General features: G+C 43.5%; 1 protein-coding gene and 2 pseudogenes across 1 annotated transcript; all 3 read left to right on the forward strand.

Annotated features, from left to right (window-relative positions):
* The first annotated feature begins 37,598 nt into the window (after positions 1–37,598).
* LOC144783914 (vomeronasal type-2 receptor 1-like) lies at positions 37,599–274,165 on the forward strand. Its single transcript, XM_078662652.1, is given in 10 exon segments — positions 37,599–38,504; positions 56,007–56,234; positions 177,915–178,098; positions 180,963–181,248; positions 234,673–234,964; positions 254,172–255,008; positions 258,294–258,521; positions 259,091–259,214; positions 273,244–273,528; positions 273,531–274,165. Coding segments are annotated over 10 exon segments (4,005 nt in total).
* Positions 274,166–377,322: 103,157 nt separating this feature from the next.
* LOC144783915 (muscarinic acetylcholine receptor M4 pseudogene) lies at positions 377,323–378,717 on the forward strand (annotated as a pseudogene).
* A 182,782-nt stretch (positions 378,718–561,499) lies between these two features.
* On the forward strand, positions 561,500–562,915 carry LOC144785042 (muscarinic acetylcholine receptor M4 pseudogene; annotated as a pseudogene).
* The last annotated feature ends 13,801 nt before the right edge of the window (positions 562,916–576,716 follow it).

The following is a 576,716-nucleotide window of genomic DNA, read 5'->3' on the forward strand; positions in this document are numbered from 1 at the left end:
AGCCTCCATACCAGTTTATAAACATATTAGTATTTTTCTGAATAAAACAAGACCAAAATTACAAAACTCCAACATAAATAATTTAAGGTATTAATTTTCAAAGATTAACTAAAGTTTAGTTCTAAAAAATCCATGTTTGCTCTTGATCAGGACTAAGTACCTCAGATGCATCAAAAATCAGAGGATGCGAGGCACAGGAGGGGTGAGGAACAGAAAAAGCAACCGATGCTTTGGTTCCTTACTGGCTCTGGCAAGTAGATCCATCCTTTTTGGGCAGGTGGCCTAGATTACGTACTGCAGTGTGGTATCAATGAAGAAATCGGTGCTTGGGGCCAATGCCCAGTGATGCAACGAAAGTCAGGCCGTACTGTGCCAATGTCACAATGTTGAAGCTGGTGCTGCATCATAGTGGTGCAACATGGACTTTGGGTGATATGGTTCACGACACTCATGCAAGGGCAGTTCTTCAGAGGAGCTGTGAAAAAAAGTTGAGGCCTGTGTTGTAAACCGTGGTCGTTTTGTCAAGTGGGAAACACACTCCAGTGCAGGCAGAGGCAATGCATTGAGTTTTAGCAGTGCTGCACCAATTCTGAACGATGCTTGGAGTCAATGTGATGTTTTTTGTTCTTGTTGCACCAGAACTCACAGGGCATAGGAACTGGAATTTATTTTGCACCACTTGGCAAGGCAGGACCCTGTAAAGTCTTTGTGGCACTGAGACTTCTTAACAGGAGGCAAGCTCAACTCAAGCCCTCGGAGAACCTCAGAAAGCAGGATGTGGAAAACAAATGACAGTTCTTTCACTGTCAGGACAGAAGCAGCAAGCAGCAGGCCAGCACAGCGAAGAAAACAGCAAAGTGTCAGTCCGTACTGAAACAACACAGCTCTTTTTCCTGCCAGAATATCCACAATCCAGACGTGTTCTGAGGAATATGGTGCCAGACTTCCAAGACGCATACCCATTTCAGCCTTTGAAGTACCCAAATTTCAAAGAAAGTCTTTGTACTGCCCTTCCTTGCACTGGCTCTAGACACACAACAGGGGGTGGAGACGGCTTTGTGTTAGAACAGGCACAGCTCTTTTCAGGTGTCAGTGACAACTCCTTCCACCATTCTAGCTCAGGAAGGCTCATCAGCCTGGTAATGGGCCATCAGGATATGCAGGGCACACCTCAGTTTCCTTTGTGTGCCTGTCTAGAGTGAATACACAAACAGTCCATCTGTCATCTTGATCCACATGTGTATTCAGAGACAGACAAAGGAACAGTCTGGTTAAAATACGAAAAAGCCAACTTTCTTAAAGTGGTATTTTCAGACCTGCAATTTAAATAACAGCTTCACTAAAGGATGTATGTTTAAATTGTGAGTCCAGAGTCACCAAACTCCTATTTTCTATCAGCTCCCAATTGGAAGAAATACGTGTAAGATGTTACAAGGCAGCTCCGATGCTAAGCAATGGGAGAGATAGGCCTTGTTGTAGTGGAAAACAAAATAAAAAGTATTTCACTACATGGACATGTAAAACACAGCAGTCCATGTCCTACCATTTACGTACACTGCACCCTGCCCATGGGGCACCATGGGCCTTCCTTAGGAATGCCTTATATGTAATTAAAAGGAAGGTTTGGGCCTCGCAATTGGGTGCACTTGTCAAGTCGAAATGGCAGTTTAATGGCAGATACTAAAGTGGCAGGTCAGAGACATATTTGCGAGGCTACTCATGTGGGTGGAACAATCAGTGCTGCAGATTTACTAGTAGCATTGGTCTTACAGGCCCTAGGAACACACAATGCACTGTACTAGGTACGTACTAGTAAATCAAATGTGACAATCATGGAGAAACCAAATCCCATGACTCACTTGCACTTTAGCACTGGTCAGCAGTGGGACCCAGAGTCCTAACACCAGCAAAAACAAAATGCAGCACACAGTCAAAAACAGGGAGTCAGAGGTAAAATGACAGGGAAAACCATGCCAAAAGATACCAGGTCTAACAGTAGGACATAGGGATAGAAATGGGCTTGTAAGGTTCATTGATGTGTAGTGCAAAAGGTTGGTGAGCGATTTATTCTTAGGGGTTTGGGATGAGTACTCCTAAGGCATAGTTTAGTCTTTCAGGCTGCAGGGATGGTTTGAGCTTAGGAGCACTAAGGATCCTTTCGGGTTCAGGGATGGGAGGTGCAGAGGGCCCTGGGATAGGTACTGTATGGAGGTAGATATGGATTTGAAAGATTTAGGCATCGGCAGTGCAAATGGGTAGTAAGTGATGTTTAGGGTTTAGGGGTGGATACTGTTGAGGGGCAGTATGGCATTTCTACAGCTCAGCAAGAGGTAATAGGGATAAGAACGAGTTTGTAGGGTGCATGAGTGGCAGGTGCATATGGGTAATAGGGACATTAAATGGATCAGAGATGAGTGGTACAAAGGAGTAGGAGTTTTTAGAGTTCAGAAAGATACATAGTAGTAGTAAGGAGGTTTTAGATTCAGGTACAGGTCGTATCGTCGGTAGTAAGGGGATTTAGGGTTCAGGGATTAGTAGTGCTGGAGGAGAGCAGAGTACAGATGTTTGTTTAACCTCTTGACTCCTACAGCTTTCCCACTCTGGTGCGAAGCCCTTTGTTTTTTTAGATTTTAGGAGTAGCTCCCATTTAAGCCTTCGCAACTTTACCCCACACCAAATATGTGTCCTTTATTTTCAACATCCAGGATATTCTAAAGGTGGCCAGGATTTGTAGAGTCCCCTGGAGTGAACTGGGAAAATCACCAAAAATAGAGTTACTTTTCTTTTTGTGGAAAAAAAAACGGCAGAGCTGCCGGGAACAGCAGAGACACATGAGACCATTGAGAGCAGCTTAGGGTGTTTAGAGGCACACAAGACCATAGAGAGGGACCAGGGGGTACAGGAGCCCAAAGCCATGCCATCCTCTACTACGAACTGGTGCAACAAAAGCACACATGACCATGAAAGGAGTACAGACACCCAATTTGCCCTGTAATCATCAACAATAGGGTGTCAGGGTTGCAGTTCCAGTAACAGGAAAGACTCCTGCTCCATTGCATGCTTCTCTAATTTAGGAAAGCCAAATCTTGCTAGACTGGCAGCCATGTTAGGCACAGCCACCTACAAAAGGCCATGCACCACCTTACTCATTCCCTATTTTTTTGTACTTATCTGGCGGCATGGTTGGATCCTTCTGAGCACTTCCAGCTTCAACAGTGGATGCTCACATCTCCTGACACCTAAGCCCGTACAGTCACCGAACTCTGTAAGCTAAGTTGTCTTCGGTTCACAAACCTGGAACACCTGAAAACAAAGAAGAAAAATAAAATTATTTTCCTGGGATTAAAGAGTAACACATGAACATGCAGCACAGCAAGGAACACTTATCATCCTTGGGATGGCTCTCCCGTCTGTTCCATCTCATAGTGCTTCCAGGTTGAGTAAAATTACACAGCCAGAGGCTCTACAGAGATCTACAAAAGAAAAGACATAACTATGACTAGGAATTTTAAGTTGTTTACTTCAGATTGTGTAGTAACAGTGATTACAGTGAATGCACAGTTTGTAGATAGCCTTGAAAGGTCAAAGATTCACACCCCAGCAATATGCAAGATTTTGAGGTTTACAAGGAATGACATGAATTCCTTAATACAGGACCTCAAATCTCTAAAGTTACATTACCCACCCAAAGTATTCAGAAGGGCAAGGTAGGTTCCGGTTAACCTGGGATTATCAAATTCATGGTCACCAGAAAATCCTTCTCTATCTCAGATTTTCCCACTTAGTCACCAACATTACATTCATCATGCTGGTTAGCCTGACAAAGTGAACAGAGTGGTAAGCCCAGTTGTTGCTTTAATTCAGAGGTGTCAGCCTGAAGGTAGAAACAGTCAGATGTGCTTACTGAAACTATTGCTTAATTCCATACAGCTCATCAGATACTTCATCGCTCCATGACCAGGTGCCTCTACTGATGCAGAGAATGGTCACATACAACAAGACCAGACCAGCAAGAGACATCATAGAGGAATTCTTAGTTTTTTTTCTCTCAAATCCCTTTTTACCTTTCCCCCGAGTGGGTAGACTGACTCCCAAGTTATCTCTAGGTATTTGGTTGCATTAATCCAGGGTTGAAGTTGGGAACTAAACCTCATCACACCTCATTATACCTCCACGAGATTGCACCCATAAGGTTAGTGCTTTGAACCCTGACAAAAGCATACGGTGCAAGAAAGAGTGTAATTGTTTTAAAAAAAACAATGTCACCAATTAATGTTTTGCTGTGGTAGGATTACTTTCTTTTCAAAGAGCTAATCCATTTTTCCTACTTTTTGTGGGTTCAACCTACTTGCAATTTGTGGTACAAACAGACCATGGGTGATTAATGAAAGCTATACATTTTGAATTTAGCAAGTGGTAATTTGTGGAGATAGCTCAAGGTTTTCCCAAAGGTATTAACTGCTGAAATAGAAAATAATGTAAAAGAGTAGGAAAAAATAGTCGTAAGTGACAGGTTTTTCAGCTTTTAACTAAATTTACAATAGAAATATAGCATTACATCTGACAGACCCTTATGATCACAAGGATATAAAGCGTGTGTAGGTCATCCAAAAACACATGAAATCCAGAGCCAACTGAGATGCACAGTGCTATGATTTTTCATTGTGTATCGACTATACAGCAATTCATATGGTAAAATATAAAGAATGAAAAAAAGTGTATGAATGTGTAGGAGGAAACCTATGTGATTCTTAAATGTACACAGGAGAGTTTAGTTACAGTGGTTATTTGTACATCTCTGAATTTGTGGTTACACTGTCATGAGATTCAGTGTTTTATAGTGGATTAAAGAGGCCTCAAGCATATTTAAGACAATGCAGCCTATGTATTCAGTGCCAGACATTTAACAACATTGGCTGCGGGCTTCGGGGCAGAAATGCGAGCGCTGGTGCTCATTCTTTTACAAACAAAACACTGAGAACTAACTTCTATTTGTTTATATCGCCACATTGTGTTATTGGGACCTTTGTACTGAAGGCACTATGCTGAGCCACATAAGGGGGTAGCGTCTTCATCACAACAAAGGGGGATTGCTAGGTGGTAGAAAATGTCTGAATTACTCTGTGTTCTGAAAGTTCATGTTACAGAAATGGAAGGAAAATATGTGATTTAAGGGTAAGTGATCCATTGTGGCATACCACCCTGACTTCCCTTTGATGTCTTGTTTTCAGAAATGTCACTAACAACGCAAGGGGGACAATATTGGTATTTAGTTCCACTTTGCTGGCATATATATCAATACTACATCCAAAAGAATAAAAGAAATTGCTCCCACTTGACATTGGGTTGGGACCGTTTTAGTTCCCCGGGGATCTGAAAGTATTTTGAGGGGTGAGGATTGAGCCTGATATTAGGATTGAGCCAGACCCCACCATTTGATTTTATATAAGCAATATTCTTTGATGGATAAAACGCTTGGATTACTCTCAGTCACTGGCAATCAAGCTGCCTCCCATTCCATCATTTTGAAGACCTAAGTTTAGCAGGTGTGTCCAGAAGTTGAACCCATACTCACTGTGCCACGGGAGGTAAGATAGACCTGGCTGATGAGCCGTAATGAGGGCAAAATCAGCCCTGGTTTGCTCGTGTTCCTGTTCAGGGAGAACCTAATCTGGCAATGTGGGTTGGACTGTCCCCTTTGGAACAGGGTCAAGAGTGATTTGCATATGGCAGGGCCAAAACTCAGATGGCATAGTGGTTGAACAATAATCTATTAGGATACTGGCTCAGCGATTGCTAGTGGCTGAGATTAATTCAAGCATCCCATTCACCACTTTGTGTTTGATTCCCTAAATGTGACCGCTATGCCCAGATGTGGATCCCCTGCTCACTGTGCCACTGAAGCCAAACTATGCCTGGCTGATGGGATCTTATAAGGGTGAAATCGGTCCTGGGCTGAAAAACAATGTATTGATATGCAGCCCAAATGGCTAAGATTAATTCAGCATTTCATGCATCGCTGTTTTTGATGGCATTTTTTAGTTGGGGGCATGGTTCCCCACATGGTGGGAAACCCCAAACCCTAACCACTTAAATTATTATTTTTTAGCTATCCCTGGTGTCTATTAGGTTTGACCCCATGGGTGGGGCAGATCAGGGGCAAATCTCTTCCCCAGGGGAATTCAAAAATGTTGTACCCTTTTTGGGGTGTGGGTATGTCCCCGCACATGGTTGCTGCCACCAATCTTTTATTTGCTTTAGTTTTCCACCATGGTGTCTGGAGGGCTTTCTGTCACCCCAGGGTGAAGAGGAAGACATGCGTTTTAATTTTTTATTCATGAGGTAGCATTCAAAACAGCTTAGCGAACACAGATAAATCTGCCAATGTTCCATGTGTGTGTTTGAGGGGAAATTAGCCAGCCGGACATCAACTTAGTGAGGCACAGGAACCCACTGTGATAATTAAAATTTTAAAAGGAGACATAGCAGCGGCATCCACTTAAGATTTTCTTAACAAAGACTCAATGAACCATAATGCACTGAGCTGCCACACCTACTGGGTGGGACTATCAAGCATCCATCGGTATAAGACCCACCGTGCCGCTGCTCTTCCATTCATGCCATTCCTGATATCAAGGATGACAGGATGCCCGAAATGCGTATGGTTCAGAAAGGGGGGTGGTGATGAACAGAGTGTCTGAATTAAGCAGACCACTCTTACCCAGTCCAAAGATCAGGGCTTGATCCATCACCGTTATTTAGCTCACTGCCCCATCCCAGCTCAGAACCTGGCTATATGCAAATTAATCTGTCCCTGGCCCAGTGCATCATGGGAACAGGGCAGACCAAACTACCAAGCCAATTCTTCACCAGAAAGGAGACAAGCTTCCGGGGACCGGTTTCTGGCAATACAGCCGTCGTCGGCCCGGCTTGCTTGAATCCTGATGGAGCAGTGAGCAAGGGACTCATGTCTGAGTATACCCTGCCACACCTATAGTGGCCAAAAACGATTCAGAAAGGGGGGTGGTGATGAACAGAGTGTCTGAATTAAGCAGACCACTCTTACCCAGTCCAAAGATCAGGGCTTGATCCATCACCGTTATTTAGCTCACTGCCCCATCCCAGCTCAGAACCTGGCTATATGCAAATTAATCTGTCCCTGGCCCAGTGCATCATGGGAACAGGGCAGACCTAACTACCAAGCCAATTCTTCACCAGAAAGGAGACAAGCTTCCGGGGACCGGTTTCTGGCATTACAGCCGTCGTCGGCCCGGCTTGCTTGAATCCTGATGGAGCAGTGAGCAAGGGACTCATGTCTGAGTATACCCTGCCACACCTATAGTGGCCAAAAACGATTCAGAAAGGGGGGTGGTGATGAACAGAGTGTCTGAATTAAGCAGACCACTCTTACCCAGTCCAAAGATCAGGGCTTGATCCATCACCGTTATTTAGCTCACTGCCCCATCCCAGCTCAGAACCTGGCTATATGCAAATTAATCTGTCCCTGGCCCAGTGCATCATGGGAACAGGGCAGACCAAACTACCAAGCCAATTCTTCACCAGAAAGGAGACAAGCTTCCGGGGACCGGTTTCTGGCAATACAGCCGTCGTCGGCCCGGCTTGCTTGAATCCTGATGGAGCAGTGAGCAAGGGACTCATGTCTGAGTATACCCTGCCACACCTATAGTGGCCAAAAACGATTCAGAAAGGGGGGTGGTGATGAACAGAGTGTCTGAATTAAGCAGACCACTCTTACCCAGTCCAAAGATCAGGGCTTGATCCATCACCGTTATTTAGCTCACTGCCCCATCCCAGCTCAGAACCTGGCTATATGCAAATTAATCTGTCCCTGGCCCAGTGCATCATGGGAACAGGGCAGACCAAACTACCAAGCCAATTCTTCACCAGAAAGGAGACAAGCTTCCGGGGACCGGTTTCTGGCAATACAGCCGTCGTCGGCCCGGCTTGCTTGAATCCTGATGGAGCAGTGAGCAAGGGACTCATGTCTGAGTATACCCTGCCACACCTATAGTGGCCAAAAACGATTCAGAAAGGGGGGTGGTGATGAACAGAGTGTCTGAATTAAGCAGACCACTCTTACCCAGTCCAAAGATCAGGGCTTGATCCATCACCGTTATTTAGCTCACTGCCCCATCCCAGCTCAGAACCTGGCTATATGCAAATTAATCTGTCCCTGGCCCAGTGCATCATGGGAACAGGGCAGACCTAACTACCAAGCCAATTCTTCACCAGAAAGGAGACAAGCTTCCGGGGACCGGTTTCTGGCATTACAGCCGTCGTCGGCCCGGCTTGCTTGAATCCTGATGGAGCAGTGAGCAAGGGACTCATGTCTGAGTATACCCTGCCACACCTATAGTGGCCAAAAACGATTCAGAAAGGGGGGTGGTGATGAACAGAGTGTCTGAATTAAGCAGACCACTCTTACCCAGTCCAAAGATCAGGGCTTGATCCATCACCGTTATTTAGCTCACTGCCCCATCCCAGCTCAGAACCTGGCTATATGCAAATTAATCTGTCCCTGGCCCAGTGCATGGAACATTATAGTTAGGACAGAGTTTCCCTAGGAAGAACATTTTTTGTTTTGCTCTTAACTTTGGCATCTTTTGATGAATCTTCATGAAATTTGCCAAACTAATTTTTTGTTTATATCAGCTCCTTTGTTGAAAGTTTGGGGGGGATTCATCAAGGGGGGGTGAGAATAAAGGGGGGGTCGCAAAATGTGTTTTCTCCATGTTAATTTCCATGGGCAACTTTAGACAAGGCTACAGGTCGAAGGGTGAACGGAATTACCTCAAATTTGGCAGGGAGAAGGATCTTGGTCTAGAAAGCACGCTTTTGTTCATTTGGTGTAAATCAGTTCAGTAGTTTTGGAGAAATATCGAAATTTACAGATAGCAATATTTGGGAATTCTGCCATCTAATTGGCTGAAGCGCCACAAGCTTGCTGCGTATTGGCTGCGAGTGGTTGCAACTTGGAAGTGTTGGCAGCCATTTTGTGATTCCGTTGAAATGAGTAAGGGGAAAAAGGGTGAAAAGAGTAGGAAACAGGAGGATAGGAGCACTGTAACCTCTGTGGGGGAGTGCGTTGATGAATGATGGACGACAGGGAAAACAAAAGTTGCGGACCCTGGATCCGATGTGAACTCGGGACCGAGTTCCAGTGTACCTTGTTGTGAGTGTCTGAGGCATTTCAGGCGCGGCCTCAGGTGAAGGCGGACTCGGGACGAGGCCGGCGGTTCTCTGGGGAGTTATCCGGCTCGGATCCCCCTCGCGGTGCTAGGCGGGTGAGCTGGACGGTGGAGGGTTGCGGCGATCCGGGGTCTGGAGCAACTCACGGGGTGAGGCGCCGTTCAGGCCTGCGGGACGTACTTCTTCTTAGTACGAGGGGTCGTACCTGTGGATCTGTGTGGGATGTCGCGTTCTCGGGCAGACGGGTGTAGCACCGGGCCTCCGGTACCAATGTACGGAAGGCCTTCTTGAGGTGCGGCACGGGCCTTGGTATGCAGGGGGGGCAAAGCGAGACAGTCGGGTACGTTTTGACGTACGGACCGTCCGAGGCTATTAGATGTGCTCCGTGCAGATTCCGGCGGGAGGAGCTGAGAGGCACACAATGCGCTCTGTAGCAGGCGAGGTGTCAGGAGAGCGGGCGGCCCGGCACTGAAGCGTTGATCGACTCAAGCTTGAGCGGGGCTCTCTGCGGCGGGGCGGCCGGACTCCGAGCTGTCACGACCTTAGGAGGGCGAAGGCACCCGAGTCACAACTCCGGCATGGGAAAAGAACTTAAGGGCCCAACAGCAGACGGGCACAGGCAAAATTGAACCCAATGGTCGTGGGGTTCAGGTCAGGGGTCAAGCTCAAGATCAAGCCCTTGGAGATCGTTTCAGGCACAAGTCTTCAAAGTCCTCTCTGGTCTTTTCCTCTCCGTTCTCAGCAAGGCACCACTGCAGGTTTCCTTTCCTCAGCTTCTCTTGGTCCTTCTAGTCAGGCAGAGGTTTGTCGTGGCCAAAACAGGATCTGATTTGGTAGGAGCGGAGCTCCTCTTTTTATACACCATGTCTTTTTTCTTTCCCGGCCAGGGGGCCTTTGTATAGTCCATCTCAGCTCTTGAGTACTTTGTTTTGCGAAGTCTGGGTTTTCCTTTCAGTGAGCAGGGCAGGCCCCGTCGATGCTCCGCAGGAGATGGAGCCAGCATTGTGAAAACAAGTACAGCCCAGGAGTACTCTGTTGATGGTCTTCCCCTCTCTTCTTACAAGGTGTAGGGCAGAGTCGTCAGCCGCTCCCCAGGGGGCGGAGCCTGCATTGAGGTGGCAGAGCACAGGCCTATTCAGAGTCAAGCGGCACTCTCCCCACCCATGCTGGTGTAATCTTCCTATTCACCACCTGTCTTCTCCCAGCCCTGTCACTCACACAAACCAGACAGCAAATACACATAAGAGCAGAGGCGGGTCGAGATGGTTAGGCAAGCAAATGCTAACTTTATAAAAGTAGCATTTGCAAACACAGGATATTAAAATAAACTTTACTAAAAGAAGTATTTTATCATTCTGAGTTCAGGCATACTAAACTTGACTTCCTACCATGTTCCCTGAGTCTACTGGGATTATAGAGTGTAATAATCCAGCAGCCCATTCTGGCCTACGAGAACAGGTAGGCCTTGCAATAGTGAAGAACGAGAATGGCTGTAATTCACTATTAGGACATGCCACGCACATCAGGGCTTGTCCTACCTTATGCTTACAATGCACCCTGCCCGTGGGCCTACTAAAGGGGTGACTGATATGAAGTAAAGGGAAGGGTTAGAGGCTGGTAAGTGTGTGCACTTACCCAGCCGGCATGACAGCATGACGGCATGACAGTACCAGACTACACGCAGGTTCTGCAATGGCAGACCTTAGACACATTTTACAAGGTGGCTTTTGTGGGTGGCGCAACCCGCGCTGCAGGCCCACGAGCCGTATCGGTATTAACAAGCCCTGGCACTCCTGGTGCACTTTACTGGGGACTGACAGTAAATCCAATAAGCCAATCATGGAAATCAATTACACGTATATACTTTACATTGGGAGCACTTGCACTGCGGCACGAATGGGCCATCAGCAAAAAGTGGAAGGGAGACTCACGCCAAGGTGCCAGGTCTAACATAAGTTTATTACAGTTAGAAATATATAAATGTTTAAAATATTTTAGATTATCGCTTGCTCTCATATACAGTTTAAACTTATTTAGATATAGTTTTGAAACATAAAATAAAATAAGAGAATGGGGTACCCGGTGCGACACCATATGTCTTTGACGTAACACAGGGCCTGGCAGCGTGCACTCGTCGCATACGCAACGCGCAGCGGGCGCGACCCCATACGGGCATGACGTAACGCGCAGCTTGGTACTGCGTAGTAAAGTAGACGCTGGCGTGACCTCATACGTATAGAATGTTACGCGGGACGTGGTGCCACGAACCCATTGGATACGAAATGTGCATCATTTACGAATTTAGTAATATGGTGAATAGGATTTGCGTGCTGATGGAGCTTGGTATACTACCGGTATGGGAGTACAGGTTTCTCCCAAAAAAAAGATATACATATTTTTGGGGGAAGATATAAAACATTACATAATTTTTTAAGTAAAAATAAAAAAAAGGATAATAGAGTTCCAAAATATTACAAAAAAATAGCAAAAATATAGTTTTTATAAATATTAAAATATGAAATTAACATTTAAAAAACCTTCGAAATTCACTGAAAAAACCAAAAGTTAGGAATTAGCATTTAAAAAAACCTTTGAAATTCACAAAAAAAACATAGGTTTCAGGGATTTTATAGTTAGTTGGACATTTGACTCATACAAAACCATAGAAATTTGCCCGTTATAGTTAGTTGAGCTAACTATAACTCGCGTGCCCGCAATGCACTGCTGATGACGTCACTTATTACATCACTCATGACATGGTCAGTGACATCACTGATGACATCACTGATGACATCATCCCACGTGATAATCTGATGCACATACTGATGCAATAATATAAAGTAAGATACACCCACTCTAAAATACAAAGTACTATTTTTGAAACCATACACACAACAATGCCAGATAATACATACCACCCACTATTTCCTAGGTCTACACACACATCCAGCCACTTATACATGCAGTTACTCATCAATACAGTACTATAGTATGCAATCATACACCTATACATACAATCACACTCCGCCACCCATCCATATAGTTACTCACACACCTAGTCAGTCATGCAAAGAATCAATCACATGCCCATTTACTGATGTATACAGTTATACACACCAACTCGTTTTTTATACACACACCACATCACTTATTTATGCAGATACTAACACATACTTACTGTCTTATACAATAACTAATAGAAGCAGACACTCATTTATACATCCACTCTTCAAATAACTTACTCTCACATATAGTCATTTATATACTCCAACACTCATATATACTGCCTTAATACATATGTAGTTACTCAGACATATACCACTGAAACATTCATGTACTCACCAAGACACCTATACACACACTAACTCACCCATACAGCCCTTCCGTGATGCACCTTTGAATATGAAAAATATTTAAACCTTACAGAAACACACATTCACTGGATGATGTAATGAGTGATGTCATCAGTGATGTCATTTGAGATGTCATCAGTGATGTCATAAGTGATGTCACTGACCATGTCATGAGTGATGTAATATGTGACAACATCAGCAGTACATTGCGGGTGCACGAGTTATAGTTAGCGCAACTAACCATAACGGGCGAATTTCTCTGGTTTTATATGAGTCAAAGATACAACTAACTATAACATCCCTGAAACCTATGGTTTTTTTGTGAAAATATATATATATAAGCAGATCACTGTATCTGCAATCACAGCGTGGGACATGAAAAATCCCACATGGACCAGAATAGGAGTGGCAGAGTCAAAAGCTGACAAAGGAGGGGCTGAGAGTTGTTTGCTCCAATGAGGGAAGACCAACCTATTTTTAAACATCACGCCCCAGGCAGAACATTATCAAAGCAAGCAGGCACTGAGGAAAGCCACAAGGCTGAAACGTGTCTGCACAGCGTTTAACCATAACAATATTAGCCTTTTGCAAATAAATCCAGCTTCTGCCACTGAGCATGTGTCGGCCCCTTTTCTTTGAAGTGGGATTGGACGTAATATATATATATATATATATATATATATATATATATATATATATATATATATATATATATGTAGAAACGCTCCAAAGATTGCTACAAACTGCAGCAGCCTCGTAGAGAAGAACGGACACGAACTCAGGTAGCAAGTGCAGTAGTGTCTTTATTTTATTCTCTCATGTGCAGCAGGAGTGCCATGGACCGGACGCGTTTCGGCGACCCTGTCGCCTTGTTCACCGGAATACAAAGTGTTTGCCATTACACACTAAACATTTTTAAAAAACTGCAAACCACCAATCAAAACACTTCATTCTGTACCATGTGACCATTTTTTTAGTATCAATAGAGATAACTAACAGACTTTCACACAACGTAGTGATTTTTCACTTTTGACAGGATAATTATAGTTTATAATGACTGTGCAAAGACAGTTTTGTATCGTCAAAAACTCGCATGTCCTAACCACTGTATATACAAATAGAATTATGCGAACACAGACTATAACAGTACAAATACATTGTATTGCATCAGAGTATTCAATGTATTATGAATACTAAAAAGTATGTATGCACTGAAATTTATCGACATATAGTGCCATAGCAAATAACATCTAAGCCTATTTGTACGTATAATGCAATTGTGTATCGCAATAAAAACAACGGTCACCAAAAACATGCCTATAGTAAAGAGCAATGATCCCTGTCAAATGTGTTAAAAAATAAACATATACTAGTGGTCACTGGTTAAAAACAGAAAAAAAAGTGCTGTAGTGCCTGTAAAGTGCAAAGTGTAAAACATCTATGTACAAAAAATTCAATCATTGAATAATAGTTTCCCCAGCCGGGGAATCTAATACAGGAAAGGACAAGCAGTTTTAAGGACCAAATACGTTACAGAAACTGTGCAAGCATCGTATACCCAAGCAAAGGGATAAAGTGACTAATGCATAATGATATCATGATGTCAGGAAATGTCTTTAAATACATCTGTATAGACAATGTAAATAAATAGATAAAAGGTCATGTCTTAATAAACAACGGGCGTTCTTAAAATCAGATAAAACCATCAATTCATAATAAATTCATGATAAAATCCACATTCACAAAACACCACTTTTAAAAGACCTTAATATACATAACAATTTCAAACACATCACAGAAAATTTCATGTATATACACATATCCAATCATCAAAGAGCATATAAAGTCACTTAAACCAATGTCTGATATATTGTTGTTATAAATAATGGTGCAAGTCTTCACAAATATTGAGACCTTTCGGACTCTTGGTATCTAATTCTAAAATATACTTTGTCTCCAACTGCCTGAGGGACTTTTCTCTGTCACCGCCCCTTTTATTTGCTGGCACACTGTCAATTACAAAATAAGTCAAGACATTGAGGTTGCCTCCATGCTCTGTCTTGACATGTCTTGCGACAGCATATGATTGGTCTGAATTGACAGTGGCTCTCAGGTGTTGGAGAATGCGAGCCTGAACTGGTAGTTTGGTGCTCCCTACATAACGGAGTCCACATTTGCAGTTTAAAACATATACTGCAAACTCCGTTCTACAGTTAAAATTGTCTTTGATTTTGATCTCATTATCATTGAAGGCACTGCGGTATGTTTTAGTGTTGGCACCAAATTTACAGGCTCTGCAACTACTACATTTGTAAAAGCCATATTTAGAAGATACCCAGAAATCTTTATTGACTACCTCTGGGCTGTTGATAACCAAATCAGACCTCATAGAATGGGCTTTGCGATAGGTGATATCTGGTTTGACGGGCAAGACTTCTTTCAACACACCGTCAGTCAAAGCTATGGGCCACTGGGAATTTATGATTTTCCTAATTGCTTGTGACTGTTTGCTGTAAGTGGTGATAAATCTACACGAGGCTTCCCCTACAAAGTTATCTGATGTGGTGGCTGTGCTAGACATCATGACTCCCCCTTCACTAGCAGCTAGGGGGTGCGGTTGAAGCAAACTACTTCTATCTAAGGAGTTTGCTTTTTGTAGTGCTACATCCAAGATATGCTTCCCATAGCCTCTAGCTAACAGTCTCTTTTTTGCAATTTCTTGTGACTCTGTCCAAGCTTGTTCTGTACTGCACGCGCGCCTTATTCTTAAAAATTCACCGTAAGGTAAGCTGTCAATGGTATGGCGGGATGAAAACCGGTCGCGTGCAGGAGCGTGTTACCAGCTGTTGGTTTTTGATATAGACTAGTAGTGATGACCCCTTCTTGTAGTGTGACCTTAATATCCAAGAAGTTCACCGTATGTGTATTGATGTCGCTAGTAAAGGCCAAATTGAGCTCATTATCGTTGATACTGTGGACAAAATCCAAAGCTTGCTCTCTATTGCCTTTCCAGACAATGAATACATCATCAATGTATCGCCACATGTGGGCTACATGGGCATCATACAGGGCCTTGTGTTGGCTTCTGAGGACATGCTCCTCCCACCAGCCTACATGTAAACATGCATAGCTGGGAGAGAAGCATGCCCCCATTGCCACACCACGTTTTTGTCTATAGGTCTTGGTGTCAAATAAAAACACATTGTTATTCAGACATCTTCTAATCATTTCAACCAACATTTTGTTGTGCCGGTACATACCAATGTTTCTTTGGTCTAGATAGTATTGCACTGCACGTATGCCATCCTCATGTTCAATACAAGTGTAAAGTGCAGTGATGTCCAGAGTCATAAACATCATATCCTGTGTCCATTCGATGGCGTTGAGTTTTAATAAAAAGTCTCTTGAATCCCGTAAATAGGTAGGCAAACTCATGACAAATTCTTGCAGATAATGGTCGACGTACTTAGATGTATTTTCAAAACAGCTATTGATGGCAGAGATGATGGGTCTGCCCTGCAGAGGGTCTAGGCCTTTGTGGACTTTTGGAATGAGGTAAAATAGGGGCAACACAGGATGTTCTTTATGTAAAAATTTAAATTCGTCTTTTGTAATTAGCCCCTCTTGTTGCCATTGTGATAAAACGATTTTATAATCAGTGCTAATTGTACGCACAGAGGTTCCATCACTACGCTCATAACAAGTATTGTCTTCCAATTGTCTAAAAGCCTCTGCGCGGTACTTTTCTTTGTCCCAAAGAACAATATTGCCCCCTTTATCTGCATTGTTGATGACAACATTTTTATTGTCTTTCAGTTTTTTCATTAGTTGAAAATATTCCCTTGTCATTCCACTTGCTTTGGTTTTTGATCTGCACGAATTTCTGTATAAGTATTTCAATTCGTCATTTACCCTCTCATGAAAAATATCGAGAGCGTCTCGTGGCATAATAGGGACAAATGTCGATGGTGCTTTGAAAGGACTTTTTCTTGGTAGTGAAATGTTGATTCCTTCTTCCTGCGCCACAATTTGGGAGCACATGGTGCTGTCCTGATCGTCTCTTAATGCTAGGAGTGTTGTCAAGGCTGGCATAGTTCCTGCTGCCAAACTTTTATTCGCTTGTGGCATTGGTTGTACATTGGTGGTTGAAATTCGACCGTGGTTTTTGATGAGAAAGAACTTGCGTAATTTGAGTTTTCTAATAAACTTATATACATCAACACGTGTCTGGACATAGTCAAAATTACTTTCTGGACAGAAACTGAGACCTAATGATAGAAGCTGGGTCTCTGCGGCGTTTAATTCAATGTCTGTTAAATTGATGATAGTCAGGGCGTTGGTTGGCTCATTTATTTGCGCCAGTTCTTCCTTTTCTGACGCCCCCTGCCTTCGCCGCTTTGCGCATTTGCGTCTTTGTTTCCGCCGTCTGTTCTTGGTTTGCCTTGTAATTGATTGACTCTCGGTCGAAGGGTCTTTAGCCGCTGTTCCCTTATAAAATCCAGTTCCTCTGCGTAGCTGACTGGCCCCAGCAACGTAAAAGACGATGTTGACCCCCCGAACTGCCATCCGAGTCAAAATCTTGGCCATGACTAGTTGTACCTGTGTCCGAGCTGATAATTGGACCTCCCTCTGCACTTATAGATTTAGATGTATTTTCCTGAACTCCTAATGTCTGTCCATTTGATCGTGCAAGGGCTTTTTGTTTTTTGACATTGTCAGATTTTCGAGAGAAGGTGAAAACCTGACCTCTCTCGTAATCGTTTTTATCTCTGGCAAACTTCCAGATCTTCCGTGTTTTTATTGTGTCTTCCTGCTTATTTTTACGGTCATGCATTTCTTTCATCAATTTCTCCACCATGTCCTTGTTGTATATATATATTCCAGCACTCTTCAACTCCGTTTGGATTGAAAGATGGTGCGCACAAAAAAAATTATATATATATATATTCACCGAAAAAACAACAGGTTTCAGGGACGTTATAGCTAGTTGGACATTTCACTCATACAAAACCAGAGAAATTCTGCTGTTATAGTTAGTTCAGCTAAATATAACTTGCGCCCCCGCAGTGCACTGCTGATGACGTCACATTTTACATTGGGCAGTTTCTACGGGTGAGTAGAAACTGTAGTACTATCGCTGACTTGGACATAAAGGCCACAGAAATGAGGAAAAATTTTCTAGCAAGAGGATATCCATGTAAACTTGTGAGAGACTCTTATAAAAGAGCAAAATTCTATGACAGACAGCATCTCTTGACAGGAAATAAAAAACAGGAAACTTCATCTCTAGCATTTGTCACTAGACATTCAATGATGAATGCACAGATAAGACAAATTGTCTCGTCAAGCTGGTCGATTCTGAATGCGGACAGAGGCTCAAGAGTTAAAATCCCCAAACCTCTATTCGTATATAGAAAGAACAAAAACCTGAAAGACTTAATTGTAAGATCACGTATGCCCCTTGCCAAACAGCCAATACAGAGATGTATTGTAGGGAGCAAGCCAATAGTGGGTAATTTCACCTGTGGTGGTTGTAAAATTTTCCCCCTAGCATTGGAGCAGGACAATATCGAGATCAATGGACAAACCATCGAAGCCAAACACATGACTAATTGTAAGACCAAAAACGCAATATACCTTCTACTTTGCCATTGTATTCTGGGCTACATTGGAGAAACTTAGCGCAATTTTAATGTACGATTGACACATCATCGCTCTGCGATTTGCACGAAAAAGATGTCAGCACCAATGGTAGAACACTTTGTCAAGATGAAAAACAGTGAAGATGAGATTAAATGGTTCATTTTAGAACCCATCATATCCAAGCCCAATCAAAGCAGTGAATTGACAAGAAAAAAACGGGAGGTATATTGGATATTTACTTTAGACACATGTAACAAAGGCCTGAATCAGGAAATACCATGGGCCCAAGTACATGATAGCAATCGACGTTAGGACAATGTCTGCACAAGTTATGGCATGTGAACCATATCTAAATCAGAACCCCACAGAAGAAATTACCATCTTGATGAAGCATAAACTAAGTAGGATATGCACCATCACACCGTACCATGGGGTTCAAAATATTCAACTGTTTAGACTATGATATCTATGCATAAACATGAATCTGTTGCTCTATCATCTCCTCCTTGAATTTATAACGTAGGACAATATCTGTACAAGTTATGGCATGTTAGCCATATCCAAATCAGAACCCCATAGAAGAAATTAACATCTTGGTTAAGCATAAAACTAAGTAGGATATACACCATCACACCTCACCTTGGACTTTAGAAAAGTAAACTGGTCCGACTATGAGCTCCATGCATACATAAGAATCTATACCCTAACATCTCTTCTCAATCAATCAATCAGTACATTTATAGAGCTAGCTACTCACCCGTGGGGGTCTCAAGGCGCTGAAGGGAGGGGGGGTGTCGCTACTGCTCGAATAGCCAGGTCTTGAGGTGTTTCCTGAAGGTGAAATGGTCCTGGGTCAGTCGTAGGTGTGCGGGGAGGGAGTTCCATGTTTTGGCCGCCAGGTGGGAGAACGATCTTCCTCCGGTGGTGGTTCTGCAAATCCGTGGGATGGTGGCGAGGGTGAGGCTGGCGGAGCTGACAGGCGGAAGTGTGGAACGAGAGGCGGTTGTTGAGATATTCAGGGCCCAGAAGTGACGGGCCAGGAGAAGTGACGGGCCAGGAGAAGTGACGGGCCACATGAAGGGAGGGGACAGGGGAATTGACGAAGCAGGAGTGTTGATCGAGCAGGAGCAGGAGTACTGACTGGACAGGAGCAGTGACAGGGCAGGAGCAGGCATTTCCCAGGGCGACTGGAAGGGTAGGGGGCCAGTTTAGTTTGGGGGGACCGGTTTTGTACAAGTGCAGGAGTTTTAAAAACACTGCAAAGTTCTTTGTATATTCAGCAGGGTTCAGTCAACAATATAAGTGCCAAGATAACATTGGTGATCAATATACCTGCTGGAGAGAGATGGGAGCATGTTTTGTCTAGTGGCTGTTTTACTCATCTAAGGTCGCGTAGAGGGGTAATATGCCTGCTGCAAAGAACATGTACCATGCATATCAAAGAACAATATGTTATGTGCATAGTTCAGTGGGTACTGCTTTGTGTTCACTTCCTGAATGAAAGGACACTTGAATACATATGGCCTGGCAGTTCGGGCTGGACTGTTCACATTGGCGCAGGATCAAGACTGATTTGCATATGGCTGGCTCCAAACTGGAATAGCATGGTGAGCAAAGAAACAATGGATTTAGGCCCAGGTCTCTGTACTGGGGTGAATGTATGATATTGTTCTGCATTCTGTCCACCAGTTGTTCTTTTTGCTATATTATGATTGAGCAACTAGCTGGCTGACATGAATATGAAGGAGCCTTTGTGGGGTTCTGTGAGTCTAGATTCTCCTGAAGAGTCCCTTTCTCTTCTGAGCCCTGCTTAACACATGTGTACAGGAGGAGCCCTGTATTCATGTCCTCAATGTTTGAGACAAAAAATAATCATGGATTTCTGAACAATGAGAGTAAAAGCATTAAGGTAACATGTTTTTCCTGCTTATATTTCACATGCTTTACATAAACCTGTATTCCCTATGAGTGTTTGCTTTTTCCTGAATTAAACCTCAAATAAACAAGTATATCCATTGTTTTAATTAAATAACGTTATAAGCTGTAACTGGTCAGTGAAATGCTAAACGTACTAAAAATGAGAAATTTCCTAGTTATCACAAAGGAAAGTTTCAATTCTATTAAGGACGCGGAGGCGATGATTATGCATATCCTTTCTCTATTTATTAGACAGCAAGTTAAAAGGAACAAGAAAAAACAGCCATGAACTACTTAGCCCACGATGCTCAGCGGTAGTCATGGAAACCAGTCCACCAATCACAGTCCAGGCAAGGGCATAAAGGAGATCCCGCGACGTAGTCCTTCCTCTTTCGATGCTGCAGGAAGTTAAGTTGACCATCGTCTAATCCGTCTTCTGATCTGAACCTAGGATAAAAGAGAACATAATAATCTCCTATCCAGAAGGAACTCCTATATGAAAACATTACAGAAGCATAAGCAACCAGTCAAGCAAATACAAAGGCAATAAAGTACTAAAAGCACAAGCTGCCAAATAAACTGTAATCAAGATAGAACATATATGATGCAAAACACAATACATCACAAGAGCAATACTTTCCTGATATTTAGAAAGTTAATCCTCATACAGATAATCCCAGGGTGGGAGGCTAGATGAAGCCAGGTAGGGATAATCCTCGCCTCCGCGTCCCTAATAGAATTGAAACTTTCCTTTGTGGTAACTAGGAAATTTCTCATTCTATGTCAGGAAGTGGAGGCGAGGATTATGCAAGTTTAAAGCTTACTTACCACAAGCACACCGCTTCATGAATTGGCTTGAAATAAAACTTTTTAAAAGTTGATTCCGAAGACCAATCAGCCGCATTCATAATGTCCTCCAATCTGCCACCAACTTGGACAGCCTTGGAGGCCATAGCTCCTCTAGTAGAATGAGCTCCAAAATTTCTGACATCAATCCCAGATTCAGACATAACCCACTTGACCCATCTAGCAATGGTGGGAGAGGAAACTGCCCGAAAGGGTTTCTTAATGGCAATAAGGAGCTGCTGTTCACTAGAAGGCCAAACCTCCAAAGTCATGTCCTCATAAGATCTAAGACATCTAACCACACACAATTTAGGAGCATCCAGAAAAGCAGGATAGGTTACCGACCTTGTACTAGATTTATTCCTCCTGGAAATCGTAAAGGTAACACCCTCCGGGGTAAAAACCTGTGCAGAAATGTCCAGAGCCCGGATATCAGAAGCTCTCTCACAAGAAATAAGACAAAGGAGAATAGCGAGTTTAGCTGAAATCTCCTTTCTAGACAGATAATCATTATCTTGCCCAGATAAAAGATGACGAAGAACCAAATTAACATCCCAGAGGCCAGACTCGTAACGTGGCTCTGGGGGACGTGAAAGACGAATGCCTTTCAAGAGCTTACAAACCCAAGGGTGTTCTCCAACAGGAGCCCCATCCACCAGGGAATGACCAGCAGAAATGGCAGAAGGGAAAGAATTAATGGTACAATAAGCTAACTTCTGATGGAAGAGTTCCTCAAGGAAGTTGAGTACCTGAGCAACAGAGGAGCCCACGTGATCCAGGTGTTTCGCCAAACACCAACGAACCCAACGTCTCCAAGCAGATCGATATCGCTTGGTAGTACCCGGGGCCCAGGAATGTTGAATGAGGAGTTCAGCTTCTCTCGAAAGCGAGTTGTCAGTCCATTCTCTCCTGAAATCCTCCAGGCCACAAGATGTAGATGGCCTTGGAGAACCAGGGTGTGAGGATGGCCCAGGGGATCCGTCAGAATGTGCTTGAAAGACGGCAACCGAAGAGGCCTGTCCCAAGACAATTCCAGAAGGGACGGGAACCAAATCTGAGCTCTCCAGATTGGAGTAATTAGGATCAGAGAGGCTTTCTGCCTGCAGACTTGAGCCGCAACCCTCTGAATGAACAGGAACGGGGGAAAAGTATAAGCTGGAAACCCCGGCCAATCCTGAAGGAAGGCGTCCACCGCCTCCTCGCCCGGATCCGGCTTCCAACTGAAGAACAGCGGGAGTTGGCCATTCCATCTCGAAGCAAAGAGATCCACAAGGGGGAGACCCCACAGGTCCATAACCTGACGGAAGATCGCAGGATCCAGTCTCCAATCGCTGGCATCCCGGAAGTGTCTGGTGTTCCAGTCTGCCACACAGTTCTGAACTCCTGGGAGGTACTCTGCCGTCACAGAAATCTGACGTTGAAGGCAGTAATTCCAAAAATCCTTGGCAAGATCTGCCAGAATCTTGGAGTGAGTACCGCCCAGGTGATTGATGTAGCGAACCGCCGTCGTATTGTCCATCCTGAGTAGGACACAGCAGGACACTCTTGTTGTCGTGACTGAACGAATGGCAAAAGAACCCACCAGGAGTTCGAGGCAATTGATGTGGAGATGCAACTCCTCCTCCGTCCACCTGCCCCCCACAGAGAGAGAGCCGCATCTGGCTCCCCAACCCAGGCAACTGGCATCCGACTCGATGACCAGATCTGGACGGGAGCCGAAAATCGCTCTCTCATTCCAAGCCTCCATGTGTTTGATCCACCAGAGGAGTTCCGACCTGGCTTCCAGGGAGAGGGAGATCAACTCTGAGTAAGTTAAACCTCTGCGGAGGTGAAAAGCCTTCAACCTCTGAAGGGCCCTGTAATGCAGAGGACCCGGAAAGATAGCCTGAATCGAAGATGATAACAAACCCACAATTCTGGCCAGTTGCCGAAGAGAGATCCGGTTCCGACGGAGTACCTTGCGAATCTCCTTCTTGATTTTGGAAATCTTCTGAGATGGAAGATGAAGGGTGGCATCCGTCGTGTTGATGTGAAACCCTAGAAAAATCATGCTCTGCTGCGGAATCAAATCTGATTTCTGTGCATTGATGGTGAACCCCAGATTCTGCAAGAGGGACACCGTAACCTGCAAGTGGAGGAGAAGTTGATCGCTGGACTGCTCCATCAGGAGAATGTCATCCAGATAAATGATCAATCGAATGCCTTTCGTGCGAAGGTGTTCGACCACCGGTCGTAGAAGTTTTGTAAAGCACCAAGGTTCTGAGGAAAGACCAAAGGGGAGAGTTTGAAACTCATAAATTTGATCCTTCCATTGAAACTGGAGGAACCGGCGATGTGGAGGGAAGATGGGAACCAAAAGATAGGCATCCTTGAGGTCCAATCGGACTAACCAATCGTCTTGGAGAAGGAGATCCCTGAGGAGATGTATTCCCTCCATTTTAAAATGGCGATAAACCAACCACTCGTTGAAGGAACGGAGATTGATAACTGGCCTGAAGCCTTCTTCTTTCTTTTCGACCAGAAAGATATTGCTGAGAAGTCCTCTTGGATGAAGATTGGAGAGAACAATGGTGCCTTTTGATAGAAGATCTTGAACTTCCCGGTCTATGAGTGTGTCCTCTGCTTCGGAAAAAACCAAAGGGCGAGGACGAGAAAGTTGAAGAGGGGACCAGTAGAATTCTATGTGAAATCCTTGAACTGTTTCCAGTACCCAATGATCTGACGTGAGATCTGCCCAATTTGCTAGAAACAAAGAAATCCTGCCCCCCAGACAAACCGGAGAGAGGAAATTCATGCTTACCATTGAATCCTTTGGAATTATTCTGGTTGCCACCTCGGCCTCTGCCTTGACCTCTGCCTCCATGGGAAGGATAGAAGGATCCCTGCCTACCATCGTTCCAGCCATTGTTGCGCTTTCCTTGTCCCTTTTTGGAGCCTTGGTTGAACTGACGGCCGGAAGAGCGACCCCTGCCTCGTCCAGCCCCGGCAAAAACCTTTTTTGGAAAAATCTTCTTCATAGAAGCCTGCGCTTTATCAAGGGCAGAACATGTGACCACAAACTTTCCAAGTTCCTTCACAAAGGGATCACCAAAAAGTGTACCTTGAGCCACAGAGCCTGCCTCGGACGAAGACAATTCCCCAAGCTTTGGGTGAATCTTTAAGAGGAGCGTACGACGACGCTCAGCTGAGAGGGCACAGTTGGCCATGCCCAAAAGGCACATCGCCCTGTGTGCCCACCCGGCACCATAACATCGTCCATTGGAAGAGGTTGTCTGGATTCTCGGGACCTTTGCGCTAATTCAATGATTTTAGTCAAGGGCCCAACAACATCAAGAAGCTTGTCCTGGCAAGCTCTCCAGGACCTATCAATGCCCTTCTTAGGGTCCTTCATGTACTTTGCAAAAAAGGTGCACAATTTTGGGTCTATCTCTGGGGTAGCAGTAACGCCATTAGGGAGTGTGGGCCGAGGGCACTCTGACCTGAGGCGAGATCGCACCTCCTGACTAAGGGGTTGTCTGATTTTAGAGGCAACATAATCAGCTGTCATCTTATCGGGCACCCATTCAGTGGAACGTGGTCGGAAGATACAATTAGGGTCAAACATGTCCGGATGAACCGGCTCGCCATCACCTATGTCCGAACCAGAAGGCGTAGGACGCCAAGACCTTCCCGAATCTATCAAATCCTATGAGGATTCATCATCATCTGCAAAGACATCATCGTCCTCACCCTCTCCGCCTTCTGGAAACCCTTCCTCAGGGTCAAAATCCGGTGTGTCATCGCCACCTGCATATCCGGGTGAGTCGTCCTCCCGGTAGGGTGCATTTCTAAGCGTGCGCGCACTCTTATGGAAGACTTCAGCAAGTTTACTGAAGCCCTCCAGGTGCCCAGCGTTACGCTTGACTGCCTTACGTGACACCACCGAGTGAATGCCACTAGGCCCTGCCCCACTGTCACCCAGGATTCCAGAAGAAGACTTAAAGACATGAGCAGAGAGTTTATTAACACTGTCCTGCAGAGGAGCAAGCGCCTGGGCAATAGCCCAAGAAAGGAGCTTGTCTACCTCTGCAGGAGAGCGCACCTGGGGGGAACTGTCCCTCAGAATCAGGGATAGACACATAATCATGGTCATGATGTGACTGCATATCCACAGAGGGTCGGGCACCCATAAACAACACCCAATAGCTATATATATAAGGGTTCCCCCCAACACAGGTGCCCTGTGCAGTAAAACAGCAGTGGTAGAAAGAAAACAATGTATGGTGAAACACTGTATCCGCAAGAATCCACCAAGTGTGGGCCAAGCCCGTCTTTCCTACCGCAAACGCGGTGTCAGTGAAGGGGGGAGGAGGCAACACCTCTTAAAACAACAAGAAATGCCCCCAGCGTGTCTTTCACCACATGCGCGCAAAGGGTGCTGTGGAGAAAAACTCCGACACCGGCAGCGCGTCGAACAGACAGCTCCACACGGCGCACGCGCATAGAAAAGACACTCGAGCCGGAGCCTCCCACATCAGACAGCAAGCGGGAATGCTCCGGGAAACAAGCAATACAACAATTGTTGAAAAAACACGCTGTCACAACAATAACTGCCCACGCCACAAGAAATACGCAATAAGAATTGAAGCAAGGGACTTAACTGACGGGGCAGCAAGAGAGAAAGAGGCAGGACTACGTCGTGGGATCTCGTATAAAAGCCCTTGCCTGTACTGTGATTGGTGGACAGGTTTCCATGAGTACCGCTGAGCCTCATGGGCTTTGTAGTACATGGCTGTTTTTTCTTGTTCCTTTTAACTTGCTGTCTAATAAATAGAGAAAGGATATGCATAATCCTCGCCTCCGCTTCCTGACATAGAATTGGTATTTTTTTCTATTTCTAGCCACACCCCTGACTCCGCCCACTGATTCAATCTTCGGTTATTCCCGCCCCCTGATTCTCCACCCACAGTTCCCCTACTTTTTTTTCCCACTTCGACCACTGATTTAGATACGTCATTCAATTTAAAGGATTAATTGCAGCAATACTCTTAAGACTTTACCCATATACACTACTGGGTACAGGGTTGTAACTCCGTAAGAAATACAATCTGCTTTAGAGGAACTGAGTGTAGTCCTCTTTCTATGCGTGCACCCTCACCACTGCCGGGCACTTTGAATAATACGATCTGTACTAGAGGAACTAATGTAGTCCTCTTTCTATGCCCATATCCCTACACGCTGCCGGGTACAGCGGAGGTGACGTCAGACGCCAACTCTAGCTCTTTATAACCGGCAATAGAGATAGAACTTTCTCTTCTTTGCTGGGAAAGAGCAGATCCCCTACTGTGGCAGGAAACGATTCCATCTCAGGTAAGCGATGCTACGGAGTGTGTGCCATTTTTAAGTTGAACCGATGCGAAAGCTGGTTAAGTATGGTAGGATGATTATGTATTTTGATTGGAAGATCGGAAGGGAATTGGCATAAGTTATCTTGTTTCCCCCGACCAGACTTGTAGAGACGGAATTATTTAATGGTGAAACCCTTATTCACTGATATCAGGACACTTTAGTATTACATCCAGATAAGATATGGTGCAAGCTTAGTAACTCTGTTCCTTCTCTCCCCCCGACCTGACTTATAGAGATGAATGTTAGGATTGGAGATTTATTTAATGGTAAAGCCCATAACCACTGATATCAAGAGACTATAGTGCTAAATTCAGATGAGATATGCTGCAAGCTTAGTAACTTTGTAACGATAACGATATGCAGTTTGTTAATACTAGCTAGAGCTGCATCATTAAAATAGCGCTATTGAACACCAAGCACAGCAGAAAGGATAAAATGCTGCATCCTTGAATGAAACACATACCTCTGTTTATAATGGCTTTTCACTTCACCTATTTATAAGAGGTGTGAAGATGTAGTGTGAGATACAACTCTACTATGTAAAATGTCATCAGTAGCAATCGCCACTTAACACACCATGATATATAGTATACCTAACCATGCTTGGTCACCATATTATATGGTACATATAATACCTGCTATTAAAAACTAGCAACATGCATGCTCTATATTTTTTAGGAATATCATCAGAGTACTAATCAGAAGATGGCAAGAGAAATGGTTTCATTACCCTAAAGTAAGTAATATTAAAAGACATAAACACCAAAAATCCTACTAAAAATTGTGAAAAAGACAGGAGGAAATGTGTTTGCATAATAAAATAATTTCAATCTTGACCCTCTCTAACTTTATAGAATTCTATCCATTCGACCTGCTCTAATCTGCGCTGTGACAATATCTTGCAAATACAGTATTCAGAATTTTATAAAGTAAAGAAGTAACCCACTGTCACCAAGTACTCTCCATTGGTGAGTAAATTGGGGGCAGACATAGATGTCCACATTTGACCCACTACTGTAGAAATTCTTTAATATAATTGTAAACATGAATTCTGCAGATGGCACATTGGAGAGTAACAGAAACCACTGGTGCTGCGTATATAGCTGAATAGTATTCTAGTAAGTACTATGGACGAATACATAGATCATACAGCCAGGTCAATGGACTAAATGGGTGAATTTTACTGATGAGTCTATACCCACCTATCTATTTTCAGGTATCAATCCATGATTTTCCATAAGACCCATTAAGAAATAACCCAAAAACTGTGACCCTCTAAGTCTGAACTTGAGGGTGGAAAAGGATACGAGGCCCATATCACTACCAGACCACAAGTAATGCGATATAAGCACAGCACTCTTGGGCATCTCTGCACTGTTAATAATCTTGTTGTCACTTTTTCTTTCTTTTTCAAATCCATGCTCATGAATCACGGTGAAGCTTTAGGCTTTTTTGAAGCTATCTTTTCATTAGAGCTTGTATGTTTTACATCAGTTCTTGATGGTTTCAACTTATGAAACAATGTAGATATTGCAATATGTCATGTCTATTGACAGGTCGTATTTGTTAGTAAAATGATTCTCGATGACATTATGAATTAAGATAAAATAAATAAAGAAGCAGTATAAGCTCTTATGTTTATCATAAATAAGAGAATAAGGCCCAGAAATAAGATGTATCAGTTTTGTTTTGTTTTGTTCTGTTTTTAATATGGGAATATTGGTATTGATGTATTTACGATTGTATGTATTTTATGTACTTTTTAGATAAAGTTGAGACGGGTGCACCTGAAGAAGGCTTTAACGCCAAAACGCACGTCGTGCCCCCTTTTTCCAACGACCGCCAGCCTTAACATTATGATATAACCCCTCTTTTAGGTTTTTAAATGTATTATGTATAGTATTGATTTGTTTGTTTGTTTGTAAAAACTATCAAGTGTGTGTACAAAAAGAATAACTATGAATAAAGAGTTAAAAGAAAAAAAACAGAAACAATTTTGTTAAATGTGATGAGAACACATAATGACGAGAAGTAATATATATATATATATATATATATATATATATATATATATATATATATATATATATATATATATATATATATATATATATATATATATATATATATATATATATATATATTACAACAGGTTGGTTGGAGTCGCAGAAAAAACGGAAGTCAATCGCTTATTTTCGTCAAAGTTTCTTTATTTCATAAATCCATTGGGGGATCAAAAGCAAAAAACAACCAACGCGTTTCGACAGCGTCCGCTGCCTTGATCACGGTCCGTGTTGTAAACCTGTTGTAAATTGTTAGCGGTTGGCTCAACCGCAGGAGTAACGCGACCAAGGAAAAGCAGCGCCTAACGAAGAGGAAGGGAGCTAAGTGGTAGATATATATATATATATAGATATATATATATTACCTACTGGCGGTCGCCAGTAGGTATATATAGTTAGGATTTTTTCTCTATGGGATTTTTGAAAATTCTATGTCTAATAACTTTGGAGTTTGTGGACGGAATTGGCTGAAATTTTCAGGAAAATGGCACATTTTGTTTCTGAGCAGCCCTTGAAAATTTTGGGGGGGTTCGTCAAGGGGGGGCCGAGAAAAAAGGGGGTCCCAAAACGTGTTTTTAACATTGAGTTTTCCATAGGGCGGTTGGCCTCACTTTTAGCCCGAACGGCTGAATGGATTTGCACGAAACTTGGCAAAATTGTAGGGACTGGTAGCCCGATGTGCCTTTTGTAGGTCTCAATATATGTGCTACAGTGGATTTTGAGAAATTAACGTTTAAAAAAAGATATATATCTGTAACAGCGGACCGGGCAGCGCTCCAGGACGCGTACTTTTCGCGCAACGGAGCTTTGTGAAGCGAAGCTGATTGGTTCTCCGGCGTCTGTCAACATTCCAAACAGTCCGTAGCGGCCGCCATCTTGTCTCTCGGTAGGATCGAGAGACAAGAGGAGGCCAAAGCGAAGGGGCAAATGACCATAAGGGGGAATAGTAGATCCTCGCTGACCCCCTAGGTTTGATGTGGAGGTTTTAAAAGGGCCCCGCGGGGCAAAAAAAATAAATAATAATAATAATCGAACGGCTGAATGGATTTTCACGAAACTTGGTAAAATATTAGGGACTGGTAGCCCGATGTGCCTTTGCTAGGTCTCAATATATGTGCTCTAGTGGATTTTGAGAAATTAACGTTCAAAAAAAGATATATATCTGTAACAGCGCTCCGCTTCGCGTAACGGAGGTTTGCGAAGCTGATTGGTCATTCTGTCACTGGGCTATAGTTGGGCTACATCTGGCTGATATTTGGGCTACATTTGTTTTTTTTGTCTCTGGCGGCCATCTTTGGGCTACATTGGGCTACATTGGGCTTCATTGGGCTTCATTGGGCTACATTGGGCTACATTTGGGCTCCAACATATATATAGGCCAATGTAGCCCAATATATATTTTTCAAAGTTAATTTTCGTAAAAACCACTGGAGCATATATCTTGAGACATAGCAAAGGCACATCGGGCTACCAGTCCCTACAATTTTGCCAAGTTTCGTGGAAATCCATTCAGCCGTTCGAGCTAAAGGTGAGTCCAACCGCCCTATGGAAATGAAGGAAATGAATGGGTAATTTGTAATTAGCAAATAGCTAATCGCAAACTAGGAATGGTAAAGAATCGCTATTTATTCCTTAAAGTTCGCTATTTAGGAAATGCAAAAAACTTTGATGATACATATGGCGGTTCATCTCGAACAAGATAAGAAGCATAGGGATAGATTTATGATGACTGGCGCATCACCAGGGATGTGTTAGTCATTCTGTGCCGCTGTTCCGTCACCTATGGTGTGCTGCATTTACAATGCGGCGCATCATGGGGCAAAAACAGCACAGATGCGTGATGTAACTGTGCCGTAAAGGTGGCGCATTGCTGGAGTTGTATCGCAAGTGTGATGAAGCTCCAGGAAGGGTCGGGGGTGCCCCTGTTGCAGGGGTTCTGTTCTCACACAGAACTGTGGACAGAGGATTGGAACCTCGGCGAATTAGGGTGCCCCAAAACTCACCTTAGTACTCAAAAACCCCTTAGCAAGCTAGGTACAGTGTCACATTGGATATAACAAACTCTCAATGTTTAGACAATCCAGAATATGAACTTATAGTACCTCAGGATACGTGGAACTCATGAACAGTCGGTCGTTATATATTTCTTAGAAACCAGAACATGGAGTTAAGAAGAACACATGTGTATTTGAAATGTTTATTTACTAATGCCGTCTTCTCAGGCGTAGTATCTTAGATAATACAAGTACACATATTATCAGTAGCAAAATTACCAGCATAGTTACTAGTACATAAAAAGTGAATGGTGACAGTATGTTAACATGCTGTAAATGAATAAGAGTTATCAACACTTATAAGCAGCCACGGGCCGTGGAGGGAGTTACGGTGGGGCAGGGAGGCGGGGAGGGGCAGGGTGGAGAGGGCTCCACCCTGCCCCTCCCCCTCCCCGCCTCCCTGCCCCATCGTAACTCCCTCCACGGCCCGCGGCTGCTTATATCTCACCCTCCCTAATACACATATTATATTATTTGCTAAGAAGGTCTCTTTGTGTTGGTTTAGGGCGTGCCCATACTTTAGTGTCTTAGATTTGAAGGAATCACATCAGCATACACCAGCTCTCTCTTCATGTGAACCGCATCAAGTGTGTATGTGTGTTCGGCAAAGCAATATAAAACCCGCCTCATGCCCAGAATTGGCAGAAGCTGCACTTATGTTATGAGTATGAAGTCGTGGAGATCAGACCTCATAACAATTCTGTATCGTGTTGTTCTTGAAACTTCAGCAGTCGCTGTACAGATATAGTTTAACAAGTAAAGCAGATAGTAGAGCAATAACATATTATTCTCATGTAAATCACGATGAACTATTAGGTTGAAAGCTAAAGCAACAACTAAGTGTCGTGTGCAGAAGTTGCAAAAAAGGAAAAATGGCGTTTAAACCGGTAATGAGCCCATGCTAACTTAACACGGTGTAAAGATATCCAGGACCTAGATGACACCTCCCCATGATCCTGAAACGAACTGAATAAGATAATAGAAGTGCCATCTCATGAGAGCAGATTGCAACTTTATATGTGGACGGTCCGCAAGGTAAAATATTAAAAACTAGGAAAATGTAATGCTAAAGAAAAATAAAACAGCCAAGTACTTTATCGAGTCTTAAGCCAATAGGCAAGCTAAATAATAAAAACTTGACAAATAAGTCAATGAATTGTCAATGAAATGCTAGTACTCAGCATATCAAAAATGAAAAATGTCTATGACATAACTGTGTATGCAAAATAAGCTGCAACAGCCTCCAATAGGAAGTCACCGTCTTCATCCGAAAAGAGTTCAGCCATCCAATTTAAAAGCGGAAAAGAACATACGTGCTCTCCCAGCACCGGATCCTCTATCACCATCAGAGGACAGCTCGGTGGGTTTTCAAGAAAGCTCTGTTCCAAGAAAGACTGTGTTGCCGCCAGTAAATTCCAGGGACCAATTAGTCCATGCATCAATGCCACAGCCATAATCCTTTCGCCAGGACAAACCAACTCGTGAGTAATGATAGGAGTCATCAGCTGATTAAAGTCGACGTCAGGAGAAACCGGTCCGCAGAGACACAAATCAATGGCCCAATCGAAATCACAGGTCAGGCAGTGAAATACAGGCTGGACACAGGTGAAGTAGGAGAATCGAAAAGATAATCCATATGCCGTGCTTAATATCGCCAACGGCATTGTGCCATAATATTCTAGCATGCGATTGCGGAACAGTGTCAGCAGCTGCAGGGCGGGAGGTTGCATACGAGGGACATCCATATTTAAAAATGTAAAAAAGCACAAGAGCGTCCGCTGGTAATGCAAGTAAAAATGGCAATCCACGAAGCAGAGTGGAAAAAATAGAATGAAAGAAAGCAGGGATGACTCCAAAGATTTTCTCAAATGAAGTCACGAGACCACTGGTAACAACTTTAAAAAAGTGCGCCAGGGCCTTTGTGGAGGATGCGTTAAAGATAGTCCGAACCATCTTGCTGAAATGGAAAGGCAAATCTGAATTGAAAAGGGTTTGCACCTCTGTACGGGTGTTCGCTATGTGAAGCACGTAAGTTTCACGGGCCGAACTCAAGGCCACCTCTCTCTGAGACAAAAGAGCTCTTATTCTTGCCATGCCGTTGAAATCTGCTCCCAAGGTTGGTATTTGTGGCGAGATTGAAAACTCCCTATGTTCATGTGTGGGAGGAAATAGAACATTTCTGCAGCAAATAACCCGTTCACTTACTGTTACGATAAAAGGAATACTTTTAATTAACCCAGAACAATCTTCATTATTGAGCATCAAATAACTACCATTTTCCAACAACTTGAACGTGGGGATGATAGCAGGAACTGGCGTGCCTTGCAAGCCATATTTGGTCGGTGTTTGTTGCATGAACCGTGTAACTGTATGTGCCTACACATTAGTGAATGATCTGGCGTCTCAGTGCATTCCTCTCCATTCAGATAAACTTCTTGATCATCTTTGAAACATCTGTATGTGTATGGAAGAGACCAGACCTCATGAAGAAAAGCACTACCTAAAGGTTCATAACGACCTATTGGTATATATTTCATACAATTTTAAAACTTATATAAAGCAAAAGGCAGCGTTATTAAACCGTGGATAAGGCACGTTGCCAAAAAACCCGCAATCCTCTGCTGATGATGTCACTGAGCATGTCATGAATGATGTAATATGTGACATCATCAGCAGTGGATTACGGGTAATAGTATCTCTAGTTTACTCCCCTATAGCTGTCTTTCTTTTAACATAAGTGTCTGTTTCCTTCCCTTATACTTACTGTTTTTAGTTCGCTTCCGGTTCGCGTACCGGCGAGCGAACTGGGAAGCGAACTAAGAGAAATAGAGGTTGGCACAGTTCCAAATATTGTACCAATTTTTTAATAATGGGGAGGTAGTTCTGAAAAGAACTTTTTTTTTAATTGTTTTTGTTGTTTTATATTTTTTTTATTATTTTTCTGAACATTTTTTTACTTTTTTTGAATTTTTCTGAACAGTTTTATATTTTTTTGGGTTTTTCTTGGAGGGGGCAATGAAAACGATTCATTGTAAAGGGCTCAACAGGAGCAACAAAACAAAAAAAAAGTATTTATTATTTTGGGCGTTTCGTACAAACTTGCATATGATAGTCAATAGCTCTGTTGATCAGAGTGATGCTTCTTTCTCCGTAGCAAATGAATCCATCGCAATATACGCAGATGTGTTTTACTTCACCAAATCTCATTTGTATATTTGGCACCATCTCCCTGCCCTCTGGTCCCGTTACTTCCGGTACAACAGATCTTCTGGCCATAATAGGGAGATTATCTAGGTCGTTCCGAAACTGTGCAGCACTGTAGTTGTTAGGATGCCACCTAGTCATATGGCGATGCATTGTGTAGTTTCCGAAACTGTATTTTTTCTCGGTTCCTCTGGACAGTCTATCTTGACATATAAGGCAAGTTACGTATCTTGCATTTACTTTTTTCTGACCTTTGGGAATTTTAAAAAATTGCCAAATGAAGTTTTCTTTCCGGTGAGACGTCCTGGGCTCCTCAGGCAAAAACTGCCTCTCTTCGTGCTCGTCGTTCTGTTCCTCTTCTTCCTCTTCTTGTTGAATTATAACTTGAGCAGGTGGTCCACTCTTCCTTGGATGTGGTGGAGGTGGTGGGGAGGCACCAGCTGAAGCTACTAAAGAAGCCATTGCTCAGTGATCACAAAGGGTCTTTCTCTCACAATGATGAAAGTCAGAGTGAGGAAAGAAGGAGGGATTTTCATCATTTGGGAAAAACAAGAGTTCTCAACCAATGAAAAGTGTTCATTTTAGATTATATGACCTAGTCTTACATCATTAGGAAACCAAAAGTGAAATGAACCAATGAAAAGTGTTATTACCAAGTCACATGACCTGCTGTGTTTACGTTAAACGCTTTGCAGGGCCTCCCGGTTTGCTTCCAGAAACCTGCGCTTTGCGACTCGCTTCGCGTACCAGTTCGCTAACGTAGCACGTCATATGACGTATCACGCGACAACGTGAAACGTCATGCGGACGGGAGGCGTCACGATGTTGTTTTCTAACGCGGCAGTTGCGGTAAAGAAACGTTTACCGGCTCGCGGTCTATTTCGCGGCATCAAGGTCAGCTAACGGGAAGCTTCCCGATTCGCGAAGCGGGAACGAAGAAAAAAAATTATTTAAAAAAAAAATTATTCATAAACATATAAAATATATTTTTGGGTTTAAAGAAGAATACATTTTACAGCTACAGATATTAGCTGTTAAAAAACCAATGAAATTCACTGAAAAAACCATAGGTTATAGACCATATATAGTTAGGAATTAGCATTTACAAAACCTTGAAAATTCACTGAAAAAACCATAGGTTATAGACCATATATAGTTAGGAATTAGCATTTACAAAACCTTATTTTACTCACACAAAACCATTGAAATTCCATATATAGTTAGTTGCACTAACTATATATCGCGCACCCGCAATCCACTGCTGATGATGTCACATATTACATCATTCATGACATGGTCAGTGACATCACTGATGACATCACTGATGACATCTCAAATGACATCACTGATGACATCACTGATGACATCTGATTTGACATCAATGACCACATCACTGATGATATCATTCATGTGACAATACAATGCATCTCCTCACATTTTAATATAACCTCTGTTTCACCCAGTGTTAAATACAGAGTATAATTTTTGAAACCATTGACACACCAATACTAGTTACTACATACGCACTCACTGATTGCTATGTCTACACACACATTCACTCATTCACCCATACAATCATTCATACATACAATCACTCATCTTTACAACACTATCATATGCACTCATACACCTATACAGACACTCACAGTCTGCCACTCATCCATGGAGTTACTCACACACGTAGTCAGTCCTGTTAAAGAATCAATGACACCTCCATTTTCTTGTCTATACAGTTAAACATAGAGCACCTTACATTTTCAAACATATACTAACACATACTTACCTTCTTATAGAATCATTGATACAAGTACACATTGATCTGCACAGAGTCACACACCTCCCAGCCAGCCAGCCACACACACACTCAGTCTCCCATACAAATACTTGGACAATCAATCAGTAACCCATATAGTTAATCATATAGCTACTGATCAACACATGCAGCAGTTTACAGAACAACAGACATAATGATGCACAAATTAAGACAGTTTAGTCACTAACCCATGCACTCAGTGAGACACATTTAATCACTCACTCATACATTCAGTCATGCACCTACTAAATCCTTTGTCCAGACACTTATACTTCCACTCATTCTTCAATATGTAAGACACATTTTAACTTTACAGAAACACACAGTCACTGGATGATGTCATCAGTGATGTCATCAGTGATGTCATTTGAGATGTCATCAGTGATGTCATCAGTGATGTCATTTGAGATGTTATCAGTGATGTCATTTGAGATGTCATCAGTGATGTCATCAGTGATGTCATTTGAGATGTCATCAGTGATGTCATCAGTGATGTCACTGACCATGTCATGAATGATGTAATATGTGACATCATCAGCAGTGGATTGCGGGTGCGCGATATATAGTTAGTGCAACTAACTATATATGGAATTTCAATGGTTTTGTGTGAGTAAAATAAGGTTTTGTAAATGCTAATTCCTAACTATATATGGTCTATAACCTATGGTTTTTTCAGTGAATTTTCAAGGTTTTGTAAATGCTAATTCCTAACTATATATGGTCTATAACCTATGGTTTTTTCAGTGAATATATATATATATATATATATATATATCCAAGAAAAGTTTTGGCATTCAAGCTGAGGTGGCCTCTGTCAGCGGCGGGCCATGGACAGGGTCGCCACTCCCTATAAACCAAACACACACGTTCACGTTTATCCAAAGAACGAAGTCCAGGCCAGCATAAGTGTTCAAAAACCGGATTTATTCCAGAGCCTTCACTCGACGCGTTTCGGGAATTGCCTTCCCTTTCTCACGAGTACAAGAGTTTGTTTGCATCCGTTTTTTAAATAAATCACGTGACAAAATCATAATAGACATAGTTAACAGACTACCCAATTCTCTTATGTCTGGAGCTATGTTGTACACAATTCATCACAAAATGTGCGGCAGTGCTCATGTAAGAAGCATAAAATTATACTTTACACATTTGTTATTTTCTCATGTATATTTTGCATCATAGCGGGCAGTTGGAATCATTTCGAAGCATTAGCTATACATTACGCTCAATTCTACACACGCCTGCCCAGATATTTCACTCCGGCCACTTTAGACAACATTCATTGTTTAGGACTATTGGCTGCTTGTATTTACACTGTTTTGCATGTGGTCAAAACGTTTAGGGTAATGGCGCCAGCATACACATTCAAGGCTACTTGTAAAATGGCTTATTCGCTGCATGTTGTCCGTCACAGTGCGGCAGGCAATAAAGTTTTAAATGATGATGCCATTTTAACAGTTTGAAAAAATGGAACTAGAAAAAATAAATAAATAAACCATACATTATTCACGGTATCTTTCGGGGCTCGAACTCACCACCTTGGTGTTCGCGTCTTAGATCAAACAGTTAGATCCATCCCGCAACCTGAGTTTTAGCCGCATAATTTCTGCTTAGTGGCTTTGTCGGGCCAGATTCACCCATTATCTTGATGACATCATTTTCACTCCATCATGCCCCAGTGGGCACATTATTATAATTGCCTCGTCTCTGCATTGCTGACAATATCAATCATTTCGATTTGGATATGCACCATTCATCAAATCTCGCCCCAGTGGGCTACTTGAATCGTATCAGTGTCATTGACCATGCCATGCCATGCAAGTCATGCTAGTGAACACAGTCTCATGTGCCAATTCTCTCGTCTGTGACTGCCCGTTGATACATACTGCCATGCACGTTCTGATAGTGTTGTACTGTCATACTCTCCCACATTCATTGGTACCTGTGATAAATGATAAAAACAGTGCTTTAGTGACTTTCAATTATTGTGCCTAAACTTCATTCGTGCACGATTAAAACAAGGTTGCCATCATATCTGAGAGACTCAGGAGATTTCCTGAAAAAGATATCTAACACGAGGGTTGGCCCCGGCTGTCTTCTTATGACAATGGACGTCAACAGTTTGTACACCAATATTCCCCATGACATGGGAGTCAAAGCCTGTGAATACTTTTTGAGAACAAGATCAATCTCATATACAATGCACACTGAAATGCTGCTTGACATGATCCTCACGTGCCTTACCCAGAATTACTTCCTGTTCAATGGGGCCATCTATCACCAACTGCTTGGCACATCGATGGGCACTTGCTTTGCTCCAAGCTTTGCTGGAATCTACTTGGGGTGGTGGGAGGAACTCATTGTCAGGAAATCAGATCAATATCGTACCGGGGTCCGGACTTGGCTCCGGTACATAGATGATATTTTTGTAATCTGGGAAGGCACTAGGGAGGATGCTGAAGACTTTGTGGCCATCTTGAACGTCAATGATTTCAATCTATCATTTACAAGTCATATTGACAGGAAATCAGTTGATTTTCTAGACTTGAAAATCACCATTGAAGATTCAAGTCTAGTGACAGTTCTGTACAGGAAGGAGACTGCTGGAAATAGTCTCCTCCACGCACGCAGTTGCCACCCCCACAACCTGATTAGCTCAATCCCCTATGGGGAATTATTAAGAGCCAGAAGGAACTGTACTAAACAAAAAGACTACGAGAAAGAAAGGGACATCATGTGTAAGAGGTTTGAAGCAAGGGGGTACAGCAAAAAATGTATCGCACAGGCAGTGAGGAAAGTAGTGGACAGAGATAAAATCCAATCCACAGGGCGTGAAACAGAGGGTGAGAATGAAGGAATAAGATTCATCACTGATTATCACTGCCAAACCAAAAAAGTGAGAGAGGCAATCAACAAACATTGGAATGCCCTCAAAACTGATAAAGATATCCTCCCATGCCTGAGGGATCATCCCCAAATCACCTATAGGAAACCTCCATGCCTGAAAGACAAAGTATGCCAAACTTTGATAGCCACCAAAAAAAGAGCAAATCCTATCCAAGGATTTTTCGTCTGTGGCAGGTGCAAGGCATGTAAATTCAGCCACAATACGAAAGAGGTAAAACTGTCACAAGCGTGTCCCCCTTTCAGAATCACCAAACATTTGAACTGCCACACAGAGTTTGTGGTATATGCACTGAAATGTCCTTGCGACAAATTCTATGTGGGAAGTACGATCAAACCGGCTAAAGAAAGAATCCTACAGCATCTTAGAGCTATAAAAAATCAGGATAAACAGTATCCGATGGCAAGACACTTTGCATCTCACCACAAAAGTAACAACAGTCTCCTATCGTATGTGGTACTAGACCAAGTGCCCATTAGAGAAAGAGGTGGGAATAGACTTCAGGAGCTTAGACGATTGGAGTCAAGATTTATAATCAAATACCATACCCTTCAGCCCCAAGGGCATAACTGTGATGAAGCCCTAGGAGTGCACCTCGGATAAATATAGATATATGCTGTGTACAAAGATGTAATTTTATCTGTTTGGCTGCTTTTCAACCTTGTTTTAATCGTGCACGAATGAAGTTTAGGCACAATAATTGAAAGTCACTAAAGCACTGTTTTTATCATTTATCACAGGTACCAATGAATGTGGGAGAGTATGACAGTACAACACTATCAGAACGTGCATGGCAGTATGTATCAACGGGCAGTCACAGACGAGAGAATTGGCACATGAGACTGTGTTCACTAGCATGACTTGCATGGCATGGCATGGTCAATGACACTGATACGATTCAAGTAGCCCACTGGGGCGAGATTTGATGAATGGTGCATATCCAAATCGAAATGATTGATATTGTCAGCAATGCAGAGACGAGGCAATTATAATAATGTGCCCACTGGGGCATGATGGAGTGAAAATGATGTCATCAAGATAATGGGTGAATCTGGCCCGACAAAGCCACTAAGCAGAAATTATGCGGCTAAAACTCAGGTTGCGGGATGGATCTAACTGTTTGATCTAAGACGCGAACACCAAGGTGGTGAGTTCGAGCCCCGAAAGATACCGTGAATAATGTATGGTTTATTTATTTATTTTTTCTAGTTCCATTTTTTCAAACTGTTAAAATGGCATCATCATTTAAAACTTTATTGCCTGCCGCACTGTGACGGACAACATGCAGCGAATAAGCCATTTTACAAGTAGCCTTGAATGTGTATGCTGGCGCCATTACCCTAAACGTTTTGACCACATGCAAAACAGTGTAAATACAAGCAGCCAATAGTCCTAAACAATGAATGTTGTCTAAAGTGGCCGGAGTGAAATATCTGGGCAGGCGTGTGTAGAATTGAGCGTAATGTATAGCTAATGCTTCGAAATGATTCCAACTGCCCGCTATGATGCAAAATATACATGAGAAAATAACAAATGTGTAAAGTATAATTTTATGCTTCTTACATGAGCACTGCCGCACATTTTGTGATGAATTGTGTACAACATAGCTCCAGACATAAGAGAATTGGGTAGTCTGTTAACTATGTCTATTATGATTTTGTCACGTGATTTATTTAAAAAACGGATGCAAACAAACTCTTGTACTCGTGAGAAAGGGAAGGCAATTCCCGAAACGCGTCGAGTGAAGGCTCTGGAATAAATCCGGTTTTTGAACACTTATGCTGGCCTGGACTTCGTTCTTTGGATAAACGTGAACGTGTGTGTTTGATATATATATATATATATATATTGAGCATGGGCATGGACATGGACTATCTGCTGTCGAACACTATCTAAACAAACGTCCCATTCGGTTTGCGCAACATAATGTGATGTTAATAGAATTTGTGCAATTCTGTCTGGAGAATAACATCTTTTTGTTCGAAGATAGTCTATACCGACAAACCTCTGGGACAGCGATGGGCACATGCTTTGCCCCCAGCTACGCGAACTTGTTCGTCGGCTGGTGGGAGGAGCATGTGCCCAGGAGCTATGACGAAGAGGGTGTAAGTGGGAAAGTGGTACATTGGTACCGCTACATAGATGACTTGTTCATCGTGTGGCAGGGTACAGAGGATTCAGCCAGAAAATACATTGATATTCTCAATGATAACATCTACAATGTGCATCTGTCTGGTACTATTAGTGGGGTGGCAGCCCACTATTTGGACCTACTGGTTCACATTGAGGATGGCCGAGTCCAAACGTCTCTTTATCGCAAAGAGACAGCGGGAAATTCTATCCTGTTTGCTAGTAGCGCCCACCCACCTAAGCTCGTCAGGAGTATCCCGTACGGTGAACTCTTGAGGATAAAAAGAAACAGCACCCAAGATAAGGACTTCGAGGCGGCTGCCTCGGAATGCCTTTCTCGCTTCCGATCCAGAGGCTATGATGAGCCACTTTTGTCCAACACATTGAAAAAAGTGAGAACAATTCCGAGAGTTGATCTATTAGCTGAGAAAGTAAGGACGCCTGATGAGAATACTAGGAATGTCTTTAGAATGATCACCCCTTACTCTGCAGGTGCTGATAGACTGAGGAGTCTGATGCGCAAAAATTGGCACATCTTGCTCACAGACGAAGTACTCAGAGAGGATCTGCCTGCGCATCCCCGGGTGACCTTTAGCAAGGCGAGGTCTCTGGGTGATGTGTTAGTACACAGCCATCTAGAACCCCTACCCACTCAAAGTAATACCAACACTCTGAAAAGTATGAGTGGTTTTTTCCCATGTGGGAAATGTAAAGCTTGTAGCAACAGCCGGAGGGTTCTACAATATGATATTCCTGATGCTGGTAGGACTAAGAAAATCAATAAGTTCATTACATGCAGCACCACTTATGCTGTGTACTGTTTGATATGCCCATGCGGTCTCAGATATATTGGTAGTACCATCAACCAACTTAAACTGAGAGTGCTTGAACATCAGAGGGCTATCGAAAAGGTGGACCCCGCATACCCAGTAGCGAGGCATTTTGCCGAATACCATAAAAAAGATAGAACGAAACTGCGCTACTTTGGCTTGGATCATGTCCCCTTCAATCCACGGGGTGGAGATAGGTTAAGAAGGCTCAGACGTCTTGAGTCCAGATACATAATCGATCTGTCTACCAAGTTCCCCAAGGGTATGAATAGTGGTGAGGACATGGTGGTCCACCTGGGAAAATAAAGGGCTGAATAGTATTATATAGTCACTAGCACAAGTTATTCCATCTCGTCTCGATATCACCTGTACGCTATAATATTATGCATATCTGTTTGAAAGTATGGTAAACTTATGAAAATATAAATGTGTATATAGTGTATATAGTGTACATACTGTGCTTAGACTATATGGTTATATTACATACCTAGGCTGATCATTAGCTTCTGCAGAGTAATGTATGTGTTATTACATACATATATGTTTTCTCAAAATTAACAGCATACTGTATATACGCTATACGTCTCGTAACGAAGCTCACTCCTCTTAGACTGTGCTAGTATCTGTGTGTTTGTGTATGTATATATATTCTGACTTTGATCACTCTCTACATTAATATGGTTTTGATTTGATGGATCTTATGAATATGACCATTCTCCATTGTACAGTTGTGATCATTTGTAGATAGATTATGGTTCTTATCTCCCGCCAGACGGACGTTTGGCTGTTTGTTTTGCTGTGTTGTAGGATTGATTAACTTTATCTATATTATTTATTCACGGTGAAATTATAGCATCTAACATTTTATCTTGACTGCTGACATGAAGTAGGCCACTTCCTCTTTGCACATACTTATATATATTTTCTAGCACCTTTTTGTATGTGGTCATGAAATTGTTTATTCTCTTCACTCAAGGGACCCCTGCCGATCCACGGCTATACTTCTTTTGTATAATCATTGGAATGCATTATTGAATTTTGCCCTCTGCCTATTTGATTTAACCAATTCATGGTTATATCTTTGTGGTTTTGACTTTTAGAAAACCACTCCAAGATGGCGCCTATGGTATTGCTGAGGGTTTAGTCCCCTGTTGATGTTCATGAATTAACACATGATTTTATTTAAGGTGTGTTTTGGACTATGGGTTGTGACACCGACGAAGGCTTTTAGCCGAAACGTTTGTCTGTGCTAAATAAACTGCACGCTGCTTAGTAATTCCCCTGAGTGCTGCTCTTTCTTTTCGTACTACGGAGAAGTTCTTTGAGCGCTATATATATATATATATATATATATATGAAATAATAAGGACAAAATAACTTCATAATAAAACAAAATGTCTATGTAATAATTATTTAGATAATTATATTACACACTGGTTTTGCATATATCTGGGCACTATTCATTTTCTCGCTAAAGTATTAAATATATCTTGCTGTCAGCTTGTTGTTTACCCCACTGATTTGTGCCCTACAGCTAGCAAGTTCTATTGTTGTTTTCGTACAGCCCCAACAGACAGCAACACAACAGACCCTCCGCACACCATCGACCACTTCCCCTTGCTAGTCGGGACTAGCGTGAGCGTCGATGACACCATCAAGACCGTGAGCACAATCCACTCTGGCTCTCCATCCGACCCATTCCTTCACCACGTCAAGCAGCTCCATCGCACCCCACCTATGCAATGTCATCAATCTCTCCCTTGAGAATGCAACCATCCCAGAGAGCTGGAAACACGCCGAGATCAATGCCCTACTCAAAAAACCCAGAGACCTCAAGAACTTCCGACCCATCTCTCTGCTCCCCTTCCCGGCTAAGGTCATCGAGAAAATTGTTAACAGACAGCTAACCCGATACCTCGAAGAGAACAGAATCCCAGACCCTTCCCAGTCAGGGTTCCGCAGCAACCACAGCACCGAGACCGCCCTCATTGCTGCCACCGACGACATCGGAACCCTGCTAGACAATGGGGAGACTGCAGCACTCATCCTCCTAGAAGTCTCCGTCGCCTTCGACACCGTCTGCCACCACACACTACGCGCATGCCTCCACGCCGCAGGGATCCAAGACTAGGCTCCGGAATGGACCACCTCCTTCCTCTCCGGCAGAACCCTGAGCCTCTGCCTCCCCCGTTCTGTTGCAAAGCCTCCGAGATCATCTGCGGCGTACCCCAAGGATCCACCCTCAGCCCGACACTGTTTAACATTTGCATGGCCCCGCTCGCACACGTAGCCCGACTGCACGACCTTAACATAATCTCCTACGCCGATGACACTCAACTGATCCTCTCCCTCACCAAGGACCCCATCACCGCCAAAGCCAACCTTCATGAAGGAATGAAGGCCGTCGCCGACTGGATGAAGATCAGCTGTCTGAAGCTGAACTCTGACAAGACGGAGGTCCTCATCCTCGGCTCCAACCCGTCAGCCTGGGACGACTCCTAGTGGCCAACGGCACTGGGGGCAGCCCCAACCCCCACCGACCACGCACACAACCTGGGAATCATCCTAGACTCAACGCTCTCAATGACCAAGCAAATCAACGCTGTCTCCTTCTCCTGCTTCAACATCCTCCGCAAGATCTTCAGATGGATCCCGACAGATACAAGAAAGGCAGTCACCCAGGCCCTCGTCAGCAGCAGACTCGACTACGGAAACGCCCTCTATGTGGGAACTCCAACCAAGCTCATCAATCAACTACAATGCATCCAAAACGCCTCGGCACGACTGTTCCTCGATGTACCACGACACCCCCACATCACCCCCACCTGAGAAACCTGCACTGGCTCCTCGTCAACAAAAGCATATCCTTCAAGCTCCTCATCCACGCACACAAGGCACTCCAAAAGACCGTCCCAGCCTACCTCAACAGACGGCTCTCCGTCGACACCCCCAACCGCCAGCTACGCTCGGCCGACCTCTCACTCGCCACCGTCCCGCGCATCCGATGAACAACCACCAGCGGGAGATCCTTCTCCCACCTCGCCGCCAAGACATGGAACACCTTCCCACTGAGCCTACGACAGACCCAAGACCTGCTGACCTTCAGGAGGATACTAAAGACCTGGATGTTCGATAAGTAGCGGCCCCCACCTCCCCCCAGCGCTTTGAGATCCTCGCTTGTATGTAGTGCGCTTAACAAATGACTGATTGATTGATTGAGTGATTAAATGTGTCTTACTGAATGCGTGGGTTAGTGACTGATACAGACAATCACACAGTTTAGTTTCTCTGTTGGTGTGTAAGTGGTTGCATGGGTTGGTGAGTAGCTAAATTAGGGTTTATATGGGGTATTGATTGGTTGTCTGAGTATATGTTTGGGTGCCTAAGTGTCTGTGTGGGTGGGTGTGGGTGTGGATGGGTGTGTTTGGTGAGTGAATGGATGTTTTAGTGGTACGTGTGTGAGTAACTGCATATGTGAAAGGCAGTGTATGTGCGTGTTGGAGTATATAAATAAATGACTACATGTGAGAGTGAGTGATTGTAAGAGTGGCTTTATGGATGAGTGTGTGCTTGTATTAGTTATTGTATAAGAGTGTAAGTATGTGTTAGTATATGTTTGAATTAGTGAGGTGGTGTGTGTATAACAGTATAGGTGAGTAAATGGGAGTGTGATTGATTCTTTGCATAACTGACTAGGTGTGTGAGTAACTCTATGGATGAGTGGTGGTGTGTGAGTGTCTTTATAGATATGTGAGTGCATATGACAGTGCCTTATTGATGGTTGACTGCATGTATGAGTGACTGTATGGGTGAATGAGTGGATGTGTGTGTGGAACTAGGAATTAGTGAGTGGATATGTACTAACTGGTACTGGTGTGTCTATGGTTTCAAAAATGGTAGTCTGTATTTTAGAGTGGGTGTATCAAAGTTTATATTAGGGTATGAGGAGGTGCATCAGACTTTCATGTGGCTGATGTCATCAGTGATGCCATTTGAGACGTCATCAGTGATGTCACTGACCATGACAGGAATGATGTAATATGTTACATCATCAGCAGTGCATTGAGGGGGCGCGAGTTATTGTTAGCTAAACTAACAATAACAGGCAAACTTCTCTGGTTTTGTACGAGAGAAAAGTCCAACTAACTATAATGTCCCTGAAACCTGTGGTTTTTTCAGTGAATTTCTAAGGTTTTTTTAAAATCTAATTTCTAACTATAACGTCCCCGAAACCTATGGTTTTTTCAATGAATGTCAAAGGTTTTTTAAATGCTAATTTCTAACTATGCCTACAGGGGTAGGACATGTGCAGAAAGAGGAAGAAAGGCACAGAACTAAGCAAGAGAAATACAGAAAGAGACAAGAGAAGTCCAGAATGACGAAGAAAGGTGCAGAAAGTAGCAAGAGATGTGCACAAAGAACCAAGAGAGGAGCGGAAAGAGGCCTTGTTGCAAAGTCATATTGTGCCCCCAACTTTCTGATGACGGGTACTGGTGGTAATTGACTGTGTCTAACCAGGCCTGGAGCCAGTGCTATGGTGAAAGACACTTAGAATACAGTGAAAACACCTACATACACTAGGGTACACTATCGGTTAAGGTACCCCGGTAATTGGCAAGACCTCCCCTGTATGGCCCTAGTACATAATAGTGCAGGGGGATTAAAACTACCTCTAACTAGGAAGTGCAGAAGAAGGCAATAGAAGTGCAGAAAGAAGCAACAGAGGTGCCGAAAGAGGCAAGAGAGGTGCATAAAAAAGCAAGTGAAGTGCAGAAAGATGCAAGTGAGGTACATAAAGAGACAACAGTGGTGCAGCAAGAAGCAAGACAGGTGCAGAAGGAGGCGTGGAAAGTGCAGAATGAAGCAACAGGGATGCAGAAAGAGGCAAGAGGGTTGGAGAAAGAAGCAACAGAGATGCAGAAAGAGGCAAGAGAACTGCATAAAAAGGCAAGAAAAGAGCAGAAAGAGGCAAAAAAGAGGTACATAAAGACATAACAGGCGTGCTGAAAGAAGCAAGACAGGTGCTTAAAGTGCAGAATGAAACGACAGGGGTGCAAAAAGAGGCAACGGAAATGTAGAAAGGAGCAAGTGAGGTGCAGAAACAGGCAAGAGAAGTGCACAAAGAGGCAAGAGAATTGCTGAAAGAAGCAATATAGGTGTAGAAAGAAGCAAGAAAAGTGCAGAAAGAGGTACGTGAGATGCAAAAACAGGCAGGAAAGGGACAGTAAGAGGGAAGACGGGTACAGAAAGAGACAACAGGGGTGCAGAAAGAAGCAAATGAGGTGCAGAAAGAGGCAACAGACGTGCATAAATAGGGAAGCGAGGTGCAGAAAAAGGCAAGAAAAGTGCAGAAAGAGGCAAAAGAGGTAAATAAATAGACAACAGGGGTGCAGAAAGAAGCAAGACAGGTGCAGAAAGAAGCATGGAAAGTGCAGAATGAAGCAACAGGGGTGCAGAATGAGGCAAGAGAAGTGTAGAAAGGAGCAAATGAGGAGCAGAAAGAACCAACAGAGGTGCAAAACAAGGCAAGAGAGGTGCTTAAACAGGCAAGAGAAGTGCACAAAGAGGCAAGAGAATTGCTGAAAGAAGCAACAGAGGTGTAGAAAGAAGCAAGAAAAGTGCAGAAAGAGGCAAGTGAGATGCAAAAACAGGCAGGAAAGGTACTGAAAGAGGGAAGAGGAGTACAGAAAGAGACAAAAAAGGTGCATAAAGAAGCAAATGAAGTGCAGAAAGAGGCAACAGATTGCAGAAAGAAGGAAGAGAGGTGCAGAAAGTACAAGAGATTCTCAGAAGGAGGTCAAGAGAAGTGCAGAAAAAGAAAGAAACATGCAGAAAGAAGCAACAGGAATCCAGTAAGAGGCAAGAGAGGCGCAGAGGGAAGCAAGATTGGCTTGCACACCATTAGAACCAATTTAACACCCACATTTAGCAATAAGTAACAGGTGACCATTCTAGGTATTCAAAGGGCTTTCCAACACGCTGTAACACTTGCTGCTGCATTTTTGGTAACGTCTGAGCCGTTTCAGCAAGAAACAAGGCTTTCTTTATTCAAATCTGCAGATTAGGGTGCAGATGATGAATTATGTGGCTAATGCAGCAAATATATAATTGTTCAAAAGTTGGTGCAGCCAAACAGTCACATAATTCCAGTGGCCCTGCTCATACCTCTGACTAGGTCCACAAGTGCTCCTCAATGATTCCATCTTTTTTTGTCTCACTGAGTTCATAGTTGAGCTTCTATGGAAATGAGGAAGATTACCATACCACATAATTACTCTCCTTTACACATAATCCCACTCTACATAATTCCTATATTTCACCAAGGTTGGCGCAGATAGTGCTGATCTCTAGACACATGTTTCTGGTTTATTAACCGTCATCAGTAAAGAATACAGGCTTGTATTGTGGAGTTTGCTGAAATGCAAGACTGTATTCTCTACTGATGCCGGTTAATAAACCAGAAACACGTGTCTAGAGATCAGCACTATCTGCACCAACCTTGGCGAAATACTTGAAAATATCGGAGCGAGCTACTAGAGACTGCATTTCCCTGAATGCCAGGGGCGGACCTTGCCTGACAGGTCAGCGGTGTGCTCCCACATCCTGTTGTCTATTTAAAGTACTTCCGTAAGTCATTGAGCTGACGAGCTTGTGGATGAAACACGTGTCTAGAGATCAGCACTATCTGCGCCAACCTTGGCGAAATACTCGAAAATATCAGAGCGAGCTACAAGAGACTGCATTTCCCAGAATGCCAGGGGCAAACCTTGCCTGAGAGGTCAGCGGTGTGCTCCCACATCCTGTTGTCTATTTAAAGTACTCCAGTGAGTCATTGAGCTGACGAGCTCGTGGATGAAACACGTGTCTAGAGATCAGCACTATCTGCGCCAATCTTGGTGAAATACTCGAAAATATCGGAGCGAGCTACTAGAGACTGCATTTCCCAGAATGCCAGGGGCAAACCTTGTCTGAGAGGTCAGCGGTGTACTCCCATATCCTGTTGTCTATTTAAAGTACTCATGCGAGTCATTGAGCTGACAAGCTCGTGGATGAAACACATGTCTAGAGATCAGCACTATCTGCGCCAACATTGGCGAAATACTCGGAAATATCGGAGCGAGCTACAAGAGACTGCATTTCCCAGAATGCCAGGGGCGAAACTTGCCTGAGAGGTTAGCGGTGTACTCCCACATCCTTTTGTCTATTTTAAGTACTCCTGTGAGTTATTGAGCTGACGAGCTCCTGGATGAAGCACCTGCGCTAGTGAGAGGTACTGTTTACAGAGATCAGAAAAGCTGCAATGTGATGAGACCTTCTGGAACTTGATACCAGGGGAGCTGTAGCATTAGGGATGTTGCTAGAAGAGGTGAATAGATTATTGTTATATCTGCCTCTCAGCAGTTGCTACAGTCTTGCATTGAATGCATTAGTAATTTCACTGTAGTTTTTCTTGTTCTTGAGTTGGAATGAGGGATTCGATTCCTCACAGTGGTCAGTTTTGTGTTGACTCCCTTTTCCTAAAGAATTAATGTAAGTGTGAAGGTTAGGGAGTTTGTCCAGAATTAAACCAAGTGATTTTGCAACTTCCACAATGCAGGTAAGCACATTTGTTGCATGACGCCAGTCTTGAACCAACTGGCGGGTGGATATGAGCAGAAATGTGCTTACACAGAGATTTAATTTCATACGTTGGAACGTTGTTCATTCTCGAGCTTCTGTAGGGTCATTTCAAAATAAGTTATGTCCTCTATAGGGGTGAGGAGGAAGTTGTTTTCTTCAATGTAGCTTTTCATGTGCAATACAACTTTCAAGAACTATTTGCATGAAAGGTAAGTACGAAAGGGGACTAAGTTGTGTCGAGTTTCAGAATTCAAGATAGAGAAAAGGGGTAAGCTTTCCAATTTTAAGACATTTAGCAAACATTTACTATGTCATAATAGGAAAAGGTAATTGCATAAGTCAAAGAAGAGGTGAAAGAGAGTCTAATGTGTCTCACAATGTTTGCCACTGTAGGGTCAGCAATTTTTTTTGATTTTCTGCTTCCCATACATGCCTCCTTCCTTCTCCAATAATTCTTTGCTCTACCTCACAGTCTCTCAAATTCTTCCTTGATCTTTTACATTTGCTTCTTCTTACCTTTATGGCTTATTCTCCTCTCATTCAGTTGATAGCGTCTTCTAAATTTGTGATCCTCATGTCTTTAAAGCTATTGCAATATTTGTAAATAAAAAGTTTATCATTAAAATCTTTATCAAACATGAATGAAATATGCTACAAAAGAATGTGAGCAATGACTCAGCATGAACATTATACTTGTATTTCTTTCATTTTAATTAGAATATATCTGTTTCCCCCTGAACAGATCAGCTATGCTGCTGCACATCCCATTCTCAGTGACAAAGTCCAGTTTCCAACTTTCCTACGGACATTGGCAAGTAGTTCAACCCTGCCAAATGCTCTGGTGCAAATGTTGCTCTATTTTAGATGGACATGGATTGGAATTTTGGCCTTGAATACTGACAATGGTCTCCAGGGAAGTCAATTGCTTAAAAAAGAGGCCACCAACAATGGTATTTGCATTGCATTCTTTGAGCTTCTCTCCACAAATACCAGCAAGGCAGCTGCAGTCCATATTGCTGGCATTGTGAAACAGTCCACTGCCAAAGTGATTGTCTGTTTAACCCAGGCAATGCAAATGATTCCAATCCTGAAGGAGATATCACTCCAAAGAATCTCGGGAATAATATGGATTGGGGTTTCTTATGCAGTGTTTTCCGAAAGAGACTTATGGGAAACATTGAACGGCGCACTAGTGTTTACTCCGTATAGTGGGGACATACCTGGGTTTAAAGAGTTTCTGTATAACAAGCATCCATTGAAGGACATGGAGGACATATTTTTAAAGAGAGCCTGGGAGCAACTTTTCAGATGCAAATGGACAAATATTGTTAATGGAACAACTGCAGGGAACATGATAGATGATAAAGCACCCTGCACTGGGATGGAAAAGATTCAGTCTCTTGATTCCTCAGTTTTTGATGTGAATAATTTCAGGTTCCCCTATTGTGCAAACCTCGCCATTTATGCATTTGCCCAGTCACTGCATGATCTGAATCATTGCAAGTCACAAGAAGGTCCCTTTCCAACAAGTTGTGTGCTGATCTTGAGGATTTTCAACAATGGCAGGTGAGCACACTCATGTAGATGCGATTTGACCAGCTAAGCGTTGCTATTAGCTCACAACCCACTAATCACATTACTGAAATCAATTTCCCCTAATCTAATACTTGCCTAATAGGGAAGTAAGCCAGATGTCTGAGACAACGATCCTGCTGCCTTACTCAACCAAAACATACACCAGCATACACCCCTCTTGTGAGCTTTTCATCTGTAATAGATTTCACCATAAAACAGCCATCTAACCTAACAACCTCAGGTATTGGTAACCAAATGACTCATAAGTACACATGTTTTAAGGGTTGGGATGGAGAAGGCTCTGTTAATGTAATAATATCAGTTGTATGTTATCAAGGAATAACTCCATTATGACTTGCTTGTCTCAGCCAAGGACAGGTTACCATTCCAAAAACAAAAATTTCCACTTGGGGTGGTAGAAGGTTTTCTTATGTAGAGGGCAAACCTTGGAATTCCCTGCCCCTATATTTAAGATTCCAAGATAGCCCCTCCATTTTCAGGAAATCATTAAAAACTTGGCTCTTTTCCTCCTTGTGTACCTGGGAGAGAGATGCAGATATGATGGTTTGTATGGCAGGGAGCATCATTTAAGGAGTGAGCATGACAGGCGGTGCCACCAAGAAGCACAGTAAGGTTTGGAGCCAATCAGGCAAGGGTGAGTGCTTGTAAATGCTGTAACACAAAGCTCACTCACCCCTGATACCAGACCAGAGATTCCCTGCCCGTTCTTTCTCCTCAGTTTCACTGATGCCCATTTGGGATACTGGGGGTTAGCGGGACTCACCAACGAAGCCGAGGCAATGGGATGGTGACTAGCTCTTGTGGGACCTCTGGAACTGACAGAGTCCACACAGTCTCTGCGCTCTGCTACAGACATCTCAGTACAAATGTGCCTTTAGGGACATGATTACTGAATGTAGTGAGTTCACAGAAAGGGAATGCAAATTGAGGGGCCGTTATGCCAGGGCAAACATGTACAGTGATTGAGAGAGACCCAACAAGTAGCTGGCAACCCCGATGAGACACCTGTGGGCAGCTGTGACTATTACTCATTTAGAGGTTGGAAATAGGACCCCCACTGGGATGCAACCCAAAAGCTCCAGGCCTTCCATTCCTGTTATAATACACTCTACATATCAGTAAAATCAGCACCCATGTCACACTTTGAGGAGTACTTACAGATACAACATTGGGATGGGTTACAGATGTACAACACCTGTTCTCGGTGGAACCTTTTACACTAGAGGAATGCAAGGTGTTATAGGCGGGTTCCCCACTTGCCTGGCCCTGGGCTCATATGGGCTGCCTTCCGTATTCCATAAATTATTTAAGGACAGGTTAGTGCCTCACCTGCTGGCTCTGTTGAAGGAGACACGGAAGGTGGGTGTGTTGCCTCGATTCTTGAGAGCAGCGATTGTTGTCACCCTTTTGAAGCCTAAGAAGCCAGTGTGCCACTGGGATTCCTACTGGTCATTTTCATTAATCAATTTTGACACCAAGATCTTGGTCAAACTGATCACTATCCATTTGGTTTTCCTGTTGCCGGAAATTGTGCTGCCAGATCAGAGATGGATTGGTCCCAGGCTGCAACGCAACGCATATCCTACGCACATTGTTTGCAGTTATGCAAGATCTGGATCCGAACCTAGATGCAGCAGCGATCTTCCAGGATGGCTCCAGGGCTTGTGTTTCCATGAAGTGACAATATTTGTTCCATTTACTGGCTAATTTTGGGCTCACTCCAGTGTTTGTAAACTGGATTACACTTCTTTACATGTAGCCCACACCTCAAGGAACTATAAACGACCACCGATCCTTGCCCTTTGGACCCCTTGTCCGACAAACTCTGCCAGCATTATTGTGGTTACACTATAAGATACCCTAATTGCCACATTTTAATCTCCTTATATGTATACCACAAATACAGCCTGGATAAAATACTGGGAGAATATATTAGATTCATACACCTATCAGGGATTAAAAATTCCTGGAGAAAATCATAAATGTTGCCACTCACAAACAACATACATAGGTTCACACCAGAATTTCCCCTAGACTGAGGTGAGGGCTCACTTATGTATTTTAGCATTTCGATCCACATTGATATATAGATGGTGCTCAGAGAAAATTATGACACAGGGCTGAGCCTTCTGTAGGATTCCATAGCATGTTGGAAATCATTGGATCCTTCTTTTGCCACCTATGCACACACTTACTCCTGAAACACTGAGGCGCTTTGGCCTCAAATAGGGCTCAAATTGTGTTAGATCTAGTTCATCCATGGCTGACTTCCTGCATTTATCATTGCTCTGCCCTGAAGCCTCCACATATTGGCAGGTTTTTGTCATACTATCACATTGCTCTTTCCACAAAACCTCTGGTTGCACTGCTGGGATGGGTTCAGGAGATCCCTACACCTTCTAGAAGATACACCACATTGGCACCCTTAAATGCAAAGTGGCAAGTTGATTGTTGCTGAGGGAGGGGGAGATCTTCCAAGTACAAACAGTGGCTTGACTCTCTAGTCTACTGAAATGACCAGCTTGAATTTTCCTCAGGATTACTGCTTCATACGTCTCGCACTCAGGACATCTGAGCCCTACTAAGGAACTGATATTTGGAGATGTCAGGATAGACAGTATTACCTCTATTCCAACTATTTTTTCGTACTGAAGATCAGAAAGCTCCTCCTTTTCTTGGATTTGATTGATGTAGCATATTGCCTATTTCACCAAGCAAGTCAAACAAGAAAACTTAATGCAGAGCCAACAGGTGTTTAAACCATTAGACTTACTTTCTGCCAATCTCTCAACTCAAGTCCATGAACTGAAATTTCCAAGCTCAAACTCATAACAAAACAACATACATCAGGTGGTGTTTATTCTGCTTGTTCAAATGCCTCATAATGGTAGCAGCAGCACTACTACAATACTGTTTCATCACTACCTCTACCAACCTGCCTGTCATCATGAGTAAAGACAAACAATTGTGCTTCCCTTTAGTGAATGAATAGTGGAACCGTCTGGCAGGGGGGCCCCATATTCCTTGAAGATGTGCCTCCATCACAAAGAAATAAACATAATGTCTGCAAAAGTCTTGTCTGCTTCAGACATCCAGGCCAATATTTATGAAACATTTGTGCTGCTCTTGCACCACACAAGGTGAAGCAAGTACATTGTAAATGCTTCTGTAGTATTTGCATAACCATCAAAAGCCTGATTTGTCTGGTCTTGCCTGGCTTTGTAAAGATAGGTTTGTTCCATTGGTGCAGCATGGGCATTCTCATTTGTCCATCAATGGATTTTGGCACATTTCCAGATTTATAAAGCTGGGGGATGCATCAAAATGCTAAGCCATTGCAAGTGATGTGTAACAAGAAGAAATACCTGTATTCCTCCTTGTTATTTCCTGTTTTCAGGTGTGCTGTGTTCTACAACACAAGTAGAAACAAGAAAATGCCTCTAAGGATTGTTTTTGTGCAAGAAGGTGTCCCGTCCTGCACAAAAACAACCCTGCCTGTAACACAGGCACCCTTTCACCAGCACAAGGTGGCAGGAGAAATGCTCCATATCTTTGTTAATATGTAGCATTTCTGCTCTCTCACTTTCCTGCAACACAACACAGCAAATTTGTTTGGTGCCCTGTGTTGCATGAAAGTTTAGTAAGTGTGTTCCCCTATGCCTCAATCACTGCTTGTACATAATCCTGAACTTGAGGTCCACCGCCTACCTGAAGCTCAAGCCAACCAAGACAGAATTCACGTTACTTAACAGTAATAACAAACAAGATGCAGTACAAACCTGTCTCAATGCTCTGAACCTAGATTGCTAAGAACTCCAAATCTCACTGAAAGCCAAACCATTTGGATTCAACCTTGGTGCCAACCTCACTCTCCAGGGACACATCACCAAGACAACAACAATGCCAGCTCTTTCTTCTAAAGAAAACCAAGGGACATATTATCAAGAACGGCAATAACATTATTGCCGTTTTAGCGGCAGGAAACTGCTACTAAAGCGACAATAAGGGGCTTGATAATATGCCCATGAGAATTCCAATAGAAGCCCAGGTTCTGGTGTGAAGTACATCAAACCAGGGTGCAAGAATCTGCCTTTGGCTTCTGATACCGCACTCCTGGGTTGCACGGCTTCTGTCGTTCGTCATCCACAGGTGGGATTCCTTCTTCTCCATGCCGGTTGTATGCTAGCTTGGGGCCTCGTACCCTTATTCAACCTCCCCAGCTGCCTGCCAACTCCCCCTTTATTGAGGGGGGGCGTTGGGGGCGACCCATCCTGGTCGACCCTCCCTTCTTGGGCTTCGCATCGGGGGGGCTACCCACCTCCATTGCGGCGTTTGCCCCTGGCCCACAATTGGGTCAGGCTGCATCTTTCCCGGCCCGGGATTCATCCTGGCACTACTCTCAAGCTGATAACCTGCATGAGAGAAGCAACAGGATTGGATGGAGTGGTTTGGCTGGATGATACTTTAGGCCCTTGATGCCTGTGCTTGGTCTCCACCCAGCTGTCTAAGACAGTTGGGTGGAGAGATTCAAAGTGCAATGTCAGTCTGGTCCTCGTAAGACACCTAGGCAAACTGACATGCGCTCTGTGGAGCGTCCAGCAAGCCACGCTCCTCAAGTCCTCTATGCTGCCAGAGAAGGAGACACCCACATTTCAACCAGCTGGGGCAGGCTGACAGCTGCGCACTAAACAGGACTAATTAAGCGGCAATGAAATGATTTCATTAACATTGTATTTTTCACGTTTTGCATGGCTGCAGCGGGAGGGGGTCAACGATCCCCCACCCTCAAGATGAGATCGCCGCTGTCTTCTTTCATCCAAAAGGGATCTCTACCAGGTAACTTCCTTTGCAACCATGGTCACTACACACCACACATCAGAGAAGTTGAAAGTTCTTTGTCTCCGTGCAGTTAGTTTGAATGATGTAAAAATAATGGAGACAATACTGCAATCATTCACACACAATAAGCATTGCCATCCGATTGATTAGTTTACTTTTCTATCTCCTGTGCCTGTTATGCACACTCCTTCATATTGAACGCCGGCATGTTGATATGTAAACAGCCCTGACTTATATGTAACATGCCTTATTACTCCACGAAAGCTCTGCCACATGCGACCAAAGGCACGAGGAACCATGTTTAAGGTTTGGAGGCCAAAGAAGGGTCTGCCTCATCATGTGTGTAACTTCCTAAATACCTGGGAACCTATAGATGGAAGTTAGAAACATGTCTATAAAACAACGCCAGCCATATTCCCTCATTCACTGTTAATTTAATAAGGCTCCATTTGAAACCACAATAAGGACCCACGCACTGGAGTGTCTGTGGATTTCACAGCACTGCTCGCAAACATTGCTTACACTCAAGGTTGATCAATGTTTGATCATAATCTTCATATGTCATTTCCAACAAGGAGTGCTGTGTTTTTTTCAGATGCTGCCCTACGTGAAGAATGTTCATATGAAAACTGCTGATGGTAGAGAGTTCTTTTTTGATGCATCCGGAAACGCCCTGCCATTCCTGGATGTGCAGTATTGGCACGTGACAGCCAAGGACAACAGCAGCTTTGTTAAAATTGGAACATATGATCCCAATTCTAATCCAGCCTTTACCATTCTCAGTAACAAGACCTCCATCATGTGGGGCGGAAACCATAGTCAGGTGAGAACATATTATCATAAAGAACTGGAGCACTTTTAAAATGTATCCTCTTAGGAGACAAATGTATTAGATGTGTTACTTAAAAAGTTGGTACACATATGGTATAGTAGTTGCATTGACCAATAGGATTTCTACTGCACTGACCAATAGGAATATCACTATACATTAGACTGCACAATGCTGCTATAATATAATCTGCAAACAATGTGATGGTATCCTGAAGAAATATGTCTCCACTGGCATATTATTCATGAGTTATCAAAGCTATCATGCTTTGATAAGGAAACACCGGACTACCTATTACAGGGACAGAATCGAGGGAGCTGATAATTCAGTTAAGGAGCTGTTTTCTGTGTTTAAGTAAGTCTCCTACCTAGCCAGCTCCACCGTACCTGCGAAGGGATCAGTGGAATCGTGTGATCGTGTGGCGCAGTTTTTTGCGGATAAAGTGGAAAAAATCTACTCCTCATTTCCGGCGGAGGCCAGAGTGGGTGGCGGGATAGAGGAAGCCACTACCAAGCATAACGGAACTGAGACACTTACATCCTTTTGCACTCCCCCTCAGGATATTCTAATTGAAATAGCAACTAAAATCAAATCGGGTTCTCCCAACGACCCAGCACCTGCTAAAATACTGAGGGAAACCGCAAAAATTCTGGAACCCCACATACGCCATCTGCTGGAACTCTCCTTTGGGTCGGGCACTGTTCCGACAGCTTGGAAAGAGGCTGTGGTGCTTCCACTTAAAAAAATACCTAATATCAGTTCAGAGCAACTTGACAATTTGCGCCCAATTTCCCTTCCCCTACTTTGCTAAAATCGCGGAGAAAGTTGTCAATATGCAACTGACAGAGCATATTGAAACCTGTAAACTACTTCACTCCACCCAATCAGGCTTTCGGGCGTCCCACTCTAATGAATCTGCCTTGCTCCTATCAACTTAAATCATACGGAAGATGGTGGATGAAGGTCCGACAGCAGCACTTATCCTCTTGGATTTAAGTGCTGCTTTTGATACTGTAGAACATCACACCTTGCTGCAGTGTCTAAAAAAAGGGGGAGTGACAGGTAAAGCTTTGGAGTGGCTGGAGTCATTCCTCCAGAATCGCAGCTTTCAGGTAGCCCAAGGACCACTCCGGTCGAAGAATACTAGGCTGAAACAGGGGGTGCTTCAGGGGTCCAGCTTGAGCCCCACCCACTTCAATCTCTACGTAACACCAGTAGCAGAGATTACGGAAATATTTGGGGTGCAAGTGGTATCTTACGCCGATGACAGCCAACTTGTTGTGTCTCTTGCTCAATCAAGTGAGACAGCAGCCAGTAACTTTTCGACATGCTTACAGGAAGTAGCTGCCTGGATGGCTAATAACGGTTTGAAATTAAACGGAAGTAAGACGAAAGTGCTGGTTGTGGGGAAAGCACCGTCAGTGTGGACATCGGTATGGTGGCCGCAGGTGCTGGGGCCTCAACCTATTCCCTGTGAACAAGTCAGGAATTTAGGTATCTGGCTAGACAGCAAAATCACCTTTGAGTATCACACAAGGCGTGTGGCAGGACAGTTGAAACAACAGGAAGGTTTTTAAACAGTTGTAGTTGGGTGCACTGCCAGTTTATACGCATTTGCTTATGATCATTAGGATGTCTACGGTGCTTCACGGCGAGTGGACAAACCTAAACCACTCTATAGAGTAGAACAAACTACTGCTAATTGCTTTGCGGATTGCCGAAGCACTCTCATGTGAGTAATCAATGTCCAGTTACAATTTAACAAAATTACAAACACCAAGTATGACAGAAGTGACAAGATATCCAGAAGATGAGTAAATCTTGGAGTCTTTAATGGAGATTACAGCCAGCCGACACGTGTTTCATCGCCTTCGCGATTCATCAGGGCTGAAACAAACAAATGAGTAGCGTCTAGCATAATCTGTGAGCAAAAAACATTTATATACAGGGCCATAATATCTGGCCGTTATGTTACATGCACTACAACTTCCTCCTGCAGTGGACATATAGTGAGTGCATCATTTCACAAGTATTGACTCACTCGTGCTACCACAACACATCCGTGTCGGAATTCCGGTGTATGCTACCGACTATACATAATGACGTGCCTATATGTGATAGTGATGGTATTTGGACATGTGCGGCGATGAGATCACCATTGTTTCTCTGAAAAACAGACAATGACACATGCTCTATATTGATGGCTAAAGTGTCCTAATCGTGAACGGCTCTTGCGTCATCCATGCTGGTTCTTTTGTGAAAGTCGTGAGAGACAAGTGTCATTTCCAAAAACATACCTAGAAGGCCGTATCGATGTCAGAAGGTCTATATATATCCAAGAAAAGAAAGAAAAAACCGAAAAATCTCATCACTATCTGCGATTCCGGTAATATTCAGGCAAAAGGTCACCAAATGATACTGTAAGCCACTAATTGCACGCCAGCTTACCGCTCAGCTGGTGATAATTCCGACCCAGCCGGGCCCGTGACTAATACTGCTGGCGGTGGTTCGTCCAGCAGCGATCAATATTTCTGTATCTATAATCAAGTGAAATAATTTATGTTTTATTCATAGTAGGGAAAATTGTCAATTTTTGTTCACTCAGCTGTCAACTGCATTCTCACTGGAGTCCTGGTATTTGTTATTCGAGATTTGATTCTATATTACTACTCCAAAACATTTGATCCTACGCGCTATCATCGTCTAGCGTTGTACGCAAAATTCACCTATTGTTAATCCACTTACATGTGTGAAGATTAATATACAAAATAATGGGCTCGGAGGTGACCCGATATAGTTGTTCTGGTTTGCGGTTGTCGATATCAAATGATATTACTGTTAAAGGAATAACAATAACAGATATGTTACTATCTCACACAAGTCATCCAAACGTTATTCATCGTTATGCCAGTGTTGATACAAGATTTACCTCTTTCTTTTCCTTCACGGATACCTGTTGCGGTTCCAAAATTGTGGTGTGTTTCATGCTAAAGGGGAACGAGTAATAAGATTCTTAGTTTCAAAACTACAACTCGTATCTTTGAATCCGAAGACCATCGCGCCCCTAACTCACCCGTGTTTGGCGTCCTCTGCGGGTGTGGCGGGTTCACCTCCTTCGCGCTCAGTTCCTGTTTGGACACATGATTGAGTGCGAAGCGACGTATATGGGTACTTCCATATGACGTAGTTCAAAGACTAGAGCGCGTTCGGTGCTAGTCTATGCCGACCATGTTGCACGGTCTCTTGTATGCATAATTATTCGTGTAGATTTATAGTGACGTTATTTGTTGCGATCTCTAGAAAAGTAGAAAAGAAACGAAAAAAACCACGAAAAAAACAACAATCGCGATGAGAGGATCGCAATGAAAAAACGAAAAATATGACCATCCAGTATGTGAACAAGAGTGTGAATAGACGCTCACATATGAGAATGCGTATGATCTCTGGAAAAGTTCGAAAATCCCATATTTTTTGACTAGTGTCCGTATATAACATGACATAAGTCTCATAATGATTAGTGATGGTGGAGTGCACACCGTGAATGATTCAAACTAATTAAATCCGTGAGAAACCCAGTCATACTGTGACTACTTACTTTCTAACATATTAGCTGTTTGGCATTTATTCTTTCCATAAGTTAAAGCTTCGAGATCTCATAACATTACTCAATTGTACAGGAGAAAAACATCTCAGCATTTGGAGAGATTGAGATATCGACGAATTCTTACAGGTCTACAGTAAGTTACAGTGTTCTTATATCTTAGACATAATTCAGATTATGCAGTTCAAGCAGTATATATTATTAGTCACCCAGAAAAAATTGCATCTCCTGGTCGTAATTTAATCCTGACTGTACCGATTGCAAACGCATAATCCAAGTTGCCTCAGTGCGTCTTAATTTCAATTCCCGGTTACCGCCTCTTATTGCCACTGGTATGGTTTCAATTCCAAAAAATTGTACATTTTTGTTCTGTTGATCTTTTTGGCACGAGGCAACATGCAAAGCCACTGGATATTTAGGGTCACAGTTTACAATCGCTCTTATATGTTCCATCATTCTTTCCTTCAATGGCCTGATTGTGCTACCTACGTAGTGCTTGCCACATTCACATTCAATAATGTAGATAACAAATTTCGTAGTACAATTAATGTTGCTCTTGATGGTATAACAAACGTCATCAGGGCCTGTGAAATTTGTAGTTCCATGTTTGGCCCATTTGCACATACTGCAGAACCCGCATTTATGAAAACCCAGACCTCGTTGTGTCAACCAATTAGTACTTCTCATGTCACGGGGTACTGTGGGACTCAACTTGTTTCTTAATGTGTTACCTCTTCTAAATGAGATCTGTGGCCTCTCTGTGATGTACTTAGTCAGTGTTTTTTCGGATTTCAATAGGCTCCAATGTTTAGTTAAACTTTTTCTTAAGTCCAGATGGAGTGAGTTGAAATCCGTGACCATTCTTATGTGTTCTTTATTGTCTGAGTTAGGCTTTTGTTTGGTGGTGAGAGTGTCTATTCTCCTCACTCTTTTAATCCTTTTTTCAGCTTTCCTAATGGAGTTGTAGGCATAACCCCTTGTAAGGAATCTTTCTTTCATGCTTTCAATGCATCTCCTGAATTCACAGTCCTCACTACAGTTCCTTCTTGCCCGAATAAATTCGCCAAAGGGTATGGCGTTAATCTGGTGTGAGGGGTGTGAGCTTGAAGCATGCAAGATTGCATTGCACGCTGTCGACTTTCTGAACAATCTACTGTGCAGACAGTTGGAAGAGATATAGAACTCGATATCTAAGAATTCTATATTCGTTTTGCTCCACTTCATGGTGAAGTTGATCTTCCATGTGTTGTCATTCAAGTATTTGAAGAAATTATGTAAAAGCTCCTCTGAGCATGCCCAAATGAGGATGCAGTCGTCAATATATCGACCCCAAAATATTATGGAGTCGATATATTGAGCACCCTTTGTACCCCAAATCAGATCTGCTTCAAGTGCCCCCATAAATAGATTTGCAAACGAGGGTGATATTTTAGAGCCCATGGCTACACCTTGTTTCTGTCGGTACCAGTTTTTGTCACACATAAAGAAGTTATTCTTAAGGACCAATTCTATCATTACCGATAGCATCTCGGTATGCTTCCATAGTGTGGCTGATCTGTTACATAGGATTTTGTTAATGGCCTCTATACCCAGCTGTGTGTCGATGCTGGTGTAAAGGGACACCACGTCCAGTGTTACCAAAAGAAAATCATCTTGCCATTCCATATCCGCTAGTGTACTAAGGATGTGTTTGGAATCCTGTATGTAGGACGGCAAGTTTTTAACTAGCGGACCCAGATACAGATCCACGTATTCCGCTAGCCTCTCTGTTGGGCCCCCTATGCCCGAAACAATGGGTCTCCCTGGTGGAAATGGGAGTTCCTTGTGAATTTTAGGCAAGGTGTACAGCCATGGATAGGTGGGTCTAAAAACTTTCAAATATAAGTATTCCTCCTCGTTTAATAAACCTGATTGCTTCCACTTTAACAAATGTGAGTTAATTTCTATTGTTAAGGGACCAATGGGGTTATATGTGAGGCGTTCGTAGCATACTTCATCCTGTAATTGTTGACTAATTTCTGATTGGTAGTCTATGCGATCCATAATCACTACGTTCCCTCCCTTGTCTGCCTCTCGTATGATGATAGTATTATCGCTCATAAGTGTATTGAGTGCTATTCTTTGTCCCTTACTGAGGTTGTCCTTATATTTGAACATTCTGTCCTTGTGTAGATGGTTCAGTTTGTCGAGATCCTCTACCACACGCTTATGAAAATTGTCTATGGCGTTGCCACCAGGTAGTGTAGGGATCCATTTAGATTTGGACTTTAGTCCACTAACAATGCTAAAGTCAGATTCTATATCCAACTCCTCTAGCAGTCTGTCCATCTCTAGAGGAGAATCCTCCATGTCAGTCAATGATAAGAGAAGATGAGTTGCATGCACATCATTTATTGATAAGGATTCAGTGGTGCTAGTAACAGGTGGATTGACAGCCCCTCTACCCTTTTTCTCCAAACCATAGAAATGCTTTTTGAGTTTAAGGTTCCTTATAAATTTAAACAGATCAATTTTCAATTTGCAGTGAGGACTGTGAATTCAGGAGATGCATTGAAAGCATGAAAGAAAGATTCCTTACAAGGGGTTATGCCTACAACTCCATTAGGAAAGCTGAAAAAAGGATTAAAAGAGTGAGGAGAATAGACACTCTCACCACCAAACAAAAGCCTAACTCAGACAATAAAGAACACATAAGAATGGTCACGGATTTCAACTCACTCCATCTGGACTTAAGAAAAAGTTTAACTAAACATTGGAGCCTATTGAAATCCGAAAAAACACTGACTAAGTACATCACAGAGAGGCCACAGATCTCATTTAGAAGAGGTAACACATTAAGAAACAAGTTGAGTCCCACAGTACCCCGTGACATGAGAAGTACTAATTGGTTGACACAACGAGGTCTGGGTTTTCATAAATGCGGGTTCTGCAGTATGTGCAAATGGGCCAAACATGGAACTACAAATTTCACAGGCCCTGATGACGTTTGTTATACCATCAAGAGCAACATTAATTGTACTACGAAATTTGTTATCTACATTATTGAATGTGAATGTGGCAAGCACTACGTAGGTAGCACAATCAGGCCATTGAAGGAAAGAATGATGGAACATATAAGAGCGATTGTAAACTGTGACCCTAAATATCCAGTGGCTTTGCATGTTGCCTCGTGCCAAAAAGATCAACAGAACAAAAATGTACAATTTTTTGGAATTGAAACCATACCAGTGGCAATAAGAGGCGGTAACCGGGAATTGAAATTAAGACGCACTGAGGCAACTTGGATTATGCGTTTGCAATCGGTACAGTCAGGATTAAATTACGACCAGGAGATGCAATTTTTTCTGGGTGACTAATAATATATACTGCTTGAACTGCATAATCTGAATTATGTCTAAGATATAAGAACACTGTAACTTACTGTAGACCTGTAAGAATTCGTCGATATCTCAATCTCTCCAAATGCTGAGATGTTTTTCTCCTGTACAATTGAGTAATGTTATGAGATCTCGAAGCTTTAACTTATGGAAAGAATAAATGCCAAACAGCTAATATGTTAGAAAGTAAGTAGTCACAGTATGACTGGGTTTCTCACGGATTTAATTAGTTTGAATCATTCACGGTGTGCACTCCACCATCACTAATCATTATGAGACTTATGTCATGTTATATACGGACACTAGTCAAAAAATATGGGATTTTCGAACTTTTCCAGAGATCATACGCATTCTCATATGTGAGCGTCTATTCACACTCTTGTTCACATACTGGATGGTCATATTTTTCGTTTTTTCATTGCGATCCTCTCATCGCGATTGTTGTTTTTTTCGTGGTTTTTTTCGTTTCTTTTCTACTTTTCTAGAGATCGCAACAAATAACGTCACTATAAATCTACACGAATAATTATGCATACAAGAGACCGTGCAACATGGTCGGCATAGACTAGCACCGAACGCGCTCTAGTCTTTGAACTACGTCATATGGAAGTACCCATATACGTCGCTTCGCACTCAATCACGTGTCCAAACAGGAACTGAGCGCGAAGGAGGTGAACCCGCCACACCCGCAGAGGACGCCAAACACGGGTGAGTTAGGGGCGCGATGGTCTTCGGATTCAAAGATACGAGTTGTAGTTTTGAAACTAAGAATCTTATTACTCGTTCCCCTTTAGCATGAAACACACCACAATTTTGGAACCGCAACAGGTATCCGTGAAGGAAAAGAAAGAGGTAAATCTTGTATCAACACTGGCATAACGATGAATAACGTTTGGATGACTTGTGTGAGATAGTAACATATCTGTTATTGTTATTCCTTTAACAGTAATATCATTTGATATCGACAACCGCAAACCAGAACAACTATATCGGGTCACCTCCGAGCCCATTATTTTGTATATTAATCTTCACACATGTAAGTGGATTAACAATAGGTGAATTTTGCGTACAACGCTAGACGATGATAGCGCGTAGGATCAAATGTTTTGGAGTAGTAATATAGAATCAAATCTCGAATAACAAATACCAGGACTCCAGTGAGAATGCAGTTGACAGCTGAGTGAACAAAAATTGACAATTTTCCCTACTATGAATAAAACATAAATTATTTCACTTGATTATAGATACAGAAATATTGATCGCTGCTGGACGAACCACCGCCAGCAGTATTAGTCACGGGCCCGGCTGGGTCGGAATTATCACCAGCTGAGCGGTAAGCTGGCGTGCAATTAGTGGCTTACAGTATCATTTGGTGACCTTTTGCCTGAATATTACCGGAATCGCAGATAGTGATGAGATTTTTCGGTTTTTTCTTTCTTTTCTTGGATATATATAGACCTTCTGACATCGATACGGCCTTCTAGGTATGTTTTTGGAAATGACACTTGTCTCTCACGACTTTCACAAAAGAACCAGCATGGATGACGCAAGAGCCGTTCACGATTAGGACACTTTAGCCATCAATATAGAGCATGTGTCATTGTCTGTTTTTCAGAGAAACAATGGTGATCTCGTCGCCGCACATGTCCAAATACCATCACTATCACATATAGGCACGTCATTATGTATAGTCGGTAGCATACACCGGAATTCCGACACGGATGTGTTGTGGTAGCACGAGTGAGTCAATACTTGTGAAATGATGCACTCACTATATGTCCACTGCAGGAGGAAGTTGTAGTGCATGTAACATAACGGCCAGATATTATGGCCCTGTATATAAATGTTTTTTGCTCACAGATTATGCTAGACGCTACTCATTTGTTTGTTTCAGCCCTGATGAATCGCGAAGGCGATGAAACACGTGTCGGCTGGCTGTAATCTCCATTAAAGACTCCAAGATTTACTCATCTTCTGGATATCTTGTCACTTCTGTCATACTTGGTGTTTGTAATTTTGTTAAAGTGTGGCAGGACAGTGTTTTGGCATTTTGAGGAGTATGCGGAAGACACTTGATCTACTTCCCACGACGGCCAGGAAATCCCTTGTCCATGCCCTTATTACGTGGAGGAGTGTGGCTCAATGGTTAGAGCGGCAGACCCTGATGCAGAGTTCTGGCCAGGGACCAGTGTTCGATTCCCGCCTCGGCGGGGTCTCGGGCTCAATTTCCTCAGACCTGTTAATTCTCGCCTCGGTGCCTATTCTAATCACGGGCCCCACGCTGCAACTCTGGGCAATAGCTTGCTTAGCCTCCACACCGGCCCCAACAGCGCTAAGGATGCCTGGCTTCACCCTGGGGGTGCCCAGGAGTGGACACTTCACAGGGAAAGCCAGGAGGGGTTCCACAGCGGTATGAGTATCAGCGCCCGGAAGCCGAATAGGCGACACCGCAAGGTGACCGTCTGGTGACAGTGCGCTCTATAAGTACCATGACATTTACATTTACATCTAGGCTGGACTATGGGAATGCCCTGTACCTGGGAGCTAATATCAAGTGTATCACTCGGCTACAGCGCATACAAAATGCGGCTGCCCGTATGGTTTTGATGTTGCCCAAAAGAGCGTCATCTAAGAAAGCCCTAGAATTATTGCATTGGCTACCTATCAAAGAACGGGTGCTCTTTAAAACCCTGTCGATTAGTCATCGCATTATTCAAGGGAAAGGGCCCTCTTATCTTCTTGATCTGCTGACCCCCTATCCTCCATTGCACCAATTGAGAACCAGTGGGACAGGGCTGGTTAAGGTCCCTAAGAGCAGAAGAGCCCGGATGGGTGGGAGCTCTTTCCGTGTTCAGGCAGCTCAACACTGCAATAGACTCCCACCTAGACTGCGACTGGAGACCTCTGAACGTATGTTTCGGAAACAACTGAAAACTCATCTCTTCCCCTCAGGGTAGAGTGGGAGGAGGTTCGTATGTGAGGACATGAAGAGAGGGACATGCTCGATTAACTGTTGCTAGCCGCACCATAGCGCGGGAACACACTGGCCTTAGTGTAACCAGGCGCTTTAGAAATTTTCTTCTTCTTCTTATTATTATTATTATAGTGTGCCACTTTGTATAGTCAGTCATGGTATGCTGCTCACTTCCTTCCCTGCTTCACTTCTATCCATAAACTGATGGTTAAACTTCATTCCCACCATATGACCTTGGGACGTGCTCAAGTGTTTGTATTGACTTGCACAGGCATATTTATGTGCTATGTTTCATTGGTGGGGCTCACCAATGTGGTGTGCTCCATAGGGGACCTGACAACGCACTAAAGGTTACGCGTGCATCCCAAAGAGTGTGGGGCCTTGGACAACCTGCAGTGCAGGTGAAAGCAGCCTTTTGGTATTCATACTCCTTGTACTAAGGTCATCTGTTGAGTAGTTAATGTGGAGCCGAGGAGAGTTGCCTTAACCACTACCACATTGCACCATGGTTGTAGATGTTATAAGGAAATGTGATCTAAGATCCACTATGAGAAAATATCAGAGCGCCTCTGGTGGCAATTATTGCATTCAAGTACTACTAAGTCAGATCCTCTTAATGAGCTTGGGGCTTGCTCCTCCCCATTCGGCCCATATGTTTTATTATACTAAGGATGAATAATATTCGTTTTCCTCACTTGGTATGGAAAAACTGAGGGGCATATTATCAAGCAGGGTGATAGGCAATTATCGCCGCTTTAGCTGCCGTTTTCGGCCGGTAAGCGGCGATAATTCTATCGCCCTATTAGCAAGCTGTCGCTAACTGATGTTAGCGACAGCTTTTAGGCGATAGCAAGCGGTTCGGGTCCCGCTTTGCATGTCAGGGATGTTTATCGCTAATGACATGCAAAGTGGGCGTACCCAACCAGTGAGCGACTGAAAGCAGTCGCTAACGTCGCTATCGCCTATTAGCAAGGCAGTGTATACACAGGGGGGTTTTACCCAAACATAGTCACTGGGACCTGGGTTCTATCGGTACTGAGAGGAGGGGGTCCCAGTGTGAATGTGATATAATATAAACAATTCAAAGGAAATTATTTACACAAAATGAATGCATCCACACTGTTTAATTCACAATGGGAATGAGTATACTGAATGTACAGCCAACTGTTCAATAATTCTAAACGGTTGTAATGTAATGTAATGTAATGTAATGTAAATGTGTACTTGTAAAGCACACTGCGACTCCTTGCCGGAGTATCGTGGTGCTGGAGACCGCTGGGGAACCCGTCCTGATTTTCCCTGTGACATGGTCCCTTACTGGGTATCTCCAAGGTGAAACCAGGCATCCCCGGCGACTTGTGGGGGGCCGTTGTAGAGATGAGGCAAGCTTAATGCCCAGAGTTGCCGAGTATGTTCACTGGTTAGAGTAGGCACCGAGGCGAGAATTATCTAGTCCGTTGACCCTGGTCCACGACCCTGCCGCGTCGGGAATTGAACCCTGGTCCCAGGACGTTCTCTGCTTCCGGGTATTTTTGAACCTATGGTCGTCTGCTTTATATAAAATTCGCCAACATAGTTTTGCTAACTGTCTGATTTTACTGTCACGAATTCCCTTCCATCACAATATCCCCACCTTATCACAAACCCACCCCCCTTCCCTCCCTGGGGCACTGTACAACCGTTTAGAATTATTGAACAGTTGTCTGTACATTCAGTATACTCATTCCCATTGTGAATTAAATAGTGTGGATGCATTCATTTTGTGTAAATAATTTCCTTTGAATTGTTTATATTATATCACATTCACACTGGGACCCCCTCCTATTAGCAAGGCAGGCGTAGCGATGGAAATATTCGCCCTAAGCGCGAATATCTCCAAATACTTAACCTGCCCAGACCAGTTCTTAGCCATGTTATCCAATGGGAGGTGGAGAACGTGGCTAAGAGCATTTCGTCGCTAATGCGTGAATATCGCTGTATTCTCAGTGATATTCACGCATTTCGCCACTATCACTGGATATTTTAGCACAATGGAGAAAAACGTTGCTAATAGCATGTTTTTTACGCTAACATATCCAGCGATAGGCAGCTATAAAAAAAATGCGCTAAGCGCATTTTGCGATACATATCGCTATTCCTTGGTTATATGCCCCTGCCGACCTCCAACAGGTCCGGCACCAGTCAGTGTCTGATTGCTGAAGCATGCACATAGAGGCACCTGCACCAACTTCCAGAGAGGAATTATATGGTGGAGAAGCCCCACCCCTGGCCTTGGGGCCCTGGCACGCCTCTGTGCCTCCCAATTTTCAAAGTGCTAAGCGTCCCAGCTAAAGTTCGACATGGGCGCTGCAGGCTTAACCCTTCAGTGCCTGTGGCTACAGCCAATCAACCTGTCATCCCACCCTTTCCAAATTTGTCACAAAGTTGGGAAAGGGTGGGGTGAAAAAGCAGACACTGAAACTGGGTCCCTTTAACTGTGTAGGTTTGAGGATTCAGTTTCATGCTCCAGTGCCGGAAGCTAAAAGGAGCAAGAGTCCAAACATTACGTGCAGCACTGTAAGTAAAACAATTAAAAACGTTATCCTCTTCGGTGCTCGTGAGGAGACCGGATCGTCAAGAGACACGGTGGAGCTATGCTCATGACGAGCTGGTCTCATCATAACGGCGCCGCTCCGCCCAAGCGCAAATAATTAACCAGTGGGCAGGGTTGTGATGAGACCAGCTCATCATGAGCACAGCTCCACCGTGACTCATGACGAGCTGGTCTCGCCACGAGCATCGCGGTGCCCCGCTCACCCCCCCACCCACCCCCACACCGTGGGGGGAATTGCCCCCTCAGGGAAGGGGTTATACAGTGGTGGCTTGCAGAGGGAGTGCTGCAAGGTGGTGGGCGTGAGGGACAGAGTGGGTGTGTAGTGTAGTCGGACATAACACGGCATGAGTAAAGTAACTAAATTAATGAATAAAACTATATATCTTTGCGCTCACTGCATGGCCAACTTGGCGAAGCAGCGAGCGCCAGGTAAATAGTTTTATTACCCGCCACCCTGCCCCTCCCCCGCACCACCACACAGCACTCCCTCAGCGAACCACCACTGTAAAAATGTGGGTGCTATACAGATGTGTAAGAGTGGGTGATGGCATGTGCATTCAGGATGTGTGGGAGAATCAGGAGAGGAAGTCAACGAGTGAGAATGAGTGACAGGAAGTGTGAGTTTGAGCAAGAAGTAATATTAGTGAGTGATGAAGAATGGCAGTTAGCGTTACTTTAAGGCAGAATGGCAATGAATGTTCTTTTAAGGGAAAATTACAGTGAGTGTAAATGTGAGATCGACCGACAGTGAGTTTTACCGTGTGTAAGTCTGAGTAAGTCACAGTCTGAGTGAGTCAGAGAGAGTAGGACAAAGAGAGAATCTGTGAGACTGACTTTGTTGGAGTGGCCATGAATGAGTGGGACTGAGTCGAAATGAGTAAGAATGATTGAGACTAGGTGAGTCTATGAGATGGACTGAACGTGAGTAAGATTGATTGACTGTGATTAAGACTGAGTTACTTAGCCTGAGTGAGTCACGGTCTGAGTGTCAGAGAATGAGTGACACTGAGTGAATTAGACAGATTGAGTCAGAATGAGTGGGACTATGTGAAAGTGAATGAGCCTCAGACTAGATGAATCAGAGTTAGACTGAGCGATAGGTGAGTAAGCATGAGATCAAATGAGTGGGAATGAGAGAGGTTGAGTGAGAGTTAATGAGAATGAGTGAGAGGAAGCTTGACTGAGAATGAGTGAGATTAAGTGATTGAGTATAAGTGATAATGAGACAGAGTGATGGTGAGTGAGTCACAATGGGACTGATTGGGCACTCATCCCCTCGAACACACTGAGGGGCAGATTTACAAGCCCCTTGCATAATTTTTTCCTCACTTTTAACATGGGAAAAGTGACGCAAAAGTGGCGCAAGGGGCTTGTAAATCTGCCCCTGAGAAGTCAAGCTTACTGGTTTGAATTCAAGCCAAAGGTAACACCCACCAGCCACCACTACAATACTACAATACCTTTAACATATTTAACAGACTGCAAGCTTCTGACCATTAGTGTATCGCACATTTAGCAAAGTGCTCCTTGATGACATCAGCCAAAGGATACGAATGTTAAGAAAGCTTTATTGAAACGTTAATGAAGTACACAGGGCGAGGCACTACCAGTGCAGGTCAGAAAAAATACTCACTGTACATTTTGCCTACAGGATTTAGGAGAAGAAAAAGGTCAGATAAAGTCTTAGAACCCCAAAGTTCCCAACATTGTAGTGATCAAAACAGAGCATACATTGTGAGTTGGAATGTGACAAAACTATCACCTGTAAAGTTTAAAGCAAGTTTCTTATTGGACAGTGTATTGCAGTGTGTCCTACTTTACAAGCTTAGTGCCACATAGACTTCCCCTAAAGGTTGCAATAGGGACACTATTAATGGTCTCCTATTGAGTACTTACTTAGTTGGTGCATTAAACTATTTCTAACTCCCAAAATCCATATTTTGACAACTATTGGACACCTTGCTATTTTTTTCAAAATATGCAATACTCAAGAACCCTGTTTTGATTTATGTGGGTCACTTTCAAACAACTCATTGCAAACAATATGATTCATAAAGTCAAAATTAGATTTAATTTCAACTCTACACTGCCATATACTGTGCAGACTTTGGAATCTCCCTACTTCTTCTTACTGTTAAATAATACCAACACATTTAGGAAGCATTTTCATATACCCTATAATACATTTCATTTACAAAATCCTCTTGTCTTTTATTGTATTTATGCTATAATTGGGTTCTTGGTAGGCTAGCACATAATCCGAGTTGCTGTCAGCAAAAAGGCTTTCCTTATTTTCTGACTACCTTTGAAAATTAAAATATGCATGTACATGTTCTCGGTAATTAGTACATGGACACTGTCATCTTTATATGTTCCCAGGTCCCTGTGTCAGTCTGCACTGAGAGCTGTGATCCCGGATACAGGAAGGCTGCCATTGCAGGACGTCCAAGCTGCTGTTTCGACTGTGTGCCCTGTCCTCCTGGAAGCATTGCCAACCAAACAGGTAGGATCCATTGCCATCTTCCAAGAAAAAAATTCACAACATCCAATCAAATGTATTTTATTGTTTCACTTAATATTTATAACAACTTTTTGTAAATTATTTGCAACTTTTGGAGAAAGGAATCAAATAACATCAAACGTTTAATTTTCTTTCACTGCTTCTGTCTGTAGAACATGTAATAATCTAATGTTATGCTGTAGAACATTTTAGATATTTAAAATATTTAGATAAAAACGGAAATTAATATTGGAGGTAAGCCCCAAATTATCCTCTTTTAACAACATTTAATGCAAGCATTGGTAATGCAACAGGTTTCACATTTGATTAAGTTAGAGCTATTGGCATTGTAAATGACAATGTCTTTTACCTATGTGGAATTATGTGGTTTGGATTGGAATTGTGTGGTGTGGATTTGTGTGGTGTGCGGTGGCTTTGTGTAGTGGAATTATGTGGCATGGCATACAGTAGAATTATGTGAATAGTAATTATGTGGTATTGAGTGTACTGGAAATGTGTAGATTGGGATTGTGTATTATGGATTGTAATTATGTGGAATAGCATTTTGTGTTCTAGAGAAGCATGCAGTGGAGTTTACTTATGTGGTGTGCTGTTAAATGTTGTGGCATGATGTGGAAATTGCGGTTTGGTTTGAAAATGTGTGGAGTTGAATTGTGTGGGGTGGAACAGTAGTGGTCGGTGGTGGGAGTGCTGCCGGGCAGTGACGTGCAGGGGGAGGGGCAGGGTGGGGGTTAGTAAACTAAGGAATACGGCCAAATACAGGTAAGTAAACATATAAATAAATAAAACAAATTTTGTTGCACGCACTGCATGGTATTTGAAGAGGGGGCCCTGCGGCAGACGAATGTGCACAACAGAGCAAGACAGAGGTTCGCTGCCAGAAGAGGGAGTCACAGCAGCAGGAAAGGGGGACACAGTGGAAGAAGAGGATGGCACAGAGGCCGTGGAGATGATTTTGCACTATATAAAACGTTGTTTTAATGGGATATAGGGGTTGGGGGATGTAGGGGAGTGCAGCTCCTGTGACATAATTCATTATCAACTACAGTTTCATTGATGTAACCTGCTTGTTTCTTATGTGTTTGATGTTTGTTGGGTTTTTAAAAAAAACATTATAACCCAAGCCCACTGTTTGAGAATTCTTACATGAGAATTATTACATTAACCAAATTAAATCATATGTTTTTTAGCTCCTTAGAGTTTACAGTGACACATTTTAAGATTATGAAACAATATAAATCAGGCATTTTGTTCGGTTTCATGGCTGAAATCAGAAACATTTCCACTGCCACCTGTTTGGGAGTATTTGATTGGATTCCATGAAGGTGCTGCTGGTTTCTGTTTTGAATGCTAAGTGACTGTGCGCTGCCTTACTGTGATGCTTTATACCATGCAGCACCTGATAAGAACATTCCAGGAGATATCAGAGGATAAATACTGTGTTTGTGAGTTTTTGCTGTTTCTTTAAATACATAGGGGCAAATTTACAAGCCCTTGCATCACTTTTACGCTGCCGATGTGTCACTTGTGTGATGCAATGGCGGTTTCAAAAATGGTTCAAATTTACAACGTGGCGCATCTATGGAGACGTCTATAAAGCGTGACTAGAGCATTCTAGTGTGGTGATGTGGACACCAGCACTAAAATGAATTTTTCTGACCCATGATGAATGGTACTTGGCAGGCCTTGGCAGTTAAATCTATTTTGCAGTCAGACAGCTAGACCTGTAATGTTGGAGAATGTATAGCGCCACCAAGATGGTGACTATAAAAACAAGCATTTGCAATGCAATAGGTCTTGCATTAGTGTAATTTTGAACTATTGGCATTGCAAACGATAATGTTTGTTAGATTTTTTTTGTCAAAAAATATCTCATCAGTACCTAATAAAATCAAATCCATAATGCATGGCAAGGGTGCAGTACCACAGGCTGTTACTAGGTGTCCCTGTTGAGTTGTAAGGGAACCTGTATTAGCAACCTGTGGTCTTGCACCCTTTCCTTGATTTTGTGGATTTATTTTATCACTTATGTTACTGCTAGGATATTTTTTGACAAAATAAAATCTAACAAACATAGGGGCATATTATCAACGGGGTTTATCTCCGCTTTTTTATCTTTAAAAGCCAAGAAAGCGGAGATAAAATTATCTCCCTATTACCTAGCTGTCGCTAACACCAGTTAGCGACAGCTAGTAGGAGATAGCGACCATCTTGGGCCCCGCTTTGCATGTCAGTGAAATTTATCACTAATGACATGCAAAGTGGGCGAGCCAAGATGTTAGTGACTGGAAACAGTCGCTAACATCGCTATCTCCTATTACCAACTTTTGGAGATATTCGCGCTAAGCGCGAATATCTCCAAAAGCTAACACCTGCCCCTGAGCAGTTCTTAGCCATGTTATCCAATGGTAGGTGGATAACATGGCTAAGAGCATTAGCTCAGTAATGCATGAATATCGCTGACTTTTCAGCGATATTCATGCATTTCGGCCGATTTTTTTCGATAAACCTTGATAATAGCAAGGTTCCTAAGCGATAAAAATCGCCGCAGCTCGCCGATAAAAATATTGCCGCTAAGCCAACATAGCGATAATTATCGCTAGTTGCTGGTAATATGCCCCATTATTATTTGCAACTGGCTTGCAATATATATGTACAACAAGAAAACTAGGAAGAAAAAAAAACAGAAAACGAGAGTGGTTCCTATTAAATACTTTTAACATATTATCCAAACTGCCATTTATACTGTATGTCTGGTGCATTCTTTTACAAAACTCCTGTAATGCCACACCAGGAGCCAAATGGATCTAGATGGCTGCCAAATATCTGCAAGTCGCTAGGCTGATGAAAAATGGCAATTGTTGTCAGTAAATAAAACTTTAAAACATAGAATTTGGACCCAATATTTCTCTAATGTGGTGGAGAGAAGGTTTTTTCTAGCAGCTGGCAGTGTATATGCACGAGGTGTACAGCACTAAATAGAGTCCTGACTTACGCATTACGGACATGCGCGCTGCATAATCCCATCAAGCGTATTGGTTTAGTGAAAGCCCTTCCCGGCACAGTTCATGCATCTCAATTAGTAGAAGAGATGCTGCAGCTTTCACATGGTTTCATACTAACCTGGGCAGGAAAGGTAGCCTCAGCCATCTGTGCCTGAGATACTGTTTGAGTCAGAGGAAGCCTTCCATGGCACAGACCATGATATTCTGCAGTCCATATGCTGCTTGCTGACCCCTGCCTGCCACACCACCACGCCACCGTGTAACACCAGGTTACATCCTTGCAAGATTTGCTGAGAGCTCCTCCTTTAAAGACACACAGACCCCTGCTTATGGATATGTGGGCCAGTCCTAAAAATGTCTGAATAGGTGCTCCCAACCTGACCCTGGTTATTATCATTAATTAACTGTGCTACCAAACAAACGTGTCTGTAATTTCACGATCTATTTTGGAGGTCTAAGTACGTCCACATAGAGCCTGTTTTCCCTTAAACATACTTTTTGGTATGTCAGGTAAGTGAATATCTTCTAGATGAACTCACTCTTGTGGAGCAAACACCATCTCAATGAGCTTACTTGCTGCAAGTGCCAATAAATACAGAGGGAGCTGCAGACTCTGCTGGCTCCAAATTGATGTTAATGGGTGGACAGATCATTGATTTTGTCTGCATCTTAGCTGGTGAGAGGTGCAGGAGCCCTGGGAATTGGCAAACTTAATGCTGGCTTGCATTGTTACCTCATTAGTAGTCCAGGTATGGAGTGTGATAGCTGCACTTTGCCAAAGTCTTAGAGAATGCAACTGCTAAAAAGTAAAATTTTCTGGTTTATTTCTCCTTTGCTTGGAGAAAACCAGTGCAATCCATTTTCTTGCACATTGTACTTAGTACTGTCATGAGCTGCCTGCCCTCCTGTTTCCCAGACCCATGCATGTTGGAGGTCCTCTAGGTCAGGTTTTTACTTTCCACTACTGCCCTTGAAGTCAATATTTTATAAAGGTGTGAAAAAGCCTACAAGTCTCAAAAGGCACATCTAAAACTCAGATAGGCTCAACTTGTCACACACACAGTTGGATAACTTGAGATCTGTGTGATTCTTGAGCACACTGTGTGAGCTTGTGGCAATGACTACAACTCACGTGCCTCGTCTCAAAAGCTGCCCGAGTCGTGCTTATGTCTGTAAGAGTCGATGTGCAGCAATACAATGCTCAGCTGGCGGACACAATGCTCATTCCCTGCCTCCGCAGGGTGCACATGAATCTTCAGTAATCCGTAAAGATTGGTTGTTCTGCAAGGTTTTCTAGCAGCTGCTGCCTGTACATTCAGGTACCCTCATCTGCACTATAGCCCAAACTCCTAGTACTCAGCCACTCCTCTTGGGTGCCATTCCTGGAGCAGACACCGACACAGAGAATGAACTATCAGAACATAAGGAAGTCGAGCTGCCATTTTGGAATGTCTGATTAAAACCAAATGCTCACCTTTGCTAAACACATGTACGCCTTATACATTTAGAACATTTGAAATGTAATCATTTTACAAATTTTCTTAAATGTGTGAAACTGCTTAAGATAATATTTTATTTTGCATATTGTGTATCAAATTACGTTTAACATCATTATTCATCCTAGTTTACATTCAGTCAGCGCAGAATGTCTATTATCACACTGCCCACATCATGCCACAACTATTTTGAGAGAGCACAAGTCTGGAAAAAAAATGTATAAGTGCACCATATTTACAAGCACGTAGTTAGTTTAACATATACCTTGCACCAGAGTGTTTTATATTCAGTATTGAAATGTATAGAGTGTTCAAGTAGGATAATAACCATCATAGCAGTGTGAGACTAATGTAGAAGTGTTGGAATGAATATGAAAACCTCACGTTCTCATGTTAAAAGGAATCATGTCAGAGTTGGACGGAACTTTGAAAACCAGTTATATTGTGTAGGCCTCATGGCAATTCACAGAAAATCTAAACGTGCTGCTAAAATAATGTGAGGTGGGGTTAACGTGGTTCTTCCAAAATGTATTATCGAATTTAGTATTGAAATATATGCTTTATAGATGTGTTGCTTTTAGAAATGTGTGTTAGTTAAGAATGCTGTTTAAATCAAGTTAAATGTTTTAGTGCAGGGACCCGCTTCATGTAAATCAAGTAGGCCTGAACTGATAATGTTGTTCCTTTGATCTGCCATATGCTCGTTAGAGGAGAAGTCGAGAGGTGCCAAGTACTGAGAGCTACGTATGTTTTATAGCCTATAGATATGGTAAAGTTTGGAATTTGAGGCCTACTGTAGGACGGTCTGTATGCAGGTGCGAGGGGTCCTAATCAGTCGAAATGAATAGAGCCTTGTTCAGTGGCGCTTGGCGCAGGCCTGTAGGAGTTCTCAGGAATTTCAGGAGGTACCGGCGCACTGAAGAAGAAGTCTGGGAACCAAGGTCAACTTTAACGAGGGTCTTGAAGAGTACCATCATGGAGTTTACCGCGCAAAGATGTACCACGTGAGGGGCGTCTCAAGGGGCGTTCCTATCGGAAATGTGATTTTGTATTAGGGAAAGCGACCCGGGAGGAAAGCAGAGCAGATGATTTTGGAAGCCTAAGGAAGCGGATGGGTAGGCAGATAGGCTGATCAGGAGAGACCCATTATCAGAGAAGAGACAAAGAGAAGTGCGTGATCTTCTTAGGGAATCACCACGGCTGACACCTAGAGGGGTAAAGATCTTGTTAAGTAGGGATGTCACTTAGTGTAGTGTAGGGACAGACTAACCTAAATTTTCTTTTCTGTAATGACTTTGAGGTTGCAACTTGTATCCATTTTGGCAACGCTCATGAATTTTGAACTTGTACTCATTATTCTGTTTTGTAGACTCAGACTATTCAAAGAGTTTATGTTTATAGTGATACCAGTTTACCTTCTGAATCTCATTTTAAGAAATTTGTATCTTCAGTTATCTTTGGTTTTATATGAAATCTTTGAAACTTAATTCTGGTCTGTGGTCATTTAGAGTGGTGTAAGTTCTTAATTGATTGACCAATTGTTAGATTGCCTTCTACTCAATGACAGGTACCAACGATCCAGTCGATTTGGTTTGGGATCTGGTAAGGTAACTAGTAACCAGGAATCCCGCATTAACAGTTGGTAGCAGTGTAGGATGGTTATCTTCTTGAGGAAGGTAATCTAGGTAGGTTAGTTTACCCCAAGGCCCCTAGACATCGAGAGACGAGCAAGAAGAATTGTGAGCCGAAGGTGCAGACGGTGCGAGAAAAGCAGCAGTATCGGAGGAGAGTGAGTATAACAAGGGTCATGCGTGAACAGATTGCGGTGTTTTGTGTTGTATTTGTATTGTAATGTCTTGCGGAGTTGAATGCCTGTAGTGTGAATGAGAGACGGTTGTGAGCGCGCGCAACCTGGTGAACTGGTAAACCTGGTAAACGGGTGAACTGGTGAAATCTTAAGTTCAGGCCAGAGCTTAAGTGGTTTTGGGTGTATCGAACATCCAGAGTAGTTGTCGACCATAGTACGGAGGTCACGAGGTACCATTGACCGCCGTGGGACCGAGATAGGGGGAGTGTAAGAGTGAGCGTATGAGTAACGGACGCTGGTCGAAAGTTACTGTGTGTAAGTAACCTATCAGAGAAGGCGATTGTCTGGACGTAAACGGAAAGACATTTCGTCAAGTTAAGGTGACAACTACAGAAAAGACTGTGGGCGTACAGTCAAGAAAGGTGATCGCTTGGACGGAAGTAATCATTTTTCAGAGTATGAATGGGACGCATGCATGACCGAGGAGACGAGCTGAGAAAGGAGGGGAACTGCTGCGAAGGGGGACAGGTGACGTCGGCTAGAGCCGCGCTGTGATTGAGCGGTTGGTGTGACGTTAGCTAAAGCCGCGCTCTGGTTGGGCGGCTAGAGTGACGTCGGAGGAAAGCCGCGCACGGATAGGCCAGTTAGTGAGAACCGCGCTGAGATTGGTGGATTGTCATCAGGAAGTAAACAAACGCGGAGAAAAGAGAAATCATGAAGTGCTTTAAGTGTTTGAAAGGGATTTTTAAAAGAAAAAGAAGTGAACATTATTACGGGGAGGAGGCACCGCCGGAGGGTACACCAGCTCATTATATGGCAACGAATGTGGGGCTGCATACCATATTATGGATTGGGGCTTGGAATAAGCTTACGGAAGGGGGTGAGGAAATGCAGTTCCCGAAGTACGGGACGTTTAAGTTAGAGGTGTTGCATCGGCTGAAAGCAACCATGTCCTCATTGAAACCCTCGCCTAGACCAACACAGTTTGAGGCCCTTAATGCATGGATTAGGGCAGCGCATGACAGGAATTTGAACAGGCGTCAACAAAGATTGACGCGATCGGTAAGAGCAGTGCGAGATTCCAAATGGGACGAGGAGGCAAAGAGATGGAGGGTACAGGCTATTGAAGTAGAGACATTGTATCCCATGAGGGAGGTGGGAGGAGGAAACCTCATGGAAGAGGACGAAGAAAGTGAGTCGGAAGACAACCTGATCAACAGGTTGCTGTTAGATAGACCACCTCCGAGAGTTGGAGAGATTGAAGATAGGGGACTCGCAAGGGAAGGTGGGACTGTCATAGAGGGGTATACACCACTCCCCGTATCAGAATGGACACCTATCAAGGGCGAGGAGACACCTCACAACAACACGGTACAGAGTGTAGTGGGAAGGTTTGTGGTGCAGAAAACGCCAACCACTGAGAGGGTTGAGTCTGTTGGATTGCCAGACGCTCTTCAAGTGCCTGTTACCATAGGACCTATAGTATCGATCTATAACTCTGAGAGAAATAGAGAAGAACAGAGGCCATTGGATAGAGAAAGGATTGAGATGGAAAGGAAGAATAATGTGACAAATGCATGGAAACAATTGCCAGGATCGGTAACGTGGAACACCCCATTAGATACAACAGTAGGTCCCAACTCAGGACAGGGAGGTCCGAGAGGACCAATGGATCTAAGGGGACCTCGGCCAAAGTCCTATACAGAATTAAGAGCTGATTTGAGGGAATGGGATGGGTCCGTAGTAACCCAGAGTAACAGGTCAAGAACAGAACCAGAGTGGGAAAACAGAGGTAGCGGGACTGTACCTCATTGTGGGGCCAGTGAAAGCAGTCAGGGCCGAGAAAGTCAAAGTCAGGAGAACAGAGGAGTTACATGTTCGATGAATGGGGGGGAACAGCAGAAGCAGAATGGCAGGAGTATGGAGTGTGGGGAGATGTCTCGCTTCATGCAAACCGAGGGAGACCAAAGAACGCAAGAGTACAGAGATAGGTTTAGGTGCACTCATCACGCACACGCACCTGGGGAAAATGTACATCACTGGCAAAGAGGAAACAGTGAAAGGTCATGTCATACATCGAGTGATCGGAGGTCACAGATGCATGAGGAAGAAAAAGGGAGTAATGGAATATCTTACCATGCATCCCGTGAAGCTAGACAGGATGGGGAACGCGGGGCTATGAGGCGCGAAGGAGTGTTTCACTATCCACCTCGAGGAGATGGAAAGGCATGGGACCTAGAGAGATGGGAACAGGGGAGGACTCCCGCTAACTCACCAGTGCCTAGGCGCAGGACTAGGAGCTGGGACGGGAGGGATGTGGAAGGAGCATCTGGAGCCGAGGTACTAAAGGCTGCGATAAAGGTTAAAAGGCTTGATGTCTCTAGTCTAAAATACGATCTAGACGAGATTATAGAAGGGACGGTGCCTTTAGAAAGGATTGACTCGTACGAACAAGATGAGCTGTTGTTCATAGCGAAGGATATTACTAGGAAAGCTAGAGCGTTTCATGAGAAACTGACTAAGTTGGCAGACAGGTACGCCGTAGATTTATCTAGGACAAGGGCATTGCAGAGTAACCACAGATTACAGTACTCGGACCAAGACCTAGATGAGAAGAGAACCACCGGATTAAAAACACTCATAAGAGAATTAGTATCAGGAATAAGGGTGTGGAGAGAACTGGACAAATGGGAAGAGAGGTGGTCGAAAAAGGGCACTGTTAGGCGGAGTACAAGTGTGATGACCCCAGAAGGAAGGGTAATGCAGATGGAGGCATTCCCTTTGCGAGAAATATCGAACGGGAATTACGTACATGTGCCCTGGAGTAGAGGAGATTTAGCTGCATTTACCAACTCATTTCCGAAGTTGAGGGAAAATCCAGTAGAGTGGTATAAGCAGGTAGAAAGGTTTGTAAAGATCTCCAAAGTATTATGGATTGATTTGAACACCTTGTTCGACATTGTGGTTCCAGGGGATTTGTGGGTAACGTGCAAGATTAGTGTCCAGTGGCCAAATGAAGAGCCTGAGAGGAATGCTAGAACCAATGGACCATCGGACAGTGTCATGGAGAAGTACGAAAGGGTAATAGCCTGGTTAAAGGATAAAGTGCCTCCACAAGATATAGATTGGGTAAAAATAGACAGAACAAGGCAGGAACCCAAGGAGACAGTACACAAGTTTTATGAGAGATTACTGAAAATATTCAAACAGTATAGTGGACTAATGTAATGGATCCCAAAGACATAGGGCAGTTTGTGTCAAAGTTCGTTTTGGGGTTGAGACCAGATATTTGTTTGAAGATCCAACAACATTTAATTTGTTGGCAAAACAAACCATTAGATGAGATCCTGCGTTATGCGAGATACTGTAGTGACGAGATAGATTCTAAAGCCAAGAATCTAAAGGAGAAATTGATGGTGGTGCAAATGCAGTCAGCCGGAAAAGGTGGACAGCAGAAGCAGGGGATGGGACGAAAGCCAAACGGTCAGAACAAAGACAATGAAGAAGGGCAGAGACCTAGGGTAGACTTTGCCACTTTAAAGAAAACGACAAAGTGCCATTTGTGTCACCAGGTGGGACATTGACGACGCGAGTGTCCCTTTAACCCTGAAAATGGAGAGCTAGAAGTAGAAGAGCAGGTTCAAGAAGTTCCAGCTCCGAAGGGGACAGTTACGGGAAGCAAGGGGACCAAAGGGGGGACTTCGGCTCCACGAGCCCAGTTCCCACAGCCACCGAAGATATCGACAGGGGGAAAGGTCTTCAAACAAATGCCTCTCTTTATCGAGGAAGAAAAGTGTTATTACATTGACCCACTGACAGGACAACGTGTGAGTAGTGAAGAGGACTGTACCCTCGGAGCAGTCCTAGAGGTGGATCAGAGAGGGCCGTTTGTTGAGGCAGAGGTGGCAGGGTGTCCTACAACGTTCTTAGTGGATACTGGGGCTACTCGATCAACTTTGAGATCAGCGGTGGTTCCAGACTTGCCGATGTCAGGGGAAACAATTCAGGTGGTAGGAGTCGCAAACAAAAGGCTGACTAGTCCTTTGACAGAACCAGTGTCGGTGAAGATAGGAAATCACATGAACGAACATCAGTTTGTGGTTTGTGACTCGAGTCCGGTATGTCTGTTAGGAAGGGATTTGTTGTGCAAATTGAACTGCACAATATACTGCACCCCGCAAGGAGTGGAGGTACAGACTACCGACGATGATGCTACTTTCAAGGTGGCCAATTCAAAATCTTGTGTAGAACTATATCCTACTCTGACAGTGGAAGATCTTCCCCAAGACTTACGAGATACAGTGGCGTCAGAGGTATGGGATTTCACAGGAGAAGAAATAGGATCGATCAAAGGGGTAGAACCAGTAAAAATACTGGTAAAACCAAATGCCGAGTTTCCAAGAACGCCTCAATACAAATTGTCTCAAGAAACGATTGCAGGAATAAAACCTGTGATCGAGTCAATGATCCAACAGGGAATACTGAAAGAAATTGTGGGTAGTCCTTGTAACTCCCCGATTATGGGTTTGCAGAAACCTAGCGGGAAGTTCAGGATAGTTCAGGATTTACGAAAAATTAACAACATAGTTGTTTCATGTTGTCCCGTGGTGCCGAATCCATCAGTGATACTGTTTCAAATACCATGTCAAGCAGAATGGTTCACAGTGATAGATCTTTGCCAGGCTTTCTTTTCAATCCCATTGGATGAAGAGAGCAGGTATCTTTTCGCTTTTAAAATGGAAGATCGCGTTTTAACATGGTGTCGAATCCCACAAGGATTCACAGACAGCCCATCCATCTTCAACCAGTTGTTGAAGAAGAATCTTGAAAATCTAGTACTGCCGCAGAATTCGGTTCTGGTACAGTACATAGATGACCTACTTGTTGCGTCAGAGACTGAGGAAGCCTGTAAAGCAGATTCCATTGCCCTACTGAACCATTTAGCTGAAAATGGACATAAGGTATCTCCGAGCAAGTTGCAGTATTGTCTGACAGAAGTACAGTATTTGGGGCACCGGTTAGAGAAAGGAAAACGCAAGGTGTCCCCAGAGAGGATTGAGGCGATAATGAAGATGAATGCACCTACAACACAGAGAGAAGTTAGAATGTTCCTAGGGATGGTGGGTTACTGCCGACAGTGGATAGTCAACTTTTCACTGAAAGCAAAACCCTTACAGAAACTGACGCACAAGGAGGTGAGTGATCCGGTACCATGGGACGACGAATGCCTGGTGGCGTTCTTGCAGCTGAGAGACGATTTGTGTCGTGCTCCGGCTCTGGGAATGCCCGATTACGAGAAATCATTTTCACTCTATTGCTGTGAGAGAGAGGGATGTGCTTTGTCAGTCTTGGCACAGACTCACGGAAATGCCCGTAGACCAGTTGCATATTTTTCGGCTACATTAGATCCAGTAGCCGCAGCGTTGCCCGGATGTCTCAAATCCGTTGCTGCAACGGGTGTCAGCATTGAAAGGAGCGAAAGTATTGTGATGGGACATCCAGTAGTGGTGTATGTACCGCATTCGGTTGAATTGTTAATGACCAGGACGAAGACGCAGCATCTGACCAATAGCAGGCTCACGCGCTACGAGCAAGTTATTCTTGCTGCGGAGAACGTGACCCTCAGGAGATGCTCTGTCTTGAATCCTGCTACTTTGATGCCATTACCTAATGTAATAGAAGGCGAAGGATGTGAAGACCACGATTGCCTTGATGTGACTGAACTATGCACGAAACCCAGACCAGATATTGTGGATGAGCCATTGTCTGACCCTGATGAGATTTATTTTGTTGATGGCTCATGTTTAAGAGACGATACTGGTCGGTTGAGAGCAGCTTATGCCGTTTGTACCATTACTGGAGTTGTGGAAGCCGCTTGCCTGGAAGGAGTACATTCCGCACAGGTAGCAGAAATCATTGCCCTAACTCGTGCCTGCATAGCAGGAAACGGAAAGAGAGTCACCATATACACTGACAGCCAATATGGTTTCGGTGTGGTTCATGATTTCGGGCAGTTGTGGTCTCAGAGGGGTTACATGACCTCCTTTGGTTCGCCCATTCGAAATGGAGAATTTGTGCGATTATTGTTAGAAGCATTACAAGGTCCAGTTGCCATAGCAATAGTGAAATGTGTAGCTCACACCAAGAATACAGATTTTGTATCACAAGGCAACAGGTACGCTGATGAGGTCGCACGTTATTGTGCGGAACAAAATTACTCTTTCTCAAAGGTGGAAATTGATGGTGCTGAAGAAAAGACAGAATTGAGCATGATGTTAGAGACCGTGGATACCTGGGAAGATTTAAGGGTAATGCAGGAGAACGCACCAGAAACCGAGAAAAAGGCATGGGAAACAGCAGGTTGTGTGCGAAGTGAAATGGATTTTTGGGTTTCAGCAGATGGGAGGGCTGTGTTACCTGAAGAATTAGCTAATCCCATGGCGAGAGAAATACATGGTCCAGTACACCTAGGAAGAGACGCTATGATGAGAGTGTTTAGGCAAACTTGGTATTGCCCTAAATTTAGAATAGCAGCAGAATCAGTATGCAAGCGATGTGTTACCTGCCAACAACTGAACGTAGGCAAACGGACACCAGTCACACTAAGTCACATTGGGAGGTCGGGGGGGCCTTTCAATAGAATGCAAATAGACTTTATTGAAATGCCAAGAGTCAACCGCTTTAGGTATGTGTTGGTGGTTGTATGTGTATTTTCCAGATGGGTTGAAGCGTACCCGACACGTAGGTGCGATACACTCACAGTGGCTAAATTGTTGCTCAGGGAGTTGATACCGCGCTTCGGGGTGCCTGCCTCTCTGGAATCTGACAGAGGAAAACATTTTAACAGCGAAATAGTGAAGATGTTGTGCTCCACACTAAAGATTGATCAGAAACTGCATTGTAGTTATCGACCAGAAGCTTCAGGAATTGTGGAACAAGTGAACGGCACTTTGAAGAATAGACTGGCTAAAGTGGTGGCATCCACATCTTTGAGTTGGCCAGATGCTCTTCCTTTAGTGCTCATGAGCATGCGCAGCACACCTGACAGGAGGACAGGTCTCTCCCCACACGAGATTCTGATGGGGAGGGCCATGAGACTTCCCACGGTTCCAACTGCTGCCCTATTGAATATTACAGATGATCTGATCTTGGACTATTGTAAAGGACTGTCTGACGCCATCCATTCTGTGTCTCTTCAGGTGCATGCGGCTGAAATTCCAGCATCAAGAAATCTGTGTCATGATCTGAATCCAGGGGATTGGGTGTTGGTCAAGAAGCACGTCCGGAAGAACTGCCTAGATGTACGCTGGCGTGGGCCCTTTCAGGTAATCCTGATCACGAACACCGCGGTGAAGTGCGGGGGGCTGCCAAATTGGATCCATGCATCCCATACTCGAAGAGTTCCAGCACCTCTAGAAGAAACAGCTCCAATCCCAGACGAAAGTCCTGAAGTGGAAGAAGAGTCACAAGAGGGGATCGGATCAGCTGAGGGGGTGTCGGAAGAAGTTGGGAACGCATCGGATCCAGACGAAGAGCAAAGACAGGACGGCAGTGAGACTGAAGACGCAACAGAAGGAGAGAGCAGCAGTGAATACGATTCAGACACAGATCAGTATCAGAGCGATCAAGAACCAAGTGTGAGGACGAGAAATAGGAGAATAAGGCTTGGAGCTGCCACTTGGCCGGAAAGAAAAAGGAGGCTAAGCTTAAGGTCGGCCCAGGAAGAAACTCTTGCTCCTATATCCGAAGACTCAGATCCAGAAGAAGATACCCAGGATCAAGCCGAGGAAGGTCTTAGAAGATCAAGGAGGGTGCGAGTGCCTAGCAGAAGATACTCTACTCCCGATTGGACCTATCTCTTTGCAGATGTCCGTGGGACACAGAACCGGGAGGATCAGGGAAGTGAACCTGATCAGAACTGACCCGATCATCACAGTGCAAATAAGATTCCTGCTGCCAGGAGCGGAGACCGAAAGGTTGCTGACCCTTAACATCGTCTATCCTCCTCTCCTGAGCGGGATAAGAAAATTGATATTAGAGACAGTTGAGTTTCCAGTTTGCTGTTCACGATATCCAATATTGGAGGGAACTCTTCTTCGCTTGGAAATGCTTGAGCGAGTAGTGGAAGTTCTTGGAATGCTCGTTGTTTTGGAATAATACCTTATTGTAAATGTCTTCAAAGGGGCGCAGAACTGGGAAAGTGAAGAAAGTGATCTTAGTCAGAACGGACCCCTTTGTAACTGTGGATGTAGAACTGATAGTACCAGGAGTGGAGATTTAAAAGACATTAACTCTTCATTTTGTTCGTCCACTTGTCCAGAGCGAAATAAGGAGAATAATCCTAGAGACAGTCGACTTTCCATGTTGTTGCACGAATTGCCCAGAATTTGAGGGAATACTTCTTCGTATGGACATTTATGAGGATGTAGTGTCCCTCCTTGCAACATTCATAGATTCAGATTGATAAAAGCCTTTTGAAAAGAACTTTGGAAAATTGATGCAAGATAACCTAGAGCCGGGTGGAAGAAGAAAAATGGTAGGGTCTTCCTTTTAGAGGACGGAGAAGGGCTAGGGTTGTCTATATTATACAGGACTTTAAACTGTTTTGCGGAGGAAATTGTCAGCTTCCAAGAGTTCAAAAGAGAGACATTGCGTGAAAGAAAGACTTTGTTCGAAAAGAAGAAGAAGTTAATGCTGGAAGAACATCCAAAGCTACACTGTTTGAGAACATGGAGGCCGGCAACCCGAACCGCAGGGCAAAATGCATAGTTGGCACACTTTTAGGAGTAGTGATTTCTCTTATAGTTTTAGTGGTTACTGTCTCATACATAGTGGGACACGAGAGGGATGCAACTGCAGTCAAAGAAGTCAAGGGAGAGTCAACACAGAGAACCACTACTGTAAATTATAAGGGAAACATCCAAGATAAAGACAAAGTGTTGTTAGATGCAGAAATAAAAAGGTTACACACAGACGAGTCACAGGGAAATTTCAGGTCAAATGCTTATGCCAAATTACTTTATGAGTACATTGATGTCATGGAGGCGAAGAATTGCTACGTTTGTATGCAATTACCGGCTTCTGTGGATGAGGGTATCAGATACCACCATCTTCCATTGACATATGGGATCACATGTAGTTTGTTGTTGAGCATATTCTATGGACGAGAAGGATTCGAGTATTATTTCTCGAACTTCGACTCGACTTTGCCAGAGGTCCCAAATTACAAGCATTTAAACAAGTGGGACTATTACAAGAGTGAAGACAGATTACACAAATGGTTCATTCCATGGAGAACGTTAGATACTTCACATGCCCGAAGAAATAATCTGACTTGTCAAGTGTCAGAAATTGAGAAAAAGTTTATAGGGCAGGTGGATACTCGATACAGAAGACAGAATATTCAGAAAGCTTCAGGACAATGGGAGACAGATTGGACCAAGGAAGAAAGGGAACATCAGAGGAAAGGTAGCAAGGGTCCAATTGCTTTAGATAAAGAGAAAAGGGGGAAACTATGTATACACAGAAGTTACTCCTATTATGAGAATTTGTTTGTAGGGGAAGTTAGTTGTGAACATGCTTTCCAGTTGGAGTATTACTCCAAGGACTTTTTGAAAGAAATACAAGCCATACCAAATGTATATTTTGTGTGTGGAAGAAATGCCTATGTGAGGTTACCAGATAATTGGTACGGATCATGCTATTTAGCGATTGTCTTTCCCAAAATATACCATGCCGAGAATTTAGAGACAACAAAGAGAGGAAAACAAGCTAGAGGGAGAAGAGATCTAGGCACTGAAGAAGTGGTAGGAGATGTATTTGGGGTGGTATTTCCCTTTTTGGGATTGATACTGAATGATATCAAGCTTAGAAAGTTGGCTACAGTTGTAGATAGGTTATCTGCCAGTACTGCTAGATCATTAATGCTGGTGGAAGGTGAGATGCAATCGATCAGGGCCATGGTTCTTCAGAATCGACTTGCTCTAGACGTTCTGTTAGCCAAAGAGGGAGGAGTCTGTAAGGCTTTGAAGGTCCAGGAGTGCTGCACTTACATTCCGGACAATTCAAAACCTCTAGAGAAATACATACGAAACATCACTGCAATTCACCATGAAATTGAGGATCTGGCAAAAGTCAACGTGTGGGAAAAAGTAAGTCATGGAATGGGTAAAGTTGGAGGTTGGTTTGCCAACCTAGGAAAGGGTATCGTTTGGTACATACTGAAACCCATCATCATAATTGTGATTTGTGTAATCACTTTGTGGGGATTGGTGCGTCTGTATCAGTGGTATAGAGCAAACAGGTTGCAGAGATCTATGAGAGAACAGGAGAGAAAGTTGACAGTGATGCAGGATACTCAATATAGGAGTCTGAAGGCATTGGAGACGATGAAAAGAGGTGGCACTGCCACGACTTCACTTTGAAGGGTTCTACATTTTTGTGATGGTGTTTTGATGGTGATGACTCCTGAAAGTCATCAAAGGGGGGACTGAGAGAGCACAAGTCTGGAAAAAAAATGTATAAGTGCACCATATTTACAAGCACGTAGTTAGTTTAACATATACCTTGCACCAGAGTGTTTTATATTCAGTATTGAAATGTATAGAGTGTTCAAGTAGGATAATAACCATCATAGCAGTGTGAGACTAATGTAGAAGTGTTGGAATGAATATGAAAACCTCACGTTCTCATGTTAAAAGGAATCATGTCAGAGTTGGACGGAACTTTGAAAACCAGTTATATTGTGTAGGCCTCATGGCAATTCACAGAAAATCTAAACGTGCTGCTAAAATAATGTGAGGTGGGGTTAACGTGGTTCTTCCAAAATGTATTATCGAATTTAGTATTGAAATATATGCTTTATAGATGTGTTGCTTTTAGAAATGTGTGTTAGTTAAGAATGCTGTTTAAATCAAGTTAAATGTTTTAGTGCAGGGACCCGCTTCATGTAAATCAAGTAGGCCTGAACTGATAATGTTGTTCCTTTGATCTGCCATATGCTCGTTAGAGGAGAAGTCGAGAGGTGCCAAGTACTGAGAGCTACGTATGTTTTATAGCCTATAGATATGGTAAAGTTTGGAATTTGAGGCCTACTGTAGGACGGTCTGTATGCAGGTGCGAGGGGTCCTAATCAGTCGAAATGAATAGAGCCTTGTTCAGTGGCGCTTGGCGCAGGCCTGTAGGAGTTCTCAGGAATTTCAGGAGGTACCGGCGCACTGAAGAAGAAGTCTGGGAACCAAGGTCAACTTTAACGAGGGTCTTGAAGAGTACCATCATGGAGTTTACCGCGCAAAGATGTACCACGTGAGGGGCGTCTCAAGGGGCGTTCCTATCGGAAATGTGATTTTGTATTAGGGAAAGCGACCCGGGAGGAAAGCAGAGCAGATGATTTTGGAAGCCTAAGGAAGCGGATGGGTAGGCAGATAGGCTGATCAGGAGAGACCCATTATCAGAGAAGAGACAAAGAGAAGTGCGTGATCTTCTTAGGGAATCACCACGGCTGACACCTAGAGGGGTAAAGATCTTGTTAAGTAGGGATGTCACTTAGTGTAGTGTAGGGCCAGACTAACCTAAATTTTCTTTTCTGTAATGACTTTGAGGTTGCAACTTGTATCCATTTTGGCAACGCTCATGATTTTTGAACTTGTACTCATTATTCTGTTTTGTAGACTCAGACTATTCAAAGAGTTTATGTTTATAGTGATACCAGTTTACCTTCTGAATCTCATTTTAAGAAGTTTGTATCTTCAGTTATCTTTGGTTTTATATTAAATCTTTGAAACTTAATTCTGGTCTGTGGTCATTTAGAGTGGTGCAAGTTCTTAATTGATTGACCAATTGTTAGATTGCCTTCTACTCAATGACAGGTACCAACGATCCAGTCGATTTGGTTTGGGATCTGGTAAGGTAACTAGTAACCAGTAATCCTGCGTTAACAGTTTCATTTGCCTATTTGGAAAAATGCAACGCCTGGCATGCACAAACAGAGAGAACCAGAGGCTGAGTCCTGAGGGTGTGTTTTGTTTACACGCTCTTTCAGTGCTTGTTCAAGCTTCACTTTTTCTATGGTTACACTAGTGTAGTTATCATATTTGCAGGTTGTTACTTTACTGAATGCGCATTTTTATGTTAATAAAATTACATAAGCAATGGCAAAACGGAAACAAAATTACAAATGACAATCATCAGGAAGAAAAGCCCACATCAACGAACCAGCAGGAAATAAAATAAATTGTCCCCAAAGGAACATATACACTCCTACAGGGTAATAAAACTGTAGTGGGCCCGTCTCCTGAACGAAAAACAGAAGTGATGTATTGGGAGCATCAACTAATAAGGATCCAGCAAAAACAAAGAAGCAGGAGTGAACCAATGGTAAGCAGCAGGCGGGATTTCACTCTGTAGAAAGTTTACAGCAGGTCTTGCAGACTGCACATGCGCATTGGCTAGGCTTGACCTAACAAAAACAGGGCTAAAAGGGTTTGGGAAATAAAACTCAACAGACTTTTCACTACAGTTCAATCATAGACCAGCGCAAAGTTAGCATTAAACTTCACATTACAGGGAGTTATCAACAACAAGAAATGGACCATTGAAAGATTAAAAATGTAAAAACATATATTGAAGGCTATCTCCACCTTTGCCTATTGGAGATGCACAAGCTATTAAATATATTGATGTCAAACAACTAGACCGCAACAATCAAGAATCTGGGGGCATATTAGCAAGGAATCTCATTAAAATTTTCGCCGTTTTATCAGCAGTTTCCTGCGGATAAAACGGAGATAATGGGCTTGCTAATATGCATTATAGAATTCCTATAGAATCCCAGATTAGATGTCCTAACCTGGGATTCTATAGGAATACTATAATGCATATTAGCAAGCCCAATATCGCCGGTTTATCGGCATTTTCCTGGCGATAATTTTAACGACGTTCCTTGCTAATATGCCCCATGGTTGTTTTCCCAAGATGGTGACTGTAGAAACAGAAAGAGGACTAAAATCTTATGAGATCATTTCAAGGAATGCCACGTAGGATGCCACCACGCATGTTGCATTGAGAGCATCATGCACAATGTTTTGCACAGTCAATTTTGGACTGTTAGCCAGGCTCCGTGATGGACCCTTATCCACCTCATATTCTAGCAAAGCAATGTGGATTCTAAATCCAGTTAATAACAATCTATGTAATCGATTATAGCAGTGGTTCTAAATGCTTGGAAGCATGTGTGTGCAGGTGGTAACTTTTTTAGATGAAACCCACTAATGATCATACGTTTTAGCAAGCTTTAGACCAATTGTACTACTTCCGTATCTATCAAAAGTGCTAGAGAAATAAGTTAACAGACACATCAGTCATTACCTTGAGGCCAACAACCTTTTGCATGGCATAGCACAGCATGAAATTGAACCTGCTTTAAGTAACTACATTTATGAAGATGGATTTATACCATGGAACAGCAGTGGGAGTGGTATTTTTAGAAGTCTCTGCAGTTCTTTACGCTAAGTCTCAACCATTCTTTTAGAATGACTGGCTTACAGTGGTATATTTGATTTTGCCTTGCTCTGATTCAAGTCTTTTCTATCCAAATGCCACCAGACTGATTCATCTTCCACTATTTACCTCTACCCCAAGGTTTTGAAGACATGGTGTCCTCCAAGGCTTTGCCTTAAGTCCAACTCTGTGTTAATGTCTATATGGCTCCTGTGGCGAGTATCATTCAACCATTTAGTTTGAAGGGGGTGTTATATTCGGAGGGCACCCATCTCATGTTGTTTTCCAAGAGGTCAACAGTGAGCCACAAAAGGTTTTTAATTCATGAAAGTGGTCCAATTGCTTAAGAACTGCAGTTTAAACTTAATTCAGATAAAACTGAAATAGTATTCTTCAATTGCTTGAAATCCATCTGTTCCCCTGCATGGTTGCCACTTGAATTATGGGAATTTCTGACCTCTGAGGACGAGGTGAGGATTCTTGGAATTCAATGCCATAAACATTTCTTCTTTCTTACCAGGTGAGCGCAGTCACTGGATCCTGTTTCACATTAAAACAGTAAACATTAAGCTTAAAATACTACCAGAGTACACCAGAAAGATTATTATTCCCACTGTGATCACCTCCTGATTTGATTATGCAAATATCATATATCTTGCTCGTCCTGAATACCTGCCCTGTTGATTTCAGGCTGTACAGACCATAGCTGCTATGTTACATGTTAGTCTTCCTAGACTGGAACCAATTTCCCCACATCTGAGGAACTTACATTGGCTTCGGATGCACAAACATTTTCTGTTCAAATCTTTACTGTTGAAATTCAGAGCATTCAACAAAGAAGGTCTGAAATATTTGAGGGAAAGATTTTCTTAAGTTGTCCCGCCACATCTCTAAGATCATTCTGTCATTTTCTGCTGCAAGTTCTGCCCATCTGGGTGGCACTCCATTTTCCTTTCTGTCCCCCAAAATGTGAATCACTCTCCCGTACTGTATCTGTGTTCCCCCAAATGACCAAGTCTACAAAACAACTGAAAACCTGGTTGCTTGAGTCTACCTGGTAGCTTTCTGTTGACTTTCCACTTCTAAGCTACTTTTAGCACAGGGATATCTTTCTGGTAGCTGTATAAACAGTTCAATCATTCATTCATTCATTCATCCATTCTTCATTCATTCATCCATGCAAGGAGGCAAGATGGAAAATATAGTTGGCATTAACAGGATTGGATAGAATTTTAAATTTACCTGCTCACTACTCTTGCTTTTCAGTATCAATCATTGATGTAAGGGTTTTACTGATGAAATCCCCCACTAAAATGGATTTGTTTACTGAGTTTGTTACCCCCAAAGCCTAAACTTTCTCTTTTAATCATAACTTTTCAACCTTCACAAAAATATACAAAGTGTTATTAGAAAAACTAATACAACTTTGTAGTCCCCCAGTATCAAATCAAATCAAAAATACTTTATTCGGTTTCCAAATTCGAAGAAAACCATAAAAGTTCATAAAAATACAGAAATAGCAATATAATTATCGCACATCATAATACAGATTAAAATATTAAAACAGTGTATGGTACAATAAAAATTTCCAATTCATCCATTTTCTTATATATAACCAAGTTCTTTTGAGGAAATAAACACTACTTTAAACCAAGGTTTACTCTGTGCCTAACACAAAATGTAAGAAAACAAGCATTGCTTTTTGTATACAACTCATCCTCAGCAAGTTGGAGAGCTAAAAAGGCTGGACGGCAGGTACCTAGTCCCATCATTTTAAAAATTGAGATTATCCAAGTTTTTCTAAGCTCAGTATAAAATCTACAAAATAAAACAATGTGTATCGAAGACTGGGCGGAAACATCATCACAAGGACATACCGGAAGATTCTCAGACCAGTCGTTAACATGAGGGAATGACACCAGTCGATGAAAAATATTGAGCTTAAAACAGGTCAATAATAGTTTGTCGTAATTGCTCATCTTAAATGTTAAATAAGGCTGGATACAGAAGGTAGTCTGGATAGTTAAAATATGCTGGACTGAACTCTTTCCAATGTCTGTATTTAATCTTAGCTCTTCCAGGTGTGACATACAACTCTTCTTTAAGGCGCTTTTAGAAACTTCAAAGATAGTTGAGGGAGACAGATAATATTTCTCCAGGCCTAAATCATAGAGGAAGTTTTTTTACATAAGCAAGCCAGCTAATTTTGTGTCTGTTCGCTAGGAGAAGACAGTCACGGAGAATGTTTCGAGTTAGGTCATTTTTAGGGGATGTCCAAACCGGATACCATAAAAGAATTGGTTGCAGTTTGATGGTGTCTGAGATATAGGCCTTACCCAGTTCTAAGTGGCAGCAGTAAGATGAAGAACTCTGCGGTAGTGCTAACAGATATCTCAGAAAAGTATTCTCAATTTTCTGAAGTGCGTCAACCTTCCCATGACCCCATACCCCTGCTCCGTAACAGGCTACATTTATACATTTGGCTTGGAATATCTTAAGCATTTCAGGAGCTGACCTTTTGCCCAACCTTTGCCCAAATGCTATTGGGGCAGTCGTTAGCCTGAGAAACAATAATTTCCTTGCCTCTATCGCCTGCTTTCATCAGGACTTGTTGTCAATTAAGATCCCCAAATATGGATATGTGTGTGTTCTTTCCAGCTTTGTATTATCAATAAAAACGTCCATTGTTTTCTTAGATCCCGAACCTGCATACTTTGTGAATGTTGTTTTGATATTAATTTTAAGGTCCAACCCTTTCATGAAATTCCGATATCTTTCTATGCTACGTTGGAGCTCCAAGGGCGTTCTGGCTAAAATCACGGCATCATTGGCGTAGAGAAGAGCCGGGATCGGCCGGGATCCAATGCAGGGCAAGTCCCGACCCCCCTCCAACATAGCTTTTTCCAACCCGTTTGTATAAAGGGTGAAAAGGAAGGGAGCCAGGACACAACCATGCCTGACCCCCCTTTCCACTCCGAATAACGCAGTGAGTTCGCCTCTAAGCCCGTATTTTACTCTTGCCATTGCCCCAGAGTAAAGTTCTCGAAGAAAATTAACCAACGGCAAGTCGATTTCCATTTCTACGAGGATCGCCCAAAGTTTAAAATGGCTCACACAGTCGAAAGCGGCTGTGAGATCGACGTAGGCCATATATAATTGTCCACCTTTAGCTCCAACGTATTTCCCCATTATAAGGGACAAATTGAGCGCTTGCTCCACCATTCCAAATCCCTCTCTGAATCCGTACTGGAGGTCAGAAACGATATTACTATTTTCTTCCCAGGATTGAAGTCTTTCCAAGAGGATTCGACCTGCCACCTTACCAAGGGACTCAAGGAGGGAGATGGGACGGTAACATGAAGGACTACGGCAGTCACCTTTTAAAGATTGGAACAAGAATTGAGGCAGACCACGAATCGATTAACCCTACTGTACAAGCAGCTTCAAGTACTTTAGTCAGGATTGGGGACCATAGTTCTGGATTATATTTAAAAAGATCAACTGGGACCCCATCCAGTCCTGGTGCTTTCCCACCTTTATTGACTAACAAGGCTTCTTCTACTTCCTGCAACGTAAACATAAGAGGGATTGGGAAAATTGATACCCGCCCTTCAGAGTCAAGTAAATCTATATGCTTGCTTAAATCATGACAAAAAATCTCAGAATAATGTTTGATCCACGCGGTAGCGTCAACAGCGACGTCTATCGATGGATGCTCGGTTTCACCCCGTAAAAAGGGAGTTTTTACAACCTTCCAAAAGTTAGCACTATCTTTCAAAGTGCAACTTTTGTGCAATTGGTCCCACAGTTCATTTTTTTATTCCATCTTGCGAGCCTTTAATGCCTTTTTATAGATCTTTCTAAGTTTAGTAATTTCGTCCTTATCCCTGGGTGAGTTATGGAGTCAAATTTTCAAGGTGGAACAGGCTTTTGTGCATGCTTTATTAAACCATCCCCTCACTGATTGCCCTTTGGCTTTCGTCTTTTGAAATAAAACTTCTTGAACAGTTTTAGTAATACTAATATAACTAGCCAATATCTCATTAGGGGTGGTGTCAGGATTTAAACATTTTTCCATCAATGGCAATTCTTTTCTCACTATTTTAGATGATATTTCCACTGGGTCAATTTTTGACCATTTTAGTGAGAAACTGTTTAGTCTGTCCAAGGTTAACACCTGTTGTCCCAAATTACTTAGTGAAGTTCGATTTGCATATTTAATAGATGTGGATATTGTTACAGTATTTGGGAAGTGGTCACTTGTGGCGTTGTTAACTGTTACAAAGTCATGAACACTTTGTTCCATGCTACTAGCTACCAAAATGTAGTCAATAATACTGGAGGAACCCCTGCCATTAAATGTCGCAGAAAATGGGACTGGTGGAGCCAGCAGTTCGTTTGCAAACCCCAGCTCCAGGGCAAACATGATTTCATTCAGACGGGTGCCAATAGGTGAATGAGGGAAATGAGTTAATGGGTGCCGCTCACGGTGTGCTGCTGCTCCGGGAAGAGCGTAGTGGGATTCCTGTGCTCCGCCTGCGCTTTGATAGCGCTTGTCACACCGTGTGGGCTGTGTTGTGGGAAAAAGGACTTGAATTGCACCAGGCGCCGAGGGACTGCGAGGTCCAGCAGGCTCTTTGCTTCACAGCTGCTGCCTCTTCCCTCGGCGCTCCCGCCCCCCGCCTGGACAATAGAAAAACTCATCGCGGCCCCCGCTCTGCGGGAGCCGCTCATGGTGTGCTGCTGCTCCGGGAAGAGCGTCGTGGGATTCCTGTGCTCCGCCTGCGCTTTGATAGCGCTTGTCACTCCGTGTGGGCTGTGTTGTGGGAAAAAGGACTTGAATTGCACCAGGCGCCGAGGGACTGCGAGGTCCAGCAGGCTCTTTGCTTCACAGCTGCTGCCTCTTCCCTCGGCGCTCCCGCCCCCCGCCTGGACAATAGAAAAACTCATCGTGGCCCCCGCTCCGCGGGGGCCGCTCACGGTGTGCTGCTGCTCCGGGAAGAGCGTCGTGGGATTCCTGTGCTCCGCCTGCGCTTTGATAGCGCTTGTCACTCCGTGTGGGCTGTGTTGTGGGAAAAAGGACTTGAATTGCACCAGGCGCCGAGGGACTGCGAGGTCCAGCAGGCTCTTTGCTTCACAGCTGCTGCCTCTTCCCTCGGCGCTCCTGCCCCCCGCCTGGACAATAGAAAAACTCATCGCGGCCCCCGCTCCGCGGGAGCCGCTCACGGTGTGCTGCTGCTCCGGGAAGAGCGTCGTGGGATTCCTGTGCTCCGCCTGCGCTTTGATAGCGCTTGTCACTCCGTGTGGGCTGTGTTGTGGGAAAAAGGACTTGAATTGCACCAGGCGCCGAGGGACTGCGAGATCCAGCAGGCTCTTTGCTTCACAGCTGCTGCCTCTTCCCTCGGCGCTCCCGCCCCCTCGCCTGTAGTGATTTAATCGCGATCCATATCCCGCGACGCGGTACGCGCGCGGGACTTAGCCCGGGGCGAAGCCCGGGCAAAGGGCGGGCCCTCTACGGCCCTCATAGGCCGGATAAGGTCGGGACGGGCCACTCCCTTTGGCTGTCACACAGAAGGTATATTAGTACGAAGGCCCAGACCCCCTTTTTAGCGATTAGCCTTCATATTAGTGGACTTTCTAGTATATCGCTGCTTCACATCCCCCTAACACCATGACCTCTAAGGGGGAACAACTAACTAGTGTAGCAGGTACTGGGCATACTTTCTCCCTGTTAGATGATTTAAACCTGCTTTGCAATACCAAATATGTCACACTGGAAACTCCCCTTCTGCCAACAATCGCTAGTATACTACCTGCCAAGGCTACACTCTTAGATCCCCCCACCCTATTTAACAATACCTACAGCCCAAAAAATCAAATAATTGAACCCCCTGAGGTCGCATCGACCAAAAGGAAATATAATGGTCCCAACCAAGGAGGAAGCGACCCCAAAACCCAAAAACTGTGCTCAAGCCCATCCACTGTTAATTCCTCAATGATTTACCCAGAGGCCATAACACCTCCTCCCCACTTGAAAATATTACCCCTTATCGAACAACTGCTTAGCTCCATGATAGCTCCACTGATAGAGAAAATTAACATGTTCGGGGACAGGCTCTCTGGGTTAGAGAAAGCGATCAAGTCAAACCCGCTAATCGACAAACGCGGTGACATATCTAATCGCCCCAAGTCACCTCTTACCCACCAAGGCTCTAAACCACTTGTGCAGGATAAAAAGCCTCAAATTCAACTTGTTGGCCTCAGTGCACCAGGGCAAAAAATAGCTAAACCCCCTGCTAAAGTCTTCACTTCCCAGCTAACCGCACCCAGTGTAGGTCACAACATAGTTAATTTTATCCATTTACCACCGGAAGCGGCCCCATACGTGTGCATTCTTGCAGGCGTACCTGCTCTCCCTCCGGGAAAAACTGAGAGGCAACACGATTTACTTAATAAAACCAAATTCTGGTTGTCAAAAAATAGGCCATTGCCTCGTAATTTATACGGAGCAATAAGGAGTGTCAGAAGGGTGGGCTGGTTGGGCTGCCTCCCCAAAGATATTGCCGGGGATCTGGTACTTGTGAGATTTAGAGATAGTAATATTGTCCCTTACCTAAAAACTTGGCCACCACATGTAAGAGATGGCCCAATTTCCATATGGGACTTACATGATTTTTATCCCAAAAACTTCTGTTTTCCTACTCTTCACAAACCATACCCCACTTGGCAGGTCTCACAAAATGCATTATGATTTCCTTTTTTTTTTTTTGAACTCCTATTAACTCTGATATTGTCTTAAACCCTGGAGTGGAAATGAATTCTTATGATTGGGACCGCACCTAAATGTATCTGGGTTTTTTCTAAAAGTGGTTTTTATAATTTGCACTGTAAATTGTATGTTTTTATGAACTTTTATGGTTTTGTATCACTAAAAACCGAATAAAGTTTTTGAATTTGAATTTGAAATTTGAGTTAATGCATTATTATGCTCATCCAAAATTCCACGGTTTTTGTTAGTTTTATTTTTGCAAAGCGATAAATTAAAATCACCACCCCAGATTAATTTGAAATCCTCCTCTTTAGGGTGCTTGTTTCTTATGTCCTGTAGAGTGAAAAAAAATATCATTCACGGCTGTTAAGAGTTCTAGTTGCAGTAGTTTATTATAGAAGTTTACCAAAAAATAATTAACCACTTTACTTATTTTTAAATTCAAAATTTGGAAGTTGGGTTCTGATCTTAGGGAAACTATTTTATCAGTTTCTATGATGTTTGAAATAAACGTTGTCAGCCCACCTCTTGGCCTACCCAAGGTTGACGGGAGAGCGTACGAGCAGTAGGTTTTATACCCCTCAAGATGTATTTCTGTGGTTGCCCATGTTTCCTGGAGACATAAGATGTTATACTTTCTTGCCAGAACTAACCAGGCATCATTTGTTAATTTGTATCGGAGACCTGCCACGTTCCAAAAAATTATGTTAAGTTTAAATATGCCTGAATTACTAGGAACTTTTATAACTTTGGTGGATAATACATCTTTTCTGCTTTTACCAGTTGATAACACTATGAGTATCTCCGTTATCAAACCACCTCCCAAATCACCACCCAAATCATCTTCATTCGTACCCTCTACTACATTGCCAGCAAGTACTGTAGTTGTGGGGGAATGAAATGCGATTACGCATTCCAGTTCTTGTTGGTCTAGACCAGGAGGTATCGGCCCTTGCCCCAGGAGAGAGGAATGACTGTCAGTCCCCCAGTATCATTATATAGTCCTGTAGAGAAATTGCTGTCTTTAGTTAACTCTCAGTAGAAGATGTAACTACATGCAAATTGGAGGAGCATGCCAATGGTTCATATAAACTAGCAATCGCAATGTACCGACAGCAATCTTTCTCATGATCTTGTCTCTACAGTCAAGATGTTACAATTATCTCTTTCTTGAACTTATTCTGAGCAGCAAGAAAAACATTTGAAGATATGCCTGTAGCATGTGTGTGACTAAAGAGCAAAAAGGTAAAAACAAACTTTAAAGAAATAATGAACATAAGGCCTAAACTAAGCTCTGTTAAAAAGATAACCATTTAGTAAAATCAATACCATCGAAGGCATGAAAAATGCATTAGGGATCCAAATGTTATTGATTTTAAAAATGTGCTACTGGTTACTGTCAGTAACAAAAGTCTTCATTCCTCAATGGATCAACAAATTCCACTTTTAGAATTCTTAAGGGCCTATGGAGCACATGGTCCTAAGCCAAAAGTGATAAATGATAATCCCAGCAGTTCAAGGGAAAAGGCCAAGCATGACTGAACATGTAGGACTTTACACACTGGAAAGAATCCCTCTGAGAGCTAGGGAGACCATGAGGGAAAACCTCTGGCTGGGTTAAAGATGCTTATGAACCAGGTTTCTTTGGTTGGTTCTCCTTTCAGAGGTTACCACAAGCTTGAGTCTTCTAAGAGGATATATCAACAGAGCTCTCCATGACATTACTCTGTGGTTCTTGAATCTCACACTGTACCATATTTCCTGAGATGGCTTTTGTCAGATCGCTACAAGGCAATTCTCCTAGTAGAGGTTACTGTGTTTTTTGGAATTCATTTCTTCAGGTCGTCCATTGGTCCTCATAATGGAAGTCCACAGAAAAACAACAATTTACACTAGTAATGACATGGAGACTCAGGGGAAAAAGATTGTAAAGGCAGATTTGACAAGGTTTTTGAGAAGATTCCTCAAGACTGGCTTGAAATAAGTCAGTCCATATTCTCACAATGGTACTAGAATCTGTACTATTAGTCCAAGAGTGTTTGCAATTCTTCAAGGCAAAGACAAGCTACATGGATTCTTTTTACCATGTCGTCAAACTTCTTTGTGTAGGTTCCCTTACCCATCCTTATACTTCCAAACTCAAGAGGTGAGATCCACAGTGTAAAGTGGTCTAAACAAAGTGCCATATTATCCCTTTATATTTATTATAGGCTTTGTCTGAAACCTTCAAGGCGCAGAGTTCAAAACAACTCTTCTGTTTTTGTCCTCCAGAAGATGAAGCATTCCCTCTCCCCTTTTCTCAATTTTTTATGTTTGAAAAGTGTATCAACGTGTTCAGTATTGGTTTGTAATGATATGCTAGCTAGTATGCCATTGGTAGGTACTGTAGAACCAAGCCTTAATACCAAGATGACTAATGTGTCTAAATCCCATTTTCACAGCAAATCAAGGTCAAAGCCAGTAAACTTACATCAATCAAAGGAGTTCGCACTGGCTACCTTCGAAAAGGGTGATGGCTTATCCAGCACGGGAAGATGTCATGACATGTGTATCAAGCCTAGCCTTTATTTCCCTTTATTGCATGTAGATGATGGTGTGTAAAGAGAAGAGTCTCTGTGTATGCCCAGGTATCCAAAGATATTGAAATAGACACCTCACTTACTTTATCGTGGCATGCTTCATCATTGGCGCCTAGCCACACTCTGGTAGGGTGGTACCACAAGAGCGGACTCAGCCAATGAGATGGGAGTTCTTAGATAAACTCTTACTGGGTAAGCAGGGATCCAGATAAAAATAGAAAATCTAAAAATACCTGTCATGTTAAAGTGAGTGAGGCATCTATTTTAATATCCTTGGATACCCAGGCATACCCAGGAAGTAGCATTCATTCTGGACCACATTTGTAAACTTCCCTTTTCTTTCTCTTATTTTGTTCAATTTCTCTTGTTTGTAAACAGTGAATTTGGGAGAACACCGCTGAGCAGGTGTCTCTCGCTCTCCTGGTTGTGAGAATACCAGAAGGATCTCTGTAAGGCAGAATCTGTATTTCCTATTCTAAATCTCCATCAGCCTATATTTCTAATTAAGTATCTAATCACTTCTGGCTATATTAGAGATTAAAAAACAAATCTGTCCTAAGATTTATCTGAAGAAGATTTTAGGATCTCTCAAGCACCCCTGAGATGGCTCCTCTAGGGGTCTGTTAACAGTTTCTTTCTTGCCAAAACACAATATGATCACATGAATGGCCAGTGTCATCAGTGGTGGTATAGTTGGGCCACCGTGGTTACCATAGACACCGGATGGTCATGGTCATGCAGGTGGTGTGACCTCTCGGTTAAGTATATACTTTGTATAACATTGTTCCAAGTTCAAAATACATTTATTGCAGCCCTAGAGAAATCTAAAAAAAAAATGTCATGGAACATTTTTCTACCTATTCTAAAGTATGGTGGCTGTACAGGACAACATTGTAAAAGATTTAAAGAAGGCACAGCACACTGTCCTTCTGTGTATTTCTCTCCTGCCTAATGCATATTGATCTCTTCCCAAGACTTTTGCAGCTCGCAGGCGATTGTCACTGAAGTAAAACATTGCACCTTGAAGAAAAGTAATTATGGATCAAGATGCATGTAAAACAACACCTCATTCACTACTGGCCACTCATTGTGATGCTCATTATGTGGAATCTTGTATATGTATATATATATATATTCACTGAAAAAACCATAGGTTATAGACCATATATAGTTAGGAATTAGCATTTACAAAACCTTATTTTACTCACACAAAACCATTGAAATTCCATATATAGTTAGTTGCACTAACTATATATCGCGCACCCGCAATCCACTGCTGATGATGTCACATATTACATCATTCATGACATGGTCAGTGACATCACTGATGACATCACTGATGACATCTCAAATGACATCACTGATGACATCACTGATGACATCTCAAATGACATCACTGATGACATCATGACACACCAATACCAGTTACTACATATGCACTCACTGATTCCTATGTCTACACACACATTCACTCATTCACCCATACAATCACTCATACATACAGTCACTCATTATTACAACACTATCATATGCACTCATACACCTATGCAGACACTCACACACTGCCACTCATCCATGGAGTTACTCACACACCTAGTCAGTCCTGTAAAGAATCAATCACACTTCCATTTCCTCATCTATACAGTTAAACACAGAACACCATACTTCAGTGACATCACTGATGACATCACTGATGACATCTCAAATGACATCACTGATGACATCTCAAATGACATCACTGATGACATCATGACACACCAATACCAGTTACTACATACGCACTCACTGATTCCTACGTCTACACACACATTCACTCATTCACCCATACAATCACTCATACATACAGTCACTCATTATTACAACACTATCATATGCACTCATACACCTAGTCAGTCCTGTGAAGAATCAATCACACTTCGATTTCCTCATCTATACAGTTAAACACAGAACACCATACTTTTCACACATATACTAACACATACTTACTCTCTTATACAATCACTGATACAAGTACACATTGATATGCACAGTCACACACCTCCCAGCCAGCCACACACACACTCAGTCTTCCATACATCCACTCATTCTTCAATATGTAAAACATATTTAAACTTTACAAAAACACACAGACACTAGATGATGTCATCAGTGATGTCATTTGAGATGTCATCAGTGATGTCATCAGTGATGTCATTTGAGATGTCATCAGTGATGTCATCAGTGATGTCACTGACCATGTCATGAATGATGTAATATGTGACATCATCAGCAGTGGATTGCGGGTGCGCGATATATAGTTAGTGCAACTAACTATATATGGAATTTCAATGGTTTTGTGTGAGTAAAATAAGGTTTTGTAAATGCTAATTCCTAACTATATATGGTCTATAACCTATGGTTTTTTCAGTGAATTTTCAAGGTTTTGTAAATGCTAATTCCTAACTATATATGGTCTATAACCTATGGTTTTTTCAGTGAATTTCATTGGTTTTTTAACAGCTAATATCTGTAGCTGTAAAATGTATTCTTCTTTAAATCCAAAAATATATTTTATATGTTTATGAATAATTTTTTTTTAAATATTTTTTTTTCTTCGTTCCCGCTTCGCGAATCGGGAAGCTTCCCGTTAGCTGACCTTGATGCCGCAAAATAGACCGCGAGCCGGTAAACGTTTCTTTACCGCAACTGCCGCGTTAGAAAACAACATCGTGACGCCTCCCGTCCGCATGACGTTTCACGTTGTCGCGTGATACGTCATATGACGTGCTACGTTAGCGAACTGGTACGCGAAGCGAGTCGCAAAGCGCAGGTTTCTGGAAGCAAACCGGGAGGCCCTGCAAAGCGCTTAACGTAAACACAGCAGGTCATGTGACTTGGTAATAACACTTTTCATTGGTTCATTTCACTTTTGGTTTCCTAATGATGTAAGACTAGGTCATATAATCTAAAATGAACACTTTTCATTGGTTGAGAACTCTTGTTTTTCCCAAATGATGAAAATCCCTCCTTCTTTCCTCACTCTGACTTTCATCATTGTGAGAGAAAGACCCTTTGTGATCACTGAGCAATGGCTTCTTTAGTAGCTTCAGCTGGTGCTTCCCCACCACCTCCACCACCTCCAAGGAAGAGTGGACCACCTGCTCAAGTTATAATTCAACAAGAAGAGGAAGAAGAGGAACAGAACGACGAGCACGAAGAGAGGCAGTTTTTGCCTGAGGAGCCCAGGACGTCTCACCGGAAAGAAAACTTCATTTGGCAATTTTTTAAAATTCCCAAAGGTCAGAAAAAAGTAAATGCAAGATACGTAACTTGCCTTACATGTCAAGATAGACTGTCCAGAGGAACCGAGAAAAAATACAGTTTCGGAAACTACACAATGCATCGCCATATGACTAGGTGGCATCCTAACAACTACAGTGCTGCACAGTTTCGGAACGACCTAGATAATCTCCCTATTATGGCCAGAAGATCTGTTGTACCGGAAGTAACGGGACCAGAGGGCAGGGAGATGGTGCCAAATATACAAATGAGATTTGGTGAAGTAAAACACATCTGCGTATATTGCGATGGATTCATTTGCTACGGAGAAAGAAGCATCACTCTGATCAACAGAGCTATTGACTATCATATGCAAGTTTGTACGAAACGCCCAAAATAATAAATACTTTTTTTTTGTTTTGTTGCTCCTGTTGAGCCCTTTACAATGAATCGTTTTCATTGCCCCCTCCAAGAAAAACCCAAAAAAATATAAAACTGTTCAGAAAAATTCAAAAAAAGTAAAAAAATGTTCCGAAAAATAATAAAAAAAATATAAAACAACAAAAACAATAAAAAAAAGTTCTTTTCAGAACTACCTCCCCGTTATTAAAAAATTGGTACAATATTTGGAACTGTGCCAACCTCTATTTCTCTTAGTTCGCTTCCCAGTTCGCTCGCCGGTACGCGAACCGGAAGCGAACCAAAAACAGTAAGTATAAGGGAAGGAAACAGACACTTATGTTAAAAGAAAGACAGCTATAGGGGAGTAAACTAGAGATACTATTACCCGTAATCCACTGCTGATGATGTCACATATTACATCATTCATGACATGCTCAGTGACATCATCAGCAGAGGATTGCGGGTTTTTTGGCAACGTGCCTTATCCACGGTTTAATAACGCTGCCTTTTGCTTTATATAAGTTTTCAAATTGTATGAAATATATACCAATAGGTCGTTATGAACCTTTAGGTAGTGCTTTTCTTCATGAGGTCTGGTCGCTTCCATACACATACAGATGTTTCAAAGATGATCAAGAAGTTTATCTGAATGGAGAGGAATGCACTGAGACGCCAGATCATTCACTAATGTGTAGGCACATACAGTTACACGGTTCATGCAACAAACACCGACCAAATATGGCTTGCGTGTTGCAAGGCACGCCAGTTCCTGCTATCATCCCCACGTTCAAGTTGTTGGAAAATGGTAGTTATTTGATGCTCAATAATGAAGATTGTTCTGGGTTAACTAAAAGTATTCCTTTTATCGTAACAGTAAGTGAACGGGTTATTTGCTGCAGAAATGTTCTATTTCCTCCCACACATGAACATAGGGAGTTTTCAATCTCGCCACAAATACCAACCTTGGGAGCAGATTTCAACGGCATGGCAAGAATAAGAGCTCTTTTGTCTCAGAGAGAGGTGGCCTTGAGTTCGGCCCGTGAAACTTTCGTGCTTCACATAGCGAACACCCGTACAGAGGTGCAGACCCTTTTCAATTCAGATTTGCCTTTCCATTTCAGCAAGATGGTTCGGACTATCTTTAACGCATCCTCCACAAAGGCCCTGGCGCACTTTTTTAAAGTTGTTACCAGTGGTCTCGTGACTTCATTTGAGAAAATCTTTGGAGTCATCCCTGCTTTCTTTCATTCTATTTTTTCCACTCTGCTTCGTGGATTGCCATTTTTACTTGCATTACCAGCGGACGCTCTTGTGCTTTTTTACATTTTTAAATATGGATGTCCCTCCTATGCAACCTCCCGCCCTGCAGCTGCTGACACTGTTCCGCAATCGCATGCTAGAATATTATGGCACAATGCCGTTGGCGATATTAAGCACGGCATATGGATTATCTTTTCGATTCTCCTACTTCACCTGTGTCCAGCCTGTATTTCACTGCCTGACCTGTGATTTCGATTGGGCCATTGATTTGTGTCTCTGCGGACCGGTTTCTCCTGACGTCGACATTAATCAGTTGATGACTCCTATCATTACTCACGAGTTGGTTTGTCCTGGCGAAAGGATTATGGCTGTGGCATTGATGCATGGACTAATTGGTCCCTGGAATTTACTGGCGGCAACACAGTCTTTCTTGGAACAGAGCTTTCTTGAAAACCCACCGAGCTGTCCTTTGATGGTGATAGAGGATCCGGTGCTGGGAGAGCACGTATGTTCTTTTCCGCTTTTAAATTGGATGGCTGAACTCTTTTCGGATGAAGACGGTGACTTCCTATTGGAGGCTGTTGCAGCTTATTTTGCATACACAGTTATGTCATAGACCTTTTTCATTTTTGATATGCTGAGTACTAGCATTTCATTGACAATTCATTGACTTATTTGTCAAGTTTTTATTATTTAGCTTGCCTATTGGCTTAAGACTCGATAAAGTACTTGGCTGTTTTATTTTTCTTTAGCATTAAATTTTCCTAGTTTTTAATATTTTACCTTGCGGACCGTCCACATATAAAGTTGCAATCTGCTCTCATGAGATGGCACTTCTATTATCTTATTCAGTTCGTTTCCGGATCATGGGGAGGTGTCATCTAGGTCCTGGATATCTTTACACCGTGTTAAGTTAGCATGGGCTCATTACCGGTTTAAACGCCATTTTTCCTTTTTTGCAACTTCTGCACACGACACTTAGTTGTTGCTTTAGCTTTCAACCTAATAGTTCATCGTGATTTACATGAGAATAATATGTTATTGCTCTACTATCTGCTTTACTTGTTAAACTATATCTGTACAGCGACTGCTGAAGTTTCAAGAACAACACGATACAGAATTGTTATGAGGTCTGATCTCCACGACTTCATACTCATAACATAAGTGCAGCTTCTGCAAATTCTGGGCATGAGGCGGGTTTTATATTGCTTTGCCGAACACACATACACAACACTTGATGCGGTTCACATGAAGAGAGAGCTGGTGTATGCTGATGTGATTCCTTCAAATCTAAGACACTAAAGTATGGGCACGCCCTAAACCAACACAAAGAGACCTTCTTAGCAAATAATATAATATGTGTATTAGGGAGGGTGAGATATAAGCAGCCGCGGGCCGTGGAGGGAGTTACGATGGGGCAGGAAGGCGGGGAGGGGGAGGGGCAGGGTGGAGCCCTCTCCACCCTGCCCCTCCCCCTCCCCGCCTCCCTGCCCCACCGTAACTCCCTCCACGGCCCGTGGCTGCTTATAAGTGTTGATAACTCTTATTCATTTACAGCATGTTAACATACTGTCACCATTCGCTTTTTATGTACTAGTAACTATGCTGGTAATTTTGCTACTGATAATATGTGTACTTGTATTATCTAAGATACTACGCCTGAGAAGACGGCATTAGTAAATAAACATTTCAAATACACATGTGTTCTTCTTAACTCCATGTTCTGGTTTCTAAGAAATATATAATGACCGACTGTTCATGAGTTCCACGTATCCTGAGGTACTATAAGTTCATATTCTGGATTGTCTAAACATTGAGAGTTTGTTATATCCAATGTGACACTGTACCTAGCTTGCTAAGGGGTTTTTGAGTACTAAGGTGAGTTTTGGGGCACCCTAATTCGCCGAGGTTCCAATCCTCTGTCCACAGTTCTGTGTGAGAACAGAAACCCTGCAACAGGGGCACCCCCGACCCTTCCTGGAGCTTCATCACACTTGCGATACAACTCCAGCAATGCGCCACCTTTACGGCACAGTTACATCACGCATCTGTGCTGTTTTTGCCCCATGATGCGCCGCATTGTAAATGCAGCACACCATAGGTGACGGAACAGCGGCACAGAATGACTAACACATCCCTGGTGATGCGCCAGTCATCATAAATCTATCCCTATGCTTCTTATCTTGTTCGAGATGAACCGCCATATGTATCATCAAAGTTTTTTGCATTTCCTAAATAGCGAACTTTAAGGAATAAATAGCGATTCTTTACCATTCCTAGTTTGCGATTAGCTATTTGCTAATTACAAATTACCCATTCATTTCCTTCATTTCCATAGGGCGGTTGGACTCACTTTTAGCTCGAACGGCTGAATGGATTTCCACGAAACTTGGCAAAATTGTAGGGACTGGTAGCCCGATGTGCCTTTGCTATGTCTCAAGATATATGCTCCAGTGGTTTTTACGAAAATTAACTTTGAAAAATATATATTGGGCTACATTGGCCTATATATATGTTGGAGCCCAAATGTAGCCCAATGTAGCCCAATGAAGCCCAATGAAGCCCAATGTAGCCCAATGTAGCCCAAAGATGGCCGCCAGAGACAAAAAAAACAAATGTAGCCCAAATATCAGCCAGATGTAGCCCAACTATAGCCCAGTGACAGAATGACCAATCAGCTTCGCAAACCTCCGTTACGCGAAGCGGAGCGCTGTTACAGATATATATCTTTTTTTGAGCGTTAATTTCTCAAAATCCACTAGAGCACATATATTGAGACCTAGCAAAGGCACATCGGGCTACCAGTCCCTAATATTTTACCAAGTTTCGTGAAAATCCATTCAGCCGTTCGATTATTATTATTATTTTTTTTTTTTGCCCCGCGGGGCCCTTTTAAAACCTCCACATCAAACCTAGGGGGTCAGCGAGGATCTACTATTCCCCTTTTATGGTCATTTGCCCCTTCGCTTTGGCCTCCTCTTGTCTCTCGATCCTACCGAGAGACAAGATGGCGGCCGCTACGGACTGTTTGGAATGTTGACAGACGCCGGAGAACCAATCAGCTTCGCTTCACAAAGCTCCGTTGCGCGAAAAGTACGCGTCCTGGAGCGCTGCCCGGTCCGCTGTTACAGATATATATCTTTTTTTAAACGTTAATTTCTCAAAATCCACTGTAGAACATATATTGAGACCTACAAAAGGCACATCGGGCTACCAGTCCCTACAATTTTGCCAAGTTTCGTGCAAATCCATTCAGCCGTTCGGGCTAAAAGTGAGGCCAACCGCCCTATGGAAAACTCAATGTTAAAAACACGTTTTGGGACCCCCCTTTTTTCTCAGCCCCCCCTTGACGAACCCCCCCCAAATTTTCAAGGGCTGCTCAGAAACAAAATGTGCCATTTTCCTGAAAATTTCAGCCAATTCCGTCCACAAACTCCAAAGTTATTAGACATAGAATTTTCAAAAATCCCATAGAGAAAAAATCCTAACTATATATACCTACTGGCGACCGCCAGTAGGTAATATATATATATATATATATATATATATATATATATATATATATATATATATATATATATATATATATATATATTCACTGAAAAAACCATAGGTTATAAACCATATATAGTTAGGAATTAGCATTTAAAAAACCTTACTTTACTCACACAAAACCATTGAAATTCCATATATAGTTAGTTGTACTAACTATATATCGCGCACCCGCAATCCACTGCTGATCATGTCACATATTACATCATTCATGACATGGTCAGTGACATCACTGATGACATCTCTGATGACATCTCAAATGACATCACTGATGACATCACTGATGACATCTCAAATGACATCACTGATGACATCACTGATGACATCTCATTTGACATTACTGATCACATCACTGATGACATCATTCATGTGATAATACGATGAACCTCTTCAGACTCTAATATAACCTTAGATACACTCAGTGTAAACACAGACTCACAGATTGTCACTCATCCATGAAGTTACACACACACCTAGTCAGTCATGCAAACAATCAATCACACCTCCATTTCCTTAACTATACAGTTAAACACACCTTACTTATTCAAACATATACTAAAACATATTTACTCACTTATACAATCCTGGATACAAGTTCACAATGATCCATACAGCTACTCACACATTCACTGGCTCTTATGCACAGTTATTTATATATGTCACCTCTCACATGTACTGTATTTTACATATGTACTTACTTTGACATGTAGCACTGAGATATCTATTCACTCACCAATACAGTCATGCACACAGTCAACCGCCCATACAGCTGTTTCCACATGCACTTTTGAACCCATACATCTATGCAGAGAGTCATACACCTCCCAGCCACCCATACACACTCTCAGTCTCCCATACAAATACTTGGGCAACCAATCAATAACCCATATAGTTAATCATATAGCTACTGATCAACACATGCAGCAGTTTACAGAACAACAGACATAATGATGCACAAATTAAGACAGTTTAGTCACTAACCCATGCACTCAGTGAGACACATTTAATCACTCACTCATACAGTCAGTCATGCACCTACTAAATCCTTTGTTCAGACACTTCTACATCCACTCATTCTTCAATATGTAAGACATATTTTAACTTTACAGAAACATACAGTCACTGGATGTTGTCATCAGTGATGTCATCAGTGATGTCATTTGAGATGTCATCAGTGATGTCATCAGTGATGTCATTTGAGATGTCATCAGTGATGTCATCAGTGATGTCACTGACCATGTCATGAATGATGTAATATGTGACATGATCAGCAGTGGATTGCGGGTGCGCGATATATAGTTAGTACAACTAACTATATATGGAATTTCAATGGTTTTGTGTGAGTAAAGTAAGGTTTTTTAAATGCTAATTCCTAACTATATATGGTTTATAACCTATGGTTTTTTCAGTGAATTTTCAAGGTTTTGTAAATGCTAATTCCTAACTATATATGGTCTATAACCTATGGTTTTTTCAGTGAATATATATATATATATATATATATATATATATATATATATATATATATATATATATATATATATATATATATATATATAACATTTCTATGGCAAAATGAAACCCCTTATTTTGTTCCTTTTCAAATTAAATGTATTAAGTGTTACCACTTTATTCCAATCAAGATGACTTCAGGTGTGCCATACTTTTGTCATAAGTAAGACTGTTAGCGTTCTAGTTGTTCTTTAAAACACTCTGGGACATTCTGTCACTGGGCTATAGTTGGGCTACATCTGGCTGATATTTGGGCTACATTTGTTTTTTTTTGTCTCTGGCGGCCATCTTTGGGCTACATTGGGCTTCATTGGGCTTCATTGGGCTACATTGGGCTACATTTGGGCTCCAACATATATATAGCCCAATGTAGCCCAATATATATTTTTCAAAGTAAATTTTCATAAAAACCACTGGAGCATATATCTTGAGACATAGCAAAGGCACATCGGGCTACCAGTCCCTACAATTTTGCCAAGTTTAGTGGAAATCCATTCAGCCGTTCGAGCTAAAAGTGAGTCCAACCGCCCTATGGAAAACTCAATGTTAAAAACACGTTTTGGGACACCCCTTTTTTCTCGGCCCCCGCTTGACGAAACCCCCCCAAATTTTCAGGGGCTGCTCAGAAACAAAATGTTCAATTTTCCAGAAAATTTCAGCCAATTCCGTCCTCAAACGCCAAAGTTATTCAACATAGAATTTTCAAAAATCCCATAGGAAAAAAATCCTAACTATATATACCTACTGGCGACCGCCAGTAGGTAATATATATATATATATATATATATATATATATATATATCCAAAAGTCCCACAAATAACGGTGCTCTCCGATCCCAAATCACACTCAACTCCGCTGCTACTCCAAGGGTGTTTATTTTCCTAACAACATGTTTCGGCAGCCGAAACATGTTGTTAGGAAAATAAACACCCTTGGAGTAGCAGCGGAGTTGCGTGTGATTTGGGATCTGAGAGCACCGTTATTTTTGGGACTTTTGCATACCGGCGTGCTCGGCCGGCATGGGTGCCACCTCCCTCGGGGCCGCAAACAGCGCGCGCAGAACGGACTTGGAAAGGATATATATATATATATACATACACTTCTCTTTCATCAGGAAGATAACCAGGGACACTGCTGGGCTTTTCACAGATGATTTATTCAGGAAACATAGGCAGACCGTTTTCGGCTTGTGCCTTCTTCAATGCCGTAGTCCTTAAGCAGCGAAGACACCCACTTAACAATTTATATGGCTCCTCCTTCCTAGTGGTGGCGGGCTCACCTGCAACATATTCCCTCTGCTCGCATCCAGTATTAGGGACTACCAGTCCCGACATGCAGCGTGCTTGGAAATGTAGATGCAGGATAATAGGGCTTTGTTTTGTTAAAACACAAATAGTTGCTGTTTCAGTCCCATGCTTTCTGCCAAAGCCTCCGAGGTGTAGCTACAAGAGCGCAGGCAAAGTACGGCGTCTCTCCGCACCCTCTGCGCCCGATTGTCAAAGTTGCCAAAAGTTCCTCGGAGGTTTCAGTGGCGGACCGTGGTATTTCTCCGATCCCTCGGTAGTCTCAGTTCATTTCCAAATTACCCACGGTCTCTTGCTGAAAGGGTCCCTATTGCACGTATTGGAACCGTGCTAAATATAACTCGTACGCTTCTCTTTCATCAGGAAGATAACCAGGGACACTGCTGGGCTTTTCATAGATGATTTATTCAGGAAATATAGGCAGACCGGTTTCGGCTTGTGCCTTCTCCAATGCCGTAGTCCTTAAGCAGCGAAGACACCCACTTAACAATTTATATGGCTCCTCCTTCCTAGTGGTGGCGGGCTCACCTGCAACATATTCCCTCTGCTCGCATCCAGTATTAGGGACTACCAGTCCCGACATGCAGCGTGCTTGGAAATACAGATGCAGGATAATAGGGCTTTGTTTTGTTAAAACACAAATAGTTGCTGTTTCAGTCCCATGCTTTCTGCCAAAGCCTCCGAGGTGTAGCTACAAGAGCGCAGGCAAAGTACGGCGTCTCTCCGCACCCTCTGCGCCCGATTGTCAAAGTTGCCAAAAGTTCCTCGGAGGTTTCAGTGGCGGACCGTGGTATTTCTCCGATCCCTCGGTAGTCTCAGTTCATTTCCAAATTACCCACGGTCTCTTGCTGAAAGGGTCCCTATTGCACGTATTGGAACCGTGCTAAATATAACTTGTACGCTTCTCTTTCATCAGGAAGATAACCAGGGACACTGCTGGGCTTTTCATAGATGATTTATTCAGGAAATATAGGCAGACCGGTTTCGGCTTGTGCCTTCTTCAATGCCGTAGTCCTTAAGCAGCGAAGACACCCACTTAACAATTTATATGGCTCCTCCTTCCTAGTGGTGGCGGGCTCACCTGCAACATATTCCCTCTGCTCGCATGCAGTATTAGGGACTACTACTATATATATATATATAAACGCCCCATCCCTCAAAAGGTCCTCGAAGAAAATACTGCACTCACAGGGGTTTGCTCAGTTAAGCTTTATTCGGCAGAGTGGGAAACAAACGTTTTGGCGTAGAGCCTTCCTCTGTGTTCGCAATTCATTCGTAGAGGCATGTTAATAAAGCATTATCCAATGAGGCATTGAAACAAAGAAGGGACACAATTGCCGATCCACGGCTATATTGAAGTAAAGTACTGCTGCCGTTTTAGAGTAGTAGGCATAAGAAAGGTCAATAGATGGTGGAAATAAATTGTAATATATATATGAGTTTGATTGATATTAAAATATGCCTATGAAAAAAACTGTGCGGTAATCGTATCTATACGATGTGTTTTTTGGTTTCCTTGTGAAATGTTAAGCTATAAGTACATTTTAAGATGGCGTCCATGAATGTAAACGGATTTGTGTCCCTTCTTTGTTTCAATACCTCTTTGGATAATGCTTTATTAACATACCTCTACGAATGAATTGCGAACATAGAGGAAGGCTCTACGCCGAAACGTTTGTTACCTACTCTGCCGAATAAAGTTTAACTGAGCAACCCCCCTGTGAATGCATTATTTTCCTCGACGAGCTTTTGAGGAATGGAGCGTTAATATTTAGCGGTTTGTCACTACCGCGACCTGCACCCGGTTATGAGTGCACCGTTTGTATTAAGTGGCAACGGAGCTTTGATATATATATATATATATATATATATAGCCTGAAATCAACAGGAGGAAGCAGTGCAGGCTGCATTTCAGGGCTGCAGCTTGCACCAAGTTTGTCCTCGACCACTTTAAAGCAGGACAGTCACAACATCAAGCTTAGCACTTCAATCCACTTGGAGTTTAATTTTTTTCATTTAATTAAGGGGCGAACATCGCACCCACTTGGGGGTCACGAACTACAAACACCATGATGCACCGAGAGTGACACGCCCACATGGGCAGGTGTTTTTAATCAGAACTGAACAGGGCGATGTTTTCACTCCCAAAATACTGCCACTGAAGAAAGGACTTTTAATCCTGAAACGCGTCTGGCAAGGTATTTGACTGAGAAGCCTGTGGTTTGATGCAGTGGCTGCTGGCAAGTTTTCGAGTTTATTCAAGAACTTTATAAAGCTTCCTGTGGCCCTCCTTATTGTGCTTCCTGAAGAGTTGGATATATTACCTACTGGCGGTCGCCAGTAGGTATATATAGTTAGGATTTTTTCTCTATGGGATTTTTGAAAATTCTATGTCTAATAACTTTGGAGTTTGTGGACGGAATTGGCTGAAATTTTCAGGAAAATGGCACATTTTGTTTCTGAGCAGCCCTTGAAAATTTGGGGGGGTTCGTCAAGGGGGGGCCGAGAAAAACGTGTTTTTAACATTGAGTTTTCCATAGGGCGGTTGGCCTCACTTTTAGCCCGAACGGCTGAATGGATTTGCACGAAACTTGGCAAAATTGTAGGGACTGGTAGCCCGATGTGCCTTTTGTAGGTCTCAATATATGTGCTACAGTGGATTTTGAGAAATTAACGTTTAAAAAAAGATATATATCTGTAACAGCGGACCGGGCAGCGCTCCAGGACGCGTACTTTTCGCGCAACGGAGCTTTGTGAAGCGAAGCTGATTGGTTCTCCGGCGTCTGTCAACATTCCAAACAGTCCGTAGCGGCCGCCATCTTGTCTCTCGGTAGGATCGAGAGACAAGAGGAGGCCAAAGCGAAGGGGCAAATGACCATAAGGGGGAATAGTAGATCCTCGCTGACCCCCTAGGTTTGATGTGGAGGTTTTAAAAGGGCCCCGCGGGGCAAAAAAAAAAAATAATAATAATAATCGAACGGCTGAATGGATTTTCACGAAACTTGGTAAAATATTAGGGACTGGTAGCCCGATGTGCCTTTGCTAGGTCTCAATATATGTGCTCTAGTGGATTTTGAGAAATTAACGTTCAAAAAAAGATATATATCTGTAACAGCGCTCCGCTTCGCGTAACGGAGGTTTGCGAAGCTGATTGGTCATTCTGTCACTGGGCTATAGTTGGGCTACATCTGGCTGATATTTGGGCTACATTTGTTTTTTTTGTCTCTGGCGGCCATCTTTGGGCTACATTGGGCTACATTGGGCTTCATTGGGCTTCATTGGGGTACATTGGGCTACATTTGGGCTCCAACATATATATAGGCCAATGTAGCCCAATATATATTTTTCAAAGTTAATTTTCGTAAAAACCACTGGAGCATATATCTTGAGACATAGCAAAGGCACATCGGGCTACCAGTCCCTACAATTTTGCCAAGTTTCGTGGAAATCCATTCAGCCGTTCGAGCTAAAAGTGAGTCCAACCGCCCTATGGAAATGAAGGAAATGAATGGGTAATTTGTAATTAGCAAATAGCTAATCGCAAACTAGGAATGGTAAAGAATCGCTATTTATTCCTTAAAGTTCGCTATTTAGGAAATGCAAAAAACTTTGATGATACATATGGCGGTTCATCTCGAACAAGATAAGAAGCATAGGGATAGATTTATGATGACTGGCGCATCACCAGGGATGTGTTAGTCATTCTGTGCCGCTGTTCCGTCACCTATGGTGTGCTGCATTTACAATGCGGCGCATCATGGGGCAAAAACAGCACAGATGCGTGATGTAACTGTGCCGTAAAGGTGGCGCATTGCTGGAGTTGTATCGCAAGTGTGATGAAGCTCCAGGAAGGGTCGGGGGTGCCCCTGTTGCAGGGTTTCTGTTCTCACACAGAACTGTGGACAGAGGATTGGAACCTCGGCGAATTAGGGTGCCCCAAAACTCACCTTAGTACTCAAAAACCCCTTAGCAAGCTAGGTACAGTGTCACATTGGATATAACAAACTCTCAATGTTTAGACAATCCAGAATATGAACTTATAGTACCTCAGGATACGTGGAACTCATGAACAGTCGGTCGTTATATATTTCTTAGAAACCAGAACATGGAGTTAAGAAGAACACATGTGTATTTGAAATGTTTATTTACTAATGCCGTCTTCTCAGGCGTAGTATCTTAGATAATACAAGTACACATATTATCAGTAGCAAAATTACCAGCATAGTTACTAGTACATAAAAAGCGAATGGTGACAGTATGTTAACATGCTGTAAATGAATAAGAGTTATCAACACTTATAAGCAGCCACGGGCCGTGGAGGGAGTTACGGTGGGGCAGGGAGGCGGGGAGGGGGAGGGGCAGGGTGGAGAGGGCTCCACCCTGCCCCTCCCACTCCCCGCCTCCCTGCCCCATCGTAACTCCCTCCACGGCCCGCGGCTGCTTATATCTCACCCTCCCTAATACACATATTATATTATTTGCTAAGAAGGTCTCTTTGTGTTGGTTTAGGGCGTGCCCATACTTTAGTGTCTTAGATTTGAAGGAATCACATCAGCATACACCAGCTCTCTCTTCATGTGAACCGCATCAAGTGTTGTGTATGTTGTGTTCGGCAAAGCAATATAAAACCCGCCTCATGCCCAGAATTGGCAGAAGCTGCACTTATGTTATGAGTATGAAGTCGTGGAGATCAGACCGCATAACAATTCTGTATCGTGTTGTTCTTGAAACTTCAGCAGTCGCTGTACAGATATAGTTTAACAAGTAAAGCAGATAGTAGAGCAATAACATATTATTCTCATGTAAATCACGATGAACTATTAGGTTGAAAGCTAAAGCAACAACTAAGTGTCGTGTGCAGAAGTTGCAAAAAAGGAAAAATGGCGTTTAAACCGGTAATGAGCCCATGCTAACTTAACACGGTGTAAAGATATCCAGGACCTAGATGACACCTCCCCATGATCCGGAAACGAACTGAATAAGATAATAGAAGTGCCATCTCATGAGAGCAGATTGCAACTTTATATGTGGACGGTCCGCAAGGTAAAATATTAAAAACTAGGAAAATTTAATGCTAAAGAAAAATAAAACAGCCAAGTACTTTATCGAGTCTTAAGCCAATAGGCAAGCTAAATAATAAAAACTTGACAAATAAGTCAATGAATTGTCAATGAAATGCTAGTACTCAGCATATCAAAAATGAAAAAGGTCTATGACATAACTGTGTATGCAAAATAAGCTGCAACAGCCTCCAATAGGAAGTCACCGTCTTCATCCGAAAAGAGTTCAGCCATCCAATTTAAAAGCGGAAAAGAACATACGTGCTCTCCCAGCACCGGATCCTCTATCACCATCAGAGGACAGCTCGGTGGGTTTTCAAGAAAGCTCTGTTCCAAGAAAGACTGTGTTGCCGCCAGTAAATTCCAGGGACCAATTAGTCCATGCATCAATGCCACAGCCATAATCCTTTCGCCAGGACAAACCAACTCGTGAGTAATGATAGGAGTCATCAGCTGATTAAAGTCGACGTCAGGAGAAACCGGTCCGCAGAGACACAAATCAATGGCCCAATCGAAATCACAGGTCAGGCAGTGAAATACAGGCTGGACACAGGTGAAGTAGGAGAATCGAAAAGATAATCCATATGCCGTGCTTAATATCGCCAACGGCATTGTGCCATAATATTCTAGCATGCGATTGCGGAACAGTGTCAGCAGCTGCAGGGCGGGAGGTTGCATAGGAGGGACATCCATATTTAAAAATGTAAAAAAGCACAAGAGCGTCCGCTGGTAATGCAAGTAAAAATGGCAATCCACGAAGCAGAGTGGAAAAAATAGAATGAAAGAAAGCAGGGATGACTCCAAAGATTTTCTCAAATGAAGTCACGAGACCACTGGTAACAACTTTAAAAAAGTGCGCCAGGGCCTTTGTGGAGGATGCGTTAAAGATAGTCCGAACCATCTTGCTGAAATGGAAAGGCAAATCTGAATTGAAAAGGGTCTGCACCTCTGTACGGGTGTTCGCTATGTGAAGCACGAAAGTTTCACGGGCCGAACTCAAGGCCACCTCTCTCTGAGACAAAAGAGCTCTTATTCTTGCCATGCCGTTGAAATCTGCTCCCAAGGTTGGTATTTGTGGCGAGATTGAAAACTCCCTATGTTCATGTGTGGGAGGAAATAGAACATTTCTGCAGCAAATAACCCGTTCACTTACTGTTACGATAAAAGGAATACTTTTAATTAACCCAGAACAATCTTCATTATTGAGCATCAAATAACTACCATTTTCCAACAACTTGAACGTGGGGATGATAGCAGGAACTGGCGTGCCTTGCAACACGCAAGCCATATTTGGTCGGTGTTTGTTGCATGAACCGTGTAACTGTATGTGCCTACACATTAGTGAATGATCTGGCGTCTCAGTGCATTCCTCTCCATTCAGATAAACTTCTTGATCATCTTTGAAACATCTGTATGTGTATGGAAGCGACCAGACCTCATGAAGAAAAGCACTACCTAAAGGTTCATAACGACCTATTGGTATATATTTCATACAATTTGAAAACTTATATAAAGCAAAAGGCAGCGTTATTAAACCGTGGATAAGGCACGTTGCCAAAAAACCCGCAATCCTCTGCTGATGATGTCACTGAGCATGTCATGAATGATGTAATATGTGACATCATCAGCAGTGGATTACGGGTAATAGTATCTCTAGTTTACTCCCCTATAGCTGTCTTTCTTTTAACATAAGTGTCTGTTTCCTTCCCTTATACTTACTGTTTTTGGTTCGCTTCCGGTTCGCGTACCGGCGAGCGAACTGGGAAGCGAACTAAGAGAAATAGAGGTTGGCACAGTTCCAAATATTGTACCAATTTTTTAATAACGGGGAGGTAGTTCTGAAAAGAACTTTTTTTTTAATTGTTTTTGTTGTTTTATATTTTTTTTATTATTTTTCGGAACATTTTTTTACTTTTTTTGAATTTTTCTGAACAGTTTTATATTTTTTTGGGTTTTTCTTGGAGGGGGCAATGAAAACGATTCATTGTAAAGGGCTCAACAGGAGCAACAAAACAAAAAAAAAGTATTTATTATTTTGGGCGTTTCGTACAAACTTGCATATGATAGTCAATAGCTCTGTTGATCAGAGTGATGCTTCTTTCTCCGTAGCAAATGAATCCATCGCAATATACGCAGATGTGTTTTACTTCACCAAATCTCATTTGTATATTTGGCACCATCTCCCTGCCCTCTGGTCCCGTTACTTCCGGTACAACAGATCTTCTGGCCATAATAGGGAGATTATCTAGGTCGTTCCGAAACTGTGCAGCACTGTAGTTGTTAGGATGCCACCTAGTCATATGGCGATGCATTGTGTAGTTTCCGAAACTGTATTTTTTCTCGGTTCCTCTGGACAGTCTATCTTGACATATAAGGCAAGTTACGTATCTTGCATTTACTTTTTTCTGACCTTTGGGAATTTTAAAAAATTGCCAAATGAAGTTTTCTTTCCGGTGAGACGTCCTGGGCTCCTCAGGCAAAAACTGCCTCTCTTCGTGCTCGTCGTTCTGTTCCTCTTCTTCCTCTTCTTGTTGAATTATAACTTGAGCAGGTGGTCCACTCTTCCTTGGATGTGGTGGAGGTGGTGGGGAAGCACCAGCTGAAGCTACTAAAGAAGCCATTGCTCAGTGATCACAAAGGGTCTTTCTCTCACAATGATGAAAGTCAGAGTGAGGAAAGAAGGAGGGATTTTCATCATTTGGGAAAAACAAGAGTTCTCAACCAATGAAAAGTGTTCATTTTAGATTATATGACCTAGTCTTACATCATTAGGAAACCAAAAGTGAAATGAACCAATGAAAAGTGTTATTACCAAGTCACATGACCTGCTGTGTTTACGTTAAGCGCTTTGCAGGGCCTCCCGGTTTGCTTCCAGAAACCTGCGCTTTGCGACTCGCTTCGCGTACCAGTTCGCTAACGTAGCACGTCATATGACGTATCACGCGACAACGTGAAACGTCATGCGGACGGGAGGCGTCACGATGTTGTTTTCTAACGCGGCAGTTGCGGTAAAGAAACGTTTACCGGCTCGCGGTCTATTTCGCGGCATCAAGGTCAGCTAACGGGAAGCTTCCCGATTCGCGAAGCGGGAACGAAGAAAAAAAAATATTTTTAAAAAAAATTATTCATAAACATATAAAATATATTTTTGGATTTAAAGAAGAATACATTTTACAGCTACAGATATTAGCTGTTAAAAAACCAATGAAATTCACTGAAAAAACCATAGGTTATAGACCATATATAGTTAGGAATTAGCATTTACAAAACCTTGAAAATTCACTGAAAAAACCATAGGTTATAGACCATATATAGTTAGGAATTAGCATTTACAAAACCTTATTTTACTCACACAAAACCATTGAAATTCCATATATAGTTAGTTGCACTAACTATATATCGCGCACCCGCAATCCACTGCTGATGATGTCACATATTACATCATTCATGACATGGTCAGTGACATCACTGATGACATCACTGATGACATCTCAAATGACATCACTGATGACATCACTGATGACATCTGATTTGACATCAATGACCACATCACTGATGATATCATTCATGTGACAATACAATGCATCTCCTCACATTTTAATATAACCTCTGTTTCACCCAGTGTTAAATACAGAGTATAATTTTTGAAACCATTGACACACCAATAGTAGTTACTACATACGCACTCACTGATTGCTATGTCTACACACACATTCACTCATTCACCCATACAATCATTCATACATACAATCACTCATCTTTACAACACTATCATATGCACTCATACACCTATACAGACACTCACAGTCTGCCACTCATCCATGGAGTTACTCACACACGTAGTCAGTCCTGTTAAAGAATCAATGACACTTCCATTTTCTTGTCTATACAGTTAAACATAGAGCACCTTACATTTTCAAACATATACTAACACATACTTACCTTCTTATAGAATCATTGATACAAGTACACATTGATCTGCACAGAGTCACACACCTCCCAGCCAGCCAGCCACACACACACTCAGTCTCCCATACAAATACTTGGACAATCAATCAGTAACCCATATAGTTAATCATATAGCTACTGATCAACACATGCAGCAGTTTACAGAACAACAGACATAATGATGCACAAATTAAGACAGTTTAGTCACTAACCCATGCACTCAGTGAGACACATTTAATCACTCACTCATACATTCAGTCATGCACCTACTAAATCCTTTGTCCAGACACTTATACTTCCACTCATTCTTCAATATGTAAGACACATTTTAACTTTACAGAAACACACAGTCACTGGATGATGTCATCAGTGATGTCATCAGTGATGTCATTTGAGATGTCATCAGTGATGTCATCAGTGATGTCATTTGAGATGTTATCAGTGATGTCATTTGAGATGTCGTCAGTGATGTCATCAGTGATGTCATTTGAGATGTCATCAGTGATGTCATCAGTGATGTCACTGACCATGTCATGAATGATGTAATATGTGACATCATCAGCAGTGGATTGCGGGTGCGCGATATATAGTTAGTGCAACTAACTATATATGGAATTTCAATGGTTTTGTGTGAGTAAAATAAGGTTTTGTAAATGCTAATTCCTAACTATATATGGTCTATAACCTATGGTTTTTTCAGTGAATATATATATATATATATATATATATATATATATATATATATATATATATATATTTTTTTTTCTGGAAGTGATGAACCCTGGGGGGCATATTATCAAGGGGGTTTATCTCCGCTTTTTTGGCTTTAAAAGCCAAGAAAGCGGAGATAAAATTATCTCCCTATTACCTAGCTGTCGCTAACACCAGTTAGCGACCGCTATTAGGAGATAGCGAACATCTTGGGCCCCACTTTGCATGTCAGTGATATTTATCACTAATGACATGCAAAGTGGGCGTGCCAAGATGTTAGCGACTGGAAACAGTCGCTAACATCGCTATCTCCTATTACCAACTTTTGGAGATATTCACGCTAAGCGCGAATATCTCCAAAAACTAACACCTGCCCTGAGCACTTCTTAGCCATGTTATCCAATGGGAGGTGGATAACATGGCTAAGAGCATTAGCTCGGTAATGCATGAATATCGCTGACTTTTCAGCGATATTCATGCATTGCGGCCGTTTTTTATCGCATTTGCGATAAACCTTGATAATAGCAAGGTTTATCTGCGATAATTTCTGACGATGCTTAGCAGTAAAAAATTCGTTGCTAAGCATCGTTAGCGATAAATATCGTTTAACTTTGGTAATATGCCCCTTAGTTCTTAATATGATGTGATAGTTACCAACAGTAGTTAAAGAGCAGCAAGGATTGCTTTTACTTGTTGCAAAGGAAAATTCACTGCTTTTTAAAAGAGAATTCTCCACAGTCTTATGTATTCACTGACTTGTTTCTTTTGACCTTGCCCTCTGTTATATCAATATCATGTTTCTTTCTAAATTGCATCATCTTCTGTCATTTGTAGATTCCCTGGACTGCATGAAGTGCCCAGATGACCACTGGTCGAACAGTGAAAAAGACAAGTGCATACAAAAACAAACTGAATTTTTGTCCTATGAAGAACCACTTGGATTCATCTTGGCTTTGACCTCTATCTTCCTCTTTTTCAACGCCATAGGCATATTGTGCATTTTCATTAGGTTTCGACACACACCGGTGGTGAAGGCTAATAATTTGCAGCTTAGTTATTTTCTGCTTTCTGCCCTCATGCCGTGCTTCCCCTGTTCTTTGATTTTCATTGGTAGGCCCAATGTAATTACATGCATACTCCGTCAGGTGATTTTTGGTATGTCTTTCTCCCTTTGTATTTCTTCAGTATTGGCAAAGACAGCTATTGTAGTCATTGCCTTTAAAGCCACCAAGCCCAACAGTAATTTAAGGAAATGGGTTGGCTATAGGACATCCTACTCTATCGTTCTCTCTTGTACTTTTACCCTGTCTGCTATTGTAGCCATATGGCTGGGAACATCAGCACCATTCCCAGAACTGAAGATGAGTGTCTCCAACTGGAAGATTGTAGCTGCATGCAATGAGGGATCCATTTTTATGTTCTACTGCATGTTGGCTTTCTTGGGACTCTTGGCATTTACAAGTTTTGGGATTGCATTTCTGGCTCGTAATTTGCCCGATACATTCAATAAAGCCAAGTTCATCACCTTCAGCATGCTGGTCTTCCTATGTGTCTGGTTCTCTTTCATCCCTGCCTATCTCAGCACAAAAGGAAAATATTCTTCAGACCAGATATGAACACTAAAGACAATGTTGTTTCCAAATCATCTTTAGCAAGTAAAATCAAATTGTAAATGTAATTGTGGGCCTCACAGCATGATTATTAGCATATGCTTCAAGTTAAATTGTCACAAGCTATGCCCTTAACCTTTTCAATTTGAGTATCATACAATTGTATTTTGTTTCCTTAATTTCAATAGGAGCTGATTGAATAGAATGTTTAAACATCAAAGTTTAATTCAGGAAACCACAACCTATTACCACATCATTTGATATAGGCTGGAAGGACACAAAAACATTCACAAGCCACATTTCACTGATCATGGTCATCGGCTCCAAACACACCTGCCTTTCACTGTGTACACCTCATGTAGGCCCAGGTTCACAAAGGTTAAGTGTCGGGCTAACGTTACTTTTATGTCTTGCTTTTATGAGTAATTACTCGAATAAAGCACTATTTGAATTGAAAAAAATTTGAATTGTTACTTTTATAATGCTAACCTGAGCTAAACTTATTTGGGAATTAACAGATCAATGATAATTGTTTTTTTATTTTGTAATTTGGTTTGTATGGAAAAGTAACGCAAAGCAGAATGAAACTCTACTTTCCAATACTTTGCTTTAAGGGGGTATTACGTGGGTGGTATATGGGTGTTCCCATGCTACCACCCTCGCTTTGTAATGCCTAACCCTTTCTGCTAACATTAGTAGATAGACTTTAGCACCAAAAGTTAATGAAGCTGGAAAGCAGGTGTTAAAAGGAGATCTTTTCATTTCTCCTTCCTTTCATTTCCTACTGTAAATGTGTGCTGCACTGTGAAGCACACAGACAAAGTAGGAAGGTGTTTAAAACATGTCTACCCATACCAGTTTGTAAAAGAAGGGTACCCTTGTACAAAACCTATGGAAGACTCAGGTATGCACCCTAGCACTATGGAGCTAAGGCTTGTGCTGGCGCATGGCAGTTGAAATGAGCACCAGTGCTAGGGAGCGGGGAGGAGAGGGACATATCTCTGTAAATATGGCGCTCTCCTGCTCTCTCCCTGCGCAGAATCTGGGCCAAAGCATGACAAAGAAATTCCATTTCATGGTTAGTCATATACTGGCTATCCTGGGTTAAGCAGTCATTTCTTCCAAAGATGGGAGATCAGTTTTCCTAAGATGATTTTTTGTATGATAATGTCAGCTTTGGTTTCCTGGGGGGATGAAGATCTTGGCACCAGAAATTAAAATCAGAAATTCTGAGACTCAAATCACATTTGCTTTCTTCCCCTTTCCTCTTTGCAGAGTTGTTCAGCAACTTACATATTTGGTGGTGTTTTGAGTTTTTTGCTGCAAAGTCTTAGAGTGACAAGCATAACAATTGTTAGAAGGCTCTACGTATTTTTAGCCTATCTTCCGATGTCATGATATTTATTCTCCATATTTAAAACAGGAAGAGAAAGCATTTGTGCTATTATTATATTCTCTATCAAAATAAAGTGAAAATAATACATGTTGATCACGTGGCAAATAAAAAAATATTGCATCCACCGCTGTGTATTTTAGCCCATATCTTGAACAATGGCTGGTATTGTTCTAACTACATAATGGACTCTCTGGGCTCTTTGGAGGAACAATTCTAATGATTTGTTGTCTGCTCAACATAATCTTTCAGGGTGAGTCACATCATCATTGGCTCCCAAGTCCTTTAAGTACATTGCTCCCAGTGCAATTGGAAATATAAGGATGATTTCTATTTTGGCGTTATGTACAGGCTGTTCAACGTTGACGGAGCATACATACAGCATACATGATAGTCCGCCCGCCCAATTAAAATGCAAGCAGACTACTAAGTCTCCACCATGGCCAAACATTTCTGATGGCCCTGGGGAGTAATGGCTGTTTTAGACATTTAGATGGGCAGACATATAGTCATTTTTTACTGTTTCATACCACCAAGGAACATTAAAAACATCTCATTGCTACCACTGCCACATGAGAAGACTCCCATGGCTATGGGAGCATTATATGTTTTCTTTACAAAGAGAAAATCCAGTTTGGGGATTTTCTTTAGGAAAAAGTAAAAAAGCACACCCTGTGCATTTTACTCTGTGCTCTAAGGCTGCATCTTGCTGACAAAGCCCTGCAGCACAGATTTAAGTGCATTGGCAGGAACCACAGTCATGGCAGTTGCTGCCAATGGCTTTATAAATGACCACCTGCTTGACGAGAGCCACCTGTGTCCTCTTATCAGGTGGTTGCATTTATGGTTCATGACTAGGCCCAGATTATACTTTCTCTACAAGAATATCCAATTGGTTTATTGTAGTTCAAGAACTGTACCTATGCTGGCCAAAACCTCTGTACATTGAGGCAGTCTTCAGACACGACTAAGCTGTTTCCCTCCTGGCTGCTGCACATAATTTGACCAAATTGTTCCTGTTTTGCCAAAAGCCTCTTGTCTTTAAATGTTTTCAAGGTAATTCATATCCTAGCAACAGCTTCCACATGTTCAATCAGTGCTGTGTAGTGTAGCTCCTATTTTCCCAATAGGCTCTGCGCATTGGAATAATACCTACAGCAGTAAAGGCCTAGACCAGACGTTAACTAGGTCTACTACTGTCGATACTAGACTTAATTTTTGGGTTTGCCAGCGTAGCTCAGAGTTCGCTAGAAACTTTCTCGAATGTTCAAGGAGGAATTAACTTCCCTGATTAGACAAGAAGGGATTTAGTTTCTGACAACCATAGAACATGACAACTTTGCTCTCCCCTAATCAAGAGTCAATCTCGAGAGTCGTGTGAGCACAAGGCAATTATTTTACTCAGTCAGTACGTGCATTCTTAGTCTCATCAGAATGTAGAGAAAAGGAAGAGACGGGCGTGTTCAATAAGAAGGTGTTATTTATTGATCAGTCTCTTTTCTCGTACAAGAGAAATGGATCGATATTATTGCAATACTTATAGTTAAGTAAAGTGCATACATTAAAAGCAATAGTATAAAATAATACTGTAAAAACATTGATATGGTTTCTGAGCCATATGATGTTTGAAATGATTAAAATATATTTACATACACATATACATTTGACTAAACGTACTCAACTGGTGTTTCTAAATACGCCTACCCCGTGTACCTGACCTAAGTCTAATGCGTGGGCGGGAATAGAAAGTTACAGTTTAAGTTAAGTTTGTTTTTGCCAAGTGAATAACTAAAGAATTCTCTGTGAGGGGTTATTCAGTTCTGTACCTGGAATTTAGGATGAATGAGGAATGGTATCTCTTTCTCTGGTCTCGATATTCCAGGCTGCCTGCGAGGGCTACCCGGAAGCGCCGGTGCTGGGTCTCTCGGCTTGAGATAGCAGCGCGTCTCTCAGCGCGTCAGGAAGGCGGGGCTGCGCCAGCGGGGTCTGCTTCTGCTCTCGGCGTCGGCAAGTGTGGCTGCTCCGTCTTGTCACCACGCGTGTGTTTGCATAGGGCAAGATCGGCAATATTTATACCTTAAAGGTGCCGAGATTGACGTAAGGATGGACATAGATACGTCAATAAAGATGTCATACGACTTGCTCGTTAGCACATTCTTTTACTGAAGTTCTCGGTGAAATCAAAACAATGGCCGCAGGGTTTTTCCCAGGTTGTCATAGGTTTGATTTGTTATGAGAACGTCGTATGCCTTATCAGGGGCTGGAGGAATGTCGCTTGTCTAATTAGATCTCAAGCGTTATGACCTAATCAGATAACACGTTCCTGTGCCGTAGTGTGACTGCGTCAGATAACGGTATCTGCATCATGGGGGCTTGTCTTGCCTCATGGGCTGACTGTTAGTTAACTTGATAGTTAGTTTAACCAGAATAGGGTCAGGAATAGGGGGATCGATTCAGAACCTATAGGAATACATGACACCCACTCCACGCTAACTATGGTCATATTTACTAATCTATGCATAGTATAACATAGTACAACATACTATAGAGAATAGTGTATACCTTACCACCCCAAAATACATAAATGCATTTTGAAATTTTCAAATATACTGAAAAATTGCAGTCATATATTTTGTATGCACTTAAGCTATGAATTAAATGCAAAAGTAAACACGCATTTGTATGCATTATTGCTTAATTTGGTATTTGAGAAATACACATGAAATGGCTCTTAATATAGCTATACAGAAAGGAAGTCCGAGACCATTTCATCACATAATAAAATATTTGTGAACATCCCAGCGGGCAACTAAAGTCTATAAAGTATCTAAAAATAGAAATCTTAGTTCTCTAGGAATAGTTTCTTACTTTAAGCAGAAGACAAGTGTCCCGAAAATTTTCTAAAAATAATTTGGGGCTGCTAAAAAATTGCTGTCCGTGAACTGGTGGGAAAAATTGTTCATGTGACTTTATTTTTAAAGTTGAAGGCCGAATTCAGGGAACGCCGTGTGCGAGCTTGCTCAAAAGTCTCTATTTCTGTTCTGGAGAGAACATCATATCATTAAGGCTTTCGAAAAAACTGTCAACAGCTTCATGGGAAAGTTCCACTAAGTCGGATATAGGTGTAACCATGCATTCGTGCGCATGATTGTCTCCATTGACATTCTGATTCGCATTGCTGACAGAAGGTCGTACCTGTTCGATGCTGCTTTCATCTCGAACTTCACTACTCTTCAATCGTAGTGGTGAAGATTCCACGAATGCCGTCATCAGGATTGGCAGCCTTTGAGGGCAGCACAAAGCGTGAACCTTGGTAGGAACCAACAGTGAAACTGCATCCACTGGCGCATCCGATTGTAGCGTCAGACAGGTGTCTAACACGCATTCTTCTCCGCATAGCAGACACCTTAGTACAGGTAAAACACACCTTTGCCACATTGGTCAAAATGATAGAAATCAAGTCATGTTCAGGTCTCTAAGCCGAGAGAGTCCCAGGATTTTTGATATCCGGTCCCGGTATCCAATGGCTAGGATCGTATCTTCCATTGTCGCGAGAGTTTGATCTGTGACATGGGTTGCCATAACGAAAAATAAGGACTAAGAATAGGATTCCTGCAATTAGTCCCAGGATCAGGGGAAGTCCGCCAAAAATCGAATGGACGAAATCTGGAAAAATACCCAGTATGGCTTTGAATGGTGTTAATGCCATCGAAAATACTGTCTTAAATACCCCTGAGATCCCATTGGTATCAGAAATATTTAAGATTTCGCTCAGGATTTCCGCGAAATGTACGGGGGAATTAGTCGATAATAATGTATGTATCTCTGCAGTCGTCCTTGCGACTTGTAGATCATAAGTTTCTTTTGATGACGTGAGCCTTGTAGGCGTCTGAAAAAGCACTGTTTTCATTCTGCTTAAAGTATCTATTCGAATAGAAGTAATTTTCAAATTGGGCCATGCCCTTGCCTCCCTGTCTGGAAAGGAGCTGGGGAACAAAGAACGTCCACAGCACTTGACCTTCGCCGTCGTAGTGACTAGATAAGGAGTCCCGGGCCTAAGACTACAACATCTGCGGTCTACAATAAGAATGTAACTCCCATTATAGAGTCTTTGAAAGAATGGTTCTATTTCAGTTGCAGGTGCGCCTTGCTGGTGACATGAAAGGTTGTATGAATTCCCTTCACAGGCTCCGTGCAAACTAATACCGTTACACAGAAGCGTGCCGCTTAGTGACATAGCACAATTGTTGCCACTAAGAAACACTTTCTTTCCTTTATTACTGACACATGCATGTGAATAGGGCAGGTTCCAAGTTGTTTTAAGGTACCCCTTTCCCAATTTCTCGTACATGCCAGCCTGTATATATTTTTGGCAGTATTGAAACCTGAAGGTTGAGATTGGAATATTTATGATTCCGTGGATTATCCATTCACTGACAGGTCGTTCTGACATTGTCATTGGTAATCTTTCTAGTTTTTCAATGCTCAAGATTGTATAATCAGCACCCTTTTGCGCCATACCGATTTGTCTATCAGTAAGGTTAAAGATTTGGAATAGTGACGTTGTGTTGATTAAACGCCAAGGCACATAGCCTGAACGCAGATTTTGTAACGTCCAGCCAAGCTGTACAATAGAACACAATTGTGACTGACCATGTTGTAATAACAGTAAGTCTTGCGATAATATATCGATTGCTGAAGACACAATGCTGTCCAATGAAAAAATTCTGGAGGACAGAGTCATTAACCCATTGTCCACTACAGAAAGTGATTTTTCCAAATTAATACGGTCAATCTCCCGTATTCTTTCTGCTGTTTCAATTTGAGTAACCTTCCAGGCCTCATTGTATGCTGCATATACAGAGGCTGCTATGAAACGCTTTTGACGCTGTTTGCGTGGTCCCAGAATGAAATCACGCAAGTCAGCACCATCAGTAAGTAAAGTTAGGTGTTGCTTAATTTCAGGCAGTGTGGAAGTTTGTAGCCACTGAAGGCATAATTTGTCCACACTGTAGGTTGTTATTATCCCTGGGTGATGTCTTTGAGGATATCTAGGGTCTGGCCTGGTCATTTTGAAACCCTGTGTTTTGTTCAGGAATCTGTCTTGACAGTTATTTGTATCTATGGGCCAGATCAACCATTGTTTCCAATCAGGATGTGTTCTGTTTTGGTTTAATATCTGGTTTACGTCTATCTCTTCATCTGTATCAGAGCTATTGCTAAACATTGTTGGCTTTGGAATAGACGGTTTATTTAAATCTTTTATTTTGGCTAAGCCAAGACAGGTGGTTTGTTGAACAGTGTCATTTAAAAATATCATTTGTTCTGGGATCATGCAGGCTCTAAACAAAGCTTCTATACCCTGTACTTGCCATTCTTTTGTACCCCAAACACTTTTCAAATCAACATTTTTGTCCCAATAATCAAATCCAAAAGTATTCATTTGTTCAAAGAATGAGTCTGAATAAATCAATTTTGTGTTGGTTATCATGGTTTTCATCCCTGTCTTGTTTGACAATTTAAAATAAAATGTTTCAGCATTACTTGTGTTAAAACCTGAAAAATATGAATATTTGTCATACACGGTTCTAGAGCTCCCTTTTGGAGGTGTAGCACAATGTTCCCATTGATTATAATTTAAAACATTTCTAGGTTGTGCAGATTTATGCAAAAAATGGTTACCATAGTGGTTATAGCAATACATACTATCATAATTTGTAGAACCTTGCAAATAATCATGTTTTGTAAATTTAGCAGACATTACTAAGTCAGACATCATGTTGTTAATGCTTTCGAAGTCCCAATCATCAGCAAATGAGTTTGGTTTTGCAAAATCACTCAAGGAGATCTTGATTTGGTGTGGATATTTCAGGATCTCGACCGGACCATAAATTTCATAGTCAGTGTTGTCCCAGGCTACCCCACCAGGTATCGGATTGGCTGTGAAGTTGGCTGAAGAAAGTTCTGAAGAAAGTTCTCTTTTCTCGACGTGTGAAGATGTGTGTGGTTTGAGGATCAAGTTGATGTTCTGACTTGCTGTGTCCATTTTAGCATATTTTCCCTTAATGAAGCGTCCCAAAGTAAATACCATGATGAGCCAAAGTATGAGGATAAATGCACCAAAACCCACCCAAAATTCAATCCATGGAGAAATCAGATATGTTTCTTTCAGTTGTTTCAAAAGTTCCTTCGCTTTGTCTTTAAAGGATTTTGATGATGGCTGTGTCTTTGATTCACTGAAGCCGTCAGAGGAATCATCGAAGTTGATGAAGTAACCGGATGCAGTTCTGTCAATTGTTCCAATTGGTTCAGGATTTTTGTTTTTTGCATTTTCACTTGGTACTTCAGTATAGATTGGTGTGTCTCTGCTAAATGTCTTTATTTGGGTTTTCAGAGGTCTGAGTTCTATTGCATTGTTGCATAGTCCTTCTTGTTCTTCTGCAGGCGTTTCGAATGTGATGAGCCTTTTTGATAGGACCTCTGTGCTGGTAGCAAACCTTGGTGTTCTGCTACTTATTGGGAGTCCACTTGGCCTACCGTTTGTTATCGGCCACATGTTGTGGTTTTACCAGGTCGATGGATACAACTCGGTTCTCCTTTTTTCCAGCAAGTGGCGGTAGTACAACTGATCTTGTCCCGTTGACAGACAAGACAGGAACTGCTTTTCTGTAGGAAGGCCCAAATTCCTTCTTTACCGCGATCTTCTCCCTGACTAGATCCCCGACTTTTGGAATCCAGACAGGTCTTGCTGGGACAGGTGGTGATTCTTCAGTGGTTGTTGGCTGTTGTTTCAACTGTATGTTGCTCAGGTCTTTTCTTGTTTTGTTTAAGTCCTGCAAAATAGCCAAACGGTCTTTGACATCAAAGGTTTTTTCTTTCACCACTGAAGTCTGACTATCAAGGTCAGAGATCATCATCCTAGTTCCAAATAATAATTCGTACGGACTGAATCCCTTCAGAGAATTTCTTGGCAAGTTATTTAGACTACGTTGGACACTTATTAGATGTTTGACCCACCCAGCTCCCGAACCTAATATCCTTTCCATTATAGATTGCTTTCTGCCTTGGTTTTTTCTTTACACCATCCCGTACCCTCAGGAAGGAAGTGAGAAGATTCCCGCTGGACTGTGCTCATTTGGCCATGTTTCCCCCCAGGCTGGTATGCCTGAGTGAAAACAATGGTCAAACGTAACATGCTCTTAGCGTATATGCCATTTAGACTCGCAAATCTTGTATAATAGTCCGGACGTCAGCCGAGTGCTGGTGATCTACATTATAAGTGGAAACTAGCCTGTATATGTTAATCGCAAGCCATTCTTTTTGCTGGTAATATTATCTGCCTTGATACGACGAGGTATTAAACTGCTTCTCTCCCCACTGCGATCTCTGTTGCAGTTTGGGCAGTTTTTTACAAACATGGTGTAGTGCAGGCTCATGCCTGGCCACCAGTACCGTGATTGTAATTCTTCCAGAGAATCTTTTAATTTAAGGTGTCTGAGACCCTCGCCCACGTGTGCGTCTGCGATTAACAAGTTTCTCCTGTCCATGTTTGGAATCACTCTATCCCCCACTCCAGGGATTCGAGCAAAAGGGACGGAGTTTGCATCGATTATGTATGTATAATTGAGTGGATAGTTGATCGGTAGTGCTGAGCAGTCGCCGTTTGATGACGTTTTCACCGCCAGCAATGTTTCACCGTCAATGTATTTTAATGTACGCTTTTTCCGAACTACGGGAGCCGATTTAGTGGCTGCCGCTGCGGCTGTTTCAGCCAATGAATTCCCTACAACGTGAACGCCATCACGCTGGTGACTCAGTGAGTGTGTCACGTGAGTCTTTGGTAGTTCTTTTTGTAAAAGAGCTATTTGTTCCCAGAGCAGTTTCTGCTTTATCGGTGCATCTGTGTCATCTTTGTAACCGTTTTGAATCCATGTCTGCAAATCCTTGTTGTATGATTTGACGCAGTAATATGAATCTGACACTATAAGTGTCGGGAATTCGCGATCCGCATTATCTAGCGCCATTTTCAAAGCTATTATTTCAGTTTGTTGTTCTGAATTAGTTTCTACTGAGTGTGATTTTGTTAATAGAGGTCTTAGTTTACCTCCGCGCCACACTTCTTTTGTAATCTCACATGTGGGGTTGTATGCTTGTTCTCCCCAAACGGAGGGTTGAGCATGTCCGTCTGTATAGATTACACAGGCGTAATGTCGTAGAGGCAGAATGTCGATTGGCAGAGGATACGTCTTTTCATATTTTTGATTTTTTAATTCTTCTAGTTCTGGATCAAAGAAGTAGTATACTTTGTCCATTGTGATTGAATTCACCCATTGTATCCATTCCGGATTCAATGTTGTTGTTGGTAAATTACACGGTGTTGTTAGTGCCTCAAAGGCTGATTCTGCTGTTCTGACTGTGATATGTCTGCCGTCAGCTATCTCTTTTTCTCTAGCTATTGCGGTTTGAACTGCACGAATGATTTTTTCTGTATTACTGAATTTCTGTTCAGCTTCTGTGTACAAGTGTGATTTGAATGCAATCGGTACCTTTTCTCCCTCATTAGAGGTTAGGTATGTGAATCCGCATCTCCCTGGGATGACTCGAATCACAAGATTGCGTGTGTTATCACGTGTTTCTAATTTTGTTTTAATTAGCATGTCTGTTTGTAAGGATCTCAAAATTTCTGTGTGTGTTTGAGTCCAACTGGATCTTTTAAAGTCTGGTTTAATTAGATCATAAAGGGGTTTGACCCTTTCTGCGTAATTTGCAATGTATGTTCTTCCGAAATTTAGGAAGCCTAGAATTGACTGTAGGTTTTTTAGTGTTTTAGGAGCTTGGATTACGGCACATTTCTCTAGGAAATTGTCTGCCAGGCTTTTACCTTCACTTGATAACTCATATCCTAAGAATAGGACTGTCAGATGGGCAATTCTGGATTTTTTAAAGTTGAATTTGTAACCCTCTGCAGCGAACCCAAGTATTATGGTGTTCACTCTTTTCAAGTGAGTCTCCAAGTCATCATCTGTTAAGTAAATGTCATCGACATAAGATAATGCTTCATCATCATATAGTTGTAGTAATTCTGTTACTCTCGCTGAGAATACCCCCGGGCTGTTCTTGTACCCCTGGGCTAACCGACAGAATTGTTTTTGAGTGCCATTTACTGAGAATGCAGTTAAATATCTGCTCTCTGGTGCTATGTTTTGACAAAAGAATCCATTGCAGATGTCCAAGGTTGTTTTGTATTTTTTGCGCACTATGTTATTCATTAGTGCAGCACTGTGTGAGTTTTGCACTGCAAAAGTTTTGCAACATGTGTTAAGGTGTCGGTAATCCAAAACTAGACGATATGAATTGTCTGGTTTGGAGACCGGAAACAAAGGATTGTTCATTTGTGAGGTGCAAGTTTCAATCACCCCCTGGTATTCTAGCTGATCTAGTATTTCATTTACCTGTTTTTTAGCTTCTTGCTTAATTGGGTACTGCCTTTGTGCAGTAGGTTGTAATTTTAACTGGATTTTGTGAGGAGGAGAATCCTCATCCCATCCTACATGATTTTTATATAAAGCAGGTGCTAAGGCCACTGCCCACTTTCTAGCAAGTGTGTATTTTTTATGAATCGGGATTTGATTCGAGAAGGCAGGCATAATTACTTCTTCGCCATGAGGGCACTCCCTGACAAACTCTGGTGGCCAGTCTTTTTCAGCTAGAAGGATATCATAGCCCTTGGAGAGATTATCCCAAAATAGTCCCCTTATTTTCCTAGTCTTATCTCCCTCTATACGTAATGTTATCTCGTATATCTTGTGGGGTTTGCTAACTCTGGTGTCTGCAGTTTCCACTTGAAGATATTCATTCGTGTCCACTGTCTCCAGATGATTCATAAGGACTTTGCGAGCTATGCTCACCTCTGCTGCGCTGTCTAGCATTGTCTGCGCCCACTCTCCGTTTTTCAGTTGTGTCCTCAGTATTCTCGGCATTGTTAACTACCTTGATACTGGCTACCTTCTTTTTTGGAAATTGTAATTTCTTTTTTAGCTGAGCAGGTTCCTTGTCTTTGGACTTGGCGTGCTCTTCTGATCATCCTCTTCTTTCCGATTTCTGCGAGGAAGTCTGAAAAGATTGAGAGGGACGTGTATCAATGTCTTGATATCTATCAGGTTTTTTTAATATTATCCCTATTTCTAAGGTTATATCTATTCCCAGAGGGGTCACTCTGCGGTGACCTCTGTCTTTGGTTTGGAAATTTCTCTCTTCGCCTGGGAGACCTCCCTCGGGACTGGAATTTCTTTTCTTTAGGATTGGATTGTTTGTTTCCATCCCAGTTCTTTTTTGGTGAATTATTATTAAAAAAAAATTTCTGGACTTGTACTCAGTCTATCTCTGCCTAGTTCTTCATAGGATTTTTCTATGATTCTGGCAATTTCAGCTGGTTGGTCTGCTATATCTGTCTCTTTTAACCTCTGGCGGATCGCCACGTTTGCTGCTTCACCTTTTATGTTGGCTAATAATATAGCCGAGACCTGCTTGAAGTCTTTTAGTAATTTCATACCAAGAGTTAAAGCAGGTTCTGGACCGTATTCATCTTGAATTTGTTTTAGCACATCTGGTATTACCGAAATGGATGGAACACCGTGCGTTTTTGTGTAGATGGAAGCAAAGACTGTACCCCAAGTGTCACAGTCCTCAATGTGTGGTGCGATTCCCATTGGGAGACATATAGTCAGAATCCTGTGTTTTTCTAATGGGGTGGTGTCAGGAAACACCGCCTCTATTTGGGTAATTTTCTGTGCCAACCAGAATGGTATTTGTTCCCGTTTAGCTGGAACTTTACCTAGGCAGGATTGGATGTTCTGTGGTGTAATTTTATTTGTGTTCCCCTGGTGAGGGGTCAGCTGTGGAAGTTTAATCGCTGGCTGAATTGTTGAAGTCCGCATTACATACTGAACTAATTGTCTATGAATTTTTAGTAGTTGTTTTAGCTGTATTAACAGCTCTGCTGCAGGCATTCTTTCGATGTCTGGATGTGGTGTGTATCCGGCTAAGACCGGCCACGTTGCTCCTGGTCTTCCTAAAGGACCGAGCCTTGTAATGTGATTGTTATGTATTAGGGCGCCATCAAATAAGAGCAAATGCTCTTGGAATTTGAGTGGTACTTCCACCTCCTCGAAAGGAGTGTACTCATTAGGAGGTTCCTCTACTTTGTAATAGTGGAAGTACTTTGTTACAGCATTAGCTGCTGGAAAATGTATCCATGAATAATATACCTCTGTCTGCCGATATTCGTGTGCCTCGATTACGAATATGACTGTGCCACCTCTAGGTGTCAGTCCATTTTCTATAAGTTTTAAGGTTATAGATCTCCTTTTAATGACCGGAATGAGTGTTATATTCGGGTCTGCTGCTTGCATGGTAGCATCAGCATCTGCGAGTTCAGTTGCTAATCTAACTGTTTCTCTTTCATCATCACTTTCAGTCATTTTACTGACCGGATGGTATTATAGCTGTTTGCAGATCAGGTTTCTTTATGGAAACAGAGATTAGATGCACACTATTTTGGAACAGTGTATCCTTCAATGTTGACTATACCAAGAACCATACATAGGAGTTCCCTCCTGCGAGGTTTTGGAGGATATTACCTTTCACCCACTCCAGACGTCTTTGGAGTATGTGGGAAAAGGGGTCTGAGTGACAAAGCACGACTGAGTTACTCTAAATGTCTTACGTTAGTTTTATCGCCCTTTCCAAATGCGTTGGGCGCCATGTAGTGTAGCTCCTATTTTCCCAATAGGCTCTGCGCATTGGAATAATACCTACAGCAGTAAAGGCCTAGACCAGACGTTAACTAGGTCTACTACTGTCGATACTAGACTTAATTTTTGGGTTTGCCAGCGTAGCTCAGAGTTCGCTAGAAACTTTCTCGAATGTTCAAGGAGGAATTAACTTCCCTGATTAGACAAGAAGGGATTTAGTTTCTGACAACCATAGAACATGACAACTTTGCTCTCCCCTAATCAAGAGTCAATCTCGAGAGTCGTGTGAGCACAAGGCAATTATTTTACTCAGTCAGTACGTGCATTCTTAGTCTCATCAGAATGTAGAGAAAAGGAAGAGACGGGCGTGTTCAATAAGAAGGTGTTATTTATTGATCAGTCTCTTTTCTCGTACAAGAGAAATGGATCGATATTATTGCAATACTTATAGTTAAGTAAAGTGCATACATTAAAAGCAATAGTATAAAATAATACTGTAAAAACATTGATATGGTTTCTGAGCCATATGATGTTTGAAATGATTAAAATATATTTACATACTCATATACATTTGACTAAACGTACTCAACTGGTGTTTCTAAATACGCCTACCCCGTGTACCTGACCTAAGTCTAATGCGTGGGCGGGAATAGAAAGTTACAGTTTAAGTTAAGTTTGTTTTTGCCAAGTGAATAACTAAAGAATTCTCTGTGAGGGGTTATTCAGTTCTGTACCTAGAATTTAGGATGAATGAGGAATGGTATCTCTTTCTCTGGTCTCGATATTCCAGGCTGCCTGCGAGGGCTACCCGGAAGCGCCGGTGCTGGGTCTCTCGGCTTGAGATAGCAGCGCGTCTCTCAGCGCGTCAGGAAGGCGGGGCTGCGCCAGCGGGGTCTGCTTCTGCTCTCGGCGTCGGCAAGTGTGGCTGCTCCGTCTTGTCACCACGCGTGTGTTTGCATAGGGCAAGATCGGCAATATTTATACCTTAAAGGTGCCGAGATTGACGTAAGGATGGACATAGATACGTCAATAAAGATGTCATACGACTTGCTCGTTAGCACATTCTTTTACTGAAGTTCTCGGTGAAATCAAAACAATGGCCGCAGGGTTTTTCCCAGGTTGTCATAGGTTTGATTTGTTATGAGAACGTCGTATGCCTTATCAGGGGCTGGAGGAATGTCGCTTGTCTAATTAGATCTCAAGCGTTATGACCTAATCAGATAACACGTTCCTGTGCCGTAGTGTGACTGCGTCAGATAACGGTATCTGCATCATGGGGGCTTGTCTTGCCTCATGGGCTGACTGTTAGTTAACTTGATAGTTAGTTTAACCAGAATAGGGTCAGGAATAGGGGGATCGATTCAGAACCTATAGGAATACATGACAGCTGAAGTATCAGATACCAAGAGAGGATAAAATATAAGTTCACATGCTTACTACTCTACGGGCCAGATGTAGGTGGCCAAATACCGAGCGGTAAAGCAGAAATTTGCAGAATTTCTGCGTTACTGACCGGTATTTGGCTGGGTGGAATGTAGGTGAGTTCAAACCTACTTGCAAAATAAGGAATTGCTAAATTGTGATTCCTTATTTTGCTCTTGCACTTAAGGAACCGGAAATAGCGATTCCTTAAATGCAATGTAAGCAGTACTAAAAATTGTGCACTTCAGCCTTGAGGAATCGCTAATTACCACCAACTTTAAGTTGTTGGTAAGTAGCAATTTCCTTTAAAAAACACTTTTTTGATTTTTTAAAAGTGCCATGTGGCACACATCTACCGTCTTAGGGCATGAATGTGCGCCACATGTGCACACATGCACATTTCAGGGGTGCACCATTGAAATGTCTTCCCATTCATTCCTATGGGCCTCCTAGCCCATAGGAATTATTGCCTAGGTATTCCTTAATAACGAATCTCAATTACCGATTCGTTATTAAGCAATATTAAGGAATCACTAATAATTTAATGATTCCTACCTACATTCAATTTAGCAAGTCCTTAATAGCGATTCGGTAAAAATCGCTATTAAGGACTCGCAAAATTGAGTTTACCTACATCTGGCCCCATTTTGGCTTGTGACCAGCTTGCTAAGTAGCCTCTGTAGCCTATATGAAAGAGTGAGAAGATATCTTTTTGCAATGGGTGAAAATATATGTAAAGAATTGTGACATATGAAAATGTAAGCAAGGGGCTGGAAGATTATCGAACACACACATGCCTTGCACAGTATGCACTCATGTGAAATTTGACATAGGCTTGTGCCACGTGCTGGGTGACATTTGCAGCTGCTATTCCATCTTGTGGCTCAATGTCAAGCCTTAGAATGACTCTTGGGTGGGTCTCTTTGCGATAAAGACAAAAAAGGAATAGAATGCAAATCAGTATAAAGAGGGGAACATCATTTCACATGAAATTGAAATCAAGCAATACCTTTACCACGCATCCATTACCACGCAAATGCCTTTACCATGCATGCCTTTAGCATGAAAATGCTTTTACCATGCATACATTTACAACAAGTTAGAATATAGATTATGCATTGTAAAGGCAGGCGTGGTGAAGGCATATACGTGATTAATATTTGCGTGGTAAAGGCATGCATGGTAAAGGCATTTGCATTGTTATGGAAGTGTTGTAAAATCATGCGTGGTAATTCCATGCATGGTTCAATCATACATTCCTGCAGAGAGAAATTGTTCTGCAACTGACTGGCACCATCTAGAACCACCAAAAGATGTGTGAACTGACTAGAAGCCACAACAAAACATATTCCTTAAGCAATATTTTACTGAGTATGTTTTTTTGTCATTATTAAATGTTCTGATATAATAAATACATGCACCTTCACTCAGAGTTTGGTGTTGTTTTGTATGTTACCCCAGAGATGCAGTCCCACCTTTTTTTCACACTAAAAGGCAAAAGCATATGGAAATTCAGCATCCCATTCAAGGCAGACATTCACATGGCAGCACTCAGAAATATGTGTACAAATATTAAAAATACATGGTGGGCACGATCTTGCTTTCCACTAGAATTGATCATTTGAAAATAAATGAAACTGATCTCATTTGGTGCATAAAAAGTATAGGAGAATTAGGTACATATCTGAGGGAGGAAAAACGAATCTAAGATAATCCTTCCACACTCACTACTCTTACACATACTGGCATCACTCAAACACACACACCTTCAGTCAACATTAAGCTACAATTCTGACACTTAAGATGATGATTTAGTATGTTTACAAGTCAAGATATGGAGGCAAGTAGTGTCAAGTAGCACATACATCAACTCCGCTATTTTGTGTATCAAGATATTGTCATGGTTAGCGCATATTGGTAAGTATTGATTTACTGGCTATTTATCTTAACAATAGGGGGCAGATTTATGATGACTGGCGCATCCCCAGGGATGCGCCAGTCATCTTGCGCCGCTGCTCCGCCACCCATGGTGCGCCGCATTTACAATGCGGCGCACCATGGGGCAAAAACGGCACAGATGCGTGACGCATCTGTGCCGTAAAGGTGGCGCATTGCTGGAGCTGCGTCGCAAGCGCGATGCAGCTCCAGCAAGGCTCGGGGGTGCCCCATTGCCACAATGCTGCGTCAAGACCTACGCCTGCTATAAGCAGGCGCAGGGTTTTGACGCAGTATTGTCCTGAAAGTGACTGAGTGAAATCTCATAGATTTCACTCAGCCACTTTTAGGAGGCGTTCCTGCGCAGGAACGCCCCCCCCTGCGCAGGAACGCCTCCTTATGGCGCAGGGCTTTACAACGTGACGCATCTCCTAGATGCGTCACGTTGTAAATAGGGCGTATTATTTGTGCCGACGTTGCGTCAAATAAAGTGACACACCGGCGGCGCAAGGCCTTCATAAATCTGCCCCCCAGTTTTCAGTCGATATTGCTGAATCGATATATGCCGATTAATATTACAATTTCAATATTAATGCTAGAATTCCTCCCAATTTTCTTTGTTAATCATTTGTTAGTTATATTAGGATATTCTATGTCTTTTTAATTTTCTTAACTGGTAATAACCACACGATGAAATAATTGCTACCACACTCTTCAGCCTCATATATTCTTTTCAAAAGTGGAACACTCATGCCCTGAAAAACTCACCAGGAATGCACATCCCCGAAAAAGTCACCATTCTTCTGATTCCCCTAATGGAGCTCAACTTTCTATATTTCCCAAATCTGGTATATCCATTGAACAGGTTGTGCCACATGTTGTAGAATTGTTGCTCATTATTTGAAGTATATTTTGGAAGCTAATCATTGTAAATCCCATATGGCTCCACAAAAATGACAGAGGGGATATAATCAAGGTAATTAGTAGAATGCAGTTAAAGTTACAGATTTAATTCATCTCGTCTAATAAATCAGTTGATCTAATAAGCATAAAGTTTAGTAGGGTTAATCAATCTTTCTTTATGTGTCAAGTAAAGAGCAATGCAATTCATAATACCACACAAAATGCAAACTAGAACATAGATCAGTTCCATAAAGGAATTTCCCTAATATAAATTAGGCATATAATATCCTAAGCAGAAGGTGTCAGCATGAATTGAACCAAGTTAAGGCTCAGGGTGAAATGCATGAACATTCAAAAGTTTAACTCGAAATTTAGGAAATGTGGAGATCCCAATAGCAGATATAAAGAAAGGACGTCCCTCAACAAAGTCAGTATAGGATCTTCTCTGCACTTAAGTAAGACACACAATTAAAATAAGACAGTTCGTCCAGATCTCTTTCCCATCTACTCCCCAAAACGGGACCATTCAGGGTCCGCAGTTTTGTAGAAACAGCTATTTTCCCATTGCCACACAAGGACTCTCACCACTGTGCGACCCTGAATAGAGGATCAATTCATTATGCCTAGTACAGGAGGCTCTTCTTGTTCTCCACACATGTTGTAAATCATACAAAAAGTCAATTAAAACTATGGGGCATATTATCAAGGAAAGGCGTTAAAATTATTGCCGCTTTAGCGGCAGGAAACTGCTGCTAAAACGGCAATATTGGGCTTGATAATATGCCTTAAAGAATTCCAATAGAAGCCCATGTTCACACCAGAACATGGGCTGCTATGGGAATTTACAAGGGCATATTATCACGCCCATTATTGCCGCTTTAGCAGCATTTTCCTGCTTCTAAAGCGGCGATCATTTTAACACAATTCCTTGATAATATGCCCCTAAGTTTTTACTATAAACAGAATGAGCTAATTTGTTAGCTATTCTAGGGTATCCCGTACCTCCGAAAGAAACAAAAAGCATGAAAGCACAGATGTAAAAACAGCTTAAATCAGCAATGAAGACTTCGGGTCTCAGCAGCCCAGTCACAATTAAGAGTTAGTATGAGTTAAGATGAGAAAACATCAAACAAAGGGTTATACAATGAATATATAAATGGTGGCCTGAGTGTACTTGTATGGCCACACATTTGCACAATGGTTAATAAAGATTATGGAGCAATACATGTTTGCTGTTCAGTATCCAAGAGGCTATTAACTCATAGACCGACTCCCACAGATCTCTAAAGCTGTTATAAAAGTGGCCACAGCCCAACAACCCTACCACATTGAAAAAAAACAGCCTCATAGTGTTTTCTTTTATCCAAAATATGGGTCTGAGTTTACCCTTCTTACAAACTAAAATAAAGTTCTAGAGATAGGAAACCAGAATGCACTCATCATGCTTATTCTCCCTGAATAATCTGTCACTATAAATAATGTAAATCACAAAATCAGATTCCGATGGACAGCATCACAAGGTATACACTCAAACAGCTGAACCTTTTACCATAAGACCACGTACAAAATTAGACTTGAAGACCTTTTCTGCTAACACAGCAGACACTGGGTTCCTACATGGATCCCACATCTCCCTCCAATTATTTAACATCTACATCCAACCCCTAATGCACCAAAACAGTGCCCTTTACCTCAAATCTTCAGTTCACTATTGAATAAAAAAGGTCTTCTGGCTATTGAGCTCTAGAAGGTACACAGCAACCGCAAGCAGAATGAGACAAAAATGATATTCTGAAACTCATCAAGCACTTAAGATAGTCAAACTGTGTCCTTTAAATCCAAAGTGACCTACAAGTGTTTAGGAACACCCTAACTTCTCAAGAGTGGTAGCAGAACCTGTATTTTTCCAAACCAAATGCCTAAAATTGACCATATTCTACATTCCCCCTAAAAACTGCAGCAATGGTATGAGTACAGGTGAGCCTCATTTTTGGTCTAATAAAACAGGAAATTGTACCATAGCAAGTTTAAGAACTCCACTAAATCCATGTGCAGGCAATAATTAAAGTTCCTTTTTTACCATCACTCACACATGTCTACAATGATGTGCTCCAAGGGTTGTGGCAAACTGCCAAACATGGTTGTCTCAATCTAGCTGAGCTCCGTATCCAGTCTAAAAGATCCTGTTTATCCACACTAAGCTGGTGACCATCCATGAGCTAACACCCCCCATCCGATAGCGGAGTGGAGGTTTCACGGACTGGCCGCTTTGACGACAGCTGATGACCCACCGATTCCTGAGAAGGGGCGGGGGGCCTACGTTGATTGAGGCCTGCGAGCTGGGGAGGTAGACCTTCGAGAATGCGAGGCGGCGCTGGCCTGAAGCAGTGATGTACTGTTGAGAGCGTATTCCCTCCCCCTCTTTTTCTCAGCGACAGAGACCGGAGATTGCTGACTCCTGTTGAAAGCCTGGGTGAGACACAGATGGAGCACTGGTTGGGGCCTCCTGTCACTTTCAAAATCTGGCGTCCAGACTGCTTTTCCTCCTTCTTACATGAAATGAAGTCGAGCCCTCCCTATCTGATGAGCCCTCCCGGTGATCGAGTCTTCTACAGTCGGTAAGCAAGTGGGGTGCAGCTGAAGAGTCCGCACAGCCCTGTCAGTGCCAGGTCCGAGGGGACGGGCCGATTTCTGGGGTGGACTGATCCAGCCGGTGGGTTGTGAAGAATGTTGGGCCCATCCAGTATGATTCGGATGGCTGAAAAGCCCACAGCCCAAAACAGGCGGAACCGCTGCTGGCTGCGGTGAGTCTGGGAAGGGGTGGAGGCCAGACAATGTGCCTTGGCAGTATCTGCGACCTGGGAAACACCCCGGAGTGTAGCCTGTTGGGTTGCTGCCTCCCCCATTACTGTTGGAACCCACAGGATGACATGGGCCCCTAGCACAACACAGCTAAAGGGCTGAAACACGCCGAGAAGAAGCGGTACACCGGCGGTGAGTCAGAGTGATATGTTGACCAAATATACGCAGTTAGCCGCATGAGAATCTGCAATGGAGGGGAAAAACAAGAAAAATAACTGAAATAACAATAGACACACTCACCCTACCTAAACGGACCCCTCAACCAAATGCCCTGAGCAATAGCTGGGCATAGACCAAGCCTGTAGAGGACATGCATATGAGGTAACATCCTAATCCTCCACAATACAACCTAAAGCGAGAGAGGAGGAGCCAGGAGCCCCCGAATCACAATATTACAGCGCTTTTGTAGACAACAAGGCCATAATCCATGCCAGTCTAAAACACCCTATGTAACCAGATACCACAAGCAAACTCCGCAGTTGTGCTGACACCTATCACTCCATGGAGCGGCCAAAATGGAAGACACCGGATGCAACCACCACAAACATGCAGCAACCAGAGGAAACAGACACTACTACCCCACCTCTCTCTCTGAGCTTCATTCCGCCCACAAATATGGAATCAATCCCAGACAAACTCAACTTAGTGCTTCAGGAAGTCAGGGACTCAAGCAAAGCCATAGAAGAGCAACGAGGCTCACAGACCACAGGCTTCACTCTCCTAAAAGCAGACCACACCAAATTAGCAACTACTGCAAAGACCAACATTTTAACCCTAGCAGAGATGCTGCCGCAGCATAACGAACATGGAGCACAAATAATGCAATTGTAGCGACAAGTATCTGAACTACAGGACAGGGTTGAGGATGCCGAGGGGTTAATAGGGAGGAAGAATGTCCACATCACTGGGCTTACAGAGCGCTGTGAAGGCTCCAAAGCCACCAGATTTGTAGAGAAATGGCTCAGTTTTCATGTGGCCCCTGAGTGCCTCTCGGACTTCTCCCGAGTAGAATGGGCCCACAGAATTCCCACTGGTAGTACTGCGGTGGGGACTCAACCTCGCCCCCTGACAGCCCAGATACTTAACTTAAGAGCCCCGGACACTCTGCTACAAAAGGTAAGGGGATCTCCAATCCAGAATGAGAATCAACGGATATCATTATATCCAGATTATATCAATCAATCACTGCATTTGTAAAGGGTCTGTAGGTTCTGTGGTGGGGGGTGGAAGTGCTGCTACCACTCAAAGAGCCAGGTCTTGAGGGGCCTTCTGAAGGTGAGCAGGTCTTGGGTCAGTCGCAAGTGGGTGGGGAGGGAGTTCCAGGTCTTGGCGGCAAGGAAGGAGAAGGATCTGCTGAGGGAGGATGTTCGTTGGATGCCTGGGATGGTGGCGAGGGCGGGGCTGACGGAGCCTAGCTGGCGGGTGGGGGTGTAGAAGTGGAGTCTGCTGTTCAGGTAGGCTGGACCAGTGTTGTGGAGTGCTTTGTGTGTGTGGGCAAGGAGCTTGAAGGTGATCCTCTTGTTGACGGGGAGCCAGTGCAGATCTCTGAGGTGGGGGGTGATGTGGCTGTGGTTGGGGACTTTGAGGATCAGTCGTGCGGAGGCGTTTTGGATACATTGTAATCGTTGCTGGTGTTCGGCTGGGATTCCTGCGTAGAAGGAGTTTCCATAGTCCAGTTTGCTGCTGACGAGGGCTTGGGTCACTGCTCTTCTGGTTTCTGTCGGGGTCCAATTGTATATCCTGCGGAGGGTGTTGTAGCAGGAGGAGACGGCGTTGACCTGATTAGACATGGAGAGGGAGGAGTCGAGGATGAATCCTAGGTTGCGTGTGTGGTCCGTGGGTGTTGGAGCTGTTCCCAGTGTGGTCGGCCACCAGGAGTCGTCCCATGCGGAGGGGTTGGGGCCCAGGATGAGGACTTGAGTCTTGTCCGAGTTTAGCTTCAGGCGTCTGTTCTTCATCCAGTCGGTGACTGCTTTCATTCCCTCGTGGAGGTTGGTTTTGGCGGAGTGTGGGTCCTTGGTCAGGGGGAGGATGAGCTGGGTGTCGTCGGTGTTAGAGATGATGTTCAGGTCATGCTGGCGGGCCACTTGTGCGAGGGGGTCATGTTGACGTTGACCAGGGTTGGGCTGAGGGAAGAGCCCTGTGGTACGCCGCAGATAATTTCAGTGGCATCGGATCGGAAGGGTGGGAGGCGGACTCCATGGGTTCTGCCAGAGAGGAAGGACGTGGTCCAGTCCAGGGCCTTCTTCTGGATTCCGGCTTCTTGGAGGCATGTTCTTAGTGTGCGGTGGCAGACCATGTCTAAGGTGGCTGACAGGTCCAAGAGGATGAGGGCCGATGTTTCGCCGTTGTCTAGTTGGCGCCTGATGTCGTCTGTGGTTGCGATGAGGGCTGTCTCGGTGCTGGGGTTACGTCTGAATCCTGACTGGGATGGGGCTAGGATGTTGTTGTCCTCGAGGTGGCAGGTCAGCTGCATGTAGGCGATTTTCTCGATTACCGTCGCCGGGAAGGGGAGCATGGAGATGGGCCGGAAGTTTTTGAGGTCTTTGAGGTCCGCCTTGGGCGTTGATTTCGGCGTGCTTCCAGCTTTCCGGGAATGTTGCTGAGTCGAAGGAGATGTTGATGATTTTCCGCAGTTGGGGTGTGAAGGTTGCATCTGCTTTGTTGAAAACGTGGTGTGGGCAGGGGTCTGAAGGGGATCCAGAGTGGATGGAGTTCAAGACTGCGTGTCTCATCTTCGTTGACTTGGGAACAGGAGTTCAGCTGGGTGGTGCAGGTGGTGTTTGGGGTGGGGTCTGTTGTGGTTGAGGCGGGTGAGGTGTTGAAGCTGTCGTGAATGTCGGCGATCTTGCGATGGGAAAAGTTGGCCAATGAGTCACACAGGTCCTGTGAGGGCGGGATGTCGTTTGTGTTGGCATTGGGGTTGGAGAGTTCCTTTACTATGTTCAAGAGTTCTTTGCTGTTGTGTGCGTTGGTGTCCGGGCGGGCTTTGAAGGAAGATCTCTTGGCTGTTCTGATGAGGTGGTGGTGTCTGCGGATGGCGTCTTTGTGGGCTGAGTGGCTTTCTGGTGTGCGGTTGTGCAGCCACTTCTTCTCCAGCTTCCGGCATGTGTGTTTGGAGGTCTGGAGTTCTTCGGTGAACCAGGTGGCTTTCTTGCTGTAGTTGTTGGTGGAGGGTTTCTTGAGTGGTGCGAGGGTGTCGGCGCAGTCATCGATCCACTGTCTGAACTTTTGGGCGGCGGCGTCTGTGTTGGTGGGGTCGGTGGGTAGGTTTTGGGTGAGTGTGGAGGTCAGCTGGTCTTCGGTGATTTTGCACCAGCAGCAGCGGGGGAGCCGTTGGGTGCGGTGGTGAGTGGTTGGTTTCTTGAAGGTAAAGTAGATGCAGTGGTGGTCCAGTGGGGTTCGGTGGTGTGGTTGAAGGTGACGTGGGTACTGGTGGAGAAGATGGGGTCAGGCGTGTGGCCGGTGGCGTGGGTGGGTTCAGTGATGAGTTGACAGAGACCGAGGTTTGCGAGGTTGTCGATCAGGGCGGTGGAGTTGGCGTTGTTGTTGTTTTGTAGATGAAAGTTCAGGTCCCCGAGGAGGATGTAGTCCGTAGAGGCGAGTGCGTGGGTGCTTGCGAGGTCAGCAATGGAGTTGCTGAAGAGGGCCCGAGGCCCGGAAGGTCTGTAGACGAGTGTTCCTCTGGGGGTGGTGTTGGGGTCGGTGTGGATCTGGAAGTCAAGGAGTTCGGTGGAGTTGAGGCAGTCATCTGTGAGGGTGTGGAGTCGGAGGGTGGACTTGTGAATGATGGCTTTTCCTCCTCCGGTGCCGTAGGTGCGGTCTCTGCGGGAGATCTTGTAGCCGTCTGGAATGGCTATGGCGATGTCGGGCGCCGAGGAGTCGTTCCACCAGGTTCGGTCAGGAAGGCGACGTCTGGGGCGGATGTGTTGAGCAGGTCCCAGAGCTCGACAGCATGTTTGCGTGCTGAGCGGGTGTTGAGGAGGATGCAGCGGAGGTGGTTGGGTTCGGTCCCCGGAGGTTTGGTGGTTCTGTCGCATGTGAAGTTGCAGTTGTGGCAGGAAATGGGTCAGTGGGTGAGCTACGGTGCGGTCTGCACGCAATGGTGGCCTCGTGGATGGGGTTGGCGTCGTATCAGATTCTGGAAGTGTGGCGTGTGTGGGGTCTCGGGGTCCTGGCACTGTGCGCGGTCCAGGCACGGACGGTCGCAGACGGGCTTGCCTCCGGCGCGCCTCTGGCGCTCCAGCGGCTGCCATTTAAGGCTGGGAGGGAGGGAGGAGCAGCTGGGAGGCATGAGCGGGGTGGAGAGGGGGCAGGGCCACGAGTGGCAGTGGCGGGATAGAAGAGGCAGGCTGGGGTACAGAAGTGAAAAAGGGGGTGAAGCGCCTAGGGAAAAGTACTGGCACTAAAGAAACCAGATGCTAACAGTGACAACAAAACACTGAAAGCCAATGACAGTCACACAGCTCAGGGGCAAAGCGGAATGGAACACACTAACTGCAGCAGCAGCCAGGGGAGGAAGCCACGCACTGGTGGAGCTGTGCGGCGGCAGAGGAGCAACATGGCCTTAGCAAGGTCAAGGGTCGCCTTGTGCAAAGTACGAGATCCTCGTACCAAGTAATCAAGAAGAAACACATTAACAAACGAACATGGTCTGGGTACCGAAGGGCTCACAAGGCACAAAAGACACCCCCCTTATTGCGAAAGCAACCTATAATTTCACAATTGTTAACAAAGTTGTGTTCATAGTTTGGACCAGCACAGTTCTGATGCTGGACCTAGTATTCAATGTTACAAAGGGAGTTTTGGGAAACTGACTTACTCTGTATTATACAGTGTACACAGCTGACCTTGTTACATAAAGCAGACTTGCAACAAAAAATGCAGAATCACAAACACAGGTTGGGCACATATAACATAATAAACTGGAATGTAGGAGTGTAGGGCTCAATACATAAGCGTCACAGAACACATGCACAATTAAATAGGCTAAAGGCACAGCTAGTGTTCCTGCAGGAGTCCCATATTACAGACTCTGAGGCGACAAAAATGGGTAAAAAATGGAAAGTTCAAGTATTCTCCACATCATAATCTGCCTTTGCGAGAGGGGTGACGATATGGGTCAGACATGGGGTCCCATTTGTGGCATTAGAACAGCACATAGACCCACAGGGTCGGTACATAATAATACATGGTACACTAGACGGTGCACATGTGGTGGCGGGCAGTCTATATGCCCTGAACTTCAATCAAGAAAAATTCCTTTCAGGCCTCAACTCAATACTAGCGAAGTGGGATGCTTGCCCATGGATACTGGGTGGGGGTTACAAAACCGGCGGCAGAATGGTGGGACTTGCCAAATTACAAATGGAGACAGACAGAGGGGGAAAGGTAGCACCCGAACTCCGTGCATACTGCTATGCGAGCCAACTCCAATGGTTATCCTACTGGTTTGCTGGACACAACCTACAAGAATTAGGGTATACAATACAAGACATTATCAGGGTAGCCCTGCATACCCTACTATTACCCTGAAGCATGATCTCTCAAGATGCCCTGACGCTATTACACACGGCACTTACATATTGAAAAAAAAGCAATGCAATACACACACCAGTGCCTCCCATACACCAATAAAACTTCCTTGCTAGGACTACCCATGCCCAACGGTCTGATCACCAAATGAATACCCGCAGCTGGTCTGAAGAAGGGGTCAACACCGTAGTGGCACTGTTAAACAATGGAGTCCTTATGAACCACAAGAACTTCACTCTGGAGAATAGGGTCCCAGGTAACCTATACATGATGTATGCTGCTATACTTTGTTATGTAAAGAAACACTGGGCCCCAACCAGGGAAGGACCTCCAACACATGAATTGGTGCAGGCGATGTATTTAATGGAGGAAGGGCGCCACCTAATAAAATGGCTATCCGAGGGAACCCAGGCACATGCAGGGATCTCCCTCACTGAGCTATGTAACAAATGTTCCAGAGACCTGGAAAGGAAATTATCCGACAGGGAATGGATCAGCATATTAAAATACCCCAAAAATGTGTCACATAAGGCCAAATTTAAATTTATACCGTATATGAAGTTACACAGGGCCTATCTGACCCCACACCGCCTACAACATAAGTTCACGACTAAACAGCACCACTGCCCCAGATGTAAATAGAAGAGGCTGAAGTACATATGTTATGGTCCTGCCCAGTCCTTAGTGAGTTCTGTAAGAAAGTCATGCACAATATAGAAACAGTGACAGGCCTGACCATAGGAGAAACCGTTGGATACTGTATACTAGGAATGCATCGACGTATAAAATCACAAAAGTGCATCTTCACTTCACCGACCTAGCTTTACTTATAGCTAAACGCTCCATATCAATGAGATGGGAATGGGGCAGGCCTCCAGCAGGTCACATTTGGCATGGTGAGGTGGTGCATTGGGGTGAGGCAGAGGATGCAGCCATCAGACCCTAAGAGGCCCGGGGTCTGCGAAAGCATCAGATCTCTATAGATTGGGCTATCATGCTAGAAGCAGTCAAGGCCCTCAGACCTGCAACCTTGTCTGTGACACACAACACATATGAGATGCCTATTTTCTGGGCACGGTACAGCTTGGCCCAACCCAGGACATGCCGGACACACAGCCATATGGCAAACACAATCGATGGCCATAAATATAACATAAAGGTAGCCGAGACAAGAGGTATACAACAGAAAATTATCCAAGAAGAGCCATGTTAGGAGGGTGCGGGAGGGAGGAATGGGTTGTTCAGATAACACACTTGTATTTACATACAGTTACTCTAATGCCTATATTAAACAAATGTCTCTTAAGTGTGAATACATAGCAAAAACTATGCAAGCCCAGCATAGATTATCAGCTCTAAAATGTTGGTGCCTACAAATGTACGACAATTTGCTTTTCAATACTACTATTTAGCAAATGTATTCATGTCTGTAAAAGGTTCGACAAAATAAAAACACAATAAAGTGTTTGAAAAAAATGATGTGCTCCAAAATACCTCCAGTAAAAGATGCACAGATGTCAACCTCCATCCCCTATACTGTACAAAACACAACCTGTTATTCAAATCTATGATGCAGTGTTGACATGCAATTGCTGTACATTGCTCCTGAGGTGCCATTGTATCAGACATCTGCTAAGTTCTATCTCTCATATACTTAAGATGCAAATTAAAAGGCACACTCCAGATTTTACAAACACTAAGGGGCTTACTACGGGTTTGGCGGTCGCCGTACCAGCAATCTGACCACTGTAATCTTGGTGGTCCGACTGCTGCTTTACGAGAAGAGAGCATTGCAATTGCAAAGACAGCGGCTGCAGGGCCGGACTGAGAACCAAAACCGGCCCTGGCAAAGTGCTCGACCGGCCACCTGCGGGTGCGACCAATCTGTTTGCCAGGGCCGGTTTCGGCCGATTTTGTTACAGGGCCGATTTTGCAGCTATGCTGCTAAAACGCCCTGTAACAAAAATGGCCCCCAGGGCCCCAAACCGGCACCCACCCTTGCGGCGCACCGGGGGATTGCCCGATGCCCGCAATGGCCAGTCCGGCCTGGGCGGCTGAACTGCTGGCACCGCGAACACACCGCAAACCGCTGGAGTCGTGGTTGGGTGAAGGCGGCTCCCATAGGCCAGTCCAGAAGAGTCTCACCACAGTCCATATTACGAGTTGGCTTCTGCAGCGTTGGGACCGCCATCTGGAGGTTAGCAGAAACGAAGGATTTGGGGTGCATACTCACCCCTTTCCTGTTCATCCAATTATAAGGCATCACTTATAATTGGAACATGGGGGTTGTGGTATTAAGACTGAAATCAATATGAAAATGGTAGATGTGTATCTGGGAATCACCAGAGAGGGAAGAATAAAATTAAAAGGGGGGGCTCTTGGCCCCCCCGCCCGCATGGCGGCGCGGCGACCGCCTCCCCCTCCAGGCCTCTCGGTGGTGGGGCGTGCCCTTCCGGGCGCGACTCACCACCGATTGGGTGGCGCCCTCCCTGGCCCGGATGTCATTGTAGGACTTCCGGGTCAGGGGGGCGGGCCGCAGGAGGGGCCGGGTGGGGGGCGTAGCCACCCCCACCCTCGGGCCCCTTAGGGATAAAGAGGCAGGGACCCTCTTGTTCCCTGGACGCTCCCCCACAGCGTGTCGTGCCCCGCGCTCGGGGGCTTCTTGTTTTTGTAATTTTGTCTTTCTTTCCTTCCAGGCCGTCAGAAATCGGGAGAAGCGCGGGAATCGTGGAGCAGGGCCGGCGCGTTTTTTCTCCCCTTTTTGCTGCAGGACGGAACAAGAGAACACCGGGGGGGTCAGAGGTCGACCGGCGCAGCCAGGAGCAGTGTCGGCGTTTACGGTGAACAGGAACCGGGGTGCCCGTGCGCACAGAGGAGCGGTCTGCGCCTCATATTGCACGCAGGTTGGAGGTATTTGTCGGGTCGGGTGCGGGGCCGGTAGCTTGTAGCGATATTGCAGCCTGAGGTAACAACGCTCGCCGCAGGAGGGGCCCTTATTATTCACATCGGCAGGATCGTAGGGGTGCACGTGATCTTGAAAGTGAGTAACCTTGTTCCCTGCGCTTTCAGCGCATACCGCTGGCAGTAGATCTCGGGCTGATTTCATAACTGTGCAAGGCAAGGCGAAGCAGGGTCGATATGGGTAGCCCCTGGATGGGAGACCAAGAGAGAGCAGTGATTGTTTAATTTTGTATTACATAAAATGCAGGGGTGGTTTTAATGTGTTTAAAACAAGGCTGCAAATATACTTAATTTAAGAACAGTGATTGTGTAATTTTGCCTTTATTAAATAAAATGCAGGGGTGGTTTTAATGTGTTTAAAGCAAGGCTGCAACTATACTTAATTTAAGTTAGGTGATATAGCTGAAGGCAGCCTTGGGCGGGATTGACAAGAGGTTTCAAGCTACCAAGTACTGCAATCCTCTTTTCATAATTGTATGCTCCCAGGTATTGATACATTTTCTATTAAACAGGCAATCTGAGACAACATTGCTGCACATCGACTGGTCAGCCCAAGGAGGTGGCGCACTCAATACCGGCTGGGAGTACGCAGGAGTGGTCGGTAAGAGGAGAACGGGGGGCTAGGATTTCATTGCTCCTGGTTGCCGCCAGGTGGGTCTACACTAGGTCTACTCACCCCTGATATCACCGGACAAGCCGGTGGCGTTGCGGTTGCCATTGCGTGGTGCTTACAGCCCCCTGGACATCCTCCACCTGGTGAAGGTACAAAGCACACGTACGCTCAATTGTGACACTAGGAGTGTAGGCAACGGTTTTTTAACATGCCAGGGCAAAGGGGTGGAAAAGGAGGGTCTAAGATGGAGGTTATGATGCGGGCCATGATGCGGGAAATGAGCCATATTAACAAACGGTTGGGGAAGGTTGATGAATTGGAGGCCCGCATCAATGAGAGGTTTGCTGATTCCCCCGGCCCATCGGGTAGGCCTATTCGCCAGAGGGCGGCACCCTTGCCAAGGGGGGATTTTGCTACCCCGCCTAAGAGGTCTAAGGCCAAGAAGCCCAGGTACACTGCCCCCGTCCCTGAGCCGGTAGTTCCGATACCTATTACACCTGTACCTGCGGTCCCGGCCCCTCTCACCCCTATGCCTGTAGTTCCAGCTCCCGCGGCACCGGCTCCAGCCAATCCGCCGGCGCTCCCACCAGCGGGGCCTGCCCCCTCATCCGTGGTACCGATCCCAATCACGGGTATACCGCCACCGGTCGCCCCCTTGCCTATTACACCTGTGCCACCGGTTACGCCCCCAGGCGCGCCTGCAGCCCCAGCAGGTAACTTAGATTCAGTCCCTCCAGAATTGGTATCTCGGATAGCGGACTTGCTGCCGTGGTTGCAGAAGGGGGGGTGTCCTTTGCCTCATCTGATCATGTGGCAGAAGCGGAAAAGTTGGTAGAGAAAATGAAGGCTGCAACGGCGGCGGACAGTAGTGCGGTGCCATTATCTTCTTCCCTTACAGGTTCCAGTCCCGCTCAGGCGAATGGTGATAGTGTTCTACCGGCCCAAGTGCCCGTAAATGGTAAGGAAGTGTCACTGCCTCTCTTGGGGGACGGCATAGTGCCATCCAGGAGTGAAAGCTTGGGGCAACATGTGTCCCAGGCAGTGAAGGAGATGATTTGGGCGGGAAAATATGTATACATTTTCTCTTTGTTGCTAGACAATAGGGAGATGGAGCAGGCCAAGGTATTGAAGTAATGGATGCATCAAAGTGAATGGAGGGCGCAATGCTCCAGGTTCAGAGTAGATGAGACTTTGAAGAATTGGATCAGGGCCTTTTCTGTCCTTTCGGCTATCACGGCAGAACGCCCCCCGAATGTGCAGGCAACAATGGCTTGCTACCAGAGCAGGATTGTGGGGTGGAGCGATCAATACACTGGGGATGCGTGGAAGGAGTATGATGTGAATTTCAGGAAGGCCAAGGAATTTGACGCATCACTGGCGTGGGACAAGGTGGACTCTATGTCTTAGCACAAGCAGTTCTCAGGTGACACAGCCCCATCTCAGGCCACCAGTGCAGTCAGGGTCTTCTCTGCCAGGCCCCAACAGCCCTTTCGGTCAACCCAGGGGAATGAGGTCCCGGGGAAGAATAGGGGGGGGTCAGAAAGGAGAGGGGTATGCTGGGATTTTAATAAGCGCACATGCACAAGAGCCCAGGGCACCTGTAGATTTAGGCATGCCTGTGCAGCCTGTGGTCACCCGTCCCACCCCGAGACAACCTGCAGGTCCAAGCAAGGCAACCATGGGCATAGGGGAAGGGGGAAGCCGGAGTGAGTCAGACGAGCCGGGGCCCCCTACACCAATAGATGTGTTAGCATTGATCCCATGGTTGAATAGATACCCTGACCATGCAGCGGCCACCCTACTTCAGGAGGGGTTTTCACAAGGTTTTAGGATCCCGGCAGTGGGTTACACAGGTAGCGCTAATTGCAGGAACCAATTGTCAGTACAACAAAATCCAACGGTAGTGTCCGCTAAGATTACCAAGGAACTGTCCTTAGGGAGGATAGCTGGCCCTTTCCAGGAGGTGCCTGTCCCTAATTTTGTGTGTTCACCGCTTGGAGTAGTACCTAAAAAAGAGAAAGGTGAATTTAGACTGATCCACAACCTATCTGCGCCTAAAGGTGCATCCTTGAACGATGCGATTGACGAAGGGATTTGTAGTGTAAAGTATGCCTCATTTGATCAAGCGGTTGCCTTATTGCGTGCCCTGGGACCAGGGGCATTGATGGCTAAATCTGATATAGAATCCGCTTTCCGTCTCCTCCCGGTGCACCCGATGGACCACCACCTTTTAGGTTTCACTTTCGAGGGCAAGTTTTACATGGACAAATGCATGCCCATGGGCTGTTCCATATCATGTGCCTATTTTGAGACATTCAGCTCATTTCTAGAATGGGTCATGAGACAGGCGACGGGCCACCAACAGGTCATGTATTACTTGGATGATTTCCTGTTCCTAGGCGTGGCAGACTCTCAGGAGTGTGCTTGGGCACTGCAGGAATTTTGCGTGCTCATGCGGGCTTTTGGGGTTCTGCTGGCGCCGGGGAAGACGGTTGGCCCGGCTACCTGCTTGGAATTCCTGGGCATCGAAATTGACTCAGTGCAGGGATGCTTCAGGTTGCCCAAGGACAAAGTGTCTAGGTTTAGGGCAGCTCTGCGTCAATGCCTATGTAGAAGCAAGGTTTCCTTGCAGCAGCTGCAGGAAGTGGTGGGGCAACTGAACTTTGCACTGCGGGTCATCCCAATGGCGCGCCCATTCTCACGCTCTATTGCCCAGGCTATGAAAGGACTACGGGAGAAGCACCACCGCACTAGGCTGTCAGCTGAGGTTCGCCAGGATATGCATATATGGATGGCATTTCTGGAGGACTTTAATGGCAGGGTAGTGTGGTCAGGTCCTCCCGCTACATCAGCAGAATTGGGTTTATGGACAGACGCTGCTGGTAGTGTGGGCTTTGGCGCCATTCTAGGGACCAAGTGGGTCGCCCAACGGTGGCCGGAGGAATGGAAAACATGGGGTTTGACCGCCAACATTGGCTTCCTGGAACTTTTCCCAGTGTGGGTGGCATTGAAGGTCTGGCCAGAACACCTATGTAACCAATCAGTGGTGTTCTGGTCGGATAACATGACAGTGGTTGAATGCATAAACCAACAGGGGGCACGCTGTCCGTTCATATTGCGCCTGATTAAAGAGATTGTGCTTCAGTGCTTAAAATTGAATGTACTCTTCAGAGCCAAGCATGTCCCAGGCGTCCTCAACAATGCAGCTGACTCCCTTTCTCGCTTTAAAATGCAGGTTTTCAGGGAACATCTTCCTGCAGCAGACCCCTCGCCAGCACACTTCCCGGCAGTACTCTGGCAGATTGGTGCCCCAGATTACAGGACCTCGTGGTTGCTAGCCTAGCCCCCAGGACCAAGACTGCTTACGAAGGGGCGTTTTTGTCTTACCGCGCTTTCTTAGGTCAGGATTGGGAGGTTAGGTGGGCATAGGAGGACAGCTTTGCGGACTATTTAGAATGGATGCACAGGGAAGGGAGATCAGTGGCAGCCGCAAGCAGACATAGGGTGGCGGTCTCCTTCTTTGCGCAGGCGAAGGGCATGCGAGACCCCACCAATAATTTTATGGTGCGCAAGGCCATGAGGGGATGCGCCGGTTGCAGGGCCACTCTGCGGATACGAGAAGGCCCATAGGATTGGCGCGGCTGGCAGCCTTATTGCTGGCATTGCACCAGGTTTGTAACTCAGAATGGGAGATACATCTGTTCAAAGCCGCCTTTTCCCTTGCTTTCTATGGGGCTCTAAGAATTGGTGAACTGGTGGCAGGGTCAAAAGGGGATAAGTTGGGCGGCCTACAACTGACTAATGTTAGGATCAGAGAAGATACTATGTGGGTGACAATTCAGAGGTCAAAAACTGACCTGGAATCTCGGGGTCACACCCTAGTGCTCCACCGGGCCGGGACCAACCCCTGTTGCCCGGTTTCTCATGTGGAGGTTTTCCACAGGCAACGGGAGGGCACGGCGGGGGGTGCACTGTTGTGTCATGCCGATGGGACACCATTGACTAGGTACCAGTTTAGGCGGGTCCTGGAACTGACGGTGAGACAGGCAGGGTTAGATCCCAAGGAATTTAGCACGCACTCCTTTAGGATAGGGGCGGCAACTGAAGCAGCGCTAGGGGGTCTCTCGGCGGAAAGTGTGAAGAAAATTGGGAGATGGTCATCGGACTGTTATAAACGATATGTACGGATTGACATGTTATGACAGGATGATTCTCACGCTTGGTATGTTTTCTGGTTCTTGCAGTTTCTCAAACCTGTGACGCAGGGGAGGAACTCACCGCCAGGAGTCAAGGATCTACACCGTCACAGCACAAGCAGCATGCTGGACGCAGGACAATGAGTATTTGGATTGTGGGCCACTCTTATGTGAGGCGTGAGAAACATGTTTTTCTTTCAGGAGATCGTAAGAGAAGGGCGGCGCTGAAGGGGTTAGACATCTCATTGTTCGGGAGAGGGGGTCTGTGCCTTTGTCAGTTTAGGAACTTCTTTCAGGGACTCCTAGCTCAGCAGCCCGACTCCCCATCAGTGGTGATACTTCACCTAGGGGAGAATGACCTGGCCAAACTGGGGAGGCGCATCCTCATTGAGGAGATCATCTCCACTGCGGGGTGGGTGGCCAGGACTTGCCCGGGTTGCACAGTAGTATGGTCTCAACTTATCCCTCGGTGGCAGTGGCGAGGGGGGGACTCGGTCAGGGCATTGAATCACTCGGTAAAGAGGATCAACACACAGTTGGACAAACTATTCCGAGCCCCCCGGTTGCAGACGATTTCACATGGGTGTATCTGGGGTGAACAATTCTACCTGGGGGGTGGGGTGCACTTGACTGAAGCAGGGAACGTCCTGTGGTCTAATAATGTCTGGGCCTGGTTGGAGGGTTTCGCTAGGTGAGCACCTTCTGGGGTAGGTCAGGACAGGGGGAGGCCAGATCGTCGGTTAACAATGCTGGCCTGTGGCGGTAAGGTCATGACCGGTGAGCAGCTATTTTAAGGTCTGAGGGGGCGGGCATCTTCCTATGGAGGTTCCCGCCCAGGGGGAGGAGGCCATTGGCCCCTCCTAGAACTTCAGGGGCAAGGTAACTGGTGCTTCAAAGGAGCGCGGGTTGGAGTAGTCACGCTTTCCTTAGGCTGGTAGCCACCCCGCGCGCGCATACTTATGACGTCACCGGATGGCGCAGAGTAAAGGCTCTCCTTTAGTGGGTAAATGGAGTTCACGGCATGGACCGGGTAATTACCGGGCCCGGCAGCGCATGCGCACATCTCTAGGTAAGGCGCAGCTCATAGGACCTGACACCGGTTAGCAACCTTGCCATATGGCCAGAAATGAAGTATATAAAATCTAGATGAGGATGTTAGATTCGGTTAGGAAACAATCTGTATTAGAGTCTCTGTTAAGGTTAGGCTCTCAAATTTGTTGACAATATTGTATCTAATGTCCTGATGATTTTTGAATAAAACGTTTATCATGCAATTAAATTTTATGATCTTATATCTTAATAAATACGGCCGGGGGGTTTCGCGACCCCCCGCCTTCCAAAAGTTAAACATGTTTCATGAGCCTGTATCCTGGGTTTGGTGTGGTGAGTTGGGGGGGGGCGGCAGCCAGTCGCCGACCATGTGAAAAGGGGGGGCTCTTGGCCCCCCCGCCCGCATGGCGACGTGGCGACCGCCTCCCCCTCCAGGCCTCTCGGTGGTGGGGTGTGCCCTTCCGGGCGCACCTCACCACCGATTGGGTGGCGCCCTCCCTGGCCCGGATGTCATTGTAGGACTTCCGGGTCAGGGGGGCGGGCCGCAGGAGGGGCCGGGTGGGGGGCGTAGCCACCCCCACCCTCGGGCCCCTTAGGGATAAAGAGGCAGGGAGCGCCCGGGAGACCCTCTTGTTCCCTGGACGCTCCCCCACAGCGTGTCGTGCCCCGCGCTCGGGGGCTTGTTGTTTTCCCTCCCACCATCCCTGGAACAAAAATGGTCAATGCTGTACTAGTTTGGTTTAGGTGTAAATTTGTAAGGTTATTGTTTTCAACTTTCCAGGCATAGCGAACTGTATGTGCTTTGTATATTTTGCTGATGATGCTTTTTTTTAAGGAAATTTTTCCCCTTTTTACGAATATGTGTGAAATATGTTTTGTTGTTCCAATTGTGTCTAGGCCTTTTTTCCTTTTGTAGATACGTTAATGCGGGATGTGATGTAGCTGAGAGTAGTTGTCCATTAGAATTTTTTCCCATAGGTCGTCGTATTTATTAGGTGTGGGGCATGCGGTAAGGTCATGACCGGTGAGCAGCTATTTTAAGGTCTGAGGGGGCGGGCATCATCCTATGGAGGTTCCCGCCCAGGGGGAGGAGGCCATTGGCCCCTCCTAGAACTTCAGGGGCAAGGTAACTGGTGCTTCAAAGGAGCGCGGGTTGGAGTAGTCACGCTTTCCTTAGGCTGGTAGCCACCCCGCGCGCGCATACTTATGACGTCACCGGATGGCACAGAGTAAGGGCCCTCCTTTAGTGGGTAAATGGAGTTCACGGCGTGGACCGGGTAATTACCGCGCCCGGCTGCGCAATGCCACATCTCTAGGTAAGGCGCAGCTCGTAGGACCTGACACCGGTTAGCGACCTTGCCATATGGCCAGAAATGTAGTATATAAAAATCTAGATGAGGATGTTAGATTCGGTTAGGAAACAATCTGTATTAGAGTCTCTGTTAAGGTTAGGCTCTCAAATTTGTTGACAATATTGTATCTAATGTCCTGATGATTTTTGTATAAAACGTTTATCATGCAATTACATTTTATGATCTTATATCTTAATAAATACGGCCGGGGGGTTTCGCGACACCCCGCCTTCCAAAAGTTAAACATGTTTCATGAGCCTGTATCCTGGGTTTGGTGTGGTGAGTTGGGGGGGGCGGCAGCCAGTCGCCGATCATGTCTAATGAGTGTTGGGGCGAAGGTAAATAATCGGAGGTGTCTGAAAAGAGAACACCGAGGGCCAACAAGACTTTGAGAATTAAGTCAGTTAGAGGCCTCTGTATCCCAGAATAGGTTAAAAATTATGTTCAGAAAGGAAGAAAGAACACCAGGATATAATAGAGACCAACATAATTCGTGAAGACAAAGCAGAGCATAGAATAGAGCTTTCAAAAGCAGCTGAAATATATTTTTGTATATTGCAAGAGTTATTATAAGTTTTACTGTTGTTTACTTCTTGTACGAAAAACAGTACCTTCTGTTTAAAATAGCATACTAACATCTACCCAGGATTTGCATAATTTCTACCTAGATTCAAATGTTAATTACACATGCTTTGACAAATCCGTTAAGTACCACATTGGCTGTTAGCCGTTTGTAGATGATAATGCTTGTTTTATTTTGTCATGGTTTTTGTAAAATGTTACTGTTGAGGGAGCTTCAAGGCCATCACCAATACAACGTACTTGGTCCTGAGAGGTGTTCCATTTGAAAGAGCACAATGCCTTCACTCACAGTGAATTTAGACAATGGCTGCAGTGGTAGGCCTATTGACCCATGCTGGATGCTGTAGTGGGCAAAAGATACCAGTGGGTGCAAAGGTCAGGCTGAAAGGCTATAAAACTAAGTAGAATACTCATAAAATTGTAATAAATTTAAAAAGTCATAGCTAGCATCAGACCTAAAATGCCTGTGCTTTTCTTCTACTGAAATCCTAGTCGAAAAAGGAAAGGATGGTCTTCCCCTCTAATGTAGACACTTGGCTGATATTCACTTTGGCAAACTAGACCCATGGGGAATAAACAGGTTTCAAGTTGTGTTTATTCATGTCTGTCTTTTCAAATACAGCCAGGTGATGCTACGTGGCCAGTTTGAGTTTTGCTAACTCGGCAATGAGACATAGAGCTGTTACCATTGGAAACATAAAAAAATATATGTATCATTTTGTGTAAGTTTACTACTTGTACTTCAACTGTGCTAAGAACTAATGCAATAATGACACTTTTGTGATTAGGTTCCTGGAGCCTTCGCATTTTTTAAGAATGACTAAAAACATGTTAAATGTTCATCTGAAATTCATGATGAGCAAATTACTCTATATAGCGTTAGATTATGTAAAAATCTGGCTGAGTTTTACTACTTGGTGCCCTGACAAACCCAACCCTAATATGTGATTTTGTTTCTCTCTTTCATACCTCAGTTACCAGTTACCCCAACTGGAAAATATGAGTAGGGCAATAATATAGGCACAACCAAGCAACCTAGTAACCTTCTTTACATTTGTGAGGTCACATAGAGGCCAGTAAAGTCAGCTCCTATCAGGAATTGACTGCCTTTATCAATGACCTCATATTTCTTTCTTACTGCACAGTATTCTGGTCTTCTCACTTGACAGGTTTCAGTGGATATTGCACCCATAGTGATGCCTCTGAAGTCAATGTCAAGAGCCTGTTGGAACAAGGTTGCAGCTACTGACTGCAGATTACACATTAATGAATTTTATGAAAAAAAAACTCAAAAAGTGAGCATTTCTTGAATAAAAAATAGTAGAAATTGTCTAATCTCTTCTTCTTGCTCCTCAACAGTGGTGCACAAAGGCCGCTTACAAATTCTGTTGCCCATCAAGGATTGATTTGATGGCCATTGCTCTTCAGCTCTATTCTGGACTGAGCATCAGCTGGCATGAGCTCACACAATAATTACAATTCTTGAAGGGTGCAATTTTTCTGCACTAACCAGTTATTATAGAGAGGTGTTGGGACGCACCTTGAACCATCAACTGATCAGTGTGTTTTACTAATCATAAGCCATTTCCCTGGAGTCACATTGTCTAAAGAGAAAAAGTTAGCATAAAATGGCCACTTTCTTCCGTAGAATATAGTTTTAATCCCTGGGTCACATCACACTCACGATGGACACCTTTAGGCATCTTTAGGGGAGATGAATGCTCTATCATTGCTCCGGCATTGATGTGTGATTTGCTCAAAAGGTACATTTTTGCTTTTTACTGAACTACATATGCATTGGTTTGTATTTATTTTTCCATGAAAAGGAATATGGGTTATACTTCTCAATAACATGATTTCTTTTCTTTGTAGGGCTTTAGGTTGGGCAAACTTGTAACCGGTCGTTACATTTTGGGAAGCATGCAAGAAGGCAGAAAGAGCTACCCTGTTGGTTTTCACCTCTAAGATAGGGCATCTGATGAAAATTTGAGGATTTTGTAGTGCTGCTGTGACAGTTGAGTGTGCATCTGAGGAGACAAGCGGTTCAAGAAGAGCAGGGGAGTACTCATAGTTAACAAGGCAGTCTATAGCTATGTATTAACATACCTGCCCATGAGGTCATTGGTACTACAGCTAATTTCCTTAAAACCAATTTAGGCACGCTGTAAGAGGTTATATACATTTTAGAGTCTGATTCTGTACTTCAGGCTTTTGGTGTGTTTTCTTTGTGAAGTAATGGCACACTCTTCCCACTGGCCATCTGGCATTGCAATTGATGTATTTGGGCAGTGATGTCTTAGGGAGTCCTTTAAAAAAAAATTGGATTGCCCAGCAGTGACATGGCTGTGAACCTGGGGCCATATTATCAACCACTAGGCTTTGCGAGCAACTTTAAAGGATATAAACAAGTGTTTGTCACATATGGGTTATATGAATTTTGGCACCAAATACTCTTGCATACCCATCACGCCTTAAGCTCTTATGTGAAACAAACATACTTCAAACAGTGTAAGCTGCAAATAATTCACTTCATCCACTAATCAGTGTCAGAGTTGAGAGAACCAGGGGCCATATTATCAAGAAAGGACGCTACATTATCGCCGCTTTTATCAGCAGGAAACTGCAACTAAAGTGGCGATCAAGGGTTTGATAATATGCACTTGTGAATTCCCATAGAAGCCCAGGTTCGGGTGTTAACCTGGGCTTCTATGGGAATTCAGAGCTTAAGGCGTGATGGGTATGCAAGAGTATTTGGTGCCAAAATTCATATAACCCATATGTGACACACACTTGTTTATATCCTTTAAAGTGGTTCGCAAAGCCTAGTGGTTCTGTAGGAAGAATGGTTCTTCGTTTTTCGTGGCTGATGTGATATGAGAAGTGAGAGGTGGAGCCTGTGAAGTTGCGAGGATTCCGAGGCAAGTGGTTAACAGTCAGCGTTTCCCCCGCAGCCTGAAAACCTTTTCAAACTCCACCTGAAACCCGTACCCACCTTATGGGTTGGCAGGTCGTGACGCTGCCGATCGCTAACTTCAGCGGGATGAGGACGAAGGCTTGTGCGTCGGCCGATAGTTGGCGGCCACAGAGTGAGAGATATAGGCGGACCGGAGAGGCAGCCCTACTAGGCTTGGGTGCGGTCTGTGGTCTTGTCGGGCAGGCGGGTCCCACTTGTCCTATGTGGGTATCTTCATAGAAAGTCAAAATTTGCTATGCGTCAATGATTGATTGGTCATTCAAGTACTTGTGAGTATATAATGTCAAGCAGGCAGAAATTATCTAAGAAAATCGATTTTATTAAAAGATGAGGGAATAAAAACACAATAAATTGAAAACAAATAATTTTAAACAAACAGTATACTATACATCAAAATCACAATTTAAAATGAGGGGAAATCTTTGTATAATCCAATCATTCGATATGTAACAAGATTGAGATTAATTCAAAGCAAATGATTTTGGACAGACAATATACACAACATCAAAATCACAGTTTAAAATAAGGGCACACCTTTGTATAATCCAATCGTTATGTCTCAAGACTGAAATTAATTTGACGCGCGTTTTCGGCGCTATGGCAGCGCCTTCTTCAGGAAATCAGGCCACAGATTCCTAAAGATGATGAAGACATAGTCAAAGTTAAAATAACTGGGCATGCTTGACAATATGGGACATCTATTACAACAAACTAGGTTTCATAATCATGAGACCGGCAGTACTAAAATAGAATGACAATAATAACAAGAATATACTTTATGTAGTGTCTTCACAAAGGACCATAATTAAACATAGCTATATTACAAAAAGCAGTCATCATGAACGTGCCCAGTTTCTATGTACTGATGAGGGACTCCATGAGTCATGCTGGAAAATGCTATATTACTAGTTTAAGTCTTAGCTAACAACGTTACAGACCTATGTGCTCATGTAGGATCCCACTTGTCCACCCGCCCAGCAGCGGGTGCCAAAAAATGCCTCCAGCCAGCAAAGAAACCACAAAAAGAAATAAAAAGGAAATAAAGGGGAAGTAATAGTCCAGCCAGAGACTTAGCGTAAGCTTCAGAGGGCTCCACAATTATAGTTGCAACTCCATTTCCTGCTATATTCTGGCTACGTTCCTGTACTTCAGCCAAATCCCTGCAGAACTCAAGGCTCCGGAGCACCAGCTCTAATACAGCGGTTCTGCGGTTTCAGCTGTGCTTCAGCTACATCAGCTACATCAGCCACAGCACTGCAATACTCTAGGGTATTCTGTGTTCGTAAGGACCTAACAGATATTGCGAAGCCGGAGGTAAGAAGGCCTTCATATTACTTGTCTCTCTTCACACTGGGAGTCTTTTAGATATGTACTGCCACCAGAATGTTTTCAAATTTGTGAAACTGTGTATCGAAAAAAGCCCTTGCAAGATGGCAGAGGAAACTGGCAAAGGAGAATTAGCTTGTTGGGCAGAGAGTCTTCTACTTGATTCAAACCAGACAGCCTGAGAAAGAGAGCAGGTGAGGGTTGGTGATATTGGGAGGGACAGGCAAGTGCAGCGTTTCCTCCCGTTTGCCCCGAGGCGGTCAGTGGTAGGCCAGCAAGGTGAGAGGTTTACTTTGCCCCCCCTCACTCTCCTGTGCTCTCCTATATCCCATTGCCCCACTTACACTAACACGTCAGAGTAGAGCCTGGCAGGATCAGCAGTGTGGTGTCTGATTTGGTTGGCCGACTGCTAAGCTCTCTTTTTTAGGAGTGGAGGAACTCCATTTATGACCCTGCTCAAGGGTTTGTTGGTTGTCATATTGTGGTCTTTCAGTTCCCACTTGGCCTAGAGTGTGCTGTTCAAAGTAGACCAGTAGAGCAGCGGAGTTAGTTCCACGTACCGAACAACAGAAGACGTTGAGGGAACCCGACGACCGCATATAAACAAAGGGATTTACATTTTCCCAAATAACCACACTGAAATACCGGTTTATACCGAATTACCGGCTCACACGACATCTTGTTGAATTCAATGGTACATACAGATAAAAAAACGACAACATGAACGCAATTATCAATACACTGTGTCTGTCTCCTTCGCTGCTTCTAATAACAGCTTGAACTTTCAAAAATATCGTCAGCTGATACAGACTTCCATTAAGCCCCGAAGAAGTCCCGTGAGGTATGAAATGAGTTGGCAAGCAATTTTGTTGTGCATTTTAAGGAATGAAGCGTTTGAATAAAAGGAATATACTTGCTACAATCAAGGAACGTGACCATCTGTTGTTTTCATTTGGGTAGATATCTATCGCCCCATCTCCCTGCTGCCTGCTTTCTCAAAAATTTTGGAGAAACACATTCACGGTGTACTTACCACATTTACGGAGAATAACAACTTACTCCACTTCTCCCAGTCGGGTTTCAGGACTGGTCACTCAACCGAGTCCGCCCTCCTGGGTGTCACCGAGAAGATCAGGGGGCTTTTGGATGAGGGGCAAACGGTTGCACTTGTCCTGCTTGATCTAAGTGCAGCCTTCGACACCATCTCACACGACGGACTGCTTGCCAGGTTGAGTGAGGATGGTGTCGGACGAGCAGCGCTGGACTGGATTAAATCCTATTTGTGCAACCGGACGTTTCAGATCTCGTCTTCACAGGCTCAGTCTGACACTTTTGTTTCACCCCATGGCGTGCCTCAGGGCTCAATTTTGAGTCCGCTATTTTTTAATCTGTATCTCCGCCCTCTCGCCGATCTAGCAGAGCGAGTTGGTCTAGAACTCATGACCTATGCGGATGATTCGCAGATTATGTTTTCTCTTACCAATTCGGATCCTTCATCCCCCTCTGTGTTGAAACTAGGTCTTCATGAAGTCTTCAGCTGGATGTCAACGAACCAGCTGAAGCTTAATGGGGAGAAAACGGAGATCCTTCTCTTAGGAAAAAACAGAGACCTTTGGCAGGATACTCACTGGCCGCCATCCCTGGGTGTTTTTCCCACTCCAGCCACCCATGTCAGAAATTTAGGGGTACACATCGATGATACACTATCGATGAAACAGCAGGTCAACAAAGTAGCTGGTACTTGCTTTACTATCCTCAAATGGCTGCGGAAAATTATCTGGATGCTGCCTGTTGATACCCAGAAGACCGTAGTCAATGCCCTTATTACATCCCGGCTTGACTACGGTAACATCCTTTACCTGGGGTCCAACTTAGCCGTGATTAGATGGCTCCAGCTAGTCCAGAACTCCGCAGCCAGGTTGCTGTGTAAAATACCCAGGAGAGCAAGGATTTCTAAGCACCTTAAGGACCTGCACTGGTTCAGGGTGGAGAACCGGGTGCGGTTCAAAGCCCTGAGCTATATGTTCAAAATAAAGGCAGGAACCGCACCAAAGTACTTGCAAAAGTTAGTTAGGCCCTACTCTCCTGCACGTGATCTCCGTTCCTCAAATGGAGCGAACTTTGTGGTACCCAGATTTAAACTGGCCAGAATGGGAGGGAGATCCTTTTCCTATCTGGGACCTGTCCTCTGGAACTCCCTTCCCCCAGCTCTACGAAAGGAGGAAAATTTTGCCAGCTTTAAGAAAAGCGTTAAAACCTGGCTTTTTAATAAATAATTGTGGTCTCTGGCCGTTTTGCTTTCTGTGTTGATTGGCTTTTAGTCCTGGCGCCGGGAAACCCTTTGTGGGTATGTGTGCGCATTACAAATGCAAAAAATAAATAAATAAATAAATATCTATATGTTGTTCTGTTGCTTAAATATGATGCACTAGTATATTCATAAAAAAACTGTTTGTTCTTCTCGGGTGCAGGGTCAATCTTGTGTCTTTGATAGTGGTGGTTCTAAACCACTCTTTAGGGATGTATGTGGGTTACATCCTAGACTTGATGCATCGAGGTATAGTGAATATTCAATAGGCCCTTACAAGTAGTGAAGTTTGGTGCTGGATTTTTAATGCTTTGACCCCTTTCTTTGTTTGTATAAGAACAGGAAAATTAGTATTGGAGCACAGAGGGGTGGAAGATGTAAATTGGATAAAATTAAGAGTGGTTGCACATATTGGGCTTTAATAGCCACATTTTGTGATGCCAGAACTAAGGCAAATGCCATTTTGATATCTGATGAAGAATGGACCAGGTACATTTCCCAGTTATATGCTCAAAATCCCTCGGCTGGGTGAAATTTAGACTTCGTCATTGACTCCTCGGTGAGGAGTGAATAGGGACCCCCTTGTGTAATGAAATAGAGGGTTACATAAAAGGGGCAAGGTATTCACAAGCGTTGGGTCCTGTCGATGTAACAAGACCTATAGTTAAACAGGACAGCGCAGCATGGTCACAATTCTTGTCTCCGTTTTTTTCTTACTGCTGTATACATGGGACCATTTTGTCACCCTGGAAGGGTAGTATTGTGGTCCCATTGTATTCAAAAGGGACCAAAAAAAATCACCTGCTAGCGTTAGACAGAAAGCACTATTGGATGCGACCGGAAAACTGTTTGCCAGGAGCATACTCATCCACCTGTAAGACTGGGCATTTGGAAATGGTTTTGTTCCAGTAGAGCAAGCCAGGTTGCGCAAATATAGTGGTACCCTTGATAATATTACCGCGCTGCAAACAGTAATTGAAAAATACCCAGTGAGCAAGGGTATGCCGTTATATGCAGCCTTTACAGATTACTCCACGGCTTTCGACCGGGTTGACCGGGGAAACTGTGGTGAAAATTGGCCACTATGGAGATACCCATGAACCTACTTAGATTAATGATTGCATTTCATTTCTCCACTTGGACTCAGGCCCTACTGGCCTATCAAAAAAAAACTAGGGACAAAACAGGCTGAAGCAAGGGTGCCTACTGGCCCCTCCTCTATTTTCTCTTTATAATAATGATTTGCCGAGTGGGGTAGAGCTTTGCAAAGGGGACCCCCTAGAACTAGGAACTATGTAGTTGAGTTGCCTGCTATATGCGGATGAAGCCATTTTATTACACTTAACTCCAATTGGACTCCAAAGACGACTCACCAAGTTAGCAAGTTATTCAGAAGAATACTATTTAAAAATAAATATTTCAAAAAGTAATAATGTGGTTTTTAGACACATGAGATGCAGAGTCAGGATAAATATGTACTGGTTCTTGTGGGACAAAAAACTTTTCTGTGGTGAAGTTATTTCCATCTGTAGGGAGAATTTGCACATGCTTTACCAGTTTTCAAAATTAAAATACCTCCAGCTTTGAGTTATGCCTGTGAATCAGTGGACAAACAGCACTGGGAGAATGTTGAGAGAGCAGAGGGGTGTATCTGGTGCCAAATATGTCATCTAAATCGTGCAGCTCCTATAGCAGCAATTCTGCTCGAATTTTGGTTACTTTGCACTTACGTGTTTTCTATGGCTGCATGCTTAAGATGTACTATTGGACAGCTTTGAGAACCATTTACAGGTAGCAAAGCGCGAGGAAATGTTTGACACCTTAAAGGAAAAAGGTGTTCTTTTTAGGAATTACCAAAAAACTGTAAATTTGTTTGATTTTGAAATTGTCTGTGCGGGTGGTCTTCCTAAACAAGTTTTGAAAACCAGAAAAAAAAAAATATTTATGACTTATCTCGAAGAGAGTAACAGCACTGTGCGCAGAGCATTGCAGTAATTGCCTTATTGTGGGGTGTACTCTTTATAAAAAGCCACTCTCCTACGTTATATGGAATCTCCAAAGAAGAGTTCGCAGAATATTCCTGTTGCTTTGACTGAATTTACTTCCCTTAAGAATTGTAAGAGGAGCTTGGGATAGTCTTCCAAGGCAGGATAGACTTTGTCACCTATGTGGTACTTGTGTACAGCACTTAAATCACGTCCTATTTGTTTGTCCCCTATTACAACCTTTACGAAGCAGATATTTGAGACTTTTTTTCTGAAGTACAATATTGTCACTGCTGAGGATGCTCGCAACTGTCTCCAGTCTGTTTTAATTTTTTAAGCTTTTTTAAACAATTCTAAATTTAGTCTAGAGAAGTAAACGGATTCCACATTTACCCATAATAGGCCATATAGGCTCCACTTAGATCTAAACGTAATGAATTTTATGAGTAATACTTCTGGGTAATTTTATTAGCAGGTTGTAATTTTTCAAGTGTTATTATTTTAATATGTTTGTTACTATCAATGTTATGGTCGCATTTTAAAAGGGTCTTTAGCTATTGGTGCTACAGTTGTGTGCCTGCACTTTTATCTCCTTATGTGCCACTACAAATACCGTCATGTAAAATTCAATATCTGTCCAAGATTTTGATATCAGAGCACTTGCACTTTTTTGTTTCCCTTGATGCTGCTAGTTATTGTGAACAGTATAATGAATCATAGAATTTTTAATTAATCGTATTATTACAAACATAATTTTAGCAATCATAGCAAAAGCACAGTGGAAGTCGTATTAGGATCCAAGGGTTTAACTTGCTTTGTCCAGCCCCTGCCAGGTTTGTATTCGAAAGGACTCTGAAAAAGATTTTGTGCTGACATTGCTCCTCCCTGTAATTAACACGCCCATATGAATTGTTTATCATTTTATGAAAACAGAATCTCTTCTTTCTAAGTGTTGGTTGAGTTGATAATTTGGATATTTGTTTTTATGTGGAACTTTTCAGAGTTCCAAATCATAATACATAAATTGAATTAAAAAGAAAATATATGATAGGAAGAATGTGGCATTGTGTGCACCAGGGACGGCTTTAACACTGGTGGGACTTTGTGCAACAATGTTTGTTGGCAGCCCCCCAAATGCCCATCTCTGCCGCAAATTCCCTCACTAGCACCCTTTAACAATGCCCCTCTAGTCTCCATAACCACTGTCTCTCAAATTCATTGAGTTTTATAGCACCACTCATGCTAGTGTAAGGTGTCAGAGTAGAAGTGACATGTCATCAAGACTGGTAGGCAATATAGTTTGAGTCCTTATTCTGGAAAAGCACATATTCAGAATGTTAAACGTAAAACCATTGTTAGGGGTTCTCTTTAATAATAAGAATTGTTTTCTACCCAAATTAACCCTTTTGGAAAGATTAGGATAATGAAAGACTATGCAAAAACACATATAGCTCTAAAATGTATCTTGCAGTTTGCATGCAGCTCTTAGATGACAGTTAATAACTCAATGTTCTATATTATGAGTTTGACATACTCTACAAGTACAAATATTAGCTCTTTTACAGAAGCAGTAACTCACTGACCTATTTACAGTATATGCACTTTGGGAGTCTGCATGGTACACATTTTTAGCAGCAGGCATATTAACTCTTAGCGCTGCCTTAGGATGAGCCAAAACTTTCACTAGACAAACCTCCGGTCTCTTTCCAGGCAGACAATTAATCACCGGAGTTATCTTGAGATTTTGATTGATGCATGAACATTGCGGGCGGCCAGGAGCGCAGCAGCAGGTGCTTTTAAAATGTTAATATACTTGCAAAAATGCCACCCCAAGTCAGTGCCTGGTGCAGTGGTACCACTAGCACCACCCTCGCCCTGGCACCGGCCCTGTTGTGCACTGTACTGGTGCTGATAAATTGTATTGGTTTTATTGCACTATACTGGTTGGTATCCAGGAACACTGATTTGCATAAACAGTATGCTGGTTAACACTCAGGTAAACTATCTGTACACAAATCAAGCACCTTGGTTTCACAACAAAGAATATTGTGTAAGGAGTGCATTTTTTAAAATCAACAATTTAGTTTATCTTCCCGATATCCTGCTGTGTCTATTTAGTCCATTGGTGAATGAGCAGTAAATACTGGTCTATGTAAAACACCATGGGTTTCCTGCACAATACGCTGGTTTCTATGCATAAAGTATGTGTTTACCTTCACAATTAATTGAGTTTCTTCACACATCTAATGTATTACTTGAGGTACATAATATGAGACTGGTTGTATTTATAGCACTGTGACTAATGCACATATTGTATCGATTTGCAAGAGCAACATATGGATATCAATGTTTAATATATGGGTTCCTATATTTATTATAGTGGTTAATTCTTGTAATGTGCTGGTCTTTACACGTTATATATATTTTTCCAACTATGCAGCCTGTTGCTTTGAAAGCATTATATTGTGGTTTGAATCCATGTGGTACAGGTAGATTTGGAAAACTACCCAATATGCAGACTTAGGGCTCGATTATGATCTCGTTCAGAAACCATTCCTACTGAATTGGTTCCAGAATGTTTTCCGGATGACCAGGATCGGGGGAGTCGGGAGCGATTTAGATGGATCTGAATGCTGCTTGATATGATTCAGTCAGATTCCCATTAACTTTAATGGGAGTCTGTGTTCCGAACACAGGCTCCTATTAAAGAAAGGGGTGGTTGGGGAAAACCTTGCACTCTATGGTGAAGGAGGGACTGCTATGGGCCCCAAAGACAGATTTTGGCAGCCAATTAGTTCTGGAGAAACCGAATCGGAACAGCTGTCTCAATCATAATGGTACTCGCTCACTCGGGAACTGAGTCCATAGAGCTGTACAATTTGGCTCCGAAAGACGCGATCTCTCCGAATGCCTTTCAAAACCAATTCGGACAGCTCTACCGGTTTCCAGGCATCATACTCGGTGGTTGGAAAATGTGTACGATTCGATCAGAAACAAGGGTCCCAGATCGGATTCGGCAAACCTAAATCCGATTCGGAGCCCTTCCGAAAGACATTGGAATCGACCCCATAGCATGTTGCTCCACACTTATAAAATACTCATTTGTGCATAGAATTTTTCGGTTGGAATGCACAATCTATTGGTTTGAAAGGAATTAGTGCTGGTTGAAATGCATTTTATACTGGTTCATATACATAAATCACCGGTTAGCATGAATATACTGGTTGACACACATAATTCAATTGCTCAATATACATGCTAAGTCAGTTCATTCTTGTAAACATCTGGTTCCTGTGTGTAGTATTTTGGTTAAAAAGTAAAATTATTGGTTTCAAAGCATTACATACTGATTGCATGCATGATGTACTTGTTCTCGTACGTAATCTATTGGTTTGTATGTTTTCCATATTGGCTTGCAAAAGTATTAGTAGGCAAGCATCATTGTATGGTTCACATGAATAACACATTAGTTTGTAATCACAAAGTTAAGATGTAAAATATATGTGTTTTGTAAACATTAAACAATAACTTGGGTGCACAAACTAGATAATTGGAATGCCTTTTACATAGAAGTTTGTGCATTGCAGTATACTATGGTTTGCTCAGAAGATTTGTGTAGGTGGAAACAATGACAGCGGACACAAGGTCTCTGGAAGCCTGGGGCACTGTTTTCTAAAGTGCTGGAAGAATCAACTTCCTATGAATCTGAAAATCACTTTGCTATCAGCCCTAGAGGTAAACTCTAAATGTATGCTTTTAATAGTAATATTGTATATGTTAAACTGCTTTTGAATTTTAATTTGTAATTGTAATGTGTATAAATATAATTTCAACATGATTTTAAAGAGTGTGCTTGTAGCTGCCATGGTTTCCGTTTTTAATGTGATGTAGCTGTGTTACCAGTGTATGTCATGTGATATTTAGGGCTGTGACTCTTCATCATGAATGGGACAAAGCAGCAATGTCCATATAAAGGGAATATTTTCCAAAATGACGGCCTTTTCTGAAATATAATGTATTAAAAGAAGCCTCTAAATGCTGCTGTTGGGATGATAAGGAATGTATTGGCACATCAGAACATAAGTCTACATGACAAAGTCCCTGATATTCACAAACAGGCAGAGTATGCACACACAGAAATCAGCAGCCTTCCTTGAAGTGCCTCTGTCTTTCAAAAAGCAGTCACAGGTAAAGTGCACAGAAACAGTCCAGAGCACTAGGTCTCAACATCGTTCTTCCAGGCACCATGGACAGTTAAAGAAGTGGCGGCTCACTGAGGGAGTGATGCGTTCGGTGGAGCGGGTGGGGGAGGGGCAGGGTAGTGGGGTTAGTGGAGTCTGACATACGACTGACAGGAGTACGGTAAGTAATTTAATAAATACAACTATTTACCTTGCACAAGCTACATTGACAAGTCCCCTGCCTTCTTCATCATTGTTTCTCCTTCATATCTTTGCTCCTCTAAATGTCTTTCACTCCTTTTGTCTTTCCCAGCTTTTACTCATCACTTTTTGTATTTCCCAAATCATGTTATTTTTGTATCTCTTACCTTTTCTTAAACTCCTTTTCCATCTCTTTGTTCCTCTCTTTCCATCACACTCCTCCAGTTCTCTTAGTCTATCTGTTCCTCTCTACATTTTGTCTCTTCTACCACCTTTAGTCGCACTCCAATTCCCATCTTTTTATCTCACCTTCACGCTCCTCTCACCCTGTCTCCTCATATTCTCTCCCTCTCCTCATTCTACATCCTCTTTTTGCCTCACCATTTTCTCCTTACCACTCTACATCCAACGTGTGCCCATTTCGTCTTCCATTGCACTCCTTCCCTCCTTTTTTCTGTTTCCTACATACTGTCATGATTCTGCCACGTCAGTTTCCTGGTGCACCTTGTCAAGCACCTGTTTACTGTTTTCTATTGTTTTTACCAATGCTTGTTGTGACTTTGCCATTTGTCTGTGCCAATGCTTGTTGCAGACTATGATGTTATCAAGGCCTATTGTCCCTTCTCAGCTCCAGTAGTTTACTTGTGAGCTGGAATCTGGAAGCTTCTTCCGGAGCCCTTTAAATAGGGCAATACGTGTTCTCATTGCTGGTTATTGAGAACCCTGAGCTTGAGCAGAAGCTTTTCCTGTCCTCCTGTTGCTGTAAGAAGATTCTGGTAGCAGCAAGGAGACTTCTGTTTTCTTTCCCAGGTTGTACATCCTCTCTCAGCTACAATCAGGTAGAAGTGTTCCTTTCTTAACCAACAGCATTGCGAAAGGCACTACGTTGTGTTTTTGTTATTTGCTGTTTTTGTTATTTTGCATTTTGAAAGAAAGTTGCATATCGCGCTAAAGCGCACCTTGAGCATTTACATGTTTGGTAATTTTGGCACTTTGTACATAGCCCTGAAGCTGTCTTTGGTCATTTACATGTTTGGTGATTTTGGCACTGTTGTACATCGAGCTGAAGCGCTCTTTGGTCATTTACATGTGTGGTGATTTTGGCAACTTGGCACATCGCGCTGAAGCGCTCTCTGGGTATTTACATATTGATGACTCTGGCATTTTGGGCACATCGCACTGAAGCGCCCTTAGGGGGATTTGCTTACCTGATGACTTTTGCATTGTGTCTGATGCACTTCCTGGACATTTGCATATTTTAGCTCTGATACATAGCACTGAAGTGCTCCCTTGGCCATTTGAATATGAATCTGCCTCATTAGCATATGTAATGTGTTGTGTATTGCAAAAGCGGTTTTTGGAAGTACCTATATGATATTTAACAGTGGTTAAAGCACATTGTACTGAAACATTCTGTCCAAAGCCAAGTGGCTCTTTATATGAATGTGAGCTAAGTTTTGAAACGTGGTTGTTTAGCCATGACATTGTATCCTTGAGAATTATAGGAACAGAAATTGCCAGTGAAGCCTGAGAAGATGTACACAATGACTGTTCCATGCATAACCTGCTTTTCTTTACAGGTATGTTGTCATTGTTTAACCCATGTTAAATATAGTTAAAGAGTTTACTAAGCACGAAAGGAAAGCTAATTAAGGACAACATCTCGTTCCAGGGCTCCTTGCCAGCAGTACCCTCCCGAATTCCCTTCCCCCAATCTAGCCACTTTGATACTGTGCAGTTAAGCTTGAGTCAAGGCTGCTGGAAGGTGGGCTTTTGAAAGTACTGCTCCTGAGGAACCCAATGGAAGTTTACCATTTCTGACACATACTCCAGGGAAATTTTGTACATATATGGTGCTCCAATGTCCAGTAATGTGAATGGCGGTGTGTCATACAAAGATTTGCTTCCAGGAGTCTCTTTACATTGTAAAACATACTGTCATAGCTTATGGGAACCAATGCTGTACACACAAAGACTACTCAAATAATCTATATGCATAACCTAAAATATCTGCCTTGTGAACCGCTGCAAACGATATAAAGCTCAGTGTGACATATATGAGAGAATTGAATTTTGGCTTGATAGGCAACTCATGTCTGTGTGTATTATGTGTATAATGTGTATGCTGTTACAAGGGATATTGTTAGTTGTCTGTATTAAGAGACTATTGCAATACTCATACCTTTCAACATGACGCTAAACACACTGACATAACTTTGTAATCTGCAGCAAAATAATCTTTGTTGAGTTAAATATCTTTGTATATATGTCTGGTATTTCTTTGTAATGGGTGAAAGCAAGCATAATGCATTATGATAATAATCTAAAAAATATTCTTATCTTTTATATTTTGTAGTGATCAAGACATGTAAGGATTGATGAGATGATGCACTCAGTCTGATGCAGGTTCAGATGAGAAGATCTGGATGGGCCCAAGACTCCATCATATATATTTCTGGATCTCAGGCTAAGATTTGAGGTTGGTACAGAGAGATGTGTTTTGACCAGATGTTTGGATCACGACTTTGTTGAAACTTGTCCTGTCTTTGGCAGTAATAGTGTGAAAATGCAGTAAGGACTTGAAGAAATGATTGTATAATCATCATCATAAACTTTATTTCGGTTATAAAAAACACTAAAGTACACATAGCCACATAGATATTAAAAGAAGACAGAGTCTAAACATTTCAATTCGATAAGCAGCACTGAAGGAATTCTATTTCCAAGAAAAGAGAAACTTGATAGGGCCTTCGGATAAAACCTAGCAGCTGTTCTTGAACGAAAGCTAAAAATCATTCAAAATTACTTAAAAGGAGTCATAAACAAGCCCTGGTGGTAAACTCTGTTCCACTCATACATTTTGCAGAACTGTGCCCCTCTGCACTCTGCGGAGGTGCGCAGAGTTCTTGAAATTTGCCTTCACAGGCACAAAGTGGACTTTTTTTCGTTCCACAATCAATATTTATTTTAGTCCTCGCAAGTGCCACGATAATCTTAGCCCACTGGCAGCTCACACAGCACTTTAACTTCACACAGCCTTTGGCCGTTAAGGTGCCAAATTAGTGAAGATTGTGGTCACAAATGCACCGCTTCTGTAGCTTTTGCTCTCGAGAAGCAGCTGAGAGGCTTTTCAAGGGGGTTTTCTTCTCCAATGGGCCAGTGTAGTTGTTTTTTTGTTTGAGAAGCCATTTTTTTTCTATCAAGAGGTAAGCGCCCTAGAGACTTCAACTTCTTATTCCTGTCCAGCAGGCCCCTCCCAGTGCTTTGTCCATCTCCGGGTTACTTTTTATTTGGATTTGAGTCACTCGCCTAGTCTGCGGCATATATACCATTGGATATAAGGACATTGTATTTGAGATTTCACAAGTAAGTTCCTAATCTCTTGTATAAGGATGTTGTTTGTTTGATAGAGGGCATGGACCCATATTTGTTTGTACTTTTAGTTGAGTTTTCAAAGTTATTGTGGTGGGGATACCTGCATTTTTTCAGTAGGGCCTAGTTATATTTCTTCATATAATTATTCTTCTTTTGTAAGGGAAAAATGCTGCACAGTTCAGTACATTTTGTCCATGTTTGTTACATTTGCAATATTTATTTATTTTACTATGTGGCCTAGTCTGCCAATGGGTCAACCAGTATGCCCAGGCCATTGCTAGTCATGGGTTTATCAAACAACTGTTTCTGTGTTAGGTGCTATTTTAAAACATCATTCAGGGCTGGGTTGGCATTGGATTAAATTAGAAATGGGTTATTTGGGGGTATGTCACAATATTTTGTACATAAAAAGTGTATATCTGGGGTAATATTTGATGCTTTTGGAGGTGAGTTGTTGTAAACGTTTTATAACTCAGTTATTTCCATTTTTGGCATTCCTAGATTAATAGTAGTGTTTTCATCAGTGTAACTATGCCTCATTTGTCTGTCTAGTATGTGTGTTTGTTTACCAAAGGCTGCCATTGATTTGTCTTTGTTCTTCATGTTAATTGGCCAGGGGCCATTTTGTGGAAGCTGTGTCCATAGGCCTAAATGTGTTTTCTTTGTTCCTCATGCCTCTGTGATCACAGTTGTTGTTTGGCCATGTGGATGGCAGCCATTTTGCCTTTGCCATAGGCCTGCATGGGTGGATGTGATATCAGTTTACTAATATGCTTGAGGATCATTGTAGTAAGTATATTAAGAATATAATTTTGATGAACAATGCTTATATATTACATGCATTAGTTTACTTTTTATTTTTATTCTGTACCTCTTTGCCTCATTATAGGTTTCTTCTCATCCTCCCATACAAACATTGGTATTTATTAATAGTTTTTTAATTCAAATTTGTATTTTTAATTTGTTGGATTATTTTTTTAAATATTTTTTTAATGTAATGTGTTTATTATATATTAAAACATTTAAATATTTGTATTGTTTTGTCTCGGTTGGTCTATTTATCCAATCATCCAGCCAACATAGGTACTCAGCCGTGCAACAGCATTCAGTTTTCATTTAGGTATAACTCTATTTCCTCCTGGACACTATGGCTGTGGTACACTGCAGCATCATTCATTTTTTTAATGGTTATTCCATTTTCCTCTGGAACACATTATCTGCTAAACACGCACAAACATACCTTCATTTTTAAAAAAGATTTGTATTCAATTACCCATGCAGTTTGCTGAGTGCCACAGGAGCCTCCTTTATCGACATAAAGGAAAGAGCTCTATCTGGCTATTGTGTGTGTTACTATATGGGATTTTTTTTGTATTGTATGGTTTTGTGGTTTGACTTTACAGTGGTTATTATTTAGTACTTAAGTAACCAATTACACTAATATTGCCTTTGTCTATGCTAATTAAAACTGCAACAATGTCACATTTCACTAAATGTTTTTCTTGCTTGTTTGCTCTTAGGTGCAGAAGAGAGGAGACCTCACCCACTTTACTGCCAAAAAGATGGCCTGTACAGTGATGTCATACTTCAGGCCTCTAATCCCTTCTGCTTGTGGGGCTTAGTGCCACTGCCAAATGAAAGCTTTATGATGGCCCCAAAGAAAGTTGCTCAAAAGAAAGTGGTCAGTGAGAAGAAGCAGCTTTCCACCAGTGACATGTCGGCCGAAACCTTTTTTCCAGATAATGCTGTGTGCATGCTGCCTGTCCTCTGGAGAGCAAGCTGAGAGTGGCACTCCTGTAACAGCACCACCCCGACCCAAGCCCAAGACCATGCCTGTCAGTGAGGCAGTCACTGCAATCATGGTGAGCCTGATGTGCAGTGAGGTGAATTGGATTTGTCCCTTTCGTGAAGTTGTATCCAATCATTTCAGGAAACAGAACAAAGTGGACATCAGCTACAGCCAGTAATGGGAGATCTTACTGAAGCAGTAGAGGAGGTCAAGCTTCCTGATGAGCAAGAACCTCCTATTGAAGAATCATTGCCTCCAAGATCTCCACCAAGGAAAAGAAAGGCTACTACTCCAGCATCTTCTCCAAGCACCACTTCTGATGATGGTGATACAGGCTAGGAGTGGACCCTTGCAGTGTCTGAAAGGCACCAGGAGAGGCAAGGGAAAATAAATGTTCCTGAAAGCCTTAGAATAATGGAAGGGGATGATGAGGAGGATGATGACGATGAGCTAATCATTGTTTATTGTGACACAGTGGAGGCCTACATTACTATTCTTCCTGCTCCAAGGGATGTGGAACAGGTAGCACAGCTAGCTCTCATATGGGCAAGGCCCAAGCTCAGACCTGCACCAGGCCCTACCTCAGTAGAGGCTATCAACAAAATGCCCACATATCACCAGTTCTTATGCAAACATTGGCAGTGGCACAATCAAGTGGGTGTAGCACCTTTAAAACCTTTTCTGAATGTGGTTGTAGTGGTGCAAAGAGCCAGGGAATATCAGCTACAAGTAAAATCCCAGTGGGAGATGATGATGAGGAAGAAGAAGGTGACATCCTCATGCAAAGTAGCCCTGGCCCTAGCAGTGCACAAGCAGAATTGCCTACCTCAGCGACTTCACACTGACCCAAGAAGACTGAGACACCATGGCATACAGTGACTGCTCAACCACTTCCTATTTCTCGGATGTCACCTGTGTCAGTGGTCCCAGAAAAGAAGAAAAACACTACATTTGAGGGCATGTTTAAGCATGGGGGGCACTATGAGCACAGACATCCAACGGCATGTTTGAATAATGGGAAGCTGGAACAATATTATCGCTGGAACTACTCCCTTCTTCTTTTTTCAAAGGAGTGAGATTCCTTAGATTTGTGACAGCCATCTGTCTGAAATAGAAGGTTCCAAGTCAGACCTATTTTGCCAGAGTTGCTGTTCCAGTGCCACATCAAGATGTGCTTCAATTGGTTGGACATGCTTTGCAGCAAAGTGTTGTTTACACTATCCACCTGACCAGAGATATGTAGAACAATTGACAGGCGAATGATTACATGTGCATCTCTGCAAACTGGATCTCTTTTTTGGGGGTAAAGCAAAAAATATCTACAGGTGTTGGCCCTTAAGGAGGTTTTAAGAGCATTCAGCGGCATGCCCCAGTGGCCATGTTTGACAAGGAGAAATCACATACATCTGTAAACATCTTGGATAAACCTGACAGCAAGGTGTCTGAATGGCTGTGACCCCGAGGATCTCAGAATTGGATTTGTTGCCACAGACAATGCCAGTAACATAGTCAAGGCTATGGCAAATGGTGGATATTTCAGGGTCCTGTGTTTGGCCCATTGCATCAACATGGTGGTGCAAGACTTTATAAAAAAAATAATACATAGTCAGCAACATACTGACCACCTGCAGAAGAATATGCAATAATTTCAGCCATTCTTGTAAAGCACAGTAGCAGTTGCAGATTATTCAGTGTGCTAATAGAGTACTAGTTAAAGCCCTAATAAAGGAGGTGCCAACACATGTTGCAAAGTCTGTTTGAACAGTATAGGCAGGTCAATGACTATGTCATTCAAAGAGCAGTCCTTCACCAAAGGGGTATCTGACCTCATGAAACTGTCTTCGGCTAGAGCCCTCTGTATTGTGCCACTGGAGTTTTTCGACTTCCATTTCATAGACTAAGTCAGAACATAAAAATCTTCATTGCGGCTATGAGCCCAGGATGTTCAGTGACAGCGCTCCCTCATCGGACAGCTCATTGAGCCTTTGCATCGCTAAAATTTACCTTCTCAATACAGTTTTCTAAAGACGTTTTCTAGTCCGAAGTTAAGTACTGATTAGGCTCAATACTCTTCTTGTATATGAACCACTCTCCGTTGAGGCATTTTTCTACTTTGACCCGGCCTTGAGTGATTAGATGTCCCTCCTGGCGCTTTGCTGATTTAGGCGCTAGTTTTTATTAAAAAGTTTATAAATTCATATCACTTGTTCTACTATTTGGATTTTTGTCGTATTGGTGTCAACATTTTTCTCACTTTATCACTGTTTGTATGCTGCATAAATATTCAAATTTACACATTTCCTTTAAGTTAAGCCTGACTGCTTTGCTTATGCCAAGCTATACAGTAATTAGCACCAGTTTATTTAGTGGCATTTTGTGGTTCATCCAGAAAGAGATTCTGACTGTGCTTAACCAGGGCTCGCACCGAGTTAACCAACAACCCTATTTCGAACAGCCCTCAACTCATAATTGATGATAGCGTAAAAATGCTAAAATAAAAAACATTTGTATCTGGTTTTACCATATCATAAGGCGTCTATTTAGAAAACACTCAAGCAATGAAGTCCATCAACCAAAATTATGTGATAGAGAAGGAGAAGGAAAGTGCCATATCTACTTAGATATGGTACTGTCATGCTCTCTCCTTCACATTGGCACACAATTAGGTTGCTTAGTGCCTTGGATACGCCATTGCACCAAAGTCTACCATTGATTTCAAACTGAAAGGATTCACTTTCAGTACAACATACTATCCCAAGGCAAACTTTAACATTTGCAAAAACGGAAATGTTTGGAGAAACAAAAGGATTTTTTTCAAGTTAAAGCTATGTTAATTATTGTCACAAAAAAAACTGTCTGCTGTTGTTAGTAGATAGGGCTTTGTATCAAATCCCAGGGGTATCTGCATGGAAACGACCATGTACCACCCATGGAACCTCCCCCTGAAACAACATGATGCAAAGCAGGGAAAACCAAAGGTTTGCAATGATTTCAGGCAACTTCTCAGCCCAAAACAAATTCTGTGCTAGAAAATAAATTCCAACAAAATATATTGCAGTTGTTTGCATCACTTTTGTGATGCGAATCCAGTGCAAAATGTTAGTAAATCTGGATCTAAATTTTTATGAACATGTAATATTCTGAAAATGCTAATATGGCACCAAACTCTAACTGCTCTTTTCTTTTTAGTCAATTTCAGAATGTGGAAAAGAATGTCTGCTAATCAATGGAACAAGATCATTTCAATCATTCTGATCAATGCTATTAAACATACACACATGTGGGCAGCTACATCTACACATGAAGCTTTGGACCAGCAATCCGGCTGTGAGCTTTCTGTCACAGACACCATAGAGTCGTATGCCAGGGAGGGGGATGTGATATTTGGCATTCTGACTGCTGTTCATGAGGAGGCAATGTTCCCATCTTCAAATTACTTGTTCACAGATCCACCTGCTCCAAAGCGTTGTGAAAGGTAATTCCACCCCATTTAAAGTAATTATTTATCAGACTAAAATAGATAATGCAAAAAACTAATCATAACATGTACACCTCATTGCTTAGCTATATTTGTGTTAGCATACTTAAAATGGAAGTGTTTTAATGCATTCACAAACAGTCTCTCTCACGCACTCATAGACGCATGAGTGAGAATGTGAGGTTATGTTTGCAGGTGTGCCCTTGACTCCTGCACACTGAAGGTAATTCGTGCCTTAAAGAGATACCTATTTCGGAATTATGGCACTGGAATTCTGAAAACGAGGGAACACTAGAGGTTATACTTATGGGTACAGTAATGGCAAAATACTAGTGCTGGCAAACTAAATGTAATTCTTGGCATAGAGGCATCTGTGGAAAATTGCTGAGACTGGCATACTGTAGGAAATGTATGGCATAAGAGAGCACCTGTGAGAAAATGCTAGTGCTGACAAATTGAAGATAATTTTTGGCTTAAGGGAGGACAACCATGATACATGGGAGAGAGTCATTCATGGCACAATGTTGGCCTTGAGGTTCAGTAGGGCGTCTATTTGTAAGAAATTCTTTACGGCAGCTTATAGGGGCAATTCTGCAGTAAATACAACAATCACGGCAGGGCTATCATCTTGAACATGGCCCCTTTACCTAACAATTAAGGTATGGAATAGCTACAAGGGATTTCGTTTATCTCTTTTTTTTTCAGTTCAAATGTATTTTATTAATAGTCATATAATTCACTTATACAGATTAAGAAAAACAATATAAAGAGAAAGAATACAGTAAAATAAATAAAACAAACAATCCGAAGGAAATAAACTGCAAACAAAACCAGCAATGATGAAATGTGCGACAAATGTTAATATATGATAAACTAAAGAATGGTATAATGGTTGTTATTATAAGGTAAATAAAGCAACGAAGGGAACTTATGGAGGTTTAGCGACTTCCTGTTGGAAGGGGGATTTAGGCAGAGAGCGAAGAACACATGAATCAAAAAAGGAGGTGACTGGATCCCACAATTGTTTTCGTTTTGGGGCCATAGCGAGTGGATAAACAAACGTTGTGTCAAGCCTATGGTTATAGCATAAAGCATACCACCAAGCCTGATACGAGAGTTGAGTGAAATCTTTCCAAGCCTTAGTAATCTGTTGAAAAGCTACTGCAATAAGCAGGTCAATTATTTTTATGCTATGAGTGCAATGATTCCAAATGGGGGAGAGACTACCTAGAAAAATATGAGATAAATGAAAAGGGTGTGTAGTGGAGAAGATATTATTAATTTGAGACCACACCTTAACCCAGAATGTGTGAACTGGAGTGCATTTGAAAAGCAAGTGAAGCAAATCCGCATGAGGTTCAGAGCAAGTCCAACATGTATGAGACAGGTCGGGGTATCTTTTACTAAGAATAAGTGGGGAAAGTAAAAGTCGATTATAAATAAAAAACAAAGTCTGAACAGTATTTGCAGCCCTAGAAGATTTACGCAATCTTACCCAAAGTTTATCCCACAACTCAGTAGACCATGAGAGACCTATATCTACTTCCCATGCTTCTTCCACTTTAGTCTTTGGACGTGGTGATGCTGGTGCAGGTAGCAAAGAATAAATCTTGGACGCGCTATTCCCTCTAATAAGTAAAGTGCGCAATTGAGATATAATAGGAGACTCCTGAGGTGAAGTGGAAGGCAACGTGATGTGTGATTCATATGCTGATTGAAGTGCTAATGTTAATTTGAGATACTTAGTACGAAAAGAAGAAGGGAGGTGAAAAGATGCCGCAGCTACTGAAAAAGGAAGAATACGAGAATGCTGGAATAATTGATGTACCCATATATTACCACGACTTCTCCAAGCCTTCCAAAAAATGGTTTATTATTTATTAAAATCGATGAGTTATGCCAAATAGGTTGTTCAAAAAAGGAGGAGATTAAAGGGGATGGTAGGATTTTAGAAGTATACTTGAGAATCGGAGAAGAAATAGACTGCGGTGGACGAGAAAAAGAGGTATTCTGAAAAAGAGTAGGGAGAAATATATGATAGTTCTAGCGATGTCCACAAGGGAGAAAAAGTGGGATGATCTTCAATCCATCTAGAAGCTTGGTGTAATAGAAAGGATTTGTGATAAAGAGAAAAATTCGGAAAATGTACCCCTCCTTCTGCTTTCGGGCGAGTTAATTTAGATATAGACATGCAAGCCTTTTTGCGCCCCCAAAGGAATGAAGATAAGATGGAATTAATTTTCTTGAAATGAAATAAAGGGATAGAGAACGGAATATTGGAAATTATGAACAAAATCAGGGGGGAAAGCATCATTTTGATAGTGTCCAATCTACCCCACCAAGATAAATATAAAGGATGCCATTTTGTAGTAAGGTCCGTCAATTTTTTAAAGCAGTCCTCCATGCAACGTGAAACAATACCTGAAAGAGTAGGAGTAAAGTGAAGACCCAAATATTTGATACAATTAGGGTTCCATGTGAAACCCGAAATAGTGAAATCTGATTTATAAGTGAATTTAGTCAAGGGTAAAATCTCGCACTTATCTTTGTTTAATTTGTAACCAGAAACAGAGGCAAATGAATTGACTTCAGTCAAAAAGGCAGGCAACGAAGTCGTGGGCTCAGACAAAAATAATAAAACATCATCAACGTACGCCGCCATTTTAATTGTGGACTTCTGGAACGTAAAACCCTTTATAACAATATTTTGGCGAATGCGTAATAGGAAGGGTTCTAAGGCTAGATTAAATAAGAAAGGCGAAAGAGGACATCCCTGACGAACCCCTCTACCAAGGGAGAAATAGGAAGAAACACCTCCATTCCCCGTAATAGCAGCTCTGGGGTGTGAGTATAAGAGAAAGATGAGGGTAGAAATGTTTGGGCCAAAACCGAACCACTTCAACGTTTGGAATAGATACGACCACTCGACTCTATCAAAAGCCTTTTCCGCATCTAAGGCAAATGCAGCAAGAGAATGAGAAGAGTGTGAAGTCTTAGAGAGAATATCGAAAAATAATCTAGTGTTATCTGAAAGTAGTCTACCCTTGACGAAACCAGACTGTTCTTTCCCCAATAAATCTGGTAAAAAAGGATTCTAAACGGAGAGCCAAAGTTTTAGAAAAAATCTTGTAGTCAATATTTACTAGGGAAATGGGTCTATAATGTTTACAGTGCTGTGGGTCTTTGCCTGGTTTGGGAAGGATGCAAATGAGAGCGTCGGAAAAGGAACCTGAGGAAGAACCAGAATCAAGAAAAGTGGAGATAAGACTGCGTAGTTTTGGAATAAGTAATGCCGAGAAATGAAGAAAAAATTCCACTGTGAAACCATCTGGACCCGGGGCCTTATCTTTTTTGAGAGATTTCAAAGCAACAAGAAGTTCTTTCTGAGTTATATCTGATTCTAATGGAGAGAGATCAGGGGGGGTAGCGAAAGGAGACTCAATATCAGAAAAGTACTGACATATATCCTGGGTCGTAGAAGTAGCTTCAGAAGAATATAATGTTTTGTAAAATTGAAGAAATTCAGTTAGGATGTCTTCATCCTTATGTTTCAAAACAGAATCTTGACCGTATATATTATCTATATTAGTCCTATTCTTCTTGACTTTCAAATAGTTTGCCAAAAGTTTGCCGGCCTTGTTTTGACCCCCATAAAATTTAGCACTGGAGCGCAGCAAATAATTGGAAGCATTATTTGTGGTATCTTTGTTAAATTGTAATTTAATGGCTATGAGCTTGTGTAAACATTCTTTAAATTTAGAAGCAAAGTAAGAATTTTCCAATTTCTTAATCTTGGACAGAAGGTCATTAGTAATATGCTCTGCGTTCTTACGTTTACGGGAGACATACTGAATAATAAAATCTCTAGCGGAAGCCTTAAAAGCATCCCACACAACAGGAAAGGGTATCTCGGTGGATTCATTGCGTAAGAAAAAGTCATGAAAAAAGTCAGTGAAGAAAGAAACAAATTCAGAATCAAGAAGCAGGGAGATATTAAAGCGCCATTTCCTAGTAAGGGGCGATTTCTGCAAAATATCAAGGTGAATAGAAACTGGTGCGTGATCCGAAATCAAAATAGAACCAATGTCAGAGGCAAACAAGGATTGAGAAAGATGATGTGAGATAAAAAAGTAATCTAATCGAGATTGAGTCTGGTGAGGCGGAGAGAAAAAAGAGTACTCTCGTAGTGTGGGATTGCATAATCTCCAAGCATCAATAAGTTTAAACTGGTGAATGAGTTGTTTGAAAGATTTATGTGACTTATGGGGAGTGTATATGCTGGTAGAGTGCCTGTCTAGAAAGGGGTCAAACACTTCACTACAATCTCCTGCTAGAATGAAATTGTCCTCATAATGTTGGGTAATGTGAGGAGATAAAGAAGACCAGAAAGAAGCGTCCCCTGTAGTTGGAGCGTAGATGTTTAAAGGGAAACTGGAGTGTTATCCACAACTAATTTAACTAAAACCCATCTACCAAGCTGATCTGCTGAGTTAGCAACTATCTTGACTGAGAGGGATTTATGAAATAAAATAAGAACTCCATTACGCTTTCCATCACCTGGGGAAAAGAAGACCTCCCCTACCCAACCTCTTTTGAGTTTGACAGATTCTTCGGGTGATAGGTGAGATTCTTGTAGACAGGCAATGTCTGTTTTAAGCTTGGCTAGGTGTGTTAAGACTCTCTGCCTCTTTATGGGGGAGTGCAAACCTCTAACGTGCCAGGAAACAACTTTTAAAGGCATTTAACAAGATATAAATAGTACATATTAGGCTGGTTAAGGCAAAGCAACAATATAAGAGAATCAAAAATGAATGCATAACAATCAATACAATGCATTGAGAATAAACGGCAAAAAACTCTTAAAGTGAGAAGATGTGAAAAACACAGAATACAACATTTTTGTATGCAGATAAAAGTAGGAATAAACAACAAATAGCATTCAGTATAGTAATCTGTAGAAAAAAACTGTATTCAATAACAATTAGAACAAAAAAAGAATGAGTGGTGGAAGATAGAAGAGATTGAAGATAATAAGAGAGAAAGAAAGAGAACAGGAAATCATCCATGAGGAAAAGAGAGAAGAGGAAAAAGTCGAAAAAATACTAGGATGCAAGGAACGAGAAAAAGAAAAGAAGAAGAAAAGAAGAAGACATAGAAGAAAAATATGAAGGAAGAGATATGACTTACAGAATATCCAGGACATGTAAGGGTAGGGAGGATGGAGGCCACATAGGACAATGACGGATCTGTAACTCATAAGGGAAGGCGGGAAGGAGAGATGCCTCAGCAGACTCCAGGAATGGAATGAGGGGAGAGAAAAAACACGTAGGGTAATGATCTATAAGAACGGAGATAAAAGAATATATGAAAAACATTAACAACTGGAGATTAGAAATAATAACCAAGAGAAAGCATTGCCTATAAGCTAACAATCAAAAGCAATAAATGCATGTGGACATAACCTTAAAGCAACAATACTAAGCATCAAGTAAAATGAGACAAAGATGTAACATCCATCGCAGTAGAACTATGGGAGTAGAGAAAACTCTTCAACTTCAATGGGTCTTCATAAGTGGTGGTTTTGTTATTGAGAGTCACCCTGAAGAGACAGGGATGAAATAAACCAAAACGAGCTCCAAGCGAACGCAGTTGAGGACATAGGGATAAGAATTCCTTGCGTCTATCAGCAGTAGCCTTGGCATAATCCTGAGAGAAGAAAAGAGGATTGCCCGACCATATAATTCGTTTCATGGCTCTTGCAGCTGATATAATTTTGAGCAAATCAGTATATTCAAGGAAGTAGATGATTACGCCCCTTGGTTTTCTGGTAGCCGAGGGGGATATCGCACTAGGAGGGGGGCCTAGACGGTGTGCCCTCTGTATATTGAGAGTGGTGCTATCAGGTAATGAAAGAACTTTTGGTAGGAAAGTCTTGAAAAACACCAGGGGTCTGACCCCTCTGTCCCCTCCGGAAGACCATAAATTCGCAAGTTGTTCCTTCTGTTTTGATTTTCTAAATTTTCGAGTTGTTTATGCATGGCTGAAACCTGTGCGCACAGCGGGTCAACCTTAGAGACAGACGAATTCAAGGAAGTAACATCCTGATCCAATTGAGTAACACGTCCATCAACAGTTAGCAATTTATCTGTGATCGTTTGGAGTGTGGCTCTAGTCTCATCGATGAAAGGGCACAACGCCCTTATTTCCTCCAAGAGGATATCCATGGTGGCCAGGTTAGGCTGCTTTGGCGGAGAAGGAGGATCTTTTTTAACCTTTTCACAGTACTTTTAGTAGCTGAGGATAAGGACGGATTCGATGATGGCGATGAATGTTTAGAAGATGATTCCAGCGAATCCTCCATTGTAAGGCACTGATATCTGGAGCTCGTATGAATTAGAAGTTTGCGTGGGGAAGATGAGGGTTTATGCAAATCCTTAGATAACTTACCCATCAAGGAAAGAACGAGTTAAATAAAATCACAAGTTGAAAATGAAAGAAAGCAGAATGATACCCTAATATGACACTGTATATAAGCAAAAAAATGGAAGAAACATAAATGTAACACCAGAATTTATGCTTAAAGAGAGATGTGTGGAATGTAATAATAAAACTGTAAGTTACAGTAAGGGTGCAAAGGCCACTAGTACAGAGATAATGAATTCAAAATCCTACTATGCACATGGTACTAATATGCTAAAACACAGCAAAATATAATAATAAGGCACATTGCAAATATCTACTGCAGAAACCAACCATGTCAAAATAGAAAAGGAAGCGAGGAAAAACATGCACGCATATGCTCATAGAAACATTGTACAAAAGCCTCAGTGCAGTAAATAATGCATAAAGAGCCTGTGAGGAACATTACAAAAAGGTAAATAAAATAAAAGTCAATGAAACATGGAGAGATAAGATAGCACCATCTTGAATGAATATGAGGAATAAGGCGCCAAAATTCAGGTGAAAAGGTGAAGGTGAAGCATTAAACGCAGGCTAATGTACATTTAATCATCAAGGCTGTAGCAGGAATGTCGAACATTGGCATAGAACCAGCTGAGGCCAAAAGCAGTGCCAAGGAACTTATAGATAATAAAGAAACATTCTCCTCATACATAAATCAGAAGCTGTGCTGTAGAGCAGGCTATCGTAGTGAAGAGATAAGGAATAGCCTCATTTGTTAATTTCAACGGTGCACAGTGAAAGGTATTAATCTTATGGCAGCAGATGGCAGAAGGGACCATTACTTTTAGGAAGCAGCAACAAAAATGAGGTGAATTTAATAGAGCGTGCAGCCCCCAGCAAGGAAACCGAGCTACCGCTATGAGCCGGGCTCCGTCAGCGGGGCTCGGAAAATGGCGGCCCCGTCACCTCAGAAACAACTGAATGTGTGGTGTGACAGAATAAACGTTGCACATACAGAGTTAGTCTGGCACAAAAATGAGGTTAATAAAGCACTTTGGCAGGAGGAAGGTATCACATGAGAGGCTTCTCGCAGCAAGCGTTTGCGAACCGGATTACCGCTAGGAGCGAAGCTCCGTCAGCGGGGTCCGGGAAGTGGCCGCATTCTCACCAGGCTCCGCTGAATGATGAAGTATGAAAGCAGACCTTCCTGACCTCCTGGAATACAACAGAGGGGCTTCTCCGACGCTGCATTTCTTCCCACAGCTGTTCTCGTACTATGGCATCTCAGATATCAGTAAGGAGTCATGCTATGCCCTCCTTTGCCGCCGCTTCCCGGGAGAGTCACAAAGACGCCGCCATCTCCTGCAAGCGCTAGCCACGCCCCCTTCATTTATCTCTTTATTTTGTCAATCTTGTGAGTTAGTTACCAGAAATCTAACCCCAGTGTATCCATAGGACAACAATGAAACTCTTCAGTAATTAAGACAATTAATGATAAGCGAAAAAAGAGGGAAAAAGCACCCAGAAAAATAATTTTATCTGAAAAAGTATTGTATTGAGCGAATCAACAAGGTAGTATATGGGGATATGGTAAACAAATCATTATCAGCAAAAAAAAATTATGGACAGAAGTATAAAGAAAATCAACAGTTCAGTTCATAACAACTCATCAGCTCCTTTAGTTAATCAAAAGTAACCAAGTCCAATAATGTGTGATGGTTAGCTCTTGTTGCAGATGAATTGCTTTGGAGTTGATGATAATATACTTCCATATTCATCGCAAATGCCTCCTCAATCTGCCTACTGCCCCTTACCACCACTTCTGTTTCCAGTTGCAGTTCCCTAAAATTCATGAATTTCCTTTCTCTACAACAGATCCAAGCCAGCAGTTTACCTACCTTGTCACCATCTTCATGAATGTGCTTCTGTTAGGCAATGAAGGAGGTTTTGACGTTGTGTCTCTCTACCTCCTTATATTCTGTGCGCTTACACTCTAGTGCCAAAGAAAGGGTCATCTCCTGATGGGAGGCATATCATCTCTCTAACTCCTCTCTTTTATGTTGCAGTTTCTCCAGGCACTGCTCTCTTCCCCTCTGTCTCTTAACTCTCTGGCTATCAGTACTAGGGATGGGTGAACATTCTGTTACTCATAATTCTACAGAATGTCCTAAAATCTCACCCCGATTTTGCAGAGTTCCTTACGACCCTGAATTCTTGTAAAGCTTCTTCGCTTTTCCTCACCTTTTCATTTTTGTACAGCTTCCTCTTGTCTCTACTCTCTCTACACCTTGTCCCTTTGTCCTTCATGTCTCTTCAGCTCACATGAAATATAGCATTCGCTGCCCTCGACCTTCACGGAGGCAGGCTGGCATGAGGGTTCAATGCAGAATGCCAGGCAGAAAATAAAAGCAGCTCAAGCATGCCCTGGCCTTCCATTGGCAACCAGGTCTTGGAAACAGGTTTGGGTGGAGAAGCAGACCATTCCCGGGAGAGGTGACGAGCCTGGGAGAATGACCAGAATGGATGGTCTCTAGTTAGCACAAGAGGTCTTCCTCCCCTGGGACTGCCTCATGGCAGATCTCTTCAAACCACAGCAGACAGGAGAGGGATGTACATGTAGCATTGGAATATAGCTGTCAGGTGGCTCCAGATGGATACACCTGGGGCAATATGAGGGCTGTGTGTGCACCTCCCAGAAAGTATGTATTTAAATAATAAAAAATGCTCACTGCCTCTTTATGTGAATGAATCCGGGATGTACGATTTATCAAACACCACCGTCTGTTATGTGCCATTTACTTGAAGGATCCCTGTACCCTGCGCCACCCCAGCTATCCAGTTGTGACCAGGAGCGGTGACTAGCAACCATGTTGCAGAAACAGGTTACGTCAAAGAGTGGATGTGCTACAGCGCAACTATTTGTACTGTTCAGCGAATGGACTTCGCTGCTCAGAAGCAGACTGGGGGAAGGAAAAAAAGTCTTCATGCAAGTAGTGAACACACATGCCAAAGCCTTGGAGACAGATGGAGAACATGCCAAATACAGAGCTTGCTCATCTTGGGCGCAGAGATACTCTGATAAAGAGTCGATTCAAGCGCGTTATAAACCCGCAAATAAATAATAAATAAATAAATCTTTCCGCACACGAGGGAAATACCACATAGCAGGCAACTTCCATATGGCTCCCTGGCTGGCGAGAACATCCCTTGCAGCCTGGACAGAGCTGCACTGATGGTTATGTGTACTACTTATCAAAAAGTTAACCCTGGGTACCACATTAACACCTTTATCCATTCAATAAGACACAGCTTCATCTGATGTAACTATTCACACCAAGGCTTACTGGCGTGGCTACACAGTGTGCACACTATCTCAATACTGAAAGCAGTTGGAAGGCAGCTGTTTCAAAACTCCGTACTTCAGTACACTTGAATTTTTGAGAATAGGAAATGCTAGCAATCACTACCATTTTACTTAAAACGTATCTCCAGTTGCATTCTCTACAGGGAGGAGAAAAGGTTGAAGTGTTGCACTAAAAACCAATTGGTTTGTACTCTAATTTCTTACTTAATTGCTTTGTGTCATCTTTGACAATTCATATTATTTACTACTATCATTAGTTTATTTAAACTGAAAAATAAATGTTATCTTCCAAACATAACAAAATATGCTTATCTTCCAAACATACCAAAATATGGTCATTCTAATATATTATAACCCCAGAAATTCACTATTTCCACTGACTGTGGGCTACTATATTGTTATGTTCCCCTACCTAGGCCTAAGTAGCAATACAACATGTTACCTACATTTGTCCTACCTTGCTCTGCATACCACTTATAGCACTGACCTTTTACCCAGTTTTTATTTTTTTTGCAGTTTTATATAGCGCGAACTAGACCTAAACTGAACCGGGTATCAGAGTGCTTTCCATAGCACCAGTTACATTAGACAAGGACACACATTCGTTTTGTTAGGCACGGGGAGATTAAGTGGTTTGCCCGGAATCACAGGAGGTTTAGCGACATTACCGATCCTCGAACCGGGTTCCCCAGGTCCGAGGTCGAGAGCCTTAGCCATTAGGCCAACTCCTCTCCCGATGAGCTGGATAAAAGTTGATTGGTTTCTTTGAAACAAGCCTCATTTATTATGCATGAGGATTCTTAATAAAATCCCCTGCACATGACCTACATAACAAGATTAACATACTCTGTACAAAAGTCATCGCTACATTCATCCTAGGGCGGCAGATATAATTTGCATAATTGCAATTATTGATTTAGGCTCATTTACATAAATGTACTGACAACATTTCGATTGTGGTAGGTACCCCGAGGCTATCTTTGTGGTATAAAAGAACCGTACCTTCACTAGGTAACTAGAGGAGAAGATTCTACACTGACATAAACACACTGAGGTCCCTGCACGATGAAGCTTCAAAACGCAGGAACATATTATCAAAAACTAGCGATATTTATCGCTAAATAATGTTAGCTACATTTTTTTTATCGCCGCGCATCGCTGGATTTTATCGCAGAGATAACGTCCTATTAGCACCATTTATCTCTAAAGCGATAACATTTCCGGCGATAGTGGCGAAATGCGTAATTATCTCTGGAAATCCAGTGATATTCCAGCATTATCGCTAATAGGGACTTAGCCTGAATATCCACCTCCCATTAGATATGCAGGCTAAGAACTGGTCTGAGCAGGCAGGTTTTGGTGAAATTCGCGCTTAGCGAGAATATTTTTATCGCTATGCCTGCGTTGATAATAGGCAATAGCGATGTTAGCGACTGCTTTCAGCCGCTAACAGGTTGGGTACGCCCACTTTACATGTCATTAGCGCTAAATATTGCTGACATGCAAAGCGGGCTCCAAACCGCTCGCTATCGCCTACAAGCTGTCGCTAACTGCTGTTAGCGACAGCTTGCTAATAGGGTGATAAAATTATCGCCGCTTAGCGGCCGAAAACGGCCGCTAAAGCGGCGATAATCTCATATCACCCGCCTTGGTAATATGCCCGCAGTGTTCTGACATCTATTATGGGGTGTCCAACTAGTGACCAAGTCAGGGTCCTTCATTCTCTCCTATCAGGTAATGGGGTTGGCTCTTTCCTAGGGGACTCTTGGCTTTACATCCACATAATTGCTAGGTACACTTTGGGAGGGTCTGCATCGTAGGAGTACACTTGATTACTGTCATGTTTATTTCACTGTTTTAGCATCATGGTATAATTCTACCTTCAATTTACTCTTTCGGTACTTGTAATCTTTTACATTTGCTTCTGCCTAATGATTGTTGCAGCAAACTTATTTTATCCTAGAATGACGCTGGTTCAATAAATGCTTATTGAAATTGGCCGCAATGTTTATTCTGTGTATCTCTCTGAGACAAAGTGAGTATGATTGACTGATCGAAAATTACTGTACTGTTTCAACAATCCCTGAATGATCAAGGGTTGTCATGTTTGATGGTTGCCAGACACTATTTCCTCCTTGGTAAGGTTCAGGGGCTTATGGTGGCACTGTGGGGATTTTCAGAATCAGTCTAGACACCAATCCCTCAGTTTATGTTGTCCAGCAAACGTACAGTTTCTATGTATTTCTAGGAATTACAAGACTATGGCGTCGAGTCCAATCTTGTTGCTTAGGGCCTGTTATGCCAGGGTCCTGCAAGCAGGGGTGGCCTGGGTGCTGTTGACAAAAGGTGATTGAAGCCCAGATCTCTGCATCTCATGCCTGCCATTGGTAGGTGCGGTAGCATGGCTGCGTGTGGCTCAAATCTCCCTTGGTGGCCGGTAAGGCTTGCACCCGGTGTAGACATCTCCAGTGCAATGACACAGGGTAGGGTACCGAATGATGGCACTTGAGTCCTAGTGTTTAAGGGTGCCAGAAGCTACACCAGGCCTCAGAGAATCTGCCTTCAAGGGTGCCAAGGATGGTGTTAGCAGTAGCACAGTTCCAAATGCAAAAGTTGTTTCCTTTACATCTTGTTACAGTTTTCAATTTTAACATAAAGTAGCTCAACCCTGCCATCTTGTGGTAAAAACCATAATTTCTACGTTTACCGCGGTTTAATTGAGATTATTTATTTATTTGATTGAGTGTTCGCATTGTAAAATAGAACTCCGCCTACGCGCATCACATCACTGAATTTTACAGACTTTTTTTGGAACTGCTCAGAATTCCGTGAAGTAGAACTCTGCAAGCTCCACTCAGGCTTAATTTGAATGCATCCGAATACGATTCAGTCAGGCTCCTATTGCATTAAATGGAAGCCTGTGTTACGAACGTGAATACAGGCTCGCATTGACAAAAGTAGTGGTTGGGGATAATCGTGCACCCTGTAGTGGGTACCACTTGGTGCCTGCCACACTGTGCTTGGTTGGGAAGAGAGGACCCCCACCGGGCCGATTCAGAGGGCCCAGGGTGAAGGGGGGGCCTTCTACGTGCACCCAAAGAACGATTCCGGCAGCCTTTTTATTCAGAAAGGCTGTCTGAATCGTTCATCCTACTTGCTCACTCAGAAAACTTACTCTATAGAGCTGTAGGAATCGGCCATGGAAGGCTCTATCTCTCCAAATGCCGGAACCGATTCGGTCAACACTAAGGGTTTCCAGTCATCGTACTTGGTTGTTCGCAACTGTGAATGATTCAGTCAGAAACAAGGGGTCCTGATCAGTTTAGGCAAATCTGAATCCGATTCAGAGCCCTTCTGACCAAAATCGGAATCAACTCCTACATGTGCCTAGGGCAAGGAGTGCACTTACAGCAAAGGAAACCAAAGCATACATGCATTCCCGTCAAAAGTAAAACCTGTTGGCCTACAGTGTTACATTTTAATAATGAAATAGAATTATATTCCTGCCCGAGACTTGTTCCAACTTGACATAATTGACAGAGACATCCTTGATTTACCATTGTATTAAATGCTGAGTTGCATTCCCCTGTCAAGTACATTTCCATTCATGAATTTAAAATGAAAAAAGTGCAGACAAAGTTGCAAACTTAACACACTTACATTTTTTCAATCTCTGACATGAAATGTGATGTCAAAGTGTACAAACTTGACTGGTCATTCAAAATGAGCTGTTAATCAGTAGCACGGGGAATAATAACTGCTCGGCAGACATTTAAACTAATCCCCCTTCCCAGTGTGCCTATCAGCCACAAGGGGTGGCACTCTGGTTGTCAAGTTTACGCCAGGCTGTGCACCAATGGCAGACTCACCTCCACTGACTGATGTCAAGATTCGAGAGAGTAAGAGCAGTTCCAAAGTCCACAGGCTGAGAGGCATGTTTGGTGCACCTGGGCTGGAAGGGAGCCTGACAGTGGCAGCCACAATGCTCTGTGTAAGCAGAAATAGAAATTCTTTTGTTGCAATACTCCTCCATTCGCCTGTTTAATTAATGGTGCCAGCGATAAGAGGGAGAGGGAATAGGTTAGGTCCCCTGTTGCCTCACTCCAGTGACCACATGACCAACTGGGCTCTGAGCCAAAGCAACTGGCTCCAATAATGGAGCCTCCATAGTGAGTGAGAGCTTTAAATGGAGCTCGCCTTCTCAAGACTCTTAGAGGCTGCAGAGTAGATTGGCTTTGACAAACACATTACAAAGCAACTTGGATCCATGCCAAAAGGTTTCCAGCCGCTTGAATTTTTATACAGGAAAAGTATTTGTTTTGTGACAGAAAAGAAAGGAACCCTGACATTAGGGTGCCAATAAACTCCACCACGTAGAGTAACCAGAGTTTTTGATGAACTCCGCGTTCCAAGCAGAGCACGGAGTACAAAAACTCCACAAACTCTGCCAGCAGAGTGGAGTTTACCACCTACCCTAAATCATACTCCCACCCCGGTATGATCTTGACTGACTCCCAGACCACACTAGCACTGTCTTCCATGCCTTCGTTTTTGCAGAAATACAACTCAGTCACCTTGTCTAGTGTTTCCACCACCTGATTGTCAGCTATCCTTCATTTAGCCATCCTTCAACCATGGGATTCCCTCTCTCTACCAGTGCCTATGTTGACTTGTCAGGGGGGTAAGGTAAGGTAATACTTTATTGTACATTTAATAAAAACCATTACAAAAACCATCAGCAGTAAAAAAGGAAAGTATAAAAAATATTTATAGCAGCATAGATGATGGAGTTATTCGATTTAAACTATGTTACAAAGTGCAGTTAAAAAGTGTTAAAAAGGACGGAGTGTCCGTCTACCGTTAGGTGCTCGTGTCCTTCTACGGAGAGGGTTTCTTTTGTCATTCCTGGCCCTCATTCCTGTACAAAGTTAGGTATTGCAGTACCTATTCCTTTTTGGAAGACTGGCTGGCCTTTACCCTGAATGTTCATAGCTTTTAGTGATATTATGTCAGTGTTTTAATTCAATTTAAGTCTCTGAGCAGTCTTGATGTTTTGGCACTCACAGTATTGAAGGTGTGCTGTCCATGTCCATTTGTTCTTTATTTGTGTTAATTCTGTTTTCTACAGCTCCGAGGTATTTTACCAGTCGGCAAGCCATTTGAACTTTGTCGCCTCTAAAGCAAGCCAGAGTTGCTTGTCTGCACGTCCTGATTCCTTTTTTTATGAATAGGGGTCTCAGTAGATTCCTGCGGTCTTGCTGCAGCTCTTTACAGATGGTAATGAGATGTACGATGTTTCCCCATGAGTTCCACAAAGGCGACAGTTTGCTGGTTTTGGGGGCCGCACCCACGGGGCCATATGGTCCGCTGAGGGTAATACTCCTAATCGTAATTTTAGGAATGATTCTTTTGTTTTTTTGGGGAAGCTGGTCAGAAGGTATGCCTGTGGTGTGAGTTTATTGTAGGTTTGTACTGTCAGCCAGCCATGTGCTCGCTCCGTTAGTGAGGCTCTGTCTTGTAGGAGGGATTCTTTCCTAACAGTATTGTTTACAGCTTTTTTGAAACCTGCCAGGCTCCCTTGCAGATCCCATAGTTGACTCGCCCCCAGTTGTTTTATTGCATCCTCCAGAAAGAGTCTTGCTGGGCAGTTGTCTTTGCTTTGTAGATCTTTCCAGAAGAGTGCGTTGAGGGTGTTTGCTTCCCCTCTGCTTATTTTGTACCAGGTCTTAACCCCTTCGACGCTGATGATGGAGCGGTTCCATCATCAGCATCGGTTGGGCTGTGCTGATGACGGAACCGCTCTGTCATCAGTACAGCCCTGGGGGGGAGCGCTGGCGCTCCCCCCCCCTGGGCATCGATCTTGGTGGTTTTATCTGGCATGGCAGCGGAAGACTTTCCGCTGCCACCACCTGCCCCCCCCACGGTTCCTGGTGACATCAGCGTGCACAGCGCGCGCCGACGTCATCAGGAAGCGCTGGGCGCGCTGGAATCCATTTCATTCCAGCGCGTCCAGGAGACAGGTTTGTGTTTGCTGCTCCTGTGGGGCGGGGGGCATTGCAAGAGGGGTTACCTGGGTTTTTGGCCCCGTGCAGACGGCCATCTAGGGAAACTTACCAAACCCACACATTTCTGAAAAGTAGACGCCTGGGGGCTTCCAAGGAGGTATGGCTTGCGTGGATCCTCCAACGTTCCTTTACCCAGAATCCCTTGCAAACCTCAATTTTAGCTGAAAAAATCCGTTTTTCACACTTTTTAGTGTGGGAAAGCATGGCATCACTGGGCTCACACAAATTTCCTCCAACCCAGCGTTCCCCCAGGTCTCCCGATAAAAATGGTACCTCACTTGCGTGGGTAGGCATAGTGGCTGCAACAGGAAAAGGCCCAATTCGTACGGTGGAGAATTAAAAATTACCTTTAGTAAAACTATCTTATTTTTTGGGGGGGTCACCTGAGCTTTTAGCCCGGGGATTGGCGGGCATCTTTGGAAACTAACAATCAAATTCTCAATGGGAGCTCAGAGGGAAAAAGGACAGGGTCGCCCTCCACTCAAACTTAGTCCTACAACAAAAGACCCAGTCCACGGATGTCAAAACATATCAGTGACTAGAACCAGGACAGTCAATATGTACTGCTACCTATTACTGTCCTCTACAATTTATGAGGGGACAATGCACTGTACTCCGCCCAAATTAACATATAAAAGAGAGCCTATCCTCCTTGACAGAGACACAGAACAACAAGTACTATGACCTATCTAGGTCAATTTCAGAGGTCCACACCACCAGTGTTGGACTGAATTCTGCTTAGAAAAAATGTGTGAGAAACAAATGACACCTCACGGAAACACCACCAACGGGGTAACTGGTATGTAATTTCCAGACAAGCCCCTGTCTCATCATCGGTAGTCACCTGATTCTCAAAGAAAATAGAAAAAAAGAAAGGAAGTGTCCAAAACAAACAACCAAAAACGTGTAACAAACAGTGGAAAGCAGAAGCATCTGCTAGTGACAAACATATAACATTAACAAGTGCATAAAACACAGCATAAAGTTCCCTTAACCAACTTTATTAATAGGGAAGTGATTATATGCTGCAAGAATAAAAAGGCTGGTAGCTATTCATGCATACCATTACCTATTGCCAGTGCCGACATGTTTCACTGCCATATCAATTTAAGCAGTTTCATCAGGGCTGCACTTATATGCCGCCACTCCACTTTTGGACACTCGTTCTGTGTAAACTGCCAAGGAAGAACAGGCGCAAAGAACCAAATAAAAACATGTAAACAAACTATTTGTTAGCCGTATATAAAATGTGATAAATAACCCTTATTTACCCAGAGTCAGCCTAGTTGCTCGTACCAGCCGCCCCGGGGTTGAGAAGGATGCAGGGGTACTCCGAATGTGAGTGCTCGCCTTCACTTAGCATTAAGCTTTCTGCTGGTAAAGACAAACATTTTTGCAAATGTGTAGGAAAAATAAAACTGGAGAACCAGTCTCGTTGATGCAGGGTTCAAATAGTACTGATTCAACTCGTATTCATTCATTCATACAGACAGTGGTATGAATTCTGTCAAGAATACAGCAAGCACGTAATCTCTTGTATTCGTACTCTTATAGATGTATCCTATGAGGAGATCTCATCATAGCCTCTAGCTGTCGAAATACTGGGCAAGATGAACAAGTTCAAACTGCATACATTACCGGTTCAGCCATACTACACTTATCGGAGTACAATTCCCCTTCTATTTGCAAAGTGCACAAACGCTGCCCTGCCTAAAATGCCGGAAATGTCGGAGCACGATTCTGCTTCTATTTGCAGAGTGTAGGAACGCTATCCTGACCACAATACCGGTACCGTCTTGGAACCGGATAACAATGATACCCCTCACCGTGATACCGCCGTGTAGGCGCTTTGTCTCCTCCACACCGTTCCAAGATCCGGACGCGCTGTAATAACAGCCTGCAGCGTTCTCCACCCACAACACATGTCACACGACACGAGTGCAGAAACTACATGGTCACTCAGAAACTGAAGGGTCTTACCAGTGAGGTATCATTTTACTCGGGAGAACAAGGGGAACGCTGGGTGGTAGGACATTTTTGCCGGCACGGAGATCCCACGCAAAAAAGTTTGGAAAAGTGATTTTTTTTAATCTAATTTTAAGGTTTGCAAGGAATTCTGGGTAGGAAGACATTGGGGGACTCACGCATGCCATACCTCCCTGACAATGTCAAAACCACCAGCTTTTGCAAGAGGGGTTACCTGGGTTTTTGGCCCCGTGCTAGACGGCCATCTAGGGAAACCTACCAAACCCACACATTTCTGAAAAGTAGACACCCGGGGGCTTCCAAGGAGGTATGGCTTGCGTGGATCCTTCAACGTTCCTTTACCCAGAATCCCTTGCAAACCTCAATTTTAGCTGAAAAAATTAGTTTTTTCACACTTTTTTGTGTGGGAAAGCGTGGCATCACTGGGCTCACACAAATTTCCTCCCACCCAGCGTTCCCCCAGGTCTCCCGTTAAAAATGGTACCTCACTTGCATGGGTAGGCATAGTGGCTGCAACAGGAAAAGGCCCAATTCGTACGGTGGAGACTTAAAAATTACCTATAGCAAAACTACTTTCTTTTTTTGGGGGGGACCTGAGTTTTTGGCCCGGGGCTCGGTGGCCATCTTTGAAAACTACCAAACCCAAACAGTTTTTAAAACTAGACACACAGGGGAGTCCAGGGAGGTATGGCATGCGTGGGTCCCCCAATGTTTTCCTATCCAGAAATCCCTGCAAACCTTTATTTTAGGTTAAACACTTTTCCATACATTTTTGCGTGGGATCTCCGTGCCGGCACACATTTTCTACCACCCAGCGTTCCCCTTGATCTCCCGAGTAAAATGATACCTCACTTGTGTGGGTGGGCCAAAGGCCTGTGACTAAGGTGAGGTGCTTGATTTGTCAATCCCAAAGACTAAAACTTTTTAAAATTCATTTTTAGCCTGTTCTGCTTTGGGGCACCCACACAAGTGAGGTATCATTTTACTCGGGAGAACAAGGGGAACACTGGGCTGTAGGACATTTGTGCCGGCACGGAGATCCCACTCAAAAATGTATGAAAAGGTGTTTTTTTAACCTAATTTTAAGGTTTGCAGGGAATTCTGGGTAGGTAAACCTTGGGGGACCGACGCATGCCATACCTCGCTGGCCTTCCCCGGATGTCTAGTTTCCAGAAATGTGTAGGTTAGGTAGATTTCCCTAGATGGCCGCCGAGCCCCGGGCTAAAAACTCATGGGAACCCCCTTGCAAAACCTGGTTGTTTAGTGATAGGTTAATTTGATGTCGCCTCCTTAGGTTTGTTGACCTTGCCTATCGCGGGTCCTTGAGCCACCCACGCAAGTGAGGTACCATTTTTTCGGGAGACCTGGGGGAACGCTGGGAGGGTGGAAATTTGTTGATCCACGCAGATTCCAGAACTTTCCACCACAGAAATGTGAGGAAAATGCGTTTTTTTTGTCAATTTCTTAGCTTTGCAAGGGATTCTGGGTAACAGAACCTGGTGGTAGGCAGTCGAGTCACCCCATCCTGAATTCCCCTTGGTGTCTAGTTTTCATAAATGTGTAGGTTTGCTAGGTTTCCCTAGGTGCCGGCAGTGCTAGGGTTCAAAAACAAAAGGTAGTCTCTTTGCCCAAAAAGGGCACGATTTCACTGCGAAATTGAGGTGCGACCACGTTGCGTTTTGCGCTGTTTCCTGTCGCAGGCACTAGGCGGACCTAGGCAAGTGAGGTACCATTTTTTTCGGGAGACCTGGGGGAACGCTGGGTGGGTAGAAATTTGTTGATCCACACAGATTCCAGAACTTTCCACCACAGTAATGTGAGGAAAATGCGTTTTTTTTGTCAATTTCTTAGCTTTGCAAGGGATTCTGGGTAACAGAACCTGGTGGTAGGCAGTTGAGTCACCCCATCTTAAATTCCCCTGGGTGTCTAGTTTTCAAAAATGTATAGGTTTTCTAGATTTCCCTAGGTGCCGGCAGAGCTAAGGTTTAAAAACAAAAGGTAATCTCTTTGCCCAAAAAGGGCATGATTTCACTGCGAAATTGAGGTGCAACCACGTTGCATTTTGCGCTGCTTCCTGTCGCAGGCACTAGGCAGACCCAGGCAAGTGAGGTACCATTTTTTTTGGGAGACCCGGGGGAACGCTGGGTGTGTGGAAATTTGTTGATCCACGCAGATTCCAGAACTTTCCACCACAGAAATATGAGGAAAATGCGTTTTTTTGTCAATTTCTTAGCTTTGCAAGGGATTCTGGGTAACAGAACCTGGTGGTAGGCAGTCGAGTCACCCCATCCTGAATTCCCCGGGGTGTCTAGTTATCAAAAATGTATAGGTTTGCTAGGTTTCCCTAGGTGCCGGCAGAGCTAGGGTTAAAAAACTAAAGGTAGTCTCTTTCCCCAAAAAGGGGACGATTTCACTGCGAAATTGAGGTGCGACCACGTTGCGTTTTGCGCTGTTTCCTGTCGCAGGCACTAGGCAGACCCAGGCAAGTGGGGTACTATTTTTTTGGGGAGACCCGGAAGAATGCTGGGTGGGTGGAAATTTGTTGATCCACACAGACACAGGCAGTCGAGTCACCCCATCCTGAATTCCCCTGGGTGTGTAGTTTTCAAAAATGTATAGGTTTGCTAGGTTTCCCTAGGTGCCGGCAGAGCTAGGGTGCAAAAACTACAGCTAGGCACTTTGCCATAAAAGGGTCAATTTTTAACTGCAAAATTGAGGTGTGACCATGTTGCATTTTGCGCCATTTCCTGTCGCAGGCACAAGGCCGACCCACACAAGTGAGGTACCGTTTTTATCAGGAGACTTAGGGTAATTCAGATTTGTAAATCAACTGTTATTACCTATTGAGTTTTCATGCATTTCTCCCTTCCCAATGAAAGACATTGTGTAAAAAAAAAATCTTTTGGAAAAATGACGAATAATTCTCATGCTAGTATGAGTATTCCCAATTTTGAAAATGTGCAAATATATACTGTTTCTAAACTCTATAATTTGTACCCAATTCAGAAATACATAGGTGTCTTTCATACAGATTTTTCCATGTACACAATTTCCAAGAATAAGGGCTCTATACCCAGTAAATAAAATAATACCATTGTAAATTGCTGCTCAGTTTTTGGATCTGGGTTCGTCGGGTTCTTGGTGAAACTACAAGTCCTATATATCCCCACAACCAGGAAGGTCTAACAGATGTAACAGTATATTGCTTTTCAAGAGCTATCAAAATTACAAGAAGTTATAGGTGAAAACGTTGAGACAAAAGGCTGTTTTTTTCAACAAATTTTCAATTACTCCAATATTTAACTGTTAGTTTCTATAAAGAAACCTTAATGGATTTAGACAAATTACCCCTTTCTGAATTCAGAATAGTGTCTACTTTTTGGAAATGTATTGCTTTCAAACTCATTTCTACTATCAACTGGAAGGAGGTTGAAAGCTCAAAAAATAGCAAAAATAGGCTATGTCCCAGAAAAATGCCAAAACTGTGTGAAAGATGTTGGTTCTCTGACAAAAGACTGTCATTCCAGAAAAGCTGAGAAAATTGAGATTTAAGCCCCACAAACCATTTTTTGATAATATTTGCAGGGAAAAACCCAGAGGCTTTCTTTTGCAGCCCGTTTTTCCCATTTGTTTAAAAAAAACAAAGATTTCACTGTATTTTGGTTAATTTCTGGGACCCCTCCAAGGGAATCCACAAACCCTGGGCACCTTTAGAATCCACATGATGTTGGAAGAAAAGGACGCAAATTTGGCGTGGATACCTTATGTGGTCAAAAAGTTACAGGGGCCTAAGCGCGCACTACCCCAAATCGCCAAAAAAAGGCTTAGCACAGGAGGGGAAAAGGCCTAGCAGCGAAGGGGTTAAGTTATGCTCCCTTGCGAGCAAGCTCTTCCTTAACCTTCCCAAATTCTAGTCGGATCTGCGCCGGAGAAGTGTGTCTCAGTAGGCCAAACATCATCCGCATTGCTCTTGTAATTACTCCTTCTAAGGTTCCGGTATCCATGCCTCTCAATGCTTCGCTACAGTATGTAATGGATGTTATCAGTTTGGCTTGGATCAGTTTTAGGAGTGGGGTGAAGCTTGGGCCGATGATATTATTTTTCAAGTTCCTTAGAGATACAGCTATCATTAAGCCTCTCTTTTTTATCTCCTCACGTTGCGGTTTGAAGCTCCCCCTGTGGTCAATAGTCACTCCTAAGTAACTTGGCAGGTGGGGGCATGATCTGGCATCCCCATCGCTGAGTACTTTCTCTTCTGAAAATCTCCCCACATTTTCCCTGAGTGCCCGAACACTATCTAATCTGGAGGACATGTCATGTGAGTGTGAGTTGAAATAGAAACCCCGCTCCTGTCTGTGAAGAGCCCACCATACATCCAGCAGTCCAAAGGCTAGCAAAAAAGCCTTTAATTTCCGACTCATGACCTCTCCTTCCGGCCCAGTGCTCATTTTATCTAAATGTGTATCATGCACTAGATTACCGTCTCCCCAGTAATAGGGAAGGCCTTTGCAAAACTCCCAGAAGCTCCCCTACTTTTTGTAGCATCAATGATTGCTGAACCAGTGGTGTAGAAATGTTAAGGAGAATCAGCGTATCTCCCTCCTACTTCCCAATTACTGCTGTGTAGCATGCCACCATATCCGAGCAGGTGCGGAGGACATGGAAGGTTAAATACATTTTAATTAGAATGACTAGACTCCTCAAACTCAACGTCTGCTGTGCATATCACACAACACTGTATCTGCTCCTTCCAAGGATATTATGTTGCACGTCCATCAAGTGGGTTTCCTGGAGGATCATCATTTCAGCTTTATATCTGGTGAAGCAGCTGGCCACCAAACCTCTCTTCAGCTTATCGCCCAGCCGGTTAACATTCCATGATACTAGGGTTAAGTTATGTGACATAGTCATAGCATTGATGACTTTCAGCATGCTCAATGTGTCTCTCAATAGTGGGTACCCATTATTCTATGTTTATTTGTGTGGCACCCATTTGTCTATATTTATGTCAACTGTGACAACCCCTATAAACTCCCTCCTCCCTACTATACTGTGCTGCGCTCTAATACTTTACCACCCACTCAAATCATGGTATGTCTAATCCCTTAACCTATGAAACATGATAAATAGCAAATTCTATGCATTGCTCATGCAGCGGGGTACTTATAGGTCCACTGTATCAGTTACAATAGAACACACCATACATCATCCGCCAGCCCCCCAATCCAATGCATTCCTGCAGCAAGTCAATAATAACCTCAGGTCCCAGCTGGACCCATAAGCTACAACACTCAGCCCTCGGGGTCAGGTCTCTCATTATGTACTTACAGTTCATCTGTGGAAGTTAGCACAGATTCAGACAATATTGACTGATGATATTGGAGTAATCACCAGCAGTTGCTCACCGACAGTTTCTGTGCCGAAGCCCGTGGAATCTGTTGCCTCCTCCCCCTCCTCCGTAGCAATAGTCTTCCATTTACTGTTGTCCAGGATGTCACTACAGATGTTAATGGCTTTCTCTGCCTGTAATTGTTCGGTCTTCATCTGCACCTTTTATGGGGAGGATCTGCTGCCTGCATCTCTCTTTTTCCTGGGCTTCCGCTGGCGTTACTCCGCGTCATTCCTTGATAACGGGACCCGGTCTACCCCAGCCCCCTGTACTCAGGCACTGCCATATCCCCTGCACAGATAGAAGAATTGCACATTTTCTTGGTACACCTCTCTCAATTTTGCCGGGTATATGCAGACATATTTGAGGCTTACCTGACAGTATTTTCGTGATATGCATGATTGCCCCCCTATAAGTTTGGGCCAGGGACGTGTAGTCTGGGTAGGTGTTAACCTCTTGACCCTCTAACAGCCACTGGCCATGCCAATTGGACATCTGGAGGATCTTATCCCTATCCCTGAAGTTCATTATCCATTGCAATTATTGGTCAAGAAGGTCGTCCCGACGCTGGGAGTCTCTCCAGTATCCTATGCGCCCTCTTTATCAAATAAAAGCATGAGGGCTTTCCCTGCAGCACTATTTTCTCCAGCCATTCTTCAATGGAGAGTCCAATGTTCTGACCTTTTCAAGGACCCATACATTATATCAGCTAGACCTCCTTTCTGGATCTTTAAAGCGGTCTGTGAGGGCAGCCCATGCCTTTTTCCACTGTTGTGCAGGTTCTCGAGCAGTTCTGCACCACCCTGTGGTTTGTATATAGTTTTATCTCTGTATCTCAGACACTTTCTGAAACTTTCTTATGGTCTGCCTCCAAAATGCTAACTTCATTCACCACTGTGCCAACCACAGGGTTTACTGATTGTGTATGTCCTTCACCATGAGGTTCAGTGACTGTGCCCTTAATGCCACACAACTGGGATCCCAGAGCACCGCCTGTTACCCACTCTCTTCTTCCTCCCCTCCTACAGTGTGGGCTCAACAGCCACAAAATTGCCGTATGTTTAACGCTGCACCATCTGTACATCGCCTCAGGGAAGGGCGAGTAGAGCAGCGTGTCGTATTCACAATTTCCTGGCTTCAATGAGGTCTATTTCTATCCCCACAGAGACTGAGGATCTCAGCCCTGCAGTGGAGCTCCTCGTGGTCAGGGAGGGGAAAGTGACTGCCAGCCAAGTCCCCCACTTTGCGGGTCCAGTCGGGCCTGAATGCCCGCTCCCGTTTGCAGTCCACCCCTACCTTTTGTTCCTTACCGAGCGCTGAGTTGCACCTGTCTCCATTCCGTTGGGCCTTCTTTGTATTTCTGCGTTAGAGAACACCGGTGCTTTAAATGAGCCGGACCTCACCAGTATTGAGTACCGGCACTTCCAAATTTTCTTGCTGTCAGTACCAGCACTTCTCTTTAGCCAGAGAGAGCACCTGTACCATGATCAGCGCCACGGCAGGCTCGGGTTAGGCATCTCCTCCAGGGCAGTTCAGGCTCCAGAGGAGCTTGTAAGTTGCTAAGCCCCTCAGTGGCCTTTTGCAGTCCTGCTAAAGATTCCAGCAGCGCCCACCTGAATGTCCCAGACTTCAAGGGGTTCAGAGGGCTCACATCTAGAAGCTTGATTTAATAAAAAAGATTTATGATACAAAGAAAAATTTGGAAAATTCACCCCACCCTCCGCCTTTGGTCTTGTTAACTTAGATAAAGACATACGAGCTTTCTTGCGACCCCATAAAAATGAAGATAAGATGGAGTTAATTTTCTTGAAATGGAATGAAGGAATAGAAAAAGGAATGTTGGAAATCATAAATAAGACCAAGGGGGAAAGCATCATCTTGATCGTATCCAGCCTACCCCACTAAGAAAGATATAAAGGATGCCATTTAGTGGTAAGATCTATCAACTTTTTAATGCATACATCCATACAGCGGGAAACCGTACCTGAAAGAGTGGGGGTGAAATGAAGACCCAAATACTTGATGCAATTAGGATTCCACGTAAAGCCGGAGGAAATGAAGTCAGATTTGTAAGTAAATTTGGTGAGAGGTAAAATTTCACATTTATCTTTGTTTAATTTGTAACCTGAAACAAAGGCAAATGAGTTGACTTCATTTAAAAAAGCGGGTAGGGAAGTTGTGGGTTCAGACAAAAATAATAAGACATCATCTGCATAAGCAGCCATTTTGATTGTGGATTGATGAAACGTAAAACCTTTTATGGCATCATTTTGGCGGATTCGCAAAAGAAAGGGTTCTAGGGCAAGATTAAATAAGAAAGGAGAAAGAGGACAACCTTGACGTACCCCTCTAGCAAGGGGGAAATAAGAAGAAATGCCACCATTCGCTGCAATAGCAGCTCTGGGGTGAGAATACAAAAGAGAAATGAGGGTTGAGATTCGTGGACCAAATCCGAACCATTTCAGCGTTTGAAAAAGATACGACCACTCGACTCTATCGAAAGCCTTTTCCGCATCCAAGGCAATGGCAGCAAGAGGATGAGAGGAATGCGAGGTCTTGGAGAGAATGTCAAAGAACAGTCTAGTATTATCGGAAAGCAATCTACTCTTAACAAAGCCAGACTGCTCCTTCCCTAATAAGATGGCTCGATGTTTCGCCTAATTTCTCTCCCCTATGGACAACACTGGAATTGGAATACATTTCTCCCTTTTCTTTCCTAGAATACCTCTCTTTTTCTCGTCCACCACAATCTATTTCTACTCCAATTCTCAAATATACCTTACAAATTCTACCGCCTCCTTTGATCTCTTCCTTTCATGATCAAACCATATGGCACAATTCTTCGATTTTAATAAATAATAAGCCTTTCTTCTGGAAGTCATGGAGAAATCGTGGTCTTATATGGGTACGTCAATTATTGCATCAATCATGTATTCTCCCATTTTCAGTTGTTGCAGAATCCTTCCACCTTCCTTCTTCCTTTCGCACTAATTATCTCAGATTAACACAAGCACTTCAATCTGCATTTGATATGCATGTCCGGCTATCCTCTAAATCACTTCAGGAGTCTCCTAGCATATCTCAACTAAGAAGTTTACTTACTAAAGGATCTAGGGAGTCAAAAATATATTCTTTCTTGCATGCTCCAACATCACCACGCACCAAGACAAAGGTAGAGGAGGCATGGGAAGTTGACATGGGCCTTTCATGGCCTATAGATCTCTGGGATAGACTATGGGTTAAATTACGAAAATCATCTAGGGCTGCAAACACTATTCAAACTCTATTTTTCATCTATAATCGACTCCTACTTTCCCCATTAACACTTAGTAAAAGATATCCTGCCCTACCTCACGCTTGTTGGTCCTGCTCAACTCCTCAGGCGGATCTATCACACATGCTTTTCAATTGCAATCTGGTTCACCGGTTTTGGGTTCAGGTTTGGTCTCAAATTAACAAAATCTTCTCTACTACACATCCGTTTCATATATCACATATTTTTTTACGTAGTATTTCACCTATCTGGAACCCTCGCAATTTCGATATAAAAATAATTGACTTACTTCTTGCAGTAGCTTTTCAGCAAATTACCAAAGCTTGGAAAGACTCCACTAAACTCTCTTATCAGGCTTGGTGGTATGCTGTGTGCTATAATCACAGATTAGATACAACATATGTTTATCCACCTGTTTTAGCCCCAAAACGAAAGCAGTTATGGGATCCGGTCACTTCATTTTTTGATTCTTGTGCCCTTCGTTCTCTGCCTAAATCTCCCTTTCAACAAGAAGTTGCTAAACCTCCTTGAGTTCCTTTTATTATATTGTCTTTTTTTTTTTTCTACTTCATAATATTCACAAAATTGGTGCATAAACGCATTTCATGTTTTTGATATGTGCTGCAACAGCACATATCATTCTCTATGGAGAAGTGTGGCTCACTGATTAGAGTGGCAGACCCTGAGGCAGAGGTCTGGTCCGGGACCAGGGTTCAATTCCCGACGCGGCAGGGTCTTGGGCTCAGTGTCCACGGACTCGATAATTCTCGCCTAGGTGCCTAATCTAATCATGAGTCCCACTCTGCAACTCTGGGCAATAGGTTGCTTAATCTCCACAACGGCCTTAAAAGCACTAGGATGCCTGGCTTCACCTTGGAGGTGCCCAGTAAGGGGCATCTCACAGGGAAAGCCAGGAAGGGTTCCACAGCAGTATACAGCGCCAAGATACCTTCTAGGTGATAGTGCGCTTTACAAGTATACTTGCATTTACAGGTACAGATGCCAATATGTACCATCATATCTTGCCCTTAGCCCCACCCCTCGCTCCGCCCACTTGCCACACCTTACCTGCACTTATTTTTTTCCATTTAAAGCACTGGAGAACACCACTATCCGGAAGGGTCTGCAGCCTCCTCCGAGGCCTCACTCATGGTCTCAGTGCTCCAGGCATGCACTACCTCAGCTTTGGTGATGTCTCGCCTAGCACTCCATGCCAGGCACCATCTTGTGTGGGACCCACACCACCGGACTTCTCTTTAGGGACATTATAACCTTGTGAGGCAATGATTATCCCCCATCACAGCTCGGTCCGCTGCCCAGATGGCCGCTCGCCCAGTGCTGCTTTTATCGTGAGGCTGGGTGCAGGATAATCAGCTACAGGCCTCTCAGACAACAGGGGCTCAGCCAAGCACATCCTCCACCTTAGCCTGCAGGGCCACACCCCACCCTGAAAGACTTGAATATTTAATTAGTGTTTTTTGAGAGCCTGTGGAAATTTCGCTTTTTTGATATGCACTATCTAGCCCCATTTTCTCAATTTTTTCTCCAGAGGAGAACCTTTAGATCTATCCTTAGAAGATGTCAGACTCACTTACTACAATTCAGGGCAAGAATTACATCCCAATTTTTTTTTAAATAACCATTGCGCGCTCCAAGAACGGAAGGTAAACAGTACCTTAATGAGTAGTGATTACTTTCTATAGCTGCCACCGGGACTGAGAGTTGGACATTACATGTTAGGGTTTGTAGAGTTAATACATTCAACAGTTTTGTGTGCATTCTTCTGATTACATATAAAACTAACTAAAAACAAACATGTTTAAATAAATCGCTGTCATGTTTCATTATTAAGAATATATGAGAAATTAAGAGGACTATTTACAAGCCCAGCAGCACCAAAATGTATGCCTTTCAAAACGAGGCGTTAGAGTGGCTCAGCAAGGACAAACACTTTTTTCCCTTGCTTTTGTGCTCTTTCTATGTGTACGGCAATCTGCAATACACATTGAAGGACCAAAACACTATTAATGTCTAAACGTGTTCCAAAATATTGCACCAATTTCAGGAACATGCTTCCTATTTTCTGTGCTCTCAACCTACTTTTAGTTTGTGGTGCAAACCTTTGTAAAACCCAGGGAGGATCCAAAAAAGCTATAGATTTATCAAATTTAGACAACATTTCAAATTCAGAAAGGGATCATAGGTGTAGATTTTTAGGGTTTTCCCAAAGAATCTAACTGTTGAAATAAAGAAATACTGAAAATAAGTAGGAGGCAATGGGCATTTAAGACAACGTTTTCATGTGTAACTTTGTGTCACAATGGTTGATTTGCCAAAGCCATATACCATTATGCCCACTACGCCTTTCTGGCTGCGGGGAAATATAGGGTTTATAGGTTTTTCAAGAACCTGCGGTACCCAGAGCCAACAACTGAGCTGCACTGTACAATGTTTTTTCATTATGTACCAAGTATAGACCAATTCATAATGTGAAATATACAGAGTGAAACATGGGTATATAGGAAATCTTTGTGTTTTTGAAATGGGCACAAGATATGGTGGTTAGGAGCAGTAGTTATTTGTACATTCTGAATTTGTGGGTACCAGAGATATTTAGAGAGCATTTTTCAAAATGTCTTCTTTCTTACACACTGGCTTGGTAGTCACAAATTCAGAGAAATCCAATTGGTAATAATACATATCCAACTATTCTATACTCCCACATGTCTTCTGATAAAAATGGTACCTCACTTATGTGGGTAGAGCAAGTGCCTGCAACATTAAATGGTTCAAAATCCAGCATGGATACATCACATATTTCCACTCAAAGCTGACCCGATTTTTGTAAAATGGGTAGTTGTGAATTTTGGGCCCTAGCTCAGTACATACCTAAGGAAATCTAGGAACCCTGTAAAAAATTTTAAACTAGAGACCTAGGAGAATCCATGATGGGGGGGCTTTCTTTTCTCTTAACAGGTTGTTTTATTAAGAATACCTTGCAAACCTCAAACTTTGACTAAAAAATGCATTTCCTCACTTTCTGTGATGGAAGGTTCTGGAATCTGTAGAGAGCCACAAACTTTCTTCCACCTAGCATTCCCCTAAGTCTTCCACTAAAAATGGTACCTTACTTCTGAGGCTAGGCCTAGTACTCGTGACAGAAAACGTACCGAAAGGCAACATAAATGCATCATTTTTTTCCATCTGTGGATTATGGGCCCTGGCTCAGCCGGCAGCTAGGGAAATCTAGCAAACCTGTACATGTTTGAAAGCTAGACACCGGGATAAATGGTGATGATATGGTCACAACAATGCAGCTGGCACAGGCAGGTGTATCTATACCAGGGTCCTGGGGAGGAGCAGAAATTGTAATAATACTAAAAAAGGGGAAGCCCGCTACCAAGCCTGGGTCTTATAGGCCGATTACGTTAATGAAAAAAGACACCAAGATATATTCTAAGGCCTTGGCAACAAGATTTGCTAGAATAATAGGAAATCTTGTGAGTAGTAACCAGCATGGGTTCATTTCAGGAAGGGGTACTACCCACCATACACGCAAGGTCATAACTTTGTTTGATGCCGCGGAAGTCGCAGGGGACCCGATGGCGGTTATGCTATTAGACGCCGAGAAGGCCTTTGATCGGGTCTCCTGGGACTATCTGTGGCAGGTTTTAATTAGAGCAGGATTCAAAGAAGGATATGTCAAAGCGATTCAGGCGCTGTATACCGCCCCAGTGGCTTCCATACGAGTTAATGCAGGGTCTACCTGGCCATTTCAAATAAAGCGAGGTACGAGGCAGGGGTGCCCGTGCTCCCCACTTCTATTTGCAATGTATATGGACCCACTGATTCGCCGAATAGAGATCAGTTAAAGAATTACCCCGTTGGATATACGCATGGGTCAATGTAAGATACTTGCATATGCCGATGATGTGGCAGTGATTACACCAAACCCCACGGAGGCTATAGGGCAGGTAGAGATTGAGGCCCGGAGATTTGGTAATATTTCAGGGTATGCGTTAAATACATCTAAGACGCAGATAATTAAAAATGGCCAGGCAGATTGCTCTGACAACCGAGTGGTTCAGACAGGAATATATTTGGGAGTGACTATTACCGCCGATCTTAATACTTTAGTGGAAAAATATTACTCCTATAATAACTAATGCAAGGAAGGAGTTAGATAGACTTGATAATCTACATCTTTCAATTGTGGGCCGCACCAACATCGTAAAGATGATGATACTACCTAAATTTTTATATATTTTTAGAGTGATCCCACTCCTCTTCGAAGCTAAGTGGTTCAAAGGTTGTGAGCATATGATCAACAGGTTTATATGGGCAAAGGGGAAAACAAGGAGAGCTCTCCGATTTATGGCACTCCCTCGGGAAAGGGGAGGGTGGGCGCTGCCAGATTTCAAACTTTACTATTGGGCAGCAGCCCTACAGTATATGGCGGGTCTGCTGGGGGAAGCAGAGGTAGAGGGGCAGGATGAGCTGGGTACATTAGCCATATACGGATTGGTCATGGGGGCAGAAGCAGAAAATCTATTCTTGAAGTTTACCGATACGAGCTATTTTAAAAGGACAAGATTCAAGACGATTCTGGCTGCACATACTGTCTGGAAAGCAATTGCTAAAAGGTTCGGTCTGGGGAAATATAATGCCTATACAAGGATGAATGGTAACCCTACTTTTCCGAGTGAGGTATTCTCTGGGCCAGTCTTTGATGAGTGGGGGAGGAAGGAAATTAGGATGCTTGGTAATGTTATTGGTCCACAAGGGCTGATGCAATTTCCAGAAATACAGGCAATTTATGGTTTAGAGACAAGACAATTTTTTTAAATACCTCCAAGTAAGAAGCTTTGGGCCAGATGTAGGTAGCCCAATACCGGTCGGTAACGGCCGAAAATCTGTAATTTTGGCCGTTACCGACCGGCATCCATGAAATGAGATGTAGGAGCCTAATATTTACCGAATCGGAAAACACGAGTCGGTATAATTCCGACTCGGTAAATATGAGTCGGTATAATTCCGACTCGGTAAATATGAGTCGGTATAAATACCGAGGCGGAATATACTGAATTCATATTTACCGAATTCTTATTTTCCGATTCGGTAAATAAGAAACGGTAAAAAATGGCCATGGAGATGTAGGAAAGCCCAAAAATACAGAATTTGCGGAAATTTGGTATTTATGAGTCGGTATTTACCATGGATTGAATGCAGGTGGTAACCAGGGGAGGGCCATAAAAAGAGTCCCAAAATGCACCTCTGGAACCATAATGGCGGCTTTTTACGTCATAGCAAGGCGGCAAAGACTACAGGCAGCAGAAGAGAGAGAATGGCAAAGGGAGGAACAAGTGTACAGGCAGAGGATAACACTGTTCCCACTGACAGAGCCAGAAATACTCCAGAGGTACAGGCTACACCCCGACACCATCAAGGACTTGATCAGGGACCTACACCCACTCCTGGAGCACCCAACACCCAGGGCCCTCGCCATCCCACCCCATGTCCAGGTGCTATGTAGCTTACACCTGCTGGCCTCTGGGAGCTACCAGAGTGTGATAGCTGCAGCGGGTGGTGTGTCCCAGGGCTGCCTGTCCCGCTTCTTCAGGAGGTTTCTTGACGCCATGATGCAGAGGATGGAGCATTACATTTCATTCCCTGCTACACCAGCAGAACTAGCAAAAACCAAGACAGACTTCTATCACCTGGCACACTTCCCTCACGTGATAGGCTGCATCGATGGTACCCACGTACCACTCTGTCCACCTGCAGCCACAGAGCACATATACAGAAACCGCAAGTCAACGCACTCCATCAACGTACAGGTCATATGTAACGCAAGGAACCTCATCACAGACATCGTTGCGAAGTTCCCCGGAAGTACCCATGATTCTTACATATTCCAGAATAGTGGAATATACAGACGCCTACTTGCCGGAGAATTTGGAAATGGATACCTGCTAGGTAAATCACATTGACACACCATGACACTCACAGCAGATCTACGTATCATGTACATGCAATTAATGTCATTCTTTCTCCCCCCTAGGCGACAGTGCATATGCCCTGCGGTCCTTTGTGCTCACCCCCCTACCTCAACCCATCCACCAGGAGTGAAAGGCGGTACAATGTGGCTCACAGATCTACATGAAACGTTGTGGAGCGCACATTTGGACTCCTTAAGAGCAGGTTTTGCTGCCTCCACAAGAGTGGAGGGGCACGGCAGTACACCCCAATCATCTGCTGCAAAATCATAGCGACCTGTGCAATGTTACATAATCTCGCCACAAAGGAAGGCACAGAGGTGGAGATCACACATCATGAGGACATTGATGATGACACAGAAGTGGCAGAGCCCCATGGTACAGTAGCAGCAGCAGCAGCAGCTACAGATGGGATACTGAGATGGGAAGAGGTCACACAGCAATATTTCTGAGTGAGTAATGAGACACAGGCAGGCAAAGTTAATGGAGTACGTAGTTTATTATTCACTACGCTACTGCATTGATAGCACACATCAGTCACACAATATCAAACTGCCCATGACTTTGTTGTCACGGTTAACACCACCATGACCTCTTCCTTGGGTGGAGGGCAAAGTCAATGTTTGTGGCCACGGACCACAGGGCGGGACTGCTGTGGCTGTGTGTCAATGTTCTCGGTGTGGCCTGTCTCACTTGCCCGATGCCTGCCGCTCCTATGTACGTCTTGTACAGGGGTGCTTGCGCCACTCCTGCTGGTGGACCCCTCACTTTCCAACACACAAGTGTCGCCTCCAGTTGGAGTCTGTTGAACGAGCATGAGCTCCATTGCAGAGGTCATTCTGGCCATTCCTACTGATAAATTGGTGCAGCACTGCACAATGGCATCCTGCATTGCCACTGACCGTCTGCACAGCACGGTGGTAGCAGTAGCAAACCTGTTCAGGGCTTTTGTCTGCTGCCTCACATCAACACTAGCCTTGCGTCTCTCCAAATGGTCCCTGTCCAACTTGTCACACAGGACAGTCATGCACTGTGTTATGTCGGATATGCCAGACGCCATTGACTGCATGCTCTCAGATATTTCCCCAATTCCCTTGCCTACTGCATCGAGCTTCTTGTTTGTTGTGCGTGCCTGCCTCTGAACCCCCATCATTGCTTTTGCCTGCAGGCGCTGTACTTTGACCATGGTGGCCTCCAGTCCGCAGAAGACCCCCTGATCCTGACGCACATCATCTGCCTCCCGTGGCCTTCGCCCTCGGACACTGGCCCGCAAAACTCTGGGAGTGGGCAGCTGCTCAGTGTTGGCTGTTTCCTGTGTGTCACCCTCCTCCTCCTCCTCCTCAGATGTTTCCAGTATTCGGCGAGGGGGCACATCAAGGCGCCTTGCCCTTCCCAGCACTGGGGATGGTGTTGTGGGGGTGGGGGACTGTGCAGCCGCTCCTGTCTCCTGACTCCCAAATAACAGAGGGGACTGTGGCTGTGGTGCTGTTGGCTCCTCAGGTGACTGGGCTGCCTGCTCTTGGTCCTTCTCTCCATGTAATGTGCTGGTCCAGCTTGTTCCCTCCTCTTCTCTCTATCCTCTGCTGTGCTGCGCATTGACTCTCCTGTGGACAGACATGGACATTGTGTCAGTGGAGTGGTTCACCTGTGTCTCATGATTAAACACACTACTATTGCACTTTTGCCTGTCTCTCAATTTGCCTAAGCTAGTTGTCTGTTGCTTCCCTTGCTGCATGGCATGCAGACTGCTTAGAGGTGTCTATCCATTACTACATTTCCCATGATGCATTGCAGAACATTTTTAAAACCTGTTCAGGAGTATGATGTGGGCACACAGAGTGTGTGAGGGGAATAGTTAAATGTGTAATTGACAATGTACTTGCATCTTACCTTGTTTCTTCGCACCTCTTGCTGAGCTGTCAGCGTCCCCGATGCCGTGGATGCATTCAGCCTCAAGGGTGGATGCCACCAGCTCCTCTATGTCGGTGAGTCGTGGGGCTCGGTTTCTTCCTCCCCCTGTTACAGCACATTCCTTGCGGTGGGCAGCTAGTTTCTTCTTAGTGATGATGCGGATGTCATACCACCGTTTTTTAAGATCTTCCAGTTCACGGTGGGTGACACCAATGGCATTTACCTTGCCTTGTATTTCAATCCAGGTGCTGCGCTTGATGGATTCAGCTACATGCAGTGATTGCTTCCCAAATATCTTGCTGTAATTTCTTGCAACCTCTGCAACAAGCACCTGCAGTTCTTCTTGGCTGAACTTCTGCTTCCTTTTGCGCTCTGCAGCATCCCTCTGTGCATCCTGACTCTCCATGGTGCTGTGTTGGTTAGCTCAGGGAAGCCTGCTCCACACTCTGTCCTCCTGCTCTCCTGACTGTTGGTTTCTGCACCTGCATGGGCGTGGCCAGTCCCAGGTACTGGGGAGGGGTGCTTGATTCTGATTGGTTGATTCCCCAGTGCCTTTGGAATTGGGTGTGGTTGGAGTTCCTGATTGGTTCACAGGCTCACATGTTTGTCAGTTTCAAATTTCCGAATCGGATTTTACTGATTCGGTATTTACCGATTCGGTATTTACCGATTCGGTATATTCCGAATCGGTACTACCCATTCATTCCTATGGGCCATGGGCCCATTGGTATGTATGGGTTTTACCGATTCGGATTTTACCGAGTAGGTAAATACCGAATCGGTAAATACCGATTTCAGATACCGAGTGATTCCGAATCGGTAATTTTTACCGATTTTTTATCTACATCTCATTTTCCGATTCTGAAATACCGATTCGGTATGACTCGGTATTTTAGAATCGGTAAATTAGATTTACCTACATCTGGCCCTTTGTCACTACAAAGAGGGGGGGCCCGGCTGGGTTTGGGAAAAACCCAATTATGGAAATTATCCAAACTGGTGTAGATTGCACGATCAAGAGGTTTTATTTTGAGCTGGTAAAAGCAAAACAGGACGATATGGAAAAATGGGCGTATAAGTGGGCAAGTAGTTTGGATATAGGGGGGAATGGTTTTACCAGTCAGTGGATTTGGGGCAGAAAATACTGTGCTCAGCTTCACTCCAGGCACAACACTTTGTATCACCTATATTACACGCCTGCAAAAATAGCCCAATGGGGAAGGACATCGGGCATCAATTGTTTTAGATGTGGAAGTTTAGAGGCTGATCTAGTACACGTTTTTGCAACATGCCCCCACTTGCAAACAGCTAAAAAGGACATTGAGATTTTTTTAAACACATTACTAGGAACTGAGATTGTGCTAACCCCCTCGATAATACTTCTAGGAGTTAATAACGATGACAGGCAGATGCACGGTGGAAGTTTTATATTTATAGCTATGGCAGTCTTGAGACTTTGTATAGCCTCAGCATGGCTTGATCCTTTACCACCATCATATTACCAGTGGTTAGCCAAATTGTTGTCAATTTATAATTTAGAGACTGCGATATATGCAAGAAAGGGGAAAAAGGGAAGAAAGCTGGGTAAGCAAATCTGGGAACCTATTACTCGCTGGAAGGAGGTAAGTACTGGCTAACTCGAGATCTTAAATTTAAGGTACTCAAATGTCTTGTCTTTTCTGCTCTACCTCTTCTACTTGTCTGGTTGTTTTTCTGTCCGCTCTTTAACATATGATTATTTAAGAATGTAATGAAGGTAGTTACATTGTATGAGACTGTACTATTTGCTGTTTAACATCATTTATAAGATAAGTGCTCTGTACATGTATAAACGGGGGAAAAAAAATAAAAGAAAGCTAGACACCTGGGGAAATCCAGAATGGGGTCACTTGTCTGGCTCTCAGCAAGTTGTTTCACCCAGAATGCCTCAAACTTTGATTTAAAAAAATTAATTGTTCTCACACTTCTGTGTTGGAAAGTTTTAGTATCTGCAGGAAGTGACAAACTTCCTTTCACCATGCATCCCCCTAAGTCTTCCAATACAAATTATAGCTTGTGTGAGTGGGCGTATCGCCTGTGCCAGGAAACGACCCAAAACACAACATGTCTTCATCACATTTTTCCACTCAAAACTGACCTTTTTGTGCAAAGTGGATAGCTGTGGATTTTATGCTCTAACTCAGCTGACACCTAGAGAAATGAAGCTAACCTGTATATCCCTGAAAACTGGACACCAGCGGAATCCACGATGGGGTGACCAATGTAGCTTTCACCAGGTTGTTTTACCCAGAATCTCTTGCAACCTCAAACTTTGACAAAAAACACAGCTTCCTCACATTTCTGTGCTGGAAAGTTCTGAAATGTGTAGGAAACTGCAAAATTCCTTTAAGCCAGCATTCCCCTAAGTCTTGCTTTAAAAATGGCTCCTCACTTGTTTGGTTAGGCCTAGTGTCTGCCCAAAACGCAGCATGGATCCATCACATTATTCCACTTAAAACTGGCCCATTTTTTTCAAAGAAGGGATCTGAGGATTTGGGACCTTAACTCATGAGACACCGAGGGAAACCTGGCAAACCTGAACAATTTTAAGAACTAGATAACGAGGGGATTCCAGGGTGGTGTGCATTGTGTGTATTCTGTGAGTTTATTTTACCCACAAGGCCATGCAAACCTTGCCTGAAATCCAGTGGTGTTTAGTGGGTGGATCCCTGATTGGGGATCTCTCTCCTATGGTGATCCCCCAAGTAGGGATCTACTAGTGAGAGCTATCATTTGAAAGGGGAGATTCTACCATTCCCAATGATACCCCTTCCACTCCAAACAGTGCTCAGGGTAACTGAGATATGCCACGATCACTGATGCAGGCAAAGTAAAATGAGCCCATCAACTCATTTTACTTTCACTTCAGTGTAATGACTTCAGCGCTCCCTGCATGCTGATCATCTTGCACTAAAAAAAGACTCTGGCTGCTCTGAAAGGTCTTCTTGAGCTGCAAGAGTTTAAAAAACATATTAAAGTACTTCCTCGGGTAGTCTGCACCAGAGCACCCATTAAGTGCCTTCACAGTGTCAGCCAATGGCCGACACCCGCACTAGGGGTCATTACTACCAAAGTACTCCAAAATGTAATACACACACCATGAAGGTGCATGTCTCCCTCGTCTATCTTTGCTCTGTCGAGGTCCTCACACATGTATGTTTATTACTTAGTAATTATGTGGGAGGGTCCAGGTTAGTTTGAAAGCTTTTTTTTAGCTTGAAATATGGGGTGTACATACTACAAAATAGGTTGGGTTTAGGGAGAACTAAGGATTGGATACATTTGTTTTGATTTGATTTATAATTTTGTATTGCGCTCGATTGCCCTGAAGCATCTTGGAGCTGCTGCCCTGTCACTTGAGGAGAAATGATGCAAAAAAGAAAAATATATGATGGCTCCCTATCGATTAAAGACCCAAGATTTTATTAATTTTCGAAATGCAAAGAGATGTAAGCATTTTCTTATGTTGAAAGGAAGGACATTCCATAACTTGGCAGCCCTCACGATGAAACTCCTGCCTCCCCATGTCGCTTGCCTAACCCTTGATAGCATTAGTGGCAATGCATCTGAGGATCCTCTGAGGACTATACTGGACCCATTTTGAATGAAAATAATAAGGTCCAATATTGTTCAGTTCTTTAAATGCAATACACGCCTTAAATTCCATATGTCTTACTACCGGAAGCCAATATAGTTTAATCAAGGACTGTGACGCTAATTGATATTTTGGAATTCCTGTTAGAATAAAGGCTGGAGTTTGGCCTACAAAAACAAGACCTTGCAAGACAAGGAGCCTTCATTATCTGCTGCCACAAACTGCGCTCTGCCTCCAATAATTCTTTAAATGCGATGTTGTGGCAAGACATACAAAGCAGGGATGTATCTCAGGCATGCTCCTACTTGAAGACAGCACTGGGGGCAGTCAAGGCAACCGCACTTTGGGACATGCAAATGGGGCACAACCCTTTTAAAAAAGCATTTGGAAAAACGTAAAAACCCTTTCCCTAATAGAGGACAAGGCCGCTTTTGCAAAAAGAAACCATGCGTGGATGACATTAAACACGTATAAATCCCTGACACCACAACTTTACTTCAGCCAGGGCTACCCAAAATTCACAAAATTGAAGCTTTTGGAATATAGATTAGGGATCCTGCCCAGCAGAGAGCACCAACCACCATGGCTCAGGAGCAATGGCCATGAAGTCTGTCCGCTCTGCAATCTAGCAACGGGAGACATACTCCAGATGACCTGTCTCTGTGAAGAGCTCCGACAAGTCCGCCGACACCTACTAAGGGACCAGCTCAAGCAGATAGGGACCAGCATGCGAAGGCAGGCTGTGCTTGCATGCTTGGACCCTGCAAACACAAAACTGAACTGTAGATACGTCAAGTTTCTGACTACGATAGAGCAAAGACTACAAAATTTACAACTGGCGGTAACCATTGGCTCTGGCACCTAATGGATGATCTTTGGGCTACAAATGCCCAGCCCTCCCCGGCTCAGGGAACACTGCTAGACAACCACTCTCGGTCTCTTACTGTATGGTCTTCGATAAGGTCGATTACACAGACTACATTCTTTTATCACATTTTAAGAAATTGTTTTAAATGTAACGATTGTATTGGTTTTAATTAACTATACATAATAAAATGTACCTTACCTTACCTTACCTTACCTGTTAGAAGTTGAGCAGAAGCATTTTGCAGCATTTGTAGTTTTTGAAGGGATTCTTTTCGGATGCCAATGAAAAGGGCGTTTTCATAGTCTCGTTTAGCTAGGACTAGGGTAGAAAGCACTGTTTTTTGAAGGACCTGATGAATGTTGGGGGAGATTTTTCTGATTATGTTCAAAGTAAAAAATCACTGATGAAGCAAGGGTGTTGGCTTGATCTTCATAGTTAAGTTTGTCAGGGTTAAGGGAGTTTTCAGGAGGTTTTTAGAAGGGGACAGACACCCACCCTCAAAAGAGCAAATTGATTGCTACTCACAAATTTCACCTCTAACTTAACTACAGCAAAAAACTCGCCCCAAAAAATAGGAAATTACTCCTATAAACATTTTTAAAAAATTTAAATATATTAATATATTTGAAGTATTCTAAATAATGTTTTGCATTTTATCATGATTTCCTATGGGGTTAAATAATTAATAATAATTTAACACAATTTCATATGGGGTTTTATTTTATGTACCAGCATCCATTATTTTCTATGTAGAAGGTGTTGTAGTATCAGTAGTTGTCCATGTATTGTGCTGGACTTAATAGGTGGTAGCAACTTACACTTGTAAATTTGAGTCCACTTCCCTTTTCACTTGCACTTGTACTTGTAATGATAAGAAATAGTGCATGAATAAACTTACACTTGTAAATTACTAGCAAGTGTAAATGACCTTCATGAATAATCCAGTATGTTGGTCAAATTTCATGCATATTCATACAAACGTTTTAAGAAAATCAATAATTGGCATTGCGGATGGAGCTAGGCTTCAAAGCAGTTAGATCAGCTTCTGCCCCCTGCCTCTGTGGTCACTTGCACCAATGTAGCGCTGTATCCTCAGCATCGGCAGGAGAAGATGGTGGTAGTACGAAGTGAAGGAGGCAAATGTTTTTCTGCAAGATGCCCAACACCTTGAGACCACTCAGAGAAGGGAACAAAGGACCCAGAGCATGGAGCGTGGGAGCAAGTGCTCTTCGAAATGTTCAGGAATAAAGGCAGAGGAAATGTCTTTTGAGTCTGGGCGCCTGCTCGGTGTGAGGTGAGAAGTGGCAGGATATGGCGCCTCCCTCTCCCTTTCCTCCTCTCTCCACCTCTGCTCCAGGTGCATCAGAGGTTTGGCTGGAATGCAGAGCAAGTTCAGCAGAGCTGTGGTAAGAAGGTGAGTGGTCATAAGGACTAGAGGTGAGAAAGTTATAGAATGTTGTGCTGGATTTTTACTGCATGCCGAATAACATGCTCATACTGCATGATGATGCTAGGGTGGTACAATGTCATAAGGTGACATATATGGTATGACACCCAGATATCTGCTCCACCTCTCACCTCCACCGCTCTTAGCACCTTATAATTTTCTATTTGCAAGTGTGTGGCACATTGCCCGGGCCCATCGACAGAGTCTGCAGTAGCCTCGGTGGTCACAACGAGCCCTAAAAAAACTGGGTAAGTGATCTGGACTACTTCTTGGATTACTTTATGATTACTTTCAATATCTCTCTACTCTCTCGGGGAAAAAAAACATTTGCATTTATAAGGGATTCAGGGGAGGGCTGGGTACTCAAAGGTGGGTTGGACACAAGTTGTCTATGTTCTCCTCAAACGCAACAAGTCAGTCAGTATAAGGGTAAGTACTTCCGTGGCTAAATACAAATGAGAAACAGCTTGCCGTCCAGGCCTTAGGAGCCTGAAAGAGGTTGTGAGACCTGGACTGATAATGCACACAGGCTAAATTGAGAGAGGGAGAGGAAGAACCCAGCTGGAGAAATTTACTACGAGCCCTTGGGGCTAGAGATTTAACTCCCCAGGGACTATGGTGGAGGGGAGAAGGGGTCCGTCCCCAATGACAGATCAATCCGGAAATATACAGAATGGCCATATTAAACCCATCTGCAGCACTCTATGAAGTCACTGAAATCACCAGCTAGAGCCCAGACAAACCAGCTGGGTGACAATTAAGGGAACCACGGAAATGCCAAGACCCAACATGACCACAACAGATGAGAACCCAAAATCCATAAGGGTGAATGGTATAGGAGTAGGGGAGCAACCCAAGTCTCTGCAAGGGAATAACGAGGATGATAGGCAAGCACACCCCTCTGGTGTGATAAGAGAAAAAGATAACACTGCCCTGTTACCAGCTGTAATGATGTCAATGCAGAGTGCTTGGTGATCGAACTGGTCAGGCACTAGGACCGCCCCGAGTGAGGGATGGGGGCAGGCGGAAAGGGAGGAGCCCGGGGACCAAGGGGTTAGTTAGCCATTGACCCTGTAAGAGGAAGGAGCTAAATAAAGGAGCTGAGACCCTCAACTGTGTCTGCGTGCAGTTTATGTAAGGAGCGACACTACAACTGGCGACGAAGGTAACCTGTCCCCACGCGTGCGTGAAGAAGGCTAACTCGGCACCCAGCGTCGCCTGGAGCTCGCCCCACGTCCGGAGGCTCGAGCGCTTTGCCAAAAACGCCCACCGAGTGCCCACCTCGGCGGCGGAAAGACCGGAGCTCGCCTCGTGTGTGGAGGCTTGAGCGCGTGAATCGGAGCGCCCACCGAGTGCCCACCTCGGCGGCGGAAACAGCGGAGCTCGCCTCGTGCGTGGAGGCCGAAGCACACTGCCCAAAGAACACACCGGGAGCCCACCCCAGTGGTAAAAGTGAAAGAAAGCTGCCCCACCTGGTCGTGACTCAAGCGGTGGATCCTGGATGCATGCGGTGAGTGAAAGTGCCGATTAACTGGGCCCCTGGTGATGAAAACAAGAAAAACGGCCGAAATCTCGTCAGAAACGAGATTCCCGCGCGGCCATCTTAGAGTCAGGCAGCACTAGCCAATCCCCTGCGAGGGATCATCAGCGGCTATTTTGAAGTCAGGCAAAGAGCCTGAAACAGCAAACAAGCACGGGCAAAGGTAACAGGACTAACAAACAAGCACTGGCGAGTGCAACAAAGACAGCAAACAAGCACTGGTGAGTGCAATAAAGACAACAAACAAGCACTGGCGAGTGCAACGGAAGCAACAAACAAGCACTGACGAGTGCAATAAAGACAGCAAACAAGCACTGGTGATTGCAACGGAAGCAACAAACAAGCACTGGCGAGTGCAACAGAAAAGAACAGAGAGTGAATTAGGACTGTAAAAGCAGTCAGGAACAACAGGCGTACAATGCCCGACTCAGCCCCCACAAGCATGATGAGAGCATCTTTTCTGCGCTGCCCCGAGCCCCTCGTTCTTGAATCCGGCGAGAGCATGGGCCTGCGATGGCAAGAATGGATAGAAGATTTTGAGGACTTAATGAAAGCATCCAAAGTGACAGACCTCGGAGAACAACTGCTTGCTCTCAAGAACCTGATTGGCAGGGAAGGTGGACGACTCATAAAAGAACTGCCAGAAGAGTCCTCTGATTCCTACAAGAAAGTACGCGAAGCACTAGACAGCAAGTTTCTACACTAAAGAAACATCAACTTCGAGCGGTACACATTCAACCTGGCCGCGCAAGAGAAAGGTGAACAAATGGGGGCATTCGTGACACGTCTGAGACGATTGGCAAAGTACTGTGATTTTGACAAGTTCTCAACTGAGGACGCCCTGCAAGACGTGAAGCGTCTGATCCACACCAACAGCTGGAGGCACACGCAGAGCAGTGAACAAAACGACCAAGAAATTGTGGCATTCAAACATGTCCACGCGGAACTGTCGATAGCAGCCAATGGTCTCTTCCTACGGGACACCAGAATAGTGATCCCACGACGACTCAGACAAGGGGTCATCAACTTAGCACATGAAGGACACCGGGGCATAGTGTCCACAAAAAGAGCACTCCGTGAAAGAGTCTGGTTCCCAATACTAGACCTGATGGTGGAGACGACCCTGAGGACTGCCTGCAATGTCAACTGGTGAGCCGTCCAGATCCCCCTGCGTCACTACAAATGTCTCCACTACCGGAGGGTGTCTGGCAAAACATTGCCATTGACTTTTTTGGGCCAATCAAATCGGGCCAATACGTCCTGGCCATCATGGACGAATACTCCAGATTCCCCATCGCACAACTGTGCTCGTCCACAAAAGCATTGAGTGCCATACCGATCCTAGAGGAGGTCTTTGCCGCATGGGGCATTCCCCTAGTGTTGAAGTCAGACAATGGGCCTCCATTCAACAGCCATGACTTTGCTGATTTTGCTCAGTACCTCAACTTTACACACCGCAAGATCACACCATTATGGCCGCAGGCCAACGGAATGATCGAACGTTTCATGGGCACGATATAGAAGGCCTTTCAGCAAGCAGAACTCACCGGGAAGAGCCCTCAGGCAGCACTCAATGAGGTTTTGCGAGCATACCGAAGTACGCCTCATTCCACCACAGGCAAATGCCCTGCCACTCTCATGCTGGGACGCCCAGTGCGCACCAGACTACCAATGATAAATCCGGCAGCGAACGAACAGTATCCCGACTCTGACCATGAGGAGATCGCGGCCAGATATAAAATAAAGAAGGAAAAAATGAAGGACTATGCCGATGAACGACGTCATGCTATTCCCCTTCAAATCCAAGAGGGAGACTGGGTGCTGGCATGACAAGAGCCGCACCAGAAGACTGACTGCAGGTACCATGAGGTTCCGCTCAAAGTGATACAACAAAAAGGAACTATGATCACTGTAGAGACCCATGGAAGAAGACTTACCAGGAACGTGACGTACTTCAAAAAGTGCGGACCCAATGTTCAAGAGCTACTGACCGAACCGAAGCTGGAGCAGAGAGACTCAGAGACACTGCCAACTCACAGTCAGTCCTTGATGGAGACTGCCGATGAGAATGAGCGCGACACGCCCAACATCCAGTCACGCCCCAGACGTGTGATCACAAAACCGTCTCGCCTCATCGAAGAACCACAAAGAAAGACTGTTTGCCATTTTGCTCTGGTGTATATTATTTTGTTTCTTTAATCACAGAGGGGGGAGATGTAACGATGTCAATGCAGAGTGCTTGGTGACCGAACTGGTCAGGCACTAGGACCGGCCCGAGTGTGGGACGGGGGTGGGCGGAAAGGGAGGAGCCCGGGGACCAAGGGGTTAGTTAACCATTGACCCTGTAAGAGGAAGGAGCTAAATAAAGGAGCTGAGACCCTCAACTGTGTCTGCGTGCAGTTTATGTAAGGAGCGACACTACACCAGCCATCATCTAAAAAGATAAGATGGCAGGGGCATGTCATGAGAAGCATCTGGGATATGCACTGTATATTTTGAGAGTGTGCAAGAACAGTGGACATGGCCAGAGATAGACCCTGGTCTCTAATAGGTCTGCCACTCTGACGATGCTGACTGAACCAGTCTAGGATCTGACCCTGAAGATGTAGCTCCCCGAGGGATAGGGTAAAATATCAACAGCCAGGTCAGTATTACAGAATGTCCCAAGGGTAAAGACGAGGTGTCTTCGACTATGGGAATTAGGGCCCTCACAAACCCAGCTAGTTGTCACGCTTCATCATAGGTCATGCTCCTTGTCGGGCCAGCACTGCGATGCCTTATGGGCACCCTATGAGGGGCTCTTTCTCTGAGATCTTTTGGTCCCAAGCCATAAGGTGCGGTGTGGGTATAGGGCCTTATAGTGTAGATGTGAATGGGAAGTGTGAGAGAAATGTGAAGGGTAAATAAAATGAGGCGCCGTGGTGTTCCAAATCAAATGTAATCAGTGAGTTCACTGGTCCCAATTGAAAATTAAAAAGTGCATCACCACTGAGGTAATGTACAGTGGTGGCTACAATGTGTGGGTCAACATGTTTCTTGCCTGAGGTGTATAAGAGATCACGTAGCAATCTTTCAGGACCAAATGTTAGCAGTAACTTTCTACACAGGGTTGCTCCATTGTTAGTATAAAATGTAAACTAAGTGGATAAGCGCCCTAACTAAAATGTTCACGTCGGTTTTGCAGTAGCTCTATCGCCGTGCGACCTACCCCTCTCTCCACCAGCTTGGGTGTGTATGCTGGACCTATAAGCGACCCAGTCCCTCTTTTATAGATATAGGTTGGGTAAAATCCCCTTCGTCACACTGGGGAAGTCTGGATTTGGTAGGCTCAGACTGCTCAAAGGCCTTACCATTTTCTGGTCAATCTTCAGATTAGACCTCTGACCTCTGGTCTAGGTCGACTCTCTCCCAAGCAGCTCCGCTGTGCCGTAGCCGCTCTTCAGTCGTCCTGACCACATTCTGGTGAGGTTCGCGCCTGCTGCCCATTCCGCTGCCCAATCCTGCATGCCTAGGAACCTGCCCGCCCTCTGCCCACTCCACGCCCTGCCCTCACCTGCAGCCCTTAGCCGTTGCCTGTTCTCCCACCACCGTTATTTAAAATTCAACTTTTTTTCTGTAGCCCTTAGCCGTCACCCGTTTTCCCACCACTGTTTATTACATTTTTGTTCTCTTTGTCTTGCCCATTATTCCTGCTGCTGCTGCCCCTGCGGCCCCTCCCCCCAGATTGCCCCCGCTCCCACCTTCCAGCCTCTCATCCTTCCCCCCTCCCCTACTTAATGGCAGCTGCTGTGGTGGAGCGCAAGTAAGACCTCTGAAATCTGGTCTAGGTCGACTCTCTCCCCAGCAACTCTGCTTTGTTTTTGCCACTCCTCAGTCCTCATGACCTCATCCTGGTGAGGTTCGCACATGCTGCCCGCTCTGCTGCCCGATCCTGTCTACCTAGGATCCTGCCTGCCCTCTACCCACTCCACTTCCTGCCCTCGCCTACAGCCCTTAACCGTTGCCTGTTCTCCGGCCACTGTTATTTAAAATTCAACTTTTTTCTTTTTTGCAGCCCTTAGCCATCGCCCGTTCTCCTGCCACCATTTATTAAATTTGTATTTTCTTTGTCTTTCTCATTATTCCTGCAGCTGCTGCCCCTGCAGCCACCTCCCCACTGGATGGCTCACACTCCCACCCCTCCCCCCTCTCCCCTCCACTACTTAATGACAGTCGCTGCGTTGTGGAGTCGCTTACATGCCATAGGCACACCAAACGTAAGCCCATCTGCGCCCGTCCATGACCCGACCGTGACCCGACCGCGACCAGCGCCAGGGACCCTGGGTCTCATGCCATCCAGCCTCCTTCCTCGCACTCAACCCTGGAAGAAACAACAACTGCCAGCAGGCCACACCTAACACGACCCACAGCCAGTTCTCCTGCCACCACTGCCGCCAGGCCTTCACCACTGCTCTGGCCACCAACACCACCAAAGCCCTAATATGCATGCTCCTCATTGTGCGCCCCATGCACCAGCAGGCCATGAAAATCTGGAACCTCCTGGACTCGCTCTCACCTGACATCACCTTCTTCACGGAATCCTGGAGCAGTGCTTCCTCGGCCCCTGATATTACCATTGCCATCCCGGATGGGTACAAAATCCAGAGGAAGGTCCGCCACAACCACCCGGGAGGAGGCATCGCACACAAAAGCACCTGCACTTCCAAGTCCAGACCAGCATCAAATCCACTCTCCATGGCACCCTCGCCTACAGACCCCCCCGGCCCCTGAGCACCCTTCACCAACACCATCACCGACCTCATTTCACCCCACGCCATTGCCGCCACGGACTACATACTTATCGGAGACCTGAACCTTCACCTCGACAACCTCAGAGACCCCAGCTCCGCCGCCCTCAGTGACAACTTCACCAACATCGGACTGAAACAACTCCTCACCACACCAACCCACAAGCCAGGACACACTCTCGACCCCATCTTTGCTGAAGGAAGCAGCGTTCACCACACAGCCCCCATGGACCAACCACGATTACTTACACCGCATCTCCCGTGTAGGAACTGGAGCAGAACAACTCAACTCCAACCTCAACTGCAACACCCCCTCCGCTGCAACCAACTCTAACCTCGTGGCCATGGAATTCCACACTTGGATCACCAACTGTGCAGACATGCTTGCCCAGTACGCAACCCCGACATACAACTCCCCAGAAAAGCCGCCTGGTTCACTACCAATCTCCAGGAAGCCAGGTGCACTTGCAGATGCCTGGAGAAGAATCCTAAGACACCCAAAGACGCATTATACCCCACAGCCAGCCCGCCCGGTGGCAACGGCAGGTGGACCACCAGCTCCGCCTGGGCACCGATCACAACCGAGAAGACTACCGCAAACATAATCCATATACCACAAAGCCGCAACCATCATCGCACCCGTATTACAATGCACGATCAACACCACCTTCAAGACCGGCTCCTTCCCCGACTACTGAAAATGAGCAGAAATCAGGCCCCTACTCAAGAATCCCTCAGCAGACCCGAAGGACCTCTAGAACTACCGTCCCATCTCGCTCCTCCCTTTTGCAGCTAAAGTCGCAGAGAAGACCATCAATGCAGAACTGACAAGGGTCATTGAAGACAACTCCATCCCTGAACCTTCCCAATCTGGATTCCGTAGCAACCACAGCACCAAGACCACTCTACTCGCCGCTACTGATGACATCTGCACCCTCCTCGACCAATGCCACACCACAGCCCTAATTCCACTCGACCTGGCAGTAGCCTTTGACACCATCTCCCACCGCACACTCACAGCCAGACTACATGACACCGTCATACAAGGCACTGCCCTCGACTGGACCAGATTGTTCCTGACTGGCAGGAGCTAAAGAATCAGAATGCCTACCTTTCTCTCTGAACCCATGGAAATCAACTGCAAAGTCCCACAGGGATCATCAATCAGCACAACCCTTTCCAATGCCTACATAGCTCCCCTCGCTGCCATCATCCGACGGCATGGCCTCAGCATAGTCTCCTACTCCTATGACACCCAGCTCATCCTCTCCCTCACCAAGAACCCCACCACCAGCAGACTCAGCTTCCAAGAAGGAATGCAGGACGTCGCAGCCTGGATGAACAGCAGCTGCTTAAAACTCAACTCAGATAATATAGAAGTCCCTGTCCTCGGAACCACCCCTTTGGCTTGGAACAACACCTGGTGGCCCACCGTCCTCGGCATCCCCCCAAGCCCCACAGACCACACCAAGAAACTTGCCATCGTACTTGACTCCTCCCTCACCATGAATTGACAGGCCAACGCCGTCACATCCAGCTGCTTCAACACTTTCCGCATCCTTCGTAAGACTTTCAAATGGATCCCCCAGAGGCAAGGAAGACAGTCACCCAAGCACTCATCACCAGCAGGCTGAACTACGGAAATGCCATCTATGCCGGCATCAATTAATTCCTACTCCACAAGCTCTAGAGCTCCAGACAATGCAGAACACCTCCGCCAGACTCGTCTTCAGGGTCCCTCGACATGAGCACATCAGCCAACACCTATGCAAGCTCCACTGGCTCCCCCTCGAGAAAAGAGTCACCTTCAAGATATTCACCAACATACTCACCTATGCCTACAAATGCCTACACAACACCGGACCCCAATACCTCAATGGCAGAATCACCCTCCGCGTGCCCAAACGCAACTTCCGCTCCACCTACATCCTCCTTGCCAAAACCCAGTGCATCTGCAGAGCAGGGGGAAGATGCTTCTCCTACATCGCGGCAGAGACCTGGAACGAGCTCCCCACCGACATCAAACGTGCCCTCTCCCTGAACACCTTCAGGGAGGCTCTGAAGACCTGGTTCTTTGACTGATATGGAACTCCTGACCCCCCCTCAGCACCCCGACACCCTCACAGGTGAGTAGTGCACTTATAATTCCCCTGATTGATTGATTGAATCTTCTGGACATATTGGTCAAGTGCATCTTTTTGTAAATAAGGACAATAAAGTAGACCCAAAAGGAACATGATCCTCACTTATTGAAGTTAATAGAAAAGATGGAGGCTCTGGATTTAAAAATGACCTCCTTTTTTTGACCAAGCATCAAGAGATGGAAAAGCATCTATTGTAATTTAGTGGAGCACCAACGCTAGTGGTATGAGCCAACAAATTAGATCCTTTGGAGAAACTCCGAGAATTTGGAGAATTGGTCCCCCTATACAGGTTGTGGGGGTCCCTGAGAGTTCTGAGGCAATGCAACTATTAAGGGAGTCACTGGGTTCAGATACTGCGGCACAGTCAACCCCAGATCCGTCAATAGCAAGAACCCATACCCGCAGGCACCTCCAAGGCAGGCTCAAATTCACAGACAAGCATTGGTTATTTTGAAGACTCTCAGTGTAGCTAGGACAAGAAAAGGTATCTCCGTGGACAGAAGTTTTACTTTTTCAATCTTTCTGGATCTAGCCTGGGAAACTGCTAGAAGGCAGACAGAATTCAAGGTTATAGTCATCTCAGCCTCCATCCGCGGAGCAACTTCAAGGAGTTATTGGAAAGTGAATTTGCAAGCCTTTCTGGACTCAGGCGAAATACAAACCATTCTCTCCACTCATAAAATGTCTTTGTCAGGAAAAGCGGGACCCTGGAATGGTCAGAAAGAAAGAAGAAAAGTTTACAGCCTATCAGTTAATATACCCCAGACACCCCTGGAGGATGGCGTTAATATGGTTGGTAAGAGGCTGACTGATTACTGGATGTACACATACCATGATGACTTAGAAAAACAGTGATACAATTAAAACTTTTTTACATTCAATTTTTCCTGGTGGAGACTTTTATTTATCCTTCTCTTCTCTTCTCTTCTCTTCTCTTCTCTTCTCTTCTCTTCTCTTCTCTTCTCTTCTCTTCTCTTCTCTTCTCTTCTCTGCTCTTCTCTTCTCTTCCTGTTCCCTTCCCTTCCCTTCCCTTCTCTTCCCTTCTCTTTTCTTCCTCTCTAGCTGTGTCTGTTTTTTTCAGGACGGTGTGGGGCAGGGGCACCTCCCATGTTTGGTCAAGTTTGCTACACATCACACCAATTTAGGTAGACGGTTGGTCTGCCTAGCAATCTGGTGGGCTTAAGGAGGAGGGGAAGAGGACGGGAACAGAAGAAAAAAAGAAAGGTTTTCCCTGGGATTTCAAATCAGAAGGGGCAAGAGAGAGGAGAGTCAGGACATGGGAAGGTTTTTGTTTCAGTTCTGGATTAGGAGCTAGCTTCTCTTTTAGTGGGACAGGTGCCGATATTGGCTGTATAGGGCTACAAATCACCCCTGGGAGATGGCCAATCTAACGTTAGTTAGCTTCAATGCTAACAGCTTTCAAAATAAGGTCAAGAGACCAGTTGTGTTTACTTGGCTAAAGCAATAAAACTGTATTGTTCTGAAATAGGACACTCATTGGATAACAAGGAGAGAAAAGGAGAAAGTAGGGCACCTGGGTGCATGGGATGCATTCTTCTCCTCAGCACATACAGCACAGAGGGGAGTGGTTATCTTGGTAAAGAAGGACATACGTACAAGCAAAGTGTAATAAGGTTATCATGGACCATTGCAAGGTATTGGCCCATACTCATCAAAGAGGTAGGGGGAAACAGGATTATTATAGAAAACTTCTATGCTCCAGTAAGTGACGATTCTTGCCATATTCAGAACATGACATGGTACCTGTGTCCCCTGACTGTGGAGATTATCCTGGGGGTGGGGGTGGGGTACATTTTCTACCGGACCCAGCTTTAAATGCCTCTAACATTACACGGATGTATGACATTACAACGCATGCTTTAACCACGCATGCTTTTACATCGCGAGTTTTACAACGCATACCATTACAACGCCTAGTGCTTTGGGGCGCTGGATAGTGAATAATTTAATTTACTATTCCAACTCCAGTCCCCGTGGATAGTAGGGAAGGTGTTGGATAGTACATTAAACCTATTCCCTATCCTAGAGTGCCCCCCAGCGCAATGCGTTGTAATGGTTTGCGTTGTAAAAGTTGTGTCGTAAAAGCACTGCGTGGTAAAAGTTGCGTTGTAAAGGATGTTTCCCACATTACACATATTCAGCATAAAAGACAAACAGAGAGAGCATTTAGGGATTTGTGAACTCATGTAAATTTATGAGATGTCTGGCACTCAATAAATGCAGGGTTGAAATCATTCACTTGTTATTCTAAACTTTTCCATTCCACTTCTAGGATTGACCCGGGGTCTTTATGTCCCTGGAGTGTTTAAAGCTAAAAAGTATAGGGAAACAATCTCTTCTCTACAATTAGATATTGCCAATTCGCACTATCATATAACTCTAATGGCTCTCCTCAAGACCAATGGGTGGTGGAGAAATAGATGGTCAGGGTCTTCTAGCTCCACAAAGAGCTGATAAATAATCAAACCTTTCAGCATCAGGTGTATGAAGAAGGAGAGTATAAGGGATGGTTCTTGGCATGACAGGACAAAGAGAAGAGAAATGATACCTCATTCAGTTGTATAAAGACCCATGTACGGGTCAGCTTACGGACAGTGGTCTAGACATTGTACATATTTTCCATCAATATTAATCTACAGCTTATCAGGGCGATAGGATAGTTGGGGGAGAAATGCCAAGGAACAGGAATTAAAATAATTTTTGGCAGAGCTGGCCTTCCACGTTTGACATTAGATGCCATAAGGCTATTGTGGCTAGGATTAACTACGGAAGCTATGGGCTTATGCGCCGAACTAGGCATAATTAAGTTGTGGACTTCCTTGAGGGCCACAGGTTAAGATCGCCACCGGCACTGTTTCTGAGCTGAACCTTGTATAGCCAGCAGCATTTTGGTCTGTACGCCCAAATAAAAGAATTCTTAGCTGAACATTGAGTCGTCTGAGGGAATCATAAAAAGATTTGTTTAGCGGGGATGAAGTTAACCTCTTGGTTAGATATTTGTACCAGACCTTAACCCCAGAACCTGTGCAGCCAACTGATGAGGTAAGGAGAAAATGTATGCAACGTACAGGGATTGATATTAGCGATCAAAAGTGGGAGAGGTACTTAAGTCACAGTTGTACCTGTCTCAGTGCCACAATTTTCCAGCATATGGCCTTTTTCAATGGGTGGATGCTTTGTTTAATACCTTGTGCTTTGACCAAAATGTTTCAATTGATTGCTGAAAGGTGTCCAAGATGTAGAAGTAGACTGATCCCACTTGTTTTGGGCCTGTAACGCCCTTAAATTTTATTGGGTGAGTATTTTGTATAGTAGGCTGGACCACTAAATAGAATCTTGACCCTTCCTCAAAATGTGGACCACACAAGAAGGTATTTTAAATACAGATTTAATGTTAATTACATTTGGCATATTGTTTTCATTTATTACTTTTATTTTTCTCCTAAACTATTTACTATATCTGTTTTATGTTACGATGCTTACATCGGGATTGAATAGGAAGAGATAGTAGCCTGTGTAATGACAGTTGACATGTTGGTACAGGTCAAAGTTAATGGGTTGAATTAATGGAGAATAAAAAACTTTGTTTTTGGAATAATAAAGATTTAACCTCAATTAGCAGGTTGCTAACATTACAATGCTGATTATTTCCTACAGTTTAATGTGCTACTTCTTTTTTTGTTTTTTACAAAGCAAGGCAAATCAACATTTGCTTTGCTTTCAAAATACCAAAGCTCTTTTTCTTTTGTTTGCATAAAAAATTGATGCAAACCAGGCGTAAATCTTTACACTTCTGGTACACTACATATACCTAAAGCTTATCAATTGCATACAACTGTGCATGCTCTAATATTGGTATATTCTTATTTCCATTTTTTGTAGCCAGTTTAGCTATCCTTTGATGTATTTTAAACCATGGAAAATATGATTATCAAAAGATAAATTCTTGTTCAATGCGAGGGTCATTTAAAGTTTGGTAGAAGAGAAGAATTGTCCTAAATCAGAATGTTACACAGTTTACATGTCCTTGCACACTGCCACCTCACCTAGAGGTGGGGAACAACAGGTGTTGATGCCAGAGCTCCAGCAGACTCCCACTTTGAGAAACATTACAAAGTGACTATGTTCAGAAAGTGGAAATTCTGCACCATTTAAGGTAGAACATACAATGCTATTTTTTCCAAAGCGAGTCCACCATACATAGAAGTACATACCTAGGCAATTACAGAAGAAAATGACAGTGACAAATAGAAATATACCTACTAATGCATCAGGGACATTCTTTTTGCTTTTGCAGAACAATAACCCCACTTTGACTGTTATTTTCACTAGAACATAACAAGCAGGGTTATGTAAGATGTGTCATGCCAAAATCTTTTTGCAAAAAGTATCCCATCACATCAGGAGCATGTTTGGTAAACATTCTTCTTCCAGTTTAGTGGATGATTGACATCTGATGGGTGGTGGTGCACCGTCCACCACTCTGGAAGGACCGCCTGCAGAAGTACAAATGAAATCCTAAGTGAAAATGCAATCTTTTATGCCGATTCTCAAATTCTCAATCCTTTCTATGTGTTTCTGTTGTTTCTCTAGGATTTACACTGAACACTATCAAAGTGCCCTTGCAATGGTCTTCACCATCAATGAAATCAATCAAAATTCCCAACTTTTACCCAACACCACCTTGGGATTTCGGATTTATGACTCTTGTTTTTCTGTGGTGGGGGCTATAGGCGGAACTCTGCTTCAGCTCTCTGGAGGGAAAGAGACCATCCCCAACTACAGCTGTCAATCAAAACCAAAGCTTGCTGGCATCATTGGTGACGCCCCTTCAATAGTAACGTTACCAATGGCCAGACTACTTGGTGCCATGAGATTTACTCAGGTACAGTATGAGGTACTCTTTCAGATCCTATGTCACAAATGAATGAATAATGGTAATATGTGTTGTGGATGGCTTAAAGCTGGTTGGTGGCAAATGCCATTCACCAAAAAATGCATAACCATTACAGCGGAGATGCAACAATGCATTTACCACTATAACGAGATACATTACAACAAGATAAGTTACCACACACTACAAGTACAATGGATCTAAGGTGTAATGAGCTAAAATAATATAGAACTCTTTGGTGTTCTGCATGGGTGGTCTGTTCAGTAATGGAAGTCTATGATGAAGTAAGGAGTTCTAGGAGTCAAGTTGGGTAGTATTAATGGACAGTTAGGTTGTTTTGGTTTCTGTGATGGGTAGAATTACAGGGTAGTAAGGAGTATTTAGGGTTCAGGAACCTGCAGCATTAAGAGGTACTAATTGGTTTCTAAGTAAGTCTTGGTGGTGAACTCTGCTCCGCTCACTTGCGTTCAACAACGTGAAGTTAGCAAGTGCGTGCAAGGAAAATCCACCTCCTGGCGAGATTTTTCCTCGTTCGCGATCAACAACATCAAGTTGGCTCACGCGAGCGTGGACAATCAAGCTCCCGGAGAGATTTCTCAACGCAGGAGGTCAGATTTCTCATTGCGAGTGGTCACGTATGCTCGCTACTGCTCATGTTGAGAAACCACCCACTCGCATTGAGAAATCTGCCGCTCTAATAAAAATCGACTTGAACGGCAGAAAGGAAGCAGCTCCCGGTTGTGATGTGCATGATGCCGTTCGCAATGATTGCACAGTGCAGGCAAGCACCTGGCACTGAAAATCACCGCAGAATGCATGTATCTAAAGAAACTCCGCTGCTCGCGGAGCTCCACGTGAACTTTGCCCAGGCTTAGTTGTGATGCCTACCCTTTTATTGCTGCATTTATATTCAGGTAAGACAACTAGTAAAGATGACGTTACTTAGTAAGAAATACATTAATTTCTACTGTTTTTTATCTAGATAGTTGTGCACAATATAGGTCAACATGGCAGGTCAAGATAGTTTGAGAAGTATAAGCATAGACTCCATAACTCTATAAACAGGCTGTGTAAAACTTCTTGGAGGCAGCAATGGAAAATAAAAGTAAAAGAAACTACTTCAGGCATACATTTAGATAAAAAATTGTTTCCCCCTTTCTTATTTACAAAGAAACCCTAGCTCTCCACCCAAATAACATGCCCACCCCAACCAAAAGTGACCCAAAACTCAAAATGTCCAAGAAAAAGTTCCTCCATCCCCCAACTGCCTTCCTACCTGTTATTATTTGCAATGTTCCCCAATCTAGACCTGGGTAGTCACCTACACTTTCACCGACATTTACCCTGCCATTGTACTACATAATGGGTTTGTGCTGACCTTTTACCTAGTTAGGTGCTGCATAAATGTCATGTGGCTTTCCCTGGCAACAAGCCTCATTTAGAGAGAAGTGTGGCTCAATGGTTAGAGCGGCAGACCCTGATGCAGTAGTCTGGCTGGGACCAGGATTACATTCCTGCCTCGGCGGGTCTCGGGCTAAATTTCCCCGGACCTGATAATTCTCGCCTCGGTGCCTATTCTAATCATGAGTCCACCTCTGGGCAATAGCTTGCTTAATCTCTTCAACGGCCCCAACAATGCTGAGGATGCCTGACTTCACCTTGGGGGTGCCCAGGAGTGGGCTCCTCACAGGGAAAGGCCAGGAAGGGTTCCTCGGCGGTATTCGTACAAGCGCCGAGATGCCTACGGGCAGTCGTGCGCTTTACAAGTGCGTAATCATCATCATCATTTATTATGCATGAGGATTCAAAGAATCACAGCAGGGCTACTATTTTTTGCATCTTCTGCATAATACCTATGTGTAAGGGTCATCCCTATCATCATCCTCGGCCAATGTGACACAGCAAGGTCAAGTCAAGTCAAGATAAACTTTATTTCAGTCAATGTGACCTCAAAAGTACATCAAATACATACACGAGAAAAGAAAAAACAAATCAATCAATATAAACTGAGAATATAAAACAGCCATATGGTACATTTACACATTTGTGTGCAAGTATAAGTATAAATAAGCGTCACAGATCATATCATAGAAAAGAAGGGAAGGGGAATTAGGCTGAAAATTCATCTATGGAAAGTGCATAATGGGAGTAATAAATAAATAAATATATTCATCGTAAAAAAAGATTTATAAAAAGGTGGCCACATCATTATCTTACAAGTGTTAAAAAGTAAACTTGTTAATTCATAGTTCCTCAAACAGATAAACACACCTTTTTGTAAGAGCAGATAACACACTTAAAATGTAAGACCATCATTAAGAGACCAATGAGAAGGACTACCCAACTTGCAGAGCGATAAAATAGTTAAACTTTTTGTGAAGGAGCATCTATCACCTGATGTGAAGATTTTAGGTAATACCTACGGGAGCACCACATGGAAAACAAAAAGCCTGCGACTGAATAAACAATAGGGATACTTGTGTCATACTTAAGGATCCTAAATGTCTCTGAACAGTGTCTAGTTCCAAGGTTCCTGCAGTTCTGCACCAGCCAACGTTTTCTGGCATTATAGTGCCTGGGGCAGCTGAAGAACACATGGAGTACTGTTTCAACAGGGCAGTCACAAGCCGGGCAATTTAAGGCTTGCAAACTCTTCCATTTGTGGGTGAAACAGCGAAGGGGCAACGCCCCATGCCTAAACTGAAGGTAGAGTTTTCTGGCGGCAGCTGGTCTGATATCATGAAGGGCCGGCACAAATAGAGACCTATCTTTTATCTCTAGGAATGTTATAGTCAGCTTGCCTGTTCTGGGACAGTTCTGGAGCTGTGCCAGATTAAATTCTTCAAAGAGGGTTGTTAGTTCTTTTCTTGATATTGAGGAACAGGCGAGCTCAGGGTCCTCCCAGAGATCCCGTAGCCCCATACTGATGAAAGTATGTTTAATATGGGCCAGCCACAATAGGTTAGCAGCCCCCCGCAGTTTCATCACCTTGAAAAGTTCTTCTCTATAAGAAGAGAGTTCTGGGGTTACCCACAAACGGCGCCAATACATCAGGGGTTTAAGGTTGAGCAAGTCTGAAATTGCCATCAGCCCCAGGTCTAATCGGAGTGGGGTTAGCGGGGTACTCTCTGGGAGATTCAACAAGTGTTTTAAAAAGTTGTTCTCTACCTGGGGTAAATTCTCGGGACAAGAATGGCCCCAAAGTTCAGCCCCATATATAACCCCTCCCCCGGCTTGCACCATATACATTTTTAGACACAGCAAGGTAAAACCCCTGAAGGTACCTTTTGGGTATATAAGCACCATATCTTTGCTGGGGCAGGCAGAGGAGAGACTTCCTTGCTGATACACTGACACGAGATGCTGAGGTCCCTGCACACAGTTTCCAGGACTCAGTGGTCTGACATCCCTCACGGGGTGTCCAACTTGAGAGCAATATGGGGTCCTTCATTTTCTCACTTCAGGTAATGAGGTTGGCTTTATCCTAGATGCTCGGTACAATTAGGTACATCTACTTAGGGTTAGCATCATAGGAGTACGCATTATTACTGTCATGTATCTATATACTTTCATATATCTTTTGTTTTAGCACTATGTTAGATGTCTATCATCTATTTCTTCTTTTGGTGCTTATAACCATTTATATCTGTTTCTGTCTTCTGGTTGTGGCAGCACACATATTTTATACAGAATAATGCTGGTTCAATAAATATTTATTAAAAACGTCCCCACCGTTTATTCTGTGTATCTCTCTGAGACAAAGTGAGCATGAGTGACTGAGCGAAAAGTACTGTACTGTTTCCATGAGCCCTAAGGGGACAGGATTGTCATGTTCGATGGTTTCCCAAAACTTTTTTCTCCTTGGTAAAAGGAGTTCATAGTGGCACTGTGAGCTAGCTGGTATACAGGCGAACATATTCAGTGGGGGTGTCTGGAATCAGTCTGGACACCAGTCCCACAGTTTATGTTGTCTAAACATGCAGATCCTATATAGATTTATAGGAACTGCACAACACACCATCTCCACCCAGCCACAACAAACAAAAATCCCTCCCACCAAACAAAAAAGGGCTAGTAAAGGGCATTATGGATCTCGGTCTGGAGCTGGTCCAGGCTCTGCTCCATCATGGTAATCCGGCCCTCGATAGTGTCCAGCCACTGCAGGATGCAGTGCAGCAATGGCTTGTTGCCAATGTGGTGGCAGCAGTTGACTTACAGCTGGTGCGATGGTCGGGAGGCTGCAGGCTGAGGATACAACTGCACTGGGGGCTGGCTGTTGTGGGTTAATTTCCTCCTCCACCTCTTCCAGGACTACCAGCCAACGGTATTCCAGATGGATATGCTCCAGCCTCTCCCACCACAAATGGGCTGCTATCTCCTGGCTGGTGGGTGGTCATCCTGGGCCAGCAGGAGCAGCTGTATTGAGAAAAAACAAAAAAGACAAAATGTAAATAATGCTCTGTGCTAACAATTGTTTTAAATTACTGGACGGCACAGTAAAAGTACATTGGAGGTCCCCTAGGGCTATTGGAATGTATTTCATGTGATTATAAATAGCGGAGTCACAAGGCCAATTTTATGTTTTACCCACACATGTTACCATACAAGAAAAAGCACTGACTGTGTGGCAGAGAAGCATAAACAGGCAAAGGATTACATCACAGGATTAAACAAACTATGATTTGATTCATGTTGTTCTTCTAAATGCATTTCAAGTAACTCTAAATTGAGTCAGACACTTTGAGTTGAAAAATGCATTATATGGAGCTAGTTTGCTACTGTCTGCAGCTGCAGTTGCCAAATATTTATATCTAATTCCAATGGCCCTGCTCTTTGCCAAATGCATTGCTCTTTCTACCCTGTTGGTGAGTAAATGTTGGAGAAAATAATTCTAATGGACTGCCCTACAGGTCAAGGAATGGGCTTTATATATCTTATTCGGCACATGCATCACTGTGTATCATCTATGCCAAATTTTACATGAAATCATTCACTTACTCCAACTTTCCTCTGTGGCCTCACCCACCACCATGTATTTCCAACAAATTAATTTGCTGATCAATAACCAAGGAAAGGAAACTTTATTTTCTCTAGTGCAAAGGGTAGGGTAGAGGGATTAGACAGGTAGGGTAGAGCTTTTTTATATATAAAAGAAGCGCCACTACACTGATTTTCATCATCACCAGGTTTGTTGGCGTAGTAGACGAATGCATCCACTGCAGGGATCTGTGTTTGACCTTATGGTCACAGGTTCAAATACTGACGGGTCCACTCAGCTTTTCATTCCTATGAGCTTGATAAAATGAGTACCTTGAGTTGGGTAACAATAAACATCTATTATCGAGTGCCAAGATAGCTACGGGTGAGTATGCACTTTAAAAATACCCATGTTATGTTATGTTTTATGTTATCATCATCCCTGGCTTATTCGGTCATGGTTCAATTTGAAAGGTAAAAATCTGAACAAGTGTAAATTAAATCTGATATGGGAAACCATGAAATATATTCTGGAATCACTTCACATGGGTATTTCATTAAATGTGGCACATGCCAAGAATGGATTTTCAAATTTGGTAGGCTGGGATGGAAGAATTTATGAAAAAATAAAGAAGTGAAGTACTAAAAGGTGACTGAGTGGGCAAAGGGACAACACAATACATCTTGTGTGTTCAGTTTGCCATGCATTGAAAACATTATAAATGCCGCAATAAACTGAAGCAGATGCAAAATACACAGACAACACTGCAGTTGACCCAAACTGCACTTTGGTCATAGTTGGCAAAAATGCCATGCGGTGGCGGAGTAGATTAGCAGCATGCTCCTCATGAGAAGAAGAGCTGCCATGCTTACTCATCCAAACAATCCAAATAATCATTCAGCCTTTCATTCTAATTCAACTGTAGCCACCATGATTAAGCTTTACTTTCTCCCATCCATTCTTTCACCAAAATGTCCAATACATTATCCACCCATTAAATAGGAACCTTTTCTCCAAACCATCATTTTGTGCATCCATCCATGAAATTAGGGGTAGAAAAGTAAACAAGCATTGGCATATCCATTATGTCTCACATCTGGGACTGTATAAGTGGTTAGTCATGCTGCACATTATCCTGTGTGCTCTGCCGCTCTGCAGAAATAGTGATCAGAGTCACGGTGTGGGACGGCTGATAGAGGAAAGGAAATGCAGACAACGGGAGGGAGGCAGGAGTATGGTGAACATGGTGGGAAGGGGGGCAGGAGCAAAGTAGAAAACTGGAACCGAATGTGCAGGGGGGGCAGGAGCATGAGCCGAAAAAAGGTAAATTCCGAATTAATTTTCTACTTACGTCAAAAAAAATGCCTCTCTGCGCCATGTATAAAAGAGTACAAACCGAGCAGCCCTCTGACAGCAGTCAGAGCAGGCACGGATCCGTGTGCAGCTCAAGCCTCCCTGCTCTGAGTGGGTGTGCACTGGCGGTCCTTGACTAGGAGGCAGCAGTGACTGTGACAGAGGACATCCTGCTATGTGACGCACCACTAGAGCAGGGGTGGGAGAGTGAACACTGGGGAAGACCGGAGCAATGGGGAGTGTGCACAGGAGTAACAGAGGAAACGAAAATACAATTTAAACAAGCACGGCCGCGAAACCCTGAGTGCATAAATAAAATAAAAAATGAAAACGGTCACCTTGTTAGGGAGAGCAGTGCCCAAGTGCATTAATAAAAAAAAAACATGAAACCAGGTGCCCTAGTGCAATTGTAGAGCCTGTTCAGCAGGACTGAGATGTTTATTAGTGCCGTGCGCCCCCGGAGCGCGGATGGGCCAGTGATAGTGAATAGGCCCGGGCCGTTAAAAGGCTGACAGTACCTTGATTAGTGCTCAAGGGCACCGAGGCCAGTTTTACTACATAAGGCCAAAGGCAGCGCCAGAGCAGAAAGGTGCCGAGATAGCCCACATTTGTTTATGGAACTGAAATCAAGTGCAGCCGCGAAAGAGAAAGCAACATGAGCCAGGGATGCAGCTGGCGCCCTGTGCGCCCCTACTTGATCCCGAGAGCTGGAGGCCATGGGATTGAACATTTATAGAAAAGGTTGGACATGCACCCGCCTTTGGCCAATTGCGTGCTTTCATTTTTGAAAGCCACAGGCAAAGGCCAATAGAATGTGTGGAAAATAAAAAGCCACATGCACGAGTTTAGCGAAAATCTGGAGTGATTCCAAGTGGCCCTCTCCTAGAGCAGCACATGCGCCCTGCACTAGGCTCAATCTAAAAAGGAGGATGATTACAAAGATTAAGGACAGATAAAATGTTATTCCAGCAGAGAGCAGAAAAATAAGATGGGCGCACCCATGTGGACCACGTGATGCTGTTCACGCATGATCTAGAACGCAAAACCACAATTGAGAACCGAGTACTGCAGTTCATACGAGATTTTGGAGCGCGCGGACGCACTCTGCATTCACAACACAACGGAACAGGTGCAACCTCTTGCCACAAGTGGAAATCTGAGTAGGGCAGCAGAGTTTTTTTCTACTCCACGAGCTCTGCCCACTATTAGCACTGACAGACCTGGTTATTTTTGGGTGTTTTTTGTAATATTTTCGACTTTCCCTTTTTCCACATTGAAATGTATTCACTTTTAACACTTTTACGCATGTTTTATTTTGGTTTTTTTGCCAAATATCTTTTCATTGATTTCAAAGATAAAGCAGTACACAGAAAAAATGTGACTCCAATGCATTGTATATGCTGAAAATTACAGAGTGCTAAAGTATCACATACAGTTTGTGGCCTAGGATTCGGCAAGCTCTAAATATGCTTAGTGTATACCTCCCAGGTCTCCACCAGATCTCACACATTGCAGACATCATCGTGATCTTGTGGGAGGTTAGATAAGTCCTTGGCAATGAACCTTTCCACACTCCCCCCCTATCCCCCATAACTCATAACAATAAACATAAATATTCAAACTAAGGTGTCACGGTCAGAGAAAGTTCAATTGTAGTTGCAGGTGAAGGCGGGAACCCAGGGAGAGGGGAGTTCCTCGACTCCGGTCTCCCCCTCAGTGAAACGGGGGAGACAATGGAAGCTCTAGATATGAAAGTTGGAGAGCTCGCAGCTTCGGACCACATGCAAATAGAGGCAGTCCTTCCGATAGATATTCAACCAGGGAGGCCCAAACATAGTAAAATCCCTTTTGAAAATCTTCTACAATGTCTGCCATTCTTTCCATCGCCATTGCTCGCCAAAGCCTGGTGTGCCATTGGGTAAGAGAGGGGGCATCTATTCCCTTTCACCCAACTGCTACCGCCATCTTTGCATCCCCGAGGCACAGCCACTTCACGGACCGATCCCCCTGCATTTGGAGCTTCAAGTTGGGATCCCGGATCCCCAAGAGAGTGTGTTCTTGTGTGTCTGGAATTGAATAGCCCAGAATCAGTTTGATTTGAGAAAGTGCCTCCTTCCAGAATGGTGTCATGCGAGGACAGTTCCACCAGATGTGCCTGAAGTAACCTAGAAACCCACAGCTCCTCCAGCACATGCCTGAGGAGTTAAGGAAGATGGTGTGTAGCCTCTGAAGGGTGCAGGTGCCATTTGTTCATAGTTTTGTAATGAGCCTCCCTTAAAAAACATGGAGCAATTAATCTTGGGAGTATCCCTGTATAGTAAGGTCCATTGTTTCTTCTGCAATGGGGTGCTTAAAAGACTTAAAGTGCATCCCAGAACCTTAGGTGTCTAGGGGCATGGTGAGAACCCAAAGATTGTATGAGTGAGTAAAGGAAAGAGATGGTCCCCCTTGTAGAGGCTCCTGACTGTGCACATTTCCAGATGGGAAGTAAATCCCTAGTGGCGGTCTGCCATATCTGTGGTTGTAGGACCCAATGCTACTTGCACATAGTGGAATTCTTCGGATGGCTGGAGTTGAAAGGCTTGAACACGTTCAGTAAAAGTCAACAGTTTCCCCTGCTCAAACAGATGAGAGAGCATAAGACAGCCACCCTCCCGCCAAGCCTCAAATTGCCCCTCCCTTAGTGCCGTAGGAAATTCGCGGTTGAAATGAATGGGCGCACAGGGGGAAGGGAAGATGATAAGAGGGGTGGATCTGGTTAACTCATCACAAACCTTAAAGGTGGTCGATGAAGGGTTGCTGATATAGGCATTGCATGGTCGATTGTGTTTGTGTTTCCACAGGAGGTCCCTGATAGTTCTCCCTGTTATTTGTCCGTCTATATGGAGCCAAAGTTTTTCCAACACTCCGAGAGACCATTTTGTAATCCCCATAAGTTGAGCTGCCCTATAGTATCCCAGGAAGTCTGGCAAAGCCAATCCCCCCTCTTCTCTTGAACTAGTTAACACACGGTTGGAGAGCAGTGCCCTCTGCCCCAGCCAAATAAACTTGTAATCATTGTTTTCTGTTCAGAGAAAAGCGCCCGAGCTACTGGAATCGGAAGTCCCTGAAAGACATATAATAAACGTGGGAGAATGTTCATTTTTATGGCATTGACCCACCCTATCCAGGAGAGATAGGCTGACCTCCAGCTAGATAGATCAGCTTTATGCTGGCACAGCAGAGGAAGGTAGTTGGCTCCATAAAGGTGTTCCAGCTTGGGAATGAGTTTGATGCTGAGATATGTGATATGTGATCTTTGTGCACACTCCAGAAAGGGGTCGCACCTTCAATATCCTGCGTGGACTCCTCAGGCACCATTAAGTTAAGAAGGAAGGATTTTGAGAGGTTATCTGAGGCCTGTTAATAAGAGGCCAGCTCAGCTTGGATCGCAGGGAGAGAAGACTGTGGCCGCGTACCTGGAAGAATCACATCATTCCCAAAGAGGGATATCTTGTGTTGATCTGTGCCAAATGGAACACCCCCCTATGTCCGGGTTGGACCTAATGTGCTCTGCGAAAGGTTCGATGCTGAGCGCAAATAGTAGGGGGGATAAAGGGCACCCCTGCCGGGTTCCTCTAGAAAGGTAAAAAGGTTCAGAGGCAATCACATTTACCACGACCATGGATCGCGGTGCACAATAATTCGCCCGTACAATTGCAATGAAGGTCTCAGTAAAACCAAACCGACGCAGTGTACAGGTCATAAAGACCCAATCAACACGGTTAAAGGCCTTCTCTGCATCAAGCGAGAGAAAGGCCGCAGGTATGGCCTTCCTCTGTGTTTTCTCAATAATACTTTTGATATACTCCACAGAGCACGAACTGCCGTCACGATATACTAGCGCTGTATTTTAGGACCTAGTACTGTATTTAGACGATTTGTAGGCTGCTTGTGATGATTTTAAAAATACCATGCGATTTTAAAAATTACCCTTTTTAAAATTACTAGCGTTAAGATGTAATTGTTGCACTGATCCTTGCTTATTTGCACACACACCACAGCACCTACCCGACCCGCCAGAGCGGAGGGAATAGGGCACTCGGAGCCGTCCACGAGCACCAGCCGCCATCTTGGGGCTGGGTCGGGACACGTTCTAGCTCTTCTCCACTTCCGGGAGAGAGCTATTTAGTCCTCGCTCGCCTAGGATGCGCAGCGGACTAGCGCAGCGGGCGCGCGCCGAAGACGCGCCTAAGACAAGCCCGTCTGCGCCCGTCCGAGCCAGATCCGGGCCCAGTGCTACCACCCCTGGTCCTGCTGCTATCCAAGACACTTCATCAACCCTACTTTATACTTCCGCACAGCTGAAAGAGCTGAACCCAGGTTTGGGTAGGTCCTGCCAAGTATTACCGCCCCTTAAATACCTGACATCTACACCCAAATCATGTGTAGGCTGCGCTTTTACCCTTCCACCTCCTCTGCCCGCGATGAACACCACATCGTATTCACCTGTAATCACCAGTGCCCCGCTCTTAGTTGAACAGTATTTTAGGGCAGCACTGATTAATTCACGTTCTCTCCCCCAACACAGTTTGGATATCAGGGAGTGTATTCTTAACCAGGAACTGGACATTCTTTTTATTACGGAATCCTGGGGAGATGAGGCATCTGGCCCTGATTTTGTTCTGGCCACCCCTGAAGGCTACTGTGTGGCCAGACAAGACAGAATCTCTGGGCGAGGTGGAGGCTTAGCCATTATTTACAAGGACACCTATCGCGCAAAATTCGAGCCCATTCAAAGCACTATTTGTGAAGCTTTTGCGTTTGCCATTAATCTCACGCAGAAGCAAGCCTTCAAAGGGACACTTTTGTACAGGCCACCGGGTCCTCGAACTAAATTTTTAGCTGCACTCACTGAAATCACTGAACTAGTAATAGGATCCGCGGATTATACGATTCTTGGGGATTTTAATTTCCCTCTTGAAAACCTTGAAAATAAAGACACAGCCCAACTCATCACTGATATGCAGGCAATGGGACTGCAGCAACTGGTGAGGGGCCCTACGCATGAGGCCGGACACACACTGGACGGCTTATTCACCAATAATCCTGGCATTGATGTGTCAGCGGTGTTACCTTTGGTATGGTCTGACCACCAAGCTATTATTTTTAAGATTCAATCATTACCCTCCAAACCCTCTCAGACCAAAGTCCGGTCTTCAGTGGGGACGCGGATGTGGAAAAACGCAGACATTCCACACCTCACTTATCTCCTAATGTCATCAGTCCCCAAAAGTTCATGCGACCCTGACACTATGTCTACTAATTTTCAGGATTGGATCCTGAAGGCTGCTAATCAAGTTGCACCTGAAAAATTCTATCGCCCAAATAGAGCTACTCCATCTGCCCAGTGGTATACAGAGGAGTTGCGACTCCAACGTCAGTATTGTAGAAACTTAGAAAGGCGTTGGAGAAAGCACTACAGCCCCTCCGCTAAGCAAGTCTATAAAAATGCGTTAGCGATATACAAGAAAGCTGTCATTACGCAAAAGAATCTCTTTTTTACTGGTCAAATTGAGCAAGCACAGAATTCAGCCAGGAGGCTGTTTCAAGTGGTGAGTTCTCTCTCTAATCCTCCGGCTGGACCCGTAATTGAGAATTCGCAGGAACTTTGTAGTTCACTGGCCACATTCTTTACCACTAAGGTGATGGATATCTATTCCACTTTTTCCAAAGAACCGGTGGGAAGAACCATTGATCCATTCACTCATTTAGTGCCTACTCACCCTTTCCTCGCTCAGTTTCAGTCAGTCACTGAAGATCAGGTCAGCACGCTTGTTGCTAAAATCAAATCCGGCTCTCCGCTTGATCCATGTCCTCCTACCATAATGAATCAACTACTTAATACCATCACTCAGCCGCTCACCGATATTTGTAATTTCATCTTCAAAACTGGTGTCTACCCTGAGACCTGGAAGAAGGCTATTGTCAAACCTTTGCTTAAGAAGCCTTCTCTAGACCCCTACATTACGGCCAACTACAGACCTATTGCTTGCCTTCCCTTCCCGGCTAAAATCGTAGAGGCCATTATGAACCAACAGCTATCAGAGTTTATTGAGCAAAACAAACTCTTGGATGATACTCAGTTCGGGTTCCGGAGGGAACACGGAACTGAAACAGCACTGATAAAGGCCTCCGATGAAATCAGAGACATCATGGATTCGGGAGGAGCGGCAGTGCTTACTCTGTTGGACCTGTCGGCGGCCTTTGACACGGTCGACCACGTCATCTTGGTCGACCGTGTCGCAGCCCTTGGGATTAACCATCTGGCCAAAGATCTTATAGCTTCTTTTTGAGCTAACCGTAAGCAGGCAGTCAAACTGGGTAACCATTACTCATCGACTTCTGAACTGCCTTGTGGGGTCCCTCAAGGATCCTCGTTAAGTCCTACGCTTTTCAACATTTATGTCGCAGACTTGGCGAGGGTCATCAAATCTCATGGGATGCGTTTAACCACCTACGCAGATGACACCCAGCTTGTGCTGGCGGTGCATAAGAACGGCCCAGTGGTAGCAGTTAAGCTTCAGGAGGGGTTACTGGATGTACAATCATGGATGCACAGTAACTGCTTAAAACTTAATGCGGAGAAAACTGAGGTCATGACTTTTGGTAATATTTCCCCAGAGTCGTCCCCGATATGGTGGCCCAGTCAGATGGGCCCTCCCCCGGTCCCAGCTACCATGGTTAGGAATCTGGGAGTGATCTTTGATAACAAGCTATCGTTTGGATATCATGTTAACAAGGTGGTTTCTGCTGCATTCTTCATGCTGAAATTTTTTTTAAAACTCCTGCCGTATTTACCAGCATCAGCAGGAAAAACACTGATTACCACCTTAGTGTTTTCCAAGCTTGACTATGGAAATGGTCTCTTTTTCAACACGCATAAATGCATCCTGAATAAGCTTCAATCTGTCCAAAATATGGCAGCACGGATCGTGCTCAACATCCCCAGGCGCCACTCCACTTCGGCAGCCATACGCCATCTCCACTGGCTAAGAGTGGAGAGCAGGATCAAATTCAAAGCCCTTTGCATTGCCTATAAGGCTATCCATCGGACTGGAACGAAGTTCTTAAAGGAGGCATTTCAGGTGTATATTCCTAAAAAGAATTTAAGATCAGCAGCAAGCTGTATACTGTCTGTACCCCGTACAAGAACGGCTACATGGGGCGACCGACGATTTTTGGTAGCAACTCCCATATTGTGGAACTCACTCCCCTTAGACATTAAAACTGCGCCAACCCTCATTGGCTTCCGCAAGGCTTTGAAGACCTGGCTCTTCAATCAATAAGACTGTGTCCTTACTATTGTATTTTAGAGTATCTCACTGCGCCTAGACACCTCAGGGTAGTAGCTGCGCATTAAAAATCCCATAAATAAATAATGTGAATTACTCTTCTGATGTTATCATGGGTCTGCCTCCCCTTGATGAAGCCCATGTGGGCTGGCTGCACAAGGAATAGCATGACGTTCTCCAGACGTGAGGCCAAGATTTTTTAATATAGCTTGGCGTTCAGATTCAGGAGCACTATATGTCTGTAAGAGGTGCAGCTAGAGGGGTCTTTCCCCTGTTTGGGGATGACAGAGCACCACCTATCTCATTGAAGGTGTCCCCTTGTGAGTGACAGCGATATTGTTGGAGAGCGTCGCCAGACAGGGGACTAATTCCAGGCAGAGTGCTTTTTGGAGCTTAAGATAATCTATCACCTTTTCTGCAGAAATGGGTCTACTTAACTCTTCATTGGTGGAGTTCAGAACCTGGCAAAGTTCTAGGGCCTCAAGGTATTGGTCTTGGACTTGCACATCTAATTGATTTGAGGTATGCAAAAATTCCCCAAAGGCTTTGGCTTTCCCCAGCTCGCTGTGGTGGAAGACCCTTTCCCAAAGATTATGTGTTTAATATAATCCTTCTCCTACCTCACTCATACTTGACATGCTAATAACGAACCCACCTTGTCCCCTCCCTCATAACTGCGTGCTTGTAAGCATAGGAGGATCTTTTCAGCCCAATTAGTGTAAATAGCTTGAAGCTTCCCCTTGACCTGTGTAACCTTATCGAGGGATTGGACCGAGGGATTAGATTTATGGTCATTCTCAGCCGTTCAAAGCTGACACTCAAGGAGAAGGTGTTCCCCCTTGCATTGTGCCTTGAGAGAGCCCTCTAGCTTGATAGACTTCCCCTGAATAACTGCCTCGAAGGTTCCCCAATTGTTGGCTAGGGAGGTTTGCTCCGGGTCGTTAAGGTAAAAAAATTCTGTAATTGCCTTTCGTAACTCATCCCTAAGAAGCTGATCTCTACGAAGGAAGTAGGGAAAATACCACCTGGCTAATTTGGAGCGTTGGGCAGGCCAATAAAGGACCAGCTCTAATGGAACATGATCAGAGAGGCAAATCGGATGGAACTGGGATCCTGCTACTGTGTGGAGAAGTGACTGACTTATGAATGCATGGTCGATCCTGGAGTATTTCCTATGTGAATGTGAGAAGGAGTAATCCTGGGTAGCGGGATGGGCTGCTCTCCAAGCAGCTACTAACCCCAACCCCTGTAAAGCACCTTTAAGTGGTTTGCTGAAGACCCCCCCCCAATGCCCTATGGGAGTGTGAAGTGTCAAGAGCCGAATCTGATAACAGATTGAAATATTCGAACAATAGGATGTCACCCCGTGCAAATTCCTCATGTGTGGCAAGGAATAAGTTTAGGAAATCATGTTGACCTGTGTTAGCTGCATAAATTGTGGCTATGGTGCATGATCATCCCCACATCTCTCCCCCAACCATCAAGAACCTCCTCTCTTTGTCAGTTTTAGTGTCATGGTGGAGAAAGAGTATCGATGCTTGAAAAAGGAGCGCCACCTCATTGTTTTTAGTGTGTACTGAGGAGCAAAAAATCTGCGGGTATGCCCTATGCTTCAATCATTGCTCCTCCTTGCATGGAATATGTGTCTCTTGCAGGGCAGCTATTTTAATCTGGTGTTCAGTTAGGACTTTCCAGACCAGGTTTCTTTTGTTAGGGTAATTAATGCCTTCTACGTACCACGTTAAGCAATTAATCCCCATCAGTTAGCATCAAATCCTCCAGCTTGTTTCTGCAACTGCACTCTGGGGAGCATGTCCCTCCAGACCATTCCTCCCTCCCATCGTACCAAGCAACCTAAAATAAAAGCAGAATGTACTGTGACACCAAAACAATATTATCAGTAACAAATATACACCATAACTGTAAGCTCGGGGATTCTCTATCACAAAGGAGAACCGCAATTAAAGCATTATCTGGGGCCGTCCAAATTCCGCCTCCAAGGCCCGTAGAACTGCTACGTAGGTACAAGTAAGATATTAGCTAGGGATAGCAATAAGTGCTGTCGATGGTCAGGACAACTTCGATCCCCTCCCCCCCTCATGGTCAGGACAACTTCGATCCCCTCCCCCCCTCAACCTCATCCTTAAGAGACAGAGTAGCCGATGTTCAGAGGGCATGAGTTCAAGACCCGCACTGCAAGCCCGGCTGAAGTCTTCACAAGAAACACTGCATGTGGATGGCAGAGAGCAGATACCTCATCATCCCGTAGTGGTCTTACAAGCTCTCCGCTGCTGTAGCCAAGGACTGCCCTCCTGCTTCTTTGAGCCTGCTGCTTCCTCCACCACTCTCTGGCGTTTGGGCAGGGGCAGGCCATTTGATACCCAGAAACGTTGTCGCCGCTTCCAAATCAGTGCAGTGGTAGTTCTTATTGTCAAGTGAGAAAGCTAGTCCGAAAGGGGTAGGTCCATCTATATTTCACCTTGCGGTCTCTTAGGGCAGCTGGCGTCGAACAAGTGTGGCTTGGGCTACATCCTGATACAGAGAGCACGTTGCACCCTGGAAGGACACCTTGTGCAGTGCTTGTGCATTCTGAAGAACCATCTCCTTGGTTTCAAAAGAGCTGAATTTTGTCAGCACGTCCTTGTGTTTCCTGGAATCACCTGTAACCCGGGGCCCCACCGTGTTGTTAGGTTTGAAATTCGCATTCCTGCAATGCACTCGTTTCATGCTATATTAGGTTAGCAGTGTGTGCTAAATAGACACCATTTGTATTCACGTTATGCAACCCACTGAGTTATCCCCGTAATGTGCAGGCTCCAGTTAGGAAGTGTGACTCCATTTTGTATTTCATAATCCCTATTAGACTGCTTAGGCTGTGCCCGTACGAGGCCTCATTACTCAGTATTGCTTGTCTCAGCAGAACACTGTTCTTTGTTATTATTTTCTCTCCTGTTGTAGATTGTAGATAGCATGTGCCTATCTGGCAGGTGGTAGCTCATCTCTCTGTACCCCTTTGTTCATGTTTGACCCTGGTCAGTAACTTTCCATTGTGGACGTGGTTGGAGGCTCTTGGGAAGAATCATTACGTGTTGCAGACTGTTGGGGGTCAGTCCCTCGGCAGACATCTTAGGGTGCAGGTCAGATTGGACTCCTCTGTGGAGTATTGCTAGTCAACGAGTAACCCGGGTGGCCCTTAGAAGTCAGAGTCAGTCAGACATTAGAGAATACAAACCAGGTCAGGAGGAAGTTGGGTCACGGAACGGGGTACAGGGGACCCCCTGGTGCCAAAGAGCTTGCTTCAACCAGAGCCACACTGGGAGAGACCTTGCATGCAGGAGGATGGTGAGCCCAAGCGCTTCTCACCTATGCCGAGAGGGCTTTGGCGGCGGAGGTATCATGCAGGACATAGGGCCATGAGTTGGGGCTCCCCCACAAGGTAGTGAGATGGCACCTGACTAACGCCATCTTAAGGTCAGGCACCAAACTGCTGTAATTGCTCCCGGTAGTCCACCCTCGTGTCAGGGAAGCCCCTCCACCCTCCTCCATACCTGGTGTTCTCTTCAAGACCGGTCCTCAAGAGCTTCAGTTCCACCAGAGGTCCTCCCCAACCAACGGGGTCCCCGCATGGAGAGCAGCCCTTCTGTCGCGGTTGCCGAAGCGAGGCTCACTCTTCCCTATTGGCTGAAAGAGGGTCCCGGGGGTAGGTGGATAGTGTCACCGATGCCCTGCGGTACGGTATTCTCTGCACGGCTCCCCTCAGGTCCCGGGGCTTCAGCGTTTGTGGCAGAGATCGAGCTTGGGAATGGCCGCCATCTTAGAAGGCGCCATGGGCTCCAGTGACAATAACGTCTTTGCTCCGTAAACAACACCCAAGGCTCCTAGTTTGCCTCCGGGATGCCCCTGCGCCTCCAGGTGCCCCCAGACATCGGGTGACTCGGTTTTGGGGGCTGAAAGTGCCTCGCTATTCGTGGACGTTGCTGGGCCTGGAGAGGAGCAAATCGGAGTGACACATTAAGGTGGGTGCATTTTTAAACTTTGAGGAGGCTGTGGAGGTCCAAACATTAGGAGGCCTCCTTACAAAGAATTGCTTCAGAGTATTTTCGTTTTTGAATGATGTAGTTTCAAGGGTGAGTCACTGATTCAAAGTGAATGTGAGGTACCTGGCAAGACTACTTTGTGTGCCTGGTAGGTGGTAGTCTTGTGTACTACACAGACTGGTTGGAATAGATTTCTTTCCTAAATGTGGATCCTGTTTCAAAAGATTAGAATAACTGTGATGCCTGTCAGGCTGCAGCATTAGGCTGTCCTTAGAAGAACCAAATGGATTCTTGATATATCTGACACAAGCCAGTTGCCACAGCTGAATCTTGACATTTTCAGTTGTGATCGGGAATTAGATTTGGTGTTTGGACACCTTTCCTAAAACACTAGTGTGGGTGTGATTGTGTTGGTTTTTGCCCAGAGTGAAAACCAAGGATTTTTCAATTCCAGCAATGGTGGTTGTCTTGCAGGCTAGTATATTTGTTGCATGAAGACAGACTTGAACCTGCATGGTGCTGTGTGAAAGTGGATATCAGTACGAATTTGGTTTACTGGGTCTTAACTTTCACATAACGTAGAGTTATGCAAAAATCAGTTATGTCCTCAAAGGGAGATATTCTCCTATATAGCTGCATTATATCAGTTTACTATAGGTGGAAACAGATGATAGATTTCATCTGGAGAGAGGCACAGGAATCCATTTATAACTAATGACTCTGAAAAACGATGGAGCCATGCAGGACTCTTTGTTGTAGAGGATGTAAGAGGGAGTTTGCAAGTTTACCTTGCTGGGAGAGGTTTACCAGATAGGATTTAAACCATTTCATATCTCTGCCCCCGATCTCCATTAGAACGGCCAAAATTTTGGCAAAGAAGCATGAATGGCCACTTCAAATGTAACTGAGATTTTGGTTTTTCTAAAATGCCAAATTGATCATATACTATTTCATCCATGGACTTCTGTGCTGCAGTCTGAATAATAGTCATCAAGTAGGTTGTTGTCTTCTATGTTGATTGTTAGGCGTTTGCGATACAAGTTTTAAGAACTTCAGCCATGAAGGGTAGGTTTAAACCAGGACAAAGATATGCCAGTCTTCAGGGTCCTAGTCTAGTTTTTGTGTTGAGGGATAACCTGTTTAATATTAAGACATTTAAGGAATATCCACTGTGTCAGAGAATAATGTATTGTTTAAGTCTTATTGGGATGAAAGAGAGACTTGTATTTGCCAGAATATGATTAGCATCCCACATTTGCTTTAACAGATTGTTACTTTATTTTTGATATTTGACGCTTTGATTTAATTGTTGGCATTGTGATCCTTTCCATCTTTTAAGCCATTGCAATGTTTTTAAATTATTAACAGCTTTTCTTTAAAAGCTTTAAAAAAGATGAAGGAAATACACCCCAAATATAAGGAATGCAATGCCTTTTCATTTAAATTGCTATTTCTAGTTCTTTGTTTTAAAGCTAATATTTATTTTCACTGAACAGATCAGCTATGCTTCTGCACTCCCCATTCTCAGTGACAAAGTCCAGTTTCCAACCTTCCTACGGACAGTGACAAGCCTTTCATTCCAGCCTGATGCACTGGTGCAAGTACTGCTTCATTTTGGATGGACATGGATTGGAATTATTGCCTCCAATAATGACCTTGCTCTCCAGGGCTGCCAATTACTAAGGAAAGAGGCCACCATTCATGGGATTTGCATTGAATTCTTTGAGATTCTCCCCACACAAAGCAGCAAGGCATCTGTAGCCCATGTTGCTGGCATTCTGAAATCATCCACTGCTAAAGTGATAGTCTGCTGGACACTGATAATGCATATCACCCCAATTCTGAAGGAGATATCACCTCATGGGATCAATGGAAAAATATGGCTTGGAGTTCTGACTTGGGTTCCTTCGGCAGTATTTTCTGAAAGAGACTTATGGGAAACGTTGAACGGCACACTGGGGTTTGCTGTTTATAGTGGGAACATCCCTGGGTTTAAAGAGTTTTTGTATAACAAGCAACCATTGAAGGATATGGAGGATATTTTTTTAAAGAGAGCCTGGGAGAAGCTTTTCGGATGCAAATGGGCACATATTTTTAATGGGGCAAAAGGAGGGAACATGACAGATGACAAAGGACTCTGCACTGGCATGGAAAAGATGCAATCCCTTGATTCCTCAGTTTTCGATGTGAATGATTTCAGGGTCCCCCATGGTGCATCCCTTGCCATTTATGCCTTGGCCCAGTCACTGCATGATCTGATTCATTGCAAACCGCATGAAGGTCCCTTTATGAACAGGTCTTGTGCAGATCCTAAGGAATTTAAGCAATGGCAGGTGAGTGCAGCCATGTGTGGATGTGGTTTTGCTCTTGCATAGCTAAGGCTTACTACTACCACAAACTAGTAATCTCATTACTCAGATGAATTTTTCCTTATTACAGTAGTTACATAATACTGAGGTAAGCCCAACTCTTGACACAAAGATCCTCCTGCCTTACTCAACCAAAGCTTAACTGAGATTTTTAAGCTTTTCCTCTAATGGCTGTGACCAGAAGCTGCCGTATATCCAACCAACCTTATTTTATTGACTAACAAATATCCAACAAATGACTCGTTAGTCATATATGTATGTATTATATTGCTATTTTGCACATCTTTCATGCTTTATGGCTGTTTGCAGCCGAATTAACATAATTCTGATTCTGATTCTGACCCTTTAGTCCTTAACTTTTAGGATTGGGATAAGGAACGCGCTCTGAGAGTAATATTATCATTGGAATATTATCAAGGAGTAACCCAAGTAGCATGTGCCTTGTTTCAGCCCTTATTTCATCATGAGGATGTAACAAGGAAGCAGACTTAGCATTTGTATTCAGAATCAGATACATCAGGGAGCAGGAAGGTTATGAGTAACTCATGCCTTCAGTGTGAAGTGAGGGATAAATTAGCATGAAAAACACAGCATGTCAACCCAAAGAGCTACCATGAAAAGAGTAAAATGTCACTTAATAGCCAAACAGGGCACTCTTGCTAATTGGTTAGCCATACAAAGGACTGACTGGAGCACCTAAACAAGGTAAAGGTGATGGAGTTGACACCCTGATAATACCTTTTCCTGTAACAAAAAACTCTAAAGAGTGTTACAATAATATGGATGTTGTCTACATACACTCCATCGCATTTCTTGCAATACCCTTCCAATCTTCCGATTTTGGCAAATTTCAGAGGGGTGGGGTCTAATATGCCCTGTGTAATGTGAAAAGATTGTTCTTCTTAAGTGCAGCTGGTTTGACAATACAGTATAAAGTGTTAAAAGATACTTCCAAACACAAAAGAGGTCCCAGGGGTAAGTTTATAGACCCTATCTGTTAAGCCCCCTGAACAGAATTGACACCAACCTAGAATTAACAGAGAGTCCAACATGAACAATGTACCTAAATATACAGGAAGAAAGGGAGTAGTTTTAACTAAAACGAGTTCCCATCAGTCCACCATCGAGACCGCCCTTCATCATCTGGGATCTCTTATGCATATATAAATCACAATCAGGGGTAAAAAAACCTGTGCTGGCGGGTAAATACACCATGCGCAGGAAAAACCCAGTGTTGATGCTGATGTGAAAAGAATGGCGTTTCTAGTGGTGAACTGAATAGCAGTGCTTAGAAAAATGTGAGTTTGTGAAAAGAAAGAGAAGAAGGCTCTAAAATTAGGTCGTGATCGGGAAAACAATTTTAATAACACCCTCACACTCCTAAATCAATAAAAACAGTGCAATTTAGTGGTATAACAAATGTCCACTAAAAAAAGATGTAAGGTCGACATGTTTCTGCAGACAAATGGGGTCTAGAGATCCCCTGCTGCTTCCTCAGGACCATTAGTGCTACTGCTAAATTAAATAATGTAAACCATATCACCTGAAAGTGTATGTGTAATCATCTTCTCATCCTAAAATTTAGGAGGAAAATAGTATATATGAAGGTACAGTGTCAAGAATTCAATTAAAACAACATAACATGCACGTTGTGCCCTAGGTTATAATGTTATGTAGGAGAGGTGAGTCATTGTGTGGGTGATGCGTGGACCGGCTACTATTGGCTTTTTGGGTCTAATGACCACTACCACCATTTTGCGTTAAATAGTAAACTCGACCAGGTGACGTTCCCTGGCATCTGTGGGTGTGTGACGCGGGTGTGGCGCATGCTGAGACGGGTTTGACTAAGGATTGTATATAGATGTAGATACATCTTTTATTTGTTGTTTCTTTCATAGTGCGGTGCATCCACTACCTGAGCTCGTGCCAGGTGAGGTGGAGCTGTTCCTTCCCATCACGTGCAAAACTTACTAAATTAGTGATTTATGATCGATTCTGACGGTCTAGATGTTGGTCAATATTCGCTTATGACTAGCACATTCTACATAACATTATAACCTAGGGCACAACGTGCATGTTATGTTGTTTTAATTGAATTCTTGACACTGTACCTTCATATATACTATTTTCCTCCTAAATTTTAGGATGAGAAGATGATTACACATACACTTTCAGGTGATATGGTTTACGTTATTTAATTTAGCAGTAGCACTAATGGTCCTGAGGAAGCAGCAGGGGATCTCTAGACCCCATTTGTCTGCAGAAACATGTCGACCTTACATCCTTTTTTAGTGGACATTTGTTATACCACTAAATTGCACTGTTTTTATTGATTTAGGAGTGTGAGGGTGTTATTAAAATTGTTTTCCCGATCACGACCTAATTTTAGAGCCTTCTTCTCTTTCTTTTCACAAACTCACATTTTTCTAAGCACTGCTATTCAGTTCACCACTAGAAACGCCATTCTTTTCACATCAGCATCAACACTGGGTTTTTCCTGCGCATGGTGTATTTACCCGCCAGCACAGGTTTTTTTACCCCTGATTGTGATTTATATATGCATAAGAGATCCCAGATGTTAAAAGATACTTGCCATAAGGTTTCCTGGTCTTGACTCACTCGACAAGTATGCATCCCATATCCGGGATCAGGAATATTCCTTGTTCTCCCCTGTTGTATGAAATAATTCATGCCATTTAGATACTTCTTTGCTCTTGACCTCTGTGTCCTGATATTTCTCTTCAAGGTCACTAGAGTCCTTCTTTTTCGTGTATCTTGCCATATTTTAAATTGTATTATTTGAACTTGGAGATTCTTCCGTCTGTACTGTTCATTAAATAGCTTAAAGCACTTGCCTTCAGGGCCGGACTGGCCGTAGCGGGCACCGGGCAATCCCCTGCTGCGCCGCACGGGTGGGGGGCCGGTTTGGGGCCCCTGGGGGCCGTTTTTCTTACAGGGCCGTTTTTGCAGCATGCAAAATCGGCCCTGTAACAAAATCGGCCGAAACCGGTCCCGGCAAAGAGCTCGGCGACACCCACAACCCCCCCAAGGGCCACTTAGCTGATTATTTAGAAGTTCTGGTAATCCAAGTGATTTAAATATGGGGGCTTGATCACTGCAATATGGGATACACCATATTACTGGAGTGTATCTCCATTTCACATCACTGTTCTCAAACATTGTTTGCACTTAAGTATGGCTAATTTTTTACCATAATTTCCAACAAGGTGTGTTGTGGTTTTTGTACAGATACTGCACTATGTGAAGAATGTACACACCAGAACTGCTGATGGTGAAGAGTTCTTTTTTTATGCATCCGGAGACTCCCCGCCATTCCTGGATTTGTTGCATTGGCACATGACATCCAAGGACACCAGCAGCTTTATTAAAGTGGGGATGTATGATGCCAATTATAATCCCGCCCTTACATTTCTCAGTAACAAGACTGCAATCTTGTGGGGTGGAAAACAAAGTCAGGTGAGAACAAAATATTAAGACTAGTATTACTTTCCAAATTTGTCCTCATAAATTAAAAGCTATTTGTTGTGTTATGTGAAGACAGTTGTTGCATTGATCAATAGGATTAGTTATTCACTCTCTGGGGGGGTCCTCCATATGATAGACTGCATAATGTCGCAAAATGCAAGGCAGCACGCGCTACAAAATTCGTTTTATTTATTAAATAGTTTACTTACCTCCAATTATCCATACTCCGGTTTTTAGCAACCCCAACCCTGCCCCTCCCCCGCCCCGCCTTCCTGCCTCACCGGACCTCCCTGCACGAGCCGCGACTGCTTATTCATACTGTTGAATAATTTCAAGACATTACAGAAACATTTTCAAATAGTCTCTATGCTTTTTCATTAAAAAAACCTCTTTTTTTTCATTGTATTTGATGCTTTCATTGAATTCTTGGTAGCAAGCATATAATCTGAGTTACTCTCAGAAAAACAGTGTTCCTTGTTTTCTGACTACCTTTTCGCAATGGAATTCTGGACTTACAAGTTATTGGTAATTAGACACTGTCATCTTTGATATGTTTCCAGGTTCCTTTGTCAGTCTGCAGTGAGAGCTGTGCTCCAGGATACAGGAAGTCTGTCATTTCAGGACGTCCAAGCTGTTGTTTCACCTGTGTGCCCTGTCCAGCTGGAAGCATTGCCAACCAAACAGGTAAGGGACCCATTGCCTTCTTCCAAAAAAATGATTTCGAAAAATGAAATCAAATTTCTTTAATTGTTTCAGTTAAAAGCAATGCAATCAGAAAATGTTAAAATGCGATTTGTAACATTATTTTCAAAGTTTAGGCAGAGGAATCCAAAGGTAGGGGACATACTTTACTTTCTCTCACCACTTGCGTCAATAGAAAATGTACATTGTGAAAAAAATATTTTGTCATGTTATGTTATGGCAAATAAAATACGGTATTTGATATGAGGCACGTTCTCAAGGGTAAACCTGGAGATAATTAGATGACTGTATCATATTACCTATAAATAATTTGGCATCATGCCTAAAGTAAGCTACATTTATCACTATTTCAAATCCTGCAGTTCTCTGCTGTTCCTTCTCATTCCTCAGCCCTAGTCCTTCTCCCCACAGGTATTCTCACCTAGGGCCAGATGTAGGTCGCAATATCCGGTCGGATTTCGGCCGTTACCGACCGGTGTTTGGCTTTTGAGGTGTAGGTGGGTCTGAATTTACAGAATCGGTATATTTACCGATTCGGTAAATTTACCACTTCGGTATTTTACCGAATCGGTAAATATACCGATTCTGTAAATCCATATGTAGGTGACACTCCTAAGAGTGCCCCAGGCCCTTAAGAGTCGGTATTTTACCACCCAATCCTATTGGGTGGTAAAATACCCAATTCAGGTGTGCATGCACATCTGTGCATGCACACCTGTGCCATGTGACACACAGACATGCCCTTAGGGCATGTCTGTGTGCCACATGGCACACATGCCTGTACTTGGGGTGCTAGAGGGTGTCAAAGTGACACCCCCTGCGCCCTTGCAGGATTCGGTATTTACCGAATCTGTAAATACCGAATCGGTATTTCACATTGATTCCTATGGGCTTCAAGGCCCATAGGAATCGATGTGAAATACCGATTCGGTATTTACCGATTCGGTAAATATCGGTAATTTTTTACCTACATCTGCCTCCTTCCTATTTACCGACTCTTAAATACCGATTCGGTATGAGTCGGTATTTAAGAGTCGGTAAATAGGAATTACCTACATCTGGCCCTTAGTCATTTACTTTTCAATGCCTATGAAATGAGGCCAACCTTTCTCTTTCTTCAGTTGCTAGCATCCACCACTATTTGCTTTATCTGACTCGCCTTTTATCTGGGGCTTTAACAGCGGCGGCAATCATTTGTGACTTTTAGTGTGAGTTTTTGACTGGGTTTTATTCTTTTTAGCTCATTTTATGCTGCACAATCCTTTTTAGCTTAATTTTTAGTTAGTCCTACCTTTCTTGACTTTTTTGCATGTATTTATTAATATTAACAATTCGTTGTGGTGGTCATTGAATGAGTTCTTATTTCTTGTATTATTATGTGCGCTTTTGTGATTTTTGTGAAAATCGAATAAAATGTTACTACTGCTACTACTACTATTACTACTAATACTACTTGTCAATGTTATCCATTTTAGGACCACCAACATTGTTTTCAAAACTTCAATGACAATTCCTCTGCCAGGACACATCTCTCCTTCTAACTTCAAGGCTGTAAAACAAAGATGTGTTCGGCTCCAAATCAGTATTCTTCCATATCACACCTTGAAATGGCCAGCTTTTTTGAATGCTACAGTTCTCAATTCCTGATTCAGTAGCCACCTCATTCAGAATTTCAGGAGCACCTGGTCAATCTGATCACTCTAACTTCTATTCCATATCTTTGCTGTCAGGTGTTGAATAGATATTGCAGGTTACAGTAGCTCGTCATTTTTTATATCATTTCCAAGTAAAAGGTATTTCATATAGATTTCCAATTGCTTTCCAGGGCCCACTGACCATTATGAAGAGTTTTCTCAAAAGGAAACCCATTTATTGCATGGCTATCGATTTACCAAAATACCCACATAGTCTTTGACTCTAGACTTCACAGAAAGAAACTTGATGTGACCCTTGATTCTGATTTCTTTCAGGAAGGCATGTCGCATGACACTAAGAAGAGCACTGCTGTGGCTGAAGTTCCAAAGCAACTCATTAGTACAACATTATAACTCAGACAAATGCCTATTTTGGATACCACCTATATTATGGTGCTGACTTGATCTTTGATAGTTCTGGGACATAAAATTTGACTTGACAATACTCCAAATTTCCTGAGGGGCTGATGACGTGACTCCAGGGCCCATAAATCCTAGTGCCTGTGGAGGCACCCATGCTACTCCTAGCCCGCCTGCTGTTGATTACTTTATAGTGCCACTTGCACTCCCACAGTGCAAGACACTAAGGGGTATATTATCAAGGCGGGCGATATGAAATAATCACCGCTTTGGGGCCGTTTCGGCCGCAAAGCGGCAATAACTTCATCGCCCTATTAGCAAGCTGTCGCTAACATCAGTTAGCGACAGCTTTGAGGCGATAGCGAGCGGTTTAGGGCCCGTTTTGCATGTCAGTGATATTTATCGCTAATGACATGCAAAGTGGGCGCACCCAACATGTTAGCGACTGAATGCAGTCGATAATATCGCTATCGCCTATTATCAATGCAGGCGTAGCGATAAAAAAATGTGCGTTAAGCGCGAATATTGCTGAAAACTAACATCTGCTCAGACCACCTCTTAGCCTGTATATCCAATGGGAGGTGGATATTCAGGCTAAGTCCCCATTAGGGATAATGCCTGAATATCGCTGGATTTCCAGCGATATTCACGCATTTCGCTGCTATCGCCGGAAATTTTCTCGCATTGGAGATAAATGTTGCAAATAGCACATTATCTCAGCGATAAAATCCGGCGATGCGCGGAGATAAAAAAAAATGTCACTAAGCTCATTTAGCATTAAATATCGCTAGTTGTTGATAATATGCCCCTAAATTTGTTGAGGGGCTGGTGAAGGGACTCCAGGGTACATAATTGTAAGCACCCGGGGAAGCACCAACGCTGCTGCCATCCACTTGCTGTTGACCACTATATTGCTGGACTTGCACTCTTGCAGTGCGGGTCAAGAGTGCACTGCTCCCGGGCGAAGACTGGGCCAGGAGTGAGCCTGTCTTCTCTTAACATTACCCGGATAAGGGTGAGCTGGGATACTCCATTGACACCAGTATGCTACGGAAGATTTGTGTCTGGTTCCATTGTGAGTACTGATGAGTGTTGCAGTTATCTTGACTTTGTTGTCTAAATTGTTTTTGTTAAATTCTTTATTGACTTGTCTTTCCACAAATTATTAGATTCACTGGAGCACTAACGTCAGGACTTTTAACTTCCTCCTGCCTTTTGTTCTACTCACAGTAGGGAAAAGAAAGGTCATCGTGACATCTACGGGGGCTTCCTCATCTAAGAAAACATCCAAACAGTCAAATAGAATTAACACTCTGGGAGAATTTGATGACTTGATTGAGGAGGTTGATTCAAACTTAAAACCTACACCTTCCTCTTCTTCAATCATTACAACACCAGGTCCGAAAGCAAAAGAGAAACACCTAGCCAAAATATTCATGAAACAGGTGGATAAGTCTGTCAAATTCGATGGTCATCGCTCTTGTAAGCTGCCTACTCAGAAAACGACTGTGTAGTGATGGGGTCCTTCCAAATTCAACAATTCAGCAAGTGTTTGATTCAACATCTGGACTGATCACCCATGAAGTAAAAGTCTCTACTCTGCATTGGCGAAAGGGGAGCTTTCTGCCTCTCATTACATTGATCCACCAGGCAGCTCTCCTACCACTTTCAACAGCGCTAGGCAACAAGCTGCTATGAATACAGACTTGTTTCATCTTGAAAGGGATCTCAAGACTGAGCCGAAGAAGTTCAGCATCTAAATGAAGTTCCTTACGGAACAATATTCTAAATTTATTCCCTTATTTCAACAGTTGGTGGTGGTACCTTCAACAAACTGAGCCACCAACACATCACTAGGCATCCTTGGCCAATTAATGTCTGCTGTTCACAAATGCCCTGAATACCTTAGGGCCTCGAAGTTCAGTAATATCTTTGGGTTGCCATCAAATGGCAAAGGTGTACTAAAGGGATAGGAAGGCTTACAATAGAATTCCCTCCTCCTTCACTTCCATCAGGAGTAACCCTGGGTGGAGTTGGCGGAGTTGCACTTCGCGAAGCTACGCGAAGTGCAAAAAAACTCTCCTGCACAACGCGGAGCTGCGCAAGTGGCAGAGTACGGTAGAAAAATGCCGTTCACCCTGATTGCACAGTGATTGCTGCTTGTCCCCACTGTGCAATCATTGCGAACAGCACCATGCACAGCGTAAGCATAACTTTTCTGCCGCTCAATCGATTTTTACTCGACCGGCAGCTTTCTCAACGCGAACGGGTAGTTTCTCAACGCGAGCAGTTACAGGCATATGCGACCACTCGCAATGAGAAACCTGCCCCCCCCACCCGCGTTGAGAAATCTCACTGGGAGATCTATTTTCCACGCTCGCGCTCGCCAACTTGATGTTGGCAATCGCAAACGAGGAAAAATCTTGCCAGGAGGTGGATTTTCCTCACTCGCTCTCGCCAACTTGACGCAAAACAGAGTTTTTCAGAACTCCATGTAACGCGGAGTGCAGGACACTCTGCAAACTCTGCAAGCAGAGCGGAGTTCACCACCCAGGCCTAACCAGGAGACCCAGTCTAGTTTGTAAAGAGAGAGCGTACAGCAATCACGGCTTGTCCAACAGATTGTCTTGGCCTGAATTTATCAGAGTCACTCTCTCTTTAATGTAACTGCTGTAGAGCATAATACACTAATGCCCTTTCAACAACTTTTTGGAAAAACAAAAATTAAGTGGGAGGGGCCATATACATGCACAGAGGAGTTGGCCTAACGGCTAGGGCGCTCGACCTTGGACCTGGGGATCTGGGTTCGAGTCTCTGTAACGATGCCAAAACCGCCTGTGATTCTGGGCAAATCACTTAATCTCCCCGTGCCTAAAATGAAAGTGTGTCCTCATGTAACGTAACTGGAAAATATGTAAAGCGCTCTGATACCTGATTCGGTTCGGGTCTAGTTCGTGCTATACAAAACTCTGCAAAAAAACAACAACAACAAAAAATGTATCATCGTTGCAGCACGGTGCAAGAGAGGATGTAGAATCCGTAACCAATACAATGAGCTACTGGTTTCACAGGGTTTGTAATTGTCCATCAAACATATGTCGGGATATAGTAGTGAATATCATTGTGTAACACCTAGAGTGGTTTTTAATTGTATTCAAACCTTGCTGCCAATTCAGGATATGACTGATGACCTAATTGTCGTGTAGCTTTGTTATCCATTGTCCAACGCCAATGAACATCAGTTTAAAGTGCAACACCCCCTAAGATAAAGACAGCACTCACTCCACTCAAGAAACTACTTCACAGGAATCTTGTAGTACGGAGTCATTCTATGGACTGGCATATATGAATTTCTGTTGTGTAGCAACTTCAAAAAGGAAAGACTGTCTTTTTGTGGTCTAGTTATAGGGGTGAAAAATACACTAAACTACAGAATTAGGAGTCTTTTCCTAAATTCATCTGAGATTCGAGGCATTTTTTTCTCAAAGGGCGCAAACATCTTTATATTTCCAATGTGTATAATTGGTTTAATGGGCAGAATAACATGTCTAGTATTATTACTACCCTTATTCACTTTATTGACCACCTACCATCTAGGGCCAGTAATAGTAGCTGGTGACTTTAATGTAACTTTTGAGTCTTTTGATAACTCTGAATAGTCCTGACTGAGCAGGAAAATGCAATTTGGGCAGTTTCCCAGCTTGATCCCACACCAGCCAAAAGGAGGTCTGTGGTATCTAACCAACCTCTGGGTCTAGCCAAGAACTTAGGCCTGAGAGCCTGCAATGGCAGGTAATGTCAGATAAAACTGGGTCTCACACATTCAAAAGGCTTAATCAATCAAGCAGCATTAATTAAATACTGTTAGCCCTTCAATTATGGCTGTATATGGTGTACTTTACAGTTCCGATCAAAGGGATAGCGACCACAATGCAATAAAAATAATGTGAAAATTACATATGGTTAAAATTCTAATGCTGTAACATCTAGGCTTCCAGGTGATATATGTCTTTCACATAACATAACGGCCCTAAAAAGAGTGTACATATTTGGGCAACTCAATCTAATGGCAAAAATGTATAACACCATTGCCAGCACATTAGAAATCATGAGCAATGCTGGGTCTCCTAGAGCAATATTAACTTCTATACTAAAGCCCAATGATGACCTGTTCATTACACTACACAAATTGTTTACAAGGGAATGCAAAAGCTCTAATAGAAATTGGATCCAACACCTATGGTTTAACTGTCAGTGTAAGCTTCCCAAGGCAAACCTAATTATGAGTATCAAAGAAAAAAAACACAAAGAAATTCCTGTGTACAGGAGGAAGGTCAAAACAGAGTTAACCAAAGCAAAATCAAACTGGGAAATGTATATTTAGTGTGATTAGTGAAAGCAGTTACAGCCAGTGACAATTAAACCATCTGGGGAATTATTGCCCATAGTTGCTGCCATAATGTTTGTGCAGGTTGACTATAACATGCAACCCGAGGTGTGGGTCAAGCATTTTGAACGGTTATACTCAAATACAGGGGTATCTTGTGGTGAAGCCGCAGAACATGGTCACATAATACCCATCAAACATATATCCCTTCAAGAATCTCTAAATAGTATAAAGGCCATAGTTTTGGGGAAGGCCCCAGGCCCGGAATGCATCCCTGGGGATCTCTGTGCTGCCAAACCTCTTTTTATTCTTAATATGCTTACCTAATCTATTCTGGAAGGTGGGCCTATAACCAAACTAGGGCAGACCTCTGAGATTGTCTCTTCATATAAGAAGAAGTGTTGGGGAGAGGATATGGCCTAATGGCTAGGTTAGTAAACCTCAAGTCTAGTAACTGTGCTCAACATTCTGTGATTCTGGGCAAATCACGTATTCTCCCCGTGCCTAATAAAATGAATGCATACTAATGTAACTCAACTGGTGCTCAGATAAAGTGCTCTGATACCTGATACCTTCAGGTCAAGTTTGCCCTATATAAAACTCTGAAAAAAGGGTTGTTGGGAAGACCCATATCATTATAGACCTATTAGTATGATTGATTGTCTGCAGATTCTTTTTAGTCACCAATTATAGGTGAAATTTGCTGAGTTGTCCCCAGAAAACCACATCCTGTCAGACCTTTCGGCAGGCTTTCACCCAAAAATGTATGAAAGGTTCCACTTCAGTACTATCAACTGGAAAATTGTGGTCCTGAAGAAGGGTCATCTGTATGTGGTCTTCATTGGCCTAAAATCAGCTTTTGAATCAATTCCTCATCATAAATTATGGGTGTCCTAGGCCATATTAGGGTCCCCAATAACATTTTATCGGTTGAAATTAGACTCCATGAAACAAATAACACTTGTGTCAGATTTGGGAACAAGGGGAAGTAATCAGATTCTTTCAGGATTGAGAAGGGTGTGTGACAGGTGTGTGTTTTGGCCCTGTCTCTTCTTACATTATATATAAACACAGCAGCAGCCTTCATATTGCATAGGTGTTCTTTTATATTAAATAGGTACTCTTTTAGACTCTTCTATAAAAAAAATGACATAAAATATGCTAGGGCCATAATTCTGCAATTGTTGCAGTCAATACACCACAGGTGGCCCTCATTAAAAAATATCCTCAGTTTGTCAGGGCTAACATTTTCTCCTGGATGCCACCCTTGCATATTCTGAATTTTGCACCTTTATGCCAAAAAATTACCTCCATTGCGCTATTCTTAGCATTCTGCCATAATTGTTCATATGCCAAAGAGTGTCCTTAGGTATTCCATTATATTTCCATGGTTGCCCTATCTGCCATAAATCACCTCTATTATGCCAGTACCAATATTTTAGCATTGGTGCCCTTTATGCCAAGAATTAACCTTGGTGTGCCGGTGCAAGCATTGTGCCACAGGTGCCATTATTGCTAAGAATTTCCGTACATTTGCAAGTGCTAATATTTACCTTCAGGATACCAGGGCCAGCAAACTCGCAGGCTTCACATCACATTATCACTCACACTCATTCTATCACTCACACTCACTCCCCCTCTCACTCATTAATATCTTTTGTGACCCCAACCCGGCCTAATGAATTTCGATTTCTAAAGCGCACATAGCTGCCCTGAGGCGTCCAAGCGCTAAGAATACCAACTGAGAGTTAAAACAGGAAAAGGAAGTGTCAGGCTCCCCTATCTACATGGTAAACAGGAGCGTTTTCAGCTGTTTACGGAAAGAGAGGATATCGGGATTAGATCTTAGATGCTGGGGAAGGGTATTCCATAGCTTAGCTATGTTATGAGAAAAAGAGCGGCCTCCCGATCTTGATTTTTTTATTTGCGGCACAATGCCTAGGTTTGCAGAGGTAGAACGCAGCTGTCTGGTGGGAAGATAGGGTGTAATAAGGGGGAGGTTAATTGCCGGACCTAAGGACCAGAAGGTCTGGTGTGCAATGCAAAGTGATTTGAAGTTTACTCTCTCCCTTACGGGAAGCCAGTGCAGTTTCCTTAGTCCGGACTTTACTGAGGATCTGCGGGGGATTTGTAAAAGAGTTTGTGCTGCGCAGTTCTGTATCAGTTGCAATTTGCGTAAAGTAAAGTCAGGAGCTCCGAGGTATAATGCATTTCCATAGTCCAGCCGTGATTGGATCAAGCCCAGAACCACGGTTTTTCTTGCTTCAAAAGGGAGTAGAGGTAAGATCTTCCTGATGACTCTCAGGATGCCGAAACAAATGGCAGAAAGTTTTGTTGCCTGTTGATCGAATGACAGCGACCTGTAAAGCCAGACGCCAAGGCTCTTAATAGCGTCTTTTGGAACAGGGGCAGGACCTAAGCTGGATGGCCGAAGAGTGTCTATAGAAGATGGTACAGTGTGACCCATGAGCATAAGCTCGGTCTTGTCTCCATTAAGTTTTAGACAAGACTTGGTCATCCAGCTCTTGACCATCTCCAGGCAACCAGCAAGATCTACACTCGCCGAAGATCCCCCTGCCTGTGCCAGAGATACCACCAGCTGAGTATCGTCCACGTAGGTGACGATCTTAACACCATACGGACGGACGATCTCAGCCAGTGGCCTCATGTAGACGTTAAATAACGTCGGGCTCAATGATGATCCCTGCGGGACTCCGCATCTCAGAGGCTTGCTAGAGGAGGTGACATTGCCCTCGTACACCTGGAAAGATCTGTCACTCAGGTAGGACCTGAACCACTCCAGAGCTCTGCCAGATATTAGAGCGTCTGGATTTGTGGTGGATAGTATCCCAAAGACACTCAAACATGTGCAATGCTCTTCTTGGCTTTGCATCTAGGTTGCATTCGATAGATGATGCATGGGCATTTCCAAGCAACCACCCATCAGATTTTTATGCAAATCCCTATCTACAAATATTGGGGGACAGGAATTTGCATCAATATTTTTTGCCTCCTCCTTGAGGCGGACAAAACAAAGAGAATTGTTTTGGGTTTTCTCCATACTTTTCAAACTTTGCATGTGTTCTGCATTGCCTTTAAGCATAGCTTTCTTACTGAATAAGACCCATTCCAGTGCAAACCCTAGGCTTCAGAGAATGCACACAGCCTTTCACTGAGGCAAAAGGGTGTTTGAATTGGCACATATCTGCCAAAAGTGTGCTAGAGCACTGCGGTGAGAACAAATGCACCATATCTTTGTAGGTATGGTACATTTCATCCTTGCAACACTAGGCATAGTCACTATTACTTTAATGAAAAACTTGCAGAAAATATGTAGTGAGGAGCTGAGGTCTTAGCAAGAATTTTGCCACAAAGGAGGCTAGGGGTCCTAAAAGCAGTGCCAAGGGTTGCAAGGTCCCAGCCAGGGGTCACAACAGTGACCGCTGGTGACCCCCTAACTAACACCCATGGTGCCTACAAATGTTTTCGCTGACCTCAAATGCATATTGGATCATGCCCTTCTAAAATCAAGTGAAATGAGTGTAAAGAAATGTAAGACACAGAAATGTGATATGCAAATATTAGGACGTATTAAAATGTGGAGGCATTGTCATGCATGGAGGGAGATTGTTGTGCATTCTCACACATAAGCAAGCAATCTTCTAGACTACACAATGTTTTGCTCACTCATGTCAATCAAGCTTACTATGTCTTCTTAAATAGAAGTGAGAACCGTCATTTTCTGTCACATTATTAATATATTTAGTCCAGATCCCAAGTATGTGGAAAATAAATGTAAATCATCTCTTGTGTAGGATCATACTTCGATACAAATACAATAAAAGTAATTAAAATAACTTTTTTTCTTAAATAACTGGTGGCCTGCCATGGGATAATTTGGGAGCCTGCACAGGTTATGAGGAAGGGTGGGCAAAATAAATTAGAATATAATGTAAACAAAATGAGACCCAGCATATATTGAAGTACATAAATATGGGAACCAGAAATATATATAAATCTGTTGGGGTCAATAATGTATACCGACAAAGTACCACCCACACACTTAGCACATATTATTTACTATAATCTTGAGGGTATGATGTGAAAATGCTTAGCACACACAATTAAACTAAAACAAACTAGTATGTATAGCTATGAATCAAGAATAGAGAAGCTAAAATAGAAAATATAACTAAAAAGACCATATCATGAACTGTACATCCAGTGAATGCAAAAGGTCAAATTTTAATATGGATTTATAAACTCTTTCAACCGGTCTGGTTTTTTCTGGAGATGATGCCCCAGTCATTCACAGGCTCAAGGGGCCTTATGACATGATTTTGTAAGACATAAACAAGTAATTAAAGAACATTCTACATGAATAATCAAGCAATGCCTGCACTGAGCTCCATTACTGTGTATGTTCAGAAGTATCAATATTTTATTCAATGAAATTTGGGAGAACAACATTCTAGAAGGAAAAAAGCTTCATACACAATTTAGGTAGAATATAAAAGCAAGAATGTATTTGTGATCACAAAGTGAGGAGCCTCATAGACAGGGGTTGTGGGAAATTGAGCTATTGGTTGACCAGGTGTTAGCCTTGGTCAAGCAACAGCCACATTCCGTAGCAGTGTCCACCATAAAAAGTCACTACCTTAACCTGTGCTTAACCTTTGGTGGCTTGGCACAAAAAGCAGTCAGGTTTAATTCAGATGCAGTGTGTAAAGTATTTATGCAGCATACAAACATTAATAAAGTGAAAACACAACACAAGAAATATTCAACAACATTTACAAAAATAGAGTACATTTTAATAAATTATTCAAGATCAAAATTACAAACATCCAACCCGTAGAACTGGAGTTTTTAGTAAAAACGAGTCCCTAAAAGATCAAAGAGCCAACTGCGGACATCTAGTTGCCCAATACTGGAACAAAGTAAAAAAATGTGGCCCACCACAGTGGAGTGTGGGTCAGGTAAAAGAAATGGATTGGGCTTTATCAAGCGCTTACAGCTTAAAGCTCAATTGGGAAAGGCTGCAGGCTCAATCCAAGGAAGGAGCATCATCATCATCAGGGAGCCACTGGACGAGGTTGTGGCAAAGATTTCTGTGTTAGGAGTCAGTCAGTTTTATCGAGGTCGGAAATGTTTAGTGGGACAAGGTAGCAGGCTGTAGCAAATGAGAGGTCCAGGAGGACAGTTACCCCTTTCACCAAAGACTGCTGAACAGGATGGGCTGCTGCGGAGAAGAACATAGCAGGAGCTACTGTGAAATCCAAGCAATTGGAGATGCACCTCAGGCAGATTAGCAAGCAGGTTGGTCCCGATCTTTGCTCAGTTTCCAGAGCAGTGTTTAGCCAAATATTTTATAGGAGCTACCATGAAATCAATCAGATTGGTGATTCACCTCGGGCAGATCGGCAAGCAAGTTGGTCTCGGTCGTCCCTCCGTTCCCGGAGCAGTGTTTAGCCCAACATTTTCTAGGAGCTACAATGAAATCCGGCCGATTAGTGATGCACCTCGGGACAATCAGCAAGCCAGTTGGTCTCGGTCTTCCCTGAGTTCCCAGGGCAGTGTTTAGCCCAAAAAATGTAATGTCACTAGTTTTGGATTTTAGCTATCTGGGCATCTTCAGCACCACCATAAATGGTCAAAGAGGGGCACTACTTGGAGGTTTAGGACACAATCAGAATGGGGCAAGGTGTGGGTTCAAGATGGTGAGCATCTGATATATCCCTGTGGCTCTGAAGAGGTAGCTAACAATCTACCCCTTGGAGTCACTCTGGTAATCCTGGGTTTAGGTGGAGAAGAAGGGCCCAAGCAAAAGGGCAGGCCGCTAAGGACTCAAGGCAGACTTCAGGCAGGAAAGCACTTCTTCCAAGTGCTGCAGAGTAGTTGTGTGGAGTACATAGGAGGCCACAGTAACAGGCAATCCTCTGAGAGTTCTGCCGCAGGTCCATAAATTGAAATGAAGAGTGGATCTGAGGTCCTTATTTTCACACCTGGTGCCTTCTTTGATTTTGTAGATGTTTTTAGATGATTCTCTTTGAACTGCTTGAAAGTTCTTGACTCTCCAATCCTTGCTCCAAGCTGGCTGTGGAGACAATGCAGTAAAGACAAGCCATTTCTGTGAAGACAGAGCACAGCCCAGTCAGTTGCAAGTGGGGCTGTTCCCACCTTCGTCCCATCCTGCCAGCATATAGCTCATTCAGGCATGCCTAAATCCTCTATTGTGTGACTGTCTGGGAGGAATTGAAAAAGTCCGAGGGGAAGCTGCATGCACCAAATGGGAGAGGGCAGGAAAATGCCCACTTTCTAAAAGTGGCATTTTCAACCCAACGTTATCTTATGGGTCAGGTAGACCTCTCAGTAGTGAAAATGAAATTTAGGAAATATCCACTGCCAGGACATGCAACTTATGTCCAACCATTACATGAAAATGCACACTGCCATATGGGTAAGTCACCTTGGGGTGACGTATATGTAATAAAAGGAGAGTTTAAGGCTTGGCAAGGGAGTTATATTGGCAAGTCGAAGCCAGGCTGAATTGGCAGATGTGGGACATGTTTTAAGGGGCTGGCCCAATATGTGCACAGGTCCTAGGTCTATGGTATACCACACCACAAGAGAACAATAGGTAAAGTAAACATGCTAATCAAGAGTAAACCAATTTGACCATGTTTATGGGAGTGAGCACAAGCTCATAAGCACTGGTTAGCAGGTAAGTGCACCGAGTCCTAAGGCCAAAAAAAACTAATTTCAGCCAAAGAAATAGAGGGAAACAGTCAAATGGTTTTGGGGATGACCACATTAAGGCTGACTTTCCCACATTCATAAAATGTATAGAGGGTGAACTTAGGAAAGAAACGGTTTCATTTAGGGAAGCATGGACTGGTAATTACTGTTCTGAGGAAAGGTATGTTGCTGTCTTCAAATGGTCTTCAAAACATTTTCAGTTGCTTTCTCACAGCGGTTCAGCTCTTTCCCAGTATTACCTATTTCCTATGCCAATTCTAGTCATATTTCTCTTTTAGCCACCGAGACCTTTGGCAGTGATGGGCTTGGTTGTTATTCTGACATCCATAGAAAATGTTTCTTCTACTTAGCTATTGCCTTGCAGTCCAAGATGTTCAAAGATAAGTTATATATGTATATAATATTTTCATGTAGCACACTCTCTCTCTAGCAGAAATGGGTCTCGGGGTGTACAGTCAAAATGGAAGTAGCAGAAACCTTCAGTATGCAGGATAGGAACAATAAATCAGAATAAAAGTTTAACATGGGAAAGGAAAATTACAATAAGATGTTGATTTATGCTTACAATAAGAGGACTGATAATGGTAATTTATGCTTTCATTTGTTGACTAATGCTTTTCATGATGGATTTGCTGAAATTTTGTCAAATGAAAAATACAATATTTAGACTTACTAATAAACCTGACTGTTCAGCGCCATGTTACCTCACTTCTAAATTGTGATCAAATATGAGTCCGTGATGAAATTGCTTCAATTGATAGCTATGCTATGCTACACTATTCTAAATTGCATGATCTGCTGTTATTTGTAGATTCCCTGGACTGCATGAAGTGCCCAGATGACCACTGGTCGAACAATGAAAAAAACAAGTGCATACCAAAACAAACTGAATTTTTGTCCTATGAAGAACCACTTGGATTCGTCTTGGCTTTGACCTCTATCTTCCTATTTTTCAATGCAATAGGCGTATTGCATATTTTTATTAGGTTTCGATACACACCGGTGGTGAAGGCTAATAATTTGCAGCTTAGTTATTTTCTGCTTTCTGCCCTTATGCCGTGCTTCCTCTGTTCTTTGATTTTCATTGGTAGGCCCAATGTTTTACATGCATACTTCGTCAGGTGATTTTTGGTATGTCTTTCTCCCTTTGTATTTCTTCAGTATTAGCAAAGACAGCTATGGTTGTCATCGCCTTTAGAGCCACCAAGCCCAACAGTAATTTAAGGAAATGGGTTAGCTATAGGACATCTTACTCTATCATTCTCTCTTGTACTTTTATCCAGTCTTCTATTGTAGCCATATGGCTGGGGACATCGGCTCCATTCCCAGAACTGAACATGAATGTCTCCAACTGGAAGATTGTAGCTGAATGCAATGAGGGATCCATTTTTATGTTCTACTGCATGTTGGCTTTCTTGGGACTCTTGGCACTTACAAGTTTTGGGATTGCATTTCTGGCTCGTAATTTGCCCGATACATTTAATGAAGCCAAGTTCATCACCTTCAGCATGCTGGTCTTCCTATGTGTCTGGTTATCTTTCATCCCAGCCTATCTCAGCACACAAGGAAAATATGTGGCTGCAGTTGAGATCTTTGCAATCTTGTCCTCTGGTGCTGGGCTTCTGTACTGTATCTTTGCTCCCAAGATTTTTGTCATATTCGTCAGACCAGATATGAACACTAAAGACAATGTAGTTTCTAAATCATCTTTCGCAAGTAAAAAGAAATTGTAAATATAATTGTTGGCCTGATAGCATGACTATTAGCATGCTCCTCATGTTAAATTGTCACAAGCTTGTCCTTAACCTTTTTCAATTTGAGTATTACACAGTTTTTGGAAGCACTATGTAATCTGTTTCCTTCTTTTCAGCAGGATGTTTAAACATCAAAGTTTAATTCAGCAAACCACAGCCTAATACTACATCATTTAATATGGGCTGGAAGAACACAACACAGTCACTAGTCACATGTCACTGATCATGGTCATGGGCTCCAAACACCATGCCTGTCCCCGTGCACACTTCATACATATAGGCCCAGATTCACAAAGGGTAAGAAAGCAAGTTCATTTAGACAATTGTCCATAAAACATCCTAAAACATAATTGACAGTTAACATCATTAAGAACAGACCCCATCTTAACAACCCAGAACACTCAACACCCCCTACCCACTATAATTCATCATTAAAACTCTGTTCAACAAACCGTGAAAATGGAGCAATTCCAACACATATAAATAACGCTTTTCTGTCAACAGCTCCACCGATTTCCTCCTAAGGATAACATCATATTTAAATACCAGTGGTGTTAAAAACTTAGGTTTTAACAAAAGAGGGCCAGGTGAGCCCGGTTATAAGGTCCTGACCACAGGCCCCCAAAGAAGCTAAGTCAAAAGGGAGTGTGCAGTTCTTGGCTGGACGTGGGGGAAGGACAGGTCTTTCTTTGGGATGCCCTCACACACCCAGAGGGATGTCATGCTTCATCATCGGGCGTTTTCCCCTCGTCAGGCCGGCGCGTCAATGCCTGATGGGCTCCCATAAATGGTGCTCTTTATTTGGGATCTTTTTGAAGAAGCTGTTGGGTGCGTGTGGGTGTGGGGGCTGGGTAGTGCACGGAGGAGTGTGATTAGTAAAATAGGTCAGGTGCAGTCCTACTTAGGTCAAGTTTTAATGTTTTAGGTAGCTCTTGCCTGGTTAAAAACGGTGCGAGTGCCCCTGTGCTGAAATAATGTTCCTAAAGGGCTGTTAAGGTGCAGTTGGTCAATGTAGTTAATGGGGCCTAAGGACGGCCCTGCCAGAAAGTTGCTACTGCTGGCGAACATATGTTTAAATAGGTCAGATCATGATTCACCAGCCATTGACTCAATATTTTGGCCTCCTTTTTAATTTCACCCGAGGAGAACTAGGCTGGGGGAATGTTATAAAAAGCCAAAGCCTCCTCCAGCTGCAGGTCCAGCTGTGCAGGGAAGAGACAAACATTAACATCCCTGGCCATAATTATCACTGCTTCCGGATATTTTGTTACCAGATGCTGGAAGGGGGATTCAAATAATTCCAGCCAGAATATAATTTGCTGATGGTCTACTTTGTGGATATAAACATTTATAAGTAGGAAGTATCTAATAGTGCTATTGCTCAAGCCCATTTCCAACACTGAGAACTGGAGGTCACTTGATACATTTATAACCTCCAATGATCTCCTGATGATCTTGGTAGATATTAATGTTAGGACACCTGCAGATGCTCTCCTCTTACTCCGGCTCCTGCCTTTGCTATTCAGTGCCATAAAGCCTTCTACTGACTGGTCCTCTCTCAACTAAGACTCCTGAAGAAATATCATATGGAAGGGTTTCAGACTTTCCTCCAATTCACCACTATTCCTCAAGCGTTCAAACCCATGCATATTTCAGTATCCTCAGCTTTGGAGATGGCCCTTCATTCTAGGAGGAGCTAGGACTGGTGTTCCGATCGCCATCCTCCAAGTGGTACTGTAATGGAGAAAACCTATTACCCTGCACCCATACTGGTTGCCTAGTCTGTGTGAGTGGTCTATCATTTACTATAATCACTGTTGGGTCATTAGGTGACTGGCTACTTTGCAATGTACATTCTGGCCTTTCGGGCGGATTGTACAGTATAAACCACTCCCATTGGTTAGCGGATAATCCACTATGCAAACGTAGGATAGCAGGGTGAATAGGGCCCAACTGAGGGGATAAGAGGGGGGGTTCTTTTTTGGGGAACATATGGCTTGTGGTCCTGCTATAGCTAAGTTCTCTTCAGCCTTAACCACTAACTGAGCAATGCATGGCAAAATAAAGGAGACTCTAGAGACTTCTCTACCTTGTTCCCAAAGTTGAAACCCAACCAAAGTTAGATCCTGCGAAGAGATCCCTGAAAGGGAGGGAATTTTATGGATTACATGGAGGATTTTTGAGCCATTCAAAGGCCGGCGTTTCTTTGCTTTTGACCCCTACGACTGATATCCAGCAATAGCTCTGATGTCAACAGGTGCGAACTGAAGGGGGATTCGAAGTAAAAAGGGAGTTCTTTGAGGGATTTGTTTAGAGACTGAGGTTTAACCACCTTACTGCAAGCTACTTTAGGAGCTTTATTTTTTGCAGTGGGACATGTTATCCGGGGTGAAAAAGTGGGATCGGACTACTTTTAGGACCAGATTTTACATCTGATGTTGCTTTTTTGTATGAGAATGCATCTACAAATCTATCACCCAAGGACCTCAGGAAGTGACCTTTGGGGATGGCTCCGTTACTAGCTTTCACTTTCATACTCACAGCCTTCTTTTTGCCTGCATGTAGGGCATGAAACCCGGATAATCCATTCCGGGTATATGGCCCCTGGGCATGGCTGAGCCTTGAGGTAAAATAAAAAGGATTTAAATTATGATGCTTTTTCCGCACAATCATAGGACATTTAGAAATATAAACAGATTCTGCCAAAGTTAATTCACCTTCAGTTTCCCCTGGCATAGCACTATGGCCCCCCCTCCAGGCTCTGAGACAGTTACTGCAGTGGGTACATTAGGGCCCACATTATTTTTATAGTGCTGTAGTTCATGATGAATTTCTCTCAACAGTTTTGATTGGTCCACTTGATTTGTCCTTATAGACACCAGCGTTTCCAAGATCCTATGTAGAGTAGACTGCATAAGCAGCATTACAGTCCTGCAAAGATGATGAAGTAGTGGGCTGAATAGTAAAGGACCTTCCCTGAGATCCAAAAGTAAGGTTAGGTTCCCCGACCAACGGAGCCTTATATGGTGAAGAGATAACTTGGTTTGTTTGATCTTCTCTGGAATTTCGCCGGGAGAGTTCAGAGTCATCAGAGCGGGAGAATGATAAAGAGATGTCTAAACAAGGTGACGAAGACAATCTTGGGCCACTACTAAAATTCCACTGATAGCCTGAGGAGAAGTCACCAAAAGGTTGGCTGTTTTCACATTGTGTCACACAATACATCTGTTGCTGAGCCAGAATCATTAAGATTCAGAAAAGGGGGTGGTGATGAACAGAGTGCCTGAATTAAGCAGACCACTCTTACCCAGTCCAAAGATCAGGGCTTGATCCATCACCGTTTTTTAGCTCACTGCACCATCCCAGCTCAGAACTTGGCTATATGCAAATTAGTCTGTTCCTGTCCCAGTGCATGATGGGAACAGGGCAAACCAAACTACCAAGCCAATTCTTGTACTGGGAAGGAAACAAGCTTCCGGGGACCGGTTTCTGCCATTTCAGGCGTCGTCGGCCCGGCTTGCTTGAATCCTGATGGTGCAATGAGCAAGGGACTCACATCTGAGTATACCCTTCCACGCTTTTGGTGGACAAAATGATTCAGAAAAGGGGTATACACAGACATGAGTCCCTTGCTCACTGCTCCATCAGGATTCAAGCAAGCTGGGCCGACGAGGCTGAAATGCCAGAAACCGGTCCCCGGTAGCTTGTATCCTTTCTGGTGAAGAATTGGCTTGGTAGTTTGGTCTGCCCTGTTCCCATGATGCACTGGGCCAGGGACAGACTAATTTGCATATAGCCAGGTTCTGAGCTGGGATGGGGCAGTGAGCTAAATAACGGTGATGGATAAAGCCCTGATCTTTGGACTGGGTAAGAGTGGTCTGCTTAATTCAGACACTCTGTTCATCACCACCCCCTTTTCTGAATCGTTTTTGGCCACTATAGGTGTGGCAGGGTATACTCAGACATGAGTCCCTTGCTCACTGCTCCATCAGGATTCAAGCAAGCTGGGCCGACGAGGCTGAAATGCCAGAAACCGGTCCCCGGTAGCTTGTATCCTTTCTGGTGAAGAATTGGCTTGGTAGTTTGGTCTGCCCTGTTCCCATGATGCACTGGGCCAGGGACAGACTAATTTGCATATAGCCAGGTTCTGAGCTGGGATGGGGCAGTGAGCTAAATAACGGTGATGGATCAAGCCCTGATCTTTGGACTGGGTAAGAGTGGTCTGCTTAATTCAGACACTCTATTCATCACCACCCCCTTTTCTGAATCGTTTTTGGCCACTATAGGTGTGGCAGGGTATACTCAGACATGAGTCCCTTGCTCACTGCTCCATCAGGATTCAAGCAAGCTGGGCCGACGAGGCTGAAATGCCAGAAACCGGTCCCCGGTAGCTTGTATCCTTTCTGGTGAAGAATTGGCTTGGTAGTTTGGTCTGCCCTGTTCCCATGATGCACTGGGCCAGGGACAGACTAATTTGCATATAGCCAGGTTCTGAGCTGGGATGGGGCAGTGAGCTAAATAACGGTGATGGATAAAGCCCTGATCTTTGGACTGGGTAAGAGTGGTCTGCTTAATTCAGACACTCTGTTCATCACCACCCCCTTTTCTGAATCGTTTTTGGCCACTATAGGTGTGGCAGGGTATACTCAGACATGAGTCCCTTGCTCACTGCTCCATCAGGATTCAAGCAAGCTGGGCCGACGAGGCTGAAATGCCAGAAACCGGTCCCCGGTAGCTTGTATCCTTTCTGGTGAAGAATTGGCTTGGTAGTTTGGTCTGCCCTGTTCCCATGATGCACTGGGCCAGGGACAGACTAATTTGCATATAGCCAGGTTCTGAGCTGGGATGGGGCAGTGAGCTAAATAACGGTGATGGATCAAGCCCTGATCTTTGGACTGGGTAAGAGTGGTCTGCTTAATTCAGACACTCTATTCATCACCACCCCCTTTTCTGAATCGTTTTTGGCCACTATAGGTGTGGCAGGGTATACTCAGACATGAGTCCCTTGCTCACTGCTCCATCAGGATTCAAGCAAGCTGGGCCGACGAGGCTGAAATGCCAGAAACCGGTCCCCGGTAGCTTGTATCCTTTCTGGTGAAGAATTGGCTTGGTAGTTTGGTCTGCCCTGTTCCCATGATGCACTGGGCCAGGGACAGACTAATTTGCATATAGCCAGGTTCTGAGCTGGGATGGGGCAGTGAGCTAAATAACGGTGATGGATCAAGCCCTGATCTTTGGACTGGGTAAGAGTGGTCTGCTTAATTCAGACACTCTGTTCATCACCACCCCCTTTTCTGAATCGTTTTTGGCCACTATAGGTGTGGCAGGGTATACTCAGACATGAGTCCCTTGCTCACTGCTCCATCAGGATTCAAGCAAGCTGGGCCGACGAGGCTGAAATGCCAGAAACCGGTCCCCGGTAGCTTGTATCCTTTCTGGTGAAGAATTGGCTTGGTAGTTTGGTCTGCCCTGTTCCCATGATGCACTGGGCCAGGGACAGACTAATTTGCATATAGCCAGGTTCTGAGCTGGGATGGGGCAGTGAGCTAAATAACGGTGATGGATCAAGCCCTGATCTTTGGACTGGGTAAGAGTGGTCTGCTTAATTCAGACACTCTGTTCATCACCACCCCCTTTTCTGAATCGAGCCAGAATCATTAGGCTGCTCTGGGGGAATTTCGATCCCCTTCTCCCACAGCGATTGTACTTCATTATTAAAATGTTTAAGGACAAAGGGCCAGATGTAGGTAGGCTTTTACCGGTCGGTAATGGCCGAAATCGGCCGTTACCGACCGGTAAAAGCCTTTTCCTATTTAGGAGGCTTTTTCACCGATTCGGTAAATAACGAATCGGTATTTACCGAATCATCATTTACCGATTCGGTATTTACCGAATCGTAAATGAGATGTAGGAAGCACTGTAAACAGTGCTTCTGGGCTTTAAGAATTCGTTATTTACCACCAACTATTAGTTGGTAGTAAATAAGGAATTCCTATGTACATGCATAAATGTGCATTTACACCTGTGCCATGTGACAGACATACATGCCCTTAGGGCATGTATGTATGCCACATGTCCACACCAGCACTAATCAGGGGTGCAACAGGGTGTCAAAGTGACACCCTGCCACCCTTGACTTTTTCCCAATATTACCGAATCGGTAAATACCGATTCGGTAATTGACACTATAGGAATGAATGGCAAAAAACAAATCGGTAAATACCAATTCGGTAAATACCGAATCTAACCGATTAGGTATTTTTTACCGAATTATTATCTACATTGCAATTACCGATTCAAAAATACCGAATCGGTAAAATTCGGTATTTTCGCATCAGTAATTTACAATTACCTACATCTAGCCCAAAGTTCTCTATTGAGGTAACAAGCGGTCAGCGTGGAGCTTCCCCAATTGATAGAACACTTTGATCGGAATGATCAGACGCCTTCTTCCCTCCTGTTGGTCCTCCTTTTACAGACTCTTCCCAGTGATTCACATTTTGGAACAGTGGGGAGGGCTCTCTTCCAGCGAAGCACCCGGAGAGATGATCGAGAGGAGTTATTTATTTCTGGACCAACGACAAAAGAAAGAAATTATTGTAAAAAAGAATTGAACTTGCCTCCTTCTTGAACTCGCCCGACTGCCACCGCCACATCTACTTAGTACGAATATCCTTTATACTCCTTCAGACACTGTTAGGGGAGAGGAGTTGGCCTAACGGCTACGGCACTCCACCTCGGACCAGGGGAACTCGGTTCGAGTCTCGGTAATGACGCTAAACTTCCTGTGATTCTGAGCAAATCACTTAATCTTCCCGTGCCTAACAAAAATCAATGTGTGTCTTCACGTAACGTAACTGGTGCTATGTAAAGCGCTCTGATACCCGTTTCGGATTCGGGTCAAGTTTGCGTTATATATAAAAAAAAACTTCCTTTGGTCCCGGGACACCTTGGGCTCAATGTTCCTCCCTGGGCTTAAGTTGGCATGTAGATCGACAGTTGGCCCACCAAACCCGTGGTAACACCTCATGCCCTCATCGCACCACCACAACCCCCCAAGCAGATAGGGTGCAGCAGGGAGTGGAGCCCCTGATGACTGCTTTACAATGGGAGCCCCAACCACAAATCATCTGGCCTGACTCACTTTGCCCACCATATAAGTTCGAAGTGCGAACGATGAATGCAGGATTGAAACAGAAATCTCCCCAAATCCCTGATTGAAAAGGGAAAGGGAAAATCACCCAGACAACCAGTGCTTTCACTCAAGATTCCGCCAAGGTCTCCACCGACTTGGAACGCCTGTTCTCGCCATCTCTCAGCGCTGCATTGATATTGTCCACTCGGGGTACCTTTCACCATACATCACCAAGCCGGGTAGCCTCTCCACCATCCCAGTGCCACATGGCTGTGATGCAAACAACAAACAACAAAACGTCCACTCAAGGTGCCACCAAGCCGGGTGAAGTCTCTACTGGCAATGGGACGGGGTCTAAGCCGTGTGCCGTTTTGCTAGACACCAATGATGGGGCAACCTACCCCAGAAGCGTAAGCAGCGGTAGCAACAGCAGAGGTGCAGTCCGGATGGATGGGCGGAGCAGCAGCATGCAAGAAGCATGTGCATTACTTTGGAATGCTACCCCAATGTTAAACCTATTTTGGGATTAACAAATCAATGCTAATTGGTAATGTATTTTGTAATTTAGTTTGTATGGACAAATAACGCAAAGCAGCATGAAACGCTCCTTTGCATTAATTTGCGTTAAGGAGTGGTTAGGTCGGTGGTATATGGGTGCAACCAGCCAATGAGGTAACATCATTTCCAGTCCGTTCAAGTTGCATACATCCTCAGGTCCTCACAATTAGAAATCTGCTCGTCACCACCCTTGGCCTCACACGGTATCGCAGCACGGTTCCTAAGTGCCCTATACTCTATTCCTCTTTGATTTAATTGTACTTAAGTCCCCAAGATATGTCAATTATACACAACAAGGTTTATTGATTGACACCAATCCTCACCCTTCGATCACGCCACTTCTCAGGTCACGTGCTCTGCCCCTTGCCTGTACTGCCTGTCCAATTGCGGTGATTAACATATTCTTAGTGCGTTCTTGAGTCGAAAGCACGAGTCTTTCGTACCCTGCTATTCCAACTCTGTATCAAGGAATTTGCTAATCCAACCAGCCCCTGTTAACATCACCTATAACAGCCATCATAATGCACTGTATAACCTAAGCTCATCCCTCAATGACTGTACACGCTCAGCCTATGTCGTCTCAAAATAACTCAATTAAAGAGGGGACAATTGGTCTATATCAATCAGCTTTTCTGCTGATGCATCAATTTCTGTCCAATTCATGCAATGTCACAGTTATGTTATTTTGCCAACGCTTGTGATTAAACCTTCTGGAATAACAATTCCAGGATACTCTTTGCTCTAATTTTATATCCTCAAATTCATATAAAATATTAATGTCAAGTTGGAGATGTCAGTCAACAGCTAAAAGTCTCATCTAAAATTGTTGTTGATCTTATCACCCTGAACAGTCCAAAGTGATCTAGTGAGTATATATGATGTGAATCAATAAACCTTGTTGTGTATAATTGACATGTCTGGGGGACTTAAGGACTGTTAAATCAAAGAGAAATAGAGTATACAGCACTTAGGAACCATGCCGCCACACCGTGAGAAGCCACGGTTGGTGACAAGCCGATTTCTATTAGTGAGGACGGAGGGGAGACATGTTGTATGTATGCAAGTTGAACAGACTTGACATGCTGTTACCTGATTGACTAGGCCGGATTTAAATAGGAGTACAGATTGGTTTGAAATAGACGGCAGGATTTATTGAACCTGCCTGACACGGATGCGTGTCAGAAAGGAAAACTTAGAACCACAGGTCAGTGTACGTGACACAGGGTGATTAACTTTTAGGTCTCAGTCTCCACCTCGATGTAAGGGTGGGAGCCAGGGACAAGAATTGCGCGCTTTCAAGTGGTTAACATGCGCTCAAGGGTAATGGGATTGGATGTCACTCCAGTGACTTAACAGGATGGATTTAGGGGGTAAATTGAGTTGTTTTATCAGATGTTGAAGAGCGACTATGGAACATCCCATTACAAGGATAAGGCAGTTAGGGAGCTGGATCTTTATTCAAGGGGAGCCTCCATCATACATTGTCAATTAATCAAATGAACATTGTCATATGGAGATAGCAGAGTCGCATGTGATCTTTGAGCATATATTTTTTGTGGATAATGACCTTAACACGGGGCTAGTGTTTTTAGCCTAAATAGGCAATCCGGAACATGAGTTCTATGTGAAGTCTTGAGGTAATGACGTATTGATTTTGACTATATTTACAAATGAACAGGGGGATTTGGTTTTGACATAAGGGAGTGGCATTAAATGCATGCTGTTTACTTTGTATCATTAGTGATTGTGAGGTTGGTGTGGATATGATATATACGGAAGCACTGGATAGGTGGGGATGAGGGTCTTGCCAGGGGCGGACCGTGGGGAACGTGAGTATGGAGGTCTAACTGGACTTAAATACCAGTCATGACAATGCTTTGCTGAACAGTGACGAGTTTTAAGCACATTGTTATGTATATTGTTTTGTGGTGATAACTTATATTTTCCTGAATTGATAAGGAATAGATTGGATATAGGCAGAGCGTCTTACTATTTTGTTTAAGAAATGACCTAATCATGTTTGTACTATATTTTTGAAGGATTAATGGCTAAAGAATGTTTCTAGATGCCCTTATCTTCTCATTTTCAGCCTTGATATAGTCCACAATGGACGAAACACGTCGGTTGAATTGTTTTCTATTGTGATTTTTTCTGGATGAAATAAACAAAAATTTGGAAATATATAAAGACTCCCTATGGACTCACTTTGAATGTTAATGCGGAATGAATGATTACGAAGCACCTTGCATGTCAACTGTTTATGAATTTTGTGCTCCTTTTTGTAGAGGAAGGAGTTGAGTAGTTAGTGGCCCAGTGGCGGTGGGACCACAGGAAGTATAGTGCAGTGAGTGCACAGTGACACATTACCTGTATTGCACACCTGTGCGCACATTCTTCATCCCTCACCGCTGGAAAGCTCTTTGATTAATATTTTATATATGTTTGGCAGAGCACCTCATGGGATTGGCTGCATCTAAAAGCTAGTGGAAAGCCAACCCCTAGATGTGCAAAGGCTTTGCAATGGGGTTGGCAGCAGGCCCTGTGTACAACTCCCTGCAGGGTACCAAGCCCAAGCTAGGCAGCCAGTGTTGTGATAGACACATGGCCCACAGCCTGTTTGCAGGAACCCACCATGGTCACTCAAGTCCAGCCACCCTGTTTCTATTGTTAACTCTTTTGGTGCTCGAGATGGCTCCCGGCCGTCATGAGTCACAGTAGGCGTGTTCTCAGGACAGCCAAGAGCCGTCAGAACGCTGCCGCTCCGCCCACATGCTGTTAATTCCCTGCCTGTGCAGGAAAATTAATCAGTGGGCGGAGTTCTGACAGCTCCCGGCCGTCTTGAGCACATCCCCACCGTGATTTATGATGGCCGGGAGCCGTCATGAGTACCGCAGCGCCATGCCCAACCCCCCCTCGAACCACGGGCGGAATTTGCGCCACGGCAAAGTGGGTAATTTGTCTGGTGTCCTGTGGGAGCCAGGGGAGGCTTGTTGGATTTTGTTAAGCGGGACACCACCCCAAAATATTTTTTTAGTTGGACCCAGAGTGGTCCGCTGGTCTACGGGCTCCAGGTACCCCTCACATGCCATCTTATTAGTCATTTGTTTTGACTTTTTAAGACACTGGAACCACATTCCTGTGCCCTAAAACGGTGGTCGCAACATTGTGGGCTCCTGCGGGGGCCTTGCTGCCATGGGAGCGAGATGGCTGATGGGAAAGAAAGGCCTCTCATCCAGTCAGAAGGCTCTGTTTTTAGATTTTGTGCAAATGTAGGACTCTAACACGCATCTTGCAAATCTACCTGTCCAACCATACAAAGTTTCTGAATCTTATTTTCTTAAAAAATACTGAACGAATTGACACCAAGATCTAGCTTTCTGCCAAATTTGGTATAGTTCCATTAAGCTGTTTTGGCTGGAGTCTTTTTCAAAAGTACCTATGGAAATTGCATGGGGAAATTGCATTTTGCAATCCCCTTTTTTACTCTGTCCTTGCATGATGGATCATCCCATAATCCTTCCTGGAAGGAGTTGAGGTAAAAACAGAACTTTTCTGTGACAACAGCCATGAGTATGTCGGTTGCATTACCACCGCCATCAGACCCTGCCAGACCGCCCACCACATTATGATGGCGGGCGGATGTAGGGATGGTGGAGAGACCGCCCACCATGCTTCCGACAGGCTCCTTGAACCTGTCAGCCTGACAATACTGGTGGTGCCTGCTCAGGCACCCCCATAGGGATTACAATGTATCTTTCCACTGGCCGTTTTATGGCGGTTAACCCGCCATGAAAAGGCAGGCAGAGAGTGACTTTGGGGGTCCCTAGTGGCCCCCCTTTCCCCCTATCCTCCGGTATGGGGTCTGAGGGGCACCTATGGTCCCTGCCACATGGTGCAGGGATGTTCACACACATGCCTCTTAGAAGTGAGGTTTGTGCTGCAGTCTGTTTGTGGGCCTCAGCACAAGCCTCAATACTAGAAGGCACATTTCCTACCCTCTCCACGGCGGTCAGATCGTAATCTATCTGGCGGGACCACCGACTCCCTGTCGGCCTGTCCCGTTCCTGACAGGATGGCGGTTGGATGCTTGTCTGACTGCCATCATAACGAGCCCATAGTTCTAACTATAACTGCATTATAGGTTAAATACTTAAGGCTATATATGTGTGTTTGTGTGCGCACATGTGTATGTGTGTGTGTGCCAGGCTTATGGGGCTTATAAATGTAGATACTATGCCTATTGAAGCCATTGTAGAAGGAAGGGTCTGCGGTGTACCACAAGAAAATTTGTTTCTAGTATGGTATATCATCATAGAGCGAGGGATGAGATGAGGAAGAGGAATTAAGTGACACTACAGAAGGGTAGACTTTTTTATATCAAAACCTTATCTTGCTGGTACACCTCAAGACACCCCCTGTGTCTTGCTTGTGTACACTAAATAGACCATAGCCAATGGAAATCCAGCTATAAACACAATCATATCAGGAGAAGTGGAAAAAATGTGAAGGTTATCAAGGAGCTAGTTGGAGCCTCCCCAGAGATGAACTCACTCTCATAGAATAAGGGTTGTCACATGGAAGAAAACGGGTCGGTGAAATGAAGGCAACTGGAAAATAAATTAAACATAATAGTGCATCATATATGACATTATATTTCAGCCTGCACCCAGTCAAAGATTCAATTAGAACAGATCTCTGAAAGGCTCCTGCAGACTACCATCCAAAAGGGAATGCAGGTTGGTTTATTATGGAGGAACATTGAAAACCTTCTTTACAGATTCCCCACATTTTCCAAACCAACTCACAAATTCACATATTTTTTGAGACAATACAGGGTGATAGCAGAGAGATCTTATCTCATTTGTAGGGATGCCTCATCAGAATCACAAGTAGAGCACACCCGCATATAATCATTTGTTATAGTAACATAACGTTTTGGAATTGTAAAATGTATTAACTTGGAAAGGTGATGTATTTAGGCAATTGAAAAGTGACAGGGAGATTTAACGTAGAAAACTAATGTAACTAGAAACATTAACGTGAAGAATTTGTGTTGTGCAACTGACAATTATTCAGGTACTAAATGTGTTTGTCAATCATTTCATTTTACATATATGTAAATGCATTAATTGAAAACGCCTTATTTTCCATGCACATTCGTAACGCTCACATGATGCTTTCTTATATAAACTGAATTTGTAGGCATGAAATACCAATCCCTGAAATCTCTTGCATTAGAATTACCAGTTTGAATTTCATTGTGTTCTTTTTCACGTTTTGTGTTGCAGGTGAAAGAAGAGTTTTCACTAGAATTATGTTTTTAGTTTATTAGTCAGGCAAAGAGAGAAGAACCTACAAAAAGAACTTACAATCGAGAGGCTTGAGTGGATAAAGGAAGGTCTTTGTATTTCATACAGGAGAAGGCCTGGGAACCAAGGAAAAAATGTAGCAAGAAAAAAACACCGTTGGCTCGTAGAAAAACACCTTCAGGATTATACCCACAGCAGATGGGTGTGATTCAAACTAGATTCTGAGAACATTACCTACAGATAATGTGCTGTTCTGCATAGGGAAAGTTGCCCACTTCTCTTTTGCCTTTGGAGAGAGAGCATCTTAGAGTAAGCTCTGTCTCGGTAGCTTCATGTTACTTGACCCATTGATTGTGGAGAGGATTCTAAGGAAGACTCCATATGCTGAAACCTTTTATCTTTCTTCCTGAAGATGCATGAGTAGGAATGTCATTTTAGTGCTAGTGAAGGGATAGATGTAATGCCTTTCACTCACCAATCCTCGATGCAGGTAAACTTGGACTCATGCTTTCCGATCCTCTGCATTTTTCTGCTTGAACTAATTATATTACTTATGCTGCATCATCTGCACTAGATGTGCAGATTTGGCTTCATGTTAATTCCGATGTATTTCTACACCCTCGTATTGAGGTGTCTGTATGTTCAGTTATTCTTGGCTCTATAATCAATTAACTAACCATACATAGGGGCCGATTATGGTGGCGGACGGACCTGAGTCCGTCTGCCACCATAGAGAAGGAGGGACCGTCCGCAGGGGCAGCGGCGGTCCCTCCGTGCAAATTAGGATGTGACCGCCACCCTGGCGGTCATATCCTGTATTTTTATCATTGCGGCGGGTGCTGCTTGAAGCAGCACCCGCCGCAATGATAAAAAAGTAAGTTGTGCATTTGCATGCACAAAGCGGCAGGCACCTCGCGGTGCCTGCCGCTTTGTGCAGGCAAATGCAGGGGGGTACCATAGGTCCCCCCATGTGCACCCCCCACTCCCCCTTCACCCCGGGGGCCCACAACGGGCCACCAAACACAAATCTGTATGCCTTTACACGGCGGAAATGCCGCCGTGTAAAGTCATCTTTCTGCAGACATCCTAATATGGCTGGCGGTGTCTGATAGACACCGCCAGCCATGTTAATGCTTTTCTGCCGTGGGCGGAATCCGCCCGCGGCGGAAAAGTGGAGGACAGATAGTAAGACCCACCAGCCATCCTAATATGGCGGTGGGTCTTTCAAGGCTCCGCGGCGGATTTCCCGCATCCTCCGGCCCGGCGGTGGCTTCCGCCGGCCCGGTGGATGCGGGAAATCCGCAATCGTAATAGGCCCCATAGTTTCCTGTGGTTACTGTGTGTCCAAGAGTATTATTCATTTGTTGATTGGTCACCTAATGACTTTTACACCCCTTTACACTTTCATGCTGCGAAAAACAACCATCGGTTTGTGAATCTAGAACAGGTCTAGAACGTATAGGCCAGGCCCTTTCAAGAGTCCAATCAAGTCCTAGTTTCTCCAATATGTGTTTGATGATAGATAAATGATATATAAATGATAATGAAATATAATGATATTTGACACAGATGAATGCTATATGCATTCATAATCCACCAGGAGTAAAGTTTAGATATAATTGCTACTTCAGAAACTGTCTGACTGACACTGTCCATAGCTGACTATTCCACTGAGTGAAGGAGGCCCCAGGGTCTGCAATGGGTGGAGTTGTCGAGGGAGCATCAGGCACATTACTGCAATCAGAAGCTTCTGTGCTCATGGGGGCTGCTAACGAAAACTTGGAATAAAAGCTCTCCCCAGGCTGGGGCCAAGAAAAGGTTTCTTTCACTGCAGAAGTACAGACATGTCCTTCCTTCCTCGGTCACTTTCTCTCTGTCTGCAATTTCAAGATCATATAACCCAAGGAGGCAATGCATGAGGACAAACTGAAGGGACATTCTGGGTAAGGGGTGCCACTGCCATCTGGGACTGAGCCAGCTGTGGGTTCCAAACATCTGTGTGTGTTTGGCACAGGTGCTTGATTTTGACAATGAATGCACAAGGGCTTTTGCAGCGTTAAGAATGATTCTGACCATATTTGCAAGGAAGTAAAACTGTGTGACCTTAAAATGCCTTTTTTTCTATGCAGAACACTGGGCCCTGGGCCCATGAAAGTAATGTCTACTGTCTCATGAAAAATGTGAAGGAAGAGACAGAATGTGACAGAATGTGGGTTTATTTGAGCTCTTTGTCGAGATGTAAGAGTTGGGCAGTATGATTGGTTGCATGGGGGCAGCACCTGAGAGTCTCGGTGATTTTGTAAGTTAATTGAAAGCATCAGCGCCTGTCTACAAACCCTTCAACCTATGAGCAAGTCATGGTGATTTCTCGGGCCTATTTAGTACTCGATTCTTAAAAGGTTTAAAGGTAGGTCTGCTTCCCTGTAAAGTCTCAGCATTGAGACCAGCCAGCAATTTTCTGAACATGCTTTTTTATGTTTCTAGTCTGCTACTGGTAAATGTTGTCACTCCCTGAAGAAGGACAATATTCGGTTCATTTGTTGGAGCAAAACATTGTCAAAATGCCAGCTTCCACAGAAAGTATTTCTTAAGGAAACCGAGTAACATGAACAGAATGTAATTTAAGTTTCTGTCTAGAACAATTTTTGTTCGGCCACATTTGGACTTTATTGTTCGCCCTTCATCACTGCACAGTCAATTTTACACTCAAATGATGAAATCCTATAAGACAAGAAATAACAAAAAAAAAGTACTTCTGTTTAAAACATTGGATCCAATGCCCTTTATTGTGGGTTTTAAATATATCTAATTTATCTGTTCAAAAATCATAAAACGTACTTCTTGAGTCTCCATTGACTTTCTTTGTCCACCCTCTTACATGCTTCATTTATTTACCAATGAAAAGCATCCGTAGACAGTTTTCATTGGAACAACAAGCAGTGACTAACTTACTCCTGTTCATTTAAAAAAAAATTCTGACCAGGCAACGCCTGCGTTGGTCTTGGCCACCTATCTGGGGCGTATTTTCACTAACAAAGGTTCAGAATGTGCAACAATCACTAACATATCATAAGAACAATAAAGTTATAGAAAAAATGGAAAGTAAGAAAGTTTTTTTGGCCCGTGTGAAAAATAATTCTAGAAGAAATATGTGTGTAATTATAGAAAAATATACAAGATTTATTTAAATTTAAAAGGTTACATAAGGCTCAGACAAACTGTCGGTATAACAAAACAATTACAATACATATACAAAAAAACAGACAAAAGGCACACACATAGAGGTTACAAGGACATAAGAGTTCTAAAACCATACAAGAACTCCTATAAACAAAACAATGTGTCCTCCTTAAGTTGTGGCCACAATAGCGTCGACGGCGTATCGACCGTTGTCATTAGTACATGGTCATCCTCAGGACAATGAATTAACTGAGCTTATCACCAACCAATTTCCATGTTGTAAAATCGCAAACAAGCAAAACCGAAGGTATGCTTGTGTCAATAAAATTAAAATAGCCAACTGTTCGGGAGCCAATTTTAACGCTCCACTGACCTCGAAAAAGGTACTGCCGTAACTGGTGCCAAAAATTTAAAATAATCCTTTATAGAAGGTGGCTGCTTAAAGTCCGCCAATGTCGTGACGTCCAAACGAACATGAATTAAGTTCGGGTCAATAGTAATTTCGAAAAGCCGCAATTGAGACCTATCTGGGGCGAGCGGTCATCCTGCCTCTGTACTGTGAGGATCTTTGTGAAGTCCAAGCTGGGTCCGGTAGCCTGACAGGTCTTTCATTCCCCCGAGTTTTGAAGCCCAGGGATGCTCCTGGTGGTTCTGTCACTCTCTCCAGCTCCCCTAGCTTAAGTGCTGCAGGCATGGAAGGCTCCATGAAAGAGAGAGAAGGCAGGGAGGGACTGGGATTGTAGACAGAAAGTGATTGGAGAGGGAGAAGAGGGAGGTAAGAAGGAGATAAAAAAGAATGGATGGAAGGGAGAGAGAGATTGTGTGAGGAGATGAGAGGGGGGCTGGTATTATTTCCAGGGCTATTTTTGGTCCCCAGTCCAGCCTTGTGGACTGTGTTCTTTATCATAACAGACTGGAGTGTAGACCGTTCAATGCAGTAGGATTTGATCAGAGCAATGTAGCTCAAAGGCGGTGCTGGTTTAAGAAATTCAAAGCCCCCCGCTGAATGTGTAACTATTCTAAGGGTAGGAGGCCTCTGCAGATGGCATTGGAATATTAGAGTTGAGATTGAATCATTTGAGGATCTGGGCTATGCTGTTCAGCATGGAGAGGACCCCTCAAAAGAGTCAGAGCTGATAGAAGGACTCTCGGTGACTACAAATATTTTGTGCGTCTGATTGGCTTCGATGACTTTTCCAAATCAGTGTATCACACAACAAGGGTCAAAAAGGAAATCTGTAAATACCAAAACAGGTATTCCAGCTCCCCTACACTTTTCCAACTAATATTTAACTCACACTATGTGTAGGTCAGCAAGACTACATATACAAAAAGGGGGATTGAGTGGGCATGGCCATTAAATGGACGTGAACCCTCACTCACCCAAGAGTGCCATACTTCATCATAGGGTTCCTCCAACACAAAGGGACCGCAAGGTGCCCAATGTGGGCTACAACTTCCCAGCCGGGAAGGAGCGGAGTGTTCTCAAAACAAGCATGTTTATTACAATAACCTCAAGAGGTGTCAGTGAGGGGCAGAGTGCAAAAAAAGAAGAACAATTGTGCAGGAATTAAAACTCCCTCACTAGGAATAACCAATCTTTAATTTTTACATCCTATTGGGGAGATTAAAAATGGCAACGTGAGACAGGGTTATGGATGTCTACCCTGTGGGACAACATGTTTCTGCCCTAGTTGACAATTCAATGTTCAGGGGCATTCATCAGGGCCAATCTCTAGTACTCTGCTCAATTACGTGTGTATCAACCAAATTGTAACATTAGGAGCAAATTCTAGACCAACCATACATTTCAATCGTACTTCAATTCAGATGGTCAAAGTCCAATTAATTCTGTTAGTATATTGACTCTACCTAAAGCCAGAGTCGCATTGTGTGTAGATCTGTGTGTTTGCAACTCACTTCCCTTCATGACTCTAGACGGGAGCCCAATCAGTACCTTCTCTCTTGGTAATGAAGTAAGGCCCATCATATGATTGTGCTACTGAATAGCGACACCAAAAATATCGAAATAGATGATAAACAAAGACATAATTTAAAGAGACAGTACATCAAAAAAGTAAATGCATATAAGGAAGTATAGATTTACTATTACGAACTCAACATCTACATAGGCTAAAGAAGGATGTAACATATGGGTACATATATGTGGATTTATATATATATATATATATATATATATAAAATATGAACTTTTATACCTATCAATTTTTTTTCGATATTATTTTGCATCAATACTGTGGTGTCCATATTCAGGGGCACACACATCCTGGTTGGTACATGAATTCTGAAGGGGCAGATTAGCTCGAGTATCAGGGTGTCAGTTTCAGAACAACTGAAACAAAATGTATTGTGCTGTTTAATATCTTCACTGGGGATAGAGAGAACAATATTGTGTTAGTCCACATATAATATACCAAAGCTCTGCATTGGTGCTCATACAACACAATGTGACAAAAACAATAGGATCAATTTACTTACACTTTTAAATCCCTTCATGCACAGCACTAAATTGTGTTATGTTGAGCGAGCGCCCCCACAAACATTAGTACGTAAGGTCGTTTGTTCTAGGTGGATCTGGTGCTTGCCGCATGCCTGTGTAGCTATTCTACCCTCTATTACATGTGGCACTGCATCAGCTAGCATGTTGCCTGTGGTGGTTGGAAGATGTATACACATTACAGTGCTTTGTGGCTAGGTCTGTGCTACAGGAATACAACATACATACACACACATATATACAGTATACATGCATACATACATATATTTATACATACATATGCACATTCATACGTGCTTGCTTACATGCAGTGAAAAATCATTAGTATGAGCACTACCATTCTTCATGTTTAGCAATGTTCTCTTTCACATATCAAACATTCTGGGAGTTCTTTGCACAAGTGTTCACACCCCTGGACATACTGGCTGTGTGGCACTGTCAGAGGATATGTGGGCTCTGAGTGTGGAACCTGTACAGGATGTTCTTGTGTGACATCTTTGGCTCATATTTTCTTTCACATCTGCGACAGTGGTGACGTAGTATCCAAGGAAGCACGAAGATATTCCTGATGTTGGGTGAATTACAAAACTGCTGCATCCATGGGTATTTATTTATTTATTTTTATTTAATGCGATTTTATATAGCACGAACTTTACCTGAAGGTGTCAGAGCGCTTTACATAAGAGCCAGTTGAAAAACATAAGGACTTAGGATTACATGTGTTACATAAAAGATACAAACAGAAAAAATTGCAAATGTACAAGATGCAAAGTTCAGTCAGAGCCTACCGTGAAGAGCTTCACTGGCTCCCCATTCCACGACGCATTGATTTTAAAATTCTGATCCTGACATTTCGGGCTATACATGGAATTGGCCCGTTATACCTGAGAAAGCGTCTCAAAATTTCTGTCTCAGCTAGACATCTTAGATCCAATAATCTGCGTCTGCTGACGGTTCCCAGATTCAAGCTTTCCCGGACTGGCGGCAGATCTTTCACCGTCACTGCCGCCAAGCTCTGGAACAGTCTCCCCCTTGACCTCAGGTTTTGTGAATCTGAGCCAATCTTCCGCAGCAAACTTAAGACCTGGTTGTTCACTAAGCGATAGGATCGGGCTCGATCAAATCAAATTATCGCTTTCTCAGTCCCTCTTTGTGATATGATTCTGGTTTCTCTTTATGGGGATAATCATGTAATTTTAGAGCCGGGACACCTCCGTCGGAGGTAGCTGTGCGCTCTATAAACTTCATAAATAATAATAATAAATAAAGTCACATAAGGAAGAGATAGTCACATAGGAATGGTAGAGAGTAGAAAGGTCTACTCCATATACTAGTGATTAGAGTTCTCTATATACATAGGGAAGTGTTACGGATGGATATACTCTACGAGTCACATAGGAATGGTAGAGAGTATAAAGGTCTACTGCATATACTAGTGATTAGAGTTATCTCTATATACATAGGGAAGGGATACGAATGGATATACTCTAAGAGTCACATATGAATGGTAGAGAGTACAAAGGTCTACTGCATATACTAGTGATTAGAGTTATCTCTATATACAGAAAAGCAGAATTCCATTAAGTGGTGTCCGAGGAGGGATGTTGTCATAGCACCTACAACCCACAACCTGGTGGGATGCATGGTAAAGGTTAAGAAGCCTGTATTTTCACAGAGATGCTTGACTGACACTAATTTATTTTAACAGGGTTTTCCAGATAAAGAAACATTTAGGGTCCTACGATTGTCCATTTTAATCGGCATCGATTACGTGAATTAAATTCAATCTGCTGAGGTTGAGTGAGAAGCTGTGATCCACCACTGACCTCCGACCTTCATAGGAACATTGCTCTAAGTTCAAAGGAAAAATAGTGAAACACATCTGCTGACAAAAACATTGCAGTCTTCATCTGTTCCCTGCTTCTCTATGTACCATACTTTGCATTTTTTCGATCTTCGGTTTCCAGTTGTGGGCCAACAGTGAGTGAGTCCTGTTTACAAAAGAGTATTGTAATGTCAGACTTCCCATCCAACAAAAAGTGGCCTATTATTCCTGCAAATGTACATTCCCGCGATAGGAAGGTAGCTACAGTGAATGAATAACCCCATTAGGAAGCCCATCTAGTGAGAAAAAACAGAAATTCATCTCATTTAAGTACTAAGTGAAACTAGAGCGGAAAAGGTAAAAATGCATCGACTGGATACCAATTACAGGTTTGTGGGATTTTGAACCTCTGCTGAACTGTTGTGGACAAAATATAATTCATTCCAGGTGCCACTAATTGCATGTGTTTGTTTGCAGTGGTGTCCACTAGGTGAAGGCACAGTTTTTCTGTAACCAACATGATTTCAATTTTTTTGTTCTCCGGACATATATATAGTCAAATGTCAAAATGCCCATACAACTTTGCAGCAGCATAAAGAGATGCAAAGCAACGCATGTATTTCAAGTGGGTTGTGTCAAGGGGAAGTTACAGAACCAGAGCAGTGTTTATAGACACTTTTTGATGCAAAGGCCAATCTACTCAGATAGCCACGCTGTGTTTTAGGTCAAAAACTTATAGGGGCATATTAGCAAGCAATAACGAAAATTATCGCTATTGCTTGGTTAGAGACAAAAATGTATCGCCGACCTGCGGCGATTTTTATCGCAGATAAACGTTGGTATTACCAAGGTTTATCGCAAATGCGATAAAAATCGGCCGCAATGCATGGATATCGCTGAAAAGTCAGCGATATTCAGGCATTACCGAGCTAATGCTCTTAGCCATGTTATCCACCTCCCATTGGATAACATGGCTAAGAACTGCTCAGGGAAGGTGTTAGCTTTTGGAGATATTCGTGCTTAGCGCGAATATCTCCAAAAGTTGGCAATAGGAGATAGCGATGTTAGCGACTGTTTCCAGTCGCTAACATCTTGCACGCCCACTTTGCATGTCATTAGTGATACATTTCTCTGACATGCAAAGCAGGCCCAGGATGGTCGCTATCTCCTACTAGCTGTCGCTAACTGGTGTTAGCGACAGCTAGGTAATAGGGAGATAATTTTTTCTCCGCTTTCTTGGCTTTTAAAGCCAAAAAAGCGGAGATAAACCCCCTTGATAATATGCCCCGTAGTTTCTTGAAGCAGGCTTTACCGTGGGGAAAAATTTGCATAGAAGGGTATGCTTTCAGTACAAATCCTATGCTAGACAACGCACTCTGACCTCTGCACTAGTATAGTGCATGTCTCTCAAGGCAGTCTGACTGTGCTTCAGCAGAGGTGAAGACAGCTGCAGTAGGCCACTCATAGAAGATAATAGCTTTGCTCTGAGTTTCCCCTTGTGCAAGGCAGATCAACACATTTGGTTGCAGCTCTGTAAAGCTTTTAAATGTAGTAAATTTGGCCACAAATGTTTATATTGTTTATTTTTTGTTATCAATTCAGATTGTATGACGTAACCCCGCATGCTTTTATCTCGCATGCTTTTAGCCCGCAGTTTTTACTCTGCAAAATCTTTTAGAACGCAGGGCTTTACAACGCACTGCGTTGCAACGCATTCGCCATTACAACGCAATTACTATTCTAACTCCAGGGGGGGGCGTTACTTTAGGGAATGCATTGTAACAGTTTGTGGTGTAAAGCTCTGCGCTGTAAAAGTGTGTGCGGTGTAAAAAATGCGGGGTAAAGTCATGCGGAGTAATGCATGCGTTGGAAAGGATGTTTCCCCCTAGCCAGGTAAGCCTAAAGGCAGCTTACCACACACTGTTACAGTGATGCACATAGAAAAAGGAATGAAATATATTTGTCCAAATGAGTTTCCCAAAAATGTTCAGACCAGCCCCACATCTCCTTGTACCCACTTGGTAGAATTTCAAAAGAATACCTTGTTGTCCAGAAAGTGGCCACTGGCATTGCCAAGCTCTCATCCTGTCTCCTGTAATAACAGCACACAGTGAGATGTGGGTAATCTCATACACCCGCTCTGCGCCCCTGTCTGCTCATGGTCATTTACTGGCATGTTGACTATTACTTCTAAACACCCTGTGTCTTTCAAGCTGATAAGATAGATCACAGGGTCAGTTCATTTCCTGTGGGTGCTCAGGGTCACAGGTTTAGAATCCAGCACTGGATCATGGTGAAGTACAAGCCTTTCATCCTTCTGAAGCCCTGAAAATCTTTGTGAAAAATATACATGCCTAGTACATTACAGCCTTATGTAAGTCACTGTACCAGATACTACCTGCATGTTGTTGGGTTTAGGCAGCTGAGCTGGGCGGTGGGTTTAGGCAGCTGAGCTGGGGGGGTGGGTTTAGGCAGCTGAGCTGGTTGTTGGGTTTAGGCAGCTAAGCTGGTTGTTGGGTTTAGGCAGCTGAGCTGGTTGGTAGGTTTAGGCAGCTGAGCTGGTTGTTGGGTTTAGGCAGCTGAGCTGGTTGGTAGGTTTAGGCAGCTGAGCTGGTTGGTGGGTTTAGGCAGCTGAGCTGGTTGTTGGGTTTAGGCAGCTAAGCTGGTTTGTGGGTTTAGGCAGCTGAGCTGGTTGGTGGGTGTAGGCAGCTGAACTGGTTGGTGGGTTTAGGCAGCTGAACTGGTTGGTGGGTTTAGGCAGCTGAGCTGGTTGGTGGGTTTAGGCAGCTGAACTGGTTGGTGGGTTTAGGCAGCTAAGCTGGTTGGTAGGTTTAGGCAGTTGAGCTGGTTGGTAGGTTTAGGCAGCTGAGCTGGTTGGTAGGTTTAGGCAGCTGAGCTGGTTGGTAGGTTTAGGCAGCTGAGCTGGTTGTTGGGTTTAGGCAGCTGAGCTGGTTGGTGGGGTTAGGCAGCTGAGCTGGTTGGTGGGGTTAGGCAGCTGAGCTAGCTCTCACAGTCATAGCTTCATTAAAAATCTGTACACCTCATTGGATTACAATTGATAAAAATCCTCACAGCATCCACAGAATGAAAAGAGTGATATGAGTCCTTGCTTCCCTGCAGCCATCTATGACATGTGACTGTCTATGGACTGACAACACAGGTAGGATTTGCAGCTATTGCTTTGTGTCTGGTGCATTGGTCCTTGCTTCATTGAGATGGTCTACTCCCATGATGCCACTTGCAATGGTGTCATCATGGTGATAGGTCTCACAATGCCACTCTCAGTGATGTCATCATGTTAAAAGTCACATAGTGTCACCAGGGTCAAGGGGCACGTGATGTCTTTTCCCCTACTCTCAGCTTTTTAGTGAATTAACATCCATGTGCCTTAAGAGCTGGAATCTAGAAATAATCGTTTTTCTTCTGAACGTGCTCTCTATCATAACAAAAATATTTGCGCTGTGTGGTACATTCAACAATAAAATGAGATGAGGGACAAGTGGCAAGCAGTCTTTTTAACCTCCTGCAAATAACTAGTTGTTTGACACGCTCCTCACCAGGGATCACCATTATGTTGGTTGCAAGTTTGTGGTGTCTGTACCATTCTGTTGAAGTCTTCTTGCTCAGTTTTTTCACTGGGTTTATTTGATGAATTTACTCTGATCCATTGACTGTGTTTTTTTAATTTCCAGATCCAACATCAAGTATAGGTGTGAAAAGCAGCTATTCAGCCAATCAAGATGGACCTGATTAAAGTGCTTCTACTTCTGCACCTCATTGCTGAAGTGGCGAATGCTGCAGCGAAGGACTCCTACACATACGACTCTTCGCTCTCCAAACCCCCCCTGCAGGCGTACTCGGGCAACGCAGATGTGATCTTTGGAGGGGTCACAGCCTTGCATCTGGAGAGTTTTTATCCTCCTTCCACCTTACAATTTACGGACCCCCCAGCTCCCAGACAATGTCGAAGGTAATGAAGCTGATTTTATTTTATATTTTTGTTTTTATTACCTGCTCTTGCAAAAGAGTGTATTTTCTCTCTTCCAGGAGGGAACCACCACATGAAATAACCACTCAACAAAAGAAAGCAAATAAAAGTCAAATGTAACCTTTACCAGCATAAACAATAAAGGCATGGGAGCTTGCAATTTAGCAAAATTTGAGCAGTATTTCAAAAAGTCTTCAGGCCGTAAGCCTACATTTGCAGTTGGAAACTTTTTTGCCTGTAGAGAAAAAAGGAAAAATGTGCATTTGCACATCAGGCACCACTTCCCAAGACTATGCTATGTGGAAATTCACACTTTGGAAATAGGAGCCCAGGTAATATGTCACATCACATTTTATGGGGAACTTTTACTTTCATGGGTGCAAATAATAAAAATGCTAGAGTACTACTAACTTAATTTTAAATTAAATCTGTCATTAACTTAAATATATTAAATGAATTAAAAAAAATCTGAAATTCAATTACAAAATAGTCTCACCTAAATTAAAAATCTAAAAAATACTTAAGACAGACTTAAGACAAAATCCTAACTTAATTATGTCTAAAGTCTGTCTTAAGACAAACTTAAGACAAAATCCTAACTTCTGTGAATACCAAAAGTTATACATTTAGGATTTTGTCTTAAGTTAGTTCTGTGAATCGGCCCCATACTGTCTAAAGTACCTGAAGCAGAGTAAAGCACTGCTTTGAGTTACTCTGTTACTCTCTGTCAAGGGGGTGTTCCATTGGTTTCATATGTGAGTTTTCCGCTGCAACAACCAGGGTTTTGCACCAAGAAATATTATGAATTTGAAGCAAATGCAAAAAGAAGAAATGCTTTTAGTTCACCTTGCATATGTGAGCACTGTACAGCATGCATCCGAAGTGGGAAAAGTTTTAAAGTTAGACTAAGCTTAAAATGTTGTGTTGGAAGGGTATCCTTCCAGTACAAAACCTATGCTAGACATGAGACAGACACCTTTGCACAATGGAGCATGTGTGGCACTCAGCAACCTGATTGTGTGCCAGCGCGAAGGAGAGAGCAGGATACTGCCATATCTCTGTAGATATGGTGCTTTCTTCTCCCTCCCACGCAACACTGGGCAGCAACTTTGTTCGCTGCACTGCATTGTGGGACATCTTTGTAAATCTGGGTATTGTGGTTCAACCATAAAACCACGTGCAGGAGCTGTGAAAATGGATTCATGCCACAGGCACTGCACTTGCATCGTACATTTATCCCACCCTTGTTCTGCAGAACTCTTAAATAGAGCCAAAGGGACGTCTTTTATGAAATTAACAATCACTGAGGCAAATAAAAGTATTCTTTCCCAGATTTTGCGTTTTTTTGGACAAACCTCATTGCCTTGATTTTGTATCTTCTCATTTTAGTGTAGCACTAATAATGTGTTAAATTCTTGTGCCATCCTTAGAGTCACGTGAGAGAAATGCAAGACAATAGTGCCCGTTTTGTGCTTGCTTTGTCCGAAAGCTTTCTTTTCCTGATAAAGCTGAACACACATTAGGAAACTTAAGTGATAACAGCCTCTCAAATCATTTGAAACAATGTATTCCTCAATATGTGCGTTGGTGCCTAAATCACAAACACTGTGCACACATTTTGTTTCAACCAGTCTTTTCGCACTCGCTGTTTATCAAGCGGTATAGGGCTAAATCTACACAAAACACAGCTTGGATAAATGATTCCCACCAAAAAAACGTATAAAATATTCGTTCTCAATTTTTTATCAGCCAGATTCTGTGCATAATTGTAATTCCTCTTCATTAATTTGCTTTCCTTTTGCATTTCAGAATATCTATTGACAAGTATCAAGCTATCATGGCCATGGTTTTTGCCACAAGTGAAGTCAATAGGAATGCAAACATTTTGCCCAATACAACTTTGGGGTTCCAGATTTTTGATTCTTGCCACTCAGATGTTGGTGCCATGCAAGCAATGCTGTGGCTGCTCACTGGCCAAAACAAGACAATCCCCAACTACAGCTGCCGTGCAAAACCCAAGCTGGCCGGCTTCATCGGAGATGGTCCTTCTTCAGAAGACTTGTCCACTGTCAGATTCCTTGGTGTCAACAGGATCCCTCAGGTATGAGACAAATGTTGTAATTAATAATTAGACAGTTCAGGTTCAATGGAACTGAATGCAGATTGTCATAATCTCAGATGGGACAGTTTTTGGATCACAAGCAGTAAACACGAATCTGACAACCTGATTATAATGTCTTTGAATTTGATAATATGTCTGAAATGGGGCAAATATACACCTTTGTCAGCACTTGGAACTGCCCTCTTGGAAAAGTGTCTTGCTAAAAACCAAGATGTTTCTTAAATATTTTTCTGTAATCCTTGTTTGTTCCCTAATGTAGTGACCTTACAGCTAGATTCATCATTGTTAAATCGGCTCGCAAAGGGCCAGATTCTGAGAATCTGGCCCTTTGCAAGTGCAGTTTTTGCATTTGGGATTCATCATCCCAAAAGCAAAAATGGCTAATTGCGAAATCGCATATTTGCGAGGAATTGCATTTAAGGAATCTCTATTTGAGATTCCTTAAAGGCAATTCATTAACCATTTTTAATTTGCGAATTCGCAAATTTTGGCCGCTATTTACCACGAATTGTAACTTCGTGGTAAATAGCGAAAACTTAGAAAAATGCACTTCAGTTCATTTTTCTAAGTTGCATGTTACGCACACACATGTCCTTTGGACATGTGTGTGCGCAACACATGTGTACATTTGCATTTCAGGGTTGCTACGGGGTGTCCTTTGGACACCCCTGCACCCTTGAAATCGCATCCTTATTTGCGATTAGCAAATTGCTAATCGCAAATAAGGAATAACTCCCCATTCATTCCTATGGGCCTTTAGACCCATAGGAATGAATGGGGAGTTATTCCTTTTTTGCAAATAGCAATTTGCTAATCGCAAATAAGGAAGATGTAGGAATCACATTTCTTTATGCAATTTCTACATGAATCCCGTTTTGCAAGTCCTTAATAGCGATTCCTTAATAATCGCTATTAAGGACTCGCAAAACGGGACTTTGATGAATCTAGGGGATTGTTCTTGGACATGGACCTGGTACAAAATCAATTAGAAGCACAGAAAATTGAGAATGTGCCTGATTACACTTGCTTTTCTCAAACTCAATGTGCCAGATTCAGTGCCATTAATCTAATGATTACCCACTGACAACATTTCCATGGCAGGTCTGTGTGATGACCAAAAACAATCCACTCAGCAATTGTGGTTGCCCCAAATGAAGCTTGTGCGCTCCCAGTCTCTATTCATTGTATCCATGACACCAACTCTCATCCTTACATATATGCATGCCGGGTCTCACACTACGTCCTGCTGCAACATTAAGGTAAACACTACACATCAACATGGACCAACATTACCACTATCACATATTTCTTCACAGGCTGCTGGTCAATAGCAAAGTCTTTCAGTCTCGGAAAGTGTAAATGTATCCTCTAATGAGAAATGTACATGATTTTGTCTGAACATAGTGTCAGGTTAACTGGGCTACTTGAGCTTGGTGGAGGTGGGGGTCTTCCCTATCACCCACTACGCTCTGATTTGCTGATATCATAATCTGGTGGTCAGAGTGCTGCTCTAGATGCCTAGCAGACCACCACGAGGGCCTGTCGGTATTGGTCCTCCCAACATCGTAAGAGGGCACTCTGTGTAATTTGGAAATGTGTCTACTTTTCAGAAATATATAGCTTTCCTGGATCACACATGGGTTTCAGACTGACCTCCTCCACAAACTGGTAGTAGGTTGAAAGCACAAAAAATCGGAAAAGTGCGCTATCTCTTTGAAAAATGCCAAAACTGTGTTTGAGAAAAGGTTTTTTGATTGAGCTCAGCATGATCCTACAAGCTGGGAAGATGGAGACTTTAGCACAGCAAACCATTCGTTGATGTCTTTGTGATCTAAAAATACCCTCTAGAGGATTTTATGCATATTTTTTCAAATAACTCAAAGTTTAGGTATATTTTGACAATTTTCTCAGCCCCCTCTAGGGGAATGTATAAACACTGAGGGGCAGATTTATGAAGGCCTTGCGCCACTGGTGCGTCACTTAATTTGACGCAACGGCGGCGCAAACAATGCGCCCTATTTACAACGTGACGCATCTAGGAGATGCGTCACGTTGCAAAGCCCTGCGCCATAAGGAGGCGTTCCTGCGCAGGAACGCCTCCTAAAAGTGGCTGAGTGAAATCTATAAGATTTCACTCAGTCACTTTCAGGACAATGCTGCGTCAAAACCCTGCGCCTGCTTGAAGCAGGCGTAGGTCTTGACGCAGCATTGTGGAGATGGGGAACTCCCGAGCCTTGCTGGAGCTGCGTCGCGTTTGCGACGCAGCTCCAGAAATGCGCAACCTTTACGGCACAGATACGTCACGCATCCGTGCCATTTTTGCCCCATGGTGCACCGCATTGTAAATGCGGCGCACCGTCGGGGGCGGAGCAGCGGCGCAGGATGACTGGCGCATCCCTGGGGATGCGCCAGTCATCATAAATCTGCCCCTGAGTACCTTTCGAACAACCAGGATGTTGGAAGAAAAAGGACACACATTTGCCAAGGATACCTTATACGGAGAAAACGTTATGGAGGCCTAAGCACAACCTACCCCACATAGCAAAAAAAGGGCTTGCCTATATGCGGAGTGTCCAGCAGCTAACGGGTTAATGGTAATGGGCAATTTTTTTTTAAAAGGTTACTTTATTGAAAGTCAATCACAGGCAAGGTGGTTTGCTGACTTAAGTAGGCCACCATCTCTGTGATTGTTTTAATCACAGTTATTCACGATTTACAACGTAGCTCATGAATATGAATGCGGTAGATCTGTTTGCAACCTACTCCTAATCAGGATATTTTGAATTGACCTGTTTGTACGTCGATTGATTAAGAACATTTACAGTGCCAGATTACAGACAAAGGAAAGGGCATAAGCATATCATCAACCCCTTACTAAAAGATAACTGTTGTCCATAGATCTAGCTTTACACGTCAGTGCATTCATTTTAAAGGAAGGATAACAGCACCAGTCAAAATAGAATGAAGGCATATATTCTCAGGACATCGATGGCTGTTTGAAAACAATTTCTGAGCCTGCAAAATTAGTGTGCTAGTGAAGTAATTGGTTAATAAAACAATAAGCTTTCTGCAGAAAGCAATGACAGCCACGATAAATGACACAAGTGGATTGCCATTGCTTTCCTTGCAATTCACTTTTTTAAATGTATGCTATATGCTACACAGCTTCTTGAAGCAAATCTACCTTAGTTTGCAGACGACAGTCATCTCGCAAATGGTCAATCTTCTTTATAGGTACATCTGTCTGATCAAGAGGGCATAGTTGAGACTTATGTGCATTATCCTACCCAATAATTGTATAGCAAACAGAGTGTAAATATCCCTTATCTCTACCTTATTTATTATCAATAGAAAATTGCTTACTAGCATTCATGGACCACTGCAAGTACACACTTTAGGGTAAGTGTACATTAATGTCTGATTTTCAATAACTGAATCTGAACAACTTTATTAATTGTCTGCTCTAAATAGATCAGCTATGCCGCAGAACTCCCCATCCTGAATGACAAAATCCAATTCCCATCTTTCCTTCGGACGGTGACCAACCCTGATGCCCAGCCTCTGGCACTAGTACAGCTTCTGCTCCACTTTGGTTGGACGTGGATTGGAATCCTGATCTCCAACGATGACATTTGCCTCCAAGGCAGCCAAATTCTGAAGCAAGAAGCAGAAAAGAGGCAGATCTGCATTGAGTTCTTTGAGACTTTACCAACAGTTACCAGCCGTGCCTCCTTGGACCATACCATAGGAGTACTGTACAGATCCACAGCTGCAGTTATTATCTGCTACACCTTCGAGAATCATATCATTCCAGTCCTGAAGAGTATATCTTTGCTTGGCGTCTCTAATAAAATATGGATTGGCATTACTAGTTTGATGTCTGCATCAATGTTTGCCTTACAGGATTTAGGGCAGTTGCTAAATGGCACTTTGGGATTGGCAGAGTACAACAGGGAGATCCCTGGGTTTTATGAATTTTTCTATGGAACTCATCCATCTATGTATTCAGGAGACATTTTCTTGGTAAGGATCTGGGAGCAGATGTTCAATTGCTCCTGGACAGAAGATCACAAAGGAGAGAAAGCAGCAGATGGGTTCAGATCTTGCATTGAGGCTGACATAATACAAGATTTTGATGCTCTAATGGCTCATGGAATGTTCTCTTACTCTGCTTACAGTGCTGTCTATGCTTTGGCACAAGCCTTGGATGATCTTATTTCTTGCAAACCGCAAGAAGGTCCGTTTGTCAACAGATCATGTGCAGATCCTCAGAGCTTCCAGCCATGGCAGGTGAGGGCACTGGCACATTGGTACATAGCTTAGAATACTTTTTCCAATGTCAATTCAGATTAACTCATTTAAGAATGTGGTAATATATACATCTGAGAGAATTATTAAAGCATGTGATCAAAAGTATCTAATTGAAAAGGAAGTGTAGTATTCAAATTCTCTCTAAATGCTTCATGCATTAAAGATTCATTAGAAAATATTGAAGGTTGCAAATAGTTGTGACAAGGCATTCAACAGATTCCCCAATCAGGCAAAAACAATCAGCTCTGAAGGAATGAGGTCGAATGGGAAATAGGGTGGTCATGTAGAATCACCAGAGAGAGTGGTGATAAGATCCTTTACATTTTTGGAGTTACCATTTAGATTTGTGAACTAGGATCAGAGTTTTGCCTTGGTGTGTCTACAGCTGCCAGATTTTCCAGGTCTTTATTTGACTAACTGCTTCATTCCAGGTATTTTTCTTTGTACTCTGGGACTTGCAGTCCTGGTTATAAATGTGATGAACCAAAGGGCAATATGTAAACCTTGAATGCCTGCAACTAGGCATGCTTGGACACAGGGAGTTTGACAGGAACTATTTTCCTTGGAAGCCTGGGGAGGACCTTAGTAACCAGTTTTGTGATTGACTCAATTTGGTTTTTAGTAAGTGTTTCATTTTATACTCCAGTAGATTATATCCATATCTAATAAAGAACGGATATGCACACTACACCACTTTAGGCATTTACTTACATAACAAATGCACTTTTACAATGATCACTACAAAATTAAAAGGCTTTTGGGGTAATTTAAAGTTTGGCAGATCTTGACTCCACTGTGGCAAACTCACAGTTTCTTTCACATAAATATGGGTAGCACTCCTTCATTTTTAACAAATTTGCAACCTTAATTTAACCAACAAACTTTCACATGTGGTGTGCTCACTGTTTAACATGCCAAGCCCAAGCAGAACGTGCATGAACAGTACATCTTAATTTTAGGGCTTCTCTTTGCCCTAAAGTCAGTGGCGACAGCCTCTATTCATAACGTATTTGCTTTCCATATTTTTAAATGTAACATATCTTCTCCTCCTTCTTAAGTTCATTTTACTTATAATCCTTCATTTTCATTTTCTCCACTCTTCATATCATCCGTTTAGCCATGTTTAACACAGAGCGTTCTCCATGCAAGGAGGCACATCTACATTTGTAAGGCATGTTTATTTTAATGGAAGTCAAGCATATTGAATAATTTTTGAATACACTGTCACTGCACGATATTTGGGTTTCAAACAACATTTTTGGATATGAGGTTTAAAGCAGAGACAATTAGTAAATTGTGCAAAGCGATTTTTTTAAAGCTACCGATTATATCACATGAGAAATGAAATGTCTGTTGGGAGATGTAGTGTTGGCGGATGGCTCAGGTGTTCACCATTAGATGGAAAACGAGGGAGCACACAGAAACAGAGGCGGGAAGATTCAGTTAAGTTGAGAGCAGTGACTAACGGACAACAACAGATCTTATCGGGCGGCATGAGACGCGAGTAGAACACTGTGTAGCAGGTACGCGTAAGAAGGGAGAGGAAAGATATGAAGGTTAATAAATATTGAGAAATGTTCGTGGTTCCCAGTAACAAAGTAAAGATGAGGTTTAGGAAAATGAGGTTTAGTTAAGATAGTGTAAGATGGGATATGGAGGGGAAAGGTTAAACGAGAGGGGGATGTAAGGCCCATAGGAGTTAATGGGAAGGCATTAGCAAATTGCGAGTGTCACTTTGAACATTTCATGGGTGCAGGGGGGGGTCCAAAGGACCCCCCCATGCACCCCTGAAATGTATTTTTCGCATCATGTTTCACACACACATGTCCTAAGGACATGTGTGTCCGTAACATGAATGTTGAAAAAAATGCATTTTCAGCGTTTTAAACACTTTTTGCAATTTTACCGAGTGGTTCAACCACTCGGTAAATTTGACCCCCTAATTGCGATTTAGCAGTTTTAAAAGTAATCATGCATTGCTTTTAAGAAATCGCATATTTGCGACTTTTTAAAAGCAAACGCAATTTTAGAAATAGCAAAAAAGTTTCGATTTCTAAAATATCATGATGCATCCCAAAAAGCACTTTTGGAATCGCAAACGGCCGATTTTAAGGAATCGCACCGTTTGCGACTCCAAAAATGCTTGATGCATGTGGGCCACAGTTCCCTCATCTCATGTAGTGATAGGGAACCACGGATTGGCCATCGCTGAATCTGCTGGTGCACAATCATCAGCAGTAGCCACAGGGTTGCTGCCTTTGTGCATCATACGGTGCACCCTATCACGAGTGGGTTCCCACACACAGATTGCACTGCCACTGTCTGCAGCACCGCGTATCCCAGAAGGGAAAATCTAAAATAGATCCACACATAGTGACAAAACTCCCAGTGTATGCATACATTTTTTTAGCTGCTTTGTGAATCCGGCTGCAATTAATACTTGGGACAACGGAGGACTTGCAGCATAAAATGGGGGTCTGGCACTCTTTCAGTAGACCTGGCCCTGCACCTGATTGTGCAATCTACGCATTCCAGCATCCACGGGGGTCAGAGGGCAGCCCTCACTGTCACTAGCACTTGCTCTGCACTCTCAAGTGCCTCAAGAGGTCCCACCACATGGCACATGCCTAGGCAAGGGTCAGGCCAAGGGTGGGCTCATCAGCGAGAGAAAGAGGCAGGTATGGCCAACCCCCCCCCCCTGGTTATTTTACACAAATGCCCAACATGAAAACAAGGATACGCTCAGCCTGATGTATACCATGACCCCTCTTGGCCTCGCTCAATTGGTCACTAGCCATAGGGACATAGGGGTCACACTATTGAGCTTATCTTTCCAATAAGACTTTAAGTGGATCTGTCCTCCTCCCTCTTCCTTGGACTGACCACTACCTAATCCATTTGGGGGGGGGGGGGGGGGGGCGGGGGCCATACGACCCAAAAATGCAGTTGGGGAAAACTCCTTCACTGTAGATAAAAAACTAACTTTTTTCAAGATTTCCCCAGATTACCTAAATTGTCTCGGTCGCTCGAGTCAGAAACCCTGGGGTTTGACAAATGGGTTCAGTCTGTAGAAGAACAGCTAGACCCCCTCTCGAGTTGCACAGCAGGTCAGACGAAGCTCTATGCCCCAGGTTTAATGAACCCCTCAGGCAAGCAAAAAATAAACTGTAAAATTGCAGAAAGAGTCTGGCATATTAACTCTAGCCTGGAGGAAAAGGCTAAGTATAAATCTGCTCTCAAAACCTATGCTAAGTTAATCTATTCCAATAAAAATTGATATGGCAGATAATAAACCCAACACATTTTCAAGATTGTAAAAAACGTCCTTGATCTGGCAGCTTGTCACCTCAACAAAGATTCATCCGCTAAGTGGTGGGATGAACATCTGGCCTTCTTCTTCAAGAATAAAATTGTTGAAATTCAAAATAGCTTTACCACAATGGGTCCCATAGTCAGTAGCCATCTTCCCCCTGATACCATTACTGGCACACTGTTTTTGATCTAATCTTGAAAGTGCATTCGTGTCTTGCCATTTTAAATCCCAGCTCAGGCTCCCCCTCTGACCCCTGCTCCCCTTCTGTTCTTGCAAAGGGAGTGGAAGCTATCATTCCAGTGCTGCTCTCCCTTCTAAACAAGGCTCTTTACTCTGGGACAGTCATTTCTAATTGGAAGCAGGCTAAGATTCTGCTTCTTCTGAAAAGAACCAACGCATACCCCAATATCCCAAGCAATTACAGACCTATCTCCTTGCTCCCATTCCCATCCAAAATTATGGAAAAGTTTGGTAATCAACAGTTATCTGACTACTTAGAATCCAACAGGCTTCTTCACCTTAGTCAATCTGGCTTTGGGCCATAATTCATCTCAGAAATCTCTCTTTTGGAAGTCCCTGAAGTGCTCAAATGTACTCTTGGTGCTGGTGGAAAAGCAGTATTGGTACTGCTGGACCTTTCGGCTGCGTTTGACACAGTACCGCACTTCAGACTTCTTGACCATCTCCAAGGCACAACATTGAATGAGATGAAATCCTTTCTTGAGGACAGATACCAAGAGGTCTGGTTGTCTCCATTTTCATTGGGTAGGAGCAGTGTCTGTGTGGGAGTGCTCCAGGACTCACCCCTTAGTCCAATATTTAATAACATCTATATGACCCCACTAGTGACATTGGTCTTTTGGGGCCAAGATAATAATTCATGCCTATGATACGCAGCTTCAGTTTCCCTTCAAGAAATGTGAGCCTATTGCACAAAATGCCATTAAACCCTGCCTCTCAGCTTGCTTCTAGTGGATGTATTCCAATCAACTTAAAAGAAACACTGACAAGAGAGGTTCTCTACTTTGGGTATAACTCTACTCTACTCTCAACCTGCAAGCTCACAGGCTGCATGAGGTCTCCCCGCCCATAACCCTAGCAGAACTCTGAAAAACGTGGCAGTCAAATTCGACAAACAACTCATGCTGCAAAATCAAATGAATACAGTAGTGGGCACCTGCTTTGGTCTGATGTGTACAGTAAATACATTACTGCACTTCCTTTCCTTTCCTGGGAGGATGTGGTCATCCTGGCTCTGATTGTATCCAGACTGGATTACGCTAACGCTCTCTATTCCAGTCTTCCACAATACCTGCTAAGAAAATTACAATCTGTTCAAAATGCGGCAACCCGCTTGGTTCATAAGTTACCCAGACGAACATCAATCTCTTCTAATTTGAAGAAACTACACTGGCTCCCTGTCCAAAAGAGGATCCTGTTTAAGACTCTGGTCCTCATGCATAGAGCGCTTAACCACTCTGGACCTGAATATACGTCTTCCAGGATCCTATGTTACATTCCCCTTGGAAGTCTGCGCTCTCTCCTTGGCCATCTGGCCAAAATTCCTAGGGTTAGGGGACAAGAACAGGAGGTTGATCTTTCTTCCTCCTAGGCCTCCCCTGCCTAGAACAGTTTGTCCACCAAATTATGCCAAATCGGAAGTGAGCAGCCTTTCAGAACACAACTCAAGACTTGGCTCTTAAGCCTCTAATTATGACTTTCCGTGGCTTCTTGTTTTACACTTAGCGCCACAACACTCATCAGAAAGTAGCTGGGTGCTTTAGAAATCCCTGCATTCATTTATTCATTCAAACATTCATTCATTTATTCACGTACTGAAGCAGCAGTGCAGTATGCTTAAAAGAAAGTTGCTAAAATTTGAAGTAACAAGTAAGCAGATGAGCTTGCCTTCTTCACTGCAGGGTTCACATTCTGTCTTTATTGAGAGTCGAAAATCCCTATTTTCAAGTTTTCATCTTTATTGGTGACAACTACTGGTAGTAAATGTACCACATATCCTGGGATACGGGCTATTGCCAAACTATGTATAATGGTATAGTCTCATTAAATTGTGTGAATTACAAACTATTCAATATGATGGGGGATATATTTATTAAGACGTCACATTGCTGCTTTGCATGACAGGGAAAGGGCAGGAATGCACCGTATTTAACAGTCCTGTCTTTTCCCAGTGCTGATGCACAGTATGCAACCTAGTGCCAACACTGTCACCCTTGTCGATTGTTTTTGTGCAGGAAGGGGCACCTTTCTGAACGAAAATAATACCCTGAAGCATTTTTCTCTTTCTATGTGTTCAGCAGAATGCAGTACACATAGAAAGAGGAAAAAAATAACAGAAAAAAACAAAGAGAAATAAATATAGTTCTCCTCATTGCGCCTCCCCTGGGCATGCGTGGCATTTTTGACACACTCGCAGGTCCACCACTTATGGTAAATCTGGGAATGCGCCAAAACCCATAGGTGTTGCGTGGGAACACCCACACACCACCCATGGAACACCTCCCTGGGGCACAGTAATGCAACCGGGCATTTTGCAATGTGTTGCTTTATCAAGGCACGCAGGGCCATGCAAGTTGGCCTTGCATGGCTTGATAAATTGCACTTAAAGGTTGTGTCGCACAGGCACCCCATTGAATGTTAATGTTAATGACATTTTTTAACCGCATCGGTGCGGCGCATTTTCCCGCTGTGCGCTAAAGATTGCAGAATCCCGCGGTTCATGACGAGCTCAGCTCGTCATGAGCGTACGAGAGGTGTAACTCATGATGAGCTGAGCTCGACATCAGCGTCGATGTGGTTAAGCGCAATGGTTAACCAGAGGTGTCCTGGTGCTAGTTACATCTTCACTGAGGCTAAGAGTGGCAGGAGGATTTTATTGCATGGTGCAAAATTGATGCAACCATTTACTAAATATGGCCTCAACTGTTTAGTATCTGGTTCAAAGACTTTGATCATGTGGCTCAAAGCTCTATGAACAATTAATTAAAGCTACCAAGCAGGTCTGAGCTAGGCTCAGACTGGTGCAGATATACACAGAATGGGCCATGATCAGTGAGAATTGGTCCACCTCTGTTTGATGATGCCACCTGCACTGAAAGTTTTCCCGTGGCACTTGGTGCTTGTTCCACTTTAGTTAGGTGATTCATAAATATCTCAGGCATCTCTAGTCTCACCTAAGAAGAGCTTCTCTACTCAGCCCTCAAACGTTGTTCTAAGCTCCCAAAAGTGTGCTTCAAATAGCTAAAAGCTGTTGTACGGGTAAAACCCACTTTCTAGCTGCCAGTTATTGAAACTATCTATATTAGGGTGTCTTTGCCTTCAATGAGAGCACACAGAATGCACACTCAGAGCTGTGATAATGACAGTCACTAACATGAGCCATTTTTTTTCATATTTATTTAGTTCATCGAAATGAAGCAAAGCTCATTAGACTAGAAAATAATTGGCAAATTTTCATTTTGAAGCTCCACCCATTTTCAACAAAAGCAGGCATTATATGAGGTCTGCTCTGTTCATAAATCTCTGGCATGCTGAGATTGAAGGGACGATGGTGTTTGTTTTAAATGGGGATGATTATGGACCTCTAGGCCTAAGGCCCTGCAGCTTAATTGAGCAAGGGCTTGTGTTTCACACAAATTGAAACATCTAGTAATGGACTTTCACATTGCACCTTTGTCAAAGACTTAACCACATGCGTATGGCGGTAATTTTTGCGCTGTGCGGCTTTGTCCGAAATACCGCGTTACATGACGAGCTGAGCTCGTCATGAGCATGCGAGCGGCGCAACTCATGAAGAGCTCAGCTCGTCATGAGCATGGAAGGGGTTAAAGAATAAAAAATGCTATGTAGTGCTATTTAGAAACTGTGTGTGGAGTTTATGCCTCCGCAGTTACCTATACTTATGTGAGAGTTCTCTGACCCAACTGTGGAGTCTCCTTAGACTTAATTTTAGGTTTTAGTAGAAATGTGGGTAGCACAAAGGTGAGAGCCCTTTTAAAGGGACAGACTTCTCCGAAACTGAATGGGATTTGGGAGAAGTAAGAAGGGTTTAGGAATGATCGTGGACGGGGTAGGTAAGGGACATCATCGATCCACTCAAGAGTAAGCCAATTGCTATACTCTGGGGTTGGAGGTATGTAACTTACACTTTCATAGTAAATTTACAATCATGTGAATACCAAAAAGTTGTAAACTTACTCCAAAGTGTAAGTTACCTTGTGAATCAGGCGTGTGTGTCTAACCCATGAGTGACATCTAGTAATGGCTTGTGGTCCTGCACTTTTGTGAAATAATTTTAATGCAATTCTGTCTGACTCAAGGGAGACATACAGTAACAGATTTTGGTACTGCACCTTTGTGAAAGATCCTTTTTTAAGTTCAAGAAAAGGTTTATTTAAAACATATTAATATGATCATACAAAAACAATGCTTCGTACAAGCAATCACTTGTTAATGCACAAGTGCAAGAAGGTACAATAAAGAGTAGTAATGATATACTATATTGATTAGAATAATAAAAAGGTATTATAGAAGAGGATATGAATATCCTCACAAGTTCACAAGAAATGTATGTAGCAGTACATGTCAAAAATACATAATCTTAAAAGGCATTATAGGAAATGATAAATTAAGCTTGACTGTAAACAAGCAATGGGAATTCAAGGAGGCTTGGAGACTTCTTGTTGTGAGAGATCGGGTAAAGAGATTTACTTCCTGGTTTCCCCTAGAAATTTTGTGAAAGGGCCCGGAGGTGTAATCGTTTTGTAGCCAGAGAGATAGGATGAAAAAGTGCTGTATCAAGGCGATGGTTGTGACATTCAGCATACCACCAAGCCAAATAAGACAGTTTAGAGGAGTCTTTCCAATTCTTTGATATCTGCTGAAAGGCTACAGCTATTAATACATCAATAAGTAGTAATTGGGAGTGTGATTGACCCCTGTCACAGTCTGGTGTTAAACTGTTTAGGAAAATGTTTGTGGGAAAGAGGGGAAGTGTGGTGTGAAAAATAGTGTTGATTTGATGCCAGACCTGTTTCCAAAATATAGAGACATGTGGACAGGTGAATAACATATGATGAAGATCAGCGTCGACCTGGGAGCATGTCCAGCAAGTGTTAAGATGTGTGTTGTGCGTTTTATTTAGGTATGCAGGGGTAAAAAAGAATCGGTTATAAATAAAGAAAAGTGGTTGTGTTGTGCTGGCTGCTCTAGACGATTTCCTGAGTTTCGTTCAAATTCTGTTCCAAAAAGAAATAGGCCAGTTGTTCCCAAATCAGATTCCCACGAAAGTTCTACTTTAGTCTTATCGCGTAGCTCAGGAGGTGCCATTAAACGGGAATAAATGGTGGACGTTCTGGGGGTTATGAGTAGAAGATTATGCTAAGGGAAGAGGGTTGGGGATGTGAGGGAGGTGAAGATTTGAGTGTAGCATATGCAACAAGGATTGCATTCTGCAAGTACAAAAAATTAGGTTTAAAGGAGGAAGGTAGATGATACAGGGCTTGTAACTGCGTAAATTGAAAGGGGGAGCCCTGATCAAAAAATGTATGAACCCAGAGCAAACCCTTGTTCCTCCAGCGTTTCCAATATATAGGTTACTGGTTCAGAAGGACTTGTTTATTGTGCCAGATGGTAGAGTTAAGAAAAGTGTCTAAATTATGTACAGCTGAATGGGTCTTAATATATAATAATCTACAGGATTGCTTAATTATGGGAGTAGAGAGCTTTTGTGGTTTATGGGTGAAGGAGAGATATTCCTGGAATGAAAAGAGAGCTAAAAATGAGGTCTCAAGATCTACCCAGAGAGGTTTATCCTCAGTTTGGTTGGTAATCCAATTTGTTAATTGTCGCAGCTGAAAGGCTTTGTGATAATTGGAGAATTGAGGTAAGTTGACACCGCCTTCTGATTTTGGTCTTACTCATTTCTGTAATGCCATCCTTGATTGTTTAGCATTCCATAAAAAGGAGGTCAAAATGGAATAAACCTTCTGAAAGAATTTAGACAGAATGGGTAACGGAATATTGGAAAGGATATACAAGACTATCGGAGTTTGGCATAATTTTAATTGTGTCAAGACAGCCCTACCAAGAGAGATGAAGGGGGTGCCGATTTGCGATCAATGTTTTAAGTTTAGCAGAACATTTGTCGATGTTTAATGAGATAGATGTCTTTATAGAGCGAGAGAATCAGATGACAAGATATTTGATGTGTTTAGGATTTCAAGTGAAGTTAGACATTTTTAAAATCATCCTTAAAGATATATTTGGTTAAGGGCAGTATCTCGCACTTACCTCTATTTAGTTTATAGCCAGATACCAGCCCATAAGCTTCCACCTCTCCTATGAAAGCTGGAAGTGAAGATTGTGGTTTAGAGAGAAAAACTAAAATGTCATCAGCATTTGCTGCTAGTTTAATTTGTTGAGGGTCTGAAACGTAACCTGTGAATAAAACGAATCTGCCGAATTCTTGATAAGAAAGGTTCTAGGGCCAAATTAAAAAGAAAAGGGGACAAGGGGCATCCTTGGCGTACTCCACGTTGAAGACTGAAATGGGGGAAACAAGGCCATTGGTTGAAATGGCAGCCTTAGGATCGGAGTTTAATTAAGGAAGTGATTTTTGGGCCAAACCATTTGAGGGCGTGGAAAATGAAAGGGCAGTATACACTATCGAAAGCTTTTTCCGCGTCTAACGCAATTGCTGCCAAAGAATCTGAATAATATGGTGATTTAGATAAAATGTTAAAGAATAGGGGTGTATTGTCAGTGATATTGCGACCTTTGACAAAACCTGATTGCGCCGTTCCAAGCAGCATGGGAAGATGTGGTTCTAGTCTTAGGGCGAGTTCTTTCGAGAACATTTTATAATCTACATTAACTAAAGATATGGATCTATAATTTTTACAGTAACGTAGATCCTTATCCGCCTTCGGAATTAGACAGATCAAGGCTTCGGGAAAGGATCCAGTGGAGTTACAGGAAGTGATGAAGGAGGAAAGAAGGGAATGAAAATGTGGAATTAAGAAATGAGCAAAATGTGAATAAAATTCCACTGTGAAGCCATCTGGGCCAGGGGCTTTATTTTTTTTAAGAGTGGTTAACTGTTATAATCTACTGCTGCATTTCCCTTCTCTATGGTTCCCTTATCTACTGCTCAGCCAGTGTGTGTGTGGATGTGCCTGAAGATGTCTAGAATGCTGAGAGTATGATGTGATCGTGGAATGTTGGGTGCTGAGGGAGCTGTAGAGTGTGAGTTGGTGGCAGGCTGAGCAGGACAGAGGCTGCTCCTGGTGGGGCGTCATATGGACTTACCATCTTCCTGTGATTTACTGATGTGATTATCTTGACAATAAATCTACTATATTTATCTACATTATATCTGGCTACAAAGGACTACCTTATTTACAATACTGGCGACGAGGTCAAAGGAACTACCTACGTGTTGGTGAAGGATTACCCTACATTACTTTGGATACCCTGGATTACCATAAAACTTGAGAAACTACAGGAATTTTAAAGAAAGAAGATAACGTGAAACAAGCGCTCTGGTAAGCCCCACCAGTGTTCTTAGTCAACAGGACAGCCTGCAGACCAGAGCGTTTGACATTTTACCTGCTTGTGCACAACTTGGATTTTGAAGGTCTGCCTACCGTTTTTGGCCCTGTGACTGACGGAGTAACAATTGGAGATCTAATTTGTCTTCTGTGTGATCGCATCGTTTTGGCTGTTTAGGATTACATTTTTGGACTGAGTCGAGTGTTGCTGCTGCCACCTGCTGGTTAAAAAAAAAATATATAGCTATCACATGCTGACTGCCCCACTGCCCGTTGAATTTGACCTGGGCCAGGCAGCACGAGTGAAACGGACTGGATGCAGAAATGAGTAAAGACCTGTGACCAGTGGCGGTAGTTTGTGTATTTTCATTTCGCGGTGTACGACTGGAGCAGTCTGGCTACAAGTGTGGAAGTAAGTCGGGGGCACGAAAAGGGACTTTGATGTTATTGGGAAAAGATACTAATGAAGAGCACAGCCCTTATCTGCCGGTGTGAGACAGGATCTGCACTCTTGCAGCATGTTGTGGCTGTGATTGAATATTTACATTTTTAACGCTTGCAATCTTTGTCAACTCACCGTATGCTGCGCTGTGACAGTTGTAACGGTTGGTCGACGGAGCTCTTTCTAATTTCCCTGCTGGCATCCAAATGATGACGTTTCTGGAACACTTCGGCGTGTTGGTGAAGTCTTCGCTTCTGACCCCTGTGACGTCTGTGAACATGCCGAGTTTGTTTCTCACGTCGTTTACGCTGCTACGCTCGACGTGGCGGCCATGTTGCCTTGACAACACTTCATTTGCCAGTCTCTCGTTTGTTTCTTTAACTTGTCGAACCGGGTGGGAGATCGATCACCAGAGCTGTTTTCATTAATCGAAGGGGATGTATTGCTGGACTTTTTATGCTGGGAGATTTCGGGTGAGGACACCCTCACTTAAGGATGGTCATCGGCAGTCACGCCTACGCAGGATGTTTTTGGAACGTTGTCATCATGACTGGGACTGTAGTACTGGTGGTGCACTCAGAACACTGTACATGACCTGTACCTTTTGGACTTGGGGTGAGAAGTTACAAGAATTTCGGGTGAGAAATCGCTCATCGTTCATAGACAACAGTGACTACGTTTTTTGTTTTAATTTGTTATGTTACTGTTGTTTTACCATTTACAACGATGTGTTTGCAGTATTGTATGGAAGCATGTTGCACTTGTCACGAGTTATTTCCGTTTGTTTTTTGTCAATTTATATGGAATGAGAGGAGGTTGTGTGTATGGTCGTATGATCTTAGTTGTCTTTGCCTTCATTTTGAGATTGTTGTGGTTTTCCGTCATGTGTTGCTTTGAGTAGGAGATATAGTACTTATCTCCAGTTTGCCTGTTTCCTTTGGTTATCAATCACATAATTGTGGTTTTGGATTCACATTCTGTGTGTTCCTTTATTTGAGGTTATAGTTTCACATTTTCTGTGTTACTTAAAAGTCATTCAAAAACTTTTGGTTTGCCAATCTACTTCACTTTTAGTTTGAGTGGATGATTATCTTTCTATTTTGGTCTGCGTGGAGTAAACACCTTCACATGAAGTTCTCTACGCTTACACTCACTGTTTGGTTGGTGAGTGAATTCTTTCTATTTTGGTCTGCGTGGAGTAAACACCTTCACATGAAGTTCTCTACGCTTACACTCACTGTTTGGTTGGTGAGTGAATGGTTTTCCTAATTGGTTATTGTGGTTTGGTTTGCGTGGAGTAGATATCTTCACATGAAGTTCTCTACGCTTACACTCACTGTTTGGTTGGTGAGTGAATTCTTTCTATTTTGGTCTGCGTGGAGTAAACACCTTCACATGAAGTTCTCTACGCTTACACTCACTGTTTGGTTGGTGAGTGAATGGTTTTCCTAATTGGTTATTGTGGTTTGGTTTGCGTGGAGTAGATATCTTCACATGAAGTCCTCTACGTTCACACTCACTGTTTGCTTGGTGGGTGAATGGTTTTTCCGGCACTTTCTTTAAGTGCTATCCTGAATTAGATTGTGCTGTATATGACACATTCTTGTGGGTTTTCATTGCTTCTTGCCTATTAAATGTTTGAGTTGAAGCAATCTTGAGTTTTACCTGGTTATGAATCTTTTTGAGGTTTTCTTGTTTTACTTACGTTGTGTTGGATATACTGTCTGAATTTAATGCTTTCCGGGAACTCTTTTATTGTGATTCAAGGTGTGTGATTTCATTGGCATTTGAATTAGCTTACATTCTCATCTTTGTTATATGTATTTGTATGTTCATGCATATTTATTTATCCTTAATTGTGTTTGGTTTCCTTAGGGAGGGGGATGTGTTATAATCTACTGCTGCATTTCCCTTCTCTATGGTTCCCTTATCTACTGCTCAGCCAGTGTGTGTGTGGATGTGCCTGAAGATGTCTAGAATGCTGAGAGTATGATGTGATCGTGGAATGTTGGGTGCTGAGGGAGCTGTAGAGTGTGAGTTGGTGGCAGGCTGAGCAGGACAGAGGCTGCTCCTGGTGGGGCGTCATATGAACTTACCATCTTCCTGTGATTTACTGATGTGATTATCTTGACAATAAATCTACTATATTTATCTACATTATATCTGGCTACAAAGGACTACCTTATTTACAATACTAACGCATTCAGCGATTCTGTTTGTGTGAGGTCAGCTTCCAAGGAAACCTAATCCAATTGAGGGTTAGTGTATTTTTGAATGGTGAAAAAGTATTGGGATATGTATGTATCTGAGGGTGTGTCTTCCGGTGTGTAGAGGGACTGATAGAAAGAGTCTTTGAGTTTTGGCACTTGGTTTTCGACCATAATGGAATCAATGTGAAGCTTCTGTTGTTAAATCTTTAGATAGTTGGCTAAAAGTTTGCCCGACTTATTATGTTCACCATAGTATTTCGCTGAGGACTTAGGTAAGTAAAGGGGGCCTGTTCAGTGGTGGATTCATTGAAGGCAATATTTGCATTGATGAGATCTTTAAGAGAATCTTTCGACTTGGAGGTATGGAAGGTATGGAAGGAGTGTTCAAGTTTTTTTATCTTAGCCATAAGTGTGTTATGTAGTGTACAATAAATTTTTCGTTTATTGGATAGAAATCTAATGATAAAATCTCTGACCGTGGCCTAAAAGGCGTCCCAGACTGTATGGAAAGAGACATCTTTCGTCAAATTAATATGAAAAAAATCTTGAGCGAAAGAAACAAGTTAGGGTCAAGAAGTAAGGAATTGTTGAAACAAAATTTTTTGGGTAATGTGGGTTGGTTTAAAATGTCTAATTGAATGGAGACAGGTGCATGATCTGAGATAAGAATAGGGACTATGTCAGCAGAGCGAAGGGATTGGGAGATGTTGTGTGAAATGAAGATATGGTCTCATCGAGATTGTGTTTGATGCGGGGGAGTAAAGAAAAGAGTATTCTCTTGAAGACGGATTACAAAGGCGTCATTAATCTAATAGGTTTCTCTGTTGAGTAGTTTGTGTGAAAACTTTATGGGATGCGCTTGGGATAAAGGAGGTTTTAGAGTTCCTATCAATAAACGGGTCCATCACTTGGTTGCAGTCTCCTGCCAGAATAACATTTTCTGATGGGTATTTGAGCAATAACTTAGAAATGCTAGACCAAAACGTAGCATCTCCGTTAGTAGGGGCATAAATGCTAAGCAGAGACAGAGGAGTTTTCCCCAACAGAAGGTTAGTGAGAATCCATCTGACCTCTGTGTCAGATTCTGGAGGGACCAGCTTTGTGTTCAGTGCTTTATGACAAAGAGTTATAACCCCATTCCGTTTACCACCCCTTGGTGAGAAAAAGACTTCACCAACCCAATTTCTTTTGAATTTAAGTGATTCACCTTCAGTGAGATGTGATTCTTGCAATAACGCAATGTTAACGTCTAATTTAGTAAGGTGGGACAAGACTCTTTGTCGCTTAATGGGGGAGTTCAAGCCTCTGACATTCCATGTAACAATTTTCAGAAACATATGTTAACTGGAAGAAATGAAAACATTGTAAAATCCTGTATACTGCAAACAGTAATACTTATGAAAAAATCAACAATGAGAGCAATAAGAAACATTGAAGTAAATCTTATATTCAATACAAAGATATTAAAAATTGAAATCAATTGAGTGAAGTAGAGATGGTAAGAAAAATAAAGAAAAGAAAGAAGCAGGGTTGAAAAAAGAGACAGATGACAGAAGCATGTGTGATATAAGGAAAGAAGAAAGAATGAAGGGGAAAGGGTGAAGACTGTAGAGAAGAATATGAGAAAAAGAATCATACCTATATGAAGATCAAAACAATGGAAGGGTGGGGGGGTAGACTACATGGAACGATGGCGCACCCGGACTTCATGAGGTAAGGCGGGAAAGACTTCGGGACATAAATGTTATACAAAACTAGTAGGTCAAGCACATGAGGTTAGGTCCTGTATTAAAATAAAACAGAGGAGACAAAGAGTTAAATAAAAAGGTTAATACGGACAAAAGGTGGCATGACAAATGGTGACATATTGTGGTAACAAACATTATAAGGTCATAACCTGAAGTAGAGGAGGTGAATGGGAGCAAACAAACTAATATACCATGGCACCAAGATATGCTAAACTTCTATAGTTAAGACGGCATACTAAAGGTTTAATCTCTTATTTAAATATATTCCGTAAAAAAAGCTATTTAAAGCGAGGGCTTGGAATGTCCATCTTTTTTGGTCATTGTGCATTAAGGAAACTCTTCAGCTTTGTTGGGTCCTCGTAAGTCACGGTGTTGTTGAGAGTGACTTTAAACAACCAAGGATGGAATAATCCGAAACGTGCCCCAATTGAGTGCAACGTTGAACGAAAAGCAAGGAATTCTTTACGTCTATCGGCTGTAGATTTGGCATAGTCTTGTGAAAAGAACTGTTAATGTCCTGAAAATGATATACGCTTCAGGAGCCTGGCTGCGGAAAGTACTTTGAGGAGGTCCGTATACTCGAGAAAGTACAGTATAACTCCTTGTAGTGTTTTCGTACTTGAAGGTGTTGAGTGCAGTGGGCCCAGTCTGTGAGCACATTGTATGTTGAGAGTAGTGTCCTCCGGTAGATTTAGGATTGACGGTAGAAATGTTTGAAAGAAAGAGATGGGGTCCGATCCCTCTGCGCCTTCTGATAATCCATAAATTTTTTTTTTTTATTTTTTATTTTTTTTGCAGTGTTTAATATAGCGCGACCTAGAACCGAACCGAATCAGTTATCAGAGCGCTTTACATAGCACCAGTTACGTTACATGAGGACACACTTTCATTTTTAGGCACGGGGAGATTAAGTGATTTGCCCAGAATCACAGGGGGTTTTTGGCGTCGTTACTGAGACTCGAACCCAGATCCCCAGGTCCGAGGTCGAGCGCCCTAGCCGTTAGGCCAACCCCTCTCCCCAAAGGTTGTTTCGCCTGTTCCTGTTTTCAAAGTTTTCAACCTGTTTTTGCAGGGATATAATTCGGGAATGAAAGATGTCCACTTTGTTGTAACATGCACTAAGAGTTTCAACGTTATGCTCGACCTTGGTGACTCTTTCCTCCAATTTTTCCCAGCCTTCAGTTAGAATTTGTATTTTAGAGTTTGTCTCTTCAACAAATGGTTGCAGAGCTCGAATTTCTTCCAGAAGTATATCCATGGAGACGAACGAAGAAGGCTTCGGTGGAGAAGGTGGATTCTGTTTGAGGCGTTTAGTTGTTGCCTTAGTAAGAGAAGAGGAGCCATTAACAGTCGTCGAAGAGGTAGCTGTTTTGGGCATTGGTATTTGGGAGTCCTCTATTTCAATGAAGTTTGCAGGTGACTTTGAATAGAGAATAAATCTACGATGCGAAAATGCTTTCAGTGAAGATATAATTTTTTAACCTTCCCATGCAGTAGGAAGAGTTAGAACCTATGCAGGAAAGGCTGAATAAAACTGTAAGGTGCAGCGTAAGTGCACAGTTCTGCCTAATAATAATGGTCAAGATACACTTTAGTCAAAGTTGCATGCACTGGGCGCATGGCAAGATATCACAAGCTTACATTTACCAAAAAACATGCAGTAATATATAAAGGTAATAATTATATGTTTACGTGGAAGAAAATGCATGTATTTTTTTTTTATTTTTTTTTTATCGAGCAGACCAAGAAGTTGCATACAGTCTGTATGAGAGGCAGCATATTTACCGATATATGGGATATTGATCCGGTTACACCGCGAGGTCACGCCATAGAAGACCCACACGCTGTATGCACTCGGGACGGGATGCAACCTAATCAACTATTATTGATATAAAAAACAGCAATTCAGTCGCAATACCACACAGCAAAATGAACCACCTCGGCTTTTCCGCTCCTTATCGAGGAAGTGAAATCCGCTTAGAACCGTCCGGTCATCGCTGGTAGTACAACACCATAACCCAAGAGTGTATACCACGGATAAAGTTATTAATCATCTATATAAAAAACGAACTGTGCTCACTAAGACAGAAAGAAAACCATCTTTGGAACCAATTTCCATCTATAGTCCAAAAGGAAACGGGCCAACCGAATCTAATATGTATGTGTGATATGTATACATCACTATCCAAGAAAATACACCGATAATTTTTTTATAATATATATAAAAAAGACGGTCACCTACTGACATCAAACGCAGCGTCTAAGCTTTAGGGTCCCAACGCGGAAAGTCCATTTGAACTTCCACAGATAGGTGCACTGTGATGGTACAGTCCTGATGAAGACACAGTCTACGTGTCGAAACGCGTTGACAGGAAACCATCTATTAGTTGTAGTATCTTTGTTGAATATTTTCTCTCGTGGATCCATGTATGCGTATGCAACCATATAATGTTGTTTTATCAATTTTTATTAGCAAGTAAATGATTTTATCGAATGATTTTCTAAAACCATACCAAATTAAAATACACTTTTACTCTAAAGCAGTTGGACACTATTACTAATTATGTCATGTTTTGCCTTGTAATTGATGCCAGTAACTAACCTGCGTGCCTGGGTATGTTAATTCACATACACTGTTTACCCTGACCCAGGAGCTTGATCCACATCAGGGGCATGTCCATGGCAAAGAAAGCCACCACAAGCTTAAATTAATACCATAGCAAATACAACTGCTTTAAATAAATAACTTCGAGGTACAGTTATATAGCATTGCAGGCCCTGAGAGAAACAACTAGGAAATGCAGATGGTTTCACATATAGAGACTAGCAAAACAGAAACAGGGTTGCTGAAATGCCTATTTAAAGCATATCAATACAAGTGCATGGGAATAATTTCTAAATAAACCTTTCCAGAGGACTTCTGGTGTGAAACATCAATAGTGAGTAAGCTGAAGCCAGTGGATTAATGAAAAATTGCTCCATTTGAAGAGATGCAGCGCGGGGTGAAAACAATCTCCTCTGCGCGCTGGCTGCCTTGAAATTACAGTTCTCGTTATGTTAGTCGTGGGATGATAGAGTTCACACAGTGCACAGAGTTCACAGAGAGAGCATTGCGCTGCAAATAAAGAAGCTCGTTCCAAATAAATAGCTGGGTTTTACATCCATAAAACATTCCAAGCTTTGAAAACAACACTCAAATGGTGTAGACCAGCGTTTCCCAAACTGTGGTCCGCGGACCCCCAGGGGTCCGTGAAACATTCCCAGGGGGTCCGCAGGACTTGAGTGCCCACCTTCTTAGTAAAAAACAAAACGCCCATGCGCCCTCACAGCAGATAAGAGGTGTGAATGTTGGCGCCGGGCGGCAGGCAAGACTACAATACAATCTGGCCCAGACAGTTGTGTTTCGAGATTGCAGAGCATCGGAGCACCTTGACCGGGCAGCAGGGCTCTTCTCCATCTGGAACTGCATGTTTAATTAGTGTGCACGCATTTACAGTAAAAGCGCACGCATGCTTTAATAACAATGTGTTTCCTTTCATCAGCGCCTCGTGTAACATAGCTGCCATAGCTGCCCAGGTTCCAGCCTGCTGTGTGACATGATCATAATTTAAAGTAATTATGAGTGAGTCATTTCACCAACCATGAGTGATACTTTCTCCCGAGTAACATGAAGCAATGGGAAACACAGAGACTGTATTAATTATTTCATAAAGACTTTTAGCTCACACTGCTAAAATTCTTTAATAGCTGAGTGCCCTACCGCCCAGGGTCCGTCGTGCTGCCCTCTACTTGCAAGTTTATTTTGCCACATCAGAGGCACTAAGTCACCCCGGCCAAACGAATTAATGCGCTAATCACAATGCACAAAAAAAGACTGCACAGTTATCGGTAACACGGCCCCAGGCAGCACTGGATGACCGCAGTGCGCCTTTAAAGGCATAATAAGTTAACTACAACTAGGAGAATCAGCCATAGTCTTGGCGAGGCGAGCCAGTGCCAGGGCAACAGCCCTGTCCACAGTCATGGACTCTCACTCCCGCGGCAACCAACGCCAGGCCTCATAATTCTGGCAGGTACACGCATTGAACTGGTGACTGCTCCGGGCTGAGGACAACCACTCCAGCGACCGCCGCGGTCCGTGGTTCTCTCTCAGCCTGGCCGCCGGTGTCGGGTGGGGTCGGATCAATCCTGTCACAGTGGGATCAATTTAATTAATAATTACCACCGCTGTGGGAGCGACTCTTCCAACATGTTGCCAGCAGGAGATACTTTTACGAGTCTGCCGCTGGTAGTAAGATCGGGTCCAGTCGTGGATCATAACTGCCCTGGTGCCATGATTGCTCCTCACTGCAGTGCAAATTTCATAACATGCCGCCCATTTGCGCTGCAGCTGATTTTTTTTCTCAAAAACACAGTGGCTGGGAATGAAAGTAGCCATTGGGCAGGCACGGCACTGACTCTTTGAGTCTGGCGTAGAAGCACCTGAGAAAGAGGCATGTTTTGTCTTTGTGTTTAGAGTCTGCAGAACCACAGCAAGACTTCAAAGTAAATGTGACACTTCCTTTCTTTACATTTCAGTTGAGCAGGACACTTTTAAAGAAATGCACTGTAAAAACAGAGGCCTTTCCTTCTTTTCATGTATGCGTGCAAACCTGCTTGTCCTTTCTGCTCAATTAAAAGGATTCAAACACGTTGCTGCGCTTGCTGTGGATTTGCTATGAGCAAGCGTGAAACTCTTGTTCCTTCCTTCCCCTCTTGGTTACTTTTCAACAAGAGTGGCAGCTGGGCATTGAGTCTGATTCCCGAGGTGGTTGCATGTGACGTCATCTGATTAGCACGGCCTCAGGTTAGAATAGAGCCAGTAGCTGTCATTTACAGGCTGCTTTTTATTAGTCGCCAGGCCATTAGATTAAGCCCACAGAGTCACTGTGCTGCTATTTTCTCCGGCTTTCACCCAGTATCGTCCATCGAGCCTCCCGACTGGCTCCATCAGGCAGCAAGCTGGTCATGTGGAAGGGGTGCTAATGTGTGTCTATGCATTTTAGTGCAGTGATTACTGTTTTAATTTTTTGAAATTTAAATTGGACAAATTGCTTGGGGGTCCCCGGCTTCCAGTAGTGATTCGGTGGGGGTCCTCAGGAGTCAAAAGTTTGGGAACCACTGGTGTAGACGGCTCCACATAAGCAAACTGGCAGTTTAGATTAGAAGTAAGGTGACTAATGTGCCTAATTAACAAATATGAATAAGGGGGATAAACACTAGAAATGAGGTCAAATGTCATTTTTCTTCACGACTTCTAATGCCCCACAACAAAAGTGAGTGAACAGAAATCAATGAATGAATCACTGCCTCCTTTGACAAAGCACAGCGCACAATGAGAATGGCTTCCCCAGCGCAAAGGCAACCTTAAAATGACAATTCCAATTGCATTTTAGTCAGGAGATAATGAGAACCAGAGAAGAGGCATTCTGTGTTGAAATGAGGCAAAATATCATTGAAGAACTCAACACTTGCACTCTGTCATATGCTGGTTTTTTCTCAGTCAACCGCAGATCCATGTGGACATTGAAAGCACTGTACAGAATGAAAGACGGCTTCCTCAGCGCACGGGGAGCTGTGAGTTAATGACTACCAGAACAGCAGCTGTGAGCACATTACGCCTTAGAGGCAAAGCTTGTCAGAAAGGGGTTGAAAGTTCACTCATCTGAAAGCGCCCACATTCTGACCTTTATTTATGTAACTTGCCATATTTCAAAATGCGAGTGGTGCCAGAAAGTCCCTCAGACAGCCCCTTCACCTCAGGTGAGTCACGGGGAAGCCGCCATCTTCCTCGGCCGCTAGCCACGCCCCACTTTGTGAAAGATTCAATGAGTCAAACATGACTCAAGAGAAACATCTACTAACAGCTTGCAGTCTTGCACCTCTTTTAAAGACTCAATAACCCAGAACATGACGCAAGAGGGACATCTAGTGACAAACTGTAGTGCTACACATTTGTGAAAGACTCAACAACTTATGCATGGCTTAAAAAGGCCATCTAGTAACCGCTTTCGGTACTGCAGAATGTGCATGATATGTACAAGTGTGAAATATTTCCATTTCGTATTGCTATACATAAATTAAAGAAAGGTTAGCATTTCACTCTTTGTATGAAATAACATATTTATATTACTTTTACAAACAAGGGTCTATCAGCTAGATTAATCATTGAAAAATCGGCTCGCAAAGCGCCAGATTCTGAGAATCTGGCCCTTTGCGAGCGCAATTTTCACATTTGGGATTCATCATCCCAAATGCAAAAATCGCTATTATAGAAATCGCAATTTTGCGAGGAATTGCATTTAAGGAATCTCTATTTGAGATTCCTTAAATGCAATTCATGAAACATTTCAAAATTGCGAATTCGCAATTTTGGGCCGCTATTTACCGCGAAGTCAAACCTCGTGGTAAATAGCGGAAACTTAGAAAAATGCACTTAAGTGCATTTTTCTAAGTTGTATGTTACACACACACATGTCCCTGGGACATGTGTGTGCGTAACACCAGCGTCCAATATCATTTCAGGGGTGCAACAGGGTGTCCTTTGGACACCCCTGCACCCTTGAAATCGCAAACTCAAAATGCGATTCGCTAATAGCGATTCGCACATTCATATGTCTTCCCATTCATTCCTATGGGCCTTTAGGCCCATAGGAATGAATGGGGAGTTATTCCTTATTTGCAATTAGCAATTAGCTAATCGCAAATAAGGAAGGTGTAGGAATCGCAAAATAAATAGCGATTTGTACATGATTCCCGTTTTGCGAGTCTGTAATAGCGATTCCTTAATAATCGCTATTACAGACTCGCAAAACAGGACTTTGATGAATCTAGGGGTATGAGGTTTACGGTCATGGCAGTCTCCAAACATATTGCAATAGTTCTGTGGTGTTATATAATGGAAACTAAGGTATGTTTTGTGAAGTTTGAGTTATTGACAAGCTCTCTGGCTTAACATATTATTGAACTGCAGTGTCATGTTCAAGATGGGCTCTCGTTTATGAGTCTCAAAAACAGATGCTCTGTAATGTGCCACAGTCAATCAGCATTTGTGCTTGCCTGTAACTGCATGTGTTAGCACATTCAAGAAATACTTATGGTTTGACAATGTTTGTTTTGCTGTAAAGAGTAAATATTTATGGACCTTACAGCAAAGTGAAAGGACAAAGTCTGCAATTGTAGCCACTTTATATCCATTAGACAAGTGATAGGAAATGCTTTCACACCCTCAAAACACAATTGTTTAAGTGGAAATACTGTACCTGTCTCGAAGACAAACAAATATGTCTGACTCCAAATGAATAGTAACTAATGGCAATGAAAGGCTTCCCCAAATAGCAAAATATATTTTGCAATTCATTCCACATTCCAAAGGAAATTTCTGCTACCACAATTGTGGTTCGAAGCCACCGATGAGTTACTGACACCTGGGTTAGGTTGGATACTGACTTGCAAAGGGGAAGTCACCCTGTTGAGAAAGCTTATCTTTTTTTTTAAATGTTGGGTGGCCATAGGCAGCTCAACATTATTAAAAACTAGTTCAATCTTTGTGATTGCTGAAAGCCACAACTTTGTGTTGGTAATAAATGCAAAATGTAGAATATGCCTTAGCACAGTGCAAAATGGTGCATATACCATTTGTGAGTGCTTATTTAAGTTTGTGCACTGGCCAATAAATGAGGAGCTAAAAAAAACAAAACAAATGATGGGCATATTTATTAAGAAATCACGCATCACAATTAGTCATCTGGCTGCGCTGTGCTGAATGATAGAGAAAGGGAAGGGATGTGCTGTTTTCAACATTATATGGTACCTTTCTGTCTTTTCCCTGCTCTGGGGCTCAATGTGTTGCCTAGCATGGATGCAGGCACCCTTACATCACGGTGCATACCATCAACTACCCATCCACCTCTGTCTTACCCAAGACCACCTCTCCTTCAGGAAGCAACTCAAGACCTGGCTGTTCGAGCAGTAGCGGACCCCCTCCCCCCCCCCCCAAGCGCCTTGAGACCCTCCGGGTGAGTGCTATACAAATTGCCTGATTGATTGATTGAACTATTTTTGATTTCTTCAAAAAACTGCATGTGCAATTGTGGAGCTTGTATTTTGCTTGAAACTGATCCATCATCGGCTGAGAATTCTACCATACAAGGTACTGTTCGCTAAAATTCCTCAACTGACAATTTGTCAGCTATGTTTTAAAAATTATACTAAGTCATCAGCTATGTTTTAAAATTTTACAAAGTTGACTACTACATTTTAAAAAACATACATTGTTTCGCTTGTAAATCCAAATGTATTTGTGATAGTTCATAGTTTAACTCACATCATGCATTAACTAAAGCATTGGCAATAGGAGCTTCACAACACAATAAAGGTACAACATGGATGGCAGCAGCGCAACCTTCTCTAACACAACTAATTAGTTAAGGAAGGTTTAGAAATTGGGTTTCTGGTTAGCAGGGTATGCACCCTGTCCAACCAGAAACAACACTCCTATTCAGGGTAAGTCGGAAACACACTTTAAATTGACCTGTGCTCACTCTCTGGTAGCTTAGTAGTCAGGTCTAACTTAAGAGGCTATGTGTAAAGTATTTGTGCAATGCTTCAAACAGTAACTCAGTGAAAACCCCATAAAAAGACTCCATGCAGTTTGGAAAAAAAGATATGATTTTATAAATAAAACAAGACCAAAACAAAATAAATCCAATGACTAGAAGTCGAGATGTGAATATTTAAAGATTAATTGTAAAAATAAAGCAGAGAAGCAAAACGCGCCTACTGGGGTTATCTAGTCGTGCTGGACCAGTGCATAGTCAAGAGGTCACGCTGACCGCGATGGGCCGTGGGGCAGATACAGGAGCCATGCAAGGCCGGCCGAACAAAGTACCTTGATCCTGGTCAAGATCATGAGATGCGGGATCCAGCCGAGTGATGCATTGGTGTTGATCCCTGCAGTTGAGGTGATGTGGCAATTTTCTCAAAGCAATGATAGTGACGCATCAGTCCCGAAGACCAATCCTTGAAGCCAAGATGCGTTGATGCTGAAGCTGATGCGCCGAGTTTCTCCATGAAGTTGAGGGGATGCGTTGATCTTTTCACACTGCTGAAGTGGCCATGCAGTGGTTCTGATCTGTTGGTTCTGGAGGCGATGCACTGGTTTTGAGTGCAATGTACCGGTTCTTGTTCCTGGCACGGCAATGCGCTGATTCTGCTTCACTCAGCATAGGACGTGTCAGTCCCACTTGAGCAAGCACCTGGATCCAGGCACAGGAGCAGGAGCTGAGACTTATTAATCCCTGTTTCTAAAAACAGAAGGCAATCCAGCATGCCCTTGGAGACCACGCTGGGTTCAAGCAGGATTCCAGTTCTTCCTCGTCAGAGGCAGAGGCAGAGGATAGCAGGCTGCAAGGCAGCATAGCAGAAAAGCAGTTCTTACAGAGCAGCAGTCTAGCAGAGTGGCAGTCTTTATAGCAGCACAGCAGCCTTTCTTCCTGGCAGATTTTCTTTTCAGGCTCAGAAGTGTCTGATTTGGTATGGTCAGAGACCTAGTACTCATACCCAATTGTGCCTATAAATTAGGGCGACTCACTATACGGGGGGTATTCAGGATGCAGACAGGCACATAGTCACACCTACCCTTCCTTTGAGTGTGGCTGACTACAAGGAATACTCAAAGTCCAGTTGTCGCCCCTTCCAGACAGACCTGTATTGGGGACATGCTGCAGGCACATAGAGCCTTAGGGGAACTTTTGGAGAAGCTTAGTGAAAGTTTTTTAATACCTATTATCAGAATGATTTTCAGAACAAGTTACTTTGCAAGCGAACATCGTGGAAGTCACTCTTAGAACTGTAATAAGATAATCAGAGCATTCAAGGCAGATGTGACTAAACACCATACTGTGCAGGAAAGAATCAACAGTATAAGATTTGTTTTTAAGTGGGGTAGTCAGAAAGAGCATTTGATACTGGCATGTGTTGTGCATAAGAATTATGTAAATGGTTACATGTCACATGTGTTTCATTGTAGACAATTCCATTTGAAGGTCACTCCCAACCAAGAAAGACTCAAAGACGTTATATGATTCTTCTACAGATGATCTTTACGATGGATCGCAGGTATGCCTTGGGGTGGAATCACAGATCACAGCGGGTGGGGGGTGCTATAGCAATATACTTGGACACAATAGTAACCAGCTCCTTTCATTAAAGGTCGACAGCAGGAAAGGCAGGGAGGAAAACCCAAAGACCCTCCTCCCCAAGCTCTATCAGTTAATTCCAGGATAGATTCCTTAAATCCTTGAAGAACAGGTAGGGCATTGAGGAGGTGGGTCCCCATCGCCTCTGAAACACCAAGGTGCAAATTCACAAGGTAAGAATTGCTTTGCTATGTCTGACATGAATGCTATGGAGTTGATTGCCTCAGTACTGGACTTGACCGTGAAGGCAAAGAACAAGTATGAAAGGAGCAATCCTATTTTGTACCTCTATCCACCGGCCAGAAGGCAGGGATGCTTTTCCCAGTTTTTACTCAGGCCATCGGGGTTGAAGAAAGGATTTGTATCCATTTTCTCCAATCGGGCTTAGCCCAAACAATTTTAGGATGCAAAGCATGTTCAAAGACAGAGGTCAAATGTAGGAGTGGGCAGAACTCGCGGAGTTTCAGTCAGCGAAATTCTATAGAGTTACATTAAAACTCTGTGATATTCCACGGAGTTCTGAGAGCTGGCGGAATTCAGCATGTTGCGCTGCTTGAACAGATTATTAGCAGCGGGAGTTTGTTTCTTGTTGTGAAATCAGTACGAACAGCACCACACAGCATGCCAGAGAGTGCTGCTTATTTCTGCCGCTTGAGTAGATTTTATACTCAAGCGACAGCTTTCTCAACGTGAACGGTAGCAACCTGCTGCAACCGCCTACATTGAGAAATCTCACAGGGAGGTGTTCTACCACATGAAAATCACACTAGGGGATGCAAATTGTCAGTTGGAATTGCCAACTTAACGTTGGTGACGCCACCCGTGAGAAAAAACTCCCACACATGACAGTTGGTGAAGTTTTGCTGGAACTCCGCATTCCAAGTGGAACGTACAGTGGACAAAACTCAGTGAATTCTGCGGGTGGAGCAGAATTTATCACCCAACCCTGCATACATGTCAATCTAGTCTTCTGACAAATTGTTGCTTATTCTTTTAACATGGAGACTGGTGTTTATTTTCTTTTGTTTACTGAGACGTGTGTGAATTTTGTAAAGTGAACATGTGAAAACCTTGCTAGTGTGAAAGGAAAGGGTTAAGGATGTTGCTTCCTTCTAGCAAAGAGCTCAATGTAAAACACCTGCAAATGAACTGTGCACTATTTTCAAAATAAATGAACTGAAAAGCACAAATGAATAGCTTTTTTTCTAATTCTAATGTTTGAAGGCAACAAAGATTTAAATAGGGTCAAAACAATCAATACACTTTACTCGGTGATGCACAAATGACAATCTTTTTTTAAAATGTATTTTTATTGGCATTTCTCGACATATAACATCATGCACAGCATACACGACTCTACAGCAACTAATAGGGTCTCAGGATTATGGTTAGATCAATAACATATGCAGTATAATATACCATGCCAGTTTATACAAAGCAGTATCCGCTGAGTGTACAAGTCATAAAAAATGAACACTTTCCTAAACTTTACCCCCTCCCCTCTTACCCCCCAGTGCTCCCAGTCCTCAGTCTGTCCATTGTAGCAAAAGGGCTTTCTGTGTTGACCTTTAGTATATCCTCAAGCAGACATAATCATTCTATCTGCCACCTGTACCCGGCGCCTAGCCCACTCGTCACTTGTGCCTTCACCATATACCCGCCACCAACTGTCAATTGGTGTTTGGTTAGTCCTTTCATGGTCATCTCGCATTGAGAGGGTATGTTAGGGCCTGTACCATAGCAACCCATGAGATCAGGTCATCTACGACCTTCTCGTCTCTTCTCGTCCTTCTTACATGAACTTTCTACGCTCCCACCCATTCCAGTAAATTGTGCCGCCATTCTTGACATGACAGATGACAAGTATTTACTGAAAGCCAATTTCCACACATTATTGTTTGTTTGCTATATAGTTTTATCAGTAAAATTGTAGGTCTCAGGACACTGTGGGGCATATTAACAAGCGGCCGCGCTTAGCGAGAACATGTTTATCGCCGGCTATCGCAGAAAATTATCGCCATGCTCGCGCTGTATTAACATTGCATAGTGCAATGGCGATAGTTTCCCAGCGATAGCGATGTTTTCCATGGAACATCACTGGTTTTCCAGCGATGTTCCATGGAAAGCAGCGATAACCTTGCTGATATGACCCTGTGGTTGGATCAGCATAATCTACCACCAATGATAAGTATAGCTAAGTCTGCATTTTAGCAGATGTTAGTTTTTGGCGAAAACAGCGGTTTTCTCCCAAAACTAACGTCTGCTAAAAAGCGTGGGGAGCCTTGTAAATATCACGATGTGCACATCAGCAATATTTACAAGGTTGTACTGCCCAGTGACGCCCACTTTGCATCTCATTAGAGATGCAAAGGGAGGCATCGGGTAAAAGGGTGCTAACATGCGCTAATGCATGTTATCACCCTCTTGTAAATAGGCCGATATTTTTACCTCTGCTTTTTTGGTTTTGAAAGCCAAAAAATCAGAGATATGGCCCTTGTAAATATGCCCCTTAGTCGTCGTTTCAATGGAAAATGTGCAGTCTGTAAAGGACAGTGACACTCCATGCTTTAGTGATATATTTGTAACAGTGTGCTCCTAAATGAAAGGCCAACTTCATAATACACCCTTACCACTGTCCTGCCTAATAGACGTGCCCCATATGCAGCATCAGTTGTTTGTGAGATGCCTGCATTTTCAGAATTTCCATGAGTTCAGTGATGTAATATTGATGGCAGCACCACCAGTCTGAAAATTGTTCCAGCATCACTGTCTACTACGGTCAAAAGAGCCCTTACAGCATTGGGAGCTTGCTGTTAGATCCGTTTGATTTCCTGCAGTACAGAAGTCAGAATCCAGGCAGCAGAGTCTACTGAAGTACCTGTGGTGGCACTGAGGAGGCATCATTGCGCTCACACTGAATGGATGAGCGATTTGGCCCTGGCTACCTACCTCTAGCAGCATCAAAGAAGAAGTTATGCCCATTCTGCTGCATGGCTACTGGAGACAAGACGGTCACAGTAATCCAGGCGTTCAGTTTGATGGGTGGAGAGAACTGACATTTGGGGTTAATAAAAGAACATAAACAACAGGTGCAGAGTGCTGGAACTAGGAAAATTAATTATTTGAGTAACAGGGTTGTCTAAGCAGGAGATAAAGAATACTTTCCTGTACCATAAGAAAGAGTGCAGGTTGAGAACAGTAGGGAAGCAAACCACGTATCAGCTTTACCACTTGCATATAGATAATGATGGCTTTCAAAGCTATCTAACATTAGTCACGAGACCCTCACATCATTTTGTTTTAACCGCATGCGTGCTAGCGGTTTTCCCGCTGCGCGCTGCGATTTCAAAAATCGCGGGTTACGTGACAAGGTCAGCTCGTCATCCGCGTAGCGCAGGTAACGCCCATGACGAGCTGACCTTGTCACCAGCGCCGAAGGGGTTAACAAGAATGAGACTAGGCCTTGTTCAACACTTAGTAGCGTTCCCCATAATGAAACAGCGACCAGTCTCCCCGTGTCCATGTGATGGGCATACTAAGCAGAGCACCTTGCACTTTCTACTTTTATGCGACTTGTACTTGAATTTTAGAATCGTTTATTTAAAACCATTGTTTAAGAAATTTAACGCCAAAACCACCAATGCTGCTATGAGTATATTGTTTACACTAAGAGAGCATGAGATTTGTTTTTATGCTGTAACATTTATTTTAAGAACAATTCATGCTAGAAAAAGTATGATGTTTTAAGGTAATTATGAACTGATTGAATTTTTGCTGCCTTTAATGAAATTGGATTTTAGAATCTAGGGGGCATATTATCAAGGAGGTTTATATCCGCTTTTTTGGCTTTAAAAGCCAAGAAAGCGGAGATAAAATGATCTCCCTATTACCAAGCTGTCGCTAACACCAGTTAGCGACAGCTAATAGGAGATAGCGACCATCTTGGGGCCCGCTTTGCATGTCAGTGATATTTATCACTAATGACATGCAAAGTGGGCGTGCCAAGATGTTAGCGACTGGAAACAGTTGCTAACATCGCTATCTCCTATTACCAACTTTTGGAGATATTCGCGCTAAGCGCGAATATCTCCAAAAGCTAACACCTGCCCTGAGCAGTTCTTAGCCATGTTAACCAATGGGAGGTGGATAACATGGCTAAGAGCATTTGCTCGATAATGCATGAATATCGCGGACTTTTCAGCGATATTCATGCATTGCGGCCGTTTTTTATCGCATTTGCGATAAACCTTGCTAATAGCAAGGTTTATCTGCGATAAAAATCGCCGATGTGCGGCGATAATTTTTGTCTCTAAACAAGTTAGAGACAAAAATGATCTCTTATGTTTGTACATTTGCTTTTATGGTTGCTACACTTTAACCGAATAAAGCTTATTGAATTGAAATTATTTGAGTATTGCTTGTTGCATTGCTTGTTAAATTTTATGCAAAAAAATCACAGCTAACTTTGAACAACTTCTTGTAAACACCAATGCACACGTCTTCCTTATTAAAACCTGCAGTAGTAATAGTTAGCCTTCTGAGACTTGTGGGAACCAGACAGAATCTCAGAAAACAAGGGGGCATATTATCAAGGGGGTTTATCTCCGCTTTTTTGGCTTTAAAAGCCAAGAAAGCGGAGATAAAATTATCTCCCTATTACCAAGCTGTCGCTAACACCAGTTAGTGACAGCTAATAGGAGATAGCGACCATCTTGGGCCCCGCTTTGCATGTCCGTGATATTTATCACTAATGACATGCAAAGTGGGCGTGCCAAGATGTTAGCGACTGGAAACAGTCGCTAACATCGCTATCTCCTATTACCAACTTTTGGAGATATTCGCGCTAAGCGCGAATATCTCCAAAAGCTAACACCTGCCCTGAGCAGTTCTTCACCATGTTATCCAATGGGAGGTGGATAACATGGCTAAGAGCATTTGCTCGATAATGCATGAATATCGCTGACTTTTCAGCGATATTCATGCATTGCGGCCGTTTTTTATCGCATTTGCGATAAACCTTGCTAATAGCAAGGTTTATCTGCGATAAAAATCGCCGATGTGCGGCGATAATTTTTGTCTCTAAACAAGTTAGAGACAAAAATTATCGCTAGTTGTTGGTAATATGCCCCAAGATGTTGCTCCCCAGATTGACTTACAGAGACAGGGGTAACTCGAGTAACTGCTATGCACAGTTACTCAAATTCCCTCTCGATATATATTGTTATACATAGTACTGTAGTAGAGGTGGGCGAGTCAACTGATTAACAGGGAAATCAGAGTTAATGGTTTTTCTTGGCTCTAAAAGCCCTTCTTGCCTCTCACAGCCCGGCCACTAGGTGAGCCATGGGAGCATATGGCATGGAAATCATGTAACACATATTATGTAAAAATATGATGAAATGTCTTTAAAATTCAATAAAGTATATTTATTTGAGAAGTGTTTCCCCGTAGTACATCAGAATACATCACTGCATTCAGAGGTACAATAAATTAAATAATTGCCTATGCTTACACCATTTGGTCAAGTGGTTTATCTGAGATTTATCCCAGGTTTTGTGGTCTCACATGGTGTAATTCAGCCCCTAGATTGGTATCCATTTCTTGCTCCTCCTTTACATCAAACTTTAATTCTACTTCTTTAATTTTTGGTGCATGAGGTTAGACTGTGGGTAGCAGACAGCAGACTCAAAGAAACTCAGTTCATTTTGGGCTTGAGCGCTCAAGAAAACCGCGAGATGTACCAGAGCCTGGCTCAAGCCTCAGTGGCTCACCCATCTCTACCCTTTACTCTGGGTCTTCTGTTCCTGAACTATGCTTAGATGCTGCTACCAGTGTGATACCAGTTTTGTATGTGAGGATATTGTAAATTGCAATTTTAATGACCATCTTATACCTGTAATGTATATGAGGGTAACTTACACTGCTGCCAAATACTGTGCATTGTGTGTGTTCATACACAAGCTTGTATGCACAGAACAAGTGCATGTTCTGTGCATGTAAAGGAAGCTTACATTATTTCTAACCCGATCAGTATATATTTTATGGTTGTGAGAGAAGCATGCAGTCCTGCCTGGTGCAGTAACCTTTTTGATTGGGTAAGTCTTGCTATGCGTTTGAATCAAAAGTGCACAAATACACCTCAGTGCTGTTGCTGTACACCTGTACTAAATCCGAAATGGTGCGCCTTTGTTGCATCTAATGAACACATTATATGGTGCTGCCCAGTGCCACACTTGGTACATGTCTTTGAAGGGAGCTTAGAGTAGTCCTGCAATACCGCTTGCACGGGCTGATCCCGCAGTACCACACTTTTTCCATTTCTTTGAAGCAAGTTTACCACACTTCTTCCATGTCTTGGAAGGAAGCTTGCACTGGCTCTGCAGCACCACATTTGTTCCATATTTTGAAGGAAGGTTGCACCAACGGGACGTGCAGCAGCATACTTGTTCCATGTCTTGTAGGAAGCTTGACATGGCTAGCACTACAATACCACAATTGTTCCATGTTTGTAAAAGAAACTTGTGGTGCCATACTTGTTCCATGTCTTTCAGGGAAGTTGAAGCTGAAGAGCACACATACAATTGGGCAGTGCATCAGTGGTCTTCAGCCATTGGCTTGTTTGCTAATGTTTGGCTCTGACTAGTAGATAACCGCTGGTCTTTAGGATGTCAGGTAATCTAAGTAACTGTATTTGGTCTGCTTACTCTATGTTTCTCTACATCCAGAGAAGTCGGACCTCAGGAGATGTTTCCTTTATTTCATTCCCTAGCAGCTCACCTACAAACGCAGACTATTTGTAATTGAGAAGTTAGAGTATCAGCAACTCCAATGTCATTGCTTCTGTACCACAATTTTCTGATGCAGACCGCCAAGTATCACTGCTGCAAGATTTAAAACCATGGCACCATCTTGAAACTGTGTTCTGCATATTCTGTAATTCTTTACTGTTCCAAGATGGTGGACCAGTGCAAAGTGTAACTTTTTTTTGTAATAACATACATTTTTCAGTTTCAACAAACATGCAGATGCAGTACAGGTATGACAGATAGATTTGGCAGAGGCACTAAGAACATACATTTCAATATAATGGCAGGCAATTTATTCTTGAGGCTTCCAGTTCACACCTCATCAGACTTTCATCTGCCCATTCATGGACTATTTACTCTCCTCTGTAGACACAAGTTTATTTTTTACATTTTTAAGCACATGGCTTCCACATTTAGTTTCTATCTTAAGTGAACAGAACACTTAACCTCCGCGCACTGTTGCTGGGGTGGTTCTAATACTAGAAAACCACTTGCATTTATTCAAGATTAACAAGTTCAAAAAACACAAACTTTTCCAGTGATTACCACTTATATTTTTCAGTTTTCATGAAAAAGTGCATTACCACATTTCTAAACTGGACTGAGACCCAACATACAATTACAATGTCACAAAATTACAATTGCAAAGTTTACTAAATTTCAAAATACATCATATTCTTGTAAACTTCAGTGAAGAATTTTCTCAGTGCCCTATAAGTGGTAATCACAAGAAAAGTTTGTGTTTTTTGAACTTGTTAATCTTGAATAAATGCAAGTGGTTTTCTAGTATTAGAACCACCCCAGCAACAGTGCGCGGAGGTTAAGTGTTCTGTTCACTTAAGATCGGAGGTTACGATGCAGGCACGTTAGGGGTATACGTGCTACCCCCGCAGCAAGCTTGGAAAATATAAAGGTTAAATTACGTTAATCAATAGAAGTTTTTCAAAATAAACAGAGGAGTGCTTCTCCAATTTTTGAATAATTCCACATTTAGTTGTCATATTTTTTTCTTTTGTTGTTCTATATTGCTGTCTTTATTTTTTGTATATGAAGGAACTTCCATGCAAAATTCCACAAAGACCAGACTCACATAGTTGGCTGGTCTAATTGGTGCTGATGGGAGCTTTGATAAAGTCAGGCTTCAGCATTGCTTACTTCAAGTGCTTTCAATTATGCTAGTGTACGGAATGATGCATCAGATACTTAACCTGTGTCTCCTATGTCACCATCCATCCAAACTCTGCTCCATCCCACTGGGTTGTTTACCTGTGAGTTAGCAATGTGCTTCTGTGAGTTTGGGATAGCCACCATGTTTTGTGAGTGGATTGCCATGGATGTGCCAGTGTGAGTGCAGGATTAACATTGTTGTTTGTGTGTGCTGAGTAAGTGCTCTACAGATTGAAAGCCAGGGGTGGCTGCTTCCCAAGAGTGTTGGAGATCCACCCCATGTGTGATTGATGCTATTGAGGCAACAACATATTTCCCATGCATGAAAACGTTCTTACTTTTTGCTCCCTGTGATTTCCTGAAACTGACTTTGTCAGTTTGAGTGTTTCTCTCCGGGAAACTCTGCACATGCACTGGTCCGCACAACTGTCAGCCACCCATTGTCTTTTATCAAGGGCAGAGGAACCCCTTGCAGACTCTGATTGCACTGCAGCAGAACCCATTGCTTACTTTTTTTAATCTTACCTCAGGCGCAGGACGCCACAGCCCGCGCCTAAAATCGGAGGCAGGCGCAAGTACCCTTTTCTCCTCTACTGATACACTCCTTTCTCTGCCGTCAGAGGGTGGAGGTCAATTAGAATTGCTGAGAAACCCACATTGCCCTGTGAGAAAATCGAGAAGTGGGTGCAATTACAGGACAGCTGTAAAGCTCAATGAAAATGAGGGCCTGGGACATCCTAAATAGCCTCTACCCCTGCACGTGGATTTCAATTTGTGCCTCCCAACTACTTCATAACCTTTTTAGGTGGCAATGCATAGGACAAATTAATGACTCTAAGGTGAGAAATGTTTGTGTGCATTTGTGAGGCAGCTCTAGGTGAGAATGTATTCTGCTATTTAATAGCATTGTATGCTAAAGATTTCCTTTTTGTGTTATTAGAGAATTAATTTCTACATTGAGATCTCCAAAGTTTTGTTGTTAATTTTCTGAAGTGGTCTGCTACCAAGAGGCGCAAAAGTCAAAATATAGTTTCAGATTTAATCATTGGATTTGTGTCTTTAGAAGAAGTGCAGTGTTTAGGGCCAAAATGAACACAGCATGCAATACAGTGCTGTTTATACTTAGGGGTCGATTACGATCCTATTTGGAAGGGCTTCAAATCGGATTCACCATTTCTAAAAATGGGGTTAACCCAAGGTTAGTCCTGGACCTGGGCACTTAGTGGTACAAAAACAATGGTCCTAGAACCTGATTCACAGGATAAACAGACAACAAACCCAAAAATGTATTCATCAAGTAATTTAATGTACTTATTTTCTGGTGAAAGATCAAGTAATAATCAAATGTGCGGATCTTCTTCAGGACTGGGATGGTGAGGGGCAACCTGGGAGGAGGTGGCTGGTTATTCAATTGTTTACTTCATAACATGGATAATCTGGTATCGTCATCAGATGATTGTATTGAGAACTTAGTATTTCTCTGAAGTGCAGAATTGGCGAAGATAAGAACCACCGTCGAAATCCATGTATTAATCACGGTGAAATAGATCGGCGATCTGGAGAGGACAGAAGTTCAACCGTTCAGTCTCCCTGCACGCGTGCTCAATACAATCATCTGATGACTATACTAGATTATCCATGTTATGAAGTAAACAATTGAATAACCATGGCATGGCGTAAATACTTTTGGCTCCTCACCACACGCGGAGGGCGACTTAGCCACCTCCTCCCATGTTGCCCCTCACCACCCCAGTCCTGAAGAAGATCCGCACGGCCGAGGCCTCCAACCTCCCTTGTGCCCTAAGTCGGATCGAAAGTCGACGCCCTTGGATAGGCCTAGACTTAACTTTTATGTGTTCCTTATCGTGCAAAATTGGAATGTATTTCTGTATTTGTGCATATAACTCAAAACAGTTTGCAACATATGTGCAGCTAGGCTGTATATGACGGTGAATGACAACCGTTCATATTGTTTAAAAGAATACGGAGTTCCTTTTTCCTTCTATGCCACTGAATTTCCTTTCTTTTCACTTACCAACACTGAGGACTCCTCTTACATGCATGTTCTCGCTTGGAGCAACCTTTGTCCGTCTGTACCATTTGAATATTACTTGATCTTTCACCAGAAAATAAGTACATTAAATTACTTGGTGAATTCATTTTTTGGTGTGTTGTCTGTTTATCCTTATGTCCATTTGATGCTTAAACAATTGACTCAGGTTTAAGGAGCTTGCCCCTAATAAATCTGCTCAAGGCTCCAATTTAAATAAATGAATTATATTTAACTATATTATTTGATTAGCTGCCTCTTTGAATCAAATCGGATTCGACTTTGCCGAATCTGATTAGGAACCCTTGTTTCCGACCGAAACGTACCCAGTTCCGAATGACCGATTACGATGCCCCGAAACAATACGGGATGTCCAAATAGGTTCCGAAGGGTATTCAGACAGTTTGAGCCTTTCGGAGGCAATTCGTACAGCTCTATGGACTCGGTTTCCGGGCTAGTGATTACGATGACCAATTCGGACAGCCATTCTGATTCGGTTTGCCCGGAACAAAATGGCTGTCGGAACCTGTCTTTAAGGGCACGTAGCAGGCCCCCTTTCACCTGGGGCCTTCCAAATTGGGCCTGTGGGTGTTTCCAAAAGACCCCCCTTTTAGACCATGCACAGTGTTGCAGGCACCACTGGGGTCCCGCCACTGGGTGCACGATTTTCCTTAGCCACCCATTTCTTCAATGGGAGCCTGTGTTCTCCTTCGGAAGACAGGCTCCCATTGACGTCAATGGGAGTCCGACTGAATCTTATACAGAAGCATCTGGATGCATTCAAATTGCTCAGTCCTACTCCCCTGTTCCTAGTCGTCCGAGAAGCATTCTGGAACCGATTCGGTCAGAATGCTTTCCAGACGAGATCGTAATCGGCCCCATAGTCGAACACTTTGTTTTGTTAGCAATACTTTGCTAAAGAAAAGCAGAGTGGCTCTTATATGCAAGCAACCCATATACCTGGCATGAACCCCCAAACCTACTGTGCACTTCAGAGTACTTCACTTCATGATTTTTTAAGAAAAAGATGTGTTCCTTTTAAAATACACTCTCACCCAACAGTTTAGTAGCAAAACGTCATAGATTTGCAATGCTACTGGCAAGGTTCTAAATGTGCCTGAAGCTTGCTTTGTTGTTGGCACACTGTGTGTCTGTGTGTGTCACATTTTGTGGGATATTACCAGTGCCAACAATACAGTGTGTGCTTGAGGGACAATGTTCTTGGTAAATAAAACTCATGCAGCCTGCACTCTGTTTCTGTGTGTCATGCAACGTTTCAATTATGTTACATGCGCTGAGCATAGGTGCATCACTGGAGCTTGTTCTTCTGATAACTTTGGTGAACTCATTCTATGTGTGATGAAAGCTTGTTTTGCTGCTCTCAGAAAATAAACAGTTGATATTTGTGGCACTAATATTTAGAAAATATTTTACTCTTAGTAAGTTTAACAATTGTGGGTGCAATATGGACCCCCTCTTCCTATTATTCTTAATCTATTGGGCTTGAGACCCTTATCAACACTTCTTAGAGAGTGTAAGCTTGTCTGATAGGCATAATGAGTTACTCTCACTGCTTACAAACTTCAAAAGACGCTGCTGTTGAAAGTTGTGCCTGTGTGAGTGAGGAGTGAGGCATAAGCCTATGTGAGGGATGTGTCTATGTGCAGGTAGCTGAGTAAGCATGTAGTCCATATATTTTATGTCTTTGTATGTATTCACTTTACAAGGACCAAACTGATAGCTTTGGAAATGCTTTCTAGGGTTAGGGCTTTGATTAGCAGACATGCAGTGCAGGAAGTGGAAACACAATAGTATACGTAAGAGAATGGGAGAGAGTTTTGATATGGCAGATGCAGACTCAGTCAAAAGAGGCTGAGATGTGTTGGCAGCTGACCGACTGGGATGTCTCCCTAGTGAGGGGATCCAGTTATTTTGCTTCCACTTGGGCACACTGCAATCAGGCTACAGCACTGCCAAAATTGGAGACCCCAGTTGTAATGCATTAATTTCTAACACATTAACCATCACTTGGTTTCTTTTTTGTGCAGATCTTGCACTATTTGAAGAATGTGCACACCAGGAACTTTGCTGAGAAACATGCTTTCTTTGATGCACACGGAGACCCCCCACCATTATTCGATCTGATGTACTGGCACACAACTTCCAATAACATCAGCAGCTTCGTGAAAGTTGGCACTTACAACGGCAGCAGCCCACCAGGCCACCAACTCACCATCAACAGCAGTGCCATCTACTGGGGTGGAAAGTACACTAAGGTCAGAATCAGTGCAATCATAATGTATTATTAGAACATTGGAGGTCGTCTGCACAGAGTGACTTGAGGATTGCAAAAGCAGTGCTAAGCAAACAGCCTCATATTACTAATCAGAAGTTGATTTTAATGCATAGAAAGGAACACTGCATTTAGCAAATATCACTGTAACAAAGCAGCTGGCAAGTTTCAAAGTAGAGGTGATCCATGCCAGACTATTTTTATTTTTGGGAAAATCTTTGGGGCATATTATCAAGGGGGTTTATCTCCGCTTTTTTGGCTTTAAAAGCCAAGAAAGCGGAGATAAAATTATCTCCCTATTACCAAGCTGTCGCTAACACCAGTTAGTGACAGCTAATAGGAGATAGCGACCATCTTGGGCCCCGCTTTGCATGTCAGTGATATTTATCACTAATGACATGCAAAGTGGGCGTGCCAAGATGTTAGCGACTGGAAACAGTCGCTAACATCGCTATCTCCTATTACCAACTTTTGGAGATATTCGCGCTAAGCGCGAATATCTCCAAAAGCTAACACCTGCCCTGAGCAGTTCTTCACCATGTTATCCAATGGGAGGTGGATAACATGGCTAAGAGCATTTGCTCGAAAACGCATGAATATCGCTGACTTTTCAGCGATATTCATGCATTGCGGCCGTTTTTTATCGCATTTGCGATAAACCTTGCTAATAGCAATATTTATCTGCGATAAAAATCGCCGATGTGCGGTGATAATTTTTGTCTCTAAACAAGTTAGAGACAAAAATTATCTCTAGTTGTTGGTAATATGCCCCTTTATTCCTTATATTTAAACAATGCTCCTTACCAGAGTGAAATAAAGTAGCCCCAGTAGCTCCGTTGATAGCAGGGATTTTCAGGCCGTATTATGACATCCCTGCCTGCTTGGAGTAATCGATGATGAGGCCGTCCTCGGAAGGCAGGGGCATATTATCAAGGGTCAATCCGCCGCTTTTTTGGCTTTAAAAGCCAAAAAGGCGGCGATAATTTCATCTCCCTATTTACGATGCGGCGCTAACATGCATTAAGGCATGTTAGCTGCCGTTTTTGTAACGCATCTCATTCCAGTGATGAACATCGCTTATGAGATGCAAAGTAGGCTTGCTGTCAAAGTTACAACATTAAGAGAGCGCTAACACAACAGCACTGTATTAACAAGATTTGCGAGGCGATATTGAAACTCCTGCTAACCACGGGTATCGCCGGATCCTTACGACCCCTCAAAACCTGACTTAAGCATGTAGTGTATGGGAGGTGGATTGGCAGCTTAAATCCACACTCATCATTAATGCTCACAAGTTATCTCTGTTTTTCACGCAATATTGGCGCTTTTCGCCGCTATCGCTGGATTTCTTATCGCCTTTGGGAAACGTGTTGGTAATACCACGCTAACTCGGTGAAGTAATCCAGCGATAGGAAAAACAGAGATACGCGCGCTTTGCGATCATTAACGCAATTTGTTGCTGATATGCTCCACAGTGTCATTGCTTGATTTCCCTACGCGATGAGGCATGGCAGTCCATGGCAAAGCAATCTAGCAAGAAATGCATGTAAATAACTCCCCTAAATATGCTGAGGTGACTGTCACTATGACTGTGTGGTCCTATGACAGACGAGTGCCTGGTAATCTTGTTCTCCATGGAAGATGGAATTCATCTGACATAGCGCTGTGGTGTTATCTCTCTGCAGAGGCTTAGATGAGTGACATCTCTCTGCTGTGAGACATCTGCTGACGTACGAATGCAAATCTCCATGCAAACCACTGTGGGCCCCAACCCACAATAGTTCATTTGTGGTGTTAGTGATAGGTGCAGCTTATATCAGCATTCTGATCTTATTGGTCAGATATCTAGGGCAACTTGTGTTGGGTGGATATAGAAGAACTCTTTGGTGTTTCATTGAACCTGTGCGATGACCATAAAGGAGGGAGAGCTCGTACAGCTACCTCCATCAAATGGCAGTGGATTGCCTCAGAGGATTCTTTAGCTCGTCAGCCCTTGACTGCAGCATCAGAGTAGATATAAGACAGGAGGTGGACTCGTAACATGAGAAAGAAAAAGAAGCTTTGAGACACAATTCCAGTATCGTGACAATTTGTCTTGACCTGGTTGGCTTCTGCAGCAGCATAACGGTCTGAGCTCAAGCTCATACATACCAAGGATAACTGGTCATCATAGCATGTTCATGGCAAAGTGGCTTGGTTGGTTTTCTTGGTGTTGCGTTTGGGTTGTGTCTCTAGATGTCTGGAAGTATGCTTCTTTTCCCTCAAACCACTGGTACTATACTGCCCTATAGCCTATACCTAGATCTCAAGAAGGCAAATGTACTGGTATTGTTAGAGCAGTCAGTTCATATTTTCCTTGGGGGACAGAGAGTGTAATGCAAGACTTCTGGAAGACTGAGGGGACAGATATCTGCTGGTTATGCAAACTTCCATTGCTGCTATCACGTCTTTGTGCACATAAGCCCACAAATCAAACCTGCTTCATTGATAGTCATCAGGCAGGCAGTGTATGAGTCCTTCAATACAGTCCTTTGCCATGAAGCCCTGTATCTTTTAATAATATGCATCATTATGGATGTCACTTAGGGGTCAATTAGTGTTCACCAGAGGTAGAAGGGGTGACCCTGATTTGTCTTGTTTTCACTATGTGGATTTAGTAATATAGCAATTCAACTCCACATAATAAGAGATTAAAGGCACTTAGACCCCAATTACGTGTTGCAAGGTATTGGGGCACATTTAGTGCATGTTAAGTTTACATGCAAATGGAGCGTTACCATGTGGTAAAGCTCCAAGGGGCAGATTTATGTTAACTGGCGCATCCCCAGGGATGCGCCAGTTAATGTGCGCCAGAGTGCGCCACAGCTCCGCCTCCCATGGTGCGCCGCATTTATAATGCGGCGCACCATGGGGCAAAAACGGCACAGATGCGTGACGCATCTGTGCCGTAAAGGTGGCGCATTACTGGAGTTGCGTCGCAAGCGCAGCGCAGCTCCAGCAAGGCTCGGGGGTGCCCCATCTTAACAATGCTGCGTCAAGACCTACGCCTGCCTTTTGACGCAGCATTGGCCTGAAAGTGACTGAGTGAAATCTTATAGATTTCACTCAGCCACTTTTGCGAGGCGCACCTGCCCCGGAATGCCCACCCTGCGCCGGAACGCAGGGCTTTACAACATGACGCATCTGCCTAGATGCATCACGTTGTAAATCGTTCGTAGGGATGCGCCCATTTTACGCCGCCTTGCGTGACGCAACAGCGGCGTAAACGTGGCGCAAGTGCCTCATAAATGTGCCCCCAAGTGCTGTACAATGTGAGGCCCATGGAGACCAAAGCCAAGATATCAAACAGATAAATATTTAGAGTCTGTACAGAGCATATGCATTCAGCTACAGAGTTGCATTTTACCATGGCTGTATATGTGCATGGTACTTTGGAATAAGATAGTAGGAGTATTTGAAGAGCTTGGGGGATCCTCTTGGAAGGGATATGATAAGTTATTCAGGATAAAGAAATCCACGAATCCTAGGGGGAGTGAAAAAGGGCATTCAAAAAGAAAACAATTACCAAGTTTAAGTAAATTGTTTCTTTTATGGAATGACTTTGCATCTAAACTCAAAATGCTTCCAATCACTGGTGTTTCATAATCCATTGCCCATATCATTATCGGTTTTGAAATCTTGGCTAAACCTTTATCAAAACTGTTACCAAAATTGCTTGTCAATTGTATTGTAGGTCCCACTACGATGTCAGAATACCGGCATCAGGTATACAAGGGTCAGAATTTTGCCCAAAAAACAATCCTTCGTTCTAAGTCAGGAGGTGGCAGGAAAGAAGACTGAAAAGGAACTAAAATTGGGGAGAGTAGCTGGACCCATTAACAGAGTTTATCTGCTCTCCTTGTACCCAAGATAGAACCCGTGGAATTTAGGCTAATTCACAATCTCTCAAACCCAATGTGGGCTTCGGTTAATGATGCAATTGACCCATCAATTTGCTCTGTTAGATATGATTCTCTGAATTTTGCCCTTATTAAGACTACTGGGTCTGGGAACCTCACGTCAAAAAACTTTCCTGCAAAATTAAAACTATATGCGTTCTAAAACAAAGTTGTGTGTTGGCCCCAACTTTATTTAACCTCTTATTGGCTGACCTGACTGAACAAATACAAATATGTAACTCCCACGCTCCGAAATTAGGCAGCAGAACAACATCGAGGGGCAGATTTATGATAACTGGCGCATCCCCAGGGATGCGCCAGTTATTTTGCGCATCAGCTCCGCCACCCATGGTGCGCCGCATTTACAATGCGACGCACCATGGTGCAAAAACGGCACAGATGCGTGACGTATCTGTGCCGTAAAGGTGGCGCATTGCTGGAGTTGCGTCGCAAGCGCGACGCAGCTCCAGCAAGGCTCGGGGGTGCCCTATCTGTCCAATGCTGCGTCAAGCCTTACGCCTGCTTCAAGCAGGCGCAGGGTTTTGACGCAGCATTGGCCTGAAAGTGACTTAGTGAAACCTTATAGATTTCACTCAGCCACTTTTGCGAGGCGCACCTGCCCCGGAACGCCCACCCTGCGCCAGAACGCCCCCATGTGGCGCAGGGCTTTACAACGTGACGCATCTGCCTAGATGCGTCACGTTGTAAATTGGTCGTAGGGATGCGCCACGTTTACGCCGCGGTTGCGTGACGCAAACGTGGCGCATTACCAACATAAATCTGCCCCCTAGTTTTTTATATGCCGACGAAGTGGTGTTGGTCAGTCGCACTTGGGTGGGCCTTCAGCGGCTCCTAAATTTCATGAAGACATATTCACTTGTCAACGGCCTGACAATCAATCTCGGCAAAACAAAAACAATGGTCTACAACACCACGAAATCTCAAACGCAGGATTGCTCCTGGGGTTACACCCGGCTGGAAAACACAAAGGAATCTAAATATGTTTGATAGGAAAGGAACTTTCACAGCCCAGAAGGAGGCGGCAAGAATGAAAGGCCTGGCTTTGGCTATAGCACTGAAAAACCTGAAGAAAAAACTAGCCCGCCCTTCCCTGAAGCCTCTGCTAAAAGTCGCAAGAGCGAAACATCTGCCAACAATTCCATACAGAAGCGAAGCATAAAGAGGGCGAGATACCAGTATCCTAGATACCACAATCACCCGAATCTATAGAACCATTTTTTCTCTGCTCAACTTCTCCTCACCGGCCCAGATAAGACTGGAACTCAGACTGTTAAACCAGTCGCTAGCGAGGCACGGAGCATACATAACATGCTGGAATAAGATTCGGAGAGCAGAACGAAATATCCTTAGCCACAGGTTATGGGAAGAACTACAGTACTGTAACATGTCACAGGCAAGAATGTACCTACAAGAGTCTCTCAATCTCACAGGGCTGACAGTACTTTGGGACTCAACTATCAGTTCCCAGATCTTAAAGTTTCTGGTTACAAAGTCACTTAAAATCCAGTCTTTCATGGAAGATAAGACTACACCATCCAAAAGAGAACATGGATGGATTACTCTGAACAATTATACAACTCTTCTCCTCCAAAACTATTTAGCAACTGCCTATCCAGCTTTATCAAGCTACAGTTCTTAATAGGCTGGGGCTACCACCAGTTAAAGATCATCTGGCAACCTGGTTTTGTAGAAATCTTCCTGTCACTTGCCGTCTTTGTGGGATTGGAAATAAAGATCTGTTCCATTTAGTCTGTTCCTGTATAACCCTGCACAAAGAAAGGTGCTATTTCCTAGCAAGGGCTTTTAACCAAAGGAGAATTCACACAAGAAGGAAGGTAAACCTGGCCTGCTTTGATCCAGGGGATCCCCTACTGAACTGCTGCTTTGTTAAATGTTTGCAAAAGGTTGAGCAAAGTTTGTATCACAATGCTGTTCGCCCAGCCCAACAGACTCAGACTGTAATATAAAGGACACCTAGCATTCAAGAACAGCTTGATTCTCTACCTGATAACACTGTGGCAGTCCCTGGTCACAACCAACCCTATTTCTCATTCAACAAAATGAGAACTCTAAATATACAAGTATTGAAAAAATTTACATTTTAAATTTGTTATTTATTCTACATGTACCTTTTTATTACATACTGAACTCAATCAGGCTATAGTGTGCTTCTCCTAGGTCATTAATTTAATGTCACTTTGCTCTTCTTCTTTTATAATTTGTAAAGACCTAATTTTATTAATTTTATGTATAACATGGAATTATGAATTAGATGTAGTTACATTTTATTGCAATGGTTGGTTTTAAGTAACTTTGCAATTATTTAATAAACTTAAACTTGAACTCATATCAAAAGCAGATATTGAGCCAGGTTTCTGACTCATGCCAGTCCACCCTGATGATTATCACTTATTGGGATTCTTGCTTCAAGTAGTTTTATTATGACAGGCATGTGCCTATAGGGTGCTTCAGGGTCCACATAAGTCATTCACTATAGGCTGATTTCATATTCCTCTTAACACGCGAGTATGGATTTCGATTACTTTGTCAACAAGCGACTAATGTCTGATTTTGGGATACCCTTGAAATACAAAATGATTACAGGGCGGGCTACCTCCTTAGTTTTTCAGGGGATTGAAACTGATTCTGTGAAAGGGGAGTATAGACTACTATTAGATAAAGTGGATGCCTTAAAGTCATTGCTCGAGTTATGTCTACGAGCACAGAAGTTTATTCTACATCAGTTGCAGGTACTAGTGGAATAGCTCAGTTTTACCCTACAGATTATATGATTTGGTCTCCCGTGTTTCATCTCAGGCATGAAAGAGAAACACCACAAGGATCACATTTTCTCAATAAGATAATGAGTTGCTTTTTCACACAGCTTTATTCGATCTTTTATACATAGACCATAAAAGCACAACAGCTCATATAAAATAATTTCAAGTTATTAAATACATATTTACAATGGTTAAAATAAGCATTAAACAAAATTTCTGGGATCAGAAATAGGACCTTTAATATCATTTGTATGAAAGGAGAGAACGGTTCATGATTAAAAATTACACACTACTATCAGAAAGTGGTACCACCTTTTTCCTCTTCCGAAAACAGGCCTATAGAAATGAAGCAACACAGAAACATACAAATGGGTCTGGTAAAGCCTTTAGAAAATACATGGCGACCCGGCATCACCTAAATTTATGGTGCTTAAGAATCGGAAGTTTAACATTTTTACCTTTCCTCAAAGTAGTTTTTACAAAATAGTAAAATATGCAGGTCCGACTGGACAGCATGGTTGTTATAAGGGCAGGGAGGGAGATCTGCTAATCTATATTTATTTTGTGGGTAGCCCAAGAATATCGGGATCATATTCAGTCTGAAGCGTAATAATATGAATCTGTACTGCGCATTGTTTATTCAAGATAAATAATGAAAACCCTCTCCTGATGGTGGAACCAGGTCATATGCAATAGAAGACTGATAGATCCATTTTTCTTCCCTCCGGGCTTTTTCTGCTCGTGGGTATATAGATCCGTTAACCATTTCTTCTTGACTTCTTTGCAAGTATCTGGATCCTGAAAAAGGTTTGCCATCCCTAGGGCTTTCAGTACTGTTTCTACATAATTTAGCCACCCGATCCTTTTGTAATAATCTCGATTACAGCATTCTCTTATAATGGTTGGTGTTAGGTCGACCGTGGTTCTCTGCCATATTGACAACCACAGGAGGACCGGGGTATCCTTCTGGAGTCACTCAAGTAAGGAAGTCCCAGTTCAAGATGTAAAAGGAAAAGTAGATAATGTTTCAAGAGTAAGGCTGCCACCTTTCTGATCAAGTCAAGATTTTGGGTTGTGTACTGATGCAGAAGGCAACATGGGTTTCGGTGCCAAACTGGTTGCCAAGTGGTGTGCTCAAGCCTTGCCCCAGTATTGGTTTGATGTGGGGTTAGTAAGGAATATCACCTACCTGGATTGATTCTCCATTATGGTAGCCTTGTTAATTTCAGGTTCACCAATTTTGGGATCAATCCATGACATGCCAGTTGAAAAAGATGGTGGCAGTCGAATGCATTCATTTACAGCATGCAAAATGAAAAAAAGTGCTAATTTTGTTAAAAGAGTTAGCAGTGTATTAATTATTGGTGGGCAGAGCACTTTACTCCCACCATGGCAAGGGTACTGCGCCGCTCTATTTATAGATGTCTTTTGCCCAGAAGATATTTCTAGTATTGCCAAGTACTACCTTCATGTTAAATGTAACACTTTGATTCTGTTTAAGGCAAGCAGTAAGAGATGCCACATGGTAACAAAGATATATTACTTGAAGCTTAAAGTAAATAAAGATTTTTCCAACCTCTTTATCACTCTCTCTCCATTTTTCACAAACATGCAGGTCCCTCTGTCTTCCTGCGGTGACAAATGTGCTCCTCGAATAAGAATATCAGCTGATGCTGAACCACCCAGCTGTTCACACTGTTTACCCTGCCTTATTGGGAGCATGGCAAGCCATACAGGTGAGATAAGGGACTATACTCCAAACATATTCTCTTGAAAGTGGGAACATTGTTTCCATAGGAATCCTTATGAGATATGTCAATGTGCCAAGATGACAAACCAGTGAGCTGCCACTGTTATTTTACCCTCCCACTCTCTGGGACCTGAGTACCTAGTCAATGTCATTGGTTCAAGTCAGTCATTACTTCCATCACACTTTTAAAGACATTAAACTATCAGGTCAGTACTAACTATTCATAGGCAATGTCTTCAGTCAGGTAAAGAACAAAAGTGAGTCTTTCTTGTCCTTCATGTGTTTTGCTATTTTCAATGAAATGTTTGATCTTGTTTGTCTCTTAAAGTAATATGAAATATGACCTCAGGAGCACCAGGAAAACATGAGTGGAAACTAGCATGGTTTACATGCATGCATCTGGCCTTCCTATAATTCAATCTATGGTATTTACCAAAGCTAAAATAGTATCAAACTGAAAATGTGCCAAGGAAAATAGAGAATAAAAAAGAAAAACTGCAGCCCCAGACAATTTAGAGCCCCCTGTTGCCGTGTCTTTTGGTCTTTGCTGGAAGGAAAGCTATTACAGTGCTGTGTCTGACACCGGCGCCTATTTTGCATGAAAGCTGGCGAGTGTTGAAAGTGGGGGCACAAAACTTGCCCCAAAGTCCAGTAAGCAATCAAAGGATCAGGCAAACTTCTAGGAAAATGTGGAGGGATCTCCCAAAAGAAAAGTTTGAAAGAAATGTTGGCAATTATCGTTTTCACGTAAAAGTCACAGGCTCCGAAAGGATAATCAATAAATGTCCAAGTACATTCATGTGTGTAAAACTAAAGAAGTCCCATGTTCCTCATGAAATGATCCCATTTTTTTCACCATGTGCTTTGGGTGCACCACATATGTTGATAAGTATCTACATTGTGCCAAGAATTATTGAACAAAGAATAGTGATATGAAATGATCCCTATTGTGTAGTGGGATACCTTAGGCATCCCCATCATTCACATACACAATGCCTAGGGCTCTTTGGCCAATGCAAAGAGGAGGGGAGAGAGGGGGCACCCTTGTCTGGTTTCTCTTATTATTATCAATGAGGCTGAGATAAGTTCATGTAGGGCCTTATTCGGAGTCCGGTGGTCCACAGACCCCAGACTCATGGTGGCAGTCTGCCAACTACCCTATTATGACTAGGGCAGCTGGGCCGTACTGGGACCACCGCAACCACCAGGGAACTGCTATACCCTGACATTTGTGCGGTGGTCCTGAGGTTGCAATATGCTTAGCTGGATCACCGTAGTCTCGCCAAGAATATTACACGTTTTTTCACTGCCACACCTTTATTTTGGTAAAACCACTATGAGACGTGTGGAAGTGAGAAAACAAAGCAGGCCCTACAGGGTCCCCTTGTGCCTCCAGCCATATAGATGCATCCCAGTACCTGCACGGCATGGACTGCAGCAGTCCATGCCATGCAGGTATTGATTTAGACATTCCCAATGTGGTTCCTATTTCATAGGAATGCCAAAAAAAGCCTGCCAGACAGTAGAAAACTCATAATCTGGTGGGCGGTAACTACACAGGTTTGGTGGTGCAGGAGTGGGGCAGTCCTTCTCCCACATTGTCAAACTCTGAATAAGGCCATTAATCAGAATCCAGCCAATGGAACAGTGTAGAGGAGCTTAACAAGTTGTATGGTGCAAGGGATGAATCTAAAGGCAGTGACTCCTGGAAAATATAGCCCCCTCTCAAGGTGACAAACTCCTTTTCTAGGTCCAAAGTCAGGCAGGCTGCACCAGTCCACCCCGAAAAGCCAGTTCTATAGCCCTGTATACTCTCCAAATATTTTGAGAGATGCTTTGTCAACTGATGAAATCACTCTGGTCTTCTTGAATGAAATAGGGTTGTGCTTGCAGCATGTGATCCCCGAGGATATTAGTAAGGACCTTATAGTAGGTATGTGCAAATGTTGCGAATTTGCGGTATGCAAATTCGCGCGAAAGCGTACTCGCGGTTCGCAAAGTACGTGAACTTTCGCGAGATTGCGGATTTTTTATTTTTGCGAGTTCAGGAAAGCGAGCTGTTCATATCTCCCGCCGGACGTCAGCTGCGCGTCGCATCTACGTATTCGTGATTGTGTACTCTCGCGATATGTGATCGCGGGCCCTAATGATGTATTCGCGATCTCAAAGTCTGGCTGGACTCCATGACATACTCGCGGTCGAAAAGTCTTGCGAGATCACACAGCCAGATCCAAAATGTGGCAGCGCACGCAAACCGGGAGGAAAACAACTCGGCGAACTCAGAATCATGGTAAGTAAACGCCGTGCGCGCAAGATTATATTTTTGAAGCGCGAACAAGCAGAAAAAATTCATCAATCCGCAAATTGCAAATTTTGAGCAATTTCGCGCGATTTGCGGATCGCGAAATTGCCAACATTTTGCAAATTCCACGAGCGGAACGAATTTTCAGCCCATGCTTACCCTCTAAAAAGATCAATATGTGGCTTAGAACAGTTTGAGTCAGTGTCATAGAGCTAATTATAGTAATCACAAAATGACATGTGGATAGCTTTTTGGGAACATATTATGTCTCCATCCAAGGCGCAGAGAGAAGTCATGTGTTGATCTCTTCTTTTTAATTGACCAGATATAGACCAGATATAGACATTGCAAAGATTCCAACAATGCTACCTCTTTCGCACATAGTTTGCTAGGGGAATCATGCAATGCTGGTTTCTTTACTAGGCGTTGCTCAGTTTCAACATATTTTTCCTCAGTCTGTGCCAGATTCTTCTCCAACACCATCAGACCTCCCACCATTGAATAAATGCAAATTCCCTGAATCAATTCGGAAAAGGATTCCTATTCAAGAGTCGGGATGATGATGTAGCACTGTGTAAGTCTAAGTGTGTATGAATATTGTGTGTTAGAGTAGCCTGAAAGACTGAGTCTTAAAGAGCCACAGGTTTAAAGCGCCATGTGGGTATAGGTGCAAGTAATCTACCCTTACTTCAAGCGCGAACACAGGGAGGTTATGTTTAGATAGCTCCCTGCTCAGGTAGCGGGGAAAGACCATCAGTGGCCAAAGCACACAATTCTATCCAAGCATACACACAATTCATGCACAGCTGAATAGAAGGAGCAAAGTTTGGTATGGGGGGTTGTGATGATGCTTTGTGTCTATGAGGGACCTGTTAGGGTTTGTGCACAGCAAAGAGCATGTCCCCTCTCATTGCACTAGTGGTCTCTGTAATAGCTCTCTTTAAACATACTATGCATTGGTCTCTGTAATAGCTCTCTTTAAACATACTATTGAAAGCCTTTCTTGTTATCGCAGCCCCTCCCTAAGACTTCTGTGTATATTGCTCAATGTATTCACAAGTTTGGACATTGCTGTATTGTTTGCACATTGGACCTTGCTTTTACCAAGGCTTATTTAGAGCACACCTCCCTAGGCCATGTGTTACTTCAACTCATTAGCATAATAACTGAAGCTCTGCACACCTGCTTGTGAGAACCACACCCAGTTCTTCGAACCACACCCAGCTCTTCGAACCACACCCAGCCCTGTCTATAAAAGGCAGCCCCTGAGCCTCACCCAGTGCTTGTGCTCGTCTACCTCCCACTTACCTGAGAACAGATCCTTCGGCGCTGGCAATCCTGCTCTCTCCAGACCTTCATTGGCTTCAACTGGCGCGGCTGCTGGCTCTTCCTTCTTCCGGTTTCCGGCTCCTTCTTGCCTCAGCCCCTCTTCTGTCCACTGCAATCGACCTGCAAAAGAGAAAGAGGACAAGGTTAGACTGATCAGTATCCCTTTTCAGCAACAAGTAAGTGCAAAACTTTGTATTACCTGAAAGAACTTTGTCGGCGATTTCTGGATTCATGTAAAGACAATTTGGAACAAGATATCTCCCACGAACTTTGTGGTTCAAACCCTTTGTTACAAGAATACTTTGTGGAACTTTGTGAAATAAACATTGTTTTAAATAGAACTTTTTAAGTATCGAACAGAGGAAACCATTGACAGCAAGGCAAACAGTAAATCAAGGACTTGCACAAATTACCTGCTGTATTTTGATGTAAAAGTACAGTATTTGTTTTATAAAAAGTCTGGAAATGTGTGAAAAGTGAGTTTGCTATTACGAATTTAGGCTTTAGTTATATTAAGGTGAATCTTAGATGTTGGTAATTCTGATAATTATATTTGTTTGATTTTACAGAAGTTTTACAGTAATAGAAAGCACATCCCAGAACAGTAACACATTCCAAACCTGGAAGCTAAAGACCAGGATCCAAGAGGTACTTTTAGAAGAGAATTTCTAAATAGATTAAGGGTTAGTCAGGAACACATTTAGGGATAGGTTGCACTTATCTGTTCTTTGTTTATGTTTCATTAGGCACCAGTTTCTACAGAAGTCAGAGAGGGCCGCAGATTTTAGCAGCACTTCTACAGTGGAAACGCAAGAACGGTGTTGTCTCTCTTTTTTTATTTTATCTACTTCCCCCCTTCCCTTGAGCTTCTGGTTCTTAGTGCACTGTTTAAAACTAGTGTGCTGGAACAAGCAGTTTCAGGGTGGGGTCGGACTGTCTTAAACCTCCATCAGAATTGAACAGAAACTCAGGTGAGCTGGGCTTTGACAGGACCCCTGTTGCTGCCAGAGAGATAACATGTGTTTTTTTGGACAATTGTTGTGAAGCGTATCAGAGGGCACGATCTATCCAGTTCAACGTCAAAGACTCTGTGAAATCTCCTCTCCAACAACTATGGAATATGTGCCTATTACAACAAGTGGTACAACAGTTACTTAAGAAAAGGAAATTGGTAGTCCTGGGGGCATAGATGCTACCTATACTAAGTGGTGTTATCTAACTGGCCCTTGAGCAAATACATCGGCCCTATTTATAATTTTTTCTCCCGTGTGAATAATAAACGGGGTGTTCGCTTTAAGCCATACTACTGCCTCTCTGATGTATGCCCAATATTCAGTGGTAAATATTTGGCCTTTTCATTTCTTAATGAGGTGAACTCTCTACTTACACTTTATATGAGATTCTTGGAGCATGGCGATTGGAATGCCAGTATGTTTGAGATAGTAGTGAACTTTGCTGCGCTTGGCTAGACTATGCATCCCACTGGTGGTGCATGTATGAAGGAATATTGTAAAGGGTGAGACATTGTATTGGTTTTGGGACATGAATGAAACAGGTGTGAGATCCCTTAAGGTGACTCCTGATTCCCAGCCTTGATGAAGGTGAGTAAGAGGAGGCTTTCTAGGTGAGAAGTGATATAGGGTAGTGCAGACTTTGTCAACTTAATTACCAAACCTAACAGTGACAATATAGAGGAGATCGATATGGGACATACGGAATAAATGTGATTTCATGCCCACTGAGGTGTGTCTCCCTTCAGAAGTCCTCAGCACTTTGCCCAGGCTCTCAGGATTTCTAAAGTTGACTAGATACCAAGCAATTTTTAGTGCTAAAAAAACAGTCCTAGTAACTCCTAGAGTCCTCGGTTGCCTGGTCAGGCTTCTAGGCACGAAGTCTCTCTCCAACTATGGCTCCTGCAGAGTCCACTCTATTGTGGTCACATGATCCCTTTTGGAGTCATAACCCTTATGCTTTTTGTGTGCTTGTAGTAGGTCACAGCATGTCAATCACATGACCCTTAAAGAACAACTCCAGTATCTGGATTCCTACAGTAGACATGGGTCAAAGGCCTTCTTTTTGTAAAAGTCCCACCTCCTTTTGTGGTGCTTCAATTTTTAGTTTACTTCAAATCTTTCCGGACTCCCTCAACTACCTTAGCATCAGGGATGTATGTCATGACAACGCGGGCTTTACCCCGCGCAGCCATTACGACGCATCCATTACAACGCAAGTCGTTACAACGACTTGCGCTGTAGGCGCTGGATTGTGGAATAGTTTAATTTTCTATTCCAACTCCAGCCCACGTAACAGTAGGGAAGGTGTTGGAATAGAAAATAAAACTATTCCGTTACCAACAGCGCCCTCCAGCGCAAATCCTAGTAACGACTTGCGTTGTAATGGCAGCGTCGTAATGGCAGCGCGGGGTAAAGCCCGCGTTGTCATGGCTGTCTCCCTAGCATCAGTATTCTTCCTGCTACAGAAGCCTTATCACTCCTTCTAAATTCTAATATTTAGAGATGAGGTGCCCTCCCATCTTTCAGTTCTGGAACAGGTTGGATCTACTGCTAGGGGCACATACTTAAAGTCTACAGTAGCTCTATGAATCAGTGGCTGTAGTTCCTGACAGCCCCATTTGAGATCTCTGCTCACAGGAAGAGCTGAAAAAGCAGTCCTTTGTATTTTTCAATTCTGCCTGACCACCTTCCAGATGGCTAGTTCCTACTAAGGAGTCATTGTTACAATCAGTCTTGTCGTCTTGCTGCCAGTTGCCAAGCCATTGACTCTCAGGAGGTGGGTCCTTTAAAAGCCAGTAAGGAATGTGTATTCAGGTTCTGGGTCAGGGTTGTGAGGCAAGGCATTCTCTTAGGCAGCAAAACGTACAATATTGAAAACTACTTTTATTGATAGATGTGGCATTTCCTAAAGCCAAGATCGAAAACATGAATGTATTAGTATCCAGGCCTCCTAAAGGAAATTGAGATTTACCTACACAGTTCCAAACAGCAATTTGAAAGTGTTTATTTCTTTAAGAGTATTGTATAGCATCAACTAGACATTGATACAGGTGCTAGAATGCTTTAGAGACATATAAGTTACTGCCAATAACATTAATTTATAAATAATATAATGTGAATGAGTGTATTACAGAGTATTGGATGCATCAAAGTTAAGGATTATATGTAGGACATATACATTTAGGAGGGAAATTATTAGGTCAAGAGAGCTCTGATTAAAATAGAGTAAACAATTGAAGGAATTTATAAGAAGCACTTGATATTTACCAAACAATAAGAAGCACTGAAACATTAGCTTTGTGATTTCTTTCTTGAAGAGTAGGTAGTAGTGTTCTGAGTGAGTGAGGTGGATTTGGACCGGCTCAAAGAAGCCTGTTTCTCAGTTTTTCCATCTTGAATGTTATCCACATTCCACAAGGAATGATGTCCACCAGAAAGGCAATATTTTTCTGCTATGCACCAACAGTTTCTTAAACTAAACTGAAGTGTATGTGCGGCAAAACGTTAGAGAGAGCAACAAGGGGGTGATGCAGACAAGCCTGGCAGCTGCATGTAGTGTTGCCTTGAGGGGTTTAAGTAAATGGTAGACAACGCAGAATAGAGTTGCAATAGTCTAATTTGGAAACCTCTAGTGACTGGGTTACATGTTTAAAATCTTCGTTTGGATGCAGGTGTTTTAATTGTTATTTAATTATGGTCAAAATGTGGTTCTCCAAACAATTTTCTCATTGATATTTTCCTTCCAATACAAATAACTGTGTTCTTAAAGTTAGCCAATAAATTGTGATGACTATATAAAGCTGTGACGGGTAATCAAAATCTTTTCAACTTTTAAGGCTATTCAAAAAAATAAAATAGAAATGGCTCTGATCTGTCATCACTATTAAAATATGAATGCCTCTTATGAGAACACCCAGGATTGTTAATTGGTGGCGTGTGACAATGTTTCAACTGTGTAAAATTATATTTTTCCCTTTTTTTTTGGGCTATTTCATCAATGAAGGTAGTGGTGTCCATAATGATGATAACAAAACAACTCTTGATGAACATATGCATTAAGACACAAACATTCATTGTATATTACAAACTTAAGTGAGTCATCAGTTGTTTAACAACATTGATGTTCCAAGAACTTGCAAAAGTACATTGGTTGACAATGTAATCCAATGAGATTCTCAAACAATAGGAAATTTGAATCATATCTGTAGGGCCCAACATTTGATAAAGAACCTTTTCCAAATAACTCATTAGATAGTGGCTATGCCGTGATATTGAAAGCATCAAAGACTGCGTTACCTCTCAGTAAGGATTAATGCTGTTGCAGCTCCTGTATCACAGGAAATGGTTTTAAACGTTCAGGAAAATAGCATTAATGTACCATTAAGAACATAATATTCAACCTTGTAAGGCACAAAAGAAATGATGATAATGCAGTGAAAATCCAAACTTAGGACCATGGTTGGTTGATGTACATGTCAGGGCCCAAGCAACATAAAAGCATCCTTCTACAGAACTGACTAATTGTCGAAATGGAATTCTTTGTGTTGCTTGAAAATATAGAACAAGAACTCCTGCCTCAGGATCTGTATTGGTTCTATTTCCATATTGCAATTTCTTGTATCTGTGTCATTTAAACATTTCTAGATAACTTTGGTGTCGCATATAAGGTTTCAGTTGTGCTTCTAGTTGTAGCAAGTATAGTTTGTTTTTCAAACTTTTTGGTAAATTGTTTTGAAGAGAGCCATTTATACAGAATCAGTATATATGCTTCATTTTTCTTTTTGTATACCCACTTCAAATCATAAATATTTTACTTCACATGATAATAGCCAGTACACAAAGGAGCCCACAGCAAGGTGCATATTAAATAGAAGCTTTTCTTCAGAAACAAAAACATCACCTGGACAATCCAGATTTGGGTCCAATCAGGTAGCATAAAGCACACATATGAGGTTAGGTTGGAGGAAGCTATAATAAACGTAAATAACATAAACAACAGTAAGATATAGCAAGCCACCATAACACATTTCATGGACTAATGTTTTTCTGTCAACAAATATACATCCGTTTGTAAATCAGTGCTATTAGAATCCTCTTTTTCATTTGCTACATTTTGCTTGTCACACCCTTCAAAAGCCTGTATGAACTTGAGTCAGGCATGGACCCTCTACCTCCATCACATGCCTCCTCCATACACAGGGCCTCCTCCTCTACCTGTGGCAACTGTCAAAAGCCTGTAAGAACTTGAGTCAGGCATGGACCCTCTACCTCCATCACATGCCTCCTCCATGCACAGGGCCTCCTCCTCTGCCCGTGGCAAATGGGCTACATCGTACATTCATTTACCCTCTACCAAATTTTCCACAGCCTTCCAGGAGAGTGCAACAGGTGTTTAATCAATATCAATTCCAAATCAAGGAATGTATTACCCAACTTCTTGGGTATGGATATAGGAAAACCACCCAGTAAGCACACCTCCTCGAGGCCACATACCACCTCCCTGTTTAAAGTGCCTCTTCGGCGATGTGTAATCTGCATCCAATAGAACAGTATCATGAATGTTTCCCAACCATGTAGAAAAAGTCAGATGACAGGAGATTACACCTAGGGTACGGTTTGGGACCCCCACCATATATCTCAGTTGTTTTATAGGGAGTAAGATATGTCTGCTGTGTGTAATTGAACTTAAGCCTAATAAAAATCAAATCAACTTAAACCCAATATACCTAGACCCCCTTTGGGGATATGCCACACATCTCTCCCATTTTCTATTGTCAGTCTCTCTCTCCAAGCTCACCTCCCACTTAGTTGTATTTCTTATCAAGTGCTTATGTGCCATCTTATTCAGTGCTTTATAAAACCAAGTCAACAGGTGGTGCTCTGCCCATATTGTCACTATCTTCTGCATCACCTCATGTATACTTAAAGGTCCTTGTTATTGCCTCATATGTCAACAACTGTCCAGGTGCCAAGCCATACTCATCAATAACATTGCCAGGAGTTGGGAACTACAAGGAGGCATTCAGAAGTTTTTGTCAGATATCTCATCCAACATTTGAATGTTGTGGACAGTAAAGGCATATGTTTGAGTGTTTTTTAGTTTTCAGCTTGCATCAATTATGCAATTAAGGCATCTTTGTTCAGTCCTTTACCTATCTCCTCCATGTTGACCCCATCCAACTGCCTCATAGGCCATTTTAACTGGGCCCACAGATAGTATAGTTCATAATCCGTTGTCCCAATGCCACCATCCAAGATTGCTCTACTATATGTTTTGAGCCAGAGTCACCGATGGTTGCCATTCTAGACCAAGTCCCTAACAAGCGAGTCTAACTGTGTAAACCAAATGGCTTGGACCCCTACAGGCAGGTTGGTAAAATAGTGTGACAGTCTAAACAGGATAATCATTTTATTGCGAGCTAGACACACCAAAATTAGCAATTGCGGGGAACATCAAAATGACTCTTTTAAGTTCTCATTGCTCTCCCAGGTCCCTTCCCCTAAAGTCAATTATCTCATGGTAGATATGTACCCACACATTTTTAAAAGTTTAGGGAGCCCAACCAATTCCCAACCCACTGAGCTCAGTCATACAACTCTTCGGTGATGGCTAACAACCTTGACAACGCAGTTATTACATCGCCCTATACTTACAAAGCAGTCATTACATCGCAACATACTTTACAATGCATCTCACTACAACGCAGGCATTACAACGCATACCATTACAACCCATGACACTACATCACATGTCAATACAACGCAGGCATTACAACACATACCATTACAACGCATACCCTTACAATGCATTGTACCCCTACACTATCCAACACTTACCCTACTGTTGCACCCCCTGGAGTTATAATAGTAATTTGTACCCCTACACTATCCAACACTAACCCTACTGTAGCACCCCCTGGAGTAAGAATAGTAATTTTTACCCCTATACTATCCAACACTTACCCTACTGTTGCACCCACTGGAGTTACAATAGACATTTGTACCCCTATACTTTCAAATGCTTACCATAAATACAATGTAATGGTATGCATTGTAATGGTATGCGTTGTAAAGGTATTATGCGATGTAATGGAATGCGTTGTAAAGGATGTTGCGATGTAAAAACTGCATTGTAAAGGCATGTTTTGTAAATGTATGCGTTGTAACGTCATACATCCTTTGGTGACACTGGGTAGAGGCACATTTGGACTTCTCAATTTTGAGCAATCCCCAAAATCCTTCAGCAATTGCGGTGTCATGGGTAAATTTATTTCTAAATTTATTCGATGCACAGCCTCATGCACAGCATCCCAAAATTCTATGCCTCTCTCCCTCTTCTCCACTCTACATGCTGCATCAAAAGGCTTCATTGCAGGTGCAAAATGAGTGGATAAAAAGACAGCCCTGACGCATTGCCTGAAAAATATGATATTTCAGAGACACATATTGGCCAGTCTTAACGCTAGCTCTCAATGGGAATAAAACAGACATACCCACTATATAGATCACAATCCTTGGCAAATCTTGGGCATAATTACTTCAATATAGTGCCACTGTACAGTGTCAAGTTCCTTTTCTAGAGCCACAAGATCACGATCAACCCAGGTGGGTTTCAACCTCCCTCACGTAACACATTATACAATCTCCAGATGTTAAGGGGTGTACTGCGTGCACGGATAAGCCCATTTTCATACATGTGAATCAGTGTATTGAAGAAAGGATATGACTTTGTGGCCAATACCTTGCTAAGGATCATAGTGTCCAAATTAAGCATTGAGAGTGGCCTATAAGAGAATACTCCCACTCCTTGGATCCCTGTCTTAGGTAGTGACATCACCATTGCCAACTTCATTGATGTACCAATTGTAGTTGAGGTTACAGCATGTTCAATTGTTGAAATAGATTCTTTAACCACATTTGAAACAGTACTTGATGATGAGTGAAAAAGCTGAACACACATTTGACTCATCAGTACTTAGAATGGGACCCATCATTTTAACTCAAATGTACTCTTCCAGAGTAACCCAAGAATAGAATAAAGTTGCAATTGACTAATCAGAATGCAATTTAGCATCAGTGATGGGTTGCTGACAGAATCAGCCATCTGTTGCTTTTTCAATGAACATCTTCCTGTTTTTCTTCACTTAGTGGCATGTTAAAGTCCACATGCATTCTAGTCTAAAGAACAGGAACCAGTGGTCTGTAAGATGGTCTGAAGACTTGCTTGTCAGGGAAGCATTCCTGAACTTGTCCTTTCATTATGGAGAGCCACCTTAAGCAGCTATCTATTCAATGGCGGGGTCAATGGCTCTCTTCTTGAGTATTTCTTTAAATGTTGTGATTGTTTTCAAAAAAGTAAATTGTAAGACAGGATGATATTAATTGCATTAAGACTGCCATTTTTTCAGGGAGTTTCAGATTAGCCACATACATTGGAATGCCAAAAACATCTAATATGGGCAGTTCTTAATTTGTAAAAGAATAAGTGCTGGGGCCTAAAGTTTAGTGCTGAAACCTGAAACCACCAGCAACCAATATTGAATTTTGGGAGGGGGGGCGAATACCAAATGTTGTGTATTATTGTATCCACCTCATGCCTCTTTCTTTCACCATTAGATGCTCACCGTCCCTTTAACTCATTTGTTCAGAGTTTTATTCATCCCTGCTTTCTTTCTTTTTCATTATTGTTACGTCTTCCTCTTGCTTTTTCTTTCTCCCTTCGTGTACCTCTTGATCTGAGTCAAAGTCTGATGAAGAAAAAACAATTCCACCAACCTAGGCTTACATACAACACTGGAGCCTGCTTCAAAGTCCTCAAACATACACATGTTTCCCTGGGATCCTCAAGTACTACTATCCATGTACCTCTGAGACGAATGGTTCTGTTTCATGCTTCTTTTTTGTCAATCAGTCACTTTATTTTACTTAAAATGATCTGAAACTTTTTCTTCTATTTTCATACTAACCTCAACATCATGTTTGTTCAATCTCATCCTTGTATCTGACATGTTGTCTTTCCTATGATTCTTAGTGTGTCTGGTTCTTCCAGTCCTACTACACTCCCTAGAGCCACGCAAATATCATGAAGACCAACAATTGTATACTGATACCAATCCAAATTTTTAATGCTGTCCCTCAAATTGCATCCATCCCTACCAGATTCTTGTTGTGAAGGAGATCCATTTCTGTTTTTTTTGTTTAGGTTTAGCATTCTGCCCTTTCTTAGTTTCTGGTGCTTTCTCCTTCACTGAAACCTAAGACCTATTTCATGTTTTCAGGTGATGTTCCATCCATTATAACCTAATGTATTTAGTCTGACAATGGTATATGAATCTAAAATAATTTTTGGTACCTCATGCTCATGGTTTTGTTTGGGAACAGGAGCCAAACGCTGGCAAATTATTGATACTGCTGCTCACCTTCAAAAGTTACAAAGAACTATTGAAGAGAAAGTTTCAAACTTACAAATTCACTTCATAATCATATCAACCACCAGAGCAGCTCCATGCTCAGTTTGTTTTTGTTTTAAAACCTTCAATAACACTGCCAAAGTGGGTGTGCCATGCATTTTATTAAATATACATACTAGCAATACATAGTTACCCGTATAGAACAATGCTCTATGGGTGGTCCTATGTTAAGCCGAACACACATGAACACTTTACTCGGAATAGTACTAATAGCATTAATAGTCTGTTGACTTGTTGTTTCCACAGGAACATGGGGTTGTGCAGCAGCAAAACCTAAAATTCAAGCCCCTTTCATGTGTAGTATACTTTGTTGAAATCGTCTATGTATAGTAACTAATTCAGTGAGTAAATATCTTAGTTTAAGGCATTCACATTTCTTGCATATCAGATGAGGAGTGTAACCAGTCAATAAGGGGCAGTTTAGGTAGCTTGTGGAAGTCCTAAAGGACCAATTATAAAATGTTCCACTACATGTGTTAAGTGCCCACCAAACTAAATTTGGCCCTAAAGTTTCACGTAACACAGTACAGCAAGGGGCCTTACTTTGATGCATTGCATCGAAGAAAGTAGTAGTGCATCATTTTACAAAGATATGATGCGCTTCTGCTCACTTCTTGTGCTGGTGTACATGTGGTATCTGAACTCAATTGCAAGCAACTTTGCGCCATGATGCAAGGGTGCCTGCAATGTGGTCAGCATAATGTTTGTGCAGGAAGATGTACTAGACCTACTAGCATATTCCTCTTTGAATGTGTGCTGCAGAATGTAGGACTCATAAAAGAGGAAGTAGCAAGGAATAATATCTATACTTTTCCTTGTTACACCAGCCGGGGGGGGGGGGGACACTATTTTGGCACACACCCAAGTTTACAGACTTTAGTAAACAAGAGTTTGTACCAAAATCTATGGGTTGATGCACAGGAACACCCACACTACGGTTTACAACTCCAGCAAAGCCAGGCGAATAGGTCTTTAAATGTCTAAGTAAATCCTAAGATGCATTTTGCGTTGGGGCTGTGTCAATAAAGTGACATTATCCCAATCCAAATTGTAAGTAAATCTGAACCTTGATGTTGCTGATAACCGATGACCTTCTAGCTTTTTGTAAGGTTGACATTCAGGAAGAATAGGGGCAGCTTTAAAGGCATGAAAATGCCTAAGCTTCAAACTCCACCCTCGCTAAAAATTATTCGAAGGGGTGCTACATCTGTTATAACTACTAAAATTACTTCCCCACCTTGTCAGAAATTCCTCGTTCTGTCAGGGGCTCTGTCTATGGACCCCTACAGTTTTCCATTACCACACCCGAAATAGCTACTATTATAAGACAGAATGAAAGTGAGTTTCAAAAATGAAATCAAATGGGGAAATCCTTTTCCTAGTCAAGGACGCTGACACTTCAGCAGAGAGAAAGTTCCTGTCCTAACTAAAGAAGGAAAGCAATATTACAAAAGACGATGCCCCCTGAGTAATGAATGCAACGATCTTTTGTGTGTGTCCCAAGATTCGTCGTAGCTCGTACCCCAAGCTGGGCATCATGACACATTGCTGAAACTATAAAACGCAAATATGGCCCAGTTTTTACAACTCTATCTACTCTGGTGCATTGCAGGTTCAGCCAGTTTGCCAACCCGAGCCATGGAATTTTGAGGACTGTAACTCAGGAACCTCCTACTCATAACTTGAAGATGGTTCATACAGGGCAACAATCAGTCCCGTCAGACTATAGGATTTTTTGTTGCATTAGTGAGTTTCAAAACTCTTTTCCCCATGGATGGACACACACAATAAATTCACACTCTGGATTTTAAAGTCTTTGTTAAAAATTGAATTCCCTAATCTACTGCAATTTTGTTTAATAAAAATAACTATAAAAGCAACAAAACAGTGCCAATGAAAGTGCTTCATAAACAGTGCATTGGACAATTGCACTTGTATTAAATGAAGAGTTTCATTAAATACTAAAATCAGTCTTTGCTAACCAACCTCTCACCTCCTATCCGCTGGCTTAAATTTTCTTAGGACTGATGTACCAATGAAAGTTCCTAACGTGGCCTCTAGCCTGAAAACTTTACTTGATTTGATTTGCAATTTGTATAGTGCCTGAAAATCAAAATTGTTTTCAGTTAGCTTCTGTACTTTGAGAATGCACCCTTCTGTCTCTGTTGTGGATTTCTGAGGCTGAGAAATATGTAGACAAGGAACCCATCACCAGGGAGAAGATGGCATTTACTTCAGAATTAAACCACCCAGCTCACTGGAGTCTCCCAAGAAAAGCTAAAAAAATCTCCCCACAAAGAAATGTCTGTACAAGATATGAATGCCCTCATCTGATTATTACGAAAAGTCAGACCAAGTGATAAATGTCGTAAAATGCAAGAATGCAATAAAGAACATATAAATAATGTTGCACATTTACAGGAGATTTAGATTACACTACACTTTATAAATCACATAAATACATATATATATGGCCAATTATTGCGCTAGCAACCTATAATACATGCAATATATAAACATCAATAAATACTTTTGTATAGCATTTTAGGACCCTAGTGTAATTTTCCCGATTCATGCCCTTATATAGGTATAACTCACCCTATCCTTATATAGGCATAGAAATTATAACCACATTTAGACATAGCTCATGCAGTCCAAATACGGCATGGCTACTTCCACTAGTTCCGAAAATCCACAGCGATTTCTTGAAAAAAGTCACCTGTAGCAGTCAGGGACTTCCGCTTGCTTGAATATTGATTTATCCAAGAACTCAGGGAGTTTTCAAAGAACTGAAACTCTTTGATGACGTTATTATGTCCAACCTTACATCAAACTCGGCACCTTCAAGGTATAAATATGCCCTCACTTGCCAAAGCAAACACACAGTGGTTTGGAGCAGTTCGACTATCTACTTGCCCGACGCAGCTCGCAGCAGCAAGTGCCGAAGGAAGCCGACCCTCCAGCAGAAGCACTGAGAGAGACGCTGTCTTTTCTTTTGCTGAGAAATCTAGCTCCAGTGTTTCCAAGCTACCCTTGCTAAATCGAGTCCTGAGAGAGAGATACCAGACCTCCTTCATTCTAAACTAAGGTACGGAGCTGATTAGACCCTCAGAGAAATCTTGGATATATTCTTGGCAAAAAGAATACTAAACTTAAGCTACACCTCACTTAATTCTCCCTCGTACTAGACCTAGGTTAGGTACACCGGGGTAAGCGTATTTTAGAAGCACCAGTTAAGCACTTTTAGTCATTATTATTTATGTATGTAATTTTTATGGCTTAGAAACAATACCATGCTTTTACAGTATTATTTCATAATACTATTCTTGCTGTATGCATTATACTTTACAGCCAGTATTATGATTCTAGCAGTTCATTTCTTCTGCATGAGAAAGAAGACTGTTCAATAAATACATTTTATTGAAAACGCCCGTCCCTCTATTTTCTCTGCACCTCTGGTGAAACGAAGCATGCACGATTGACTGGGGTGAAATATCTATCTCTTGTTTCCACGACTCTGAGGATGAGTTTTATCTGGGGAAACAAAGTTGTCATGTTTATGCGGTTGTCAGAAACTAATCCCTTCTTGTTTATTCGAGAAAGTTTCTAGTGACCTCTGAGGTAGCTGGACCTCACAATTAAGTCTAATATATTCTATAGCGCCCTAGTAGACCTAAGTCCTACGTCTAATCTATAGAATATATTATTCCAATGCGTAGAGCCTATTGGGAATATAGGAACTACACTACAATACAACTCATGCTTATGAATGAAAATGTGCACCCAATAGCTGAATATATGAAATGCAGTGGGATACATAAGCAGAAAATGCAAAGCACACATCACTTTATTACATTTAGGAATATCATAAGATATTTTTATCCTTCGTACAATATTGTGTTGCTACATGGCTAATAAACCTGTACACCCTGCCAAAGATTTACAAGGGAATTTACCCTTCACCAGGCAAAGCTATAGTCTCAGGGATTAATTCCGACTTGGAACCTTTTTCTATATTTTGTGACCACTTTTTACAACCCCTAATACATACAAGACACAAGTGATATACTGAATATATTCACATCCATCAACGACACACATCAGATAGACTTATTGGTCACCTTGATTGTAGAATCACTCTACACAAATATACCTCAGAGAGCGACCTTGGAAGTCATAGAAAACACCCTACTGACAGAGGAGTGGACATCACACACACCCATCAGTGTCATCATGGAATGTGCCACTTAGGCCCTCACAGAATGTTTTTTTCCAACATGGAACACAACTATACCAGCACATATAAGGTACTTCCATGTGAAGTTCCTTTGCTGCAAGTCTGGCCTGCCTTTATATGTCACACTTTGAGGAACAACACATGTATAATACAAACATCCCATGTGATTCCAACATCCTTCTATGGGGCGGTTTATAGATGATATTCTCATCTTCTGGAAAGGAGATATGACCACTTTCAAGACTTTTTGCTCTTAGAGTCAACACTCTGGACCCCTATCTGAGATTCTCTAAAACTATCACTGATAAGGAGCTACCATTCCTAGATCAGATGATCAAGAAAAAGGACAATGAATTAATAACCAGCCCATACAAAAAACCAACTGAGAGAAATAGCCTACTACTTTATAGTAGTCATCATCCAAAAGCCCTGCGTGATAATTTACTGTGTGGGCCATTCCTATGTTTACGACTTAATTGTAACACAGTTAAGGATTTTGACACTTAAGCACTTGAACTAGCAGAAAAAAAAACACCACTGTGTAAAAACAGCATGTAAATGTCCACAGAATTGTAACAGAGAGACACTGGTCAAACCACGTATAAGACAACGAGAAGACAAACTTACTGGTGTCACTACTTCCACAGCATAGTTTAGCCAGATATGTACGATCTTTAAATACATTGGTCTATCTTGCAAACAGGATAATTCTCCTTCCCGCCACCTAGGTTTGGATTGAAATGGAGCACCAATCTGAAAGATATGTTAATACACACACGTCCACAAGATATAAAGGGGACAGACCCAAGACCACTGTGGGATCTTCCCCCTGTAGTAGGACATTTCCCCTGTGGATCATATTAGGCCTGTACCTTTACAGCAATTACCAAATATGTGCAACTCAGGACAAACATGTGATAAACAATACATAGGAATGGCCACATGCCCTGTAAAACTAAGAATCAATGAACACCCCAGCATAATTTGCTGCAAAAAATCAAACACAACAATCAGTATGTACTTCCTGACCAAAGGCCACACACCAGATGTCTTACGTTGGACTATACTAGAAGCCAACCCAAAATATGAACTAGAAAGCCCTCTTTTGAAGGTAACAGCAATGGATATTTTGCATTTCTTCCAATACTGCCAGCCTCAACGATGATATCTCTTGACATGAGATATAAGAAGATACTGTCCCCCAAATAGGTCATGACATGTGCCCTGAACGTTACTAACCTATATGAAAAATTGCCATTTTTTAAAAAGAACCCTCCAATTGCCACACATGATCATAGTTGTTTGACAACACCATTCAAACATACTTTTATGGCCAAAAAAACTAGTTACACAACATATTACTTGCTTGACAGCACTTACTCATAATTGTTATATAGTTTTTTTGGACCACTAACAAGATGGCCACTATGGTTCCCCATATAAGGAAACATGTTCCTGCTCTCAACTTAAACAGGTATACCAATTCATGATTAAAGTTCCTGTTGGATTGGGTAAACTAACTAGCACTTTGATGATAATATCACCCCCTCTCCTTTCACTTCATGACCTAAGCTCTGCAATGGCTTGTCCATCATTCCATTCGATATAAACTTAACCCCGGACAACATCGTGCCAAATTGGGCAATAAACTAACTGTACGAAAAATACGTAGTCTATTTGCGCATGAGGAACTATACAATTGTGTCAATGGTCTTTGCATAAAACTCAGTCATCATGACAGTGTAAATTAGACACCATTAGCTTAATTATGTCCAACATCTATTGACTATTTTGGTTCCTCATTATAGTGATAAGATGGCTGCCATGATTTTCCCATACTCAATAGGAAGTAGTTCTTCCCTCAACCCAGACAGAAAACAGACTGACCAGCCCATTTTGAACCCTCCGATCTAACAGTACAATTCTGGGTGGGTCCGTAATCCGCATCACCTCCTCCCAGTTAATTGAACTGAAAAGGGTTAAATCTGACAGTTGCCCCCGCATCGGCATTTCTGAGTCAGCCAGTGAGGGTAGGTCCTCCAGAGTGTCATTTCATCAAACCAGTAAGTATGGCATAGCTGACTGCACCGAAATAATAGAGAGGGTGAATTTTCACCTCTCCCCAACAGTCTAATGACCGGCCACATATTTGATTTACAGCATGCAAATAGCGTGCCATTGGACGCGACCTGAGGCGTCTTGAACATTACCTGAGATGGGTAAGTTGTTACCATAGTTTACTGAATAAACTCTCCTTCTTTCCGATCAACGCAGCCCTAAGGTCCAGGGAAAAAATCCCCTGTCAAGCACCACCAAAGATCCAACCACTCCCCCTTGCTCCCCCACACCCTCCTATTGTGCAGACTAGACCTACTCAACCCTTGCTGCTCCCCACTCTAAACGGCTCTCTAGGCAGTGTCACCCATATTGCTGGTAGGGATTTTCCCTCCACTCCCACACTGCCTCTACCACCTCTCAAGGAGACCATGCCGCCGCCCCCTACCTCTTACCAGCACTCCCCCCACACCCATAGTGACTAATACGCTAGACATCTGCTGGGCAGGGAATACCCACCCCAATGATCCCTCGACCAGCCTGCCAAGTGTGCCTAGCCACTCACTAAGCCCTCCTCTCAGATCTATGACACAGGGCAGTCTAGCCCCGCTACCAGACTACCCGATCAGGCAAAAAAAAACAGTCCCAAACCATTGAACTCCTTCCTACAAGCGCTTCCCTCACATATGGATATTGAAGCTCTGCACCTCAGAGCAGCCAACATAACTCAGAGCATCCATAACTCCATTCTTGAACTGAAAAACATCCTTCACCTCACCAAACTCTCCTTCTCGAACTTCAAGCTCACACAGATCTTAACTCCCCTCCTTTCATCAAGCTCCGTCACCCCTTACCATTATCCCTGAGACACCTTCCCCCTCGCAAGCAGCCCAGCTACCTAATGGACGAAGAAATTCTAGCCCTCCTCCTTACCTACAAGTATGCTCCTGAAGCCCCAAGTCCACTGGACATGATTGACGAAAAGGCCATCCATACGGTTGCAATTAACTCCAATAGATCAACTACTCTCTGCAACAGAGGAGTTATTAACAACAAACTTGCGCAAGTACCCATTTCCGGCCTAACTCAGGACACACACCCCATCCCCTCTCTCGCCTAATCAACTGCCAGTCAGCAGTAAAGCATTCCTCTGACGTCGCCGATCTCATCCTGAGCGAAAAATCTGACATGGCAATCCTGACCGAATCTTGATTCAATGAATCCTCATCTCCGTGCCTAGACCTATTTGTCCCTCCTAATTATAATATCTCAAGGCTGGACAGGTAATCAAAAAAGGGGGAGGCATAGCTTGCATCTACACGTTGTAACCTCCTCGTAACTGAACTTCATGCAGATCCCACATACTCCTGCGAATACCTTGCACTCTCCATCTGCAACAACGCCACTCAATTGTGCAGACTGCACATTTTCTACCACCCCCAGGTAAGAATGACACCTTCACTGACCACTCATGGAAATTATTACTGTCAAGGTTTCCCCCAAGTCTAAACACATTTTCCTTGGTGACTTCAATCTGCACTGAACCGACCTCAAGGACCCCCAGGTCAACGCCATTGGAGATTTCCTGGCCGACTAAGCCCTTACCCAAGCCTGCACACTCCCAACACACACGAAAGGCACCACTCTAGATTGGATCATTGATAAGGAATCAGCAGTAAAACTTGTCTCTATAGACTGATGGGACTGGTCTGAACCTTTCCTTGACACTCCCAATCTAAAAATGGCAGTCCAGTCTCTAGTTATCTCCAGATTCGAATATGGATGACCTACCTGTTCTGGCCTAACTCTGATCTCCCTGGCCCCCTTAAATAGCCTGCCTCAACGCTGCAGCCAGAATCCTAATAGGTTCCAAAAAGTTGGACGACATCTGAAAGCTCGGAACTGGCTTCCTCTTGAAGCCTGAATCTAACTTAAATAGGCATGTATCACTCACAAGGCTCTATACACTAAATCCCCTGCATGTCTTGCCCAGAAAGGAGGAGCCAGAAACTCCTGGTCCTCCAAAGTCCTCTTACTCCAGCCTCCGGGTTTTTGAAAGGAAAAAACGATAATTGTGCGTTCTCTGGGGCCGCACCAAGAATTTGGAACTTTTCCAGCCCGCCATTGGAAGAAATCCGTCTCTGGCACGTTTTAAAAAAGAACCCAAAACCTTCCTAATGGGCATATTCCTCTCCTAACCTTGCATTGCATTCACCTCAGCGACCTGGTTTTTATTATACTGCTATTACTCCTTGGACTGACCCGATGCTCTCCACCCGGCACCTCCACCCTTATATTCTTTGACCTTTGTTTGTGTAATATGTTTGTACTTGTTTTTATCCCAAATGTCCCACCCCCCTACCAAAGTCTTATTTGTATACAATCTGTTAACCCAGTAAAGCGCTCTGATACCCTAACGGGTCAAGTCTGCACTCTATAAAACACAAATAAATAAAATGTAAAAAAAATAAACATTGTGTATTTTTAAGAATATATGCCATGTTGTCTATGCAGTGTTTGTTATATCCAACTCTTTGAATACACGGGGCACAGCTGTGATTACGCACACAAAGCATGCATTGGTGTCTCATTTGTATAATTTTTATTATTCCTCTACAATACTGCAGCAAATGAATTCAAATTGATTTTACTGCTTGTCTTCATACTACAGGTCATCACCAAAATAAGTTCTTAAACCAATGCCTAAATAGGTATGTGTGATTGGGAGGTCCATTGTAATACGAGTGCGATGGCGGTGGCATCTCTGTGGTATATGTGGGATGGGCAGGGGTTAGTGGGGACCCGGAGTGGATGCCCTTCATTGGTGTGGCGGTCTCCTTGGTCGTGAGGTGCAGATGGGGGTCTGGCTGGTGTTGCCCCGGGGTGGGCTGACGGCAGGGACGGGTGTGTGGTAGTTGAATTTGTTGTAGAGGTTCTTTATCTTCAGGTGGAAGTAGGAGCAAGGCTTGTCACAAAGGTCCTGGGAGGATGTGATGTCTGTTGCTTCGCTACGTGGCTTGGTAAATTCCTGGATGGCGCTAAAGAGTTCCTTGGAATTGCTGGATTTAGCAAGGATTATGCTGTGGATGAAAGTTCTTTTGGTGGTTCTGATGCGTTGGTGGTAATCTGTCATGGCATCCTTGTAGACGTTGTTGTTTTCGGATGTCTTCATGTTTCTCTAGCCGTCTTTAGGTGTGTCTGGTGTCCTGGATCTCGGTGGTGAACCAGGGGGCTTTCCAGGGGCGGTGCTTGTTGGGGTTGCGCAGCGGGCAAGCTTGTCTGCGCAGTGTGGAGTTTCATGGTTGCTTGGTTGGCGTCCGTTGCAGCGAAGGGGGTGTTGTAGTTGAGGGTGGAGTTGAGTTGTCCCTTGGTGACTCTGCTTCAGTTCCTATGCTGGGGCGTGGGGTGGGTTCGGATGACTTGGGTTTGTTGATGAGGAAGTGTACGAAGTGATGGTTGGTCCAGGGAGGGCTGCTTGGTGTGGCTGAAGTGCACGCAGCTGCCTCTGGCGAAGATGGAGTCTCTGGTGCGGCCTACCTTGTGTGTCGGTGAGCTGACCAGCTATTTCAGCCCAATGTTGGCAAGTTTTTCATGGAGGGCTGCAGGGTTGGGGTCGCTGAGGCTGTCAAGGTGGAAATTCAGGTCTCCTATAAGTATGTAATCCATGGGGGTGATGGCGTGGGGTGCAATGAGGTCAGTGATGGTATTGGTGAAGAGGGCTCGGTAGTAGGTGGGTCTGTAGGCGAGGGTGCTGCGGAGTATGGAGTTGAGGCTGGTCTGGACCTGGAAGTGTAGGTGTTCGGCGGCGGGGAAGTTGTCGTAGGATGTGGTGAGACGCATGGAGTTTTTGTGTTCAATGGCAATGCCTCGTCCCGTGTGGTTGAGGCAGTCCTTTTTCTGGATCTTGTATCAATCTGGGATGGCGATGTCGGGCCGAGGAGGCTTTAGTCCAGGTTTCCGTGAAGAAGGCGACGTCGGGTGAGAGAGAGTCAAGGAGGTTTCATATTCCTGTGGCGTGTCTGTGCATCGAGCGCAGAGGAGGATGCATCTGAGGGCGTCGGTGGTGTTGGTTTTGGTGGAATTGGTGTCCGGGGAGGTGGTGGTGAAGGTCTATAATATTTGTATTGTGTGTTAACACTGTCTGAATTAATTTCTACCTGTTCTCTCTCACCAGTCTTTTGCAATTATTCAAAGATTTGCATTTTTCAACATTGCTTTATTATTGATTTGTATAACATATAATCTGAGAAGAAATTGTAGAACTTCTTCAGCATAAAATATAAACTGGTCAAGAATGAACAGCCTTGAGTGTGGAAGATACAGACCACAACTAATGCAAAATTTTACTACTCCAGTTTGTGACTATTGCAGAATATGATTGTTGCAGAAATAACCAATACCAAGTGTGACAAATGTAGAATGTGATGCAGATGATTACTGGGATTGACCCGAACATAGTTAAGATATCAAGTACCCGTTGTCTGATATTGAAGTCCTGTTACTCTTTCCCCAGAGGAGTGGAAGAATATCTCCAGATTACACCATAATAATTATGCATAGGTCATATGTGGGCTGATAGGTGAAATTACACAGTTGATCCCAGTTAATAGGGGAGTTCGTCAGAATGTATCCCCGCCCTTACTTTGTTTACTATGTTTATCAACGGCCTGGTTCGATATTTGGAGAAGTGTCAGAATGACGCCTGAGGTTAGGAGTTGTCAGTGTATTGGCCCTTCTGTTTACAGATGATCCACTGCTAATATCTTAATTGCCCATGGGGCTTTTAAAATTACTGGATCACTTTGAGTACTTCTTCATACAGAGGGGCTTGGAGATTAACATTGGGAAAACAACATTTATGGTCTCAATCCCTGTTAATCCACCAGACCTAATTCATCTCTCAATGGAATAGACCACAACTTTGACTATTTATTGATAACTCTATAAGCACTTTGATTAGCAAGTGCATATTACACATCGAATGGTTAAACTGAAACAACAATCTGGTGGCATAGCAAAGATGCGGCAACTAATCCCTCCATCACTAGAAATCTACAATGTTCAAGCTCTTGGGGCAACTCTATATGGTGCAGAGCTTTGCGGCATTAAGGATATTTCCTATCTGGTGGTGGTTGAAAACCGATTCATGTGGTCATTGACTAACCGTCGTATAAGTGCTCCACTCAATACCCTCAGACTTGACTCAGTGTTAAAATTGATTTCTGATACAGTACGTTTGAAACCCATTCTATATTGAAGAACAGTTTGGGCAACTCTAGAACTGATCTCTTATCGACAGGGCCTTGTAGACATTCTAAGCATTTCGGTGTCTAGCAATATACCCTGGATAAATTATATAAAAACGTGCCTTACACAGGGTGTGAGAGACTGCGGACAACTCTAGATGAGGCTTTGCTATATCTAAAACCTATATTAAGAATAGATATTAATACCCTAAATATGGAACTTTGCTTGTGCAGCCAAGACTCAATACCCTTACTGTATGTTTTCCAGAACATAATGATTAATATATATTGGAAGACTATCTGGATGAGGTTGAACCTGCTCGGGCAATGTCAATTTTCTAGAAATTTCAACTAGTGATACTGCCACTTCATTCATGTCCAAATAGCTGTGAGATCCCAAGCTGATAGGCTTGGCCCCTCTTGTCTTGCAGCCACTGAAACGTGGACCATTTACTTTTTCTTTGCCCAGTATATTTGTGAAGCAGAAGGAAATAGATACTTCCATTGTGCTGTAATTTAGGCCTCAATGATTATATAGTGGCATCTAGAAACTTGAAAAGTGATACCGGGCAGTCCATAGTGTTTGGGGACTCTCACTTTTTGTTGTCCATGTGAAAGAGAGGCAAAGATGAGCACATGTCTAGCTGTCTTTTTTCAAATGTCTGCCAGATAAATTCCTCCATTTTATAAGTGAGGAGCTTAGTGAGTAGTGGGTTCCTATCTCCCTCAGGTGCTAGTCCCAATGTTCTTGTCCCCCCTCTGGGAGTAAGAGACCCAGGAGGATCTCTGGCAACCCTTCAGTTTCCAAGTATTGTAGTGATCTAAAACTTGTAGAAGGCTGTTTGTTACAAGGGGAAATTGAATCTATTTGCTTAGAAAACTTTGTTCTCCAATTTGGGAGGGCTGGTTCATAATCTGTTTGGTAATTGGTTTGTGTGAGTAAGTGATACTTTGTTCTAACATGTTTTGATATATCAGTTTGTGATACATTGTCTATTATTATATCACTCACAGTCCAAATAACGCTTATTGACCTTGTTAAGATGATTGTATATATTCTAATTTTATTTCTGTCACACATTTTTTTGTACTGATTTTATGTCTTTGTATGCCTTTTTAGTCGAATATAGGCACATTTTGATAAGGAAATCCTTTTACTTTTTCCACAGAGCAGCTGAAGAATATCTCCAATGAGTACTGGCAGATGAGAATGAGAAATGACACTAAAGACAATGGTACAGTAGTGAATGGAACAGAGGCCTTCTCGAAAGAACCACAAGAGCAATATGAAAGAAAAGAACTCATGTTCATTGCTGCTGTCACAGGCACCATCAGCCTGCTCACTGTCATGGGCAACATTCTGGTTATGCTGTCAATCAAAGTCAATGGGAAGCTGCGGACTGTTAACAACTACTTCCTATTCAGCTTGGCACGTGCAGACCTGATTGTTGGACTCTTCTCTATGAACCTATATACAGTCTACAATATCAAAGGTTATTGGCCCCTTGGGCCTTTAGTGTGTGACCTCTGGTTAGCCCTTGACTATGTGGTGAGCAATGCATCGGTCATGCACCTGCTTATCATCAGCTTTGACAGATACTTCTGTGTCACCAAACCACTGACCTACCCTGTGAAGAGGACAACCAAGATGGCCGGTATGATGATAGCATCTGCCTGGATTCTGTCATTTGTACTCTGGGCACCCGCCATCTTGTTCTGGCAGTTTATTGTTGGTAAGAGGACAGTCCCCGATGGCACATGCTACATTCAATTCTTTTCTAACCCAGCAGTAACATTTGGCACTGCCATTGCTGCTTTTTACTTACCAATAGTTATCATGTTTGTGCTGTACATACATATCTCAATTGCTAGCAAGAGCAGAGTCGGAAGAAGCCAAAATGAGGTAAAAAAACTTAGGAATAAAAATCACTTCTTCCCTAAGATATCTATATTAAAAGAAAGTTACGTTCAAGACCAGCAACTGACAACGGTGGCAAAGGCTTCAAATGTAAATATTGAAGATAATCCATTTGCTGAGAAGAAGGAAAACTCCACAGGGTCCAGCACACTTAGCAACATACAAAACACAACAGAGAAACTCCTATGTGACAAGGAGATTCTTCCATCGAACCACAATCCCATTCACCAGTGTAAAAATCAAACATTTGAACTACACAACAGCAAAACTGACATTGAGCAAACCAGCAGTGAGTGTATTACAGCTGTTGAGATTTTGCCAGCTGATGTCTCCAATGCTTTGCCAAAGAGTAGTTCATCAAATTTGGCTTGCACATTTGCCACAAGCACACAGAATCAGATCAGGAAGAAGCATCAGCAGGCATCCAGAGAAAAAAAAGTCACTCAGACAATCTTTGCTATTTTGATGGCCTTCCTCATCACCTGGACACCATACAATGTCATGGTCCTAATCAGCACTTTCTGCCAGATATGTGTGCCTGAGACAATGTGGTCGATTGGGTATTGGCTTTGCTATATCAACAGCTCCATCAACCCAGCATGTTATGCACTCTGTAATGCCACCTTTAAAAAGACCTTCAAACGCCTTCTAATGTGCCACTATTGGAACTTTGGCTCAGGTAGTTAAACCTCCTATGAGGAGATTTGCACAAGTGTGTTACAACCAAGTTTTCTCCTTGGAAAGGAAGACGTGGAGAGCAAGAAAGAGACTGAGGGCAGTACTTTGGTTGACAGCAGCAAAGGAATCTTCATGTTTCTTAGAAAATGTGTCTTCTTTCTACTCAGCAGTCTGAGAGGCAGAAGAAAAAACAGGTGGGGTAGTGAAAATATTTTCCAGAATGGACACACCCACTGGTATTAAAAGGAAAACATAGATGTTTATGTGAGAGGAAAATGGTTCACATTTGTTGGTGCTACTTGTGTCCACATGTTCAAATGTGGTTGAAGATGCTTCAGATTTAGATTTCTATGCCTGTGCCTGTAGTCTCTGACATCTCTCTATGGATAGCCTCTTGGACACTTACAAACAATATCTGGTATGACAGAGGCAGAGGATGGTACTCAGGCCCACTTTATCCACAGTCACTATGGGCCATATGTATCAACATTCCGTTTTGCGATTCCTAAATAGCGATTTTTAAGGAATCGCTATTTAAATATCGCAAAATGGTATGTATGTAGGAAATCGCTTCTTATTAGAGATTCCTTAAAATTCCTTAATTGCGATTAGCAAATTGCTAATCGCAATTAAGGAATAATTTACCATTCATTTCTATGGGCCAGGAGGCCCATAGGAATGAAGGGGAAATTTGCGAATCGCAATTTGCTAATCGCAAATTTTGAATATTTTCAAGGGTGCAGGGGTGTCTCAAGAACACCCTGCTGCACCCCTGAAAATGACATGTGTGCACATATGGCGCACATACATGCCCTAAGGGCATGTATGAGCGTCACATGGCACCTTTTGATTTAAAAAAAAAATGCTTTTTTAAAAGAATTCGCAACTTACCACCAACTAGAAGTTGGTGGTAATTTGCGATTCCTTAATGGCATTTTGGAATGTTTTTTTCCTTGATACATTGCATTTAAGGAATCGCAAAATTTGCAATTCCTTAAATGCAATCGCAAAATAAGGAATGGCAAATTTAGTGATTCCTTATTTTGAACCAAAATTGTTTCATACATACCATTTGGCCAAATTGCATTCGCAAACGACGAAATTCTGCGAATTTCGGCGTTTGCGAATGCAATTTGGCTTGATACATATGGCCCTATGGGAATAAAATCAATGACCTATTAATTAAATTTGACTTGGCATTCGCAAATGAAACTTCTTCCCACTTTGCTGCACGTAAACCAACATTCATTGGGAGAAACAGTCAAAGCATTATCGACCACATTCTGGTCTCAGATGTATGTGCTGGCCTTGTCTTCAATTTCTGTACACAAACATTAGCAATTAGCGATCATTTTCCTCTGAGTATGCATTTTAATACTGTCTTATTCTTTAAACGGCGATCCAGTAAAATGAATGTACAAGTAACAGAAATCAAACTTGCAGAGCGTAATGGTTATTCTCTACGTTGGGCTCAGATTACCCCAGAAGGTTTTCTTAAAAAATTGATAAGTAATAAGAAAGGGACTTTCGACCGCTGCTTAGATGAGACCACCCCAAATAACATAATGATCACTGCCTTCCTGTCCATTACTGACGGTGTAAAGGAAGTCCTCTTTGTGGAAGGCGAGAAAGCAAAACTAACGGAGATGGGGTGGTTTGATTCATCATGCTCTAAAGCCCTCAAAAGATTAAACAAGGAACTACATATGACACCAAGGAGTATAACAGAGGTCCAAAAATGCATGGCTGAATATAGGCAAAGAGTGAAGCTGAGAAAACAACGTTTAAGGGAGATGGGAACATCTACAGGAAGCGAGCACAAGTAATGATAATAGAGCCTTTTGGCAGATAATTAACTCTTCTCCCTTGTCAACAGATGAAGCCCCTAGGGTGGAGCTTGTCATTCCAGAGGGAGAATGGATAAGGCACTTTACTGATATCTATTCGCTGTCGGTTGTAACTTCAGTACACGAACCCGGACATTGCGACTATGATACATCTTACAAATCACATACCGCTTTCATTACACTTTTTCACATTGGAAGAAGTTAATTATGCAATGTCAGAAAGTAAGAGTAGTTCAGAGCTGGGACCTGACGCAATACCGGTAGATTTGTATACGGCTAACACTGATCTCTGGGGGCCTGTGTTGCCATTAGTATTGAGGGCATGCTGCCCCAAAGGTTTCTTACCAACCTGGGGTGAGTCCAATATTGTACCAATCTTCAAAAAAGGAGATCGCCTTAATCCTGTGTGCTATAGACCCATATCACTGCTCGACTCATTGGTTAAGATAGTGCACCGTATTATCCTAAGAAGGCTGCAGGACTGGGCATAACCGCAAAACATTCTATCTGATTTACAACATGGTTTCCGCCCATGGATTGGGACGGTTGGACAGAGTCTCAATTTAAATATGTTAATTGGAAAGTACGTAAAGATAAAAAAGAAAACCTATACTTGGCATTTGTCGATTTATCATCCGCCTGTGTGATACATGCCAAACTCTGGCTTAAAATGAAAGATATGGGGGAGGACGCACCGATTATTAGTTTATTGAGGGATCTCTATAGGGGATGTAAATCTAGGGTCAGATTTGGCAGGAAGGGAGAATAAACTGAATTTTTCAGCGTAGAGAGAGGGGTGAGACAGGGATGCGTTATGGACCCCTTCCTGTTTTCATCATATATAAACAGTGTAGGTGAGGCACTCGCTGCTTCTACTAGAGATTTACCACAAATAGGAATGTGCCCTGTCCCAGCCCTCCTCTACGCTGATTACGCCGTTCTTATGGCCCATACACCGTTGACCCTTCAGTCTTTGCTATCGAACTTCGTAGACTATTTGAAGGAACTTGGGGGCATATTGCCAAGCAATAGCGATAATTATCGCTATTGCTTAGTTAGAGACAAATATTTACCACTGAGCTGCGGCGATTTTTATCGCAGATAAACCTTGGTATTACAGAGGTTTATCGCAAATGCAATAAAAAACGGCCACAATGCATGAATATCGCTGAAAAGTCAGCGATATTCATGCATTACCGAGCTAATGCTCTTAGCCATGTTATCCACCTCCCATTGGATAACATGGCTAAGAACTACTCAGGGCAGGTGTTAGGTTTTGGAGATATTCGCGCTTAGCGCAAATATCTCCAAAAGTTGGTAATAGGAGATAGCGATGTTAGCGACTGTTTCCAGTCGCTAACATCTTGGCACGCCCAGTTTGCATGTCATTAGTGATAAATATCACTGACATGCAAAGTGGGGCCCAAGATGGTCGCTATCTCCTACTAGCTGTCGCTAACTGGTGTTAGCGACAGCTAGGTAATAGGGAGATAATTTTATCTCCACTTTCTTGGCTTTTAAAGCCAAAAAAGCGGAGATAAACCTCCTTGATAATATGCCCCTTGGCCTTTTAGTCACCCGAGATAAAACCTTCATTATGAAATGTGGAACGACTAGACAGAAGTGTAGCAACATAAAAAAAGATGGTACTATCAGTGGTGTCATGAATCATTTCAGTTACTTGGGGATTCTATTCGATAGAGACGGATCATGGAATAAGGCCATAGTTAACAGGAAGCAACGTTTTAGTAAATCCTGTGTGGCCCTTACGAGCTTTGCGAAACGCCTGGGTACAAATCCCCCTGAGGTGATGATGAAAATCTATAAAGCTAAGTGCCTTAGTACAGAGACATATGGGGAGCGGATTGTGGGGATATATAAAATGCACAGATATCCAAATTGTACAGAATGAATTTTTTAGAAGGCTATTTGTGGCACCCAGAAGCACATCTGTCTATGTATGTCATGCTGAACTGAGGGCACAACACATTACAGATATAATAAAATTGCAACCAATTCTTCTTTGTCACAAGATTTGTATCTTGGAACATACAGCTCTCAACCGAGCCATCATTTAGGATTGCCTTAAACTAAGCTCGCATCTAAGAATCCCATGTTTAGCATATGTAAAACGTTTCTTTTGTGACCTAGGTTATCCTGAGTACTATGAAAGACCAGAAGCACTGTGCAACATCAGCAGTAAGACCCTTGAAGAGAAAGGGATGACACACTTAAAATTCTAAAACTGTTAATCAAAATTCCCAAGCCTAGCAAACAAAAAAATCTATTGATTTGAACAACTTTTAGCGTGCAACCTTACCTTAAAGCCGTACTGAATGGCAGGCATAGATTTGTTTTAACCCGTCTACGACTAGATACATCTCACAGACTAGTCAGTTTTTCAAAAAATGAATGACTGTCCAACCATTTTAATCAGTTGTCCATGTGACAACACAACGCCTCAAGATACAATGGACGTGGCTTTCTTTTGCAAGTTTTATAGTGATTTAGGGAAAAGATCCATTCTCCTGATCATTAAACCACTTGGTGACACACAATGTCGCCCGGTATACCTATACTTGCAATCATTGCCCACTTTAGAGATTTGTTGCAGATTGGCATCTTTATTATCGTCGGGTTTTTACACAAGAAAAAACATTTCAGTATCCCAATCAGAAGGAAGAGATGGAACTCAGCCGATGACTCCTGAGGTGTAAAGTACTGCTTGGATTTACTTTTATATTATCGGGAATGTGCAATACTCGGTATTTACTGATTCAACTCTTCATTCGTTTAGTGTGGGATTGGATTATATTCATGTATTCTCATCTTTGATTAGTCTGAGATGCTTTTGTGGATTAAATCAAGAGGATGAATAAGTGGGCTAGGCTGGTAGGCCATCATAACCACGTTGTATTGTGCCGGTTATCCCCATAAACAGGTTTAACAACATGACGACGGAATGATGGGGAATTCTGTACAATAATCAATGTCATTACGTAGGCACAGTATAATTTATTTATGAGAATGTCTGTTTATAAAGGTGTATTTGTAAAGCGGGCAGTTTATGATATCTTTTCAGGATATTCATAGACTCCCTAGTACTTATTGAGAACTGATTATTTAATGTTGTAAGAATTTTAGTCTGCCTTTTTAACTAATAATGGATGTTTATTAATATACGACAAGTATTGTATATGCTGTTTGATTTAAATGTTGCTTTTATGGATGTTTTTATACTTCTGAATAAAGTATTACTGAGTGCAAACAATAGTCAGTAGTTACTTTATGCTGTTAATGGGCACATATTTTTAAGGACTGGAAGTTATGTTTCATCATCAGACTTTGACCCAAAGCAAGAGAGTGAAAGGCAGAATAGGGGGAAATAAGGAGAAAGAGCAAGACAAGAGGGATACAATAAATGCACCAATGATATAAAGAAACAGTGGGGCTTTGTCACATAAACCGCATTGCAGATATCCTGTTCGTCTTATTGCAAGTGCCATAAGATATAATGCACTTGCAATAATGTGGACGTCATGTTTGTGCTGGAGTAACCTGTCTGCAAAACTCCAAATCAGACCGATTGCCTGTGCCACTGTTTTGCTTTGACTTGTCTCTTAAACAGTAGAAGTGATGGAGCAGTGCCACTTTACCACATTAGTCTGTAGAACATGGTTGCTTTTCACCAGAAATGTTAAGGCACAGGAAGCCTATTAGATCACCTATTAAATCCCAAGAACACATTTATAAAGAGAAAACGAATGGGTGGGCTGTCCACATAGGAATCGGGCTCCACCACCACCACTAAAAGGCCATACAGTCTCCCTGTCCCCCTGCAGAGCAGAAAGCACACTAGACACTTGGGATAGTTGGCGTGGGCAGCAATAATTTGAAAGTGAAGCAGGTAGGCAAGCTGCATTGGATAGCCGCATGGAAGAGCGTCGTCGAGTGCATCCCGATGCTTCAGGGCACTTGGTTTAAAAAATGTACCCACGTCAGCTGGGTCGTGGGGATATAGCACCATCGTCAGCTGGAAAAGGAAGTAGAATCCAGCTGGGTGAGGCTGCAGGTCTACACTGTTAAGGACTCTTAGCACAGCGCTCTATATGCAAGTTGAGCATGCCGAACTGTTTTATTACCTACTATAGGATCATTTCATTTCATTAAACTTTATTCGGTTCAAATATTAGAAAACCATAAAAGTTACTTGTCATCAATAAAATTGTACAAGACAAAAATATACATACTGGACATGAAATACAGTTGTTCGAATTTACATTCGATAATTATCGGGTAACGGGACATCACATTGTTTCAGTATTAAAAATTAATTCATAAAATGCAGCATCCAGATCCCTTAGGGTTCCAAACATTTTCTATACCTTAAGGAACATTTCAAGAAACCAACCACAAACGGGATACATTCTGGCTTTAATAGTTGCAAAAAGTAGAGAGCGGGCATACCTGTAAAAAATTTTACTTTTTTAAAAGAGATTTTAAAAACAGCCTCCGTTGGCCTTCATAAAAGTGACAAAAGAACACAAAGTGTAGCAAATCCTGAGGAGAAAAATTGTCGCAGCCACAGGGTGCTACTGCTAACACTTTTCCTTTGTTACTCCCCTTTGGTAAAGCTAAAGATGGAAATAATCCAATCTAAACCTGATAAGTAGAAAACGCTCATGAGCCGACAAGGGCCACGAGAGATAAGGCTCCATTACTAGAGATGATTTAAGCATCATATGCTTGCGGACGCTATTTTTCATCGATTCCATCTCCTCTCTTTTAGCTTTTTTGCGCATTATAAAAGATTTCACAAAAGCCACGTCTGCCCTAATAATACAATCAGGTATTAAAGCACCCCTTTAAATACTTTAGGCATGGTATATCAATCATGTGGTCCAGGCTCAGGGTCTCTTTTAATAGTTTTTGGGTAAGGTCTAAATCTTTGTTTAGCCAACATTTGAGCCAAAAAAGCAGTGGGCGCATAGCCAGAATATCACAGATGTATGTGAGGCTAGTTTCTTCATGAACAATTAAATTTGCAGTCCCTTTGGGAACCCCCAGCAGCTCTTTTAAAAAGTTATTTTCAGTCACCTGGATAACCTCCAGACCTGTATATCCCTACAATTAGCTCCCATAGGTAGCTATCTATATGCTCTTAGCTTGGTAGATTTTCAACATTGCAGCCATAGGGCGATTGCCCAATTTGGCTGCAAAGCTGAAGATCGCTGCATTGGACCTGGTCACCTCACCCCTTTTCTTCTTGACTAGAGCGCCCCAATCCCGACAATCGTCCAGTAGGACGCCAAGGTAGGAGAAAGTCGAAGATATCGGCACTCTCTCTCCATTCACCCTGAAGGTGTACTGCTTTTTTGGACGCAGCACTACCTGCATTGCGGAGGATTTCGAGTTATTTATGGCCAGATCTCGATCGGCCATAAACTCTCGAAAGGTGTCAAGCAGGATCTGTAAGCTTTTGGGGTTACGTGCCAGGAGAACGGCATCGTCTGCATATAGCAAGACGGGCAATCCTTTGCGTCCCACGTACGGGAAGTCAACCCCAGTTACCAACAAGGTCTTATCTAGATCATTAATGTATAGATTAAAGAGGAAAGGGGCTAAAATACACCCTGACGTACCCCCCTTTCTGTGTTAAAATCCCTGGTGACCCTCAGATCCTGGGCGTATCTAATGTTCGCTCTAGTGTCTCTATGTAATTCCATCAGAAAGTCAACCAAATTTTTCTCCACCACCATGGCCCTCATGGACTGCCACAACTTTCCCCGATTGACACAGAAAAAAGCGGAGGAAAGATCCATGAAGGCCATGTAGATTGTCCCCTGGCGAGCAATGGTGTATTTTCCGAGGATTAGATAGAGATTAAGACATTGTGCCATGGTCGAGCGACCTGGGCGGAACCCATACTGGATGTCAGATATAATCTTATTTTCTTCCGCCCAGGCAGTCAACCTATTTAGTACGACTCCAACTTCGACCTTAACCACGGAGTCGATAAGGGAGATTGGGCTATAATTCATGGTTCAGTTAGGATCTCCCTTTTTGAACACTGGAACAATTGTGGGGACTCCCCATGACTCTCTGGGCACCCTTCCTTAGCGGCCGCATTCAACACTGCCACCAGGATTGATGCCCAGAGAGAGGGGTTAAATTAAAAAAGGTCCGGTAGAATACCATCCGGACCTGGTGCCTTCTTGCATGAGAGACTAGTAATGCCATCCTCCACTTCTCTAGCCGTGAATACAACTACATCCCCATTCTGGGTTCCTGCTTTCAACCTAGGTAAAGTTGAAACACTTTTAAAAATGGCACTAGAGTGGGACACCCACTCCTCCTCCGTTATGTTAGTGCTCAAGTCATCTGCTCTTTCCCTTATAAAAAGAGGTCTATTAATAATGCTCCAAAATCTGGAGCTACTGGATAGGGTCAGAGGATCTAAAAGCTCCTGCCATTTGGCCTCCTTCAGTTCCGTTTTTCAAATGGTCAACATCTTTTTATAGTTAATACGAAGAATACGGATCTGCAAATTATCCCTAGGTGTTACTTTGAGTGCAGCCTTTAGTTCTTTAGCGGCTTTGGAGCATGATGGATTAAACCACTTAGGGTCACCAGTATTCTTACTTTGGCCTGGAACAGATAACAGTGTCCCTACTTTGGAGACAATCCCCTTGAAAGCGTTAAGGGTACCTATGGCGGTTGAATCGGTATTCATACAATAAGAAAATTCTGTCATGCAGGATTCTTGGAGCTTTTCATAAAAAAGGGACGGTGTTACTTGGGTCCATTTAAGGCGCCGCGTGCCATCGGTTAGCTTCAATGTTCCCGGAGTTATTACTGAATCCTTCCTTTTCAGTACATTCCCTCCTAGGCACACACACACAGGATTATGATCACTAGGAGCACTTGCTAAAATTGTGTAGCCCAATAAAAAGAGTGAACGCTTGTGGAAATCAAAATGTGATCTATAAACGATCCGCCACTGCGACCTTTGAAAGTCGGTACCTTTTGTTTGCTAGATGGAGATACAAAACTCATAGCTGAAAACCAATCATATTCATTAAGCATATCATTGAGAACATCTCCCTGTTGAGAGTGCGCAAGATGAAGGCCCTGAATCCTTGGGTCACCCATGTTGATGGATTCAGGATCACCACATGGGTGGACATTAAAATCACCCCCAATCATAAGACTATTTCTATAGGGTCCACAATACTGCTTAACAAAATTGTCCAGCTCAGTTATTTTGCAAACCTCTTGTCTATGTACTGTATTATAAAAATTAATCAAGCATAGGCTGAGATTTCCTCTCCCGATAACGATTGCCTGAAAATCACTATAGGAAGAGGAAATAACCTTAATCCTGCATTTCAGTGACAAAGAGGTAAAAATGACCAGACCGCCCCTTGCTCTACCACTAGATGCTGGAATTGCAGGAACAAAAAAAGCTTTATACCCCTCCAGGAAGAGATTACAATTGACCAGCCATGTCTCCTGGAGACATATTACAGGGAAATTGCCAACATACTGCACCCATACTGGATCTGCAAACTTCTCTGCCATCCCTGCAATATTCCATGACAACACATTATAATCCTGGGTCTTAAGTTGATCCTCAGGGGGGACGACATTTGGATCCTGCCGTGGGACAGCTAGAGGAGTTCCCAGCAACCCTTGTTCCATTAGCCCTACGCCTATATTGACGTCTGGTGGTTCTACATTTGATATTACTATCAGCATTTTAGTTGGAGACCCAGTACCCGGCAAAACAAAATCAATAGACTCAGGCATCTGGGCTATCTGAACTAGTCGGGCTGTGCTTTCAGTCAGTCAATCACAATCATTCAGCCCTGAAAGAACTGCAAATCTATTCTGTCCCTGGGCGAAGGATGAAAGATGATAGTCACCCCATGGATTAACCCTTTCCACCAAGGGGTTGAGATTACCATTCCTACTATAATCCACAGGCTTATGGGGCCATGTATAATGCTCTGTATTCAAGTAATTCTGCCTGGGGTTCTCCACCCTATAAAAGAAACCCAATGGCAGTATCTGAATACCTTGTCCCCTATATGCCAAACCAGCATTGACCTCCATAAAGATTCTCTCTACTCTACAGGCAGTGTATTTCTAAAATTTACCACAATACAATCTCCTCTTCTTGTTTTCCTAGAGCTTCCCAACCAGGCAACACGCTGAACCATAATGATGTTGTGTACAATGTTTGGTCCTGCAGCAGTATTGCGGGTCAGCCAGTGAGTTACTTTGTTTTTTAATTTGCCATAATCCTCCTTTGTTCGATCTGGGAGGGTTGGCACATTGCCCAAAATTACCACTAGCGGAGTTGATTGTGAGGGTAGATCAATGCTTGGTAAGTTCTGTGGTACGTCATTAATTTGGTCTTGCGACGTGCCCTCTTTCTTTCCAACAACATTAACTACTACACCAGATCTCTCTACTACATGAGTTCCATCTGTTGGCAGACAGCCCTGGGTTATGTCATTCCGCCCCCCTACATTGCTAGTAATCAGATCCATAGCCGTTGAAGCACAGTTACTTGGTTGACAGGGAGCAACCATCCCCTCAGCATGCGCCTTCATTAATTTAGAGATTGCAACAGAGGGGGCTGCCGCTGCTATACAACTGTGGTTTTGAAAAGATTGAATAATACTGTGCTGGTCAGCTATACGTTGCTCAATATTATGTAATTTGATCATGATTGGGTGTAGTTTATCCTCTAGGATACTGTGTAAGGTAGATTTGAATACTTCTATTAATGGAAGATCAAGCACAGGCAGGACTGCCCCACCTGGTGGAAATGGAACGTTAGATTTAGACTTTTTCGCTTGACTGCCCATTTCCTTTCCTTTTCTCTTGGTGCTACCAGTAGAGCAGCGTGCCCCCCCAATTGTTGCAGTGGGTTAGACTTACTAGAAGCCTTAGTATTACTACGAGTATTAATATTCGGGCTTCTTTTTCCCTCCCGTCCGGCCAGGGACTGGTTGAATTGGTTGGGCAACCCCCTGCTTATTAATCACAGTGACAAAAGGAAATAGGGGAGCAGTTATGATGTCCGTCTGAGTCTCCAGAACTGAGGAAAGTACTCCCAAATTGAGGATACTATTCTCCAATCCCTGCGTATGAATAAAATTCACAGTTTCATCAGTGCCGCTAATTGAATGAACTATTTCCCACTCCAGAAGCGCCACTGAGCCGGCGATTGGAGATCTTGAAAGACGTCTGTTTACTAGCTCAATCTCCCTGTCTATCATCGTAGCTGCTCTGGTCAGGAATGCGTCCATAGTGGTCACGGTTGCTTTTGCATTACCCAGGACCTCATCCTGATTTGCCTGTGTCTTACGTCTCCCCATGGTTGAAACTCAAAAATCAGGGACCTCTGGTTAACTAGATCAGACAATACCCCCAAAATATATATCAACTACAAGTTTGACAGTGGGCGCGGATACTCGTGGGCCGCTCCCCTCATGGCATCGGTGGAAGAAAGCAAATGGCAGCAGGCAAGTCAATCGTTGGCCGTTCCCCTCACGGCAATGGCTCTATCCAGTAAAGCGTCCCGCGCTGCGGGAGGGCCGGGCCGGGTTTAAAGGGCTCTGGCGCCCTCCAATGACGCGTGATAAGAGCGCCTCGCGAAGCCCCCTGGGAGATGTAGGCACGGGGGCTGCGGGCGCAGATACTCGTGGGCCGTTCACCTCACGGCGTCGGTGGAAGAAAGCAAGTGGCAGCAGGTAATTCACTCGTTGGCCGTTCCCCTCACAGCAATGGCTCTATCCAGCAAAGCTACTATAGGAAACAATGAGGCTTTTAAATTAAAATGGACATTTGACTTTACTTAAAGGTGCATTAATACTCGCATTAGGACTTCATGTCACATCGTACATCAAACAAAATATCGTATCGCACTGAACACACACCCACTGGGGGCTGAAATAGCAATAAAAAGGGACCGGAAATAGAGCACTGCAAGCTTCAGATGTCTTCTTTAGCCCATGAAGAAGGGTTTTAATACCCTGAAACAAGTTGGCAGCAATAATATGAAAGTGAAGCAGGAAGGCAAGCTGCATTGAATAGCCGCATGGCAGAGCGTCGTCGAGTGCCATCCCGATGCTTCAGGGCACTTGGTTTAAAAAAAGAGCAGAAAACACACTAGACACTTGGGATAATTCTTTTTTGAGAAAAAGAAACATGGGATGAAGTTAGCCTACGAAGGCATTGCGCTTTGGACCCGCCACTAAAACAACAACAGTGTTTCTGATCTCCCCTTCAGCCCGCCCCAGAAGAAAATTAACTGTTTAACCCCAATCTACTCACACAGGACAGCGTATATACAGAGGCATTTTTAAAACAAATGGTGTGAGGCCCAGCACACATCAAGCCATACCCCTGCCTCTTTATCCCCAACAGTATTTCTTCCCACTGAAGTGCACAATGGAGTATCTGCCCCTAATGCCCCCCATACCCCCCCCAGGAGGCCAGAAAGCCCAATGGATGCAGGAGATCTTTAAGAAAAATGGGATGGGAATCCCTCCCTCCTGACTGCAGACCTCACCCATATCCCAAATGACCCAGAAGTCATTCTCCCCCACCCCCTGAGGCCTAACGAATCCACATCCCCATGGCAAGCAAGAGGAGATTTGAATTATTTTGGACAAAGGTTTTTAATTTAGGCTGGCGGAGAGGGGTAAATTCCAATTTCCTCTTACATGCCATTAGGAACGACTGCACTTTATAGGCCTTGTGTCAGCTTGCTGCGAGGATCACAAGCAAAACTGTGCTTTTCTTTAACCTAGAGACCCAGAGAGACAGAGTGTGGTGTGGTTTATGTGAATCCCAACACGTTGTCTTACCCTGAAATGGAACGTCAGAGTTTGGGTCAAGAATTGTTACATTCCTTTCATTACATGACAGAAACTTGTTACTTCTATGTCCTGAGTCTTATCTCTGTGCATTCCCACGCTCCTACTGAGTGAAATTCTGCCTCTCATGTGTGGGCGACCAAGTGGGCAGCCTTGGAACAAACCAAAACTCTAAGCAAGTGAAAACCTCCTTTATGCCACATTGACTTAACAAGGTTCAAGTTTCGACTAGTTGCTATTAAGGGCGATAGGCCCAGACACAAAAGTGAGGTGCCGTTTTTATTCGGAGCAGTCTCTGAATGCTAGGTGGGAGGGATTTTGTGGATTCTCTTACATTCTGGAACTTTCCCTCACAGAAATGTGATCAAAATGCATTGATTTTAGCCAACGTTTGAAGTTTGCTTATCATTCTGGGTATGAACACATAGTGGATTCCACACATGTCAAACCACCATGAACTCCCAGGGATGTCAAGATTTCAGATATATCTTGGTTTAGTAGTTATTCTTGAGAGGTGGCTGACCCGGGTCCAAATACTGCAGATACCCATATCACCTAAATGGGTCAGTTTTCACAGTGAAAACTGGATAAATCCATGTTGCATTTGAGGCCTTATGCTGGGCAATAGACACACTCGCACAAGTGTAGTATTATTTTTATCACTTAGAAGTGTGGGAACAAAGGAAAGTAGAACATGCTATTACAAAAATGGTGCCATAATGATGCAAAATGTTAGTAAATCTGGCCCCTGATGTCAGGCATATTTCCATGCATCTTGCAGGGAGAATGAGATCCTGTGGGAAAAGTTCCTCCCACCACTGTGCTTCCCATAATGGAAAAATACTGCATATCTGAGGTTGGCACAAAATGTCAATAGGAACATTCTTGTCCTTTCAAAAGGCAAATCAGGCCTGTCTTTTATAATCCTGCCCCTAGTTTTAGGCGAGCTCTTAAATCCAGACACTCCCACTAGCCTATGAAACCCCCAAGTGCCACATGTTCTGAATGATTTGAGGCATAGTCTAATAACAAGATGTAAATCAACATGTGTCTTTCATGACACATATCTTCTCTCTGTTGAGTTTCTTGGTGTCATGCAATGATCCCACCTCATCGCACTCTTAGAGAGGTCTAAACATAATTAAGTGGTAATCTAGGCATCACAATTTCTCTAAAACAGTAGCATCCTGGAACCTCCTCTCTAAGAGCCTCATGTGAAGGTTGAGTCAGGTGTGCTTTTATTTTCAAGTTCCTCAAGCTGCCCCCCTTGAAGTCAATTACCGTGGAACGTTGTTTTATAAATATCATGTTTTCTAAATAAACAATTTTATCAGATCCAAGTCTGTTAACTCAGTTTCACCCCAACCTGGTATCTCTAGTCGTTCGAATACAGGCCCCCTGCTCTAGCACTCTAAGCGCCTCTCATTCAATATGCAAACTACCTGTAGAGCCCAGATATTCCAAGAAATATTATCATAAGATATGACCAATTTACCACTTGAGAACTCCATTATGTAGCATGATGCCTGCGGGTGCAAAGATGCGGTACAAATCAGCAATTTCATCTTGAAAAACGATAGCTATGCGACAATAACCCCCGTCTTTGAAGGTTTTGTCAAACTACATAAGCCTGCAAGATTAAAAAGATTTGGGTGTCCTGCTGGGGGCATTATGACTCTTGATTCGACTAAGATAGCGAAAAGGGTAATGATAATAAATGCGACTTGTAAATGGTTACTGGTCAGTGATGTATACCTGCTGGGCCCGGAAGGGTTGTATGATCACATGCTAATTGTAAATGTCTACATCCAATGTGGTTCAAACGAAGAATATGAGATAGAAATGAGACGTTTTGAAAATGACCTAGACATATTGTGTGAAAAGTTTGAAAATTATACAATAATTGTAATGGGTGATTTTAATCATGAATTGAACCCTTCGAAATACGACCGATGGTTTAAAGACCTCTTGAGTTCAAATAATATACCCCCAGCGTTGTTTCCAAATTGTACAACCTCTAAACAAGACGTGAAGGTGCGCACATTTTTGGGGCTAAAAGGATTGTTTTGCTTAAACGGCAGGTGGGAATCAGACAGCCCTGCAAAACAGACTTTCAAGATAGGTTCCCAACACTGCCCGATTGATTATGTATTCATTCATGCGTGGAATTTTGACCTAATCAAGGGGTTTCAGATAACTCCTTGTGATGGTAGCTCTAGAGAATTGTTTCTCCCTCAACAAGTAGAGTACCCTAAACGCCTGACAACAAGACTAACTGAGCAATTTATTGAAAAGCTAGCTGGATTCCAACTTGAAGTGAGTTTGGAAACGCTAGGTTTAAGAAAGTGCCTTGGTTCGAGGAAAAGATAAAAGAAATGGCGCAGTGCTTTAAAGTAGATCTAAAAAGTAAGGATCCACGCACAATTGCCAAACAAGCAATGCAAGGCAAACAGCCAAGCTGGTTTAACTGGGAGTGTCTAATTGAGAAAAGAGAAATAAGAAGAGAAGAAAGAAGCCTGAGGAAAAAACATGACCCAATAAGGCACAAAAATTTAAGTAATATGAAGAAAGAGTATAAAACGTTAGTGAGAAATCTGAAGAGGGCCATCAAAGAAAAATGCTGGGTACATTTGCTGGAAATTATTGAATCTAAAAACTTGTGTAAATTCTGGAATTTGATAAAGGAAGCATCAGGACAGGCTAACGGGGCTATACCCTGTGTAGTAGAGGAAGCAGCATGGGAAGAATATCTAGGAGAGCTATACGGAACATATATTGAAGAAAAAGGTGAGGATACCTGTCCCTGGATGGAGGCGGTGGTAGATCTAAAACCTCTATTTACAATAGAAAAGGTAAATAAATCATAAGAAGCTTAAACCTAACCTTTGCCTCAGGACCTGGTAATCTGCCAGCAATTATCATAAAATCCCAGCAAGATTGATGGGCGGAATTTCTCTCCTGTATGTTTTTGGCAATATTGGAGTCAGGTAAGATCCCCGAAAAGTGGAGGGGAGCAATAATTAGACCCATCCACAAAAAGGGTGACAGAAAAGCACCATAAAACTATAGACTTATTAACCTGTTGGATATTGGGGTAAAGGTATTTTCCAAAATAATTCTGGGTAGTCTAAAAGACTAGGTGGAACAATGGTCGATCGTGTCAGTGGAACAAGGAGGTTTTAAGAATGGGCATTCCATGATCGATCACTACTTTGCACTGTGGGCCATAGCGCGGAAGTCTGTGGAAAAGCAGTGGAAGCTAGTCTGCTGCTTCGTCGACTTCCACGCGGCATTTGACCTAGTGGATAGGAGATGCCTTTGGAAGTCCCTAAGAAAATATAATATCCCAGAGGGGCTCCTGGAAATTATCCAGGAGCTACACAAACATAATTGGGCACAAGTCATCAAAGACACAGAAGGAGCCTTGATACCTAAAATATAGATTAAGAATGGTCTAAGGCAGGGATGCGTATTAGCCCCCTTACTGTTTGCAATATATCTGGCCGATCTCCCAGCCACCTTAGAAGTGAACAGAAGTGCCAGCCCTAAAATGCATGGGAAACATTTGTCCTGTTTGCTGTCCTGTTTGCTGTACGCCGACGATTTGGTAATCTTTGACCAAACAGAGATTGGACAACAAAGGAAGTTATCTACCTTTAATAAATATTGTTTGGCCAAACACCTGACTGTAAACATGGACAAAACTAAAATCCTATGTTTTGGGAAGAAAACTCAGAATTGTAATTGGTATCTGGGTTCTATCAAACTAGAAATCGTGAACGAATATAGATACCTCGGTATCTGGTTCGAAAAGTTTAAAATGGGATACCCATCCGGTAGCCCGGAATGCCAAAGCCCATACATCAGGATGTGGGCTAAAGAAATGTAACCACATCTATGGGGATATTAAACATAGACCTTTACTGAAAGCATATAAGGCAATTATATCCCCACAAGTGCAGTATGGGGTCGAGGTCTTGTATTTGAGTGGGAAGAACAACTGGTACATTGAGGAAGGGAAATGTCTAAAACCATTAATGTCACTGCCTGGCTCCTCTATGATCCAGGCAATCCGAGTAGAGCTAGGAGTGACATCATGGAACATACAGGTACAAGTGGCCCTTTTAAGATTTTGGAAAAGATTGGGATCTGAGGAAGTCACAAAAGTGTCACAATGGTGTAAAGAGGAGATTTTCCATAGCGACCTAAATTGGGCCAAGATGATTAGAATGAAATTGTGCGTGATATGTAAAAACCTAAAAGTACAATTTGACCAGGCAACACTGTCGGTTGAAGCTTCTAATGGGGAGCTTAGAACGGCAAGAAAAGAAGTATCGAGGCAAAATGACATGATATATCTGGGAAAGAAAGTATCAGTCCACTATATGATGAATAGTTGGGAGAATGATATGTGGGACCCTTATTTGGATGCACTACCAAATGCTGGATTAGGTGGAGAATAGGGGTCAACCATTGGGTATCTCATGGAAATAGAAAAGCAGAAAAGGTACAACCCAACGGTAAATGTCGCTGTGGATTAGGTACCAAATGCGATAATTTACATATTTTACTAGACTGCCAATAATGTGTGTCACAGCGGAAATTGTTTTTACGACCTATGTTTTTAAAATATGGTATAACTGAGCGCCTGTTAGCAATTAATCTACTTACTGACATGCCAAACTTTGATGTAGCAATCGCCATGGCAAAATATATGAAGGCGGTAAAAAGGATACTGTTGGAAACCTAATAAGAACAGGATAGAAATTGGCATGGAAAATGCTTAAAGAAAATTATGTTTAGGCTGTAATACTATCTCGATAGTATTGCTTATCGTAACTCTAGGAGTATTGTTATAGGAAATTTTAAGCTGTGGGAGGGAGGTCGGAATTCCCCCTTTTTAAAGTATTGTTTTTATGAAGTATTATCGAAATTGTTGTATATGTTTTAAATTATTTATTGTAATATGTATCATGTTGTTTAGAGACCAATGGACCAATAAACGTAATTTTACTGACTGACTGATAGGACCATGAAATTAGTTTTAAATGTGATTTATCTATATGTGCTTTTATGATCCTTTTTGATATGATAGAATAAAGACGAATTGATTGATTGATTGATTGATAGGACAATAAGGTTGCAGTTACACATTGCTTGCCAAACTATAAATTGTTAGCAGCAGAACTAATGTTAACATACCTCATGTGTAAAAGAAATGTGTCCAATTTTGTAAGCGATGTATACACTTGGGAATAAAGCACCACAATTGCAACGTACAAATTTGTATAAAACCATACTACAACAATGTTTGTATTATCTTCTTATATTCCTATAAAGGGCCATGTTAACAAACACATATGTAGTTCTGAATGTAATACATATTAATCAAATATTGACGTTGCCTTCTATTTGCTTGAAGATTCATTGTTCATTGATATCTGCTTGTAAAAGGTTCATTGCATTAGCAGGCCTGAAATCCAAGTGTTCAATGTTGTACTTTGCACAATCCCGAAGAGCCTAACCTTGTTTTCAAATCTGGTAAGGGAAACAGGATATTGTGAGAGTAATGGGGCCATTATTGTATACATTAATTGTAAGTTGCCCTCCTTGAGAGTAAGATCTAGACACGTGCAAATTAGATAAGTTGTCTCTGAGAGTAAAACATTTTCATCACCTGAAAAACTGAAAATATTTTACGTTGATTTTACGTGAATTGTTTCAACTGACTGTTTTCTAGTAAAAGCCCTGGTCATTTTAAATGACAGGTGTCTTTGATCTTTTGCTTTCATGACTGCTATGTAGCACTGAACGCAGCGGCGGCCGGCTCAGATAGGCGCAGTGGGGCGGGGCAGGGTGGTCAAGGGGGAAAGCCAACACACAACGGAATAGGTATTATTTATTTATTTAATCCTACATATTCCGTCGTCTGTCGACTTTCCCCCGCTCCCACCCTGACTTGCACCAACCCCATTTACCTGAGCTGGCCGCCGCTGCACTGAAGATTAATTGGACTTTAGGCTTCATAAGACGTTGTGTTTTATTTTTTAACAGTAGTGATCTCTTCTTCACATGCCATGAAACGTCTGTTAATTACTGTCAAAGCCAGAGGGCATTTGATCTGTTTTGATCAGGATGTGCAACACAGTTAAAGCCTCATAACGTGACTCAGTGCAAATTATCACCCTTCCATCTGTTATTGTCATTAAAAAATTAACAAGCAAAATCTTACCTTTTGATATTACATTATATTTAAGTAAATGTAGTCCAAATATGATATAGGGTAACCTGAGGGCAAAGAAGAAATGGCATACAATGAATGATGACAAATAAAACAATGTGGAACTCTCTGCAGGTTCACCCCCAAATGTTTTGCCTTCACCCCTCCTTTTGATCTGAATTTGTTTTTGTTGGCCTTAGGACTGTGCCCATTTTCCCACTGCAAACTAGCACTAAAGTGCTTGTGCTCACTCCCTAAAACATGGAAAAATTGGCTTACACCTGATTGGAATATTTAATTTAAGTATAGGTTCCCTGTAAGGTGGTATACCATATACCAAGGGCCTGTAAATTAAAAGCTACTAGTTGACTCACAACACTTATTTTGACACCCACTTAAGAATGTCTGAGGCCTGCCATTGCAGACTGCATGCAGTTTTAAAAATGCCAATTCACAACTTGGTAAAATAACCTCTTTGCCAAGCCTAAAATGTAATTTTTTTAATACACAAGTCACCCCGTAGGTAGGCCCTAAAAATCCCATAGGGCAGGGTGCATTGAAATTAAAAAGTCGGACATGTGTTTTTAAGTTTTACGTGTCTTGGTTGTGAACAACTCACCAATGTGTGTTTTTACTACTGTGAGTCCAGCCTCTCTCACAGGATAACATTGGGTTAATAATTACTGTCAATTGGGAGCAAGTGGGAATGTCGAGTTTGGTGTCTAAAGAATTGTACTCTAATACACTCTTTAATGGTAAAGTTGAATTTTAACATGTCACAATTCTGAAAACGCCTCTTTTAGAAATTGGCAATTTCCTTTCCCTAACTATTTATGCCTGCAGCCTGTATCCTGCTTCACATAACTAGGTGTAGCTGGCATTTGGTCTTTTGAATGTTGCTTCCAGACAGTGAGACAACAGGGGAATAGTTGTTGGCAGGATGTGCCATTCCTCAAATTATAGGGTATGGAACTGTCACCTACCACTTGCACATCACAAAGAGTCGGTCTCAGCACACTCACAAAGGGTTTTGCGCAGCCACTGCACAACGCGTCTGTTAGAAATGGGGTTTCTGGTTGGCTAGGGCTTGCGCCTAAGCCAGGCAGAAACCACCACTCTAGTCAGGCAAGGGAGTTACACACTGAATATAACCCCTGCTCGCCCCCTTGGTAGCTTGGCACGAGCAGTCAGGCTTATCCCAGAGGCAATGTGTAAAGTGTTTTTGCACCACATAGCAGCAACATACTATGCACACCACAAAAGCAACTCCACACAAGGTTATACATAAAAAGAGCCTTTGTATTATCATAAACACATTAGAATAGTAATCACACATTATACACTGTGCCAACTGGCACTAGGCAATATTTACAGGGGATTATATACAGCTGAAAGGGCCAATTTGGCCATTGTCAGAACCATCACAAGCAAAAATAATAAATGGAGAACACAACCAGTAATTACTGGCAAAACACTCTACTCAAAATTATCCTGCAACATAAATCATAGTATGCAATCAGCATGACATCAGGGGTAAAATACATTATGTGCCAACCTCATAAGCCTAGAAATATTTGACCATAACCTCTATTGAGTGCCCTGATTCTAATCCTATATAAAAGCTTATTGATTTTAAACAGACTTATTGGTGTGGTCGCAGTCAATGTGTGCGTACCCTGTCTCAGTGGATGTGTTTGCTGTGTGGTCACTTTACACCTAAGTTTCGGGTGCCTACCTGCTCGGGCCAAGCTAGCCCCCGGGGAACTGGTGACCCCAGCTCCTACATTGGTGGCGAGTGGTGGGATTCAGGACCTGTGACTATTCAGCACCCTCCAGTGGGACGGAGTGCGCCGCAATTAGACTAGACACCTATCGTGCATGCAAGCCTAAGCAATTGACCCCCCACTGTCTAACCTGAGTGTGTAGAGTCCTGTTTTGACCCAATCCTGTTACCTACATCCTATTATCTTTCCCTTGATTTATCTGGGTCCCCACCTGTCAAAATGGAGTTCCAGCTAGCCGACCTGGAAGAGTACACAGTGGTGCAGCTAAGGGAATTTTCTCAGAGGAAGGGGGTGCCGGTTGGGCGGAGAGCAGCAAAGGAGGAGCTTTGTACCGCTTTGAGGGCATGAGTAAGGGCCAACCCAGAGGGGAGAGGGGATGGGGAACTGGAGGGGCAGGTCACACAAGAGGAGGCGGGTGCTCCAGAAGAGCTAGACCTACTCAATGTTGATGTGAGTGAAAATGTCTAGTAGTGGGTCTAGAAAGAGTACGTCGTCGCAGGAGTATAAGGACAGGAGGGAGGAGAGGCAATTGAAATGGGAGCTTGTCAAGCTAGAGCACGAGAGGGAGAGAGAAAGGGAAGATAAAAAGCTCACAATGGAAGAAAAGAGATTAGCAATGGAGGAGAGGAAGTTGGCGCAGAAGCTTCAGCTTAAGGAGCTGGAGCTGAGAGCCTTGCAATTGAGTGCGCCAGGAAGTCCCAATGGTGGCAGCGTACCAGGGGCTCAACAAGAGCCTAGGTTTTGGTTACCCGAAGAGGTGATAGCGAGTTACACTCAGGGGGATGATATCGCCAAGTGGTTGGAGGCGTATGAGGTGGCCTTGACAGCCCATGGGGTGCCTGAGAGCTACTGGGGAGGTGACCTGTACCGATACATACCCCCCAATGTCCAAGACACCCTCCTTTACCTAGATAAGGCGGACCAGTTCAGGTATCCTCCCATGAAGGAGGCGCTACTTAAAAAGTTTGACCTCAACCCCGAAAGGTATCGCCAGAAGTTCTGTGGCAGCCATAAGCTGTCCACGCAAAATTGGGTAGACTTTTTCGATTATGCCCGTAAGGCTCTGGATGGTTGGGTGTGTGGCAGCGAGGTGCATGATTACGAGGGCCTGTACAATTTATTTTTGAGAGAGCACCTCTTGGATAAATGTTTTCCGGAGCTGCGCCAACATCTGGTGGACTGCAAGCTGACTGATCCCCGTGAGCTTGCGGAGGAGGCGAATACTTGGTTTAGCACCCGGGTGTCTCACAAGGACCCGAGGGGAGATGGCCCGAAAGGCGGACAGGGTTTCCCCCAGAAGAAAGAGGGGGGAGATAAAAAGAAGGAGTTCTCACGAGGCCCACAAAACAGACAGTTTGGGAGAGGAGTAGGTACCCCACCTCAGTCCAGTTCCCCAAAGCCCACTTACCCTGACAAGAGTCAGCAGCCAAGAATTGTCCGGTGCTACGAATGCGGGGAGGTTGGACATTACAAGGGGGATCCCCAGTGTTGCAAGAGACCCCCAGCCCCCACAGGTGGCAAGAGTCCCGGGGTGACTAGTGTAGCGCTTGGGATGGAGCTGCCCCTAGATAGGGAAGGGGAGTGGACAGGCCTGACCCTGGCTTCACTCGGGGACAGAGAGATGGTCCAGGTGACATCCTTACCATCAAACACTGCTAAGTACCAGCAGAGGGTGAAGGTTAACGGGGAGGAGGTGGAGGCTCTGAGGGACACAGGTGCCTGCATGACCACCGTAGTGAGGCGGCTGGTGTCCCCTGAGCAAGTAGTACCTGATGTGTTCCATCCGGCCGTGCTGGCTGACGGCAGTCTGAGCTACTATCCCGTGGCTCTGGTTCCCTTTGAGTTGGGAGGAGTAAAAGGCCCGTTGAGAGTTGCTATCAGCCCTGTCTTGCCTGTGGACTGTCTGCTAGGAAACGACCTGGAACATACCGCCTGGAAGGAAGTGGAGTTTAAGGCCCATACTGAGATGCTGGGGTTACCAGGATGGACTTGCGTGGTCACGAGGTCCATGGCTGCCCGGCAAGGAACTCAACCCGGTTTGGAGCCTGAAACTACGGCCCAACCCAATGCCGGTCCAGAGGAAAATGGAGTGGAGGACACACCCCGTGTGATGGATGGGGAGCCCGCGGAGGTAACCCCGGAGTCCATTAAGGTGGATGTTGTTCCGGTGGGGGACTTGCCGACCCTTGCCGAGTGGCATGTGGAAGGAGGGCCTACCCGGGAGGAATTCTGTTGGGCGCAGAAAGAGTGCCCCACGCTTGAAGGCATGCGGCGGCAGACCGAAGCCCAAGCGACCAATCAGGAGACCGGCAGTTATCACGTGTATTGGGAGGATGGCCTCCTGTACAGTGAACCTAAGGTTCCGGTGCATGGGTCCTCGAGGGCCTTAGTGGTCCCCCAATGCTACCGGGCCTTCCTAATGGAACTGGCGCATGAAATACCTTTGGCTGGACACCTGGGCCAGGACAAAACCTTTGCACGGTTAGTCCCGCATTTTTAATCACCCAGGATGAGAGTTGCCTCTGACACCTATTGCAAGACCTGCAAGACTTGGCAGGTGAGTGGCAAGACTGGGATTAAAGTGAAGGTACCTTTGGAACCGCTCACGGTGGTCGGGACCCCTTTTGAGCGGGTCAGAGTTGACATCGTTGGGCTGTTGGACCCTCCGACCTCTGTGGGACACCGGTTCATCTTGGTGTTAGTGGACCACGCCACTCGGTACCCAGAGGCTATTCCTCTGAGGACCGTCACTGCACCTGTGGTGGTGCAGGCCCTGATGGGGATATTTACCAGAGTGGGATTCCCCAAGGTCGTGGTGTCAGATAGGGGCACGAACTTCATGTCGGCCTACATGCAGGCCATGTGGAAGGAGTGCGGAGTGACCTATTGGTTCTCCACTCCTTCCCACCCCCAGACTAACGGGCTCGTAGAGCGCTTTAATAAGACCTTGAAGGGGATGATCCGGATCCTGCCAGAGGACTTGAGGTGGAACTGGGACATCCTCCTCCCTTGCCTGCTGTTTTCATATGGCGAGGTACCATAGAAGGGAGTCGGGTCCAGCCCCTTTGAGCTGCTCTACGGCCACCCCATTAGGGGGCCCCTCAGCCTTGTCAAGGAGGGGTGGGAGAAGACTTCGAAGAAACTTCCCCGTGATGTCGTCAGCTACATGCTGGCATTCTGCAGCAAGATGTCCAAGCTGTGGAAGGAAGCCTCCGACAACCTGGAGGCTAGCCAAGCCGTCATGAAGGAGTGGTATGACCGCAAAGCTCGGACGGTGGAATTGGACGCTGGACAGAAGGTGTGGGTCATGGAGCCTGGGGAGCTTAGTGCCCTCCAGGACCGGTGGACTGGTCCATAGGAGATTGTGAAGCGTTGAGGCCAGACCACCTATGTCGTTGATTTGAAGACCCCCCGACAGCCCCATCGGGTGCTCCACGTCAACCGCCTGAAGCCTCACCATGAGCGTTCTGAGCTTGCTCTCCTCATGGTGACGGATGGGAGAGAGGAGGAGGAGAGTGAGCCTCTTCCTGAACTTCTGGCGGCCCAGGAGAAGGATGGATCGGTGGAGGGAGTGGTCCGCTCCCCATCCTTGACCCCAGAGCAACAAAGGGACTGACGCCAGGTGTTGGAGCAGTATGCCTCGTTGTTCTCCCTCACGCCTGGAATTACACATCTGTGTACCCATGATGTAGACACAGGGGACGGTCCGCTTGTAAAAACCAAGTCTTACCTGCTGTCCGATAAAGTTAAGAGCAGCATCCAGGGTGAGGTGGCCAAAATGCTGGAGGTGGGGGTGATTGAACCTTCCAGCAGCCCTTGGGCTAGTCTGGTTGTGTTGGTGCCGAAAGCGGCCCCACCGGGCACCACACCAGAACTTTGGTTCTGTGTGGACTATCAGGGATTGAACTCTTTCTGTCACGACCGTGTATCCTCAGGATCAGGGCGATGCAATATAGGGGTCCACCTCCAGACTACCCTATCCTCTGAAAACAAAATCAACAGAGAATAAGGAAATCAGGTGAAGGAAAAAAGACCAGGAAGGGACTGGAACGGGACAGGAGGCTGTAAGGAGAGAAGAGACAAGAAAACAAATCTTTCATTAGTACATAACACTACTAACTACTCTCAGTATATCTCGCTAGGACACCACCTACCACGGGCACTAGCTATTCTTTCTTCTCCCTCCCGGTAGGTAGTGTGGCAGCCCTCTTCCGTTTCAAAGCACCACTCTAGAAGGCAATGAACAAGGTCAGCTTTCAGTAAACCTCCTCACACCCCAAAACACTCCTCCAATGCGGTTTTCACACACACACACCTTCCAGCCTTCCTGGGTCAAAACCAAAATGATAATCCCTATAACCCTACGTGAATCCAAATACAAAAATTAGAGTGCTCCAAAATAAATGACGACTTGAATAGTCTGTACAGTCTCTCATGTGAAACACAGCTAAGCACAGTCTTGAGTTCACAATTCCACAATCCGGTTCTACTGATAAAGTTCCAAGAGTCAAAGAAAAACGCTATCGCCCAGATCGCAGCAAACAAGTTCCAAATGCTTTGTGCGTCTTATCATAGACGCTCTCGCGCTCACCAGTTCCTATTATGTACACAACTCACGGATCCGAGGTTTTCAATGGAAGTCCAATCCTCAACTCCTCTCAAGGACTTCCTAACACCAGCCGGTGTCAGAACCGCGTACAGCAGCCGCTGTACGCACTAAAGGAGAGCTGCCACTCCCCACTCGTATTCTCTCGGCCGAGGGAACAAGGACCTGTAGGAAAGGCCGCCACAGGAATCAGCCGCGGTTCCGCACCTGTAACGCCGGGAACTTTCCAACCGGCGATACTGGGAATGTCAAGAAACACCGCTACAACGCTTCGGCACACGGCAGCCTCCGCACGCCCTTCTACTCGAACGAGCTCCGCCCTTGACTGACACAGCCTAAGCGAGAATCCTCTGGTTCCGAACTCCGGTCACAAACAAAATCACGTACACAGCGCCTCAGGAGGCAGGCTACTAAATAGACTATGACTCCTCCCTCCTGCTTAGCCTTCTGGTAGTTGCAGTTCTTAGTATAGGTATTCTCCAACAGAGATGGCAACCCCTCCGTAGTCCTGCTCATGACAGTATATCCCTCCTTACCAGCGCCTACTTGTTCCAGGCTTCCCCGGATGACTGGCAAAGAAGCGGCGGACAGCAATAGGAGCATGGACCTCAGAACTCAGCTCCCATGTATCTTCTTCAGCCGCATACCCCTTCCGGGAAACCAGAAACCATAGCTTCCTCTGTCGGAATCATGAATCCAAAATCCGACGTACCTCATTCTCCCTTTGTGAGGGCAGCAATTGCTCCGCGATCTCACTCCTCGTGTTATAACAACAAGCAACCTTCTGTGGCAACACAGCCTTTTCTTCTACTGTAGAGGCTGAAATGCTCCCTTGGGCTAAAGAAGACACCCAGGGTTCAGGGGACAACAAACAACAAGTCATACACTCTTCAGACTCAAATCTCACTGTTCTCGCTCTCCAATCAATAGAGGGGTTGTGTTGCTTCAACCAAGCCATCCCAAGTATTAACTCATGATGAGGTGCCTCAATGATGTTAAACACAATCCTTTCTCGATGTTTACATACCACCCCAGGCACAATTAATTCTATCTCCTCAGTATGGGCGGTAACAGGACCAGACTTTGAGTGTGTGCCATCTATTGCCATAACTAGCTCTGGTTTCCCAATAGGCACCCGCACCAAACCCCATCTCTCTACCAACCTCTGAGCTATAAAATTACCTGTAGCTCCAGAATCAATCATGGACACCACAGGGTAGTTGTTGTGGCCAGTGTTCACAATCATGGGCAACTCCAGGTGGTTTTCTGTGGTCCTACACTTGGACACCTCCAATACAGGTATTTTCCACTCAAGAGGGGGTTTATGCTCGAATAATATATCATTACCGCTATGAAGACCTACAGGACTAGCTCCTATGTTAGTAACTGCTAACTGTTTAGCGGGACACAAACTATTCGAATTATTAGGCCTCAAACTGCATTCCCGGACATAATGCCCCTTTTTTCCGCAATACATGCAGAGACCTAAAGATCTTCTGCTCTCTCTTTCTGCCTTCGTTAAAGGAGGACGAATCGCCCCTATTTCCATGGGCTCTGGGTCCGTGTCCTTCCCACTAGAATGCTCCGCTAAAGGCCGCCCGCTCCCGATTCTATCATCTCTATTACTACCACCCCCTCTGTCTGTCATACGGTGATCTAATCGTAAGGTGAGATTAATCAAGTCAATGCAGGTCTTAGGCTGGGGGTCTATCTGTGCTAACACATCCTTAAGTTTCTCGTTCAAACCTAGATAATACAAAGCCATCCGTTTATCTTCAGGCCAGGACGTCTCCACCACTAACCTGTTGAAAGCAGTCATGTAGGTAATGAGGTCCTTCCTACCCTGACGCAACCCTAACAACTCCTTATCAGCACTAAGCGTTGTGGCACGTCTATCAAATACTCTTTCGAATTCCGTACGGAATTCGTCCCAGTCCGACAAAAGAGCATTGTCAGTTCGCACTAGAGGCACAGCCCAATTAGCTGCATCACCTGTCAAATACGAAATTGCAAAAGCCACCCGAGACAGATTGGAAGGAAAGGAGGCTGGTCTACACGAGAAGTGTAGAGTGATCTGAGTCAAGAAGGTCTGTATTTTATCCGGATCCCCTGAGTACCTTTCCGGGGTAGCCAATGGTATAGGAGGAGACACAGTAACCTGTATAGGGGAACCGCTGACATTCGCATCAAACGGATTGCGTGTTTGTCTATCAAACCGTTCTTTTAATGCCGCAGTTTCAGCTCTAGACGCCTCTAATTCCTGTTGAACCAGACTCAACGCATGCAGCACGTCATCCATAGTGGCCATCTATATAGCACCCCCCGACCGGGAGGATATTAATACGTGGGTACGTGATTCTGTCACGACCGTGTATCCTCAGGATCAGGGCGATGCTATATAGGGGTCCACCTCCAGACTACCCTATCCTCTGAAAACAAAATCAACAGAGAATAAGGAAATCAGGTGAGGGAAAAAAGACCAGGAAGGGACTGGAACGGGACAGGAGGCTGTAAGGAGAGAAGAGACAAGAAAACAAATCTTTCATTAGTACATAACACTACTAACTACTCTCAGTATATCTCGCTAGGACACCACCTACCACGGGCACTAGCTATACTTTCTTCTCCCTCCCGGTAGGTAGTGTGGCAGCCCTCTTCCGTTTCAAAGCACCACTCTAGAAGGCAATGAACAAGGTCAGCTTTCAGTAAACCTCCTCACACCCCAAAACACTCCTCCAATGCGGGTTTCACACACACACACCTTCCAGCCTTCCTGGGTCAACACCAAAATGATAATCCCTATAACCCCACGTGAATCCAAATACAAAAATTAGAGTGCTCCAATTTAAATGACGACTTGAATAGTCTGTACAGTCTCTCATGTGAAACACAGCTAAGCACAGTCTTGAGTTCACTATTCCACAATCCGGTTCTACTGATAAAGTTCCAAGAGTCAAAGAAAAACGCTATCGCCCAGATCGCAGCAAACAAGTTCCAAATGCTTTGCGCGCTCTCGCGCTCACCAGTTCCTATTATGTACACAACTCACGGATCCGAGGTTTTCAATGGAAGTCCAATCCTCAACTCCTCTTAAGGACTTCCTAACACCAGCCGGTGTCAGAACCGCGTACAGCAGCCGCTGTACGCACTAAAGGAGAGCTGCCACTCCCCACTCGTATTCTCTCGGCCGAGGGAACAAGGACCTGTAGGAAAGGCCGCCACAGGAATCAGCCGCGGTTCCGCACCTGTAACGCCGGGAACTTTCCAACCGGCGATACTGGGAATGTCAAGAAACACCGCTACAACGCTTAGGCACACGGCAGCCGCCGCACGCCCTTCTACTCGAACGAGCTCCGCCCTTGACTGACACAGCCTAAGCGAGAATCCTCTGGTTCCGAACTCCGGTCACAAACAAAATCACGTACACAGCGCCTCAGGAGGCAGGCTACTAAATAGACTATGACTCCTCCCTCCTGCTTAGCCTTCTGGTAGTTGCAGTTCTTAGTATAGGTATTCTCCAACAGAGATGGCAACCCCTCCGTAGTCCTGCTCATGACAGTATATCCCTCCTTACCAGCGCCTACTTGTTCCAGGCTTCCCCGGATGACTGGCAAAGAAGCGGCGGACAGCAATAGGAGCATGGACCTCAGAACTCAGCTCCCATGTATCTTCTTCAGCCGCATACCCCTTCCGGGAAACCAGAAACCATAGCTTCCTCTGTCGGAATCGTGAATCCAAAATCCGACGTACCTCATTCTCCCTTTGTGAGGGCAGCAATTGCTCCGCGATCTCACTCCTCGTGTTATAACAACAAGCAACCTTCTGTGGCAACACAGCCTTTTCTTCTACTGTAGAGGCTGAAATGCTCCCTTGGGCTAAAGAAGACACCCAGGGTTCAGGGGACAACAAACAACAAGTCATACACTCTTCAGACTCAAATCTCACTGTTCTCGCTCTCCAATCAATAGAGGGGTTGTGTTGCTTCAACCAAGCCATCCCAAGTATTAACTCATGATGAGGTGCCTCAATGATGTTAAACACAATCCTTTCTCGATGTTTACATACCACCCCAGGCACAATTAATTCTATCTCCTCAGTATGGGCGGTAACAGGACCAGACTTTGAGTGTGTGCCATCTATTGCCATAACTAGCTCTGGTTTCCCAATAGGCACCCGCACCAAACCCCATCTCTCTACCAACCTCTGAGCTATAAAATTACCTGTAGCTCCAGAATCAATCATGGACACCACAGGGTAGTTGTTGTGGCCAGTGTTCACAATCATGGGCAACTCCAGGTGGTTTTCTGTGGTCCTACACTTGGACACCTCCAATACAGGTATTTTCCACTCAAGAGGGGGTTTATGCTCGAATAATATATCATTACCGCTATGAAGACCTACAGGACTAGCTCCTATGTTAGTAACTGCTAACTGTTTAGCGGGACACAAACTATTCGAATTATTAGGCCTCAAACTGCATTCCCGGACATAATGCCCCTTTTTTCCGCAATACATGCAGAGACCTAAAGATCTTCTGCTCTCTCTTTCTGCCTTCGTTAAAGGAGGACGAATCGCCCCTATTTCCATGGGCTCTGGGTCCGTGTCCTTCCCACTAGAATGCTCCGCTAAAGGCCGCCCGCTCCCGATTCTATCATCTCTATTACTACCACCCCCTCTGTCTGTCATACGGTGATCTAATCGTAAGGTGAGATTAATCAAGTCAATGCAGGTCTTAGGCTGGGGGTCTATCTGTGCTAACACATCCTTAAGTTTCTCGTTCAAACCTTGATAATACAAAGCCATCCGTTTATCTTCAGGCCAGGACGTCTCCACCACTAACCTGTTGAAAGCAGTCATGTAGGTAATGAGGTCCTTCCTACCCTGACGCAACCCTAACAACTCCTTATCAGCACTAAGCGTTGTGGCACGTCTATCAAATACTCTTTCGAATTCCGTACGGAATTCGTCCCAGTCCGACAAAAGAGCATTGTCAGTTCGCACTAGAGGCACAGCCCAATTAGCTGCATCACCTGTCAAATACGAAATTGCAAAAGCCACCCGAGACAGATTGGAAGGAAAGGAGGCTGGTCTACACGAGAAGTGTAGAGTGATCTGAGTCAAGAAGGTCTGTATTTTATCCGGATCCCCTGAGTACCTTTCCGGGGTAGCCAATGGTATAGGAGGAGACACAGTAACCTGTATAGGGGAACCGCTGACATTCGCATCAAACGGATTGCGTGTTTGTCTATCAAACCGTTCTTTTAATGCCGCAGTTTCAGCTCTAGACGCCTCTAATTCCTGTTGAACCAGACTCAACGCATGCAGCACGTCATCCATAGTGGCCATCTATATAGCACCCCCCGACCGGGAGGATATTAATACGTGGGTACGTGATTCTGTCACGACCGTGTATCCTCAGGATCAGGGCGATGCTATATAGGGGTCCACCTCCAGACTACCCTATCCTCTGAAAACAAAATCAACAGAGAATAAGGAAATCAGGTGAGGGAAAAAAGACCAGGAAGGGACTGGAACGGGACAGGAGGCTGTAAGGAGAGAAGAGACAAGAAAACAAATCTTTCATTAGTACATAACACTACTAACTACTCTCAGTATATCTCGCTAGGACACCACCTACCACGGGCACTAGCTATACTTTCTTCTCCCTCCCGGTAGGTAGTGTGGCAGCCCTCTTCCGTTTCAAAGCACCACTCTAGAAGGCAATGAACAAGGTCAGCTTTCAGTAAACCTCCTCACACCCCAAAACACTCCTCCAATGCGGGTTTCACACACACACACCTTCCAGCCTTCCTGGGTCAACACCAAAATGATAATCCCTATAACCCCACGTGAATCCAAATACAAAAATTAGAGTGCTCCAATTTAAATGACGACTTGAATAGTCTGTACAGTCTCTCATGTGAAACACAGCTAAGCACAGTCTTGAGTTCACTATTCCACAATCCGGTTCTACTGATAAAGTTCCAAGAGTCAAAGAAAAACGCTATCGCCCAGATCGCAGCAAACAAGTTCCAAATGCTTTGCGCGCTCTCGCGCTCACCAGTTCCTATTATGTACACAACTCACGGATCCGAGGTTTTCAATGGAAGTCCAATCCTCAACTCCTCTTAAGGACTTCCTAACACCAGCCGGTGTCAGAACCGCGTACAGCAGCCGCTGTACGCACTAAAGGAGAGCTGCCACTCCCCACTCGTATTCTCTCGGCCGAGGGAACAAGGACCTGTAGGAAAGGCCGCCACAGGAATCAGCCGCGGTTCCGCACCTGTAACGCCGGGAACTTTCCAACCGGCGATACTGGGAATGTCAAGAAACACCGCTACAACGCTTAGGCACACGGCAGTCGCCGCACGCCCTTCTACTCGAACGAGCTCCGCCCTTGACTGACACAGCCTAAGCGAGAATCCTCTGGTTCCGAACTCCGGTCACAAACAAAATCACGTACACAGCGCCTCAGGAGGCAGGTTCAGCAGAGGTCTCAGAAATCAGTTCTCTGACAGTACTATAGTGTCTCCACATGTGCGACAGCCCCGACACAGCGGGCTGCAGGGTGCCGCACCCCCGCTTTCTAGACACAGTGCTGCTTGGAGAGGAAACCTGAGTGCGGGCACTGGGCCGGAGGGTCTTCCCTTCCGCCAGCATGGTCCTGCAGGCCACGACCGAGCAAGACAAACAGCCATGGATTCAGCGCTGGGGACCGAGATTTAAAGCAGACCCTGCACACGGCATCAAACGGTAGTGCCCCAAAATGTCAGGTTTCAGTATTGAATGAGGGCCAGAACCTGAGATTCTTGCGTGGCCCATTTCTCCCAGATTCAAACACAGAGACGGTAGAGGGAGAAATTAAGAAAAATGTATACTACATGCCTCACATTGTTTTTATTCTTTGAATGTTAAGCAAAAAGGCAGCTGCTGTAAGAAGATGAGTGACATCTCAAGGTAAGCTGTGTAGAGCGCTGCTGGTTCTGGACTGCCCGGGCAGTTTGCTGAGCACACCAGTAGCGGGAGCGGACGCCCTGCGGCCCTGCCTTCCAACCGGTTCCTTTCTAGATTGGCAGCCCGCGATGTCGGAAGCTCCCAGACCACAGCCACTGACCCGCCATCTTTCCGCTGCGGAGCACACCGATTGCGGTGGTGGGCGAAGCCGAGAGCGCTGCACCTGGGTCCATTGGCACGGGAGTTGCGAGGTGCCGCGGCTGCCCTGACTCATGTTAGTTACGGAGTGCCTGCTGTTTTGGCCGTAGAGCTCCCGTGCTGTACTGATGAGACCAGCCCTGTCGACTCTGTTTGGTGAGCCGTCCCAAAACACCCTGCGGTCCAATGGGTAGGGGCTGGGGCTGGGGCTGCAGATGCTGCCCTGCACCTTTGCTGTGGCCCTGAGGACCCAAACGTGTGAGTGAGAGGATATCGAGACCTGCCTCGACGCAGGCCCGTGGATGGATGCAGGGCTTCCTCTGCTGAGACTGTATCTGCGGCAGGAGTGAGGCAGCTAGAGGAGTTCCCAGCAACCCTCGTTCCATTAGCCCTACGCCTATATTGACGTCTGGTGGTTCTACATTTGATATTACTATCAGCATTTTAGTTGGAGACCCAGTATCCGGCAAAACAAAATCAATAGACTCAGGCATCTGGGCTATCTGATCTAGTCGGGCTGTGCTTTCAGTCAGTCAATCACATTCATTCAGCCCTGAAAGAACTGCAAATCTATTCTGTCCCTGGGCGAAGGATGAAAGATGATAGTCACCCCATGGATTAACCCTTTCCACCAAGGGGTTGAGATTACCATTCCTACTATAATCCACAGGCTTATGGGGCCATGTATAATGCTCTGTATTCAAGTAATTCTGCCTGGGGTTCTCCGCCCTATAAAAGAAACCCAATGGCAGTATCTGAATACCTTGTCCCCTATATGCCAAACCAGCATTGACCTCCATAAAGATTCTCTCTACTCTACAGTCAGTGTATTTCTAAAATTTACCACAATACAATCTCCTCTTCTTGTTTTCCTAGAGCTTCCCAACCAGGCAACACGCTGAACCATAATGATGTTGTGTACAATGTTTGGTCCTGCAGCAGTATTGCGGGTCAGCCAGTGAGTTACTTTGTTTTTTAATTTGCCATAATCCTCCTTTGTTCGATCTGGGAGGGTTGGCACATTGCCCAAAATTACCACTAGCGGAGTTGATTGTGAGGGTAGATCAATGCTTGGTAAGTTCTGTGGTACGTCATTAATTTGGTCTTGCGACGTGCCCTCTTTCTTTCCCACAACATTAACTACTACACCAGATCTCTCTACTACATGAGTTCCATCTGTTGGCAGACAGCCCTGGGTTATGTCATTCCGCCCCCCTACATTGCTAGTAATCAGATCCATAGCCGTTGAAGCACAGTTACTTGGTTGACAGGGAGCAACCATCCCCTCAGCATGCGCCTTCATTAATTTAGAGATTGCAACAGAGGGGGCTGCCGCTGCTATACAACTGTGGTTTTGAAAAGATTGAATAATACTGTGCTGGTCAGCTATACGTTGCTCAATATTATGTAATTTGATCATGATTGGGTGTAGTTTATCCTCTAGTATACTGTGTGAGGTAGATTTGAATACTTCTATTAATGGAAGATCAAGCACAGGCGGGACTGCCCCACCTGGTGGAAATGGAACGTTAGATTTAGACTTTTTCGCTTGACTGCCCATTTCCTTTCCTTTTCTCTTGGTGCTACCAGTAGAGCAGCGTGCCCCCCCAATTGTTGCAGTGGGTTAGACTTACTAGAAGCCTTAGTATTACTACGAGTATTAATAGTCGGGCTTCTTTTTCCCTCCCGTCCGGCCAGGGACTGGTTGAATTGGTTGGGCAACCCCCTGCTTATTAATCACAGTGACAAAAGGAAATAGGGGAGCAGTTATGATGTCCGTCTGAGTCTCCAGAACTGAGGAAAGTACTCCCAAATTGAGGATACTATTCTCCAATCCCTGCGTATGAATAAAATTCACAGTTTCATCAGTGCCGCTAATTGAATGAACTATTTCCCACTCCAGAAGCGCCACTGAGCCGGCGATTGGAGATCTTGAAAGACGTCTGTTTACTAGCTCAATCTCCCTGTCTATCATCGTAGCTGCTCTGGTCAGGAATGCGTCCATAGTGGTCACGGTTGCTTTTGCATTACCCAGGACCTCATCCTGATTTGCCTGTGTCTTACGTCTCCCCATGGTTGAAACTCAAAAATCAGGGACCTCTGGTTAACTAGATCAGACAATACCCCCAAAATATATATCAACTACAAGTTTGACAGTGGGCGCGGATACTCGTGGGCCGCTCCCCTCATGGCATCGGTGGAAGAAAGCAAATGGCAGCAGGCAAGTCAATCGTTGGCCGTTCCCCTCACGGCAATGGCTCTATCCAGTAAAGCGTCCCGCGCTGCGGGAGGGCCGGGCCGGGTTTAAAGGGCTCTGGCGCCCTCCAATGACGCGTGATAAGAGCGCCTCGCGAAGCCCCCTGGGAGATGTAGGCACGGGGGCTGCGGGCGCAGATACTCGTGGGCCGTTCACCTCACGGCGTCGGTGGAAGAAAGCAAGTGGCAGCAGGTAATTCAAACGTTGGCCGTTCCCCTCACAGCAATGGCTCTATCCAGCAAAGCTACTATAGGAAACAATGAGGCTTTTAAATTAAAATGGACATTTGACTTTACTTAAAGGTGCATTAATACTCGCATTAGGACTTCATGTCACATCGTACATCAAACAAAATATCGTATCGCACTGAGCACACACCCACTGGGGGCTGAAATAGCAATAAAAAGGGACCGGAAATAGAGCACTGCAAGCTTCAGATGTCTTCTTTAGCCCATGAAGAAGGGTTTTAATACCCTGAAACAAGTTGGCAGCAATAATATGAAAGTGAAGCAGGAAGGCAAGCTGCATTGAATAGCCGCATGGCAGAGCGTCGTCGAGTGCCATCCCGATGCTTCAGGGCACTTGGTTTAAAAAAAGAGCAGAAAACACACTAGACACTTGGGATAATTCTTTTTTGAGAAAAAGAAACATGGGATGAAGTTAGCCTACGAAGGCATTGCGCTTTGGACCCGCCACTAAAACAACAACAGTGTTTCTGATCTCCCCTTCAGCCCGCCCCAGAAGAAAATTAACTGTTTAACCCCAATCTACTCACACAGGACAGCGTATATACAGAGGCATTTTTAAAACAAATGGTGTGAGGCCCAGCACACATCAAGCCATACCCCTGCCTCTTTATCCCCAACAGTATTTCTTCCCACTGAAGTGCACAATGGAGTATCTGCCCCTAATGCCCCCCATACCCCCCCCAGGAGGCCAGAAAGCCCAATGGATGCAGGAGATCTTTAAGAAAAATGGGATGGGAATCCCTCCCTCCTGACTGCAGACCTCACCCATATCCCAAATGACCCAGAAGTCATTCTCCCCCACCCCCTGAGGCCTAACGAATCCACATCCCCATGGCAAGCAAGAGGAGATTTGAATTATTTTGGACAAAGGTTTTTAATTTAGGCTGGCGGAGAGGGGTAAATTCCAATTTCCTCTTACATGCCATTAGGAACGACTGCACTTTATAGGCCTTGTGTCAGCTTGCTGCGAGGATCACAAGCAAAACTGTGCTTTTCTTTAACCTAGAGACCCAGAGAGACAGAGTGTGGTGTGGTTTATGTGAATCCCAACACGTTGTCTTACCCTGAAATGGAACGTCAGAGTTTGGGTCAAGAATTGTTACATTCCTTTCATTACATGACAGAAACTAGTTACTTCTATGTCCTGAGTCTTATCTCTGTGCATTCCCACGCTCCTACTGAGTGAAATTCTGCCTCTCATGTGTGGGCGACCAAGTGGGCAGCCTTGGAACAAACCAAAACTCTAAGCAAGTGAAAACCTCCTTTATGCCACATTGACTTAACAAGGTTCAAGTTTCGACTAGTTGCTATTAAGGGCGATAGGCCCAGACACAAAAGTGAGGTGCAGTTTTTATTCGGAGCAGTCTCTGAATGCTAGGTGGGAGGGATTTTGTGGATTCTCTTACATTCTGGAACTTTCCCTCACAGAAATGTGATCAAAATGCATTGATTTTAGCCAACGTTTGAAGTTTGCCTATCATTCTGGGTATGAACACATAGTGGATTCCACACATGTCAAACCACCATGAACTCCCAGGGATGTCAAGATTTCAGATATATCTTGGTTTAGTAGTTATTCTTGAGAGGTGGCTGACCCGGGTCCAAATACTGCAGATACCCATATCACCTAAATGGGTCAGTTTTCACAGTGAAAACTGGATAAATCCATGTTGCATTTGAGGCCTTATGCTGGGCAATAGACACACTCGCACAAGTGTAGTATTATTTTTATCACTTAGAAGTGTGGGAACAAAGGAAAGTAGAACGTGCTATTACAAAAATGGTGCCATAATGATGCAAAATGTTAGTAAATCTGGCCCCTGATGTCAGGCATATTTCCATGCATCTTGCAGGGAGAATGAGATCCTGTGGGAAAAGTTCCTCCCACCACTGTGCTTCCCATAATGGAAAAATACTGCATATCTGAGGTTGGCACAAAATGTCAATAGGAACATTCTTGTCCTTTCAAAAGGCAAATCAGGCCTGTCTTTTATAATCCTGCCCCTAGTTTTAGGCGAAGTCTTAAATCCAGACACTCCCACTAGCCTATGGAACTCCCAAGTGCCACATGTTCTGAATGATTTGAGGCATAGTCTAATAACAAGATGTAAATCAACATGTGTCTTTCATGACACATATCTTCTCTCTGTTGAGTTTCTTGGTGTCATACAATGATCCCACCTCATCGCACTCTTAGAGATGTCTAAACATAATTAAGTGGTAATCTAGGCATCACAATTTCTCTAAAACAGTAGCATCCTGGAACCTCCTCTCTAAGAGCCTCATGTGAAGGTTGAGTCAGGTGTGCTTTTATTTTCAAGTTCCTCAAGCTGCCCCCCTTGAAGTCAATTACCGTGGAACGTTGTTTTATAAATATCATGTTTTCTAAATAAACAATTTTATCAGATCCAAGTCTGTTAACTCAGTTTCACCCCAACCTGGTATCTCTAGTCGTTCGAATACAGGCCCCCTGCTCTAGCACTCTAAGCGCCTCTCATTCAATATGCAAACTACCTGTAGAGCCCAGATATTCCAAGAAATATTATCATAAGATATGACCAATTTACCACTTGAGAACTCCATTATGTAGCATGATGCCTGCGGGTGCAAAGATGCGGTACAAATCAGCAATTTCATCTTGAAAAACGATAGCTATGCGACAATAACCCCCGTCTTTGAAGGTTTTGTCAAACTACATAAGCCTGCAAGATTAAAAAGATTTGGGTGTCCTGCTGGGGGCATTATGACTCTTGATTCGACTAAGATAGCGAAAAGGGTAATGATAATAAATGCGACTTGTAAATGGTTACTGGTCAGTGATGTATACCTGCTGGGCCCGGAAGGGTTGTATGATCACATGCTAATTGTAAATGTCTACATCCAATGTGGTTCAAACGAAGAATATGAGATAGAAATGAGACGTTTTGAAAATGACCTAGACATATTGTGTGAAAAGTTTGAAAATTATACAATAATTGTAATGGGTGATTTTAATCATAAATTGAACCCTTCGAAATACGACCGATGGTTTAAAGACCTCTTGAGTTCAAATAATATACCCCCAGCGTTGTTTCCAAATTGTACAACCTCTAAACAAGACGTGAAGGTGGGCACATTTTTGGGGCTAAAAGGATTGTTTTGCTTAAACGGCAGGTGGGAATCAGACAGCCCTGCAAATCAGACTTTCAAAATAGGTTCCCAACACTGCCCGATTGATTATGTATTCATTCATGCGTGGAATTTTGACCTAATCAAGGGGTTTCAGATAACTCCTTGTGATGGTAGCTCTAGAGAATTGTTTCTCCCTCAACAAGTAGAGTACCCTAAACGCCTGACAACAAGACTAACTGAGCAATTTATTGAAAAGCTAGCTGGATTCCAACTTGAAGTGAGTTTGGAAACGCTAGGTTTAAGAAAGTGCCTTGGTTCGAGGAAAAGATAAAAGAAATGGCGCAGTGCTTTAAAGTAGATCTAAAAAGTAAGGATCCACGCACAATTGCCAAACAAGCAATGCAAGGCAAACAGCCAAGCTGGTTTAACTGGGGGTGTCTAATTGAGAAAAGAGAAATAAGAAGAGAAGAAAGAAGCCTGAGGAAAAAACATGACCCAATAAGGCACAAAAATTTAAGTAATATGAAGAAAGAGTATAAAACGTTAGTGAGAAATCTGAAGAGGGCCATCAAAGAAAAATGCTGGGTACATTTGCTGGAAATTATTGAATCTAAAAACTTGTGTAAATTCTGGAATTTGATAAAGGAAGCATCAGGACAGGCTAACGGGGCTATGCCCTGTGTAGTAGAGGAAGCAGCATGGGAAGAATATCTAGGAGAGCTATACAGAACATATATTGAAGAAAAAGGTGAGGATACCTGTCCCTGGATGGAGGCGGTGGTAGATCTAAAACCTCTATTTACAATAGAAAAGGTAAATAAATCATAAGAAGCTTAAACCTAACCTTTACCTCAGGACCTGGTAATCTGCCAGCAATTATCATAAAATCCCAGCAAGATTGATGGGCGGAATTTCTCTCCTGTATGTTTTTGGCAATATTGGAGTCAGGTAAGATCCCCGAAAAGTGGAGGGGAGCAATAATTAGACCCATCCACAAAAAGGGTGACAGAAAAGCACCAGAAAACTATAGACTTATTAACCTGTTGGATATTGGGGTAAAGGTATTTTCCAAAATAATTCTGGGTAGTCTAAAAGACTAGGGGCCAGATGTAGGTAAAACTTATTTACCGATTCTTAATTACCGAATTTTACCGATTCGGTAATTAAGAATCGGTAAATAAGAAGTGGGGGTATGTAGGAACATCCAGATGTTCCATTTACCGAATCGTTAAGAATCGGTATTTACCGATTCGGTAAATACCGACCGGTAATGCTCCATTCATTCCTATGGGCTTTGAAGCCCATAGGAATGAATGGGGCATTACCGGTCGGTATTTACCGATTCGGTAAATACCGATTTTGACAAGGGTGCGGGGGGGTGTCACTTTGACACCCTCTAGCACCCCCACAAAAGGTTCGGGGGCCATATGGTAAATTTACCGACCGGTATATTTACGAATCGGTAAAATTACCGATTTTCCCTGTTAACCTGCCCCTACATATCAAATGCCAAATACCGGTCGGTAACGGCCGAATTCGGCCGTTACCGACCGGTAAAACCCTACCTACATCTGGCCCTAGGTGGAACAATGGTCGATCGTGTCAGTGGAACAAGGAGGTTTTAAGAATGGGCATTCCATGATCGATCACTACTTTGCAGTGTGGGCCGTAGCGCGGAAGTCTGTGGAAAAGCAGTGGAAGCTATTCTGCTGCTTCGTCGACTTCCACGCGGCATTTGACCTAGTGGATAGGAGATGCCTTTGGAAGTCCCTAAGAAAATATAATATCCCAGAGGGGCTCCTGGAAATTATCCAGGAGCTACACAAACATAATTGGGCACAAGTCATCAAAGACACAGAAGGAGCCTTGACACCTAAAATATTGATTAAGAATGGTCTAAGGCAGGGATGCGTATTAGCCCCCTTACTGTTCGCAATATATCTGGCCGATCTCCCAGCCACCTTAGAAGTGAACAGAAGTGCCAGCCCTAAAATGCATGGGGAACATTTGTCCTGTTTGCTGTCCTGTTTGCTGTACGCCGACGATTTGGTAATCTTTGACCAAACAGAGATTGGACAACAAAGGAAGTTATCTACCTTTAATAAATATTGTTTGGCCAAACACCTGACTGTAAACATGGCCAAAACTAAAATCCTATGTTTTGGGAAGAAAACTCAGAATTGTAATTGGTATCTGGGTTCTATTAAACTAGAAATCGTGAACGAATATAGATACCTCGGTATCTGGTTCGAAAAGTTTAAAATGGGATACCCATCCGGTAGCCCGGAATGCCAAAGCCCATACATCAGGATGTGGGCTAAGGAAATGTAACCACATCTATGGGGATATTAAACATAGACCTTTACTGAAAGCATATAAGGCAATTATATCCCCACAAGTGCAGTATGGGGTCGAGGTCTTGTATTTGAGTGGGAAGAACAACTGGGACATTGAGGGAGGGAAATGTCTAAAACCATTAATGTCACTGCCTGGCTCCTCTATGATCCAGGCAATCCGAGTAGAGCTAGGAGTGACATCATGGAACATACAGGTACAAGTGGCCCTTTTAAGATTTTGGAAAAGATTGGGATCTGAGGAAGTCACAAAAGTGTCACAATGGTGTAAAGAGGAGATTTTCCATAGCGACCTAAATTGGGCCAAGATGATTAGAATGAAATTGTGCGTGATATGTAAAAACCTAAAAGTACAATTTGACCAGGCAACACTGTCGGTTGAAGCTTCTAATGGGGAGCTTAGAACGGCAAGAAAAGAAGTATCGAGGCAAAATGACATGATATATCTGGGAAAGAAAGTATCAGTCCACTATATGATGAATAGTTGGGAGAATGATATGTGGTACCCTTATTTGGATGCACTACCAAATGCTGGATTAGGTGGAGAATAGGGGTCAACCATTGGGTATCTCATGGAAATAGAAAAGCAGAAAAGGTACAACCCAACGGTAAATGTCGCTGTGGATTAGGTACCAAATGCGATAATTTACATATTTTACTAGACTGCCAATAATGTGTGTCACAGCGGAAATTGTTTTTACGACCTATGTTTTTAAAATATGGTATAACTGAGCGCCTGTTAGCAATTAATCTACTTACTGACATGCCAAATTTTGTTGTAGCAATCGCCATGGCAAAATATATGAAGGCGGTAAAAAGGATCCTGTTGGAAACCTAATAAGAACAGGATAGAAATTGGCATGGAAAATGCTTAAAGAAAATTATGTTTAGGCTGTAATACTATCTCGATAGTATTGCTTATCGTAACTCTAGGAGTATTGTTATAGGAAATTTTAAGCTGTGGGAGGGAGGTCGGAATTCCCCCTTTTTAAAGTATTGTTTTTATGAAGTATTATCGAAATTGTTGTATATGTTTTAAATTATTTATTGTAATATGTATCATGTTGTTTAGAGACCAATGGTCTAATAAACGTAATTTTACTGACTGACTGATAGGACCATGAAATTAGTTTTAAATGTGATTTATCTATATGTGCTTTTATGATCCTTTTTGATATGATAGAATAAAGACGAATTGATTGATTGATTGATAGGACAATAAGGTTGCAGTTACACATTGCTTGCCAAACTATAAATTGTTAGCAGCAGAACTAATGTTAACATACCTCATGTGTAAAAGAAATGTGTCCAATTTTGTAAGCGATGTATACACTTGGGAATAAAGCACCACAATTGCAACGTACAAATGTGTATAAAACCATACTACAACAATGTTTGTATTATCTTCTTATATTCCTATAAAGGGCCATGTTAACAAACACATATGTAGTTCTGAATGTAATACATATTAATCAAATATTGACGTTGCCTTCTATTTGCTTGAAGATTCATTGTTCATTGATATCTGCTTGGAAAAGGTTCATTGCATTAGCAGGCCTGAAATCCAAGTGTTCAATGTTGTACTTTGCACAATCCCGAAGAGCCTAACCTTGTTTTCAAATCTGGCAAGGGAAACAGGATATTGTGAGAGTAATGGGGCCATTATTGTATACATTAATTGTAAGTTGCCCTCCTTGAGAGTAAGATCTAGACACGTGCAAATTAGATAAGTTGTCTCTGAGAGTAAAACATTTTCATCACCTGAAAAACTGAAAATATTTTACGTTGATTTTACGTGAATTGTTTCAACTGACTGTTTTCTAGTAAAAGCCCTGGTCATTTTAAATGACAGGTGATCTTTTGCTTTCATGACTGCTATGTAGCACTGAACGCAGCGGCGGCCGGCTCAGATAGGCGCAGTGGGGCGGGGCAGGGTGGTCAAGGGGGAAAGCCAACACACAACGGAATAGGTATTATTTATTTATTTAATCCTACATATTCCGTCGTCTGTCGACTTTCCCCCGCTCCCACCCTGACTTGCACCAACCCCATTTACCTGAGCTGGCCGCCGCTGCACTGAAGATTAATTGGACTTTAGGCTTCATAGGACGTTGTGTTTTATTTTTTAACATTAGTGATCTCTTCTTCACATGCCATGAAACGTCTGTTAATTACTGTCAAAGCCAGAGGGCATTTGATCTGTTTTGATCAGGATGTGCAACACAGTTAAAGCCTCATAACGTGACTCAGTGCAAATTATCACCCTTCCATCTGTTATTGTCATTAAAAAATTAACAAGCAAAATCTTACCTTTTGATATTACATTATATTTAAGTAAATGTAGTCCAAATATGATATAGGGTAACCTGAGGGCAAAGAAGAAATGGCATACAATGAATGATAACAAATAAAACAATGTGGAACTCTCTGCAGGTTCACCCGCAAATGTTTTGCCATCACCCCTCCTTTTGATCTGAATTTGTTTTTGTTGGCCTTAGGACTGTGCCCATTTTCCCACTGCAAACTAGCACTAAAGTGCTTGTGCTCACTCCCTAAAACATGGAAAAATTGGCTTACACCTGATTGGAATATTTAATTTAAGTATAGGTTCCCAGTAAGGTGGTATACCATATACCAAGGGCCTGTAAATTAAAAGCTACTAGTTGACTCACAACACTTTTTTTGACACCCACTTAAGTATGTCTCAGGCCTGCCATTAAAAAACGGCATGCAATTTTAAAATGCCAATTCAACTTGGTAAAATAACCTCTTTGCCAAACCTAAAATGTCCTTTTTTAGTACACAAAGTCACCCCAAAGGTAGGCCCTAAAAATCTCATAGGGCAGGGTGCATTGAAATTAAAAAGTTGCACATGTGTTTTTAAGTTTTACGTGTCTTGGTAGTGAAAAACTCACAAATTTGTGTTTTTACTACTGTGAGTCCCGCCTCTCTCACAGGATAACATTTGGTTAATATTTACATGTAATAAGTGCTTACTGTCAATTAGGAGCAAGTGGGAATGCAGAGTTTCGTGTTTAAAGAATTGTAATCTAAAACACTCTTTAATGGTAAAGTTGCATTTTAACATAAGCCACAATTCTGAAAACGCCTCTTTTAGAAAGTGGCAATTTTTTCCCCCTAACTATTTGATGCCTGCAGCCTGTATCCTGGATTGCCTAACTAGGTGCAGCCGGCATTTCGTCTTTTGAGTGTTTCTTCCAGACAGTGAGACAAAGGGGGAATAGGTATTGGCAGGATGGGCAATTTCACAAATTATCGGGGGGGGGGAACTGTCACCTACCACTTACACATCAGAAAGAGTCTGCCTCAGCACACTCACAAAGGGCTTGCTCAACCACTGCACAATGCGTCCTCAACGCGAACTTCACAATTTCTTATTGATGGAGTGCGATGCTATCATTGCAGCTCTCACAGTTTATTGAAACCACTGATGCCACAATGCAACTTGCAACTAGCCCCACAGGCCCCACCACTATTGTAATCCCACCCATCCCAAGGCTATTGCCCTCACAGAATAGTGTACCAGACAGTACCCAGGAGGAACCACAATCTGTAGAATGCACTTCACTCACCAGCAAAATTGGATCAGTTCTCTCATGGAATATTGCTGGCCTGAGATCCAAAATGAACTCCTCGGAATGGGCTTCTTTCATCAGGCAGCATGAAATATGTCTATTCCAGGAAACTTGGTCCTTAGAACAGTTGTATTTCCCGGGGTATTTAAATTGTAGCATTTCAGCCGAAAAGTCAGGGAAAGGTCGACCATCAGGTGGCCTGACAATCTGGATCAAGCAGGATCTTGCTGTAACGGTTAAATCTATATCCACTAACCACAGGGATCTCCAGTCCCTTAGACTAGAGTTTGCAAATCGAGAGCCCATTTATATATATAATGTATATGCCAGAAGCACCGGGGGAAGAACTCGGAAATCTTAACACTTCTGGAAGATCAGTTAGAAAGTAATCTTCTCCACTCTAACATAATTATAGGTGGAGATTTTAATGTAACTTTTGAACCTCTCTTGAATGACAATTGGAACTTAACAGATGAAGAAGACAGGGAATGGGGGGTTCCCAAATTGGACCTTGTCCCCATCACAAGGTGGACGCAAATAGCATTACAGCTTAACTCACTCTGTCTAAATAAAGGTGTTAAATCTGCCAATGGTAGAACAGTAGGGGACAAGCTTGGGGCTAATACGTTTAAGAGCGGTCCCCGACAGAGCAGAATAGACTACATCCTAGTTAGCTTGGGTTTGTGGAGACACCTTCAGGACATGCAGATTGTTGACAGAGTAGAGAGTGATCATACCCCCTATCGGCAAAAATTACATATTGGAAAACACCAGACCCCCTGGGAAGGGAGGTGGATACCAATTTTCCAGTGGACATTGTCATTTCTAATGACATGCAACACGTTCGCTGGTCTAAAGTCTCAGCCATTCAAGGGAATATTGATTTTATAGCTCGCAAGCTTGCCCAAGCAACAAATGATTTGAAGGTTTATTGAGCGAGGATTGTCCTATTGTCAACATTGGCACTTGTATTCCCCACCCGCCTTGCTGGTACTCAGAGGAATGTAGGCAGGCTTGCTTGGAATTGGGTAGAGCCATTAAAAGTGGCTCAAGTGTGAATACGGGCATTGCAAGGGCAGCGTATAAATCCGCCGTCTTTAAATCCAAGCGTTTATGGGACGAACAGAGGTGGCTGGACCTGAAAGAAGCATGACGTCACAAAGACACGAGAAAGTTCTGGAATGTCTACTAATGGGGTGTGGATGGTAGTTCTGACAAGCCACAGAACTGGGTCCCGCGGGATAAATGGGTATCCCATTTTAAACCACAGTTTGCGTTGAGTGATGACCAAGACACATCCATGGAGGCACCCTCTATCCCCTTTTTGGAAGACCCCTTCACCTTGGGGGATGTTCAGCTGGCCCTAGATGCCGTTGTTCCTGGTAGAGCGCCAGGAATTAATGGGATTCCAGCTGATTTATTTTTACAAGACAAAGCCTCCTGGGGCCCCTATATACTACTCTTGGCGAATGCGGTTGCTAGGGGAGCGCCCATTCCCCATTCCTGGAATGGGGCCAAAATCATCCCAGTTTATAAGAAAGGGGATAAATCCCAGCCTGGAAACTATTGTCCTATCAGTTTGATCGATACCCCCCAGAAAATCATTGGTAGGCTGATTTTAAATAAGGTTCAGGCTTGGGAACGGGACCATAGCATTTTGTCTTACTTGCAGGCTGGTTTTAGAACTTCCATTAGCACGGTCGACCAGGTTTTGCATTTTGCAATGCTGTACTGGAAGACTGTGTTAATTGGACGTGACAGGCTATATGCTGCATTCATAGATTTAAGAGCAGCATTTGATCTGGTCCCGCGCTCAACTCTGTGGAAAGTGCTTAATGATATGGGTATGCCAGGGGACATTTTGTCACTAATCAAAAAACTCCACCAGGAGAATTTTGCTCAGATTAGGTGGGGCATTCCTGGCAATGTTACATCCCAGTTCCCTGTTGAAACCGGTGTTCGCCAAGGTTGCGTCCTGGCGCCAACACTATTTTCTCTGTATATAAACGATGTTCCAAAAATTTTAGTTGGTTCTAATGTTGATGCACCTATCCTCGCAGGAGCCAAAATCCCTATTTTAATGTTTGCTGACGATTATCTTATAGTATCAAAAACCCCGAGTGGGTTGCAGAAGGCTCTGTTAATTTTTGAAGATTTCTGTGTTGCCCGTGGTCTGGAGGTTAATGTTCTTAAATCAAAATACATGTCTTTTAATGCACCTAATACATATAAGGGTACTGTACGAATGAGCAATGGTCTTCTGGAGAAGGTGCAGGCATTTAGCTACCTGGGTGTCTGCATCCAACAGGATTTATCCTGGAGGCAGCAGATTGAGCTGGCTTCCTTGAAGCATCACCAGCTCTCCGGAGCTTTGAGCCTAGAACCCTCCAGGTCTTTGACTAAGCCGATAACTCCAGTGCTATCGGTTTATAATGGCAAAGTAGTTAGTTCCACTTTGTATGGTGTAGAATTGTGGGGAAATGAGAATTTAAGGGGGATATTAGCTTCAGAAAATTCATTTCTCAGGAAATTAATAAAACTACCCCAGAGCACCCCACTGAGCCCCCTATTTTATGATCTGGGCCTATTGCCAATAGCTCTAATTGCATCCTTACGCCCAATTTTATATTGGAGGCGGATTTGGACTACGCCTGAACTGGATACATACACCAGGGGGTTGATGGATGTAATTAAAAGTGACGGTTCCCAAAAAATCAAGTGGCTAGGACATATTCGGAGTGTTCTTTTTGATTTAGGCCTAGGAGAATTGTGGGAAGACCCATCAAATGTTAGGTTCCCACCAAAGAAGGTACTTAAGAACTTGTATTGGAACCATGTGGCTTAAAAGCCTTTAGTAGCACTCCTTCCCACTCTCTCACTGGTTTGTTCTTGGAAATTAAAGAGCGGCCTAAACTTGAGGAATTTTGGGATACCATCACAAAGCCCCTTTACCGCAAGCTCTACTTCCAATTAAGAGTAGGAAGCTTACCAGTAAGGGCGTTTTCTAATAGGTGGACTATTCCAGCTATTGCCTGTCCAGCTTGTCTGGATATTCCTGAAACCATTGGCCACCTCCTGTTTGAGTGCCCAGTGTACGCGGCGCCTCGCCGGAAGTGGCTACGCCCGATGTGTAGGCTACTGGGCACTAGTAGTGGACTAGTTGCAATTAGGATTATTCGTACTTGCCCAAACATGACTGTGTATATAGCGGTGGCGTAATTTTTAGGCTGGGCATGGTCAATTAGAGGCCGATTGTTGAAAGAATAACCAGAATTATGTAGGCCAAGAATCTTTGCTAAACCATTGTGCAATAGTATCGTCCATACCTGTATTGGTAATGAATTGATTGTATTTTATGTATTTTATGAATTTTATGATCTGGAACTTTAACTTAGTTTTATTCATTTTATGCATGTATTCTTTATATGTGGAATATGCTTTTATGACAATCGTCGAGTAAAGCTTGCTTGACTTGCAACTTGCATAGTAGTTCACTCAGCTCCTCATTTATTGGAACTTGCACACAGTAACATAACCTGACATGGACCTTGCATCACAGCTTTCGCAGTTCCTCGACGGAAATGACCCAGTGCAGTGCTACATGATATTGGACCCTGCATCACTCCTTGGAACTGCCCTGCAATGCGCAATGATCCACATCAAGTACATAACCTGGTCCCTGTATCCTGCTCAGGCTTCATTTGAGTAGGCCTGAACTGGTGACTTTGTCCTAGTCCAGTTCAACCAGGTAACCACAGTTGGTGCTTTGAGCTTTTAAGCATTATTGTTGTCTACATTTTTTAAATTGCATTTCTCCAGTTCTATTCTTTCGATTTTTGCCATTTTGCTGCCCAAAAATGTATTCCATTTTACTAAGTTGGTGTGGCATTTTTCTGATGTTGTGTTTTCACTTTATTACTTTTTGTGTGCTGCATTAATACTCTACACATTGCCTTTAAGTTAAACCTGACTGCTTTTGTGCCAAGCTACCAGAGGGTTAAGCACAGGGTAATTTAGTGACTTTTATTGGTCACCCTGACAGGGATTGTGGCTGTTGCTTGAACAAGGTTTCACCACACTCAACCAACAATCCAATTTCCCACATGCACCAACAGATTTTCAGGTTTCTCGAATCAGCTATTAGGCTGATACTTTACGCTGGATGGTTGACAGCATACCCTGCTTTAAAACGTGAACCGCTGTCATTCATCATTGTTTCGGCTTCCATTATTTCCAGCTGTACCAGGACCTCATTAAGAGTCTGACAGATATTGGTGAAAGGTTATCGGGGGCTCGAATGTCGGATTTCTGCCAGAGTTCCTGCACCATTACAAGATTTGTTTCAGAATAAGGAATATCCGCACAGACCCAGGTTCCTTTTCCAATGGTTTTTACTCTACCTCTGGGAGAAAACCACTGCCATGTTTCACCTGCTCAAAGTAGGCAGAACTTGTCTATCTGTGGGCTGATGGAACATGGAGATAGAGGGGTACTCATTGCAGTGCATGGTAGGGTTAGGCAAGGGGAGCACAGTAGGTCTCACCATGGTGATGAAAGAGTCAGACAGGGCTTGAAACGGTATCTCTATGTTCAGAAGCTTTAATCTGGGAGCATTGGCATACTAGGAAGAGGCCAGGGCAGCATTTCCCACTCATGCCATGGTGTTAATGCCCTCGGGAAATTCCATCACTTGCAACGAAGGCCTTAGTGGCATATGCAAATCTGAATCCACATACCCTCCAATTTAGCCCCAGGTAGTGAAACAGGCCACATACCCTCCAATTTAGCCCCAGGTAGTGAAACAGGCCAACATATAGGCTAACAGATCCATAATATGCCAGGCAACACACAATCCTCGTAGGATCTACAACATTGTATGCAAGTGATGCTGTAGACCAACTCAAAACTACTAGGACTATTGTAGTAAATCTAAACACATGCAAGGGTTTTTGTAAAGGGGTGGAAATGACTTATATGTTTCTGTAAGTCTTGAAAGAGATATATAAATAGTATAGTCATATATTACTCAATTAGTTTTATCCATTATCTAACATTTATACATTTGTCCCTATGGTAATGAAAAAAACCTCTCAAGAAAGAAGAAAAGACATCATAGAATTGGCAGAGCTGATGCCATATTCCTGTTGATCACTGAGACGGCTGTCTAGCCCATTATCAGAGCAGTCAGGGTCCATGACACCAATGGCACCTAATGTGGTCTCGCTCCATGCTCTTCTCTGCTGCTTTGCTCTTCGTAGGAATGGATGGATGGGGGTGCTCTCCTGAGGCTTGCATGGTTGTGGGAATAACAAGCTATTCACCTATGCACTTCTAGTTTCACTGCTCAAATTTTCTGATACACAAGAGTGTCCAATGACCAAAATCAAAATCAATTGTACTGTCAACAATATATAGGAAATTGGTCTTCTGCAGTGAATACCTTTATGGACTCTCAAATGTGCCTCTGCACACCATGTTGACTGAACAGAAAACTCTAACTGTACTCTCTGTTACCAGAACTTGACAATTTCTCATTAACTCCCCTAGTCCCATACACAAACTACCAGCAATTACCTGATTAATAAAGGTTGTACTCCTCTTTCAGTGAGCTCAGCCAAATCCATTGTTGTTAGCCACACCTCCTGTTGTGTAGACATCCAGGGACCAAATTCCGAACTTGTCGCACGGTACAGTACTGCCCTTTCCCAGGGAAAGGGTAGAAATGTGTTATATTGAAGGCAATTCATTGCATTCTTGCCCCTTTGGCAGCCTAGCGCCAACGCAGGCACTCTTGCACTATGGTGCAAGGTTGCCTGCATTGCATGCCCAATTGTTTTTTAGTAGGAAAGTGCAGATTCTTTCTCAAAACAATCCAGATGAGGCATATTCTTTTATCTATGTGTGCTGTAGAATGCAGAACACATAGAAAAAGGAAATAATAAGGAGGAATAAAGATATTCCTCCTTGTTACGCCTCCTTGGGAAGGCGTATATTTTTGGCACATTCCCTGGTTTACCAATTCTCGTAAATCTGGGAATGAGTCAAACACCATGTGAGTTTCATGGGACCACCCACTTAACACTCATGGAATGCCTCCCTTGTGCAGAGTAAACCAATGCAGCAATATGCACGGCATTGCTTTACTCCAGATTGAGGGAGCCAATCAGGGCCCTCAAAAGTGGCCTTGTGTGGCTTCATGAATCACATATAGGCTTTTCGTCACTCTTACACCATGTTGCGTGGTACAACAGCGATGCAAACCGACTCTTAAATAGGCCTCCCAGTGATTATGACTGTGGAAAACTGTCTAGCTGGAAATGCTGACTTTACAGTACATGATGAGAGGTGGTGACAGGTTGCATGGCACAAGATGAAGGAGCTTCCGGGCCACATAAGACAGCCGTGAGGGATTTTTCCATTTAATTGAAAAACATAATATGTAAGACTAATGGAAACAACTAGCTCCACAAAAATGGTTTGAAAGAGTCAAGTTAAATCTTGGAAACATGATGCTATTGGCCCCTTGCTAAGCACGTATTTGCTCCTGTCCCTTGTTGCAGCTGCTGCATCTCAGACATCTGGGCACCCAGAGGAGATTTGACAGCTGAGGGCATCTTCTGGTGTTTAATGATGCTGGTAAACCACAGAACCATGCAAGGAGCTACACTCAGAGGCATTCCAAAACAAGATGGATCGCATGCTCTAACATTTATCAATGGCTCCAAGACCTTGCATACACCAGCTTGGTCCAGGTGCTGAACACCTGGGTCCCTGATTAAATCACACATATCTCTGTGCCAAAAAGTATAATGACAGCCTCCAAAAAGGATAAGGGACAATAAATTCCCTGAACAGATGTGTTTCCTTTTCTGATACACTGGAATAGTGCCTGAACCTGTCTAATTTTCAGGCAAATATTCAATGTTGTTAAAATTCTTGTAACAAAGGCTGCCCTTTTCCATGCCTTTTAACAATTTAAGGCTCAATGAAGCTGTGAGTTTAGGGAAATGTATGCAATTGTGTAACATTTTCTGTTTTAATGATATCAGGTTCAAAAACATAATTAGAGAACGGGAGGTGATGCATCAGCTGTCATGCTAAAATACAGTGTGGAATACGGATCCAAAAACACCCTTATAATAACTTTGCAAATGCTTAGGCTGCCATGCTCTTTAGTGTAGATTTGAAAATTGTTCTTAGATTTGTGGCATATTTGCTTCCCCTGTTATTAGGGTCTTCTAAGTGACTTTTGGCACCTACATTTGGATAGATTCAGGAAAAGGTTTACCAGTTTTAAGAATTGCTGCCCTAAGTGCCCAAGATTATTAATTGGATGAAACAGGAGATATGATTCTTTTCCCCCCATGGTTTACTGAGGGACAGAGGAACTCTTCACAATAAACCCTTTAAAATCCTTGAATATAAAAGCAGACCCATGACCTATGCAGTTAAACTAGACAATAATGTACCTAATTGACTAGAGTTCCATTTGGAGCCCATGCAATTATACAATACAGAAAGTATCTCAGATCAACCAGGGCTGTCATAAGTGTGAGTCATTTCTTCTAAGAACTTCAAGCACAAGTTTCAAGAGTTTGCGAGTACTCTCTACTCTGGTGTTGATGTCAATGCCAGTAATGGTTTACAGATGCTGACAGCAATTATAAGATTGTTATTGTTATTGTTAATTTAGATTTATAGCGCGCCCAATCACCTACAGGTCTCTAAGCGCATTGGAAATCGATATTATTACAATAACTTAGCTCAACTCCTCCAAGAGACACTGCTACAGGACTACATTGCGATTAGGGTTCTTCTGAACAACAGTGTTTTCAGTGATTTCCTGAACCGTAGGAGGTTCACTTCCCTGCGTAGCCCCTCAGGCAGCTTGTTCCATAACTGGGGGGCCAAAACAGAAAAGGCTCTCCCTCCCTTAGTCACTAATTTGTAGCGGGGGCAGACCAGTAGCTGAGAATCCGATGATCTAAGTATTCTCTTCGGGTTGTATACTTCCAGACGAGCTTTGATATAGGCCGGCGCATGGCCGTAGATCGCCTTATGCGCTATACAGAGGCTCTTAAACTCCACCCTCTCTTTAACAGGGAGCCAATGAAGGGTTTGGAGTAGAGGGGAGGCCTTTGTTCGTCTGGGTAGTCCGAAGATCAGTCGTGCGGCGTCATTCATTACGACCTGGAGTCTATTTGTCAATGTTTTTGGGAGGCCAAGGTACAGGGCATTCCCATAGTCGATTCGTGAAATCACGGTTGCTGCTACAATTGAGCGCATCATAGAATGAGAGAGGAGGGGAGCTAGCTTTCTCAGTTGTCTAATGATGTTCGTGCAGGTTCCAACAACGGTGGAAATTTGGCTGCACATTGACAGACCACAATCTAGTTTAATCCCCAAACTCTTTACGTTGGCACTAGGTTTTGGGGCTGGTCCAAGCTCTGCAGGCCAATACAGATCACTCCACGGTGAGGTGGTAGATGGAATTACCAATACCTCGGTCTTGTCCGGGTTGATCTTTAGTAGGTTTTCCGTCATCCACCCTACGGTATACCTCAAGATGTTTTGAGCTTGGATTTGTGCTGTCCCTGTGTTATCGATACTGAGCACAAGCTGAGTATCGTCAGCATAGTTGAAGACTCTACAGCCCATCTCGGCCAAGGACGCAATTAGAGGCTGCAAATAAAGATTGAACAGAAGTGGGGACAGTGCGGAGCCCTGTGGTACCCCGCACTCTAAGAACCCCACCTCAGATATCAACTCCCCCAGTTGTATCCTCTGTGTCCTTCCCGAAAGGAAGGATTGCAGCCACTTAAAGGCCAAGCCTTTGATCCCAAAGGCCTCCAGTCTTCCCAGGAGCAGGTCATGGCTGACGGTATCGAACGCCGCTGACAGGTCTAATAAAATCAGGGCGCTCGTTTTTTTTCTGTCAGCCATGCCTCTCAGTTCATCTAGCACCGAGAGCATCACTAGCTCGGTGCTATGGTGTGCTCGAAACCCCGCCTGTCGCTCATGCAGTAGGCCATGGGATTCGAGGTACAGGGACAGGGACTTCAGCACATGTTGCTCTAGGACCTTTGCAAGGAAGGGCAACTGGGAGATCGGCCTGTAGTTCTTCAGGACAGCCGGATCTACGCCTGGTTTCTTCAGCAGGGGTCTAACACGCGCCTCCTTAAGATCACTTGGTAGATGTCCTGTTTCTAGGGACCTATTGAGGAGAGAAATAATCCGAGCTTCCAATAGTGGCCGTGCCACACGGAAAACACTCGGGGGACATGGGTCTGCTGGAGAACCAGATTTGGTTTTACCCATTAGCTGCTCTAGGCTCAGCTCATCCATCTCAGGGAACTGTACTATAGAGCAGTGAGCAGGATTATGGGCCTCAGAATGTATAGTATCACCATTCACCATACTATTCTTAATTTCCAGGATAATGGTCTTTACTTTATCTAAGAAATACCCCTGGAAGGTATCACAGTTTATGGGAGACTCAGAATTCTCCTGTTTTTTGCTTAGCTCCGATAGGATTTGAAAGGCCTCCCTCTGGGTATTCCTAGCCTTCTGCAGGCGAGACTCATAATACTTCGCCTTAGCTTGTAAGATGAGTTTTTTGTACATGTGGAGTGAGTCTTTGTATTGGTTCTTTGCTGTATCCTGCTTAGTTTTCCTCCAGGTTCTCTCCCGGGCTCTGAGTTTCCTTTTTTGTTCCCTTAACGACGGAGTGAACCAAGGAGCCTCTTTACCAGGTCCTTTTGTTAACTGAATTTTTTCCGGCGCTATCTGATCAATAGCTTTATTCAGGTTCTGGATTAGGTCCGCATATTCAACATCCAGGCTTCCATCTGTTTTCGTCAGACAAGCCATTTCCGGGAGTGCCAAGGTCAAGGTTTTAAAATCAACCTCGATCCATTTACGGGTCCTTCTGGTACCCCGGGGTAGGTGCTTTAAGTAGTCTTTAACATTTACCTCACAAATCACCAGGTAGTGGTCAGTCCAAACACAAGGAACCACGTCCCTAAGAATAACATTAGGGTCAGTGGTCCATACTAGGTCAAGCGTATGACCCTTGATGTGTGTGGGTACTTCCACGAGTTGACTAAAACTCAAAGCGGACATGGTAGTGTCCAGTTGGCGTGTTGGCAGATCCCTTTGAGGGCGATCCCAGTGCAAATTAAAATCTCCCAATATCATGATTTTCTTATATCTTGTGCAAAGGTCTGATATGATGGGAGCAAATGAATCATTAAAAAGTGGGGAGGAGTTAGGCGGGCGATAGATCGACAGAATCACCCAGCAGGAGTTGTTTAGGGAAATCTTTACTCCAACTAGGTCAGCTAGATCCACTGTTTCGGATAAGAGTTTCTCCACGGATAGGGATTTTTTTAATAGAATTGCTACTCCACCCCCCCGTGCCGACCCAGTGCGGTTCTGCCATATTGCGTCATAGCCATTAGGAAGGGCAGCAATGATGTCCGACATGGAGTTTTCACCCATCCAGGTTTCTGAGAGTGTCAGGACATCAAGATCTCTGTCCTGAAGTAGGATGTAAATCTCCACATGATGACTATGAAGGGACCTAGTGTTCAGACTGGCTATCTTTAATACCGGATATTGCGATCTAGAAGTACTGTTGTAAGGCCGCAGTATGGCATAATTTTTTAGCCTAGCAATAACACCTTGATCGAGTAACAACTGACCGTTATCAAGACAATGAAGTTCTTCCGCCGTATAAGTATAGCGATGGTCAGTATTCCGAGCCCCCGAGCCCGCCCATGCGCGGACGGGCGCAGACGGGCTGGACTCTGGCGTGACTCCGGCGATGCTCTGGCGATCCCGCAGCGCGTGACCGCTGCGCGTGAGCATGGTCTGCTTAAGTACCGGTCTAGCGTCCTTGTGACGACTAGACCGTGCAGAGCCTCAGCCCCCACCCAAGATGTCCGCCGCTGTGGCAGTCGGTCGTATCAAACTAATGAAATGAAGCTGCAAGCTTGTCAGGTGGCAGGAGGAGCCGCCCCAACGCGGTGTTTCTTAGTTTTTTTGTGTGCAAGTAAGAGGCAATTTTAAAAACAGGGTGAACACATCAAATCAATTATTAACATAAATGAAAAACGGGGTTTTTAAAATCTAGCTGTAAAAGCCCCTGGTGAGCGCTATGCGTTCTGCGCTGTCTCCAGGCTTGAAGGTTAGCCAAAAGGGTATTTCCAAGTAGCCGGGCGCCTAATTTGCTCGGCTTAAGTACCGGTCTAGCGTCCTTGTGACGACTAGACCGTGCAGAGCCTCAGCCCCCACCCAAGATGTCCGCCGCTGTGGCAGTCGGTCGTATCAAACTAATGAAATGAAGCTGCAAGCTTGTCAGGTGGCAGGAGGAGCATGTAGGACATTGGGTAGTTGGTTGACTGGGGTGTAAGACCTGGTCGAACATTTACCACAATACTTACCAGGGTAAGGCGCAAGCAAACACCAAATTAACCTGTGCTCACCTCCTTGGTAGCTTGGCACAGTGCAGTCAGGCTTAACTCAGGGCAATGTATAAAGTATTTGTGCAACTCTTCAAACAGTAAAACTGTGAAAATACACCACAAAATGAGCCCACAAAAGATTTAGAATAATAGAGTAATCTTTCATAAAAAAACAAGGCAAAAAATGAAAAAACTTCAATTAGTTGAACCAGTGATCTTACATTTTCGAGTATTTTAAAAAAATAGTTCCAAAAATACAAAATGTCAACTGGGGATATCTGCTTGCACTGGACCGGGGCAAAGTCACAAGTTCAGGCCGACTGCGATGGAGAGCTTGCCAGGCTACTGGGTCCAAATCAGACCTACTGAACAGAGTAACTTAATATCTGGTTGTGGAGCACTGCATGGAACCAACTTGAAGATGCGTTGCGGAACCTAAGTAATGCATTGGTTCTGAGACACAGTTGTGCCTTTTAAGTGGGGAGAAGCTTTTAAAGACATGCCATTGAAGTGCACAGATGCACTGCCTTCCCTGCGCTGGATCCAGACTAACTAGAAGGGGCATGCAGCCCTTTTTGTAAAGACAGATCCTCCCTCCCATCCTGCCAGTGATGGCCAACTCAGTCACACCTAAGCTCCCATTGTATGTGGCAGTATAGGAGGAATACACAAAGACTAACTGCTGACTACACTCAGTCATGTGACCAGAGACAGGCTGCAGGCAACAAATGTTTAAGGAAAGAAAAGACCAACTTTCTAAAAGTGACATTTTCAGAATAGTTATTTAAAATCTGTCTTCACTATAAGTTACAATTTTAAATTAGTGTTCCAGAGACACCAATCTTGAACCTGTTATATCTTACCATTTGGAAATTATACCTATAAAATGTAATAAGGCAATCCAAATGTTATCCTTTGTTTGATATATGCCTTCCAGTAGTGAAAAACACAACAGTGTTTCACTACCATCACATGTAAAACTTTAACGTACATGTCGTATTTTTTAAATAGACATACCCTTGGGCTGTCCAGGGCCTTACTTAGGGGTGACTTATATATGTTCAAAAGGAAGGGTTGGGCCTAGCAAGAGGGTTTACTTGCCAGGTCGAGATGGCAGTTTAAAATTGCACACACAGGCTCTGCAATGGCAGGCCTGAGACATGGTTAAAGGGCTAATGAAGTGGGTGGCACAATCAATGTGGCAGGCCCACTAGTAGCATTAAAGTATAGGCCCTGAGCACTTACAGTACCACTTTACTATGGACGTATAAGTACATACCATATGCCAGTTGGGTTTGAGCTAATATTACCATGTTTAGAGGCGAGAGCACTGGTTAGCAATAGTAAGGTGCTCAGAGTCCTAAGAACAGCAAAGTCAAGGTCAGAAAAAATGGATGAGGAAGGAAAAATGTTTGGTGGGACACCCTAAGACTGACAAGTCTAACATCGGGCTACAAGTTTTACCTATTTAGGCAGGTGAGATAAGTATCATCAGTTAGCATAATAATATCTATGGAGAAAAGCAAAAATAAAATTTGCATGTGCAAATGGCCATTTGGTATTCATTTACATTTATATAAAACTACATCATGTACATTTATGCTTGCATTCTATTGCTACTTTCCCGGGAGTACTCTTAGAATGTTCTACAATTCTTAAAATAAAGTAAATCTAAATGTAAATCTATGGATGTAGCTTTGTAATTTTTCTTACATTAGACATCTACACTGTGCCTAATGATGACATCATCATGCAGTTTGCTTGCCATGTAGCTGGTATATGATACGGATATATTAAATATTACAACACGATTATTAAGAGCAGTGGTTACTCATTCATTATAAATACGCTATACAATGTAATTTACAATTTATATATGGCGTTTCTTGAAGGGTCTTGAACCAACATATTGTATGTGATGTTTTCTGTGCTACTGCATAATATAAACACCTGGATGTTGCAGAAATATTTGCAGAGACTGCTCATCACACAGGTTGAATAGACTGGACTGTTCCTACTAGAACAGGACAGGACAAAGACTAATTTCCAAGGAAGGGTCCAACAACTGAGATTAATTTAAACAGTCTATCCAGCACCTTATTGTTTTTGTATCACACAAGATGGCCACCACACAGTTGTAATGTAGATTTGAATTGCATTTTCCTCTGTGCCTCTAGTACTTGCACAGATGTCAAAAGTACCACTCTAGTAAGCCTGCTTCTTGGGTGTGCAAGAGCGACCCCGCAATTTTAGATACCTCAAATTGTATCTCTATCAGAATGTCCACAATTTGATGAATCAGGGACACTGTTTAAACCTCAGTTTCATGAGGCAGTGGGTGCCTGCATTTAGCCACTTCTAAATGCATAAAAAAACTGAAAACATGCAATTAAGTAAAAGGGTCCACAAGGTAACATAATTGTAGATCAGCAGAATAAGTAAATGGTTTTATTACAAAATTCATCAGTAAGGCGATACTGAGTCAATGGAATAAAGGTTCTCAGTAAATAGGGAAATACAGAGAAATACAAAATCAAAAATTAGTTTAAGTCCCAAATGGTCAGCAAAATCTGGAAACGGACAGCATCCCTAGTAGAACAGGCTATTCTCCAAATCATCCCTAAAATTGAGGGTTTTAATAATATTATTTTCTCAGGCCATTTCACCAGCAATACTCGGAACAGTCTCAATAAACGTTAAATATTGCCATAGCCCCTAGGAAGCTGTCCCACTACATGAACAATTTTTCTGGCTCTCTAATCTAACATCATCTGGAAATGTTGAAACAAATTGGATACATAAACAACAGTGGGTTATTTGAATAAATAGTGTACAGTAATCTAGCAGAAAGAACTTGAAGCATAGTTGCAGTTATATGACTGACCCAGGTAATGTTAATTGAAAACAGTGGAAATACAGCAAAGCCAACCACCAGCTTTTCAGCAATTCATGTTTTGTTTTGTCCTGATTTATGCAAAGCTTCCCTCCTGGGGAAGCTGCCAGGCCCTCATTACATCTATTTTTTTTAAGCAATGGTTAAAGGCAAAAGTGTTTTTCAGGTCTGAAGAAACTACACATTACCATGATGCACCTGGTACTAAAGGGAACTACCTTGTGTGTGAATGTGATCCTTGTGAAAGGGCAGCATACTGTAACTCATGGTGAAGTAAGTCCATGGCTGACGCGGACTAACATTTACCCTTAATGCTTGCTAATGTGGGTGAAAGAAAAATGTAAATGAAATAATCACAGACTAATGGATGAAATCCAGCTGAAAACAGCTACAAGATCATGGCTAACACAGACCTAAACAAGGTCATCAGTCTGCCACTGGTTGCTAGCCTCGCCTTTGAGAAAGAAGGCAAGAAAGTAGGGAAGAAAGCAAAAAGGAAGGAAGACAGACAAAAAAATGAATGAAGGCAGACAGACAGAAAAAGAAGGAAGAAGGGCAAAAGAAGAAGGAAGGCAAAAGGATGAAAGAGAAGGAGGCAAAAAGGGAAGGATGGAAGGCAACAAGAAAGAAAGAAAGGAGGGAAGAAAGAAGGAGAAAAGAAGGCAAAAGGAAGGGATGAGAAATGAAGACAAAAAGGATTAGGATAGGTTGGAAGAAGAGGAAAAAAAGAAAGAATGAAGGCAAACAATAAAAAATGAAAAAAGGCAATGAAGGCAAAAAGAAAGAGAAAATGTAATACAGAAAAGAGGGCAAACAAAGAAGGAAAGAAAAACGGAAAAAGAAGGTAAATAAGAAAGAAGGCAAAAGAAAGTAAGAAAGAATGAAGGTAAAACAAAGAAAATGGAAAAAAGAAAAATTATAAAGAAGCAAGTAATACATATGCAAAAAAAGAAAGGAAAGTACAAGGAATGAAGGAAAACAGAAAAGAAAGAAGGAAAGAAATAAGAAAAGTCGTCAAAAAAGCAAGAAAAAAGAAACCAAAGAACACTGAACAAATAAAGGAAAGTAGGCAAAAAAGAAAGAAAGATAGAAAGAGATGAAAGAAGAAAAAATAGTAAGAAATAAGTTAAAGGAATTAAAGGATAAAAGCAAAGACAGAAGGATAGAAAGAGGACATTTTGGAAAAAGGAAAGAAGGAAAGAAAAAGAAAAGAAAAAAGAAATAAAATGAAAAAGATAAAAAACAAAAGAATGAAAGAAGGTAAAAAAGTAGGAAAGAAGAAAAGAAAGAAGGAAGGAAAAATGGAGGAAGGCAAAGTATTACATATTGTAAACTAAAACACAAATTATAACACATCAAGGTTTAAAAAAACTGTTACAAGTGTGCTGCTCATTCAACACCATATAGTTTGGAAAAGTTTATCAAAGAACCATTGGTGAAACCAAGCCTAGGAACACAATATAGTATGCTGTGAAATTGCAGCAGTCAACTTCAAAAGGAATTTACAATGACATTGGACGGAGATAGGAGCTGATAAAACTGGAATGTGCCCTGCACTCACAACAAATAAATCCTAATATCTCATCAGGTAACACTGGCACTAAAGAGAATTCCTTGTGTGCATATGTGCACATTGTTAAAGAACAAAATACAGTCACTGAAAGTGACTTTAACCAGAGGTGGCCAACCCACTGCCTCATGCTGTACACCGTGGTGGGCAGAAGCAAAATGGGCAAGACACAACAACTGAGTGATGGGTGAAAAGAGGTGGGCAAAAGTCTCTAAAAGTTAGTCTATTATGCATATTATTTTAGTAAAATCAAAAGGTCTTGACCAATGCCAGTTCTAATAATAATCTGCTTCAATATGTGCTGCAGAAAACCCAGATAGTGAGATGCACAGGGGGAAGGCAAGAGTGGCAAGGGTGACATCCATTTTGAACAAGATGGCATCCAGGCCCAGTGTCAGTCAGAAAAAACCCCTCTACACAACATAGATAATTCAGTCAAAAATGAACAGTAATATATCAGTGAGTTCATGTGTGATTGAGTGCGAAAATACATCACGCACATTGTTTATGATGTACAAAAATAATAATGCACACACTTTAACATTTCTTTTCCAGTGATTGCACTTGAAAGCAAATTGAAAGTAAGAAAAGATGTAGATGTGAGTTTGACTTTCCACTGAGGGTGCCACATATTCACTCACATGAGTCTGGTGACACTTCAGGCGTCTCACTACAAAACCTTCTCTTCAAGTCTTTCATGCATATTGTGTTTTAAATAAACATATACTTGGTTGTGCAAGGATTTTTAGACTACCCTAGTTTCATATGCTCTATTTGTAGTGAAATTCCTTACTTTTTACTTTTGTTAAAAATTCCTTTCTTTTGACAGTCCACTTGATGCTGTTGGTAGGTCGTCTGCCAATCAATTCAAGTCTGTATACACATCCTTCTCACCCGTGTCAGGGCGGCGGGCATAGAGGGCCTGGCCCTCGCCTGGCTTGAGTCCTTCCTGAGCGATAGGACTCAGGCTGTCCACCTAGCTGGTTTCACTGCTGCCCCTCGTAGGGTCGCATGTGGAGTCCCCCAAGGTTCCTCACTTTCCCCCCTTTTGTTTAATTTATACATCTACCCCCTTATTTTTTTGTTACAGCAGCTTGAGGTCACGGTGTTCAACTACGCCGATGACCTCCAGCTAATCTTTAACCTTTCCCATTCTCCCTCCTCATCCTTGAACGTCCAATCTGTCATGTTGGTCATCCAAGATTGGATGAACTGCAACCACCTCAAACTCAATCCGGACAAGACGGAACTAGTCCTGACCGGAGGTGGTTGCAGTCCCTGGTCCCCTTCCCACTGGCCTCCCTCACTTGGTGCTCCTCCGATTCCCGTCCCTAAGGTCAAAACCCTTGGCATTTTTCTGAATTCTTCACTTTCCGTCTACTCACAGGTTAATTCAGTTGTTTCTTCCAGTTTTTTTTCCCTTAGAACCATTAGGAAGATCTCTCGCTTTTTCTCCCTACCCGCTCTCAAAATTATAGTGATGGCTATGGTGCTCTCGCGCCTTGACTACGGCAACATCATCTACAATGGCGCCCCAGCCTATGCCATTCGCCGTTTGCAGCTAGTGCAGAACCAGGCTGCCCGCCTGATTCACAGCCTGCCTAAATTCCACCGGGTTACCCCCTTGTTGCAGGCCCTGCACTGGCTGCCGGTGAAAGAACGAGCCTTGTTCAAGCTTGGCTGTACCACCTTTCAGGCCAAAATGGGCACCGCTCCGGAGTTCATCTGCTCCGCCATCAAGCCCTACATGCCGGGCAGAGAGCTCCGCTCCTCTCATCAGGCCTTGTTAACTATCCCCCGTTTCAGAAAGAAAAAGGCAGGCGGAACAAAATTCGCAGTTCTCGCTCCTGCGTTCTGGAACTCTCTTCCGACGGAACTCCGTGGGACACCCTCCTACACCGAGTTCCGGAAAGGTCTAAAAACTTTGCTATTCTCCCGTGCTTATAACACCTAGACCCCTCCTGCTCCTGCTGGCTTCCTTGCAATCTAAAAAGCGCCAAGAAACCGCTTGGTAAAAGTGCGCTATAGAAATGTTTTTAAATTCAAATTAAAAAAAATTCAAAATTGAGGATTTTCTTATTGATTTATTCTTGTTTTGCATTGTACGCTTTGTAGTAAGAACACAGCAGCATGTATGTGTGTGATCTCTGACATGCGGCCCTGAACATACTATGGAGTCGCAATTGCCTCAGGGTTCTGTCTGTGTCAAAGGACGACCTACTGGATAATGGCTTCTCTCTTGTCCCCTTTTGGAATGCCTGATACTAAGATGGTAGTAGTATATCCATGTTTGCATGATCTTGGAAGATCTTCTGGATGTGCTTGACCTGATGACGGACTTCAGTATTCTTTGGGTGCCCATGAGCTGCTTGTTCTCTTCCCACCACAAAATAGATCCCAAGGCAGTCAGCAGGAGGACCTGTTGTTTGGATGACAGCAGTTTTAAAATAGCAGCTCTTATGGAGTCATGCATAAGCACATGAATGCAGGCAGAGCCGAGGTGCCTAGCTAAGAATTCAGGGGCCAGCAGTGTTATTTTGAAGCCTGGCAGGGAATGCTTTAGGTCTCTGTGCCTTGATGCTTCCATTCTGCTGTACTCAGTTGGGTGCCTGGTGACTGGTGCAGTAGACTCCCATTGCAGACTAGTGGAATCGACTAAGGCAGGGCAGGCAAGAGCAAAGGAAGGAGGGAGGTCGGCAAAGAATGACTAGGTTACCAGAAAGAAGGAAGGAGAAGAAAAGAAAAATCTAACTTTCTGTTCATGTGTCTGATCAGGTAAACTTGATATTTTTTCTCAAGTGCCTCAAAGTCTGTATCCGCAAACACAACAATGATGGACAGAATGTGGATCAATGTCACACATTCACCCCAGTCCAAAGATCTGGGCCCAAATCCATCGTTTTTCCACTCCACACCACCCTGGGTTAGACAATGGCGATATGCAAATCAGCGCTGACCCTGTGCCCCATGGGAACAGTCCAGTCCGAACTACAAAAGCCATGTCCTTCCCAGAACGGAAACAAGCATCCGAGGACCGGCCCGGTTTCGAGGTAACACCTCTCATCAGCCCGGCTAGCTTGATTCCAGTGGTGTGGAGTGCCTGGGACTCACGTCTGAGCATCCCCAGTACACTTAGAGTGGTACCTGCAAACACAACAATGATGGACAGAATGTGGATCAATGTCACACATTCACCCCAGTCCAAAGATCTGGGCCCAAATCCATCGTTTTTCCACTCCACACCACCCTGAGTTAGACAATGGCGATATGCAAATCAGCGCTGACCCTGTACCCCATGGGAACAGTCCAGTCCGAACTACAAAAGCCATGTCCTTCCCAATGAGATGAACTAAAATATACTACTTTTTTAATCTTCCACAGTGCGTGGCCTCCTTATCCTGAGCCGTTGCCAGGTGAGGTGAGGTCCTTCATCCCATAATACTGGGTAAGCTACAAATCATACAACAAAATGTATATGTATGTAAAACACTAACCAACGATTGTTGTTGAAATTACCATAACTGGTTGCTGTATGGTTTTTTTGTGTTTTTGTTTCTCTATGTTGTTCTACAGGAGATGATACACAAATTCAAAGAATATCTATAGTCTGTCCTTCACAGCACAATAAGTAAGTGTTGCAGTAGTGAATTACAGGACCTGACGAAAGCCTGGAGAGGCTGAAACATGTTGACCAATTAAACATCTATGGTAAATAGCAAATATTTTCACTGCTATTCTCACTCTGCTTTAAACCATACCATCTTGATGGGCACATTTAATAAAGTTTTCTTATTGACATGAAGATAGGTATTTTTAATCACGTTGAACACTATTTTCTTCTCTTACACTTTTTCTAAGCACTGCAACTAAGCCTTATCAGCCTTCATACTCTGTCATCTGCTTTGGTTGAGGGTTCAACCATTGGGTCCTAAGCTAGCCTCAAGTTTCACCTGAGGAAGGGCATATTGGACACCAATTTTTCAAACAAAAAATCCCAGATGACTAAGTTCCACTATTGAGTGGGCTGATGGGTACTTTTCTATGGGTTCATAATCTTTTTCTGGACTAAGTTCTTACTTTGAACTATATTTCTATATTCACTTCTTCTCAGTGTGTCTCCTGTAGAATAAGAATCTTTTTGGTTCCAGTCACCTGTGTAGAACACTTTATAGGCTCTGCATTGAGTTTGGACCAACGACAGACCTTCGGTATCTTCCGTGTGTTTCATTATAATCAGAATGGCCCTGATTCACAGAACTAACTTAAGACAAAATCCTAAACTTACTACTTTTGGTATTCACAGAAGTTAGGATTTTGTCTTAAGTTTGTCTCAAGACAAACTTCAGACAGACTTAAGACAAACTTAAGACAAAATCGTAACTTAAGTCTGTCTTAAGTCTGTCTTAAGTCTGTCTTAATACAAACTTAAGACAAAATCCTAACTTCTGTGAATACCAAAAGTAGTAAGTTTAGGATTTTGTCTTAAGTTAGTTCTGTGAATTGGGCGCACATCTCTATCTGCTCCCAATCTGAAGTTATCTTTTATTAAACGTAATAAGTTAACCCAGTATTAGTCAATGGGTGAGAAACGCTTTTCAACAGTGAAAAATGACTTTAGGAATTTGCCACTGCCAGGACATGTAAGATTTAAGTACACATGTCCTACATTTCAAATACAATGCAGCCTGCCCTATGGGCCTTTCGGGCCAACTTCGGGGTGACTTCTAAGCATTTAAAAGGAAGATTTTGGCCTGGCAAAAGGTTTCTTTTCTAGGTCAAAATATCAGTTTAAAACTGCACACACATTTTGCAGTGGCATGCCTGAGACATGTTTTACAGTGCTCTTTCAGTGAATGTCACAATCAGGTCTGCTGTACACTAGTAGCATTTAATCTACAGGCCCTGTGAGTAGGTAGTTCCATTTATTAGTGGCTTACAAGTAAATTTAATGTGCCTGTTAGATGTAGTTCAATTTTACCATGTTTAGTGGAGAGAACACAAACACACTGGAAATGTTTGGCACCGGTAAAGTGTATAGAGTTCAAAAACAAGTTCAGCAAAAATCAGGGAACGAAGGCAAAAAGTTTTGTGGGATACCACTTCAAGGATGTCAGGTCTAGCATACTTCTGTTACACTGCTGCACAACAGATCTTACATAGCATAGCCTCATTGACTGGTGAAAATACTGCAAAATTGAAGATTGTGGATGGGAGGCTCTAGGACACCAATCAGAGGTAACCAAGGCATTTGTCCTACTAGATATTAGAATCATGTAGATCAATTGTATGAGCACATCATGGGTTTGTGAGACTGATTAAACGATTGCTGGATAGGTCTCTGCAAAAAGTGCTCAGGGGAAATGATGTAAAAATAATGATATGTAACTAAAAGACTGCACATCTGGCATGTGCAAATCATATCTTCAGAGGTTGTGACTTAAATATAATTATGAACTTGGAAATTGTCGGCCTGTCACTAACAATTCCATAATGATGAATGGGCAGGGCTGTCAGGAGATCTTGCCCTGACACTACTGCTATTATTTTCCTGTGCACTGACGGGCGAGGTGAGGTGCTTGAAATAGAAGCTGTCTCAAGGCTGATGCTAAGAGAAGAGGAGATCACCAACGAGATATGCATCTATAGACTCCCACCCATCTGTCTCTCCAGGTTTTCCCCCCCAGTTAGAGAATATAAACGTTTGGATAAGGTATTGTATCCTACGGTGGACAACTACCAAGTAATTCCCACACTGTCTTTGTAAAGTTGCCACAAACGGTAAGGTGCTCCACATGTTTTTATGCTAGGTGATCAGAATTCTGCACACAGGTGGAAGGACATTTCACTGTTGCACTTGACTGTGAAATTAACCATAAAGCAGCCATTTCAAGATCCCAAAATGTCTTACAGATGATTCTGACAATGTATGTTTAGCTATACTCTACCTCTCTAAAGTCAGTGCTACTACAGTATGATAGAATGTGATAGAATGTGCCCACCTTGATTGTACATTCTGGCTGACTGGCAATTTGTACCTTTTTGGGTAGCAATCCTCAATTGTGATGGTAATTGCCTTGGTATGATCTATACCAAATGTGATGGATGGAATGCTTGAATAAATGTCAGCCACTGCTAAATGCATGGGGCTGCATTCCAAACCATCATCGTTTGCCCACCATGCCACCTCAGATTAGATACAGCCATATGCATCACCTTTGATCCTACTCCATAAAGAACAGTTCAGTCTGGCTGCCAAGCCAGCTCCTCTGAATCCCAATCACATGCACCCAAGACTGGTTGTGCTCTAATTTGGCCTCTTCAGACTTGTGCACCTTGGTCCCCGTGGCTCAGTGAGCATGGGGGCCACATCTAGGCAAGCCTGTCACACTTTGGCTGCCACAATAAAAAAGAAAAGAAAATGGTGGATAAAATGCTTGAAATAATCTCAGCCACTGGTGATAACTTGGGACCACATTACAATACATCATTGTATTACCAGCATACCACCTCAGATTAGATGCAGCCATATGTAGTACCTGTGGGATTGGGGAGCGGGTATGAAGTCCCATCAGTTAAGGTTTTTTTTTTCATGGTGTGGACCACATTGAACAGAAGTTGCTGAGAGCCTTGGATGCTTGCAGAAGGGCAGGGCTTAAGATAGTGCTTCATTGAGGATAAGAAATAAGGACACAAAGCATCAACATTTTCCCATGGAAAATTTCGGCAGATCCGACCTGCCATGAAATAATGTTGAGTTCTTACAATACGAATATGAAATGTAGAAGAGAATAGTATGTGTTCAATAGAAAAAAAACAATATAACCTGGGGATATATGTTTTGTTCTGATATTAACATGCAAAGCACAAAAAATGGCTAAACAGTATGTCAATATTATCCCTAAAAGACTTTTGAAAAGCTAAACAGCTGATCCAAGCCATTGTCATGGATACTGATGTGGGGGAGTTGATAAGTCAGTGAGATTTCGGGGTTGAATCCCAAATTCCCGAACTAATGTTATGTTATGTTATGTTAGGGTGATTTATTATGCGCACAGATACTCCAGCCAAGGAGCGTCCCGGCGCAAAGACAAGGCAGAACATAACACAACAGAAAATAAAATCAATACAACTAAAACAGGAAAGTTTTTATCGCCCTCCGGAAGGTCAAAAGGTCCTCCATCAGACGGATTTCAACAGGGAGGGAGTTCCATGCTGACGCAGCCATGACCCTAAACGAACGGCCTCCCATACGACTGAGCCTGAATCTGGGGACCACCGCAAGAGCCAAACCCTGGGAGCGGAGGCTGCGGGTGGGGACATAAAAGGAAAGGCAGCTCGACAGGATTTCCGGGCCGATACCTCTCAGGATCTTAAAAGCAAGACACAAGATCTTAAAGAGAATGCGCTTCCTAACCGGAAGCCAATGTAAAGAGCGAAGGACACCTGCCACAGAACTGAATCTGGGCAGGCCAACAATCGCTCTCGCCGCGGCATTCTGAACCCGTTGCAAACGGGTTAGTTCGGCCTGGTTAGCCCCAGCCAGGAGAGAGCTGGCATAATCCAGGCGAGAGATGACAGTAGCCTGGATCACCAGTTGCCTGGTTGGGGCATCAAAGAACTTGAGAACTGGTCTCAAGCCCCTTAGGAGTCCAAAACAACAGGCCGCAGTTTTTTGTGTGTGCCCTACAAAGGAGAGGCCGGCATCTAGCCATACCCCCAGATTTTTCACCTCCGACACCGGAATCGGAGTGGGTCCCAGCTCTGAAGGCCACCATTGGTCGCCCCACAGCTCCACTCCCTTACCGACGACCATCACCTCCGTCTTTGTGGCATTAAGCTGAAGGCAGTTGCCTGTCAGCCAACTAGCCACCGCCTTCAGTCCAGACTGAAACCTGGGGGCCGCAATTTCCGCGTCCCCGCTGAGAGTAACCGCCAGCTGTGTGTCGTCAGCATATGAGACCAAAGTTAGGCCCCACTGCCTAGCGACATCAGCCAGCGGTCTCACGTAGAGATTGAACAACGTGGGACTCAGCGAGGACCCTTGCGGAACCCCCATGGCCAGCGGTTGGTAATTGGACTTGAAGGGAGGGATGGCAACACAGAAGGAGCGGTCGTCTAAAAAGGAGCGGAACCATTGCAGCACCTGACCGCCAATACCAGTCTCCTCGAGCCGGTGCAGGAGGATACTGTGGTCCACCGTGTCAAAGGCGGCGCTAAGGTCTAACAAAATAAGCGCCGCCGTTTGACCAGCATCCAACCTTGCCCGGAGATGTTCCACCATCACAAGTATCGCGGTTTCCGTACTGTGCCCAGCACGGAATCCGTTTTGTGTGGGATCGAGGGCATTGGTCCGTACCAAATGCTCAGACAGGGCCAGATTGACGTGGGCCTCAGTAATCTTGGCTGGCCAGGGTAGCAACGAGATGGGGCGGTAACTTTCAGGCTTAGATGGGTCCAGGGAGGGCTTTTTAATAATTGGGGACACCACGGCTTGTTTCCACTTGGCTGGAACAACTCCCGTTTCCAAGGACAGGTTGACAAGGGAGCATACAGCTGAACGCCCCATGAAAGCCTGATCCCGAAAAAGAGCAGGCCTTACTGGATCGGATGGAGATCCAGATTTAACTTGCAATGCAAGTTTGTCAAAGCCGTCCGAGGTGAGGGGGGGGAAAACAAGCAGAGTAGTCTGATGGTGAACCCCATTGGTACTTTCCTCACTGTGCCCTGTACCAGGGAATGTCCGATAAATAGCTTGCACCTTCCCTAGAAAGTAGGATGCAAGGGATTCACAGTGGGAAAGAGAGCTTTCGGTCGTAGAGGTAGTCCGCTTCGTCATAAGATCTTTAACGGCCTTAAAGATGGCTTTCGACGGATTAGAACTGTTCCGGAATTCAGCGGCATAGAAAGCCGCACGGGCTCGGCAGATAGCTCGATGGTAGAGCTTGACGGACCTGGAGTATGCGGCTTTTAGATCAGCCCCATAGGTCTTCCTCCAAGCCCTCTCAGCCCGTCTGCAGGCACCCTTTAGGGCCCGAAGAGCGCCATCATACCAGGGGCTCGACTCTCTGGAATTGATTTTAGTTGATACAATAGGTATCAGAGAGTCCAAGGCCCTGGTGATCCAAGAACAGAAGAGGTCATACCCCTTTTCTACATCCGTCAAAGGGCCGAGCGGCTCCTCTAATAGAAGACGATGGAAGTCTTCTAACCGAAGCTTTTTCCAAGCCCTCTTCTGAACCCATCTAGCCGAAGAGATGGAAGGGGTGGCAAAGACAGGGCATAGAATGGATACCAAGAAGTGGTCTGTCCACTCCACCGGAGAAACAGAGGTAATTTGAATCCCCGGCAGATTAGTGAACAAGGGATCCAGAGTATGCCCCCCTGAATGGGTAGGCTGGGAAACCATCTGAGGGAGTTGAAAGGCCTCCAAGTCAGAGGAGATGGAACGTACCGTCAAGCCAGAGAGGGTGTCGAAATGCAGATTTAAATCTCCCATGATAGAAAAGTTGGCACAGTCTGCAACCAGAGGGCCAACAATATCAGGGAAAGCTTTTCTAAACACCACATCACTGCCGGGTGGACGATAGACGACCATCCCGGACAGGGTAAACTCAGGGCTGACAGAGACCTTGAACAAGGCACTTTCACACCCAGAGATGCTTAGGGCAGTCCAGACACAGGGATAGATGGATTTTACCACTAGGGCTACACCCCCACCCCTACACCGCCTATTCAAGGTGTACATAGAATAGCCGGGTGGGCAGGCTAGATTAGTAATAGCGGTGTCGGCATCCTGTAGCCACGTTTCAGTCATGGCAAATAAGTCTGGAACTTCCTCCTCAATGAGGTCATAGATGTTCTGGTAGTGTTTCAACACAGACCTCACATTCAGGTTCAAGATCTTCAGGGTAGAAGGAATGTCGGTAGTAATAAAGCATTAGGCCAAAGGGTGAAAGGGTACGATTACCGATGTTTGAGAGGGACTGTTCCCAGGAGGAGCAGGGTTATTACTGATCAGCATTATTGCGTGTCTGGGGGTGGTTTCGAATTTCATAGGATTTGTTATGAAAAGTAATTACTGATAATTGATGTTTTACAATACAGTGGGATAACTTTATTTTTGATACATTGGACTTGATGAATTGATTTTGATATTGCTGTCTTAAACTCTATCTGATCTATGTGGTAAAATTGTTATGAATTTAATTAACTAAACAATAAAATGTACTTACTCACAAATGGTTTAGAGTTTGGTGAACTGTGTACTTTATTGCAACAATGACAGAGTACCCTGTCGGACAACCTGCCAGATTTCGAGCCAGGCAGACCAAATATTTTGCATCAATTTTGTAAGATTTACTCTGTCAGTATAAAGCTTCTTACGACTGAGTAGGGTCCATCATAAGTAAGCCATCCAACTGTCCGCTTATTTAGAGTGGGCAGTCAATTGACTTTCTCTTAACTGAACCTCATTAGAAAACACTTCATGCAAGTCCTCACAGTAGGTACACCATGCAACGTGTAGTATGAGTCATTGATTCACTGCAGCCCTCTATCTGAGCCTGCCGTTTTGGGTATTGTTTTCTGTTTAGTGTAAATGTTCTTGCTACAGTAAGATATTCTGTTAATACATTTGTATTGACTTCCAGGATGCTAATGATTGTGATGTCATCATGGTGAAAGTCCTCACAGTGTCTCTTTAGTGATCACATCACATTAAAAGTCACACAGTACTTCCAAGGTCAAAGGGCACATGATGTCACTTCCACTACCCATAGCATTGTGACGGGTCAAAGTGCATGTGCCTGAAGACTCAGGAACCAACAAAAATGAGTACTCTTGACTTAGCATCCTACTGTGGACATACTCCACATCACAACAAACTGTTTGAGGTGTACAGTACTAGCAAAAAACAAAACTGAGCTGTGAGACCACTGGCCGGCCAATCCTGGACCTCTGTAAACAACATGCTACTTGCGGGCTGCACATTTGTTATTTTGATTTTGTAAGGCGCACAGCTACCCTAGGGTTTCCCAGCACCGCCTGAAAAGAGCCAGAGCAAGAGGGAAAGAAGTCTACATGTTAAATAGCAACGTTTTTTTACCCCTCTGGAAATTCTCATAAGAAAGTTCACTTTGAAGACCTGCAGGAAAGGAATTCCATAAAGAAGGACCCAGATGCGAAAAGGAGCGATCGCCACTACGCACTAGTCTCATCCTAGGAATAATAAACTTGGCCTGAGTGGCTGAGCGAAGTGCATGAGATGGTACATAGGGGTGAACAAGAGTCTTCAGGTATGGAGGTGCCTTTCTAGATTTTATCCTAAACATGAGACTCAATATCTTAAACTTAATGCGACACTCAATCCTGAGGCAATGAAGATTTCGACGTGATCCAGAGATAGAAGCAGTTTTAGGAATCTTACACAGCAGCATCGCAGCAGCATTCTGTGCTAACTGAAGCTTGCGTAACGCATCCTTGGTGGCACCCAAGTACAACATTTTACTGTAGTCCAGTCTAGAGGTGAGGAGTGCCTGGACCACAGTAAATTGGGTAGAAGGAGGCAACATCCATAAGATTTTTCTTAGCCATCTAAGGATTGTGAAGCAAGTAGAGGCTACTCTCACTGCTTGCTGCTTCATGGACAGTTGGTTGTCAATTAAGACGCCCAAATTTAGGACTTGGTGGTGTAGGACATTAGAGACCACCATTCTTTTGGGTGATCGTGTGTGGTGTTGGTGGCACTCTGTTGAACTTGGATCAATGAATTAATTTATGCTGAACCACTGACTGTGTTTTTTTCATTCCCAGATTCAACTTAAACTTGAGGTTTTGCAATGAGCTAATCAGTGAATCAAGATGGTTCTTATTAAAGGATCTCTGCTCCTGCAGCTCATTGCAGAGGTGTTAAAAACTGTAGCAACAGAAACCCACCCCCACAGTTGTTTGCTCTCCAATCCCAACCTGCAGGAGTACCCCAGCAATGCAGATGTGATCTTCGGAGTCGTCACTGCTTTTCATCTAGAGAGTTTCTTCCCTTCTTCCAACTTACAGTTCGTGGACCCCCCAGCTCCCAGACAATGTCGAAAGTAATGATGCTCATTTTACTTTACTAACTTTATTTTCTAATTTCCTCTTGCTGAAGAGCGTCCCTCGTCCAGGAGAGAATCAGCACATAATTATGGCCAATTAGACACATACTCAACAGAGGCAAGACACTAGGGGCCCCCTTGGGAAGATGGGCGGATCGCCCCCGCCAGGACGGCGGTAACCACCGCCGGCTTGGTAAGCCGATCCGCCCACCATCCGTGCGTAATGACCCCCCACCATATTAGAATGGCTTGGGGGTCCGCGGTGGACGAAAACACCGTCTGCGCGTTTCCGCCCCGGTCGCCTTTGCGACCGGGGCAGAAAAGGGTTCTATATGGTGGCGGTGTCCATATTAGGATGGGCATTTTCCAATGCCTTTCCGTGGCAAAGGCATGAGAGGTCTGCTTTGGGGGCCCGTTCTGGGACCCCATGGACTAAGGGGGGGTGGAGGGTGCACATCGGGGTACCTATGGTACACCCCAGCAGTTCCATGCACAACATGGCAGGCACCGCGCGGTGCCTGTCATGTTGTGCATGAAAGTGCACAGCATGCCTTCCTGGCATTGTGGCGGGCGGTGCTGAGTGCACTGCCCGCCACAATATCAGGAATGCTGGATGCGCCCGCCACTGTGGCAGGCGCATCCTAATTGCAGGCACGGGACCCTCGCCCTTATGGCCGGCGGTCCCAATCCCCGGAAGGATGGCGGGCGGACGGAGCAAAATGCTGAGAATTAACAATCTAACAAAACACAAAAAGCTCCTATGAGACGTAATTATTTTGAAACAAATGGGACAATCTAAAAATGTATTTTAACCATAAACGTACATTTGATGTTAAAAATGCCTCCATTTACACTTGCCAAGAATTCACAAAAGAATTCCGACAGGCATAAATGGGTTAATACTTTATATTTTTCTGTCGCAACTGCAGAGTGAAGTGCAGTAGTATCTCTTTTGCAGGGGGTTCGTAAGTAGGTACAACTTATCATGGTTAGCTTTATAAGTTTATAAACCCCCACAAGCTTGTATGCTTGTTGAAATTCACAATCCCCAGCCCTCTTCCTCCCACTCTGGAAATGGGTGGAGGTTTACTCCAGCAAAGGGGTGAAGTGCCCCTTCTTCAAGGAAGGGCATGGGGGCAGATTTCTTCCACATTGGAGGAGATGCAGGAGGAACGGTTTCTTGCAGGGAAGTATTGGTTTGCGTTGTATCGACATATATTCGTTTTTAATGTGGAGAAAAAAAGGAAAACAATGTGCATTTCCAAATCTAATACAATTTCTCCAGACTGTGCTTCGAAGAAATAAACACTGAAGAAATAGTTGCGCGGTGAATACGTTAAATGACATTGCCAGTAGTACGTTTGAACTACAGGAATTGTGGGCACTCTAAGAAGTAACATTTGCACCCAGTAGTAGGAGGATTTTTTTACTTTTAGGCTTGCAGATTTACTACCGTTTTGTCCCAAAAATATGCAAAAGCCCATTAAAAAAAATAAGTGATGAAGGGCAATTTTAGTCAGGGTGTGTAGAGCTGCACAGTTTTCCTAACCACTATAAAATCTTTAGAGAACAATGTAATTAGGGTTTAAACACAAGAATCCAAATATTTTCCCTTTGCAGGAAATGGTACCCATTTACATTTGCACATGATGTATTCATGCCTATTTTTACCTAGTAGCAAGTACATTTTTAGAAGTGGAGTAGTCCTTGAAATATTACGGCTGGTAGAGATGTGTAGATGGCAAGTGATTCTTTCTGATTTCATTAGAGTTGAAAATAAAATCCAAAGGGCAATTAAATCTAGAATCGGGTGAAATGTTGTCAAAACCTCATGATATTTATGTTTTTGAGAACAAAGGGGATATGTACTAGGAAATGGCGGAGCATGTCTTTAGCCTCTTTGGATTAAAAACACGCTTCGCCACTTCTGAAACACAAGGCTGCACCATATTTACAAGGATATGGTGCAGCCTTGCATTTCCCCCTGCGATGGCGCTAAGTTTAACAACTTTGCACGAATGTAGGCACCCTTGCACCAGAGTGCAAGGGTGTTTGTGTACAGGGGAGGATTGGTTATGTGTAATAAATTGTCCCTTCCTGCACATAAACAATCCTAAAATGCTATTTTGTAACTTTCATGTATGCTGCTTCATGCAGCACATATGAAAGTTACAAAATGGCATTTTTTAAAAGGTTTGTTTATGTTCAGGAAGGTACACCTTCCTGTACATAAACAAACCATGGTATTTTGCTTTTCTATGTGTGCTACAAAAGGCAGCACTCATGGAAAAAGCAAAAACAAGGAGAAATAATGCACTTCTCTTCATTTCCCCAACTTGAGACCATGGGGCATATTCACAAGGATTTATCTCCGAATTATCCCCACTTTAACGCATCAAAAGTAGTGATAGAATTAACACCCCATTCCTAAGCTGGTGCAAACTGCAGGCAACACCAGTTTACCGCGATAACTGCCCCCAAATTTATCTTCACGGTGAACACCACTAGCTAAGACTAATAAGAGCAGAGTAGGCATTCCCGTGCAAAAACACACAAGAAAACAACAACACCACATTCCTAACGAACTGCCAGTTCTGCCAAGTGAAGCAAAAACAGGGGATAAACCGCGTTAGCACCAGGGATTTTACACCTGCTGTTTGCTGGTGTTAAGCAGGACGACTACCTGCAGCATGGAAGGAAACACAGCCAGCAGCCTTTTAAGATGCAGGTATTCCAGATGGAAGGTGTCTGCCTAAGTTAGCACCACTAGAATGACAGTATTTTTGGATAAAAAAAATGGTCAGACTTTGAGGAAGCTGATTGCCGCAGTCACCATGCTGCCAGTCTCACAGTGACACCTGGCTTCCAGCAGGGGCAGTGTTGGGCCGGGAGCTAAAAGTAGCGATGATGGGATTTTTCAGCCGATTATCGTCCATTCACAACGTATCGCCGGCTAACCCAGGATTTTTAATCGCCATCGCGATGATTAGTACGTGGGTTTTAACACCCCTTCCCTGTTACTATCGCCATGTAACGCAGGCTTAAAAATACACCGCTAACATGGTGATGTTAATCAGGGTTAGGCAGTGTTAAATTTCCTTGCGATAACTGACGATGGCGATAGTTATCGCCCGTCTTTGCGAATTTCCCCCAGGATTTTCCTGGTCTTCATTTTGGCGCTGCCTCCTATGTACGCCACCCTTGTACATAGGGGGTAGCATCAAATACAATGGGTGTTCTGGTGGAACGCTCACCACAACACCCACTGCACTCTGCTTTCACGCTAACCATAGCATAAAAAGGTGGCTTATGTACAAGGCAGCGTTAAGCCACCACAACGCCCGTAAAAGTGACGTGTGGTGGTGATAGGGGCTTGTACATATGCCCCAAAATGTCTTAGGTTTACTGTAAAACTGCAACTCAGAGACACTTTCTGGTCAAAAAAATGTTCTGTCAGTATCTTTCGTGAATTTTATAAATGAGGGATGCCACTGCATGAAATGTTCACACACGCTCCCAGCTAAATACATTAAGCCCCCCTGCAGTGTCTTTGTTGATAAAAAAAATACTCTGCAAAAAACACTGTTGCTTTGACCTATCCATGTAGCCCAGAGGGATCAACTCCTCCTGGTTCCGAATTATGGTTGCAAATTTCTTTTTTAGTATCACCATATTTGTTGACCCCCCTGAAGGCTAAGTAAAGCAAATAAAGATAGCACGACAATATTAAACATTGTAACAGATGTTTTTGTTTATAGTTAATATAAAATGTGATGAAATAGCCAGTATTTGTCTCTGGGAAAGATGGAACCCCTAAGGACCCCATCCAAATCTGACTTGTGCCCTAGAAAGTTTAAACAAATGGCCGGTATTCTTTGAGGGGGGGTGGAAACACAACTCAGGCCAAACAACAAAGAAAAACATGTCTCAGGCCTTTTAAATTCTTATGTTGTGACTAAAGTGTTGGTTTGTAGACTGAGAGGGCACAGACTCCAGTGGCTGCTGATGGAACCTGGTTGGAGCAGCTCTGACATGGAGGCAGGGTCCTGATTTGCTGGTCCTGTCAGAAATTGGGAGGAGCCATGCAGGTTGGCTTCAATCAAAGCCCCTTTCGCTTCCGGCTGTTGCTTAATTCTGCTGCAGTCCACATGCTTGCTTTAAAAGGGCAGAGCAGGGTCACACTGGTGGCTGCATGGTTCTTGGTGCAGGCGGTGACCTCTGACTCTAGTGAGCAGAGCAGGGTTGTGCTTGCAGTTCAGAAACACTGGGGCATATTATCAAGAAACAGAGTTAAAATTATCGCTGCTTTAGCGGTAGAAAACTGCCTCTAGAGCAGCGATAATGGTCTTGATAATATGCCCTTGTGAATTCCAATAGACGCCCATGTTCTGGTGTGAACATAGGCTTCTATTGGAATCCTCAATTGCATAATATCTAGCCCATTATCGCCGCTTTAGCGGCAGTTTTCTGCCGCTAAGGTGATGATAATTTTAACTCCGTGCTTGATAATATGCCCCACTGTTTTTCCGATGGCTGGTACAATGACATTTTGCTGCTTTTAGAAAGAGAAGGGAAATCCCGAGAGAAAATGACTCTCTTTTAAGGAATTGGGGGCCATATTATAAAGAAAGGGCGCAGGTTAACACCAGAACCTGGGCTGCTATGGGAATTCACAAGGACATATTATCAAGCCAATTATCGCCGCTTTAGTGGCAGTTTCCTGCCAATAAAAGTGACGATAATGTATCGCCCTTTCTTGATAATATGGTCCTTCCTTCCCACTACTCAAACATCGTGCACAGCTTTGCACTTACTTTCAGCAGCAACTTCTGCTCTTTAAAAGCCCAGTACAACATTGTGAAAAATAAGAGTTAGGCTCTGGAACCATTTGTTACAATCGTATTCCCCAATAGTTGTGCTGGTGTCAAAATCACGAACCCTTAGCATAATGTTACTTTGCACCAATGTTTTGCACACGATAATTAATCTGCATGGTAATAGATGGGCTAAATCTACATAAAGCACAGATTGGATACATGTTAAATGATTCCCACAAAATAACCTGATAAAATATGCTTTCTCAATATGTAATAGCCAAATTGGATACATAATTTGAATTCACCTTCATTGATTTTCTTTCCTTTTGCATTTCAGAATATCTATTGACAGATATCAAGCCACCTTGGCTATTGTCTTTGCTACAAATGAAGTCAATAGGAATACCAACATTTTGCCAAACACAACTTTGGGGTTCCAGATTTTCGATTCTTGCCGCTCGGAGAATAACGCAATTGAAGCAATGCTGTGGCTTCTCACTGGTCAAAACAAAACTATTCCCAATTACAGCTGCCGAGCAATGTCAAAAGTAGCCGGCTTCATTGGAGACGGTCCTTCATCAGAAGATTTGTCCATGGTTAGAGTCCTTGGTGTCAACAGAATCCCACAGGTATTAGACACATATTTTCTTTAACAATTTGGATGGGGAAGTGTATTAACTTAAACTCATAAGTTTGGCTCCACCTTTGTGTCAGTGAGTGGAGACTTGTAAGTCTACACTTTTGAGTAACTGCACACTTTGGTTTTGTGAGTAGCCCAAACTAGGAAAGTCATTAAAAAATGTAAGGGTAAACTTATATGTGTAAATTACTCACAAGTGTAAGATACATTTGTGAATAGCCCTGATTGAGTGTAGGGCATTTATCTGGGTTGTTGGTTGGTGGCCAACTTTGGAATAAATTGTGCAGAGTAATTCGCCATTCTCAGGAAGCTACAAACATCTGCTAAATTCAGGGGAGAAAGAGGCTTCTCTTTCTACAGAGTCAATCAGCATTTCCAGCAGGCATTGCAATATGTTATTTAGGCGGCGATGGTGGTTGCACACTGGGTATGTCTAGTTATTGCAGCAATGTTTCCATGAGGCAACTTTTCGAAATTAGAAATATAAATAAACTGATTAAATCAGATGATGTAGCATATTTTGTCAGCAATATAATCAACTGATGATGAAAACAACATAAAAATCATGCTTTCAATATAATCATTAGGAAGTAATTAAAATGTATACAGGAAACAAATATGTTTAAAAGTATCATAACACCATGAAAATAGTGCTCAGTGAAATTAGTGATCATATGGTGCCAAACAGAGCATAGCAGAAAGGCAAACAGTGTCAGACTAGGTAAATTACAAAGTATACAAAAATATTGAATATTACTTAATATATACTAAGCTAAAAAAGGTGTAGTGTCTTCATAGTAGGAGTCACCAACAACATTTCAACTCCTTTAACAAAAACATGTCATCATCAGGACAGGATCGTTCAAAACTAAGCTCAGAATTCTAAATAAAAATGCCAGTCTTAGTTATGAATACGCTTCTTCAAAAAAAAATTAACTATACATTAAAATTACATTGAACACCTGACTTACTCTGAGAACAGCAACAAATCAATGGATATGCTCAAGGTATCCTGGTTAATAATTTATAGAGGCTTGAAATTGAAATGGAAACAAAATTAGATTTCAATATGCAGTAGGGAAGTGTCAGTGAGTGTAGTGCCACATGACTGAGTGTGGATACTTAGAGCATAATGGCAGGGCAATCCAGCTGGATTCCTTCTGTTTCACTGGCTTTATTGATGGGAATTGGGCCAATTGACACATTTATCACTTATGTTTTCTATTAGATTAATAGATCTGCTATTGATGGTTTGTTCAATCTTTTAGCATCTTCAGCCACAGTCTGCCATTACTCTTGTGAATAGATAGGTTCATAAAAGGTAGCTCTGGGCTGACTATCAGCCTGATTCATCAAGCCGAATTGCGCTCGCAAAGGGCCAGATTCTGAGAATCTGGCCCATTGCGAGCGCAATTTTTGCATTTGGGATTCATCATCCCAAATGCAAAATTCGGTAATTGCTAATTCGCTAAATTGCGAGGAATTACATTTTGAGATTCCTTAAATGCAATTCATCAACCATTTTTAAAATTGCTAATTCGCAATTTCGGGCCGCTATTTACCGAGAGGTCAGACCTCTCGGTAAATAGCAAAAACTTAGAAAAATGCTTTTAAAAGCATTTTTCTAAGTTGCATGTTGCACACACACATGTCCTTTGGACATGTGTGTGCGCAACACCAGTTTCAATTTCCATTTAAGGGGTGCTACAGGGTGTCCTTTGGACACCCCTGGCACCCTTTAAATCGCTATCTTATTTGCTAATAAGGAATACTCCCCATTCATTCCTATGGGCCAAAGGCCCATAGGAATGAATGGGGAGTTATTCCTTATTTGCGATTAGCAATTTGCAACTCGCAAATAAGGAATGTGTAGGAATCGCTATTTATTTAGCAATTCCTACATGAATACAGTTTTGCGAGTCCTTAATAGCGATTCGCTATGAATCGCTATTAGGGGCTCGCAAAACGGCCTGTTGATGAATAAGGCTGTATGTGCCTTCAACATCTTATTCTGGAGATTGAAAGAAATGTATTTATTTGTATTTACCTAATGTCATTGGAAGGCATTGGTTAATACCCATTTTCTATTTCATCATATTCAAACTATATAGGAGATTTAACGTCCATAAACGTAATCCCTATGTGGGCTGTGAGAAATTGGGTTGTTAGTTTTAATGGCTGTTGAATCCTGTTCAAGCAACAGCCACAATCCATTAGAATGAACCACAAAAGTCACTAAATTAACCTGTGCTTAACCCTCTGTTAGCCTGGCACGGAAGCTATCAGGTTTAACTTAGAGGCAATGTGTAAAGTATTCATGCAGCGCTCAAACAGTAATAAAGTGAAAACAAAACACAAGTAAAATCCCAAGCAATTTAGAAAACATAGAGTAAACTTTGATGCAATTTTTGACACCAAAAGAACAAAAAGCCAATCAGTAGAACCAAGTTCTGAACTTTGAAGGTTTAAGGAAAAAACGAATACCTATAGGTTCAAAGCGCCAACAGCAGAAATCTAATCTTGCAACACAGCGTCAAAGTAGAAAAATATGTCTCACCACGATGGAGCGCAAGTCGAATACAAAAGTTGATTGGGTTGAATACAAGAAGTTGTACTTTTGCTTACCTTTGGACTTAGAAGAAATTTTCAAGAAAAGTGTTTTGAGAAGGAAAAGTTCTGTGGGACAAGGCTGTTGGTGGTGTCCGAAGAGGGGTTGAAGATTTCTACATCGTCACTCAAGGGTCTATTTATGAGGCTGCTTGCATCACCACATTGCATGATGCAAGAGCAGAGCGAACCTTAAGACAGAATTTTGAAGGATGCAAACCCACTTTGCGTGGCTCTGAGTGGCTCCAAGAATCTGGGCTAACACAATGCAGCTCAAATCACCGTCTTGCGTTACTCTGCTCTCCCATGGATTTTCATGCAGTCCCTGATTTACAAGTACTTGTAAACCTTTGGATGAGACAAAATCTTACACCTTCCCAAGGGAGGCATAAGAAAGAGAAATATCTCTATTTCTCCAATTGTTTTCCTCTATGTGTGCTGCATTGTGCAGCACACATAGAAAGAGGAATATGCCTTCCAGAAGTTATGGGAAGTCAAAATTCTCCCGCTGGATGAAGCTGGATGCTGTAGTCGACAAGAGTTCCACTTGGTTGGATGCCCCTTTTGGCAAAGGACAGATGAACAGGATTTGCAGCTGTGGAGAAAAACGTAGAGGGAGCTGCCACAAAATCAACCTGACCGGCAATTCACCTTTGGTGGATAGATGAGAAGGTTGGTCCCAGTCTTCGTTTGGTTCTCAGAGCATTTCTTTTAGCTAAAAAAAGTCCCAAGTTTTGTATTTTGGCTATATGGCACCTATGACACCACCACCAAGGGTTCAGGAATGCAGGGGCACCACTAGGAGGGGTTAGGACTGACATAGGATGGGTCAAGTTGTACGTTCAAGATGGTGGGAACCTTTTCTGTCCCTGAACCTCTGATCAGGAGGCCAGCAAACTAGCCCATGGAGTCACTCTGGTAGTCCTGGAATCAAGTGATGAAACAGGGCTCAAACAGGAGGACAGTCCTCTGAGGGCTCAAGGCAGACTCCATGCACCAAAGCAGCACTTTCAGGTGCAGAAAAGCAGTCTTGTGGAGTACACAGCAGCAGGCAATCCTTTGAAAGTCATTCCGCAAGTCCAGAAAGTGAACTGAAGACTAGGTCTGAGGGTAATACTATTTTATTTGGTGCCTCTTTTGAAGTAGGCGACGTTTCTAGAGAATTCTCTTTGAGGTGCTTATGGTTTCCAGACTTCCCTGGGTCCAAGATGGCTGCATGAACAATGCAGGGGTGACAAGTCATTTGTGTGAAGGAAGAGCACAGCCTATTCAGTTTCAAATGGGGCTGTGCCAGCTTCACCCCCTTCTTTCCGGTTGATGACCCATCCAGGAATATCCAATTCTTCTACTTTGCAGCTTTCTGGGAGTAATAAACAACAAAGACCAACTGACAACTACACCCAGTCATGTGACCCAGGAGCAGGCTGCAGGGACCAAATGGCTAGGGTAGGAAAATGCGAACTTTCTAAAAGTATAACAAGGAACAGTGGTTCCTGCAGACAATGCATAGGATATTTGGTAATAGTTAAACTCAATGGAAATATTAATGGGTACAGGTATGTCAAAGAGAGAGCAACAACAAGGAACTCAAATACATTTGCTGTGTTGCAAAAAGTTGCAATTATATCATAAAGTTTTTGAGGAAAAGTGCTTGGTGTGCCAAGTGAGCTTAGAAGCTACATATTAAAAGTGACGGTTTGTGAAATACAATAAGGTTTCATTATGTACAAAACATTACCCTGAATGAATGTACAATAATTATTAGCAGCCTTCTAGCACATTAGTAGGGACTGAAAAGTGGTTCCTTTTGAGTGTGTGTTGACTGCGTTCCGACACCACATTCAGTAAGGGGTCTCGTCAGGACATAACAATGAGGGGCACCTGAAATAAAATAATAAAGAATGACTAAATTGGCCAAAAAAATGAGAAACAGTAACTAAGGTAGTGTGCTGGCTGAAGGGTTTAACTGAAGTACTAATGATAGGCTGTCAGAGTTGTGATGTGTACACTAACATAGGAAGTGGCTCCAAAGGGAGTAATGGGAGAAAGGGGGGTGGGTTACTCACATGGGGCCCAGCCGGGCACTAATTGAGGAGAGACAAAATGAGTGGAAATTAGATATAAGGTATAATATGAGGAATATATATTACATTAAAGGCATATGGCAGGGGAAGAGCCAAGCCGGCGACCGCGATGGCCGCCTAGTCCCTCGGCTCCGAGTACCATCTCCTCCGGTGCTTCCATCCTGCTTATTATCCTGACGCAAAATGGCACGAACGGGTGCATGAACACGACCGATCATCGATGGCGCAATCCCGAGAATTATGCCTGCTTTCTACAGGGAGAAACAGCCAACGACGTCTGCGGCCCGCAGCAGCGTTCTGACAGGGGCCTTGATTGGACTGTAAGGCCGGTCACCAAGTGCACAACAGCGGCCACCGGAGGCTGGAAGGGGCCGGTCGGCTCCGGTGTGGCAGGGAATGACTGATTTTCTCAGCGCTCGCACTGACCGATTGGAGGCACGAATCGAGTACAAGCCTGTCGTTGTGCCCCTGTGTGGATCAAGTGATTCCTAATATTTTGATCTCTCGCCGCCGGGCAGCGCTTTGAGACTCGTCCCGCTTTCGGCGGGAGGATCCCGAATTTGCGCCGAGCCGTGATCGAGCAGGGCTGACTCCATCGGTGGCCGCGACCTGGTCACATTGCATCGGTTTTGGTGACCCTGACGGTGGTTACATGACGCCCGGTGCCCCATTGTGTGTGCCTCGGCCCCATTCCAGAGTAGTGCTGCCCCGGAGTATAGTGGGCAGGGAAGAGTGCAGCTTCTGGGAGACTGAGTCTCGACCTAATGCGGGACATATGATGAGGGGGAACATGGCGAAGGGGGGGCACGGGGCAGAACTACACCTTGGCGATCTTATGGCTGCCCTAACTGCCCTTCACGACACCTTGGAGCAGGATGCCCGATCATTGGGGAGTAAGATGGATGATGTTATTCTCGCGGCTGGGGGAATGAGATCGGCGGGACAGTTGATGCACAGCGAGATGCCTTACTCAATACCCAGATGCAACAAGATGGCGTCCGTCACTGATACCGGAGGGCCAGAGACGCTGGCCTTCGTGCCATTTCAAGCCCGCGATGTCGGATGCCCTGGCCAACCAGTAGGCTCTAGATTGGCCCTGAGTGATGTAACCTCTCTCCACGTCATGTTGCTAGTGACTTTGGTGCTACTCCAGCTGCGTTTGGACATTGAGACATTCTCCCCCTGCGCTGCCCTGCCGAAGGAAGTGTGGAAGATATGTTTCTGTGCCAGATTGGGTCCACCGTACCTGCGGGAAACGGGATGGGATGAGGTCCGGTTGCATCAAGGTGTTGTAACTGTGTTGCTGCCTGGGCTTGCCTTGGCATTCCGATTCCCTACAGCTATGGACTGGGAGAGTGGTAATTTGGTGGGCTTTGGCGGTATAAGCAAGACTGGACAAGGATAAATGATGCTTCCTCCGTGTTGACATTTTCTGATTTTAGGGCTGGTGGGGATATGCGATACACTGTCTTGAGCTGCTTCTGTCCCTTGTAAATTGTTCTATTGTATTGGCTCTGCTGTTGTAGGAACGTGAGGGTTGGGGCTAAACCTGACTAGACTTTGATGCAATGTTTCTTTTGTTTTTGCTGGATTATATCTGTGGGAGTGAAGGCCAGGCGTGGTTCTGAGTCTTTGATGTTTAAGTGTCTGACGTGTTCGGGACGGGATTTGCTGCCTCTATAGCGCCGGGGATCGGGCGGGTTAGTCCTTCTTCTGCCTACGGCTCCCCTGCGCAATGCCTCTTGATTTGCTATAATTTGCTTAACATTCTGGCAGGGGATGTCTGCTCTTGGCGGGGGGATGGGACTCCGGGAGCTCGAATTGATTTGTTATACTCTCCTCCTCCACCTTTTTCCCTTCCTTGGGGTGTAGTTTAGGGGGGGACAGACACGCTGCTAGTGGGGTTAGGTCGTAGCCATTTGCAGGGGTGTAGGGTGGGGGGTTGTGTTTTTTTTTTTATTTTTCCTTTGGTATTTTCTATGACCACTCCATCTCCCCTTTCCTTTTTTCCACAAGGGCTGTGGCGTATTCTCCTGATTCTTGCCCAACATATCGGGTGTCACGTGTTTGCTCCGTATATCCTATACTCCTGGTGGGCGGGTGCTGTTGCTGGGTGCCTACGGTCATTGCTGTCTCATTGATTTGCCTCTGACTCATGTAACCTTTGATTTTTCTGTCGCTTATGACTATACATCATTTTGACGCTTCATTTGCCCGTCCACAGCTGTCCTATACTTGTTTAATGACACCCGATATGTATATTTTTCCACTTGTGTTATAATAATAAAAAGAAATATAAAAAAAAAAAAAGGCATATGGCACAGTCTGTAGTTATCAACCACTCACCCTGTGAGGGGAAAGTGGGCTGACAGTCCTTAAGGCTCATTGTAGATGCAAACAACCGTGTGTCAGAGGGATATAACAAAAACGTCAATCGGAAATGTGGATTAGCATCTATAAATTAGAAAAAGGGGAACAATTGGAAGAGAACCATACTTGAGAGTGCTGTCTTTGTTGAAAAATGGCAGAGTTATTGAGCCCAAAGAAGAACTCAGGCAAATTTACCCAAAGTAGATTGACAAGAGAGGTGAATGACTCATCTTGTATTGGGAGTGGGCCATGGTAATCAGCAGCACTTTTCAATCGATGTCAGGGAAAACATCTGAGGAGGACCACCAAAGTCAGCCTCCTTCTGTTAAATTACAGGAAGCAGCTCACAGCTCCCATAACTAATTATAGAATGGAACCACGCCTGCCGGGCCTCATGTAGTGTAACATTGCCATATATTGCTGGTAACAAGAGAGAGCTCACAAGCATCATGCCTCCCTGACCTCTCACAGGGAGGGCCTCAGTGATTTGTGTGTGAAACAGAATGTTTTCTATTTCTATGGCAATATTTATTAAAATATGATAGTTGAAATAAATAGGTGGGAAGGAAAGACACAAACTGAAAAAGTGATATGTATATAAAAAACACATACATGAAATACAATATTGAAAATTGTATCATTTCTAAGAAACCCTGGTATAGGATGTTTTCCATTTCTATGAGAATAGTTGTTAAAAAAATTGTAATAGTTGAATTAAATAAGGGTTGAAGGAAAAGTGATACAAATGATACAGACTGGAATATATATATATATATATATATATATATATATATATATATATATATATATATATATATATATATATATATATATATATATATATATATATATATATATATATATATATATATATATATATATATATATGTATAACATTTTATAGAAGGTAAATTATTACATATTTCTATACACATTTTCAACAAGAGTTAGAGAACTAGCATCATTGTGTTATAACAACGCACAGAGGTAGTCCATTATTCTGCTACTTCTCAGCAGTACATTCCCAAAAATTGCCAAATCAATTCAAAAGAGTAGCTACAAAGCTATGTCATTCTTCTGCCGTATTAAGTCCATGGTTAATTGAATCAACCCATTCTATCCATCGGCATTCCATCTTTTGTATTCTGCAACACACATAGAAAGAGGAAATTGCTTCCATTGATTGCTTTTGTGCAGCAAAGTGTTCCTTCCTTCACAAAAACAATCGCACCCCTAAAACGCAGACACACTTGCACCATGGTGCAAGGGTGCCTGCGCTGGCACAAGGCAGCCATTCGTGTGCAGCACAGGGGGAAAGGTCAGGAATGTGAAATATCTGAGATGCAGCGCATTCCTTCCCTTTTTTTCTTTCGTAGGGCAGCACAGTGGGAGAGCTTGCAGTGATGCCCTATGCCAGAAGATAGTAAATGAGGCCTTCAAATTCAACAAAACCGAACACCAACTACAGTCAAATATATTATTGTTTTGCTACAAAATACTGGGCCTCATTTACAATCTTTTGGCACAGGGCCGCGCCGTAAGCCTTCCTGAGACTCTGCCCTACGTCAAAAGAAAAAGGCAGGAATGTGCCGTATCTTTCAGATATTGCACATTCATTTCCTTTTGCCCTGCTCTAGTGCACAAATGGCTGCTATGCACCAATGCAGGCACCCTTGTGCCATGGTTTAAGAGTGTCTGCGCTTTAGGGGTGATTGTATTTGTGCAGGAAAAGACACCTTTCTGCATAAAAGCAATCAATAAAGGCGATTTCCTCTAAGTATGTGTGCTAAATGCAGCACACATAGAAAACGGAAAACACGAGTAGAAATAATGTTAATATTCCTTGTTACCCCTCCCCTATGCCATCCCTGGGGAGGCATAGGCTTTTGACCTAATTCCAGGTTTGCAAAATCTCATAAACCTGGGAATGTGTTAAATGCCATGGGTGTTTGTGAGAACACCCACCTGTACGCCCATGGCATGCCTCCCTATCAAAGGATGAGGCAACACAGCTGCCTCGGTCCATATCTACAAGGCCATGAAAAGCCACGCAGGGTGGCTTACATGGCCTTGTAGATATGGCCCTGCAGCGTGTACCACTGCACCATCACTAAAGGTATGAATATGTTTTTTATGGTTGGTCAGTAAATGCTTTCTCCCATAAGTTATCTGCGAGTCACATGTTTTAATCATGTAGTGCACAACATAATATCCAGAGATGAAGGGGCATATTACCAACAACTAGCGATAATTATCGCTATGTTGGCTTAGCGGCAATAATTTTATCGCCGTGTTGCGGCGATTTTTATCGCTTAGGAGCCTTGCTATTATCAAGGTTTATCTCCTAAGCGATAAAAATCGGCCGAAATGCATGAATATCGCTGTAAAGTCAGCGATATTCATGCATTACCGAGCTAATGCTCTTAGCCATGTTATCCACCTCCCATTGGCTAACATGGCTAAGAACTGCTCAGGGCAGGTGTTAGCTTTTTGGAGATATTCACGCTTAGCGCGAATATCTCCAAATGTTGGTAATAGGAGATAGCGATGTTAGCGACTGTTTCCAGTCACTAACATCTTGGCACGCCCACTTTGCATGTCATTAGTGATAAATATCTCTGACATGCAAAAAGGGGCCCAAGATGGTCGCTATCTCCTACTAGCTGTCGCTAACTGGTGTTAGCGACAGCTAGGTAATAGGGAGATAATTTTATCTCCGATTTCTTGGCTTTTAAAGCCAAAAAAGCAGAGATAAATCCCTTGATAATATGCCCCAAAATTCCCTACAATAAAACAGCTTTTATATTAGTTTCCGTCAAAGTTTCAGCCATAAACTGCAATGCCTATGCAAACGTATGTCAGCAGATAGAAAATTTTGTGCCAAATGTATAAAGCCATTTAGCTAGCGCAAGCCCCTGATTAACTAAATCACAGGGTTTAGAACTCCTTAATACCTTTTACAAATGTACTAAACTAATTTTCCATTTTATAGCTGTTTACCAAATAGTAAAATGGGTTTAGAAATGCATTATGAATTGTAATTATTAGAATTTGCAATACTCTGAGTCAATGGTTTGTGACCACAAATTCAGTTGCAAACTATTGATCAGTGACTGACTTCTCAGAGCAGGTTTTCTCCCATTCGGTAGTAGGAAGGAGTCTAGAAGACCTCTGTCAAACCTTAAACAAGCGTTTTATAAAAAAGTAAAAAAAGAAAAAATCTTAAATGCAGACCTGTTTCCATTAAGGAAAAATGGCTGCATTTTTCAAACAAATACTTTGTTTAAACTGTGATGGCATCCAATCAGAGTGAGTCGGAATTTGTAACCTACCTCATGGGTATTAATAAAATGGGTTGGATTATGACCTACTCGCAATTGGAATTTCAGAACCAACCTTTTTATACATAGATCAGTTTAGAAAAATATTCACTGGCACAAATTGTGACCAGCAAATAGTACATCTGGCTCTAGTAGAATACACCGCCAAAGTAAAGCTACATTGATCACATTATATGTAAGGCTCTACTTTGCTATTTTGTATGCATTTGTATATATACTGAAAAATATATCTAGATTTTCTAAAAGAAAAAAAAAACCTTTCATAGATAATCATAATATTTATATAGATACTAGAAGATTGGATAGTGCCGGGAAACAAACAAAGGAGAGGGAACAAACACATTCACACCTCACTTAAAGATAACTGTTGTCCAGAATAACTAGCTTCATAGGGTAATGCATCCACTTTAAAGGAAAGGTGACTGACAGTTTCTAAATAGGATTGCACATTTTTCTGAACCTGCGAAATCAGCAGGGTTATATGCTAGTGAATGGAATTGGCTGATAAACCAAAAGATGTCCCCAAAGAGTAATGACAGCTACTGTAAATGAAACATGGTGGTAGCCAGAGCATTGCTTGCAAAATGTGTTTTGTACAGAAATTCTAGTTGAAGCAAACCTGTTAGTTTTCAAAAGGCATTCATCTCAATAGAGGTCAACACTCATAGGCACATTCATCTGATATGGAGGGCAATTGTATGGCAATCAGATTTGTGTAACTATCCCTTATCTTTGCCTTATGTATTGGAATCACAAAATGGCCGAATGGCATTCATTGACCAATTGCATGTACACACTTTAGAGCAAGTGTGAATTAGTGACTTTCAGATTATCAGAATCGGAACCTGAACAACTCAATCCTTCATCTCCTCTAAGCAGATCAGCTATGCTGCCGCACTTCCCATCCTGAATGATAAAGTACAATTCCCATCTTTCCTTCGGACGGTGACCAACGCTGATGCCCAGCCTCTGGTGCTGACAGAGCTTCTGCTCCACTTTGGCTGGACTTGGATAGGAATCCTGGCCTCCACCGATGACATTTTCCTCAAAGAGAGCCAAATTCTGAAGCGAGAAGCAGAAAAGAGGCAGATCTGCATTGAGTTTTTTGAGACTTTACCAACAGATGCCAGCCGCGCCTCCTTGGACCATACCATAGGAGTACTGTACAGATCCACAGCTACAGTTATTATCTGCTACACCTTCAAAAAACATATCATCCCAGTCCTGAAGAGTATATCTATCCTGGGGGCCTCTAACAAAATATGGATTGGCATTACAAGTTTGATGCCTTCTTCAATATTTACTTTACAGGATTTAGGACAACTGCTAAATGGCACATTGGGATTGGTAGAGTACAACAGAGAAATCCCTGGGTTTAAAGAACTTTTCTATGAAATCCATCCACCTACAAATGTGACAGACATTTTCTTGATAAGGTCCAGGGAGCATGTGTTGAACTGCTCCTGGGTAGAAGATTATAACAATGAAAAAACAGCAGATGGGTTCAGACCTTGCAATGAGATGGATTATCCTGATGATTCATTGCCTTATGGCAGGGTTACCTATGCTGCCTATAATGCAGTCTATGTTTTGGCACACGCCTTGGATGATCTAATTTCTTGCAAACCTCAGGAAGGTCCATTTGTCAACAGATCATGTGCAGGTCCTCAAAGCTTCCAGCCATGGCAGGTGAGGGCACTGGCACATTGATACACAGCTTAGAAAACTATGCTTTATTTGAATGTCAGTTCAAGTTTATTTGTTTTGAGAATGATGTGAGATGAGCATGCCTGCACTCCCAGAGGTTATCTGGAAATCATGGCACAGTTCCAAACTTTTTCGTTCTTTTTCGACCTACCCTGTTTAACCCTGCACCCTTTACCCTACCCTGTTGTAACACATGAACTCCTCACTAGTCTAACCATTTTTAAAAACATTATAGTAGTACACTGTCTAACCATATGTTTTGTTTTGTTATACAGATCTTGCACTACCTGAAGAATGTCCAAAAGAGGACCTTCGGAGAGGAAAAGGCTTTCGTTGATGTATTCGGGGATCCTCCACCGTTATTTGATCTAATGTACTGGCACACAACTTCCAAAAACACCAGCTGCTTTGAGAAAGTAGGCACTTACGATGGCAGAAGTCCACCAGGCCACCAACTCACCATCAACAACAGTGCCAGCTACTGGGGTGGAAAGTACACAGGGGTCAGCACCTACACAATCATTTGTAGCAGTGATATTTTATTATTAAAATATTAGGAGTCGTATTTACAAAGTGACTTGGAAGGTTTGCAATGTCAGGGCTATGCAAAGGGCGTTTATGTTTTTACAAAAACATATTCCCTATATATATATAGAGAGTGCTCAAAACCAAAGTTAAAAACAGAAGTTACACTGTAATATCTCCACTAATAGCACTATATAGCTTTATATCCCCTCCTGCATGGCAGATCGTCATTGATTTCGGAATAATTAGGAAGGAGGTAGTTGCTTTGAAAGCAAAGGAGTTGACTGTATGAGCCTTTGTTGTTTTGATCCCACTAGACAAGTATTGCTGTTTTTCAAGCAGCAAACTACAAAAACAGTGTTATTATCCATTTAAGGGAAATCTAATGACAGCAACCTCTCCCAATAGGATGAAATTAATGTTTATATGAATTAGTGGCTCTGTGACAGATGGGCTTCCAAGGACCAGTTGAGACTCTGCCAGTGGAAACCAGTAGCCCCCAAGTTCTAAAAGATTTGGGGGGACTGCATGGGTGGTGTAGCTGGTAAACCACAGTTTTGTGGTGGTTCACATGCCCCTACAAACTCTAAATATTAAGAATAACCCAAATGATTGTACTGGAAGCTGTCTGGAAACCTAGGACCAGATTTACAAAACCATCACGCACTGCGGCATAGCACCCAAAGTTGCTGGACTGTGCTGCGCGACAGAGAGAGAACAGGAAAGCGCTACATCTACAGAGATACAGCACTTTCCTCCTCTCTCCTTAGCACTCGTGCACATTTAAGCAGCCACACCAAACACACACCTTTGCACCAAAGGTTTCTGTGCCGCATAGCATTAGCATCAGTTTTGCCCTGAGAGTGTAAGGTTCCAGTAGAAAATACTATGGCTAGCTTAACTTTAACACTTTTCCCAGTAGGGGTGTATGCCGTATAGTGCAGCACACATGCAAAGAGGGACAAATTATGAGAAATAAAAGCATTTCTCATTTTTAACGCCTATTTTAAAGCATTTTATTGGTAGTTGTTAGAGTTTCACGTAAAAACCATGGGTGGTTGCACAGAAACAATCATGTACCACTCATGGAATGCTCCCTTGATGCAGAGTAACACAAAAGCTGCACGTTGCACTTGTTTGCATTATTTTCCTTTAAAACTAACCATTACCATTTTGCATTGGTTTGTAAATCCTGAAAAGGAATTTGCTTCAGGACTATGTAATAAAATTAATTCAAATCTGTCATAAAAATGTTGTAAATATATACAGAAGACGGATTCATGTGACCTAATGCAGTAGTATAAATTGGGTTGTAGTGTGACCGGAGTGTAAGCCCTACTCAAGCACGAGGGGTACAAAAGGGGGTGGTGATGGACGGAGCATCTGAACCAATTAAACACTCACACCCAGTCAAAAGATCTGGGTTAAATCCATCACCGTTCTTCAGCCCACTCTGCCACCCCAGTTAAGACATGGCTATATGCAAATCAGTCTGACCCTGTGCCTCATGGGAACAGTCCAGCCCGAACTGCCAAGCCATGCCTTCCCTGGACCGGAAACAAGCTTCCGAGGACCGGTTTCTGGCATTACAGCCGTCTTCAGCCCGGCTTGCTTGAATCCAGTGGCAAAGTGAGCAAGGGAGTCACGTCTGAGCATACCCTGCCACACTTATGGCGGCCAAAAGCGGTACAAAAGGGGGTGGTGATGGACGGAGCATCTGAACCAATCAAACACTCACACCCAGTCAAAAGATCTGGGTTTAATCCATCACCGTTCTTTAGCCCACTCTGCCACCCCAGTTCAGACATGGCTATATGCAAATGAGTCTGACCCTGTGCCTCATGGGAACAGTCCAGCCCGAACTGCCAAGCCATGCCTTCCCTGGACCGGACAAGCTTCCGAGTACCGGTTTCTGGCATTACAGCCGTCTTCAGCCCGGCTTGATTGAATCCAGTGGCAAAGTGAGCAATGGACTCACGTCTGAGCATACCCTGCCACACTCATGGCGGCCAAAAGCGGTAGAAAAGGAGGTGGTGATGGACGGAGCATCTGAACCAATCAAACACTCACACCCAGTCAAAAGATCTGGGTTTAATCCATCACCGTTCTTTAGCCCACTCTGCCACCCCAGTTCAGACATGGCTATATGCAAATCAGTCTGACCCTCTGCCTCATGGGAACAGTCCAGCCCGAACTGCCAAGCCATGCCTTCCCTGGACCGGAAACAAGCTTCCGAGGACCGGTTTCTGGCACTTCAGCCCGGCTTGCTTAAATCCAGTGGCAAAGTGAGCAAGGGACTCACGTCTGAGCATACCCTGCCACACTTATGGTGGCCAAAAGCGGTACAAAAGGGGGTGGTGATGGACGGAGCATCTGAACCAATCAAACACTCACACCCAGTCAAAAGATCTGGGTTTAATCCATCACCGTTCTTTAGCCCACTCTGCCACCCCAGTTCAGACATGGCTATATGCAAATCAGTCTGACCCTCTGCCTCATGGGAACAGTCCAGCCCGAACTGCCAAGCCATGCCTTCCCTGGACCGGAAACAAGCTTCCGAGGACCGGTTTCTGGCATTACAGCCGTCTTCAGCCCGGCTTGCTTGAATCCAGTGGCAAAGTGAGCGAGGGACTCACGTCTGAGCATACCCTGCGGTACAAAAGGGGGTGGTGATGGACAGAGCATCTGAACCAATCAAACACTCACATCCAGTCCGTTCTTTAGCCCACACTGCCACCCCAGTTCAGAACGGCGATGGATTAAACCCAGATCTTGGTTTAGGGCAGGCAAAAGGTTGACTTCGTCAGGTCATCATGGCAATGTAAAACTGCACAAACAGTCTCTGCAGTGGCAGACCTGAGACATGGTTAAAGGGCTACTTCAGTGGGTGGCACAATCTGTGCTGCACGACCACTAGTAGCATTCAATATGCACTCCCTGGGTACAGAGAGTGCCACTCTACTAGGGACTTATAAGTAAATTAAATGTGCCAATTGGGCATGAACCAATATTACCATTTTTAGGGGAGAGGGCACAAGTAATTTAGCGCTGGTTAGCAGACCTAAAGCTGGCAAAAAAGAGGTCAGAGAAGTAGAGGCGGTAACGAAAACGTTGGGGTGAAGACCACCCTAAGGCTCCCAGGACTAACAGGTAGTGTTAATTCTTGGTGGTGGTTTAGATGTATGAGTGTATGTATATATGTTGTATTTGTAGTAATTCTTCCTTTTTATGGATGCGCAGATTATACGGAGGTCAAAGAGGATGATAACATGGTCATACACACCAGATTACATTCAGACTATGCAGCAGTTGATGGGATCTCAAGCAACTGATATACATGGAGGGAACCAACCACATCCATTTACTTGTCTCTTTTTATTTTGTCTAGTGCATAGTGATGGTGCATCCACCAATGCTAGCAATGTCTCAGAATCCCTGGTAATGAGAGATTCCTCATATTAAGCAATGATGAATGTGGAATCATTTCAGATGGCCCCAGCTAACCAGGGCATCAAACAGTCTGGGCTTCTTCTATGCAAGCTGTGCAAAGCATATGGGCATCATCAAAAATGTTTGTTTCAATGTGACCTTGCCCTTCCTCATTCTTTCGGAGCTGGGGAATTCTAGTGGTCTGGACACTCTTGGGGTGGTAGGACTTTTCAATTACTATGATTGGGAGAAATAACTCAAACTTGTTAGACAACTCCCAAAGGACCCTTAACATGAGCTTTTATAGAAAGTACTACACCATAGCTTCACTATAGGTGACCCAGACTTAGTGCAACAAGGTTTTTGAACTTGCACAGACAAGATCCTGTTTGTGGGACTGTAACAGGCACCTTTTCCTTCAATGCACAGGAAGTGTAGTGTGAGGATTGATTGATGAAAACAAGCATAGATAGGTATCTGCTGGATTATGCAAACTTCCTTCTCTGCTATCACTGCTTTGTGCACATATGCTCACAAATCAAACCTGCTTCATTGGTAGTCACGAAGCTGGCAACAAATGGCTCATTCAACACAACCACTTGCCATGAAGGCCTGGTACTATGCACCAATGTGCATCATCATGGATGTCAATTAGAGGTGTCCAGATGCAGCAGGAATACTACTGCTTTGCTTAGTTTGAGTCATGTGGGTGTAGTACATTGACAGTGTTGTTGTATAATATTACCACCCTCATACACTACTCAGAGGCCCATGCCAAGATAAACACACTATGTAAACTAACAGGCAGTAAAGGCAAGGCATTCAGTTTGCAGATGGGTAGAATGTAGAATTACCTGTTGCTTTTAAACACATTTTTCTTAACAAAATTATGTCCTAGGACATGTGCAACAAATTCTGATGCAGTATGAGAACTAGCATTCTGAAAAAAAATGCTTGAGGAAGCCTACATTGGCCAGTGCCACATGCTGAGGAAGTGAATGGTCATCACTCACATTTGTTTTGTGTCTTTTTTCCTCTGGTGAATCATGGTGAAAGGCCACATGATGTCACTGTATCTGATGTCATCAGAGAGAGTCACACTGTTACAGAGCTTGGCATTTTGTTATCTCAACTAGACTTTGGAAGGTCACAATCTTATGAAATCTGATTAGAGAAGCCCCTCAGACTCTGGAAGACAAAATACTGTGGGCCTCATTTAGAACAGGGAAGCTCTGCATGTCACTTTGCTGCTCTGTCCTGTGTCAAAAGAAAAGGGCAAGAATGTGCCATATCTACAAGAAACAGCATATTCCTATCCTCTTACACTGTTCTGGCATACAAAAGCTGCCTAGCACGAATGCAGGCACCCTTGCACTAATGCACACGGTTGCCTGCATTGCAATCAGGTTGTTTTTGTGCAGGAAGGGACACCTTCCTTCACAAAAACAACCATTACACCACTCCTGGGGAGGGGCAGGGTTTTGACTCAGTTCCAAATTTGTATTATGTTGTAAATCTGGGAATATGTGAAATACCGTGGGCGCTGAGTGAGAACAACCACCTCAACGCCGATTGCATGCCTCCCTGAGGCACTGTGAGGCAACTCATTGACTTGCGCTGCATTGCCTTACACCATAGGTACGAGGCCAAGAAAAGCCAAGCAGGGTGGCTTTCCATGGCCTTGTAGATATGGGTCTGTACTGTGCGCCACGTAAGATCAAAATAAGTGATGTTCCGGCAGCACACTGGGCTTGTGAATAAGCCCCTAAATCTGCACAGATGTGAATCACCACCATATTCACCCATGAACTCATAATAATCAAACTCTCAAACCATCAGAGATAAATGTAGCAGTAGCAATGTTAGCGGATAGTAGCTACTTCATAACTCATGGACATAACCTCTGTTCCCCATAGACTGTATGGTATAAGCACAACTGTAATTCTTAGCTCTGCTGAATATGGTGTTTGAAATAAAAAGAGGAAAATGAACTGCAGAAAACTGGACTGTAAAGGTAATGTAGGTGGGTAGAATTTTAACACTTTAGTTCCCATTGGTAATCCCAGACAAAACAAAACAATATGTTTTTAATATGACACATATTTGTAGTAAGTGGGAAAAGCCCCATACATGTTGCAGTAAGAGATGTTCCATGGTGCAACGATATAAGTAGTAGAAGCAGAACGGAAGTAAGGATGTTTAACTTTCCCTTTATCAGTCTCAATCCATATTTCACAAACATGTAGGTCCCTGTGTCTTCCTGCAGTGACAGTTGTGCCCCAAGAGCCAGAATATCAGCTGCTGCTGGACCTCCCAGCTGTTCTCACTGTTTACCCTGCCTTGATGGGAGCACTTCAAGCCACATAGGTGAGTTCAGGTCCTATATCCCTAAAACATCCTCCCCTCTTGAAAATGGGGGAAATTGTTACTATATGCAAGCAGTATTGGAACATTTCACTAGCAACACATTTAACCCCTTCCATGCTGATGACGGCCGGGAGCCGTCATGGCACACAGTACTCGTGTGCTGATGACGGCTCCCGGCCGTCATGACCACACCCGCGATCGGAATGTGCCGCACAGGCGCAGAATCGCGGCCGCGCCCTAGGGGTTAAATAGTTCACAAGAGAAACATAGAGTGCATGTTAGAAGGAATATTAATGCAACATTATGAAATATGAGTGTGTGCCAGATATATAAACCAATGAGCTGGCGATGTCTTACATAACGGATGATGTGCTGAGCACATCAGCATCAGAAGATCTGGGTTTCATGTACCATTCATGTATTCATCCTCCCCTATACCATCTTCAAGTCAGTTGTTACATCACTGTTTTAGAAGGTATTGATATATATGGCCAGTACCAACCATTCACATGCAATGTCTTCAGTCAGGTAGAGAACAGAAATTAGTCCTGCTAAGTCCTAATGTTTGATTTTGTATGTCTTTTATGGTAAATTGATGAGGTGGAAAACACCATGGCTAGGATGCAACTGGATTTTCTTTACCGAGTGTCATTTAATGTTAGCTAACGATATTCAAATAGCATCAAACTGTAAAAGTGCAACAAAACTAGAGATTGAAAACATTCAGCAGTGGACACTTGGGAGAGGCATTGTCATACTGCCAGGGCAGCTGCCTTCCCTTTAATATTACTTAAAATAAATGAGGAAACTGTGCCAAAGTTGCACTGCATTTCATTCCCAAATCCAGTGCAGGAGCAGCTCTGTAGCACCCCAAGTGGCACAATCCTCTATTGGGTAGACCAATGGTAGACACTGTGTAAGAGGTCTATGATTTGTCTTGAGGTCCCGTACGTGGAAACGCTGCTTCAACTTGATTTGTTTTTTTATGCAATCCAAAACAGAATTTCTTCCCATCTGGTGAGTACTTAACCCATAATTGCATTAATAGTGACTGGACTAATTGCAGGCATGGCTAACTGTAGCTGTGCAGCTTGAACAGCCCTTGTTGGTGTTACTCTTCTGTACGCATGACAAACTCAGACGTGTGTATATCCTATCTAGACTTGGGTAAAGATCATGGAAGTCTGCAGCATTTAATGGTGCTAAGTTTGTTTATGGTGTATAGCCAGCTAGTACTGGTCAGACCACCCGTTCATTGCTATCTTACACTGTTTTTGGAATGTGGGAGGGCCCCTTGGAACCAGTTATGTTGTTCCTGATATGTTAATGGAATTTCTAAATCTTCATGAGCTCTTTATTGACCTGGTAATGCAGCTGGAGTGTATGGGCAAAATGCCTGTGAAGTGTAGGTCTGGGCGGAGAACTTTGCTCCATCCGCTGAGTTTGCAGAGTTTTCTGCACTCCATACTCCGCGGAGCTCGCGGAGTGCAGAAAACTCTGCTTCGCGATGTGCAGTGGAGTTTTTTCCCCAATCACAATCGCGAACTGTAAATTTGTGATCGCGAACAGTCAGTTCGCAAGCGTGAGCTGCCGCTCGGGTAGAATTTATACCTTAGTGGCAGGAATACCAGCACAAACTGCAGTTTGCACTGCACTCCACCACTCACGGAACTTCCCAGAACTTTTTTGTAACTTCGAGGACTTCTGCAAAGGAAAACTCAGTGAACTACGCCTAGGCCTAGTGAAGTGGCATCTACTGCAGGAAAGTGAACCCAGGAGTAGAATACCTCTGTTTTATTTGCTTCATGGGCATCAACCACAAAGGTAAAATCCCCAACTCTTATTGGGAGCCCTTGATGTAGCAATAGTGCTGTAACTGCATGACTACAATTAACTGCTGCTAGTGCCATATTTAATGAATGGAAAGTACTGTGGTGAGATTTTATAGTTTCAATATTTAGACTGAAATAGGAATTTGTATTAAACTTTGGAGGATTAAGCCCTAACACCACAAACGTCTCCATGTAAGGTGAAAAAGAGAACTTGGGCACACACAAGAACTACTCAGAAGACCCAGTAAATAAGTACCTGACCTAGAATGCTGGTGGCGCCAACTTACCTCTAGCATGCCAGAGTTGCCACTTTGCCACAGGTTTCTCATATGGAAAGAATGAGCTCCTGCATGCCTATGACAGCATTTTGTTATGGGTGCCCCCATAACCAAGACTTACCTCCAGTCAGCTGCAGATTTGCATGCTATTGATGCTCAAATACACAAATTCTCACTCATTCATGCCTTTTAACTTTCCTTCTTTCAGTCACACACAGTAATTCTTACTCACACTCACTCAACTGAAATCCTTCACTCGCATTCCTTCACACTCACTCACTCGCTCGCTCGCTCACTCACTCAATGTCATTGGCTTCCACTGTCATTCACTCTCACTTACACATTTTCACTCACACCAACAGGCATCCACACAAGCTCACACAGACAAACACATCTACATGCTCACACCCATTCACAAGGAAGAAGGACTGGGGAAAACCTGTTAAACTAGTTGAGACCTGGGTGAAAATGTTCCTCAAAATAACAATATCTCAGCCGGGAATCATTTAAGTAATACAAATAAATAAAGACAATCAAATGTTTATGAGAAGGTAATGAGAGAGACCACAAGGTATGGAGAGGAGAACAGGGTCTTATAATAAAATGAAGGTAGTTATATCAGCACTACATTACATCATATGCAAAAGTAACCCAATAATAAAAATGTGCAAAAATGTGCTCGTGAGACAAGTGAACGGTGCAAGTGTATCAATCCTGGGACAGGGTAAAACATACAATGAAAAATAACATTCCCAGGCACTGTAGAACATAAGCAATGTAGAACAAGAAGTACAAACAAAAAAGATGATAAAAAGTTTTGTTAAGTTTTAATGATCATGATAATTATTAAAAACAGAATCAATGACTTTCAATAATACATTTGTAAATCATTATATTTAGAACAATAAAAAGGAAGTATGTGATGGTAGCTCATATAGTCCCAGGCTTTAGTCACAATGGAGGCGCCTGAGGTGTGTAAGGCTTCTGAGACCAGGGATGTGTCTTTGCCAGCATTGTACAATCTTTCTGAAGGCTGATAACACATTGAAGAGCATATTACAGCCATCAAACACATTGCCTCTGACTGTTGCTTAGCCCTCTCTCACAGCAAGGGTAGGAATTTTAATATTATACCAATACTAAATATTTTTTTATAATTCTCTATAAGAATGCTAAAGGGAGAGCGGACCCCAATATGCAAAAAGAAGACCCACTCTGCTCTTCCATTGGAAATTAATACTACTACAGTACTACTACTAATATATTGGCAGTTTCATAATTCTGACTCCCTTAAACATACAGGGTTGAAACATTTGTATCAATCTAAGCAATTAGGAACCTCACCAGCCTGCTCTAGTAACTTCACCAACTGCATTCTTTCAAATCTCTCTGAAAAAAGGATGGAGACTGTGACATTGTGCTAACTCTGAGTCTGTCATCCAGCCTGATAGAGGCAGGAAATATCTGTAAATCTGTAAAGAGACTATCTTTAAGAGATGTTCATATTGAACATTGTCGATTGAGGAAAGCCATTTCCACCTGGAGCTTTCATCTGGAGCTTCTAGTTTTAGGGTCATATTTATGACCTTAGTGCTGTAGAGCAGCACAGCACGTCATCTTGCTGCATTGCCCTGCATTGAAGGGAAACAGCAAGAATGTACCAGATTAATTTAATATGTCACATTCCTTTACTTTTCCCTTGCATGGGATTGGCAGCCTAGCGCCAACGCAGGCACCCAAGCACCTTCCTGCACAAAAAAAATACTGAGTGGCATTTTATCTGTGTATGTGTGCTGCAGAATGCAGCACATATAGAAAGTGGAGAAAATGAGGAGAAATAAAGGTATTTCTCCTCATAAGTCCTCCTCTGGGGAGGTGTATCTTTTTGGTGCATTCCTTGGTTTACAAGGTCTTGTAACTCTGGTAATGCTTCATAAACCATTGGAGTTGGGAGGGAACACCCACTCAATGCACATGGAATGCCTACCCAGGGTACAGTAATGCAACACAGTAATTTGCACTGTGTTGTGTTCATCTGCGGCACGTGTATGTAAGAGCTGTGGGACAGTGGGCCGGTGGGGGGGATTTTGACAGATAATGATGAGGGAAAATGAATTATTTATTACATTTTCTCTCAATGTCATCCATCAAAATCCCCCTCAACCGGCGCCCCGGCTCTTACCTGCTTGAGCCGCGGCTGGTTGTGTTACCCCATATTTCTGGATTCATGCAAAGTTGCTCTGCATGGCTTTAAAATATGATTTAATGTTTGGGTCTCTCTTCAACAGTGACGCACACTAGGTCAGAAATATAGTCCTTAGGGGCACATGCATCAAAGGTTTTTGTGATCGCAAATGGTGCTATTAGCAAAAATTGGCTTTTTACAATTTTTTGCGAATTCCTAAATTGCGATTGCGATTTCTTAAATGCAATGCTAGCAGCACTTTCAAATAGCGATTTTGTTATTTGGGACCGCAAATTCAAGACAAATCAAACTTGTCTGTAATTTGCAAAAACTTTGAAAAATGCACTAAAATGAATGTTTTAAAATTTTAGGTTACACACACACATGCCCTTAGGGCATGTGTGTGCACAACATGGGTGCACAGTTCAATTTCAGGGGTGAAACAAGGTGTCCTTTTGACACCCTTGCATCCTTGAAATTGCATGCGCAGTTTACGAGCAAATTGCGCATGCAATCTCCCATTCTCCCTGTAGGCCCATAGGAATGAAGGGGAAAGCATTCCTTAATTGCCACTCGCAATTTGAGATTCGCAATTAAGGAATGTTTAAGAATCACTATTTTTATAGCGATTCCTACATGCATAGGCTTTTGCGATTCCTTAATTGCGATTCCTTAATAATTGCAATTAAGGAATCGCAAAAGCCTACCTTGATACATGTGCCAGGTAGTTCCTACCATTCCTTTTAATAGTTTGATACAAACATCATATGTGAGTGTGTGAATCCATCATTGGATGAGTCATTTAGGCTCACCCCTCCTGTAATACATTTGCTCAAGCAAAATAAACTATGGGGGTATTTAGCAATTGGTGGATCAAGCTTGTGATCTTCTGGTGTTTTGGAGGAAACACTTCAGTCTGATTGATTTAAACATCTTCTTATCAGACATGGGGCTTTTTTTCCCAGAAAGCATTCCCTTTTGCTTCTGCAATAAATGTATTATAATACAAACTCCACCATGCATATCAAACAGGGTGACATTATCAAAACAAATGTGGAAACTTGAAAGGTTCTCAGAAAATGAGTGTACATTTCCAGTGTTCACTTTCCAAAGTGTTCCCAATTGCGTAAAAAGGTTCACCTCAGCACCCCACAGTCATTTTACAGGACTTTGGTGCAACACTGTCATTGTAAATGTAGTGAGTTTGGACAGCGATAGTAGTCTATCTTCTAGCTGCATCACAAAATCAATGGTCTTCTCATTAATGTCAACAGAAACACCTATTTACTTCACTTTCTAAAGGAGGCTGGGAATGACAAAGTAGGGAGGGTGACATTGGAGTATGTCATTGCTTTTTGACAGATTTCCTATTACTGCTTATATCAGTTATGGCCTAAGTCTGATGGTAACTTTGTTCACTTGGGCTAACCCCTGAAAACCTAAGGTCAACACTAGCATTGCAGACCCATCGTCACAAATCATGAGATAAGACAAAGCTCAACTCTTTTAAATAAATAGTCATATTTCTTGTACATTTGAATAACTGTTTACTTTGGTTGTTTGTCTATCTAAAACCCAAATCTCTTATAATACGGGGAAAATATTTTGTAGTTGCCTAAACTCTGTCTTTTGCATATTTTCTTGAATCATGCATAGATGCCATTGCTATTCAGTAACTTCCTTTCTTAGATACCAACAAATCACAGATGGCACAGATACAGGTTTGCCAGATCACTCCAAATGTACCAGAAATATACAACATGCACCCTCCCTTTACCACATTGTTATCACATTGGTAAATTTAAGTATATGGGCACATGCAACTCTCACAATGTACTGACGTATTAAAGGGAATTCTAGCGAAGAGAGATTATGTAGAGAGTAAATGGAGGACGCTCTACCTATTTTTATATTCTTGATGTTTAACCGCATCCGTGCGGCGCCGATTCCCCCCCGGTGCTGAGCCCTAATTAAAATGGGCGTGGTCATGACGGAACGGTTCCGTCATAAGCACAGCTCGACCGATGCTCTTGACGGAACCGTTCCGTCATGAGCATCGAAGGGGTTAACTAAATACTCCTTTGTATTTCACAAGATAGAAAAATAGAAGGAACATATACACATCGAAATGTCTGATGAACATATAGTTGATGACTGAATTGTCTTATTTTCTTGATTTCACCTGAGTTTAATGTTTTTCTAATTTCCATCAACTTAGATTTCATACATTTTTTTAGGTCTCGCCTACGCAGCGCGCATGCGCTCCATAGGAAAAAGACCTCTTGTAATCGATTCCGTTTTGCAGTAAAAAATGTGCACGCGTTGCTTTGCTTTGAATGGCAACGCGTGCACATTTGGCGATTCCCTTACGGGAGCAAGCTTACAGATGGCTCCTGCTCGCACCCGCAAGGGAAACTGGCGCAGGACCCCTCCTCTCTCCCCTCCCCCTCTCCTCATGAGTGCGAGGCATGCGCTTGAACTGCTGGCCATCTGCAACTAGGCTCTCCCCAAAGGTGACCACAAACCACGCAGCGAACACACAAGCTCTACTCAACACACATGTAGTTGAAAACGCCAGCTGGGCAGCTCTGGCTTCACAAATCAAGCCTCGTGATGCGTTGTAGTTTTGTCTCCAAAGAGCATCTTACGGAACTTTCACAGATCATTTGCTCAGCCTAAATTATCCCAAAACCCCGACTGAGGCTGATGTATAAGTAAGGAGAAAATAGCAATCAAGCATCCCATTCAAAACATGCACACCAGGCAACTAATAAATGTAAGACATCCAAACGTGATCAAGCCCTTATCAACATCAGCTTTTCATTAAGCATTAGCTTGCCTGAGCAAAGCCGCCTCGCCCGCTGGCACCCGAGAAGCACGGAGGAGCGCATTCATTTGCTGGGCTGGAGGGCTGTCATTTCAAGAGCTCGAGGTTGTGGAATCCGCAATGTTTTCATTTGCAGAACTTTTACATAGGCAGGTGAGTTAGTATATTGGCTGATCAAATAGGAGGGTTAATGGGGGGCAGAATGTAAACAAAACAACGTGTTAATCCTTGTCAAACGACGATTTAACAAGAATTCACTGGTGAAACAACATATGCATTTGAACTTTAATAAATGAAAAAGCAAACACAAAAACAATCTGGTAGTTCGCCAATCGATGAGACAAACTACACACAAAACCATTTGTCAATCAATGCAAGTTGCCATGTGCCACACAGCGCAACAACAACTAAACACCGCAGAGTGGAATGGCAACAGGGGCAAACTTCTTACCGATGGTGAAGCTAAAGCCATCGATGCTGAAAGTGGCGCTGCGGCACTTCTTGAAGCATTCCTCACTGCTGCTCGGTTCTGTCATGTTAGTGCCTGTTGTACCCTGCAACGGCAGTGACTGTCCCCTTCTCTGCATGGGGCTGGCAGTCAGCAGGAGCCCTGCGGGCAGCTGCACCCGCTCTCCACTCTCTTTTACTGACCATCTCAAAGAACATATCTTCTGCAATGTAGAACTGCAGATGACACAACATTGTTTGTGCTCTCTGTTGTTTTACGTTTTGGCACTAGTATCTGCTGCGCAGAGTAAGCTTGTTTTAACATGTTGTTGTCCAGTGCATTTTCTGCACAGTGGTCACGGGCTGCTAAATCTGTTAATTTTTTGGGGATATTCACTTAGATCTTGCTTCAGGTTGGTGATTGACTCACCTGTGAAGCTGCGTGTGAGGCTGCTGCTGCTGGCAGGCCGAGGCTCCCGAGGCTCCCGGCTCCCGATTCGCGGCCAATTCGCGGCCGATTCGCGGCCCCTCCTGGCGGACCGTGGGCTTGCTGCTGGGTGTGTGTGGCTTTCGGCCCCCGTTTCCCGGCCCGGTGGTCCCCCCTGGCGGGCTTAGCTTGCTGGTTGCGGAGCTGGTTGCGGAGCGGCGTGGGAGCAGTGGGAGGGACGCTGGTTGCCGGCCCCCGGCCTCAGGCTGCAGTGAGGCTGTGCGAGGCTGCTCGCTGTGCGAGGCTGCTCGCTGTGCGAGGTTCCAGGCTCCCGGCCCAGGATTTGCGCCTCCCTCCACCTGTTCGGTTCGGTTCGGGGGTCTTCTGCGCATGTGTGGGGGATTGGTGCCTCCAGGACGCCGAACAAACGCAGAACAGCTACGGGGGGATCTGTTCAGCTAGCCCCCGAGTGCCCACAGATCAATTCAGTCATTTCAGCCATTGTGGACACATCATTCCCGGCTAAAGTGAGTACGGAGAGAAACGCCAGTGAACGCCAGTGAAAACGCGCAACCGCTGCTGGAAAGACGCGGCAGCTATGGAGTTGTGACAACTAGCCAGCTAGTACAACGCTGCTCAACGCTGCACACAACCCCCCGAATGCACTCTCGAGAGTTGGTGAAGGCAGCAGAAGGCGTTCTCCTCTCAAGGGGATATTCCGGTATACAGAAGGCTCTTCCTTATGGTGGTGCGGAGGTCATCCTGCGGCACCGCATCCCGGCACCCCTCCAGGTATTTCATTTACATTTTTCGAGAGTCTGGGACTGCGCGTAAAGGCGCTCTCCTCTCGAATCAACTTTGTTAGTACTCTGTAAACATTGAATGACTTGGTTTGGAACTTCTTGAAGCTGCCACTGACTTAATAGTGACTTAATAGTGATCCTTCAGTTTTTCACAGCATCTTTCCATTTTCCCATCTTACTTTGCCTCTGCTGAGCTCATGATAAACAAAGGTGATGATTGTAGCAGGGCAGACTAACTATTATTGATACTTGCGTCCCGGCTGGGACTGGTTATTGTCCACCAAGTCTTGGCGCTTTGGCTCCGGTGCAAACAATCCTCTAAAATCTAAAAACAATTCAGCACTCTGAGCACAGAGCACAGCCCTGCTCACTCCTGCCCACCCCGGTGCGCGCACGTTCCTGGGGTTTCGCGAGGCCGAAAGGAGAGGGGGGAGAGTTTTCCATAAAACACCCTATATCTCATCATGAGATCGGGGAGAATTAGAACAGTCCCCTCACCTACCTAAAGCAAGCATAAGGAAACCACTTCGCAGGAAAATGAGCGAGGAACTCACCCACTCATCCGACGAGGACATACCAGAGGACTCTTCAGAGGCGCCAGACTCCACAGCCAGCGCCTCTACCACCAAAACGCCACTGAAGACCGTAGGCACTAGAAACGCCAAGATCACAGACTTTTTAATCTTTGCCACACCATCTGCGTTGTCAGCGACACATGAACTGAATCCAAAGATCGTTCTCAGCACTAAAAAAATGTCCCAGTCCCAGTCGGCGACTTCGACTTCGACGACTTCACCGACCAAAGCCCGACAGCTCAAGAATAGCATACAGAGCAACAATCCTCAAGAGACTAGACACCATCCCTGGGAAAATCTCCCAAAACATTCAAACAACAGGACGAACCAACATACGGTGAAGGCCCAAATAAATACAAAGGCGGAAGATAGCAAGACCAACTCTGACACTGCGCCAAGTGTTGAGCGTACCGAGGGTAGAATGGAAACACCCAAGGCACCAATTGCACCAGATATACGGCGCTCTCTAAGCCTAGGCTCATACTTTGGTCCGGTGGTTTTTGATGACGGGGCCGTCACTCGATTAGCTCTGGAAACGGACTACAAGGATCTTCCGGACAAGGCCGTAACAGAAAAAGACAACAAGGACAAGTCTATAGATGAAAAGAAGCCAACTAACAGTCTAACTCAGCTAAAGGGTGGCTCGCCCGACACAGAGGCTTATAAAAAGCATACCATCACGCCAAAAATCACAGTAAGTCCAGACTCGCAGAAGGTATTCATCTCCTCCGGCACCTGTCCTATAACATCCAGCCAAATGATCAATAGAAAAACATCAAATCGCCCGTCTGGGCTTTTCCCCCTGCACTTCAACATTTCCCCATCAAGCAATATAGTTTTGCCAAAGTCCATTGAGCAAAGGAACACAATGGCAAATCAAACACCTATCCCAGATACGGGTTTGGGTGGAGACCGACGAGATCTGCCAGACTCACGAGTCCCACGAGCTCTAGGTTCAGCAAGACACAAACTAAGGGACAAAGATCGGCGCAGTCCCCAAGAACAGAGACACCCAGCAGAAGATAGTTTACCAGCTCATGCACCACTGTGGCCGCCGTTCTTAAACATCATGGAAACTATCTCCTCAGCACTATACCAACACTCTGAAAAGCTGGAGTTACAGATAGATATTCTGCAAACCTTAGCCTCACACGTGGTGGGTATAGACAAAAAGATCCTCAAGTTAAATTCTTTCATTGAACGGGTACAGAAAGACCCGCATACAACGTACCACGAATGTCAGTGCTTTGAAACAATGAACCAGCTCAAAGTGTTACCGGCCATCTTAACAGACATTCTGGCAGAGGTACAAAATAAACCAAATGCTGCCCATAATTCCTCTGAAATCCCAGGTATAGGCACTAACCCTGGGCGTAGTTCGCGGAGCCGCACTCCGCGGAGCTACGCGAAGACACACTTGCACTCCGCGACCTACGCGTAGCTCCGCGGACATGCGTAGTTGCTTGCTAGACCCGTTCGCGCGCTGTTTTTCATCTTCGGGAGCGCGGTGCGCATGTTCGGGGCGCTGCCTGCATGCTCGGGATGGCTAGCGCGCTAAGTTACCCAAGAGGTTTGTCCCGCCCGCTTGCGTTCCCTTATTTCCTGTTCCGGGTCACAAGTAACGTGTTTGGGTTGTGCAAGACATGTTCGGGAACTCATCTTCTCGTTCGCACTACAAAAGTGCGTGATCGCGCTAAATATCGCGCAAACCTACATGGTGGCACACGCGACCGGGAAAAAGCGAACGCAGAACCAAGGTAAGCCATTGCCGCGATAATGTTATTCAGCGCGCGAGAACTACGCTACGCACCGGATCGCGGAGTAATCGACAGCTTCCCGTTCTCCGCGGAATGCGGAGTTGCCGAAACTCCACAAGCTCCGCGAACGGAGCATAGTTCTTCGCCCAGGGTTAATAGGCACTCATCCCGAAAGCTCGTTAAGCTCAACCGGCAGTGCCGTATCATATACTGAGGACATAAGGGTTGACCAAATGGCCGATAGTCCAATACAGCATCCCTCGCCCACCCGGATAGAAATTACAGATGCCACTACATACCCCCGAAAAGGTATTCTGGAGCCAGCCAACACAGGAAAAGAAGTTACCCAAATTAACGGGAATCAATCCACCAGAGGCATGGACGAGCCGGAAAACTTGGGGAGGCAAGATCCGGGGAAAATTTCCAACGGGCCACAAACTCAGTTCATCCCACTGACAAAGCGTGAACGCAAGAGACAGAGGAAATCTAGACACAATAAACACCAGGGAAAAAAAGATCCTATAAGAATTATCAACCCAAATACAATCACAGGAACAACATCGCAAGGGCCAAATCGCAAAGAGATGACAAAGGCGGACACGGTAGAACAAGTGGATTGTGGGTTTATATCCCCAACGATGTTTCCGCCCTTGGATGTAAAACCAACAGTCAACATAAAGAGCCAAAATGCCCCAATTTTATCACAAGCCCAAATGACCAGGCAACCGGCGGTCGGCCCTCTTGGGCAGAATCTGCACGTACAACAGAAAAATATCTCGCATTACTTTCCAAAAATGGTGACAGCATCAAAAGAAACTTTCCCTGCAATGGAGCAACAACAGAGACCCACCTCACAAGCTCTGATGGATTTTAGATCTCAGCAGGCGGTCTTTGTAATCGAGCCAGCAATTCAGGCAAATGTCCAAAACCAGAGCAGCCCGGCTAGATCATCAAATGCAAATAATCACATCTGGTTCACAAATCAGGAAGAGAAGCCAGAAGCCCCCTACCCAGCGGGATCCATAACGCAGGAAATAATACCGCACTACAACTCTAGGGGGAAGCATGACATTCTCAACCGGAGTGCCATCATCAAACTCTCTAACCTGTTTGAGTCGTTAAAACATGTGAACTCAGCCCATATAGAAAGCATTGAATTCAAAATAATTCCCAACACAAACGGTAAAGAAATGACAGTGGCAACCTGGAAGGACCCCGAAACAGCCAAAGAAGTTTGGCGACACAGAGAAGAGTTCGCCATTTGGGGCATCGAAATCAGACCTGTGCCGCCAGAAAGATACCCAGGCCCACTATCCATGTTGGCAGGAAAAACACCTAAATTAGAAGTCGGTATTCTCCGGGGAGCCATTGGCGGCATGGACACCGTTAAAGGAGGATGGGCCAATCTACGTATCATCCATCAAGGCCAGTCTGGGGGTTTCAAAGAATGCCGGAAAATATTACCCCCAAAGCAAAACACATTGGATGCAAGGATGGTGGAAGCATGAAAACTGACCCTGAAAGCCTGCTTGTGGAATATCCACGGTCTGGGGGGTAAAACTAACAATGCAGAATTAATGTCATTCCTAAAACAATTCGACATTATCCTACTGCAAGAAACCTGGTCAATGTCTTCCCAGCAGATAGACGGTTTTAAGGAAATCCAACTACACGCCCAAAAAAAAGGGCCTTCGGGAAGGGCAGCCGGAGGTCTATCGATCTATCTGAACACAGGTATCCCTTGGACCCATGTTACCATTGTCACAGGACAACAATGGATCCAGTGTATCAAAATTGAGTTAATGCAAGACACCGGCAATGGATCGCAGAGAGTGCATGACCCTTTGTCAATGATAATCTGTAATATATACTTACATCCAGATCCCAAGGAAAAAGTGGAGAAAATTCTGACCTTAAAAGGCCTCATCAAATCAATGAAATCCATCTACCCGCAGGCGGGGCTAGTTGTGTCGGGTGACCTGAATATGTTCTTGCTTCAAAAGGACCATGCACATATAATGTATCAAAATAAACGGAATGGCCAACCTATCCCGAGGATTATAACAAATCTGCAAAAAAAGGATAAGATCGGTCAACAGTGTGCTCTAATGTTTGCTGAGGTTGGAATGATCGCCTTGAACGGCCGTTTTCCACAAGATCAACCAGCATCCGCAACTAGGATAGCCAATCTGGCCAAATCGGTGCTCGACTATACCGTTGTGGATCTAGAGACTTTACAAACCATTACCGCCTATGAAATAATCCACAAATTGGAGAGTGATCACAGTTTGCAAGCTTTCGAATTTAGTATCCAACACACAAAGGCCCCAACTTGCAAAACCCTGACAGAATCTCCAAGCCTCTATAACCTCAAGAGACTAGCATGGAATGGAAATAACATCGAAGAAATAATGACGTATCTGAAAAGCATCCACACAGAAGTGAAGGGTGAAGACTCATCCGCCTACCAGGAAAATTGGGAAAGATTGACTATAAGATTAACTGAGAGATTTGGCCATCGAACCCATAGTCACAAAAGGAAAATATGTAAAGCTCCCCAACCGTTTCTGGGTTCGATAGCGAGCAAAAAAAGGATCCTAAATCAAGAAATCAAAAAGGTACAAGCAACAGCCAAGATAAATGGAGAAGACACGGCCAGACAAATCTATAAGCTAAGGCAAAAATATAAAAAAGACGTTTGGTCGGAATATTCTAAACACCAAACAGACATCTGGCAATCATTACTAGCTTCTAGTAAATCAAATAACAACAGGAACTTTTGGGCAGAAATAAACAAAGTTGCAAACGGAACGGCCCAGACCTTCAATTCAAACATACTTGAGAAAGAGTGGATTCAGTATTTAGAGAATTCACAAGGTAACAACACCCCAGCATGGACGTCACATCAGCAGTCCACTCATCCAAATAAAAAGCAAGAAGATGACCCACAATTCAATGAAAACTGGATAACGCCATCCCAAGTAGCTATGGTACTTAAAAACCTGAGGTCCAAAGGCGCACCAGGCCCAAACGGCTTACCGAACGGACTTTTTAAACAAGATCAAAATTTTTGGGCAGAATATCTTACCCCACTATACAACAATGTATTCCAGACCGGGAGTATTCCCCAATCATGGAGAGGTAGCATTTTGCATCCTATCTTCAAGGCAGGTATAAGGACTGATCCAGCAAATTACCGCCTTATTGCGCTTATAGACGTTGAGGCCAAAATTTATGCTTCGAACCTTCTGAGGGCCGTGGAAGACTGGGTTAGCGCAAACAAGATTCTGCCGATCACGCAGACGGGCTTTAGGCAGGGAACAAATACATCATGCAACCTGCTGGCGCTAAACCTCTTGGTGGATAAAGCACGGGAAAAGTCAACCAAGCTGTATACGTGTTTTGTAGACCTCAAAGCGGCGTTCGACACAGTCCCAAGGGAGGCACTATGGCAAAAGATGGCCAACTGGGGAATACCATCAAAGCTGTTGCGGGCCATCATAAACCTATATACTTCCACTTGGGTGAGAATTAAACTAGGCAATGGCGACAAAACAACAGAAAAAATCCCCACCCATGTAGGCCTCAAGCAGGGCTGTGTACTGGCACCAACTCTTTTCAACATCTTTACCGCGGACTTGGACAAGTGCATCGCAGAGACACAAAGTGATCCACCGAAATTGGCCAACTACAAAATTAGGAGCATACAGTATGCAGATGACATCGTACTTTGTAGTCAGACCCCGTTGGGCCTACAACGTTCCATCTCGAAGCTCCATGAGTATATCGTTGCACAAGGCTTACAAATTAACTACAAAAAAACGAAGATCGTCTGTTTCGCCTCACGGGCAGGGAGGAAATCCCTCAACTGGCACATCGCAGGCAACACAATAGAGCAGACCACCTCCTATAAATATCTGGGAGTAGTAGTCGACGACAGGTGGAGTCTGAAAGAGCATCAATCATATAGAAAGGCGCAGGCAAACAAACTACGGTTCGCTCTAAACTTATTAAAAACGAAATTGAAATGCCCATCTAATTCACACCTGTTGAAGGTAATCGCGGCGAAGTTCTTACCATCTCTTACATACGGGTCGGAATTGTATAAAGGAAAAGACGCAAAGTTCCTGAACACACAACAATCAGAGTTGTTTAAATACATTTTTCGGATCCCGAGATTCGTATCCCAAGCGCAGATACGCTTGGAATTTGGTCTACAAAATCAGCACCAAGTCAGACAAGCAGCGGCACTAAAAACAGGCTGGAAATTAAGGGCAGCACAAGAGGAATCGCTCATGGGCCTCTGTTGGACTGAGATGAAAAACCAGACAAAGGCGAAAAATGCCTGGAAAACAGTAGTGGAGGATGCACTGTCAAACCTCAAAATGGAAAAGGCATGGAATACCAACCAAACTTTGCGGCCTTCAAAAAAGCAGCCAATGGGGCTGCAAAGCAAAGATCTTGGATAACAGATAAAGCCGTATTAGCGAAGAAAAAACTTGGTTGGACGGTGCTGGCCACGTATGAGAAAATGGAGCCCCAACCTTATTTAGTTAACCATATAACTCCAGCCACACAAAAAACATTACTAAGTTTACGGCTAGGATTCTTCATTTTAAAAGACCATACACCTGCATGGAAACAAACATGGCCGACTTCTGCCTGTAGATTATGTGGCCAAACGGAAGAATCACTGATGCATATATTGTGCATTTGTCCGTCTTTGAGGACTTTGAGACGTAATTATCTACTCCACATATTCCGTCTCTTTCAAATCAGATCATGCCGTCAGGCCGTCATGCTAGCACTGAACAGCCACCAGCTGCAGATAGCTTGCAGGGCTGCCAAATTTTGTCAAAAGGCGTCACAGTTAATCGTGAACACTGAGAAAAAGGAGAGAAAAGGCACAAAACCGAAGTGTGAAGTGCTATGAACTGAGACATTGTAATTATATTTAGAATAATACTACTCACATAGTTGTTACAGAAATTTTCATTTTAACCACCCTGCTAGTTTGTACATTTTATCTTTAAATCATTTGTTTTTTATGCAACAAAATTGTAAAGGTTTTAATTAACTACAAACAATAAACTTACTTCCACTTAGATTAAGGCACTTGTCTTTGTGTCTGTGCATCAAAAAAGCTTTGGAATGTGTCCATTACTGTTTCCTGGGGCAAGAATGTATTCCTGAATTTGACTGCAAGACCCAGTGTGTAGTAATTGTATAGCTCTTCAATCCCTGGCAACCCAGCGCCCAGGGTAATATGCTGCATGGCTAAACACTTATAAAGTCCAAAGGCGAGACCTATTGGCTATTCGAATGCTTATTAACAATTGATGTCAACTAGATAATCACTGAAATAGAAAGGTCAGCTCACTGATCTGAAAAGAAAAATATGTTACCATCAACTATATTTATATCTAGATCGCTGAGGAAGTAGAAGGTACTCTCTGTACAAACACACTTTAGAACGTATTTAAAGTTGGTGGCGCAGAAGCACCACTCACTCTACATTGGTGGCGCTCCTATCCACGACACTCACAGAGTGGGGAGGCTAGAAATTTATGCCAGTGAGTCTCTGGTGGCTCCGCCAATGCCAACCTCTTAACTGGCAGCCATCAGCCAATGGGCCAGCAGGTCACAATGGTGGCCATTCCGACACATTGAGAGTGGGGTGACTATCACTGATTGTCCCTGCTCATGTCTATTATGCAATGTGTGGTGACCATGGGTAATACGAATTCAGACTGAGCTACACATGCAGGAAGAAAATATCCTGTACACCGGAGCCATTTATTTGGGGGATTGTTTTCTCCCCAAAAAATGTTGATGGTGTATATATGGCGTTCTCTCAAAAACTAACTGCTAAGGTAATGGTCACAGTGGCTTCTCTCTTCACAGCACAGGGATCCCTGGTAGGCAGGTGGTGATTAAGCATGGGCGGATTTTGCGGATTGGCAATCCGCGAACTTGCGTATTTACGGATTCGCAATCCGCGAAGATCCGCGAACTCTAGCGGATTTGCGGATTTTTCCGTTTTTTGTGTTGGCGCGTGTTCGCGCCGATTTTGGGACAAGTTCGCAATTGCGAACTTACTTTTCGGCTCGCAACGGCCGCGACTATGTTGTTTCTACGTCTGGTTTATCATCACAGGTTCACAGCACCCTCTGTTTCACCACTGCCACCCTCTGGGACACCCATGCCACCCTCTAGTACATCCTCACTGGCACCTATTAGGTTTATTTATCACTGTAGATTATGGTGGTTGAAAAAAGCAAGCACACCTGCCCTTCTTCAACTGCCATCAATTAATTTGTGTTTCATTAATGTGTCAGTAATTTTGAAAGTTCCAGTCTGGCTGGCACCTGCTTCCTTCCTTATCTGTAATTTGCTTTTTGTTGCAGTGAAATTTTTTTTTCACAGGACCTTTATGGTGCTATTCTATGAGCCTGCTGTTTGGGTCATAGCAGGGTCATAGAATAGTTGCAAACTCTGGAGGGGCCCATCAGGAAGCACTACCTTGAATGTTACTAATGTTAAGTTTGAACTTTTGCACCTGCTCATTGCTTTCAGTTTAGCTAAAATCGTTTTTTCTGCAATTTCGCGCGTTTTTTGGGGCGCGAATCCGTGCGAGATCAATTTCGGAAGCCGCGAATACGTGCGAATACAAAATTGTTTTTGTTGCGACGTGTATGTTCGCGTGATCTTGCGCGTGTTCGCGAGGCGCTTCTAGCTATACGTTTGCCAAGTTACCCTATCGGTCGTACACGGGCGCGGCCATCTTGTTGGCGTGACGTAATTCCGTTTCCGCCCGCTATGTGTAATCTCGCAAAGTGTGCTGCTCGCTAGTACAATTTCGCGCGTACTCGCAAGGAAAATCTCGCGCGAACTTACCCACGCGGTCGTGAACGGGCGCGGCCATCTTGTTTCTCATTCATTGCTATGGTTCTGGGCATGCTTTCTCTATCCTCTCTCAATCTCTGCCATCCTTTGCTTGTTTGAAGTTTTTTTGATCTAATTTTACTTATTATCTATCCCTCTATTTTTCTAGCTCTATATTTTTGTGTTTTCTGCAGCTTTTAGTTACTTTTAAACTACTTTTTTAAACTCTTTTCTTTTCTTCTTCACTATTCTATTTCTTCTTTATCATTTAAGTTTATTTCTGCCCAGACCATGGTAAAGGGAGCCGGGAAGCACCCTGAGAAGGGGAAGGGTCCCGCACCCCGTGCCCGGCTCCCGTGCGGGCGTTTAAGGGGGGAGCAAGTGGTCCCGAGGGAGATCTTCAGCGCGGAGTAAGTGGCGGCACTGATCTTCCACGTCCAGCGCCGCCTCCCCAAGACGATCCTGGGAGGCGGCAAGATCGCGACCGGCTATGGCATCCGGGAGCGTCGCAAGCGGTGGGAGAAGGTGTGCCGGGCCATGTACAAGATCTCTGGGGTCCGGCGCACATATAACCAGGCCACCCACCGCTGGACCGATGTCATGGACCGGGAGCGGGACTTGCTGGACGCGCTCGGCGTAGAGGTCCCCGGGCTTGGTGAGTAGTAGTAGTAGTACATTTACTACTCTGTTTTATCCTGCTCTGTTATTTGCAAATCTTTGTTCTTTACCAAGAGCAATAATGCTGCCGATTACATTGAGGTAAATTATATTTCAAAATCTTCTATGCATTTCAGGTGCACTGCTCTCCTTCTCAGTAGCCTTGCTTGCTACTATGCTTCTTTGTTTTGTATGTTGTGTTCAGAAGCATTTCATTGGCCTGAGAAATTATGTATGAGTGTACTGTAAAGAAAAGAACTGCGTAATGCTAGACAGTAAGGGTCATATTTTCAATTACCGGCGCATCCCTGCAAAGTAGCAGGGATGCAGCAGTAATTGTGTGCCATGCCACCACCACCCATTGGCCCAAAACGTCACAGAAGCCTTACGCATCTGTGCCGTAAAGGCAGCGCATTGCTGGAGTTGCGTGCCAACGATGGCGCAGCTCCAGCAATGCTCTGGGGTACCCTATCTCCCCAATGCTGCATCAAGCCGTACGTCGGCTTCAAGCGCGCAGGGTTTGAGTCATGCATCATTGTCCTAAAAGTGACTGATTGACATCTTGTAGATTTCCCTCAGCCACTTTTAGGATTCGTTCCTGCGCAGGTACGCCCTCCCTTGCGCCGGAACGCCCCCTGATGGCGCAGGGCTTTACAACGTGATGCATCGCCCATATGCCCATATGTGTGTTTTTTTTTTAATATATACGCCGCACCAACACCATGGCGAGTCTTTTGTTCTGCCGCTGCGTCAGAAAAGGCACGCAACAATGGAGGAAAATCAGCCGCAACTTCCGCAAGGGACTTCTAAATCAGCCCCAACAGACTGAAGTCCAGTCCTTCCTTTAGACAGTCACATGGCTATAAGAAGAAATAGTGGCGGTGGTGGCGGGTGGATTGATAGTTTGAGTATTCACTGATCTGCAAGCAGGATGGACTTTGTCTGTCACGTGTTGCGCACTGCTGCCTGCAGTGCCAGGCCTAGGCAAACCTCTTTAGTAGTCTGTTTATTGAGTTACATAGGAACTTTCTAAGTCAACGTTCCGCAAATCAGGCAATACGAATAACGTAGTATACCACATGAGATAGATCCCGTGGAATAGTTGTCTATCTATTTGCTATTTTTCCAAAATATGTTGTTATTGTTCTTTTGAAATGTTTGATTTGGTTGAAAAATCTCATCCATGTTTTCTGGTTTTTCTTTCTTTCATGTTGTACATCAGCTCCCCCCAAGGGCAAGAGGACACAGGAGGAGGGTGCTGAGGATGCAGGCCAGGATCGGGCAGGCGAGGGCTCCTTTGCTGGCCCCAGTAAGTTTACATTTTAATAAACAGTACCTATTTTTTCCTAGCGTTCCTCATTCGATTTTTTCTAAATCGTCTTTGATCTTCTTGTAGACTGGATATAAATTCTTATCCTGCCTCGAATATGACTCCCTGTGGTATTACTAGACTATTCTTATTAGTCTGTCTGTGTAGCTAACTAAGATTGGACATTTGGCAATTCCATTGGACTCCCATTATATTCAGCAATACCTCTATGCACTGTCTCCTTACTGACTAGATAGTGTGGCAGAGTCATTCAGCTCCCGAAGTCACCGATTATAGATCCCCAATGATCTCTAGATTATTGTACGCAGGACAAGAGAGTAGTACGGAGTCACAGCACAGTCAAGAAGTGTCAGAGGCACTCATGCTTGCAAAAATTCCAAAACCTTTAGCTCATCCACTCTAGTCTAGAGGAACAAAAACCACAGAGTCTATTTAAGTTTAAAAGCTTTATTAAAAGTAAACACATTTATTAAAATCTACTTTGTCATAAAACTATTTAACTGTAAACGGAAAAGTGGTTAGTGCTGACGATTAATTGGACACATTTCTTGTGGTCGAGCCGAACTCTCACCTAGTTTGAACTTGATCCTGGTCGTGTTCTTAGGACTCAGGAGTCAAGCTTCTGTCTGTTAGGAGAAAAAGTGGTGCGTGTTAAAAATCAAAAGCAAGCATTCATCAGTTGTGCATAAAAGTGCAGCAAGACAACAGCCTTCCCTGGAAAATGGGACATTTTTACTATGGAGTAGACAGTCACAAATTATTACATTGTATTCTGTTTTTTTAACATTTCTCCTAGACCAAATATTATATAGTAGTGAGTGGTGTATTCTAACATTCTTAAATGTACTTTGTAGGTGTAACATCTGGTGACGGGGCCAGCGCGGAGGTGGCTGTGTTGGACCAGGACTCGGAGGCCTCTGGGGAGGAGGCGGCGGTAGAAGAGCTGGCGGCCGTTCCTGTGGGGGATCAAATGGTGGTGGCGGAAACAGGTAAGCTATATATTCCTTACTTATTGAGATTGAAGACTGCATAGTGTGCTTTCTGCACGGGTGTATTACAATTACAAATCAACCAGGTAGTAGCCTCCTCGAAATGTACTTCGACTTAGCTGTGAAGTTTTTGGTGAGAAGAATCCCAATAAGTTCTTAGACGAACGTGATGGATGGGATGAACGAAAAGCGAAAGAAGGGTGTAAGTAAGTGGGACGCGAACTTGTATGATGGCTGGCAAAGAAGAACGATATGTGTTTGCTTGGACCCAGAGGTGGCTGGGAAGGAAAGAATATGGTATGGTGCATGGCTGGGTCAATGATGAAGCAAGGATGGGTGGAAGGACAGCAGCCTGGGTGGGTGAAACAGAAACTGTATGTGTGCGTATACTTTGACTGAATGGATGCCTGGAGCATGGTATTCTCTGACTCTTAGATAGCACATGTGTATCTAGAGAGAGTAGATGGTCGCCAGGTGAAGTAAGTGTTACCTTGAAGAGCATGTACCACCGCACCCGCACGTCCGTCCCAGTGCAGGGAAGGCAAGGAAAAGAAATTGTAAATGTGTCCAATACTACCATGAATAGTAGCAGTACTTTGTATTGCGTTTGCATTCACAGCATATATCTGGTTATTACGGTGGACACTCCGTACCTCTCTTAATAACTTTAGTTTACTTGTAGTACGTCATTCATGTGTGGGTGTATCACTGTTCACTCAATATTAAGCAAAGCACCTAAAGTCATCTCATCTGTCATTAAATACGTCCCATGTGAAGTGATAGATAATCAAATTAGTTAGCTTCTTCAGTTTCCTTTTCTAGTACTCATTTGCACTGTAGGGTGAAAGGTAAATTAATTAAGCAGTAGCCCTTGTAACAGAGTATTCTCAGTGCCACCCGTAATAGAAAAGTAATAGCTTCACCACCTGCATGTACTGGACCGGTACAGTAACGCAAGTCTGTCTCACTCATCATGGTGTGCAACTTTTTTTCTCGGGTGCAACTTCACTGTGCTGTGTCCATGTCATTCTGCCGGCTTGCATAAGATAACGTACCCATTTCCCTAAACAAGAGAGAAGAAGAAGAATAAGACTGGTGTACTGTCATAGTCGACTGTAATGGAAGTCCATAGTGGTCGTAGAATTAGTTCATTAAACTACCACTACTGTTAGAGCAAGGATGCAGAAGTGGGAGGTTACATAGATACTGTCCTCAATAGTTATGTACTGTGCTTTCAATTTGCTACTTGTACTCTGTGACCCAACTTTCGGCTCAATCACTTTGTGTTATTAATAAGGAGCATTGGTTACAGACTATGTCTTTCTTTCTTCATATAGTTGCTCCTTCCAAATCAACAACAAGGAGGGAGCAGGCTAGATTGGCCCGGCAACGGAGGCTGGAGGCCACAGTCGCCGAGTATCGGCGGCTGGTGGCCCTGGAGGAGGAGGAGGACACGCAGTCGAGCGGGGCAACATCCTCGACTGTGACCACTGCATCCTCCTCCGTGACTAAGCCAGCGGGACCGAGCCGGGCTAAGAAAGCCGACCGCCACCGCCAAGCAACCGAAATACCAGCTGCCCCCCACAGGAGCTGCAAGGAACGCCAACGCCGCCTACGAGTCCGCATGTCCAACCTGGAGCAGGAGGTCCTGAGGTATAAGAACTTGGTTAAGGGCCTCCGCTCCGAGCTTGCCACCCTCCGCAAGGAGTATGATGCCCATGCCGCATCATGCACCAGCACCAGCACCCTCCAGTAGTGGAGTGTCCCTTGCCCTTTTTTTATAGACTTTTGGGGGGTGGGATTTGGGAGTTGGGATCGTTTTGGGACGTTTCAGAGACAATCGTTGGGGTTAGGGTGGGTGAGGGAGATTATTTTGTTAGGGCTAAATAAATATATTTTTCAACTTTATCTGACCATACCTGTTTTTTACTGCTTTTCAGTCTGGTGGGTGGGGGGCGGGGGTGTAACAGTAACTTTGTTTTCCTGAACAGTCGTAGGACTTTAGTAGTACAACCGTCAATCTCTTGTCTACTCCGAAATAATACTCCATTATACTACCCCCCACCAAACGCTTATCTTACCTGTAATTTGTGTTAGAAATTAGGGCTAGGCCCAGGGCTGGCTCCAGGTGAAATGGGGATTAACGTTGTCAATCCTGGGCGGGTGACATTTCCTCATTGCGGTGGTACTAGTGGTGTGACACAGTGGCAGTTGCATGCCTATGGAAAAAAAGAAAACAAAACCTTGTTTGTCCTCCTTACTGTAGCATTACAACGGTTACGGTACGATCGAGAAAATAGCAGGTGACAGTACACTAGAACAGTGCCATAATGTAGCCTAACAAATGGTAAAGTATTTGCTTGCAAGTATAACTAGTACTTGCGTTGAATTTATTTGACATTGGCTACTACTACTAGAAGATATAGTACTGAAGCTGAGTAAGTCTAGAAGATATCCTCGTATTCCTTCACCAGCCTGTTGCTGCTATGACCTTATCCTCCCCAGCAAGTGTGTGGAATTATTGATGTCATTTTAGTCAGACATCAAGCAAAACAACACAGCCCGGGGGAAGAGGGTTAGGGTTTGTAAAATGGATGGGAATGGGGGTTTCTTTTTGGGTAGGTTTTGTTGAGAGAAGAAAAAAAAAGCAGAGCATGGACAAACAATAATTGAAGATACAGACAATCTTTGGTTACAAACTAAAGGTAAGCACATGCAGTCACACTCATAGAATAAAAGACAACAATGGATACTGTATCTGTATTGCGTATGTTGTTGGAGTTGTCCTGTTGAAATTGGTAAGTAAGTTGCATGCAGCAAACAATTCCTCTTATTGGCGGCACTCCTCCATTCCAGCTGACGCTTCGTCCATCAATGTGGTGACCACTGACAGAAGAGACACCCTGTCCACTGCCTGCCTGGCGGATGTTGACTGAAACCCGGCCTGTAATTATTGAACGGAAAACAGGAAGTGCTATTACAATACCACTGATAAATAAATAAAAGGTATGTACGCTGTGTGGTTCAAAAAGTGACACTTTGATTTCCCTAATAGACAGTACAATATTTTTGAAATTGCGTGCTCTGTCTGAGTCACCTTTTTAAGGATCAATAAGTATGGCCAAAATATTATAGCGGATCTTTCCCCTCAAGGTGGGTGTACTACTGTGTTTTAGAACAAAATTTGACCTTCCCAGCAATGCTCCCACCAAGACCCTTACTAAAGCCAGTCGCAAAAATGTAGAAGAACCCCAATCATATCTCCAAAAACGATGCCTAGCAGAAAAATGGTTACAAAACGTACTTTGAAAGTAACAGTAGGCCCAAATACAGACCGTGGATTGTATTCAAACCACTTGCAAGCAAGCAAAAGTATCCATAGCCAGCATCGCTCCAACAGTGCTCTACAACAACAGAACCGCGTTGCAATAGAACCCCCCTAAACACATGCAATCCTGCTGCTAGGGCTAACCCTAACGAACCCTAACTTACAAAAAGTGCCAAAACTGGTGTTTCCTTATGGATTTTGTCCAACAAACTTCTAGCCGGTATTAGACCTTCCCAGGAATGCCCCAGGCAAGACCCGCCAACCCACCCGCAAAAAAACACCCGACACAACACCCCCAAACAGCGAAAAAGCTAAATCTCATACTTACAATGTCTCTCGGCCTTCGGTCCAAACGCGGCGCTGTGCAGCTAGGTCGTCATCATCATCAATCATCATAACTCCTGTTTTCCACCACGGATTTCCTGAAAAGCAAATGCAATCAAGATTAGACTGTCGCAGCAGTGCTTCGACAGAGACCCCGGCCGCAACCCACCCACGAACAGCAGGAAGCCCCCCAAAACGCTACATTGAGCAAGATGTCTGAAGAAATGGCAAAAAAAAGGCTGTTCCTTATGGATTTTGTCCAAAACACTTCTATCCGGTATTAGACCTTCCCAGGAATGCCCCAGGCAAGACCCGCCAACCCACCCGCAAAAAACCACCCGACAACACCCCCAAACAGCGAAAAAGCTAAATCTCATACTTACAATATCCCTCGGCCTTCGTTCCAAATGCGGCGCTGTTCAGCTAGGTCATCATCATCAATCATCATAACTCCTGTTTTCCACCACGGATTTCCTGAAAAGCAAATGCAATCAAGATTAGACTGTCGCAGCAGTGCTTCGACAGAGACCCCGGACGCAACCCACCCACGAACAGCAGGAAGCCCCCCAAAACGCTACATTGAGCAAGATGTCAGAAGAAATAGCAAAAAAAAGGCTGTTCCTTATGGATTTTGTCCAAAACACTTCTATCCGGTATTAGACCTTCCCAGGAATGCCCCAGGCAAGACCCGCCAACCCACCCGCAAAAAAACACCCGACAACACCCCCAAACAGCGAAAAAGCTAAATCTCATACTTACAATATCTCTCGGCCTTCGTTCCAAATGCGGCGCTGTTCAGCTAGGTCATCATCATCAATCATCATAACTCCTGTTTTCCACCACGGATTTCCTGAAAAGCAAATGCAATCAAGATTAGACTGTCGCAGCAGTGCTTCGACAGACACCAAAAATTACACACAAACCCCCGGAACCCCGCCAAAGAGCACCTCAAAGGCAAGCAAGTCAGCAAAAACGGCAAGAAATTTCCACCTCATATTTGGTCCAAAACACTTTTGTCCATTATTAGAGCTTCTCAGCAATGGGCCCAAATCCGTCAACTCACCCGCAAAGAAGTACAACACCCCCACAAGTGCTGAGTCTTTCTTCATTGGGCGTAATCCAGCACTCTGCTTGGAGGGAAATCGCAGTCTGGAGGAGGAGGATAGAGGAGCATGTTCTTCAGAACTTGTGAACCTGAGGAATGTAGACTGCGGCACCTTCAAATCAATAAGCAAACAAGTGAAGACAGTTCTGATGATGGTCTTGTTTTTGGGATTAGGTGATTAAAGTTTGAATTAAATTAACTGTGCAAAACAAAGAAAGAGAGACACAAAGCACACAGGAATAAAAGTGAATAAGGACGAAAAAGAAAGTTCTTGATTGATTGTCTCATTTTCAGGGCTCGGTGTCAGGGAATAAGAACAAGATTTCGTCATCATACTCTGCGAATTCAGGCTGGATGAGGTCAGTGGCACCGAACAGAGAAAAAATCCCCTCATCTACGTTGCTGTCCTCCTCGTCTTCATGCGGCGTGCTTTCTCGTACTTTGTAATCTGGTGGTATGAGGTGCTGATTCATCTTGATCATTGTCAGCCGCTCCACATTTTTGGGCGAGAGGCGGCTCCGTTTGGGAGTTACAATGCCACCAGCAGCACTGAAAACACGTTCAGAAGACACACTTGCGAGTGGGCAAGACAAATAGTTTATAGCCAGGTTGAAGAGCTGTGGCCACAATTGTTTTTTGCCATGCCAATACTGCAATGGCTCATCATTAAGGAAGACCTCTGTTGAGTCATTCAGATAGTCCTGCACCATCGACTCAAGGTCATCAACTGTTCCTCCACTTTGCTTACTTTTTGCTGTGCCTGTGACATTTTTTCGAGAACCATACCCCATCAAACTTAGCCAATCCTCCTCCCCAGCCACTGTTAGTGTTGTCATTGTGTGTGGTGCAGATGATCCAGTTGCCGGTGTCTTTAACGGCTGAGAGGTCACTTGTGCCCCAGCCACAGGTGCAGAAGTGGATTCTTGTGACTGCGGATGGCCTGCTGATGCTGATGCTGATGTACTGGCTTCTCCTTCAATAACCTGCCGTTCTTTTTCAAACCTCTTGGCTGACCAGGCTAACCAATGTTTGTACTTTTGAACATCTGCATCAGCGAAAGGAAAGAATGCGTTGTCTGCCAGCGCCTTTTTGTAGCGTGGATCCAGAATAGTAGCACAAATGTAATGCTGATCTGAGTTGATGTTTTGAAGACGTTCATCACCACGTAGGCGATGTAATAATTTCTCAGACAAAATGAAATGGTTTGTTTTTTTTTCATCTTTTTCAAACTCAGAAGAAACCGCCATCAGTTGGTGCTCCAGTATGCACAACAATGGGATAGCTTTTCCCAAATTACAGTCCTCCTGGCTGACTGCACGCGTGAAGAACTCAAAAGGACGAAGCATGTCTGTCAGGCTTTTAACTATGTCCCATTGCGCCTTACTCATCCGCAGGTCCTCCTTCTGAGATGTAGCCTCTGTCAAGAAATAGTGATCGAGTACCGTATACTGCTCATACAGACGCTCAAGCATGTAGAAGGTTGAGTTCCAACGTGTTGCCACCTCCTGGATGAGTGCTTTCACTGGCATTCTACGTTGAAGTAGCAGTCTCCGCAGATGCTTCCGGGCCTTAAAAGAATGGCTGAAATGGTTGCACATTTTGCGGCAGGTGGCCATTACCTCGAACGCTGGACTCTCTTTATCACTCAAGAATTTTTGAACTACCAGGTTGATACAGTGCGCCAAACACGGCACTCTAACATGGTCACCAATGAACATGGCCTTAACTACATTGGCGCCATTATCCGTGGAAACATAACCAATCTTGCGTTTTAGGGGGGATAGCATTGTCAAGACCTTTTTGTCAAACTCTTCCAAAAGGTTTTCTGCTGTGTGACTTTTCTCCAAGCCAAACATGGCTAGTGTTGCATGTTTCCGAGCAGCTTTGAAAACTTGGTCCGGGTCAACACCTGCGTTTAGCTTTGCTTTAACACCTGAAAAAGAGACCCAGTGTGCAGTGATGCACATGTAATCATCGCCTGGGCCACTGGTCCACATGTCTGTTGTCAGATGTATTGTGTGAACAGCACTCTTCTGCAAAGCTGCCCCAATCGCCTGCAGCACATCTTCATGTAGTGCTGGAACCGCAACTCTGGCAAAATAGAACCGGCTCGGAACCTTCCATTTAGGGCAGAGCGTTGCAACTAATTCAAGAAAACCTACCGCTTCTACAAAAGAAAAAGGAAGAAGGTCCACAGCTAGCATTTTAGCCAGCTTAGTGTTATACAGACGCGTCAGTGGGTGGTTGCGTTCATATGGCACGTCTGAAGTAAGCATTGTTCTAATGTTGCCCTGGACCAAGCATTTACGGGCTGATAATGACTTCGTTGACCCAATTTTGCTCGCTGGTGAACTTTTGTGCGTTGGTGTCTCACTCGCTCCAACACTCTTAGTGTGCCTCACATTGGGTGTGCTGCTGACAGGGGTACTGGGTGTAAGGGAAGTGTTTGACACGTCTTCTTCCTGCTCGTCATCATCAGATGAAACATCAACGTTTCCTTGATTTTGGCCTTTCTTGATCGCATCTAGGTGCGCAAACCATTTGACAGCGTGCTTTCTCTCAAGATGACCACTCTGGCCGCCGGTACCATAGTTGGTACCTGACTTACCACAACTAACTGCAAGCTTACAAAGGGTACAAATGGCAAACTTTGGATTTTTGGGACAAACAGTAAAGAAGTCCCAAACTGGGGACTTGAAGTGTCTGTGGGACCTGGAGGAGGCGGCGATACTGGTGGTGGTGGTGGTCATGAAGCTAATGCCAGATGAAGTGGAGGATCTGGATTGCCCAACTTTTGTACGTTTTCCACTTTCACCGCCACTAATTAAGGTCGAGGTTGACGGAGGTCTCTTCTTGCCAGAAAGAAATATGGAAGCGGGACGAGTTGGTGTACTACTTAACTCCAATGATTGTGGTGTTTCCACTGCCTCCTCATCGACAACATCATCATCATCATCACGCGCAGCAGCTCTTCGGGCTAGGGTCAAAATGTCTGTTTGCTGCATGCCCGCTGGGGCTGCAGTGACCTTTATGATGACTGGGTCGTCGTTGGCAGAGTCTTCATCAGCAGCAGTATCCGCCACTTCTTGTTGAGCCTCATCACACTCCATAACTCTGAGACTTTGGACGAGCTTCCTTTTACGCTTAAGTACCTTTGTTGGATCATGGTGTGCCTCACTCTCAGACGGCTGTGGTGCTGGTTCCCAAGTTTGATCCGTATCATCAGAAGGAGGTGTGCTTGAAGAGGATGTAGACACCACCCTTGATCTCTTCCTTGCTAGGGTTGTGGAAGACAATGAAGGATCATCAGGAGGAGTGGCTTCCTCAAATGATACCTCGCCTTGATTGTCGATTTCCTGATGTGCCCCTACTTCGGGAGGAACAACTATTGTGGGCACTTGTGACCCTCCATGCACCTCTGCTTGCGCATCTCCTTGCGCTGCCTCTCCTTCCACATGTACTTGGGCTTGTACTTGCACATGTGATTGTTGTTGCGGCTGTGGTTGTTCAACACTCGTCAGATGAGCTTCAAAAACCTGTGTTGATTGAGGGACATTGCTGCTGCTTTCTTGCGATGAGCCAACATCACTGGTCGATGGTGATTGAAGAACTATACTGGCTGCCTCTGCAGCACTCAAGGGCTTGGACTTAAGTTGGCGTGGTGGTGGTGGTGGCACTGAGCCCAATGGAGCGGGGGGGGTGCTGCCAGCTTGGTCCCCAGCAGATCCCGCTGCTGCTGCTGCAGGCATACTTTTTTTTTTACTCCCAAAAAAAGGGGCGGGCGGCACACCAGTCTCCTTGGTAACTTGCTTCTTCTGCTCCTTACTGGCACCTTTCTTGCTAGAGGAGCTACGGGTTACTTTTTTTGGGGCCATCCTCTTCAGAGCAGGTCAGCAGGCAGCAGTTGCACGAGTTGCAGAGGGTTCTGTGTCCAGACGTGACGTCGCGTGACGTTATGCTGCACACACCGCTGCAGGACTTCTTCCTGGCACTGGTGGTTCTCTTGAGTCTTCTTGTGCACCTAAAAGCAATGGAAGACAGAGGAACATCAGTTCAGTTATACACCCCAAAAATTCGACAAAACACAGAAAAATGAGCACAATCCCATGCCATCCTTGATGTTTACATTGAAGACACCCCACAGAAAGACTACGGACATGCAAGTATGCAACACTCACTACCCCTGGGCATAATGGATGAAAAGTAGGCAAAATAAGTGCAGGCCTCAGACACTGCCTCTCCTCAAAATGGCCCCTTACACCCCAGGCACATGTTGCCTGTACCAGCCAGCACTCAAGATGGCCACCACCACCACCCACATGGCCAGTCCACATCAACAGTACACCCCCAAAAAACAGAAAAACAGCCAGAAATCACCACAATCCAACGCCATCCATGATGTTTACATTAAAGAGAGTGAGACCACACCACAGGCACACTCAGTCCATGCACCACCCACCACCCCTGGGCAAAAGGCCTTACCAGCAGCCCCCCAAAAACGACAAAAAACAATAAAATAAGCCCAATCCCAGCCCATCCATGGCCTCAATTATGTTTAAATTCAAGAAGACACCCCACAGAAAGACTAGGCCCATGCAACACTCACCACCCCTGGGCAAAGGGCCCCACCAGCAGGCCCAAAAAAACGACAAAAAACAATAAAATCAGCACAATCCCAGCCCATCCATGGCCTCAATGGTGTTTAAATTCAAGAAGACACCCCTCAGAAACACTAGGCCCATGCAACACTCACTACCCCTGGGCATAATGGATGAAAAGTAGGCAAAATAAGTGCAGGCCTCAGACACTGCCTCTCCTCAAAATGGCCCCTTACACCCCAGGCACATGTTGCCTGTACCAGCCAGCACTCAAGATGGCCACCACCACCACCCACATGGCCAGTCCACATCAACAGTACACCCCCAAAAAACAGAAAAACAGCCAGAAATCACCACAATCCAACGCCATCCATGATGTTTACATTAAAGAGAGTGAGACCACACCACAGGCACACTCAGTCCATGCACCACCCACCACCCCTGGGCAAAAGGCCACACCAGCAGCCCCCCAAAAACGACAAAAAACAATAAAATAAGCCCAATCCCAGCCCATCCATGGCCTCAATTATGTTTAAATTCAAGAAGACACCCCACAGAAAGACTAGGCCCATGCAACACTCACCACCCCTGGGCAAAGGGCCCCACCAGCAGGCCCAAAAAAACGACAAAAAACAATAAAATCAGCACAATCCCAGCCCATCCATGGCCTCAATGGTGTTTAAATTCAAGAAGACACCCCTCAGAAACACTAGGCCCATGCAACACTCACTACCCCTGGGCATAATGGATGAAAAGTAGGCAAAATAAGTGCAGGCCTCAGACACTGCCTCTCCTCAAAATGGCCCCTTACACCCCAGGCACATGTTGCCTGTACCAGCCAGCACTCAAGATGGCCACCACCACCACCCACATGGCCAGTCCACATCAACAGTACACCCCCAAAAAACAGAAAAACAGCCAGAAATCACCACAATCCAACGCCATCCATGATGTTTACATTAAAGAGAGTGAGACCACACCACAGGCACACTCAGTCCATGCACCACCCACCACCCCTGGGCAAAAGGCCACACCAGCAGCCCCCCAAAAACGACAAAAAACAATAAAATAAGCCCAATCCCAGCCCATCCATGGCCTCAATTATGTTTAAATTCAAGAAGACACCCCACAGAAAGACTAGGCCCATGCAACACTCACCACCCCTGGGCAAAGGGCCCCACCAGCAGGCCCAAAAAAACGACAAAAAACAATAAAATCAGCACAATCCCAGCCCATCCATGGCCTCAATGGTGTTTAAATTCAAGAAGACACCCCTCAGAAACACTAGGCCCATGCAACACTCACTACCCCTGGGCATAATGGATGAAAAGTAGGCAAAATAAGTGCAGGCCTCAGACACTGCCTCTCCTCAAAATGGCCCCTTACACCCCAGGCACATGTTGCCTGTACCAGCCAGCACTCAAGATGGCCACCACCACCACCCACATGGCCAGTCCACATCAACAGTACACCCCCAAAAAACAGAAAAACAGCCAGAAATCACCACAATCCAACGCCATCCATGATGTTTACATTAAAGAGAGTGAGACCACACCACAGGCACACTCAGTCCATGCACCACCCACCACCCCTGGGCAAAAGGCCACACCAGCAGCCCCCCAAAAACGACAAAAAACAATAAAATAAGCCCAATCCCAGCCCATCCATGGCCTCAATTATGTTTAAATTCAAGAAGACACCCCACAGAAAGACTAGGCCCATGCAACACTCACCACCCCTGGGCAAAGGGCCCCACCAGCAGGCCCAAAAAAACGACAAAAAACAATAAAATCAGCACAATCCCAGCCCATCCATGGCCTCAATGGTGTTTAAATTCAAGAAGACACCCCTCAGAAACACTAGGCCCATGCAAAACTCACTACCCCTGGGCATAATGGATGAAAAGTAGGCAAAATAAGTGCAGGCCTCAGACACTGCCTCTCCTCAAAATGGCCCCTTACACCCCAGGCACATGTTGCCTGTACCAGCCAGCACTCAAGATGGCCACCACCACCACCCACATGGCCAGTCCACATCAACAGTACACCCCCAAAAAACAGAAAAACAGCCAGAAATCACCACAATCCAACGCCATCCATGATGTTTACATTAAAGAGAGTGAGACCACACCACAGGCACACTCAGTCCATGCACCACCCACCACCCCTGGGCAAAAGGCCACACCAGCAGCCCCCAAAAAACAATAAAATAAGCCCAATCCCAGCCCATCCATGGCCTCAATTATGTTTAAATTCAAGAAGACACCCCACAGAAAGACTAGGCCCATGCAACACTCACCACCCCTGGGCAAAGGGCCCCACCAGCAGGCCCAAAAAAACGACAAAAAACAATAAAATCAGCACAATCCCAGCCCATCCATGGCCTCAATGGTGTTTAAATTCAAGAAGACACCCCTCAGAAACACTAGGCCCATGCAACACTCACTACCCCTGGGCATAATGGATGAAAAGTAGGCAAAATAAGTGCAGGCCTCAGACACTGCCTCTCCTCAAAATGGCCCCTTACACCCCAGGCACATGTTGCCTGTACCAGCCAGCACTCAAGATGGCCACCACCACCACCCACATGGCCAGTCCACATCAACAGTACACCCCCAAAAAACAGAAAAACAGCCAGAAATCACCACAATCCAACGCCATCCATGATGTTTACATTAAAGAGAGTGAGACCACACCACAGGCACACTCAGTCCATGCACCACCCACCACCCCTGGGCAAAAGGCCACACCAGCAGCCCCCCAAAAACGACAAAAAACAATAAAATAAGCCCAATCCCAGCCCATCCATGGCCTCAATTATGTTTAAATTCAAGAAGACACCCCACAGAAAGACTAGGCCCATGCAACACTCACCACCCCTGGGCAAAGGGCCCCACCAGCAGGCCCAAAAAAACGACAAAAAACAATAAAATCAGCACAATCCCAGCCCATCCATGGCCTCAATGGTGTTTAAATTCAAGAAGACACCCCTCAGAAACACTAGGCCCATGCAACACTCACTACCCCTGGGCATAATGGATGAAAAGTAGGCAAAATAAGTGCAGGCCTCAGACACTGCCTCTCCTCAAAATGGCCCCTTCTTACACCCCAAGCACATGTTGCCTGTAGCAGCCAGCACTCAAGATGGCCACCACCACCACCCACATGACCAGTCCACATCAACAGTACACCCCCAAAAAACAGAAAAACAGCCAGAAATCACCACAATCCAATGCCATCCATGATGTTTACATTAAAGAGAGTGAGACCACACCACAGGCACACTCAGTCCATGCACCACCACCCCTGGGCAAAAGGCCACACCAGCAGCCCCCCAAAAACGACAAAAAACAATAAAATAAGCACAATCCCAGCCCATCCATGGCCTCTATTATGTTTAAATTCAAGAAGACACCCCACAGAAAGACTAGGCCCATGCAACACTCACCACCCCTGGGCAAAGGGCCCCACCAGCAGGCCCAAAAAAACGACAAAAAACAATAAAATCAGCACAATCCCAGCCCATCCATGGCCTCAATGGTGTTTAAATTCAAGAAGACACCCCTCAGAAACACACTAGGCCCATGCAACACTCACTACCCCTGGGCATAATGGATGAAAAGTAGGCAAAATAAGTGCAGGCCTCAGACACTGCCTCTCCTCAAAATGGCCCCTTACACCCCAAGCACATGTTGCCTGTAGCAGCCAGCACTCAAGATGGCCACCACCACCACCCACATGACCAGTCCACATCAACAGTACACCCCCAAAAAACAGAAAAACAGCCAGAAATCACCACAATCCAATGCCATCCATGATGTTTACATTAAAGAGAGTGAGACCACACCACAGGCACACTCAGTCCATGCACCACCACCCCTGGGCAAAAGGCCACACCAGCAGCCCCCCAAAAACGACAAAAAACAATAAAATAAGCACAATCCCAGCCCATCCATGGCCTCTATTATGTTTAAATTCAAGAAGACACCCCACAGAAAGACTAAGCCCATGCAACACTCACCACCCCTGGGCAAAGGGCCCCACCAGCAGGCCCAAAAAAACGACAAAAACAATAAAATCAGCACAATCCCAGCCCATCCATGGCCTCAATGGTGTTTAAATTCAAGAAGACACCCCTCAGAAACACTAGGCCCATGCAACACTCACTACCCCTGGGCATAATGGATGAAAAGTAGGCAAAATAAGTGCAGTCCTCAGACACTGCCTCTCCTCAAAATGGCCCCTTACACCCCAGGCACATGTTGCCTGTACCAGCCAGCACTCAAGATAGCCACCACCACCACCCACATGGCCAGTCCACATCAACAGTACACCCCCAAAAAACAGAAAAACAGCCAGAAATCACCACAATCCAATGCCATCCATGATGTTTACATTAAAGAGAGTGAGACCACACCACAGGCACACTCAGTCCATGCACCACCACCCCTGGGCAAAAGGCCACACCAGCAGCCCCCCAAAAACGACAAAAAACAATAAAATAAGCACAATCCCAGCCCATCCATGGCCTCAATTATGTTTAAATTTAAGAAGACACCCCACAGAAAGACTAGGCCCATGCAACACTCACCACCCCTGGGCAAAGGGCCCCACCAGCAGGCCCAAAAAAAGGACAAAAATCAGCACAATCCCAGCCCATCCATGGCCTAAATGGTGTTTAAATTCAACAAAACAGTTGTATCATGCACCCCTAACCAACCCTGGTCCTACTGGATACTGTGGCTACCCACAATATAATTTATTTAATGTTCTGAAAAAGTTCCAAAATTTTACTTGCAGCAACTGTAATGCCCCAAACAAACTTACTTGTGAAAGTTGATTTCTAATCCAAAAGTGATCCAAAGACAGTCAAAAAGGCCTCAAATCCAAATATCCAGCAGCACCCACAAAAAGTAATCCTTCCAGCTCCAGATCCAAATGAAAGTGACCAGGAGATGGACAAAGCACTGGGAGGAGCCTGCTGGACAGGAACAGGAAGTTGGAGACTGTGGGGCACTTCCTTCCTCCCCCCCCCCCCCCAAAATGGACTCCTTGCAAAAAAAAGGCCATGCAAATGTCAACCTGAGGAGTGATTCTGATAAAAATCATAATTTTCTGAAGGTTTATCCTGTTTGCTGGTGATTTTCTTGTGCGAAATTGCAAAATCTCTATTTCGCAAGTGCGAGATTGTTCCTTTCCGCCGCAACTACGTGTTCGCAATTGCAAACTCTCGCGAGGTGTGCTGTGCAAGGTGGCAAGCCGCGAGTACGTATTCGCGGGCGCCAAACTCCCGCGGGAACACGCAGCAAGATCTAAAATGGCGCGTCACTCGCAAAGAAAAACAACTCGGCAAACGCTAAATGACGGAAAGTGAACGCCGTGCACCACGCCGCGCGCCGCAACCAAGCAAAAAATCCGCCGCGAGCGGATTCACGGATTTTCGACAAATTCGCGAGCGTTCGCGGATTGCGGATTTGCCGAAAATCCGAAAAATACGCGAGCGGAGCGGATTTTACGCCCATGCTTAGTGGTGATCTCTAAATAGGTTGGATGGTGCTCCACCACAGCGGTGGGCACTATTGATTTCACCTAAAGCAAACTGGCAGACCGTCTTCCATTGTGAAATCATCCCGTACCAGCATCAGTGTGAAAAAAAAAAGAAAATAACAAGCATTTAACTAACATTTGAGGGATGTGAATTCCATTCCTGGGCCGTGATAGTTACAAACCTCTACTTGATAACCAAAAAGAAAGCAGTTCTAAAGTCTAGGGGCCAGATGTATCAAGATACACTTTTGCGATTCTCAAATAGCGATTTTTAAGGAATCGCTATTTGAGAATTGCAAAATGGTATGTATGTAGAAATTCGCTATTTTTTAGCGATTTTTAAAAATTCCTTAATTGCGATTAGCAAAATGCTAATCGCAGTTAAGGAATAATTTCCCATTCATTTCTATGGGCCAGGAGGCCCATAGGAATGAATGTGAAATTATTCTCAATTTGCAATTCACAATTTTCTTATCGCAAATTGAGAATAATTTCAAGGGTGCAGGGGTGTCCAAAGGACAAACCGTTGCACCCGAGAAATAAGCATGGGTGCAAATGTGGTGCCTACACATGCCCTAAGGCCATGTATGTGCATCACATGGCTCTTTGAAAAATGGCATTTTTCAAGAAATTCGCAAATTACCACCAACTTGAAGTTGGTGGTAATTTGCGATTCCTTAGGGACAATTAGCAATTTTTTTTGCATCATACATTGCATTTAAGGAATCGCAAATTTTGCGATTCCTTAAATGCAATCGTAAAATAAGGAATCTCAAATTTGCAATTCCTTATTTTGCACTGAAATTTGCTACATACATACCATTTTGCTCAAATGAGTTCGCAAACGAATTTCTGCGTTTGCGAACCCATTTGAGCTTCATACATCTGGCCCTAGGTTCCCCTGTCTCTTCTTGTTAATTATTGTATGCAATAATTTGACATGAACTGTGACAACTTCATTAAGTCAAAACTAAATAAAGATTAATGTGAATGCAATAATTAGATGGGGTTGGTAGCTGATTTTGGGCCCTGGTGGCAGGGGTTCAATCCCATCTTTGTAGCTTGACCAAAAACCTTACCCATTTAGGAAACTATTTTAATATTCTTGGGTCACAAATTATGAATATTTCATTGCATGTTGCAAAATATGCAAAGTCTCACTTACAGTATGTCTACAGTTGTGAATACCCATTCTTCCACTATGGATGTACACTGATTTAAGTTATATAGATAACAAAGCAAATTGTCTGAAGTAGAGTTATTCATTTGTGAGGGATTATCTCTATCAACTTAACAAGAACAACCTAATGAGTTCACAACATGGCAGTAAAGGATTATCTGCTCAGACATTAGTAGCAATAGCGCAAGTAGCAGGAAGTGCCTCATAGAAACTTGTGTTAAATTCAAGCAGCATTAAAAATGTTAAACCCAAGAACACACTACAATAAAATACACCAACCAATATGGAAAATTCAAGAAAAATATAATAACCAAAACAACAACAGAACAATGGCAATCGAACAAGAAGAACCAATGATGTTCATTTTTAAACTTTTGAGGCAAAAAGCAGCAAGAACACACAAGATAGCAAATTTAGAAGTCACAGTTTGTGATAAACTGGACTTTTGTGTAATTCAGGCTGATCTCATGGAAGTGGAGGCTAAGCAGATCAGAATGGTCAAAGATTACGCCTTCTGACTTAGGGGCATATTTACAAGAAGGTTGTGCTGCCACTGCATAATTTTTTTTAGGCAGCCCTTTCTTTGCTATGTATTTAGAAAGTGAAACATCTAGGCAGATGCGTGACTTTTTCATTGTGTTATGTTGATTTTTTCCTTTGTCGGATTCGGCTGCATCGCATTAGAATTAATATAAGCAAGGTAGGCCTTCCTTCGTAAAATCTCCTGTAAAACTGATGCAGTAGTATTTATGACTTTTTCCAAAAGTCATGCACCATAGGGAAGTGTGCCACTGCCCTTGAGATGCATCACCATTCCTATGCCTCTAAAAGCAAAGCTTATCAATGATGCATTGACTTTTGCAGAGAATATTTACCAGCTGAAGTGACTTGAAACAGTGTAATGTGCAATTAAGTCACATCCCCTCAACAGGTAAGTGTATGCACAATGTAGGTAACACAGTAAATCACACATTACACACCATTAATGACATGTCACACATACGTAGGCAAAGTGGTACACTTAGTACACTAAGTACACTATAAAGTACACTATAGAGTGCAAGTTGAGTTTTTTATCTTTTGATTGGGCCTGGGCAGTGAACTCCGCTCCATTCGTGGACTTTGCGGAGTTTTCTGCACACCGTGCTCTGCAGAGCTTGCGAAGTGCAGAAAACTCCACTCCGCGAAGTGCAGGGGAGTTTTCTTTCCCACTCGCGAGGGTGCTGCGGCTCACCGAGAATTTTTACTGGAGCGGCAGGAAGACCAGCGTGAACGGTTGTTCGAACTGCACACTGCCACTTATGGAACTATGCAGAGATTTTCTGTCACTTCGCGGAGTTCCAGGTAGCAAAACTCTGCGAACTGCACCCAGACCTGGAGTCTATTACTTTGGTCCCTATACAGTAGGCTATTTGCATCAGGCAAAACTGATGCATCGCCTCGCCTCTTTTTTTGGCGCATTGCTGTGGTAGCATCAGTTTTATGGCCAACTTCAGAAATGCTCCACTTTTGTTCCGGATGCCTTGCAGCATGCTTCCCATGGTTACTTCAGAATTTCTGATGCATCCTTGGGACCTAGCACCATGGAGACCTCGTATTGTAAATAAAGCGTATCCATGGCGTCGTAAGGATTTTTCATGGAGGTGCAAAAAAGTTTGACGTATCACTGCATTGGCGCAGCGATGCATCAGTTCTTGTAAATATGCCCCTTAGTTTTCTGGAGTTCTAAGTTCTCCAGTGGGGCAAGTCAAGAAACTAAAGCCGAGTGCTTTAGAATCAGATACATTATCACCTAGATCCTTCTGAAGCTTTCAGTTCTAGGACAAAAGATTGAGTTGGACAAAGTATCATGTAGCATTCAAGGTAGCTTTGCCACTGGGTAGATTTGCTACCTTGCCCTGGTCTCAAGTGTCAGACTTACCAACGTTTTTTTAGAGGGAGCTCAAATTTCACCAGTGGGACATTGGGAGCTGTAGCTTAGCAGAGGTCCATGAGGCTTGATTCCTTTGCCATGATGCCCACCTTCTGGACTCTGCCTCACATTGCTCCTGTTCTCAAGAGGCCAAAATGTGAGTTCTTGGTTCTATAACACATCCAGATACTCCTGCAGCCTCCAGCTCATAAGGGCAAGGTTCTAGGCCTCTAGGCTTCTGTCTCTCTTCACTCAGCACTCTTCATGGTCCAGTCCACAGTGGTCAGGTTAAGCCTTCTTAGAGTCAGGAGTCCTGCTTTTTGTCTCCTTGTAGCAAGTACAGCAAGTCAACTGGGTGACCCTTGAACAGTTCCAATACCTAGCTGCCAGAACTAATTAGGGGCCTTGGACCTTCTTTTTTCTTCTTTCAGCAGATTTCTGTCTCTTCTGATGCTGTCTACCCAGGTCTAGAATTGTGCAAAGAAGGTGGTGTTTAGTTTATTCTCTTATATTGTGTACTAGCCTGGGATTGTAACATTTCCAACACCAAACTTTCTTTTGCCATACAATTCTCACCTGATTTCCAGGACTTTCTTTGCAATTCTGCTTTAAAGAATCTCAAAACCCAATATCTAATATGCCACTAGCTTTCCTTCCATTGTCACAAACTCATCTCTTCTTGTAGCTACTACTATATGAAGATGAGGTGGTCTTCCATTTGACAATGCTGCAACAGGTTTCCCCTGTTGAGGACAGGCATCAAAAGTCTAGAGTGGCTTTAGGAATCACTGGCCACAGCTCCTGATTTTCCAATGTGGGATCTCAACTTGAACATAAGAGCCTTGAAAGTTGTGCTTTGTGTTCCCAATTTTACTTGTACCCCTCCAGGGTGGGTAAACCCTGCAAAGTGAACCTCTGATAACACCAGTCCACCCTTGGAGGTGGATAGTTAAAAGCCAGTCAGGAATGTGTATTCAGTTTCATGAGCAGGGCTATGAGGCAAACCACTTCCAAATCAGTTACCTACTAGGCAGCACAAACTACACATATGCAATGTTATGTTTCCACTAAAGTTATTATGAATCCTCTTGCAGCACTAAATTACATTTTAAATTGTATAGACAGCTATAGTATTTCCCAAATCTAAACCAATAAAACAAACAGTACATGTATTTCGAAGTAGGTTTTTTAATGGAAAAAAACTGCCTTTGCTACACAGCCACAAACATCATTTTCTGTAACTGTTCATTTAAAAAAAGAATTATATGGAACAAATTATACTTTGTCACAGGTGTCAGAGTGCTTTACAGAACTCTGTGCACTTTACTACTGGTAACCAGCGCTAAAGTGCTCTTTCCTTTAAATATGGGGACTTTGGCTTACACCTGATCGGCATATTTAATTTAGTTGCAATTCCCTTGTAGAGTGGTAAACCATATACTAAAGGCTACTAGGGGACCTACAGCACCTATTGGGCTAACCACTCAAGTAGACCTTTAAATATGTCTCCAACCTGCCATTGCAGACTGGATGCCGTTTTGAACTGCCAATTCACCTTGTCAACATACACTTCTTGCTAATCCTTAAACCCCATTTTTATTGCATATGCCATTGCCCATAAGTTAGGCCATAGGGAGCACATAGGGCAGGGTGCATTGTAATTTAAAGGTTGGACAATTGCTTTTAGGTTTTACATGTCCTGGTAATAAAATACTCATACATTTGTTTTTCACTACTGTGAGGTCTATTGTTTCCATAGGATAACATTGAGGTGCCTTATTAAATTAAATACGTGCTAATGTTTGACTTGTAACAAGTAGGCATTTCAGGGTTGGTGTCTGAGAAATTGTAAGTAAAAATTCTCCTTAATGGTGTACTCGGATTTTATGTTACAATTTTGAAAAAGCCACTTTTAGAAAGTTGCATGTTCCTGCCCTAGCCAACAGCCACAAAATAGAGGGATTGGGTGTGCCTGGATGGGCCATCAACTGGTGGGAAGGGGCAGGACTAGGCAAAGCCCTGTTTGCAACTGAATGTGGACAGCTTTGAGCCAGTGCTGGGGAAGCCCGAAGCTTCAAGCACCTCAAAAGGAAGTCTTTAGAACCATACATCTCCCACTTCAAAGAAGGCTCCATGTAATTAATTAATTAATTAATTGTGGGTTTCTAAAGCGCTAGAATCGACTCCCGAAGGAGTATCTCTGCGCTGTAGACCGCTGGGGAACCCGTCCTGGCTTTCCCTGTGAGATGGTCCCTACTGGGTATCTCCAAGGTGAAACCAGGCATCCCCGGCGTATGTGGGGGGCTGTTGTGGAGATGAGGCAAGCTAATGCCCAGAGTTGCCGAGTGTGATCCCTGGTTAGAGTAGGCACCGAGGTGAGAATTATCGAGTCCACTGAACCTGGTCCTCGACCCTGCCGCGTCGGGAATAGAACCCTGGTCCCGGGCCGTCCTCTGCTTCCGGGTCTGCCGCCTCTAACCAGTGAGCCACACCACTCCAGGGAACCCTCAGACCCATTCTTCAGTACACTTTCTAGACCTATGGAAGGTCTCTCTGAGGACTACCTGCTACTGTGACCTGCTGTGCACTTCACAAGACTGCGCTGCTGCACCTTGAAGGACTGCTTTGGTGCTTGGAGACTTCCTTGAACCCTCAAAGGCCTGCCCTGCTACTTGAGCCCTGCTTTATCACTTGAAACTAGGACTACCAGAGTGACTCAGAGGGCTAGTTGGCTGGCCTACTGATCAGAGCCTATGAAATAGAAAAGGCTCCACCCTTCTTCAAACTACACCTGGATCCAGCCTGAGTGAGTCCTAATCCCCCAAGTTGTGACCCTCCAGTCCAGGACCGTTGGTGGTGGTGTTAAAGGTGCCCAGATAAGTAAAATCCAAAACTTGGTACTCAAAGACTTTTTGGTTAATAGCCGGCCAGCCTGACTTCGGAACAGCTTCCATTACATTCTTCTCCACAGCAGCAAATCCTGTTGAGTGGCCCTTTGGCAAAAAAAGTATCTGGCCTCCTGGAACTGTAGTTGGCTACAGCCTCCAGCTTCGTCCTGCTGGAGATTTTGGACTTTCAAATAAAGGGACTAAGGGCCAGATTTAGATCTGGGCGGACAGGTTACTCCATCACAATGATGACTCATATCCCATCTGCCAAACTATAAATCCCATTATATTCTACAAGAGTTTTATTTTGTCAGATGGGATATCCGTCACCGTTGTGATGCAGTGACTCATCTGCTGAGATGCAAATCAGCCCCTAAGTCTGAACATAGAAAACTTCACTGCAACTTGCCCAGTTTTTTTCCTACTACAATGTGCCCTCCTCAGGCACAGCCTGCAGACATTCCCCTCTGCACTTTATTTTCTCCGAACATTTGCTTAGAAATTTCTTCTAAGTATAAAGGTCAGCGCCATCTTAGCCCAATGTACTTCTTGCATGTGGTTCGTGCTCCATTGCGGTCAGCCATGCTTTTCAACTTTGACCCGGTCCAGCGCAACTGGATGTCCACGATTGGCACTTTGACCTTTTAGGAGCTAGATTTTTCCTAAACTTTTTAAGTTCCCAACTATGGGTCTACTAATTGGATTTTGACATTTTGGTGTGAATTAATTTATTAAAATGTTCTCTATTTTTCTAAATTGGGACGGGATTTGTCTTGACCTGTATATTCACTTTATTAGTGTTTGTGTGCTGTAGAAATACTTTACACATTGCTTCTAAATTAAACATGTCTGCTTTTGTACCAAGCTACTATAAGTGTGTGACTTTTGTGGTTCCTGCTGACAGGGATTGTGGCTGTTGTTTGAACAGGTGTCCCAATCGATTCTACCAACAACCCAATTTCTAACAGTGTGTTTCAAATATTGGATGCAAGAAATGTAGGAATTATAGACCTAATATATACATTTAGGATGGAAATTACTAAAAGCCGTTACTGAAAAATGGGGAAACACTCCGTGGGTTAAAACGGAAGAGTGAATTTTACATGATAACTCAGACAATAAACAGTTTGAAATATTAGGTCTTACAATTTTTTCCTCAGGAGTTGGGGGCTTGTACTGATCGAAGAATGGCTTTCCAAATTGTGAAAAGTAGGTCCAGGTGGTATTATATTTCCACTAGCAGATTGGGCAGAATTTGATAGCCCTGCGTCATACTTGAAATTTGCATTTCCTGTCAAATTCTGCCAATCAGCGCATGGCAGGATTATTATGGTGTTGGAACCTTGCGAGGTTCACAGGAACAATGAGAGGCTCCACAATGTGCACTTGCATGCTCAAGCATGATCTGGCGGCCCCTGGCGCGATTTCTGGTTGTGATGGAGCCTTCTGGAGCCATTTTGTAACGCATTAGGTTGCGACTGGTCGGACTGCTTATCGAGTAGATTTTCAACTTGAGAAGCAGATAAATAAACCTCAAAAATACCTCTTTGAGTGAAGTTTCTATTCGAACTGATGGTTCAGGTTGTTTTTTAGTATGAAAGGCAAATCATTTTTATGTAAAGTTTTTTTTCCAACAAGAAGGAAGTGCCACATGTACTCCAACTTCCTTATCCCTGTGCAAAAGACTCTTCCCAGAGCTGAGCTTTGTCCATCTTCGGTCCACTTTTCATTCGAATTTCGAGTTAAAAGGATGTCGCTCTTTGTCTGCATTTCCTGCTGCATATACCATTAGATTTTGAAGGACTTTTTTGTGACATGAAGGTAAAAAATATTTAAATAAGTGTTTTGTTTGATAGAGGGCATGAACCAGTAGATACACTTGTACCTGTGTTTTCTTAATTTTATAATTTGACTACAGTTGTAGTGTGTGGCCTATAGTAGGGACCTAAATTTTGCATTCCATTTGTATAGCCTTTAGAAGGAAAAAAGATTGCGCAGTTAAGTATTTTTCCTCCATGCTTGTGAAACTTGCACTATTCTTTTGTTTTACTATGTGGCTTACTCTGCTCATGGGCCACACAGCCAGTCCTAAGCTTTGGGTAATGAAACAATCACTTATGTTCTATGTGTTGTTTTAAAACTTCTATGATTTAGGGATGGCATTTAATGCCAAATGTATTTTTTGTATTTCATGTTTTTTTCTGCAAAACGTTTATTTTGGTAGGGTATATTTTAATGCCTTTTTATAGGTGACTTATTTCTATTTTTGGCATTGCTGAAGTAATGGTAGTGTTTTCTTCTTCATTTTCCATGCCTCCTTTGGTTGGTGGCCAACTGGTCATTTTTTTCTGGTTAGAGTGTGTCTGTGTCTGTGTATGTGTGTGTCTGTATGCCATACGCCACTATTTTCTTGGTTCTCCATGCCATTTGGCCGGCAGCAATTTTTTCTAGTCCGTGTCCATAGACCTGCATGTGTTTGTTGTTGTTCATGCCTCCCTTCTTCTTGTTGTTTGAACATGTGGCCAGCGGCCATTTTGTGTAACCATCCAGTGTGTTTTTGTCATAGGCTTGTATGTGTTTGATGTTTCCCATGCCTTCTTGCTTGTTGTTGTTTGAAGATGTGGCTGGCGCTAATTGTGTGTAGTCAGCCACTGTGTTAATTTTTTTTTTCCAGTTTTGAAAGCAATTTTCCAGGGACATTGATAGAAGAGGGCTATGCCTTTTTGATTTTTCTTAATTTTTTTAAATCAGTTTAATGTGCGTGAGGATAATTGTAGTACATTTGTACAGTGTTAATATACTATTATATGCATGTTTTCCATTTTTCCCTGCACCAACTTGCCTCCTAAAGGATTTCTCACAGTCCTTAGTGAGGCACCAGCAATTACTTTTTTTACATTATTTGATTTATCCCTGCAGCCCCTACCTGCAAAGAGTCTCATAGCAGCATAATTGTTTTCAGGATTGTTCCATTTTTCCTGTAAGCCCCTGCCTGCCATAGGTCTCTTAGGCCATAGGTGCACACCAGCATACATTTTGCAAGGATTATTCTATTTTCCCCTGCACCCCCTACCTGCCATAGGCACCGATCCAGCATTCATTTTTCTTTTGAGGATTACACCATTTTCCCCTGCATTCCTTCCCTGCGATAAGCCTACTTCACCAGGATTCATTTGCAGGATGATTCCATTTTCTCCTGCAACCCCTGCCTGCGATAGGCACGGACCAGCTTTAATTTTTTTAAGGGTTATCCCATGTCCCTGTGTAACCCCTGCCTACCATAGGTCTCTTAGGCCATAGGCCCACCACAGCATTAATTGTTTAAGGATTGTTTCATTTTCGCTTGCACCCACTGCCTACAGTAGGTGCATACCGGCATTCATTTTTTAAGGATTATTTATTTTTCCCCTATCACCCTAGCCTGCCATAGGTCTCCTCTGCCACAGGCACACACCAGCATTAATTGTTTAAAGATTATTTCATTTTCCCCAGCACCCCCTGCCTGCCATAGGCAAACACCAGTATGTTTTTTTTAAAGGATCATTCCATTGTCCCCTGCACCACCTGACTGTTGGTGCACACCAGCATACATTATTTTAAGGATTATTCCATTTTCCTTTGCAATCCCTAATGCCACAGTTGTGTCATGGGCCTTAGAGGCACATAAAGTAAGCTTTCAAATCTGTATGTTGTTATTGAAATATTATGTTATGGTTCAGATTGGAATGGATACATTATTGTTACTAAATTATATTGTCTGTATGAATAATTAAAACTGCAAAAATGCCATGTTTCACTGAATGTTTTTCTTATTTGATTGCTTTTAGGTGCACAAAGGACATTACCCACTGTACTGCCATACAGGAGGCCAGCACAAAGTGATACCACACCACCTAATGCCTCATCTGCGTCTGCTTGTGCAGCCAAGTGCCAACTTGCCAATCTTGAAGATGGCCCCACAGAAAGCCGTTCCTGACAAGAAAGTGTCCAGTGAGGAGGAGGAGAAGCATATTGGTGCCTTTCACCTTTTTCAGGAAACATGATGGGCCTGTCACTTTGCCCTCCGGCAGCAAGCTGGGAGTATCACTCCTGCATCAACATCAGCACCACCCCAACCTGAACCCAAGCCCATGTCTCTCAGCAAGGCAGCCACTGCAGTCATGCCAACAAGCAGTGAGTCTGAATAGAATTTGTCTCAGCTGCAAAGTACTCAATCATCACAGGAAAGTGAGGAATGTGGACAACAGGAGGCACAACCGGAAACATTTTCTCCTGAAGAAGGAGTAAAACAGGAGGTTGAGCTTCCTGCAGAGAAATATGTTGTCTTTGAACCATTGGCTTCACGATATCCAGCAAGAAAAATAAAGGTACCTTCACCATATTCTCCATGCTCCCCTTCTGATGAAGATCTGTACATGGATTGGACCCCGGCTGAGTCTGAGACGGTTCTTGAAAGCATTAGAATTATGGAAAGTGACAGTAAGGAGGATGAGCCAGTGATTGTTAGTATGGAGGGTGGCTCAGAGAACAGCAAGATTAAGCCTCTTATTCATCCTGCTCAGAAGGATGTGGAACTGGTTCCACCACCACCCCCAACTTTCATATTTGTAAGGGCCGCGCTGAGAACAGCATCTACCACTACCTCAGTCAAAGTATGCATTGCAGAGAGGCAAACATCACACCCACCTACCTCCAATTCTTCAGACATTGACAGTGGCACAAAAAGTTCTCCTCCCCAGTTTGAAACTTCCTTGTGATTAGCAAGCAGGAGGATAAGAATGGAGTATGCTCCATTTGGCACACAAGTGTTCATCGAGTTAAGCCAAGTTGACACTATAGTACTAGAGGCCAAATGCCCCATATGAAAAAACATCACCCAATACAGAGTGAGAGGCCCCTTAAAAAGGTAGCTGCTCTCACGACTTGTAGTGTTCTTACCAGTTCTGGCATGCAGGAGAAATTCTCGACTTCGGTTCTTGAGGGTTCTGGTCTGTGCGAGGTAAGGGCGACCCCTTCTGGTAGCCACGGTGCTGCCGACACGGAAAATGACCAGAGCAGACTGTGCCTTCCATAAGGAGTCCCAGAGGCAAAAACCCTGTAGGGAAAAACAGCTGATGGAAGTGGGACTCCACGAATGAAAAGGAAGGAAAGAAGCAACCAGTAAGGCGGAAATAGAAGGCAAGGAATTCAAACCAGAATAGAATACTATAAACAGGAACAAGGAACACCAGCAGGAATCACCGACACACCAGGCAGGAGCACAGGATACCAACAGGAGCGAAGACATGAAGGAAGTTAGCTGATTAGGGTCACCCGGGTCACTCATGACCACCTCTTATCCTCACATACCAAATGAAGAGTCAGCCAGACAGTAGGGAATACAAATCAATATCTGTTAATTAAGGCACGGTCAGAGTGAAGCCCAGTCTGCCCAGTCGCTTAGGAGTGCTGTGGAGGGACTGACATCCACAAGCATAAAATTACATTATGTACATTTCAGAACCAATGAAGACACATCCACAATGGAATTGTCCAAGCAGATGCAGTAAAATAGTGGATACAAAAAATTAAGTTTCAGTTCTGAGGCTGGGCACGCACTATCTAATTTTCAATGTCATTCTGCCTGCTGTGCCCGGCACTAGACAAGTGGGAGAAGGGTTCTATCTAAAGGGAAAGGTATGCGCTAATGAGAACAGTGTATTTATTAGTGAGGTGAATTCCGGCTTCAGGGAAATCAAACCTAACTGAGGCCTCTGATCAGAAATGACGAAGGATAAGTTTCGATTATAACCCAAAATGGCGTCGGAATAGAAAATGGCACAGGGGATGCTAACATACATAGAATAATGCGTATGCATGATTTTCTATTCTAACAGACCCTCCTTTTAGCATGAGCTAAACATTTTTTATTAATAGTAAGAACATATAATTCAACAAATCATAAGTGAAATTCTTTAGAGCACTCCATGTTTTCAGCACCAAGAAGGGAGACCTTAAGGAGGGAAGAAGTCTCAAGCATAGCTTCATCTATTTGCATGAGGTCATCAATTAGTATCATGAATTGATATTTTCCCCTTAGGAGTAAGAAGGGTGGTGCAGTAAGAACAACATAAGGGAAGGCATTGAACAAGGACACAGCAAGAGACCAAAATTACAATCAAATAAATCACCTTTTAGAGGATCCAACTCCAACTGCCAAAAAGTGACCAACTCCAAATCCCAGTTTCCATTCCTTTAACATGTTCTAAGATATCCAAAATATGCTGTGTGATATTCCTTTCCATATTAGTGATCCCGACCACACACTGGTGTCCTACTACCCCGCACCCAGCACCACTCTTAGCTACGATACAATTGCCAGCATATCTAGTCTGCTCGGAATATATATGCATACTTTCCAATTGGGTAGTGATGTCACACAAAACTGCTACTGTGGAGTTAGACAATATCTGCAGCTTACACCCAAAGTGTTACCGAGCTCTCTCACCACTGGCCACAGCGGTGCCACCAAATGTAATTATGGAAGAGAGATTATATCCGAATGTAATACCATTGCTGTAATCATTGACTTCCAGATCTGTCACTCCTTCACAAAATTCCCTGGTCAATGTCCTTTTAACCCATCTTATTTTAGGCTTCGCATGTTTGCAAGGCACACCCAAAGGCAGCACCATCCGAGTGCCACATCATGTCTACCATTATGAACATTTAAATATGTTCCATTAGACAAAAAGAAAAACCCAGGGTGCACATAAATTGGCCTTTCATAATCTACAGCAGAATACCTGGAATTCCACCCAACGGTACTGGGGTCCTTTGAGCTTACCAAAGAATATATACTCTCACGCAAAACTATCCCTGAAAAATTGATGTACAAGATGAGGTCAGTAAAATTGACTATTGCGCAGCATGCAGGGTAACAACCAGCTTCTTGGGTAACTGTCAACTCCTTATACTGATAACCCACCAAAGTAACATTCTGCTTTTCCTTATAGAAGTTATCGCAATAAGTGTTGTTGTCACACCCTGGATAACCCATACCTTGGGGCTTTCTATGATATAGACAGCCAAACCCAAATACTCCTTGTACTTCTACGAAAGTAGGGGTCGAGTATAGGTATAGTTGACAATTGACAATGAATATGATGTCCATAAACTAGTGACAGATTCAGTAGGATAACAAACAGTACCTTCTCCAAAGAATCTCTTATGTGTATCTAGAAATATGTTACTCAAGGCTGTTTTTTCTTTCGACTTTGAGGATTAACCTTCTCCTTAATATATGATGATACAGTCTGATCATGTTCCGATACCCATGACACCCCTCCTAAGATCAATAGCAACAAAATCATGAGAACAGCACATAATACATTTTTCTTTGTAGACCAAAATACACGTGTATAAACAGGGGGAATCAATGGCTGCCCTTCCTCAGCAACCATTCTGCCAAAGGGATGCATAAATAATGATGAAATGGGGGCAAAATGTAAGCAAAAGAAATATACAAGCTTCCAGTCTCCGTCAGAGCCTCACTCTTAGAGGCTCCTATTATCCATTAAAACGTTGGAGCTTTTGAGCACTGTCGGTGGAGCTTGCTCTGTCCTATGCTCATGCTCCCACGTCTACCAGGATAATATATCCCAAAGGATCTATCCTGTCCAATGTTCAAACAGTGCATAAAACAGTGCATAAATCTACAGTACCATCTCCGTTGGTACTATAGCAAAGTACACCCTAACTTACACAGTCCGCCCCTAACTAATCTTACTTCTCCTTTAGTGCTCTGTCTCCCGGCGAGGGTGCAAAATATACCTAGTGACTCCACGCACAGACGGATCAACAAAAAGAGGCTTCTGGTTAGCTTGTATTTCCGGAGGAACTGCTGCATTCAGCACTTCATCATTTTCCTCATCTGTTCACATCCAGGTAATCTTGGCATCACTAAAGGGAACAAACCGAGGCACCGTCTCACACTCATAGTCCCCTATGCCATCCTTCACCCACTGATCATAGGGCAATGTTAGAGGTATTCTGCGTCGCATGAATCCAGTTCTTACAGCCAGGGACCGTGACTGCTGTATGCCTAGCCAGGAGGACCTGCTCTAGTCCCTTCCAACACGTTTCCAAACCCTTCTTTTGCTGAAAATTCTTCACAAGGATATAATCCCCAGGCTGCATGTCGTGTCCAGGCCCCCAGGTGTAGCTGGCAGGGCTTCCTGGACCTGTTGATGAATGAAACGCAAACTTTCAGTTAACTGGGCAAGATAGTCAATTAGCAATGGATACTCAATATCAGAGAACCGCTGAGACCATGGGACGCCCCAGACATTTTCTGGAAATCCAAACACGACCTCATACGTTGACAATCTGGTCCTAGAATGTGCTGTCGTTCTCGATGATAAAAGAGCTAACGGTAAAGCATCTGTCCACTTTAACCATGTGGTCTCCTGAATTTTTGCCAAATTAAATTTAAGAGTACCATTGTACTTCTCAACCAAACCTGCTGACTGTGGATGATTGGCAGCATGAAACTTCTGTTTAATACACAGACCATCGCAAATCAATTGAATAACTTTTGCATTAAAATGACTTCCATTATCACTCCAAATCAAATGGAGATGGCAGAAACGAGGAAAGAACTCCTTCAGGAGTACCTTTGCAGTCGTAATGACTGTATTGTCTTTGGTGGGCAACTCCTCATCCCATTTACTGAATGACAGCCACCAAAATGTGCTTCAAATTATTGCATTTTCCAATTCCATATAATCTTTTTGAAGGGCCTCAAAAGGAAAAGTAGGTGGTGCAAAATTGCTTGGCAGGGTGGGGGGGTACCATTTCCAGGATTTTGAATCATGCACACCATACAATACTTCTCTAAGGGGCACATGTATCAAAATCCACGATTCCCAAATAGCGATTTTTGCGACTCGCTATGTATGTAGGTTTTGCAATACATTTTGCAAATCCTACATATTCCTTAATTGCGAATCTCAAATTGCGATTTGCAATTAAGGAATACCTCCCCATTCATTCCTATGGGCCTCTGAATAGGAAGACATTCTCAATTAGCGATTAGCAATTAGTGAATCGCAAATTGGGAATGTGATTTCAAGGGTGCAAGGGTATCAAAAGGACACCCTGTTGCACCCCTGAAATAAGCACGTGTGTGCTTCACATTGCACTTTGAAAGATGCAAAGAAATCGCAAATTACCACCAACTTGAAGTTGGTGGTAATTAGCAATTCCTTAAGGCCAAATTGCACTTTTTTGGTGCTTCTTACATTGCATTTAAGGAATCGCAAAATTTGCTAATTCCTTAATTGCAATCGCAAAATAAGGAATCGCAAATTTTGCGATTCCTTATTTTGCATGCAGATTTGCCTCATACATACCATTAAGTTCAATCGGGTCGGGGACAATCGATATTTGCCCGGCGGTATCGCCTCTGTGACCCTCTAGTTATTTAAATCAATGAAGAGGCAGGCGCTGGAGACTGGAAAGCAGGAAACAAGGTTTTTTTATTCTCTCCGGAGGAGAACACAACGAAACGGACAGAAGGTATCGTTCTGAGGTGCTCTAACTGTATTTCTGAGGCCTGGCCTCTTATATCCACATTTATGACTTTATTGCAGATTACACATACATGTTTAAAGCTTTGATGTGCGGAAAAGACATTCTCGGAACTCCCCTTTGGGCCCGTTCCCACACACATTTACAGTTAAAGTCCCCACCCTAGTCACAACAGGTGATGAGCATCGCGCAGCTGGATAATCCGCCGATTCACGGAATGTGGGGAGTCTGATCGGATCTCATGGGGTGGGGGGGGCTTTGATCAACCCGGGGATTCTTTGATGGGGGAAGCTTTCTATTGTACGGGGAGGGGCAAGGATGGTATCGGCAGAGCTGGGTGTCGGCTTGGGAACGGGGAGGACAAAACGGGCACACGGGGAAAAAGGGGGTTTGCATCTAAGGGCCGGAGATCATGAAAGGAAAGCAGGGAGGTGTCGCGCTGGGAACAGGATGAGGGCCGGGGGCAGAGCAGCGCCGAAGAGGGGTTTATGACTCAAGGCAGGTGCAAGCAGGGGGTGGTCAGCGTGCAGGCTTAGTGAAGGCAAAGGGCTATGTCAGGGGCCAGCGGCATGCAAAAGGGTTTGTTCTGATCGGGGCATCTTAAAATGGCGGGCGCGCACGACAAAAGTGTGGCATCAGGGGAAGAGGCAAGATGGCGCAGATAATGTTCACCAAAACGCACTAATTTTCCACAGTCCTCCCTTTAACATATTCAAGACATCTTGCTGGTTCATTTTCTACTCGGGTCTATTGTGGTGGTCATGAGAAAGAAACCGGTAGGAACCCTAGAAAAAGAGTTGTAAACAATACATTTTGAGGTTTCTAGCTTTTAGGAGGTGCACCTATTTGATAAACTTTGATAAATTTGTTCAGCAGGAAAGTCATAGGAATGAAATACAAAAAACGGCGAGCAGCAAGTACATATCATAACGTGAACTGGCAGGTTAATACATATTTCAGATTCGGTTTGGAGCAGGATCAATACAATGGCGGCTGGGAGAGAAATGAGGCAAAAAAACGGTGATTGAGGATGTCAAATGTTCGAAGTTTACGAGTTCTCATTGTTCTTTGTGGTCTTTCGTTGGCGCTGTTGAGCACCGGCGGTGGAGCTACAAGTCCAGCTCTGTTCTAAGTTCTGCGTTGCAGGGCACGACCCTTTCCTCGCGTTTCTGGTCGGAAAGGTCCTTTTCGCCCTGTGTCCTTTGAGGTGATTGTCAGAAAGTTCCGATGGAAGAAGAGCGTTCAAAACAGTCCATAGGGTAGGTCAGAGGAAAAAGGGGGATGGAGCAAGGCCAAATTAGGAACAAACTAGGGGAACGAGAGACTTCAAATAGGCGGGCGTGTGACGGAATTCAGAGAGCGGGGACTTGTCGACAGGCACTGGACGTCGAGCAGGGGCATCAGGTCGACCCTTTCTTTTCATGCTGTCGAAAACAGTGCCTCGTCCTGCAGCTCTTTTCAGTCGTGGTCTCGCCTTGGCTAATGTCGCAGGTGTCCCTTAGTCTGCAGTCAGGCCTCGTGCTCCCACATCCGGTCCTTCTCTCCTCCAACGGCAGTACCCTTAAACAAGTTTGAAAAGACAGTCTTTTAGAAAATTTGCGGATGAAGATAATCAAAAAAGTCTATTTCTCTCCCAGCTCCAGGCAAAGAATGAAAATGTCCGTTATATTTAACGTTCACAACTGGCATATGAATGACCGGTGGCGGACCTGTTGGATTTACTATGACTTTCCTTCATAATCATTTATTACAGGCATGACAGTTCATCTGATGGTAACCCACCTTCGGGAGACAAATCTGGCAAAGATATGCCGTTCTCTAGAGTTTCACATTTACAAAAGGGTACAGTGAGTCGTCAACATGGTACTACACAGGTATTTTGCTGAGAGACGAACATGGCTAAACATTTCCTTTCTATCGGTGCATCCTGTTTTTCAACTACTGCGGGGTTCATTTTGACGATTTCTTTACCTTGGTCTAGTCTGTTAACCTTGTAAAACATCATTCTGGGTCCTACGTAACCTTTTACAGCCCGGTTACTTAACTAGGAAGGACAGGGGTTTTATGGGAAACAACCAGGGACATAGACAGGGGAGGTAACGGGGGTGATCGTTTTTCTGGTTTGGGTATTGCGACGATTCGGGGAGGGGAGGGTCGCGTATTCTGAGGTCCTTGTTTTATACTATAGGAGCCGTTGACATGTAGTTCCCTTATTTCGGGCCAGATTAGGGAACCTCTGTCGTCTTACCTGTCCTTTCCCTTACGGCCCAACCTGGGTTCATTGACTTCTAGCGGAAAAGGAGAGGTAATGACGCGGCCTCAGGGTGATTGTATTAAAGACAAATGTTTGTGCAAATACTGACGGTATTTGAAGCCAATTAGGTGGTGTGCTAGGGGTGGCAATCTGCCAATTTCGGGGCTAACCACTCGGAAGAGTGGTAGTGCAAAAAATAGAGAGAGAGAGTGAGAGAGAGAGAGAGAGAGAGAGAGAGAGAGAGAGAGAGAGAGAGAGGGAGAGAGGGAGAGAGAGAGAGAGGGAGAGAGAGAGAGAGAGAGAGAGAGAGAGAAAGAGTGCAACGGCAGGCTAAATAGTACACGTGCAACAGAGAGGGCGGCAGTGCATTCAAGAAAGGCTATTTAGTGCATTACACAGTAAAGGGTATTCACGAGTCCGCGTTAGAATCTTGTAATCATGCAGTTTGAGCATTAGACAGGGTAGAGGGGACGTGCTTTGAGAAAAGGAAAGAAGAAAAAGGAGGTACCATTTTGTCGCACTTTCTCGCATTCTCGGTCCTTTGACCAGTTGGGTTTTATTAATGGTCTACGGATTTTGTTTTATCATTTCTTTCTTTCCAGGTTGCTTTTATGCTAAGTTTCTGCTAACAGGGGTCGAGTAACACGGAAACACGTGTAGAGGGATGACGCAGATTTGTACATTACATACACACGAACTCAGACGGGGGACAGTACAAGTACGACATACAAAGACCCAAGACAAATATAAAAACAGTTATTGGTCATAATTATCTCTTTCCGTCTGTGAATTTTAAACGAGGCTGGGTTCCCGTCTTGACATTGCCCGACCTAGGAGAACTTGATCATGCCGCTGAGATTTTCCTGGCGAAATCTGTGCCATCGGGCATAATCAAACGTGGTGGTTCTGTCTGGTCTGTCTATGTAAGTCGGGTTCTTCTCTGTCTCGCGCCTTTTCTCGTACTGTCGGTCTGTCGTTCTTGTCGGCCCTTTGCCTTTACTCACGCTCAGTAGAGTCGGGCATTGGGCTTTCCAGTGTCCGACATACCTACAAAAAGCGCATTGGTCTGACCCTAAGTCTGGTCGTCCTTTGTATAGTGTCGGGGGATAAGTTGTGGATAGCGGTGTCCTGGGGTTGTCCTGTCGGTATATTTCCCTACTTGGTTTATCCTCGTCTTTTCTCTGTCGTTTCGTAGCCTCTCTGCGCCACATACCGAGACTGTCGAGCATAATTGGCGTCGTCTTATTATTTCGAAGGGCTATTTCTAACGTTTCTATTTTATCAAGGTCAAAGGATCCTGCCAGTGGCCACTGTTTGTCTTGGCTATCTTCGGTATACCTGTGCCATAATTTATTATAAGCTATGGTGACTAACCCATAGTTTATGAACATGTCCTTATTAGGGGTGCCTTCTAGTGGAGCCATATGGTCCACCTCTAACACCCGGTCCGGGCTAAACAGGCTATTTATCAATGGGGAGAAGACAGACATGACGGCTCGTAACGAGGGACTAAAAAGTCAGCACTGCCTATCTTATCACTAGGTGCAAAGACTAGACAGAATATTTCTATTCTACGTTGTTTGCAGGTAGTGAATACCTCATGGATCCAAAAAAACCAAAAGACCAACAAAATAACAATGGGGAGAATGAGTAGGACCGCAAAGATCTGCGTTACCTACCCTTTTCACTATCTGCAAAAAGGATGGTCTCTTCCCTGCTTGCAGACAGAGAATCTCCAGGAAACAATAGTTTGTGAACAACAGTTCAGTTTCAAGCAATTATTGAGTGGGGGAGAAAAAGAACAAGCACGGCTGCTACCCTACTTATCCTCCACTGCTTGCAAAGGGAGAGAGAGCCTGTTGCTTCTCCGTTTGCAGACAGTGAATCTCTAAATAAAAATAAACAAGGCAATACTAGTATTTTTGAACAATCAAGCAATCAAAACAAATTCTTTCGCAACTTGTCGTGGCAACACGACCTTACCCGGACCATGTGGACAGTTTCTTGTCTTCCGAATCCAGCGCCCGATCGTCCTCTTTTTCTCGTATTTCTCACGGCACTCCTGATGGTTCCCAGTCAGGACCGTAGATCACTCGAGAGAGGTCTGTTCGGAACTAGTGAAGTTCGGATGATCGGCTGCCAGACGAGGGTCTATTGGGCAAGAGCTCTCCCGATCGTTGCAGTCGTTCACTCTGTCGTCGGGACCTCTCCCACTGGATCCACGAGTCGCTGATGGGCCCCACGCTTGGGACGCCAATTGTAAAAAGTTCAATCGGGTCGGGGACAATCGATATTTGCCCGGCGGTATCGCCTCTGTGACCCTCTAGTTATTTAAATCAATGAAGAGGCAGGCGCTGGAGACTGGAAAGCAGGAAACAAGGTTTTTTTATTCTCTCCGGAGGAGAACACAACGAAACGGACAGAAGGTATCGTTCTGAGGTGCTCTAACTGTATTTCTGAGGCCTGGCCTCTTATATCCACATTTATGACTTTATTGCAGATTACACATACATGTTTAAAGCTTTGATGTGCGGAAAAGACATTCTCGGAACTCCCCTTTGGGCCCGTTCCCACACACATTTACAGTTAAAGTCCCCACCCTAGTCACAACAGGTGATGAGCATCGCGCAGCTGGATAATCCGCCGATTCACGGAATGTGGGGAGTCTGATCGGATCTCATGGGGTGGGGGGGGCTTTGATCAACCCGGGGATTCTTTGATGGGGGAAGCTTTCTATTGTACGGGGAGGGGCAAGGATGGTATCGGCAGAGCTGGGTGTCGGCTTGGGAACGGGGAGGACAAAACGGGCACACGGGGAAAAAGGGGGTTTGCATCTAAGGGCCGGAGATCATGAAAGGAAAGCAGGGAGGTGTCGCGCTGGGAACAGGATGAGGGCCGGGGGCAGAGCAGCGCCGAAGAGGGGTTTATGACTCAAGGCAGGTGCAAGCAGGGGGTGGTCAGCGTGCAGGCTTAGTGAAGGCAAAGGGCTATGTCAGGGGCCAGCGGCATGCAAAAGGGTTTGTTCTGATCGGGGCATCTTAAAATGGCGGGCGCGCACGACAAAAGTGTGGCATCAGGGGAAGAGGCAAGATGGCGCAGATAATGTTCACCAAAACGCACTAATTTTCCACAGGATGCTTGTTTCCAATCCAGGGAGGACCTGGCCTGGCAGTTCGGGCTGGACTGTTCCCCGCAGGGTTAAGACTGATATGTGAGAGTTGGCATATATAAATAACTGTGCATGAGAGCCACTGAATGAGTGAGTGGTTGTATCGATCATTGTGAACTTGTATCAGGGATTGTATAAGAGAGTAAATATGTGTTAGTATATGTTTCAATAAGTAAGGTGTGTTTAACTGTATAGTTGAAGAAATGGAGGTGAGATTGTTTCTTTGCATGACTGACTGGGTGTGTGAGTAACTCCATGGATGAGTGGCAGTGTGTGAGTGTCTGTATACACTGAGTGTATCTAAGGTTATATTAGAGTCTGAAGAGGTTTATCGTATTAGCACAAGAATGATGTCAAATGAGATGTCATCAGTGATGTCATCAGTGATGTCCTTTGAGATGTCATCAGTGATGTCATCAGTGATGTCACTGACCATGTCATGAATGATGTAATATGTGACATGATCAGCAGTGGATTGCGGGTGCGCGATATATAGTTAGTGCAACTAACTATATATGGAATTTCAATGGTTTTGTGTGAGTAAAATAAGGTTTTTTAAATGCTAATTCCTAACTATATATGGTCTATAACCTATGGTTTTTTCAGTGAATTTTCAAGGTTTTGTAAATGCTAATTCCTAACTATATATGGTCTATAACCTATGGTTTTTTCAGTGAATTTCAATGGTTTTTTAATAGCAAATATCATAAGCTGTCGAATGTCAAGTACGTGGTAAGTGAAAACATTTTCGTGTTTATGCACACTGATCTGCTTTGAATGGTGCCCCCCCCCCTCATTTCTATTAGGAGTACTCTCTCTTTGCAGATAGTGAAAGGTAGTTAACGCAGGCCTTTGCCCCCGTTGTAATCCGTCGTGCCTGCTTCTCTCTCCATTTGATTGATTGTTATCCAAGTATTTACTATTTTAGAATTAGTTCTCTTTGGTTCATTCTCTATTTATATCTCTCATGTCACCCAATCAAAACTCTTCCCTCACTTTTTTTCAAAGGAAAACCCTTCCCCCCTCTGCCCCCTCTCTGCTTTTTCTGCATAGCAACCACCTCTTGCAAGACCTCTCACACAACAATGTTGCAATTGAACTCTGAACTCTCAGTGCACCTGCATATCCAGAGCATTCTTTCATTTAATGATTTTTTCTTCGCCACTCAAAATACATCTTTCAACGAACTCATCCATTCACACTAACTTTCTGTTTTCAGCAATCAAAATCCACCAATCACTCTTACTGCTTCATTAACACAGAAACTCCTCAGTTTTTTTCATTTTACACTCTCATTTTTTCAACTGCCATTTCATTGCCACACTTCATCTGACTGCAGCAGAACCTTCTCTCGCCATGTTTTCTGTCTGGATTGTTGGACATAGTTACATATATTGGGCTCAAAGGTACGCTGAAAACAGGAATTTACCTAACCTCAATTTACAAGATGTGGAAATTAAGTGGTTTGGCCACAGAGGATTAAAATGTCACCAATTGATACCATTGGTGAAAACCTTTATGCATTTGCCCAAACCTGACCTGTTAATTGTGCACTGTGGAGGTAATGATTTGGGCACTTTGACTGGGGTAGGTCTGGAAATGCTTTTAAAGGACACCTTTGAGCAATTGATGGCACTTTTTCCTCAGACTGCCTTGGTATATTCAAATATATGCCAAAGACAGAAATGGAGGTGGTCAAACCAATTTTGTCCACAAATTGAGAAGTCGAGGAAGCATGTAAACAAATCTGTTTCAGCTTACATGAGAGACCATGGAATGGGCTCCCTCTACAACAATAACTTGCGTTACTACATGCAAGATATCTACAGAGGAGATGGAGTTCACTTCTCAGATGAGGGCAACAGAGTTTTCACTCTGAATTTAAGAATGTGCATTGGTACCTACTTATAAGTACCTAAATGTACCATAAACCCAAAAGCTCTTCTCAGAGCTACCCTACATCTGATCACTCACAATTATTATTGTACTCTAACTTTTTTCACTAATTTTCAAGAAAGTACGCTCCCCAGAACGCTTCCCGGTTCGCGAACCGAGCGCACTCCACGCAAAAAAACTAAAAAAACGGTATATATTTTTTTGCCCTGCGAGAACCTTTCAAAGCCTCCACATCAAACCTAGGGGGTCAGGGACGATCTACTATGCCCCCTTATGGTCATTTGCCCCTTCGCTTTGGCCTCCTCTTGTCTCTCGATCCTACCGAGAGACAAGATGGCGGCCGCTACGGACTGTTTGGAATGTTTACAGACGCCGAAAAACCAATCAGCTTCGCAAACCTCCGTAACGCGAAAAGTACGCGAAGCGGAGCGCTGTTACAGATATATATCTTTTTTTGAACGTTAATTTCTCAAAATCCACTGGAGCACATATATTGAGACCTAGCAAAGGCACATCGGGCTACCAGTCCCTACAATTTTGCCAAGTTTCGTGCAAATCCATTCAGCCGTTCGATTATTATTATTATTTTTTTTTTTTGCCCCGCGGGGCCCTTTTAAAACCTCCACATCAAACCTAGGGGGTCAGCGAGGATCTACTATTCCCCCTTATGGTCATTTGCCCCTTCGCTTTCGCCTCCTCTTGTCTCTCGATCCTACCGAGAGACAAGATGGCGGCCGCTACGGACTGTTTGGAATGTTGACAGACGCCGGAGAACCAATCAGCTTCGCTTCACAAAGCTCCGTTGCGCGAAAAGTACGCGTCCTGGGCCGCTGCCCGGTCCGCTGTTACAGATATATATCTTTTTTTAAACGTTAATTTCTCAAAATCCACTGGAGCACATATATTGAGACCTACAAAAGGCACATCGGGCTACCAGTCCCTACAATTTTGCCAAGTTTCGTGCAAATCCATTCAGCCGTTCGGGCTAAAAGTGAGGCCAACCGCCCTATGGAAATTAACATGGGAAAAACGCGTTTTGGGACCCCCCTTTTTTCTCGGCCCCCCCTTGACGAACCCCCCCCAAATTTTCAAAGGCTGCTCAGAAACAAAATGTGCCATTTTCCTGAAAATTTCAGCCAATTCCGTCCACAAACGGCAAAGTTATTAGACATAGAATTTTCAAAAAACCCATAGAGAAAAAATCCTAACTATATATACCTACTGGCGACCGCCAGTAGGTAATATATATATATATATATATATATATATATATATATATATATATATATATATATATATATATATATATATATATATATATATATATATATATATATATATATATATATATATTCGATAGCAAAAGCCCTTGAGCTTCAAGAAGGCAGCCCAGCGCTGCTCCGCCATCCAGCTTTAGTATTCCTCGAGGCAGCGCTCACATCTTTTCTCCTTGGAGTCTCTGCACATTTCCGACGCGTTTCGAGGTCTACAACGCCTCTTCTTCTGGGAATTTAAGACACCGAGTGGCTGCTGAGAACACCGTGGGATTTCAAATGCAGTTTATTTGAAATCGGTACCTCCCTAAGTGGGCGTGGCTTCTGATAATGTCACCGATCAGACTTCTGGTCGGTGTAGTTTCAAGACGGTGTTTATAATGTTTATACCTTCAGTAGGCGCAGTCCATTGGTGTGCTGATTAAATCGTGTGATTAAAACCTTAAGTAGGTAGGGGAAGTCGATGTAGCGCTGATGATTACTGAACAGCGCTCTGTAAAGCCAAGGGGGCATGCCTCGGCACAGCTCCTCCCACGGTTGGTGCCATCTCTGTGGGACGGATGGTGCTCTTCTTCACGGCCAGGGCAGCCGTGTGGGGTAATGTTCGATAGCAAAAGCCCTTGAGCTTCAAGAAGGCAGCCCAGCGCTGCTCCGCCATCCAGCTTTAGTATTCCTCGAGTCAGCGCTCACATCTTTTCTCCTTGGAGTCTCTGCACATTTCCGACGCGTTTCGAGGTCTACAACGCCTCTTCTTCTGGGAATTTAAGACACCGAGTGGCTGCTGAGAACACCGTGGGATTTCAAATGCAGTTTATTTGAAATCGGTACCTCCCTAAGTGGGCGTGGCTTCTGATAATGTCACCGATCAGACTTCTGGTCGGTGTAGTTTCAAGACGGTGTTTATAATGTTTATACCTTCAGTAGGCGCAGTCCATTGGTGTGCTGATTAAATCGTGTGATTAAAACCTTAAGTAGGTAGGGGAAGTCGATGTAGCGCTGATGATTACTGAACAGCGCTCTGTAAAGCCAAGGGGGCATGCCTCGGCACAGCTCCTCCCACGGTTGGTGCCATCTCTGTGGGACGGATGGTGCTCTTCTTCACGGCCAGGGCAGCCGTGTGGGGTAATGTTCGATAGCAAAAGCCCTTGATCTTCAAGAAGGCAGCCCAGCGCTGCTCCGCCATCCAGCTTTAGTATTCCTCGAGTCAGCGCTCACATCTTTTCTCCTTGGAGTCTCTGCACATTTCTGACGCGTTTCGAGGTCTACAACGCCTCTTCTTCTGGGAATTAAAGACACCGAGTGGCTGCTGAGAACACCGTGGGATTTCAAATGCAGTTTATTTGAAATCGGTACCTCCCTAAGTGGGCGTGGCTTCTGATAATGTCACCGATCAGACTTCTGGTCGGTGTAGTTTCAAGACGGTGTTTATAATGTTTATACCTTCAGTAGGCGCAGTCCATTGGTGTGCTGATTAAATCGTGTGATTAAAACCTTAAGTAGGTAGGGGAAGTCGATGTAGCGCTGATGATTACTGAACAGCGCTCTGTAAAGCCAAGGGGGCATGCCTCGGCACAGCTCCTCCCACGGTTGGTGCCATCTCTGTGGGACGGATGGTGCTCTTCTTCACGGCCAGGGCAGCCGTGTGGGATAATGTTCGATAGCAAAAGCCCTTGAGCTTCAAGAAGGCAGCCCAGCGCTGCTCCGCCATCCAGCTTTAGTATTCCTCGAGGCAGCGCTCACATCTTTTCTCCTTGGAGTCTCTGCACATTTCCGACGCGTTTTGAGGTCTACAACGCCTCTTCTTCTGGGAATTTAAGACACCGAGTGGCTGCTGAGAACACCGTGGGATTTCAAATGCAGTTTATTTGAAATCGGTACCTCCCTAAGTGGGCGTGGCTTCTGATAATGTCACCGATCAGACTTCTGGTCGGTGTAGTTTCAAGACGGTGTTTATAATGTTTATACCTTCAGTAGGCGCAGTCCATTGGTGTGCTGATTAAATCGTGTGATTAAAACCTTAAGTAGGTAGGGGAAGTCGATGTAGCGCTGATGATTACTGAACAGCGCTCTGTAAAGCCAAGGGGGCATGCCTCGGCACAGCTCCTCCCACGGTTGGTGCCATCTCTGTGGGACGGATGGTGCTCTTCTTCACGGCCAGGGCAGCCGTGTGGGATAATGTTCGATAGCAAAAGCCCTTGAGCTTTAAGAAGGCAGCCCAGCGCTGCTCCGCCATCCAGCTTTAGTATTCCTCGAGGCAGCGCTCACATCTTTTCTCCTTGGAGTCTCTGCACATTTCCGACGCGTTTTGAGGTCTACAACGCCTCTTCTTCTGGGAATTTAAGACACCGAGTGGCTGCTGAGAACACCGTGGGATTTCAAATGCAGTTTATTTGAAATCGGTACCTCCCTAAGTGGGCGTGGCTTCTGATAATGTCACCGATCAGACTTCTGGTCGGTGTAGTTTCAAGACGGTGTTTATAATGTTTATACCTTCAGTAGGCACAGTCCATTGGTGTGCTGATTAAATCGTGTGATTAAAACCTTAAGTAGGTAGGGGAAGTCGATGTAGCGCTGAAGATTACTGAACAGCGCTCTGTAAAGCCAAGGGGGCATGCCTCGGCACAGCTCCTCCCACGGTTGGTGCCATCTCTGTGGGACGGATGGTGCTCTTCTTCACGGCCAGGGCAGCCGTGTGGGGTAATGTTCGATAGCAAAAGCCCTTGAGCTTCAAGAAGGCAGCCCAGCGCTGCTCCGCCATCCAGCTTCAGTATTCCTCGAGTCAGCGCTCACATCTTTTCTCCTTGGAGTCTCTGCACATTTCCGACGCGTTTCGAGGTCTACAACGCCTCTTCTTCTGGGAATTTAAGACACCGAGTGGCTGCTGAGAACACCGTGGGATTTCAAATGCAGTTTATTTGAAATCGGTACCTCCCTAAGTGGGCGTGGCTTCTGATAATGTCACCGATCAGACTTCTGGTCGGTGTAGTTTCAAGACGGTGTTTATAATGTTTATACCTTCAGTAGGCGCAGTCCATTGGTGTGCTGATTAAATCGTGTGATTAAAACCTTAAGTAGGTAGGGGAAGTCGATGTAGCGCTGATGATTACTGAACAGCGCTCTGTAAAGCCAAGGGGGCATGCCTCGGCACAGCTCCTCCCACGGTTGGTGCCATCTCTGTGGGACGGATGGTGCTCTTCTTCACGGCCAGGGCAGCCGTGTGGGGTAATGTTCGATAGCAAAAGCCCTTGAGCTTCAAGAAGGCAGCCCAGCGCTGCTCCGCCATCCAGCTTTAGTATTCCTCGAGGCAGCGCTCACATCTTTTCTCCTTGGAGTCTCTGCACATTTCCGACGCGTTTCGAGGTCTACAACGCCTCTTCTTCTGGGAATTTAAGACACCGAGTGGCTGCTGAGAACACCGTGGGATTTCAAATGCAGTTTATTTGAAATCGGTACCTCCCTAAGTGGGCGTGGCTTCTGATAATGTCACCGATCAGACTTCTGGTCGGTGTAGTTTCAAGACGGTGTTTATAATGTTTATACCTTCAGTAGGTGCAGTCCATTGGTGTGCTGATTAAATCGTGTGATTAAAACCTTAAGTAGGTAGGGGAAGTCGATGTAGCGCTGATGATTACTGAACAGCGCTCTGTAAAGCCAAGGGGGCATGCCTCGGCACAGATCTTCCCACAGTTGGTGCCATCTCTGTGGGACGGATGGTGCTCTTCTTCACGGCCAGGGCAGCCGTGTGGGGTAATGTTCGATAGCAAAAGCCCTTGAGCTTCAAGAAGGCAGTCCAGCGCTGCTCCGCCATCCAGCTTTAGTATTCCTCGAGGCAGCGCTCACATCTTTTCTCCTTGGAGTCTCTGCACATTTCCGACGCGTTTCGAGGTCTACAACGCCTCTTCTTCTGGGAATTTAAGACACCGAGTGGCTGCTGAGAACACCGTGGGATTTCAAATGCAGTTTATTTGAAATCGGTACCTCCCTAAGTGGGCGTGGCTTCTGATAATGTCACCGATCAGACTTCTGGTCGGTGTAGTTTCAAGACGGTGTTTATAATGTTTATACCTTCAGTAGGTGCAGTCCATTGGTGTGCTGATTAAATCGTGTGATTAAAACCTTAAGTAGGTAGGGGAAGTCGATGTAGCGCTGATGATTACTGAACAGCGCTCTGTAAAGCCAAGGGGGCATGCCTCGGCACAGCTCTTCCCACAGTTGGTGCCATCTCTGTGGGACGGATGGTGCTCTTCTTCACGGCCAGGGCAGCCGTGTGGGGTAATGTTCGATAGCAAAAGCCCTTGAGCTTCAAGAAGGCAGTCCAGCGCTGCTCCGCCATCCAGCTTTAGTATTCCTCGAGGCAGCGCTCACATCTTTTCTCCTTGGAGTCTCTGCACATTTCCGACGCGTTTCGAGGTCTACAACGCCTCTTCTTCTGGGAATTTAAGACACCGAGTGGCTGCTGAGAACACCGTGGGATTTCAAATGCAGTTTATTTGAAATCGGTACCTCCCTAAGTGGGCGTGGCTTCTGATAATGTCACCGATCAGACTTCTGGTCGGTGTAGTTTCAAGACGGTGTTTATAATGTTTATACCTTCAGTAGGCGCAGTCCATTGGTGTGCTGATTAAATCGTGTGATTAAAACCTTAAGTAGGTAGGGGAAGTCGATGTAGCGCTGATGATTACTGAACAGCGCTCTGTAAAGCCAAGGGGGCATGCCTCGGCACAGCTCCTCCCACGGTTGGTGCCATCTCTGTGGGACGGATGGTGCTCTTCTTCACGGCCAGGGCAGCCGTGTGGGGTAATGTTCGATAGCAAAAGCCCTTGAGCTTCAAGAAGGCAGCCCAGCGCTGCTCCGCTATCCAGCTTTAGTATTCCTCGAGGCAGCGCTCACATCTTTTCTCCTTGGAGTCTCTGCACATTTCCGACGCGTTTCGAGGTCTACAACGCCTCTTCTTCTTGGAATTTAAGACACCGAGTGGCTGCTGAGAACACCGTGGGATTTCAAATGCAGTTTATTTGAAATCGGTACCTCCCTAAGTGGGCGTGGCTTCTGATAATGTCACCGATCAGACTTCTGGTCGGTGTAGTTTCAAGACGGTGTTTATAATGTTTATACCTTCAGTAGGCGCAGTCCATTGGTGTGCTGATTAAATCGTGTGATTAAAACCTTAAGTAGGTAGGGGAAGTCGATGTAGCGCTGATGATTACTGAACAGCGCTCTGTAAAGCCAAGGGGGCATGCTTTGGCACAGCTCCTCCCACGGTTGGTGCCATCTCTGTGGGACGGATGGTGCTCTTCTTCACGGCCAGGGCAGCCGTGTGGGGTAATGTTCGATAGCAAAAGCCCTTGAGCTTCAAGAAGGCAGCCCAGCGCTGCTCCGCCATCCAGCTTTAGTATTCCTCGAGGCAGCGCTCACATCTTTTCTCCTTGGAGTCTCTGCACATTTCCGACGCGTTTCGAGGTCTACAACGCCTCTTCTTCTGGGAATTTAAGACACCGAGTGGCTGCTGAGAACACCGTGGGATTTCAAATGCAGTTTATTTGAAATCGGTACCACCCTAAGTGGGCGTGGCTTCTGATAATGTCACCGATCAGACTTCTGGTCGGTGTAGTTTCAAGACGGTGTTTATAATGTTTATACCTTCAGTAGGCGCAGTCCATTGGTGTGCTGATTAAATCGTGTGATTAAAACCTTATGTAGGTAGGGGAAGTCGATGTAGCGCTGATGATTACTGAACAGCGCTCTGTAAAGCCAAGGGGGCATGCCTCGGCACAGCTCCTCCCACGGTTGGTGCCATCTCTGTGGGACGGATGGTGCTCTTCTTCACGGCCAGGGCAGCCGTGTGGGGTAATGTTCGATAGCAAAAGCCCTTGAGCTTCAAGAAGGCAGCCCAGCGCTGCTCCGCCATCCAGCTTTAGTATTCTTCGAGGCAGCGCTGGGCTGCCTTCTTGAAGCTCAAGGGCTTTTGCTATCGAATATATATATATATATATGAGTAAACACATCCTGCTCCAACGAAGAAGAGGCACACACTCGAGGTTTGTAGGGATAAGGCTCATTTATTTTCTTTCTGGTCTCCCTCGACCCTGCATAAGTTAAGATACGCGTTTCGGCTGCACAGCAGCCTTTGTCAATCTGATTGGCACATCAAACCTCCCAGGTTAAATAACCCTTCCCCATTTCAAACCTGGATAGGCATGGAAGACAGACTAACTTTAAAGCCTAATGCTGGTTGCAACTATTAGACTAGTATACATATGACGTTTAAATATCACTGGTAAAGCTTACTGAATTCATAACATGAATATAGCGCACAAATACAACGAAACTGTGAATGAAAATAACAGCATAATGCATAATTCGTATCAATTTACCAATGGATATAAATATAAATCGTCTTATACTGAATGCCTTGCAAAGAAATGAAGGTATCTCTCCTGCCCTGAATGGAAACACGTTTAAATTCCAAGTTGGGGTATTGATGATGTGACGTCAATTTTCTATAAAACATGATGCCCTTTTAGCAATGAATGATTGAAATATGCTAACAAATAAAAGAAGAACGCGCTGCCAATGTGATTTGCATAATTTCATTCAAGACATCGTATCCTTAATTATAAACGAAAAAAGTTTATGGCATATAAAACGAAGACCGGCTAACATACAATGTAAGTGCAAATTGAGTCCATCGCACAGTCATGTGGTAAACGATCTCTCCACATATATATATAATCTGCATATCTATATAAATACAAATATAAATGCATGCATACATATACATATATGCATACATATGCATGTTATTTACATGAAAGTTTGAAAAACACTATTGAAAGCAAAGCTAAAAAGCCACCACATTACAAACAGAATGGCTTTAACTTAAACAAGGGAGAGATCTTTTGCATTTTCAATGCTTGTTTACTTTGGTTCCATCAAGAAGGCATTCAGATGTGTCACCCATTTGCCATAAATTCTGAATGTTAGCACTCTAGTTGCTTATTATATCACTGTAGTAAAGCTACTGCTCACCAGGAAAGTCTGCTGCTGGTATTCAAAGTGCATGTTTCAGTCTGCAAGTCAGATTTTTTTTTTATGAAATTGAAGAGGATTTGAGAAGTCACTCAAAATGTGCCCTGATTTTTCTTTCTGCAGCACTAATCATACTTTCTATGGCAAAATATACCCCCTCATTTTGTTCCTTTTTAAATTAAATGTTTTCAGACTTACCCCTTCATTCCAATCAAGATGGCTTCTGTTGTGCCATACTTTTGTCATAAGTAAGACTGTTAGCACTCTAGTTGTTCTTTAGAACACTCTGGAACATTCTGTCATTGGGCTATACATGGGCTACATCTGGGTGCTATTTGGGCTACATTTGGGCTCTTTTGTCTCTGGTGGCCACCTTGGGAGACTGCATGTCAGAATTTTTTAATGAAATAGAAGAGGATTTGAGAAGTCACTCAAAATGTGCCCTGATTTTTCTTTCTGCAGCACTAATCATACTTTCTATGGCAAAATATACCCCCTCATTTTGTTCCTTTTTAAATTAAATGTTTTAAGAGTTACCACTTCATTCCAATCAAGATGGCTTCTGGTGTGCCATACTTTTGACATAAGTAAGACTGTTAGCGCTCTAGTTGTTCTTTAGAACACTCTGGGACATTCTGTCATTGGGCTATACTTGGGCTACATCTGGGAGATATTTGGGCTACATTTGGGCTCTTTTGTCTCTGGTGGCCACCTTGGGAGACTGCATGTCAAAATTTTTTAATGAAATAGAAGAGGATTTGAGAAGTCACTCAAAATGTGCCCTGATTTTTCTTTCTGCAGCACTAATCATACTTTCTGTGGCAAAATATACCCCCTCATTTTGTTCCTTTTTAAATTAAATGTTTTAAGAGTTACCACTTCATTCCAATCAAGATGGCTTCTGGTGTGCCATACTTTTGACATAAGTAAGACTGTTAGCGCTCTAGTTGTTCTTTAGAACACTCTGGGACATTCTGTCATTGGGCTATACTTGGGCTACATCTGGGAGATATTTGGGCTACATTTGGGCTCTTTTGTCTCTGGTGGCCATCTTGGGAGACTGCATGTCAGAATGTTTTAATGAAATACAAGAGGATTTGAGAAGTCACTCAAAATGTGCCCTAATTTTTCTTTCTGCAGCACTAATCATACTTTCTATGGCAAAATATCTCCCCTCATTTTGTTCCTTTTTAAAATAAATGTTTTAAGAGTTACCACTTCATTCCAATCAAGATGGCTTCTGGTGTGCCATACTTTTGTAATAAGTAGGACTGTTAGCGCTCTAGTTGTTCTTTAGAACACTCTGGGAAGCTGCAGAAGAACACAAAGGAATCAACTGACAGTCTCTGTCCTTGTTGGATGTACATGTTTTACTGAGAATGTCAGACTTCATTCTCACATGACTGAGAAAGATAATGTGAATTTACAGAAAATATGCTTTCAGTTTAGCTGATAGATCCCCTTCCAAACCACTGTGGGAAAAGCATGAGATAATAGTTTTCTTTCAAACATGATTCATGATATCCCAGCAGACGGCTTTTACTCATGGTAAAATCACCTTAGAACACACCACAATTCCTAAAATGAGCATGGGTCCATCAACAAATGATTTATCATGTAACTAAAGTCCTAAAACCTTCTATTAACTGCAATGCTTTTTAATGAGGTGCTATCATGTATATCGGTCCCAAGATGGCTGCCAACATTTCTTAGATGAAGTGCTGACAGCCAATCAGACCTCACGATGAGATGTGTGGTTAGGCTCCGCCCAGATATATATATTTTTATGAAGTTCATTTTCGTAAAAACCACTGGAGCAATTTTCACCAAATATAGCAAAGGCACTTCTGCGTACCAGTCCCTACAATTTTGCAAAGTTTAGTGTAATTCCATTCAGTGGTTCGGGCTGTAGCCTTGTCAGACCGTCCTATGGAAATTAACATGGGGAAAACACGTTTTGGGACCCCCCTTTTTTCTCGGCTCCCACTTCACGAATCCCCCCGAAATTTGCAGGGACGGAGCGGAGCAGAGCTGGCCAACATTTTGGAAAATTACACGCAAATTCCTCCACCGGCGCAAAAGTTATTCCCAATAGAATGTTGCGGATTTTCAATGGTAGCTAGGTCCTAACTATATATACCTACTGGCTATCGCCAGTAGGTATTATATATATATATATATGTATGGGAGTACCAGCCTCACTGGGAAAACTTTTGGACTCCTGCAGTCCATGTACTCTACCAGCGTTAGTTGGAAAGGTTGGGAGCCCGCCATTGAAACCAAGGAGGAAGGCTGGCAGTTTTAGGATATTCCATCCCATGCTGGGTAGGACTCATTGCAGCCCATCCCCTGCTTTTTGGACTCTGAGGTCGACATGGCTGCGATGGTATTGGGGGACCGGAGGAGGCGCTTTCCAGGTGACACATCAAAGCGGGACTAACATCGCAGTCTCCCATTGGGTCCACGCTGCTCCCCGACCAGCCCGCAATGACTTTTTTCCACTCCAGTCGTTCCCCTGCACCTTGGTCCCAATCACCTATTAAGAGGCATTCTGGGGCCTGTAGTCCTGCACTACACGCGGGACTGCCCATAGGTGCGAGGACTTCATTTGAAGGGCGGAGCTAGCTTGCACAGGCAAGAACATCAATGAGGGACTCACAGGCAACGTGACATTCAACCCACGGGACGCTTTGAGCGCTGAGGAAGGCAGGTGTGCTGCCAAAATGCATTCGCCAAGTTGTCATTAAAAAGCGTTTCCTACCTGATCCTCCTGGGATTCTGCCTCTTTTTCTTGGAGAAGGAGTTTGTGTGCATATATATATATATATATATATATATATATATATATATATATATATATATATATATATATATATATATATATATATATATATATATATTCCGAACATTGTCACTTCTAGGCAAAAGAAGGAATTCACCAAAGTATCCAGTAACAAAGAGTCGACCCAGAAGTGCTGGTGCAAGGTGGTTTAATTTCGTAAAGCCAGCGCTGCCGCCATGACGCGTTTCGCCTCCAGGGAGGCTTGATCACATGACAAGCTACACACAGTGAGCAAAGCATTTAAAGTGACAGCATATATATATATATATGTACAGACACACACACACACACACATGCATTTGTTTAAGTGACAATGTATAGTTACTGTATGTTTAGGTTTTAGTTGATGTTTGTATTGAAATGAGCTATGTGTATTAGGGGTGGTGGGGGGGTTGATGTTTAACTTTTCATGCGTCAATACTGGTTAAGATAGGTTAAGTGTTAGATTAGGTAGTATAGGCTATTTATAATGATAGTTAGTGAAGGTCAGTTAGTGTTTTTAGATTTTAGTTTTTAAATTATTCATTGTTCTCCAGTTGGATAATATTTATTTGTCATGAGTTGGTGCTATTGTGTTAAGTGAGTGCATGGTGTTAAACCTATATTGTATGAATATGTAGCATTGCCTTTCTGGACAACAATAAGGCTTCTACACATTAGAGTTATATATGGAACAATTTCCATACTTTAAACAGTGTAAGTGGGGCTCAATATGCTCGTCATGCAGCACGGTGCTCGTGTGCTGGTGACGAGCCTGGGCTCGTCATGACCACGCCCGCGCAATGGAACGCTCAGCACAGCGGGGGAATTATCCCCGCGTGTGAGCGTTCCAAGGCTCATGACGAGCCCAGGCTCGTCACCAGCACACGAGCACCATGCTGCATGACGAGCCTGGGCTCGTCATCAGCACAGAAGGGGTTAATAACCTCTGGTTAGGGTGGACCTTAGCGCGCCCATACCGCCGAGGTTCATCACACTCTGGTCCTGATGAAAGCCTGAAAATCACACATAGGCAGAAACATGTTGACCACACCCTAAAGGGATATAACTGAACAATTGATTTGTTTTTTTGATCCAACACTTCTTTTATCTATGTCTGACTGGCAAACTAATACACGTTTTTTTACACAGTCTAGACATTTTTAAATTCACTTTCACCTATCACAACTCACATGATACCAGCTCCGCAGTAATTCTGGTGTTGAAGCACACCAGGGTGGCATTCAGCCTCTCCTGGTGGAGCCCGATGATGAAGCACGTCACCAACTAGGTTGGTGAGTGAGGTTTTTTTTACATGCATGTTCTTCTTCTTTGCAGAAAGGTACACTCTTTCATTGTATTGATTACACGTACACACACAGCATGTGAAATTGACGTTATCTCACTCTTTTCAGAGTTACATTTTATTTTGTATACTTTTTGGAATCAACCATACACAACTCACAGTGGTTGTAAACAATACTTTTTAGTCCAGACATTCAGATCCTCACATGTGAGTAGTTGATTTGTTATTGCAATCAACAGGTTTACAAAATCATAATGTATTATGCTTAAACAATTCATTTGTTTACACATGTGAGTTCACATTTCCATGTGATTATTCTGATAGGTGACGAGGAACAAATAGCCATTAGCAAGTGTAGCATTTTATTTTGGATCACAAGTAGACAAGATGAACAACTGCACAAACAAAAAGTACTGTAACGCATTTCAAAGAAGGTGGCATAATGCACTATACAGGACAGTCAGCAAAACTCGCCAGGGGGCACTCACAAATGTTTATCGGGAAGTATTTCTTCAGAAACTAGGGAACTCTACATCTTCCTCTTCTGAGTGTTCTGCTCCACTGGACGTTGTTGAGTTGGAAAGGAAGGCAGTTGAGTGATGTTACTAGTTTCAGGCACACGCTCATTAGCTGCAAAAGATTTAACTCCCATGTTCCCAACAACATTTGTGAGTGCCAGCAAGGCAGCATGGTATTCGCTGGCAAGAGTTGGTTGGTTGACCAACAAAGCAACAATGTTGCTATTGAGGGTCCTGGTTGATGCTATGAATGAGTCAACCTTGGCCAACAGGGACTGGATGGATACTTAATTAATGTAGGAAGCTGGCTTTCACTATGGAGTACCAAAATGAGGTACACTGTGCAGAAAGTCCAGATGACCCTTACTGGTTTACAGGTGATTGCTTTAACAATCCCAAAGTGCTTTGTGGCAGTGTGGCCACACAGTTTTAGGCTTATCAGAAGGGAGTTTTGAGCACTTGTTGCAGACACAGAGCCAATAAATGAGACATACACTCATCATTATCATCATACACACTTTATTTGATTCATTAAAATAAGTGATAAAAGCTTCACTGAATTACATACAATTCAATAAAAACATCCAATTTCATGTTGTAGATCACGCATATAAAGATGCATAAAATATATTGGATTTATAAGAAGATACACATTCAAGGAAGAAATCCAAGACCAATTTAGAAACATAAAACAGATTTTAATACTAATTTATATTAATTTAGACACCAAGATCATCTATTTTGGATTAGTACATTTGGAGTTTTTGTTTTTACAGAAAACAGTAAAGATGTAGAAATAGCAGTTTTGAGGTATGAGCCTCGAACGCTGTAATGTTATCCTATGAGAGAAACATACATTGCATAGGTGTACTTGCAAACATTTGTCAGGGTTGAACTCTTGTACTTAAAGTACTTATGGGCCAAGGGCCAAGGTCAATAGAACCAGCAGCATTTGCTTTTACCTGCCCTGGTGTGTGTAAGTGCAGAGGTGCTGGTCACAATGGTAGCCTCTAGCACTACAGTTGAAGTCAATGGAGAAAACCAGTAACAAAGAAAGGCTGCAAGTGGGGACAAGTCCGGCAGAATCCAAACATGAGCTCGACTCTTGAGGGACTCTGGGGCTAGGGAGCACTGTTGGTCGGCTCTGACTCATGCTGTGTGGATCAGGTGTAGAAGTGTTTTGTCTAGTGCATCACTAGCGTTAGAACGTCTCACTTCTGGAGATGAGGGTCAAACAGCACAGCAGGGCAACTCTTGATGCTAGCCTCGATGGTGCTGACGTCCCTCATCAGTAGTTTGTTATTGTCAGTGTTGGTGTCGAGACTAGACACTAAACAACCTTTGACTTGTGGACCCAGAGGTTGGCAGAACTGTGGTTAGTGCCTAAAGGCTGCAGCGAAGTGGCTCCTCCACTTCAAGAGAGATGCTGGCTGCTTGTCAAAGTGCTGGCAGTCCTCCAAAGCTTTAGGAGGAAGTTCAGTTGCTGGATGAGTCGGGTCAATGCAATGGTCAGGACAACAGCAAGCCGGCAGGGTTTTGCACCTAGTCCAGAGTAGGTCGACAGCTCTTGAGTATTCGGCTCTTTTTCTGTCCTCAATTCTCAGTAGATGAAATCTGATTTCATGATCTCAAGGGGCCATCTACATATTGTATTTAGGGGTATTAAGGGGAGTGGAAGGTAGTATCCTGGGCTTTTTCACCCTCTATATGACCACTTCCTGCTAAGAGATGGCATAAAACTGACCCAGCATTCCTAGATTCACCAAAACCAAGATGGTGAAACCCCTCTGTCAATGTTCACTTCAGGTAGCCCACCTTAAAGGTGTGACTACCCGAGAGTGAACACGCCTTCTCACTAGCTAATTTTCCTCTGTGTCCTGCTACCAAATGGGCCTCAGGGCAGGGGGAGCATCTTCCAGGTCTAGGGGAAGCCAGGGCTGCATATCAGAGGTGGTATGGACTTTGATGCCTCTGGCCTTGATATGCTAAAATGCTAGACATCCTGCTGGAGGAGTTATGAACACATTGCTCTGGAGCCAGCATTTTTTCTGACATCTGAGAGTGCAGACTCTCACCTACAGGGGGTCAGAAACTCATCTGTGGTGGCAGGCTTGAAGATACTAGTCAGCCAGCAAACTAGATTGTGGTAGGTTTTCAGAGGACACCTCTAAGGTTCCCTCGTGGTGCATGTCATAATATATCTAGTAGTAATAATGGCAAAAGTACAGATTTATTAAGACAAGGTGTTTGATACCAAACATTTTGGGTTTCAGAAAAGCCATTATGTTGCTTGGGAACTCGTAATAACCAGTGCCCAGTATATATACTTAAGATGGCTTCCCTGTTCACTAGTAATCTCCAGTAACTCATCTAGACATCATAGGGGTATATCTGCTCATGCAGATATGTCCCCACATGTGATATAATGCACCCTTTCTTAGGGCTAGAAGACCTGCTGTAAGAGTGGCTTACATATATTGTATGCAGTGTCTGTGGGCATAGCATACAGGGAGCGTACTATGCTGTGTTACATGCTGCAGCCTGTAGAGAAGAATAAAAACTGTTCCAGTTGTTTTCCCTACTACAAGTCTTTTTGACCCCCTAAACTTAGTATTTTTTTGTGGCCCAAACAAATAAGAATCTGGAGCATGAATCAACAGAAACCAATTTAAAATTATATTAGTTACATCTGTGATTAGCCCTGGCTTTGTCAAAAGAAAGATCACCGCAAAAGGGTATTCAAAACAGTGTAGGGAGTCTGCAAAGCTCTTAAGAAATAATGCATTGCTGCACACATTTATTTTTCCTCTAGTTTATGCAATTGCAGATGGCTGCCTTAGACACAAATGTCTTTAGGTTTGACACTGTAGTTTTTTTTCTTTTTTTAATAAAATTATTTTTACATTTGGCTTTCTTCATTTCATTTATCTCATTTTCATAATGTCACAAATCAACCCCATGTTCTGACATAGGCACACAGTAGCACAACACAGCATTTCTTTTCTGAGGATTATTAGATTGTTATCTGCACCTCCATTAGTGGCAACTTACATGCTAACAAAACTGCAAGTGAGGTTGGTTAAGGTGGTGAGAGCAGGGAATCTTATCTGATCAAGGTGGAAGGGGAAGAAGAGGGTGACATTTTCATAATAGAAATACATCATGTCCTCAGCAGTGCAACTCAGGTTGAGGTACCAAGGCAAGAGCAAACACTGACTGCCCCGCTGAGTTGCAAACTGAGCCTACCACCCTCTGTTCACAAAATTCCCTGGTCAATGTCCTTTTAACCCATCTTATTTTAGGCTTCGCATGTTTGCAAGGCACAACCAAGGGCAGCACCATCGAGTGCCACATCATGTCTACCATTATGAACATTTAAATATGTTCCATTAGACAAAAAGAAAAACCCAAGGTGCACATAAATTGGCCTATCATAATCTACAGCAGAATACCTGGAATTCCAACCAACGGTACTGGGGTCCTTTGAGTTTACCAAAGAATATATACCCTCACGCAAAACTATCCCTGAAAAATTGATGTACAAGATGAGGTCAGTAAAATTGACTATTGCGCAGCATGCAGGGTAACAACCAGCTTCTTGGGTAACTGTCAACTCCTTATACTGATAACCCACCAAAGTAACATTCTGCTTTTCCATATAGAGGTTATCGCAATAAGTGTTGTTGTCACACCCTGAATAACCCGTACCTTGGGGCTTTCTATGATATAGACAGCCAAACCCAAATACTCCTTGTACTTCTACGAAATTAGGGGTCGAGTATAGGTATAGTTGACAATAGACAATGAATATGATGTCCATAAACTAGTGACAGATTCAGTAGGATAACAAGCAGTACCTTCTCCAAAGAATCTCTTATGTGTATCTAGAAAAATGTTACTCAGGGCTGTTTTTTCTTTCGACTTTGAGGATTAACCTTCTCCTTAATATATGATGATACAGTCTGATCATGTTCCAATACCCATGACACCCCTCCTAAGATCAATAGCAACAAAATCATGAGAACAGCACATAATATATTTTTCTTTGCAGACCAAAATACACATGTATAAACAGGGGGAATCAATGGCTGCCCTTCATCAGCAACCATTCTGCCAAAGGGATGCATAAATAATGATGAAATGGGGGCAAAATGTAAGCAAAAGAAATATAAAAGTTCCCAGTCTCCGTCAGAGCCTCACTGGTAGAGGCTCCTATTGTCCCTTAAAACGTTGGAGCTTTTGAGCACTGTCGGTGGAGCTTGCTCTGTCCTATGCTCATGTTCCCACGTCTACCAGGATAATATATCCCAAAGGATCTATCCTGTCCAATGTTCAAACAGTGCATAAAACAGTGCATAAATCTACAGTGCCATCTCCGTTGGTACTTTAGCAAAGTACACCCTAATTTACACAGTCCGTCCCTAACTAATCTTACTTCTCCTTTAGTGCTCTGTCTCCCGGCGAGGGTGCAAAATATACCTAGTGACTCCAGGCACAGAAGGATCAACAAAAAGAGGCTCCTGGGTAGCTTGTATTTCCGGAGGAACTGCTGCATTCAGCACTTCATCATTTTCCTCATCTGTTCACATCCAAGTAAGCTTGGCATCACTAAAGGGAACAAACCGAGGCACCGTCTCACACTCATAGTTACCTATGCCATCCATCACCCACTGATCATAGGGCAATGGTAGAGATATTCTGTGTCGCATGAATCCAGTTCTTACAGCCAGTGACCGTGACTGCTGTACGCCTAGCCAGGAGGACCTGCTCTGGTCCCTTCCAACACGTTTCCAAACCCTTTTTTTTCTGAAAATTCTTCACAAGGATATAGTCCCCAGGCTGAATGTCGTGTCCGGGCCCCCAGGTGTAGCTGGCAGGGCTTCCTGGACCTGTTGGTGAATAAAACGCAAACTTTCAGTTAACTGGGCAAGATAGTCAATTAGCAATCGATACTCAATATCAGAGAACCGCTGAGGCCATGGGACGCCCCAGACATTTTCTGGAAATCCAAACACGACCTCATACGTTGACAATCTGGTCCTAGAATGTGCTGTCGTTCTCGATGACAAAAGAGCTAACGGTAAAGCATCTGTCCACTTTAACCCTGTGGTCTCCTGAATTTTTGCCAAATTAAATTTAAGAGTACCATTGTACTTATCAACCACACCTGCTGACTGTGGATGATTGGCAGCATGAAACTTCTGTTTAATACACAGACCATCGCAAATCAATTGAATAACTTTTGCATTAAAATGACTTCCGTTATCAACCAAATCAAATGGGGATGGCCGAAATGAGGAAAGAACTCCTTCAGAAGTACCTTTGCAGTCGTAATGGCTGTATTGTCTTTGGAGGGATACGCCTCATCCCGTTTACTGAATGACAGCCACCAAAATGTGTTTCAAAATATTGCATTTTCCAATTCTATATAATCCTTTTGAAGGGCCTCAAAAGGAAAAGTGGGTGGTGCAAAATTGCTAGGCAGGGTGGGGGGTACCATTTCCAGGATTTTGAATCATGCACACCATACAGTACTTCACTAAGGGCCATATGTATCAAAATCCACGATTCCCAAATAGCGATGTTTTGCGACTCGCTATGTATGTAGGTTTTGCAATACATTTTGCAAATCCTACATATTCCTTAATTGCGAATCTCAAATTGCGATTTGTAATTAAGGAATACCACTCCATTCATTCCTATGGGCCTCTGAATTGGAAGACATTCTCAATTAGGGATTAGCAATTAGTGAATCGCAAATTGAGAATGTGATTTCAAGGGTGCAAGGGTGTCAAAAGGACACCCTGTTGCACCCCTGAGATAAGCATGGGTGCACATGTGGCGCACATACATGCCCTAAGGGCATGTGTGCGCTTCACATTGCACTTTGAAAGATACAAAAAAGTGCATGTTTCAAAGAAATCGCAAATTACCACCAACTTGAAGTTGGTGGTAATTAGCGATTCCTTAAGGCCAAATTGCACTTTTTTGGTGCTTCTTACATTGCATTTAAGGAATCGCAAAATTTGCTAATTCCTTGATTGCAATCGCAAAATAAGGAATCACAAATTTTGTGATTCCTTATTTTGCATGCAGATTTGCCTCATACATACCATTTAGCAAAATTGCAATCGCAAACGCCGAAATTCTGCGAATTTTGGCATTTGCGATCGCAATTTTGCTTGATACATATGGCCCTAATATTGCAGCTGTTTTTGGAATATTATCATTCTGCCATACGGGGTCTAACAAGTTGCAAATACCCTTAGCGCTAATATGAGTTGGGCCATGGGCCATTGTAACCACAGGAAGAACATATGCATCTGGCAAGATTCATCTCTGCTTTCCTGACTTATCAATCCAACATCCCTCATCGCTCAATTGTGCTGTACTTTACTGGTACACTGCTAACTCTTCTATTGTGGCTTTGCTTTGTATCTCTTTCACATTCTCAAGTGTATCTTCAAACATGGTAACTTCTAGCACCACCTAGCCGGGCCTACTACAAACATTATTTTCATTTTAGTCCAAGCCGTTTCCTTAGCTGTCTAATCCGCAAAAGCATTTCCTCTTCCTACATCATCAGTGACTTTCTGGTGGGCGCTACACTTTACTATGCCAATTTCTTAGGGAGTGTCTAAGCAGACAAAAGCCTCAATATAAGGTGCCCATGATGGATTTTGGTGCCATGTGAAGTAATAAACCCTCTTCCAGTCCAGGGTTGCCCAAAGTTATGCGTGACACCAAACGCATACTGGCTGTCAGTATAAATATTGACAACCAGTTTCTCACTTAATTCACAAGCTCGAATAAGGGCAGCAAGCTCAGTAGCTTGAGCCATCTGATAGGGGACTTGTGATGTCTCTACTACTGTATGCAGTGTGGTAATAGCATAGGCTCCAGTGGTGGTGCCATCTGGTTTTTTGAAACAAGAGTCAATAACATATAGTTCACCTTGTGGGTCAGATAAGAAAACTTCAGTCAAGTCTACCCGTCCTTTCATCTCTTCTTCCGTCCCGAAGATACAGTCTTGTTTGTTGACTTCATCATTCTCAGAAGGGAGGGGCAGTAACATGCCTGGATTCACACTGTCAATTCCCCAGTCAGATGTGGACTGGTGAGGTGCTGAGTCTTTTTCTTATTCAGAAGTGTATCAAAAGCTTCGGTACCATGACTGTGAGGTCAGTATCCAGTGCAAGTCCAGCCGAATGTCTGATCGAAGTGACCACAGCTGTGACCCCTCTTAGACAACTCAGAAGGGCTCTTGCGACTGGATCAAGAACAGCGGAGAAATAAGCACAAGGCTGTTGCATATCTCCAAATGTTTGCATTCGAACAGCAAGCACCAAACCTGCAATCTCATGGACATATAACACAAGCGGTTTGTTATAGTCTGGGGTGCCGAATACTGGAGCCGAACAAAGTGCCGTTTTCAATTGCTCAAAAGACTGCTGACATTCAGGCGTACAAGGCAAAGGCTCATGCACTTCTTTCATTGTTAGTGCAAGCAAGGGGTTGATTAGTAAAGAATAATTAGGTATCCACTGCCGACAGTAGGAAGTGATACCTATAAAATTGTGGAAGGGGCATTTTAAAAATGGTACTAACACGCTCCGGAGGCAATCTCCTACCCACCTTCAACAGTAGGGAAACCGTATGTCCATGATGACCAGATGCAGCAACTATTTAACTGTATTATCTTTATAACCCTACTCAGTGTCAGAAGCAATAAGGAGCACGTCAACATACTGCACCAAGAGATTCTTTGGAGAAGGTACTGTTTGTTATCCTACTGAATCTGTCACTAGTTTATGGACATCATATTCATTGTCAATTGTCAACTATACCTATACTCGACCCCTGTCTTACTATGACATGTAGCATTGAGATATCCATTCACTCATCAATACACTCATGCACACAGTCAACTGCCCATGTAGCTGTTTCCACATGCACTCTTGAACTCATACACCTAGTGAATAAACTGCTCACACATCTATGCATAGAGTCACACACCTTCCAGCCACCCCCACACAAACTCAATCTCCCATAGAAATACTTGGGCAACCAATTAATAACACATATAGCCTCTCGTATAGCTAATGATCAACACATGCAGCAGTTTACAGAACAACAGACATAATGATGCACAAATTAAGACAGTTTAGTCACTAACCCATGCATTCAGTGAGACACATTTAATCACTCACTCATACAGTCAGTCACGCACCTACTAAATCCTTCATCCAGACACTTATACATCCACTCATTCTTCAATATGTAAGACATATTTTAACTTTACAGAAACATACAGTCACTGGATGTTGTCATCAGTGATGTCATCAGTGATGTCATTTGAGATGTCATCAGTGATGTCATCAGTGATGTCACTGACCATGTCATGAATGATGTAATATGTGACATGATCAGCAGTGGATTGCGGGTGCGCGATATATAGTTAGTGCAACTAACTATATATGGAATTTCAATGGTTTTGTGTGAGTAAAATAAGGTTTTTTAAATGCTAATTCCTAACTATATATGGTCTATAACCTATGGTTTTTTCAGTGAATATATATATATACACATACATATATATACATGCATATATATGCATATATATATGTGTATATGTGTGCATGTAGATAGACCGAGGCACAAGAAAGCAGAAAAACAAATGTGAAGAACACAAAAAGGGGGCAGGGTAGATACACCCTGACCCCCTAGGCCTGCCCAGGTGGTCCCACAAGGACCCCCAAGGCCAATTTTAACCTGTTTTTTTTTTCACATTTTCCCCCGGGGGGACAAAATCGCAGGGGCATAGTGATAAAGAAGTGTGGGGGGCCCCAATCCCCCGTACACTGCGCCGGGGACCACCGCCCCTGAGAAAAGCAAAGCAGCCCCCTGGCGCATAATGGAGACTCATGGTGGGCTAGTTGGCCCCCAGGGACCCCAAGTATGCGAGCGAACTTAATCCCCCAATTTAGAACACTCTACAGGGCGTGCTTGCACAGTTTAAGTTGGGGAATTAATTCCTGTTCAATCCAGAGGTCGCCTAGAGGGAACTAGTATACCAGGTATCTCCAGTAAGCGCCAAGGAGCTGCGCTGCAGAGTGTTGTAAAAAGGGGGCGTGCCCTCTGAACACCTCCCTGCAAAAATGTAGTAAATCAGTATAAAAAAAATAGCAATTAATACATTTAAAAATTGTCATTTAAAAACCTTCGAAATTCAATGACAAAACCATAGGTTTCAGGCCTGATATAGTTAGAATTAGCATTTGAAAAACCATTGAAATACACTGAGAAAACCATAGGTTTCAGACCTTATATAGTTAGGAATTAGCATTTAAAAAACCTTGTAAATTCACTGAAAAAAACATAGGTTTCAGGCCTTATATAGATAGGAATTAGCATTTAAAAAACCTTGTAAATTCACTGAAAAAAACATAGGTTTCAGGCCTTATATAGTTAGGAATTAGCATTTAAAAAACCTTTGAAATTCACTCAAAAAACTATTAAGTTTTAGGGGTGTGATAGTTAGCTGGACATTTCACTTATACAAAACCATTGAAATTGCTCCTATATAGTTAGTTGTACTAACTATATTTCGCGCACCCGCAATCCACTGCTGATGATGTCACATATTACATCATTCATGACATGGTCAGTGACATCACTGATGACATCTCAAATGACATCACTGATGACATCACTGATGACACCATCCACGTGACAATCACATACACCTTTTCATACACTAGTAAAATCTTTCATCACTCTTTGTAAAATACAGAGTATCATATTTGAATCCATTGACACAGCCATACAAGTATTTAAAAACCCACTCAGTCATTCCGAGATGTATACACACATCTAATCACTTACCTGTAGATTCACTCATACATGCTGTCAATGAACAATAGAACACTATCAAAAATACTTATATACCTATATCGATATTACACACCAGCCCACAACCTATTCACATGTGAAGTTATCCTACTCACTTATGCAAACAATGGATCATACTTACATACTTACTGAGCTACACACTTATACAAACACCACTTCATCTATTCATTTAGATAGTAAGTCATACTTAGTGTATTCTTAAATCATTATTACAAGTATACAGTTATCCATACAGTCACTCACAAAATCATTGAGTCTTATGTATACTTATTTATATACAATAACTGACACATACATCGCCTTTTATTTTTCTAGTTTGTTGGACGTGTACCATTGAGAAATATATTTGCTCATTACCACACCCATAAAGATATTCACTCACCCAAACAACTGTTAGAACGTGTAGTTTTAACTTCATATATCTACTGAATCAACTATTCACACATCTTTGGGCAGTCACACACCCCCCATCGTACCACACACACATTCACTCTCCCATACAAATACTCAGTTAACTAATAAATAACTAATATAGACTTTCACATAGCTAGTAACCAACTGGAGAACCAGTTTACACAACAACTGACAAAGTGATACAGATATTCACACAGTTTAATCACTATCCACTATATTTAGTGAGACACTATAAATTGGTAAAGTAAGCAGTCAATTACACTGCTACTAAATCCTCCATCCAAATATTTATTTTTATATATCCACTCATTCTTCAATGCAAATTGCTATATATATATATATAATGCATATTTAAATAACGAAGCAAACCACATTCACTGGATGATGTCATCAGTGATGTCATCAGTGATGTCATTTGAGATGTCATCAGTGATGTCACTGACCATGTCATGAATGATGTAATATGTGACATCATCAGCAGTGGATTGCGGGTGCGCGAAATATAGTTAGTACAACTAACTATATAGGAGCAATTTCAATGGTTTGTATGAGTGAAATGTCCAGCTAACCATAACACCCCTAAAACTTATAGTTTTTTGAGTGAATTTCAAAGGTTTTTTAAATGCTAATTCCTAACTATATAAGGCCTGAAACCTATGTTTTTTTCAGTGAATATATATATATGTATGTATGTATGTGTATATATATTTTCACTTCTCCATTACTCAACTCTCCGGTGTCGACAAAAATCAGAAACACCACAGCGGGGCAGAAATTCTTTCAATTTTATTGTTGATTCACCAGGGCATCACACATAGGGACAGTCAACGTGTTTCAGAGCTTGCCTTCCCCAGGACCATTGAGTCCATCTATCTAGCTTGTCCTTGTTCAAGTGCCCTTGTCCTAAGTGCATCATTCATTTTTACATGTATTAAAAACAACTAGACTGCACCTTGTTTTTTCTTTGTCAAGTGATAGCTGCCATATTTACATTTGAATTTCATGTAAAGTAAATTAATTTACAATATATTACTTTGACTTAAACTTTACAAGCTGTGCAGAAAGTTAGCAAGGGCAACAAAATATTACTTATTTCTTCTTTAAGTTATTTAATCCCTGTCTCAATTTCAAATCACAGTACAGTACTATTGATGATAAGGAAATTATTATACAGTGCAGCTATATTTGTTAACATACATGTTTAGAAAATTGTAGTAATGTGCTTCTTATGTAAAAAGAGAGGAGGGAGAAAGAGCAAAAAATGGAAGGGAGGAAAGAAGAAGGGGTGGATGGTGGTAGTAATGAAGTACAATCGAAGTAATTCATAAGTCTAATTCATAGAAGCAGCATTTTTCAATCTCGACTAAAGTGCAAATGCATTAGCAGCAAAGTTGTGCAAACTTTAAGCAATAAAGCAGCACCTTGTGGTGGAGATGCCACACAAGAAGATGAAGAAGAGTTATATGAGAAGCTCATACGGTCTTCAAAATAACCGCTTGCACCCTCGTTCAGCAATGGTAGCAGCGCAGCATCAGCATCGTGTTGTAAAGGACTGTCAGGTACCTCAATATGGAACTCATCAGCGGGATAAGTATACTCAACGTCCGCGTTGGAAGGCACTGTGAATGAAAGCACAGTAGACAAAAGACTAGCCGGACTTTCCATCTCACTATCAACGACACAGGAATTAGTTGAAGATGCAGACATCACAAGATTCAAAGGAAGACCATTCCATGAACCACTTGGAGTCACACTATTCAGAATCGGCCAGATGGTATATCTTGACATTGTCAATTGAAATGTATTTATTGTCTTTGCAACCAGGCAATGGTAGCCGTATCACTGTACGAGTACCCATCAATCCAAGAACTGGGACCGGTGCATGATAAGAGGGACCAAATTATGTTTTGTTCTCCAGCTTTTATCGTACCAGATCACCAATCTTAGGAAGCCAGCCGGTGACAATAATCAGCATTGCTGTGTCAGTGGAAGAAGGTATATGTTCAGTAGCATAGCTGTCACGGGTATTTTGAAGGTCCTGTACCATAGTAGCGTCATTGCTGAGACTCGAACACTGTTCCCCAGACTCAGGATCGACCGCCCTAGCCATTAGGCCACATCCTCTTCCCAACAAAATGCCATACTTTAGTACTTGCAGAGGACAGCAGAACCATCTGCCAAGGCGCATTTACTGATGGAGGTCGATGCCACGGTCTTACCCGCCATGACGCTGGTGGTGGTGGCAGCAGGCCCCGGTGCCTTCTTGCCCTTTGGTGCTTATGAAACAAAGAATATTAAAAAAAACATTATTTAGTGGTACTCTGTACAAAAAACATTTTGACAGGCATAGCATTGTACTTTTGTAAACCAATAGCCTATTTCTTGGCTCATTATCCTAAACCACAGAGAATAACATGTTGCACTGTTCATGCAGTCCAAAGAATGCTGTTTTTTACAGCCCCCATTTGATGAGTCAAGGTGACTGCATATCGGGGAGATTGGGACTATAGGCTACATAAAGCAACAGAGAAGAACGCAAGTTATGCACCACCCCTGATATACTACCATTTTAGGAGTGAATGATGTGATGAGTTGACAATCATGCCTTACAGTAGCCTGAGCAAGCACTTGCCTAGCTTACACTGGAACAGATCCTGTGTTCACCAATAATTCACTTGACTTCCACCTGCCTCCCACTTTCCTAACTTCTTACACCCTCCCTGTCAAGCTGGCACCATGCACCACTACTCTATTGATTCTTTGTGTTGCCCTTGCCTCTAACGATTATTTCCGTGTGAAAGCACAGTTTAGCAGTGTCATAGCATGCAGAGTACTAAAGCCAACAAAACCAAATAAGAAGCAGGAGGACCATGACAAAATTATGTCATATATTATATATCATCCATCCTTAATGTAATACTGTACCGCTATTCACCTCATGAATAAAAGACTCAAAAGACTCATGGTGCCTGATAAGTGTTTGTTTCACAAACCACAAAGCATGCCCCAAAGTAGTACATTTTGAAATGGTGGGGAAAAAAAGCAAAGGGAAATTATCAAAGTGACCTTGTGTGATTTGAAAAAAATCTAAGTGACACTCAATTTCAGCATTGAGTTTATTTGAGTAGAAAAGAAAAGTGAGTAGCAAAGAGACGATTTCGCCTTAGTTGCAAATAAAAAAAATATCAAAGGCTTGCAACTGACAACACACTGAAAGTTTACCTATTATCCCTGTCAATTAATACAAAAGTGAAGTAATCAGCCATGGAAAGACAGCTTCCAAGGTGCAAGTGGTAGAAGAGGACATCAGTATAAGTAAACAGTGGTGCCATTGGCCAATGCATTCTGCATTCAGTGCACCTTCACAACGCATCCATTTTTTGGCATTTCTGCCTTCGGCAGATGTCACAAAGCAAGCTCTTTGTGAATATGAATGCAGGGGTGAAAAAATTTAAATCCAATACTTGTAAAGCCTACAGCTACCCGGAGGAATCCCGGCGCTGGGGGCCGTCGGGAAGATTAAGCGAGCTATTGCCCAGAGTCACATGATGCTGGGCTGACCTGCCGCCGGAGCCGGGGATCGAACCATGAGTCCCAGCGGGTGGTGTCAGCCGCCCTGGCTGCAGCGCCACACCGGTCCCTTGCAGGCCTCCATATCTGAATTCTCACCTGTTTTCAAATGTTAAAGGAATACATTTATCTGGTGAATATTAATGATGTTGAGATATATAAGTCCTTAATATTGCCTCATTCCGGTGGTGGCTTCCACAGTAAAGAGGATGGTGGGGCAGGAGGAAGAGGTGCTGGGGGAGCTTGGGTGGAGGAGCACATATGGGGGTAATAAGATAATACTGGTCCCAGCAAGCACTGGGGCCACTTCACAGACTCTCTGCAATACCTCAGATGGTCTCATGTAAGAGCATCGCAGGGATTGGTCTGAGTGGGCTGGAAAACACTGCGCTCCGACCAGGGAATCTGTGGGGGTTTCTCCATCCCGGCTGTTCAATGCACTCAAGCTGAAGAAACTAAAGTGCTCATGAGTTTTTTAGTCGGCCTTAAATGGCCGGCCAAACACATATGTGTACTTAAGGAGTGCACATACCACTCCTCCTCCCCATGCCCCGCCCCATCCTGTGCAAGCAGACTCAGAGCCGGCAATCCGAAAATAAAATTATGACATTGTTTCAATTTTGATTTGCTGGCTCAGAGGCAGGCAGTGGGTCGACGCTCCTCCACCATTGCGGAAGATGCACCGCTGCCTCCTACCACTGGGTCAGACTGCAAATCTGGTCCCCATCTATTACAATTGCACAAAAACAGCCCTGCACTGAAGACATTTAATGATAAATCTGGCCAAATTACAATTTTGTCCTAACTTAGTGAAATTACTCAACAGTCTAAGGCATTGTTTTTATTCTGTCCAACTGTATGGAACACAGAAGGGCATGTACTTGTTCAATGTCATTGTGAATTTTGATTGCATGGAACAAAAATATACTAATCAATATTTACCAATTCTTTCTTAACAGTCTTAAGCAATTATCTAGAGGGTTGGATTTTTCAAACTTGTTTTTTTCCAATTAGTTGATTAATTTATAATAATTTCCAATGAGTTTATTATTTGTGTAGAAACAAAGTGATTAATATAAAATATACATGTTTACAGAATGAACAATAGGGATACTAACCACTGCTAATTACAAATATGATCATGCTCGTTTGCTTCAAGACTTATTGTCGTATATTAAAATCCTCTTACTGTTTCCATAGCTCGATTGAAGAATACCTCTAATGAGTACGGGCAGATGACTTTGGGAGATCACACTAAAGACAATTCTACCACAGTGAACAGAACAGAGGTATTGTTGAAGGAACCTCCAAACCAATATGAAAGAAAAGAGCATGTGTTCATTGCTGCTGTCACAGGCACCATCAGCATGGTCACTGTGATAGGCAACATTCTGGTTATGCTGTCTATCAAAGTCAATAGGAAGCTACAGACTGTCAACAACTACTTCCTGTTTAGCTTGGCATGTGCAGACCTATTCATTGGACTCATCTCCATGAACATATACTCAGTTTACAATATCAAAGGTTATTGGCCACTGGGGCCTTTGGTGTGTGACCTCTGGTTGGCCGTTGACTATGTGGTGAGCAATGCATCGTTCATGCACCTGCTTATCATCAGCTTTGACAGATACTTCTGTGTCACCAAACCACTGACCTACCCTGTGAGGAGGACAACCAAGATGGCCGGTATGATGATAGCATCTGCCTGGATTCTGTCATTTGTGCTCTGGGCGCCCGCCATCTTGTTCTGGCAGTTTATTGTTGGTGAGAGGACAGTCCCTGATGGCACATGCTACATTCAGCTCCTTTCAAACCCAACTGTAACATTTGGCACTACCATTGCTTCCTTCTACTTGCCAGCAGTGATCATTTCTATATTGTACATACACATCTCCATTGCCAGCAAGAGCAGGGTGAAGAGACGTCAACAAGAAGTTACAAAATCTAGGAACACAAATCGCTTCTGCTTCCTTAAGAGATCTTTAGTGGAAGAAAACAGCAACTTCTTTCCTGAGCATGTATTGCCAGTTGTGAAAAAAGTTGGGAATGGGAATATTGAAGATAATCCCTTTGCTGAGGAGAAGGAAACTTCCACAGAGTTCAGCACAGTTAGAAACATTAAAAACAAGGAGAGACTCTTTATTGATAAAGAGATGCTAACTTTGTACTACAATCCCACTAACGAGTGTAAGAATCAAACATTTAATCACCACACTGTCATTGAGCAAACTAGAAGTAAGTGCATCACAGCTGCAGAGGTTTTGCCAGCTGATGCTTTCCGAAGGAATAGTCCATCCAATGTGTCTTGTACATTTGTCAGCAGCACCCAGAAACAGGTCTGGAAGAAGCAGCAGCAAGTGGCATCCAGGGAAAACAAGGTCACTCGAACAATCTTTGCAATTTTGATGGCCTGCTTCATTTGCTGGATACCGTACAACATTATGGTCCTGATCAGTACTTTCTGCCAGACTTGCGTACCTGAGACAATGTGGGTGATTGGTTATTGGCTTTGTTATGTCAACAGCACCATCAACCCAGTATGTTATGCGCTGTGTAATGCCACCTTTAAAAAAACCTTTAAACACATTCTAATGTGTCGGTATAGGAACCTCTGCTCAGGCAGATAGGTCACTTTTGAGGAGACCTGTGCTAATGTTTCACTGTCAATTGTTGTGCTTGAGATGCATGCTGTAGAGATCAGGAAGAAGACAACTGACAGTAAATTCCCTCGATTCATAATATTGTGACTGTGTCAGTAGGGGCAGAGCTTGGGTTCATAACAGTAAAGGCATCTGCACTTTTGTTTAAAAATAAATGTTTTCTCCCTTCTCAGACCTCTGAGACGCAGAAGTCCAAACGTGGGGGCAGAACAAAAGACACCTGTCTTTTCATACCTATTGGTAGTAAAAATAAAACATTGATTTATTTGTAGAGGAAGAGTGGTCCTTGTTTGTTTGTGTTACTCTTGTCCACACTTTCAATTATGAGAAAAGATGTTTCAGATTTATATGACTTTCTTATCCCTGCTATCTCTGTATGTCAAACCTCTTCAGTGCTTACAAACAATAACCAGTTCTTAATTTGTGCTGGAGGAGATAACTCATTTTTGTGGACCAGAAGTTATTATTTTTTTATCTGACTTTGACTCAGAGCAAAAGAGCAAAAAGCACCAAAGAATGAAATAAGGAGGATAAAAAACACAACAAAACAGTAGCAAAGGTATAAAGCAGAATAAAAAGACAATTGGGGGTGGGGTCGTACACTACTCACACACCAGCGGGATCGCCCCTAAGGACTGTGGTAAGTGTAGTTCGTGTTCCGCGATGTATCTTCTTTCGATTCTCTGCTATCTTCGCCATCCCTGGTCACGTGTTTCGGGGTATTTACCCCTCATCAGCAGGGATTAGGCCGTGTTCTGGGGTTGCCGGTGGCCGCCAAATATTGCCAGGTTTAGTACCACTCAGGCGCGCAGGTGCGGGGTCCCAGGCTCGTCAGCCAACTGCTCGAGGGAGCTTTAACATTACAATTGGGGATGGGGTCGCACACTACTCACACACCAGCGGGATCGCCCCTAAGGACTGTGGTAAGTGTAGTTCGTGTTCCGCGATGCATCCGGTGGCTGCCGAGATAAAAAGATTGCATCTTTAATATATAGACACAGGGGTCCATATCACATAAACTGCACACTGGAAGTGATCATTTTATACATGGGCCCTAATTGTCAAATGGGGTACTCAGTCACAAATGTGAAGAATATTCCATCCACCTCATCACAAGTGCCATAGGAAATAATGCACTTACAATTTAGTTGGATGGTTATCTGTCATGTTTGTAATAGAGTAGCCTTTCAGCCAAACTCTAAATCAGGCAAATTGTCCCAGCTAATGCTTAGTACTGACTAGCCTCTTAACCCGTTGGCTGCTGCCGTCGGCCAACGGTCATCGCGAACACTACCTCAGTAGTGCTGCGCACGTCCCTTGGCCGACACGGCCCTACCCGTTTCTTTGAACGTTCAGCACTGGCGCAGAACATTCAAAGCAGCCAAAGGGTTAAATAGTACAAGTGATGGACCAGTGCTATTGCCCAATGGAATTCTGTAGTATAGAGCTGTTTGTGACTGAAACTTTAACCTTTGTGTGGGAATGGTTTGTCCACCATGCTGCTGGAGAAAACCATTTTGGCAAAAACACCAGAAGGATATTCTTTAAAAAAATGAAATTCACAATGTAAGGACAGATTATTTCTTCAGTTCTCAATTATTATTTTGTCACTGTGACAAAAATGAAAGCAGGGGCCATGGCCGAGATGGGAATGGAGTGAGATGCATCTCGCCTCACCTCCGGATCCCCGTGGGCCAACACAGCGGTTTTTGGGCCCCTAATTGTACCACTCTTGCGGCCGTACTGGGGCAGCATCAGAGCACATGTGGGAGAGCAGGTGAGGGTGATCCACACCCATGGGGGTGACCTGTGGCATCCGTGTTTCGTGACCTGGGGCCCGGGATGTTAACGCCAAGTGGCCATATTGCCTGCAGCCAAGCCACTTGGTGACTGCTCCTACACCCAAGAAGATTGCTGCCTAGGCTATGGAATGGCAGTGCCGGAAGATAAGCCTGACCTGCGTGGTCCTTAATCAATGAGTGTGGTGCCTGAGGGACTGTCATGGGGGTCTGCACAGCTGACACACGAGGTGCAGTGGCTATAGAGGGCGCCCACCATCGCATTGTCTCACTGCTGCATCCATCTCTCCACTGCTAATCGTAGGCCTGCCATGCTGGGGTGACCTTTTGGGTCCCTGCGGGGGAACCAGACAAAGCACCCTGGTCACACAGAAGAGGCACAACTTTAAATGGCTCACAGGCTGAGGAAGCTAAACATTCACTATCAACGGGGGAACCCTTTCGCTGTTCTGTTCTCCTGGGAGGGGAAACGGAGGTCCATGTGCTCCTTCTCTGGTGCCTATCAACTCCTGATGATCAAAGTGGATACATTTGGAGGTTGTCCTTGTCACCTTGCAGGGCCCCTGAGGAGAGAATCCCTCAGTGACTCCCTCAGTCGTACAGATCGCAGAACTTATCCCAAAGATTAAAGCAGGTTCTCCCCTTGACCCATGCCCTCCTAAGATTCCATAGAAACCATGGCTTGCCATGTATCTACTATCGTCTCCACCGTGTTCAGCATGGGGATTTTTCCTGTCTCCTGGAAAGCAGCCTCAGTGCTTCCTTTCTTAAAGAAACCCAATCTTAACATTCTAGTTCCTGACAATTATCGACCCATAGCTCAACTCCCCTACCCGGCTAAGTTATTAGAAAAAATCATGAATCTCCAACTTTCCTCTTTTATTGAGACTAATCATCTTTTAGATGATTCACAATTCAGTTTCAGGGAAAATCATAGTACCAAAACTGCCCTGGTCACAGCAACGTAAGAAATTAGAACCTGCTCTGATGGAGTAGCACTCTTCTATTAGACCATTGTGCTCCTTGCTTTAAATGCAACTGGTTGTACCAAGAACTAAGAAGAAGAAGTGGGGGGACAGAGCATTCTCTGTGGCAGCTAGTAAGCTCTGGAATTCCCTGCCCCTTGCTCTTAGATCAATCCCCCCTCCACTCACCTTTAGCAAGGCTCTTAAAACCTGGCTTTTTTTATGGTCTAGCATCTAGCGGGAGCTTTTGGCCCATTCTAGATTCCTGGGTATGGACGGCTGATCTCTAGCACCTTGATGCCCTTGGGTGACTGCTGTGCTTTTTAAATTCTCAAATCAAATCAAATGGAGGGGCAATACAATTCTGATTCTGCTGGACCTTTCAGCCGCTTTTAATGTGGTCAACCAGAAGATACTGGTTGACCGCTTGCTGGACATGAGGATTGGAGACTGAGCACTAGCATTATTAAAGTGCTTTCTCTCGGGCGGCTGCGAAGTGGTATCTCTTGGTTTATTTAATTCAGATTCATACTCCTTGCCTTGCGGGATTCCCCCTTGTCTCCTACATTGTTTATTCTTTATGTTACACCACTCGGTTCTTTGATTAAATCCTTTGGTCTGTCTTTGGCATCATATGTTGATGACACAGAAGTAATAGTCTCACTGGCAAAAAAAGAAAATTATTCTGGGAGCACGTTCAACAACTGAATGAGTGTCGTGAGTAGATGGATGGATAGTAATTGCCTGAAGCTTAATTCCACAAAAACAGAGGTTATCCAGTTTTGCAATAATGCATCCATCTGGTCAGCCAACTGGTGGCCCTCAGAGCTGAGCATGGTACCAATGCCCACATCCAAATAAAAAAAAAACTGGGGATCCTGCTGGATAGGGAGCTAAAATTTAAAGCTCAAGTCAATGCGGTTACATCCTCGTCCTTTTACTGGCTCGGAATTATTTAAAAAAAGGAAAAATGTATTCCCCACGATCTACTTAAGGGGGTGGTTATTGCTTTGGTCTTGTTTCGACTGGATTATTGTAAGAGTCATTATGTGGGTCTTCTGAATGCCACTTAAAAAGCTGCAGACCACTCAAAATGCGGTCACACAGTTTCTGCTAAAAATCCCTAAATTGCAATCAGTTAGGGCAACCATCTGGACAACTACATTGGCTGCCGGTTAAACATCGTATTACCTTAAAGGCTCTTTGCTTAGCTTATAAATCACTGTATAAGAAAACCCCTGCCTACTTCAAGGACATTTTTTGTGACACCAGGCTGAACGTTAAGCTCCTGCTCAGCCAGACATTTAAGGGTTGCCCCCTTTAAACTAGCCATCCATGGGGGAAAAACTTTCTTTAAAACCACTGCCCTAACTGGAATCATATCCCTTAGGAGGAATCTCAAAATTTGGCTTTTTAAAAAGTGATTTCTCCTAATACTCTCTAGGCTCATTGTCAGCTCTACTCTGGTACTTATTGCGCCAAGACGCCTCCGGTCATTCGTGCACTTTCTAAGTAACATCATTCATTCATTCAGATTGAGTTCTATTTAAAGCACAATACAGGGAAAAGAGACTGAATCTCAGGAAGCTACACAGGACATCCTAGCCCACCTCCAAAATTTTGGGGGGAACTCCTCTCCACCTGGTTCTGCCGATAGGGCCTCATGTCCATGCAAAAACTGTATGCTGTCGGAGTGACTTGCTATCTTCCCATCAATTGTGGGCCTGGTGGCCTGTGGGTCCCTCTCTATTGCATTTGCTGGTCCTAGGGGATCCAGGGGCTGTCCCCACCTTACCACTATGCAGTTATGAGTTGCATTTCCTGTGTTCTACCAATCCCAGTTCTCACCCAAAAGGGGTTACCCCCCTGGTGGGATCTGTTTGTTGTTACATTGGTCTCCACTGGAAGCAGAGAATTATATTGGGGATCGTTGGCACATGATTGTTTAGTTCTGTTCTTTTAGGTCCAGCGCTTCTAAGGGGCACTGCATCCACATGCCTGCACTCCCCTTTCCTACCTTACTACACCTGCCACCTCGGCACTACTGGCGCTAAGACATCCCTAAATCTATGGAGAATATACCACACACTAAACTGCTCTCAATTAATGTCAGGGCGTTCAACTCACCAAGCAAACATAAGCAAGTCAGGCAACACCTCCTTGAACTAGACCTGGATGTTATTCTCCTTCAGGAGAATTATCTTGTGGGGGTGGATACCCGCTGAATGGCCCACCTGGAATATCCACAATGCTACTGGGCACATTTCCCCACTAAAACTCTGGGAGTGGGCATCTTGTGTTAGGCAGGTTTCTGTACTATTGTCCAAAAAATAGGGATAAAGAAGTCCACTTCATAACACTCCGGATTCAATGGGGTCAGGATTCAATTACGCTACTTAATATTTATGCCTCTAATCAGGTGCAGGATGCCTACTTTTGGCAGGTCCTGCAGGACAAATGATCAGGGATAGAGTGGGACATCTTCATGGGCAGGGACCTGAGCATAGTGTGGGACTCGGACCTTGATAGGAGCACCTTGTCAGGGCCCATGGGCAATGTCTGATCAAATTAACTGAGATATTTTGCACTTGTGCCTTGTAGACAAATGTAGCCATCGATTCCTGTAGGTTCATGACTACTAATTTGAGTCCCATGGCCATGCCTCACACTCATGCATTGACTATCTTCTTCTCAATCACTCCCTCCATAAATATTTGGACACTGCACACATCCGTAAGGGCACTGTGGACTATAACAAATTCAAAGCTTTACCAAACACTTCTCTACACACGCTCTTGGATGGGTTCAAAGCCACCATACTGTAGGTGATCTCTACTAATGCTAGTGCTAAGGTGCATGACTCTAGGCTGGTATAAGCAGGGTTGATGGACAAGATCAAGGCCCTGGAAAAGTGCCCCCCACGAGGTGCAATTAACCCCAGCTGGCAATCCTGTGTGGTCAGCTGTGAGCACACAAAACTAACAAGGTTGAATGCTCTCTCCAAGCCTGAAACAAAAATATTGTAAGGGAGAAACAAAGTGGTCACTTGTAAACTGTGCCAGTGCCAGGCCAAGAAACATATAGCGAAAGTCCGGTCTGAGGCACAGACTTAGGCAACCACTGAATACGATCAGCAGAGGGCATTCCAAGAATACTCTAAGACCCTATACGTGCAAGATGATATTCTCCAGAGCATAATAAACACTTTCAGGCATGTGATTGGGATTCCATTGATCCTAACCACGCAGAACTTCTTGATTCTCCCATCACTCTGGAGGAGTTGCCCCAGACAGTCCGGGCCTTCTACTTGGTAAGGTGCTGGACCTCAATGGGCTCCCTGTCACCTTCCACCAGCTGATCCTCCCTGCCATGCAGACCCACCTGTTGGTGCCCTTTAACTACTACAAACAGGACACTGACCTCATTCCCACTATGGCGGCAGCTGAAAATGCGCTCATACCCAAACCAGGGATGGACCCGAGATACTGTCCCTCCTATCACCCCATTGCGCTCCTGAATACTGATGCTAAAAATTTTATGAAAATATTGCCCACTCATTTGGAGTTCTGGAGCGGTTCCTACCGGGCCTCATAGATCCTGATCAGGTGGGGTTCATTCAAAACAGATAGGGAGCATAGGTATTTGCTGGGTTGCCCAGCTAGTGGAAAAATCCCATTGTTATGATATTCCGGCGTGTCTCCTTTCGCTTGATGCGAAGGTCTTCAACCGGGTGAGCTGGGCTTCCTCACAAGCAGTCCTGGGTAAGATTGGCTTTGGGGTGGGTATGGTTACCAAAATCATGCCCTCCTATGTAGCACCAAAGGCCTCTGTTAGCATTATCAGCCAGTCCTATCTTCAGGGCCATCAGTATCTTCAGGGGCACCTGTCAAGGGTACCCTTTCTTTTTGCATTAGTGGTCCAACCTGGCATTCCTTTTGGTGGCCAGGCTCACATGATTAGCCTCTTTGCGGATTACCTCTTACTCACCATCACCCAACCAGTACCCTCCCTGCTGGCGATCATGAGCTGCATCTCTGCTTTCTAAGAAGTCTTGGAGTGTAAAGTCAAAATGACTAAATCCTTTGCTCTTAATCTCACCATACCATGGCAGGCACTCCCTAAACTGCAACCGTTAATGCTGTTTGAGAGAACTTTTCGCTCACCCCCCCACCTGTTTTCCTGGATGCAAGCAAACTGGTCAGCCATTCGGCGATCCATTTTATATGACTTGCATCACTGAAACCCCTTATATATCTCTTGGCTGGGCTGCATCAATGTCAATACAATTAATGTTCTTTCACTGGTCCTCTATCTATTTGAGTCACTACTCTCCTTCATTCTGTAGGCTGATATCCTGTAGTTTCAGCCAGACATACGTGCCTTAATATGGGGATGTAAGTGAACTAGATTGCCTCACTCCATGCTGATGCATGATGCCCAGGAACAAGGGTTGTCTGGCATGCCCTACCTTCTAGAATATTACTGGGCAGCCCAATTATGTTTTATATCTGAATGGGATGTCCATGAGAGTCACAAACACTGATTTCATATGGACCGGGCGGTTCCTTGTAACCCCCTCTGGGACCTAGCTTTGCTCCCTAAGCATGCTGGGCCACTTAGTGCATACCTGGCCACTCCCACTCAGACGGTCCTAGAGATAACAATGCGCTTTGGAGAGGCCTAACTACTTTCCCTTCCTGTAACACCCCAATTGCCTGTAACCCAGTGTTTACCCTGACCCTGGGCAGGCCCCTTCATGTTTCCTAACTGGGCGGATGGGGAATGTAGAATGTTAATGGGCTTGTTCATGGATTGCACTGTTAAATCCTTTGAGCACTGCAACACAGACTACAACCTCCCTGAGTCTGCACAACTATAATACTATTAATTGCGCCACTGGGCATTACACCCCCTCAATCATCAAGGGGCCACTCTGGACTATATTCCATTTGAAAAGCTTGTTGGTCTGATCTCTAACACGCATTGAGCCTGGCAGCACCCCACAACCCCTCTCACACACAGCAACCAAGCGAGATGATAGACTAACACCCCAGAGAGAATCGCAGCCAAGCAATTGGAAACTTTGTGATGGGATACCCCCTATACACTACCGAAGCATTTCTCAACAAGATTTGATGTATGAGCTGGTAGTTCAGTGGCATTGTACGCCCATCTGCCTCCACACTTATACATCTCCGCTTTGTTGGGGGTGTGCAATGGAGAGAGGGAACTTCTGTCATATTTGGTGGTCCTGTTCCATTATAGCTATTTATTGGAAGGGTATTCTGGGGCATATCAATGAAGTGGTGGGATACCTGATACCTCATACTTATGCCACTGTCATACTGGATATTCCACACCCATCGTTGGAGGCTATGACCCACTCACACTGGTTGCTTATTAATAAGGGTGGGAGGAGCTTGCATGGTGATAGAATTTCACCGAATTACTGGAAAACTCTGTGAAATTCTACGGAGTTACGTGGCTTGGCAGAGTGGTAAGGCACCTCGCTCATGTTGACTGCATGGAATTCCTCCGTAGCACCTCAAGGCCTCCTTCAAGAGCCTGCCTGGTTCCACTGTGGATTTGGGGGCATGTCAGAAGTGATTGTTACCCTGATGCTGCTGACCATTGTTCTTTACAAAATGCACCAAAGCACACACGTTCCTGTTACTACCACTAAAACAAATGTCTCTATAGCCAGCACAAATTCACAGTCTTCGATTGAAGTTCCAATAAAATGACAGTCCAAACAATCTTGTTTATTGCCGAAACACTTCTCAATTATCACAATTGCAGCAGCTGACACTTGTTTTGTCCTTCTGGAATTTTTCAAGGCTGCAAAAGTACCTAAGACAGTCATTTGTATCATTATGTACATAAATATCATGTCATAAAATCATAAAATCGTGCCCACACCATGTGGGAAAAGAATCACTAAATAACCATAATGTTCACTGCAATGTACAAAGATGATAGAAGATGCACTACAAGTGGAATAGTAAGTATTAGCAGATTGGTGAAGAAGGAAAGAAGAATAAAGTTAGCCACAATGTATGTTGAAGAACAGTCTCATGCCGATTTGTATTCTTATCTGTACAATAATATATCAAAAATTCAGTGTCATTGCCTGTCTCTGCGACTTCCAAGTAAAAGAATGAACGAGCACCGTTTGTCATTTTTTAACCGTGCACATGGACTAGATTCACCTGTGTGTTAATGAAGTTCTCACCAAAAATATTGTAACTTGATCAATGTAACAAGGAGAAAACCGTCACTGTTAAGCTGCAGGTCAGCATACATTCAAAGTTCTAAAAATGACATTCCCATAGAGTGTCGTTGATAAGTAAAAAGGGGCAAAGAAACAAGTGTCACTATTAATGTATTGCCATAAAGAACATTCAAAATCGTATATAGGTTTCTTAACATTTATCATGACCCAGGGCATCCCTCACTTACTTCTTGATAAAGTTGAATGTAAATCATCTGTAGCTTATCATGAGTGGTGCAGTAGATATCAACTCAGTCCTAATTCTTAGCATCCCCAAACCCAGTAAAAGTGAAAGCCGCAGGACCGTGATAAGTCTGCTACAAAAATGTTAAAGTTTTATTTAGAGATTTATTCAATTACCATCTGTAGAATGTTTCACCAGAAGGGAAACAGTGCTCAACGTTCCATACCATATATCTTCTAGGTCACAAGTCCTGAAAAACGCCGCCCATCACATGAAAGTTTCCCAAGCTCACACTCTCTCTATCGGTGTCCATATAATCACAGAAAGGGAAAAAGGAGTACTCTGTATTCCATCAAAAGGAAACATTGGCCATGTTTGCTAGGTCAAAACTCACAGTCAACTCAGTAGTATGACAGTTTGGTTTGCAATAATTGCAGTGCAAAAGCACATTGAACAAAAGATTTTTGTCAAAGTTAAGAAGGGGGTATCAAAACTTACAGTTAACTCAATAAAGTCAAAGAAAGTGAAAAAGGACTAATCCGTGTCCCATCCAAGGGAAACTGCAGCCATATTTGTCTAGTTAAAACTCACAGTGAACTCAAAAGTAAAACGGTTCAGTTGTGATAATTACAGCTCAAGACAATATTGATAAAAATTGTCAGTGTTAAGCGGGGGTCTCAAGACTCAAAGTCAACTCAATAGTTGGTCCCATATCTTGACAGAACGTATTCATTAAGAGTCATAGAGTATTCATATTGTACAACCTGATGTCAAGGAAAGATAGCTAAGTAGAGTAAGTATTCTGTCATTTTGGTATTCGTGCTCATATTATTAATAAAAAAGGCAGGTATTTGTAACAAGTACGTATTAGAAACAATTCACCAGAACATTTAGAATGAAAGACATGAATAGGTGGGCGGGCGCCATTCTGATATCCTTGATCATAATAGTCCTGGAGAAGGTGGATGTTAGTGATAAAAAAGTTACAATTAATGCACTGAAACATAATGATCACAGAGCCAGGGAAGCATCTCATTGAAAGATACATGATAACAGATGTACCTCATATTTATTCTCCTTTAATGACCTGATTTTCTATTGTATCTACAGTATAATCACAATAATGTCTACATAAACACATGGAATTCTTTATCCATGTTAAGGCCCTGTTCCACTGCCCTTAATTTCATAATCCATTCACTTTGGATTTGCCTCAACCTGCCATTCTGTCCCCAGCTCTCACCGCAGGGCATACCGCATCAATTCCATGAAAACCAAGATTTAACAGTTCATGTGATTTGTGCATTGTGTTGAAATATGTGGCAATGGGATGATGCTCAGTGTTTTTCCCAATTGCTCTTGCATGTTCTTGTATTCTTTCCTTGAGAGGCCTTATTGTACTGCCAATTTAAATCTTGTCACAAATGCATTTGGTAGAGTAAACCAATATAAATCTTGTCACAAATGCATTTGATACAATAAACTACATACTTTGAATTAAAATGAATGAAACTACAGTTGGTATACATTTTGCAAGTATTATACTTTAATGACATGGTTTTATGTAGGGTGAAACGACATACACAACACAAGTCTCATTTGAAAAAGCATCTTGGTGGAGAAGGTAGCCTCGTACTGTTTGTTTGCGGAGATGGATATAATGGATTATTATCTTTTTTATGCCAGGCAACATGGAAAAAAATACGACTGAAATCATTATCACAATTTCTAATTCTCGTATTTATATTCATTATTTTTTATTTCAATAACTAGTTTGTTTGAGGAAACCATTAAAGACCTAGAAAAATGAACCCTTGCTTAATTTTGAACTTTTTCTACTTTACAGAATAGTATGCTTTCCAGGTTTATCCATGTGTTTCACACCTCCTTCCATCATAAACAGCAAGTAGGTGGAAACCCCAAAAAGTAGGAAAAATCAACTACCTCCCAGAAAAATGCTAAATCTGAGTTAAAATTATATATTTTTTCAACTCTGTTAGCTCCTAAAAGCAGAGAAGATGGTGATCTTAGCACACAAAACCTTTTGTTTATGGCATTTGTTGAAAAATATGGCTTCCTGCACATCACTTACTCACCTTTTTTTCAAAAAATGAAACATATTTTAGTATATTTTAGTTATTCCCTCCAGGTAAATCTACAAACCTGGGTACCTTTAGAATCCCTAACATGTGGGAAGAAAGACCACAAATTTGGACTGAATACCTTTTGTGGAAACAAACTTATGAAGGCTTAATTGTAAAGTGCCCTAAACGTAGCAAATCGTGATCAGCTCTTAGGGGTGGAGCCTCAACAATTAAGGGGTTAAACGTATGTGCTACTTTTAACTGGAAATACTCCCACTGGAGCAGGGGCAAGACTAATTTGCATATGGTTTTGTCCAAACTGAGGGCCCGATTCACAAAGAGCCTCCACACTCATGGCAGAGACCCCACAGTTGTGGTGGGACCTCCATACTGCAGTTACTCATTGCAGGGCCCCCGTCACAAGTATACTGTGTCTCAGGAATCCAAATAGGGCAAAACCGGTGCGTGTGTTCTGGTTCATGGAGGATCTGGCCTGGCAATTTGGGCTAGACTGTTCCCATTGGAGCAGGGTCAAGATTGAGTTGCAATGGCTGGGTCCAAACTGAGGTGACATGGTGAGGAAACAAACGATGGACTGTGGTGCAGCGTGAGTAATTACCACTGACTGAGATTAATTAAAGCATTACATCCATTCAAGCATTACACCTATAACTTTTTTATATACTTTAGTATAACTGGTAACGTAGCAGAATTTGTTGGCATATCTAAAATAATTAAAAGCAGTACATACCATGAACATAACAGAGCACACCACAACAAAGCAGTCAAAACAAAATGTAGCACAATCATTGTAAAACAAATAACAGGTCAATGCAATAATGCTGCACAAAAACAAAACAGCACAAAACCGCATCAAATTATATCATCAGCACACCAAAATTCAACCCAACAAATAGGCAAAATATTTATTGTCACACAATTTCACCATCACAATTACGGTGTCAGAATACGGCGGTAAACGCATTAAGCCCTGTCTTACTTACATTTAAAAAATGTATGTGTTGCCAGCAGTCCAAAATGTTTGCTGATTTGACCCATTAAGTGTGTACTCAAGGAAGAAGCATATGAGGTTCATTGAAGACCAGGTAGCCTTGGCATTTGGCAACACCTTTGTGAAAATCTGCATTTGGCATTGTCAATCTTTGAACCAATTTTATTTTACCAATTATGTATCGAAAGAATTGGAGTTATGAATTACATAATTAATAAAGAAATGTAACAATATAGCAGCAACTTGGTGGATCTAATGTAGGATCAATACATCTGTAGTTTGTTAAAATTGGACAACAATACCACAAAGTGAAGCAGTTAGTCTGCGTTCTGGTCATTAGGGTCAATATGTGACAAATTCAACAAAAAGTTGAATTGTGAAAGACTGATGCATGAGATTTCTATTATATTTTGCTTCTGCTCTTTGTTACAACACATCTAATGATTGGAGAGAAATAAATGAAATGATATTGCTACTCTGTTTGGGTGAGTATGTATACCAAGCTATTTGCAAGCTTCATGTGTAATATTCAAATAAAATATGGTAGCTGAAAAAATCGCTTAGCCCATTAACTGCATCAATTTCACCCTTATGTGCTGATTACGATGTAAGTCGGAAAACCTCCGACCAAAGGTCAGAGGCTTTCCAGTTTACATTGTTGGTTTCAAATCCGACAGCCATATTACGATAAAGGCTGTCCAATTTGAGCCTGTCGGCCAGTTGGAGGCCCCTCCTAATCCCCTATGTACAGCGTTTATGCAGTGGGGATTATGATGTCGGTTTACAACATGAAAAGATCTAGGAAGGCCCCCTTCCCACAGCTGCCTCCAGTTGCCCCCCTGTTAATCCCTGCACCGCCTGCCACGCGGTGCAGGTATTAACAAAAACACACATTTCTCTATGGAAGCATGTGCTACGGCTGGGTTATGACTGCAGCACAAGCTCCCATACAGAAATGGGAGGGTGCGACCACACCATGTGCGGTCTCATCCTAATAATGCGGTCGGGACCACAGACCGGAAGTGGCTCGGTTCTGTTTCCGTAACGGTATTGTAATGAGGACCTTAGTTGTAAACTTGGAGATACTGTTTGCTTTCCCCTTGATCTTTAGGTGCCCACCACTGTCACTGACATTTTTGGTTCTGAGGATTTTTTGAATTTATCTTCATCACTGACTAGCAGTTTTACTTTGAGTGTTTTTTTATGCTTACAATTAGGGTTAAGTAGATTCTTTCAAGATCAGAGACTTGGCATCATGCATGCTTCCAGGGTCTGCCATCTGTGGAGTAAGCGGTGCTGTGTGAAATAACACCCACACTGTGTTTCTGATCCCTACCCCAATAATGTGTAAGACTTACATATGTGAGGGTGGGGCAAGATGTCAATGGGAGTTTTCTTGCCCTGGTGAAAAATGCAAATCAGGCCAGTCTTTTGTAATCTTGACCTAAATTTC

This window comes from Lissotriton helveticus, chromosome 10 (assembly GCF_964261635.1).
Source record: "Lissotriton helveticus chromosome 10, aLisHel1.1, whole genome shotgun sequence".
Taxonomy (NCBI): domain Eukaryota; kingdom Metazoa; phylum Chordata; class Amphibia; order Caudata; family Salamandridae; genus Lissotriton; species Lissotriton helveticus.